The 520,000-nt window shown below is 42.2% G+C and overlaps 11 protein-coding genes and 3 long non-coding RNA genes across 27 annotated transcripts in view; 8 read left to right on the plus strand and 6 right to left on the minus strand.

Annotated features, from left to right (window-relative positions):
• srpk2 (SRSF protein kinase 2) overlaps positions 1-35,199 on the plus strand; it is a gene marked incomplete at its 5' end in the record, with an annotated part of 59,663 nt that extends 24,464 nt beyond the window's left edge. For 3 of the 8 annotated variants that reach the window (XM_084018249.1, XM_084018248.1, XM_084018252.1), the window contains 14 exons: positions 16,566-16,717; positions 18,585-18,693; positions 19,499-19,586; positions 20,072-20,159; positions 20,379-20,485; positions 21,783-21,948; positions 23,835-23,875; positions 24,778-25,099; positions 25,784-26,716; positions 27,911-28,011; positions 28,283-28,390; positions 28,502-28,571; positions 30,608-30,700; positions 32,951-35,199. In XM_084018249.1, coding sequence (XP_083874375.1) covers positions 16,566-16,717; positions 18,585-18,693; positions 19,499-19,586; positions 20,072-20,159; positions 20,379-20,485; positions 21,783-21,948; positions 23,835-23,875; positions 24,778-25,099; positions 25,784-26,716; positions 27,911-28,011; positions 28,283-28,390; positions 28,502-28,571; positions 30,608-30,700; positions 32,951-33,135 — 2,563 coding nt within the window. In that variant the 3' untranslated portion in view covers positions 33,136-35,199. Of the gene's footprint in view, positions 1-16,565; positions 16,718-18,584; positions 18,694-19,498; positions 19,587-20,071; positions 20,160-20,378; positions 20,486-21,782; positions 21,949-23,834; positions 23,876-24,777; positions 25,100-25,783; positions 26,717-27,910; positions 28,012-28,282; positions 28,391-28,501; positions 28,572-30,199; positions 30,293-30,607; positions 30,701-32,950 lie in introns of all 8 variants that reach the window. The other 5 variants (XM_084018254.1, XM_084018255.1, XM_084018251.1 and 2 more) reach the window with 3 other exon arrangements.
• adck2 (aarF domain containing kinase 2) lies at positions 34,143-40,034 on the minus strand. Its single transcript, XM_084018261.1, has 8 exons — positions 38,788-40,034; positions 38,489-38,635; positions 38,216-38,344; positions 37,986-38,081; positions 37,563-37,841; positions 37,199-37,327; positions 36,646-36,699; positions 34,143-36,120 (listed from the first exon to the last, which is right to left on the minus strand). Exons 1-8 carry the CDS (start codon positions 39,658-39,660, stop codon positions 35,980-35,982), a joined length of 1,848 nt encoding a protein of 615 aa, XP_083874387.1. The 5' UTR covers positions 39,661-40,034; the 3' UTR covers positions 34,143-35,979.
• A 2,736-nt stretch (positions 40,035-42,770) lies between these two features.
• LOC311019064 (DENN domain-containing protein 2A) lies at positions 42,771-74,272 on the plus strand. The gene is made up of 20 exons (XM_084018247.1): positions 42,771-43,133; positions 57,653-57,739; positions 61,305-62,333; positions 63,833-63,960; positions 65,366-65,478; positions 65,572-65,769; positions 66,026-66,119; positions 66,697-66,747; positions 66,934-67,121; positions 67,568-67,677; positions 68,357-68,426; positions 68,749-68,826; positions 69,556-69,696; positions 69,839-69,987; positions 71,084-71,261; positions 71,356-71,397; positions 71,537-71,642; positions 72,521-72,808; positions 73,052-73,138; positions 73,348-74,272. The coding sequence occupies exons 2-20, from the start codon at positions 57,654-57,656 to the stop codon at positions 73,377-73,379; spliced, it is 3,168 nt and encodes a 1,055-aa protein (XP_083874373.1). The 5' UTR covers positions 42,771-43,133; position 57,653; the 3' UTR covers positions 73,380-74,272.
• A 10,010-nt stretch (positions 74,273-84,282) lies between these two features.
• Positions 84,283-110,481, plus strand: tead4 (TEA domain transcription factor 4). Of its 3 annotated transcripts, none has more exons than XM_084018264.1 (11): positions 84,283-84,502; positions 95,604-95,668; positions 97,196-97,267; positions 98,576-98,710; positions 99,600-99,643; positions 99,929-99,990; positions 100,189-100,319; positions 101,089-101,262; positions 105,705-105,845; positions 106,869-107,021; positions 109,541-110,481. In XM_084018264.1, the coding sequence occupies exons 1-11, from the start codon at positions 84,496-84,498 to the stop codon at positions 109,652-109,654; spliced, it is 1,098 nt and encodes a 365-aa protein (XP_083874390.1). In that variant the 5' UTR covers positions 84,283-84,495; the 3' UTR covers positions 109,655-110,481. The 3 variants fall into 3 exon arrangements, with proteins under 3 accessions (XP_083874390.1, XP_083874391.1, XP_083874392.1); XM_084018265.1 differs by having other exon boundaries at positions 97,196-97,258; XM_084018266.1 differs by having other exon boundaries at positions 84,369-84,497.
• A 1,801-nt stretch (positions 110,482-112,282) lies between these two features.
• Positions 112,283-114,322, plus strand: mansc4 (MANSC domain containing 4). Its single transcript, XM_084017347.1, has 3 exons — positions 112,283-112,618; positions 112,716-112,850; positions 113,230-114,322. Exons 1-3 carry the CDS (start codon positions 112,399-112,401, stop codon positions 114,072-114,074), a joined length of 1,200 nt encoding a protein of 399 aa, XP_083873473.1. The 5' UTR covers positions 112,283-112,398; the 3' UTR covers positions 114,075-114,322.
• A 1,132-nt stretch (positions 114,323-115,454) lies between these two features.
• mrps35 (mitochondrial ribosomal protein S35) lies at positions 115,455-123,189 on the minus strand. The gene is made up of 8 exons (XM_084018037.1): positions 123,049-123,189; positions 122,194-122,243; positions 121,824-121,991; positions 121,085-121,145; positions 120,812-120,951; positions 119,162-119,271; positions 118,990-119,059; positions 115,455-116,007 (listed from the first exon to the last, which is right to left on the minus strand). The coding sequence occupies exons 1-8, from the start codon at positions 123,179-123,181 to the stop codon at positions 115,738-115,740; spliced, it is 1,002 nt and encodes a 333-aa protein (XP_083874163.1). The 5' UTR covers positions 123,182-123,189; the 3' UTR covers positions 115,455-115,737.
• A 1,263-nt stretch (positions 123,190-124,452) lies between these two features.
• On the plus strand, positions 124,453-277,959 carry kcnq1.2 (potassium voltage-gated channel, KQT-like subfamily, member 1.2). Of its 2 annotated transcripts, XM_084018257.1 has the most exons (20): positions 124,453-124,634; positions 126,414-127,076; positions 138,340-138,430; positions 143,669-143,795; positions 143,985-144,063; positions 144,159-144,255; positions 145,401-145,541; positions 147,750-147,860; positions 147,947-148,042; positions 148,902-149,039; positions 150,705-150,870; positions 154,086-154,112; positions 154,435-154,455; positions 155,504-155,557; positions 155,933-156,044; positions 221,205-221,280; positions 222,356-222,450; positions 224,300-224,340; positions 225,752-225,813; positions 275,434-277,959. In XM_084018257.1, exons 2-20 carry the CDS (start codon positions 126,577-126,579, stop codon positions 275,578-275,580), a joined length of 2,181 nt encoding a protein of 726 aa, XP_083874383.1. In that variant the 5' UTR covers positions 124,453-124,634; positions 126,414-126,576; the 3' UTR covers positions 275,581-277,959. The 2 variants fall into 2 exon arrangements, with proteins under 2 accessions (XP_083874383.1, XP_083874384.1); XM_084018258.1 differs by lacking the exon at positions 154,435-154,455.
• Positions 277,960-288,232: 10,273 nt separating this feature from the next.
• On the plus strand, positions 288,233-291,651 carry LOC311018136. The gene is made up of 2 exons (XR_014597687.1): positions 288,233-288,279; positions 290,078-291,651. It is a non-coding gene; the product is annotated as an uncharacterized lncRNA (long non-coding RNA).
• cdkn1bb (cyclin dependent kinase inhibitor 1Bb) lies at positions 291,426-294,168 on the minus strand. The gene is made up of 3 exons (XM_084016949.1): positions 293,325-294,168; positions 292,946-293,070; positions 291,426-291,677 (listed from the first exon to the last, which is right to left on the minus strand). The coding sequence occupies exons 1-2, from the start codon at positions 293,758-293,760 to the stop codon at positions 292,955-292,957; spliced, it is 552 nt and encodes a 183-aa protein (XP_083873075.1). The 5' UTR covers positions 293,761-294,168; the 3' UTR covers positions 291,426-291,677; positions 292,946-292,954.
• Positions 294,169-295,513: 1,345 nt separating this feature from the next.
• On the minus strand, positions 295,514-300,738 carry yars2 (tyrosyl-tRNA synthetase 2, mitochondrial). The gene is made up of 5 exons (XM_084017626.1): positions 299,930-300,738; positions 299,277-299,444; positions 299,030-299,185; positions 298,612-298,782; positions 295,514-295,875 (listed from the first exon to the last, which is right to left on the minus strand). Exons 1-5 carry the CDS (start codon positions 300,715-300,717, stop codon positions 295,716-295,718), a joined length of 1,443 nt encoding a protein of 480 aa, XP_083873752.1. The 5' UTR covers positions 300,718-300,738; the 3' UTR covers positions 295,514-295,715.
• A 590-nt stretch (positions 300,739-301,328) lies between these two features.
• On the minus strand, positions 301,329-331,324 carry pparab (peroxisome proliferator-activated receptor alpha b). 2 transcript variants are annotated; one of them, XM_084018013.1, is made up of 7 exons: positions 331,183-331,324; positions 318,318-318,566; positions 316,075-316,238; positions 312,622-312,760; positions 308,942-309,141; positions 305,203-305,656; positions 301,329-305,038 (listed from the first exon to the last, which is right to left on the minus strand). In XM_084018013.1, exons 2-7 carry the CDS (start codon positions 318,523-318,525, stop codon positions 304,794-304,796), a joined length of 1,410 nt encoding a protein of 469 aa, XP_083874139.1. In that variant the 5' UTR covers positions 318,526-318,566; positions 331,183-331,324; the 3' UTR covers positions 301,329-304,793. The 2 variants fall into 2 exon arrangements, with proteins under 2 accessions (XP_083874139.1, XP_083874138.1); XM_084018012.1 differs by lacking the exon at positions 331,183-331,324 and adding an exon at positions 322,265-322,350.
• A 6,779-nt stretch (positions 331,325-338,103) lies between these two features.
• Positions 338,104-376,560, minus strand: LOC311017933. The gene is made up of 5 exons (XR_014597662.1): positions 375,908-376,560; positions 353,310-353,386; positions 346,058-346,144; positions 339,978-340,055; positions 338,104-339,481 (listed from the first exon to the last, which is right to left on the minus strand). It is a non-coding gene; the product is annotated as an uncharacterized lncRNA (long non-coding RNA).
• Positions 356,118-361,098, plus strand: LOC311017934. Its single transcript, XR_014597663.1, has 2 exons — positions 356,118-356,455; positions 360,729-361,098. It is a non-coding gene; the product is annotated as an uncharacterized lncRNA (long non-coding RNA).
• Positions 376,561-406,160: 29,600 nt separating the features above from the next.
• Positions 406,161-438,355, plus strand: wnt7bb (wingless-type MMTV integration site family, member 7Bb). Of its 3 annotated transcripts, XR_014597726.1 has the most exons (5): positions 408,702-409,225; positions 413,523-413,749; positions 432,098-432,369; positions 436,690-438,134; positions 438,175-438,355. XR_014597726.1 is itself a non-coding variant. In XM_084017465.1 (4 exons), exons 1-4 carry the CDS (start codon positions 406,764-406,766, stop codon positions 437,167-437,169), a joined length of 1,050 nt encoding a protein of 349 aa, XP_083873591.1. In that variant the 5' UTR covers positions 406,161-406,763; the 3' UTR covers positions 437,170-438,355. The 3 variants fall into 3 exon arrangements, 2 of the variants coding, with proteins under 2 accessions (XP_083873591.1, XP_083873590.1); XM_084017465.1 differs by lacking the exon at positions 408,702-409,225 and adding an exon at positions 406,161-406,834 and having other exon boundaries at positions 436,690-438,355; XM_084017464.1 differs by having other exon boundaries at positions 436,690-438,355.
• The last annotated feature ends 81,645 nt before the right edge of the window (positions 438,356-520,000 follow it).

Below are 520,000 nucleotides of genomic sequence, written 5' to 3' on the forward strand. Positions count from 1 at the left end.
GCCCATGCATCAGTATAATATTAACCATATTAGCTTTGTATATTTGCATGCTAGCATTTGCTAAAATACAGTGGCTGGCGGGAATATAATTAGTTTTGCAGGTATTTGCTAACACACCAAGTGAAGGAAGCATCACCAGCGCAACACTTTTTGCATCTGAAGAGCCCTTGTAGTTTGATATGATCATATTGGACTGTTTACCTTGGATACACGCACACACGCTATTACGACACTGAGAGTCGAGAGCACAAACCTGTTCACTTTGTTTATATTGACCTGTCATAGCACACTTTCCCATTGTCAACACTGTACTGCATACCGCTCTGAAAATATCCTGTTGGTTTTGGCAAAGACTTGAAGCAAATTACCACTAAAATCATGTTACTTTGCATTAAAAGTAGGAATTTTGCCATTGGAACAGCAATAATGCGTATTCTTTTAATGGGTTTGGTTTTCTACTGCTTTACACTTTTGTATGTTTGTGTCCAAGTGCTCCCAGTCCCCTGTCGACTCGGTATGTTTACATATACAGCATTCCAGCCTTTCCTGGTCCGCTGTGGTCGGATCTTTTCCGCTGTTCACTATCTCGTTCTCCTTCTGTCTTTATTCTCTCTTTTTATCAAGCAATTTTGTTTGAACTTCCATATCCCTGTTGTCTGGTGTAGCGTCCATTTACAGGAAGGTTTTTAGTTTCTCTGTTGGAACCATGTTCTCATGCAGCACTTATTACCTGTGGTAGTGATAGTTATACTTTGCATTTGTGTAACATTGAAGCTAACAAAATTAGATTTTAATCAAGTATACATTTCTAATAGTGGTGGGAATCGTCAGTCACCTCACGATTCAATTAGTCAGCGATTGTCGATGCATCACGAAGGGTGAAACAAAACCCTTTTATTTCTAAAATTCTGTAACAAGAAAATCACACAATGAACTGCTCCTTTAGAAGCGGCGTCATCGGTTACCAACGTCAAATCTTTAGTTGTGATTTAGTTCATGGTTCTTGTATGGAGAACACGCGACTGTAGCTCCTAGTCGTCACTAATATAATGAGCGGTCACAGTTATGTAGGAGTCTGTTGGAACGTCGGGGGCCACGTATTGCAGGTTATTGCCACTCGACTCACATTTCTCAGTGATTCAATTACGTTAGCTCTGTTATCACTGTAAAGCGTTGGCACGACCGCGTCTGGGAAAAACGTCCCGGGAAGAGGAACTCATTGGTTTTAATAAGCAATTCCAAGCTAATAATAGACTGTATTCCCGTTATGCAACAAGCGCTTGTTGAAGGAACAACTTAAGTAAAAACATTCTCCTTTAGTTGGTTGTGATGCCTTTAGCTGCAGTGTGGATAGTTAGCAAGCAACCAGGGCCTTTCTCTCTTTATTTTACAGCTATCTGCCATCAGCGTGTTAGTCTTTCTGGAGTCGACTCTACTGCTACGACACTGTAAGTCAAACTCAGCAGAAACAGGCAAATGGAGGAAGAATGAGAGAAGGGAGAGAGAGAGAGAAAGAGGGAGGATTAAAAAAAACAATTTTGGTGGAGATGAGCAGAGGAACGTGTTACAAGGGGGTAGCTCTAGGAGAGAGATGAACCCAAAAAGAGATGATAAAGCCAGAGGAAGAATACTGGAGAAAGGAAGACTAAGATAGAGCCATAGAGAGCAGGGAACAGGAAAGGACAGAAGAAACCTCAGGAGAGAGCTGATGGAGACGGCCGGGGAGCCTCGGATAGACAAAGACAAAAAGGAGGGGAGGGAAAGTGAGAGAAGATGGAGGGAGAAGATAGATGGCTCTCTGCAGACTTGCGCAGTGTGTTGGGTAATGCTAGGTCACCGGCGGACTAATCTCTTCTGATGCTGCAGCCTTGAAGCAGTGGAATGATAATGGACTATTTGTGTGTAGGGGGGAGACACGTGTTTGTTTGTGTGGCTTTGCATATGGATGTGTGTACAAAGATAACACGTTTGCTTTTGAAGTTACCACTTTTTGTCAACTTTGGTCTCCTGTTACAGTCGCACACAAACACACAAAGGCATACATGCACATACTTGCACCCATAACTTCTTATCAACGCCTTCTTGCCCCGTAGGATTGAGTCACTCGTCTGCTGCATAACTGGCAACAACATTGGTCTGTTGTGTCTGAGAACACTGTGCAACTGTTGTCTCCTTCTGTGGTCATACGTGTTGTTGTTTTGTTTTTTTTGACCCACATCGGGCCTGTGTGGGTGGGGTTTCTAGAGCTATGGGCCCTTGGAACACTTCTAGATTGTCAACGTGCCAAATCTGCACACTCGGCTCACACCCGAGCCTCTCGTCCAATAACGCCACGGCAGAGTGCATCTTCCTGTTGACGCTGGCACACACTACTGGGCGATCCGGAAGAGTCTAATTAGGATGTATAGGATATTAAAATAAATATGAATCAATCAAATCAATATGAAACAATTTAACAAACTGTTTGTCTGTGTGTCTACAACAGAAAATACAATACTCAAACTGAAGAGACAATTTTTTAATTATTTGATTTGGCAGTGTTGCTTATCAATCAATTTTTGTCTTTTGACTGGCTAATTAAAATGTGAATATTTTGGTTTTCACAGTTATATATCAGATCAGTTTGCAGTGTAAATTGACCCTGCTTTCAACTTTATGTCATAAATATCCCTATAGAATATTATTGAAATATTATACAGGTCATACAAAAATAAACTACGTGAACCTGTGCTCTAATTTGTTTCTAATATTTGTTTGTACTTGCTGATAGCATTTCCTAACTACACGTCATTTTTCATGGCCTGTTTAATACAATAACACATATCCTGCTGCCTTTGTGAAATATATTCGGCATAATGGATAAGGAATTTCATATATGAATTTGTTATTTTAATGCACACAGGATTGGAATTAAATCAATTAAGCCACTTAATAGAATAAGATACTAATAGCCTTCTGCCACCAAAATTTGCATTTATATGCAGTTTTTCTTTTATCATGGGAAATGCACTAATAGACTCCTTTTCTCTTTTTTCTTTCTTCTGGCATGTCATTTTCAATGTCACAAAGTTGCCAGAATTCTGGGTTGCTGTTATGGTTACAACTACAACAATACTGTACTACATTTACATTTAGGTCATTTAGCAGACGCTTTACTACTACAACAATCAGCCATCGCCTAGAAACTGGAAGCCCCTATCTCTACTCTGTCCTAACAGCAACACGAAAGCCTTGACTCCAGACACACTGGTATGCTAATGAGCTGAAATTAAAATAATTGTCTAATTTCTTTTTGGGAACAGCATCTTGGCGCTTAATTGACATTGGATGTCTTTTCAGAGTGCTCAGAGTGTATTTTAGGCAACACTGTTGTATAAACGGTCTCGCCGATGGACGGGTGCTAATTTACTGTGGGTGTTGCATTTCAGATCTGTATGTGAGATATCGGGCGTGCGTCTGGTTGTGTATACAATAGATACATCTGCGCCTATATGTTACAGTCTGTGTGCGTATCAGTGCCTGTATCCTTACACACTTACACGGGCTTCGAGAAGGAGTCTTTTCAGGTGGGTGTTACAGTCCCATGTGACTTCTGCTGGAATTCAAATCTGAGTTCATCTTGTCCCTCCACTGTCGTGATTCTACAGAAGAGAGCGGGAGCTACTGTACAGTGTCCTCTGTTGGTCCGTCCTGACCCTCTTTTCTACCTCATGGAGTTAAGCTCGTGTCTGACCACTAAGAAGAAATGGGGTCTGGCTTTGTGCGCGCTCCGCCTACGCCACAGGGCCCTCCGAAACAGGTAGAAGGGGAAAAATAACGAAGAACGAGGGAAATAAAGTGTCAAATGGATGTTGGATTGACTAAAAGGCAAGGTTAAAGGGTGTGACTGAAAAGCTAAGTTTAAGACTACGGTGTGTGTTTTGTCTTAGTATTTGATTTGACAAGGCACCTCTTCCTTGCTTGTCTGCAGGTCTATGTAGAGGAGTAAAAAATGAGAAGAGAAGGTGGAAAAGGGGGACTGGATTGATGGGACTAATAGGCTTAATAATAATTAGATTTTTTCTGCAACCACTGGTGTTATTTTGTTTTAGCTGAACCATTTTCTACCAAAATACTTTTTTTTCCATGCCTGCAGACGCTACGCATTGTAGTGTTTTAGACAAATCTATTTTGATACTTGATTACTTGTTTCAGGGATATCTTGATCTTGATGTGTTTATAACTGGAAGACAAAGACAAAAGTTAGTATGCTGTCTAAGTGTATATTGAGGGTGGATTGCTGAGTTTTTTTCCCTAATGAGATAAACATTACTTGAAAAAAAGGAGTGAAAACCTGTTCAAACATTTTAATGTTAATCAAGCTTTTCATATTTTGCTATTTGGGTTTGCTGTTGACATTCCTTCCTTACTTTTGGGTAGACTATACTCATTAGAGCATCACACTTTAAATTCAGTCAGATCCTGCAAACAGCAAACAGGCTTGGATATGTCACACAGGATCACCTCTGACCTGAAACACATCAAAACAGCAATTTAAAATCAACAACCATGATTTATGTCCTTCTATATGTTTTTTGCAGGGAATAAGTAAACATTAGAGAAAACTAATATAGTTGATACCTCTTTTCAATTTGCTATTTTGTGGAAATTAAATTTGGACAACATGTACGTGTTTTCAAACACGTAGACGGAAAAACATCCATTCACATTAACATGCTGTCCATTTTCACTCTTCCTTTGATTGTCAGGTCTGTATTACACATTATTGCACAGTTATATAATGTGTATACAGTACATATAGATATCATTAATGGTGAGACCCTCTTTGATTGACATTGATTAATAGAAGTGATTTAGAGCCTGCTTCAGAAAACTAATAACGTTATGTTACTTTTCAGGAGGATTATTTTTCTCTAGCTCATGATGGGTCCTTTGCTATCAATGAAGCCTCTTGGGAGCAGCGGTGCTAATAATTAACAGTGCATGCTCAACTAGCAAGTGCATGATCAACAAAGAGAGTTGACTGTGGATTTGGGCAGATTAAAATGTATTTTCAGAAAGAAAGTACATTCCTGTAATGAAATGAGCACCTCAAGGTATTTCCACTGTTTAATTAATGCAGGCCATTCGTGGAACGCAATCAATTTAAACTTGAGTAATTTCTTAATACATAATCCGTGTTGTTTTTAGCCACAGTCCAAGTAAGGCATTCATACATAAGCCTGATTTTCATATAAAGATATAAATTGATGACTTTAGCTACCTCATTGTAAATCTGCAGTAAAAAGTACGCTCTATCACATGCTCAGTAGATGGTATTAGTCTAGGGGTGTGAATCTTTGGCTTCACTTCGATTCGATTAACGATACAGTAGTTGGTGATTCGATTGAAGGACGATTTTTTTTTTGGAACAATTCGATTCGATTCAGTAACTTGTAACCAAAATTCTATATCCATGAAATAAACATGAAATAATGCGAGAGAGACTATCTGTATTCTTCTGAAAGGTGAAAAATAACATATTTATTTTATAAAAAAGTAAACCTGCATAATATTTTATGCTGAATACAAAAATGTAATTAAAATATCGATTATTTTTTACATTTTCAGTAGACTACATGCTGGCAGGGGAGAGTGTCTTAAATGTATTAAAACATTAATCACAAGTAAGAATCACGATTAGTCCGATTAAATGCATTTATATCGATTATTGGTGAAGCCAAAACGATTCATTCTATTTATTTATTTTAGCAGATTGATTTAGTAGAATCGATTCATCGATTAATCGAATTAATCGTTACACCTCTATATTAGTCCATTATTGTTTTTTAAATTTCACATTGGTTTTAAGAAAAACAGGCCAGCGGAGTCTAATAGACCTTTTTGATCTTTTGTGTAGTTATATAACACACATAAACGATAGCGTTACTCCATTTGAGTGGCCCAGTAAGCCGTACCAGTACACCTTTATACATGTTATTAAGCATGTGCTTTCCTGCAAGGACTTTAACATGTCTGTCAGCTTTCCCTCATATTTTCCCTCTGATTCGTTTCATTTCTTTGGAAATTAATCTGTTTTGAACTTCTAAAATAGAATCTAACAGCCGTTTCCAAAGGGGAACTGTGGCACTGCGAGGTTACTGGGTTTTTTCATGGAGTCTTGTGGCTTTGCTGAGAGCATAGATACCATCTTGAGTTCCCCTGTATAGCTGTCTCACGGCAGAGTAAAATGAAAATATTCGAAATATAGCAAATTAACTGATATTTCATTTCTTTGGTGAGCCTTTCTTTTTTAGTGGCTGAAATACTTTTTGTGGCTGCACCAATCCACAGCACTGCATTGCTTTGCTTCTGTGTGGTAACTCCTGTCTTCTTCTCCACACTGTGGGCATGCCGAATGTCATTTAGTGTAGCTAATACACTGTCTATGGATAAGTTAGATAAGATAATCCCTTATTATTCTCACAGTGGGGAAAGTACCTCATACAACCTCACTGGAAACATCTGTGCTATCCCTTTAATGTCACTGGTTCTTGGAGCCAGCCTTGCAAGCGTGCATGTTTGCTGATTTTGTTTTAGCATTTTACATACATGCACATTGCTTCTTGTGATGCTTTCGAGTGTGGGCGGCATTGACCCCCATGATACCAGGCTTTGTGGCCGGCTGACGTCATTGGAAATTGCATAAATACAGAATGCAGTGAATGGTAGCACTATTTGAAAGGAGTACAGAGGCTGAAATGCACGACACAATGAAAGAAAGAGCAGATACCATCAGCTCAGTGTGTACAAAAATGTTGTTCGATTTTTCTATAGTGAGCAGAAGTTACCGTGAGCCCCAAGCTAATGGCTTTTTCATACAACAGACACACGTGACACACACAACAACACATGAATAAGATTTCCTTCCATGTTTGTTTTTGTGCATGTGGGCATGTAGATGTTGGTCTTTGTGTTTAGCAGATAAAAATGTGCTTGTCCCAATTGGTCTACAGTCATGTCACTTGACTTCCACTGCCTCAAGCCGTGTGTGTGTGTGTGTGTGTGTGTTAGTGTGTGTGTTAGTGTGTGTTAGTGTGTGTGTGTGTGTGTGTGTGTGTGTGTGTGTGTGTGTGTGTGTGTGTGTGTGTGTGAGTGTGAGTGTGAGTGTGTGTGTGTGTGTGTGTGTGTGTGTGTGTGTATGTGCGGGTGATATTTGTGTACACGTGTGTACATATGCCACCCCACCAGCCTCGAGCAGTGCCCCTGTTTTCAAATGCAAATTTTTAAAAGTCAACTGGTTTTATCGCAAGGGTTTTCCATACATTTAAATATGTTTGCGTTCGTGCCCCTGTGTATACGTGTACGCCATGCATTATATATCTACTGTAGAGTTCAATCAATGCAGCGTAGCGTGCAGTCTTGTATCCATCGGCTGCCTGTGGGGAAACTTCAACAACGGTAGATTCAGCCTCTATAGATTGGTATGAACCCTGCGGCTCAAAGCAGGGTATTTATGTATTCTATCTATGTATTAATTAACACTGGCACCCCAGTATAATTGTTGTCACTAAATTATGGCTTACATTAAAAGATGTTGCCATTTTACTGATGCTTTGATCCAGGGTGGCATACAGTACAGTGTGTGAGGGGGGAGTATAGGTCATTGTGTTGTGAACATCTCTGCAGGATGCATGGCTATTGATGAAACATATTTATTGTTGTGTATGTTGTACTTTTGTCTAGCTAGTTGGAGTGCTTTGGTTATGAAGCTACTTTATTGAGCTCTGTGAAGGAAATGCAGTTGTTAGAGCAGCTTTGGGAACAAGAGATAGATGCTTACAGGCAATCCAAAACATGAAGACTTACTAGAAAATAGACGTTAAAAGAAAACTGAAATAAATAAAGTTTTGTGCAATCTTCTAAATTGCTGTATAATGAATACGGAAGCTGTGTTATGAGCTTATCTAAGCAGAATACTTTCTCCAATGACTATTCATTTGTGCTCTGAGGTATCAGTGAAATTTCACCATATCTACTGCCTTCTCCTTGAAGGAATCACGTAGTCAAATAATCATTAAAAAAATCAAGCTGCTAGAGTTGTAAGTTAATCTTATTACACTGTCTGGTGTATTTTTCGATAAGACCTCTGTACCCCTTAGCATTATTCTGATAGATGCATCTGGTGATCCAGGAGTCGTCAGACACTCGGAGGTGCACAACACATTCCAAACATGCAGTGTGCACAACATTCCAGTCCATCATTACTGCTCATTTTGTGGTGTACCTGAAAGATTCACGCCAAGCCTGATGGGCTGGATGGTTTTGGAAGCACTGGAGAAGTCAAAGGGTCAAAGAGTCTCTAGGTGACGGTGACACAGAGGTTACGTACCAGAGGCCTTGTGATTTACAGAGTCAGTCTCTTCCTGCTCTGTGGGACAGTAAATACTGGTCTTTCATCTGGTACCTTCCGTCTTGGAAATCAGGCTCACACAGGAGTACACAGCCTGGATCCAGACTATAGAGCATGTTCCCGTGTGGCTATTGGAGGGAACCAAAAAACATTTGAAAAATTCACAATATTAACAGAAATAATGTTGATAACCCAAACTCATCAGAAGAAAGGACATTCACAACTTATCAGTGGAACACAAATCAATGTCAGGTGGCAAGTTTAAATGAAATATCATTAAATATGATGGAAAGGTTGTGATTTGCATCAAGTTTTTATGGTGCTAAATTCCAAATCCTATTGCCTCCACACAGCTTTCAAGTTAGCTAACGGTGCTAAGGGTGCTTACAGTACATCCAAAGGCAATATTGCTGACCGAGCTGACAGTGTTTACCTGAGGGACACTTTCAGCCGGGACAGTGTTATCAGCTGTAATCGCTGTATGAATGCATTGTGGAGCAGCGGCCATGAGCTACCCAGTGGGGCGTGCTCACATGCACGAAAAGGCATGCATGGCTGGAAATGCCTCTCTTACTGCATAATTAAACAATGTGAATATTCTAAATATAGCCTATATTTACCTTTTTTTAGGTGAACCTTTCTTTTAGGTGGCTGAAATGTTTTGCTGCTGTCCCCATCCACACCTTCCACAAGCTAGTCCCAGGGCTTCCGCCATGCACATTTAGCAGAGAATTCACAATTGTATCAGTCGTTTGGTGCCAGATTTTGACAAGGAAGTAGATTGTGTTAAAAAAAAAAGTAAATATCTCTGGTTCTGCAGCAATGATTCATATTTATTTTAAACTGCCCATTGTGAGTCCACAAATACAACACTAAATCAGTGGAAAACTGTTGCCTGGGCCCATTTTGCCTTGTTAAGTCACCATGTTAGCTGAGGAGAGTCCCTCTGATGTTGAAAGATTATGGCAACAGCCTTTTTTCACATTCACAGTGCATATTGTATGGAAATCTAAGGTATTGAATTGATGGCCGGTGGTATGAAACAGGATCCTGCTGAGCCATAATCTGCAGCCAGAGGTTATACGGGGGCAGTGCAGTCAGTGACGCCAGGCTGCCTCCTGAAAATAGAGGTGAGATCTCAGTTCTCCACGCAGACACATACTCAAGGAGAGGAGAGAATGAGTCAGCTGTCCGACTGGGCCAAGATGGAGAGACGGAGAGATTGACGATGAATCAATCAGAGGCAGAGACTTGTGGAATGGTTAGGCAGAGTCGAAGGACACCTGCGGTGTGAAACCCACGCCTTAACATTGAGAGTGGAGGATGATGCTCTTGTTGCTAAGGAATACCTGTTACCTTGGTGATAACGAGTCATGTTTAAGGATGAGTCATCAAGTTTGAACTTGAGAGCGGTCAGCTGTTCCTCTACGGCTTCTCAGCGGTCCGAGATGCGTTAGCAACACTCTGCGGTTTTCTTTGTCATTAACAGCAAGACACATCACTTGTGTCAGGTCTCAGAGGGCTTTTGGATTCAATTATATGAGTATATAGAAAACTGCAATGAACATTTTGGAAGAGGAATGATTGAGGATGATGAATAATTAAATTTCAAAGAAGCTTTAAAAAAAAAAGACAATGTGTTCAAATGGCAGTTTAGTCTGTCCATAAAAAAATGCTTTTAGGAATATCGATTTTGGCCTGGGGATTGCAAGAACAACACTGACGCAATTTCTCATAGTATCTCATTATCACTCAATTCCTTTTCAAGAAAATAAGAGTTTTCGTTTCCTTTTTTTTCCATGCTTGGTAGATGTGTGTCATTAAATGGGGCAGAGACAGTGAGACCCAGATTCCTCACAAGCGAACAGGAAAAGAAATTAGCCATTGTGGAATTCTTTTAACTGGTTCAATTACTGATTTGTTGTAGATGGAGAAGTCGTCACTCGAGCAGCAAAAACAAACCAAAACACAACAATAAGACTGTGTGTATGGAATACTCAAAGAAATGTGATGTTGACGGGAATTCACAAACTTCCTCTGACAATAGCAGAGACTGTTTATGTTCCGTATTTAACATCATAATAATTTTGAAATAAGCATGTCCCCTGTCCAACAACATATGGTGTGGTCTCTGTCTGCAGATCCACTGACCTCAACCTTGTTAATGCATTTAAAGACCCAGTTTCAAAGTGATGGGATTCAACTCGAGAATGAACTATTTATATAGTTGTTCAAACTAATACAAGACATCAGTGAGCCACATGATTGCTGCATTTTGGGTCCACATTCACCATCATGCTGCTGTAAATACTCAATAAAGAACATGGCTAACGATATTTACTCCAGATTGCGTTAATAACATTAATAATAAAAACTACAGGGCACAGCTGTTTTAGCAAATTATTTATCCTTTAAAAATACAATTATACAGTATATTTATGGTCTTTTAAAGTTATTTGTGTTTTTCTTTTAATGAAAATAGGCTTGTGGAGAGATCAATGCAGGGAAGTCAGGAATTGGAATTGGGAGATGCAAACATTGTTGTTTTTTGTGTTTTTTTTGGCATTTGTGAACATAAACAAAAAAAATCACCAACATTAATCTTTAAACGTGAAAATTCAGTCACACTTTGGCTATGTATGTCGGCTACACATTGAGGGATGGTTATAGCCCGATCAATACTGTATTTGTTACCGATATCAGTTGTGATAGTTCTTTTAAAATAATTTTAGATTTATCCAAAGTGGTAGAGTGTAAAAATCTATTTGCCAGTTCTCTCTAATAGACAAACGTGGTAACACAGTGTCTAAATTACAGACATACACTGATACGATAAATCAATCAATAAGATAATATTGGCTGATATACATTATATCAGTCTTGCTCTATAGTGATGATGCTGTCCATCAACCAGAACTATCCTCTATACTTTTCTCCAACTGAAACTTAAATGTGTTGACTGTGGACACCAAGCAGTATTTATATAAAAAAATGAATGCTTGTTTTGAGAGTAAATCTAGAAGTTGTTTTCCCTCAACACTGTTGATATTTTCAGTTCTGTCCTGTCAGCAAAGACTCGATTACACCGTGTGGGTATGAGGAGGAATGTAATGGTAGGAAAAATTGCTTTGCTATTAGTGAGGAATCCAGTCTTCAGTGGCGTCTCAATTCCCATCACTTCCCTTTTGTCAAACAAAATCATTTTACATCTCTTTTTTTTTCAACTTTCTCCACATCCCTCACCACATCGTAGCATTTTCTCTACATTCATGATGATCAGCAACAAGACAAACCTTTCAAATTGTGTGTAATCACTTCTTCAGTCATTCTTTTTATATGATCATTTGAAGATAAAGCACGGATCTGGAAAAACGTGCCAGGCAGTTTGAAAATGTAACACTGGGGCTACAGATGCCATATCAGGGCGTGAGAAAGGAAAGGCTGATATGGAAACACACACTGTGTGTTTGTGTTTTCCGATCAGTCCACACACATGACTTCAGGTGTAAGAAGCAGCTTGGGCATGTCCACACACATAACCAGAGGTTGAAGGGCAGAAGGCACATTCTGCAGTCATTTACCTTTACAGTTTGTAGGCCGACTCCTGTCTCAACCTGTGCTCCACAGACATGTACTGGAACAGCGCTAACAAAATAGTGTTGCACCAATGTAGATGGTGCATGACATTTTTTTTAAATGTTCATCAAAATATGCATTTAATCTCCTACTTGAACGTGTATTACTGCAGGAATGGACAATGTTTTCATAAACTCAGCAACACACACACACACAATCTTTGACTGTACACACAGGACATTCCTCATGGCCCATATTTGCTTCTCCCACACCACCCCGAGGCAAGGTGATCACACATGTGCAAAAACACACTTGTCAGCTTGTATCACTACAGTTATGCCATGCTGGTTATCAGCACAGCTATTCCATTATACCCACCTTAAATTAGCGCTGAGCTCGTTTTGTCCTTTTAAAGGCTGAACAGGTGTAATTTTTGCTGGAGTTGGGTTAGTGTTGTTGCCGTAGGGTTGTGGCTCAGACATGCAAAGACTTTGCCTATTGATGAATAGCTTGTGACAAGCTGTAACACTGGTATTGGTTTCACCTTGTTCGTCTGTGAGTCATCATGGTGAAATGTGAGCTACCAGAGAGGTGGTTTTGACTACGTTGCCAAGTGTGTCTGTGGACAGATTAGCGGTGTAACCGTGTCAAGGTGCAGTCATGACACTTTACAGGTGTGTAGCTGAGATCAAAATTAAACCCCAGGTCAAAGATTGGGGTGGTCCATGCAAGGGTGGCTGAATTGGGACAGGGGCCATTTGCCAGCCCACTTTAGGCCCTTGGTCTGATTTGGTGTTGGGTCTATAGTATCTATTGATTTAGATCTTAGACTTAACTTTAACTAATTCAAAATGGTTTAAAAATCATTTTTAAGTGACAGAAATGATGAGGGTTAAACATGCGGTAGCTGCTGTGCATAGGCGAGGTAGAAGTACACCCTTTGGTTGAGGAGCAAATGGAGGCTGTTCGGTGTAAGTGAGTGCCAGCAAGCGGGGGAAATTGATTAGTGCACCTTTAACTCGAGGAGGAGGAATGGTCACCATGAAATCCTGCACACTGTTGAACCTCAGCGGCACATTTTAGCATCGCTATTTGAAAATACTGACCGTGGGAGTTTTGTTTAGTAAGTGGTACTGATTTTGAACTGAAAGAGGCTGGAAATAATTTGTTTTTGCAGAGGATCTTAAGCCAGCACACAGTGTTACAGATGCAATTGTGAAGCATTCTTTACAATTCTGGTCTAGCAGGATGTCTGCAGACAAACAAACAAAAGCAGAAACCCCCCCACCAGATCAACACATTACAAATGCAAACAACAACAAAAACTAGTTGAACAAATGCTGCGCCGCATGCTTGAAGGTAATGACATTAGTTCACGATTGTGTTTTGTTGTTCAAAGATGAGTTAGATATGCTTGTGTTTTCCACTTCCTCAGCACTTTTGCTTTGTCAGTGTAATTTAAGGTGGAATGATAAAGGCCTACAGTGTGTTTCGGTGTGACCGGTACACCCACATTCGTGGCAAATCCTAATTTGTTTTGAATATTTTCCACCCTGATTGTGTCCATGCTGGTATTTAATGTCTCTCTCTCTCCTCGCTGTCTGCTGCCTCGGTTTCTCGCTGCTTGTGTCTCTGTTTTGTTCTGACTGGTCTCTCTGCTTGTCAGCCTACACAACTCTTTCTCTCTTTCCGCCTCTCTATTTTTCTCTGCTTGTGTTTGTCTGCCTCTCTCTCTCTCTCTCTCTCTCTCTCTCTCTCTCTCTCTCTCTCTCTCTCTCTCTCTCCCTCTCTCTCTCTCTCTCTCTCTCTCTCTCTCTCTCTCTCTCTCTCTCTCTCTCTCTGTATGTGTTTGTCTCTTTCTTTCGTCTGTCTAAATTCTGCAGGCATATTTTTCTGTCTATACCTCTATCTGCATCTGCATGTCTGTCTCCTGGGCTGTTGGTTTTGTCTGATTGCATTTCTCTTTATATCTGACCTCCTATTTCGTTCTCTTCCTTTTTTTTCTGCCCACCTCTTCCTCTCGTCCTTTCTCGTTTCTCATAATCTCTATCTCTTTCTTTTCGTTTTGTCTCTTCACCCACTTGATTCCTCTTTATTCTGTCGCCTTCTTTCCTCTGCCTGTGTGTCAGGCTGTGGCATCTTTGCTATCTTAATGGTTTTGCTGTTTGGCTCTGCTCCAGAAACGTATGGGGGGTTAAGTGCTTGTACAGCCAATGGCAAGAAAAGCGCTGATCTTATAGACGTGATGAATGACACCCTACGTGACTGCTTTGGTAAAGAAGCAGCATCCTACTGCAAGGACACAGCTTCCAGCTGTGTGTGTGTGTGTGTGTTTGTCTCAGTTGTACAACAGCAATGCAATCTCAATTCCAAGTTAGGTATCTGCTGCCCTTTGCTGCTGCATTGGAAGAAGGACCACTGCTGGTGTGTGCGTGTGTGTGTTTGTGTGTGTTTGTGTGTGTGTGTATGTGTGTGTGTGTGTGTGTCCTGGCCTTGCCACCATGTTAACGCTTTGTGTTGTCTCCCCCCCTTCTCGTTCTCCAGTTGCCATGGTAATTCACCAAGAGGCTCCATCATGTGTCTGAGCCTGTGACCACAATTTTTATAACTGCTCACAAACGCTGACTTTGTGTGTTTATGTGGGTTTTTTCCGTCTTAATTTAGCATCGGATCATGTTGTCTGTACCCTGAGGTGACGCTGAATTGGGAGTGTTTGTTGTTTAATTCAAGTCACATCACATCACATCACTGAATCAATTGAATCCTAAGGAAATGTTAGATTCCTTGAAAATGTCAGCCCCTTTTTAAAGTACAGATTATGTGAGGGCTACACTTAATACCAAACGTTGTTTACAGACGTTCGTATGTTATAGGACTGTGACAGGAGAACTCATCTAACAGAAACACAATTAAATTAAGGTAAATAATACAACAAGGTCAATCAAAGTAAGAGAAATGTGGACAGTTTAGTGTCCAGCAAGAACCCACAAGAACATTTCTGCAGATTGCATATGTCGAGGATAAGGTCAACCAAAGGGTGTTATTTCCTGTTTATTTACTTAAAGAAGTTCTTCAGTAAAGGCTGTAAGAAGTGAAGTTAGACAGCAGTATGCAAGACAAAATATACCAAAGAACAGAGGAAAGTCTGTAAAGAACATATGTAACTATTAATCAATTCATTTCTGACCCCTCAGATTGAGTTTGCGACCCCTTAGGCCCTAAGGCTTAGGGTGTGCTGACCTTCAAGTTGGGTACTGCTGCTCTAAATGATGGATGAAGACAAATTAGACAAAATATGACATGCATGCTTTATGGTAGGAATATCATGGCATTATTAGCGTAACAAATCTGGAAAGCATCATAGTTTGCTGCCCTGACACTAGCGGCACAGTGGCACATTTGGTGGGACCAGCCTAGAACAGAAACGGTTACAAGCACGTTCCCAAAGCCTCCACAAATAGCCACATGTGCCATGGCAGCATCCTAAAGCAAAAACACTGAAGCCCCTGCCTGATCAATCATTGTAAGTTGCCCTGGATAAACGCCCAGAAATGATCCAGGCCTGGAGTTTTCTCTCTCATGGGCTCAGTTCCATTTTAAACAACAGAAGTGGAACAAGGCTGTTAACACAGGACTGACCATGGAGGTGAACCCTGTCTGATCAAGTCTCATCCAACTAGTTATTATTAATTCAGTGTCATTAAACATGTCATACATTTTAACCTGCCACACGATGATTTCGGAAGGCCTCTATTTTTCTGGTGATTGATGCTGGATGTGTTGGGTGGGTGGTGATCGGTTAACTGACTGTCTGTGACCGACAGACAATAACAGCTACTCAGCCAACTGCAGTTATGTTTGGGGTTGTGCGATGATTTAATATTATCGTTTATGATCACTCTATTCAAACCCATCATATATCTCATTTAGATTTCTTGTTTTATAATCCTCACATCTAATGAAAATAAGTTGAATCTTCCTGAAAGCTGTATTATACATTCGACATGGAGATGACCTCTATTTTGCTCGATTGTCAATCTTAGTTGACTTTTACAAACATTTTAGGGAATTCAGGAATAACATCCATTGTGTTTCGGTTTGACTCCATAGGAGTGGCTGTAGAAGTCACAAGTTCCTTCAGCACTGTAGTTTTTTTTCTCTCTTGTTGTGATGTCGTCTGTTTTCTTGGACTTTCTGTTGATTAAATATGCATATCTGTCATTGCCATCTCCATTCTTTATTTTGTTCAGCAACACTGACTATTGATGGTCGTGCCAACTTCTATTTATTCCAAACACAGACATATAAAACGTCACTTCCTGAGCGTTTTTGTCTCTGTGTGAATGACCCGTCTGACATGTTCAGAGCGGCAAACGTAGAAGCTTTCATGTAGTACCGGATGAATCATGTTGAATGATAATAGCAACAAGTTATTTTATAGATATTAGTCATCTGCATTTAAAGTTCAGTCCCTAGTTTCATTCTCTGTGAGTCACAGCTGAAAATAATACAAAATAAAAGTTCAGTCTTGGAGGTGGGTTTCCTTTAAAAGGGGTTGATAGGTTACCTAACTGTCATCCCACCATTGTGTTTCCAGGCCTGAGACCCAGCAGAAAGCCCCGGTGAGTGCCCCCCCTCCCCCACCGCCCCCTCCGCCTCCCCCTGAGCCGGCAGGGCCCCCGGAGCCGGAGGAGGAGATCCTGGGCTCTGACGATGAGGAGCAGGAGGACCCCACGGATTACTGCAAAGGTCAGAGCGACACAAAAAAAGACCGACTGACGCACATCGTCATCTGTCCCAGCCCATTACTTCCACTCTGCATCTGTCGTACAGACCTCAACAATGTCTCACACTGTCTCCCCTCTCTGCATGCCTCTGTGATTCTTTTCCTCATTTCTCCCTTCGGCCCGTTTGCAGCAGCGTAGCGGTCGGTGTGAAACGCTCGGTAGTTGTGACACCAGCGTTTCAAGGTTGTTTGGTTGTTGCCAGAGAGGAGCGGCGGCCTATTTTCCTGCTGTGGCTCAGGATGCCAAAGGCTGTCCGCTAAGAGGATCGTTTTCATCTCACAGCTCTGTTTCCTAACGCTACACCCATTCTGTAAACACAGAATATTACACTTAATTTATCATTTGATATACCATGGAAAAAGTAGTGTTAGAAATTGTATTTTGCTTTCATTCTATATATACCATGATGTCTTTTAATCATATGCTGTCATACATTGTGACGTTTTGGAGGAACACTTTGATTTCTATAAGGTTTTTTTTTTTTTTTTTGGAGAAAGCACAGACAAATCTCACTTCAGTAAGATAGACAAAAAAAATAAAAAATACAACATCTACGTCATTTATTTTGGCTTCTTTTCACTAGTTCTCTATTTAAAACAAGCAACTCTCTTGAGTCACAAAGCCTTGTGTGTGTTCGCTCTTATATAATTTATTTGTGAACATTTTAAGAAACCCTATAATGCAGAGATCTTCAACAGGGGGTCCATGACCTCTAGGGGGTCCTCAAGGTTACTGCAGGGGGGGTTTAATTCCAAAAATGTAAAAATGTCCAAAAATACACATGAATACAACCTATATTAAGCACATAAGACTCTTCCTATTTATTTAATGTTATGTTGTGAAATCGTGATGTAGAAATGCCAATATCGAATTAAATTATGTTCTGTAAATATATGTATCTTCAACAATTATTATTATCAAATTGTATACAATGCAATATTATTATGCATTGTATATATACATCATTACAAAGTACTTTTATACATGACACTTACACATTATTAGTGGACCGCATCACAATTTTATACGAACACTTTTATACCCTTCACCGTGTCATTATAAGCCATGGGGTCTTTGACCTGAAAAACCTTGAAGACCTCTGCTATAATGCATGTTGTATCCATCTGAGGAGAAATGCTTATTATTATTTCGTTATAGCGTTCTGTGTACATATTTTGGCCTGCTAACCCTTCTCGTGTGTCTGTGTGATTCGACAATTACACAATTCACCAAGTTTGTGTTCAATAAAATACACCTACAACAATGTAACCCTGGCCAGCTAGACTCCTCTCTCTGCCAGCTGCTCGGGTCATTGCAGCAACAACAAAGCCTCATTGAGGTAAACATATTCAGCTCTAGGTTGAAGCAATGCAAACAAATACTGAATATCTTTTTGATTTACCTCTAAATAAGCACACCCCAAAGAAAAGTGGTGATTGTTTTTATATTCCTTTGATTTACTTCATGATCCGGGTCTCTTTTGAAAGGGTAACTTTTTCAGTGATGTTGAACCACATTTACTGATGCACAATCTTACATCTAATTTTTTATTTGTTCAATTTTAATTTGAGTTGAAAAGGATGCCTGCTAGATTAAGAAACGTTACACTGTAGGGCCTACAGCTTAACAATATACTATAATCTTAAAGCTGCCTGTAAAAATGTTGGTGCTGTACTGTCCTCCTGCGTCTTGTTTTTTTAAGCAATCGACAACACTTCTCTCCCATATATGTTCTCTCAGTTTGACCTCCTTCCCTCACTTCTTACTCACTGATGGGTTTCAAGTCATCGCCTGGTAACCCTCATCCTCTTTCTCATTATCACTACCAGGAGGGTACCATCCGGTGAAGATCGGGGATTTGTTCAACGGGAGGTACCATGTGATCAGGAAGCTGGGGTGGGGCCACTTCTCCACCGTATGGCTATGCTGGGACATACAGTGAGTCACACACACACACACACACACACACACATCATGACCCAGAAAAAGCCCTTAACACACCCCGTCACACACATGCACATGAAGTCTCTTCTTGCAGTCCTTCACTTCACCTTGCTCTCACACACACACACACACACACACACCACACATACACCTGTTGACTTGAGCTGGCACGTTACCACGACAACAGTTGCAACCAACACCACCCTGCGCTGGCAGAAAAAGCCGTCCATTTGCGCTATCATGTTGTTTCTCTGTTCACGTGGCAACCAGGGTGGCTGGATGACAGTGTCATCAACCCAGTGTCACCTTTCTCTGGCTCTCTCTCACACACACACACACACACACACACAGACACACACACACACACATACTCATTTACACATGTCATTGGTGTTAATTACGCTAATGGTGGTCATAAACCAGTGAGTTGGGTTACGTTACAGTCAGACACAACCTGTGACAAAGGTCATATTCAGTTTGTCAATAATAAGACGTGTGTTGTGTTCTCCTACATCCTAACATGTTGAATTTACAACTTTACTATTTTGGCTCAGCCTCGCCCCTATCATAGCTTTGTTGTCGGCCAGCTGTGACTGTACGCTACCTGCTCAGTACCAACGGCAGGCACACATAGAGATGCTGGAGCATTTAGCAGCTACCAAAGTGTTCCAAAATGACATTTACTACACAAATGTGCAGTGAAGGTATGGTGGGGATATCGATAACGACACGTTAGTGAGCATTACTGTCTTTAACGACCCATTAGTATGAAACTGCATTTATCTGTTTGTCGTTGCAGAGTGAAGAACTTTGTGGCGATGAAGGTGGTGAAGAGCGCCCAGCATTACACAGAGACGGCCCTGGACGAGATCAAACTGCTGCGCTGTGTGAGAATCTGATTAGTTTAGCATTTCAGTGTTTAGGAATCTTATTCTTCTCATCTCTTTTATCTTTTTTATTTTATGTTCCATTATTTTTTTTATCCTCCTCATATTGCTCCTCTCCTTCCCTCCTTCCTACCTTCCTCTTCACACCTTGCCTCTCCCCCACTCTGCTTCTCTGTTAACAAGGAACACTAAAGACACACTGGTCATTTATCTTGCATGGTGGGTGCAGGGGACAGTCATCATAGAATCAATTTTTCAGCATCTTTATCTCCCACATCCACCTCCCTTGTGATCTTCCTTCCTCTCTTTCCCTCCACTTTTCACATTCTCTATCTGTCGTCCCATTCCTTCTTTCTTGTTCTTTTCCGTTTTCCTGTCCTTTCCCCTTCAACGTTCTTTATTATTATCCGGTCTTTATCCTACTTCACCTTCTGTTCCCTCTTCCTGTCATGTTTGCTTCATCATGTTGTCCTCTTGGGCTCCAGGTGAGAGAGAGCGACCCCGGTGACCCCAACAAGGACATGGTGGTTCAGCTGATAGATGACTTCAAGATCTCCGGTGTCAACGGCATACGTATCCATGAGGTGTGTGTGTGTGTGTGTGTGTGTGTGTGTGTGTGTGTGTGTGTGTGTGTGTGTGTGTGTGTGTGTGTGTGTGTGTGTGTGTGTGTGTGTGTGTGTGTGTGTGTGTGTGTGTGTGTGTGTGTGTGTGTGTGTGTGTGTGTGTGTGTGTGTGTGTGTGTGTGAGAGAGACAGATATATGGTCTTGTTAGTCCTTGACTCTTCATCCCAGATGTGTGTATGGTGTTTGAAGTGCTCGGTCACCACCTGCTGAAATGGATTATAAAATCCAACTACCAGGGTCTGCCGCTGCCATGTGTCAAGAGCATTATCAAGCAGGTAAGGACACACAGACACACACACACAAACCAAATCTATTTATACACAATGTATCTTGCATTTATGATAAATAATGAATAAGACCACTGAAATTAACATTACGCTGACAGATGTAGTGTAAAAGTAGTCATCCTAAAATTTTGGATGAAATCTTTATGTCAAAATCCCACAACGACTGGCTCTGACTCTCCATCCACACACACCTCCGTAGAGAAGTAGCAGCCATTGCTCCACAAAACGCCATCATTAAAAATGTCTTTCTCATTGACATTCTGCTCACATATTCCCTGGGTTCTACCCCACATCTACTTATAAATGAAACTATAAGCGCTGACTTCATTGGCCTCTGTGTTTACTTCCGTACAACAGCATGGTGTCATGTCTTGGTTATTGTTTTGTTGTACTGTGGCTTCGCACTGGAATCTGATATTGGCCACATTTAAAAAATAATGTTAAAAGCCCCAAAAATTGGAGCAATACATCTGAATTTAGCGCTAAGGCTTGCAGTGTAAACGCATCCTTTGTCTTTAGACAAAATCAGTGATTCATATCATGATGATGACAAATGTGCAGTAGTGATGCACAAAAGACAATAAAAGCAAGTGTAAGAATATACACTTCAGATCTAACAATTGTAGGTAAGCTTTTCAACTGTGTCATGTCAAATAATTCAACACCTATATGCATTTCTTTCCAACATAAAGTTCATTAATCTAATATTTAAAGATTTAAGGTTTTTAGAAAGAAATGAAAAAAGTTGGATGAAGTATAATATAGCAAGAAGCAGACTGAGACGGCAACATTCACACCCAATACTTAGGCCTATTATTAAAACAGTGCATGCCATTGTGCACTTCACACTTCAGTACCACTGCAATCCTAATACACAGCGCTTTCAGGCAGTTCCCCCTCAGCCACCTGATGAACATGTGAAGTTGTTGAGCCCAGCCGCTGCCAACCTCATCGAAAAAAAGCCAAGCTGAAGATGAGTGGATAATATGAGACTGTTCCCCCACTTCAATGTCAAAGCCTCTGGACAGAAACAAATGCAAGAAAGAGTGAAATAAAAACATCAACAGCCTCTCCTCTCTGCCCTCAGAGAATGACAAGCATGAGAAGAGGGGCTAATTTGGCTCGGGGTAAAAGAGAAGGACTCAAAGGGCGAGAGATTGAGACGGAGAGTTGAACATTTAGAGAGGCTCAGTCTGCATTTTTAGAGTGTATGAGTGACTAAACAAGAAGCGTGAACACATTTTTCAGTACTAAAAATGTTTTTTTTATCTGAATGTGTTTGTAGGTTCTGCAGGGTCTGGACTACCTCCACACTAAATGTAAAATCATCCACACGGACATCAAGCCCGAGAACATCCTGATGTGTGTAGATGACGCCTTTGTTCGGCGTATGGCCATGGAGGCGACCGAATGGCAGAAAGCCGGAGCCCCCCCGCCGTCTGGATCCGCAGGTAGACGCACAAACACTCCCTACATGTTTATCTTAGAGGAAATAATGGAACACTTTGGGAAGTTTGCTTTGTTGCTGAGAGTTAGATGAGAAGAGGCTGGACAGGCTATCTGCTTCCCTTGTCTGCAGTCTTTATGCTCAAATAAGTGCTGCTTGCTGCAGCTTCATGTGTAGCATACAGAGACGTGAGCGAGGTCCACCTTCTCAGTAAGGAAGCTAATAAAGATATTTCCCAGAATATCATACTATTTCTTAATATTGCAATGCATATATATAGTTTTGCTACCAATTTAGGATTTATTTTACTTTGTGAATTTAAATGAATGTCAGTAAAGCTCCACAGAAACCCAGCATGCAGTGAAGGTGCAGGATTAGTTTTATTCATGCAAGATGTGGAGCTTTTTCATAAAAAATGTATTTTAGATAAACAGTAAAACATGCTCTGCATTAATGTGCAGAAATCTGTAGGCAACGGGACCAAATGTTGGTATTGGAAGTGTTCTGGTCCGTAGTACTGTTGACCAATCACTTTCAAGCAGTCTTTGACTGAATGCAGGTAAACAGGCAAAAGACATTACCTGATCTTGGAATCCACCGTCTATCATGTCATGATGGCGTTGCTTTTTATTGGTTTAAAATGTAAAATTAAACTGGCTACTTGTAAAACATTCCAGTCGTACATGCCGCCGGAACTCCAACTCCAGTCCTGTATCTCAAGTTGTAAAATATTATCAGGAAAACCAATCTTGACCCAAGTTATGTAAAATGGAAAACTTACATTGTACATGTAATAGGTTCATAGCTCATATTCAACATTAGAAATGGGTATTCATAGTAAATGCAAATAAATCATGAAATAACCTCCCTTCTTTACTATTGAAGCACAAGCCTTTTGTGCCTTCCCAGTTTCTTGCTTTTTCATCTCACTCCACCAAGTTCTTCCACTGAGGACAAAATCAAATTCTTAAAACAGTCTCGGCAAACATGAACAAGAACCCTGTCCTCCCGCTGAACCCCCACACGAGCTGTCAATTGCTTGCATCAGCGGATGGAGTCTCTTTGAGCCTTCGGGTAACCAATTATACTGCTTACATTTCTACACCGTTAAAATGAGGCACATAACCATCAACTGTCAACAGAGGGGCCCGGTGGTGTTGCTGGCGATTGAAGACTCATTAACATAAGTGCAGATGTGTTTTAGAGTGAAATGGTTTCATTTCGGCTCGTTTCAGACATTTGTGATGCATTTCAGAAAAGTCGAAGGTACATAGGGAAGAAATGGCGACATAGTTTGTATTATAAAAGAAGAAGAGTATTTTAGGTGTTTGATATTGTATTGTACTTGCCGAGCTGCTAAGCTGAAAACCATCAGTACATGACATTTAAATGAATCAGTCAATCCTAAAATGAATGTTTTGGGCACTACTTTGTCAGTTGTGAATGACAAATTGATGGTATTCAATTTGCAAATATGTTTGGACTAAAGCCTACAAATATTTTATATATATGTTAAGTCTCTATTGTAACCCACTGGGGGTTTAATTTCCACATTTTGATTGGTGTCCGATGCTTAAGGAAAGAGAATACTGTACCATGTTGGAGCTACACTCTCAAACATGAGGAGAATAGGCCGTTAATATTATGGATTTGGGACAAGCGAATAAGTCTGTGGGTGTATGAACAATCTTGTGTCTTCATTTGTTTGCAATCCTCTCACTTCAGCAGGTTGTGTATGAATCAGGTCTCTAATGGGAACATTTACAAAACCTAACGATCTGTCCAGACGAGTGGAATATTGAATGCGGCGTGAACTCGGTTGTGTGACGTATTGATGTTGGTGAAACTCTGAAGCATCTGATTGTTGTTGTTTTCCTTTATGTCTGTCAGTTAGCACAGCCCCCCAGCTCAAACCGGTGAGTACAACAGATGTGAGTATGAAACGAGAGGAATGCACACACACACAAACATAAACCCACACACAAAGTCTAATAAGGGAGAGCATTTTGCATTTTTGGTGTGATTTCCATGACAGCTAGAGGCACAGGGAGAGTACTGGGGAGTGCAGCACAACGTGCGAAGGCAATCCTCAAAATATCTTATTAGGAGGTTCAATGAAATAAATGAGGTGATAACAATTTCCAGACTTTTTAAAGAAAAGGACTAGATCCAGTAAATTGTGAAATGTCCTTGTTTTTTTAATGTCACATACTGTTGCTATCCTGTAAAACCAATGTAACTCCAAAACGTCATGCATGCAAAAACTAAGAAAACAAACGTTTGCTGCTATGTGACAATGCAGTTTTAATATAATCCAATAAGCAACAATAAAAGTGAGAAAAAGACATTCTTAGTTATTATTTATTAAGAGTTAATCGCTCCAAACCTCACAATTCTCAACAGAATTTAATTCAAATGATACTAAAACGTGTTATAAGTTTGGTAGAAAATATATTGTGATCTTGTACAGCAGATCCCTGTCACTCAGAGTAAGAAGCTGATTGATTTGCAGGCCCTCTGATACATTCAGTCCCATAGGTGCTCAAATGGATTACGGTCAGGAGAACGGGAGGGCATGTTAATGGCAGAAGTTCAACCTGTAAATGAATAATATTTAAAATTAATATTTTGAGGTATATTGTTATTATATACTTTATTCAAAATGTACTAAATGTACTGTAATTTATAATTAATATACAGCAGAAGTGTTAGTGGACATTACTTACAAATCATAAACCACAATTCAAATAAATATCAAGTCTTTTTATTCCTTGGATATGTTGTATTCATTGACGTTTTGCCCGCCATCCCCCTCTCCTGTTTCCTCACCCAGGTGGGGAAGATCTCCAAGAACAAGAAGAAGAAGCTGAAGAAGAAACAGAAGCGGCAGGCAGAGCTGCTGGAGAGGCGGATGCTGGAGATCGAAGCCCTGGAGAGAGAGGCCGAGAAGAACGAGGAGAAGGCTAAAGACGGGGAAGAGAAAGGCGATCGTGAACACAACCCGTCTTCACCCGCGCAGTCGCCCGCGCCACATTTGGGCCCCAGCATGGCTCTGGGAGAGAGCGACGAGGACGACGATGACGAGGAGGATGGGGAAGATGAAGAAGAAGAGGCAGGAGAGAGGGAAAGGCCCATCCGGTTGACTAATCACACATGTGAGTCATGTCAAGTTTTCCCCAGATTGAGTGCTTCGGTTCTGACAAGGGATAGACCGACGTATCACTTTATTCAAATCTGATATCAGGAATAAATGCTATCGGCACTTATAAATGCAGGATGATGCTTTTGATTTGATAACTGATGAATACACATTTTAGGGCAGACCTGGTGGTCCTGCAGTGTAAACAAACACATGTTAACCTTTACTGTTTATCACCAAAAACTCATTGAGTGGATCCTTAGGCTTTAAAAAAAAATCATTTTTTGTCATAGTGAGCACCATATTTGGGTTAGGTGCCTCGGTTTACTGTATTCAGGTTGTAAACCACAAGAGAGGAGATCTGCAGCATGTGTGACTATGTGCATGCAGGCCTGTGCAGTCTGTCTGTGAATGAATAAAATGGAGTGGCTCCAACCGTTCGGCCCACGCTAGTCCCGCTGTATATGGGAGGCTCGACTGATTCACACACAAAAAAACACACAACCTGTCTTTCTCCGTCTCCCTCCCCCACCTTCTGTCTATTCACCTTCTGTTTCTTTCATTCTCCTTTCCTCTCGTTTGCCTCCTTCCCTCCAATCTCTTTTCATGCTTTTTTACTCACTGCCTACGCCGTCTTTGATTGTGTTCATATCTCCTTCCAACCTACTTAACTGTGTTGATGCCGCTTTCTCCGCGTTAGGTGCGGCCACTCCCCAGGAGCAGAGCGAGGCACCCCGCGTCACCGATGATGACCCAGATGCGGAGGCGGAAGAGGAAGAGGTGCCCACGCCTAACACCGAAAAAGAAGCCTTCGTTCCCGTCATCACAGTTGACAGTAATGCAGATCCAACACAAGCAGACACAGAGGATGAGGAGGTGGAAGAGGAGGAAGACGAGGAGGAAGACGAGGAGGAGGAGGATGAGGAGAAGGAGGAGGAGGAATTAAAAGGGGCAGAGGATGGGAATGAGGAAGAGGCAGGGGAGAAAGTAGAGGAGGAGGAAGAAGAAGAGGAGGAGGAGGAGAAGGAGGAGGAGAAAGACACTGAAAGAGAGGAGAATAAGGCAGAGGAGCCAAAGAGTGAGAGCAAAACAGAGGTGGAGGCAGAGGAAGAGGAGTCAAAGGAGCAGGAGGGGGAGGATGATGATGAGGAGGAGGAGGATGAAGATGACGACGACGACGACGAAACGACCACAGAGCTCCTCCCGGAAACCACCTCCCCCATCAAGCCCCACAACAACAAAAGCAATTCGGCCAAAACCAACGGCCATGTTTTGTTGGGATCTGAGGGACTGAAACCGAAGCCTGGCAATCCTCTGTCTCCCTCGCCCACCCCCGAGACTCTCCTCTGCCCCCTGGTGGAGTCCGAGCTCAGCTACACAGACAGGGACAACTCTCTCAGCTCCGGTTATGAGATGTATAACGGCGACCTGGGCGAGCAGGGACTGACGAACGGCGGCAGTGAGCGCCATGGGCCCATCATGCCTCTCTTCCCCGACTTGCCCCTGGATCCTCTGCCGGGAAACCCCATTTCTGTTGGAACAGCAGACATTGGAGCAGGCCCATCACCCAACAGCCCAGCCGCCGACCGCAGTCGCACTGTGTCGTCCTCGAGTACGGGAGACACGCCCAAAGGTGAGACGTGGTTACACTATAGCCAATGATTTACGCATACAAGATTATTATTTCCACATATAATTACTGATTTACCAACTCAAGAAATTCATAACAGAGCCTAATAATAATAATACAAGTTGAATGTTCCCTGATTGACGTCCATTTATTGAACATTTGATGAATGGATGGAATGTTTAGTCTGTATGTTAAAGCTTCAGGATTCATAAATGGGGTATTTACTGACATATTTTATATCATAGAACGTAACACTGAAATATCTTGAGCGTATGTTAACCACAGAACTCTAACCACTGCCTTCGACACACTGGACGTGCAAAAATTCTCACTCATGTATCTAATCTGAGAGCAGAGAGAGAGTAAGAATGTAAAAAGATACCTTTTTATCTTGCTGTATTTCCTCAAGTGCAATACCATATTTTACAGCAACACTTTCAGCACTCGCTCACATTGTAAAAATCGAAGGGATAGGAATCCCGCTGTTTGAGAAATAAGCTTGTGTTTGAGTGGTGCCTCTCAGTTATCTGCAGATGGTGGATTCTTATCTGGAATGACACGTACATGCATGCATGTTTAAACTTCCATGAAACTGCTGCCACATACTATTACTTCACAGAAGGCTTACAGGCAGCAACACAGGTGTGAGTGAGTTAATCGGCTTTCTTTCATATTGTATCAACACCTGATTTAATGCTGCCTGATTAAGCTTTAGTATCCATCGAAAATGAAACTTTAATTATTTGATTGAAAAGAAAGAAAGCGAAATGATAATTCATTTTCAATCTTCGGTGAATTAACAGCAGAAATTGTTGAACCATCTCAGTGATTTGATTTTCTTATTATATTTTACTGTCCATGTCCTTATCTTCTCTGGGTCTTATTAATGACTCACCACCACCAGGACACACTCAACCACCTACAGCCTTCATTTTATTACTCTAGCTTTCTCCCTCTGAGGTCACTCCTAGGATCACATCTCCAGTACTTAATGAAAAAAAATGATCAGAAAGTGCAAACCGCAAAACTAGTGAAACAAATGTCTAAATAGGTCATCATATTGTGGGATTGGATCCCTTGTTGAAAAAGCTGAGGGGTCACTAGTCTATAATGAAATGTCTATTAGTACATCACAGTGTGTAAACCCTTCTTATCTCTCCTTACTCTATGTGTTAACCCTGATCTTTCCCCTCCCAGTTAGGGCCAGAGCTGCAGATCTCCTGATCAACCCACTAGACCCGCGCAACTCTGAGACTATTCGAGTAAAGATTGCTGATCTTGGAAATGCCTGCTGGGTGGTAAGACACAGTTTTTGGGATGACATTACATTACCTGACACATCTTCTTTTTTTTAATACACCGCTCAAAAAAACAAGGGAATCAACACAGTATAACACCAAGTCTGGTGATCTCAATCAATATCAATCTGTCCATTTAGGAAACACAAATATCATGTTGTTATTTTGTTCCCAACAAATGATATAACCAACATCCGTATCTATTTTCAACTTGACCAATTTGTTCTTCCAGATCTGGTGATTAAATCGTCCCCTTATTTTTCTGATACAGCACAAGCACTTTACAGAGGACATCCAGACGAGACAGTACCGTTCCATTGAAGTCCTGATAGGAGCTGGTTACAGCACCCCTGCAGACATCTGGAGCACTGCCTGCATGGTGAGCACACACATACACATGTGCAGTACATCACATCATATATACTTCCTTTTAAATTATACACATGTTTAGTATAGACTTGAGTGCAGTACTGTGTTTGGTCTCTTGTAGGCTTTCGAGCTGGCTACTGGAGATTATTTGTTTGAGCCCCATTCTGGGGAGGACTACTCCCGTGATGAGGGTGAGTATTTAAGACTCCGTGACTACTTCTCATTTTAAATACTAAATACTACAGTAAAGTGTGTTTTTTGAACTGTTCCAATTACAAATTGTAATCAATTTAATGCATTTTCATGAAAGATTGTGTCAGTGCGCTATTTAACCTCAGTTTGCTTTAAAGATGTTCTCCATTGTTCAGATGCATGGCTGCTAACTGTGCTCTAACATGCAGTGATGCAGTTACAGCACACAACGTTCTCTTCACTTTTAGTTTGGGTTGTATCGGTATCACGGTATATCACACTATTCACAGTGATGGTTATCATACTACATCTGCTTATCTATAGTATTCAGAGAACGGACACAAGTATGTGTGAGTTAAAGGTACAGACAGGAGCAGACTGGACTTTATTTTTCATTTATTAGTACATTTAAAATGCAAGTAGTGCTGCTAACTCTCATTCCTTTAATATATAAATAATAATAATAATAATGCAAATTTGATACCGTGAAACCCTGATATTACCACCCTACATTTAGTAATTACATTGAAACACACTTAACACAAATTCAGTGTTTGATTTTGTTTTGTTTGTTGCTGTGTAAGCATGTCATCTTTATACAGGGACTATTGTTTCTAACTATGCATCTGGACAATGGACACAATCTGTGATAGATCAATACCAGTTACTCCAGTACATTGATTTTTAAAAAAGTCCCTTTCCCCAAATCCCACTATCCACTGTCAGCTGTAAATCCTGTCCTTTTATTCTGCTGCTATGCCTCCACTCATCTTCACCCCACTGTGCCTCAACCTGCATTGTACAGATGTTACTCTAGACGAACGGAGAGCTCACAACTCCTGTCGTTGTGCTCAATTTCTGGAGCATAACAGATCAGTTTCCAAAAAAAGTGTAAAATAGTGACAGTTAGTAACCGAAGCATGAGCAACATTTGCCAGTTACTGTTTCCTGTGAGTATATCTACATGTATATCCTAGTTGGATGGTACTCTATCAAGCAATACAGACCTATATTTGCACCCTCATCCTCACCTCTATCTCTTCATCACCCATGTGATCTTTGATCTAACCAGCTCACTGTTATTTCTCTCATTGCATGTGACACACAGTTAACTTCATTTTATACAGGCAACAAGCCAGTGTCATTTTTATCATGATGTCCTGATTTACACCTTTTGATCTCCCGTCTTTGAGGCCATATTGAAAATTCAGCTTGTGGTCCCCAGTTCATTCAGTTCATGTCACTTTTATTCCAAGGCTGATGGTTTCATTTCATCACCTCTGCTGTGGAGGCACAGCTCACTAACACAGGTTTTCTCCTTTACTGTCTGTGACTGTCTCTTCTTTCCTTCCTTTCCCTCCTCCTTTTTATTCCTCCCCGACCCCTCTGTGACCTTTCCTTCCTGTCACTACCTGTCCCTGTTTTTATTTTCCTGCCCACAATCCACCCTCTTTACAATGCCCTTACATTTTACGTTTATCTCTCCTTTCGTTTTCATTTACATTTCCCCTTGCTTGTATTTTTTCTTTTTCTTTTTTATCTCCTTGTTTTCTTTGGCAATCTTCTTTCATTTTCCTTCCCTCCCTCCCTCCCTCCCTCCCTCCCTCCCTCCCTCTCTCCTCCATAGACCACATAGCCCACATCATAGAGCTGCTGGGCTGTATTCCAAGGCACTTTGCGCTCTCTGGAAAATATTCCCGGGAGTTCTTCAACCGAAGAGGTAGCGCTGGCCAGAGAGCTGATGGGACTGAGACACACGTGTCACATGTTTAAAATGGACAGACGTGGACACCAGCAGACAGTCTGCATATAAACGTGACGTTTATGTTGATTGTGGTAATAATTGGATGTATTAATTGAGGAAAAAAAGAAGAACAATCTTCTAAAATCGTTGTTAAAGTAGCTGTGTGTCCATGCAGTACCCAAAGGCAGCAGCGTGTGTCAGTCCCATACAGCCAGTCGTGTTGATGTGTGTGTGCATGCTGTAATGCTGAACCGTGCCTGTTCCCTCTGTGATGTATGTGGTGGTGGGCAGACCACATCGCTCTGATCATGGAGCTCCTTGGGAAGGTCCCACGCAAAGTGTTCGCTGCCGGGAAGTACAGCCGAGAGTTTTTCTCCAAGAAAGGTAAACAACACCATGGTTAGTGGTGGGTGCGGTGTAGGGTCGGCCTGTTGTAGTAGAGGAGGAGGATGGAGGATCAACTCCTTCATGTAGTAAAGTCTGTAGTGCTGCCACAGTGTTCTCAATAAGGTCAGATAGTATCAGGTAAGTTGTTAATCACAACTAAAAAAATGCATGATAATTGTAGGACTGGGCAATAATTAATTATTATACACTGCTCTAAAAAATGAAGGGAACACTAAATCATCACAGTATTGTTATAAATCTGATATCAATCCATCCATTTAGGAAGCACAAGTGATTGTGAATCAGTTTCCCCTGCTTTGGTGAAAGTGACAACCGGTGCAATGGAGAGGCAAAAACAAGACAAGGGAATGGTTTTGCAAGTTGTGACATAATAGAATCAGTGTTAGAAAAATAAAATAAAATAATACAAATAAAATTAAATATTCTTAATGCTGATTTCAACTTTGTCACCCTTCCCTATTCAATTTACATTTAATATTACTGTGTTGTTTTAATCATCTGATGCAGCAAAAAAGTTCTAATTCATTTGCTTCAATCATAAGTTATTATTTTATAAATAAGCAGAACATATATTATTTTAATATAGACTCCAAACCAGCATAGTCAGGTGTTTGCCTCCTTTTCAGCAGCACTTTTGTGCAAATAGCCAATTTAACCTAGAAAGCAATGAATCACTGCACACTGTATATCAAAGTCAGGATCAATATTGTTTGGTGAGAAAATGCCTCCATAATTTAAAGAAGGAACTAGTTCAGTAATATTACAACAGCAGTATACATAAACCGCAACATTAAAGTCATACTGACAGAACAGCGGGGGTTTACTGCATCCGAGGTCTTATACACCTGTCTGATTCTGCTCATCTTTGAGCCTGGTAAGTGTATGGATCTGTGTCTGGTACAGCTGATAACCCCGTGCACTCTCTCATTTATTCTCTTTTTTTCTTCCTCTCGATCTCCTTTCCCCTTTTTGCTCATATATTCTTCATAATGTGCCATGAGACCTGAATATTCTGCCTTTGATGTTGTCTCTATCTGAGGTCTGAGCCTGCACTCCATGTCTCAGTGTTCTCCCTTTTATCCCACGGTGCTCTGTTGATCTGGTCTGCCTTTCTCGCTCCGTCTCTCTGGGCTTCTCCTGTCTGCCGCGCTGCCTTCGGCCGTGCATTGCGGCTTTGTTACCTTGTTCCTTCATGCACACTGATCTGTGTTGAACGTGGGGGGAAGGAGATACATTGATTGGAGACAAAACAATTTACACATGCATACTTTTATAAGGAAACAGATCTAAAGATTAGAAACATATGGTAAACTGACTAGCTCCGTCTACATTCATGCATAATATCAAACACTGTTTTAACACTTTGCTTTGGTTAATACAATAATAGGGGAAATCCTGCAGCTTGTGTTCTCCAATCAGTCTACAGGAAGGAGAGGTTACCACGGCAGCCTTGCTTTGAATTGGACCTTCGCTCTTGAGCGCCGCTATCATTAATCATCCTCTCATACTGTTTTTTCCTTCTCCGTCAGTCTTGTGCTCCCGGCCAATAATTTTCCTCCTCTCTGTGTTAATAAACGCCTTCCCCTCCTCGTCTGTTTCCATTACATGGCCACTTCTCCGTCTCCGTCTACCTCTTCCCCTCTGTTCTTGTGGTTTGATGCCAAGAACTCTATGGGTTTTCACTCCATCATTACAGTGCCTCACTGAGTGCCACGGGTTCAGAGAGGCTGAATAATCAGTGAGAGCTGCTGTAGTGTTTGGCCGGAGCCTGCAGAATCACGGCCTGCTCTTGGCATCAGTTTAAAGAGTCGGTTCACCTAAATAATGAAAAACAATCTTTAAATGTGCTTTTCTGTGCTGTGAGCAGCGTAGATGTATTGTGTTCAACTCTTGTGCACTGGGGTGGAGGCAGAAATCTCATGGATTGATACCTTAAGTGAAAAGTAAAACTCAGCTTCACGAGGCTGGTGTTATTGTGTATTTTTACTTATTTCAACAAATCTCACGAAAAACAAAAAACAATGCATTAGTCTGTCACACAATATTTCCTTCTCTTTCTGAGGCATTCATTGTTGTTTTTTATTAAAAACAAATAAAAGAATGAATATCACCAGTTATTGTGGGTTTTTTCTAATATGGGTGAACCAACTCTCTAGACTTCACCTCTCTTTTTTCCCCCCACATCCTCCAGTTATCATTGACTCTGTTGCCTACCGCCCCCTACAGGTGAGCTGCGGCACATCACCAAGCTGAAGCCGTGGTCCCTGTTTGACGTGCTGGTGGAGAAGTACGGCTGGGCGCACGAAGACGCCGGCCACTTCACCCACTTCCTCCTGCCCATGCTCGAGATGGTGCCCGAGAAGAGGGCCTCAGCCGGCGAATGCCTCAACCACCCCTGGCTCAACTCATAGCCACGATCTCTGATCAGACACCCTCCTCCTGTTGTTGCCCCAACAGTTATCCCAAACATCACCCCCTGGTGGCAGGCAGCCTGTGGAAGAACAGAATGGAGAGAAGCTGGAGACTTATTCGTTCCTGTCCTGTCCCACACATCCATTACAGGATTATCCGAGTAGGCTGACTTCCCACACGAGCCCCTCGTCATTTCCCATAAGGAATGTAAAGACATGGAGATAACACAACATAGTAGCTGTGTCTTCCAAAACGTCTCCCAAAAAGATCATTCGAAGAAGGATGCTGCTCACGTAAAAGGGAGAAGAAGTGAGACTCTGTCTGAGAGAGATGTGCTTTCCTCTGCTCTTCTGCTGTCAAGATGTCAGCCAGTCCCTTCCATTTAATCTCCCCCCCAAATTCTCAGTTTGCATCCGGCCATGGATCACTGAGAGAAAAGTCCAGTTCCATCTGCCATGACCTTTACATAGCCAGGGCCTCAAAGACAGACACGCTTGTGTGTTTTTGAGAGAGATGATGCGACTGTGCTCAAGATCTGCCTACGTAGACAATTCTCCTCTCTCTCTGGTCCAGTTCCCCCTCCCTTCCCCCTTCACCCTTTTATGGAAGAAAGCACCCACGGCAGACTACTATTTTACACCCTGATTTCTTTCACAAATCCAATCCCAAGATGCCCCTCTCCCCTTCCCTGGGCCACCTCAGAGAACTGGAGGGCAGCCAGTCCTCCTGGGGGCACACTGACAGTTACCACTCTGACAAAGACTGGCAGAAAAGGTGCGGGATGAGCAAAAAAAATTAAAATACAATCATTTCGAGATGGAGGAGGACTGCTCGGTCTTCTGAGACTATTTTTAAAATGCATGGAGAGACTGATGGATCAGCATGAACAGATATGACAAAAGGACGATGGTTGCGTTATTTTATGTGCATTTCGCTGGTTTCTTTCCTGTTTCATCACCTCTCTTGGACATTCTGTTAGAAAGAATTATGTTAGGATATTTTGTTCCCCCGATCTGATTAAGGTAACTGTTACAACCCCTTCTCCAGCTTTTGACATTCCCAAATCGTGGTCCTCTGCCGTCATTGCTGACTTTTATTCCCAAGAACAATTCTGTTGAGTCCTGTTGTGGCACGTTTACCTGACCTGATTACTATTCCCTCTATTTTTTTTTTACCTTTTGATCCCTGAGCTACCCCAGAAAGGGGATGGTCACATAGAGGTTGCACTTGTCTTTGTAGATGTCCTTCAGGGATTTGAAACCTTTGTACATACAACTGAGATCTTGCAACGCAGATAAGCGACCGTGGACAAAGTTTCAACATACAAGCATCATTCCAAAAAACAGAAGCTGTTATTGGCATATCTTGACTTCCTCCAATACAGGGGGATGTTCGGACTGAACTGTGCCATCTGCTGGCTGAATGAGAGCACTGCATTGCTACACACTGCTGCTGCTCTCAGGGCCAACGCTCCAAGACGTTCCACTATATCTCTCCACTTAATCACTGTTTCTCTGTCACACACACACACAGACACACACACACACACACAGACAGACAAACCCGCATCATCACAATTAGTCCAGTTGCCTATTTTTCGCAATAAATGAAAAAAGATGACTATAAGTAAATGGTGAGATATTTTTAAAAAACTATTTAATTCATTAAAAAAAAAGAGAAAAAAAAAATAAAACAACTTTTCTCTGGTTGTTGTGACCGTGACAGAATCTCGTCTTATACTGAGGTGATTGTGTTTGTCTTTTAGAGATGTTTATTTCTTTTGTCATTCTTATTCTTATTATTGAAAGATTTTTTTTACACAGTTGTCACCTCTCCCCTCCCTCCTTACTTGAACAGTGCTGCTCTGTCCGGGCTCTTGATGGTGATACAAAAAAAAATCAACAGTTTTGCAATAAAGGGTATATGAAAAGTGTTTTTGCACCAAAACCTCCTGATCTCAATCTTTCAGCCATGCTGACTGTTCTTCCTGATGACATTGACAGAATCGCGTCTCTTGTCTGTGTTTTTCATTGACAGATTTAATAAAATTGTAAATTAATGGATCCTGTAGTGAAATTTCTGATTTGGAGATGTATCCGTCAACTTCAATAAATAAGGTGAGGACACTTAAAACAGCTCACTAGAGGCATAAAAAGAGGCAAGTGGCTCAAACAATCACTGCGTTTTTATTCATATGCAAAAATAATACAAGTCTTCCCACTATTTCAATGGAAAGTTAAAAGACATGGGTCAGTCGTCACTACAATAAGCCAAAGGCTGCACGTCAGTTACAATACATTGTGATTCACACTAAAGCAAAAATGGCCCATCAGAAAATATGATCTAAGAGCCGATAAAAGATGAGGCGATAAAAGACATCCTGAGATCAATTAGTCATTAAAAAAAAAAAAAAAATGCTTTGGAGTATCAACTAGGGATTTCCCCAGTATTTTAATTTATATCTTAAATCACTACAAATGCTCTCTGATGCCATCTGTGTGTCTGCTAATGTGTCTGAGTCCATTAGGGCTCAATAAACACATGCCTCATGCGCACATACCCTCATTAGATTCAGTTAGGTGTCTTTTTTTTATGTTTAAAAAAATAGATCTAAAACGTAATGAGGTATTTTGGACACTGCTAAAATGTGGTGATGAGACATGTGATCCACGGAATCTTGTAAGCTTGAAGACATCCTATCATAGCATTAGGAGGATACAGTATACACATGTACATTATCTAGCGATGTACTATGGTATACAGAGCTTAGTACCTGTGTGTATTTTCTGAGGTGTGTGGTTCACTGTGATTGAGCTCTGTCTGTGTGTTTATGTATGTGTGTGTCAGAGCCGTGAAGCATAGTTCTTTAGCAACAGAGGTTTGACCAAATCCAGGAGGTCCAAGTTCGGATCGAGTGACCTGCCGAGACCCTCGAGCACCATGACAGCAAACACAATGGAGGCAAAGTTACTCTCCAGTTTCACCTGGAGAAAAATCGACATCAAGGAAATCTAGGTCAGCAATAGATTTATCATATGATGATTGTTTCGGAGGCCTTCGTGATCTTTTAATAAGCCTTTATCCTTTTTCAAGACTTCAAAAAGGTTAAATTATACAGTACATGTATTACACACCACAACAGATAAAAGACCATCAAGTATAGCATTTTGAATACTTCCATAAATTCCCAGGGTCACATTTTCTTGTGGTCCACCTTAAAGCCCTCCCGTTTCTGATGCTAATGCATTAACCTGCTGCCGACACAAAGCATCAGCCTTGCAAGCTCGACCTCAGTAACAACAACATGGAGAGCAACTGGTTTAATATTAGATCTCTTCAAATATACTGCAAGTAAAACTGCTGAAAAGAAACATACAAAACCTTATGGAGGACCAAGGCAATAGCAACCACTCAGAGCCATTATCTGTTGTAATGTCACCTAAAGAGTCATTTTCTCAACCTGATCAATTGTGTTCAACATAATGAAAGCAAACCTCCTGATATTTTACCTTGTGTTTGATGAGTAGACCAAAGACTCTGGAGAGCAATTCACCCACTTGGAACTATAAGTGCGACAAAAACATGTCAATAGTACCAAGTGTCTTTTTTTCTGCTAGGGTCACTGACCACCATGACCAACACAGACCTATAAACTATATACAAGGTAGTTCACCAGAACGTTTTCTGATAAAAACAGATGCAAAGCAGTAATAACAGCGAGGAGAATAAGTCTTACACTGAGACAAATGTGGTTAATTTGCAACCAAGTTTTTTCTACACGGGGAGAGTGAGATCTGGACAGCAGGCAAAAATAATAAAGAAAAAAAGCATGCAATAGAAGTCAGAAGCAGAAGAAACCAGGATACCATGCCATTGTGCATTATTGAAATGGCAATCACAAAAAAAAATAAAAAATGGCAAAAATCCGAAAATCCTTTTTGAGTGTTGTAAATGAATATACTAACATAATAACCATGGCAGTCATTGTTTCCCATCAACATGCGACCCTGCATCAGAAACCCAATTTAGACACAATGTGAGAGCACAAATGGAGGATAGTACCTTTCCCAGAGAGAGGGTGTTGCTGAGGGCTTGGTCCACCAGCTGGGCAATCTCCTTCTTAAACTGTGGGACGTCACGGCATTCATTGTCCCGAGAATGATTCAGGAGCAACTCTGCCACTCGCTCGCCCTGAAAAAAGGAAACCAAAAGATCCTGGAGGTTTTCTTCCACTTACAGATTACATTCCTTTCTTTTTTTGCTACTTTTTTCTATCCAAGAAGCATTTTTGCATCAGTTAAAGGCTGATTGGATTTGCTGTGGATTTATTATATTTTCTTATATCCACACATATTTATCCCCTAGAAAAAAGTTTTCATTATATTCAAGAAAGCAAATCAGGCAACACTCAATCACGATCACTTACCTGATGCAGCACCACAGCTGTGAAGACGGCCTTGAGGTTAGCAAGATCGTTGTTGCTGAGCTGGGCTACGATGCCGGCGTCCAACAGCACCAGCTGGAGAGGACACGGGTCTGGCCTGATGCTGACCACCACAGTGTCCCACAGGTCAGTGAGGGTGGTCTTACCGTGGGCCTCCCCCGATATACCAGCACCGTCAGTGGAACCAGGATCAGGCCCCCAACGTTGGACCAGAATGTTGCCAGGATGGAGATCCCCATGGACAAAGTTGTCCACAAAAACCTGGAATACAGACATATAGATGGAGACACACAGTCAAACAGATACATTTAATCTGACATATGAACCGAATTACGTTCACACATGCTAGGGCAATGCTAACAAACAATCAGATGCAACGGATATCCAGCAGGTGACGTTTCTCACCATCTTCAGCATGGCCTCCATTCCAATCCTGGCTATTCTCTGCTTTACCTCCTGAGGAATCTCGGAGCTCAGGTAGTTGGATACTGGCTCACTCTCCTGAACAAATAGGTTGCACACAATGCATTTGGTATTCTCATGTTTGTGAATTGCTTGTACATTCAGAGTTCAGTCGTTCACTGAATCATTCAATCAGTGTTTTCCATAGATTTAAAATTCGGTTCTTTACTCACTTCAAAAGTTTCCACTAAAATGGTCCTGGTGACAAATGGTCGTAATATAGTTGGAAACTTGACATGATCCACGTGGCGGAAATTATCCTGGAAACGCTCAATGTTTCTGGCTTCAAAACGTAGATCAATCTGAAACAGAAGATCGGACGGATCACTGGAATGGTAAGACTTCAGACTTCAATCAGATGTTATTGATTTTCATGCTTGTATGCATATTTTTAACACAACAGACTCACGACATAAATAAATGTGGCTATCTGTGAGTGTTCCGACCTGTTTGGTCATTAGCTTCTCAAACTCCTCTACGATCTCACACAGACTGAGCCACTTAAGTCCAGGCAAGCACTGCAGGAGCCAACTGCCCGCTTTCATCAGCATTAGGTCAATTTCCACCTGCCTCCTGATGCCTGGATGGACCACCTATAAGACATCAGAAATAATGTGTAAACATCTGTTGACAGGCTTACAAAAGGCACGCCCACAGTGGCATACAGTTCACGAAGGCATGATTCAGTGCATCAACCAAGCTGCAACATGATCTAGTGAGGCTATCTTGTGATTGTGTCGCTCACCTTGATAGCCACAGGTATCAGATGCTCCTTTGCTGCACTGCACTGGCCCTCTGAGTGACTTCTCTGCTCAAAGCCCTCCTCCTCCTCCTCCTTACTACCGTTCCAGCGCCGCCACAGGGACCTGACCACTCCTCCCAGACCAGGGATCTCCCATGCCTCTAGCAAGTCTTCTTTCTCCATCTCCTCCACCAGCGACTGGAAGGCCGGGTCCTCCACCTGGTCAGCCTTCGCCCAGCCTCTGTACACCTGTGCTACACATCCCGAACCCACCGGCTCTTTGCTGTCAAAAATTAAAACCCTCCTCCAGCCATCGCCAAAAGCCCTCCGGAGACACTGCTTGGTGTGGGCCCAGGAGTGCGGGCGCACCCTCACATGAAGCCTGGAGAAGAGCTCACAGAACTCCTGAGAGAAGATGTCCCGCCTGGTGCTGGCCCACTGGCCCAGCTTGATGAACGTGGGACCAGATGTTTCAGTCAACCACAGCAGAGCATTCAGCCAGCAAGACGCACAGCGCGTAGACACCAGAGCCAAGGGGGCGAGGAGGAGGAGGGGGCCAAATTTGAGGAGCAGCACCAATGCACGTAGGCTGAGGCGAAGGAAAAACACAACTTTGTGCACTTGGACTTTGGCGAGAGACTTTTTGTCAACGGTTTGACGTAGAAGAGTTGCTTCCTGGCATTTGGCTGCACAGGACGATGCATTGACTGCACCCCAACATAGCAATGTGACCTTGGGTATCTGGGTTAAAATCTTCCCTCTCTTAAAAAAACATGCCCTGGAGCTCGGGATGAGTCTGGTTCTCGTAAAGGAGCCTGCTTTCTGGAAATTGTACCTCAGGTTGAGGACTACTCTTGCTCCAAAGGTGGCCATCATGTCAAATGGCTGGTAGTTTAGTCCCGGACTGTGTCCACATGTGGCTGTCTCGCATTACGAAGCACCTTTTTGTCAAATCATTAGTAAAGCATGTCTACCAATTTGGGATAGTCTGTTATCTTGCATGTCAACACCAGAGTTTATGGCTGCATTCCCTCTAAAAGATAGCGGCGACCTGGACTAATGCTACATTAAAATATCTACACCAATATTTACCTATTTGACAACAACTTCATTACTTGCTATATTTCCTGTGAAGGGGAGGAAACGTCGAGAAGTGAGACAGGTCATGGTTCAGCTGGCGTTCCTGTAGAAGCCCAAAATATCGACCCTCTACATCGAAAACATCCATGAAGACATGACAGCCGCTTTACTTCCGGGTATGACGTAATGCTTACGATGTCACGTGGCCTTGTCTTAAAGACACACGATCACCAGAAATCAAACTTCTACGGCTGGTTATTAATCAACACAACATGGGGTTAATTTGTGTCACGTTTGCGTGTTTTAGGTAATACATGTACGTTTTTTCAGAATTGTTTCAGCGTCGCTGTGTGTTTCTTTAAGTTAACTGAATGAAGAGATCAACTCACCAAACTCTGGATTTACAGTATGTTAAATGCCTAACTACTGCTGAAACTAACTAGCATTTAATGGTATTCCTTTTACCTCGAATAAGTGTAAGGACCTCAATTGTCCTACAGATGGAGACATATTACATGTAATTCTCAGTGCCTGTCCTATTTGTCTCTTTTCTCCGACTTCCAGAAGGAAGCGAGGGAATTACGGGAGGAAATAGGGATGCAGAGGAGAAGGAGGTGAGAAGCTTTCTAAAGGTATAAACAAGTGTGTATTGATGCTTTGTAAAAGAGAACTGAATTGGATCCTGTTAGATTTTTTGGGAAATTCGATGAGAAATTACAGAAGGCAACAACTCTAGTTAATGGAGCTGCAACCAATTGTTGCATAATTGATAATTTTCTTTATTAATTGGTGAGCAAATTGGAAAAATATTAATGCTGGATGCGGATCAGTTGTTGATGGGAACGTCATTGTTACAGTATGTTATAGCCTATGGGCATTGATGGTAGTGGCATTTAAACATACTTCCTGATAGCATATGCTGTCTTTTCCTCAGCAAAAATGACTTAAGAGCTGCTTTATTATATTCTGCACTATTGATATGGCTGGCAAAATTTCTTTCTGGGTCACAAAAGACAGGAGGAGGCTGGGTTTGATTTCATTGTTATTTCCTCTGCTTAAACCAAAGGTCTCACAATGAACCTACTTTGCACGACCAAGGACTGAGAACTTGTCCCAGCGATGTTCCCAGTCACGGTGTGAGTCCCCTGGACAGTGGGCCCCGTACACTCCCCGGATCCCATCTGTAGGCCTGATAGAGGACTCAGCAACACAATAAGGTGGGATAAACACCAAACAGATGTTACCAGCCCCCACCAACCACCCCGTTTCCCCCCACAGCTATTGACGGACAAGCCAGGCTTTTTTAGATCTCTCTTGCATTTCAAAGGCGAGGTCAGGGGTTTGGGCGCAGAGGTCAGCAGGACAGTTTCTCTGCAGAGGCGGTGCTGTCGGATACTTTATGAAGGCTGCTCAGTGAAATGACTGTAGGAATGCAGCTGAGGCCTCTATAAATGCATTTGTGAGATCCTGTATCATACATCTGAAGAGTCAAATTATAATTACAAGGCACCCATGATACCCAATCTTGTGTGCTTTTACATTTTTCATGCATGTGTCTTTTGTTTGTGTGTGCACTGTATATTTTAGTGGTGGAAAATATACTACCATAACACAAGAACAGTACATTATAGTATTTCCATTCGCTGCTACTCCACTTCAGTCCAGAGAGATTTATTTGACAGCTACAGTCACTAGTTACTTCTGTTGTTTCAGATTTGACATGCAAAACATTGTTATTGATTAAACTACTAAATGGTGTAGTTAGAACAGCAAACGTACTGCAACATTTAAATGCAATCACAAAATACAAAGACAAATGGAAAATAATTGCACATAAGAAACTGGAACTAGGGTATTTTTGCTTGAAAAGTGTCTTTAAAGGTTAAACAACTGTTAAAACAGTGCTGATTAATTTGTCTGTTGATCGACCTCTTGATTAATGGACTAGTGGGATAGTCTAATCTCTAATCTTCATGTAATATATCTTTGCTTCAACTTCACTAGAGAGACTGTATCACACTGTTGCATTAAGTGCAATATTACAATCTAAAATGTCACTTTTAATGGATGCAATCTTGTGGGAATGGGAAGTTAAGTGTTTGGGCATCATTAAATACGTCCAAGATTTAAATAGAGATTGCAGGCTTTGAAAACTGTCCGTAAAACATACATTTATAATAATGGACATGCCAAAGAAGGACTGTGGGGTTGAACAGGTTAATTATTAATCACACAGTCATCAGTATGCATGTCCAGCCTTGTTTCCTGCTCTCTCACTCACTTTTTCTCCACAGGAGCATTGAGTTACGCTGCAGCCCTGGGCCTGATGGTGAGCTGGACTCCCTAGTTTGTATTCTCTCACTGAGCAGAGGTCAGCGGTAATCAACCCAAACACTGTCAAACCACTCTCTGTCTGAGAACACTCAGTCTCACAACACACCACTTATGCTTCTACACAACTTGAAGGCCAGTTGTTGTTGTTGTTGTTTTTGCTGCTGCTTACTGGCACATGTGAACTAATAAACAAATTCTAGCAGAGATAAAATAGATGAACACGTTGTCCCCTCACTGAGAGAGGAAAATGGTCCCTCGGGCTTGCTTAATTGGTTCCCGGAGGAGGCTGTTATTTATGTATTCAGTTGTGTTCAGCTTTGCCCCTTCCTGCTCCATTCCTCCTTTTTTTTTTTTTTTTTTTTTTAGCAGGACACTCGGTTTCCCCGGCAACCAGGGCTCCAATCGGCCGGCCAGCTGCAGATTAGTTCAGCGGTGGGGGGTTTAGGTGGGTGGGAGGGGATGTGGAGGGGTGTGATGATGGAAAATGGAGAGGGAGGAGAAATAGAGAAGGAGGGAGGAAGGGAGAAAGGGAGGGGGTTGGGAAAAGTTTGAGAGGGGAAGAGAGAAAGAGAAGGAGCCAGAGTCATTGAGAGATAGGAGTCCGAATGAGTGAATGTGTGTTTGAGAGCTTAGAAAGGGCTGTAAACAGGGAGGAGGGATTTCTCTTACTTTGAAGGTTTTTCAAACTTGTGGTGTGCTTGGATCTGCACTCTGTGTCTTTCTCTGTGTGGGAGGTACAGGCAGGGGCCATGCAAAGTGAGACAAGTTGGTGGTAGGGGTGTACAAACCGTGGAAGAGAGAGGAAGAGGGGAATCGGCAAAATACTTGGAAGGAAAGGAGCCATGCAAGTGGATGCTGTCTTCTGTGGAGTCAGGTTACACAAAATGAGAAACTACTCCAAGAGCACTTCACCAGGGCTCACCCAGCTCAGAAAGGTAATGTAAAGAGTGTCTGTCTGTGTGTGACAATATGTGTGTTTGCATTTCTTTCTACATAGCATATTGAACACAAAGTGACTTTCTTTCTTTGACTTAGCCTTCTCACATATTCTCTGCAGTCCAGCTTTGCTTGCGTGTGACCTTGAATGTGTCAGCATGCTTGTGTGTGTGTCCATGTACAGAATGTACGCCTATGCTTGTTTAAATCAGTATGAATGGTAAATGTTAGGATGTGGTTTTGTCTGTTTATTTGAGCCGTATTTCATTCTGGGCTGCTTTGGCTCCAGTTAAAGTATGCTTGAGTGTTACTCAAGTAGTCATTTTCAAACTGTCTGCAAGTCCATTGCTGTTGCCCACAAGAGAGTCGTCTATGGCTCGCTGAAGTATCTGAGCACACGTGAGGGGACACACACACACACACACACACACACACACACACACACACGCACACAGTCCTTGGCTGTCAGCTGCCCTCGTCTGTTATTAAATGAAAACGGTAAAGATGGTTCGGTGAACATTTGGAACCAACACATTCCAAAACCGGCTTGTCGAGGGGGAGAGAGAGCAAAGAGGAGAGGATAAGTTAGATGAGCATTCTTCACAGTGAACAAAGGCACCTCCTCATGCAGAGTCCCAGTGCATGATTGTTGTGTGTGAGGCCGGCCGGTGTGGGGACCTCCAAGGGGAGGACAGAGGAGTTCTATAAAGTCAGCTGTTAGGGATAACAAGTTATTCAGGCATGTTTGAAACCGTGCGGTCGGGTTTGGACCTGTGGTCATTCTCTCAACTCCAGTTGTTGAACGGATAAATAGGATGCCAGTGAAAATGAGGAATACATAGTTTAATAAAAGCCAAAATTAATCTAAGTCATGAAACAGTGTTTTAATTTATGGCCAGTTATTGATAATTTAACATTTCCTCATTTTACCACCTTCTGCATTGTGGCCTCGAAAATACTTTGATGTGCAGGAAGTGATGCATTTGGAATTCCATCCATCCATCCATTTTCTACCGCTTTATCCTGTATTCAGGGTCACGGGGGGGCTGGAGCCGATCCCAGCTGTCATTGGGCGAAGGCAGGGTACACCCTGGACAGGTCGCCAGTCTATCCTAGGGCCAACATGTAGAGACAGACAACCATTCACACTCACATTCACACCTACGGGCAATTTAGAGTCACCAATTAACCTATCCCCATCCTGCATGTCTTTGGACTGTGGGAGGAAGCCGGAGAACCTGGAGAGAACCCACGCTTACACGGGGAGAACATGCAAACTCCACACAGAAGGAACCCGGGCCGACCCGGGGATCGAACCCGGGACCCTCTTGCTGTGAGGCGAGAGTGCTACCCACTACACCACCGTGCAGCCCCGCATTTGGAATTTCCATATTTTTAATTGAATTTTTCGCAATATATAAACAGGATTGCCAACTGGCAGGAGCAGCGAGACTGCCACAGTGGTGGGACCACAGAAACCTGCAAAAAGGTGCATTTCTGTTTAAATGCACTTTGTAAGACGTTGATATGTTCCAGGAGAAACAAAAGGCTAATGATTCATATCCCTTGCTGACAAAAGACACTGTCTGTCTGTACTGTGCAACAAAAAACAAACATGATTTTGTTGATATTTCGCAGCAGAATGCACCCTGAAGGCCTACTGAACATCTTGAATGCATTTCCTAACTCATAAAACATTTGCAGTGTCTGCAAGATCAACTTCTTCACTAACTTAGTGTATTGTTACCTTATTATCTCCAAATGACAATATGTGCAATTGCAGGAAACAGGGATGATGTTGACAGCACTTTTTCAGACACGGCTGGTTTTTGATGTAAACAGCAGTTTAATTTACCAACACATTGGGCATGTTACATGCCTGACTAGCAACTAATGGCTGCCCTCTGCATCCAGAAGAAACGCGTATAAAATCAGGCCTTTGCTTGTGGCATGCATACACCGTATTTTCTGTCTGCACGTACTAGTAGAAATCGTGATACAAACAATATAGGTACATTTCCATCAAAATACTGCTCTACAGTGCCATTAGTGGTGAAAAACTCCACAGGGCATCTTTAAGTTTGACACAGATCTGTGTATCTGCATTGTGACCAAATCGCTTCATGAAGATAACGGACGCTCTGTTGCATGTCATACCACAATGCATTAGGAATGTCTGCTGTGTCCTATAAGCAATGACCCATAAGAGATGGTTATCAGCCAGCCAGCATAATCCATCTCAGCAGCTTCTTCTTCTTTAGTTCCGGCTGCTGGGCAATCATTAAACCCAAGAACAAGCTCCATGGGATGTGCAACACTGGAACATTTGATTTAATATGCTTGATTGTAATAGCAGCTGAAGGGCTCTTTAATTAGATACAACTTTCTGCCCCGCCTCTTAAATCCAATGCTGTCTTCATATTGACATACATACATGAACAGCGCTTCTGCAGTTCAATAGGAGTTTCATGAACCACAAATCAACATTCCTCTGCTCTCCTGTTTCTGTCTGTGCTGGCGGTGTATTTACTTAACTGGGTAAAGTTGAGGGTTTATTGAATTGAGACTGGCTGACTCTCCGGCACTGTGAGGAGAAGGTTTATAGAGTTGGAGATAAAGACAGAGGGACTGTCTGTCTGCTAGTCAGCAAGGTAATAAGTGGGCTGCTATCTTGTAAAGGGGGCTCTGGTGTGTGTGTGTGTGTGTGTGTGTGTGTGTGTGTGTGTGTGTGTGTGTGTGTGTGTGTGTGTGTGTGTGTGTGTGTGTGTGTGTGTGTGTGTGTACCAGTGTTACACACAGTGGTCTGTCAGATTGGGTCAGTTGTTTACATTCCGAGTCAGGGTGGCTAACTGTCTGCATGACTGCTGTGCAGGACAATGTGCACTGTGGTGGAAAGAGTTTATCTTTTGACCTTGTAATTATCACAGTTTTCCTCCTTGAGTAATTAATTTGACTGTCATACACGCACTAATTAACTCTCAGGGCATTTTCTCTCATTGTCTCTTTCTCTTCCATCTTTCGCACACAAATACTGACACACTCGAATACATCTTTATAGTCTCTGACTCATTATTCCTAGCATAAACACACCATGACATATAACATATAACATCATACATGCAACACATGAGGTCTTAAATGTACTAAGGAGAGGTTAACAGGATTTTTTTTTAGCAGTAGGCCTATGCATGTTTGTAAGAAAAAAAAAGACGTCCTGAAAACTCAAACATCAGATGTTTAGCACCATGACTGAGTATGTCATCACACAAGGGAATCAGCTTGTTATTTCTATCTTGGAAGCTGGGATCTGATCTTGATGATTGGTATGGGTCATTAGAGTGCGAATTCATCCAGGCAAATAACGTTGCCACTATGGCCTCAATTTACAAGTGGGTTAACTGTTTGATGCCTGCTTTACATGCACACATGATTTTAAAAATCTCAGGAGGGGCAATTTTTCTGATAATGATGAACTTTTTAATTTAGGTGCACGCAAACATTTTCACTGCACCTGCAATAATACACATATTATACCTTTTCTTTACAGGTCCCATATACACTGGAATAATAAACAGGAATAAAGTTTTTTTTAAATAAATGTTTTTTCTTCATTTAAATCTCAACACAAATAATAAATCATGTGGACATACACAGGCGTCTACATACATATTCATGTGAAAATGTGATAACCTTGGCAAACTTTCACGGTTTATCCTCATTTTATTACATTTTCCTCCCGGGTCGCTCGTGCATTTGTGTCTTGCCAGTGAAATCTGTCTTCTCTATTCTTTTCTGCTCAGAAAAGTGACAGCAGGCCTTTAGGAGGTTACAGCCTGTATACCCCTCCTCTTCCAGGAACTGGCTTTTGACAGGCACTCTGCGGGACAGCCCAAAACCTAAAGATCCCACCGGGCCAATCTCCTGCCGTCCCCGAGCTGCCGTTGTCACCACAGTGACGCGCCCAGAAAGAATGTGTCCTGTGGTGATGGTGAAAGGATTCCTCTTGTTTCAAAGATACAGAGGGGGACGTATTGTCTTTGATGTTGGTAGATGGCCATGGGTTTAGTCGTGATCAAAAACACCCCCTCCTCACACTCACTCACTCACTCACTCACTCACTCACTCACTCACACACACATACACAGATGCATGGACAATGCATCTGTGTGGTAGACAACCGTAACTCTGTCAAACCAACACATATATGCATGCACGGATAATGCATACCATCACACTGGATGCTGGGGGAATTTTCCAGTTGGCAGGTGGCCATGGTTTTTTCATTAGATGCACCTTCATCCCTGACACACACACACACACATACACACTGATGTGCACACTCTTACGCTCGCAGCTGACGCTTGCAAGCGGTTGCTCTGTCTGCAAGTTGTCTTGAGTTGTATTAAAAAGAAATCAGACCATGACTTGAGAGAAAATGGTTATGGAAGTCTAATTGTGACATTTAACAGGACACATCAGTCAAAGACAGAGGCAGCTGCAGTTTGACGGCAGGGTGTCATCATCTCAGCAAACCGATACTGATGAACACCGTCCAAAAGCCTAGTGTTTTAAGCTTGGTTTGGCTTCGCAGCTCGAACCCATGGCAGCGTGTGGTGGTGGTTTAAACCCCAACACACACGCGCACACACACACACACGCACACACACACACACACACACACACACACACACACACACACACACACACACACACACACATACAAACACGTGCCCAGAAAAACATACTTCAACATTCACTGACATAGTGTACTTGTACGTGAACATGCGTTTACCATTTGTTTGACATCACTAGTTTGGAAAAATAACGTGTGTGTTGGGACGGCTGCCGTCTGGAAAGGAAGGGCATCCATCTGGGTTCAAAGTGTAGCTCTAATGTGGCTGTACAGCTTGTTGATTTAGGCTCCGGTTGCCTAGTTATAATGAGCATTCCGAGCAAAATGGGGAAAAAGGTTACCGCATGCTTTATTAGTTTGGTGATGTGCAATGTGTGTGCAATATTAGATATGGAAAAACTGTAATGTAACTGCAATTACCTTCAAATCATCAGGCTACTGCTCTTCTATTCTTCTCTACTCTTTTTATTCCTCTTGCAGCCGTGACTGAGAATGAGAAGAATCTTGTTTACCTGTCAATTTAGGGATCCGCTCTATAATGAGAATAAAAACAATGTCTGGGGGTGCATCCAAGTGTAACAACTTAATGAGTAGCCACTCCAGACACACTGCAGACACAGAAAAGCTTTGATATCATACCCAATCATATCTAAACACTGTCTTGTCAAGCATTAGAGCTGGGAAAGTAGTAGTTTCTGTCTCTAGTGTAATGACGGTTACAATAATCTTATCCTTTCTTATTGTCAGTCTATGTCACTCCTTTTTGTAGTTCTGTATAGACGTCTAGTTCAGATGGGGATAGGCTCAGTTGCATTACAAAACTATCAATTTAAGCACAAATATTTTTTTCTCTCCTCCCAGCATGTTGTTGCTCTGATTCAGTTTGCTGTTCTAAAATTCAAACTGCAATGCATTGACGTTGAGTACAATTTGTCCTGAGGAGATTCCGATGGAAACGCACACCTTTAGATCAGTTTAGTTTGGCCTGCATCGGCGGCGTTAAACACCCCTCTCCATTTCACTCATTTTTTTTTTGTCCACTGGCGGTCTTGGCTCTGGCTCACAGTTGTTGGTCACGGGGTGTGTGGAGGTCAATAATGCCGGCTCCGACTCTGACTCTGGAGTTTACACTCCGGAAGAGCACTTTCCCAAGCTCTCGCCTTGCCTGGCTCCCACTGGGGATCGGCCAATTATAATTGTAAAAATCTGTTTCTGTGCAGGCATGCAGAGGAGCAGGGATGGGACGGGGGAGCTCTGGTGGGAATTCTCAAGCGGAACCCTTAAAAATGTGAAGGGGGTGAAAAACAGGAAGGAGAATGAGAGGAGAGGATTTTGGTTTTGGAGCTCAGCTCAGAGACTGTGGCTTGGAGGAGAAATTTGATCTTGGGCCCAGAGAATAATGTTAGCGTGCTGAAGAAGCCAGGTTATTGTTGAAACATTGTGTAGGTCCACTCCTGCACGTTTACTGTGGCTGAGCCTGTTTTCCAAAGGAACGGTTTTACCATTAGGGGCAAGAATCCCACATTGTGTGTCAGCACAATGTTATATCAGATGCAGTAAATACCACTCAGCTGGGAGTCTTTTTTCCCTTTGAATGATGGCGTATTCAATGACACTTCCTTGCGTGTAAAGTCCAGGCCCCTTGGGAGTTGTTAACAGCAGAGACAGGTATTGTCTGAGGTGTAGGACATGCCGTGTCTGTCTCTGTGTTTAAGGGCACGGTGAAACACAATACACTTTGGTTGCAGATGATAAAAGCCGTGTGTGCGTCTGTCACCTGGCATATTACCTGTGGCTGCTTATGAATGACCTCATCCACTGAACTTCATCCCTGCCTGCCAAACAGCGAGGCTCGTTGCCAGGAAGTGCTCCACGGCTTCTTTTGTTTGGCGAGCGTTCTTGTCAATGGCCTTACATCCACTGTCAGTGATGATTTATGCTGGCTGCAACCACAGTGCTCCAACCACAGGTGCATCTACACCAAGGTTGTGTTTCCTACTGCCAGATGAGCCTGATGGTGTGTGCACTAATTTGCTTTTGGAAAGAAGGGAGCTGAATACAGAAAAAAAATAAAGGGATAGCAGACTTTTCAGTTTGAGAATAGCTTTATTGCCCAACACAAAAAGATGTCTAACCTCGCTCTGTGAGGCTGTGCTCAAGGTAAATGCTAAGGTCAGCAAGCTAACATGCTCACAGTGGCATGCTAATTAGCACAACAACAATTAGCAGAATGCCTGTACCTAATCTGGCAACACATCCAATAGTTGAATGTTATTACAGGAATACAGGATATACAGGAAACGTCAAGGATCACCAAAGTCATTAATATACACCATTGGAAATAGAAATATATGTACTATATATGGTATTGAATAAGTGACAAGTTTGACCAAACACATCCTGAGGCCTTGAGCTTCTGCCAACATCCAAAGAGTCTGTGACGCTGTCGTAGTGTATCAGCTTGGCATGTACCAAATATCTGGATTTGACAGAGGCAGTGCTGGATGGGGCTGTGTAGGTCAAAAATGAGCGGCGTTTAAAAGCAGGCCCCGGGACTTTTTGGCATGGGTACTGGTCTGTGGAGCCAGCGGGGTAATGGGGAGCAGACTAGGGATGAGTCAGGAGCACTGCTGATGGGAGCTTTCTGTCTGTGGGGAGGAGGGCTGACATGTCTGTGGGAGGGAGTCGAAGGACAGATGCTCCGACGTAACACGACACCCGCTCCCAGATGGGGAGATAGAGAGATGTGTTTGCTCTGCCTCCAAGGCAGATTCATCCTCCTCCACTTCTTTTTCTCTTCTTGTTGTGATGATCTTGTGTTTTTCTTCGGTAGAGAGGCTTCCCTTCTCTCCATTCAGCGAGTTAAGGCCTCTTTGAATGTGTCGGCAATAGGCAAAAGCCATTGCTGAGTTGGAAGAATTCATTTATAACCCAATTTCCACCCGGTCAGATCAGGTTTAAAAAATCCCCTGTGCTTAAAAGTGTCCACAAATATTTTTAATTATCCATTTCATTTTCACCTTTTAACAGCGTGAAAGGCTACAAACTTTTCAAATAGGGCTTATCACTTTGAAGACTTTAGTGCATCGTTAGCCTGCAAGCCGCATCATTTGCAGTCAGTGGAATGTGGAAGGAAAGCCACAAACTCCAAGTGGGAAAGGGAGACCTTCCCCATGAAAAGCCTGTGGTTAAACTGTGAGGGGACGATCATTTGTAAACTCTGACAGGTGGAGCGAGTGAGAAGGACTTTTAGGATGATTTTGCTGAGTTTGTCTGGAGCTTTCCTTCCGTTTGCTGCCATTTTGACCTTGTGGTAGTCAGAGCTGTCCCATTTATCAACAATGAACTAAAGTTGTTACAGTACAGGATGAGTTCTTAAGCGAAAAAACCTGTTTCTGTTTCCATGCAAAAGCTTGACGACTTCATTTTAGAAGACACGGGAGGCCAGTCACATTCCCACTTCCTGTAAATCACATTACACTTCCTGTGAGGTTGTGTACACAAACATAAACAAGAAAATAACTGTTCATTGTATGCATATGCATCTTAAATGGTATGGCATTCTGTCCTTTGGTTGTGTATGTGCACCATAATTACATCCATCGTGGCTTCCTCTGTGGCCCCAATTATAATTAAGGTTTGTTTATGCATTTTCTGAGGTAATATTTTGGCCCATTCTTCAAGCTCCCAGTGGGATAAACTGTAGACACCCAGGCCGTCAGATTCTCAGTCATAACCACAATAACAAGAAATGCTGTATGTGCGGTGTAAGCAATACAACAATGGATGCTGTTGTGTTATATTTAGAGGAGATTGATAAGGAAAAATACATGCAGGGAGAAATTAATTGTTTGTGGTATCCCCCATCAGTTCCTGTCTGGTTCTGTGGCTAACCAAGTTTCAATGCTGTCTAACGTCCATCCTCTCCGAACAATGGAGGGAGCAGGGGGAGAAGTGGAGGGGCAAGAGGACACAGCACAGCAGGGCAGAAGGGCTATAGGACACTGGGCAGCTGATAGGCATCTTTACCACTGCACATCATACAGCAAAGATCGGTCTGTGGTTAGATAAAGAATGGAAAGATAAGGATGCAAAAGTAATGTGTGTGAGGGATACAAATGTGAAGATAAGAGAGAGGTAAACATGGCATGTAGGAAAGCAAATGATAAATTCATTGAATGTGCAGCTTCCAGGCTTATGACACACTTTCTGATTTTCAGTTGAATGCATGGGCAGATACATACGCAGATACAGGCATACATAGTCGTATAGTTGGCCTCTTTGGCTCTTGTCCAAGGCCTTGCTATGAAATCAGCTTGGGAAAGCAGCAGGGGCCCTGAACAAGAGACAGAAACAGAGAGGGAAGAAGAGAGAGGGAGTCTGCAAAGCCCAGATAAAATTCCATTGTTTATTTGCCTCTCTCCTTCCCTTCTCCTCTCCATACATCCCTTCCGTTACCATCAACCCTTCCTTTTCTACTTCTCCAGAAATCGGGCAAACCCTGTCAAAACCCTACCAGGTCAAGGCAGCATGTCAGTCACTGTGAAATCCCCACATCGCTCAAAACAAACACTTCATGTCAGATCTGGCAAGCGGGCAGTACTCAAAACAATCTGGCTGTGCATGAATAATCTATGCTCCACATCTGCAAAAAGGCAAGATATGGTACGTTATAGTATGAAAGATAGCGAGAGGCTATAAGGCTATAAATACCAGCCCCTCTCTATCCTTCCCTCCTATCCTTCACTCCCACCTCCATCATACCTTTGTCCCCACAACTCCAAGACTGAGTGGGAATGAAAGGGAGAAATAAAAAGAGTGAAGGACCGGGAGGAAAAAGGCAGCCAAGTTCTCTGTTCCAGAAAGAGCAGGCTAAATGTGCAGTGGTGCGTTAAATTGATTGCAGGCCAGGCTTTGGCACATGCTATAGTGAGCCACATCTTGTGAGGGATAGGGTCCTCAACTCAGCGTGGGCGCAGAAAGAAAAAGAATATGAATACTTTTTTTTCTCTTTGCAGTATATTATTCCCATGTTGAGCTATAATGTTGACTATTTGTCCCAGTTTGACATAAAACCTCACTCATAAGAAGGGAAGTGGTTCAGGGGCTGCCTCTTTTTGCTCGTTTTCTGTATTTTATGTGACTCCATGTCCTGATAAGTGTGAAATGCAGCATATGCTCTGAGCGACTTTTCCCTTTTTAGGTATTTTCGAAATGACAGAGAGAAAAGGAGAGCAGTTTGGGGAAGAACAAGCAAGGGATGGTGATGTCATGGTGTTAGCAGAGGGATGGAGGGACATAGGAATAGAGGGGAGGATGAAATCTTTATGAGAAGCAGCTGTTGGGGAGAGGCAGGCAGACAGGCCTCAGAGCACTATAGCAGCAGCCAGCCAAAGGCTCGCTGACAACAACTCAGAGGCAAATCTATAGCTAGGAAACACTGACAGCACCTCTCGTATACAGAGTGACAAAGTTCAACTCCAACAGCAACACTCTGTCAGATTCACACCAAGAGTTAACACTTAAAGACTGTGTGCGCACAAAGAGCTCAACAACAAAGATGCAAGGCTAAAAAGGATGACTCACAAAATCTATTATCTATGCTTGCATTCCACTTTAAAGAGTATGATTTTATAGTTTATCACTGACAACAGGATTCTCACATCGCCACACAAGACTAACTCATAACTGACACAGCTTGAGGAACTCTTCATGGAAAATGTGTGTGTGTGTGTGTGTGTGTGTGTGTGTGTGTGTGTGTGTGTGTGTGTGTGTGTGTGTGTGTGTGTGTGTGTGTGTGTGTGTGTGCGTGTGTGTGTGTGTGTCATCACATTGCCATAATATGAGTCCAGGCTGATTTTAGTCCCTCTCTGAGTCTAACATTGTGTGAGTTCATTATAACAGAAAAAAAACAGTCATCAATGAAATGCCTGCATGTGTGTGCCGGTGAGTAATCTGCAATCTGGCTAACATACTGTACAGAAGTATGTCTTTGTGAGTCAGTGGTTCATTTACATCTCTATGATCAGACCCAATAGTATTTAGTTTACGCAGGGTGCCAGATGTGTGGAGTTAGGAGTCAATGAAGTGGCCTGTTCTGTAGAGACCTGGCGTTTGAGCTCTGTGAGCCAAATGGGTGAAGAGTATAGGGGCCCTAGATATGCATATCTGACACTAATCATAACCATCCCGACCCAAATGGCTCTGTAGAATGAAAGAGTCAGACTGATTGTCAGTCAACTGATCCGTTCGTCAATCTGTCCTTCCCTTTGTCCTAACGTGTTGTTTTCTGATTCCTCATCTTTTGCCGTGAGCGGCTCAAAATATCCAACACTTCCTCATTGAATTGATGAATGCATAATTATAATACCAGCAGTACAAATTCCCCTTTTTATGCTGAACATTAGTATATCAGCACTCTTACCATTTGGCTCAAAGAGCAGCTGTGCCTCAGTACTGGTAAATCTGACGAAGCAGCTGTGCCAGACGTTGCCTGTATGCTTCATCTGAAGGGTTTGTCAGATGGTGGAACAGTCACCACATACAGCTGCTGGCCAGATGTGTGAAGGTGAGAATCTTGTTCTGTCACTTCTGATGGGTACAAACTGGAAATGTGCACATATTTGAACTCCATTGCTACCCTCAGACAAACTTAGTTTGCTGCACTTATGTTAAAAATACCATAGTTTGTTAGTACTATAATGCATAACCCCCCTTGATTCCTTCTTTCCACTTCATGAATACTTTTTAAATAGGTGGTGCTAGTCGATAATTGAAATCCTACTCATTACAGCGTGGCAACACCATGATTCAACCGTGGAGCCCAAACAAACAACAACATCTCTTTCTCTGGTATTCGTCAGTGTATGTTTGTAATAATCTGTCCATGGCTAGATAACCAGTGTCCATCCGCTGATAAAAAAAAAAAAATCTCCCGCGGGGTTTGTTATGCAACTGATGCTTGGCTCTGATGGCCTGCGTCTGACCCTAACTGCTGCTATCTCTATCTAAAGGCTTCAAGGTGTTTAAGATTGTGTGATGTACACTGAGCACCAATCCTTTTTCATCCGATGCCAGGGCCGGGTCTGTTATGGAATATACCAGTGTAATGATTTTTATCGGAAAGGTCATTAGGAAACTAAGATAAAACCGAAACGTCAACAGGAGATTCTGGGTGTAGAGAGAGTAGGACTGAAGGACTCAGAACGAAAAGTAGTTTGTCTCTTTAAATGATCAAACATAATATTGTGTGTTATTTCCATTCTAACATGCACTCGACTGGTCACACCTCACAGGGCTATGGCTGAAGGGGGCAGTTTCCCGTGACGTTTTTTATTGGCCTCAGCAGATGGCTTCCCTCAGTCTCTGCATTGTTATGGTGGCCATTTTGCTATGAGGGTCAGGGTTAACAATAGTTGCCAATAGTTGTAGGAGACAAAAGCCTTTGCTGCTCCTGAAAAAGAGTTTCCTCAGTAACCGAACGCTGTAGAACGAGCAATGCTGTCAAATGTACTGCTTTTCCGAGACACCAAGACACTACCTGCTTGTCAGGTTGAGCCCAGTAGGTCAGAATTGTGTAAAATACCAAATTACCTTTTTAGGCACTAGATTGTCCGCTGAACAGCACTTTCTGTTTTGGCCTTGGGGCTCCAAACACTGAAGTGGGGCAGCCTAAAAGCCTACACTGTTTTCACAGTGCAACAGTATCCTTGTATTATTCTTTGCAATATCCACTTTCCTCTTTAGTTTTGACAACCCCTGTCTTCCCAGCCCCCCTCACCCATCGTTCCTCTCCCCCTGTGATATCCAACACCTTCCCCAACCTAGAGAAAAATTAAACTGTAAAATTAGGAGGCTCTATACATTCTTCACAGTCCCCCCCCTCCTTTCCATGCAGGATTTCTGTTCTTCATTTCTGTGTTGGATATTAGTAAGGAGAAAAGAATCAGGAGGGGGAGGAAGGGGGAAAAATTGGTTGATGTTTCCCTTCAAACATGTGACCTCTGCTCGGCTCGCAGCTGAAAATAATTTGGGTCTTCAGGCCGGTGGATGGCTGATGTAAACTCTCCTCCTCCTTCCTTTGAGGGGCTAGGCCTTGGGCTGATGGAGGAGCTAAAGGCCAAGCGACAGAGAGGTGTTTGTTGAGCTGTAAGCACAACTAGAAACTTAAGAAAAAAATTGACACGTCATATTTTTAGTCCACTTCTTGTCAGATGAGACCGCAACTTTTCCGCAGAGTCCATTTCTCCATTCATTCTGGAAGAGAAAAGAGGAAAAGCCCAGAATGATTCCAAAACACTCGACCCAGAGGGCCAATTATGTTGTTAACTCGGGGGAAGAGTTCAGCTATTTGGCTGGACTCGTTTTTACGTAATCTACCGAAATTGTGGCTTTTTTGACTGCCAGTTGGGACAAGAATTTGACGAATTCAGCTGAATTTGGGTCACATTCCTACATAGTCGGGGGGCAATGGAGAGAAGTGTCAGGGTTAGCTAATGCAGGTTGGTCCAGGCAGTGCTCTGGGAATGTTTTAACGGCCTACGGATACCCTAAAGTATCCCAGAACATCTGGTTGAAGTAACACATGCGCACACATTCATAATTTGGTGTGGTGTGTGAACTGTTTGGCAGGATGTGTAGATCTGCGTAGGTGTGTTTTTAATTGCGGTTTTGTGTGTTGGTCTGGAGCCGGGTGGCAAACATGTATTAGTGTCTCTGTGAATTTACTTAAGAACAAATGTCAACAGGAGTTAGCCGTGACCTTTGCCCTTTTCTCATGTTAACCACATCTGTGCCAGACAGAGGTTAGGCCCTTCTGCTCCATGCCAACCCTCCACCAACCTTTTTATAGGCCAAGTCATGAGCGCTGTGCACCAGCGTTTCTAATTTGATGTTACATACGAATGGTCTTACTATGGCTCCAAGTGGATCTGGTTTCATTAAACTCTGACAAATGGACCAAGTAAAAATCTCTCCCCCTCACAGTCTCCTTGGCACTACTTGTCCGTAATAAAGAACAGAGGGAAATGTGTAGTACTGGGAGACACACAGCACATTCAGAAAGTTATTTTCTGGAATGAAAGGAGAGGAGTTGAAGTGCAAAAACAATATATGTGTGCAGTACTTTTCTTACTTCTTAATACTTCTGAAATCTGCTCTGGAAAAAGACGCGACACTGAGTGATCACCTTAAAAAGTTGAACTGAGTGCCCTTCTCTGGCTTCCAGCTGTCAATGTTTTGAGCTTAATTACGTTACAATGTGGAGCTTTTGGTAAGTTTTCCATAATCACACATAGGTGCTGTCCAGACCCTATGTCTAGTTATTGTTAAAGTTTTGCTTTCAACTGTATACTAATCAAGTGGTGTTTGGGAGTTTTGGAGGGATGGCTATAGCATGCGAGCTGTGAGGTCTGCTTCTCTGCGGCTTGGTTCACAAAATGAGTTTTGTTAGCCACAGAAATGAGAGCTTTGAGCTATTTGGTCTTTACATTCACACACTAGAGTTAGATGTTTATTTCCCTTAAGGAGGTCCTGGGGACGCAGCTCTTCCTCTCAAGTCTCATTTTTTAATCTGTGTGTCCGCCTATTTTTATGTACCATCTCCATATATCTGGCGTCCTGTCCAGGGTGTACCCTGCCTTCGCCCAATGACAGCTGGGATTGGCTCCAGCCCCCCCCCCCCCCCGTGACCCTAAATACAGGATAAGCGGTAGAAAATGGATGGATGGATGGATCTCCATATATTTAGTTAAAAAAAAAACCCACAAACGTTTCTGAATTTTCTGCTTTTGCATTCACATGTTTCAACAAACTCTCACACAATGCACTCATCCCATTATTCAAATACATTATGCTAACTGACAGTGTTTCTCTTTATGTGTGCAGGATGCCAGCTGCTAGCACCATGACTGGTGGGAGGGCCCTGCTGCTCTGTACAAACACTGACAACTGTATCTACCAATCAGTCAACGGGTAGGTACCTCAAAAGCCAATCAAATGTTGTATCTACTGATTCTGATGATAACATAACTGTAAAGCAAATACGCTGGTCATTTATTTGCTTAAAGTGATGGTTCGGAGTGAAATGCACCCTAGGTAATTTCCACCATGACATCCAGCCAAATACCCCCTCGGAAGCATTTTTAGCGATGGTCAGCATTGGTCAAGATAGCCGCTATCAGCCGAATTGCTTAGTACTAGCGCTATAGTACATAGAGTATATCTCGTAAATTACCCCACTAATAATGCATGGAATGTTACCAAACATCTGCAGTAGTACACATAGGGTCTGTACTCACAAAACGAGGCATTTGAAAGTTTGTAAGTACACCAGGAGTTTATTTAAAAGAACACTTGCCTGATAGCTTCTATCCTCGGCTGCTATGCTACCGCAGCGTAGACGCCACTTCCGTGTTTACCCAGCCGATGCCGTGACGCAAGTTTCATGCGGGAGTATGAAAAAGTTTCGCTGAGTTTTTATAAATGCTTGTATTATCAGGTCAACACATTTTTATAAATGCTTGTATTATTAGGTCAACAAGTGTTGACAAGTGTTGACCTGATAATACAAGCATTTATAAACATTTAGCGAAACTTTTTCATACTCTCGCGTGAAACTCGCGTCACAGCATCGGCTGGGTAAACACGGAAGTAGCGTCTACGCTGCGGTAGCGTTAGTTAGCGTTAGTAGCCGAGGATAGAAGCTATCAGGCAAGTGTTCTTTTAAATAAACTCCTGGTGTACTTACAAACTTTCAAATGCCTTGTTTTGTGAGAACAGACCCTATGTGTACTACTGCAGATGTTTGGTAACATTCCATGCATTATTAGTGGGGTAATTTATGAGATAAACCCTCTGTACCATAGCGCTAGTACTAAGCCATTTGGCTGATAGCGGCTATCTTGACCAATGTTGACCATCCCTAGATGTTTCCGAGGGGGTATTTGGCTGGATGTCATGGTGGAAATTATCTAGGGTGAATTTCACTCCGAACCATCACTTTAAGTCTCCTTGAGCAAGGCTCTCATAACCCTTCATTCTGTAGGTATTCATTTTTATAAATACTAAATGCTTGACTCGCTATCGAATTTGCATTTGCAAATTAAAAATGGAAATTATGGTCCAATTTTTCTTTTGTTTGACCGTACTAGAGACCGAAAGTCAATATATATAATCCTCTGCTGCTTTAATACCTCTTGTGAACCCCCCAACAATGTGAAGTCATAGCACAACCTTATTTGGAAGGTTAATCATTTGTAAGTTGGGGGGAAAATAAACACTGAAACTAGTAGATCATCTGACTGCTGCAGGATATGAAAAAAAAGCTGTGAGCCTGTACAGTATTTCACTTGGGCCTGAACATTACAACCATCACTTCCCATAACCATCATATAGATCTGTACTGCTCTTAAGCAAACAGGAGACACCCCTTTCCATTAGGGTCAGCAATACAACAATAGCAGGGCAGGAGAGCAGGGCCGAGTTGGCCATCTGGCACCTAGATACTGTTGCTGCCCCCCTGCTGCCGCTGTCTGATGCCTCCATGACCATTCGCTATAGTCCCTTCTGTCTTCCTTGCAATATTCATTAGTGCTATTTAGGTTATAATGAAGGGATTTGGTGTGTGCCAATAACAGGGATTGTCTAGCAGAAGGTTTAAATGTTGTTTTTAAGGTCTGCCATGTTCCTGTAGCTACCATTGCTCAAAGGATCTGTACATTTCGCTTGGAGAATTATCAATGTTAATAAGCAAGAATATAATTAAAAGAAGTTAGTTTTGCCTCTCTTTTATTTTGTCTAGCCCATTCCCTTTCTCTTATCCGCTGATCTGGTGTTATCTCAGCTGGTTAGGGGTGCTTTTGTGCCCTTGTATCCCCTTCCCTCCGTCCGCCCCCACTGACCCTCATCTCCATGCTCCACCTATCCTTGGCTGCGAGTGTTGGACAAGCTTTGCTACCCATCTCTCTTTCTCTCTAAATCACAAACACAATCATAATATTTTAGAGATGCGGTAAATGCACTTAATTTGCTTCTCCATCTGCTCCAGCTTTTTGTTTTTAATTAATTCACTCGACCCTCCTGATTACTCCTCTCCTTTCCTTGGCTCTTCTATTTGACCTAGTTTTCCATTCTGTTGCTTCATGCTTAATAAAAACTGCTGTTTCAACCGAGGGACAAGAAAGGAGAAAGAGAGGGGGGGACAAACCCATAAAACCCAGAGCGGTTTAAAAGCGAATGAATTGGCTTCTTCAATGGTCATAGTTACAAGATCAAGTTTTTTTTCTTCTTTTCTTTAAGGGTCTCTCAGGAAACTTGAATAAGTAATTCCCACTGAGATTTCCTCTGGATTGCATGACTGTTGGTTTTCACATCCAGTAAAGTCATCAGAAGTCACCCATCAAGGCCACGTTTCCTCTGTTTGTTGGAAATTCAGTCATTTGATGAATAGTCTTTGGGCCAAAACAAAGATTTGAGGGTTGGGAGTAGAAAAGAAAAGATGCACGTATGCACTTCAGCCTCTCCCCTCTTCTGTGTATACTTTCATCTCCACTCCAGAAATAGCTGGTGTGTGTGTGTGTGTGTGTGTGTGTGTGTAGCTTGTAAACTTTGACCCTGAAAGCCAGAGTTCAAACAGGCGTGACCCAGTAATCTTTCAGGAGTGACTCAGAGGTGAAACAGGGGCTCCAAACAGACGTCTGAGCTCTTTTAACAAGAATTCTTGTTTACCTCATAAAACAAAGATCTATTTGGATGTAATTTTAACTGCTCATGTTGCATGGCCAACTTTAAGAGCTATGGGAAGCATGATTCTTAGTTATGTACACCGAAGGCAGTAAGTGACATTGCTATGAAAATAATTGCACTATAAATTGTTACAGTTGACAACAGTGCAATGTACTTTCTGCCTCTATTTATCTGGTTTGAATTAAGTACAGATCATTTAACAAGAGAAGACTCTTCGCCCGTTTTGCTAGATTTGTTCCCCCTGTGATTGACGGCCTGTTAATCTTTAAATAAGACTCAGCCCCTAATTGCAAAATGCAAAAAAAACTCCAGAAAGCACCAATATCTTATTTTAAGATTATGAAATCATATATTTTCTTAACAATTGTTAATAATAGCAAGCAACATTCACATTAGATTATTAAATTAGCTGGATTTGTAATGTACGACAATTTATTTTTCAGCTGGATTTTCAGAATCAGGATAAAGGTTGAAGGGGAATCAAAAGACAACTAATCCTCTTTCGAGCAAGTTTGAATTGAGTTGAATTTATTACATCAATTATTTTTTTCATAGGATAACGTCAGAATCTTCAAGGGGAGAGGGAGGGGGGGCTTCTCATTGGCTGGGTTTTTATTTATTACTTGCATTTTTTGTTACAGGCTCACTCTCACTGTATGACAGCATTGTATGTGCAATTTGTTAAGTTTAATTCTAATATACGACACTTGCAATTTGTTTGCAAACCCTTTTAAGGGTTAAGCAAGAATGTCAAGTGAGTGCGTTGATTTCTCTATGTGTGCTCTGTTTCTAGGCTCCAGTGCTGTGGCTTGCAGATCCAGGCGGCTCCTTCATCTGTGGTGCCCCAGCGCCAAGAGGTGTGCGGGTCACCAGGGGACAGAGACAGGAGGGACACCACTGTGTCCGCAAAGCGTCCCCTCTCCCCCCTACTCAGCCTGAGTGACAGCCCAGGTCCTCCTGACGCCATGCTGGCTCACAGGAGAGCTACCACCACGGCCGATCCACGGACCCCCAACATGGAGAACGGGCTGTGTGGCAAGCTGAACGACAAGAGCCCGGTCAAGACTGCCAGCATCCGTGATAAGATCTCACAATGGGAGGGCAAAAAGGAGCCTGCCCCACCAGCGTCTACAGGGACATGTCCACTGAGCACGACACAGAAGGAAGTTGAGACGGTGAGGAAAAAGGAATCTAAAGCTTCAGAGGTCCAAAGGACAGATAGCAAGCGGTTTGTCAGCTGGGACAGACAGGACTCAGGGAAGGAGAATGTTGGAAAGCTGGGGGATTCAAGGCCTAAGTCACCAGAGGGCCTAACAAACAAAGACAAAGAGTTGATCCTTGAGAGGGGATTTCGGGCTTCCAAGCCAACAGAACAGCTCCAAGACAAGAAAAGTGTTTTAACTCATGTTAAGAAACTGGAGAAGGCAACAAAGGATGTTCCTGACAGACCTTCACTGGCATTTCCAGGGAATTACTTCTGCCCTCCATCAAAGGAGGAGCTGGAGGAAACAGAAAAGAGAGGCAACGAGCCCATTTTTGGGACTTTTGACGTTGTTCGACCTGGTGGGTTGCGGAGGAGGAGGGATTCAGAGAATGTGTACAGTGAGCCAGGTGCTCCATCTATAAACCCTCTACCTAAACCTCAGAGAACCTTCCAGCATCACACACCGCCCACTACCCCAGCTTCAGGGCCTGGCTCAGGAAAGGGAAGGAGGAACTTGCCCCCTTTGCCCTCCATTCCTCCTCCACCTTTGCCCACATGCCCACCACCTGGAGTGTGTAGGAGACCCTGGGCTGACAAACCCCGGGACAGTAGTAACAGGTAAGATAATAAGTAATTAGACACATATGGGCAGCCATTAATAGTTTTTGCATTACAGAAACCCATCCTAGACCTTCATCTCAAAGCAAAATTCTCCGAAATATATTGTTCAAAGTCTGTGTATCCGTTGACCCTCCCCCTACCATCAGCAACCAAACACTGAGGTGAACAACATCTCCCACCATCTGCTGTAAATCAAAACCACCGGGTGACATCATCCTGTTTCTAAATATCCCAACGAATGAGCTCACTGGTTGGAGCTGAGGAATGTACACATCAACTCCACTCATTCCTCTTTCCAAAAATCTACTGGAAGAGGAGAACAACATGCAGAGTGGTGTGAGTCATGTCCAAGAGGCCCTTTGCTCTTTTTTTTTTAGAGAATTTAGGCCATGACCTTAAAAAGGATTGTGCAAGGACTGTTCAACACAAAGGAGTTGTTGCATTTGTAAATGTAAAGATGTGTGTACTTGTAAAGTGTAAAATGTGGTCCAGAATCTGAATCACTTATGTTGCCAAGAGTTATTATGTTGGTTCTTCTAAGTAGTATTCACATTCAGATACAGTCAAACAAACAAACAGAGCTCTACCACAAATGTGAACTGTGTGATTATTGGAGTACAGCTATTGTTCACTTTCTCAGCGGTCTGAATTCTTGTTTGGAGCTTGCCTTGGATCCGTTACATTCCATACCATATGTGGAGGCCTCACTCTGCTCAATCTGCTGTGTCAAGCCCTTTGTTTGGTCAGGCTGTCTTCCTTTTAGTGTCCTTTGCGGTGTACATTTTTGTGTGTGTGAACAAATGCACTGAGTTGGCGGTTTATTAGATACACTTAGCTTTACCTAATGCTATGCAACAACTCTGCAATTAATTGCATTTGTTATTATAAAGCTTAAGTTCAGAAAGGTATTTGTTTAAATCCATAACTCATTTACTTTGCTTCACATTACTTTATATATCAGGGACTATGCAAACAAAGTTGACATCATTATGACACACAAATGGTTAGTTTTCACATGCAAGTCCCACAAAATGATAATTTAAAAACCAACTGATGAAATAAGACAAGCATTACAAATCATACAACAACATTTTTCACTATAATTGAATCTAATAGAGCAGCACTGAATATGATACGCTTTAGACAGTTAGGACTCATTCTAGGGCTGTAGCATTGTATTGCAATGGATGTAGCAAGCTGTACCCAATAAAGAGACATCTTAGTTTAATTGTACATGCAGTATGTGCATGCATGTGGGAAGACAACCACTGATCCCCGTGCATTTCATTCTGCTGGGCTTAAATCTCTGGCGGTGATGAAACACAGATGTTCGTCAGTTCAGCGATTCAGTTGTGGCAACTAGCAAATTGGTAACATCAGTTTTTCCTGCTTGGCATAGCAAACATTCTTAAAAGCATCAACAGGAACACTCAAAACTCCTTCCTTCTATTTGGTGTGCATTTTTTCCTAAAGCTCTGTATTGCTCTGTCCACCAGGAAGTCCTATGAATTTGAGGATCTGCTCCAGTCGTCTACAGAAAGCTGCAGGGTGGACTGGTACGCTCAGTCCAGACTGGGCCTAACACGCACTTTATCAGAAGAGAATGTCTACGAGGACATAATAGGTAAACGATACATATCACACTTTTTCCCCCCCAAAAAATGGCTTCATCTGTTGAAAATCAATGGTTTCAATGTGTTATGTTATCGTCAAAACCTAAAAAGAACATTATTAAATTCTGTACTGAAGGTAGGCTGTCCTATTGTCTATACCCTTCATACACAGCATTACCCTTAGAGATCAGTAGCAGAGGTGATGAGGAGGCCAACCTCCTTTACTCTGCTCCGGTTTTAATTTAGAGCCACGCTGCTTGGCTTTTATTAAAAATCATAGCTACCACTTTGAACTACCTTCCTACCTTATTGTGTGCAGGGTTATGCCAACCCCACCTAGAGCCCCTTTAATTTCATAACATACAATAGTGCCGTTGTGTGAGGTCGTGCTGTAGCCGAGGCCGGCTGCTGTGATTGTCAGTGCAATGTGAGTGGCTGAGAGCCAGGGCACATTACTGGCAGTCTCTTCAGTGGGTCTTTGGTTTTCATCCCAGAGACGGGTGTATAATGAGTGCTGCTCTCTTGCAACAGGCAAATTAAGTTTAATTATATTTGAGTGACGCCGCAGCTTATTTTTGGATTCTTTTATAGTTTCATCCACTCATACAATAGTATTGTTCTTTAAAACACTCAGACACTGTTGCTTAAACACTTCAGTGTCCCACGGGTGAAGTGAATGACTGTCTACTTCAAAAAGCAGCTCGGGGAGGCAGAGATATAGAGTGATGAACAGTTATGTTGCAATCATAGTCTTGTCATCGGCCGCCACACAAACCAGGTTCTCTTCAGCGCACTTTAAACACCGGATCCACATGCCTGTAGTGTATTTAAACTGAGGGGAAAGCAACCGTCACCACTTCACGTATTCTGACGCACGCCTCGACGGCTGATGCAAACTCACGTGTGCACAGCTGACAGCACACACAGACGCACCGAGGGGGATTTGTGCCCCGTGCTCGTCATCCAGCAATGTGAAGAACTGTTCACTGATCCCTTGTTTTCCTCCGAGGTAGATGGAGCGGGGAACTGAAAGTCTCCTACAGGTCACATCTGGTGGATGGATTGATAGTGCAGAGGAGTGATACAGAGAGATACAAAGAAAGAAAAGAGAGGCACGGGTTTTGGAAAAATGAAACTTTCTCACTCCTTATCTTCAGGGGAGGACTGGTGGCTAGACGTGCATTTAGCTGTGCGAGCATCTTCACATCGTCACAGTGAAATATGAGCCGGGTGAGCACACTGCTGCCTCTGGTTGCTCTCTGCACATCTGGAGTAGGAATCGTCTGGCAAAACAAACTGATTTGAAAAAAAACCCACTTTATCTGCTCTTGGGAACGCTTGTGTGAAGCTGTTGTGTAATCAATGTGACGCTGATTTCTTAGTTTTGAAAAATAAATCTACTGTTTTGTTCTGAAGATCCTCCATCCAAGGAGAACCCCTATGAGGATATAGAGCTGGAGAGAAGTTTTTTGGGAAGCAAATGTGTTTCACCGTCGTCCTCGTCTCCTCTCAGTGACATGCCAACTAAGGTATCTGATCACCAATACATCATTATAAAAACCAAAGTAGACGTAATGGAAGCAGTTATATACTTAAGTGACCTTCTTATCTGACCTCCCCAGCTCTCCGCCAAGCCTGGCTTCTTCAGACAAAACTCAGAACGCCGAAGCTTCAAACTCTTGGAGCTACGCAAGACCGGCAGGGACACTGGCATCTCCTCCCCCTCCCGTATCAGCCCCCCCTCCACACCCAGCAGCCCCGACGACACCCCTTGCCTCTCTGGGGACCCGTACAATCGCAGACGGAGGAAAATCCCCAAGGTATGGGAGAGACCTCTCATAGAGCTCATGCTGCTGTCTGTGATATGGTCCAGTGTACTTCTGAGGGAAGGGTCGGAGCTGGTCCACTCATGCTGCCGTCTGGGGATGAGTAAGGCAGGGAAAATGTACTTGAAGTGTGCCCAGAGGACGGCCTCCCAGAAGGTGGAATGAAATGATCTTGTGAGGAGCCTGGCAGATTTTGATTATTAGTTTAAAGTGTTAGAGATGGACATTTCTTTCCCTTTACCACCTGCAGATGGTGCTGAAAATCAATGGCATCTTCGAGGCGCGAAGAGGGAAGAAGCGAATGAAGAGGGTGTCTCAGTCTACAGAGTCCAGCTCAGGGAGAGGTGAGGCAACTCTGAATTTCATAAACCTCGCTCTATGCACTTTCTTAAATCATTTCCAGCTCTGCCATGCCTCAATCAAGGAGGTTGTGTTTTTGTTTGTGTGTGTTTTTTTTCTGTCTTTAAGTTAACAGGATGTCTCACATTAACAGATTTCTATAAAGTTTAGTGGAAAGTGGCTGTGGGCCACGGAACAAGTCATTTCTCTCTCGTGAAAAACAGATGCAGGTGTAGTGCTTGGTTTGTTTCCAGGAATTCATAAAAAGGCTACTGCTATTGCTACTGCTCTTGTTCGGATAAAAAACAATCCGATTAATTAATCCTATGATGATCTGGCACTATTTTGACCAGAACGTCTTTAAAGGTCTATCTTCATAAAAGGAACAATCACATGCACATTCGGTGGGCAGTTGAGACTATGTTTCCCTATGTGTTTCAGTGGACTGGGTGGTTGTGTGATAGTGGCAGGAATGAAAGCAATGAGAGCAAATTCCATGTGCTTTGAGTTTCCTGTGATTGTTATTTGCATTCTGCTCACACTCGGTTTGTTCTTTTCCCCTCTTTCTTCTCTTTGATTTAGTGACAGACGAGAACAGTGAGTCGGAAAGTGACACCGAGGAGAAACTAAAAGGTGAGAACAGGAAAATAATATTTAAACACACACACACACACACACACACACACACACACACACACACACACACACACACACACACACACACATCATCGGTCAACACAAATGGAACTACAGATTGCCTACAATGTATGTGTGCATACATGACACTATTTACATGCGGTGTGTTTCTCCGTGCCTCAGCTCACAGCCAGCGGCTGGTGTCGGTCCAGTCCATGCTGAGGCAGACGGGGCGGTACCGGACCTTGGAGAGGGATCTGATGGAGTTGCAGGAGAGGAAACTCTTTGAGTATTTCATAGTTGTTGCGCTCCACAAGACCAAGGCTGGAGTCCCATACCTGCCAGAAGTCACCCAGCAGTTCCCTCTCAAGGTAAACAGGGATACAAATGTTACAGAAGCACTTTATTCCAAAGTGAGACACTGGAAATGTGATTTCAAAGGAGAAAACACTGATGAAAAGGATTATAAATATTATTATCTAAATAAATTACATTACAACATTACCTGTATGAACTTTTCTGGGAAGAACAAAGGGGATTTTGCACTTATGGGAACAGCAACAGGTTTTATGCAATTCAAAAATGAATAATACTGCTTTATTACTGACTACTATTATTAACCTACCTTTGGCTGTAGCCATTACTTACTAAAGTTATGCCGCTACAGTTTTACGATTGTGAACATTGAGCATTACACACAAATCTAAAATTCAGTTTTCTTCTGTTTCTTCAGTTCCATATGGTCTATCTAATTTGTGAAGCATGTTGGTCTGACTCTTAAATGGCATCATTAAATATATTCCTGTTTTTCATCCAGCTTGAGAGGAGCTTTAAGTTCATGCGGGAGGCTGAGGACCAGCTGAAGGTCATCCCCCAGTTCTGTTTTCCTGACGCCAAAGACTGGGCGCCTGTCGACAACTTCCCCAGGTCAGTCCGAGTTCGAGTTACCGCAGCACACAGCAAGAAAACAGGGACGGAGGAATTTCCCGGCAGAGTGTTAGCAGCTCAGGTGCTTTCCTTGCTAATAACCACTTGTTAGAGCCCAAAATAGAAATCCTGGCTCACAAAGATGACTGGTCTTTCTCTAACGATAAATCACTGTTCGAGACAGAAAATTACAGAGAGGAGGTGGCTGAATCATCAGCTTACACCTGTTTTTTTATTACATAATAACTATTTGATGTTTCAAATTGGCTGTATTAGCCAGTTCCTCCGAGCTTAGCTTTCCAACGCCTGCTTTGTTGTGAGGAGTGATGATGTGCATGCTGACAATGATGGCTAATGATTTACCTGGAGGCGAATGTCCGATGGGTGGGGAGAGGGGGGGGCACCGAACACACACCTGCATTGAATTGCTGACACTCTTGCCTGTCAAGGAGGCCGTCACCAGTCAATGAGTACCTGTCAGGTAGAGCTTAGGAGGATGTGTGTGGTTATTTGCACACTAAGCCTGTCCTGAAGGTCTTCCCTCCCAAGTACAAAGTCATACTTTGGTTTGCCAAAAAAAAAAAAAGACCAGTCCAGAGTTTTCTGTTTCCACATTTCAGCTTGAAGTATTTTTCCAGCATCTGTGACTTTATTTTTCTCTCTCTGTTTTTATCCCCAGTGAGACGTTCTCGTTTGTCCTGACTGGTGAGGATGGAAGCAGGCGGTTTGGCTACTGTCGGCGATTACTGGTATGCTCTTAAATAGCAGATAGACACCCGTTTCTTCTAATTTGATTTTACTATACAAGCAAATTATGAAATTACTACTATAATTTGAATTCTCTTCAATGTAAAATAGCTCATCCAATTTTTCTCTGCTTGTCATTGTTGTTATTATCATGTAAAATATGTTTGACATTTTTCATGAATTTGGTTGATGAAATGATTCAGTTGCAGACAAAGTAAGGCTTTGCTTAGCTCCAGTGGTCTAATCCTGCTGTTGGACTCGGGTGAGGAGTCTTGTGACACTGCTGTGTTTTGAAGCCGTCTTTTTCTCGCTGCATGTTCACAGCCCAGTGGTAAAGGCCGAAGGCTCCCTGAGGTCTACTGCATCGTCAGCCGCCTGGGCTGCTTCGACCTCTTCTCCAAGGTAGGTACAGTGAACTGAGCATGAACACAAAGTCACCGGGTTCGCATAGAATGGCAGTACCACCCTCGGCGCCCACAGAGCACCACCCCCCCTCTGAGCACTCTACTTTCCCACAGAGCCCTCATAGTGCTGGATCCGGTCCACACACACATATGAAGTGCAGCTGATGTGTTTACTGCAGAGGAAAGGTTCCCTGTATTGGGCCTTAGATTTATATGCATGTGGGAATGTGTACGTAAATCTGTGCAGTGTCCATGTGCCATTGACAGAATGGGGTCTGTAAGGATACAGACATGTACAAAAAAGGGTAACTCCTGTGTATCTGCTGTTATAGGAGATGGCTTGATAGCTGCCTCTGCATTGGAAGAACTCAGTGTCGATGATGTTCTGAATATGTTTCATCTGTATCAGATTAGCTGCAGAAAAGTTTAATGCTATACAGATGTGTAGAGTATGTAGAGGGGCTCGCATGTTGGATTCAGTCTGTTTGCCATTAAAAACATGACAATGTTTGACTATATCCACGACGTCATGGCAAGAATGAATACCTTTGTGCTGAATAGCGAGCGTTGTTGACAAAATATAAGTCTCTCAGTTCCATTTATGTCCTTTTAACTGGCAGTTTACATAAATATTAGACTAGAGGATAGAAATATACATGATGCGTATAGAAGTATTTGTGGTGTCCCAGTTTTGAAATGACAGAACCTCCTTCTCTGTGTTTTGCAGATCCTGGATGAGGTGGAAAAGAGGAGGGCTATCTCCCCTGCTCTGGTGCAGCCTTTTATGAGAGGTATAATGGAAGCTCCTTTCCCCGCCCCAGGAAGGACCATCACTGTCAAAAACTTCCTCCCTGGCTCTGGGACAGAGGTGAGACCATGTAAACCAGGAGCTTTTCACAGCACTCATGAAGGCTGAACCTATGTGCTTTTAAAGATTGTAGAAATAATCACATTAGTGTCTTTATGTGCATGTCTCTCTCTCTCTCTCTCTCTCTCTCTCCGTCCTACAGGTGATAGAGCTGTGTCGGCCATCAGATTCTCGTCTGGAACATGTGGACTTTGAATGTCTCTTTTCCTCCTTGAGTCTACGTCTCCTTCTCCGAGTGTTTGCCTCTCTACTCCTGGAGCGCAGGGTCATCTTCACCGCCGACAAACTCAGGTTGGTCCGGCACCATGTTGTTACAGAACCATGTCCACATGTCCAAGCCCTGCGTCCGTCATCGGGGCATTTGAATTAATCCGTTTAATTATTGTAGAAAGAGTCTTGATGCTGAAAATAAAAAGAGTCATGAGTTTGAAGGATGTGAGGGTGAAGATGTCACACAGTCTAAGGAAAAGACGATCCCGACTGAGTGTGAGAGGAAGGAATGCTGTTGTGTTATACAATCGCCAGGGGAATAATCACTTCTCCTATGGAAAACTGTCCAGATGACATCATCACACACACACAGTCCACTTTGAAGCTTTAACTGCTGTGGTACACCTGATTCAACATGTGTGCTGCGCCAAAACAGCCATTGCGTCCTGATTTTGTTCAGATTTAGGTTTAAAATGTTCGTGCACCTCTCCTTGTTGCCCATGTGCTGTTGTTCGAAAGGCAAATATCAGAAGCATCTCTCACCAGCGCTCATAAGCAGATCACGAGTCGTTGCACATTCTCCACTGTGGAAACTTGGCCTCGTAAATCAATTTTTAATGAATAAACTGTGAGCAGATGCACACCCGGGAAAGCTTAAGTTAACAGCATGGAGTGAGTGTGTTTGCTGCTGCTGCTCTATGTTTTTCATGAATTTGAGTGTTACATCATTCTCCCCTAAGAGGTGATTTTTTAACGTTCCTCTCAGGGTAACAACAGCTTTGTTGGAGCAACAGGAACGGACTTTTAACATGATCTTCCAAATTTAGGAATGTGTGGCAGGAGAGGGTTGTGTTCTTGAGGAGTTGGTTAGCGCCCTCTTGTGGTAGAGACTTGTCTTGTCTTTTAGATCGACATGGGAACAGGGATATGTTTTGCTTATATATCTATATATATCTATATATATATATATATAGATATATATATACATTTAACACTAAATTAAAGTCAACTAAATTGACTTTAATCCAATAATCATATCCATTATTACAGTATCTGATTAAGGTGGATATTCCGTGTAAAGTGTAAGATGCAGTTGTTTATCTGTTGTCTTTGAAAAAAACGAGTTGTCATTGTTTTATGAGCGCTGACATTTTCCTTTCTCTCTCTCTCTCCGCAGCACATTGTCTCAGTGTTGTCATGCAGTAGTGGCTCTACTCTACCCCTTCACCTGGCAGCACACGTACATCCCCGTGCTCCCGCCCTCCATGCTGGATATTGTCTGCACCCCTACCCCCTTCATAGTCGGCCTCCTCTCCAGCTCTCTGCCTCGACTCAAAGAGCTGCCCATAGAGGAGGTGTGATGAGTTATTTTTATTTGTGATGTGCCCTTTCCTCTGCTGAACAATAGCTTCAGGAAATGACATCACTCTCCTTCTGCTCTTCCCTCAGGTCCTGGTGGTCGACCTCGGCAACAGCCGCTTCCTGCGACAGGTAGAAACCATAAAAGCATAAAAGAAACACTGAAAATTGCCACATGAAGTCCTTTTGCACATGTATTGACATATGTGACTACAATATGTGAATTCACTACATGTTTACTGTATTTACAGCTGTGTCTTTCCCCCCACAGCTGGATGATGAAGACTCCATTCTTCCCCACAAGCTGCAGGCGGCTCTTGAGCATGTGCTGGACAAGAGGAGGGAGCTGGCCTGTGACAAAGGAGATCTGCCCAATGGTGACTCAACATATGTGTTACAGTATTTTCTGTTAAGACATACTACAGTTCTTTTCAAGAAGTCCTTTTTCCTAACATTTTCAGATCCTTTCACTGACCTACTATTGGATCAGTTGTCATTGAATCTTAAAAACTACCTTTTTTTCAACAGCTTTGCTGGCCAACAGCTTGTTTCGTCTGTCTGAAAGACCTTCAAGATGTGGAATTAATATTCTAGGCTGTATTGCCAAGCATAATTTTAGATGTTTATATAATTTCAACTCATCCCTGAGCAGATCCCTATTCTCAGCCAATTTCAGTAGAAAAACATTTAAAACATTTGAGACATCTATGACTTATCATATCGCAACTTGATCATAGTTTTAAAGCATTCTTGAAAAGTCAGGGTTTTTCCAGCCAAATTATTCTAGGACTATGTACAGGGTAGCTATGTAGCAGCGTTTTCACTCACAAGAGTCCTTAATTATGATGCTCTCCTCTGTAGTCAGAATAATAGAGGAGATGAAAATCATAATAGAAGTTAACTTTTGTGAATAGTTGTATGTGATCAATTTGAAGAACACATAAATATATTATAGTGACCTTCACACGACAAGAAACATTTTCTGACATATACAGGACAACAACCGTTGTGACCCTTGAGTTATGACTGACCTGAACATTAATGTGACACTTTCAAAGCCATATCCAACAGATGAGGCCAGTAATGCAAAACAATGTCATTGGATTATTTTGGCTTAAGAGCATGTCTTTTAGTCTGAACAAGAAGTTAATCAGATACTCGATGTATACGTGACGTTTTTATAGCAGTAAATAGGGTGTAATTTAATCTTCCCATTTTCTCTTTCATTTCTTTTCTCTCCTGTTCCTCCGCCCAGACTCCAGCTCCCTCAGTACGGTGGTGTCGGAGGCCTTCGTGCGTTTCTTCGTGGAGATGGTGGGTCACTACTCCCTCTTCATGTGCGGAGCGGAGCGAGAGGATGAGTCCGTCTCCTCCCCCACCTTGCCCGGCCCCTCGGCTCCCCCATCCTCGTCCTTTCAACGCGAACCCTTTCGCAAAGCGGTCACCTCCAAGAGCTTGAAGAGGTTCCTGGAGGTTTTCATGGAGACCCAGATGTTCACCTGCTTCATCCATGAGAGGGAGCTGCGCAGACAGGGCCTCAGAGGTACTGAGGTTTAATTGCCTGCAGTTCAGCTTATAACACTTGTTATAAATGAAGGATAAAGGTTATATATATATATAAATTGTATGTATTGTGTCTGTTTTGTGTCAGCATTGTGAAAATATGATTTTTTTAAATCTATATATTTGTTACAATGATTTTAATCCAGTGGTTGTAAGTTGTATCTTTTGAAATATTTGACATATAATATTTGCTTTGTTTTATTTTTATTTTTTTTAATTCCAGGTTTATTTGAGGTGAGAGCACAAGAGTATCTGGACTCGCTGCCAGGAAGTGAGCAACGAGGAGTCAACAAGTTCCTCAAGGGTCTAGGTGAGATTTTAAGTTAGAGACGCTCAGGTCAGAGATTTTAGCTTTTTTTTTTAGCAATTTGTTATTCAGGTAGATTTAGTGGAAAAGTCTCTGATCTTTGAGGAAGCATTCAAACAGATGATGCAGGTCAGCTGGCAGGAATGTAACTGCTTTTCTTCATTGTGTACGTTTCGTTTTTAATTTGATTCTCATCTGTTGCTTTCCTTTAGGAAACAAGATGAAGTTCCTTTCCAAAAAATGATGACTGGAGTGAGGATGTCATGTGTGAAAGTAAAAGCATGAAGAGGTGTGCTGTAAAAAAAGAAAGGAAGAAGAGGACACGCTCCCTGGACATGGAGAACGTAGAGATGGAGATGTGTTTTAGGTCAGGAAAAAGGAAGACCCCTTGAAGTGATCTGGACATGAGGGGATCTGGGGAAAGTTCCAGTTTCATTTACCAGTCATTCCATTGGTGTTGTGAGGGGTTCACTCAGATGGACAGTCACCCCTCCAACACAAAAAAGCAAGGTAGACTTTTGCTTTGCAGATTGCAGTCAATCCCTGCAGTGTATTAATATGTAGCACAGCACAGTGTAAATGTTTTTAGGAACAGTGTTCTCCGTTTTTCGTTCATTGGCCTCACCTACAAACCTGTAAGGATGAGCGTCACTAACGTCCAATACCTTCCTATACATTCCAAGTATTTCCTATTGGAGCTTTTATAAATGCAATAGTACAACTTCTTCTTCGACAGGAGGCTTTTAAGTTAATTTATATTCTCTAGAAAAGATTAATCTTGTTTTTTGAAAAAAACATCCTCCAAATGAGCGCAAAGAAATCTCCTGTAGTTTTTTATAGGCTTTATTTAACAGTCGAGTCCAGACTGTTTGTAGACCACTCTGGGTTGCTGGGTAAACGTACCACTGTTTCAAGGAAATGAATTAGCACCAAAAGGAAGAAAAATATAAAAATGAGAAGGAAATCAATGTGAATACATCTCTGACTTTGAGTATACGGTTTGGATTGACTCGATGTTGAAGGAAGGTGTGTGTCTTAGGCCAATCAGTATCGATGTGTTTCTCAAAAGCTAACTAGGTTTGCCTTAAACCACACTGAGAATGCATTGGAAACATTTTAAATAAAGTGATTTTTGAATTAAAATAGAATTGTGTAAATTCCTATTTTTTATTTTATTTTATGTGTTCCTTGAGCAAGAAGTTTGTCCATCTTCAGGGGGCGCTAACCCCATATCCTATGCCTACTTTTAGGGAAGCAAATTAAATCAATATTTAAACATAACATGTTTGCTTCAGCACTCCCGCCTAATATGACATGCCTCAATCATCATTGGTGACTCGCTGTCATACTGGAAAAGAAAGGAGTCATCGTTAGTGTTACTACACACTTGTGCTTTCCCTACTATGACAAGAAAAGGTTATAAGTTATTATTTTTAGAGGACAGCTAATGAGTTATATTGACATCACCTGTGTGTAATAATAACGTTGTGTTAATTGATTGCAGTAGAAATACACCTGCATCTGCAACACCCCGTTTTTGTGGCTCAAGATGCCACAAATCTGGCAAGTGCTATGTCATACTCAACATGTCCACTGGAGGGCTCTGTTACCCAGCTCATGTGATCATGTGTTGCCTCAGCAGAGTCCAAAGTTCACAATCACATCTCAAGACAATTTGGACTCCAGGCCCTTCATGACTTGCACAACATGCCCAAAGTCCAACTATATTATTGCCTTTGTCTGTTTAACAGAGAATTTAAGCAAAAAAAAAAGACAAACAAACAATTAACTTCATGACAAGAGGCAACAGGGATGCATTTCAGTTATTCCATCATATTTAATATAATGTCATATAGGGAATAATTAAATTAATATTGGGACTTGAACCCAGAAAGAAAAACAATATATGGAGAAACTGTAACAAAACACCAAAAGTGGGGGGAAATGAACAGATTATTAATAAGACAACAACAACACCAAGTCCAACATTGCTTTTTAATGAACAAAAAGTAGACCCTATCTACATCTTGTACATTTTAGTACCTAATTTAGTTCTCATCTGGGCCAAAGTTGTTCATTTCAAACCTACACAAAGTTTAATAAACTTTATTCTCACTATAAGAAGAAAAAAAAAGACATTCTGGATTTTAATCAGAATGCAGTATAACATATTTGCCATATACAGAGTCTGTTGTGTGCATTAGTCATTATAAAGAATGTGAGTGGTTTCTTATAATGATGTTGTCATGTATTTGCCGTATTGCTCCCCCACTTTTTACACTATTTCTTAGTCCTGCTATTTCCACTCCCCCTTGTCACCACCCTTTCCTTTGCTTTCCTTTCCTTTCTGGAGTCCTCCCCCTCCTCCTCCCCCTCTCCACCCCTTAGTCATTACGTGTTGACCGGTCAGACCTGCCTCCCTCACCTCCCCTCCCCTCACCTCCCCTCCTTCTCTCCCTTGGTCCTTTTCTCTGGCTTTTTCCAGGCTTCATGTCATACCACGGCTAATTCCTGAAATTCCTGCCCTCCTGTCGCTTCAAACAAAACTGCTCCAGGAAGGAGACGAGGCAGCAGAAAACAAAAAAAACTAAATAAAAGAAGAAAAAAAATCCCTGACAGAGTTACTCTTAATTCAAATCATCTCGATTTATAAATATTGCTCTACCTGCCCTGCCTGCCAGACTCCCACCAGGTAAGTTCCTACAAGTGTTTTTGTTATTTTAATATTACAAGTGTTGAGATTTAAACTGTTTCTCGTGTCGGAGTGTAAACTTTCAGTTCGTTTGAATATTGTGGATGTGGAGTCAGGATTTCGCACCGCTTTCCGTCTGTCACTCACTGTCGGAGATAGCATTCCTCAAATATCTCACATTTCCTCGCTCAAATTCCTGCATTTTTGTTGTCGTAATTCCAGCGGTGCAGCGTGTGCGTGTGATTTGACTTCCTGTTCTTGCAGCCGGAACTTTTTCTTGTTTTTTTTGAAGGGATAACGTCATAGCCGTGCAGTCGAACATTAGCGTCCACCGGGTAAAGTTTTACACCGGCGGACGGAGATCATTCAAACTGCGTAATGATTTCATTTATTCATTCAGAGATGTCAACACACGTGAATAGTTATTGTTGCCTTTATTTCTCAGGCTTGATATAAAACAGCCGCGTTTAATGTCTCATATCATCAGCGTATATTCGGATCCTTAAAAGTAAACTTAATAACCTATCCGAACTACAATGTAAAAATACTCTGTTACAAAGTAATGCTGTGCTTTCAAACGGGCGTGATGGAAGTATTCCGATCCTTTAGCTACTTTAGTAAATATAGCTGTAACGCAATATAAATACTAATCCATTACAAGTAAAAGCCTGGTATCTAAAGTGAAATAGTATCAGCAAAATTGACTTAAAACTATGAAAGTACTCACTTAGCATCCAAGCAGTATTTTGATAGTGGAGCTGGACAAGGTGGTGCTGATTCTGGCTGTTTTTATATACATCTTAGTTAAAGTAACTAATTTACTGTGAGATAAAGTGCAGTAAAAAATGTATACTTCACACTTTATTATTGTCGGCTATAATAAAGTATATGAGGGTAAATTAATCAGCTGATAGAGGAAGCAAGAAATGAAAATACTCAAGTAGAGTTCAAGAGTGAATTGTACTTACAGTACTGAAGTAAAAGTTAAATACATATATAATCATCAGCTAAATTAAGCATCAAATGTAAATCAATAAACATGTAGTGGAGTGTCAGTATCAGTAGTACAGCAGCAAAAAAGATGGAAATACTGTACTTCACCCAAGAAGTATAGTACTTATTACGTATTAAGTACATTTACTATACTTCAGTAAATGTACTTAATACTTTCAACCACTGCGTTATTATAAGTGATTTACAATAATTGTGTATTTTATTTTGTGGGTGTGGAGTTGTTAAATGTTGTTCTTGGTGACACTTGAATGCAACTTGAAGTGTTAGTACGTGTCTTAGTATGTTGTTTCAGCCATATTTTGTAAGGATTGCTTTCAATGAGCAACATTTCAGAAGCTTTCATAACCTCCAGTGATGTCGTTGACCTGATAATCCTGTTTTGTGAAACACCACAGAAACAGCTCAGATAGAATAGACAAACACAAAGTAACTTAGATTATTTTCATTATTAAAGTGTTAATTGCTCTGTTAATTATAGTTAAATAGAATTGTTGTTGAAAAAAGTTTAAAAAGACAGATCACAGCTTCCGAAAGCCAAAGTAACATATTCAAATAGCATTTATCTGCATTGTACAGTCCAAAATCCAAATATATGTTCAATGTACTATCATAGACAACAAAGAAAATCTGCAAATATTCACATTTACAAAGCTATAACTAATCATTTTTTATTATTAATTTGCTTGAAAGGATCTATGAGATAAATCGATGATCAGAATTGTACAATTTCTCTTTTTTTTGACAAAAATGTCATCTTTTAAATTTTACTATTTTTAAATGATAGTTTTAGATCTTGTGCCGGATTCAACATGATACACAACTCTTTCATATTTTTCTAAAAAAAAGAAAATATATAAAAAAATTCCATCTTGCTTATTGTGTAAATACTTTGTGTGACTGTGACAGAGTTCCCATTGTACTCCTGCACTGAAAAGGCAGCGTGTTGTTGAATGTTTACGGTCTGGGTTGGAGATGAGTAACACTGGGCTTGTGGTGTCCCAGAGCGGCAACAGGTGGATTGAAGCATAGTGACAGCGTGATGAGGGGTCGGGGATAATAAACACACCTGTCAAAGCCTCCTCTGAAGTGTCTGACAGCCAGAGGAGTTTGGGTTTTTTCCAGGCCTTGGCCCTTTTTGTTTTCAAGGTTCACTGTTGTCTCAGACGGATGAGTTATATATGAAATGATTTATATATCTTTGAACTCTAGGGTTATACTGTTTGCACTGCGGTAGCATTTGAGTGTGGGTGGATGCTACTAGGCCTAGAGGTGGATGTGTAAGTTTGTGTGGGTGATGAGTGGAATAAGTAAGAGGGAGGTAAAAAAAGTATCAAACGGTGTGTGTGAGCAACCTTGTTTGTGTGTGGAGTTGCCCTGAGACAGGTCCTCTCCACAGCGGAGGAGTTATTTTATCTGCCGTGCTAATCCCACATAGCGATCATTCCTCCTCCGCTCGCACGAGAGAAACGAATAATGCCTCAGATATGAGCCTTGTAGAACAAAGACTTTCTGCACAAACCCCTCCCCTCCTTTTCGAGCAACACTGCTCTGCACCCACAGCTCTGTTCAGTGTGTTTGTGACTGTGTTGTCCATTGATTCCAGACTGTCTGATGGATCTACGTTGGATTATCAAGGGCCGATGTGATAGACCCTCTGTCCGCTTTGGCTCCAACTCTTTTTGTTGATGACGTCTAGGACAGGGGGGTCAAGACTCGCCTGGTCCATTAGATAAGGAGTTGGAGCTGCGGGATTAGGGGAAATATACAAATTGTAGCTCGTGTGTTTTATAGATCAGAGGCCTTCAATGTTTTTCAGGCCAAGGACCCCTTAGCTTATAGTGACACGCTGGAGGGACCCCCTATTACATATCATATAAAATTGTGTTGCCGATGCTGTATTTTTGCTCCCCATCTCTCTATTTAAACATGCCATAAGTGATCGATCTATCTATCTATCTATCTATCTATCTATCTATCTATCTATCTATCTATCTATCTATCTATCTATCTATCTATCTATCTATCTATCTATCAACTATGAGGTAATAATACGTTGAATTTCTAGCACCTATTATTAATACAAAGAGCAGGTATGACGTGACATTATTGATTTAAAGTTGTTTCTCGACACCTGGTGAATGTGAATGAGAGAAATATTCACTCTGCTTTTTGCTCTGATTCGGTCGCCGCCAACTAGGTCAACAACTAATGACTATCGTCCTGATTGGTGATTGATTGATTTATTGATTGATGGATTGATAAGGCAGTTGCAGTCTCAATGAAGTGATAGTTAAGTCTATTAAATCTCAGAGATTAGTGAAATGATTCATACGACTTTCTCAGAGTCCAAGGGTCACGTCTTCTTGTTTTATCTCACCAACAGTCTAATGTCTAAATGTTTCATTCTAGAATAATATGAATCATGGAAAAGAAGGGACAGGCTGAAAATAGACTTTGTGCTTGAAAATTGCCAAATGATTAATTTACGGTTAATATATTTGCTGATTATTTTTCTGACAGTCGACTCATCATCGGTTAGCTAGCCGCTAGCCGGTTAGCTAGCCGTTAGCTAGCCTGCTGTGGCCAACCAAGCAGTGGAAATGAGTTATAGATGAAAAATAAGAATTAAAAAAAAAAGTAATTGATCATTTTACAATTTCATTTGAAAAAGGCAACAGTGACTATTTATCTTACATCTACTCAATTGTGAGGATTTGCTGTTTTTTCATATGTGATCATAAATTGAATGTCCGAAGGTTTTGGACTGTTGGTTGGAAACAGCAAATTAATGTTATATTATTAGTTTTAACATTCAATCATGAAATTGATTGTGTATCAAATAATTGGCAGATGAGATAGCCTAAGTCTGGCCGTAGTGCTGTGTGTGTTTTTTTCGTATCAGTGTGTGTGCCTGTTTGTTTGAAGGAGGTGTTTGCTGTTACATCTACACTGTTGAGTACACACACATTCATATAAATATGTGTGTGTAGTGCGCTGGGCTTGGAGACTCCCACTGGTGCAGCCCAGTGGGACTCGGTGCCAGAGAACATGTGCTCTCAGCAAAAACTCGACAAAACAAACCCGTTTGTCTCCGCCAGCTCTCACTGCGACTTTCCATCGCATAGCCTGATCCTCAGACTGAGTTTCCTGCTTTTACATTCCCGGCCTGATTAGTGGAGATTGTGAGAAGTTGAGTACATAGACACGCGCCCACACACACATGCGCACACACACACACACACACACACACACACACACACACACACACACACACACACACACACACACACACACACACACACACACACACATGCTGAAATACACACACAAATGCACGCTCTATGCAGTGCATGAGTGGGAGCAGGTTAATGTAGTTTTCTGTAGTTTTTGAGCCCTCCAGACAAATGCAACCCTTAAAAAGTAATTCAGGTTTTGTTCACCCATCAATATTTTTTATATTTGTTTTAAATATTGACTTGACAAACTGGCCTTTGCATGTCTTCATATCGATTGCAACTCTATTGTGCTTTGAGCTATATGCTGCTAATATTCTCCTTGTAACAGTGCTAACAAGCAACAGCTATAATCCACCATGGTAGTTTAGCGTGTTAGCATGCTTACATTTGCTAATCAGCACTTTTGGTCAAACTACAGCTGAGGCCGATGGGTGTGTTATTAGTTTGGCAGGTATTTGGTCAAAACCCAAAGAAGAGTGACATTTTGAGGGGGACATGGAGGTGTAAACCGGAATTCATGGAAATCCTTCCAATAGTTGTTGTCATTTCACTCAAAAACTCAAGCGACAACCTGCCCGTGGCACTGAAAGTAAAGTCAGAGGGTCAACAAATTCAGCAGGACTCTGGGGACCCTGAATGGGGACCATGAATGTTTGTCAAAAAGTTTGATAGACGTTGTTGAAATACTTTAGTCTGCACACAAATGGTGGACCAAATGCCTGGCCGACATTGCCATCCATAACCATGCTAAAAATACCGAAACGTATAAAATGTACTCGGTGCCCTCGTGTCGCCTAGCTACCCTCCCACCTCGCTGGCACTGGTCCAGGACAAAGGTGAACAGGGCCTCAGCTACCTGCTGCTTCATGTGGCGTTGGCCTCTGTTATGTGTGTCCGTGTGTGTGTTCAAGCCACTGTTTTATTGTTTGTCAGCAACCATGTGTGCATGTGTGATGTCTTTCAGCATTACATATGAACCTGCTTGCAAGGTTTCCATTCATGCATTTAAGCATCTGTGACTCAGGATATTGTGATGTATATGTGTTGGCCCCTCATTGTTAACATTTTTCCCCATAATTTGATGCCATAAGTGTGTTTGTCTCAGTTGGTCAGTGTGCAGTTGTGTTCAAAGTGGGGAGCAATTGAGGGGTTACGTGGCCCCCTGCCTGACCACAGCACCAGCTGGGGGATTATCCCGTTGAGCGGATCCAGGGAAGAGGGGCCTCGCTGGGGCTGGATGAGGGGAGTCAGAGGGGGGGGCGATGGTGGAGTAGGTGGAGGGGGGTTGCTTAAAGGCATGGCTTAGGCTAATTAACCTCCTGGAAACATCGACGGAGACACCGAGCGGCACACTAATGGTTTATGGCCTCCACAAATCTGTGACCTACCGTGGGCCTCAGCTGGAGTTGCAGTTAGTTTAAAAACTGTTACAAAAACTACGGAAATGTCAAATTTGAGTCATGGTTTATTTTCAAATGTTGCGTTGTGATTTTTAATGCAGGCACTGGCTGGTCTGCTCGTGATCAAGATTAGATTAGAGCTTATTGTATTGTGCAACAAAAAGATTAACTAATTTGAGTTTTTATGTGCGTGAAATTCAGAAAATGTGTATTTAGATTAGTTTAGCTGTGCTTCCATTAGAGCTAAGAATGTTGGCATTGAAGCTGAGGAGCTCTAATTGCAGTGGCTTGTCTGCTATTTTAAGCTTTATTGGGGTAAAATACACAACCGCAAATTATCACCTTGGGGAAACTCTTTCGATTTTGTTTGCTTTTATGTTCTCAGGGTTTGTGTTGCTTCTTAATGGCAGTAGCTGAGTTTGCAACCAAACTCTTAAATATATACAGTAACAGAGCAGTTAATTTAAGGGCTTTTCGTGTCAGATAAAGTCTCTCTCTTGGTGCAGACGTTTTGCTGTGCTGAATTTATGTTTTTTTTATATACTTAAGCTGTAAAAGCAATCAGTAACTATGACCTCCACAGCCTCACAAGAGAAGACTTGTTAACTAGTTGATTATGAACAATGTCACACTCACTTCAGCGTGGTGTCTGCCTGTCACTTCAGATTTTCTGAGTTCAAAGCTGAGACTTATTTTTATACCGTGCACCGGTTAATGGAGAATATTAAAACTAAAGGTTATTTTCATTGTTTATGAATCTGTTATTTTCCCCATTAATTATTTACTGATAAAGTCTATAAAATGATCGAGAACACTGAAAAATATCCATCACAAATGTCAAAGGTGAAGTTTTCAAATGGACTCGTAGATTGCTATCCACGAACACTGTTAGATGTGAATCTGAATTCCTCATGTCTGCATGAACATGAATTTGCATTACTAGTAATGACACTGAGTTATGGCTTGTGACAAACAAAATTTGTGTGTGTGTGTGTGTGTGTAATAGAGAGAAAGAGATGGGAAGCATGGCTGACTGGCCGGACGCTTTGCAGGAAGCGTTGTGGAACATCAGGGGGCTCAGAGGAAGAGCGGGGGGGGGGGGGGGGGGGGGGGTGCTGGGGGGGCTGGAGAGCCTTAGTCACTCTGTACACCACACTGACTTGCTCACCAGATCACTATGACCTTCTCCACCCCGAGCCTCGCAATTACAGACCATTGTGCTGCCTCCACACGTAACACGCATACTCATGTTTGGGATTATAACTGACATAATAGTCGTTGCTTTTCTTTTTTGTTGCCCTAAATGGACATGGAGGTCTCTTAGTTTCACAGCGGCAGGAAAATGACACACACACAAAGCTCTGTTTGTATTGACTCATGAGCGAGAGGAAGACGTGGAGCCGACAAACTCGTCTCATACTCTCCACCCAAAAGTAAAAGCACTGCGTGCACATCCTAAAGAAATGGTGTGGAGAGAAAACAGGATATGAAGGCTGTCACCCGCCGCTGCATTTTCTTTCTGTCAGAAAGAGTCAGTGGAATGTCTAGTTAATCCTTTTAATTAGTCAGCTGGTTATTGTTACACTCCCGCACCCCAAACAATGTGCAAACGTATTGATTAGAATCTCAGCTGAGGACCTCTAAGTTTAATAATGCAGTCGACTGTGGTCCTGATGAAGAACGGGCATCCTAAAAAGCCTCCTGGCCTTAATATCCTGGTATGATCCTCCGTGACAGTGTGTCTGAGGACGGTGATCCCAATTTAATGTGTCTCCTCATTTGTTGACTTTACCCCCCCCCCCCTCCTCCTCCTCCTCCACCACCTCCTCCTCCTCCTGTAGCTGTCTCAACACTAGCTGCCACTTTATTTGTTTTCACTAACCTAATTCATAATCGGAGGGGCTTTTTCCAAATCAGTATTAGCAGCTGTGGGGCTGATGCGATCATGTAGTGCTTCCCATGACTGCCTTAATGTAGCAGCTAGGTGGTCACCTGCTCTCAGTGACAATTCTAAAATACGTTTAGGATGGAAACGTTGTATTTCGGTGGCTTTCATGATTCATTTAATGTGAAGGATTACATGGTGTCCCCCTTAAGCCTGTCCAACACCACTGATGAAACTGAAGTATAGTGCAGCGTCTGAATGCCGGTGTAAAGCTATTTTCTGCATTCCTGGGTAGTTGACATTTTGTGAGCGAATCACAAGGTTCTTTTTGTATCTTCAGCAGGTCACAAATTCATGAATTGACTATCAAGTAAAACACATTCATGAGTTCTGTCTTTTTTCTTTTTTTTTCTCTGTGGTGTACATTATTGTTGAATGAATTTCTTTGGGTTTTGGACTGTTGGTTGCAGAAAACATGCAATTTGAAGTCATCTTCTTGCGTTTTAGGAAGTATCCTGATATGTATGTAGCTTAAACAAGTCATTGTTGATCAGAAATATGAAGAAATGAATGCAAATAAGTGTTAGTTGCGCCTTTTTATGAATTACTTTTGAATGCATATCTCTTTTTCCTCATCCCATTTAGTGAAAGTGCTGATACCTAATATATATAAAAATATATGTATCCTGTGAAATCCTTGCCAAACATTCCTTGGATGAATCTGGATCTGAGAAACTTCCTCTTTGTACAGCACCATGTCAATGCCATCTTTTTCTTGCTTTCCCAGGATCGCCCTGCCGCATCCAGACCATCATAATCATCACATCTGTGGATTTCATACAAGCAGACCCACTTCCTGCAATCTCTCCATTTCTCCCATCATCTCCCCCAATCTAGACCCTCCAACCCCTGCTCTGTGGTCCCCTTCCCGTCGTCCCACCACGTCTGCGGAGTGGGTGTCGGCTCCCTCCCCCAGGGGTGGGAGTGAGGAGCTGGGGGACACACTCGACAAACCCCTGGAGAATGATGCGGAGGGCGTGTGGAGCCCGGACATCGAGCAGAGCTTTCAGGAGGCCCTGTCCATCTACCCGCCCTGTGGCCGCAGGAAGATCATCCTCTCTGATGAGGGCAAGATGTACGGTACGCTCACTATACTTCTCCTCATCCTATCATGTTTCTTCTTGTGTGGGATTATAAACATCATACCTGATGATCAGCTCAGGTGGATGAAGTCAGGAAGTCCTACTATCACTCCGTTTACCACACTATTTCAATTTTAGACACAGTATACCTCAAAATATTATGCTGTGGTCGAGAAAAATGTGATGCAGCATAGAAAATATCCATCCATCTTTTTTCATCTCCTATCAGAAGCCATGATATTTAGCTGAGAATGAAAACATAATACTAAAAAAAGTCTACACCTTAAAAAAAAGCAATGTTGCATTTCTCTTCCACCCATTTAGATCCATAATAATGACCAAACAATGTAAAGCAAATCATTAAAGTACGACTGTCAACTCCGTCAACATAGAGTGAATTATTTGGGCCCAGGCCTTTGTCCCATTGTATCTCTGGCAGTGATAGTGAGAATACTTTACAGTATTCCTGTTACCAAAACTATCTCCAAATCTCTCACCGCAAACATGTTCATTCTACCTACCCAGTTGTGATTAAATGACTTGGATGGCAGCTTTGTGTCATTGCCTCAAGTAATCTATTAGATATCCACAGTCCATGCTATTTAACCACAGATAATTGATCCATTGTTGGTGCCCTACCTTCTTATTTTTGCCTTCCATTTAATTCTAAAATAATGATTTTGTGGTTTCCAGCTACACCAACTTTACTGCAGGTCTTTCCTTATTCAATCTTCGGGTAATGTCGTTGCCAAACAGGTGTCAAGAAGGTGAGGTGACATACGACTGAAAGATGTCTGCTAACAGATGGCTTTTCCATCGCGTGTCCTCCTGCCTGTCTGTTTGATAGTGGATCTGCTCGGTGGAAAACGGGCGGATGGTGGTCGTGGTGCTGTCAGACAGCCTCTGTCATCGCCTTGTTTTGTCACTGTGCCAGACAGCTCCTTTAACTGTTGGGTTTGCCTAGCCTAGCTTAGCCACCTATTGAGGTCATGGCCATCCTCTGATCAACACTTAAACCTTTATAAAGCCTGTAATAATAGTTGGAGCGGGGGCAGGGGAGAGCGGGCAGGTGGCTCATTCTGTGGCACGGGGATGGGGGAGCTGCATGGGCGAAGGTGGTGATGGTGGGTTTTTTGGCAAGGCAGGCACCGAGGTGCCCCCTTCCTCCCTGTGGGGGTCAGGGGCAGGTGATGCGTGCCAGGGAGCGCGTCGGCCCGTCAGGAATGGCATGTGCACTCGGGAGCCTGGGGGTTCAAGGCAGCTCGGCTGAAACCCTAAACCAGAATAGACGTTTACCCTTTGAGCGCCTGGAGGGGAGGAGGACCAATGGACAAATAAACACCAAGGTGGGCAGTGGTGTCTTGCTAGGCACCGGGGCCCTGCAGAACTCTCACACCTGTCCCCACCATGTGTATAATAGGTGTGTGTGTGTGTGTGTGTGTGCGTGTGTGTGTGTGTGTGTTTTACAGTGAGTGACTTTATATCTCTGTTTCAGATTTCCTGTCTCTCTTGTCTTTAATAAACAAATACTGTCAGTTGGTCCGCCTGCCTTTTTCAGTTCACCTCCAGCTGCTCTCTGAGTTCAACCTGACAGCTTCGCGGCAAATCCAGATTTATGCCTCGCAAAATGAGGCAAGAGTGAGCCTGTGCGTGGCCGACTGTGCCACCATTGGCCCTAAGCAGCTCTTCCTTTACAGCCCCTGCAGCTCCCCTGTCCTCCCCTCTATCACCATCCCTGGTGTTGCAAGTGGCCCAACAACTCAAGTCATTCAAGCAACCACAATCAATGTAAAGCCACTTTGAAGGTCTTTAAGTGTCGTTAATGTTGTTAACGTGCTGATGTGTGGACTTCAATCAGGCAGCTAAGTCAAATATCAGCTGAGAATATCTTTAAAGGCATACATGAAGCGATGACTTGATGGTTTGAAATATGTTATTTAGTCTTCTTGCATGGGCTAAATGTGGATACATAGACAAAACATTTAACTTCCAGCAAAAACACTATCTCTTAGCCAAGAGGCACATACTCTAAATTTCAGATTGAATTCCCCTCGGAGGAATGAATGCCATTCTCTGAGAAACAATATGATATTGAGTCCATGAGCAGCCAAACAGAGGCAATGTGTGCTTCTATCCCCTGTAAATTCCTAAATTGAATGGAATGTTTTTTAGCCCATATTCCTGGTACATTCATCACATTTCTTTCCCATAATGCTGTGCATAGCGCTGGCCCTGGCGCCCATTACTCAACAGACCTATTAGCTCGCTTATTAGGGACGGTGTCACGGACATTGTGGCGGTTATGTGCTCCGGCGGTGATTCGACATGCATCTGTTAAGGAAAACATTTCCTGCCTTGTGTGACGCTCAGCGAGAGACGTGCCCTGTGGTCTGACCGAAGGCCTCATGCTGCAATAATGGAAAAACAGGCCCAAACTCGTATCTCCGTGGAAACCAATGTGCTGACAGCTCAGAAGAATGTGGCACTGGAGTTATGACTGTCCCCTCTTTATTGCCATATAATCAATTGATATGCTTTTATAATTGTTTTATTTTATGACGTCTTTGGACTTCATTTTTATCTGCCAGCATTAAATTTAATATCACATGTTTTTTTGCAGCTGTTTGTTTTCATCACACTTGATTTTCTAATATCTGTGACAGCGGCACTTTTCTCATGTGTTGATGAGTCAAACACAAACAAAATAACTCAAACAAACATGTGTTTGTGTTTAGTTGGTGGATAATACTGTTTACCTCAGTAGTGGCGTATTCTTCTGTCAGTGTAGAACAAAGAATGCCCACACGATGAATCATGTTCCCACTAAGCTCCGGTTGTGCAGCATGTCAACCTTCTGTCGTTTTTTTCTTTGTCAGGCGATGCAAATATGTTTTCGCCCCGAGTCATTCTCATACTCATTAAGAGTGTGATGTAAAGGTCAGTGGAAAGCAGCAGCCATTCCTCACCCGGGTACAAACTTTGTCAGTAAAGTGAGAGATTCACCAGTGACCTTGACCTGTTGACCTTTGAAAAAGCCTGCGGGGGCGTGTGTTTTCAAATGGCGTTCCTTTGTAACGACGTCTGCTTGAAGAAGTAAACTTCTGCATTATGTTTTGCTGATGGAGGGCAATATGGATCAACATGATGGGGACAGAACACGGGTATAATGTCCAGTTTTTGACAGCTGTCCCTGCTGGTAATCAACACCTCTGGACATGTTTTGTCAGCGTCACAACCGTGCAAGATGCAGATGTGTATTTGAGATCAAAATTAAGGCACTTGAAGATAGGTGTGGTCCACAAGGACACTTTCAATGATCCCATTGCAAGATGGTCTGTAGTCGAAACCATGTTTCTTGTTATTCACTGCTCCATCAAATGGAAATATTGATCGATGTCTTGTGCATTATTTCATACACCTGTATATATTTTCTTTTATTAGCATGGCCGACAAGTGGCTTGTGTTACACTAGAAGGAGGACACACAGGCCTCGCAAGAGGATGAACCTGTGCCCCCTTAACTTAAAGCCCTGACGCTGACTTCCAGGCTCTCGTGGGATTTGATGCTCTCTGGAGGGTCTTCGAGGAAACCCCCTGCTGAGGATGGGCTCCTGGAATCTCCTTTCCCTCCATATCAGTCACCCTTTTTCTGTCTGCTCTTGTCCTCTCTGCATCTGGCAGTGTAACCAATAGGACATGGTGAGCAGCGATAGCCATGTAACAGAGCTGTCACTGTCACTTTATCCAGACCTCTCGGATCAGCAAGGTGAAAGGCAGAGGGGTCCAAACGGGTGGGACATCTGTTGATCCGTCTATGTGATTAAAATACGCCGAGCCGCGCGCAAAGTAACTCTGCATAAATCTCTGTAATTGCGAAGACACTTGTGGCATGTTGTGTTAATATAACATGACATCTGTTAAATTTACTCCTCTGCTGGAAATACTATACTTTGTCAGAAATCAATAGCAAACTTCAGATTTGGCTCGGAGAGCAACTGGTTACTATGCTGATGAGTGCTGGACTCTTGATTATCTCTCACAGGTGTCGCGTATGCTCACAAAAACCACAACTTCCTCTCATACTCAGAAGACAGCTCACAGACATCATGAGGGGAAGTAACAGTTCAATTATACGGATCCTCCGTTGGCTCCTAACTACTTTAAAAGTTCTTACTTATAGTGAGGATTCTGCTTTAGTTGTGTTTTAACAGAAGTGACAGATTTGTGGAGGAATTTATGTGAAAGAACAGCCTGATATATACAGTAAATTTATATATATATTTATTATTGTATTGCTTCATTGATTCACTATATACTGTATGTTGAATTGTATTGCATATTTGGGTGTTCACCAGACCTTCTGTGCCCTGACTGAAAGACTCAAGGTTATGTTCATTTAAATGATTCAGTTAATTTCATTGGAAGCTTTATTTGTTTTACCTGTTTAGTTACTTCCAAATTAGATACTTATTTCCTGGAAACTGATAACAAATCATTAGGAAATAACTAACTTATGTTCTCTCCTCGTGATGAGGCAAAGCATTTCCCTCAGTTATTATATTCACGCAGTTCTCATGCTTATAATATATTGAGAGAAGGGGATGAATGTCTGTATCGATTGTGGGGAATTAACAACAATTATATTTATCATTCAGTACATCAAAACTGAGATGAGATGCCATTTATTAATTTTTATCAAGTATTGACTCTCTTAAAGCTGGACCACCACTGTTGCACCACTGGCGCTATACTCGTTGCCCACTCGTTGCTGGCATCGAGGGCTTGATAGAAGTCTTTTCAGAACTCAACAGGCTGAATCCAGGCTCTATCGGAGGGGAAATGACACCCAGCCAAGACATTCCTGCAGCCTAAATGTGACCTTTGTTTTCCAGAGTCGGGCATATGCGCTGAGGGAAACGTATGGCTGGCAGATGTGTCTTCAGAGTGGATGGCATTTTGTATACAGTTACATGTACATATGCACACACTATCAAATTCAAATAATAGTTCTAACCTAAAACGCGGTCAGAGGCTCAACCGATATATGTACTTTGTAACTAAAATAGAGCCTCACACATACAAGCAACAGTGTTATTCTACAGAGAGATGGTGTCATTCAAGGTGTTTATTGATTTTGACATTGATAATTTAGTCTTAGAACTTTATTTAAGGGCACATTTTTGAATTGTGTGGTAATGAGCTGACCCTGCCATGTGGGTGTTGTTGTACACATACAAACAGGATATGGGGTGATGTCGGTACAGCAGATGCAGGACCCGGTGCCGACCAGTCAGTATAGAAGTATGTCAAGAATGTACCGGGTTGAGATGGAGACACTAAGAGAGAGATAGAGATCAGTCCAGTGATGACCACAGCCCCACTGGGGAAGGACAGATTTATGACCGGCCAGGCCCGGAGGTTGACATTGGAAGGAATACTATAGATCACCTTCTCCAACCCCGTCTACCTCGCTCTGACCTCAACATACAGGCCTGAGGAGGAGAGCCAGAAGGAAAACTGGTGAAACAGTGTTTGTAAGGGCTTTCATCAGGTTATTCACAGCTCCAGGAATCAAAATGTTTATTTTGTATACCATTAACATGTTCAGTTCAGTTCTAATGTTTAGTTGTGAACTCACCTCCCAACAGGAAATGTTATAAATCGATCAACTGATATGGTTACCCTAAATGTCCTTCTCTGCTTTGTTGTGCAGAGACAATTATTTTTAGAAGTTTGTATTTATTACTGCACGTTGTGTAGTGGTTATCACTGTCGCCTCACATTAAGGGGGTCCCAGATTCCTTCTGTCAGTCTGCGTGTTCTCTGTTAGCCTGGGTAGATACTCCGGCTTCCTCCCACGTTTCAAAGACATGCAGGTTAGGTTCATTGATTACTTTTTTTAGATTTGCATTGAAAAAATTATGGTAGCTTGGCAATTTAAAATGGTGGGTTTGTGGAGGATGTCCCATGTTGCCCTGGTGACCAATGCTCCCATTTTCTAGTATCTGTTCAGTTCGACCGAGGAGGTACCAGGTACTATCCACAACTTTTTGCTTGTGGAAATCCAAAACAGAACGGGGAGGGTGCTGTGCAGTGAAATGTATATATAATACATCAATAGTTCCAACATCTACATCTCAGCAGTATCCCCTGAACTCAGACTTTGCTCTTGCCGCTGCTGTGGTCGGACACTTTTCATGCCCTTAAGAAATGTTTCCAGAATCAGATTCCCCCCCAGACAAGTGCGTAGCTGCAGCCAGTGTAATAAACAACATCAAACTGTGGATCTGTGGGTGATGGTATAATGTTCCTACTGACTTTCCTTCAGCCTTGGCTGGCACAAGTTCCCCATCTGTGCGACTCCCATTGGATATCATGATCTCATCGCTGTGTGACTGAGTCCCCTCTCTGATCTCATGGATGTGTTGGGAGGTATTTTTGATGGGGCCCTTCCCCAAGCACTCAGGAGTGGCAGGGCATCTGATACCAGAACATGAAGCGAAGGCTCTTCGACAGCCCATTAATGACGCTGTTGTTTACATGCTTGCAATACATCCCCGGCTAATTTTGAATGGGGCTGCCGTCGTATTGATGAAGCGGTTTAAATCGCTTTAAATAGTTTTCTTGTTCATATAGTTTCTTATTTCTCCTGTCAGACACGCGTGAGCATTTTCACATAAGAACTTTCTAACTCTCTTTCAGCGTCTTTCCTGGTTGTATCTGACAAATGTCGCCCGTTTTCGGGTCGATCAATTCAACATAAGAGTTCCAAAAGTGTCTGGCTGCCAATGTGAAAAGATGGTCTAGTTTTTTGAATTCATGAAAAGTTTTTATTCATCTGTGGAGACATGTTCACGCATCTGTGTCTGCTATTTTGAAAATCCCTATTGGCTTGGATACACAGTGTACATCTTACTGTACAGTGAAGGTTTCCAGAAGATAAATTGCTGGGAACTGGAAGAAATTGCCACCGTAACGCGAGGGAACTCGATAGAGGCAAGTTAATGTTCATTTTAGGTCAAGTGCTGTGAGGACTTTGACAAAGCTCTATGTTCGTCTTTTCAAGAGTTTGATTGCAAGAAAACGTGGAACACTTTCTTAATCCCTGGGGAATTAAAGAAATATGCATTTAGGGGCTCAAACAATCGGCTGCCGAGTGCACCCTGCGATAAACACTAAACGGTTGAGGAGTTACAGCCCTGAAAGGAAAATAAGATTGAGACGGAATGAATGCCGCGAATCAGGCTGAAATGTGTGTGTGTGTGAGTGTGTGTATTGTGTGCGGCTGTGTGTATAAACTGGAGTAGACGGCATTTGAGAGAGTGGTTTAGTCCACAAAGCCTCACACAAAGGCACTCCCGCAGCTGTGTGTGTGTGTGTGTGTGTGTGTGTGTGTGTGTGTGTGTGTGTGTGAGAAACTTTTACAAGGACTCAGATAGACCACGTTTCCCTCTTTTGCTCTCCAAATGCACTGGTTAATTCATAGATAATATTAGTCTGTTGTATGCATGTTTATTAATGATGTGCTGGTGAAGGAACTTGGCTAATGATAACATGTTTTTTTTTTTTTTACAAATCAAATGTTTAATCAGAGTTTCAATTAAATTTAATTCAACGTGGATAATCCACTCAGTATCAATATTGCTTTTTAGTCCTATATTAAAAAACAAAGAATAACAGTGTTATAGCAGGCTGCTCTTGCAGCATATTTGGGCCCACCTTACAGGAGCCTCTTGCTACTAATCTTATGGGGCCATTAGGTGCTGGGGTAGAAGCTCACTTATACAGTTTTATCACATATAGAGGGGAAATGTGGCTTTACGTTATTTACAATTAACTTTCATGTTCTCATTCCTATCATAGCAACATTTACTAAAAAGTGTGATAGGGCAAGAAACACATGCAGTCAGATTTTTTCCAAACTAATTTTGAAGAGAAATAATGGGGACACTGAAAAATGTCGATGTAGTGAAATCCATTGCCATTTACAAGCATCATTTTTGTCTAAACTTCAAGAGTTACCCTTTAAATTATGATGATTTAATAATAGAAAATCCTCCCTCAAAAATCCAACTTGGAGTATAAACTAAATATAAATGCAAAACTAACATGAGTACATTTTCTTAAGATTAGAAAGTCATTCAGAAATCATTGCGATAAGCCTCAATGCTAACTTGCGTACATTTTATCGAGGAAATCCTTCTGTAGTTTTCTCTAAAGCCTTCAAAAGATAGACCCAACCGTTTATGGAGGCAGACTTCTGGCTGATAGAATCCCCCCTGCTGGGTAAACCAACTGGCAACTTAAGTTGTCTCCGTAATGACTTAGCAACAAAACTCAAATGCTTTCAAAAAGCATTACGAGGAAATTCATGTCCGAGCAAAGTGCAGTCCACGTGACTGTTTTGCATTCCGCGAAAAAATTTGATCACTTTTATTGGCTGACGAAATATCTGATAGGGGGGTTCAGCCAAGTCTCAGGTTACCTTTTTTTTACCATTTGGGATCTTTGGATTGGCTGGTTTATGAAGTGATGTGAGGTCTGACCCGAGCGTCACTATGTAAGGGAAAATCTGACGAGTTTGTACCAGGTTGTGTGGCGTGACTGATCTGTGTGTTAATTCACATGGGGATGTGGTGCCAAGGGAAAAATGACCGTGTTTAAGAGGTGGTGCGAGTGTGTGTGTGTGTGTGTGTGTGTGATCAGTCTGTAACTGATCTTGTATGCCTGTGGACTTTTATTAGTACCTGTTTGCAAAGGAGCTATTCTACTTGTTTTCATTTATAATTTTTAGACTGTTTTTTTTTTTTTTTTTTTTTTTGATGATGATGATGATGATGATGATCAGTTGATTATGAAACAATGAAAATCAGCAAATGCTCTTGATACCAGGAAACATTTAGTGTTTTTGCTTGGTTAAAGGTGTAGTGTGTATGATTTGGCATCATCTAGCTGTGAGGTTGCAAATAGCAACCAAATAAAACTTCTTCTGTGTGCCAAGAGTGTAGGAGAACTACAGTAGCCATCATGAAAATGCCACTGCCCCTATAAAGAGCCAGTGTTTGGTTTGTCCATTCTGGGCTACAGTTCAGAAGATCTGTTCTTTATGTGGATGTTAACGGCTTATTATAAGGGAAAGAAAACATAACACTTCTTATTTTCAGTATACACTCGATAAAACATCAAGTAAATCTTAAGGTATTACTGGAAGTGATTTAGTTATCCGTCAAGTAACTAATCAATGCATTCACTAACTGTTCCAGCTCTATATCTGCAAAAGTGTGTGTGTTCCTTGTATGAGACTTGTCTATACAGTCCATCTGAGTTTGCATGGACATGTATGGCAGTAGTACAGAGCCAACCCCCAAGACATATTGCTTCTTGTCAAAACTACATTCACAACAACAACAGAATATTACAACATCCTAGTCATTACACTCCCAAATACGTATGTTTATAGACACATGTCTATCTACTAGATATGTTTTTGACAATTTTAGCCCTTAAACTAGAGGTTTTAGGTTTCCGAATAGAGGGTGAAAGAAGCCACATGACCGTTGCCCTCCACCGTAACCGGACACTTTGGATGAGGTTTAGGGGGTTGGAACAAGCCCAAGATTTACAGCAGGCGTAAAGGCATATTCCATAAACATTGACACACACCAGCTGCCTGGCCGCCTCACCAGTCTGGGCCCCCTTTGGTCACTGGCCTGTACCGTGTCTGTCCTGAGTCCGGTCTGAGGATCGCATGGCTGCCGCCTCCACCTGCTCTGCCAATGTGACCTGTCTGTCAGCAGTGGCAGCGCACAGACATACACTCACTGTAGAGGTACGAGCTCAGCGTACACTCTGAGGGGTCAGACTCAAGCTGATGCAAGCCCTTGCACAGACAGATGTATATACTTGAGGATATACTTACAGTTTTCAGCGTTGACACACTTGACAGCTCTTGACTCTTGCTTAAGGCACGTGTGTTTGCATGACATCTGTACGTGCATGCATCCAGACTCTTCCAAATATGTGCACACGCAGACATGAATGCAAACGTGTTTAAGCAGTTCATTTAACTAATGATGCAGTGACTTCGATGACTGCAGCAAGTATTTGTAACATTTTGTGTACAGAAGTATACAGCGGGTATACAGTTCCTCATTCCACCATCAGGCATGCAGGACAGGCCCACTGATGATGAGTTGTTAGTTGGCTTCGGTAAACATTTGAATCTCTCTACACCTAGAACATACCTCTCTTTAGCCCCACCATTTCAGTTCACATATAACAGACCAGACCCTAAGATGACAATCTAAAATATATACAATACTGCATATACAATGTCAAAATCAGGTTACCAGTAAAGTAGATACAAGCAAACCATACACTAAATGTTTGTAACAACTAGAAGTAAATAATGAGTTATATAGATATAATGGTAATATTGAATAAGTAAAGTCACTCAGTCACAAGAGGAGGCTAATTTGCCAATTAGCAGGTATACAAATGCGTTACATAAGATAATGATGACAAATACTTTATCTGCTCCAAATTTAAAACTGACGACCAAACTGGCTTTCCCCTATTAATTATTACTTCTTAACACTTATTTGATATAGCTTTAAAATAAGACGTGGAGGCCATAGTATTGGATGTTGTCATTTTTTTCTCTTTAACCTTTTAACACTTGACACCTTACTATGTGTAAGACAAATGTAATGCAAAATGATACACCGTGCAAGACATGAACAGCAGTCTCCTGGGTGAAAGTCCCGGTTTGACCAAACCGCCCCTGCTACCTGCCTTACATTTACTTTCTCACAATATTTGCTCTGAGTATCTAATCATGGCATGGATGGGTTTACATTCGGGTTAGTTGAAAGCCCAGTGCGTCTCATGCAGATGTGATAATGTGACCAACAAGCGCCGGTATTTGACCAATTGGTAGTTGGGGTTGTTTATTCACTGTAGGAATTCAAAATGTTATCATTTGCTGATGCCTGCCAATTCACATAGCAATGTGTGAATAAGGGGAGTAGTGGCACCTTTTTTTCCACTTCAAGCACTAATGATACTAATTCTGAAATGATCTTTTCTGGTCCCTTACAGGACGAAATGAGTTGATTGCACGGTACATCAAACTTCGCACGGGGAAGACGCGGACCAGGAAGCAGGTAAGTTATCACATGTCATTTGATGCAGCACCTATTTTTGAACCCATCCAGAAAAAGGACTCTGCTGCGTGATGAGTGATGCCCCGACACCCTAGGAACCCCCCTGACTTCCCGCTCCCTCCTACTTGGGGGGCTAGACATGATGATTGATTTAGGACCAGGGCCCAATGCACAGATGCTATAAGATTATATGTCGGTGTTGGTTCTTCAACACCTCATGGAGCTGGTGCTTGTTAGAAGGGGAAAGACGCTGGGGAATATGCTGATCTGGATGGGAGACCGAGGTGGGACGGGCGAGGGATTTGGAACTTTATCCTCACTACAGTATCTGATATGGAGGGACCGACCGTATGGGCAGTGATGGATGTGGCGAGAAAGGGTCTCTAAGTCACCTGGCATACTCGGTGTGAGATTGAAAAGAGATGAATACAGATTAGATAAAGAAGGGGGACAGTGATGGATCAGAGATGGATGGTGGGGACAGGTTGGAGGAATAGAGGGACATCTGCTGGTCCACTGCAGTGTGGCAGTACAACTTCTTTGGGCAGAGACGGACAATATTACCAATAAAGATTTAGGCTTATGAAGCAACATGTATTTAATGTATGTATCTGTATGTGTAAAGCCTATTTCATCCAGTTTGTAATAGGAATTGTGAAATGGCAGCAATAGTCTTTTATGTCTCATAGCAGTGTATTAATGGTGTGGCTCATTGCCTAAAGGAGCTTCTGTAACAAGTTTAACTCTATAGAAAGTCATCTGATGAAGATATCCTGACTGAATTTCTCGCAAATTTAAGTTTTGCATTTTTATTTAGACCAAATCGTTAATAGTCCAATGAATAAAGAGTGCCAGTACTACCTGATATTTTTTGATGCAAAAATGTTTTAATAACAAAACAAAGGTAGCTCAGTAACCCATAGTGTCTCTGTCTGTGGTGAGCCACGATGGACCAAATCAACTAAGCTAATATCGTTAACAATAAGGACACACACACACAACACTCGCCTCGCTCCCTCCGAGCCAACACACACACACACACACTGACACACTTTTGTGTGTCACTGTACACTTTTTCACCTTAAGCACAGCAAGTCTATCACAATTCAGTAGCAACGAGATAACGAAAAATAGTTTAGCTCACCTTAAATCATGAACCACAAGTAATGATTGCTTCCTCTTTGACATATTTCCGCGACTTGATACGTTCTGAGCCTGTATTTTTTACCCAGCCTGAAACTGCACAGTGAATTACATTTTGCAGGAAACGTATTTTGTTGTGGATTACGTTTACTCTTGACATATCACCAATTGGTTTTAAGCGTGCTTTTCAGGTTGTATGGGCTAACATTTGGAACATCGTCAGATAAACATAATTCATCTGCATGTTTTCAGACTGTGGAAGGAAACACAACCATTGGGAGGAAATCCATGTAGACACAGTGTTGGCCACTAAGCTACCAATTTCATCTGGAAGCATATCACACGAATGCAATGCCCGACTCAGCTGTGTTGTCTGTCCTTCAGGTATCGAGTCACATCCAGGTTCTTGCCCGGCGGAAGGCCAGGGAGATCCAGGTGAAGCTGAAGGTACGCTACGTGAGTCAACCACTTTTTGCTCCTTTATATTCACTACATGTTTTGGAAGATTTAACAAGTGCTCCTCCATTTTTCCAGATTGAATCAAATCTATAATATTGCAGTCTCCATGTGTCTGAACTGCACAGATTTGCCTGTGCTCACTGCCAGAGGAGGAACAGGTTGTAGCTGAGTTAAGGGTGTGAGGGTGAGAGGGTGAAACAGTATTACCCTATATTATTCCCTCTAATAATGAAGTTTAATTTTTTTTTTGGTAAAGGTATGGCCCTTGCGCTGCCATGTGTTCACATCCCATTAACACAAAGGTCCAAACAATTGGCTCTGTTAATTGCAACCTCAAACTGATGCTAGTTTTAAATGGGGTGACACATTTCGATGAAATGTGAACATATTTCAGGAGGCTTGGGGGCTTAGTGTGCATGATTGTGAACAAGATGTACCAAACTCAATTGTCAACAAATGAATCCCTGCATTATTCTTTCAATTACATTTAATAAGCACCTCAATAAAAGTTTTTCCTGTGTGATACGCTGAGAGCTCAAACATCCCTGTCCCCCCAGTACTTTCTCAGTTTACATTACTCACCCACGTACAGCCGCATACTCGCAGTAGGCAACAGGACCCTCACCTTGGACGGCGGCCATTAGGGTTCAGCTGGCAGGGCCCGGCACCGGTCACAGGGTTGGCCTCTGTGACAGGTCTTTTTAAAAACGTCTTTGGTGTAACTGAGCTCCTGACCACATGTACCCCCCATATTTCAGCTATGCCCTTGTGTTTGCCAGTTCTGGGAAGAAGAATGCACCGTGTGGCCTTGCCCATTAGGGCTGGGCGGCAAGTGCTTGTAGTCCTCTGTGGATTGGAAACTGCTGAAGGAGTGAGTTAAAAAAACAAGAGGTGTATCACTTTACAGAATTGCACTGGAAAGACAATGTTGTAGCTATCTCACTATTTTAAACTCACTGGCATTAAGCAGTTTTGATGCAGGTATTAGCAACATATCAGCTCCTTGCCTGCCTTGTCTTCCAGCCTGACTTCCAACAGAAGCTGGTTGTCATCACTGGCTTGTCCCTGCCAAAGCAATAAACTTAACTCTTGACCCAAAGGCCCTTGACTGTAATATCACCTTCTCTCCAGTTCTCTGCCTGGCAGGGATTGACCGATGATGCAAGCTGGCCTCAGCGCTTCAGTTCCCTTTTTAGGGCCCTACTTGTGTTACTGGTGAAGTGGGCTGCCGATTTAACTGGAGTCTGAGTGGTCTCCCTTTGCGTAACTGTCTGTCTGTTTGTCCCGCTCTGTCCTTCTCCACAGGACCAAGTTGCCAAAGACAAGGCCTTGCAGAGTATGGCCACTATGTCCTCAGCCCAGATCATCTCACCTACGGCTTTCCAGAACAAGATGACTCTCCAAGGCCTGTCTAGGCCCGCTTATCCCACTGCTGGTGGGGTGAGTCCCTGACCAGTGTCACTAGTGTCACCTATACCCTCTTATTCATATTACCTGGCTAACAGTTGAGCAGTTTCCATGTCTGTTGAAAAAATACCTTTGACTTTATCTAAAAGTTTGTAGTTGGTGGTTTGCTAATAGTGGCCAATAAGCAGTACTTTTCATCACCCATTAAACTGATATGTCTAATGTTTCCCTGGATGATGGTTAGTTTTACCTTGAGACATTATTGAGATATGAAGTTATGAAGCCACAGAGTCAAAGTCAAGTGTCTAACCTTGAAACAGATAATTTAATCTTTTTGATATGACGCATTTAAAGATGCTACATTTGATATTCAGAGCATTAATATAGCAGCAAACAACTATTTACTGTGTAAACATATAGTGGAGTAATGTCAACCCGAGAAAGAAGTCGCACTCCCTCTGTGTGTGTTGTAATCCAATATTTTTTAATGATTTGTTGATATAGCCAGGCCGACCACACATGCTTTAAGTGCATGTCCGTGCATGTGAGCGTGCCACACTGGCTAGCTCATGGCCGGCGTTCTGCACTGCGCTCATGAGGTGGTTAAATCTCATAACACTGTCCTGCATAGCGCACAACCCTCAGTTCCCCCATAGGTCAACACTGTTAGCTTTTTCAGCATTTTTGCTATTGTTTGCACTGTTAGCACCGTTAGCTGCGAGTCGCCGCCTCAGCCTTGACATTTTAAGAGCCATTGAGAGGCAATAAAGCACCTTTTTTCAACCAAACACCTCTCAACTCCATGCTTCTATTTTTAAAAGCAATCACAACATGAACAGAACATAATTCAAATGTGAGAGTTATTGTCAAGGTGGAACTGTATAATATTTTATATTAATATGTCTCTTTTTTTTCATCCCAGTTCTGGCACGGTGCACTTCCGGGACAACCAGGAGGCCATGAAGAGTGAGTGTCCATTCCTTTCTACTCTGTAGTGCTACAGTATCCATCAGTGATTTCTCATGTGATCAGCTTAATAACCATCATATAAATTTCAGTCAGGGACTGAGCAAATTAAAACATATCAGTACAATTATAAAGGAAACTCTTCAGCTGTCTGACATTCAGCATACCACTCTGCCCCCTGTGTCTTAAGAGGTCACGCGGTCCAATTAGTATATGAGATGGGGTCATGAGGGCGAGACGGTGCATAACATGCCTCTCCCTCTCTTGTCTGTCTCGTCTCTCCAGCATTAAGCCCTTCTCCCAGCAGAGTTACGCCATGCAAGCGTCCGGTCCGACCCCTATAACAGGTGGGTGCTCTTTCTCCACGGCGCTGTGTTGACGGAGGGCTGTCATGCCGGCAAAGTGATGAAACAACGCGGCTCGTGGTGAAGAGCTTGCACAAAGCCCAGAGAAATAACTGCAATATCGCAACATTTTCTTTTTGAGGTTTTACATTGTCACACTCACGCCACACATTTACGCAGTCATTGCCCTCTTGTCCGCAGGTTATGAGAGCACGGCGGGGCTAGCAGTGTCCCCCGGTGCCCCCCCTTGGCAGGGTCGATGCATTGCCAGCTCCAAGCTGCGAATGCTGGAGTTTTCGGCCTTCCTGGAGCAACCTCAGGACCCAGAGAATGTGAGTATACAAGACAGGAGAAAACTTAGATTTTTAATCTCCACACAAAAGTTTTATTTATCTATTTATTTTCTATTACAACAGTTGTTGCCCACGAGGAAGTCTTATTGAGAGGTGCAATGGATCAAAAGTTCACAGTGATTTTGTTTCCATTTTCTTTGATAAAATTGGCTCAAAACTGCAAAAATTATATCATATACATTACTTTATAATCTGTTTCAGATTAACACATGGTGTTTGGAACCCAAAGCAAAGATGGACGCATTTTTTTTGTCAGGAAAAATACTCTGGAACGTACTTTTTGCACAGAGCTGGAATAAAACAGATTAAGGACAAAGTATTTAGAGTGAACAGTGATTCAGATTTTTAAAATTTAAAGATTCAAAACTGTACTGACTCATAGAAAACAATCAACTAGTAAAATAATGGCCATTAATACCAGAAATTGAGATTTAATACTTAAACATGTTGGTGTGTAGGGGGATGACAGCAACCCTCAAAAAACACAGGATAATCTGTATTAACTCACAAATAAAATACGCTCCTGCACGTCATGTGATCATGAAGTGTGAGTGGGAAGAAAAGGGTGGGACCGCGGAGACAGGTGATGGGTTATTAAAATAAATATGATTCAATGGAACAGCAGGCCCACAGTGACAGATGTCCTGGAGTGTCTAACAATGCACTTGGCATTAACGGCAGTTTACTAAACTGGACACTTGTAATTTCTGGCTCTGTTCATCTCCTGTTATGCACTTTGTCTCTCCAGTTCAACAAGCACCTGTTTGTGCACATCGGCCAGTCCAACCCGAGCTACAGCGACGCCTATCTGGAGTCTGTGGATGTCAGACAGATCTACGACAAGTTCCCTGAGAAGAAAGGAGGCCTGAAGGAGCTGTTTGACAAAGGGCCGCACAACGCTTTCTTCCTCGTAAAGTTCTGGGTAAACCATTTTTGCACGTTAAAAAAAAAAAATTTTTAGAAATCCAGATCAGATCTGTCGAACCCCATTCTGTTCGCTCCCTTTTACTTCCATCTAGTTCCTCTGTTGATTTTTGTTTTTCCATAAATTACAGAGGATAAATGGCCAATTTCACACATTTTAATTTATGTAAAGCTCAGTCTCTGTGTTTAGTATGTTTCATACATTATCAGCGAATGTAACCCTCCCCAAGTCATGAAGGTGAAGTGAGAGTACAGGGAATACGCATGTTAATGTTTTGTAGCACCTGTTGGCTGTTAATGGCCCAGCGGTGTTAACTGTTGAGATAGTTTAAGCATTGGAGTTAAAGGAACTTAAGTGTGATTTAAAGCCAGAATGAATGGAAAGTCATTGCTCCCATGACCCGATGGGTGGTTTATATGCCAGCAAAGAAGGCATTGCTGCTCAGCACGCATCCGGCGTGGGTGTATTTGTATATGGCTGTGATGTGTGTGTGTGTGTGTGTGTGTGTGTGTGTGTGATTGTGTGTGACAGCAGCCTTGGGGAGAGTGGCAGGCGTGATCTTTCACCAGAGGAAATGTGAGACCATGCACCTGTCTCAATGCTATTAGACCCCACCCCCCCCCCACCCCGCTTATATATATTTATAGATAAGCCCCCCCAAAACGCAGACGCACACACAGACGAGATGCAGGCTAAGGAATGGAGACAGATGAAGGAGAATGTGTGATATTTTTTTAAGTGGACATATAACTGACAACCTGAAAATGGGCATTAAAAAAGAGATTTGAGTGAGAGACAGACGGACAACAGGGGCGTATGAGGCTATAACTGGACTACCCGGCCTTACCTCAGGACAAGACCTTTCGTACTTGTGTCACGCAAAACACGTACACACTGGCTGTCACTGTGTTGTGTCAGAAGTGACAAAGTAGGGTGGAGCTTATAACTGAGCACGGGATGAGACACTAGGTGATCAAAACAGTTACAATTAACTTGCATGAACTGAAAACGCACTGTGAAGGGGTTAACGTTGTAAGACGGTAATACAGACGCAGGTAGAAACCTTTCAATCACAAGGTAGCCGCGCCCTAAATCATACTCTGCCTTTCTCTTCTATTTTACTCTAAATGGGACCATAATTTACTAACAGAACATCGTGCTGTATTGAAGAAGACTTGAACCTAGCGATTGAGATCATGATTTACAATGTTTACTGAGGTAAAAAAATCAAGTGAGAACTAGGGTCATTTTCTTGTAGACTTCTATACAACCGTACTTCTTTTTGCAGCCAGAGGTGTTTTTCCCTGCTGGCTATTAGAAAGAATGCAAGTTAAAGGCACTTACGCTTTGGCAAACAGGATCTCACTCATACTAAATTCATCACAAAGGAATTGAATGAATGACTAGAGCACTGCTGCACAAATCTCCTCCTTCCACTCAACAAGCTGCCTCCGGAGTGCACAAAAAGGGTCAATGTACAATCTCTTGGGCCATCTACTATGGGGAACTGCCAGTACACCCATGGGGGGCGTCCATTTTTCTAGAGTTTAGACTGCGTCAATCTCAACCTTGCACAGCCTAAATAATCCTGTTTTTGAATTATAAAGGACATGCATGGTCTGACTGTGCATTGAGAGGTTGCCCTAGGTTATGCATCATACCAATCATGCTCTGCTACTATAACTTCCCTCTGTAATACTGAGGGACTGGCAGGGCTGGTTCCAGCCCAAGGGACGAGCTGTAGGCTCCAGAGAATACCACAGTGAACAATGTCTTTCCTGCTCTGGTGTTCGGTGATCAGATCAACTTGCACCTGCCACAGCAGAGTCCAAAGCCTCTGCTTTTCCCATAGGGGATTACCTTTAGACTTAAAGTCAGCCACAGTGTTTCGCAGGTCTGAAATATATGGCACTCTGAAGAGAAGATATGTGAATCATTGTGGGTCTCTGCAACCTTCAGACGTGGTATGGATCCTTTAAGTAATGTGGTTCTGTGCAAGTCTGGTGATGGTGATGGTGGAATGTAAAACCATCATCTACAACACTACTGTGAAATATTGTTAGACATAATTGTCATCATCCTCTGATCGTTTTCAAATATGTGTTGCAGAGACGCCGCTGGTGACTAGCAAAGCCGATATATATTAGCTTATATAGCTTTAACGGCTGTGGGGTTTGGAGTGCCAAAGACTGTGAATGTCAAGTTCAAAGGGCTGCCTTGCAATCTCATGTCACCAGATGGCTTTGTATGTATGGCATTACACTTCTCACATGTGCGACTGCCGCATTATTTATTGTAGAGAGATAAAAGACATGGGTGAGTGACACCATTTTGGAAGTGGACTTTTCCAGTCCTTGGAAAGAGCAGCTGGTCAAGCCATGGCATTTGATTCAGGGGTGAGAGGAACGAGGGCATGATTAGCCTCACCATATATCAAGAGAAAGGGAGCAAGTAACAGCAACATATAGGGTATGGAAGGTAGGTCTTTCATCAATGAAATACTACAGCCTGGTTGAGTCAACAGTTGTGACATATGTAGCGCCTCGCTAGGAGGACAACAAGCTCATAACACCGTCCCCTCTCAGGCTGTTCCTCTTATCATATCCCTCCAATTTTCAAGGCATCCACGACAAAACACAGAAATGCTACAAAACAACTAAGCATTTCAATGGCCATACTAAAAAAATAACCCACCAAAGCTGCTCTTGGCGATGGAAATAAACAAAATGAAATCCTCACATCTGGAAAAAACGCTAACTTTATTTAAGCCATTGAAAAAGGTGAAAAGAGCCTATTTAATGTAGCCGCAGTGGGACGGCCACGTGGTAGGTCATGACTACGGGGGGGTGCTGAGGCGCAGGTTGGCATGGTGACGGTGACAGGCGGCTGGCCCACCTCCAAAGCTATGGCATTCTAGATTGAATTTCCAGCAAACCCCCCTGTCGGCTGCTGGCTGCCCTGCCTCGCTCCCCGCCTTCCTCCTCACCCTCTCTGCGCCCGTGGCCCTGTCCTAACGGATTGTCTCGCGCCTTTGAAGTGCCGAGGGAATCCGATTTGAGCTGGCTCTGCTAAATTGTTACACAGCCAGCCTGCCCACTGTGATCTAATCAGCCAATTGCATGCTGCTGATTGTAATTGGATGAATTCCCTCGCAGGCTGTTAGGGAAGCAGGGAATGGTGGTTTGGGGAGGGTCACTAGGCCCCAGGGATGAAGACAAATAGAGGAATTACATGAGCAAGGGATGAAGATGAACGGTGTGATGAAGACATGAGAGGAGGCTAAGCGGTGTCTCAATGGCCCATTAGGAGACAAGAGCCCAACAGGGGAAAAGGTAAAACAGCCCAGCTGTCTGACAGACGAAACGACACCTCAGTCTGATCCAAAATCAGATTATACCGACTCCATTCAAACTTGAACTGGGGAGGGGGGTCGGGTGAATCTGCATCCACATGAGGATGTAGAAACGTGACTCTGTGCTGCCTTTAAATTGAACTTGCGAGGTCATATTTTTGACAAAGGAGGTTGAGTACACAAATGTGTGGCATTCTATTAGTTTCAGTTGTTGCTAGGCAACTGGCAACAAAATAGATGTTGCCTTGGTGCCTTGTTGCAAAAATGATGAAGGCTTTTCTTTACTGGATTTGAATTTCAGGAATCAAACTCAGCATACAACTGTAAAAAGTAATTTTGGGAGGTACCGTTTCGTGAGCTACCATAAACACGTTATCACGAATCCAACTGCTTTTCTTGGCAAGACCCGCCCTGTGTAAAATTCATAGCCCATAGTATCCAGGGCTATCCTGCCACTACTTGAGGTTAATGCCTAACCGTAATCACCTCATAGGAAATGATGATTGGATTTTGATATACATTTTTTTGGCATATATTGTTACACACTGACTGGGGATGTGATCTAAAAGGTTGAAAAATATATTTTTCACTTCATCTAGATAAAAAAAAAAACTCCTTCTGTATAATGGTCTTACAACACAGACACACAAAGGGATGCACAGCATCTTGTGAATCTTGAGGCTGGATTTGACGGGACTATATGGGTCAAGAAGAATCTGGCAAGTGGATGCCTCTTGGCTTTGCAGATAATTATTCTCAAGCTTTGTTGAGCTGTAACACTCTTGGTGACGTGTCTTTGTCAGACTGACACACATGACACATTCAGATCCATGTCTGCGAACAGAAGGTACAACCTGATATTTTGTTATAGATTATGTATCTGCTGCTGTATATCCTTGAGCTTTTAGATACTTAGTGTGGAGCAGGTCAGTGTGAAGTGTGGCGCACACGTCTCCAGTTGAAGAAGGGCAGCAAATCCTCACACGTGCTCACAGACGTGGTGTATGCGCTGCAACCACGCTTCTTTTTGGGTCGAATTGACAGCTGTGTGTTTGATCCTGACATGTTATCTGTTTCTCCCCTCAAGGCGGACCTGAGTATAAACCTGCAGGATGACAGCAGCTTCTTCTATGGTGTCTCCAGTCAGTATGAGAGCTCTGAGAACATGATTATCACCTCATCCACCAAAGTCTGCTCCTTTGGCAAGCAAGTGGTGGAGAAAGTGGAGGTAAGACAGGGATACTGGGAGTTTTTAAGAATATTAACTTAAACTGTATGCCGGTATGTCAGACTCTTATCCTGCATTTCTTATGAAACATTACTAATTTAACACAAACGCTTCGTAGCTCTCCAATCATTTCTCATTATTTGTGATAGTAGAAAGAAAAGATAATTAAAAAAAAAAAAGCAATCCTGCTTTTGTTTGCAGCCAAATGGCAGCAGCTTTTAAGAATGAAGCAGGAACTCTATTTCAAGTCAGTAACAGAGAGTTATACAAGAATAATTATAATTTTCATTTTAATTGTGCCTAATGATGTAAATAGCATTCATGTCAGTTCCAGGTTGCTTTTTCTTTCTTTGAAACACATTTAGTGTAAAATCCATTGTTTTCAGTTCCTACAATTATCATCAGTAATCTACATGCTACATGTGGCTACAGTTCAAAGGGTTTGCATCACTTATTGCTCAATAGCTGCATGATAGTTCAACATTAGGTCATGACCGTGTAAAAGAAAAAAGAAAAAACAGCATTATTAGGAGTGAATGAGTTCTACTGGTGGCGATGGATTCCAGTTACCACTGATCTGTGGTCAGGGAAACTGACATGATTAACAAATCTCCCCAGCATGACTAACTGTTATGTTTCCCGATACGATAGTGGCCCTGCCCCCACCTGCTGCTGATGGATTGTACAATATAAACACATACACACACATCCCTAGGTAGAGCCATCTGCCTCAGTAGACCACATGATGATATTTAATGGCTTCATCATTTGATTACTGTTGTCACGAGAAATATGTTTATTGTCATATCTGGCATGCCATATGCTGCATTAGGTATATTATATTACAGTTTATCACTTAGATGTTCACATCCAATTTATCCAATTGAGTTTCAGAGGGATATGTATCCCTATTGTTTTACAATAGATTTCACATTTTATCCTATAATGTGTTTTAAATTCTCTTTGCACATGGTATATGTCCTCATATATTGGACTGCATGCTTTTGTGTTTGTTTTTCCTAGACGGAGTATGCTCGTTTTGAGAATGGACGCTACGTGTTTCGTATCCACCGGTCCCCTTTATGTGAATATATGATCAACTTTATCCACAAGCTTAAACATCTGCCAGAGAAGTACATGATGAACAGCGTGCTGGAGAACTTCACTATCCTACAGGTACTCATAGCAGGGATATACTGTGGCCTACATGTGTGTATTGAGGCTGGGGATTACCCTTCTCACATTCAGGTATTTGTGTAAATATTAAAAGAATTGTATGATGGTTTGGTTTGGAAAATATGTTTATTTTCTTTCCACTCAAAGTTAGATCTTGTACCTATAAGCTAAATATGAAGTGACAGCCAGCTGCTGTTTGAAAAACAAACAAAACAGATACCCTTGCCCTGTGTGAAATTTAAAAAAAATCTGGCACCTCTGAAGCTCAATAGTTTGTTTAATCCATACAATAACCAAAATATGAAAAAGCAAGACTATTTTTGAGTTGTGTTGGATGTAATAGACTCCTGAAACCCAGATTTGAGTTAGGATTTTGCACTTTTGCAGTCGGTTCCCTCCTCAAAGTCGATGGGTTTCTCGAATTTATTTTTGGTTTGATGCCTGAAATAAGGTCTGTGGTTAACACAAGCTAAAGAGATTTTAAAATTTAGTTCTACGATGGATAATAAGTGATACTTAAACTAAATCATCATCATAGTCCACCTTTATAGCCTCGTTGTATACCTGCACACATGCATGCATCTGGCGTGGCTGCAAGCTTAGTCGTAGGGGTAACCATCTTGGATTAATGGGTGAGCACTCCCAAATCAGAATAACAGCAAGTTTTCTGGTTCTTCCCATCCTGCCAACACATTTTTTTTTGATCTTCTGAGGAAAACTCTCGCCTGTCTATCCATTTCAGTCTTTACTCTAAGCTGAGCTAACTGTTACTGGTGGTATCTTCATGTTTAGTGTGGCATCTATCTTCTCGTCTAACTCTTGGTAAGAAAGCAAGTAAACATATTTTCCACAATGTCAAACTATTGCTTTAATGACCTTTTAGAAATCTCCATGTGATACCAGTATAATAAAACCTATGTTAACATGTTGTCAAACGCGCTGTCAGCTGACTCTATTAGCTCTGTTGCCACAGCCTTGCCATGGCAATCTGCTTGTGTTGTTGATGTAAAGAGGCAGAAACAGCTGACTTAAAATATATCTGGACATGAGTCACTGTCTGCAACACATTCGTGCACATAAACGCTCTCATTGTTCTTCATTATTCATGTAGAGCCATGTATACCGTTCTGAGGCATGAGAGCACACAGGGGCATTCAATATGTGTACTTTCTTTATGCTTTATGCAGGCATCCCACTGTGGTAAAGGAAGGGTATATCTAAATGCGTGATATTTGGTGCTGTGATATTTCTAATGGGGTAACCTTGACAGACCAATCACAGCTGGTAGCAGTTTTTCAATGCCCATGAACAGCATGTTTAATGGTTTCTTGCCAAGTTGAACATGTTGAACAGTTGTCCATTCTACTGTAAGTTGGACTTTACTGAATGAGCCGATGTGCTCCTTAGAGAGTCGACACAGAGAGGGAAGTGAATGGACTGTGAGTGTATCACCATGGTAACAAAGTGGTCCTCAAAAACCAGGGTTCAAAGACATCGGTGTCCCTTCCATTGGCAGCTGCATTCCTACTGGCTGAGGGACAATGACCATATTGAGCCCACACTGACGACTTCATGGCAGCATGTCATTAGGTTTCTCAATGGGCTGATTTAGCTCATATTAACCATGAACAGCTCCTCGACAAATGTGCACACACGTAGGCGCGGACATGCATATACATAAAGACAACAGATGGGTGCACTCACAGATTCTACTTTGCAAGGCTGTGCACAATAGATCGATATGCCTGACGTAAGTGCCGCGTTCAATGCAACACATAATAACTTGATGGAGCGGTGGGCTTGTTTTGTGCTTTTTGCGTTGCCTCACTTCTCCCTGCTCTATTTGCAGATACAAATTACTCTTGCGTATTAAATGACAACACATTGTGACCAGAGATCCTTTATAATGTATTATTGATTTTTTGATGGCAGTCCGTTTTATCATGTAGTGTTTTAGTAGAATGCACATTTCTATCTACTATCAGTGTTACTTAATTGTTAATGGTAATTCTGTCATCATTAAATCTTGAAGTAGTCATACACACATACGTATGTGGTGAATGAGTATGATCATACAATTACTGTTCAAGAGGACAAACTATCTAAAATATGATGTACCATGCCGTATAAGGTACTTAAATATAAAGAGCTCCTGTGAAAGAAGGTGCTAGAATTTGGCTTATATTTACTACCAGATATTGATATTGATATTGTCTTACCCACTGCCTTTGTGACGGTCAATTCTTGACAAAAACTACAGAAAAACACAGTGGGTAAACCAAGTGGTCACTTAATTGATTTAATTTTGTTTTATTTTGTTCATTCATTTGATTGTTTAGGTTATTTGTTTTTTATACTGTTTGCATATCCAAACCTATTTTTAATTTTAAGAATGAATGGATATTTTTCTGTATGATTGTTTATATATTTTCAAAGCATTAAACCAGAAGAAGGTGTGCTGGGTTTTTATCCCCCACAGTTTGACTGAGCAGGACCGTTTATGTCTTCTCTGTCCACAGGTGGTGACTAACAGAGACACACTGGAAACCCTCCTCTGCATAGCCTACGTCTTCGAGGTGTCCACCAGTGAGCATGGCGCCCAGCATCATATTTACAGGCTAGTCAAAGACTGACACAGTCTCACAGTTGGAACTGACCTGCTCTAGACCCATCGTAGCGCCTCAGTGAGCAACAACATCACACACTGGACTACTTCCTCCGTAAGCTTGAAGCTGAAACATCCAACTCGGTCAGAAGCCCTGAGAAACACTGGCTCTGTCAGCATGCCCAGGAACACTATTACTGCTGAGGAAGAGGTGGATTTGGGATTGTGGAAACGGAAACAGGCTTTGTATGAAAAGTGGCAAGAAAACAAAAAGAAGAGGACCATGATGGTCTCGATACCAAAGGAGCCAAACCGAGCCAACAAGACTTGCATGAGAAAGTTGTCATTGGTGGTGTTTTTTCATCTCATTTTACTAGTGCTTGTTTTGATTTAGATTCTTTTACACACATGCATGTGCAGGGGATGTTTGCTACAGAGGAGTTTGGCTGCCTCAGGGTGCCACCTAGTGACTGAAATATAAATTACAATGGGGGAGAATAAATTTAGAATGAATATCCCTTCTTTGCACATCCATAAGATATCATTGTTTTCGGTGCCAATCGTTTGTGTTATTTGAGTAATTATGTACAGTGCCACATCCATCTCCTCTAAACAGTTATGAAGATAAGAGGCTAAAATTATTTGAAAGAGCTATTGCATTCACTTTGTTTGATGTTTAATGTTTCTTGTATTGTCTTACTGTTTTTGATTGAAAAGGATCTGACTACAACAAAAGGCACATAATAACACTGCTAACTTGAACCAGATTTAGATCTGTAAGCATATTACAGAGGTTGACTGTAACTGTAACTTGCCCTGAAGTGTCGGATGAAAATACAAGTGTTTCTTACATAACTCCTCTGATGCCGAGTTTTTTGTTTTTGCATTTTGTTCAATTGACTGCATTGTGGTGCTTCTTCTAAGAAGGGATTTTTTTCAGTATGTTGTGCTTCAGAGATGACAAAAGTAAACATATTGAAAGATTTCAAAACATGTTAACTATTATATCTGCTTGATTTTTGAGTGTGCTGTTGATGGGCACTGCTGTCCCACAATGCAATGCAAAAAGGTAATGCAGGAGCTGCGTGCAGCTGCAAAATGTTAGTACTAATTGCAGATGGTGGCGCTACAGCATGACAAAAAGGTAAGTCGCTGTAACTTACAAAAAGGTTTAGTATTCATTCTTCTGTTTATTTTTGATAAATTGTTAGACTATGCAATGCAAAGTATTTTTTTAAATGTCCATTGCAAGTTTCCAGAGGTGACATCTTTCAGTTGCTTGTTTTGTTTGTCTGAATTTAATCATTTTACTGTGATAACAAATATGTTTTATGAGGTTAGAGTAAGAACATGTTTAATTGTTTTAGTCGTATATCAAGCAAACAAGTCAATTCATACTTTTACCAAAATCGTTGATTCAAATTTAGTCCGTCCACTCGTCAATTAATCAACTATAAGCATTTCAGCTTTAATGTCTTTTTCAAAACATTTTGCTTTCTTTGTGAAATGTAATTGGCAGTGTTGTTCCAAAGTCACTGTTAGATTTACACATTTCTTTTTTCAATGTAGGGATAAAAGTATATCGACTTAGAAATATTAGAATAATAAGTAGTGCTTAATAAGTGCTTCTTGTGAACCATTGGCATGTAATATAGAAAACGGATGCAGTTATTGTTTAACGGAAGTCACCACTGCCATCTGGTGGTGTTCAGGCATCATTATTCCTTTCCTGACATAATATTGTAAACATTATTTGGTAATAAAATGAGAGAAAATCCATTTTGAAGATAATATATGATATGGATTATTTTTGCTATTTGAATGCAATGGAGTCCTCTCGATTTGAATAGCAGTATAAAGCTTTTTGTATGTGGAAACATTTCTACAGAATAGTTTGAATGTATTCAATTGTGGCCTATCACCTGCACTCCGTAAGCTCCGCAAAACGTTCAACTCCCAAACAGGTGTAAACTCCAAACATGGCATTGTGATGGAGAGCTCACAAAAGGTGAGAGAAACGGGTGTAGCACATCCAAATTGTTCAAATTATGGCAATCCACTCTCGGATATCTGGCCTTGTTCAAAACACAGAAGGAAACACAAGAGGATGCTGGAATGTTCAGCTTACTTCAAACTAGAGCAATTATTACTTCCCTGCATTGTGGTGATGCATTCAAATCCCATCAGGAGGGAATATCCAAAGGATTGAGTAACAGAAGGTCACAAGGTCAAGTCTGGCAATATACTGGCCTCATTTAAAAATGTCTCTTTATGCACCAAATGCTCCCATCACATGAGTGGGGCGGGCAACTACTGGATGCTTCGAAAATGTTGCTTCACAAACACTAAGATTTTTTTTTTCTACCTCTGAGACAGCAATGACAAAGAATGAACCCTTAAAAATGAACATTTCCATGAGGATCTTCCTCACAGTTTGATATTATCAACATTACAAATGTTATACTTGCAGTGGAAATAATTGATATTTGGTTAAATTACAGCCTAGTGTACACACATTAATTCCCATGCTATTCCTGCCTTTGTATGAATAATGTATGATGATAGCCGCGGTGGTTGAGCCTGGACACCTGAGGCTGGGCCGGGTCTCCTCCTCCTCCAGGTGCGTGGCTGTGACACACCTGGAGAGGGACTGGCACCGGTAAAAACCAGACCGCCCGTCATGCGCGTCCACTCCAAGCGATCAGCTCCGCAGACACGTCGACGCTTCGCCCGGATTGTCCTTTAACATGGTCATGATTTCTATCACGCGCAATGGATGTCACATGGGCTTTGCTGACGCTCTTGAGTCTGGTGTGCCACGCCGGGTCCAGGTGCTCCCCGACCTCCTACTATAAGAACTGCTGGATCCGACGCTTCCCGGGGATTTTCATCGACGTCGAGGAGTCTCAGCGGAGAGGAGCGCAGCTCCTGAAGCATTACCAGGAGGAGACGGCGCTCAAATGCAGCCGCGCCTGTTGCCTCACGAGGAACTGTGAGTAATGCTAAAAAAAACACACAAAAAACCGCACTTATAACCATCAAGTCTTTGAGTTTTTGTTCACCTGTTTTTCCCTTCTTCCCTCGTACAGTTTCCTGTAATCTGGCCATATTTCACTATGACGCATCTCAAGGCAACGTGAACTGCTTCCACTTCCACTGTCCGACACTGGAGAGCTGTATTCTCAGCCACAGGGTCAACGTTGTTCTGTACAATATCACCAAAGGTAAATAAAGGGAAGGTGAACATTATAATACACCTATGAATTATAGGAAGTAAGTATGCAGTATAGGCTACATTCACTGGGGAACTACTTTCTGTGTTTTGCTGGAGTATTCCCATTTTCTGCCACTTTCTCCTTCCAACTGCATTTCACATTACAGGTGACTTTTTAGATGTACATTTTAAATACAAAGCGGGTGATTATATTTTAAAACTGAATTACTGTAATTGCCACAAAAGCAGATATCACTATAACAACAATATAATGCAACTTGAATGCAAAAGCATAATAATAATCCAGAAATGTATAATAGTAAATCTCACTGATTATTCATGGTTTTAACCACAAGTAAGAAGTAAAAAAAAGCCTCTTTGTTTCCTAGGAGTGGATCCTGACCTGTTGGTGTTTGGTAAATATTTCACCTCCAATGTCCGCGTCTTACCCCACCACTACAGTCGAGGCAACGCCTCCGAGCCCCTGCCCTCGGACAAACGCCAGTTCATTCATCCCCCTCCGCCTGCTGCGCTGCCTTTGACCTCAGCACCCACAGTTAAACCCCCCACCACAGCAAGCAGGGTGCTGTCTCCCACCACTACCGTAACCACTGTGCAGCAAAGCACCAGTCGGCATTCAACTGTTCCCACAGCTACAGCTCCCCTATCGTCCACCTCGGAGATCCTACTCGCTGCTGGGGACCATGCACAATCAACACCCCCGACCACCTCCACCATTTCACTTCCACCCAGCTTTACTACACCTCCTTCATCCAGCACAGCAACCACCCCAACTCCTTACAATCCCAAAACCACACCTGCCTCTTCACCAACAGCACAGCCTTCCTCTTCCACCACCCGTCACCACACCACCACCATCTCTCAGCCGGCCACCAGCCCTGCGACCTCCACAGCCCTTATGAGCAGTGTAGAGAGCAGTGACTCCATGGGCAGCTTGGGGAGGAACCACACTGCCGGCAGTGGGGAAGGCCAGGGTGTCAGCGGAGAGGACACTGTCGGGGGTTTGGGACCTGGGTGGCATGTGGCTGCTCACACCTTGCTGGTTGCAGTGGCCATCTGTATTACAGTGCTGCTGAGCTGCTGTTGCTCCATTCTGCTGGTTGTGAGCTGGAGGGGTCAGAGGAAGAGGATGGGACGCTACCGAACATCGTGGAAAGGGAAACGAGGCTCCATGCGTCTGATAAAGTATATGCTGGTCAGAGAAAACTCCTGAAACGTCGGGCCAAGTGAAAAAGGATGGGATTGATTTTCCTCCATTGTGTAAAGGAATGTTTTTAGGGTGAAGAGACATTTCTTCGATAAGAGAATAGAATTTCTTCTGTTATTTAATAACATGGACATTGTTTTATTCTAAGCAGATAGGGATGGAAATGTAGTTACTCTTAACTGATGCTTTGAGGTTATAGTTCAGACTGTATTTAAGGCAAGACACGGGCAAAAACATATTTTATATTCATACACTAACACATTTTTTTTAAATTTTGCTATTGCTATTTTGCATTTCTTTTTCAGACTAAAAGAGAGCAGGAAACTGAATGGAATTTTACATTTTTAGAGGTTGGATTTTTTCCCCTCAGACTTAAGTACAAAATTCTCAGTTTAATTCCTATCAATATTCTGAAGAGGGACTTGTCTGTATCATTTATGGCCTGATTTATAGAACATTTTATTTCTAAAAGCATGGCAACATTTTTTATTCTTTATGGTTGTTGACAGTATTTTGTTATATGAAGTAATACAAAGGTATAGAAAATGTATTCTCTGAAAACCTTTGACTCTATGAATTTGAACTTGGCTTCACCCACTGTTCAGATTTCTGTCCTGGAAGTGAGTACAAACATTTAACATTAACATAACATTTCAGAAAACTTACAATAAATTGTCTTAATGTAACTAAACTGGACGCTTCATGGGCATATGTATTAGTAAATGTGTACCCTACTCACCTGTAGTATCCCCACTGAACAGGCAGAGGTATTCTGTGTCCTAAACTAGATTACCAAATACGTTGCCAGGATTTTGGTTTCACTTGTGATGCAATGACTTTATTCTGAACTCAGTCAATGCATTTGACCGCTGCAAATTGCCTTAAGAAAGACGATATGATGTCCATTTGGCTGACCTCCACTTTGATGTACTTCAATGCGTTTAAACAGATGTTGATTCCGAACCTCAAGGACTTTGGCCAGTTGTCTACAGTGGTCTTAAGTGGTACTTAATGGGGGCTTACTGTAAGGTAGGAAAATACTGCTACAATCCAGTGCTTGTTCTGATGTGCGATGATGGACTATGTTTTGCTTTGTGGCCTTCAGTGTTTAACCCTTCTTCAGCAGCACGTCTCTTCAGTGCATTGGGTTTCTCCTGACCTGATGGTGCACGGACCACAGACCAAAATTCCTTCGGAAGGGTGAGGTACTTTTTCAACAACCTGCTGCAGTGAAAGCATCCTTTCACTGCCACTCCTCCACCTGACAGTGATGGGAGAGGGATGAGAGCTGAAGTTGGGCTAGGAACTGACTCAATGGGGCTTTCATTACTTCCCCTGTCACGCACAAGAACTTTCCGCGATTTTCCAACTTCAAAGACGGCACACTTAACGGCATACATGAGGCTTTTATTTTTGTATTAAAGACGTTGTCGTAAACCTGATATGACGTTAAATTTCTTCTGGAAAATAAATACATTAGTTGAGACCCTTGAGGATGTAATACCCTCATGCATACTGGAACAGACATTATCTACAGCAGTCTTGTGTTTGTGTTACTGGTGCTTAGGTAGAGACCGAAATGATACACAAGGACACAAGTAATGTTTTTGTGGATCCTGCTAGACTTGATCACCAACTTCATGTAAATGCATTTGTGCATGAATGGGTATTACAGGTTGAGTACTTTCTTGACGGCCTCTTTGTACTGCAGCATGGTGCTCTCGCTCTCTCCTTCATTCTTCAACCTTGTGACGGAGCACTTGTACTCCTGCACCTCTCCTCTTCCCAGCAGCTGCTCTCGCACTTCCTCGCCTTCTCCTTCCCCGGCTCCTTTCATGCGTACCAGCGTATCCAAGATGTTCCTTTGGGATGGGCTGTCCTCCCAGCTGTACTCCTCCATGTCTGCCGCGGTCTTCTCAGCCTCCCAGGCTTCTGTTTTCTGAAGAATGAAGGAAACAAACGGAACACATTTGTTACCTTTGAACACAGGCTGGTTGCCGATTAGATTTTGAACCGTATATACGTGTGTAATTGTGGAAGATTTTCTTTGTGTGGCTCAGTCTCAGTTTTGAACATACTATGGCACCAAATGTAAAATATGGAGGACATTGATCGCTCCTTTGATGCTACTCTCACAGAGATAGGATTTCTCTATATGTAGTGCTCCCTCCGCTGCTCGTCTTGCTGTCATCACATCGCCTCAAGAACAATACGTCCCTTTATGCAGCAGCAGCTTAAAGCAGGGCAGGTACAGAGCCTCAGCGCCGCTGCTCTCCAGGTGTTTGAGATTAATGACCATCATTACCTGCTATACATATCTGATCTGCATAACATCCCATCTGGAACACGTCCAGATGTAGTGAGATAGGAGCAATAACTACTTGGGAATAGATGAGTAGTAAAGGCCTTCTACACGCAACATTGGTTTTAGATTATAAGAAAAGATAATCCTCATACATTGAAGCTATAACATATATTTGAACCAAAACGGCTGCTGTACTAACTGTTTAAGTTGTGCTGTACTGGTAATGATCCAGCCTGCTTCCTAATGCTGTTGTGGGTTTAATAGAGTATGCAAAATTAAACACTGCAAAGTATTGACAACAGTGACACCGTGTCTGTCCTTGCATCCAGAACTGAGCATTTGCAAGGAGACAAATAGCCCGTTTCCCCAACTGAGTTCATGGTGTACCTGCCAAACATTTATATTTTCGGTTTAGACGGGTGTGTTGGGCATGAAGGCACACACGCTGATGGAGTGCCTTTTAGTGGTAAACTTTCCCTCCATGTTGGAAGCAGCTCTGAGCAGTCAGCCCCAGCGCTGGCCTGGATTAGCACAAACTGGAATTAGCAGGGAAGGTCAGTCTCCCTGAGTGGAGAGATAAAAATCACCTCAATGGCTGCTAACAATTGGCCTCTTTGTGGGCTAGCATTACAACCTGAACGCTGCACCACTCTCACAGCTTCCACAAGCTTGCTGGACAAGCACTGTGCCTTCCATTGTGTGTCCAAAAGGGCAGCGGACAGTGTTTTGCTCCCTAGCTTGGACACCTTTCCCTAATTATTATTTTTTAATGCGACTAAACCATGACGGGAAAAGCTGCTAAAGGCAAAGGTTGCACAATAAGAGGGGGTCATTTTCTTTTTTACGTTGCTGGCTGCAACAGCTGTGAATGACCTGGTGAGACTTCTCTGATCCGGCATGGCTGGCTTAATGTGAATTAAGAGTATCAGGATCAACACCTGATAGGGGAGTCTTGTCCCCCCCCCCCCTCCCAATCTGCGGAGAAATGACAACTAGACAATGCTGCTGTTTACCACCCTGCTGCCCATTCAATCCTGACCTCCCTAATGGACTCAGTCCCTCAGATCGCAGAGCAAGATCAGCAAGACTTCCTCTGGTAAAGCTACTGTACCATGTCACTAACCACATGTAAAGGTCACCAAAGATACACATGAAGAAATACAAATCTTTAAGAGTATTGTTATCTATTATATTTTTTGCAATTCATTTTCTTGTAGAATATTTTATTCCTCAAATATATCGTAAATACAATTTTTTCCAGGTATTCTTAGGAATCTTGATGTGCACAATTGTGCCAGTTTGGTTTATTTCATAGACTGTACATGTTTAGTCTTAACCCAACCAACGGTAGCTTTATGCAGAGTATCGCTCTGATACCAGTATGATGAAGACAAAAATACGTTAACAGCAGTATACTGCTAAAATATCTGTACGTTGTATGATTGCGACTAGGGCTGTTCGATTAATCGATTTTAAATCGTAATCGCGATTATGTATTTAGAACGATGTTAAAACGTGAAACTCGTAAAATCGATTTTTCACACACCTCTACCTCCTTCATGGGTTACATTATTATTTAGCATGCAAAGACCCAGTTTAGTTTAATTAGAAAATGTCTTGTTTTATTTAATTGGAAATATAACTTACTGTATGTTTGCAAGTGCTGATTTGCTGATTTTTTTTTTAACTTTATTTATTTTACAAAAAGAGTTTTGCACTTTATTCATTCATTTTTTGTTTAATAAGAGCAAATTGCATTTAAAGCCCAATGGGGGAAATGTTCAATAAAAAAGCAGCATATTTGAAATAATTTCTTTGCCTTTTGTCATTTCACAAAATAATCGTAATCGAAAATCGGATTTTGAGAGAACAAAATCGAGATTTTATTTTTAGGCAAAATCGAACAGCCCTAATTGCGACAGACAATAAATGCTGTAGAACCTCCTTTTACTTTAAACACTGAACACAAATATAAAAGCATTTGTTTTTGCTCCAATTTTTCACAAGCTGATTACAACGATCTCAGACTTTTTCTTCATACATAAAAGACCAATTTCTGTCATTTTGTTTACAAATTTGTTTAATTTTAGTTACGCAGGTCATCAGTACAAGTAATGGGAAGCAGACTTTAAATGGATGGGTACTTTTTGAAAGAAAATATAAGGCCAGTAGACAAAAAGTTACAGGAGACCTGAGATAAGAGTGGACAGAGAAAGGCCACAGGTGCCTGAGCTAAGCCCAATGATTTGTTAGAGTAAGGAACTGGCTGACGATTAATGTTTGAATGGCATGGCTGAAATGGACTGAAAGTCAGACTAAACTGGCAATACTGTAATATTCCATGAATCACTATGATGGTGGCTTTTGGGTTGAGGCAATATTTTTTTCCTGTCCAGTCTGAGACATATATATATATATATATATATATATATATATATATATATATATATATATATATATATATATATATATATATATATATATATGTCTATATATATATATATATATATATATATGTCTATATATATATATCACCTTCAGTCAAGACATATATATCACCTTCAGTCAAGACAGAAAACGGTTCACAGGATACAGTAGAGAATATTTCCAACTCACCCAAGACTCGTGGTAAAGGACAGTCAGCAGGTACATGGCATAGTCATAATTCTGCTGTCTCAACGGGCAGCTGGCGGGTGGAAGAAAAGACAAAAATGAAGAGATTCAGGGCATTTGTCTCACTTCCTCACTTTTATTATTTGGCAAGTTGAAGAAAGGAAGGAGTGTTTACCTGTCAGTTGTGATGGTGAGGATATCGGTCTCTCTGCAGTATCTGTTCCCAACAAGTTTGACCATTTTCTTGTATGCATGGTCATCAAGATTCAGACTGGACAGCTTGACCTGCGATGGCAATGCCACGATTAAATTACCACAAGAGACATACTTTTTTCCACATGAAGCTTTGCGCTGTAAAGAGAAGTATAGGCGAGAAAATTATAGCAGATGGGATCTCATTATGTATTTCCTGCCTGAATCCTTCTCCCTTTAGAAAAAATAATCCCATAAACAAACTAAGAACAATGTTTTTTTTTTTAACCTATTCAGAGCTTTGACTGTATTGATTAAAATACTATGCTTTGTATAGATAAAATCACAGCATTCATGCTGGCACTCACAATAACCTCTAAGCCCCTAAACACAATGGATAGATGGAAGACAACAGATTATGCTTGATTACATTGTTTTTCATGGCTTTGATTTATAGGATTTGTACAATGCAACTTAAATGCATTTATGTACAGGTACTACAAGGTACGTGTGAACATTATATATTTTATATTATATATTTTTAAATTAGTTGACTGTGTAACCACATGTCTGGTCTGGATCAAACCCTGCCATGGATTATGTTTCCTCACTACTTTCTCCATGTCTAAATGTACAAAGTAACTAAAGGCAACCCTACTACGCACATCCGTCATTCGGAAAGAATGAATTCATTTTCAGTAAACTGAAACTGTGTGAGATCTGCCCTCTAATCTATTTGATGCATAATCCACCTGGATTAATGTCTGAATAATTCCCACCATGCTGATATAATCTAAGGCAAAGTGTCACAGAAGCAGATGGCTGGTGATTATGGTCAAAATGACACATTTTCACCTGGGGAAATTATTTTTCAGATTTGTGAAAAGTAGTTCAAACGTCTGCGTGTTGTAAAGACGGATTTCATTTTCTATGATTTTAGAGTGAATAAGCCTGTTGATTAAATGCTGTAAGCGTGTAGCCTCATCAAAGAAACAGTATTATTGTTCACATGTATAAACAATACCAGTTTTTTGCTATGATCCATGTGGAAAATATCTCAATACCGTAATGATATACCGTTATAACTGACCAATTTTATATTATATTTGATAACTTTTAGTAAGTAAATCTTGTAAATATTTTTTTTCCCGTGTTGACATGTATGATTCTGGTCTGTGGGGAGGATTGCACATGGCTGGATTAGTGGTAAAGAGAGATTAAGAGGAATATCAAAATGTCCCAACAACTGTGTCAATATTGAGATGTTTTATTCCTTTTTTTCCCCTGTGAAAGTCAGAAGTTGTGCAACAAATACGCATATTTCTAAAGAATTTAAACTAATAGGAGAATGACGTCAGAGCTTCAGCACATGTGTCACTGTGAAATAATTCTACGGGCTGTGATCTCTCTGTCGACGTGAACTTCTTAGACTTTGAGGTCACTAGACAGTGAACGTCTCTCTAGACAAGTCACAGGAAGATGTTGGCAGCTGGAGATTATGCATCCCTGTATATATCTAATCTCATCTCCACACTTTCTATACATCAATGAAACCCAGCTGACACAGAGGTCATCAGGTAAAAATGGTTCAAACCTTTTTATAGAAACTGTTAAGAATAGCAGGGAAACTCACTTTGAGATGTACAACACGAGCTGAAGGGTTTCTGACGGACGGGCCGGCCGACACGTAGTCTGTGCTTTCCACTTTGATGGGGAAGTGCTCGTCACATTCGGCATCCTTGTCCAAGGCAGAGGGCCACTCGGTACAGAACGCTGAAACAGACATTTTTACACACTCTAAATAAGCATATCTATCTCTGTCTATATATATATTTATTAAGTAAATATTATTTTGCTGGTAAACACACAACAAAATAAAAAAAGGCTTTTAAACAATATATATTACGTTTCAGAGCGTCGCAATGTTTCTTGATGGCCGCCGGTGTCAAATGCAGAAAATTTGGTATCTGAAAGAGATTATGTGAATGTTTAAATGCACAACTGTTGTAACAAATACATAAACATGTCCTGTGTTAATATCTACATCTCAGAAAGTGTCAGAACATGACTGTCTACAAACATCTGCAAAAATGATTTCATATTATTTTATGATTTAACAATACATTTGTTGGGGGCATACTAATTATTTAATACATACAATTATATACTGCATTCTATTTTGACATTAAACTACTTTTCCCAAAATCCACATTCTTGGCTTGTTTGGACAAAAGCACAGCATCTATGTGTTAAAAAGTAAATCAATATCGTTAGGCTACACAGCAAAGTCCCAGCTGTTTTAAAGTGAAAGTAATGAATCTGCAAGTGGCTGGAGTCCAGATAGAGCAGCTGGTGTCTGGACACAGCAGCTCAGTAATCCGGGCCGAGAGACAGAGTCATGAGGCAGAGCAAAGAGTGCTCCATCAGTAATGCAAGAGCATCGGCTGGCACCAAGTAACCCAACAGTGAGTACTAGGAGGTAAACGCTGAAATATACAGATATGAAACACGTGGATACAGACCACGGTTGGCTGTATGTATTTTTGAACCACTATATTCTGTGCCCAACTCCTAAAATTGCAAATACCATTTGTGTTTTAAAAAATGCATGCTGTGGTGGTTCCATGTAAGTAAAGTGGTCTGACCTTGATCAGCTCCAAGTTGCCCTTCTTCTCTGGAGGAACGCCTCCCTTCACGGGGTAGCCCATCCTCACAGGCAGGGGGATGGAGCTTGGTCTGAAGGTGGTTGCTGCTGGGTAAACGGCAGTCCAGTCCTGATCCACAGGCATCTTTTCTGTCCTGGGCTCCCCAGCCTGACACACAACACAGACGACAAGGGAAGCAGTTTTATTAGGAAAATCCAAGACTGTTTGTTGCAGATGTCATAATGATTAAGTAAAATCACATGTGCGAGTCTATCAAAAAATATTTGCCATTTAACATCTTTACTCATTTGAAATATGTGCATCAATTTATATTCAACCTTCAAAAAAGACATAAAAGCTGCACACTTACAGTTCTCCTGGGTTTTCTTAAGAATCCTCTACCGCCTCTCTCAGGAAAGCCTAAAATGCATAATGTTTCAAGTTCAGCAAAATACACACAGCATTTCATTTCATCCTGATAACACAAGACACCATTACGCAAATCCCATTTCTCAAGTGCAATATTTCTATTTATCACATTTAATTTATAATCATTACTTGTATTATATATAATTTATAATCATTACTTGTATTTTCAACAATACATATACATCATGTATGTACGGTGTCACCATAAACATACCTGTTTTATGTATGCTTTATGCTGAACTGTATATAGTAAATATGAGCCAAAAAGTAGTTGACTTGTCGATAGATTTGTCAATATAGAAAGAATAATAGCTAACTGTTTATTTAAGACACATTTAACACACTAAGCATTTAGTAGTTTCATTGTTTAAACCAGAATAATAATCAGCAGATGAACTGTTAATTGCAGCCCTATAGGAACTAATAGTATTCCAGTCCTGTATGCCTTCTCTGCACTACTGCATCTGTCATTGCAGTTATTTTGCTTCCCAAGTCTGATTCTACTGTGGTAGATTATGATGGGAGTAGAGAAAATGTCATTCAGGTCGTGACATAATGAATCAATAAGATCGACACGGGAGCTCCTACTATAGTCCCTGATACGCCTCAAACCTCAGTTAGGATGATTTCGGTAAACTGCTTCTCATCCGTCAGGTTTAGAAACTCTGGCTGCTAAAGTACATCACCGTCGGGAGGCACCTTCACCTGGCCTGCTTGGTAACTGCATTCAAGAAGTTAGCTTAGCGGTGCAGCACGAACGAGTATGACATATTCCTGCAGCCACGGAGAAACTCACCTTTTTTTTCAGCAGAAGAATTTAAAGACAAATCCGTCGCGTATGTGACTCTGCTCACTAATCTCTGAAGTCCAAGACCAGAAACATTTATTCGACCTAGGGACAGAAGTGCCTTGCTTGTGTGTGAAGCCATGTTTTCTGACTGACTACGGACTCCAGTGAAGGACAAAACATTATAAATTGAGAAATGGTTATCTTGGTGTGTTTAGTGCCTCCTACAGGTGAAAACAGGTATGGCCGCACAGCTCGTGGTGTATGAATGGACTTCATCCGGGCTGTATTACTGAAAATATGTTCTAAAAATATTTTGTTTTAAATTAATAGAACCAGTCTTTCTCCATTCATTTTTGCACGAAGTGCATAATCTCGAAAGACACGACCATGCACACGTGACCAGCGTCTGTCACTCCGCCAGCTGCTGCTTTTTGAACATGGGGTGCGTTCAAATGCTCCCGTACAATCTTAAATCCTAAAAGTGGCATGCTATGCTCGATAAATACACGTGAGGTTTAACGAAACACATCCTAGATTTCAGTTAAACCAATTGATACATTTGAGGAAACAGCAGGGTATTGGACAACGTGTGTAAATAATGTCAAATATGCCTGGAATTAACTGGACCTAGCATAAAAAGAGAAGAGCCTGCAAGTGGGGTAGTGCATTTGCAAAGAGGTGTATTTATTCATTCATTTATTTGTGTACTTTTATGGTTGGCCACCCTTTACAAAACTAACGAGTTTCAGGTGGAAGTATAACTACTTGCAACACTTGGTGTTGTTTATCCTCTGAAGCTTGACTTTTTTTCTATTCTAGTAGAAAACGATGTGTATATTTAATGGTGTTCATGCTGTTACATGAGGCAACACAGGTATGTACTAAGTTTAATCTAAATTTAGTTTTGGGCTGTTGGATGGAGACCACAAGCAGCTTGAAGGCATCATTTAGTCCCTGGGGACTCGCTATGGGCATGTTTTCTCTATTTCATCATATTTTATAGACTTAATAATAATTTGCTTAAATGTGAAAATATGCAGTTGGAATTCTTATGCTTGTCAGTTGCAGCCCTACTAATACAACATCTCTATAAGGATCCATACATTAGCAGATATGGCAAAGCTTTCGCAAATCCCATAATTGTAATTTATTCTATAAATTTAATTTTCTCTGTAAAACATTTTCACCTCTTCACGCATGTTGGATTAATTTTGCATGTTGGCTATTTGGTAGTAATAGAAGTTTAATAAGGTATCAGTTCTTTTCGCTTAAATTGTGATTCCAAAATCCCCTTAACCCCTGAACGCAGCATTTGTCCAGGCACAGGCTGCGATGCACTTCAAAGGGACAAGTCCTGAGTGGTGCCGCAGCCGATGGCTGACTTGTGCTTTCACTGTCTTCTCGATGTTCCGGGTTGATTCTTTTTGCGCTGGAAGTCAAGTTCGAACTTATTTAATTTAGTTAGCTTACGACTGTGTTTCAGTTTGATTAAAAAAGAAAAAAAAATCAGCCGAAGTTGTGAACCGGAGATAATTCCACGTTATTTACCATCGATTTAAACTTCAGGTTCAGGTGTGTTTCCGGAGTCAAAGGTAAGATTTGACACGATAGTTTGACGTCGTTTTGGTTGTCTGTCCTCATTATTGAACGACACAGCTACGAGTATGTAGCATGAACTGCTGCAATTAAACAGACACAATGTAGCTCTTAATTTGACTGCTTTCAGGAGCTTAGTTAAGCTAAATATTCTTCATTAATTTGAACCCGTTTAATTTGTGTTGGATGTCCCATGACACAAAAGGAAGTCACACAATAGTCTCCTAGACTGTAACTGTAGAGTCCCACAGCAGCTTATGCATGTCTGACGGTTCATTGTGTGTCTCTTGACCGTGCAGTTTTAAAGTCAGAAACTTTATCTACTGCGAGACAGCAGCAGATGTGGCTCCTGTCAGCACTCCATCCACACTTGAGGACAGATATATAGACTGGTGTGGCTGCCTCCAATTAGTCTCCCTCCCTTGTCCCATGATACTTTATTTTTCCAATCCTTTTAGGCAACATCCAGCCATCTACCACAATAGCAGATTGGTTTCATTCCAGAGAATCTACTGAACCACCTTCTCACCTTTTCATGCATTGTACATACATCAGCAAGGAGAATAGATATAGAATTTGCTTAGATGGAAAGTGTTTTTGTGAAGTTGACACACCGTCCAGACTTAGTTACAGGTTAATTTGCAGACACAAGAAATTGATATTGCACAACACGGCTCCACTTGCACAATGCCTCTCTGCATCTCCTTCATACCTTGTGTAGTTGTTGGTGTGAATTTAATCAGCAAACTCAATTATGGCTAAAAAAAAATAACTTGCATTATTAGTTTATGTCATGACACCTATGTTCAAAGGCAAGTAGCCTAGTGGAGGTTTTGTCATCATGTACATGCAGTGTTTTTGTGACTGTCCACTTCGGTTGGCGGGCATTCATAAATAACTTGCTTGAAAATCTGCTGAACAGTCATCCCCAGGGCTGTCCCCAACTTAAATCAGCCTAATTTTCTTCTGCTTGCACGGCAACAACAGCGAGTTGTGTGGTACTGTTGAATTTTGTCTGGATTATTATTTTTTTAACGTTGGCAGAGTGCTTGTTGTGCATTTGTTTTACCTTCCCAGATGGGAAACAACACAGGTCTTGACACCCATCAGGGACAACGCAGCTTGTTTCACAGTAGTAAATCCTCAGAGAGAGGAAATGGACTTTGCATGCTGACCTGTCGCTGCCACATTAACTTTGGTTCTGGGGATATTGCGTGCCTGGTACTACTTATTTTCCCAGGTCATATACGTCACAGTGTAATAGCATACCTATATGATGACTTGCAAAATGTTGAAAATAGAAATGTTGCTATGATTTCTTACTCACAGATGGCGACCCCCTGTTACATGGGACCGTTACACAATGAAAAGCTCTAATCGGCATCAGTGCACTATAAGCACAACAGGTTGACTCTGATCCATGTATGGCAACAGTTCAGAAGGAGCATGCTTAGGGGAACCGCTTTTAGTATTAGTCAGATAGTATAATCAGATTCTAATCTGATGATATTGTGTAAGTAATGCTATATGTTACAGTAGCAGAGGTTTAAATAGTATATATTCATTCATCTTTTTGAACATTCAGAGTCATGTGCTGTTAAAATAATACATATTGCTGTTCTTCCTGTTAAAATAGAAATAGTGGTTGAGCAAACATATTGTTAGGCAAATTAGAGTGTATTTTTCATGATCAATTAACAGGATCCTTGCTATAGAGGGCGAGGCTTACTTCAGTCATTCTATCTCCATGACTCATGTCACCTCTTCCCCTGCAGGTATGGACACACGCACAGTGCAGCAGAGAGAACTCTCGTCTGCAGCAGGTAGCTAGCCATTCCCACCTCGGTGTCGTATCCTGCTGAACCCAGCCCTTCAATTTGAAACTTGGGATCCTCGAGGACTTTGAAGTCCTCCTTGCCCCTACATCTGACCTGGACCATGGGGGAAAGACGTGCGCACTCCTTTCACACGACTTGCCACGTGCAACGTGACTTTGGCAGCAGGATGGGGAGCTCCTTCATCAGTTGCAGACCCAATGGATATGCCAGCACCAACCTCAGCCTCAGCCTGGACCCGGAGATGGATGCTGACCCCGCAGCCTCCACCGGCACTACAACTACTAGTTCCACCCTGCATGCTCCTGCACCTGACAGAAGCTGCTACTCTCCTGTTTCACTGGAACTGGACCCCACAGGGGTAAATAATGGATCAGGCATTCCCCGCTGTCCGTCAGCAGACTCGAAGCTCCTAGCCCTGCAGACCATGCACCACCAGCCCTCTATCACCTCTGGTCCGCCACCTCTCCCTCCTTCGAGCTGGATGCGTCATCATCATAAGGAGTTCCAGAGCCCTTACATCAAGACTAGCATGCAGGGGGATGTTTACAACTTCCTAGAGAGACCTGCTGGACTGAAATGCTTTCTCTACCACTTCCTCGTGTGAGTACCTGTCTGATTCTATGGACACTGATTTCAGCAAGTCGGTTTGACAGCAGTGCTGAATGAGTAGACATAGTTACAGATAACCATAGAGGTTGACAAGCATGTGTTAAGCTCAAAAGGGTGATTTATAGTAACTAAACATTATTATCACAGAAAACTCCCTGCACACAGTGTAAAATTCAATCTTTTTTTAGGACTGAAATCCTAACCTTTTTTAAAACTCAATAAACCTAACAACAATAAAGCTTTATTACTCAACATGCAACATCTATAATTGATGAACGCTGTTTAGTAAACTGTCTAGTTGAGACAGTCGACGTCACTTCATTAGCTCCAGCCCCTCTCTCGTTAATTACATCGAGTGCTGCTCCTTCCAGTATTAGGTTCTGTTTACCAGTAACAAAAGGTTGCGGTTGTTTTAAGATAGCCCAACAGAAACAGGTCAGTGTGATCTGGTCAACTGGTCAAGCACTGCTGAGCTTCTCTTTTGCGCTTCCTTACAGTCAAAAACCTCATGCATAAATTGTGAAACTTCCTTCTTGGTGCTGCTAACCTGATCTGCCAGCAGAGCACACTGACATGCAGTTAAAACACTGCTTAGATCAATCATTTTATTAACTGCCGTGTAGGAGCGCTCTCCTCTCCTCTGTAGAAGGTTTGGAATGTGATGAAGTTGGGTTGTTTTAGCATGGTGTCATGACAGGGAAAGACCATGATGCAGAATTTGGATTGTGGAACATGTTTTAATGTCATACAAACAACATTTTGATTGAACTGCATCACTGGTAGAAACCATCTAATTTTGACCCTATATTGAATTTTACCCCGTTCAAATATCCAGGAAAACACATTGAATATGTTTAAATAGATTAAATAAGTAGGTGGTATAATATATAAAACACATAGTGAAACGTAATATATAAAAATTGTATTCTACCTACGTAAGCAATATCTAAGTAATATATTGAAAAGCAAAAGTAAATATTTAAAAATCTATCCTTCAGTATATCTTTCATTCCAATATGTTAAGCAGATTATCATTCATATTATAAAAATAATCAAGACGTGAGCGTTTGCAAAGAATAATATGATGGTAAGATACATTATAGTTAATGGGAGGAAAACAATTCTCAGTGGGGCGATAAGTGCACTGTAGCAGTTAGCCTACCTTTGAGCAAAAATGAAAAATAAAACTCTGTTTTGGCCAAGAATACCCTGATGACATGTGACGAAAGGATCTTCTGTGATCTCTGAAGTATCCCTCAATTTAGTCCCCAACGTCATAGTAAGCCCTGAGCTCAAGGATTTACACCAGATTAGATGAAAATATGAATGATAATAGAAGTTGAATCGAAAGGCATCTGTTGAACTCTTTTACATTCAGCTGAATCGTACATTCATTCAGTCACACAAATCAGAAACAATAAATAAATTATTTTTCAGAAATGGTGGGATTCTTTCGGACCATTTGTAGGTAATGACACTATGGATGTTAAATTTTGTGTTTAAGACATCATTTTGGTCAACTACAGCCATAGCAGACTGTAGTCTTCTATTTCATTGTCTTCATGTGTATGAGCACAGTTTAATCATATTCATACAGCATCCTGATCTGTGTGTTACCAACTTACTTAAAAACAGTGTTAGGAGGATTAGTTGTTGCTGCTATAGTAACACATGCATGTGTGTCCTGAAGCTCAAAGAACTCCAATGCATTTGGTGAAATTACTTTCATTAAGGTCAAACTGTAACAGGAAGTAAAATACTTACAAACTCATCATTTAAACATATTCTAACCCTAATGTGTAGTTGTCTACGCCTACCACGTTTATCTCTGTCTGTGTGAAATTGTGCTTGAAGAGAATAAGAAGTTAGTCTGTCTCATTAAGACATTACCTTTGTCAGTCAAAGATGAGTGGAAACACTGCAGAGATTCTCCATTGTCCTGTATGTATATGTGTTTTTGTACCCTGCACTGCTGATGGTCCGTTCCAGCAGTAATTGGGGGTCTAATGTTCTCCCCTCACAGAGCAGAGAGAACCTGAGCCTCTGCTTCATTTAATATTAAACCCTTCTGACTGATCCCCGCTGACACTCCTTTAAGTAACTCTTACTTTGTCGATGGCTATCGCTGGGGTGGCCATCTATTCTCCTTGCCTCTTAGCCCTAATAGGTCTCCTCTACATCACGATGACACACACAGACAGGTGCCCTCGCTCCAACACTGCCTTTATCATGTATCTTGTATATCTGAAAATGCTCAGCGACACTCCATTTGGCTGTTTCAGAACGTATGTTCAATCAACAGGTAGCATAATGGTACACACAGACCTGTGGAGACATTTGATACAAAATAATGCTTGCACAATATGTGTGTAGGATTTGTTTCCATTGATGTACATTCATCCTTTAAGTAGGCTTTTTCTGGAAATGCTGATGGATTCGATCAATTTTGTCTAATACTCATTTGAACAACTCATTTGAAATGGAAACGGATGAAATTCTGATCGTGTGGATTAATTTTAACTTTGGCACTGTGCTACATTTTTTTGTCATTATTATTTAATGAAGAATGAATAGCATAAAACTAATTAAAATATACATTATTTAATGGAACTTAAGTAGTTACAGGTATAGACTTTATTTGGGGGTCGGCAGGGAGCATTCTCTCGATGTCAGAAAAAAAAAAAAAGTATTACTAGTGCTGTCAAAATTAATGTGTTAATTTTGAAATATTTAACGCTTTAATTTTGTTTAACAAAATTAATGCAGCTGTGTTTTGTTTACTTCCCATGGCGGCTGACGTATGACGTATTTAACTGAGTTTAACTGAAAGATTGATCATTCTAAATTCACAGCAGAATATTTCCTTGTTCTTTTTTCCATATTTGCATTTTCTATTGTGGACCTTTTTGAAATTCAACTGTCACTGTAACCTAAGCCTGGGTTTTGTTATTATTTCTGTTAGTGCAAATATAAGAAATATGCCTTTTTCAATTTTGATGGCCTTAATGGTTTCTTTGGAAATCTGTAGTTCACATGAGAGAATCTGTGCTTAAAGTTAAAAATGCTGCTATTTAACAATAGTATTTGAATTTAAATACTTCCTTTGTGTTGATTCTACATAAATTCCATCATTTTACATTTAAATATCCATTATATCCATCAGCACTAATTATTACACATACACATTTTAGTGTGTGTGTGTGTGTGTGTGTGTGTGTGTGTGTGTGTGTGTGTGTGTGTGTGTGTGTGTGTGTGTGTGTGTGTGTGTGTGTGTGTGTGTGTGTGTGTGTGTGTGTGTGTGTGTGTGTGTGTGTGTGTGTGTGTGTCTAACCAGCAGAAACATACAAGCACATGCCACAGTAATGGTGACAGAGCTAGTCAGAGAGGGTAGAAATCCCTTGGACTCGGGACAGGATATGATAAGAGTGCCCAGAAAGAGTCTTATACAATGGCATGCAGACTCACCAGCACACAGACCACCTGGGGAAATGATCCCGTTCACATTTGGACCACTCAGTCTGAGTCTTTTACATAACCAAAGGGAATAAACATGTACGTCCTCATGACTTCCCACTCAGACTGCAAGCAGATTACAACCATACAGTACATATTGGTGTCTTACAGCATGTTACAATGCAGAAGTAAACGTGTAAATCCATTTGAGACCAAAACAAGTAAAACACTAGGAGAAGGAAAGATCAACTCACTGACCATTTAAAAAGAATGCTTAATTAATTTCAGTAGTTGTAATCATAATGTCATTAACTCGTCAAGGTCATTTCTACTTAAACATCATTATACCACGACCATTTTGCAGTGGAAGAAGAATTGCACCTGCTTATCCTCGTGAAAATGCAGCTGGCCAGATGTTGTCGGATATTTGGTTCTGTTGTGTGTTTTTATGTCTGGACAGATTATTGAAATGGCTATGAATCCCCTCCATCTATGTGCAAAGGGCAGAAAGGTAACCTCTTGTTGCATATCTGCTTACAAGAGATTACTGACTGAATGAGGTTAACTGTATGGGTCACATCCATTTCTAAGTAGCAAGTTATATACATTGGGAAATATTCTGTAATGCTATTTTCTTTGTCATTTGTGAACTTAAACCTAATGGTGATACTTGGTGATGCCTTTCAAAAGCTAGCTAGCAACTGAAAAGGATACCAGTGACATTTTATTTTGTACTTTTTAATAGTTGTGTAAACCAATATAGTTCTTACCTTCTGCTGTACTTGAACAGGTAAGCAGCCCATTAGGGGGATGGCTGCTGCTAAATAAAAACATATTATTGATTTCTATTGATGCTGAGCAGAGCCGTAGCATTTAAAAGTATAATTTTATATTAGAAGATAAACGACAGGAATAATAGGCTCTAGATTTTGAATTCTTGAATTCTAAAACAAGTTATTTTTGCTCATTCCACAATAAAGGTGTTCGTGTTCAGCTTCAAAGTTGCTCAAACCTGAACATACTCATCAGTTCCCTCCCCAACAGTTAAGATATACATGAAGCTCAAAACTATAATGATGGTGAAATTGTATTTTCTCTAAAATAGAGTATATCATTTAATTCAACCCTCATATCACTATTTAACTCTCTCTATTTATTTTCTTAAACGCTTCCAATGGTGTCTAACTGTATAACTGAATTGAACTGAGAAGCTGTAGGTGTTTTGGCTGGCTTTGCATATTGCTGATGCTGTATCTGACAAGCAGTTGGTGAAGCGACTGGTTATGAATGACACTCCCCCCCCCACACACAAGTATTTGGTGGACAAGATGGGGCTAAGCTAGGATGGAATATCCATGTTTGTGGCTGGTGGCTGATGTGGTGTAATCCATCCTAAGCTCCTCCGTGGTTGGGATGGGGAGAGGGTCAGTAAAGAGGGTTGTGGAGGGCTGCTCTGTCTCTGACCATGCTTGCTAGCAGTCATGGCCAGGGTAATTTGTATGCTCTTGGCTTCAAGTTTGGTCTTGTTTAAGGTATTTTTCTTTACATGGCATGTCCAAGAACGATTCTCAGAATACAGATGTGTTTAGCACCAAAATAAATATGGTAGTATTTGAAGTAGTATAAAAAATGTTTTTTATATACTATGACTTGGTACGTAGATCAGTGCTGATCAGAGGTTGGGCTACGTTATAGAAGCATTATTGCAGCAGCATAGGCCCATCAGACCACACTGTATTGAAAAATAACATTTTACAATGTAAATGTTTTGTAATTTAGTAGAACTATTGTAGACTGTTGTAATATTAATATTAACATTATTATGTCATGGTTAAAATGACAAGGTTTTGATTTTTTTTATATCACTGTATTTTACACAGTGAATACAGAAAACCCTGGGATGAGTCGGCTTTCCATTTGAAGGCTGTGGCTGAGAAGAAAGTGAGTAAGGTTTGTAAAAGTAGGTAGATGTAGAAGCTTAAAGGTGGAGTTTCTAAGGACATAAGATGTTGTTGAGTGAAAACCAATGTTAGACTGTGAAAATAAGCTTTGCTAGCTAAATGTAATCTTGTATGTCCTGAACATGAAATGGTGTAACCTTGGTATTGAGATTTGAAGTTGAAGTGAAGTTCTCTGTGTGTGATCCAAGCTTCTCCTTCCTTTGTTGATATAGCTGTGTGCTTTTAGTGTACGGTATGTTCATGCTTGTTAGCGTGCAACACCGGTTAGCTCACGGCTGCCAGTCTTCACTGCGTTCATAGAGCGGTTACAGCCGAAAATGCCATTCTGATTTATGGCCTCGCGAAGCAACCACCCTCTGTTTCCCCCTTAGTAGAGCCCGACTGATAAAGGATTTTGAAGGCCGATACTGATATAAATGTTTGTTGATTTAAAAATCCATTCATCCATCCATCCATTGTCTACCGCTTATCCTGTATTCAGGGTCACGGGGGGGCTGGAGCCGATCCCAGCTGTCATTGGGCGAAGGCAGGGTACACCCTGGACAGGTCGCCAGTCTTGATTTAAAAATCCGATATTCCGATATATTGGCCGATATTTCTTTTTTTTTACTCCAGAAATGCATAACAAAACATTAACAGATTTCATTAGTTATTTGTAGTTATTTGTGAGTCTTCACAAAAATAATTTGATAATGCAGTTTAAAAATAAACTTGTTTATTTTATTGTCACAACGGAACAGATTAACATCAAAATATATTAAAGTTCTGATGAATAAAATGTATAAAAATACAAACTTAAGATCCATCCATCCATCCATCCATTGTCTACCGCTTATCCTGTATTCAGGGTCGCGGGGGGGCTGGAGCTGATTCCAGCTGTCATTGGGCGAAGGCAGGGTACACCCTGGACAGGACGCCAGTCCATCACAGGGCCGACATGTAGAGACAGACAACCATTCACGCTCACATTCACACCTACGGGCAATTTAGAGTCACCAATTAACCTAACAAACTTAAGATATAAAACTTAAAGTCCTTTGAACAAAAACACAATAACAACAACAAACAAACACAAAGTTACCAGTATTAAAAGACTTGGTAAGCTTCATAAATATAACTTTGAACAAGACTGACAAATTCACACAGATTCTGTTAAGTTCTAAAAGGGTGTTTCGTCTGTTTTTATTTTATTTTTAAAATATTCATTTATCGGCCATAATAAATGCCGATACCGATAGTTTGGAAAATGCCTAATATCGGCCAATAATATCGGCCCGCCGATATATCGGTCGGGCTCTACCCCTTAGGTAACACTATTCATTTTGCTTTAATGCACAGGGTTATAATGTTGAGAGCAGTTGAGAGGTGATAGAAATGCTCCCAATTTCTTATTTAGCACCTTTAAAGTAGTGATGTAGAGATATGACACTACTTACTGGAGTCACTACATCCTACAAAGATTTTGAGACCAGCGGTTTATGATTTGTAACAGAGACAAACTGCGATGGCTGGAGCTCTAGTACAAATGAGAAAAGGGGTTTAATAGATTTATGATGGCAGAACCTGATATCCACTGCTCATCCAACCTTTGGCACATAGCACCGTCTGTATTGATAACTAGTTAAACACAACCAGCCAATGCTGGCCCAAAAGCTGTGAAAGTATATAATTAGCATGGTAGTGCTTCCGTTGTTGGTTTATGGTGTGTGTTTGCATACTTTGTATGTCAATGGAAATGATTGCACACCTTTGAGATCACATTGTCCCTGCTGTTTGTATTTAGTTGATGTTCCCTAAGCTTTTTTTGCCTTCGTTTCCCAGCTGATTGGGTAGAGGGTTTGGTGTGGCTCTATGCTGTGCTTATTTTCATGAAGCTAGACTGATCTGCAGTCAATAATACTCGCTAAAGCCCCAGCTGTTTTGTTTTAATCAGATCCCAGGGGTTTTGGCCAGTCTAAATAAGGTTGGCTAATAGTTGTCAGTGACCCAGTCCTCTGCACAGTAAACACCACATCACAGAGTTGACACAGAAAGCTTTAGGATCTGACATTAGGAAACTGCTCTAGATGGTTTGTAAACAGCCGGACTAAATGCACAGCCTCAACACATTGCAGTCATGGGGTTTGGGTGTGTTTTGATTGTGTTGTTTTGTTTAATCTGGGGAACTTGTTTTTGGTCAAGAGATTAGTAAATGGTTAGTAAATGTGAAGCCACTGCAACTTTAGTTATGCTAATAAACCTGATAGTCATGTCCAATCAATGATCAATACAGCCTATAATCTAATCAAGCACAGCTATCCTCATGGTCTTACACAATCGAGCTCAATCAATTTGAGCTAGAGTTCTGTCTTTCATGGAGAGAGTAATACAAATGTAGGTCTTTTTTCAGCCAACAGCAACATTGAACAACAGAGGTGTGATAAACGGGAGAAATGTGGTTTTTTTGTAACTCCAAGAAGCTCAAGAGTTATGAGATCCCTCTGCTGCTACAGTATGTGGAGTCTCACGGATATTGCATATTACTGTTGTCATTTCAAAACGGGACAAATGGCATAGATCCATGTGCTGAAAGAAAACACAGATTACATGACCTTGCCAATGGCCAACATGACTATGACATCATGTTTATGCTTATCCTAATAACATGATGTCATAGGAACTGGGTTTTGAAAAGGCTTTACCTGCCCTCGTCTTCACCTGCCCTCTGGCTGATAATACCACTGTTTGGCAAAGGCGTATACCAGAAATTGTTATTCCCATCAGCCAGTACATCAGATCAGTTTGTGTACATTAGGCAATATTATTATAGCAAAATGCATCTAACAGTAGCAAAGTGTTTTGGCTTATGTGTGGTCTACACACATGATATCTGCTAAGAGTATTTCCGCACAGTATTAATGGCTCCTCTGGCCAACTGCATTCAACAATATTCAACATAAGTGATACATTGAAAGATTTACTAGTCAATACAAATGGTTTGAGTTTAATGGGGGAAAAAAAAAGCAGAAACTACAGTAAGCAGAGGTAAATAAATATTTGCGATGTAAACTATTTCAAGGAAGTTTCAACAAATAAGGAGGAGGGCAGAAATTGCTGCAGAGTGATAAATACCACAAACTGACAAATAGAGCCAGTGCCAGTTACAATTGAACGTTTCTTATGGAATAGTTTAGACATAGGGTGACATGAAAATTCCATGTCACGAATTATCCTGCCCAAAATAATTGCGATTCGCAATATTTTACCAATCATCAACAAAATATGCTTAAACATCACTTTACTTGACATCGAAAGAAACAAAAATGTAATTTTTAATTTTTTTTCTTCACATATAGGACACACATCTTTCATTGGCAAACATCCTTTTCAGTGAAAAATCTTAAATAAGGTCATCATAAATCATTAGGTTATACTGCATAAATAAAGGAGAAACAGATAGTGACAATGTTTTTTCCTACAATGTCATTCCTATATTTTTCTATTTCTCACTTCTCATGATTAACAATCTGGCTTCAGTTCACCAACTCACCGTCAGCGTCACCCGTTTCCCCAGTCTCCATAATGTGTGCATGCATGGGTCAGAGTTTCCATGCAGGTGTGCTCATTCTCCCGTCAAGTTTGTTTTTAAAGATAGCGTTTGCGTGGGAAGTGGTGTACGCCTCTTCCAGGGCCCATTTTGTGCATATATGGTTATAAATGGTCCTTCAAGTTTCAGCAGCGATACCAGTGATCTTCTTTAATGTCGGCAAATTCCAATTCAATGCTATCCTTTATTTCTTCAAATCTAATCTTTATATTGAGAGATACGACTGCTATAATACAACTGGCTTGTTCCTGATTTCAAATGTATGCCCTACAGAGGGATGGGTTGGCTCTTCATCTAGTTCTGAGCTGTCATGCACTCCTCAAATCTTTCAGTCCCATATCTGGAGGACACACACGTGTTGAGCCAAATCTCACTGGTGCCTCTCTAGCATCCCAAGATGTGACTGGTTGATTTCATTGTTCAAAGACACCTCATCTTCACCTCAGTCAAAATGGGATGCACATGACACTGTACTACTCAGAACTGTGTGTGTGTGTGTGTGTGTGTGTGTGTGTGTGTGTGTGTGTGTGTGTGTGTGTGTGTGTGTGTGTGTGTGTGTGTGTGTGTGTGTGTGTGTGTGTGTGTGTGTGTGTGTGTGTGTGTGTGTGTGTGTGTGTGTGTGTGTGTGTGTGTGTGTGTGTGTGTGTGTGTGTGTGTGTGTGTGTGTGTGTGTGTGTGCAGTAATCCTCACTGCCCCATCTGGCTTATGTGTCATAGGCTGTGTGTAAGGGGACTCCTCCTTTAGGTCTTGTTTTTTCATTCTGCCACCTGAGAGACCAGAAATGAGTATGAACTTTTAAGTAAAGCCATCTACCTCTTTCTTCAAACAAACCGGGTCATATGGATGCCCAATGTACAGATATGGCTAACATGGATGACTTATAACTGTCTCTTTTGGACATACTTCATTTAAAAAAATCATTACTGGATGGCAGCCCTGTTGAATGCAACACTTGCTTTCTTCTGTTTGGGACTATATATGTTCCTGCATTATTTTTGCATGGTACATGAATAATGTTAAACAGACACTTACATAACCCTTCCAGCATATGGCATATAATCCAGCTTGTATTACAGAGCATCATAATGCATCCACTGCTGTGTGTTTTTAAAGTGAGCTTGGTCATGATGTCGATGATGGTGCATGCAAACACCACATACTGTAATATGTCATGTAAAAGCACTTAAAAGATGTGTTCAAAGGATTATTAACGAGATGGAGAAAATGCACACAACGGACTCGGCTGTTAATCCTGTAGTATTCGGAGAGACCAAGCAAAGCCCCTCACCAGCCTCTTCAACATTTTTAAAATGAATAAATAAACAGTGCAGGGGTTTAAGAAGAAATTACTATTTTTGCATGTTTGCATGTCTCATTAAAAGACTAAACTCATTTAAAAGTTTTTAAAGTATCTTGAATTAACTGAACGGACTATGAAAGTATTTGTATTCAGAAATGAATGCTATGGAATCCAATGATTAAATTACATGCAATAAATGAATCATTCAGAGGCACTGCAAATACAATTAATTAATTTACATATACATAACAATCAAATAATCCCAGATATTCTCACGCTCACAAAAGGCTATCTAATTATGGCGTTTTTAGGACCCTTTATGGTTAGGATCTTTACAGTGTAGTTTTTAAAAAGCTTTTCACTTTTCCGCTTTCTCTCTGCTATATTTATATTTTTCCCATAGAGCTGAAAAACATAGTTGATTCATTGATTTGTTGATTGGTAGATCATTAATCTTTGTCTGTTTTAGTTATCAATTAAAGTGACTTTCTCTGTTTTTGGCTTCTCCATTATCCGAATTTTCCCCTTTTTCTTTTTTCTTACATTTTATAAACGAAAAGATCTATCAATTAATTGAGAAATAATCAACAGATGCATTAATAATAAAAATTAACGCCGTTGCTCCCCTTCCCTCCTCTCTCACTTGAACCCTTCTATTCCCTAATTCCTCCTCTACCTGCATTTAGGTGTGGTAGTGCATGTTCAACTCACAAGGTTATATTGGAGACATAGAGCTAGACAGCGACAGATGGACAGTCTCTTTTAAATGATTAGCTAATGCTCGGTGGAGTTGATTATGCCTCCGAGCATGGTAATCAAAGGTAATTAGATAAATACTTGAGTGGTGGTCAAATTCTTCAAGGACAATTATATTTACCAATAAGGTTTTCTCCTTTTTTGTTTTTGTTTCATTACTAGAACATTAAGTGATATGTGGTTTTCTCTCCTTACAGCTTCATCATGGTCCTGGTGTGTCTAATTTTCAGCGTCCTTTCCACAATAGAGCAATATGCAGAGTTTGCCACTGGAACCCTCTTTTGGATGGTAAGAGCTCTTGTTATGCTGTTTTACCAAATATACATCTTGTGGATTTTCTTTTACAACTCCACAAAAAGGCTAAATCCAGAAGCGTCATCATAATTCACTCAACATGGATTGTACATTTCAGGTTGCATCAGTTATTTGGGCCTGCTCTTATGAGCCATAATCCTACTGATATAATGGTAACAGATTTATCAGTTAATGTCTTAAAGGTCCCGCACTCAGGTTTACTGAGGTCCAACTAAAATAATAGGAGGGTCAGAGATGTCAATCGAATACAGTGTATACACACTTTTTACTGTAATGAATTTAAATTGTATATTATTTGACATATATATATGTTGCTGTATGCTTGCCAAAGGACTGCAGATGGAAAATTAACTAATTTCTCTTGTATAAATCCAAATAATCAGTGATTGGAGCATATGTGTAGGGACTTGTCTTGACCGCCACAAAACAATGAATTGATCAGCCAGTTATAGTTGAAATTGTAAATTGTTCCACGGTGTGACTGTAACTAACCAACTAGTGTTGGAAAGTTATTAAATAAAGTATTAATATTGCAAGACAAACCACTAACAGAAAAGAGGAACAGTAAATACAGGCCAGTTAAACGTGCATAAAGATTCCATCATACATTTTAGAGGAAACAAAAAAAATGACACTAAGGCTTATGCTAATACTATAACATTACTGCCACCAAAGCTATTACTATTATTAAATCTTCAAATTATTCAATTGAATTATTATGAATCATGCAACTAATCATTGCAGCCACAATGGCTTACTGTATCGATATATAGATATATTATATCTGTTGATGAAGGGGTTATCACTGCTATCTTGAGAATGGATTTAGTGATGCTTCCTTGGCATTAAGTCCTCAGTTTTCTTGTGTAACAAGGCATGTTTTTTTCTCATTAATGGAATTAATCTGGATTTTTTCTTCAGTGAGACTGAATGAAAGAGTGACAGATGGCTAGTCCTAAATTATTATAGGTTTATTGCAGTACCCTCCTGTATCCACATGATGGAGACCAAGATCTTGGCTGGGAGGGATTCTACCCGCCATCTTACACCTCAGTCTAAAGATATTACAAAGCTCAAAAAGAATAATCCCTTTCAGCTATTGCAAATACCGTCACACAACACCTGCCAGCTTGCATTGCATTCATTTAAAGCCCTTTACAGTAAGTAATGTGTGCATGTTATACAACATTAGCATGGTTAGGAGCATTAGGATGGTTAGGAGCCACTGTTTTTAACCATTGTAGTTATGCAGAATCATTTGTCTCCACACATTGTATTTGCTACTTGCAGGTATTTACTTTTTTCTGGCTTATTAAGTTTTTATGGCTGCTAAGTGATGCAATAAATCCAGCGCTTACAACAGGTAGAAAAAATGATTGCTGCTGTTTGGAACTCTACAAAGACCTTGTGTCTCTGTCTCTTGCCAGCACACTGGGAATATAAATACACATGTAGCTACTGCCTACTCACGCACAGTTTATACAAAGGCCACACACACACACACACACACACACACACACACACACACACACACACACACACACACACACACACACACACACACACACACACACACACACACACACCACCTCCTGAGTCCGGGGGCAAACAGAGGACAGAGTGGACACTGTGTTCTGTAAACTTTTGGCCAGTGCCCTTTTGAAAATCTACTATCATGGTTATTCATTTATTTTTACCCAAAAAGAGCCAAATACTTTCTATCATTACCTCTAACTGTCTTTCTCCATCTCTCTCCTCCCTCCACCCACCTTCCACCTTTTTTTTCTGTTCTTTTATCGAAGAGACCGGCAGTCATCAGGCCCATAAATATGTGGAGAGAAATGAAGCATTTCTGCATTTCTTTTCTCTTGAATTTTCAAACCCTGTTTATTTGTACACCTGGCTGCGTGTTTGGGTGTATGCATGAGTATTTGTAAGGCATCGTTTTGGTTCGGTATCAATTGTGAGATAAGATAATACTTTATCTTGTGTGTGTGTGTGTGTGTGTGTGTGTGTGTTTAAGGGGGGTGGAGCCCTATTAATGGTGTCATGGTGGCATATAGTGGTGGTAGTAGCTATACTTAGAAAGTTCAGGGTTAGCTGACATCTGTGAATCACAGGCTGCTTGTTTTGGATGGCAGAGGGGACATTAGTCCTTGAGGATATTTGGCCTTCAGGGCAGCTGCCAAGCTGGCTCGGCTGGGCAGGAGGCACGGTAGCATTCATACAGTACAAACAAGCATGTGACATGGATCTCCTAGTTTTCCTCTCCTCTGCCCAGGCCTTCTTCATTTATTCTTTATTTAAAATGTTTAATACATTTTAGACATGTTTTCTTGTGCCCTCGCTGTGTGTTAAGGTGCACAGCTACGCAGCAAACTACACTAATAATTTCTTTTGCTTTAAGGTCGAGTAATAGTGATTACCCAGGGATGTTGTAAGGAGATGCATAATAACGCGTGGAGCTAACATTAGCAACACTGGCACGTCTGTGCTACTCAAGGTTTACATGTACACATGCTGCTTTTCCTTTTTTAATGATTGTAACACTGAATAATGACCTACCTGTCTTGACAGGAATAGTGTCGGTCCTTAATTTAATTGTCTTTTGTCTCTATTGCCTGTGGTGGTTCACTTTTACACCATGATCTGTAGGCTTTAGCTTCTCTCTTACCCTTTTAACCTGTTTTTGCATCCAAATCAGTTTGTAATCCTGAATATTTCCTTCAAACGTGTATTATAGACACTACTGTCTGCTTCTCTCTAAAACCACTTTTAATTAAAAAAAAAATAGACAGTGTAGGTTCCATGGTAGCTCTGACAGCTAGATAGTAGCAGTGAGCGACGAAGATAAACGAAGGGTTAATTAATTGACTAAACATGCATAGTCAATAAATGTTGGTGCACGTGATTCTCTGTTGTGCCCCATTGGCTAGCTAATGGTTGCCGCTCTTCACTAGGACAGTTGATTCTGTTAACACTGCTGCGACCGACGACATTGTTGCGGAAGCATGGCGCCCATCCTCTAGTTGCCCCTATGTTCCCCTATTGCACTCTTCTTGCTGTTAGCAGTAGCACCCTAGCTGCTAGCTGCCATGTTGAGAGTGTGAAGGCAGTCCCTCTGCTCTAAATAAAAAAAATTGAGAACCTTTAATTCTGATTATTAGATAAAATATCTTATCTCTGAGAAAGCATGTGCAAATGAAATGGGATCATCTGGAATCCAATATTGACAACCAACCACAAGTTGCAAAAGCTTTCTAAAGGTGAATCTTAATGTAGTTAAGTGAGTTTGTGTTTACATTTGTGCATACATGCACCTCCCTTATAGTGGGGGACAGATGAAAATGTGATTAGATTGCTTCATTTGATACCGTAATTCCAAAGCAGCTCTTTATCCTCGTCCGGCTTGATGAGATTATTGCTGTGAACAGGCGTTTTTTTCTTCTCTTTTTTCCCCCAGTAAACACGTAGATGCCATTTTCTGATAGACATACAAAAACTCCCCAACATCTGGGTGACCCATTTTATGGAATTATTATGACTAATCTCTTCACATTCCCCAAAATCATGTGGTCGTTTGACTTTCAAATGTTACCCATATGTCACAATTATTAAACGTGATGAATGGGGATTGTGTAATTTTGTGCTGGCGTTGGTACACTGTTTTTGTTTGACTGTCAGTAGGAGGCAAATTTTCTGAGTAGTGATTTATTTAAATTTGTTCAGAATTACGTTAACCCCCAATTATAAGGTCACATCAGTAGTTAAGTATATAGGATGTAACTATCAAAGGTTCCCACCTTGTTTGTGAGGCATTGGTTAAACTTTTTGTGGTCCAGAACAACGTTACATTATAGACACAGCAACAGGCACTCGAAACACCGCCTGGTTCTCTCCTGCACAAACAATAAGGCTATGGCTGAGTGGTCAAGTTCAACTGGAATGGATGTTATAGTTATCTTGGTTCCAGACCTCTGAATTCCTGGCAACATCTCCGATTTGCTCAGCGATGCAAATCTAAATGAATAAAGTGAAACCAAATGGTAATTCAGTCTGATTATCGGGCTATGTTATAGAGATTTACTGAACCATTTCTGCCTGTGTCTGTCTTCAGTTCTGCCTCTTTATCTTTCTCTCTCTTTGTCTTTAACTCAGTGACAGTAAATGTAGCAATACATGGGCATGAATTCAGGTTATAGGAAATCCAGGCCAGACGACTGAAGCGCAAAGCTGTAAACATGGTTAATTGATGAAAATAGGCAAACATGTGGCAAAGCAGCAAGAGCAATCTGTCCATCTCTCTGACCTATCGCCACGATAACCCTGATGGAGGCCCTTTTCTCTTTGTGCTGACACTTTTGCCAGCCAAAACAGTGCCTGCTCTGATTGACAGGTCATTGTTTAGGGGCTCTGTATTGCTGTGTTATTGCAGCAGGGCTCATGGTATTAAGTTTCATACAAGGGGCGGTCGGGGGGCAGCCAGTTCAAGCAATCAGAGGGATGACCACCCACATGGCCTTAGCTTTTAACAGACAGTACGGTGGCTAAATATTATGCATACACGGTGGCCAGGAAAACGATCTTCATCAGACAGGCTTAATAAAGTCACAGAGGCTCACAGGTATGCACAGAATATAAAAAAACAAATGCACAGTGGCACAAAGTGGCACACAATTCAAAAACATCAAACACAACTAAAATGTAGGTGTGTGTAATTACTCGTAATAACTCATATTTTTTCACATAGTTAACTATCTTATTCTGCAGTGCTGCAGATAGCTTTGCTAAATGATTTATTTGATTGTTTAGCCTTTCTATCTGTTAGGCAGCAGAGTGATAGCATTTCATCCTGCGGCTTCAATCACTTAGCCATTGACCTGGTCTCAATATGAGCTGTCATCAGTCATGTTATCAACCTCCATTTTTCCTCCTGGGTGGCCGGGTGGTCTTGGTACTACTAGACCACCTCAGTGTCTCTGTCTCACACACCTTTCATTACCCGTTCATATCATATTGTAAATCTTCATGATTGGCTTGAGTAATGCTTCTGGATTAGTCTTAATGCAGGACACATTGTTATCAACGCTCTTAGAAATGAGACCTTATCTACTTCCACATCCACTCATCCTGTATGTGCTTCACGATTATTGTGGCTGTACCAGTGGATTAATGTAACCCTTGCTCTTGTGTTTGCATTGTACTCCACAGGAGATTGTGCTGGTGCTGTTCTTTGGCACAGAGTATGTGGTCCGGCTGTGGTCGGCAGGCTGTCGCAGCAAATATGCAGGCATCAAAGGACGCCTCCTCTTTATCAGGAAGCCCATATCAATCATAGGTGCACCTGGCATTTTCCTTTGCTCCCATTTAATACAATGGATGTCATGTATTGTTCTTGTGTAGATCAACAACTTGCCTTGTATGGCTTTACTTTAGTACACTGTGTCCTTGAAACTGAAATGATTAAAGCCCTGATTTGATGCTCTTTCTTGTTTTTTTTTGCTGTCCGTCTATATCTCGCCCCCAGATTTGATAGTGGTCATTGCCTCAATCATTGTGCTTGGTGTAGGGTCCAATGGCCAAGTGTTTGCCACGTCTGCCATCAGGTAGAGCAACTGATTTGTTTTGCATTTAATTATTTACTCATACATGTGCCTGAAAGAGGGATCAGAAGATAATGAGGTGTTGTTGTGTATTGTAGGGGCATCCGTTTCCTCCAAATCCTGCGCATGCTACATGTGGATCGCCAGGGAGGAACGTGGAGGCTCCTGGGATCTGTAGTCTTTATTCATCGACAGGTAAGCTGGTAGTATTTAGGTTAATGCAAAAACTATTTGCTTGTTTCTAGCATTGTGTCTGCTGACTCTTCCTTCTTGGTCCTGCTGTAATTTACTGCTTATTACAGCAAATCCAATGTGCTCTGTCGGAAATGCATGCACATGTGTGCAGAAATGAGCCAGAGCGGACCTTGCAGACCTGGGAAGAGAAAATGTCTCTTTATTTTCTCCTTTTAGGCCTACTGGTCCACTTGTTATAGTATTTTATTAGGCTGATACATAATGAAATCACAGGATGCAATGTCCATTCCTCTTAATCTCTGAAGTAAACTGTGTTCTTTAGTTGTGGTCGAGGCTGACGTGTCTGTGTCATGCATAAGAAGAACAGGACTGATCAATGAAGATTGCATGCATAGGTCAAGAAGACCACTTTATCAAATGATGTGCTCTGTTTAGTGCATTTATATTGCCTTTATCAGTGTCAATAACTTGGTAGAAAGGAATAGTAATAATAGTAATAGTATAAGAAATGTCATACAATCTTGCCAAACACAAAAATTAAACTCACCGAGCTGTTAGAATGCACACGTAACAGCGGAAGCGAGCCAACACAGCCACTTCCTTGATCGCTGGTCAAGTATAGCCCTAACTGAGCATACTGCCACTTTCTACCTAACCTGACTGATTGAGGTTTAGGGTGGATAGGAAGTGCATTGTCAGTGTTCTGTTAAATGCCACAAGCATGACTGATTGCAGATAATTTGGTAGTAGTTGGCTATAATAATCACCACAGGCCGTTAGCTGACCTAGCAGACACAGAACTGGTCTCATCTGTGCACTGTATGATGCAAACACTGTTATTCCTTAAGCAAGGCCTGAGCAGCTACAAGCTCCCTTCTCCATATGTGAACACGGGTAGGACCCAAACAGCACAATCATTCAGAGATAATTCGACCTGACATCTCTTACTATATACAGAAGGAGAAAGGTCGGCATCAATCAGCAGCAGCTTACAGCGCTTCAGTCACAGGTAGTTTGAAACATACATGTTGTTTGGAGAAGCGCTGATGTGCCCTGTCACTAACCTGGCTTTCTTAACATGTACACATTCCTTCACACAACATTTTCATAGTTTTGCTTTCGGCCAATTTAATGTGTTTTTTCAGGAGCTGATCACCACCCTGTACATCGGCTTCCTGGGCCTGATCTTTTCCTCCTACTTTGTCTACTTGGCGGAGAAGGATGCTGTGGATGAAGAGGGCAAGACGGGCTTCTCCAGCTATGCCGATGCCCTGTGGTGGGGCGTGGTAAGGCAGCTTAGCTAGATAATAGAAATTCTATTTTTTAGAAGAGCCAAAGTCCTTCACTGATCTTTTTGTACTCTTGGCATATTTGTACAAGTATGTTTGCTGAATAGTTTTTTTTTTCTTTTTTTGCAATGCATGTATTACTTGGATACTTGAATGCTACTTGAATTTTCCAACATCGCTTACATACTTGAACGACCACATCATAGGTACATGAAAAAAAACTGTAACAAAACATCTTCACAAAGGACTCTCAAATGGATTTTCAAATGGGAAAATGATTGCGATGGCAGGCCACCCTGGTTAGACCAATTGTTAATCTCCTTGTGTTGTTATTTTCCCCATTGGCTCTTGGTGTAGCATGCACGCATTGCTGCGACACTCAACACAAGCGCAGGTGTGTTGATGTTTTTCATACATAGAGCTGGTTTTGCTTATTTCCCTCTTTAGAGTGGCTCGGGTTTCCAGAGTAGTTAATTAAACATTTGAATTGAAAGCGAGGAGTAATGAGAAACCTATGGCAGCCTTGTGCAGGGGATCAGTGTGCCACAAAGAGACGGTAATAAACCATTCACCTCTGGGCTCTTTGGCTCAAAGAACTTTTAGAGCACCAATATAAAGTGTCAGTTCCCTTAATTAAAACTTTAATTGGGGGATTACTACCTTTTATGTAACGAGGGTTAGAGGGGTCACAGTGCTCTCCACTGCTCTATGGAAAGTTGAATAAAGCTGTTATTTGTGTTGCTCTGTTCACAATGTCGAGAAAAGAATCACAGTAGGGGATTTGCATTTTTTTTTGTTTTTCCGGGACTGTAAACTTGAGAGTCATGATATGCCATCACAATAGGTTCCGTCAGGTTTTGTGAGTGTTTGTGTGTGTGCGTGCGCGCTTATTGAAATGAGATTGCGCTGATTAGAGAAAGCTAAGCTCCCCCAGCGTGTATTCCTTCTCTTGGCATGATTTCCACTTTCGGATGTGCAGGTGCAGGGCACAGCTGGAGGACAAGCCAATGCCATGATTCATATCCCCTTCTCTCTCCCTCCCTTACCTTCCCCGCCTCTCTTCTTGGTTTGCCAATTGCTGCCGGTTAGATAATGGCTGTTTGATTTTAACAACCTTGCTAACTTCAACCAAGACGCACTGTGAAAGGGAAAATGAGGAAAATTACAGCTGGTGTTTTGTAGTTGTGGTCCTTATTCTGTATTGGGATTGATCACACATGCAGTACACATGCTTGCAGATCAACATTCATATAAACATGCATACACACATGCACACACATACACAAACACAGACTAGGTCTGTGACCTTTGTGTAGACTTGGAGTAGAGTTTTGAATAATTCTGAATAAGAGGGGTGTTTTGAGTAGACTATTCCACTCTGATGGTCAGGAGACATTGTTTAGTCATCGGATTTGTGGATGAGGGATTAAATCCCCCACCACTCTACCCGCCCCCAGCATACACCCATCCACCCTTCCCGCCCTTGCTCCTTATTTTTTACTCACAAAGCCCTTTTAAGTATCTCACCTTACATCAGCCGCTTTGTGTTAGCGCACAACGGTGGCTCACGTGGCGATACTCTATAGACGCCCATGGCAGGCCAAGTGTGTTTTGAATGTGTCAGAATTGGCTCTGCTTTCAAACTGGGTGTTCATGCAAATGCAAGAAGTATTTGTCCCCCCCCCCTTACCCCGACAAATTCCTCCACTCACACTGAGGATTAGTGGTTGGGATTCTTATTCCCTTTGAGGAGCAAGAGCCTCAAATGTCCATCGCTGACAGTTGTGGAGCAAGGCCAGATTGGCTGATGAACTTTGTCTTTATTGTCTAACTCCAGTTATGGACTGCTCTGGTGATGCTTTGGAAGCTCTGCATTGACTGAGGTTTTTTTCATTTTGTCAGCAGTTACAAATGAGAGGAAATTTAGATTTCTTTCTGAATGCAACTGTAAGGTTGAACATGTAAGGAGAAATCATTTAAAATATTACAACAGTGAGATTCATCTGGGGTTCAGGAAAGGGATAAAAGAGTCATAAAGATCAGACATCCTACAGTTTCCTGCCTCAACCTGCAATGTTGTAGCTGAGATCACATGAAGTGTGAAGAGTGATGAGCGTTGCAGGATTTTTCTTTCTGTCACACTACAATCTGCTGATGATCATCTTAATAAATGTCAGAGGAACTTCATCCACTCTCTGTCTTTAGGTAACTGTCACCACAATTGGCTACGGAGACAAAATCCCTCAAACGTGGATAGGTAAGGCCATTGCCTCCTGCTTCAGCGTCTTCGCCATCTCCTTCTTCGCTCTGCCTGCTGTAAGTGTCATTCACGAAATACTTATTTTAGATTTATTAAACATACATTTTTTAGTCACCACCTTACCCTAAATTGTTCTAATCAGGGTATCCTGGGCTCAGGTTTTGCCCTGAAAGTTCAGCAGAAGCAGAGACAGAAGCACTTCAACAGACAGATCCCTGCTGCAGCCTGCCTCATCCAGGTACTTTTATCTCAGCTTTACAGTATGAAGTGTAATAATCCACAAGCTATGCATTCAAAACCATGTCAGCCAGTCAAACAATGATTTAACAGTGGACACATGACCCTTATAAAGCAGCTTTTTTATTGGAACCATGGACATGGCTACAAAATCTTCTGAATTTAACCTGATCCTTATTTTTCTGAAATGTGCAAACGTGCACTTTTCCAGATCTTGCCAGTAAAGACAACATTGGAAACTGAAAAGAGGAAGAAAGTAGCAGTATTTGTTGTCTGTAAATTCCTACTCAGCCATGTAAAAGGTGAACTGTATCCCACTTGCCAAGAGTGAAATGGCAGACGAACAAGCTTGTGCCAAAAGCTAACCATTACAAGGATTACAATTATACGGAACACACTGAGACACAATCCCAGACCATTTAGACAGCTAAATGTCTGCAGGACAATGAAGAAATACAGAAATCCTCTACATGAGCTTTTGAAAAATGTTGTTTGATAATAACATGAATGGAATAGACCTGCCTGTAGAAAGCATTGATGATTATTATCAATCAATGAAACTTAACTTGTACTACGCCTTGCACTACTAGTGCAATTTCAAGCGATTGACATGTGACAAGTTCATAATTAGAAAGTAAATATGAAGTTAGTTCTGTCCTGTTTTACAGGACAATACAGGAATTTGGATGAATCTTAAGTAAAACGTCAATATTTGTTCAAGCAATTCATCCATCAATAAATGTGTTGCTTATGTTGTTGCCTCACTGGTTTAGTCCTATGGTTTGTTCTAAATGTTACCTGGGGAAGAAATACAATGCATTGACTAACACTAATGGTATGCTTTGACCTGTCCTTCTCAGACACTTTGGAGGTGCTATGCAGCAGAGAAACCATACGGCTGTGCTGCTACATGGAAAATGTATGTTCTCACTCCAGAAGCTGCCACCACAGTGGAGCCTGACAACTTCAGCCCTCATGTCAGAAAACTGAACATATCGGTACTTATCTCAGTTCAACTTAAATTCAGATCAAAGTGCTATTGTACGGCTCAATTTTTGTGCCGTTGCCAGTAGCGATTAATCTACGTTTTTTTCAACAGTTCAGATCAAGCCTTCCTTTTGGAACTACACAGTATCCTTAAATATAAAGTACGTCTTTGATGCTGTGGGGTTAAAGCGCCAAACTTGTGACATCCTGGCTTTGAATTCAGCCAAGGGCATTTTTTGTCTTCCCCTGTGTCTCTTTACTTTGATCCATTCAATAAATATGACACGCCACCCCCACAAAACATCTAATATCATTCACCAAAATAAAATTTGGATTGTAGATGTGCTTTTTCTCACAAATATTTTTCAGTAAACATTTGAAATGGTCCTTTGAACCTGAGGTGTGGAACATAAAGAAGTCAGAGAAAATCTGTCAGATTGACACTGTGGGGTAGATTTGCATACGTCTGTCCCACACCCTTTTGTCTCCTTGTGCAGCTCAGCTCACCTTCCACAACAATATTAGCTATGTTGCGCCTTGGCCATACAGCATGAAAGGGCAAGTTAAGTTCCCACAAACATAGATACGCGCGGAAGGACACACAACTCACACAAATACACGTACATGTAGGAGACCCCCCCTCCCCCCACGGCCTGACTCCACCAGGATGACTCGAGGCCTTTGTCTCTGTCGGACAAAGACTCAGTCAGTTGAGATGATGTCACCGCCGCCTTTCTCATGGGAGTAAACCTTTGTCTAGTAGAACAACAACAAAAAAATCTTTGTGTAGCATTGAACCCACATGTATTGGAGAATGAAGGCTGCTTCCGCTCCTTTCTGCTTCACCATGTGACTTTCTCCTCTGACTTTCCTCTGTCTCCCCCTTCTCTGTCTTTCAAGACTCCTCTCCTGTTTCTTCTCTGTTAAACATACTTGATCTCGGGCCTTCCCTTTTCTACCCTGTCTCATTTTCCTACTGCCCCTTCCATTTCATCTATTTTTTCTCACTCTGGATCACAATGTTTTTTTTCTCTCTCCTCTTTATATTTAACTCCATCAGTTTCTTTGTCTTTGTCTTAAACTCAGTGTCTGTCACAGTTTCTTCATGCCCTTCCATCTTTCTCTCTCTTTTCTCTTTCAGTCACCCACAACCACCTCCCTCTCTCAGTCTTTCTGCTAATGAGTCATTCAAACCTCCGGTATTTGGATTGAACTGCTGGCCACTTGTCAATGCCAAAGTCTGATCCACTGAGTCCAAATAATTGAGTTTCCATGAAGGCCATGTCCATGACGTTGGTGTGGGTCAGTGGGTCTAAAGATTGGACTAGAGGCCCTATTTAGATCCTGTGAAACTAGCACATCACATAGCTATGACCTCAAAGAAACTCAAGGGATTAAACATGTATGTATGCATTGCTAGTGAACAGTAGGTGGATCGGCTCAGTAAGTACTTTGCCACCGCCAACAACATAGCTTAAAACCTTTTCGGAGGAAAAGCGTGAAGGAAAAGCTCCCCTGTTGACCATGACATCATCTCATATCAGGACAATTTGTCACACTTTGTTCTATTTAATTCATTTCGTTGTCGTATGTTAGGAACAATTAGAAAGCTTTAAAGACTATTTATTGTGAATACAGTTTGTGCTCATAAGAGCCATTTCTCCTCTGTCTGTCAGAAAAGGGGGACTAAGAGGAGGTTGAAGCCCAGGGGTAATGGCTCTATGGTCCTGACCTCGGACAGAGCTGTGTCGATCCCCCAGATCACCTACGATCACATTGATGACTCTGAGGAGAAGAAAGACGTCTCATATTTCCTAGAAGAGCCAGGAGGGACTGTTGAAGGTAATGCACAGTATCCATCCTGATATCAGAGTTATTGGGTATTTTCAGTCTGAGGTCCATTTACTCTACTGGATGTTTTTTTATTATTATTTTAAGAAAATTGGCTTACCTTTATGTGTGAATGGCCTTTCTGACTTCCAAACAAGTCAACTTGCTAGATTACACATGAAATAACTGCAGTACTATTACTGCTTGATTAAATCGACTTCATATTGGATCTCTTCATAGCAGTATCTTTTTTTCAAAACTCGACACTCCATAGTGTCATGATCTATCTATCTATTTGAAGGTGTTTTACAATTGCATTGAATATGGCTGTGAAGCTATCTTTGCCATTTTAATACAGTTAAAGGCCAGCTGGCAGCAAAGCCTGTGTCATGTGGACATTTGATGAAGTGCATTACTGCAGCAATGCCATCAACTTTTCTTGCTGTTCCCCCTTAATACAGTTTTGTCTGATTAAATGATGTCATACTGCCTTAAATGCATTGGTAATCATTTTAAATGATATTGCTAAAAGTTGCATTCAGGGCATTTAAATGGCCCACTCCATGATAGATTACATTTTGTATGGCGGCTGCTTTAGAAATATTTGCTGTCAGTTTGTACTTTTGTGTTATCAAGTATCTCTTTTACTATTTGGAATGTCTGTAGATACACTTAAATATGATCATTCTAATAATTATGTTTACACATTTAAGGAAGCAGTTTTACTTACAGTTTTACACAGAAATGAAAGAAATGAAAACAGCAACATTTCACTGTCACAAAGGTGTTCAATCTGTACTGTTTGGTGTTCAAGGCCTTTGCTGCTGCATGGGGAGAGATCATGCTAGATCATTATTACAGTCATCTCATTAGTTCATGCTTTGTGGAGCTATATATATTTACGATACGTGTGAGCAAATTTTAGCTGACGGTAGTGATTAATTAATACTGTTTAGGCCAAACTCTGAGGCATGTTTTATACCGGTGTAAATACAAACCAAACACTTAGTACAGCCTCACAGTGCTTTTGACTCTTAGTCATATGTGACATATCATTATCATGTTGTCATTGTTGGTCTTAAATTACGAAGTGATTACAATATACAAAACCTCTTTGAACACTTTTCTTTAGAGCTATCTTTTGCAAACGATTGTAGTTTGGTTTTCCCACTTCATACACACAGTGGAGACATTTAAACATTAATGGAAGCGTTGTTATGGGCTGGTTTCTCCTTTTCACACAGTAAACATAGGCCCTATCCTGATCCCCTTAGACCCAAGATGGCTGCCAGGTGTCTTCAGTAGGCCAGATGGAAGCCATTACAGTCTCAGTGGTGATGAGGGGTCATGGTTACAATCTCTTCACTGCTTCACTTGTCTCCTTTGCTGGACACAGACACAGACACTGACACTGGCTTATGTGAAAAAAGAAAACCTTTAATATGCCGGCTTGTCAAGGTTCATGTTCTTAAAGATGACCAATTTTCATGCCAAAGTCAAGTTGTGCCTTCTTTTTTTCCAACAGACTGAAAAAATGGCGGTGTTGATTTATATCGTTCACTATCCAGATACTCGTGGCCCTTAATTGTTGCCAGCACTCGTACATAACAATAGAAACTGTAGAAATTCTGTCCATTCACACAGTATGTGATCAATGGCTGTTCGGTGAAGGGGGCGGCGGTTTAACTCCTTAAAAGCCACCCCCTCCATATGAATTGACCGCAACTCCAGGTTAATAAATGCACTTTATGAGTTTTTCCTGTCAAAGCGTGCCATCATAAAAGGAACTGGCGTGACATAAAGTCGACATAAAGGCAGACCATCACTAGAAGAGCAACCACTTATGAGGGGAAATGTTGTTTAGTTTCCTGCTTAATTGGGTGGATCGTAGATAACGAAGGAAAACATGTCTTAACTTTATGTGGAAAAAGCAATCAAAGCACGTACTATCCAGTATTTGTTCTATTAACCAGCAGCAGAACCAGCTGCCAACATCCAAATATGTTCTAAATAGACAATATGTCTTTGCTTATATATCAATAAACACACATGCTGAGACTATAGAGTGGAAAAAGGAATTGGCCAAGCGGAGGACGACATAAAACCATGTAAAGAAACCTGCATCCTGCAACCTGCTGTCACTAATGATGATGTGTGGTGTTGAAACAGCATGGGACTGTATGATCTCACGTTCAGATCCAGCCATAAAACCGGCATCTGCAATGTCAACTGTCCAAACCAGAGCTCCTGGTTTTTTGGAGTCAGTGTACTGTAAGTGTAACATGCAGATTTCTTTAGTGGATGTATGTATATGTATATTTATATATAGTAATTCCATACAAAATACATACATACATTATTGATGATGACAATTTCATCTGTGCGTCACACTTTTCTCATCCTGCCTTGTATGTCTTTTACTGCTGGTTATAGTGTTATCGCTTCCTCTTTAAGGTTGCAAAATAGAAATGTGCAGTCAGTCGAGTGCAGACCTCCGCCAGGTGTGTCTGTAACTACCACTGCTGCAATGTTTGATTGAATAAATGCAAACCACAATTTCCTCCGCTGGGACTTTGAGTGTATCAGACGTGTTTCAGTAACAGTTGTACGCAGCTGTCTGCACCGGCTCCATGCTGCTAAACTGCAGTTCACTGTATAACGCTTCACATTGACTGTTAAACGCTTCGCCTGAACAGAAAATCTCAGTCCTGCCTGTGTGTTCAGTTCTATTATCTGTTAGCTCCGTCAGCCAAACAGACTTGAGGATTCTCACCAGCTGCTAACGGCTAACTAGCTCTCCTCCTACCAGAGTAAAAAGACATGTGCTGGTGTGGTAGTCAGTTCAGTTTGTCTTTTGCTCAGTGATAGTTTAGTGAAGATACATTTAATTGTCTTACTGAGAGAACCTCAGCTACAGCTAAACAATTAGAAGAAACTCATTATCCCACTTTTTAAAGCTGGATGGGAGCTGCAGATTCAGGTGATAATTCTCTGTTAATCATCATAAGCAACCCATAACATATAACAATACATTGTTATAATATATTGATAAATATATAAATGCATTCAAGGAAAATGCAGGCTGTTTCTGGGCCAGAATTGAACATAAGATAAGAAGATGAATCATATTCAAAAAGGAGGACATTATTGGACAAGAGGATGCTGTTGTGTTGCAAAGCAGGAATGTTGCACAATCATATTAATGTAATTTTCATCTTTCTTCACAGGAATCAACAGAACATTCAGACAAACAGGTGGGTTCTTTTAACTAAAGAATAGCAGAGACTCTTTTTAATACCGTTATTCTTTGTCCAACTGCAAGCACAAAGGCCGAGTATACAGTGCATATGTTATCACCAGTAGCCCCTTTCACTGGTTAAGTACTTCATTTTTCACTCCTATTAAAAAGTCCTCTGTGTTAATCATTAGCTAACCTGCCTTTTTAATGTGGCCCAGACAGTATTTTAATTAGACTCGCTGGCTGGCTCGGCCTTTGTCCCCAACCGGACCAAACCAGAGCCAAGCAGAGAGACTCAGACATTGGTCCTGGGCTGACCTGGCCTGTTTTCTTTACAGGGTGTCCTGCCAACATCATGGGTGAGGAACGGGGCTGGCCTGGCTAGGAATGGACAGGGGCCTCGGGGACCGTGGGGACCTAGACTAGGACACTAAAGAGGGGGAGGGAGGGGTGTGGAGTTGATAAGCGGCCATTGTGGAGCTCCAGTGGTCAGAAATAAACTGGTCATTGTTTGATTTAGTCAGTGTCCGGCTTATCGCTCCACTTATCTGTCTGGCCCCCCCACCTCCCTGTCTGTGAGAATCTCTCAATGGAGCACTCTCTCTCTCTCTCTCTCTCTCTCTCTCTGTCTCTCTCTCTCTCTCTCTCTCTGTCTCTCTCTCTCTCTCTCTCTCTCTCTCTCTCTCTCTCTCTCTCTCTCTCTCTCTCCCTCTCTCCCTCCCTCTCCCTCCTGTCCTTGGCTCATACTCCACACATTTGCACTGATGGGCCAGATAAAACTGCATATTGTTAATAAACCCTTATCCTGTTTGTGTAGCCGATAAGCCAGTTCACGTCTCCTTCGGTGAGCTGAATTTGAGGCTAAAGGTGGCTCTTGTTAGCTATGGTTACCCCCCCCCCCCCCCCCCCCCCACTCTCGCTCAATCGCTCTCTCTGCATCCGGATTGGACAATGTTAAACAAACTTGATGATGGAATTCAAGAGAAGCCAAATGGCTTTAACTTGAATTGGACTGGTCATTCATACAGCTTTGCCTCTCCATTCTTTTTCACAATGGAGGCCTGGTGGTTTGTTGGAGAGACTTGTCAAACTCGGACGCTGACAGTCTGACCTTGCTACAAATGTTGTTCTTTGCTGTTGTTTTTAGCCATGCCAGCAGCCAGAGAGCTGCACTGTTGAACTAGAGCACTGCAATTTCAGTTTCCTCATAAAAGCTGTTTTGAAAATATGGAACTCACATATAAGATAATTTCACCCTAGAATGACTGAGTTTCTTCTTGTTTATAGAGGTTTTGTATCGTTTGAATTTAGCACTTCTGTCCACCAAACTTTTTAACGATAAAGTAACCTATATAAAGTATGTTTTTCTTCTTCTTTCCCTTCTTCTCTGTTGTAATATGGCATCAGGCCCTCCTCATCATTCTTGGTCATCTTTCACTCTGAGCTGCCCTAGCTCTCCAGGTATCCTTCTTTGTTTCTTCTTTCTGCTTTTATGGTTCTAATGTTCACAATTACACATACCTGCACTGCTCTGCTTCTTTTGCCTTGGATGATAACTTTGTCATTTATTTATATATTTGTTTTATCAATTAAATTATGAAATTCATTCCTCTGACTACAAAAAAAGCTATGTGCATTAATATTTACTTTAACTCTTTTGTTTATGCATGTGGTGGCTTTAGAGTACGGCTACAATAAAAGTTTATTTCCCCAATTCAAATGAGTTAATTAAAAAAAAACCTTCAGTATAAATTAAGCAGATTTAAACTTGCCTACAGTTTTCCCGCCCAATTCGAGAGTCCTGGAATTAATATCTCTTATCTCTGTCCTTTGCAGTGAGGAGGAATCACGATCACAGCACCTCCATCGACATCTCCCGTGCCAACAGCTTAACAGATGACCTGGTCTACATGACTGAGGACATTCCCCTGCCGGTGGTGAAAGCTCAGTAAGTCCCAGGACATTTCCCCTCTGCTCTCCTCTGCAGCCCCCATCTCCACTCCATCACCCTGCACTGACCTCCATTCTTTGATACATATAATACTGATTTCCCTACTTGTCGAGGGCCTAAAGGCTTATTGTCTGACCAGAGAGCCCCTCTTGCTGCTCTCTAAAAGAAGTTGCTTTGTCGAACTCTCGAGAGAGTTAAAGAGACTCTCAAGGGCCAAGGCCGTATCAGGTACAGCGAGTTATAAAGGGGATTATCAACAAGTGAAAGCTACCGCTAGCTTAGCCAAACCACCCTATCAATAAACACACATAAGATGACAATTTGACCCATAGAAAATTAACCAACAATAACCATCAACAGCCATCACCCTAAGGACCTTAGCAAAGCGTTGTCACACGTTGGGATGTATTAATTAGAAAGAGAAAAGCGGCATTCGTGGGAAGTAAGATAGCATAAGTGCCGGTCGTTAGCATCGTAATAAACTTGACACTTTAAAACTAGCAAATTTGCGATTTTTTTCTCAGAATATTGCCCACCTCTCTCGGCTCCGTTTTTTTTTATTTTTTTTATGAGTGGCCCTAATACGGTGTCATATTTTTGTCACCTGAACACAGACATGTCAAATAAATTGTCCTTGTGTCCTCTAGTTTCAATTTAGCCTTTATGAAAAGAGTATTGATTCACTTTTAAAATGATTTGTCTATCAGCTTCAGCTTAATCAAAGACATTCACTGATGAAACACAATAGAAAATAACATAACTTAATCACATAGCAGACATATTCCAGATGGTGGATATATCTTTGTGTGTTTTTTTTTTAATGCTTAAAGATTATTTACACTTTTGATAGTTAGTTTAAATCCCAGGGGACCTACAGTCTGTCAGTTAATGTTAGCGTTAGCAGAAAGTTCTCTTCCAGCCAGCGCAAATGCTGGGGGTCACAGCGGTCTGATGCTGGGTCGAACAGCTCAACAGAAAATGTGCTGATCGAGCAGGGACTCTGGGCAGTCCACCAAGATGGTAATGCTGAAAATTCCTAATTCAAGGCTTCCAAACCGTAGTTCATAAACCAAACAAGTAGGATTGTTTCCTATTGGTGCGATCAAACCATTTCCAATAACTCCAGTTCTAAAGTCCAAAATAATTAATTAAAATGATCCAAAATCCCTATTTTTACAAAAAAAAAAGACATATTTTGATTGACACCCAGCTACAGAAGCACTGCGGCAGCTGTATCATTCCAGATGAAGAATCAACTCCTCTGATTGTTTTGGCTCGCCCACACGGTCAGAGGATCAGCCAAAATTTAAGTCCAAAAACCTAAATTAAACAATTTGGTTCTGAATCAAAACGATGCACAATTCAACAAGGTGAACAGCGAGGAGAAATTTAATCTGACCAAAGCTTCCACATTATTGCTTTTTCAGCTGTTCACTTCTATTTGTATAATATCCAAAACAGCCCAAACTTCAGAGAGAAGAGCTCTATTCACGTAGAACAGCCTAACATACAGCTTTGATTTGCATTTATGTTTATTAAAGTGAAATCAAATATGATGAAACAAATACACTTTGTCACTCTCAGTGTAAGAATGAAAGCTCTTTCCTATCTTTAACTAAAAAATGACAGTGAGTCGAATAAAATAACCAGCGATTCGCCACAAGGAGGCAAACATTTTCAACTTCCCACAAAATGGATCATCTTGCTGCAGATCTTAACAGAGCATCACTGCCAGATGCTTTTATGATGTTAATCACTGTTTTCCTATCATATGTAAAACAGAGCTGTGACCTTGACATAAAGGATAGTCTGATGAGTTCATTCTGCATGAAGATAGAGGGATATAGAATCTAAGGATGGAGCTGGGAGTTGAGCGTTCTCATTAGTTTTGATGGGATGATTTCCTAATTCAGACATGAGAGGAGCTAATTCACAACAAAAAGTCAAGGACAACATTCAAAGTAATAACACAGAGTATTAGATTAAGTTTGATTAATAATTGGATCCCTGTGGGGGAAGTGGGTTTCTGCAGCAGTAAATTTAGATACATCAATGAATAAGATGGATATAAGAGCAAAGCAATAAAGGTTATGGTGTGTATTCAACCCCCAGGTGTCAAGAATTTTCAAGAAAAATTAGGGATACTTTTATTTCAGCATGTTTTCATTAGGGGTGCACCGAGTTATCGCTTGAACATATTGGAATTTATTCACCTTGTTGACTACCATCTGGGGCTGCACGGTGGTGTAGTGGGTAGCACTGTCGCCTCACAGCTGGAGGGTCCCGGGTTCGATTCCCGGTTCGGGTTCCTTCTGTGTTGATGTTCCCTCCGTGTAAGTGTGGGTTCTCTCCGGATGTTCTGGCAATTTATGCATAACCCCCCCCCAGCAATATAATTTATTTTGAAATGACCCTGCATTCAACATGGCAGACTAATATGACCCCCCCCCCCCCCTCATAAATATGAAACAAAATGTAATTCTGATGTAAATACATTTTTCTTTGCTTCCTTTGTTAACGTGCCGTCACAGAGCAAGTTAATGACTACTACAAAAACTATTTGGTTCCCATTATTTCTTAACTAACTCCTACTTTTTCCACCAGTATAAACAGACCAGCACTCATTAGACTTTCACAAGTCTACACTATCAACAGTTACTACTAGAGTTCACATCGTTATCTGTGCAAAGTGGAAAGACTTTGCACAAATAACATGTCAACACTTTTTTTTTGGTTTAATCCCAGTAGTGGGAGGCTGCTGGACTGCCTTTCCCACTGGGACTAAGTACTTTCGTGGCATTGCATACAGATTTGATGTTTACATACTGAGCAGTCAGGTTATACCACACCCAATAGGACTAAATGCAGAAGATTTCAGGATTCTATAGATTATGGGGGAAACGTGTGAATACTCCTCATATAAATGTAGTTGATGTGTACGTGTTTGTTCCATTTCATTAATAATGGATATGGGGATTCCATAATGCCTCAAGCAACCGCACTGAAGGTTTTGAGATGCAGTTTGAGTGTTGTGAAGTGACATACTGACATTATATCATACAGTATTTCATTCATCTCAAGAGAGATTAACTACTACTTGTTTTTCCCCATGATGTGGTGCATGTGTTGTTTTGGTTAGAAACGGTAATTTACTGTACGTCATTTTTGGCGGTTCCATTTTCTAACCAATCTAACCGACCGTTTATGAGACACTTTGCATTGAGCTTGGCTGAATTAGATTTGATGTAATAGCTACACAATGTGGACCTTTCTAGTGTACTGCACAGACAGCAGCTGATGTCTTAAATGTAAAATTGTATGTGTGAACCATTTATTTAAGTTTTTTGTTACTTATTCGTAGTAGGTGAGTGTGTATGTCAATGGATGTTGTTTCTACAGTATTCTCCCTCTGTTGGCCAAATCCCCTTCGCCTCCATCTCTGGCCTTTGCGGCCTATTCAGTCTACATCATCCTCTCTGTGCTCTCTTGAAAACAAAAGCTCAGTTCACCTTTTGTTCAGAGGGACACGGACTCATTAACATATTTCCAATTTCTAGTTTTAGTTCAAAATATCTAAAGGGTGATAAAATGCCCGCTACCCACAGAGGATCAGGTTAATGTAAAATCATTAATAAAAACAAACTTTTATAGTGAAAAGGGAGTTATGAGCAGCAGAACACTTCTCTCTCTCTCACAGCCTGCCCGTTGGTGGCACTGGTCCAGGACTCTGTCTCCACACAGCACATGAATTCCACATGGCACTCTACTGGCTCTCAGTCCAGTGCAATTCTCCTTCCCTCTTTCCCCCCCTTTCCTCCACCTCTCCATCCTCCCATCCACCCTGATCTTATCTCAAAGAGAGACCATGAAAAATGGCATCCTTGACATACCATAGAGACCATGACTCTCCACTACCCAAATTCTTATTAATCATTTAGAATTTGATATGAGCACCACTCCTGGAAAATGTGACTGCAGCTTCCCATATTTTATTTCTGTCTTTTTTCTTTTGGAAATGGAACGTTTTTTTTTTTTCTTTTTATAAAGAGAGTTCATGCTTGACACTTCCTACTATAGCCGAAAAATTGTCCTCACACGTAGTGACTATGTATTGGTATCTAAGAAGTATTCAGGATCCTTTAATTGAGTAAAAGTTACAACAGCAAAATGTGGAAATATTCCACTACAATTAACAGCCCTGCATTTGAACCTAATTTAAAGGAATACTTAAGATCAATAATTACCTCTGAGATGTAGTGGAATAGATGTATCAAACTGCACAAGTACCTCAAATGTGTACTTCTGTAAAGTACTTGAGTTAATATACAGATACATTCCATCACAGGAAGCTATATCATTGTCACTATCATACATCATGAAATGATTCACAGTGTAAAGAAAGAATTGTAGAAATAGACTTCACGCTAAAGTCATGAAATTCTTTCCATTCATATTGTCAGACATTTGTGAGTGAACCCAGATGGTTTGAGAAACTGTTGCACAACTGCAAGGTGATACATTTCATCTCAACACCACGCTCCGAAATGTCAAAGTGACACTGAAACCCAAAGTTCTCTGAAAGTGATACCTCAGGTGTGTCACAGCCTCTGTTGTCCTAAAAAGATGACCCCAGTCTTATACCCTTTTTCTGCGAGGGTTGCGTGATATGGAGAAAATCAAGCATTGTGACCAAATCCCTTTATTGGTGTTTTAGGTTGGTTGCTAAAACATATTACACAATGAGATGAATATTTTTGATAAGTAATCACCAGTCATGTGGATATTATGTCCCAGTGGGTAAAGGTCAAACAAAAGAACAGCGAGAACTGTCTAGTACGTTCAGAAAATGACCCCACGTTACTGTAACGCATACTTTAATTCCAGGAAAATACAACACTCATGCCCTGTTATACCTTACGATCTCCAATATCTAAGACAATATCAGCCTGATATATCGATATACAATTTATATATCTGGAGCAGATGTAGGAATTATGAATAAAACATGTCATCCTTTATAAATCACCTTTTTGTGTGTGTGTGTCCATTTGCGCGTGGGACTTCTGGGTATTGATGCCTGAATATGTGAAATTGAGTTGCCCAGCTGCAGACAGCGTCTCTCTCAGCTATAACAGCCCAGCCCACATCTGGGCCATGCTGGGCACATTTCCAGAAGTGGTTTGTTTTGCCATTGGTGTCACGCCACCAAGGACAGCCCTGCCATTTGGCATCCTTATCTGGATCTCTGCAGACAGCTACCAGATCCACCCATACTGCCTGAGGTGATTTGAACGCACACGCTGGATCAGTTTTCTCTTGTTTTATGTCCAGGATTTGGATTTGCTCCACGCCTACCGGCCTTAAATGTAAATTTGACATGAGCTGGCACTTTTACTCAATGTAAAGGAAACTGTGTGTGTGTGTGTGTGTGTGTGTGTGTGTGTGTGTGTGTGTGTGTGTGTGTGTGTGTGTGTGTGTGTGTGTGTGTGTGTGTGTGTGTGTGTGTGTGTGTGTGTGTGTGTGTGTGTGTTCACGTGTGAGAGGCCTTAGTACAGCTGGCTGTGACGTCTCAGGGCTTCTGAAGAGGAAGTGTTGCAGGGCAGCGTCCGCACGCAATCGTGTCTTTAGAACACAAAACATACACGCACCTACATCAACACACAAGTGTGTTTTTTCCTTCTGAGATGATAAATCTTTGTTCTTGCCTCGTTTGTTTGTTTAAAACCAGCCTACAGTGATTTGTTGGATTTTATGAAATATCTCAAATAGGAAAAAACCAACAACAACAAAAACCCAAACAAAAAACATACAGTTGTTCCACAACCATCTACATCCTGTTTCCCTTTTTACTGTAAACACTTCCATCACCATTTGCTTACTTGGCCTGTGTATATGATGCTCAATTGTGTTAAGATTAGTTTGGAGATGGGTGTACACAGTCGTACATTTTGCGGATGTAAGTTCTGACATTTACTGGTTCATGTAGAATGAACTCCTAGCAAACCCCAGCAGGCTGCTGATCCTATCCACCCCAAAGCAGATTGACATTTACCCTCTTGGAACAATATGACTAAATGTTTCCAAATGCAATTATTAGGCCCCAAACGGAGAAAGGCCTTGCTTAGCTGATTGCAGTGATTATGACTCTCTCTCTTTCTTCACCCCCTCCGTTCTCTGTAACATTGCATCATCTCTCTGCCTCTCCGTTTAACCAAAATATACCAAAAATAACTTTCCTGGTTAGTTTCTCTGTCGAGCAGTAACGCCTGTCATCTTCTGACCTGAGGCAGTTGGTCCTTCCTCCCTGCTGGGTGTGTCCAGGATCTCTGCCTTCCTCCTCCTCCTCCTCCTCCTCCTCCTCCTCCTCCTCCTCCTCCTTCTCGTGTCCTGTCAGACCTGTGTAAAAGCCTGCATGGGCCACCTGCAGGCAGCTCTAATTAGTTCCCCTCTTACAAGCTAGCCAGAGATAAACAATGAAAACCTACTGCAGCGCCACAGGAGGGATTGCAGGCAGAGACACATGCATCAAGGCCTGTCCTCTTCAAGTAGGGGCCTCTCTCTGCTGAGCAACTGGCGTCTTTTGTGCAGGGCTCTGAACAAATTGACTTTTTGTCTGTGTGGCCTCTGTATGCCCGTCTTGTACACTGTACTCTGGTATTGATGGCATGGAGGGCTGTTTCAAACATGTGGTGTTTAGTCAAGAGGAAAAATCTAAAATGCATTCATGGTTTCTGTCACAGGAGTCTTTTTAAACCCTGAATATTGTCACTTTGACAAATGTTTGTGATATAAGTCCCCCCCCCCCACCAGCATGCCTGCCTTCTCCACAACGTGTGCTCCAAAACATGTGCTGACCACAAAGTTATTTTATGAGGCTTTATGCAAGATTCCACAGTGAATCTAATAGGAAAATATCCAGTAAATCCTCTTACTATTTTTGGCTTTACTGCCAAGTATTAGAATGACAAACTAGACTAGGCAAGGGCCCCGCTTAGGGCACATGCACAAGGCACAAATACACACACATATGCACACGGACAAAACAGATGGGGTAAGATCCGTGGCCTCCTGCCCTGCAGCATGAAAAGCTGCCCAGGCGCCGCTGCTTTATGAAAAGATAGAGAAAGAAGCAAAGAAAGAAAAGGACAAATTATGCCCTAGTTTCTTGACTTTCTGCCAATTTCTAGCGCATTAAAAGACAGAAAATAGTCTTGGTGCAGTAAAACAGCCACAGACCCATTCATATTCTCTGGACAACAGAGCTGTGCATGGAGGGATTGGACAGGGCACACTGGGCTTTTTATGTGGCAACTGACCTCCACTCTACCTTTACTAACTTGGATGCATTACAATTGTTTAATTCCTCTCACTTTTTCAAAATACTAATAAATACTAATACGTAAAGACTGAAATTTGTCTTACAGGCAATATGTTGGGGTTTTAATGCTGCTCCGTGTACAAACCTCTGTGTCTGCAGATGCATGGGAACACAGTTATGCAAGTAGTTGGAACATTTATATCTGGGTCTATGGTGCATGTTTCAGGTATTCATGGATATTTTGGATAGATGGAAGGATTGTGACACTCGGATGAATCATCCCCTGAATCATGACTAAAACCTGCAATATCCAAACTGGCTACTCATCTGCCCACCAACACTCCAATTCTTACATTCTGAAAAGGCCCTTTGGTACAACTCCTGTTGTTTTTAAATGTGTTTGCTATTCAAATAAAGTGGATGTATGTATTACAAAGTCATATTTACCACTTCATTGACTGAACTTAAACCTGGCAATGGCTTACGGTTTCAGTTGATTGCAGCACTTGGCCGGCAAGAACTGAGTTTATGGGATCGGTTGATATTATTCGATCTGAGTCACCGCAGCACTCGGTCCGCCGGTCGGCAAAGGATTACTGAGCAGTCGCAGCTGTTCATTCATCTGGAATCAAGGATTACCTGAGGTCAAAGTCACTGTGACCTCACGTCTGTCCTATGGACATTGGTCCCATTGGACAGACATGGATGTAAACTTCAACATGAGGTGTACAACCAAGAGGCGGTCAATGACTGTTGAATGCTTTGACTTGCAATGCATTTTAGCCACAAATACAATCATACTTAGAAGCTAAAGCAGTGACCAGCAATGCAGCCAGAGACTACTTCCTTTTTCAGTTTTAGGGAGGCCTCGGTGTCTGGTGTTGCCATGCAGATAAGGTGTACCGTGCACTTTTATCCATTTCTGCACCCCTCAAATTGTAACATCTTCGTAACATCTACATATTTCTTGAAATCTTGCTGATGTAAGTCATTCAGAACTAGAGTGTCAGGAAGAATGAAATTGGGCTCTCTCTGCTCAGTGTGCATAGTGATGAATAGTACAGAATGATGAGGACGATGTATACTGGGGTGGCACGCCTTACATCATTTCAGGTAACAAATCGCTTTTCTGATATGATTTACTTGCACAGACTGCAATAAAAGTCAGGTTTTTAATATTTATATGTTTAGATATGTATGTGGGGGCTGCACGGTGGTTTAGTGGGTAGCACTGTCGCCTCACAGCGAGAGGGGGTTTGATTCCCAGGTCGGGTTCCAGTTCCTTCTGTGTGGAGTTTGCATGTTCTCTCCGTGTAAGCGTGGGTTCTCTCCGGGTTCTCCGGCTTCCTTCCACAGTCCAAAGACATGCAGGATGGGGATAGGTTCATTGATGACTCTAAATAGGTGTGAATGTGAGTGTGAATGGTTGTCTGTCTCTACATGTCGGCCCTGTGATAGACTGGCGACCTGTCCAGGGTGAACCCTGCCTTCGCCCAATGACAGCTGGGATCGGCTCCAGCCCCCCCGTGACCCTGAATACAGGATAAGAGGTAGACAATGGATGGGTGGATATATATGTGATGTTGCAGTTGAAAAAAATAACAGTACATTTGAATATTACTTGGGAAACATTGGATCAGAGCCACATGGAATCACTCACGATATACAGAGAAAGATGATGCTGTGGGTTAAAAAGTTATTTACTCTTTCACAGCAAGAGGCCATCGGTGCTTCTGGAGCAGATGCTCCTCCTGCGGCCAAAAAGAAAATTGGCAAGCCACCTTTTATGATATATACATGACACCCAGGGCAATAAAACGCATTTTCGTGAAGTACTTAATTAAAGAGTGTGTTTATTTGGGCTTGACACCGGCCGTCCTGCATTAATGAAGGTCTCATGCTGCTGTTATAAGGGATGAGATTGTTTACTCCCCCTCGGTGCTGTTGATGGTTCTGAGAAGGTTTTATGGCGAGGGACCATCATTGACTCAGAGCATGGCCTGCTTTATGGCCTCTCACCACAGGTTGGAAAAACCCATAGACTCAGCAAGAAAGTACTGCATAAATAAAGCAGTTCAGACCAAATAGAAAAGATACTTCCACCGACATGATCTCCAACTGCTGCATCCACATTATTGACTGGTCTGTGTGCAGTGGTTGGAAATGAAATGAGCACTATTTGGCTCTATTAGCTCCACTTAAATCAGCCTAGATTGCACACAGTGGTAGATAGAAGTGAGCTTGTCACGGCACGCTGGTTTGGTAAGTATCCTGGTGTGGTGCGGAGGATCAGGCATCAGTCCAAAATCAGCATGAGTAACTACGCATGACTCAGGTCAGACTGAGTAGTGTTCACAGCTGCAGCAAGGTATAAGATAGGGAGACAAGATTTGGGTTCATAACCCATAGCTTATTATTTATTTATTTCTGTTTTTGATACTGTAGACGGATGTGTTGTTTTTCCGTTTCATCCATCCATCGTTTTTTTCTCTGAAGTTCAAACAAGCCTGAGGGGATGTCTGGCAATTTAGCTGTTCATGCTGATTTTACTGTAGCCAGTTGCTCTGTTTAATAATCATATCATAAACTGACAGCTGAAGCTCATATTGGCACTAGCAGTGAGGAGCATTCCTGTTAATATGCTCAAACCTCATGATGTTTAGTGGCCATAACGCTGGCTGAAAGACCAATAAAAAAAATAAAGATTTTTGCCTGGAGCAGAAACGTACTGTATGTTTTTGCATCTGGAGGATCTATGCTTTGCATCAAGGTTACATTCAAAATCTACTGGACGTACCCTAGATTTCCCTGCCCTGCATTGCTTTTGTCTTTGGCATCGGTGTCTCTTCACCGCCACAAATGTAAAAAAAAAAAAAAAAAAAAAGAAGGAAAGGAAAATAGGGAAAAATAGACTCAGGAAATTGCTGTTTTCCTAATATGACTCACTAAGCAACTCTGCAATATCGTGTTTGTGTTTGTTTTGATTAAACCTGAGTGCTGTTACCAATTACACACTCACAGGAGAGTGATTAGTGTTTTGTTTGTTGCCTTTTTAATAATTGAATCATTCCATACAGTTTCTATTTAATAATGTTTGTCCTAATGGATCGCAGCATTATAATATTGAGGTTAAACATACAAATGACACTAATAAACCAACATAAGTATGCAAAATTAAATGATTAGGACCCCGTTAATGGAAGTCAAACTATAGTAGCTTGAGGGTATTCCTTTCCACACAAACACGGCCATAAACAAACTGATGATGAACTCCAGATGATGTGGATATGTATTTCCTCTTCATTAATTATTGAAGAGGAAGCTAGCAAACCTTTTTTTTCATTTCTGGCATAGAGACCCATTCAAAATTAATCTTATTCATGGTAGTCATTATTTATAAGCGAGTCTTTCACTTTAGCTAAAATGGTTTCATATTTGAAAACAAATATGGGGAAAACAGCACGCATCATTAAAAACATGTCACAACAGAACATAAAGTAAAAACTTGAATTCATAAATGCAGTTTTTTATGAAAAAAGGCTCATTATGACAAATAACATCAAACAAATAGTCAATCAGATCTGTTAAGTAGTAGCAGCAGCATTAGTAGTACTAGTAGTAGTAGTAGTAGTAGTAGTAGTAGTAGTAGTGGAAATGTGGATTGTGTTAAAAATCAGTTTCACACACTGTAGGTGTAACTTATATATTTACTTTTATTTCAGTTCACAATTTGGCATATTGTAACATGTACGTCCAGATGTCACTCATTTTTTTCAATATAACACACATAGCATATTGTAGCCTTTGCATATTTACTTACACACACACACACACACACACACACACACACACAAACATACACACACACACTCCTGCCTATCTAGATGGCGTGTGTTTTCATTCCTAGGTTTAAAGCATCAACCACAATTAAATACTGTGTATTTAGATTGCCCAACAGACTTCACAGTAGTCCACGCCGTAATCCTGGCAACTTGTACTCTGACTGTAGAGAAATCAAAGTGAGGCCCAACCCATTCCTTACTTGGAAGATTCCGAGACCTCGTATAGATGCTTCCCTGTCTCTTAGAGGTGTGTCTCCCTCCTTGCTCCAATATTAGAGGCACCTGTATAAATACACTCTGTTGTCTTTTGTGTGTGCGTTTCTCTCCGCGTTCTCCTCCTCCTTCTCCTGTGCCGGGCTCGGTTTCTTCTTCACTCCCGTTAATGAAAACAGTAATCTGCGGCACCACCTGAGTGCCCTGTTTGTACAGCCAATCCTCCACAACTCTTGGTCGCCTTTTTTTTTTTCTCTCCTTCTTCCCCTGAGCACTCTCCGCTCTCGTGCTCTCAGGTTTACAAATAGGCCAGACGTACCATTTGATGTGGGCCGAGGGGGGGGTTTATTCAGGTGTGGCGACCAGTGCTGCCGCCACCCAGCCTCTTGATGTTGCATCCATCTGCAGCCAGGTGCCAGAGCTTCGTCAGAGAGCCTAGTGTTCCGGCCCTGGAGATGAATAGGGGGCCTGTTGATGGAGCTCGTCTGTGGGGCCCTGTGGTTTCTCCCCTCTTACACGCAGAAGCAGGGGATCCACTACTGGCCAGGGCGTTTACCTGCTGGAGTTAGCTCAAGGGGAGCTTCAACGTTTGGGCCCATGCTATGCCCACAGGGAAACTTATATGGTGCATACGTTTGTGTGTGTGTCCATGTGTTTGAAGTGTGTCCTCCCCACCTGTGTGAATGAACACCACTCTGTGTGTTTGAGCTAAGGCTGGGCAACAGGTCAACAAAGGTTGAATTGGCTAAAAGGGCTGCCTGACATCGTCTCAAGGATCACATTATGAGGTGGGAGGGTTCAGATGTATTTTCTTTGGAGGTGTGATTGTTCTAAAATATCCGTTCCCTTCATTTTAGATAGAGGGAGGTGGGATATTTATATAACATTGACAGAAAGGTATTTTGCTCGGCTAAAATTGCATTGAAATATGCATTTAACACCCAATTCCGGAGGCGAAATGGAAACTACTCTCTGCGAATATGTGAATAACTTCACAGCAGGATTATATTAGGCGTGCTATAGAGGAATTTCAACCCTTTGTATATACTTTATACAGCTTCAGGGTGGAAAGATTAAAAAAATATTGAATTCAGTTCAAAAAAGGCCTTAAGGTATTGGAAGTTACACCTTTTTTGTGTATTTTCAGTCTCTGACATCAGACCTGTTGACAACACTGTTGCTTAGCCACAGAAATAAGTGTTGATTTTAGCAAAAAAACTAAAGTTATTTTTCAAATGCATAATCCATCAGTCAATCATCCGCAGCAGATTTTCCAGGTCATGTTAACTGAAAAACTGTATAACTAGGAACTTGTTCCAATTCATAGTTTGGAAGTACTGCAAAAAAATGATAGAATTCTCAATAAATTAAGTGTTCTAATAAAAAGTTAAATGTGAAAATTATATTAAATTGCATTGTATGTGATATTAAAAAAGTTCTTAAATTGAATTTGCTGAACACTGCTGAAACCTTGATACATAAATGACATGAATAAACCAAACACTTCAAAGCTATCTGACCATGATATATGCAAAAACATACTTTTCTGGGAAGTGGCTCGTTTCAGTAGCTTGAACTTCCTGCTAGTACCCGGTAGCAGAGTTTATTTGAAGAGAGGATTTCTCTGAAATGATTTCAATTGCGGTCTCTTCCTCCGAACTTGGTGTGTGACATCAGGGAGCGAGAGTCTTTCTTCCAAGTGCTGCCTCTATCACACAACCATCACCAGGCTTTGCACCAGTTTTATAGACGGCACCCCTCACAGCCACACATTTGCAGCTGCACCACAGATACTTTGCCGTGCTCTTTGCTTCTTAGAGAAACTAGAGAAACGTAACCACAGTGTTGCTGTGGCTGGATTTCTCATAGATGTGGCGTTGGAAGTTTGTCTTATGTGTGACATCTGGCCAGTATGAGGAAGAAAAAAAAGATAAGCGACATAGAGAGAAATACTCTTCTTGTTGCTCTATATTAAATATCCACCGTAGTTGGAGATAAAGAAGCAGGTTATCAATCAAGACCTTAAATGCCTCTGGAGCCAGATGTTTTAAAACAGTGGATAAAAAAAAAAGCTTTAAATCATAGAATGGGAACAGGTAAGCTTTGGTCATACATATGTCTGTCCCCTGGTGTATTTCTTCCACTGCTGTTAATAGCAGCCATATATAGAGCCCAGTTCATAATGAAAGACCCCCCAGGGGCCATGGCCGGGACTAGTAACCCTCTAAATAAGTCCTTCTAGTGCTGAAAGGCCGGTCTCTTTATACTGCAAGTGTATATGTGCTGTAAAGTCCTTTCTAGCCTACTACTGTAATTTTATGGCCTTGATTTATCCGTTTCTTTCAAAGCTTGTCCGAGAAATTTGGAGGGAAGTCGGAGAGGGTGTCTGTGGATCAAAGGCCCTTTAAGTTTGAGTCTATGAAATGTACTAACAATAGCAATAAGTAATGCATAATATTATATTGAATACACTGGTTATTATTAACAATTTAAGGTCAGGTGTTAGGGTAATGAGTCATCAGTCATACAGTCATTCAGATAAAATCAGAATGACTGTGAAATGCAGCTTTTCCTAATGCAGACGGGTAGAACCCCATACCAAATAAACAAAAAAAAAAATTAAAATATAACCATATAAAATCATTATCCTTCAGATAATGCACCCAAAATAGAAACATTATGAGAAAAGTATTAACGATAGTGGCTGCAGTGCAAATAAATGAATGCCTTTAAAAGTCTTTGAATTCGAGGACAACATTTAATTGGGTGTGTGTGATCTCATCAGAGATATTTAATAATAATAATAAAATATGGTATACACCATAAGCTGGAGTTTGTCAGAGCAGGGCAGGGTGGTACTTCTACAGTTAATGTTACTGAGTCGGATGATGGAACAAACATCTAAATGCCTGATATACACTCAGCAGATTATAAGAGAGAATATGATTGCTTTAAATCATCGGTAGACAAGATTTTACAAATGCTACAATATTGCATGGAAGTAGGCTACTAATACAACCCAAAATATATAATTTTTTTCAGATTTTATTTGTTTTTTTGTTTGTATTTAGGGTAATAGTGTGTCCTAGATTTTGGTCAAACTGTACAGCTAAATTATAAATTAGTATTATAGTATTTTATACATATTTATATATATATTAATTAGTCCAATTAAAACTAAGAAACTAAGCCTAAGAAAATGGAAAATTTGTAACAGACTTACAAAAGATACAAAAAACAAAGCCTGCAGGTGTAGCTTTAACTGAGTGTAAAATGCACCTCTGGTCACTTATAAATCCTACAAGACACAATCTGGCCTCTTTGATGGGTTAGTCCTAGAACAGTTTTTTAAAAGATATGGTTTTGATAAACTATCATGAATGTGGGATACATAATTTAACTGTGAAAATAAAGTAAATATTAAATTATTTTTTAATTTAATTAAATTTTAATACTGCAGTGGTGATCAACAGTATTTCAACAAGAGGTTTACTCATAAAAGGTGCACAATACGAGGTTGGGAGCAATTTGATTGCCTCTCAGCGGCTCTGACTAAGTTCACAAAGCAGGGAGAAGCTTGGATAACAACACATAGATGGAGAGCAACTTCATTCTCTGCTCATGTAGACATTAATCTCCACTATATCTGTACGTAGCATTGTTGTTTGCTGCTTTATTAATGCCGTGAATGCCATACACACTATTGCTCCTTTAAGAAACACTCTAAAGCACACAAAGTGTGTTTGTGAATTCCTTATGAAATACAACTAAATACACTAACATGATCATATAAGCTTTAATATTGTCATATGCAGATGTTTTTTCATGCTGTTTTTGTGAAAAAAGAGGTTACGTTGGACTGAAATTCTGAAATAACAGCAGTGTAAAAAAAAAAGAGAGAAAAAAAGCCAAACGTCAGCAGTACTGCAGTGTGTGGAGGAGGGGAGCTGAGGAAATAAATCCCCCTTTCTGACCAGCAGGCTGTGCTGTAGCAACACCACTCCTCCACTCCCTTCATTTCTCCTCAGTGACAGGCAGGCTACGATCACTGACCTTGATTTTCTTTTTCTCTTTTGGATTTTTTTTTTTCAGTGTAGTTTTAATAATTCTGCCTCTGCTGGATTTCCACAGAGAGTAAGAAGGAAATGGTAAGTGTAGGGTTGAGCACAAGTGGAAATGTCCTTGTCGGGGTGTTTTCATGACTTTGGTGTCTGCAGTCGGGTGTGCCCATTACCAAGACCATCAACACCACCACCACCATCACCGCCGTTACCCCGGTCAACATCCTCTGCCTGCAATTCATTATTACGTTTTTGTGCCACTTTTCCATTCTGGAGCAAGAAATAAAAGAGAATCATTGGCAAAGCCACACTTTCCCTCATCTAATAAAGACGTTTGTTTTTTTTGTGGTCAAACAGTGTGTTTTTTTGTGCCATGCGTCTTGCTTTGGTCGAGCTGTGAACAATAGCTGCGGTGTGCCAGCTACAAAACAGTCGATATGGTTCGAGATAAAAGTTATGAGCAGGCGCTTTTTCTTTGAATATGCAGCTATCTTGGTTGGAGCAAAGGACTGATCAAACGCTACGAGTGTGATGTGAGTGTGTGTGTGTGTGTGTGTGTCTGTGTGTGCGCGTGTGCATTTGTGCACTGTAATATGTGTTTCTCCGAATTTGTCACTCTTGTATTAACAAAATTTTTCCTGACTGTAGATCAAGTCACCCGCTCTCTCTTTTTCTCTGTCTCTTTTTCTTCCTTCTGTCTGTCTCTTTCACGTTTGCCCGGGTCTCAGTACACGTCCGAGAAGTTGTCAGTTTCAGGAAATGCATTGCGCTCTGTCTGGAAGCGAGCTGGGCCAACGTCTCTCTCTCTCTCCCTCTCTCTCCCTCTCTCTTTTAAAAAAAAATATTTATCAGCTACTTACGGGAAGCAGAGCTCCTCAGTACACACTGGACTGTTCACTCAGCCCCCGTCTCTCTTGCTGTGATTGTATAAAGAATAACACATACTGGCTGGATGAATAGATAAGTATTGAAATGAATAGATAGATAGCTGGGTGGATGGATGCACTACTGTGATTTCTTGTTCTATTATTATCTCAGTGTGTGTGTGTGTGTGTCTGTGTGCATGAATCTAAGCCCAAACACACACACACACAGCGTCACAGGCTCAAACCAAGCACTTTACTCCCCTCTCCTTCCCAAATACTTTTACACTCTGTTTGACTTGTGATTGCTAGAGGGGCCTTATTGTTACTGTGGAGCGATGTCAGCCCGTTGTCTGGCCCACCACCCACACCCAACCCGTTCACACTCTTTAGACCCCCAATTACGGTATCACATTAATAGCCTATAGAACCAGCCTGACATGGTCTGCAGCGCAGCTTTGCAGAGGTGTGTGCAGTGAAAGCAACAAAAACAAAGCCGTATGTTTTTGACCGGAGGCTCGAGTGTGATGTATGAGCAGGGTAAGTGTGTGTGTGTGAGTGAGAGAGCGAGTGTGACTGTGCATGTGTGTGTAGGAGTGGGGAGAGCAGCTTGAGTCCAAACAGGATATTGTAGTACACGGGAGCACAAATTCTTCCTGCGGCAGTTTGGCTCTCTGGGTTCAGGACAGACTCGACTACAAGAAGGCAACACCCCCTACGTTGTCTCTCTCTCTCTCTCTCTCTCACACTCACACACACACACACACACACACATGCACACAGAATCTCCTCGCCTGCTATCAGATAACTGACTGAATAGCCGGCCTCCCTTTCTACGGGGGAAACAATATTATTGGACTCAGTGACAGTTTCCTGAGAAGAGAGCAAGGTCCATAGAAACAGAATACAAACAATCAGTCAGTAGCCTTCCAGTGTTAATTGTTAGGCAACGACAGGGAAATAATGTGTATATGTAATGTGTGAAATAATAATAATTTACACTAAAGACATAATCAATCTCAACCTCCACATTTTAAACTACTTGAATATTTTGACAAATGCAATTACACATTTTAGACGTCCTTTCTTCCCTCTAACATGTGACCTGCTTATTCTTAGCCTCGATGTGCACTGCAGTAAATAACAAGTTGGCCTTGGACTTTCCCTTTGAGACGTTTTGCTCCGTGCAAATCCCACCACGGGATGCAATCTGATCATTCCTTCATTCCAAAGAATATCTGTGTCAGATATGTTTTTAAAAAATCACACTTCAGCTGGAGAAATATTATTTAAAGTCTGGATTCAGAGCAATTTACTAGAATAACCTCAAACAGTCAGCCCTTAGTAGTGTTTGATGCAACCGACTCTGTGTTTCCACATATATTCTAATTGAGTAATGCGTTAGACATCCCCAGACTCTCTCCTTAAGATAGTTTGTCATTTGTGCACAAACTCTAGATTAGAGTGGAGCGGGGAGGCCAAGGAAAATCCACCCAGGGGGAGGGTGGAACGGATTCGCCCCGTGTTTGAGGCTTGGAGAGGAAAGACGAGGGCAAGAGGATCGCAGTGTGTGTTGGTGTTCATCTCACAGGGTTGTCAGGAGCATTAAAACAAGCTGTTTGTCAAGTGCCAAAGCCGGCAGCACCCGTCTCCTTGCTCCAATCTGGGTGCTTTATCCAGAACACTGCTGAGGCAGACTGACTACGTGTGTGTAACTGCATGGATTTTTGTGTGTCCTCGTCTAGAGAAATCCAAAGACGGACAGAAATGTAGTTAGATACATAGAATGGAACATTTCTCAACAAAATATTATAAACAAAATAAAAAAACCTTGAATATAAACCTTGAAACAAATTGGGAAAAACATTCCCTCAGCTATTAGTTTTGCGTGAAGACCAACACTTCCCGTTTTCCTCCATTCCCCTGTGTTTTCCTGTTAAAAATGTTGTTTGGACGAGAAAGCAGACATTGTTAGTTTTCTACATTTTTATTAGTAAATATGACTGAGTTTCCATATTTTTTTAGCCATTAGCTGTGAAATCCAAATCAAGTCCTCATTTGTTACTTAACACAACATATTTTGTACTGAAACAAAAGAGCCATAATGTCGTTATTACATTTTTGTTTTCGACTAAAGTGTTTATGAAACGATCCGTAACGATCATCAATTTTCCATGAAATCTGGAAAGAGTTTTAATATAGTTTTGTCTGAAAAAAAAACCCTGTAGCCAGCCTAATAATGCATGTCCACTATGGTTTGAATTTATTCAGTGCATGATGTAAATTGAAACAGATTTTTTACATCTTTATAGTCCTGTAAAGTTATTTATTCAAATAATCAGAAAAGTACATTTTGTGTGTAAAGCTTTTTCTGTTCTTTTTAATTGTCAACTGTCTGTTTTTTGTTCAAAGTAGAAAGGAATTTAAAAACATCTTGGTTATACTCTATATGCATAAAACAGCAAGGCGTCACTGTTAACCCACTTAAAACAACCCATGACCTTTTTTTTCTCCTTTTAATCTTGGGTCATTCCTCATGTGGGCTTACTTAATTGCCAAGGTTATGACTGATGAAAGATGAACCCATCCCACTGCCTTTGCTGGGAGTAGATTCATACTAACCCCCAAGCAGGGAAAAGCAATAGGAAGCCAAAGCAATAAAAGGCTTTGACATTGATGGGCCTGTTTCCCAAACACTTAGGACCTTAAGTCGTCTCTTCTCAAGTCTGGCTGGAGGGGCCGGGGCTCCACTCCTTATTGCTGTGTCTGACCAGCGTCGCCATGCTCCAGAGAAGGTCGACGCTGGGCTTGGCCCCTTAGTTCCTGTTTGTCTGTATGTCTGTCTCTACCACTGAACATGCTGCGGGACACGGCGCGGTGGTGGGGTAAGTGGGTGACAAATTTTTGTGTGTGTCGAAGGCCTTCAGCAAACAGCCCTCACAGTGTGAAAGCAAATACAGTGATCTGTTCTCTTATGCAAAAGAAAATAGAAAAAAAAAATAAGTTTCACAGTCTGCTGATTAGAAACAAGTGCAAAAAGGCAACAAGGAGAAGACTAGCGGCAATAACGTGTAACGTGTTAAAACACTGTTTTATTTTCAATTCCCAGTAAATTTGTCAGAGAGTCAAAACTACAAAGTAAAAGCGAAAATAATGTTTTTCTTCCTTGGAATTTTGTGGCATGTGGTGAACCTCTCAAAGTTATGGGCACCAACGCAAAAACCTGGAGGGGGTATCCATTCAGAAAGGAGCAGAAGAAAAATGACTTGGCTTCATTTTCATGTTATTTTGAGAGGATTAAAAGCCAACGCAACCTCCTTTTTTTCAGGTTGCTGTTGAACAACTTCTTAACCCCCTCCGTCCTCCATTTGGCTTCGCTGACTGGATTAGGTTCATGCACAAGGCCCCTACTCATGCCAATGGATTGCTTATGACAGGCCCTTATGCAGACACCTTGACTGCCATGAGCAATTACTTTAAATACACAGGAGAGGGCCAGAGCCGGGCTGACCTGTGGGAGGGTGAGAGCTAGAGAGGGGGGGAGAGACCGAGGGAGAGAGGCACTTATGCCTCATTTCCACTGCATGCTTCGTCTTGACACGACTCCACTCGTTTTCGGTACCAGATCCTTTTCTTCGTTAAGTTTTCCCCCTCAGTGTAAGCGGAATGCTCCGCTGAACGCCATAGCGGCACCTTCGATGCGACACTCGCCGAATCCTTTCATCAGCAACCTGACGACTGCATTTCCTCAATTGTGCGTAGTGTGTGACGTAGTTTTGCAAGCTGCCAGTTCTAAAAATCTGGGTTGAGTAAATAAAAATAAAAAATTGCAGCTGCTATTGATGTCAGCTTGGTTAAAAGTGGTCGGTTCGTGCAGGACGTTTCATGCAAGTGATGATTCTCTCCGACCAATCGGCAGTCTGTAAATGTTTTTTTCTACCTTCTGGTATTGGCTCAGCATGCTTGTGTACTACTAAAAAGGCACCAGGTACTATCCAAGGCTTTTGCTAATAGAACCTCCCCCCCAAAAAAGGATTGAGTTGATTTGAAGAGATACCATGCAGTTGAATTATTATTATTTTTATTACATTTTTCATGAGTTCTTTGTCATTTTAACTCTTGAAGCATGTATCCATGAAATCTCTAGCTTTCATTTGTAATCGGATAGCATTCACATCACATTCATGCAACTTAACCCGTCTCCTCCCCGTAGTTCTTACAACCTGTTGTGCTCGCGTTACTTAAATCCATCCATGTCTTCGTTCTTTGCTACAGTTCAGATAGACTTACCTGTCTGTGTGCCTGACAGTGTCAGAACTGACAGCAGTCCTGATCCCTCCCAGTCTTCCCGAGCCCGGTCTCTCCGTCGATCAGGTTTCATACAGCTCTGGTCTGGCTCTGTTACACTACAGGCCTTGTCCCTGCCGCTGTGTTTTTGCTGGCTCTGCTCTGTTTCACCTAAAATTAGGGAGGGGTCCTCAGACACTGACTGGGCACAATGAGTGCAAAGAGTTCATCGGGTTGTTGATGTCGATGTATAGTTTTGCAATATATATGAAAGAGAAGGACTCGTCCCTTTTATGAGGCTGTGAAAGGTAGCGGTGCTTTTGGTGCGTTTTGATACCACGTCACTGTTCGACCCGGATGTGGTTGTAAGGTTTAGGAAAACAATATAAATCATTCATTTTAATCTTATTTTGAAGTTTATGTTTTCTCCAGAAGTGTAGTTGTGGGGGGGACATGTTGACCAGGCTATTGCTGTTTCTTACTGTCATAATTTGAGACATCATCCTATCTGTAAAATAACATTGTACTAAATGTATTGTTGAGATTGCTAGATACATGGTGACATTGCTAAAAAAAAGTAAGAAAGAAGGGAAGGCAGGACAACAAACGAAGAGAAAACGAAGGCCCAAAATATCCATCTCAGTTCACAGACTAATTTACGGGTTAAGCATTGACATACCGTACTGATTTGTTCTATTTCAGTTTTTACCTTCAAATAAAGTGTCTAAACGGCTTGCTTGTTTACAACTTGTCTGACTGCTCATTTCCTGCTTCCAGACTTTGTTGTAGTGATGCAGCTGTCATGGCCAAAACAACGCAAATAAAAACGGTCATAAAAAAATGTGTCGTTTCTATTGAATTTCCTCTTTAACTTGGTTGAGGGTAGTTTTTTCTGTGTGTGTGACTGGGGGGGGGGGTGCTATATTGAGGGAGCAGACTACTGTTGATGACGAGTTAGATCTGAGAGAGAATGAAGAAGTGGTGAAGGCCAGAGTTTGTGTGAGGTGAACCCAAGCTTTTGCACATGCTTTACTTCTTTCTAAGTAAACGTTTTTCTGTTGAACTCCCTCTCTGCAACGTCTCTTCTCTACACACACACACACGTACACATGCACACACGTACACATGCACACACACACACACACACACGGTGTGATGAGGAGAAGTGTGTGGAGCTGAGCTGTTCCACATGTGTAGGGTGCGTCAGATGAAATTAGGCCTCGTCGACAAAAGGCCCTTTTACACACAGGTGGATGATGGGGGAGTTGAGACTGCAGTCAGCCAGTCAGTCCAAAAGCCCAGACCAGCCGGTCGGTCAGCAACACCAGCCAGTCAGTAAGTGAATCAGTCAACCTGCCACTCAGACAGCGACTTCAGCTGCACCATGTGTGATGTTTGTACTGACTTGACAGCTTTTCTTTGCACTTAAACGGTCGTTCCAAAAGAATGCAAAGAAACGTCTGTGGATGTCTGGATTTTCTCAGAAATGTCTCACCACTATCATCATCATCATCATCCTCACCGTTTTGGGACATTGTGGACCCTTCATGCTAACATACTTCTGTGAAACTCTGTGGATTACACTTTTTGAAAAGGAACATCGCCAAGCTTGGCCATCAAATCACAATATACAACCAAAATCACAACAGCATATCAAGAGACTGTATTTGTGAAAAGGAAAAGGCCATTTCCAAATGTTTGGGACTGTGTTCACCAAGTGCATTACATTCTCTATGAGTTGTCACTTTTCATATGTGCGCATAAATCCTCAAATGGCACACACACACCGTACAGGCAGACACACACCCAGCAACCCCCTGGGTGCCGGGGTAACCATAATGCAGCTGCGGCAGTGCAGGCTGAGTTATTACGTTTAATCCGTCTAATTGTTGAGTTTCATAGAATGGGACCCAGTCTGCCTTGGAACTAATTCTGTCTGGGCATTCTATTTAATTCGCCACACTGGGCCCTAAGCTCTTCTAAAGGCAAGCTGCCCCCTCCGCTCCCTCCACCCCACCCTTTAAGAATATAAACCCCTTATCTTCTCCCTTCCCTCCCTCTCTTGCATGGCAGAACACTGGGTGACTTGTGCTGGAGAGTGATTTCTCAACAGTCCATAAAACATTCTTCTGACATTTTGGACATCCACTCTAATGAGGCAGGATAATGGGAGCAGAGCTATCATGAGCAGCAAAAAGGCTCAGCGGCAGCCTTGCCAGCAGACACTTTTAAACAACAACAATATGCGAGTTGCACGAAGACGCCGGGCAGGGCATGAAATGAATGGAAATTGAGATGCACGTCTTGGATGGCTAAAGAGAAGCGTATTGACAGCATCACGTGTGCAGCCTAAACTTGCAAAAACGCCCGTGTTATGACACAAAGGGCTCCCGAAAAATTAATCTAGCCTGAAAACCGACCGCGGATGTAGCCTGTGTGCGTGGACGTGTGTGCGCTCCAGCTGGCGTTTTATTGTTGCCACTGTATCGAAGTAAAACAATGAACACAGCATAGCTTAGATGACGAGGTCTCACCGAAAAAACAATTCGCCTTTAACTGGTCAGATTGGTGGGGGGTTGATTGGTTGGATGGTTGGTTGCGTGGCTGAACGGCGATAATCCGCACTTGCAAATCCCATGCGTTTAGTCAAATTATTCCAGGCCTTAAGGCTCCCATTGTGGCCGCTGGCTGGTGCGCTGCTGTCTGAGCCCCCCACAGGGACAACAATGCCACCATTCAAGGCCCTCGCTGCTACCGACGGGCAATTTCAGGTGTGAATTGGCTGTGTAGCCAGTGGCTTATATTAAATGACCTGAGACGTGACCTCGAAGGGTAGGAGAGGATAGAGAGGGAGGGGAGAGGAGAGAAGCAACAAAGTAAGCATTTGGAAGAGAAAGAGATTATGAGAAAGAGGGGGCAGTACTAGAGTGCTCATCTTCTTGCTCTGATCGTCTTATAAACTGGCCAGAGCGGCATTATTTTGGAACAGAGATGAGGAATGAGAGCGAGAGGTAGAATATGTGAAAGGTAAAGAATGATCCCTTCGTCCTAACATCCTCTCTTTTTTTTTTCTCTCTCTCAAAAACTCCCTCCTTCCCCCAATAATGTGCTTTTAATCATATCTCCTTGGCTGACTTGCTTGCGTGGGTGAGCGCTGCGTCCAGGCCCTTTGATGGGAATCTGCGATGCGCCCAAAAGTCTTTTGAAGTGGCCGGCTGGGGAGCTACAGGGGGGCTAGCTATGGGGCCGGGAGCTTTGATGTGCCAGGGTCTGGAGAGGCCGGCTGCACGCTGCCCTGCACCGATCTGTCAGTAGCACAGCTGCATTACTCGCTGGGGAGCCCCTGCCTCCAACCCCGACTGACTGTTTGGCTGGCTGACTGACCGACTTACTCACCCAGTTGACTGTATACACAATGTAACTGCAGAAAAAAGTGCAAGCACTTAGGCAAGGGGCTAACCTTCGAAGAAGTTCTTGCAGAAGGTGAATTGTTGTTTCTGATGATGCTGTGGGTCATCTTCATGCACACAGTATAACTGCACTGTATACGCATTTATAATATGTTGTTTTGAGTGAATATATCCCCAGAGTTCATATGAATCCATGTCCTGCTGCAGAGCGTAATTTTATTTTTTCTTCTCCTGCTATTTCCTTTATTTCCTGTCGAGCAGCTCGCAGAGAAAAAATACGTAGTGGACGGCTGTTTTCTGCTCAAAGTCTATGTAAATGTGCCATTGGGAATTTTTCAGTTTGACTCCTGCCAAATGGAATCTGTTTTCTCTGCAGCTGCACGAAACCATTAAAAAGAGACCATGTGTTCTAACCTGTTAGGTTTCAGTCGAGCTCAACCTTGGCTCAACTCTCCACCTGGAGAGGAGAGCAGTTTCCAAGGCCGAAGCTGTTGACACTTAGCTCACCGCTCGGCTTTTCTCTCTTTTAGAACGAGGATGCATTGATTGCCTGACTGAAACGGCATTATTTAACACCACAGATATTTCTTTAATATGCATTACTGTCCAACGTTTCATTTATTCGATTCATTCTATTTATTTTAATGGTCCATATTATTGCCTATAATAAAGAGTGTTACATTATGATGAATGGTGCAAAGGGTACTGCACTATAATGACAATCAGTTACACCTGAAACTAAATAATTGTTGACTCTAATAGGTCCGTTATATATTAGTTGACTTTGGATACTAAATTTTCCTAGTATAATTGTGTTCGAGCAGCGCTGTTCAAAATGGTTGGTTTAGTGCACAGAATAGCCTTCACTTCATGCAGTAACAAGGAATAGTTAGGGGAATTCAAAATTTCTCCCAGTTTGAGGAAGTGTGGAGGCGGGCGTGGTGCAGCATCTGGCTGCAGGAGAGGGAGAGAGAGAGAGGTGTGTGGAGGTGGCTCATCAATCAGATGATCTGGATGATTTACAAGCCATGACTTGAAGTGAACTTGGACCAAAGTTGTTTCCCAAGCAACAGAGTGGCAATCTAAAAGTCTATTGGGCAAGAAGAAATGAATAAGAAGTGTGGTCGGTATTTTATCATATATTCACATTTTCACAACTGGGAGTTTTCCAGCATAACAACACATTAATGTGTTCTGTTACTGTTAGCCACTGTACATTTACGTTGGATTACTGCCTTCTGTAACATCAGGTTTTCTCAGCCAGCCTAGAATTCACACTTGCAGACATTCGGCCATAAACCAGCTTGTGAGTTAGCTACATTTTGTCAAAAAAAAAGAAAGAAATGATTTAGCAGCTCCTGTGATAATAATGATATATGAGTAGAAGGGTAGATAAATGATGAGGGACTAATATGAGTAGTATCCCATTTATTTCTGAAGAATGAGCTTGACTGTAATGAGAAATGACAATGGTGAATGGCTCTCCAGTGGCAGTTTGTTTGTTGACATTGCCTCTGGATCCTCCCCTCCTCTGGAGGAAGGATCATCCTCAGTTAACCTCAGCTTTAGTGAACCTCGGTTAGATTTATGACTTTGCTCCTTTCACCTGTGGAAGTACTCCTCTTCAACATGACATCAGACAAACACTAAGAAGGCATGACAGGTATAATTCTAGCTCCAATCTGTCAGTGTGTGGGATTAAATGGAAAAACGATTACAGATTGTGTTTAACATTTAAAAATGCTCAGCCTGGCTTTATTTTTATCTCACTGCAATCCGTTCGGTGTGTCATTTTATACATCAAATTAATCAAATACATTATCAAAGGTCAAATCAAAACTTTAAAATTAGACATTTGTGTTTATAATGGTCAAACCACCAATGGGTCAGTAGTAGTAGGAGAATTCTGAAATGCAGCAACATCCATAAACTGCATTATGACACCATCGCTATTCTGTGTTTATATGCAAATATGTCCGGAGGATGTGACCAGGGATTTGGATCCTCATTAATTATATTATCTCTCTGGTGGCGTTTAATTATTGTTCGTTTAAGTCAGTTTTTTTGTAGCTCACAATATCCGTTAAAATAAATTATTGACTTAGTGACAGATGGGTTTACAAATGTAAATGTAACTTCTGTTAAAACCAACTCAAGTAGAAGTAAACTTTGAAAAACACTCAAAAAGTACACAAAAAAGCAACTCAAATACAGTAATGTCAGTACTTGTATTACTTTCACCTCTGCTCACCTCTCACCTCTTTATTCAGTCTAAAGGCTGAATTTGCAATATAAACGCAGCTCTTCCCAATTATTGGTGTAGGTTCAATTCTTTTAGTGCTTTGCTCATCAGATGCCCTCAGCATGACCTGTTGATGCAAACCCGTTATCTTCAACACAACTGTGCCTAGTTAAGTGAAGGTTGTATTTTAGGCACATTATAGTCGAGGAGACAACACGGCCTGACTGCTGGTTTGACCACTCACCCCGATCTGACTTGCACATGTGGTCAGTCACCATGGCAACAAACTGAAAAGACTGCTTCCTGAGACTTTGTTGTGCTTGGGGTTTGGCAGGGAATTGTAACCTAGATATTATTTTTAGTCCGTCAGCGAAAGGCCCAGTGTGTGCTGATTTAGGATGAAAGCAGAACACACAACCCCTTTCTGGTACACAAATTCACAGACCTACGGAACATGCACAACAATTAGCCGACATTTTCAACTTTGCAATGGACTACCGCAAATTCATGATGTCAACTGACATCTTGCAACTCTGAAGGCGGACACATCTGTCAGCCAATCTCAGGTCATTGTAATCATCATCAGCAGTGTCAGTATGTGAAAAAGCTCTCTATTTCTCTGTTCGTCAGCTGTGATGTCCCACACCCATCTGTGGCCTTTTATTGCTTTTCTCGCTCTCTTTCTTCCCCCCTCTCCCTGTGGCAGGCAGTAATAAAGGTCTGACAGGCAGAGCGTGAAGGTCATGGTTATTAGATGGTAAAGGCGAGAGCCACAGCTGGGCTGGGCAGGCCTCCTCTCTGGCAAAAGTGATGAGTTGTGTGCGTTGAGATGGGGGGTGGGCTTTTATTTGACACGTTTTTTTTTTCTTAGGGCCACCTGGTTTGGTGAAGGAAAACAGCCCCCGGGGACTTTTGATAAAGTGTGAGGTGTGAGTGAGAAGAAGGGGTGGTGATTATGAGCAGGCCAACAAGTTGAAATACTGTCCAAGTGGTGTGTGTGTGTGTGTGTGTGTGTGTGTGTGTGTGTGTGTGTGTGTGTGTGCGTGTGCGTGTGCGTGTGCGTGTGTGTGTGTGTGTGTGTGTGTGTGTTCACACCTGCTGCTTCTTTAGCTCAGTTTGAGCTTCTGTGGCCAAGGTAGCTAGCGCTAAGCTGTGACACATACATGCTCCAATCCCTTTTTGATGAGACCATAGCTTTGTTCAACTCTGAGTGACTTGGATAACTAAAGTCAAGCCCAAGCTTCTTCTAAGTTTTACCAAGGTTTGGGAAGTTCAGTTGAAATCAACATTTTCCAAAAGTGGAAAAATTGTATATTCACATACCTTTATATATATATAAAAAACTATTGAAATCAATTTTCTCTGACAACACAGCGATTTAATATGTTTGTTTAAATAAAACAATTGATGTAATGCATGAGACCAGCTCATGAATAATGTTTTGTCCCCCAAGCAACATTGGCACTGTTTAGAGAAACTATAAAGTGGCAGATCCTGCATGCAACTACACATTTTTTATTTATGCTAACTAGAATAATGCATATCATTGATTTAGCTAATCATAGGATTCTAATAAGTCAAAGTGGACATTAGATAAAATATCTACTCCTCACATTTGGGGTTTGTGCCTTATAGCAACACCTGAATTAGACCTTTGCCATATTTGCTCAGTAGAATTTCGTCTCCTGTGGGCACAACTACAGATGATATTAGTTACAATTTGAGGCCCTCTCTGTGATAACTCCGAGGAAGCAACGTCTGCAGATTCATCATTTTCTAGAAAAACGGAGGTCTGTGCAAGCTAGTGCTGTCCTCACCCAAAGACATTCTTAGTTGACTGACACTCATATGATTTTGTTTAAGAATCAATTAGTTTATTTAATTGAAAGATCTGCAAAATTGAGTTTTGTTCACATAGAATCGCAGAAAATAATTATTATCACTTTTAACCATTGGCCATTTTGAGCTTGAGCAATAGAACAAGGAATATAAAACCACTGTCATATTGACATTGAATACCTCTGTTTTCAGGTTTTTGGAAAATACTTTCTGATTTATCACATACCAAAACAATGGCTATAACTTGATACCCATATAAGTGGTCTTCACTTGGGAGCAAAAGGCACAGGGAATGAAACCTGAAATGTATAACTAGGGATGATTCATCTTATGTCCTCTTTTTATCCAAAAATATTGACTTTGGGTGACATCCAACTTTTCTCACAGTCACTGCCAAAATCTGACTCCTCCAGAACCTCAAGTATTCTCAAGTGGGCTTTGAGCTGTTTTGGAAAAACAGTGTACAGAGAGAGAGCAAAGCGGAGTAGCTCCACATTGTAATGATGCATTCAGAAGAGACTGGCTCTGCCTGCCTTTCTCTACCGTGTACACAAATCCATCATCTCCCAAAGCGTTCTAGGATGAACTCCTCTACAACCTCATTTGCATTGATATGAAATTTGGACAAAAATCCAATAAAGGGGGGACACCCCTGGGTGATTGCAGGGTCACTAGCTAACCATAAAGGAGAATCCCTACAAGCCGCCGCTGCCACTGCCAAAAAAAAGAAGCACCGTGTCGGACGAAAACTAGGGCTCATTGTGTCTGCTATCTGTCGCTGCACAATGAGCCGTCTCTTTCTTTGGGACGGGTGTCAGGAGTTCAGCCTTTATCGCCACGACCTGTGTTTGACCTCACAGGAGGGTGAAGATGCAGCTGAAGAGGCCTCGTCGAAGCTGTGGAGACAGAAACACACACCCCGGGGTGCTTCTATACGGCTCATCACTCAGAGGCTGACACATACAGCACACATGGACCCTAATGCACGGAAGAAATATCTAAAACGTGTCAGCCCACCCTCCTCTGCTGATGGCTTATGATGGGCAGATTGAGTTTAAGTAAACACCAACGGCCACATAGTGATGTGCAGCGTTCTGGGCCCCCTGGCAACGTTTATTGTTTTGTGACGAGAGAAGAGGTGAGGGAGAGGATCATGAATTTAGGAATGACAGGGTTTCCACCATATTATGTAGCTGGAGAGCAAGCTGGGCTGGATGTTACTGACATCTGCAGACCTGCACCACTATACATCAGGAGATCATTTCATTCTTTTACACATGAAAAAGCCTTGGTCTCATTTGACTTACTTGACTTATACATATAATGCTTATACGCTCCTGGAGTACTCATACCGCAATGAAATAAAGCAATTCAATTTCTCAAATGATTAATGTAAACTATCTAAAAACAAGAACTTAAAGGTTGAGTGTGGTGATGGTATTCAGAAACATGTTTTGTTATATTACTTGAAATCCTTGTAACGTACCAATAGCAACGAATAAATGAAATGCTCTAACATAAAACATGTAAACAAATGTAATCTGTGGCCGTAACAGGACTGTAAAAACCCTGTCCAATCAAAAAAGTCGGGCAGGAGAAAGTAATCGGACGGCCTGCCTGTCAGTCAATGCTAACTTCCTGATTCTGCACACTCGGTTTTGGTTTGGCGGATGAGTTCAAAGTCAAGGGTTTTGCAAATGACCTACTCTGCCTTTAAATTGGCAAAATTTGGATTTTGAAGCTCAACTAAGCAAAACATTTTATATTAACAAAACTCTCCAGTGTATCTTCTTTTAGTGATTTGTTTTGGTTTTCTGACGTGCATACTCTGCTCTCATCAACGTGTTTTAATGCATCAGGTGACAGGACTCCAAATAAATGTTGCCTTGTGTCTGTTGGGTGTATACATTTAGTGAAGGTTTAGAGGCTGATTGTTGTTTGTAATTGCTTCATTAGCCAGATCTGTTTCCTGTCTATCTGATTCTGCAGTTGAAGCTGTGTGTTTTACTTTATGTGTTTCAAGTATTTGCGTGTATGCCATTTGAAACACTGCTGTCTTGATTAGAGCTCCATTGGAAAAGACATTTGGTAATCTCAATGACTTACCTGGTTAAATTCAGGATTTAAAAAAAAAGTATTTGCCGTAACTAGTAACTACTTTATATCTAATGAAGAAATATGCTAGTGTGTAATTTCTCACCTAGTAGCGTACGTACATACAGCAACGACATCTTCACCAGCACAGTCATTATAATCCACATCATGTTCCTCATATTAGCTGTCATCGGTTGGATAACTATTATTTTTGTCAGTGGGACAACCCAGATCTCAACCTAACCCCAACATTTTAAAGTGTTTTTCTTCCATATAGGCAAGAACCACGCCTAGCACACACACACACACACACACACACACACGCAGGGATACACTCCTGTTTGATTTCCACTGGTTTTGGAACAGATTAAAAGTCAGTGCTCGGGTCTCGGGTCAGCACCACCACTCATACTGTGCAAACATTCCACATCCGTCTGAGGGCAGGGCAGACCTGCCGTCAGTCAGAGAGGGTGGAAAACATTTAATGTCACATCATTTGGGTGCCCAGCAGGAGCTTATGTCAGCTTCACCCTCACACATACAAATGTAGGTTCCTTTGGATTTTAATAATAATGAAAAGCTAATGTTTTTTGAACATTAAAGTATGTAACGTTCTTGTAGAAACCCAAAATATGAGTAGGAACCTAAAAATGAGCATGATACGCCCCTGGTGGTGTGGCCAGTGGTTGTGTTCTCATCACTTTTAAACTAATTAGCCTTCATTTGTGATCAGGTAGATTTGTGATTAGTCTACTTGTGATTCTATTGGATCTATTGGCAGAGGTGAACCAGTGAGAGATGAAGCGTAGTCAACAGGTGGCTCTTTGCAGCTGTTTTAGTTTTCATCGGTCTGCCAGTGTATCTGTGTTTAATTTGGATTTGTACTTTCTGGCTTTATTTCGCTATCTTGTTATGCGTCTTCCCCCCCTTTTCACCTCTCCACCTCATATGTGAAAGAGACAGCTGTGTGTTGGATGTGGTTGTGTGCGGGTTTCTGTTTGTGTGTGCACGTCTCACTGTTCGGTCTTGGGTAAGCATGTGTTCAGCTGTGGATATAGGCAGGTTACAGCACCTTTGCAGACGTTTCATACACAGGAAGTGGATAGCTGTGGTGGGGGTAAGTACCAGCATCAAAAACAATTTTCCACATGAAACAACCTTTGTTCTGCCAGTTGTACCAATTTATCTGTCATCATTTTTCAAATTTAAAGGATCTGCTTTACATTTCTATACAAACAAGCATAAAAATGTACAGTATATCAACATTCTGCATAGGTCTTTGAACCCCAGATTCAGTGTGCTAGCAATAAGACGCTACAGAGGTCTGCAGGTGTTCAAGGATGCTTCCTTGGTAGGTCAAGTCCTTCCATGTTGAGTCATATAGAGTCGAGGCAACATATTGAAACATTTAGTACGTTGTAATTTCTAGTAGGAATATTGATTTTGCATTCCTCAATACAATATAATCAGATTCAAAACATACATACACAAGAAAATCAACAGTTTATGATTGTTAAAATGTATAAACTTGACAGAAACAAAACTCATCAAAACCCTCTGGTTAGCTCTTTCCTCTGTGCCAATAATCACCAGCTCTGGTTTGTTCCAAATCAACCCTTAATGCACCATGTGAGATGTGAAAAGAAAAACAGCTGTTATGATGCCAGACTCCGATAAAAAACAAAGCTATTTTACGTCACTGATTGTAAAACACACTTCATTCAATCTCAAGCTCACAGGGAGCACGCTGATTCATGTAAACCTCACAGTAAATAAAAACATGACTTTATGCATGGCTGTCAAAAAACACAAGGCCCTCTCTGTCTGGTTTTCATTTTCATGAGTTTTTAAAGATTTGTATTTCTCAGTTGTATGCCCTGCCATGCACTGTAAGTGTGGCTTGACATGTCTTGTCTTGACAATAACATTGTCTTCATTGCATTCTCTGTTGACACAATAGCCATGCACCCCTCCATCACACTCCAGCTCTTGTCTCTTAGTGTAAAGTCGGGAGAGGAAAACCAACACACAGTCCTAACTCTGCCAATCTACTCCCCTCCGCTCGTTTCGGCGTCGCTAGGCAGCCCTCTTTTTTTTTTCCGGGCACCCTCTTTCTCTTCCTCCTTTGGTGCATCTGAAAAGGGTCAATGCCTCTGCATGATGGAACCACAGGGCTAAAAGTCTCTGGGCCAGACACTGGAGGAGTCCACTACTAATTGCTCTCAGCGAATCCCCAACTATTGTCCTCCACTGGGTTTCAATTTGAATTTGAATGGAGGTAGCTAGCTGGTGCTGAGAGTGTAAGGTACACAAATGACTGTCACTGGGAATGGATAGCAGTGCTACAGGGATTGTGAACTTGTCCCCTAAATAAGCACTGTTGGCTTTTTGGCTCTGCATAAGTTACGGTGTGTTTACACTAGCATAAGCGCCATATTAATGTACGCTTGGCTGAAGTAGTATTGGGATTGAATGGGAGATGTTTTGGGGTGGACATTTTGTGGAGAGGATTTCTTTTTGGCTTTGATGGAGAGGTGCTCGGTTGTGCCTTGCCCTTTTGCAGAGTCACCTTACATCATCGGACGCAGACATACAAAATAATTAGTAGGCCAAAGCTCTTCCACTTGATATTCTTACTTTTTTATTCTGCAAGCTATTTGCCTTTCTCTTCATCTGTGACTGCGAGGCCACTGTGAGACAAGTTCAAGTTGCCCCTCGAGTGCAAAAGCTAAGTCAATACATCCAAAAGAAAGATGGAAAGACAGTGAGACAGACTGTCCAGGTCTGCCCTGAAGGACAGACAGACAGACAGCTGAACAAATTGCCAGACCTCCCCCTCCCCGCAGTTCACTTGTTCCTTCTCTATAGAGGCGAGGGTCCTGGTCCGTGTCCCCCTCTTCTCCTGCCCCACTAGTGGTTAATTGAGCCCCTGCCAGGCCTCGCCCCTTTATTGCCTCCATTTGTCAAAGCTTACAGGCCTGAATGGTGCCAGAGGCCTTATACAAATGAAGAGCCTCCTCGCCTCTCCATCTCTCTCCATCTCTTTCCATCCCTTTAACGCTCTCTCCATCTCCGAGAGCAAACAGGTCTGACCCAGGGCAGTTCAGGGCAAACAGTGGCTCAACAAAGCCAGCGGCTCAGTCGGTGGGTGTGGGCAGGTGGCTGATGTTCCACCCTACACCTCCGAGGTCAGTGCCGCTCAATCTCACTACAGCGGATGCAATGAGCTTACCTCGTGGCACCCACTTCCTGTGCTCCTTCCTGTTTTTTTTTTTGCGGAGTAGTCCAGACTTTGTAGACCTCAACAGGTGTACAGTGGGAGGTATTGTATGACGCCAGCGTCTGTCCAGTGTGAGGCTGTCATCAGCACATGTGCTACTGCCATCCTGCGGTCCGCATACTGCAGATAAAAGCAGCCATTCAGCCAAAAGACCATTCACTAGTCATCTTTGTTTGCTTAGGCCAGAGACAGACCTGTAACATACAGAGAAAGAGGAGGGGCAGGAGCTCTTCCAGGCAGAACAAAATACAAGGAAGAATGGCAGAATGAAGGAAACAGAAAGAAAGAGAGCCGGTGCGGTGCCATATGGAATCGAGGAGCACAGGAGAGTGTTTGTCTGTGGTACGTGTGTCGGCTGCCACACGTAGCATATCAGATTAACGCAAAATTAGAATTAGAATTGAAGTCGGCCCCGACTTTCATAAAGCCATGCTGTGGCTAGCTGCTTTGTGGATTTTCTCCTTTTCCTAAACACAATTGCTATCTAAAGGGCCACTTTAGGGATTTTTGACCTGGATCCTACTGTTCTTGTGTCAGGAAGATGCGTGAAATTCAGTACAATACAGTCTACATGTAGGTTCAGTCAAAACAATGAATACCTCCGTATAAAAGAAAAACAGTGATATAAGTGTTATTCATCTATCAATGCATCTTCATTTAGCGTTAGTGTTGTCTCAAAAAGATATAGTTTGAGTGGATGGATCATTTTAAACACATACTTTGTTTAGCGAGGCAGCGGTTTATGGCTGCAAGCTAACATGGCTCATTGTTTGCAGGAGGTATGATACAGACTCCTTTGCCGGGAACCATCAGGTACAGGTTTGGCCACAGGGGAACTGGGACTGAGTCACCGTGGTGCAGCGCCACTGGGACTGGAGTTTTATTCCGTTGCCCTCATCAGTGCAGAGGGAGTGCCATTATTTATGATAATAAGGGATTCTAAACTTTTACAGCTGTAATGATAATTAGTGCTTTGTTGGTCATTGAATGCTCTCTGTTTTAATCTAGTTTTATATTGATAGAAGTAGATTTTTGCACATTTGCAGGCAGCGCAAATACTTTCTCCTGAACACGCATTTAAACGCACTCAAATATTATTGATGGTTGTCACTCTTCTTTCTCTCTCTGGCAAAAGTACATTGCCCTCCACAACTTGGCATTTAATGGTGGCATAGGTGCAGTTAATACTGGAAACTCAGTAGTACTTGACGGAAACTGGTTTTCTTTGCTGATATTTGTTATATTTAAAATATGCATGCTGTACGTACAGTTAATGTACCAGATTGATTTATTTAGTGCTCAATGGCAACCAAAACCAATGTTCTTCTAGCGAATTTGTCTCAGCAGAGAGGAATTCAATGGAATTGATGAAGTATTGTACCAGCACTTGCCGGGACAATGGTGTTAAAAAAGGGGAAAAAAAACAGCTTTTAACCAAGAGTCATCTGGCTTTCAGTTTACCACAGATGTAAGTTCATCCTCTCATGCATCATCTATTGATGTTTGTTTTCCGAGATGGCCTGTGACTTTGCATCACACCCGCCTGTCTTTTCTGTGTGTGACCCACACCCTTCTCTTTGAAAGTTCAAGTTCATCACCGGGTTCCTGCAAAAAGTTCATGTTCAAGAGCACAAAGCATCGTGAAGTTCCCGCGGTCATAAAACGGTTAGAGCATTTGGGTGTGTTGCAAAAAAAGTATTAAAAAAAAGGATTATATATATATATATATATATATATATATATATATATATATATATAATTAAGAAGTTTACTTTAAAATGTTCATAAATTAGATGTGTAAGTGAATATGGAGACATTTAAAAGTATTCATACAAAATTAAAAACAAAAAGTTTTGGTTGGGCCACATTGTTTCTTTAAGCACTTTAAGTTTCTTGAAGTTGTGAAGTCAAACCCGCAAACACAATATATCTATATCTGGATGTATTGTATATTGTTTGTGCAAGTATGTTTGATGTATGGGCACACATGTGTTGTCGTATGTATTTGCATTCAAGTGTGTTTGTGCTCCACCCGCCGGGGTGCCATGCCCCGGCGCAGAGGTCTTTGTTGTGAGCATGGAGCTGTGAGTCAGGCCTGTGGGAACAAGCCCAGCTTCTCTCCTCTCTCTCTCCCACGCTTTCACACTCGTCCCATCCTGTGTACCTCTACTTCACCCCTGGTGATGGGGAGGTGGTGTGTAGTGAACACCGCCATGGAAAAACTCACACACACATGTGTAAGGGTCATCAGACCCTGAGAAACAGAATGTGCATGCGATTGTATGTGCGTATATATGTGTTTGCATGTGTGTGCATCTGTGTGTGACATTTTTTTTCCTATTGACTCATGGTCTTATTCTGGCTGCTGTTGTCTTTTAACGACCCAGCCTAACATGAAGTAGACTGACGCATTAACAGATTCCATATAGATAGAATTGAATCGGGGCGGAATGGAAAAAGCCACAAACAAAAAAAAGGAGTTACCCTCATTCTCACCATCTCTTATTACTATATCGTAGATGAACGTCTTTTGTGTATTTGTCAATGATCAGAAATTCCCAATGCAATGCTGACGACCACAAAGAGGAACGCATGGTCTAAATATCAATTGAGCATTACCCTGTACATACTGAGATGGTCTTGCCTTATCTATAGCATCAAACTCAAGCGATCCGTTGATCAAATGGTCTGGAAGTCTGAGGGCTTTAACTACTGTAGTACCCTGGCTCCCATGAAGTCTTGCCAGTGTCGTATTTTTCTCCCAGTCTCAATCTGGCACTACCCAGTGATCCTCATCCAGTGGGTGCCATCTGGCTGCCTGTGCCCCAATCAAAGAACTCATTCGGGGGGTTAACTTAGCAGCAGCAGAGGGACGGGGGAGGGTGTGAGGGGCAGAACCAGGCTGCCAGACCAGACCCAGGCCAGGGGGCTTTGAAGCCCCTCACCCTAGCCCACAGACAGGGGGTCTGGACCAATCGGCCAGAGAGAGAGAGTGAGAGAAGGGCCTTTATCAGCAAGCCTGAGTACAATTGTGGTGTGCAGTGTGGGAGTTGGGGGAGTTAACTGTTTGTATAGATGAATGGATGAATAGGAGAGGAGGGCTGAAACACTAGCATCTCCCCCTCCTCACTTACCCCCCACCCCCCCCAATGCTGGATCTCTGTATGTTTTAGGTTGGCCATCTCGGGGCCCCAGGGCCCCTCTCCATGGACAGACCGACAGATACCATCAATTACCAAAGGCCAGCCCCTGGCCACCATATGGCCGGTGGCTGTATAGGAAAGGAGGCTGCTCACTGCAGTGCATATGCTGCAAGCCAACCAGCAGAGATGTTTTTGTGTCTGCGTTCGTGTGTGTGTGTTATGTACTATGCTGGCATAGGTTTGGCTTGTGTTACAGAGTGGCCTACGTGTCAAGGGGTCAGGATTGCATTACAGGATTGAGTTATACCTGTGTGTGTGTGTGTTTGTGTGTGTGTGTGTGTGGTGGGGGGGCTGTTGTATGTCTCTTTGTGTGAGGACACATAGATTTGAACATTTTGGTCCATCCGTACTGTTTCGTTGGGCTTAGGATAGAACGTACTGAAATCCACAGTTCTTTATACATCTGAAAGTTGTAAAGACTCAGTTCAAGGCTCACCATTGTGTACCATGAGTAGGTCTATCATGCTTGGTTTGAGCACACAGAAGGCCACACTTGAAGTTGACGAATGTAGAAAAACATGCATGTGATGTCTGTTAAAGCTTCGACACGGGCTGCATGTCACAATTGTACAGCACATGTGTTGTTTTTGTGAGCCAATCGCCAACGAGGAGCAGCGTGGCCTCAAACCGTGATGTTTCAACTTTTCAGAGGCACGCGCGATAGCTTGTCCTTCGCAATTACATAATTGGTGCAATTGCTCGGTTTGCAGGTGCACACATGCCATGGGCCCCCCCCCCCCCCCCAAAAAAAAACGTGATTAAGGTCTTTTTTTTTTACAAAGATTTGGCTGATGAATCATCATGTTAACTTTGAATGAACTTAAGAATGCATTTTTGCACAGAACTGCGATTGTGCCAGACCAGTAACACTTTCAATGTACTTAAGCGGACGTGACTGTCCTTTAAGATGGTTATGATGAGGGCTTAATGAATGCATGTCAATGTGATAACAGAAGTCCAAGTGTGTGTTTGTGTTAGCGCAACTGTGATTCATGTTTCAGCTGCCAAAGCCATTATCTTCACCTGACAGCAAATCAATACACATGATTGGACACCTGTGAGCCAGACCCTTGAGAATAGGGCTTGCTTTTGCTATATAAAAGTACAAACAGTAAAGAAGTCAAGCTGTCGTTCCGCTCTGCACCTAAGCTTCTTGAAAAGGACAAATCTTCCCAAATGCTTTGTAATTGAATTAGATGTGTCTGTTTGGAATCAGACTGCAAGTGGAAAAGAAATCCTACTCTTGTTGGTCTGCCTCCACTCACTACATGGCCATTAACAAAAAACACATTGCCTTATGGGTGAGAGAGGGAAAGAGGGGTGAGAGAGAGAGAGAGAGAGAGAGAGAGAGAGAGAGAGAGAGAGAGAGAGAGAGAGAGAGAGAGAGAGAGAGAGAGAGAGATGTTTCTGTTTGATATATAATGTGAGAAAGAGCCAACAGCAAAACAAGGAAACATCTGGGTGATTAATCTTTTGGAAGGGAGGAAAACAGTGAGGCAAATAGTACCAGCCAGATTAGGCACACACTCAGGAACACACACTTACACACACGCATGCACCCGCGCACACACACACACACACACACTCAAATGTGCACACAGACATTCACACACAAACAGCTGGTAGCCAGAGACAGTGATCCATGCGAGGCACGATCCTCATTAATATTATATCAAAGCTCCTTTGATTAAGGCTCTAGCTGCATTAGTTAGATGGAAAAAAAATTAAAGGAACCTTAAATATAACCAGTTTGTACTCAAGTTTATATAAAAATATATATTTGGTTTTAGTCTTTCATATTCAAGAAGTGTTGTTTTTCATTTTTTAAACCTCTACCCAAGCAGCTTTTACGAGGAACACATGTTCTTCTTATTCATTCAGAAACACACATTCACACTTAAGAAGCTGCCCAGTACAACCACAGCAGTTCGCCTTCTTGCTCTACTCCAGAGCAGCTATGGCAGAGCACCTTGACTTTAGGAGGGAAAGTGTTACTCATTCACTTTCCCCCACCCAAATTATGCTTTTCCTGGGATTTTAAAAACACACGACACACCTACTTATCATTGGCCAGCCTCTGTAACATCTAGATTACTTGTTGTGTTACTCACGCAGCACACAAGGTCAGAATAGCCTTTTGGTCAGATGGCGTGATTCTACAAAATCATGCTTTTGCCAATATGTGATGAGTATTTGTGTTTATTATCCCTGCCTGGAGAATTATGTGATTACTTGTGTGTATGTGTGTGTGTGTGTGTGTGTGTGCTCCTCTCTGTCTTTCCATTGCTAATTGCACATTCTGCTGTAGCAAACTGCATAATAATAATAACAAATTGACTGCCTGCTGAATCAGTACTCTTAACCGGCCCCCTGGCCAGTAGGGTCACTAGAAGTAACGCAGCTGAGTGTATCCCCAACTGCTACTCTGCAGCCAGAGACAACAAAGTGCTCAAAAAACTCTGTATTTCAATGGAAAAAAAACGTTTGCTCACTTTTATTGTTTGGACGGTTTATGGTTGGCTAACGGCTTACGGGACTACACATCGCTGCTGCTCTGCAGCCAGATACTCAGTTATTAAGTGCCTTTTTATTGGGAATCGACCTCACTTTTACATGAGCCTAAATGAATGCATCAATTCCCGGTTCCACCCGTGAGTCGGAGCTGAGATGCATGCCTGCACAGAGCTGCTGCAGACACCTGCATAGATTAAAATGAGAGCGTACCTGTTGTGTAAGAAGTGGAAAACTCATCTGATACACTTGCGGTCTAGAATATGGATTGTGATCATTCAGTCACACAGCAGTGGTCGTTGCAGCCACACCTGGTGGAGATCTGCACTTTACAGAGTGCACCTTGCTCGTTATTTATTCATTTTCTTACACTCCATGCTTCAGGTATTTTTAGTGCACATGAGCTTAGCTTGCATCATTTCACTCCAGAGCACTAAAATTATATTTTTTTTTACTCCAAATGTGAATCTAGAACGCATTCCATTTGTTCAGCATATGTTTAAATTAATGAGACCTCGTACTAAAATGTTATTGCATTTCTTTACTGCATTGGTGCACTTTATTGCAACACATAAGCAGCTGCAGTTGTGCTCACTCTCATTCCCCCTGGCTATGAATCCTCGAGGCAGGACAGGGCACCGCTGTTTACTTTAGCTGAAGCTGACTTACGGTAACAGGCTGCAGCATAACAACCCAAGTGGGGATGAGTTGAAACTAGCACATTTTTGCTCCCTCATAAACTGATGAGATGGACAGACAGACGAGGAACATCTGTTAAGCAGAGCATACATGCACGCTCAAGCACAAACTCACACACACACTCATACACCCACCAAGGCCCCAACAAGGGGTCTGATCCTGTTGTAGTCACTGCAGGTGTCCTGTAATAGGCACACACACTGACACCATATGATCAGACCACACACACACACACACACACACACACACACACACACACACACACACACACACACACACACACAGTATACACCACTGATGTTAAAGCTCACAAAGCACATCGCCCATGTCATGCACAGTTGGTGCTGTATACTGTGACAGTCCAACAGTTTGACATATACATCACTGCCATTGCATTGCCTTTATATCAGCAGCAGCTTTGAAAAATAACAAGGGGCTGTTCAATGTCAATGCACTAATTGTGTCAGTTATATTTGCATACATTTGTGTAGCTTTTAAACGGTAACAACAATAAAACAATATGTTGCAAATCTCATTCAACAAATCCCCCTGTGCTAAGCCCCGCCCCCCTCCGCTACTCCCTCAAGCTGTCAGAGCTACCTTGGAGCCCACGCTAACTGCACTCCTGCATCAATATTATCACATTCTTGGGAAAAACAAAAAGGCTATTTAAGAGAAAAGAGAGAAGCTGAAGGATCACAGCGTTAAAGTGAACCATCACATCACCTGGTGACACAATGAAATAAAGGAACAAAACTGTTCCTGGAGAGCCGGGTCTTCACTGTACTATCATGTATATACACATAATAAATACATAATGTGTATAAATGTAGTATCTCTTCTGCAGCTAGCAAAGAAGTGTTAATGCTCGTTAATTCTGTGGTAACGTACTCTGCTAATGTTAGCGCCACAGGATTTGTTTGAGAAATGCACATTTCCTTCCAACCTCTCCGGGTAATGAGTATCACTTTTACACTGCCCGAGGGAACAACGCTTAACCATGACTTGCTGGAATTCCACAAATCCACTCTGAAAATGTGAAATGATTGCATGACTGTATGGGCCATAGTTGGTTAGTGTTAAGAGGCTGGTGGGGCTGGATGATGCTAAGCTATGATTGGCTAGTGTGCATTTTTAAGGGCAGGACAATTGTCATTCGGTTCTATTCTAACGCAGACTATGTTTAATTGTATTCCTCACCTGCTAGTCCACAGCAATAAGAAATACTCTTGTCAGCCTGTCTTTATTGGGCAGGTGTGGAGATCAGCTAAGATACACACATGCACACAGTCAAATATCAGGCTTTTGTGAGGGCCCCGGGGCCACTGCCAGGGCTTGTGTGTTATCTTTCAGTGTTGCAGGTTCCTGGTTGCTTGAAGTTAACGCCAGCTAGCTCAATGATTAAAACACACCAAGATGCTAATGGTTGAAGCAATTCCAAACTATGACTCTTATTAGACTACAGTCCTCACTGGCCATTTTACATATTACATATATTTACATATTACACCACACACCAGGTTTGTGAGTTGCATTCCTACCCAGGCAACCCGTTTTCAAACATACATTTTTTCTGACAATGTTTAACCGCATGGATTAAACTGTGCTCAACTGTTTTCTGAGTGTTATTATTTAGTCTAAACGTCCGGTTCATATAATCTTACATAAGTAGGTTTTGTGTTAGAATCAATGCATTTTGTGACACTTTACAAATGTATCTCTTTTATATGAAATTCCTTAGTTTTAGTCAATAACACATGTATGATTGCCATATCTGCGTTGCTCTCAGAGCCGGGCCACAGCGTTGCATGTTTTTATCAAAGAGAGAAACGGATTTAAATCTTCTGGTGATGGTTGACAGTAAGATCAGTTTTCTTTCATAACACACACACACACTCATTCAACACTGTGTTAGTGGTGGCGGATGGCCAGCGTGAAGTCCCGGCTGCGGTCCCATTGTGCTGGGGTTTTCCACTCAGACACACTGGCATTGGAGGGCCCCGTCAGCCTCATGTGAACCCTCCTCCAAGACCAGAATGCACACACACACACAGACATGCGTTGATGCACAAAAACACATGCACACATACACTACACAATGTACTGGAGAGGTTTACACAAAGTATAATTAGAAAAAGCACCTAACAAAACATGCACAGAGGCAGGAAGTGCAGCCAGTGGCTCTTGGCTGCCAGTTCAAAGCTCTCCTGTTCGTCATGAGACCAGATCCTTTATGAATATCCTTTCTCCAATTCAGTGGATTACGAGTGACGGACAGGCTGTAAGGGGCATCTGTAGTCCAGTGTGTGTGTGTGTGTGTGTGTGTGTGTGTGTGCAAAGATAATCCAGGATGTGCCTTTTCCCCAAGGAGAAGTTACCTAAGTGAAATGAGTAATATAATAGTTTTCTCAGGTCTTGCATCTAATTAAAGAAAAAATAATCATAATATTATATTTTAATTGCTTGATTTTCTTGCTGTGCTCTTTGCCTTGATATTAAGTTGGTAATACACTGACGTTAAGGCTTATTTTAGTCACAATTTGGTAGTGATGGCTGATTGTGGATTATCTGCAGTTTTCAAAGTCAGTGTCGGTTATTTTACAGTGTAAAAGAATTCAGGATTTAATTGTCATTCTGTGTTAAATCCTTTTGATTTGCTAGTGGAGTCAGCACAAATTAGAATACGAGCCTGCCTTGTTATTAACATCAGTCTTTATTATTATGTCCACATCTGTTACTGACCATCAAGAGCTTCAATGTCACTTGACCTCAGCTGCAGCATCATTTTGTGCCTTCATCAACTTTATTATTTTCATACTCATCATGATCATGATTATCATAGTCGGTAGCATCCACGCTGTCAATACTGCCACCAGTGTTTCCAATGTTATTGCAGACAATCCCTAACCAGTTCCAACCAGAGCTGATAGCTGCTTCAGTTAGTAGCTACAATAACTCTCCCACAGCCAGTGAGGTGGAGGCGCTGGATGTGGACCCGAATCCCCACTTCCCCTCCTCTGTCCCATACGGCTTGCTGTCCCATTCCTGTTGGAGGAAGAGAAAGGAATCCATCCGGTCACACGCTGTACAAAACCATGCAGTTAAGTCAAGGGGATGGTTGCTTGCTGCGACCATCCCAGATTGTTATCATTGGATAATCCCTTCGGCGGATGACACACCGGCCCTGTTATTGTGTGACACTGCAGACGATCTTTCTGCAGTGTCGCTGAACGTAACCTGTTAGTTAGAGCGCACTCGACATCAGGAGCTGATATAAATGGAAACAATGTCACCTTGTACTCTTGATTGATGTATTTCACTGAATGATTGTTCTTGTGAGATCAGTGACAATGGCAGTGCAGGGAATTTAAATCAACCTTTATTTAATTGCAATCAAAGGTCTATGTTTTATAAATTAGGGTCATGGACAATTACAGGCCAGTATCACAGGAACAGATGATCTGAAGGGGGCATGACTTTCAGAAATAAAAGCAGGAACTAATCTGTCAAGTGACGGATCGAAAAGTCTGGGAAAGTCGGCATTACAGGCTGGTTGAGATGAAAACATGTAAGTTAGACTTCCATTGTGTGCCTGAAAAGGCTTCATATACTGTTGTCCTTGAAACCTCACTCTTCTTGTCTATCTTATACTATAATCTTTATGACTCTATTGTGTTACAGCAGTGACTGCTGTGCACAAAATATATTACAAAAATACATGTGTAATATAACTTCCATTTTTAAACACGGGTTTATTTATATTATACATATTTTTGGCATGATGGCATGTGTGCAATTGAGTGTGAATGCATGTAGGATATCAACAAAGAAAAAGACACGAGGTGTTGCTGTTGTGTTGGAATTAAGACGTGAAAAATAGTCTCAGCAGGAGACGTGACGTTGAGAGAGGTTAGTGCACCGTGGGCCCCATAGCAACAGACGGAGAGAGAAGGATCCATATCATTGTCCATATCAACTGAGGCTCCCCTGGGTTTGTTGCTTTAAACAAATCCCTGCTCTTCCTATCTCGGTCACAACACTCCCACTGCGGCAGAGCTGTGTGTGTGTGTGTGTGTGTGTGTGTGTAAAATTAATTTCCAGCGACAGAGAACGACAAAGTGTGAGAGATCCGAATATGACTGGGAGTCTGTGTTTGTTTTAGAGCAGTTCATAGTTCAGTCGGGTGACGCCTTGTGTTTGTTTTGATCCCAACTATACTGATGTAAAATCTTCCTTAATTATTTAATCTCATGTTTTTCATGACCCTTTCAATGTTTGTCATCTCACTGTCGAGCGTTTCTCAAGCATACATCTCTGTAAATGCTCATGTTCTATAAGAGTGCCTCTAAATCTACTAACCAAGGGGTGCTTAAAATGTCTTGGCTAATTAGCATCAAACTAAACTAGCATGAACGCTTCAGTTCCAATGCAAATTCCCTTTCCTGGGTCTTGCCCTGGGAGATTGTACTACGTGGCCCGAGTGAAAAGAACCCAAGTGGAGCCACATATGTCTTGCATTTGGACATTAAAGCCGACTATTATGAGATTAAATCAGGGACTTGTGATATTCGGTTCAGATCTCAGCTCCCACCAGCCTCAGTCACGCAGAGGGAACTTTCAAACTGATATTATGTTCAGTTTCTGCCAAAGCTTCACAAACAACCGCAATGAAAAGGAAGTGAATAAAGGTGTTTCGTCTTGTATTGTAGTTCAGATAGATGTGGGCAATGGGGAGGATTCAGTTGATGCAGTAAAAACTTTTTGAACTGCATGCTAAAAGGGCCATAGGCCTGAACATAGAGCTTCCCCACTACCTGCACTCATATAGCACACACTCACACAGAGAAGTATGAACATGCAGGTATTCTTCTTTCAGCACTACCTCAGCACTTTTTTCTTTCCCTCTCATGGGATTGTTGCAGTTGACAGTGCAGCAAGGACTTGACTGGCAAATTAAACAGTGTAATTTTTATTTAAAGCAGAAATGTTCTGTCATGTGTGATGAATTATCATAAAAAGAGGCCCCGAGCGGCGTGGTGATATTGGATATTAACGTTGTTCTTTGCACCCACTCCCTTCACTGATGAGCCTGGGGCCTGTAAAAAAGCCTTTTTTTATTATGTGGTGAATACTGTTACATGCAAAATAAAAATCACAGAGATGGGACAGAAACCTGCAACATGTTAGCGGACTGAAGAGAGAGGGAATAAATCTGAATGAGCAAGTGTGCTTATGTATTATTAGTGTGTGTGTGTGTGTGTGTGTGTCTCATGTGTTATCCATGCATACATCTCAAGTTGCCTTCCTTCCTGTACCGAACCTCCTGTTGCCTTTTTTCATTTTGTGTGCGTGTGTGTGTGTGTGTGTGTGTGTGTGTGTGTGTGTGGGTGTGTGTATGTGTGTGTGTGTATGTGTGTGTGTGTGTGTGTGTGTGTGTGTGTGTGCATGTTTGACAGTGGGAGCTCCTCTGTCCTGTCTTGTGGGCCTGTTAGGTGATGAATGACCTTCAGACCCACTAGTGACAACTCGGCTCCTAATGACCAACTGGCTGACTGACTGGTCTTAATGGAGGACCTGCAGAGCTCCGGGAAGGCACGGCACACACACTAGTATGGTGCACATTACACATACTGAAAGGGTGGGAATATATTTTTCTTTTCTCTCCCTGGTGAAAGAAACACATGACAGAAGTTGTTCCTACAGTATTTATCACTGACGGGGTATGATTGTATCAAATTACTTAGGCCAAAACCCTGATGGTTGGGATTTTCCTTTCCAGCTTCTGAGTCCTATTAGGCCCTTCCAAAGACTTTAAAGCGGGAGTCTGGGCTGGAAGATGGATAGAGGAAGAAGGAAAAGTAGAGGCAGAAAGGAAGAGAGAGGAAAAGAGAGAAAGGAATAAACTGAGAGCAGGAGAAACATTCCCGTCGCTGCCTTCAGTCAGCCAACTGGGCTTGGTCCAGTTGCTAGGGGTTCTGGAAAAAGGAGCCATCATCTGCAAACCATCATTCAGTGTCCACACTTGGACCTGCTTTCAGCACCTGTCACCCGTCCCGTCAGTGTGACAAACTCAAATAAACATCCAAAATGAATCGGACCATTTCCACCGAACCCAACAACTATCTTCCTGTTGCTTTCCCTGTAAACTTCTTAAAAAGAACCAAAAAAAAGAGAAAAGGATCGCCAACAGAGCAGCTGAGGGATTTATTTGACCCTTTTCAACTTTCTTTTCCTTCCATTCCTTCATTTGTGTCTAATTGTTACAAGGCACATATGTGTTCATACGCAAAGCTGTCAAAAGTTTGGGTGCGGTTTACAAGCCATTTAGTCACGGTGCAGTGAGGGAGGGCAGCGCGGTTGGTCCTTTCATTGCTGGGTTTCTCCCAAGGTCTTATTACACTGCGATGCTTCTTATCAGCCTACTATTTCTATTGATTGACAAACAGCTGTCTTTGGTTGCTACATGATTTACTTAGGATTAATGGAGCTAGTCTACTGCCAGTCCTGCCAAATTTACACAAGTGGGCTGCTTTAATAAGAAAAGGATGAGGCCAACATGTTGCAGGGTGTGAATGTGAGCTCAGCAGTGATATTCAACACACGGTTGGAAGTATCTGGTGTAGTAGGCGAGCATGTCATAATGAAACTTCCCCACCAAACTGATATTCAAAAGTCACAGTGATGAAGTGCAGGATTTCATCATGATGCTCAACTATATTCAGTTGTGTTACTTTTGGAACAAGTGTGTAATGATTTTTTGTTTATAATATTGAATCTCATTAATAAGTTTCCTTGTAACAAAAAGCTACCGGGCTCTGGGGACGGCAGTGACGGTTGCGATGTGGTTGCGTCGCTCCACCACTTTGGTTCTGACTAAATTATCTGGTTTGCGGTGACATTTGGTGCAGGTTTGCTTTTAAAAAGGCAAATTAATTTGGATGCAACCCGTCAATGCATCAACCCTCCCAGTGATGTCCATTTATCAGCAGTCAGAGTAGGTGTCTTATCCTTCAGTAGTCTTTTCATGTGTGGTGGCATACAACTGCACGACAGTATGTCTTCATCAAATTTTGAATTTGAACAGCTCATTACAGTTTTTTTTTCTTCACTTTTGAATAAAAAGTGAAGAGGGATGGTGGCCTTCCCAATTTTTTATTCCACAATGAAAATCCCCAAAACTACAGTCCAGAATAAAGAAAACTCTGAGGTCAAGATCACTGCTGGCAAGAGGAGCAGGGAGGCTGTCCAGCACTGCTGTGTGTTGACCAAATTCAGTCTACACATATAATTTCTAAGCCGATTTGTTGTTTTTAGTCATTGAAAACCAAAACAGAGTTGCTTTTCTCTGGCGTGTAGTCTATTATAGTCTGATGCACGCCTCTAGCTGATCATCTTCTTTATCGCCCCATAAGGATTGCCTTTTTGTTCTAATGCAGAATTGCATTTTCACTTTTACATTATTTCTTTTTTTTTAAGATTTTTTATAGGAGAAAAAAACACTTAAATATGTTGTCAAAATGTGTGTGTGTCGTCTTTGTGCCGTATTCTATTGTGACATGTTTCCATGGAATTACTACGTTGCAGGTGTGTTTATGGTTCAGCAGGTGCTGCTGGCTGACATGCTGTGCAGCGAAGGAGGGAGGGTGTCATGGCTAATATACGAGGGAAAGAACCTCTCACACATGGCACATGGTATTGTAGGCCTCTGGAAAATCCATTTAAACACTCCCACAGCCCGACACACGCTCACAGCGAGCACTAAGACATGCACAGGAGTCACAGAAGTACAACGCACACATGTGGATATGAGGAGGTTTTTTCTTTTCACGTGCACACGAGACTACACCTCAAATACCGTCTTATTAAGTACCTGAAAAAGGACAAACTTTTCTTGAATAAATACGAGGTGCTGAGGATAATTCAAAGTATTCTACTTAAGGAAGGAGGAAAAATATCTTTGCGTTTTGTCCAAGTGTGCATGAAAATCATAAAAAGCCTAAACCATCTGTTTGAATATGAGTCTTCTGTCTCTACAGTATACCATTTCAAATTGCATTTTTAATTAATTTAATCATAATAAAAGTTGTAAGCTAACCACAAACGTATACATTTATACAAGTGAACCTTGTAAAGCATGTTTTGAAAATTGTTATAAAAATGAGTTTTTTTATTATTATAATTGCGTTACTGTGTTTGTGTTGGTGAAGTAATATCCATCTGTCGTTGCATCAGGCACAGGATGCAGAGCTCTTTCTGACATTTTCTCTTTATTTTTCCTCTCTTTCACTCGGCGCCAAGGTCACTACATTTAGAGTTTTCTGTCCTCTCTGTAGGGGGCACTCTCCCTCTTCTTCCCTCCCTCTCTTTCTCTATCTCGTTTGTCAATCCATAACTAACTCCTTGCTGTCTTTATTATTTATTTTTTTCATTTATCTCACTCTTATTTTCTACATATCTCTCCATGTACTCAAGTTTTCTGTTCCCTTTTTTGTTGTTGTTTAGTTTCTCTCCGTCATTCACTTAACACAGTTCACCACTGGTCACTGTACACAGTATCACTATGTGCACTGTGTAAACAGGGGAGGTGTTTGTGTCTGCGTGGCCGGAGGCCTCTCTTTCCCGCTGACTTCAGCTCGGTTGCAGCTAGACAGCGGGATGTATGAGCATGTCTCAGTGACACAGGGGTCATGGGGGTTGCCTGCAAATGCTAACAGTGAACTTACGCAAGATTCCCCCTTCCCATTCACCGACACAAACACACTCTCTCTTCCCTCTCCGTTGTTGTTGACTCTCAGCTGTTGTGTCTCCTCCTCAAATAAATCCCCTTCTCGTTATCACAGAGCAACAAATATTTACGTCCGCCCCGAAAACTCAGAGAAACATTCTCATGGCCTCTCTGATTGGTTGTGTCATCCACTGTCTTGCTGTGCGAGCGCCATTTCAGTCGTGAATCTTTGTCCAGTAACAACCAATAAGACCTGCTTTACTCCCCTTTGTGCCCATGACGCTTCTGGATAATTACTATATTTACGTCCTGGTGGATGGAGCCAGGCTGGCGATCACCTGGGTAGCTACACAGGTATTCCTGTCGCACTGTGTAATTTTCATTTTATACCGGGGGCAAGCTAAATATTTGCATTCCACCACAGGATGGAGCCTCCCCCACATGGCGCGAACTCTCCCACCACGTAAAACCTCCAGTGGCTCTTCACCCGGGCCTCGGAGAAATCTTGAGGTGTTTGTGGCCTCCGATCTGCCATTATGGCGATATCATGGTGAGAGGAAACAAAACGGCCAGGCGGTGTATCTGTGTGTGCGTGTGTTCCCATCGTGTGACAGGTATAGTGGACAACTGCTCACAGAAGACGGGAATAGAGTCACTTCCTCCTCCGACTTTGATGTCGAGACTCATTTCCTGTCGTCACAGTACTAGAAAGACCAGGGAGGGGAAAAACATGTTCTTTTGTACTGCCTTTGTTTTGGCTACAGGCCTTTCATATTACATGCAGAATGATGATTGCGCCAATTGGGATTGTGTGAGCTTCAAACTCAAAGTCAAGTTGGAGGGACTTCCACATTTCACTAATGTTTTTTCCGACGTTCATTTTATGGATGACTACTGTGACATGGGAAACTATTGCTTCAGACCAAATGAGCGCTCATTCCCCTCGATCTCTTTTTATTATCACTTGTTAGACACGCGGCTCTGGAGGACTCATGGAACACCAACTTCTATATTTATAACAAATAATTGAGGCAGATAACTATGTTTCTAGAGAGAAAATAATCTGTTAACAATAGGAAGTAATCCGCTGGTTGCCTTATTTATTTATTTTCAGAAGCAATTATGGTCTGTTAATTAAGCCCATAAAACTCAGGCAGGAGTTGTGCTCCAGGCGTAGCCATGGCACTCCACCTGGCACGTTTCTTGGAAATGAAATGGTGAAGTATAATCATTCATTGGAAATGGAAAAGGCAAGTCAGTAGGGAAGACCTGGTCTTAATTTGTGAGGGAAATACATCTCCGTTGTGCTTCGACATAAATGAAGGCTGCTTTCGGTAACATCATTCATGCAGCAGATTATTCTGAATTGAAATGTGAAATGAAAACATCAAGGCCTATAGGGTTTATTTGGTTTCCTGAGAGCCTTCATCAAGAAAACCGTTCCAGATTTGATAGGTGACACCAACTTGCTCATAGAGAGAAAAAAAAAACATTTAAATAAGGTTTTGTGGCTTTTCGAGTGCAACGAGTTTTGCTTTTGCGTCTCCACAACACTTCGCAGTCATGTGTGATTATTGTTTGAGGGAGCTTGATCTCCAGTGGACCATGTGACAGATGTAAATGCCTGTCTCTGATGGCGGACTCTTCGCTAATGAACTGTCAGTGCTGCGGTTGTAACAGCCCTCAGCAAAACACGACCAGAGGAGCTACAGAGCTGCTGTACCACTCTGAAATGTCAGTGTGTGTGTGTGTGTGTGTGTGTGTGTGTGTGTGTGTGTGCGCTTGTCGCGCATCCGTGTGTCAGTGTGTTGCTGAGTATCACCAAATATACAATATGTCTACACTGATTGGGGTTTTTTTCTGGTGTATTGCTAACATGTGTGCATGCAACTCAGCCTCATTTGTTAAAGAAGTTATGTGTGTGTGTGTGTGTGTGTGTGTGTGTGTGTGTGTGTGTGTGTGTGTGTGTGTGTGTGTGTGTGTGTGTCTGTGTGGTTGTCTAGGGATCAGCACACCTGTAGGTGGGTGTTCATTACAGCAGGCCTGAGTGATGGCTTGGCCTATGGGAGGCCCTTGTTCATTGTCATCTCCCTTCACTTAATTAGCCCTCACTCACAGGTCAGGGGAGAATACTGAAGGCCCCCTTGTGTGTTTGCGTGCACACACACATGTGTATGTTTAGGATTGAGCTTTGTACTTGATATGGTGCCAGGGGATACACAATTGCACACACAAACACACACACACACACACACGCTCAGGCATACGCTGTATCTACACCTCTTAACCTTATCGGCAAACCACCTGTGCATAATTTGAAGACAGATTAGAATGGCACAGGCTGGCCCTTGTTCCGTTGATACGTTGAAATTACACCTCAGTAGTGCTTCAGAAACAGCAGCAGGGACCAAATGGCTTTCTGTTTCCATCTCTATCAGGGACTTTCACTGCAGGAGATTAGAAGTTGACCCATTACTGCAAATGCAGAACGCATACCTCATTGTTGGGAAATAACACTGACCTCTGCAGCAAAAAAAAAAAATTAAAAAAAAAATGCAAAGGCTGTACGTGAAGGGAAGAGTATTTCTCATGACTTTTACAACTTTTACAATTGTATGTTTAGGTTGTGTAGTGTGCATGTATAGTAAGATAAAGTTTCACATCCAGGTGTAATTGATCCTCATGCAGACTTAAACAAAAAAAGTTTTGGTTGCACATTTCTTGTAGTGTAGATGCCTGAGCAGGCCGCTCTCTGTGGCGTGTGTGCTCGAGGTAAGCTGCTTATTAAATGACATCGCTATACCCCACACTTGGCCTCCAGCGAGGACAAAATAAGAAAAGCGTGAATCTGAAATAGGAGAAGTTGGGCAGGGAAGAGGGAAGAGAAGGTGATGTTTATATTTTTAGAAGGAAATTAGAATAAAAAACTAAGTGAGTGTGCGAAACAGTGTGGTTGAGTGTGTGTACTATGTACTTTCAGTGTGTGTGTGTGTGTGTGTGTGTGTGTGTGAGTGATTGTGCCTTTGAGTAGGTGACTCAAAGAGAAACATAATCACGTCACCATCAAGTCAAACACAAATATGAATACCTTCCCAGAAATGACTTGGAAATATCACAGAAATTCAGAAATTACTGCATTGTGATTGTAACCGTATTTTGACTTGCTACAATTGATAATCAATTCAAACCATATGGAACCATATGCATTCTGCAAAAAAATAATAATGCCTCTGAATATATCTTCACAGCAATATCTTAAGAGGATACAGTTGGTTTCATAGTTTGTGTGTTTTACTCCAAACGTTCTTCCTCAAGTTTTGGATGAGTAAATAGACTTTTATCATCCATACTTCCTTTGTACCATCAGCAGCAGCAGCAGAAAAGCAGACGTTTCAGGGGGAGTAGTGGGTACTCCCTGCTAATAACATTTCATTTAGTGGAGTCAGTAGTATTTCTGCTCTTTGCTCCCTAACTTACACTCATCCACTCCCTCCACATGTGTTCTGGCATCGCTCCGGGGCCTGGGGGTGGTAGAAGCTGGGGAGGAAGAAGAAGAAGAGGAGGAGGAGGAGAGGTGGGTGTGTGGGGCGGGCGGACTCCTTTAGCTCCTCTTCCCTTCCCTCTTTTCGGACCTGTCAGGCAAGCGGCCAGGGAGTAATGTGGAAATGTGGCTGGCTGGCGTCGACTTGATTAAGTCTGCGCACGTGTCTCTGCAGAGAGGAGACCCCGGGCTTAATCACCTCTAGTCCTGACAATCTCCTCCTCCTCCTTCTCCTCTGCTGTCTCTCTCTCCCTCTCTCCTTTTCTCTACATTCACTTTTTCTTTCTTTCTTCTTTCTCTCTGTCCTCTTCCTCCTCCTCCGCTGCCTCTCCTTCTCACTCCTCCCACTCTGAGGCTAAAGGCAGAATGTTTTTCTCTCCCTGCCTATTTTTTTTTTTTTTTTTGCTGATTTTCGTTTTTCAGTGCCCCCCCCCCCCCCCCTCCTTGCTCCCTGTGTGTAGCTGACTTTTCTTTTGTTTGTGAAGCCCTTCTTTCACTTTTTTTTATCTTGCACTCTTTCTCCCACTGCCCTTTCTCTCGCTCTTTCCCTTTTCTTCCACCATTCCCCCCTCCCCACCCCTTTCTCTCTCTGTTGTTTCTATGTGCATGCATTCAAGGCCGTCTTTTTGTGAGCATGTGTATCCTTATCTGTGAGAGGAGCGTTGAATACACATATGAGCCTTTGTGTGTGTGTGTGTGTGTGTGGTTGTGTTTCCCATAGTGCAGCAGTGTGCACCATGCAGGGGTGGACATGAACCTCTCTGGCTAGCTCTGGGCCAGCTCACCTCCTGCAGAGGATTTCATACATGAAATGTGCTCCCTCCTGGACTGGCTGCATGCCAGCTATAGAACATACAACGCTCTGCTTTTAGATCCTACATACCCGGTCACATGCTGGGCAATCTACTGAGCTTTTGTATTTCCATATGAACATGATTATACTGTTGTTCAGTGTGGTGGAGTCATATCACAACAGGCTTAGTGTGAGGCAAGTTCTAGTTTATGATTAACGTGACTTTCTATCTTTAAGTGGAGCTGAAACAGCATTTCAAGAGTAGCTCACAACCTTCAAAGGCCGAGGTTTCAGATTGATTAATATACTGATGTCAGGATAGAATTTGTTGGGACTAGCTGATGCTAGCATTCACCATGTTTTGTTTACCAGGAAGAAGAAGATATTGGATTTTGAGTTAAAAATACAGCAAAATGAATTCCTGGATAATTTAACAAGTTATGTTTGGTTTGTCATTCATGAATATTTCCACATTTAGAAATCTGAATTTTCTGTCACTTAAGGGACGTGTGCATTCAGTGGTCTATTTTGTTTTATATATATGAAAAATTGAATCTCCCATTCTTATTGAATAATATAGTTTAAACTCCTATGACTGAAAACATCAGCCTGCCATGATGGTGCAGAATTTTAAGCTCAGTCATCAGATTTTATTTTTTCATTTTTACACAAAATGCTTCTTTCTACTGAGTGTTCTATCAAACGTACTACTGTGTGTCATCTTGATGATTCAACCCGGTGGTTTTCATGGCCATCCAGGTCCTTCAGCTGCCATTCACCTAAAGACTTGTTTTATTTCAGAACCCTGGCTACCTTACATAAACTGTATAACCGTAGGCGCTTACTGCACTACAGTAATGACAAAGGCTGCATGCGTCTTTGTAATTATTCCAATTTTCTCGACAATCTTGAACTTTGAAGTGGCGATCCAGCGTATCATTCTGTCAGCAAATGAAAAGCTCCAAATGATTCAGTTTCTAAAGTTATTCTTATCAGCAGTATATTTATTTTGCCTGTATGCGTTTGGAAATATGGAGGTCAGTGGCAAGCTGTGAGTGACAGTTTGTTTTTGGGAGTGGGGGGGGGGGGGGGGACACGAGGCGGGCCTAAGCCGAGATGGCACAGCGCAGCGGGCTTTCCAAAAGCAACATGCCCAGTCATCATTTTACTCACACGCTCAAACATAGACAAGGCTCTGTGCATTTTGCCAAGAGGGCCTTTGCCATGCTTATACACACACACTTCAGTGCTGGCACACACACACACACATGCAAACACCTATATTCACATCCAGAAATATCACAGCAGGCACACACACAGATCCTGATGCCCACACCTTTAGCACTGCTGCCTACCACTGCAGTGACTCAGCAGGCGACTCAGCAGCAGATGCAAAGGCCTTCGCTCCATCCATCACATAACTGTCGTTATCCCATTGCGCTAAATGATTCTATTAGTGCGTCACGCTGGCCCCTCAAAGCTTTCACTGTTCCCACCTCCACAATGCGGATCCAGCAATCCAAACCATGCGTTGATAATTTGTTCTGAAAAATTGGCTGGGGACAAGCATCCAATTATGGCTTTGCACCCCGTTCCCAGCGCCTGGTTTTAGATATCCCCTCTCATAACTCAGCTCTTTGAAATCAAGATAATTCCTCCACTTCTTTATCTTAATTCCCCATTTACTTATTGTGTTTTCCTTCCCTAGTGGTTTTTCCTGTCTGATGTAAACATTGTTGCCACGGTTGCTCAGTGTCGTATCACGTCGTCGTTCGGTGAGGCGTGAGAGGACAGATAACAACTGATCAGAAGTTAGTTTACTGTCATGACAAATCTATGCCTCTGATTCAGACATTTAATGCACTGGGCACTGAGCCAGCATGTCTGTTTATCCTGTCTGTCAGTGCAGTGTAGTGTTATGAGTCATTCTTCATCATATTCCACTTGCACACTGTGTCGGGTTATTTGGTCAGTGTTGTTATATTACAACAAATTGTGCATGCCCTTCCATGATTCCCCATATTTGTCCGTCGATGTTGGTGTGATAACATTTGGTATGAAGCTAAGAGTCCATGAACTATCCCAGAGTTTATAGGATTTCTTTAAATCTGAAGGATTGTTTGACGTGTAATATAACTTTACAGGTTATTATTATATTCCAATACAACATACATATTCTTCAGTGTTTTGTTTGGATCTCAGTTTAATTTTATTGTCTGGCCTTGAACATTTAGTTCACCGTTCTCTGTTTCGAAGGTTGGCAAGCGCTCCTGTTTTCAACTTTGTCCCAAATGTTCTTGCTATTGTTGGTTCGCCCACTCAAATTAGATTTCATGTCTTTTGGAGCGCAATTTCGAGATCAGCCGATCTGCTCGCTGTTGGAAATATAAGACAAATATCACCCTAAAGAGATTAAAATATCCAAACATGTTCATGCGATGTCAAAAGTGGTGTTGTTGAAAAATATAGTGCTATGTTTATAGCTCCATGCCGAGAGTGGTGATACAGCCCATTACCCATTTGCGTCACATTCACCTAACACTGAATAAATGAAACATATTGACTCAAAGTGCTGAAAGGACATGGCAGGTAACTACAAGATCACATTTTAAACATCAATACTGCCCCAGGGCCTCGGCAGTATTCAAATGTTGTTGAAACAGCTGTCCAATAGGATTTAAATAACACTCAAAACAGCGCTGATGCAAAAAAGAAGAAAAAAAAGACGTGTTGAACCAAAAGGGTGTAATTTTTAGAGGAGCGATACAGGCCCATAATTCACTCTGACACACTCCCCTCTCACATCTCATCTCACCAGAGAACATTAGGAGGGTCAAATTGACCAATCATAGACCCTGCTGCACCCCCGGAGCCCCCTGATCATATTTCACCCCCTCCTGGGCCTGTGAACTCTCAGTGTACAGTCATCTGATCCCACTATAGCAGCAAGCAAGAAGCAGTCCCTGACCTGGGCTGCTTTCACACTCGGAGAGGTGGGATCATAGCCTGTAGTCAGGCTTTCACATGTAACAGTGTTCCCCATTTTGTTCACTTGTTCCCTATGAGCGTAAACAAGAACTGATACAGACTGTAATTTGTTCCAGTAATACAATACCGACCTCTGCTCACCATATCCCGCCAAATTTGAAATTGACCCTTGACTGTTTGACAGGATTATGTTAAGGTAACTGTTCAGAGAAAAAAAAATACAAACCTAGCCACTATAACAGCAAATCATAAATGTATATGCTCAACAAGCCCATAAATTAAAGATTACAACATGACCTTTGCTTTCAACAGGAAGAAATCTCACAGATAATGAAGCTATGAAAAGGTATGGGTTATAAGAAGAAAAGCTGCTCAGGCATCCTGAACGGAGAATGAAGTCACTGTCCCTCTGTGTGTGTTGTAATCCAAGCTTCTCTGTGCTTTGTTTACGTAGCCCGGCCGGCCGCACGTCTCTCTGTTGTGTCTCACTGGCTAGCTCACGGCTTAGAGTTATGATCCCATTCAGTCTTTCTGCCTGCCTGTCTGTCTGCTTGCATGCTTGGACTGCTGGTTTATTTACTGTCCAGGCGGAGACAGACCTGGAGACAGAGGCAGTGCACTAATTGTATGGTTGACCAGGAACGGAAGCAATTAAAGCAAGTCTGCAAAGACCCTCTCGGCCTCATCTGCCGCCATAAATCCCTCTCCACTACACACTTACTGACTCTACCACCACTCCCTACACTACTTCATCGCTCTGTCCGTCCCTCTCATTCTCTCCTGCACTCTGATACAAGAGATGGTATGGAAATAAATGAGCGAATGTATGTACTGGTATTTGTTTGTCTGCTTTTATTAGCTTATCTTTTATTACAATGCAAATACATGAAAACCAAAGCACTCTCAAGCAGGGATAAACACAGACTGATGGGACTGTTGATTAGCCAAGCTGTTCCCACTAATTTCCTTTCCACGTTTTGAAAGAAGCTTGCGGCGTTGTGTTTGGCCAGACCTATCAGCCAAATCCCCCATCTAAAATCCTTTCCGCTCCTGTCCTGACAAAGGGACTCAAAACAGTGGTGATCCCACAGTGATATAGTTCTGGTTTTGTGCGAGCCTGGTGTGTGTTTAGTCGAGGAGACTCGTGGCCTCGACCAGGCTTGGAGCGGTGGCCCCCTAAGCTTCAAGATTGCAATGAAGAGGTTCTATAAGTGCTCCCTGTCAGCATTGGGACTCTCTCTCTAGGTCTCTTGAGAAAAAGCATTGAGTTTACAGTAATTGAAAGCACATATTTGTCTCCTTCCCCATCTTTCTTCTCTCTTTCTTTCATACACAAACAGATACACCGTAATCACCATTGGCCATTAGTGAGGCCAAGCAGGCCTCCCATAGCTGAAAGCAGGAACAAAAAGGCTGACCACCGTAGAAAGGCCTAATTAAACAGCAGTCTTTAATGTCAGTCAGCCCCCCACTGCAGCCCCAACCACACATGAATGAAAGAATAATGCTCTTTTGAAAAGGAGCACAGTTTTATAATCTAAACCCATTGGCTTATGAAAGGGAAGCCCCTTAGCTAAGAGGGCCCACAGGTCACCCTCCATCTCTTCCTTTCTCTCCCTTTCTTCTTCCTCGCTCGCTCTCCTCTTCTTCTCCTCTGTCCTCCCGCTGGGTCCATAGCCAGGGTTAAGCCAGGCTGAACGTAGGCAGGTCTGTGACCGCCACCTCCAGCAGGCCCTTGCTCCCCACGAGGTTGTGGTGGTGCTAATTGTCCTTGGACATGCACACAAAAACACACATGGACGGCCATGTGTGTTGGCATGAGCAACCACTGGTCTCATGTGATTCGATGAGATCAGAGTGACCCCCACCCCCAGACCTCACGCCTCACCTTACCACTACCAACCTCCAAAGACCCGCCCCACCAGGGTGAGGGGGGACCCCCTGACTGGCAGCAGTAAATAGATTATTTCTCTAACATGCCTAATCCCGCTAAACAGCAACAAATCCTATTAAGCCATGAATTATAAATCCTCCCTCACCACCTCGCCCTTCGTCCCCCCACTGGAGAAACCCAATCACCTTCCTGTCTTCATAACATCCACGCGCATACCCTCGCACATACAAACACCCCAGACCTCAAGAATGTTGGTCTAAACAGGGAGGAATTGTAAGTGTTGGATGTCCATACACTGGTATGTGTCTATATATGTGCCCGCTCGCTTCCATTTATACTAGATGCTGGTGCATGGATTTGTCTGTGTGGTCTCTTGCAAGGCTTACTACACACCGCTTGTGAGTCAGCCAAGCTTTTATACAGATTTACAAACACTACAATACTCTGATACACACCTGCATTGAAAAGGCTTGTAAAAGTAAAACTGAGAGGCAAGTGCTGCTCCCAATAGCACTGTTCTGTCATGCATACAAAAAACATTCTAAAAGGTGAGCAGTAGCTGGGATATGTTAAGTTTCCAGGAGAGTTGACGTGTCCCATCTAGTTGATGCACATCAACCAGTGATGATATGTGTTAAATATGTCGGTGTGCAGGCTTAGAGGGAAAATGACGGATGCAGATGTTTCGATGCCCCTTAAAACAGACTAAGGGTATATAGCTCTGTGAGGCTGTGATGCTCATTTTTAAGTAAACTGAACTGTTAGAGATTAAGTTTAGGGAAAATGTAAAATGTAATGTGACGAAAGCTGTTAAGATATTTCACTATGGACAAACAAGCAGATGACTGACCATCAAATAATACAGCATTGCTAAACGTACACCTGAATAGACACAAAAACCTCCTTAAAAACAGATTTATGGGGAGAAAAGAAAATTCAGACCCTGATGTACCCATTAACATGGGACTGAATTACTGACACACCTTGGGCTAACATTTAGACTAAACGAAGCTATGGCACCAAAGAGGGGGTCATTAACCCCAAATCTATCCAACTCTCTCATTTGGGTTACTTTGAAGAAAAGTAACAACCATATCCTCCTCTTAAGGCTACACCTTAGGCCTGGGACAGTAACCCTCAGATCCTGAATTAGTGGTCACATCTGTAAGGTAGCCATTGTCAATCTTTTTTTGACTTCCAGTTTGTTGACAGCAGAAACTGCAGGACCGGATCAAAGGATCAAGAGGATCGACTGTACAGTAAAAAAAAATGTGAAGTGTATTCCAACATACAGAATACCAGTATGTACATTTTATGTAAGAACCCATGGAAACTTTATCCTTAAAATGCCTACAATTAGGCTCTTTTCCCTGTATTTTACAGATTAAGATCTTAGTTCCTTGTGGTCTTCACACTCTATAAAAAGCTCCTTTTCAGTTCACTCATCTCTCTAACTGGAAACCTCCGTGTCCAAATCGTTCGTTAATTTGGCATTTAGTGTTGTGTCAAGAAGAGTTCACCAGTCATTAGTCTACTTGTTAGAAGTTTGCCTCTCTCCAATCTTCTCTCCGTGGTGGGAAAGAGCTGTGTCTGTCTCTGTTCTCAAATAATGACAGGTTGTGAGACTTGGCGTCATTAACACTAAACATGGGTGGAACTTTTTTCTAAGGTCACCAGGGTGTTTTTTTTTTCTTTCGTTGGTGAGATTCTTTCACAGGCTTAGAGTCCTTCATTCCCATGCACGTTTAGAGGTATTTGGTGACAGTATGTGTGTGAGAGATGAGACTTTAGTGTCTGATGATGGGAATCCAAAGTACATAACACCACAAAATTCCTTTCAACATTGTTTGTTAAAGTCAAGAACAAAGATTGTGGGCTACACTGTGTTGATGAGAATGTATTACAGAGATTGAAGCTCTGTATCTGTGTGCATTTATGTCATACATTCCTGCATGTATATACACAAACATGGACTTCTTTCACTATACAGTAGTTTCTCAGTGTGTTTGTGGTGGCAATGCAGGAGTGTAGGGTGATAGCCAATCTACTCGCCTCCTCTCTCTTTCCCCTTTTACATTACCTTTTCGTCCCGAAATTATCATTCCTTTTTTGGTTCCGCAATGCCAGGATGCTCGTATAAAAGGTGACACCAAAATAAATGGTGCAACTGCAGCATATTCAGGGGTATTCTTCCTGCGATTATGGCGTGATCTCTTTGTAAAAAGGCCTTCTGTCTCTGTGAGGCCACACACATCAAACGTGGCTTGCTCTCTCTGTTCTCTTTTTGTCATCAGCTCTTAATGGGCACTGGGCTTTGATGTGGCTTGGTTGCTACTATTGTCTCCAGCATGTCTTGATCAGTGTCCATTGATCTGGAGGGGGCGGTGGGAAAACAACTGGAGCAGACACTGGGAGGAGGGAAACGATTGTGTAACAAGCAATATTTAAGTAGCTGTGTGTGTCAAAGAGAAAGTCAGAGAAAACGCACCTTAAGGGCACTCACACTAGGCAACCTGTACCATGCCCAAGAGCGCTTGAGCCCCAAAGTCAGGTTTGTTAGACTACTGTAAGTGCTCCGTACTGTGATCAAGTCTGGTACAATTCCTTGGCCCTAGCACGGTTGGATGAGGTGTGCTTCGGCACGGTTTAGTTCATGCACGAGCACAAGCACTGGTAAGCAACGCGCACATGACATGTATCGATAGGCCGTTCCTCTCATTATCGCTCAGTGCTCCACTCAGATTGTGTCCAGATTGTGTGTGACTGTCCAAAATCCGCTCCGCTAGCGCTGCTACTAGCTCGGCCACTGGCCTCCGCTCAGCTCTGCTCACATGCTGTGATGCACAGGTCGAGTATTTACTCTAAATTTGTGCAGACCCAACTTGTCAGTAAAGTTGCAGTCATGTTCTCTGTGTTGTTCTCTATTATGACGACGAGGTGCCTCTTCTGGGAAACTACGTAAAGCCATGCATGTGTCGTATTATGATGTGATGTCGTATGTTAGGAGTTACAACTTTGCTTTCAAATAAGTCTCAGTCAGATAATTATCTTATTCTCATAAATATGTTAAAAAAGAACAAATATATTGTGAGTTTGCACACTTTTGATGTGGACTCACCTTTTAGCAAACCTTTACAAAAACAAGCTGTAAATCACAGAATTTTCTCAAGTAATAACCCTCTTCTGATTTAGTTGGCTAAGTGCGGAGGTGGCCTGAGAAACACGTCTTCGTGCAAACAACTCTGAGAAGCGGTTTAATTCCCACGAGACAAACCCTTTTTGGGGAAAATCCACATGGGAGTATGTGTTGCGTTGGAACTGCTCTGAGCCCATTCATTTAAAACCCTCATTGAATGGAGACACTTGGCTGTTATGATATAGTGTCTCACTTCTAATTCTTGCCATGCCACCCTCTGGCATGCCATCACTTTTAGATCAAACATTCCTGAAAGAATGTAGTCATCTTATCCTTCCAAGATATGATAAAGGGATGTCTGTTTTTGAGGAGAACAGAGGAGCACATCTCTTTGATGGACCAAAGCACCAGTCATAAAGCTTATCTCACCCACACATACACACACACACACACACACACACACACACACACACACACACACACACACACATAGAGATCAGTGGCTTGCTGGGCTCTGACCATAGCACATTGATGTCTAAGGCTTCTCGCTACTGACTCCAAGGTTATTGTAGCGCACCATGGAAGCACAGGATATTTGACGGTCCCCTGCCAAATAAAGAGGCGATGGGGGTTGGGGGTTGGGGGTTGAGGGAGAGTTGCCATTGACAACTCCGAAATCTCCAAAGTGACCAACTGAAAATAAAAAAAAAGAGAAAACTTATTAAGAGAGAAGTGTCCAGGGGAGGCCGTGGGGCTAAATGTCACAGCTTTTCAAAAAGAGCACAAGACCGATTCATGAGTACAGCCGCCACAGCTTGTACATGACTTCTACAGTTGACCTAATGAAGAATACCCAGTCTGTTGAGAAGAGCCCAGCAGAGAATGAATCATAGAGCACAGGACAATGGAAAATGTGTAAAGCTGTCGTGGGTGAGATCTGAGCGTTGCTGACTCAAGAGGAATCCCCAGGATAAACCATGTGTCAAAGCTTCTCCACAGATGAACAATAAACACGAAGAAGAGAAAACGAGAGAGGGAGAGTCAGAAGAGAAAGAGGCCGAGTCGGCAAGTGTTTGAAGGCGGCATCAGCGGAGAGATGTAGGAATTGCATTCCTTTGGGTTCTGTGTGCCAAATGTTTAATGGAGTGGATGGGGGGTTGGACTTTGACAAAAAAAAAACCTCTGTGTTATTCTTTTATCACACTTACCCAATGTACATATGTGTGCATTTGTGTCAAACGCCGGAAACAGGAGGAGGGCAAGGAGGGAGCGGGGTACAGTTGTACAACGATCAAAACCGCACATGTTTTTTGTTTCCTACATGTGTTTTCTTTCCCAATTATGCTGGAACCTCCGAGTCACACCAAAAAGAAGAGAGAGAAAAAACACACACATCCTTATCCTGATGGCGAGCGAGGGGGGGTGGAGGTTAAGACTTTTTTTTCCAAAATAGGGCCTCATACGCTTTATGTTTGGCATTGTTTGTGTGCATTTCCTCCTATAGCTTGGGCAGGCCTCGGAGGGCAGGAAAAAAGACAGCAGCCCGACAGCCTTTGATGTCCATGTTTTATGGTCCCATGTAAACGCATTGTCTGTTAAGTCCTTTTGTTATCCCTCTGCCTAATTAAGACCTCAGAGGGACTTGTTGACTCCACAAAGACCCTTGTTTGGGGAGGGGGGAGCATGGTGTGTATATGTGTGTTTTTGTGTGTCAAGGGTGTGTGTGTGTGTGCGTGTGTGTGTGGGTGTGTCTCCTTTGATTGGGATGTAGTTTGAGAGAAATGCTCATTACCCCCTACATACAAAGGCATCGACTTTGACGCAAGAATGGAGCCATTCATTTTCTGTTTGAGTGGAGAAGAACTTATCTGTAGCAGCAGTTACGCTCAGAGTAACGGCAAAGAGCACTAAACACCAACACACACACACACACATATTCTATGCATTCTGAAACCACATTCATGCATGTCGTTGTATAAAGTACAAATGTTCCAGGCAAGTGCATAGATAAAGTGGCAATGTGATATATTCTTTTCCATGCCCTTTTCATTCCTGCCATCTTCTCCTCCGGCTCTCTCCAGCAAGAATCCGGTGACGTCAGTTCGCCGTTAATCCTCCCCTCTCAGCAGATACGCTGCTCCTCCACACACTGTCCCGTGGCTTACCAGCTTAACTTTGATGTCTCTGATACCAACAGATGGCTTAAAGGTCACCTGTCTCCGAGACATGCTCTACATGAAATAGAAGACAGGTCGTGAAACGGCCAAAAAACAAATGGGAGCAGTCCTATTCTCCAAGGAAACAGGAGCTGTTTTAAGTATTTTTTATTCTTTTATAAAAAATCTAAATACTCTAAAGTGACACTTAAAACTGAATGATTTGTGTTTTGTCTCACTTTGTGTAAAGCTTTGTATTGATGGATTGGTGAACACTGATATATTGGACCACAACCCATCCTCGCACTTTAATTCATACGCCTTTGACCTTCTGACTCCCGGAAATGTCTTTACTGAAATCTCAACCACACACTTGGAAATGTGTCTTTCTAGCCACATGGGTTTGTGCTTCAGAGCAATCTGGCATGTGGAGATTCAAAATTATTTAATTAAAAACTGAAATCAGCATTCATAATTTAAAATAAAATTTTTAATCTTTATTAAAAGCTAATGCGAACAGTGTCAGTCTCAAGAGAAATGACGGGGTAAACAATGTTTTTAAGCTCATTGGAGAACAAGTGGGGTGATTTCACCCATAATGGTATAATTATATATAGGTGTAAAACAAATGCTTTCTAGTATTTATTGAACCTGTTTCTGGCTCTGTAAAGCTTGTAGAAGTCCTGCTGTTTCCACCTGGGCAACAATACTACTACACTAAATGTCTTTTCTTGGAGGAGAAGAGTTATTTCTAACATAAAACTTGAGATGCGCTTACTGCTTGGTTCAGTGCTCAACACAGCGAAACGTCGCCATGGTGCGGGGCGAGCCATTTGGAATAATTGGGTTCAGAGTGCAGTTATGCCGCTGTTGTGTCTGAAAGAGTCTTCAGTGAGTCAGACGGAGAGAAATGGAGAGCGCTGAGAGAATGAAAGCAGTGCCAAAAAAAATCAATGAATGAATAAAAGCCAACGAATATTAGTTCATATCAGAGGGCCGAACATTTCTGTATTCTTTCCTGAGAATTAAACATTAAAATGTATAGTATTTATTGTCAAACATGCTGTTGATTTGTACTAGACCTTACCCTCTTGAAAATCCTCCCTTCTTTTGAAGTCTCAAATTTGGCAAGTATGTTTAACGGTGCTCAATATGGATTCATGGCTCTCAACATGGTGACGGCTGAGCCTGTGGCCACCAGCTAACAGTGCTGACAGTGCAAACAGTGGCATCAGGGCTGAAGGAGTTAAATGTATTTACGTAGGGGGAAGAGATATAAAACAACGGTATGCACTTCTCAAAATCACATGATTCTGGTAATCATCACCGTATTTGTGTGATTTGACTCGATCAGACCACTGAAATCCATTCACTCAACACATCTGGTTCTGTGTTTTCTCCTAATCTATATTCACTCAGACACATCGTCCAAACATGCTCCTGTCACACATCCATGAACATTTTTTCGGGCGGTTTCTGACAAAAACATCACATGAGCACCAGTGCACAGCACACGGAGAGCCTCCTTAGAAAAACAAGCACCGGTGCATGTCACTATGGTATGCTAGCATGAGTGTGTGTGTGTTGTTTGCATCCAGTGGTTTCTGTTTCGGTGTTTCACTCCATACCAGTGGGTTTTCTTTTGCGTCGACACAGATGTGCTGTTTGTTTTGGGACTGCTCTTAATGCAAACTGCGTCTGGTTTCCTTCTGTTTCACTTTGCACCATGTTGCCCAATCATACTTGTGACTGATAAGGCGAGCCCCGATCGTGAGTTAATCTATGTTGACACATACAGTACGAGGTTAAATCTGTATTTTTGTGAACGTGAATGCATCCTGTCTGCGTCATGTTTTGTTGTTGCATGGTACACACGTTGTTCATAATTATTGAATGCAGCAAGAGTCAAATAGACCTGGCCTCCAGCCTTTCTGGTGCTTTTTTGTTTCTTTTTCCACTCAGTCCAAAACAAACCACTTTTACAACAAAGAATCGTATGTAGACGTAGGCTAACCATCAGTTGTTTTCTTTGCAACTAAATCAGTCTCCCTTTTTGTTACAGGCTGTCCCATGCCCAGAGATCAGCTGTAAAAGTCCTCCGCAGAATGCAGTACTTTGTGGCCAGGAAGAAATTTCAGGTAAGTGAAAGAATATCCAGGGGAGAGAAATTCTACAGAGTTATGGAGAGCAAAGGTGGTGTGTGTGTGTGTGTGTGTGTGTGTGGGGGGGGGGGGGGGTTAGGTACAGAGATAAAGAGAGAGACAGATTGAGAGTGAAAGAGGGAGTGAGAGAAGTGTGCGTGCGTAGTGTTTTTGTGGTTATACAGGATGATCAGGGGGAGCCCCAAGGGCATATATCAGCTGCAGCGCTGCTGTGCATGTGTACGTGTGTGTGTGTGTATGTGTGTGTGTGTGTGTGTGTGTGTGTGCGTGTGTGTGTGGAAATGCCTGAAACTTGCACCTGCATGTCTTCTTTGTGCTCACTTCAGTTCAGGCATAGTATCAAGGGAAGTCTACTAACCTGTCTCTAGGGCTACAGTAGGAATTCACTTACTGTACTGCACTCATAAAAACACACTTGAAGGAATACACACACACACACACACACACACGAAGCAGTGCATGGCCTCGGGCAGCACTAAAAGCGGCGGAATTGTGTGCAGTCAATCATGTCAGTGTAAAAAAAAAAGAACCTAATCATGTTTGAGATACTTTGGCCGTCATTTTCATGCTACATGTTATTGTCAAATGGTTCCTATATTCTTACTGTTTCCAAGTGTTCTATATGTTTTCAATTATGGCCTAAGTGATATCAGCTGTAGAGGCTATACTCTGTGTATACCAAGGATACCCTAAAGAGTTCACTGGGTTCTTTCTGATGCTGCTTGTATCCACGTCACACATAACAAAGCTGTGAAAGAGCTTTAACACGATTGCTTTCTACATGACCATGCACTTGTCAGAGCGTGCACACACACACACACACACACACACACGCACGCACGCACAGAGTGAGTTAACAATGAACTCTTTGCACCCAGGGGGGTTGGGGATGTTTTCAGGGGCCAACAATTGTGACTATGGTTGACAATGGCTTTTGTGTCCCCCTGTGTGTGTGTGTGTGTGTGTGTGTGTGTGTGTGTGTGTGTGTGTGTGTGTGTGTGTGTGTGTGTGTGTGTGTGTGTGTGTGTGTGTGTGTGTGTGTGATCCACAGCAAGCACGGAAGCCCTATGATGTACGAGACGTGATCGAGCAGTATTCCCAGGGTCACCTCAACATGATGGTCCGCATCAAGGAACTGCAGAGAAGGTGGTGTCTCTGACCTTGTTTCATGCTCTTTCTTCCCCACTCTCTTTCCTTAACTGTGTGTGAGTTGATTAAACTTTGTCTACATTTTCGTCACCCTTGTGTTGGTTGCCTATGGTGACCAACAAAACAGAGCAAGCAAGACAGCCCAAAACATTTTCATTCGTAGAAACTCCAGAAACACGGCAATACAAATACACCTACGAACATTTTAAAGAAATATAATAACGGAAATATGCTGGAAAGGGGAAAAAAAAAGGTGCTGCAGAAAGCCGGAACAAATATATTAACAGTGAAGACGTTGCAGAAATTATGCTTAATAAAAAACATGTTTTGCCACCCTTTTTTTCCACTTTTCTCCCCACTTCAAAAACCAACATACATCATTTTTGTATTTGCAGCGTGTTAAGGCTGGTAATGTATTAGTTTTGGCTTTCTGCAGCACCTTTGTTTCATTTGCAGCACATTTCTGTCTTTTATCTTTTGGATTTTCGTGGGTGTATTTGAATTGGCATCATTCTCTGAAGCTGCAGCACGTTTGTCTCAATGTGCATGATGTGGACATGTAGCAAGTTAGCCCTTGTTGGTCACCAAAGATCACCACATCATAGTCACAAGAAGACGGAAGGAGTCAGAATACCGATTGTCTCAATTTAAAATAGCATAGATTCCATTTAATTTTCAGTCACTTGTTGTTTTATACCATATTTCCCATTGCCCAGAATGGCACCCATTAGCAGGGAAGTGCCACATTGCACCATGGCCGTTTTTATTTGTGCTGCCCTTAACTAAGCTGCACTCACACCGTGGTAAGCTGAACTGGACCATGACGACAACACGAAGAGATGAAACATATCTCTATTCAGCTTTGAGTAATTGCTCTGTAGTTTGCTTTGCTATGCTTTAATAAAGTCCAGTTCTCACTAAAGTAAAACCTCTTGGCCTTTTTTCCTGCACATTTTCTCTGCTTTTTTCCATGACACGCTCCCATGAAGGAGGTCTCTTATGTAATCATTTGGGTCAAACTTATGTAAATACGTCACCGGGACTTCGTAACACCTTTTGCAATAATTCAGATGAATTATGTTAATGCACTGTGAAACCAGAAGGGCATCATAATTTGCCAGTAAATTAAGTAAAAAAAACATTATTTCATTGCTTATTACAATTATAACTAAGCTTCAATTCAAAGATTCATAAAGGCAAAATAATTCATTATAAGAATTGTAGTAAATTTGACAATGTCTCTCATAAACATAAGCTGTTGATTTATTATTTATCTTAATTTTTGCAAACCTATCAAAGACACTTAACATTGAACAGAAAATCCAAAGAAAAAAAATGAGCAGCAGTTCTTCAAAAACACCACAATAATGCAATGACCACTTAGCATGGAATGGGTCACGGACATAAATGAAGGTAGTTAAAGACATGTGATTACTGTGATAAAAATCCACCCCTGATTTGACACGATGAAAAGAAGACAAGGCTTTGCCGTGCGCATTGAACTGCTCCAGCAAATCTGTAGATGACTAACAGTCCACATGTGCAAATGAAAACTCTTGCATGTCTGATCGTTTATTTTGAAAGCGAGACAGCGCAATAAGAACGTTCATTTATTCATCCCTTTAAAACTTGCATGTGGGTTTATTTTCCCGAAAGCAGTAATTACAGAGATGCCGTTCAAGATGACGCAATTTGTTTAATTTTATTGGCTCTAAATTGGCATATATTATTTTACTGTTTTGTTCATGAGCTGTGTATAAAGTACTGTTTACTCAACTGAATCTCCTCTGTTTCTGGCCGGAGTTTTTACCTTTCTCAGTTTAATCACTTCTGTCTTTTCCCCCAGACTCGACGGCACACTTGGGAAGCCAGGAATGTTCCTCCCAGGTATACACACTGACAACACAACGGTCTACAGCTGATAGACAGCCGTCACTCCTCACCCCGCCTCTGTGTTGATGCCTCACACATACACAAGCCGTGCCTGACTCATTATGAGAGAAGGAGAGGCTCCCGATGTGTGTGTGTGTGTGAGTGTGTGTGTGTGTGTATATATCTCTGTTTCGGTGTGGGTATGTTTCCATTTGTGTTTTCATATTTGTGATTATGTGAATTTGTGCACCCTATTTGTTTCAAGGTGCATGTGGGCTCATTTGTTTGCACGTCCATGTGGGTGTAGACGTAAGGATGTACTTCAGAGCATGTACATTGGTTTTGATATTATACAGCATATGAATTTATATTCAATTATAGAATAGAATTACTTTATTAATCCCAGACTGGGAAATTATTTGTATACTGCAGTGGGTCGGCAAACAACACTCTGTACAACTATAATATATATATATATATATATATATATATATATATATATATATATATATATATATATATATATATATATATATATAAAAACAGTGTACATATTATATATAAATATCCGTAAATAAGGAATGTATCATTTAGTTTATTATTTTTACTATTATTATTATTATTATTATTATTATTATTATTATTATTATTATTGTATTTGTGTTAGTGACATGGTGAAGAATAAAATAAACAATTATTTACAGGATCATAACTTTAATAATGAATTTAATAATTTATTTAGTTTAGGTAATAATAATAATACATTTTATTGTTTTATTTTATTTACACCTAAACACCCAACTGGCTGACCCTGGTCACTAACATAGTAAACCAGTAGGCCAGCTGGACAAGTGACTGGGTTAAGGGAGCCTGTACTCTGCAAGGCTATGGCAAACACATCTCTTACACACAAACAGCTTTACTCACACATTGTTTCGAACAAATCTGTGAAATCACCATTGCAGAAGATAAATGGTGAGAAAATACCGTGTTGCTAATGCAGATCCAGGCATAAAGTGCACGCTTAACCCGCCTAAACTCAGCTTACTCAACATTCCCTCTGAAGAATGGAGTAAACGTGTGTTTTAGGGCTACATAACTCTTTCGGACATGCGTTTGCCAGTTACGTTACAGTCGGGGGCCGTAAACTCCCGCCCGTATCCACTAAAGTGGCAGAAAATGAGTGAATGAATGGTTTCACTAAGAATCATGAGCCTTCAGGGCTCTTACTGTAAATGACAATCTTATGTTTGTAATGTGTGCGTGAGCATGCAGTAATTGATTTGAGTGTAACCAAATTTCTGCGTTTTGTTTTTTCGTGCATGCTGCGTACATTTATGCCATCGAGGCAAATGTATTTATATTAGAACCGTTTGTTTGTTCCGGTGTATAAATATGATTGATTTTCCATTTTTTCTTTTGCCAGGAAAGGGAGAAGATAAAGAATACCCAACTATTGGAGCCCGACTGATCAGGCTGGAAGATAAGGTAGGCACACTCCTGCTGCTCGGTGTGGGCAGGTTTGTTTTGTCTCTCAGTAAGAGAGATAGAAGCACTAAGATTACTTCACTTAGATTACCTGGGTGTGCGTTCAAAAGCAGCAGTGTGGGTGCGTGCCTGCGTAACAGTGTGTGTGAATCTCAGATGAATGCTTGTTGGTGAGATCTTCTGATGTGAACATGTTTTGACTGAGCTCGGTCAGTTTGCGCCATTCTCAAACATACACCTGCATTCTGTGCACTACAACTTCTCAGCATCTATTCAATGCTGCATTTATGCTGCACTTACATGTATGGTCCTTCTGGGCTTGTTTTTGTTTTGGGTTGTTTTCCTTGACTCCTATTGTGAGTCAGTTTGAGGATTTTCCATGCTTCTCCCCTGGAATGCGGGTGGTGACAGTTCTTGGATGTTTATGTTTCCATTAGCGAATATTAGACTAATGGAAGCATAAAGAGAAACATCTTTGCAGTGAGGCCTGACCAATGTGCAGCAGCTGTGTTGTGAAGGCCATGGGTGTAACCGGGTGTGCCCTCTCTCACGGAGGAACAGGAACAACGTGATGCCATCACCATGCTGCCCTGATGCCAGTGTTATGCCGAGATAGACATTTCCCCTCTTGAAACCTGTCGTACCAGTTGGGATGGTGTCTGAATGTGGCTGCCTTCCTGTATATCTGTCTTTCCATGTGCATTTCATAGGATATATGAAATGTGTTTGTTGGATTTAGTGCGTGGCTACAGCTGTTGTTTGTGTTGCATCACTAGAACGTGAAATTATGTTAGTGGATTTGAAAAGCTTAGGAAATGTGTTTTTTTTCTCACGTCACTGGTGTTTAAAATCAAATGCAAATCTTTGTAATCAACTTGCTCTCACATCTTACAGTAAATAAAACACTTCCAATAAAATAGAGCAATGCGTTCTGCTGCTCCGAATTTCCCCTACTTCGCTGTAACATGCCATCCCATCTTTCATCCTCATGTTTGCGTGCCTTTGCTGTTCTCATACCCTCTGGTACGAAGAGAGGAGTAATGATCGTGAACCAATGTGCCCTCCGAGCCTGAAGACCTCCCTCGGTGATTGAGTTACAGCCCATTTGCCCTGGGCCGCATGTTGTGATCGCAATCTGATCGTAAACATAAACCTGCGTTCAGAAGCGACTCCCCTACCAGTAACTCTCTCTCTCTCTCTCTCTCTCTCTCTCTGTTTCTCTTTCAGTCTCTTTCCCTCTCTCACTTCTTCGTTCTCCCCATCCTGCCGTGACACAAAGGCAAAATACAATTTAGAGGTGGATGACTGAGAAACAAATAAGTGGCTTTCCCTCCTAAAAAAAAAAAAAGCGGAATCAATCACCTTTCCAATAATCAGAACTGCATTAGCATGCGTCGCTGCAACAAGCTTCCTCTCAAAGTGAAACAGAAGTGTAGCAACGCTCAGAGCCACCGATCCTTCACAATGACCGTTTTTTCTCTTTGCCTCAGCCATTCTTCTCTCTCATTTCTGGTCGTGTGAATTCCTTGTTTTGATTGTTCAGATGGACCAGCACACCTGTTAAATGGGAAGGGGGGGGGGCTCCTTTTTCCCTCAGGCAGCAGGTGGATGAACCCGCCGACCTCTGTTACTCGGTGCATTCCCCGGTCCTCCTCCAGACACGCCTGTACCATTAAGCCCCAGTCGCACAGATATTATTGTCCAATGTAGATGAATCAAATATGTCGGCTTTATGTTTCTGGAATGCAGGGATTTTAAATGTGGTCCTGAATTAAATGACCTTGGTTGTAATTGAATACGGCACCTCCTTTGCGCTCCTGGCCCGTTTTCTCATCAACCTTTAACTTGTTAGAAGCCAGAATGTATCGTGTAGAACGTATTCACTCTTGAAACAACCTTTCAACATGAGAGTTGTGTTTCAGCAGCAACATAATGTCCTATCATACAGCACGCTCCAGCTAAATGAGAGTTATGTATTATGAGATCAAATACACCATGAGTCACGTTTTTTTGTTTTTTTGTGTGAGTTTAAATGGTTAGCGTGCCCTTGAGTTCAGCTGCATGTTGTTTGGAACCGAATCTCCAGCACCAACACCTTTGTTTGTCTCGCATCACCGCACGCGTTTCATAACGTTCTTTAAGGTTGCGTCACCTCTTGGCTGTTGCTCATTCTAGTAAACCTAATCACACACAAAGCAAAGCCCTGGTGTCACAGTTGACTCGCCTTGTGTATAGGATCTTTCCCAGGAATTATTCATCAACTCTGTGCACTGATGTTTGTGTGCTTCCATGCCTTTCTCAATACGCAGTCTTGGTCGGCCTCCAGCTTACGTTTTTTTTTCTTCTTTTTGACAAATTCCCACATTCTACTCCCCTTTCCCCTGTAAAACACCAGCCATCGGCCGCTCTGACTGCGCTTTATGCTGCAGCTGAGTAAGTAACATCCAATCATTTTCTTGTCCGGCTATTGTGAGCACATCACTTGTAGATTAATTTATCTTCAGTGGGCTGAAGGGGGCTCGGGCATTGTGTGTCCTGTACAGGGTCGGACAGTGATTTATCACACGGAGACAAAGACCATATAGGCCTGCGCACACATACACTGACACACACACGAGCACAGAGTCGATTAATCACCAATGTGTCTCACCCCACACACTCAAGTTTGAATTCTCCAGGAGCGACTTGGAAACGAAGATTGATGACATTCTGTGACAGTGTGTTATCTTTCTGTCAGACACACTCGATGAAAAATACCCAAACGACAAGCTCAAACAGTGGACAGTGTCCCTGGGCTTCAGCGTGGCCTTTCGGAGTCGAGCTCACTACGTGCTTTAGGATGAAGCTTGAGTGAAGCCCACTGTTTGTGGTAAATCTCTCCCAGTTTTATAGGAATGGGTGTTTTTTTTTCTCGTAGCAATAGACCGAAAGGGCAGGGAAATTGCAACAATATGCGTTCACCCAGCCTGTAAATGTCTCTCTGAAAAACAAAGCTTTTTTAGTCGGATCCTATTTTGTTTCACAGATTTAACAATATCGTGAAGTGAACTGAAATTAGTGCGTAGAGCTGAAGGCTGAAGCCTTTAATTATGTAGGATTTTATTTTTGTTCAAGGTTGAATATCTTTCACAAGGTCGAAAACAAATAGTCCACATCAAATAAATGAATGTTTTAATACATGTGTAATTTGCTGGCATTTATTCATCTTTGAAATACTAAAAAAAACTGTTTTTAAAAAACAAGATTAAAACTCAAGACTCATTCATTTATTTGATCAGTTATCTATTACAATTTTAAAAACACCAGAATTTGATTGAACTTTAACTTCAAATTAAAGGGTGCTTTCTAATTCACGTCATTAAATTACATTTTAGTTGAATGTGTCTAAATTATTATGATTGCTGGGAAAAAAAGCACAAAGGAAAATAAAAGCTCATCGTTCAGCAGCAATTTAGCCCGTCATAATTTAGTCATCAACGTGGTATTCAGTTGTATTTGGAAGCCGCATTGGTCTTTGGCGGGTGTAAAACCGTCAGCAGTGACTAGTGAGCCTCTAAAACGCCCTCCAGACCTGCACAGACTTGTCTCTGCTCAACACATAATTATTTGTGTCGCTCTAAGTACACTACATGGACCATTCATCACACTAAATCTGTGGTTAACTTCACTATATTAGGGCAAATATACCGTGCCATGTATGTCACACTTATATCATGTGCATTAGCACCAGGCGTACGCAGAAGAATGCATGCCCTGACCGTAATAGCATCTCAATTAGGTAAGTATGCTGTAAATTACAGCAAGGCCAAATACTGGAAATACTTGAGGGCCAGGACAGAGTGTTGTGTTTGTTAGGAGTCCATCTGTAAGGCATTTAGGGCCCCTCGTCTTTAAAAGCCAGGCTTTGAGGGGGGCAGAAGTGTGTGTGTGTGTGTGTGTGTGTGTGTGTGTGTGTGTGTGTGTGTTTAGACTGGTCGGATCCAGACCCAGTGGAGGGCTTTAGAGAGCTGGTAAACACGCACACTCTCATATATACATATTTATACATTAGACCATATACAAAAATACATGTTGATACCCACACACATGCATGCACGCACAGTGTGGTCCACCCAGCAGTGTCTGTTGCTGGGAGGTTCTGGGACGGCTGGAGTGGAGACCATGAGGAGCAGCGTGTCACGCCTTTAATCTATTAATGACATCAATACATCTATTATATTCATTGATTTTTATTTTTCTTCCCCCTTCGGATATTGGCACCCTGAACAAGTTACATCCCACATCAATGGGAACTATGACTGCAATCCCTTTTTAGTGCCTGGGGTTTTCACTGTGTGTTGTGACGTTAAAATCGAAATCGTAAATTTTACGATCACAACAGAATGAATTCACAGGAATCAAAGACTCAAGGATTCTTAACCGAGAAACCAAGTAATACCGTAATAAGCTGAACAGCATGTTAAAGACCACATACGGAGATGTAAAGGTTTTTAAAGAGATGTTTGACATTCTTAGGACTTGAAAGATGCTTCAGAGTTCAACGAGGCTTCCACTGTTCTTATGTCATGCTCAGTTGGATTTAAGGGAGGAGGGTTGTTGTTTTTTTTTCAAACCTATTTAAGTTCACTGGAAAGTATTCAAAGTCCACATTATAGACATCCTCAATCCTTTATATGCACACCTCAGTGTTTGTAAAACGACTTACTTACTTTGTTCTCTTATGCAGCTAAAATATACAACAGATTAAAGATGGAAAAAAACAACATTAGGATGTTTATTCACTCACTTTTGTTATGGAGAAGTCTTTGTGTGTAAGTATTTACTTGTTTGTGTAGTGCAGTAAATTGCAACTGAACTAATGCCCTCTTTGTATTTTAGAGTAATAAAAACAGTGTATTTGGCATTAAAATATAATCAAAATTTGAATATAAATTCATTATAAACTTGATAAATTAAAATGATGAAAAGCAGCTCAAGGAGAGTGGTTCCTCCTCCTCCTTCCATTCTTCTTGGTCAACATGTCGCTCTATTCATCCCTCCACGTTTCTGTATATCCCTCTGTAATTAGCGTGATGGTCACAGTGACCCACTGTCTCTCCTTCCCCATTCTGTTCCAGAGGGTGAGAAAGAGTCTGCCGCCATCGCACCTCTGCTTGTCCATCACTCGCTGTCTTTCTAGTTCCCAGTTTTTCGCTCTATCTTTTTTCCCCTTTGCTCTTATTCCCAGCACCTCTCTGCCCCGAGAGCACCCTGTCTGTTGTTGAGCTGTGTTTTGATGTATGTGTGTATTTGGCCGCAGCGTGCTCAGCGGGGAGCCGGACTGACCGGGTCGGTCTAAACAAAGAGAGGAAACTTGGCAAAGGAAGCGCACACACACACACACACACACACACACACACACACACACACACACACACACACACACACACACACACAAATACAGAAAAACACAGCTTCACTGCAGCGAACAGACCCTTACTGCCCCGCGCTGCAGACAAGCACAGAGAGAATCTCCCTGCATGTCTGAACTTGGCCTGCGATAGCTACGGCACACAGCGACCTAGTTCCCCCTGTTTTTCTTTCCTGATTACATCTAGTTCTCTGAATCCACTCCTGCACAGGCCTCTTTGCACCGCCACTGAGTGTGAATGGATAAAAGATGTAGATCTGTGCAAATAGGTTTGCGTTCTCAGTGGGAAGAAAAAATACTCCTGCTTAAAGGGAAATTTCCTTTTATACTGTCCCATTGCCATGTAGAGGTCAGAGGTCATTCTCCTCTATGGAGCAACACCCCCTGGAGCTGCCGGGCTTTCGGTATTAATACAAGGACACAATGCATCGGTGCTGTATCAAAATGCAGCCTCATTAAGTTCACTGACCTTAATACAGGAACAACGTCATGATTCTACTGTTTACCTTACAAGGCCAAGGAGAGAATAGCACCATGTAGATTCCCACAGCTGTAAAATGCTTTCTTGTAGGATTATTGTCTAATTAACCACCAAAAATCCAATATTGTATTCCATTTTCTTCATGGTACCTGTTACAACACATCCACATCAATGTATTTAGGTTATATACTGTGTGTTTTGTTTGTTAACACACTATGATTTTCCTATTTTTGGCCTTACTCCTGATCCAGCAGCCTTCCCGTCGACTTGCTCCGCCGCGCTGCGCTGCTCTTTCTCACGTCGACACCTCCCACCGTTGATGTGGTATCTTTATAGCGTTGTGAACTCGATAGCATGCAACGAGTGGTTCACTGCTGCGAGTAAGATAGCGCACCAGGAGCACTGTGCTGTTTGTAGTGAGGTCCAGCAGTAAATCATGTTTCGGCGGTGCGCTGGGGATGCAGCCCCTGGCAGCTCCCAGACGGCCTTTGGCTCTGGCTCCCTTCTCTTAGCGCCACTCTCTAATTTCAGAGCCGGGACCCTGCCTACTACTGTGTCTTTACCGCATTCCCACAAACCAGAGACGGACAGTCTGCCTGCATGTCTGGCTGCTTGCTCTCCATCTTGCAGCCTCTCTCGCTTTCTATCTCTCTCTTGCCTTTGTGTCTTTCTCTATCACTCTTTCACTCTCACTCCCTGTTTTTTTTTTGTTTTTGCCTGCTGAGCTTGCCCCTTCTTCTTTCCTGTGTCTGGTTCTGTGCCTTCAGGATTATAGGTCTGCAATCTCACTCACAGCATCTAAATCATGTTGTACACTGCCACTGTCTCTCGTCAGCTCTCCCCCCTCTCTGCATCTTGGTAGCACCGACTGTGGGTTTACTCGCTATAAATACCCATCGCACATTTCCATTTTATTTGCCCAAGTTTTGCAGGGCCCTTGGATATATTTTCTGCACATATATTTTATTATGTTGGCCAAATGCCCTTACTGCACTGGGGTCGGACCTGACCACTAATATACTCCGGCATGGCCTAGTTCATTATCAGCAGGGAGGTGTGAGGTTATTTAGGAAGGTTATGGAGAGGTCAGTGTACAGTTCATGAAACAGGGGTCTGTGTTTTATTGGGAAATGTAGTCTTACTAATACACAGTGCTAAGTAGCCCTGGTGCCACCCCGTTTTTTGAGTGCTATTAAATCAGTCCTGCATGGAACAGTAAACCAGCTGTGAATAATGCCAAGCTGTGTAAATTACTCTAGAGACCGTGAGTGTAAATGTCACCGCTATAAAGTCAAGCTGGTACCTGGGGAACATAATGGGGGATATGTATAATACCGTATGTTTGCCCATAGGCTACGTGTGTTATTTTGCAGATGTGTATCTCTGCTTTTCAACCAACATGCACTTACAAAACTCCACAAATAGGTAATATCTGTAATCTGTAGTAAATGAAAGATTAATTTAGTTTATCATCAACAATTTATTCCAGTGAAGCCTATATTTGGCTATTTTCCCATCATGCAAACGGCTGACTCTGGAACAGGGGTGGGTACTGAAGACTTATACTTATACTATGCTGTCAACGCAGTACTTGTTGCCTCATTTTCTGATTTAATTTTCCCTGATTGAAATCAGAACTGCTCAGTTTAGATATCATTTGATTCAGATAAAGGTCTTGTTTGACTGCTTGTGTCAAGGCACATTAGACACTGATGCACTGAGAGATTTGGTGTTTTGGGGGATAAAAGAAAAACATGGTTATGTTCTTAGTTCTTAGAGTAAGAAATGGAAAAGCATAATTGGCCTTATAAGGCGTGTTTACCATCTTACTTGACCGTGTTAGCATGCTAACATCTGCGATTAGCACAAAACACATTACCGTTCAAGGCTGATAGGAATGTCATTACTGTTGCAGGCATTTATTAGTTTTAGACTAATTCAAATTTGGACCAGATGATGGAGCTAGATGAAAAGTTTGGGGGTCACCAAAGTCATTAGAGTTCTGTCGGGACCATATTTCATGGATGATGCATCCAGTAGTTGTAAGGGGATCACTAGAGTCAACATGCTCAGGACGTTTCAGTTATGTATTTAATGTGAATACATTCAATAGTCGCTCAGATATTTCACTCCAGGTCAAAATTGCGTCACCAACCATCACGGACCGACCTCGCCATGTCTTCATACAGTAGCAGATTCAAAATAGAGTAAGGTCCATTTTTATTATTGCAGCAGGGTGTCGTGCCATAGCAGGCTAGCACCTTAGTTCATGGAATGATTTTAACTAACTGTTACTAATGCTGGTGTGTTTATGACTGTTTAAAGATTTGACTGGGCCACTTGTGGTTCAGACATTGGCCCTATGGTACTCTGTGCCCAGACACGTCCCTCAGGCAACGGTGGGGTTTGCTCGCCCACAGTAAATCACCATATGTGTGTGTTCATGTGCACACCTATGTGTTTGCCCGACTCGCTCCAGCCGCTCTATGCCCAGTCCCCTGTCGGCTCCCATTTGCTTTAATGGCGTCAGGTTTTTGCGGAACACTTAACAAGCGTGTCTGTATTCCATAGTGGGTCATGGTTTCTTTTTTTAGTAAATGACTAATGATTTTATGGGAGTATAATGGTGGGTGTTTTTCTATACCTCTGGGCCCCGTGTGTCCCTGGAGAAGAATTAAAGTGACACACCTTTCAATTGTGTGCTTTAAGTTTGTAGTCCACACAGGATACGGGCCTCGCCTAGTCTCATACGGTACAATGGATCAAATCGGGGATGTTGGTATTTGAGGTTGAATCAGTGAATGGAAACCTGAATGGGAACTGCATATTTACAACACTCTGAATGGTGGCCATCCAATCGGGTCCCCCACCCTGTGTCTGTTATTCGGCTATCGTCTAACAGAACGGCCACAGGCGGTGCAGCTTATCCTGTCCCAGTTGTTGTAGATAGAGTTGAACGATTACATCATAACTCGCATACCTGCCAAGTCTCACTCTTTACCTGAAACTCAAGTTTATTCGTTTTTGCTGGCATCTTACGGTCATAAAAATGAAAATCTTGTATAGTTACACTATAAAAAAATGCATGTATTACATTATTAAACATGTATTATAATCCCAGCTAAATGACAAAAATGATGCACTGATGCAATGCACAGAGCTGTTCCAGAGGCTCAGCTGCTCTGTAAGTGGAGGCAGTGACCTCACTGCAAAATAAGACAAGAAGCTCTAGTAAATGAGGAGTCATTTCCATTTCCAGGAGTGTTATTGCTGGCCTTGGCCGGCTCCAAGTGAGGCAGATAAGCCCCTTTGTTGTGACACAGTAGATTCTCCGTGTATGACACTCGAGCGAGGGCCATCTTTCCAGGAATCTTTCAACATAGGTCAAACTGAAACGAAAGCGACAACATTCACAGTTAAAACCATAAATAATGATGATAGTGACTGTTTTTGAAAGAGACAGTGGGAAAGGCACAAGAGAAGGGTTATGCAAGCATTGCTTAATAAAATCAGAATTATCATGTGGGAACAAACAATATGAAACCTATACCTCCCATTCCCAATTCTGCTTTTCTTTTATGTGGACATGACATTTCAACCACAGTCGCTCCGTACAGCTGAGAGAAGATGCAGGCTGTGGGTTTGTCTTCGAGGGTGCAGTTCAACACACAAGTTGTCATGTCATCCTTTGCCCATGTCAAAATAAGCAAGAGACGGACAACAAAACAGAAGCGGAGACAGACGCAGAGATAGAGACAGACAAGCAGATAGAGACAGACATTAGTCTAGAGGTCTCCGTATTACGTCTCCTCCGTGACATACTGCTGAGGAAGAGGGAGGCCAGGAGTGTCTGAGCTGAAGTCGGCCTGATAAGTGGGGCAGATAAAGGGTTGCAGTGAACCTCAGACGGAGACAAGAATGAAGCTGAAGGACAAGCTTACTGGGATGTGTCTCTTTCTACACACAAGGAGGAGTTTTTCGAAAAGACCGGAGAAGACTGGACCAAAGTCAGAGTGATAAGGAATAGATAAGACGTCTGGTCTTAAATTCTCACAGATGCTGGGGAGAAGGAGTGTAATCAAGTAGTTGTGTTAATAAGTAGTCAGAATAGGAGTTGCTCTTAGAGTTGGACGCCAAAACAACTTATGTTTTACACTTATCTGACATATTCTACATTATTCAAAACACAAGTTCCATTAGCCAAGTCAATTAACTGCTTGCTGTAAAAATCTGCAGGCAAAGTCAGTGCAGACCTGCACACTTGTGAAGCTCAGCATGCTCGCACACAGACAAAAACACACATAGACACATCAAGTGCGCCCAGTGGCAGCTTGTCGTGAGAAGTGAACATCGAAAGGTCAGCGTCGGCCAAGAGGGTCATTCCCACCAGTCCACCACTGGCCAAACAGCCTGTGTCTCTGGGGTCAAAGGACATCTCAGCAGGCCTGGTAATTAGGGCACAATGGAGCCCATTCTGCAACTGTGTGTCTTGTCCTGTCATTTGCTCTCTGCTGACAGGAGGTGGTGCGCGGAGAGAGAGAGTGGCGAAGAGGGAAGCGACAAGAGTTTCCTCTGTAGGACAGGGGGGGCGAGACGGAGCTTGAGAGGGGAGAGATTGTGTGTGTGTGTGTGTGTTTGCATGCATCTGAGTGTCCGTGGAGTGTGCAAATGTTTGTCCACTATTGAATTGTACAGGAAGGCGAGTGAGGAGTGTGTTTGTGCATGCGGTGTGTATTGGGAGCTCCCTGCACAGCTCACTCAGCACCTTGACATTGGCACTGGGCCTCTGTGGAGATCTACTGGCTCAGTCGGATCACTCCCCTCCTCTTTCCTCTGACCGTTCTCCCCCCTCCAGTCCCACTCTAACTCCCACCACTTCGGGCCCTTCCAGCTTCCCTCATCCAGGGGAGAGGAGCTTAAATCACTCCCTTCTTTCTGTCTCTCCAAGGTTTTCCTCCCCCCCTACACACACTCACCCGTCCCTCCCTCTCTGATAGCATTGAGGAGGGGGATGGGCTGTGAATGTTGACTTGGACTACTGTGGGAATGCAGGTGCTGTGTGTGTGTGTGTGTGTGTGTGTGTGTGTGTGTGTGTGTGTGTGTGTGTGTGTGTGTGTGTGGGGCGTGCGTGCGTGCGTGGGTAGCCCCTCCCTGGGCTCGCCGGGCAGCTCAGTGTCTGTCGTCTGCCACACCAGCCGTTTGGACTGTGCTGTCATGGGTATGACAGCATGCTATGGCAGATGGTTGCCAACATATCAAAACAATCTCTTCTTAGCAATCACGCAACTACGGTTTTAGTCGGTGGTGATTAGGTTTGAATGTTTGCATTTAATTAGGTGCACGGGATTATTTTAATTATTGATTCAGCTGCTGATTATTTGTTTGTTGTTTAGCATTTATATATATATATATATATATATATATATATATATATATATATATTGACATTCAACTTGAATTCAAAATAAAAAGACACAAGTTTGTAAACATGAAGAGACATAGTTAATGTACTGTAACCTGATGTACTGTTCCTTTAAATCAGTGTATTTGCCAGTGAAGGCATTTGACAATGACAACCTTGACAGTCAAATAGTCTTATCTCCCCAGCTGAACAATGACAGATGGAATATGTTGCAAGTCGCAAGCTGTCATGTCAAAATACCTTCTCCTTCCACGTTCTCCCTCCAACTGTAAACAGAATCCACAGCAGGCATGCTCACACCACCAGCTTTCCACAGCTTTCTCAAGACCAACCCACCCACCATTTTAAGTTTCTCTTCCTTTGTTTCGTATCCTCTCTTTTTTTTTCTTTTGCTCTCTTTTTTCTTTTCCATTCTTTCTTTTGTTTTGTTTTGTATTTCTTTTTCTCCTACCCCTTCCCGCTCCCTCTCTTCTCTTGGCCGTTGAGGTTAACCACCACTTGTGTTACACTGCATTACAACTCATCAACAATATGCCGGGCAGAAAGAAAAACAACCCACACTTGTTGTCCTCTCTCTCTCTCTCTCTCTCTCTCTCTCTCTCTCTCTCTCTCTCTCTCTCTCTCTCTCTCTCTCTCTCTCTCTCTCTCTCTCACCCTCTTTTTTTTCACTCCCTTTAGCTAAATCACAAAACAAGCAGGCCAAAAAACAGTGAATTGCCTGGAAACCCAATATGGACTCCACCCTGGAGATTACACGGTCAAGTCAGCCAGCCTGCACTAGAATAACAGCCTGGCCTGCTCCCACTGTCCCATGCCCGATGTGTGTGTGTGTGTGTGTGTGTGTGTGTGTGTGTGTGTGTGTGTGTGTGTGTGTGTGTGTACAGGCATCTCAGAGTCTCCTCTCTGCGACCGTCTCAACAATTTGTGTGTGCATGCATTCTGTACGTTTTAGCATACCTTTTCTACATACGCTCAATCACTTTCTGTCCAGTTGAGTAGCTTTGTGGATCGGTGTGTGCATTCTTGTGAGTTTCTTTGTTTGGGCCTGAGTTTACCTCAGAGTTTCAGAGATGAGCCATACCACCACATTGAACAGCAACGTGTTGTAGCACCGCTCTATAGATAGAAGTGAATTCTCTGACATTTAAATCCCATTTCACACCTGCTAACAACAATTATGTCGCTCAGCAGATGCAGCTATGTATTTCTTTGTTTTCTTTTTACACAGTATTGCTGTACTATTATGACGATGCCTAGGTTATTGACAGGGACCTACATTATAATACTACTTCAAAAGAACAGCATGCATGCAGAACTCCTGCAAGGTGATTTCTGTCAACAGCTTAGGATCACCCACAGTGTGTTTCCCACAGGATTCTGTGAGACTGTTGACGGTGGATGTCACACACTGCTGTTCCCCCGGAAGAAAATGCTGCACATTTCAAGGTGGAATGCATCAACCTGGTGCACACTGAAAGCAAAATTAAAGCTAGATCTAAGAAGAACGTTGTGGTATTGTAAACAATTTAATCATAAACACTGGTTGTATAGATATGAATACTAATGCAATAAAGAGAGGAATAACAAGATAAACATTTTTTTTAATTTACCATTTTATCAAAAGTTAAAAAATGACATATATATATATACAAACTTATGAACTTATTTCCAAATCACCTCATCAATTGAAACTCTATTAGTGTATAAATGTTTTCAGTGCTGTAGAATGTGAGCAGACTTGGTTCCAGATCAAAAGGGGAGTATATGCATTTACCTTGTTTCTTTGATGTGTAACCGAGGGGTTAAAAGCAGGTATGTCAGGAAAATATGTAACCTTGACATTTAAGATCACAGATTAGTGCCAGTAAGTGGTTTGGGTAATGGGTTGAAATCTAAAGCTGAATACTGAAATCTACTCATAACCAATAGGAATAATAATCAGACACAGATTTTCTGTTACAAGGTCACCCCTTCTGTAAGAAAGTAACTCCTGATATTGTTTGTGCTTTGTAGTCAAGGAACTTTTATTTATGTAATTTGAGACTTAGTTATAGATCTTAAAGAAGGTAATAGATTTTGCAATTATTTGCTGAAAGTCCATGAGGTGCTATTCATGTTAGAAATCAACATGACAATTAAGCCTAAACCTCATAAAAAATGAAATACATATATCATCAACTGTGTAAGCATTACTTTGCACTTACACCCATCCATTAATTAGGATTATGAATCATATTAATACTAATCTGCCAATGGTGGTTGACATCACTTTCTCCTGTATCAAACCTGAACTTAAGACGTATTGACGATATATGACAATCAATAAATTGTATAGGCATCCAGCACGTTTGGTTAAAATAAAGGGTGAAAGGCTATTTTGATTTGTCTTTCTGAGATTGTGCTGCCCATAGTTTGGAAAGCTGGATCCAATCTGAGGCCAGTCAGGCTGTGGTGCTGGAGGCTTATCTAATGCTAGGTCTGTAGGTTTGCAACGCCTGACTCTGGCCTACAACTGGGGCAGAGTGGCTGATTGTTTCCAGCCATGATAGAGGTAATGAGGGGGTGGTGGTCATCATGATAAACACTTAAACATAGACACAGACACGCACACACAGACTGACCTATAAGTGAATATTCATACATGCACGTGTGTGTATGCGTGTGTGTGTGTGTGCCCTCAGCCACAGCACATTCGCTGTCTCCGCAGACCACAGGGTCACTCTGCTATAGTCGTTCATTAGTGGTCACCTCTGCTGGAGGACACACACACACACACACACACACACACACACACACACACATACACATACACAAGCACTCACCACTGGCTTTGCACGTGGAGATTTACTGCACACACCTTAACGTAAATCCACTCATCCAGTTCACAGCATTGTGTTTGATGCACGCCATGTTAGGAGCCTTAAAGTGAAACCACATGCCGCTCAGTTTGAGCAGATCTGCTAAATCTCTGTCGAAAGGTCGCTGAGTCATCCCTGCGTTGGGCGTGCAATCACGCATGTGCGGCCGGTTTATCACAAGATGCAGTGTGACGGCCCTCGAGGAAACAGCTGACAAACGCGAACGTCCACTCTCTCACACTAATACACGCGTTCTCATGGGCACACATGACATAACAATAGTCTGGAAACAGAAGCATTTGGGGAAGTTCACCTCTTTACTCGAGATGAGCACATGGATATGCATCACTCTTATCGTAAACTAAGGACTTTCATAAGACGAAATGACTAATTCTAAAGAAATTGCAAGGAGCATTTTACATGAAGTCGTGAAGATTAGGGAAGTAAGTTGACTCATCTGTCATTTCTTAATAAAACATTTGAAAAAGAACTCTTAAGTTACGATTTTAAAATAAAACTTTTTTATAAAGTTCCTTTCAGGCTGCAGTCTTCATTGTTAAGTGCTTAATTACAGACCTTAAGCTATCAGCAAAGCTTTATCACACTTTGTGACACTTTAAAGCACTGCCATGAAATTGAGGGTGAATGGTGTGGTAACGTAGGATTGCATTTTCCCACGCTTCGTATGTTTTAAGGCTTTCCCATAGTTCAGCCCTTTTCCCAGCCAAATGTCCCGAATCCAGTGTGGCAGGAAAAGCTTGCTCTTCAGGTCTGCATACTCACTGAGGGCCTTGACACACCAAAGGGACAGTTGGCTGTCCAATCGGTGTGCAGCGTTTTGGTCTATGAAACTCATGGATCTGCTCAAACTTGACTTCCTGACATATTTTGTTGTCTCATCCGTGTCTGAAGAGAGACATCCGCGTAGATGTAGCCCATTTTATAAATGCAGGGCTGTCCTTGGTCTGAATGCCTACAAGAGGTGATAGGGAGAAGGCGTGACATGCATTAAAAGTCCCAAGCTGTAATCCATATTTGCATTTTTCAAGTCTTGGAGCACTGAGTCACCAAAGCACCTCAAGCGATTACACCCCCACTTAGTTTGTTGTCTTCCTGTTTTTCTTTTTGTCTTCCCCAACTAAAGGCCGGGCTGACATTGCCAGCACAAAGCAACGTGACCAGTATTTTCCTCTTACTCATCATAGAATGTATGCTCATGTTGGTGGTCAGCTGTCTCCCGGCTCTTCTCATCACAGTGTGTTCAAGTGCAGTGGCTTTGCGTAGGATGTGCATCAACACAAAGTGTTTGATCATCCGACTTTTGTTGGCGCTAGTACTTTGAGGTCGGCTTGGAGCGTCAGTGCCATCAAAAGAGAAGGCGTGGACACAACTAACAAAGCAGGTTATCCAGTCCCCAACGCATTAGTCAAGCAGGTTACACATTAAACGGCCACGCGAACGAAATAGCCCGCGACACCAGCTCCTGCTCCTCTGCTGTTGTGAGCAACATTTATTGTAGCATAATAACACTTCAGTTTGGTACGGCAGCAGGCGAAAGTTTAAAATATCATCCAGTTTTAGTGCTCCAGGTAACATATTAAACAGCACAGGGCAATAAAACGGCTCAACAGAGCAGCACGTTCTAAAGTAATTAATGAATCAGTGAAAACAGGAAGTCATGTATTTGAGTACAACAAAGAATTTTAGAAAAAATGGATACTAAAGAAAAGGACAGATCATATATGACACTTTACAGCAGAAATCGACTTCTTTATCTTATCTATTGTCTATGGTTATTTGGCTTTCAGGCTGGATGAGTGACAGAGTAGGGCTCTTATTGTGTTTTAACAATTGTTATTCATTGACTGGTGCTTGGCGTTTCTCAGTCCATAGCAGTGTTGTGTGGGCTAATTATTTAAAACACACTACTCAAAACCAACAGATATGAAACCTTGCCTGGTTTCGTGGATGGGGAATAATTGAGGACTAGTTCAAGGCATAATTGGAAGTATGAAAGAAGGGAACATGGAGATCCTGGTGAAGACACAAGCACTACTAAGGTTACCAGATCAAATTTACTACCTAAAAACATTTGGGAGAAAAAACAAACAGGTTATAATAAAAGGTATAATTAATTACTTTGGTCCTTGCGAAACACAATGCATGCTTGTTTCTTTCTATTACCATTATACTATTATTAGGAATTGGCTCATTGTTTCAATTGGTAACCAGTGACCACCTAGCCAATAGGTGGCGCCAATTCTCCAGTCGGAAAACCATTATGCCATAGCAGCAAAAGAGTACGCATAAGATCTAATTAAAAGAGAACCTCTGACTATTTTTTGTCTCGGCAGCGGAGTAGAAGCTTCAGTTAATGTTGAAGACATGCTACATGTACGTTTTTAGCCCTCACCATAGTTCTTCGCCACTGTTGTAAGACCCACACGCTGTCCTTCATCAGCTAATGTTTTCATTATTCTATGAATATTTATAATCCTACTCATATTATCTGCGATAATGACTTATAACTGATCTTGCTCACTTCTGAATCCCAACGTCATCGCATATTTTCTGAATTTGTTTCTATTGCACTTTGTCACATTTTGCTTTTATTCATACTCAACTTTCTCCCCTCAGCCAAGCATCAAATATTTTTTTCTAAAAATGTCTTTGTTTCTTTGTTTCCACCAATTGAAAATGTGCATAATAGATGAATGATGGAAGTGCACATCGTGTGATCAGAGACTCGGTCACATAATAATAAAATAATATCTAACTCAATTTTCATTTGAATTAGCCCTGTTTTCCCTAATTTGGAGTATCGGAGGCAGGTAGTCAGTAAACTGACAAGCCTTTGTCTTTGAGCCCCAAAAACCAAAAGACTTGATTTGATTTGACTAACCTTAACCTTCCCAGCCATCAGCCCGGGATGGAAAGCTCATCTGGGCCTTGTAGGAATGGCTGAAATTGCCAGTCCCACTGTGGTTGTGAGGAGAGTCTGGGGCACCGGGATATACCGGATAGGATGCTTTTCTGATATGTAAGCCTTACATAGCACCAGGGTGTGGTTTATAAGTACATGACTGTGGCTGCTGCTCAACGTCTGGAGTCTATATGGGTAAATCATTGGCACATTCTCTGTCTCATTTCTTTGGCGATGTAACCTCTTTGGTATTAGGGTGGGTTGGCTGGTTTATGAAGGAGGGAGGAAGATGAAGATGACATTAGCATCCATGTGCATCAGTGACGAATGTCCCGCAGGTTATAAAATATTTCCTACTCCTTACATCTGAGACTTCCTTTCTTTTTTTAGCAGTCACACCTGTTAAACAGCAACCTTTCATATACATTTCAGCCATGCCTATTTGCATGATCTATGTTTGCTCATGTTCAATAGTGCCAGTCCATATTTGCATGTGTTTCTAGATCTACACTTCATATTTGTTTGCATATCAACGTGTAGATACTTTGCATTTCAATAGATAGCCTGTCTGCTAAATGTTCCCAGAAAGCACTACGCAGCACTAGCTGAGGAGGGCCTGCCCTGTGTATGAATAGCCCGTAATTGCAGCTTGATGGAAAACACTAATGCTGCTCGTAAAAAAATGGGACACTTAAGACTGGTACTCTTTCCACCACACAAAGCCAAGAAACCTCACCATGCAGCGCACTGTTCAAGTCATCAGGCTTCTGACCAAAAAAACCAACAAACAAACAAATCAATCCAAACTACTGCTTGTTTTTGTTGTTTCTCAACTATACTCCTCTTTATTCAAATAGATTAAAAAAAAAACACCACAACAGGAAGAATTACGCATAAATCTCTTTGACATTATTAATAGATTTACATCAGAATAATAGTATTTACTCATACAAATATACATTTGGCTGTAAATCATCAAGGCTTCCGAGAGAGAGAGAGAGAGAGAGAGCCTGAGCCTCTGGGTATTTTGTCCGACTCATGTAAAGCAATCAACTGAGCGTGCTGCAATCAGAGCAGATAAGGTCATGCTGCAGACTCTGCAAGCCATTAACCATTTGATGGCCAATAAATCATGAATCTGTGTACAGGAGTTGTTCTGGCACGCTGGTCCCCGTTTTGAGAAATATCCAATGTCACTGCTGAATTGAATTAAGTCATGAGGTAACGACAGACCCGAAACAGCTTCGGGCCCCAATTTTCAGTGAAATTTCACCATCCTTGTTTGTTGAACAGTAAACATAAGCAATGTCAGTCAACCTGGTGAAGTTTGCAGGGAGACGTCTGGATGAATCACATCAAACTAAATAGACCAGGACATGGAAAATATGGCTTGTTCCTGTATTTAAAGTGTTTTTTTTATGTGGTAGTGATTTTTGGGCTGCAGTAAATGTGTGCGTGTGTGTGTGTGTGTGTGTGTGTGTGTGTGTGTGTGTGTGTGTGTGTGTGTGTGTGTGTGTGTGTGTGTGGTGAGCAATTGTGTGTGCATGCCTGCTTCAGCACAGGTAGTTCCATTGTGTTATTTGGTCATTGCAGACCAGTATGTGTGTTTCTATTTCCCAGTCGTTCCCACTGATTTGTGAAGTGTACTTTCCCTGACTCACAGTTCCCATGGCCTTCATTCTGCTGACTCGTCTTCCCGCCACTTTTGCTCCCCTTCTTCCTTTCACCAGTCATGTCCTCCCCCCAGGCTTTGTTTCAAATGATGGCAGCATTATTTTTACCCTCTTACACTAATTATCCTCTACAATGATGGTAATGAGTGTGCGTCACTTCAGGCGAAGCTTTGCAGTTTTCCCACTCTCTCTGGTGTTGTTGTTTTGTTTTTTTTTCTTACTGTGGTTTGTCCTCGAACCAATTTGTGGGTGCAAAAAACAAAGAGGCGTTTGTTAGGAGCTCACAATCAATAGATTATAACTCTGTTGACTGATTGAGAAAGAAAGAGGAAGAGGGAGAGTGAGATATAACAAGAGAGCGAGAGGGAAGTCACATTTTTTGTCTGTGTGGTTTGTCATCTCGTATATCTGTGCATGAATGCGTACAGTATGTAGGCCTGTCTGGCTTCATGAAAGGGACCTTCTAATTAATTACACTACTTTTTAATCAAACCCAATGTTAGTGTTCAGTCAAGTTTGGATGTACTGTTCTGTACTCTACTTAAACAAATGGGTTGTTACGATATTTCTTGTCAAAAATCTATAATAAATTGTGTGTATTTATATACAAAAGTATTGAATCACAACATTAAGTGCTACAACTAACAATATCAGCCATATTGATTAATGTGGCGATGATTTTCTAATTTCATCATGTTGTCATTTCAAAAATGTTATGTCAAAATATCTATTAAATATATGTTGAATATTTCATTGCTTACTTATATATGTATTAATTTGATTGCTTACGTTTTAATGTAGTTTAGATATTTTCCATTTGGTATTCATAATATTTAATCATAAATGTTCTAATTTACTAAATCAATTATTGTCCCCTTTGTTGATAGAATTATGACCCATTTCTCAAATAGTAATATTTGAGAAATTGGCCAGAAGTACTTGCCACTCATGTTTAATCCTGATTGATTCAAAAGAGTTGCAGTTTCAGTTTCTCTTAGTAGTTAATTAACTAATACTTTAGTACGTTTTTCCGGACTATATAAAGACATACCATGTTAAATGCGTGTGCATTCCTATATGTAGCGTTTTTGTCCTGCTAGGCAAAATGAGCCCATAGAAATGTTAAGGCTGGGTGGTCAGTCAGCTGGTTAGTCACTCACCCATTCAACACTTTGTCCAGAGCAAGATGCCATTTCATTTAGTATGTACCGTATATCCATATAGTCTCCCAGAGGTCCAAATGTAGACTAGAAAATCAACTCATGTTGAATTCCCTTTCTTTGGTGTATCATTGTACTTGATTTCTCAACCAACGAGACAGTCGCTCAAGCTATTGCTCACCTGGGAAAACTTTTCTAATACATTTTACAAGAGTGGGTCTGGATATTTTCCTGCCACATCCATTATGACAGCTACAAGACCACAGAACAATAACCCGAGAAAAGAAGAAAACCAAGAGATGTATCCATCAGGGGATAACAAAAAGAAAGGCCTGCTCCTGTGGGGGAGTGACACTGGAGAATACCGTGGTGGTGTAAACTGTGTCCACCTGCGTTGACATATGGCCAACTGCTGCTGGTGGGTGTTTATACTACAGATAAAAAGGCACCTGGCTTGAGGCACATCATATGGTGCCAGTGCATTTTTTGTAACGTCATTATGAATAATGTAATAGACAGATTGCCATGAAATTTGCCAAGCTGTACAGGCAAGTTTGGAGATCAACTTTGGAGGTTTTAGCCAGAATGTCGGCATTTTTTGCAAATTTTTTGTTTGATCCGTGAGATTTACCTCTTTTTAAACAAATCCATCCTTGCAGTCACAACCGTATTGTTGGTCCTATCCAATCACACGATACAGTTTTGAAATGGTGTAAACCAACTGTGGACTTTCCTGCCCTGACTTCCATTGTCACTGTCCTGAGGTAGCCGGCCAGCACCGTTTCTTCATTCCTATCCCCTGCAGTCCTGCAGCACAACACAGCCCCGTATCGCATTCCCGCTGTCCATCACTGGCACAAGGCCCCCGCTTAGCAGCAGAGAAAGTCCTCGGGGTCAGCTCATAATGGACCTAAATGCAGCTCATTATCCTGATAAGGCAGGGGCGGTGGCCGGGCAATGGCCGCCTGACTGGCTGGATGACAGCCACACAGCTTTGACAGGTAGACAGAGCTAGACACAGCCACGGCGGCTATCTGATGGACCCAGCTGACAGATCCAGTTGCACCGGCCTGCTGCTCTGAGCAATGGAAAGCGGTGGAAACTAGATGCTGCCGAGCCACACAATGATATCTCCAGTTCTGGCCCTGGTGTGATGGAGTGTTGTGAATGTGACTCCCTCTGAATGCGTGCACTGCAAAACATATCTAGTTTAATAAGTCAATTTACTGTACATGCTGCCGTTGAGTTATAGATGTCCAGTATATAGATTCAGTGGGTGTTTCTGTTGGTTATTTGTTGGGTTTTTGTTATCATATCACAAAGATAAAGGACAGATAGTTTTTGCTTATTTTGTTTCAGTGTGTGATGAGAATATATGAAGGTTATTGTCTTTTTATGAGAGCGTGAGTACACTTTATGATGTCTCCCCTTCATTTTATTCCCTTTATCCTCAGCCATAAGGAAAAGGCGGGTCTTACACTCTTCTTTGAGCTGTACCTAGCCTTATTGATACATATCCATATAACATACATATTCACATTAATGTTCAATCTTTTCATTGCTGCTACCAACTTGAGAAGAACATTGCTAACTTGCCATGGAGAAGGGAGTGGGTGGTAACAGGTCAAACATTTCTTTAGGCAGGTGTAATTCACCTGATGATGTGGAGTGATTTCCTGAAGTGTTGCATGATGGTCCCAGTTAATCTGCATCTATGGAGCAACGGTTTATCTCATCTCTGTGGCTTTTTCCATCAGTTTGAAAATGTAATGAATGTTCATCAGAATTAATTCTTCGTTACGGACCTATTTGCCATATGTACGGGTGATTTTCTCACTGACTGTGGTGCAGTCACCTTTGGAGGAAGGCCACATTGCACCGTCGCTATCAGCCCTTGCCATCAGGCAGGAGGAGGCGCACAGGGGGGAACTGTCAACAGCCCCGGGCCCCCGGGCATCTACAGTAAGTAGCCACAGATTCTCTTACAGCCAGATGTCAAGCCATAACAGCAGCGCACACTCTCGCTCAGCGATCAACTTCTCCGCGCGTCTCTCACCCAGAACAGTATCCTCTCTCTCCTCTGCCCTTAGGTGTGTAAGTGTGGGTGTGTGTGTGTGTGTGTTCCTCCGGTTTCTCTTTGTGTACATTGCCTGTGTGCGTCTCCGTGGTAGTTTATGTGAGGATGTGTGTGTGTGTCTGGCGGTGATGATATGCCCGGTGGAGGCATGTTGGGCAGATGCCGACTTTCCGTCAGTGGGCGTTTGGCAGCCGTGGCGGAGGGGGATACTGAGGGCATGGGGTGTCATTCGATGTGCAAACCCGACTCCTCTCGCTTGCCTTTGGCAGGCGCTGTTCTCGCATAGGGTGACGAGGTAAGAGATAGCTGCAACTGGTGCGCTTTGGGCGCTGTCCACACAAAAACACACTCTTCTGTCCAGACATTAACAGCATATGCGAGCGTCAAGAGAGAAAAAAAACGTGCACAAGCTAAACGCGCCAATAGAAAATGATTGTACACACACACACACACACACTGACAGCCGCTCATGTTACATGGTTTTGTACTTTATACAGTATACATTGTACCAAGCTTTCAAAAGGGGAGGCGTTCTGAGGGCAAGGAGGTATGTGACTTGATAAAATTGTGGTTGCTGAATGGGTATCATGCTGCTCAGCATATTCGACCATAATCGCTCAGAGCCATCATTTTGACAAAGCATTCCTTGTGAAGTTAGTAATTTGCCATCTCCAGCGTAAGTCCATATTATCCAGGTGCGTATACAGTAGGCTACCTGCATACCTTTTCCCCCCCTCAACAGGCTTACAGTGTGCCTTAACAGATTAAGTAATGGCTTTACTTCTTAGATGGTGATCTGGCAGCCTTTTTCATTGCCCGCCGCAGACTCGCGGCCCTCCACACCTTCATAAGATGTCAAATTCTTAATCACAGCTTTCTCTCAGACGTACAATTACGGCTGCCTCCCTTTGGTCTTGTTGCACCCGCCGACAAAGGCACGGAATCTCACATAAAGTCTCATCTGTTATTTGAACTTGAATGCAAGCCAAGCCCCCAGCGATATTTACCATGTCTGCAGTTTTCGGTTGGCATTGTTTGAATGAAGTAGCTGGGAGGACAGATGCGGGAGGTGACATAGTGCTCTGATGTGACAATGGTGACCTACACTCTCTATTTCTCACACATATGTACACACACACACACACACAGCACCCGCTTCTGCTTCTCACACCCGTCTGAAATAGCTCCTTGTTCACCTCTGATGAGGGAGGTGGGGGAGGAAGAGAAAAAATGTCAAAAAGAGACAGAAATGCGAGAAAGGGTGAGAGTTGACCTTTGGGCCCTGCTGAAGCAAGCTCTGTAAGTGAGGGGGCGGGTGGCTGAACTAAGTGGCTGATTCATTTCCCCCGAAACTCCCTTCCCCCAAGCCCGTGCACACACACACACACACACTCACACACACACACACACACCCTTTCGCCAGTGGATGGTCCAGTGATCCAGGTGCTGGCCTCTGTAGAGATGGCAACATGGCCTCTGTTGACCCCAAGGGAGCCCAGCTGGGGTGGAAGGTCACGGCAGAATCCTCCCACTGTCTGTCCGTGTGTGTTTTGGGCTGTGAAGACCACAGGCGGAGCCTCAGGAAATATGGCTGCCCCTGGGCCCCGCCTGACCTCTTGTCATTTTTTCATCTTTTGACAACAGAGAAGACCGGGAGAAAAGAAGAAAGTTCAGTTGAGTTCAGAAGTTTAGGTGTAAATGTGCCTGTAGGACTGGAAGATACCAGAAGCTAAAGAGCTAACATGGAGTTGTTTCAGCAGATCAAGGGGTTATATGAATTCTTAGAGTGTTGTGAAAATAGTTTGAACATAAATACATTTGTGGTTTTGAATGTACCCATTTGACATTTGAATTTATTCCCACCCTTATCTCTCGATACACTTTGTTTTATCAACCCTGTGTTTGTCCAAGACAAGGCCTCCAACATTCAACATCACACATATGAACTTGGCACACAAATGAACTTTTTCCTCGTTCTCCTCCCCCACCTGTCCTTCCCTTTTCCCCTTCCTCCCTCCTCCCTCCCTCTGCCCCTCCCCCTCCCTCTCCATCCCTGCCTCATTGGTGTTTCCTTTCAGCTTGATGCTAAGTCAAGCAGCTGTCTTGTTTTGAGTTACGGTGAGTGACGCTCAGGTAACAAAAGCTTGACGCTGCCCAGTCAGCACTCTCCGCTCTATCAGCAGTGTCCTCAGGCAGATGCTAGCTGAGGCTGAGATCGCAACGCGATGCCCGGGACAGACAGCACCGGGGCCTTTATAAATTAGAAATGATCACTTTGTGAATAAGATAATGGCCATAAATTAGAAATGCTGCTGGGTAAAGAAAAAAACTAGTATCCAAAGATGAAGTTTTACATCAGCTTTTCCAGAACCAGGTTATTTCTCCTCATAAACATACTGAAATGCATCATGCTGATTATAACAAGGATATCTTGGCAACCTTTTAAAGAAGTGGTCATTTCAATGAAGTGCTCAGAGTCCCAGAATTCTTTGTCACCACTTGGGAGCGATTTATGGACAGAGTTATGGATCAAAGTTTCCAATGTTCTCATATTTTCAACTGAATTCATTGAGAGTTGACAACATAAACTGAAGAGCAAAGGAAACGTTTGAGTCTAAATGATAAGTTGAAGATGTAACCCGTTTGTAAAGGGCTCTATGTTGGATTTCCTTTAGAGAGACTTCAATAATGAAAAGGAAATGTGCAGAAGACTCATGACACTGTTATGTGTTTTATAAATATCATTATCTAAGAGGGGGTCTTGGGGCGCCAAATTAACGAGCACCATGGGAAACGAAGTGAATTCCCCATCTCTTAAACGTAATGGGCCTGCTGAGTGAAGAGCGGCTGTATAGACGTGGCATAGTGTCGTGAAAGTTTGCACAGACATGATAGAGATGGTTTTGCAAGCAGGAAACGGACGACGGCAAACACAGAGCATCTACAGACTGAATAATTACAGACCGAACAGACACAAAGATGGCAAAAGACACGTGTGCAGTCACACACACACACACACACACACACACACACACACACACACACACACAGAGAGACACATGTTGTGCAGTCAGGACAGCGGGAGGGGTTTAAGGATGAAAAGAGACAGACTTTACACACTCAAGCTCAACCCCCTCCACTTTGTGGCGGTGCGAAACAGAGACCCGAAAGATACTCCTCACAAAGATGCTGAGTGGCAGGAAGAAAGGGAGAAAAGAGGCTCAAAGAGAAAGACGGAGCGGCACCTAGTAAAGGAAGAGACAGCGTGTCTTTACTACTTCCTGCTGCCTGGCAGCTGAAGCTGAGAGGAAGATCCTCGTCTCCTTTTGCCTCCTTTTAATTATGGCCAATTACAAGGCTGGCACGCCAGGACTTATTACACGGCAACCAAAGAGCCCCCCTCGAGTATGTTGGTGGGACCGAGGCGCATATTATGGTGGTTTAGTTCAGCAAAATTTCCAAGGCCCGGGCTCCGAGGGGCCTTTTCAGTTCTCTTTTTGTGGTTTTAATGAGAACTGAAAGCATGAAAATGCAGCGGTAGAAATAGGCCCCCCACTATAAATGAGCAGCACTCTTTCGTAGTTCACCAGAGGCCAACTTTGGAGGTAGCAGGGGGGACAATGCTCCTACACATGTCACTCCTCAAGCTATGTTATGGTAGCTGGTAATGTCTTTATCATAATTGTGCATGATGGTGGGGTAAGGGGGCAATGGGACAAGAGAGTTGAAACGGCCGTCCTCGAGATGTTGCATAATGGGAAGAGAATGAGCTGAATCAGGTCTCTGTTTTATCCCCATAAGTCCTGATATTATGTTGGAGACGGAGAATGGTTTGTGTGTCTGTTTTTCTCCATGTATTATGCCAGCAGTAGATGTAGAGATTTAAAAATAATTATGTTCTATATGTCGTGCGTATGACACTTTGCAGGACATGAATTGATCGATGATAATCATAGGAACCCAAGATGCCATACGATAACCACTCTCTGTTCATTAGGTCTGCTGTTTGTATACATACGTATACATTTGTTTGACATTTGATTAATCAAAGTTACTGTCTTACCTTCTGTGATCGACTTAAACAGAAGACATGAGAGTGATGCGTCTTCTATCTTCCCAAAGTACTAGTGGATGTTCATTGACAATAAGTTTATTGGAAATGGAAAATACAGTTTATACTGATGAATTGATGATCAGTCCTGATATCCCAGCTCACAACATTCCTATTGGTAAGCTAACAATAATACATGCGGTGCAAAGCATCTTCAATCATTCGGCCATCTTGTCATAGAGGAACATGGGAAAAGCAAACGTTGTGGTGTAGAAACTAAAGAGTTTCATGCTCTTCTTTAGAACCATACAAGTCTATTTCTTGGCACGCATACCGCGGTCCGTCCCTCCTCTGGTTGGCCGGTGTTAATAGGGCTGATTAAGGCCTCTCTTGGCTCTTTTGTGGCTTTGAGTGTTCGGACACCTCCTTGGCATGAGGTGTGAGGGCACGGCTGCTAGGGAGCGCCAACTTTGTGTGTCGGTGACACGGATTCCACAGAAGAGAGCTTGTCATGTGCCAGAGTGTGACAATACAGCCTGATGTCAGGTGGGTGGCCACTCCATTAGGCCGCGTCATTCCCTCCGCTGTGTGACTACGTAGCACCTGATGACGTGGTGACTTCACATCGTCCACAAACACCGACCTAACCCGCAGAGTAGAGTTTTCCCTTCTTGTCATGTCTTTAATGTCACACACCTGAGGATGTATCATCGATGCTCCAATTACTCTGAAAATGCAGGGTTGAAATTTACAAGTCCCCATAAAATAATACAATTACTAGAATATGATGTATTAGCAATAAAGTTCCACTAAATTAGATCAAGAAGGGTGAAATGAAAACAGAAACTGTGGGTTTGCCCACAGTGGGCCTGATCATAAATTTCCACAACATGTTCCCTTCTCTCTTCCCTTCCTCCCTTCCCTCCTGGCTGGTCGTAGCGTTGGCTTTTAGTGGTGCAGGGAGGTGTCTGTGGCTCAGCATGCTAAGACAAAGTACCCTCTGATATTAAATCACCTCATCTCCAGCTCCCTGGGCCAGTTTTTGGGGGAGGAGGGGTTCCCAGACTTTGGAGGGCATTCCGGGCCTCTGATTTATATCCCAGCGCATGCATAAAACAGATGAATGTCTCACAATAAGAGGAACATTGTTAAATCTCCGGCGAAGGAGGAGAGAGGAAGGGGAGAGTTCGAGAGCTGGAAATAAAACAGGTTAAGGAGACCTGTGAAGATACCCACTGGAGTGGCGCCAGAGCTGTTATACTTTTAGTGGGCTTTAGCTTATTTATGTGATAATAAGCAGGATTTGAACTGCGTTTGAACCACGGAGATGACAAAGACGACGTGAATCAAACCCCCCAAATCACAACCTGCTCACAAAGCACATATTCTTCTTTTTTTTATTAAAATATTTTGTTGTCCCTGTTGTGACCTTGGATGTTTCTTGTGTAAGAGCTTTCTTTGACAAACAAGTGTGGAAACCACTCTGACAGGAAACTCACACCAAACATTAACGGGCAGCTGACGTCAGTTACCCATTACACTACCATTCTGTCACCGAACGTCTGTCACCGCTGCTTGTTCTCTCTTTGCTCACCGTCACATCCACTTGAATTCGACATTTCAATTTGTGCTTTTTTCTTCCAAAGTTCTGTCATTTTTTTCTGCTTTCCCTCTTCCACCTATTTGCCTTTCTCGCTCCCTCCTTCCCCGTTGCCCCCTCTCTATCACGTAAACACACACGCATTCCCCAGACTGAGCTCATCTAATCGACATCTTATCAGCCATCTTGTGAGCGTGCCATTGTTATGACTAGAGTTGTTTCTATTCCAAGACTGAAACCGAAATAGCACATTCCCGTGTAGCCTCTCCACGTACTTGTCATCGTCTTCTTCTCAGCTCATCCCTGAGCTCGTCCCTCCCCTCGGTGATTTGTAACAAATTCTTCTGTGGAAAAACAAGATGAGATTCTGTTTCGCCTGAGAAACAATGCATTTCTCAGACACTCGGATCACATTTGTGTGGGATCTGTGATTGTTCAGCTTACTAGAAATACAGATGTTTTGGAATTTTCAAGTGAGTCGTGTGCATCTGGCTGGATGAAATTGAGCCATCTGATAACTTCAGTTATTCAGTTCATTAAAACAAGAAAAGAAGGAAACACAAGATGGCTTGTGCTATAAAAAGACAAGACATTTGCAAATTATTTTAACTGTATGGGCGAACCTATTGTATATTTATAATTCTAAATAAAATTATGATTATTTCAGAGTACATCTATCTATCTATAGATTCTACTCTCAAATTCATTTTTTCTGCATTTGAAGCTTTTTCTTTTTTTCACCAGGCAAGAGAAGCACTTAAAGGATGCCTCAATTTAATTGTTAACATTACTGCTCAGTAGTTACAGTATCCATGTCATTATTACACAACATTTTCATTAGATCTATACCTAATTAACTGTCCAACATCAGCTCCACTTTTCAAACCCACCTAAAACACGTGGCCTCTTACACACTCACTCACTCACACTGATGCTCCCAGCTACTAGTGCGAGGGAAAAACAATGAGCCGGAGGTCCGACCGTGTTCCCCCTCTCCACCCGTTGGAGGGGGCCTTTGATGGGGCCGGGAGAAGCCAGTGAGCGCGTAGCCTGGAGAGGTGGGGGGTGGGGGGTGCTCAGGGGCCAGCAAGCAGCCTTTGCTCGCCTAAACCCCCGTAACTCCATCTTGGGTCATGAGCTAGGGGAGAGGCAGGCACGTGCCACAGGAGCACCGGAGCCCCCCTCGGCCCCGCTGTTGCTTTTGGACGATGTGGCGCTGCTAGCCGGTTATTGAGCTGGACTCGGTGTCGAGTTCTTCACGGGGCCTCCGAGATGAGATGATGAGATTTTGTACAGGTGCCGGTGCCTGAGTGAACGTGCGCACACGCACACACACACGCATACATGGTCCTCGGGAAGATTTGCACAGCTGTGTGAAGGAGACCGCTCCCTTGCCAAACGTAGCAGCGGCCCTCTGTGAAGTGCACTCCAACACACACAGATGAAGAGCGGCCCCTCCTCATGCACCGATGCACACACCGCTCACCAGGCAGCGGCGGAAAAATAAAGTTCAAGGGCCTGGCTCACACTTCTATTACATTAATTACTTTTATGTGTTTGTTCAACTCACACTAAAAAGGAGTCTCCTGATACATCTTCTTCTTGTTAGTTTTGCTTCTCTTTCATGGTTTTGGATGACATTTGGGTACTTCTGTGTTGTTATATGGTGTTCAAAAAAAAAAGTGGGCGTTCTGTCTCCAGTACATACGAGGTGTGCATGACTGCAACGAGGCATCGATCCTGTTGGGATTGAGGTCGCGTTAGACTATCCATTGTGCAGAGAGGTAATCAGCTCGCGACAAATGAAGTAAGTGGAAATTTCCTGCCTGTTTCTTTTGAGCGGATCTCTGGGAAATGATTCGTCATCGAGAGCTGCAGCTGCACGCCTCGCTGCCACTCAGCGGGCAGAGCGGCAGCGCTGGAACATCTGTCTCTCTGTTTCTGTCTGCTTCTCTCACTTTCACGCTCCCGGCCCTCTCTCTCCTCTCTGATTCTTCATGTGTTTCCTCTGATGTGTCTCTCTATCTCGCCTCACTATCTCCACACTGGTTCTCTACCCCTCTCAGATTCCTGCATTGTGTTTCAGTTCAGTGACATTATTGAAATGGCAGAAACCGTGTTACCAAAGATGTTTTTTTTTCCAGTTATTGTCGATGATGCCTCATACCTCAAAGTGTTTACTGTGGGCTCACAAAACACAACCATTGAGTACACAATGCAACCACACAAAACAACCAATAAATAAGTGCATTGCAATAGGTTTTATGTATATTCATATTTGACACATGCTCTTCTTATTATATATTATGGTGGAGGATATTACAATCTTCCACCAAAAAAATCAAATATTAATGGAAAACATTAGCAGCCTTTCTGTCTTCACCCTTCACACACAAGCAACCTCTCATCCGCCAAAATGAAAAGACCAAAACCACAACACACATATCATGCCGCCCTCGAAACACAGACACACACACTCTGTCTTTGCGTTTTTTTTGCCATTCACCACTCGGCACGTCCCCTCCCCTCCCCTCCCTCGTGTCGGCCCACTCCAGATGTGCGAGGACAGAGGAAGCCCAGTCATATTCAGTCAGTCAGTCACTTTCTCCTCGGGGTGAGAGTGAAACACCACCTGTGTCTCTGTCATACGTTTAAATAGCCAGAGCCGTATCCCTCTACCTCACCACCGGCCAGCCAGGAAGCCTCGCTGATGGCTTCCCAAGCTGGGTGGACAGCGAGGAGGGGGTTTTGTTTACCGTTGAGTTTCTACATTTTTATAGTTATGTTTTTAAATTCACAGATAGTGTTTGTGATGCTTTCTACATCTTATTTCTTGAATAAGACAAGATAATGAATGAAAACAAACCTGATAAATTGGGCTGAAAATGTTGTGTAATTGGAAAAGACTAAACTTCACTTTAAATCTGCAATTTAAATCAGCTTGAACTTGAGTCATAATGAACAATATTTCCTAACACCTAAGGTAAATACCTCTGTGAACATCGGAATAGGTCGTTTGCCATGGATCGAGGTGCAAATTGTAAACTTCTGATAAAATAAGTGTGTTTGTTATGTAACTCTGGTGATGTGATACAATTTAATTATGCTACATATGTTAACTTATGTCCGCAAGTTAAAACAATTCAGTGTTGACTTTTGGTTTCACGCGGAGGACACAGAGGCCTCCTGGGTGAATGTTGTCGGTTTGACTCCACCATCCACCCCGCTCTCCTCCCTACGCGGACGTCACCTGGGTTCCTCCTTTGCTCCCGTCATAATTACTATGGCCACTAGAAGTCACTGCCTTGCTATAAATATATAAATATAAATAAATATGGACAAATAAAATATATAAATATGGCCCGTAATAAGCTGTTTAATAAGCTCTGAGCTAAGAAGTTTTTCCGTTTGTAATGAAGAGTCAGAAAGTGAAGGAAATGAATGCTTTAATGAAAGACAATTGGTATTAAACAATAAAAATCAGGGAGAGCCTTTTGAGTAAAGAGAAAAATGAGCTCACCTACACGCAAAGAGGTGTGAAGAAAGTTGAGGGGGAAAACAACACACTCCTGCTGCCGTCTCTCTGAGTATCCCTCTCTCCATCTATGTTCAGCCCTCCAGGCCCCAGCAGAGCGGTGACCCAACACCCTGCTTTATAGCCCAGAGGGACCAGGCCTGAATCTCATATTGCGCCTCTCAACACACACATGAAATCAGCACATCCCTCAGCCTGGTGAAAACAGTCCATATTCCCTCACCTTTACGACCAATGGTGACTTCATATGAAGAATATTTGAGTAAGTCAGACATGACAAAGAGCGTTGATGTAAATGAGCTGCCCAGTCTGATGTTCATTCACTTACACCACTGAACAACTCAACAAGCTGTACGTCATTTTGCTGATTCAGTCATAAAGGTTTCTGTGTAATGGGAAATCTATTTTGGTTGCAAAAAAGGTGAAAGGGTTACGGAGAAGGGTCTTCCTCTTTAAACACTTAATATAACAACAACAGAGAGTGATAGTTGCCATTACCCCCACGCTTTGGATGAGTGACATACCTTCAGTAATGACCCATAGTTGCTCATCACAGGTTTCTGTTGCTTTCTCCAATTTGAGTATTGCACCCAAACGATGTTGGAGGGGATGGTGGATACAGCGACCATGAATATGATCAACTCACCACAACACGTTAAGCATTCCATCAACTATCATGCCATCACGGCGCTCCGCTAACGGCTGAGCTAACTCACTAACTCCACAACAAATCCCAGAGTTTGCCGCCACAAAGCCCAGGTCAAGAGGCCAGTGAGACAAACAAACCTTTGTCCGTCTTTCTGTTTGGACAAGGATTTGTTCCGGAAAAAGCCTTCACTCTGCCTTCCTTCCTGAGGTGTTTATTTGCACTTGGGCTCCCACCAGCACCTCAGCTGTTTACAGTGTTTGTTTGAATCGTTTCTATTTTATTTAAAGGGGGAAAAAATGTTTGGGACAATACTGGTTTGTTTCTTGACCTATAAATATTTCTAGACGGGCAGCCGGATAGACATCCTTCCTATCATTGGAGGTCAACCAATTAGCTGAAGGAAGCCATTGGTCGAGTGGGTGTTTTTATTTGCATCATAGCCATGTTTCTTTTGCTAATAGCTGTGGTTTCATGCCTGACCTCACTGGGCAGAAGAAGTGTAAAAATATTATTGCCACTTGTACATTCCATGAAATAGAGTAGTCTACACATTCATTCTTCGTCTGTGCTTAGGACTGTTATTTCTTAGGTTTTAAATATATCTGCCACTAACAACTGTTTTCTTGATTATCAATTCATAATTTTCCGATTAGTAGACATTGTATCTATAAAATGTGAAAAAGGTTTAAAAAATATCCAATTTCTCAATGACCAAGCTGACACCCTTATAGCATACCATATCCTTCAATGCATTATTTGCATGCAGTAGTTGGATGAGACCTGGATAAGAGCTGGTGTAATTCATGAAAATGAAAATGCAAATGAACAAGAGATGGTAGTGTTAAATGGAGCGACTAATCTCTGAGTCAGCTATGTCTGTCCTCTCTCCTTTGTTCTCAAGTTCCTGTTTGAAACCACCCCATTTATCCTTTAATCAAAGAGCATTAGGGATGTCAATTTTAAGGAAATGAAGACATTACATAATTATAGGTTTCAGTGTTGACAGACCATTGGTTTTCTTTCAGAATGTAAATGCAGATTGTGGTATGATTTAGTTCATTGTCAGTGTTTTCCATTCTGATTCATGCTTCCTTCAGGTGTTTTTCACAGAGATCCCACCATAATCACAGAAAGAAGAACCCTAAATATGCCGCAATTGCACCATTTACACTGAATTTTGGTTTGCGGCATGACGCCGCAACGGTGTCTCCTTTTCCACAAGCATCCCGACATTACGGAACCAGAGAGGACGTGACATGTAACACAACGGTGTTGGCGGTAGTGTGAAGTATTAAATAAGTGTCAGAAACACTATTACCCCTCGCATACCAAACCAACAATGGCAGGTGAAGTTGAGTTTCTTTTACTAGTGCTGCACATTTACACGACGCCTCAAGCACTAGTGAAGTAACTGTGCATCATATGTATGTATTATATGCATATATCACATGTTGATGCATATAATGGCAGCCTCGTGCAAACTACTGGCTTTCCATCTTCAGATCAGTCTCTGAGCTTTTTCAAGCCGCCGGTGGAGGGTCATGCACACAACACATCTACAAAACGTCACCTTCTGTTCCGGCTTCCCAGCTCTTCCCATTCAAACTGAGGTCGTCTCACCTCATTTCGCCTCTGTTACCACTCTGACATCCCGTTCTTTCTCTGTACCTTTTACACTTTTACACAACAGTGTTGCGGAAAAAAGGAATGATATTTCCACAATGAAAAGGCAGCGAACAAAAGGTTGCTATTGACTCAAATAGTGATTGTTAGGGGTTGGCTACAGAGAGGTTGATCAGGATCAGAGCTCAGAACCTCTGGCCTTGTTCAGAACCAGCAAAGCATACAGCTCTCTGTTTTCACAATACACCCTCGACGCCATTAGTGCTGTGTCATCAGACAAGGCCTTGTATGTTTGTGTGACAGTATGTGCGTCTGTCAGGAGTTTCAGCAATCCGGAACCTCCATACACGCACCTACATGAAGTCACCCACATACATGTGTCGAGGGGGGTGACTCTCATCTCCTGACTCGGGGTATTTTGAGGAAGTAGGGGCCAGTTGACCCCTGCTTACTCATGCCAGGCAGTGACAAAACGTTACTGGCCTACAATAACAGCCAATTATGTTTGAAGTATGTACAAATCTAAAACTTGCTTCAAAGTTGATCCCAAAGCATTTTAGTTTCTTAACTTTCAATCAATCAATCTGAATTTAATGGCAATTTAAAGGCCAGTACTTCCCACTGCTCCTATTTCCAGTTCAAAGCTGTCAACTGGCAAATCACTTGGATTTTTCTCTCGTGAAGCAGAACCGGAAAATAATCATATTTACCAGTAAAGCTGCTACATTCTGCTAGTGTTACAGCTTGGTGCACCCAACAAGAAATGGACATTTGCAGCACCTTTCATATTTCCATCAGTTTTACATATCGTGGGCAAGAATGATAAAAGTGAAGAAAGGAAGTGTAAAGCTGCAGGCGACGTGCTCACCTCATTCAGGAATATCCAGTATACCTCTAACATGTGATACAAGTAAACCAGGCCTTTGTGCCGCGCTGTTGAATGGAAAAACACAATGTCGCTGTGTTTGCGCATCACAAAGTCAGATAGTTCTTGCTTGTGGCGTGGCACACCGTGGGTGTCCCAACCCTATGGAAAAAGGCTGTTATTACCTGTTGCCAGAGATTTTCCGTATTGTATATATACTGTAGCCACTGACGTTTGAAGTTGTTTCCTCTAGTGTGGTTTCGGGAGGTGCGAGTCTTTCATTTTGTCCTGTGCCTTTCAGTTTCACCTTGACCAAATGTGACTCTTAAAAAAAAAAGGAATTTGGCTTACATATGCAAGAGCTGCGCGGATTCAATACCAGCATGCTGAGGTGGGTCTGATCTAGCAGAGATCACAGTGGAATACATTGGCCCCGCGCTGCTGGCTTTGTCTGAGTCATGTTGCCTGGGGTGGCATGATAATGTGACCTCAAGTGGCGTGATGTGACACGGAGCTATTCCCTCTATTATAAACCACAATCTGTGAAGAGGAGTGGCAGCCAGCCACCATTGCCCAACTTGGGTGGCTTCCCCTCCCTTCTCATGTGCTCACCCGGGAGAAAATTGCACAACGTCAACTTAGTCTTCTTTTTTTCCACTTAAAGTGATGAACACTCAGCCATAGATGTGGAAGTTTAATTTTCCTCTTACTCTTTTTTTTTTTTTCTTCTCGCATTTACCCACAAACCCTTTTTTTTTACTATTTACTGAACCCAAAATAGACTCAGTTGGGGGCAAAGAGGTATAACACACACACACACACACACACACACACACACTGTATATTTCCAGCATATCCTGTAGTAGCCGTGGCAGCAGCGGAGCATGCCTCTATGTCTTTCACTCTCGCTGGCAGACAGTGGGCACAGTGTGCCACAGTGGTGTGGTCGTTAAAAATAGAAAGATTTTGCTACCTGCAGACATTTCCTACACAGGGGCCACATATCCTCCCTTCTTCCAGATCAACAGTCATCTAAAAGAGGACCGTGATCCGTCTTGACTGTTTCCTTTGAGGGGGGAGGACAGTGACGGAGGAGATCGTGCGAGATGCACAACAGAGAGCAAGAGAGGAGGGCAGGGGGTTGTGTTTGATGAAAGCCTGCCTCTCTGTTTACTACAAGCTAAAAATACCACTCATCCTGGTTTGCAGCAGGCATGAGGAGGGGTGGTGGGGGGGGGCTGGGCTGTGTACATATGTGCGTCTGTCGCCCCAAACCCAACAGCTGGAGGCTAGAAGGCTGAAGGAGGGTTCCACATCACTGCGGGGGAAACAACAGGTGGACGAGGAGGCGTGTGGTTCAGTGTTTGTACTGTGCATATGTCTGAGTGTGTGTGCGCTGGCTTAAGGGTGTGTGTGTGTCGGGCTTGTGGTCGAGCATGTGCAGAAAACTGTGCATACATGTACACAAACTTTACACACCCTTGTAAAAAAAAAGAAGAAAAAAAACGGTGCCGCACAGAGCCTGTGTCTCTGGCTAAACCAGGCCTGAATTGTCTTATTCATGCTGTCCGTTCTATTTAAATCCCAACTGAGGCGATGCTATGAATCAAAATTAATGACTGTGTTGTTGATGCTGATGTTAAAGCTCTGGTATGAGCACTGTATTGGCCATTCACAGCAGCGGCTCACTCACTAGGCCTCTATTTTGTGTGTGTGTGTGTGTGTGTGTGTGTGTGTGTGTGTGTAGGGGGCGAGCATGTGTGTCTTTCCCCACTACTCCCTTTTACCCTGATGACAAGAGGCAATTGGCCTTCTCATATGACAGTGACTAGGTACTGTGAGGGCAATTGTACCGAGGCAGCTGTGCATCCCTCTCTCTCTCTCTCTCTCTCTCTCTCTCTCTCTCTCTCTCTCTCTCTCTCTCTCTCTCTCTCTCTCTTTCTCTCTATCTCTCGCTCTCTCTCCCTCCCCCTCCATATAGCTAAAATGAAGTAGTTACTGATTCTGTGATTAAATACCTTCCTGTTTGTGCGGGGACAATCAGATAAAAAGTTACCACGTACGGAATGCGAGGGCTAAAAACAAGGTAAAGTGGGCGGCCGAAACACGTCTCTCGGTCATTATTGGCATACCTGAGGTTCTGAAAACACACGGGATGGCTTCACCGAAGCAGGACATTTCTTGTGGACGGCAACAAATGAGCAGCAGTGAATGAGTCACCACATCAACCACACTTTCTTGTATTTTCCATGGTATGTTATGGTTGACAAGTTAATTCCCCATTCACCATTTTGATCCCACTTAAAGGATCCCTGTGGATTTCTTTTTTTTAAAACCTCTGGTAGGTGCTATGGAGCTGTTTTTCTATTGGCTAAGAAGGTCAGCCAATGGGTTGCTGCAATGTGCTAGCAAGTAAAACTGCATTCAAGACATTTGTCATTTCGTGTGTGTTTGTCATGCCCCAAGGATACTTGAAATGTGTTTTAGCTGTACCTCTGATGTCCTTTGTGGATGAATATCCATTATTTTTAATTATTTTTAACTATCATCTTCAGACTTTGTCTCCATCCAGTCAAAAACAGGAAGACACTTTTCATGCTGTGGACTTGTGAAAATGTAAAGGAATTTGAAGGAAGTTGAGTTGATGTTCACCATCATCATAAACCAATTATAAATACAGTAGCAGGTATGTAGTGAGGATCTTAGACAGGCTGCAGTGACTGGCCAAATACGTGGAATAGTTTCATCTGGCCTTATCAGTTTAATGTCTTGTTTTGTCTGCTGAGGCCTGGCAGGCCCAGTGTTGGTCTACAGGAAAGAATGTTGGGTCATCAAGCAGAGTGGATGGAGTTCTGATGATATTTGGCTCTGGAATAACACCAGACATCCCTGACGTCCACTGTAAACGGGAAACAATCGGCCCAGCTCTCATTCCAGCTGCATTCGGTAATGCCACAAGGAAGCTGTTTCATTCACATATTCTAACATTCTGCTCTTTATAATCCGTCATAAAATGAGCCCATTCCTGAGAGCTCCCTAGACCCGGTGACCTCTCGGCAGTTTCCCCCCCCGAACACTGTCCAATGGCATGTCTCTAAGCAGTGTCACCGGCCAACCAGACGTCTCCGGTCTGCGTCATCGTCCTCCTCGGCTTCCCACCGACATTTGCAGACGGCATCAAAACGTCACTCCTCAAAAAGCCAAACAAACGTCTAAACCGAGTGAGGCTCCCAGCCGACACTTCTCATGTCCACATCTTTGATGATGGAAAACAGCACCATAACAAAAACAAGAGGCCGAGTGGGACGGTGGGGGGGTTGGTATGCTATATTTGGAAACAGACGAGTGGGCGACAAGATGTCTCTTCTCGCTCCGTCTCTTTCTGCTTCACGATGCCGTTTCCTCCTCGCCGCCAGTCTGTGTGTCAGGCCAGCTGTGGTCACGTAGTATAATAAGCTCTCTATCTGAAATAATGGCTTTAATGGCGGTTTAAAGGGGAACAGGGGGTTGGTTGGGGTCAGGCTGACTCCTGCGCCCAAGGATCAGCTGGCACGGCGTCGGGGCCGTGGCACCAGGCACAGGGCCACTGTCTGGGCAGGGCAGACAGCTGGTGGGGGGAGGGGCATGGAGGATACTCTCTCTGTCTGGGATACACACACACACACACACACACACATCATCTTTCATTCCCTCCACTGTACCCAGACAACTCTTGTTTACATCGCGTGTGTTGCATCGTGTCTCCCTCACGTCCAAGGAGCCGTGTGGTTTACAGTTTGGATCATTTTTGGGAAAATGAAATGCGTAATACCTACGTGGATGATTGCTGTAGAAACTATGCACACTGCATGTCTTGTCTGTTAATGCTGCTTGTAAACACGGAGCTCAAACATGCCATCATTATCAACACTTTTAGATATTAAACAGTCTTTTACTTTTTTTGCTTCCAAAGGTTTCCATGACCTGGATAACTGAAAATCGTTCCTCTCTTTGTAAAATTATTGATTGCAATGAAACCAAAGTAACTAATGAATAATAAATGTCGTTGAGTAGTGAAGTGTGAGGATTTGATGCTTTCTTCTTTTGTATATAATTCAAAATTAAAAGTCTTTATAACAATATAAAGGCCTCAGTTTAAGTCCACAGAGCCTGTGATAGCTGCATTCCACTACTGGGTAAAAAAAAAACTCAGATTAATATATAATGAAAATGATTATTGGCCGCTGTGCTACTATCTTTATATATACCATACGTAAGTGTTTTAGTTCCTCAAAAAACAGCACCATCTGTGTTGTTGAGGCCAAGTATGTTCCGTGCATAAGCCCTGATGCCATTAGTATCCATTTCAAGAGTCGCCCTAAACCTAGACCAAAGTGCTGGCACGCCTCTTGTCATTTATAATATCAGGCTGACTGGCCTATTGATGATGAGAACAAAGCCACAGTGTGGCCGACCTACAGCAGTGGCCGTAGTAACATGGCACCTCCCCGGTGACTGACGATGCCACGCTGGCTGCCACCGCAGCCTGGCACAGGGGGGAGGCGGGGGAGGCGGGGGAGTGCGTGCATGTGTGTGTGTTTGAGGGTTTGGGGGGCATTTGGTGGTTGTGGCAGCTGGCAGTGAGAAAACCAGGGATGGGGGGGGGCTCCTTATTTTATAAAGACTCCCCTGTGTGAACCCCATGTGAGGCCACACCCTGCAAACTAAATAACGCTTGCCGACGTGCGCGCACACACACACATGCGCACGCTGTAGTGTGGACTGACAAATTACCTGTAGAGACACAAACCCTGCTCTGGCTCTTCCTGTGTCCCTGCCTTCTCATAATTGTGGAGGTGCAGTTTAGTATTTGTGTGTTTTTCTGTTCAGTGAACGAGCAATTCAAAGGCAGAACATGTTTGTCCCGTTGAGTCATCGCTGCCTCGCCGATGCACCAGTGATGTCACGTCGCTGTCCTGTTTGTCAGCTCGGAGGAGACGGGGAAATGCAACCAAACTGTCCTGATCGAGTCATGTGACATCTATTCATCTTCCCACATTAGAGCCCACGCTGAAGAAATGTTTGTGTTTGGCTTCTTTGGATTTGGCCTTAAATAAAACTAGACATGTGAATACAAGCACACATTTTTTTGTTTGGATGTGCGCAGATGTCGCCATTTGGTTTCTGTATTCATGTGTGTGTGTGTTCTGAAACGTGACAACAATTCTCAAGTGGCAAACGGATTTATTTGTGTTGATAACAGTTCATGTTCTATTTTTTGGGAACATAAATTGGAGACTGTGACCGACGCAGTGTTCTGTCCTCATGAGGGCCACCACACTGGGGACACGTTAGGAGCAGATCACGTCCAGCTGTCTCTGAGGACCAGCAGGCAACTGCTTATTCCCTCCACCCTCCACCCTCTTCTCTCACCCCTCACCCCGTCTCCCCCCCTCTCTCTCATCATCCCCCAGCATGTTTACTTGACTTATGCAGGGACAAACACATTTTGAGTTTTGGTCACAGGACCTGAAAAACTGTGTGACAGCTTCCTGGAAAAAGGTCAAACTTTGACCCCACTCTGGCCTTTTCTTAATGGTGAAACTTAACATTTAGCTAATTCTGATGGAGGATTGAATTTACACTATCATACATCAAAGTAAAAATATTGATGTTTATCTATGAGATGCTTCTTTTCTATACAGTCTATAGGAAAACATTATTTCTGTTCCATTCTATATAAATGCTCATGTATGATATTCATGTAACATATTTTCATAATTTCGTATCAACCAATTTATTCTTATGGTACTTACAAATATATATATATTCCTTTTCTTGGTAGAGCCGAACCTAAAAGCGTTCCCTCACCACAGCCGTGTTCCTCTGAGCTGACGGCAGCTTCGTCTTGAGGCAGTCTCTCTATTGGCTTGTTTATGCTGCACATTTATTTTGTTTGCGGTCACATTTCCCCGAGCCTCACATCTAATGCTCCTCCGACGCGACATCAAAGCCTCTCCCGCTCTCAACAGTCTCTCTGGCTGCTTCGATTTACGCCTCTTTTGTATTTTCTTTACCTTCTTACAACATGAAAGACCATCGGTGTTTTCCCCCCAAAAAAGCGTATGTACGTGCACGGCCACATGGGGGATGCAGCCTTTCTCTCCCTAACAGTTATGTCCAAACATGAATGATCAGTAAAAAACCCCGCCGTGTTTGAGAGAGAAGAAGTGTGCTCTGAACAACGGAGAGATAAAAAAAAAAAAAACGTGGAGGAGAAGGGGAGGAGTGGACGCGCGGGGATTGTACGTCCTTGTGAAAGTAGCCCTCAGAAACAAAAGCAGCTTTGAGTGCGCGCCCACTCAGAAGAGAGATTAGCTGGTACACACCCCCCTTCAACACACCGCCGCCGCCCCTGCAGAAAAGAGCTTTGGCTGCAGTTTAGCGGCACGCGGCGCAGCGCTTGATACTTATCATGTGCGTCAGGTGCTCTCGCTCGGTTTCCTGTTCTTTAAAACATAACCACCATTTCCCTCTTTGGCTCCCTCCTCCTCCTCCTCCGCTCAGAACCAATCCCTCCACACCGTGATTCAGCCTTACTCCTCAGCTCTACTTATTGTCTTTCCATCTCTCCCCCTCTCCGTCCATCTCTTTCTCCTGCTTTTACAAATACAAAGAACATATTGTGTGTGCCAGCGTTAAAGTGAATCCATTCTCCTTGGCAGCGGCCCGGCCGGTGGTGAATCCGAGCCGGGGCTCGCTGCGTTTTCCAGCTGGCAGCGCGGCCGCTGGTGGAGCGGGTCGGCTGCTCGTCGGCTTGGTGAATTTGAGTCCAGTTGACACGTTGCTTTAGGATTCATTCACGCACTCCAGCCATCCTCGCTCTCCCCCTTTTACTCGTTCTCACTTCCAACTTGCGAGGAATGACCCCGACTCACCTCATACGAGAGTACACAGGCCGGTTTACAGCTTAAGTGTTACGGCACCGAAGGAACCCTGAAACGCACTCGTGAAGGGATAAATTCCAGGATATTAATAAATGATCTGGGGAAGTTTTACAAATGGGTTACACAAACATATCAGACTGACATTTTCACACATTCATTGTATTAGCCGGTGGTTTCCAGCTTCTCTTACGGAAACCAGACTGTTGAGCCCTTTAGAACCGGAGAGGAAGAACAGTTTCAGGTCGTGGTGGTGCTCGGGGTTTAGCTGTCTTGGAAAAAGTCGGGGGAATTTTACAGCAGGAAGCCTGAATTTTCAAACACCACAAGGATACAGTCGCAAGCAAAATGGAATATACAACCTCGCGACTAATAATTTCCTTCAATAAGCCCCAAAAAGTCTCACTTAAATCACACACATAACCCAAAACACATTATCCACAGTCTTTCATGAGCACACAGTGACACAAACGCATGAATAATGAGACGCTATCACGTTTCGTAATCATGGTTCAGGCCCAGGAACTGAGCAGCCCCCCTCCAAGAGCCCATAGGATGACTCAGCACACTCACATGCAGCACAAACAAACTTCATTGATAATGAAGGCCACCAGAGTCTTTTGAAGTTTGTCTGACGGTCTTCCTCTCCTCCATCTTTTCTTTCATCCTTTGGCCTCTCTTAATAAATCTCATCATTAAACGATCATACATCCCTTCCTCTTCGGTTCGTGTTTGTCTTGACAGTTGCATATATGTGTGTGTTCTGTTTTTGTTCTGTGTTTATGATTTTACAAGGTTTTTTTGAACATATTGGCAGCTTTTTCTGTTTTTAAGGCTTTAATGAGAGGGCCAGAAAGTGTAGCCATTCTAAATCTGGCAAATCCAGTTAATCTTAAAAGAGCTTCATTTGCAAATATACACTGTACTGCTGTCAAGTAGCTAAGTGGTACTAACATGACTCACCGACGAGACTTTTAAAAGCATAAACAAGTTCCATTGAGTGATGCACCTGCAAATCCTTTGCCTTCAATTTATTTTAAAATTGGTAACAATTTAAGGGAAATTAAATGCCGTTTCCAGAACAGCTGCCATGTTTTCCCAATGTGAAAGTCAGAAGCAAAGACGAGTGCAGTATTTATCCAATTAGCTGTGGGAATACTTCTGTGTTCATGTGTCAGTGAAGGAGAGGCAGTCTACCTAAAATGGAGCCCACCCAAAACAAATTCCTGTCCAGCTGACTTTAAAACCCAAAAGCAATTTTGCCGAATGCCGCAAACTTCCCATAGAGTCCAGTGAAGGTGGTGTGTGTGTGTGTGTGTGTGTGTGTGTGTGTGTGTGTGTGTGTGTGTGTGTGTGTGTGTGTGTGTGTGTGTGTGTGTGTGTGTGTACTGGTCTGAAAATAAAACTAGGTGCAGCTGTGTGGAATGTATGTTGTTTTGATGACACCCTTGACGTACAGCTTGTTGCCTGCTATCAATGCAGTTTTTTTCATGTTTAGTGTGTGTGTGTGTGTGTGTGTGTGTGTGTGTGTGTGTGTGTGTGTGTGTGTGATAACCCCTCTCCCGGAGACAAAAGCCACCAGTGTCCCTTTTTTCCTGCTTTCAAATTTATTTTCCTTTTGCTTTTTAATTTTCCTTTACTCTCGCTTACTGACCTCCCCCTTCCTCTCCCTTCCTCCCCCTCCCTCTGCCTTCCTCCCCTCCCTCCCCTCATCCCCATTCTCCATTCATGCAGGCCTGTCACAGCGATGATAATGATGACCTCCGTGTAATACTAGCTTGTTATTGGCCCACCGGCGAGGCCAGTGTGTACACCCTCTGTTGCTTTCGCTGCATTGATCATTGTGTTTGGAGCAAAACGGATCGCGCGCGCGTGTGTGTGTATGTGTGTGTATGTGTGTGTGTGTGTGAGTGTGTATGAGTGTGTGTGAGTGTGTATGAGTGCGAGTGTTGGTGAAATACAAAGAGCAGGCAGCCCGTCTGGGTGAGCTGCACAGGAGATCTATGGAGAAATTCACCTGAAGTGACCCCATGCTGTTCCTGTTGGTATTATACTGTTACAGGAAAAGGGGTGGGGCATAACTGGAAACGACCACTCTCTCTTTGTTTTACTGGAATATTATGAACTTATTTGGGAGAAATATTTAAAACGTAATGCCGTATTTAGATTTTTTATTTAACTGACTATGTTCTGCCTGCCGTTGCCGGTTGATGTAACACGACAGTCACTTCGACCTATAGGCTGTTTGAGACAGCAGCTGACAAACAGAAATAAGAGTGTCATGTCCTCACAGTTGTGTGTCAGGGCAAGACAAGGCCAACACAAGTAAGTGTGGCTTACATTACAAAGCATGTATGAATATACGGCACACATTTTACGACATAATGACAACATGAATAGTTTCAAGTACCAAATTCTTGATCTCACAACTGTGCACATCCAACATCTCAGTTTAAAGGTCCCATATTATGAAAAACCGATTTTCTCTGGTCTCTACACCTACAAACTGTTCCTCCCTGCCAACTCCCAGAATGAGGAAAACAAGCGACTCCTGCATGGTCTCTGCAGCCCACCCACTGGTACAACGGCACTCCTACAGGCTGTTCAGACTCAGCTCCTGTTGTTACGTAACGAAGGGAGTCATTTGCATAAGCCGAACTACTCTGCGCGATGATAGGAGATATCCGAGGCGAAGTTCGGTGTGTCCTGTGGTGAGATAGCAGCGAGATAGCGGTGTTTCACACAGCTAGACATGCAGATTGCTCTGTTGTTGGTTGTACAAATCAACATAAGTGCTTTTATTCGGTCCCAGTTACAGAAGAACAGAAGAGACCATGGTTGCATTTCATTTTTAATAACAATGTGCCGCCTACGGTTCGTGTTAGCTTGTATGCGTGTGCTAACCACTTCACATCGGACTGCTTCAGTAACGAGGGTCAGTACAAAGCTGGCTTTGCCTCGACACTGACCCTCGTAAAAGGATCTGTCCCAACCATACGGGACCAGCAACTTCACCTGAGACACATAGGCGAGCCATAGCGATACATCCACGTAAACATTGGCGCATGCTGCCGCTAGCGTAAGCAACATCCTCTCCGTCGCTCTCCAAGTAGGCGTTGACAGACAGAGCTCATAAGCATTTAAAGGTGCAGGCACAGAAAGCCTGTTCTCAGGAGAGCTCATTTGAGCAACTTTTAGACAGCTGAAATTCAGCACCACGGATGGGTTTGGGGCAATGCATATCAAAAACAGTGTTGTTGGACCTCTGACAGCTGTGTGGAATTGAGGGAAAACAGTATAATAGGGTACCTTTAAATGGAATGCCATCACTTATTAAGTATTAATAGATTTTTTCGGTCACTTGGACAAACTTTAAACACAACATTCACACACACACGCATCTTGGCCCAGTCCCAGTCTGGTGATGGTGCAGGTGATGAAAGGGGTTAATAAAAGTGTGATATCTGCTCGCAAAAGAAAGGAAAATGTATACATCTGACATCTGACACAATACAATATTCCTCTATTTTGCTTTGTGAAAATTATTTTTGAAAAAATGAAATTGACTTTAATATACAACATAATATGAAAGTGAAGGACACTTTATATTTCCTGGTTGTACTCTGATAGCATTTAAAGCCTTGCTTTGTCATCTCAAAGTCCCCCAGTGGGATATCAAAGAATTCCTTTCCCGTTGGAATGGACAGAATATGAGTCATGCTAATGCCATGTAAGTAGACACAGCCATAACAAAGAAAGAATGACACTGTAAAACTGCCTGGTGTTACACAGGTCGGAGCAGCGGCCCTTTGAGGTCACAGTGGTGGGAAAACACGTAACACGTTGACCTCGGCGTGCGTTTGTCTTATCTCTCTTTCTGTCCCAGATCTGTCTCCATTGTCTCTTGCAATTTAGAGCATTTCAATGACAGGAATCTTGTTTGGTTTTTTTTTTTAATAGTGGGGCCTGGTCGTACACAGATGCCAAGACATTCCTGGAGCTGGTAGTCTTTCCTTTTGGCAGCCCCGCACCTCCATCTCCTCTACTCTACTCTCCTTTCCTCTGGTTTCACTCCTCTTCCCTCCTCTTCGTCCTCCTCAAGGTGACTGTCAAGCAGAGCGAGATCGCGACGTAGTCGCTGTGTTTTTGTTTGTGCATCGACTGTTCCAAGGAAAGCCGTCCGCGGGCAGTACTTCACTATTCATTTCATGCGCCGACCTTGTTTCCCCTTCTGAATAAGCCACGCTCCTTCACAACCCCTATTTAGCATTCATGACATGTCAGGAATCTCGACTCCTCCGTCTACCTCATCCAGTATCTCACATCTCACTCGCACGTCACCATACCACGTCCATTCGTCGGCAATCATGTAGTACGGCAGTGTCACGGCAGTGATGTTGCTCAGATCAAGAGAATGCAGCGATAGCAGCTCCAAGCTTTCATCCAGCCTTTATGACTCTCCAACAGATGGCACTGTGAATCGCCCTATCGGCACAGGCCGGCTCGGGTAAACTGTGTGGTAATTAATGACATTCATAGAAAAGAAGATGACGGTTACATTATTGAGCTCTGTAGCTCTGAATTTCCTCTTAAACTTCTGCCTTAGTCTTACCTTACACAACGTTACACAGCTATTATATACGTGTGTATAAACTGTATATATGACATGCTTTATGTTCTATACATGAAGTGAAACATCAAAAACCCAAGTCACTATACACTATATTCCAGTTCTCTTGTGCTTTTTAAACATTTCTCAAACCTACGTGTGCATCTTCAGTGGAATACATTTCCAAACATTTTGTAGTGAGTCTCCAGTCAGGTTTAGGAAGCGAACCCATGTCAAATCTGGACGTGTGACACAACTTATGTGTGACGTGCGCTGCAGCGTTAGTGTCCGTCAAAATGTGTCCTGCAGGCATCATAAAGTGGTTCTTATCTGTCTTATCTCATCTTATCTTACCACAAATCTGGTTTGAGTCCATTTAACTAATGTGACCAATTTTGGTCTAATCTATTTCTGAGCACCAGAAAAAGATGACCACACCAGCTGTTACCGTGATACATTTAGTGTACTTTGCAAGACAAACTGACTATTTGGCTAATGGCTGTTCTCACACTCTTTTTCTCACTTTTTTAGTTTGCCTCTGTTACACTCTCCCCTGCAGCCCCCTGGCTGCATTTTAATCCCCTGAGGAGGTGGTCCCTCAATTTGGTCCTTGGTTATTTGTTATTTGTTACATGACTATCACAAACAAGTCAGTGTACACACTGTGTGCATGTTTGTTTGTCTACTTGTGTTTGTTGCAGTTTAGCAGTTAAACAGGTGGAGGGCAGGAAGGGTGGAAATACTGTTCAAACACCAAATATACTGTGGATAAAGTGCTTGTTCAAGCTGCATGGTCATTTCAATTTGTATTCAATGTCCCTTTTTGTTCTCACAGACCATCTCACCCATTTCATATTTTCATACTTTTTGATATCATTAATATCAGCCTCCCAAAATGTGTGTATTTCCCCCGTCTCTCTATTATAAATGTAATATCTTTACGTTCTGAGGGGCATTTTTCACTCCGGACCACTTTTAAACATAAATTGATTCATGTAAAAACCTTCTAGATACATCACAAATAAAGAAAATCATCAGTTGCAGCATTATGTAATGTATTTTAAAGTTTTTGAGGACACGTCCAAGAAAGACTTTTCTATCTTTAAATGGTTGTATGCCTGTTTATTAACATACAGTATCTGTGTGCTGTAATACATCTTTTGTATTCAGTTTGTGATTTCAGGTTTCAGGGGGAAATATACCAGTACAATATACCTACCTGGACTAGGGTTAGTTCTCATTGGATCTAGTTAGTTCATGAAAAAAAGGGGATCTCACATGAACAGATGTTCTTAATTTAAAATACCGTGTGCATTTCCAATTAACAAAAGTTAAAAAAAAAACATAACTCAGATAAAGCAGCTATACTTGAAAGCCACTTGCTGTCCGGTGCTCGTGACTGTGTCAGCCCTGCCTGTGACTGTCACATGTGTTGTCTGTGGTCGGAGGGAGGGTCGGGGACAGCTGGAGCATCACCTGTCGCTGAATCACATGCGTTTATACGACACAGCAGTGGTGACACCCAACTCCAGCATTTCCTACGCAGCCGGAACAAGTTAGCGAAGCACCCGTCCTTATACGATGCTCCTTCAGCAAATACCAATTAAGATAATCGTATGTAAACTGCAACGAATCCACACGAGGCAACCATATTGATTTTAATACAAAATAACAGCTTTTGTCAGCTGTAATGACTAATTACCATTTTATATGCCATTTCAGCATATAGAGGTGATATTATATAATGTAGCAAAAAGAAAGAGTCTCACAGATTATGACAAGCACAGTGAGAAAGTGTGTTAGACTGTCATCCATACTGACTGTAGGACTCATAAAGTGATATTTGCATAACAGACAGCACAACCTGCAGCCTTAACAAATAATCAAATCTATATTCCACTAAGTGAACATGTTGTTTTCCTCTCTTACTTCCCCCTCTAACACCTGCCTTTGCTGCCCTTATTTATTATCACACCACCTCTTTCACCTCCACCCAAGAAACACATCCACCGCAGCCGCCGACGCATCCATACTCATGCATTTGCACAATCACTCCCTCCCTCCCACATCCATCCGCACACAGAACACATGCACAATCAGTGGCGATAAATAAGCGCTGTGTGTTTGCAACACGCCCGTCTAATAATGTTTTTCCTGTCTCTCATTTGGGTCCCCTGGGCCGCTCCTTTCAGAAAGCACAGCAGGAGGAATTCCTGATCCATTTTAAGCTCCAACGAGAATGCTGATAAGTCTGTAGATTACTGCCCAACATGTTTATGATAGCCTATTATTCTCTAAGCTTTATCCGGGCCCAGCGCGTGCTTCGTCTACTTAGCGCAACTATTTAGGTCATGGTACAATCTCAGAGGAAAGCGCTGTGGATGGTGAAATATCAGGGAAGCTCAGCAATGGTGTCAAAATGAAGCAATTCCTGCTCTATCACACTGTAGCAGAGTTTGATGAAAGTAGTCTTTCAGTGTATCAGTGTTATTTATTACTGTAGTTGCACAGCGCTCTACAAAACTATACAAATATTTCAGTATTGAGATCTAGAAACTCGACTCGACTAAAAACTTTTCATTTTTTCTCACACATTTTGACATCGTTTATTATTCTTTTCTCTGACACATTGTGATATTTCAGATGCATGCTTGCTATTACATGTACAGCCCTGCCATAAAAGTGTCCAGCAGGCCATCAGGAACACACACTAAAAGATGGGGCCCCACCCTTAAGCCGATGAAAATGCCATAGATGATAGCTATCTGGCTGTGCCCTTCCAGAAATACAGCAGACCGGTCCGAGTTGTTCGCTATCAGCGGTCTGGTAGAGACAGGAGTCTGAATCTGTCTGTTCTGCCCGGTGCGTGAGAAGTTATGGCTCTTTGATGTGCTCTGCTGTTCGGGCTTTGATTTAATCATCGCCATCTTTATCATTTTCCATGGTTTCTTGAAGCCATTGGAGCCATCAGGGGCCATTGATTTGTGCGTGAGCGTGCTGAGTAAGTACTTAAGGAGGAAAACATAAATAAATCCCAGCCAAGTCTGTAAAGACATAGATAATCTCTTTGAAGTAACAAAAGTGTGTGTGTGTGTGTGCGTGTGTGTGTGTGTGTGTGTGTGTGTGTGTGTGTGTGTGTGTGTGTGTGTGTGTGTGTGTGTGTGTGCGTGTGTGTTTGTGTGTGTGTGTGTGTGTGTGTGTGTGTCTGTCTGTCTGTATTTGAACGTCACCAGACAGTCTGCTGTCTGATCAGGTGGGGACATTCATGCATATTACACCATTGTTAGGCTGACTGCACTCTGCCAGAGATGTCTCTGTTGGGTGACACACCTGTATTTACAGTTAGGAAAGCATGTAAACAACAGCAGCCGAGTGTGTGTGTGTGTGTGTGTGTGTGTGTGTGTGTGTGTGTGTGTGTGTGTGTGTGTGTGTGTGTGTGTGTGTGTGTGTGTGTGTGTGAGAGAGAGAGAGTGTCTGTCTGCCCATTCCAGGATCATTTGGCCCGACAGCTTTTGTAATGAGTGGCTTTAGCAGGTAGACGGCGACTGGCAGACTACCGTGTCATTAAGCCTTGCACTGCTCTGTCATTGGGATTGCACCTGCGGTACATTAAAGAGGCGGATGGATGTGAAACAAAGGCACAAACGTGCTTTGTTTGTTTCATAACGCAGGTCTATACTGTACTTATGTTCAGAGTGTTTATCCCGGAGGCGTTCAGCTGACTTAACCTGTTTGTCTCTTGTCATCGTGTTGAAATCCAGGTCCATCAGATGGATCACAAAATGGACTCAGTGCTGCGCGTCCTGTTGGAGCAGTTTCCCCCCAAGCCAGAGTTGACGTCCAAGCCCTCCATACGGAGGGTGACCATCCAGAAACGCATGGGTGCCAGCATCGACGATGACCTCTGATGTCGCCGCTCCACTGGAATGGTGTCATCATCATCATCATCATCATCAACAAAGAAGAATTAAAGGACCAGGAGTTCACAAAAACAGCCGAGCCCTCAACATGGTGGGCCAGCCTGCAAATAATACAGAGACTCAGTCTTTCCAAAATCCCCCCCCCACCTCTCTTCCATTTTGCAATCCCAAAATGTTCTCATCGACTTTTGACCACTGAGAAGAGAACTTTTAATTGTCCACTTAACGCCGCATTGCTCTGGGACATGAGGACAAGAGCACCACTGAGGGTGAAGAAAGAAGGCTAACTGACCTCTTCCTTCTGAAGATTGTTGGCCCTGTTTGGCTCTTTTTCTTTTCTTTCAAGCAGCGACACACGACATGAGTTTATATCCTTACATTAGCCTCATAATCACACTGCTGAGATAATGTTCATTGATGTGCTGCCTGGTCACTGAGCTGCATTCCTCTAACTCCAAATATTATTCCAAAGCTAACTAACCCAGTAATGAAGTCATAATGCAACCAAAGCACTCAAGTTCCACTAAGACACGGAGAAAAATCTGAGTCCAGCCGTGGCATTCCTCAAATCCTTCTGATTATCTTGGCACCATCGGCACCAAGTACACAACAGGGTTATTTCCACAGCCACAGATCCACCTAGACTAACTGTGCTTAGGCTGCCATGGGTGTTTGTTAGCAGTGATCGAATAACACAAGGTGGGAGGGCAGGGTATCTGTTGACTTTGCTCTGCGTTGGGGACTGGAGAAGAAAAAAAAAATGGTGAGTAGCTAACAAGGTGCTGATTTTCAGCTAGACTGAAGCTCATGCAAATAGACAAACGTGATAGTGACAAGGTTGCGTTACAGGAATACAGTACAAAGTCAAGGCATGGTCTCCCACTAAGTTTTTTCACTGTGAGATTTCATGCGTATATCGATCAAACCCTTTCAGCAGCACCACTACTCACTCCTACTCACTAAATATCCTCTTACTCTCTTCAGGGGGCTCACAAAGCTGTGTGCAATGTGAAATAGATTTGCCCCCATTAAAGCTCTGATTATTTATTTTTGTCTCCGCAGAGCTAATTAAGGGCAGAATTCCTGGTAAGGGGAGATCGCTCACTGCGGGCGTCTAATGAAAAGAAACGCTTGTAAAATGTGCAGGATTTTAACAGTAAGCTTTGAGGAGCAGGCGCGCTAATTCTGTGTGAAAGCTTTGGAAATAGCAGCGTACCACCGAGAGCACATGTTTGAAAATAAAGAAAGACAATGCTCTCATTTTGTTCCCATACTCGTAGTATTTATCTGACAGGACGCCGAGGCATGTAGGAAGTAGAAAATAGAAAATAACTCAACTATGTAGCTACTGTATGAGAGGCCTCCCGTAATTATAGCATGCACATTCCCAAAGAGACAGACACACACACACAAAAGAGGGGTGAACAAGGGAATGGGAAGGAGGAGAGGCCTTCTCCCTGCACCAGTGTATATTTTCATATTTTTGCAGTGGTTAAAATAGATATTATTTATCTTACATTAAATAAAGTGGTTGTATTTTAAAGGCACTCTAATTTCTTTGTGGCAGACCTTGATAAATATCTGCCGATCTATTCTCCTGTACAGTTTTATAAGAGATATAAATAAGAACATTGCCTTATTGTGCTGTATTTATTACATTGTGGAAAGATCAACCATGTCTGTTTGCTGGAGCGATGCGAAAGGACGAGAGTATAAAGCTCCTGTTGTACAGATAAATGGAAATGATTGCAAATGATAAACGCTCACACCCCTCTGCACTGTAGCCCTGCTGTAAATAATAAAACTCCATTTCATTATGCTCTGGCCTGCTCTCTTGGCTTAGGAGGAATTTGATTACCAGCATATATTTCATAATTTGCTTTCGTTGGACGGTGGAACCTGTCATATAGATTTTCAGGGGGCTGCCTGTTTGAAGCGCGAGCCGAGCTGAGTCAAGGTAAGCCACGACTTTCCATCCAACTAAAATCGACTCCTCATTTCACTAAATTCCTTTCACACTGCAATCGCCACAAGGGGGGGAAGAGAAAGTAAAATTAACACGTTCACTGCACTTACTTTGAACCTCAGTATTCCATAACCCATTGAACGAGGCACGCAGAGGGAAAAAGAGAATACTGCTGCTCATATTACCACTCAATTATATATTTGCCTTCAAAGGCCAAAAAACACTGGGGATGTCCCAAGATCAGCACGGTCCAGCACCGAGAGAGACAGAGGCGGGGGGGGGGGTTGTCTCCGGGGAGGAGTGGACAGGCTGGAGAGTAAGAGAGAAGGAGGAGAGGCAGGAGGAGGACAGCGGGAGCATAAGTGAGCTTGGGGAGGAGAGCAAAGAGCAGAGCAAAGCCATTTTCAATTAGCCAGAGAGACCACATGGGCCGGAGGGCCGCAGTGCACTGCTGCCTTTTGTCCTCTGGTTTCTATCACGGCTAGGGGATTTTGGCAGGGAGAGCGAGGGGTGGAGGGGGGGAGAGAAAGAGAGACCCCATGGCTACCTCCATCTGTAGAGGCCACTCTCTGTCACCCTGTGCTCCCCTTTCATCTCAAGACTAGACAGAGAGAAGAGAGAGACTCCCACTTCAAAAGGCAGTTTGATCTCGGTAGAACACAGGATCACAACCTAAAAGAGGATCTGAGGAGGCAGTTAAAAGGAGAATATAAGGGACACACTGTCACAGATGCCGGACAGCGAAATCTGGCAATCCCAGCGACTGTACAGAGGAGGAACTCCTGCTAAGTCACGAAACGCCGGCGTCTCTGAGCTCCGTCCATCGTCCGTGTCATCTTTGATCCGGAGCCCCGCTCAGAATAGAACAGGACTTCATTATGCGGCTGGAAATAGTCTAGTAGAGCATTAAGATCCCAGATCTAACAAAACAGACTCATGGTACTTTTACATCTTGCACATACAGTTATGAAAATTATAACATTAACTTTTAGTATTGGTTGTTTTCAATAACATTTGGCAGAATAAAGGCAACGTGCATTTCTATAGAATGCTGTTTTGTCCCAGTTTGGTTCACCAAACCCTCAGTCTCTTCCGTGTCTTTACCAGTTACTTGTGTGGTGAATTCAATACCTTATGTGACTTTTTGGGGGTTTTTTGCCCGCAGGCTCTATAATTTAATGTTACTCATCATTGGTTTGGTTTATTGTTGTTTTGTAAAGCAAAGTAAAGACCTGCATCCTGACTAAGGGGACATTTTAAAGTAGAAATAGCAGCCCTTTCACATTACAGACAGTCGTTTATTTAAAGTAAATTTAAAAAATCCACAGAAAAATGATCATCTGCGGTCTCACTTTGTGGAGCTTTTCAGAGTATTCTGTTTTGGGTTTACAGCCCTCAACTTCACTGTTTGGACTTACTCTCACTGCTCTCATCAGTATTGTCTTCAGATGCAGTGGCTGTTTTCAGTAAAAAAAAACAACACTGTACACTAACTGACCAACACAAACAAACTTAACGACTCGCTGGTGAACATAATGGAGCAACTGGTAGCTGAAGAGCCAGATTTTTTTCCTTCAGGATTGGTGGAGACCAAACCAAAGCAACGAGTAGAGTGAATATTGCACTTGATACATCAAATCTCCAAATGAATGCTAATGTGTGTCTGTTCGATGTGTTGTTAAGCTAATGTCTGCCATCAAGTTTATAAGGTCGTAATGTCAGTGCTGGGATAACAGCTTGTTGCACTAACCTAAAAGTCCAAATAAGTCAATGATTGCAGTTTTAAAGCCACTAAGTGATATTTCTATTGTTGATGACATCATCCTTTAAATTGATGGAGTAATATCTGTGTTTGAAGAGATATGATTTCTACTGCTTTTGCACATTTTCAGTTGGCCGATACATGTGAGAGCTTTTACGTTTCGCTAGAGTGGAACACTTGCTGTCTTGATAAAGGCAAAGGAGAGTTTTTGAAAATCAATTAAAAAGTTGTTACTTAAAATTCAATCAATTAAATGTAGGCTACTGTAGCCTACATTTAATTGACTTGTAAAAAGTTTGGACTGCAGTATAATGGTAAATGTTAAAATGTCAAAAATAGTGGACGACCCATGGGAGGTGGTGAAATTAGTATTTTTGTGGGGAAGATGAATGGTAAGATGTATGGCTAAACAGAAGTTTCATTTTTCCACCTTTGATGAAGAGCAGAACCACTTACCTAAAGTCTGTCTCACCCAGAGAGTCCCAAACAGAATACTGTTTTTGTCAGATGGTCTGAAGAGGATACAGAGCAAAAACGTAATGAAGATTAGACTATATGTCTCGTAGATTCTTTTCTTTAAATATTATGATTTATTTTTGTTAAAAAATAAAATAAAAAAAAAGTATAGTAAGCCACAAAAGTCAAATGTAGTATATAAAAAAGGGATAGCATGGCATACACACGGCAATAATAGTATAGCATGGTATAAAACTGTCATAAACGTAAAAAATGTCTTAGTAAAGTATGGCTTAAAAAAAGTCAGTATAATGTGCCATAACAGATCCCATTAAAAAAATCATAGTATGTCATACATACACTGATGGTATTGTGCCATAAAACAGGTCTTAGTATATGGTAAAACATTGAGAGTTATAGTATATCACATAAAAAGTCAGAGGCCACACAAATATCATCATCAGTAATAAGCCATTAAATAAAGTCATAGTATAGCATGTCAGAAAAAGGCATGAACATCATAGTAAGGTATGTTATCAAAAGTCATAGTGTTGTATGTAATAAAAACTCATAGATGCCACATGTGCTGGCCAGATCAGGAATTATGGGACTGGACACAGAGCACAATTATTGTGTGGGTGTTTTGTTCCCCAACTGCATATATGAAGCACATTTATTCTGTAATGTAATTCCCAGTACTTTTCTGTCTTTAGTATCAACTTCCAGCTTCGGACTGTGCAATAGAATATGAATGGACAGTGCTGTATCCGGTACCAATGGCTCTTTCAGGTCATTCAGCCTAATGAACTGCAGATTATCAATATCTCCTGACAATGAGGCAACTAACTACACAACAGTAGTGGTTTTACTGAATAAAAAACATGAAACATATAAATACATCTGTTAAGCCATATAACTCAAGTCAATTCAACTTACTTTAAAGTAAAGCGCATTAGTCTTCTTCAAACACAGAGTACATTCATGAACAAAATGTACAAACACTTTTACATGAACCAACAATACATTTCTCAGAATAATGTTAAGAAACACACACATGGACCTCAACAGGATTATATCCCCTTTGGGATTATCAAAACCATACATTTACACAGTTTATTGAAATAATCAAGATAAACCACTGTGAAAGGATTCCGACCATTAATGTGTACTGTATCACCACTCACTCCGACCCGCTTGTTCAGTCAGATATCACAAAAAAATAAAATAAGAATCAGAGAAAACGATGCGTAAAAAGTCATAGTATAGTAGCATGGATATGTCATAAAAGGCATAGTATTGTATACCATCAAAAAGTCATAGTATATCATGTCATACAAAATTCATATTATAGTATATAAATAAAATTTAAAAAATGTATAGTATAAAAATGCATAGTATGTCCTGAAAAAGTCATAGTCTCCGCTGGGTTTGGCCCACTGAGGCAGAATGTTAGGCATAGTGGACAGCTGCACCACGGAGCTACTGTAAGACAGAAAGGGGGGCTGTTATTTCAAAACAACACAACACACAAGCTTTGGATGTCCGTCCGGTGATATCTTTTTTGAATTGTAAACGTTTTTTGATTGAGAAACGGGAAATAGAAACAGAACATGGACAAAAGGTCTAAGGATGACTAGAATAGAAGTATAACACGTAACTTTTTTTGTGTGTGCCATAAAAAAAGTCATAGTATATTTTGTTGTTAAAAAGGACATATTTTTACAAAATGGGGGCAATGCAGAAAACTCTTGGGAACTGCTGAATTATTATTAATATTAATTGATTGGTTAATAGGTACATTCAAAGAGGTTACTTCCCTAAACAGAAGACACATGGAAGAATCAACCATGACTACATGCGTGTGTTGACTCAGCATGAAAAACATAAAATACAATAAAATAAATATATTTAGAAGATGATCAACAGGAGAAATAATATTTTAAGGCAATACAGATCTTCTGAGAGTTGTACTGCACTATTTTTCATTATAGATTTATATTTTGAATCGTCAGTGCCACCTGATTTCTGTTTTCCACCATAAATGAGTAGAAAAAAATGTATCAAATAATATGAGGATCCCCAGACCTGCTGCCTAATGTGTCACCCCAATGATGAAATAAAATCAACACCCTTTTACTCAAGCAAGACACAAAAACTAAGACTAAATCATAACCATTTAGATTGTAGCCTTCCTGAAATGAACCAGAAATGCCATATGTGTCTTTCTTTAATAGTGGACATGTAGCATGTTTAAAGTTCAAGCCATGAAAAGAAGTAATATCAGAGGAGCTGTGTTGAGTCTGTAGATGAACAAAGCCATGTGTGGCATGGGTGTTGGTAGGCAGGAGATCCACGAAACCAATCATTCTTGTTGCCCCCCACAAAAAAAGTAATATGTTAAAAGAAACTGCCAAACAGGCTCAGCTGGGAGGCCGTGGCTGGTGAGCGGGTGGTAGCTGTCAGGCTGTGAGGCCGTGCCTGCCCACCGTGGGGGTGCTTGGAGGCCACCTGTCTAGAGAGGCCCAGGCATAGAGGCCCAGCAGTGCTATATGAAAGCAGATATGGGTCAACAGGTGTGTGTGTGTGTGTGTGTGTGTGTGTGTGTGTGTGTGTGTGTGTGTGTGTGTGTGTGTATGTGTGTGTATGTGTACAGCATCAACCAAGATTGTCACAAACAATGTCAGCAGCAGCTGATGCCAGCCACTCTGTCAGGAGGTGTCCCTAAATAGTTGAGGCCGGCAGTTGTCTGGAGGACAGTTGGTGCAGCTCCTCGTCCTCCCCCACACCTCTTGACCATAGAATTTGTAACATTCCCATTTTTGGTGTCCAAGCATAAATTAGACTCTTCCAGTTTATTCAGATTTGATGGCTCAAAACCATCATGAAACACCTGTGATCCTACTAGTCTCAAGTCGTTATGTGCTACCAAAAAAAAAAAAAAAAAAGCCAGCTCTAGAACTGAAGGAGAGTTGCTTGGCAGAGTAACATTCAGTTTGTGTTATAGAATTATTGTTGGCTTATGATCAAATCATTTACATCCTTCATGATAAGGATGTGAAGGCTGTTTGGTATGAAAGACAGGTCTACCAAGGTCGACAACAAGAGACGTGAGCCGGAGCTTTTCATGTTGCGCCTAACAGTACCTCTTCCATGTCAAAATGTATGTTAAGCCCTCTCATTACTTAAGCATCGACGTGGTTTCCATGGCTGTGGGAAATACAGCAGCGGTTAACTTCCTCATCTTTAAAGGAACTACAGTAGTTGAGGATTTATTTTAAGGGCCACTCACCCCCCATGCAGACTTTCCCAACAGCGACAGATACAGTACGCCCTTTGACCCCTTCTTTGTTTTGTCGGAGCGGGGCGACATCACCCCATGGGATAACAAATCATCCAGAGGCCAGGAGGTTAGAGTGACCCCTCGTGACCTTTGGCCTGAGAAGGTTACCCTCGGACATATGGCCGTGGCTCGCGATGCTCCATCGCTGCCCGTGACCAGAGGAAAGCTCAGCATCCAAGAGCACAAACCGGCACTGATCACATCCAAAGATCCATCTGAGCTGCTCAGTTTCACATCCCGGTTCCAACCGATCATGGAATGCCAGGGCTGGCTGGGGGATTGTACAAGGTGCAGTGCAGTGAGCAGTCAAAAGCTGGAGGCTTCCTATATAGGTCATATTATTGGGGACTTTTCCCCCCAGACAGGGAGAGAATTCCTTGCTAGGAATTGGAAGGACTTCAGTGGTGCGCTGGGGTTTGGCCCGCCGAGGCAGAATGTTAGGCATGGTGGACAGCTGCACCACGGAGCTACTGTAAGACAGAAAGGGGGGGCTGTTATTTCAAAACAACACAACACACAAGCTTTGGAAGTCAGTCCCATGATATGTTTAGAATTGTAAAAGTATTTTTATTTTGAAAAAGGAAGTGAAAACAGAACATAGGAAAAAGGCCTAAGGATTACTAGAAAAGAAGTTCTGTCCAAACTGGTTTCACTATTACACTCGACTTAATACACATCACACAAATTCTCAGAAGTGAATAAAGAATTAGGTTTCAGTGGGTATTATAGTTATTTAAAGTCTTTTTTTTAATTACTCATATACACAGCAGCACAGCAAGGCAACTTAAAATCCACAAAAGAGCAACAGCGTAATATGCAGGGAGTCAAAATTGAAAACTAAGTGACAAATTGAATAGTGGGAAGCCAATGGACCAAATCCACTGCTGTCCAAAAGCAGAGGTAGGTTTTTTTTTTTTTTTTTATGGTGAAGAGTCTGCTTTTCTCATCAAGCCCTGTGTTGGAGAACATGTTCACTCATTCTTATGGCAGGAATCTTTTCAACACCAGAACTGAAGATCCTGCAGCGCAGAGGCCCCATGAGCCTCCTGATGAGGGCAGCAGAAGCAGGACAGAAAAAAACCCTCCAAACGACACGTTAGAGAGAAGTCAGGGTATACTCATATGAAACGTTGACGCCTTTATTGCTCATGAAGAGTGGAAAGTTGATGCATTTCTGGTAGCGATCCAAAAAACAGCTGAAGACAATTTTCCATTCTGTGTCATTTGAAGCCACAGTGTTCTCCTTGTCATTGGCTTCGACATTAGGGCAGGCCGGCTCCGTGGATGGGATGTAATTTGATGTGTACTGTGGTCAGTGTTGTAAGATGTATTTTGACTGACTGGAATCATTACCACATACACTTCTGCAGATGTTACAAAGAGTTGCATCATATGGAAATATTTAGCTTCACGTGAAATTCTCATCACATCCGAACACACCCATGCTGTCATCATCATCTGTGTGAAAAAGCTCCTCTGCCATTTCACACACAGTTACTGAACATTGTTTATACGGTTATACCACGCAATTAATGGAGTTAGAAATGACTGAAGAGAGAACAACATTTGGTCACACGTTTAAGTGTTGAAATGATTGTGTGGGGATATGCATATAAGTCTACAGAGGACTGAAACACAACATTTCAACACACTGCTATGAACTGCTATGTAACACCACAGTTATACACACACACACACACACACACACACACACACACACACACACACACACACATATACACACACACACAATTGTATGAGCCCAGCCCAATTTATTTTAAAGCTGAAATGATTGGTCAATTAATTAATAAAATTAACTGATAATATATATATATATATATATATATATATATATATATATTATAATATTTTAATAATTTTAATCATTTATTGTGCAAATAATTTCAGACTGTTACAACCTTCTGACTTCCTGCTTATATTGCACACTGACTACTTTTGAGTTTGGTCTGAAAAAACAAACAAATTTAGGAAATTTTGGGCGATGAACTCGAAATATTTTTGGACAATTTTCAGATATTCTATAAAGTAAACACAAGAAAAAAATTATATTAATCTTAATTCAGAATGAAAAATAATGGTTATTTGCAGTTACATTTATTATTCTAATCTTTTATTTAAACGAGTTGTCTCATTGAGATCAAAATCCATTTGTGTAAGAGAATATAATCATTCACAGAATTAACATTAACAAACAAAATAGCCTATAATAATAATATACAACAAATAAAACATACAAATAATAACAACAAAATTACAATTTACATTTTACACATTACAAACATTACAAAAAAAAAAGTAATAGCAGTGCTTGGGTGTGATATTCTAAAAACTTTAAATGAGAGATTTCCTCTGCAATCATTTTATGATTTGTTCCATTTGTGGGGAAAAAAGTAGTCCTACAACAAAAAGGAATATAATTTTAAACCAGTTTGTCCACGTTTAAGAGATGGGTAGAAGTTCAACATCCTGCGGCCCGTTACAATGACTGTATTTATATGTGAGCCGAGAGCAGAAACTATTGCAGTAGTCATTTATGGATAAATAATCTCCAGTGTGACTCCATTCTGTTGGCTAAGGATGTTGATTTTGTATGCATTAATGACATTTAGTGAAGGAGGATATCAGACAGTCCTCGCCAGTCTTTAGTCTATCTTCCCCGCACAGATGTTCCAGCTGGAAGCTCTGCCTTTACTTCTCGGTCGAATGCATCCAAACACATCCTGGAGCATTCCTGCGGGATCACTGGGCCAGCCAGGTACCGTCCGCTGCTCGGGAGCGATAACGAGGAGAAGAGACTGCGAGTGCTCGCGTCCACGTCTCGCGCTGCGTGCTCGAGCTGATTTGCCTCGATAAAAAAAAGAAAAGATAAAGGCTCTTTGATAGGCTGCAGGTGCGCTGCTCTAATGAGCATCACCGCCCCCTCGACTTCCCTGCGAAAACGCAGGCGCACATCTGCACATCTGTCATTCGATGCCCCCCCCCTCCCACCCGCCTGTCACTCAGCCCCCAGCTCTCTCTCTCTCTCGCGCGCGCGCGCTCCGCACATCACACACTGCAGCATTTTGAGAGAAACCGAAGCGACGTCAGAGACCCGCTATTCAATGAAATAGCTCCGCTGTATTGAAACAGCTTCTCCCAATCCATTTGAGCTGTCCAAAAAAACATCCAAACCCCACCCACTTGGGGTATTCCGGGCAGGCTAAACAAACACTCGGAGAAACTGGGAAACAAAAAAATACAGTAATTGAGATGCAATTTGGCCTGCTCACTGACTGTTAGAGGCACATTAGAGAAAGAAGGAAACAGAGAGAGAGACAGAGAGAGAGAGAGAGAGAGAGAGAGAGAGAGAGAGAGAGAGAGAGAGAGAGAGAGAGAGCGAGAGAGAGAGAGAGAGAGAGAGAGAGAGAGAGAGTGTTTGTTTGTGGGCACTTGCTTTCCCCTCATTCAGAACCTGAGGTGCCAAGGGAATGACTCGATGACGTCAGGTTGTGGCTTGGGCAGGAAGCACGGGGAGGAACTTGTGACTTTATATTAAGTGCCGGGGCGGTTAACAGGAAAAGATAACCTGTTTCTGTTGATATAGCAAGGAAGTGTGAATTCTTGGCACATGCGAGATGTCGCAGAGAGGAACAGGCCGACGATGCTAGCTCCTGCGTCTCTGATTGACCGGCTCCCTGGAATTTCCTCAAGTTTACTGTGGTTTTGTTCGGGTGGCTGTGATGGAGTGTTAAAGGAATGCTATCAGGGACATCGCTGCTCTAACAGAGAAAGGTGTTTCTGAGCATAGAGGTGTTGTTGCATCACAGTGGCCATAGTGGTATCCGTTCTCTTGAATGACTAACCTTGTTATCTGTGGTCGTGTTTGTGATGCTTACGGGTTTAGTTGAAGCAGAGACTACAACAAGTAGTAGGACTCAGTGCTGATGAGCCTCCTGGAGAGAAATAATATGGAATGATGGTCTGTCAATGGGTCATATAGCTTTGCATGTCACATGTAAAGATATGGAAAACAAACCTTTACATTTCTATAATGCAGCAAATGTTCTAACATTTAGGGACTGTGTCAAAGTCGCACTGCTTTTCAGAAAGAAAAAAAAAACATTTAATGAGACATTTGTCAGACAAACCATATTCTGCAGTCCCTGTGTGTCTCACTGTTACACCAGTGTGGTTTGATTTCTACCACATGAAGAAATGAGAAAATACCCATGTTGCACTTGAGTAATACCAGTCTGTTGTCACCACCTATTGCTGCATGTGCTCACTGTATTAAAAATAATGCACACACACACACACACACACACACACACACACACACACACACACACACACACACACACACGACCTTAAAGTATTTTTAATTGTGAAAACCCCAATAATTATTATACTTACATGCAAACGTACTACATTTAATTTAAAATGTGCATTGAGTGCTTCTTATTCAGATAGTTAACACTGCTATATTGGCCGAAACACACATTTCCTCCTCTTCTGCTTGCATGCAATCAATCTCTCAACTAAACAGACACCTAGTCAGCCATTCAGCCAGTTAGTCAGCCAGTGAGCCACCGAGTCAAGCAGTCAGTCAGAAACCCAGACATCCAGTCAGTCAGTCTTCTGTTTGGGCAGGGTGGAGGCTCCTAGACGGGCTCTTTGTCTGGGCAGAGAAGCCCCAGACACAACAGTGGCCGGCCCGGGCCCCTCACAATGGCCTTCCACACAAAAGCCCACACACTGGGACAATGGGCCGGGCTCAGAGTGGGGGTGGACGGCTGAGCTGAGGTTACCCACCTGCACACTTCAGGACCAGATATACCAAAAAATAATTCAAGTTGCACTATTTTACCGACGATCGTATTCTGAGCTCAAAGTTACTGAATGTGACTGGCTGCAACAAGTGGTCTGCTTTCCACACTCCTTTTCATTGAATGACCAAAACATCAGCCTGCTCAAAACGCCGGTGGATTCGGGAGTGTCAATGCACCAGGATGCCACCATGCACGCACAGAATCACACTCACACAGCTGCAGCTCACGATCTGCACTTAAAACAAGTCAGATAGATTTCATTTTCTTTCTTAACATATTACCACATTACAAAATGCACATCAAAAACATTTTATCAGGCTCAGTTTGCAATCTTGTTGATAATAAAAAAAAAACGATGTAAAATTTGCATTTACAAAGTAAAATAACTATAATAAAGAAAAAAAACCTCATAAAATTTTTTAATAAATTAATGTTCATAAATACATTTGTATAATTGCTCAGTGTTTTTAGAACATGTAGATATATTGCAAAGATTTACACAAACACACATGGTGACTGCATTTCTGAGACAAGCTCTCTCCCCCTCTCCATCCAGGTGTACACTGGTCTCTTTGAATATAAATCAACACTTTAGGCAAATTAAGGGACACTTTTAGATGCTCACATTTGCATCTTCAGCAGGCTAACAACATTCGTGAAACCTATCTGGGTTATCACAAAAAAATGTGAAGTCATTCACAGTCATTATGTCAACGGAACAGAAGCCCACGGCTCAAAGCTTTAGCCTTTGTCTGCTCACAAATGTAATTTCTGTTAAAGTGGAATCGTTATAAGCAATTCCTTTTTAACAGATTGCGTCCCCCCCCCCCCCCCCCCCCTACACACACACACACACATGCAGAGCCCACTCATTCAGCTTTAAACAGATGCTGCAGGTGTCTTCCTGTGGTGGTGCATGAGGAGGACGCAGAGAGATGCTGTGCAGTGAAAGCATCAAGTTGGGTTTTACAGCAGAACATGCAAAACCGAGACAACGTGTAATAAAATAACTCAGGTCAAAGAGAGTCTATCCACAGATCAGGGCTCTGCTGTTTGCATACGTCACTCACACTGACAACACATGGGTATTCACAATAAAATTAAAACAATATTACAAGTTCCATGAGAATAAACTAAGTGAGTAGGTTGAATTTATTTATATTAATACACATTTTTTTTCAGTTTGATAATATCTATAGCAGGATCCCATCACTAAATATTAGAAACAAAATAAGAAATTTAAGATGTTTTTATGTGCATGTTTTTTCATCATGACTTCCTAATTTTAGATTTAAGATGTAAAATATAAATATATATAAATACACTTCCCATGTTCACCACTAAGGAAAGCACAATTTCCAAAAAATGTTCCTCAATAATTAATAATTTAAAATAATGTGAAAAATCATATTAGTGTTGAAAACCATTTTCAGATAAAAATATATCCCTCACACTTATAAAGCAAAAACAGTCTTCTCTCCCTCACACACACACACACACACACACACACACACACACACACACACACACACACACACACACACACACACACAGAAATGCAGATGCTGAACACTAAATAGTAAAAAGTAATTCAAACTCTTTTACTTTACAGTTGATGATCGTATTCTGAGCTAAAAGCACTTACATTTTTTTTTATCCACAAAAGCGATTCCCATGATAAGTTACTGAATATTACTGGCTGCAACAAGTGGTCTGCTTTCCACACTCCTTATCATTGGATGACAACAGTGTCAATCATCAGCCGGCTAAAAACGCTGTGGATTCATATCGGGAGTGTCACTACATTGAACCAGGATGTCACCATGCATGCACAGTATCACACTCACAGCTGCAGGAAACACTCCGCACCAACTGTGTTTATTTTGACTTTCTTTTTTAATTTAATTATGCAATATTTTTATTGCAATTATTTCCCCAGAATTAGCTTGGCAAAAATGTAACAGATAAAACCAAACAATATATTCTGGTGAATTTTCACCAAGTGTAAAAAGCAACCACAAGTCAGATGAGATTTAATTTTCTTTTTTAATTGATTGCAACACATTTTATAACCACACATTACAAAATGCACATCAAAATTATCAGGCTCAGTTTGCAACCTTATTGATAAGAGAAAAAAAAAAAAAAAAACTACCAAAAATATGCTTTTACAAAATAAGACAATTATAATAAAGTAAATGCCACTTTGGATAACCGTAATCAAAAACCCATTTTTTATTCTACATAAAAAAAGCTTGACATAAATAAGTTAGTATAATTTCTCAGTGTTTTTACAAAATTATGTACAGACGTACATTGCAAAGATTTACACAAATACACAGGCATGGTGACTGCATTTCTGAGACAAGCTGTTCTCTCTCTCGCTCTCTCCCCCCCCCCCCTCTCCATCCAGGTGTACACTGGTCTCTTTGAATATAACCCACACTTTAGGCAAATAAAGGGACGCTTTTAGATGCTCACATTTGCATCTTCAGCAGGCTAACAACATTGGTGAAACACAAACATAAAATGGAAATTTAAGTCTAGGTTATCACAAAAAAATGTGAAGTCAATTAAGGAGCACAGGCGGTGCTGGCAACTGAAGCAACCATGTATTTGGTATTGTAGGAAACTCAACCCCTTTTCAGAAAAACCTCTCTTTAGAGCGTTACGGCTGATGAAACAAAAAGGAATATAGTCACGGAGAGAATGACTTTACAACCTGTGCAGTTTGTATGGTCTTTGTCCTTCAATATCTGAGTACCTCCACAACTCCAAATCAAACACACCACTACAATGTGGCTGAGGTGTGCTGGAGAACTTGAGAGAGAAAAAAAAAACAACAAAAAAAAACAAAGATCATATTCCAGGATTCAACTGATGCTAAAAGCACCTATCACAAAATAAATATTGGGTGACATAAAGGAAGCCCTAACAGAAATATTATTTTTTTTTTTGATTTCCTGGGGAAATTGATCTTATAGGAGAACCTGCACTTGGCGACACTGAAGTGACCAGAAAAAAACACACAAAAACCAAAGAACAATAGATGAGCTACATTTGTACCGTTCTTCACTGCTGAGTTAGGAAGATGACGGAGTGAAGATACACTGTTGAGAAACTGTAAGAAGCCATGATTTTGCTTTTGTTTTAGCATTTAGGGACCGTGTCAAAGTCGCACTGCTTTTCAGGAAATAATAATAATAAAAAAAAAAACAGAACAGCATTTTGGAAACATGTATCAAACTATACTGCAATTCTTCAAGTCAAATCAAAATTCACACCTTTTTACATAAAGGATTTGTGTTCAAATCATAATATTTTCTTATGTGCTACATATGGAGAGAAATATAATATAATATGAATATTTATTTACACGCACACACACACACACACACACGGTCACACACACGGGCACACACACACACGGGCACACACACACACACACACGGACACACACACACACACACGGACACACACACACACAGGTAGTAAAAAAAAAAAAGGAGCAAAAAAGGAAATCAAACCTAATTGCACACTGCTACATTGACTGCTTTGAGAGGCAGTAACTTTTTAATTGAGTGCCACAACTTTAGTGTTTCTATTCAGTGCTTCAACAGCGTCCTCCCCCGTCTTCAGGAGAGCTGATATGTTTCTGGTGCTGTGTAGTTCCTCTTCTAAAAATCGGCCAACACTGTGGTTTCCCCGAGAAAAAAGGGGAAATCTTCGGCTCTGTGGGAAAAATGAGATGAAAAGGCAAAAAAAACAAAATAAGAGGCTGCATGTTTGAGACCAACTTATGACAGAGAGCTTTCATGCATCACTCGCAGAAAAACGTTAAATGAGTGATCAACAAGACAGTACCCACAACAGTGTGAGAAACATAAATGCACTGCAATTTCCACAGTTATTGAACTGATGCACGAATGATTTACTCGCTCATTGACATGACATTCTGGAAAATATTAAACGTGTAAAAAATAACAGGTGTGATTATAGGTCAGCACTTGAGTGTTTGAGAGGTGGCTATCATAAGGCAACGACTAATACGCATGTAAATAAAAAATATTTTTCTTGAAACTAAAACTCCTGTTTCTTCATTAGAAACACTATGTTTTGTATTATATTTCACTGTAGTAAAAAAATAAAAACAAACACCCCCAAAAATAATTCAGAGGTTTCCACAAATAAAAAAGAGATACAAAAAAATATATTGAATAAAAAACGTGTAGGTTTCTTTTTTAATACATTTCCTTTACTGAAGCAATGACAGTTCACGTCCTGCCTGCCAGACAATTCGGATTTCACGCCTATTCTCCCTCCGCCGTGGCCAACAAGCGCACTTGATTTCAGAGCTGCACATCAGCAGACACAGATGTGTGTCACGCGCACACACAGCGCGAGCGAGCGAGAGGGAGAGAGCGAGAGCGAGAGACCAGCCCCTTCCCGTCCCTAGTCTGCTCCGCGCGGAGGGCAGTGGCTGCTGACGTGTTACTACTACGCTGTTGTTCAGCACACTTGTTGTTTACAGTTTCGTCGGAAACGCAGGCTCGCCGTGGCAGCCAGCGGTTGTTGTAAAAAAAAATGCGCAGACACGTTTTTCTTTTTCTGTCTTCCTGGTTTTACTCACAGTCATTACACAGTGAATGAAAACACGTTCGAGTGCAAAATAAAAGTACAACTAAAAAAAAGGTTTGGCGAACCAGCTGTACTCACACGACCTCCATTACTATACTATATTCAATGAATGGGGCAGCCTGACAAGACAGTCGGCGCTATGGGTATTATTTTAATCTGAACAGTAAACGGGGTTGCGTTAAGGACACCACGTGATAGTATAGAACTAATATAATTAAGAGTTTGAATTGCGTTTTGTTGAAGATTCATCTGTCCGAGGCGAACGACAGAGAAGGGGACGCTGTCTTCTCTAAGAAACCAACTGTAGTTACACCATGCAGAAAACACAATACATTAAATACATAAATAAAACAGTTGCTTACCGTTTGACCTCACGTTTGCCTCTTGGGGCTGGTCTTTCTAGGTGTGTGTTCTGTAGAGTGGCTCAGGCTTGGACAAGTAACCTCGTCTGAGCTGCTGTGCGACCTCTTATTTTGGCCCGAAGGGTCTGCAAAAGCAAAGCGAACAGTACGTTAATAAATATAATTCGGGGGGGAAAAAAGATACAAAATTATATCAAATGTAACCGTCGTGGTGCTTCCGAGTCGACCCTTTAAAATGCGAAATGTTCATGCCCCGATGACTTCCACCGCCTGATACTGCAACTGTGATGCGAAATGTTGCAATGAGCGCCGGCCGGGATGCAGCGATACAGCCGGTGGACATTAGGTGGTAATTTTGTTGCAAAAGCTGGAAACTCACCGTGACGCGCAGGTCTTTTCCTCAGCCCGGTGCACTGCTCCGTGCATTCCATCTGTCCGTCAGACCTGTCGCTGTCTTCGCTCGGAGCCACCATAACGCAATTATGATTCCCATTTAGATCCACGTTGTTGTTCCCAGCCGAGCAGACGCCCTTCTCCCTCCGCGGCTGCTTGTTGTAGAAATGCGGGACGTCTCTGCAATCCACTAATTCCCACTCGAGTCTGCTGTTGGCCAGCGGCGTGTGACTGGCGAAGTCGAAGCCCCACTTGGCGGAGGCAGCCTCTTCCATCTCCCGTAAATGTCCCTTTAAATCCCTCTTTAACTCTTCGTGATCCACCGAGCCGAAGAGGCTTCTGCACGCCGACGGTTTCGGGTGATCCGACACCCGGGTCCGCTCCAAAGTCGGGCTCCCGTTTGATAGTCGAACATCTGACATTTTCTCGCCCAAAGAAAGACAAAATTTTGCACGGAGCCGGGAGCGTCCAGTTTTCACGAGAAAAAACAAACAACCCACACTGCTCTAAAAACAACGGGTATCCTCGTCGCTGAGCAAGATCCAAAACAAGCGTAAAACGACTTATGCCATGCATACAGCGGGCTGGAAACGGTAACGGCCGCGGTGCTTTTGAAGCCGAAGGTAGTCTCCGCGGTTCATCAAAACAATGCGCTCGGGAACCGAAGCCGCTCTGTCAAAATCGTCCCGTAGTGATAGGAACTGCGGACGAACCTTCTCAGTACCCAATATGGCGATTGAGAAATGTACTTGGGATTGAGAGTGGAGCTTGGCTAGCGGGAGGGGGAGGAAATGATTGACACACAGAGCTATTTAAATGCAAAGGAAGCCGCTTATTGGTCAAGGTGCTTACGCCCGCCCACTTTTCTTAAGGGGGACCGACCAGTTGCAGCAGATTTACATCCAGCACGTCTGCATGTCACACCAAACCAAGGGTTTTCTTCACACTATAACATAAAATAAAAGTTCCAGTGGTGTTGTGTTATTCTCAATTCAACATCACGTTGATTATTGTTTGACAGTCTTTTTAAAAATAAACATGGTGCATTTTAGTTTTGTCCAAGGAGAAATGTTCTCATTAATTCACTTATTTTAAAATGTCAGTTGTCAAATTAATAACACACAGTAGTATGGTTAACATTTGAATATTCATTGGTAATGCGATTTAAAAAAATGCATCCTCATAGGAAAAACTAGGCTAAGCTTTAGGGTAGAGTTTCAGACATTTCAAGTCTCTGTTAAAATGTGACCTGACCACTTTCAAAAATATACTTTTAAACCTGAACCAGTGGAGGCAGTTTACAGTCATAATGTGTTTTCATGGAATTGCTAAACATTCCACCTTAACAGAAATTACATTTTTGAAAAGCCATAGGATACAGCTTCAAGGTGTGGGCCCTCTGTTGACATAGGTAATGTCAAAACTATCCAACAATGGCCAAAAGAAAAAGAAAACTGCAAACTGGGTAAATGTGTGTCCTTATGACATGGCATTTCCACCAATTCTCTAGAGCTGAGAGGTGTAAGTCAAGGTCAGCACACACTAAACCCTGTCCTCATCTCAACTTGCCCCTGGAAAAAAGAGAACAACAAATTAAAGGACTAGAGAGACAGGCTCATCTCTACAATACATTTTTGGAACATTTCCAAAAGAAAAAAACAAAACAAAGATTGATACGCAAAGGCCCTGCATGCTGAAAGTTATTATTGTTATTAACACCACAGTGAAAACCTTGTACTGTCGGGGAAATCTAATGCCAATCTCGAAAAAAAATCTACAACGGGAAATACTGCATTTTTGGAATCCAAAAATAAACTACAAAGAAGATATGTGTATTTTGAAATGCATCCAAAACCTCGTTCCCTTCTTTCTCCACAGTTTACACCTCTACCCACTAAGACAGAAAACCAGCCACAGTAAGACAGATCAAATTGAAAAAAAAAAACAAAAAAAAACAAACAAACATGATTTGCATGAAAAAGAACTACAACTTGCTTGTGCGAAATGACAATTTAATTTTAGTGTGAGTCATTATTTACTTATGGGGTCACAGCAGGGTATGTGCTGTGCGGCTGTGGGTGCCTGCAGCATTACCTTTATGATTTGGACAATGCTGCCACCTAGTGTTCACTTTCAAAGATATCTTTAGCAGTATAAAGTCAGAAGGCAACAATCTGTATGTCAAAACAACTTTTAATACCAAAGCTTTAGATAAACGTCACATCTGTACACATATACATTTATATGACAACCACAGGCAGTCATTAAGGGTTCGAGCCACCTCAAAAACAAAGTATGTTCCCTCCACGTACTGGTCGCCTACCTTCCCAGTATGTCCAGCACAGCTCAAACCGGTCCCTTGCGAGAGCAGACATCCTTAGAGACTGAGCCACTTGATGATGTAGAAGTTCTTCTTGCCCACTCTGAGCAAGGTAAGTCCATTCGATAGTATGTGGACTTTGGGGATCAGTACCTGCTCTGGATTGTCTGTCCGCCTGTGGTTGATCCACACGGCTCCCTCTGAAACCATTTGATACCTGCACACAAACATTTTAATGGTCAGTTAGTACAGGGGTTCCTCTTAATAGTCGTTGTCTTGCATCGCCCGAAAACATCATGAACGTGCATCTTTACACCCTTTGTCTTCTAAACGATACATTTATATTAAAATATGGATGTAAATGATGAAAATTCCATCCAGCATCACTGATCTGGCAGATTATGTCGGGTTTGCACTAGAGACAGGGTAGCTGCACATCATCCATTTAAAAATGTCATTCTTTGGCAGGCTTCTCAGTAGTTTTTTCAGACCATACTTTGTGACTCTGGATGCAGAGGATGCTGTGACAAACTAGGCTGCCTTTGCACCTGCACATGGCTTATGATTGCCGTCTCCCCATATTGCAGATGTGGAACGATTTGAAACAAATTTTCCAGCCACCCTTCTTTTCCATTTGGAATTCTTAGCCAACCAGCCTTCATATTTGGGATTGGCAAACCAGCTCCCTTGAATACTTGCTTTTACCCATTGTGGTCATTCAGCCCACTTTGATTTATGCGATAGGTGTGGTTTAATAGTTCCTTATGAATTTGGCTCAACACAATTCCATGGCTGGAAAAAAATATGGAAGCGCTGGATGATGACGAGGAGCTCTTCTGTCAAGAATTAATAACGTTATAGTTATTGTTATAACAGGATGTGGGGTTATGAGGTACTACTCCAGAAATCCCATCTCTCGGCTCTGATGTCCAATCAAATATCTGCTTGGTGTGGAGTCACATTTTGGCTCGGTGCGCTTTTGCACCTCCCTGCAAGCTCTCTGAAAGCTCCCCAACCATCTCTATAGCTCTGCAGAAGCTCTGTGCAAGCTTTTCTGCAGAAGTGTCAATTAGGCAATAGGCTACTTCTTTGCACTTCTTTTAACAACATCAAACTCAGTGTGGCTCATGCGCTCTCACACTCTGGGTGCCTGCTTCAAACCCCATGAAAAACACTCTGCTTCAATAATTGTATATTTACTATTTTCATTTATAATTAGAATAATTTATTTAAAAAAAACAAAAAACAGAATATGGTCAATAGTCTTGTGACACAAATATTGTTCTATACTCCCTTCCTTTTTCCACACTTATTCAGACCTGGAAATGACCAAAATCAAATTCCATACTTTTCGACATAGTAGAACAATCCAGCAATGCAAGTGCAATATCTCGACTATCTTACACAGTTCACACCATACAACGTGATTAGTATGGCATAAAAAATCATTAAGTCATAGTATGTCGTAAAAAAGTCTAAACAAGTCATAGTATTATGTCATAAAAATGTAATTAAAGGGTCATATTAATGTATGTAGTTAAAAAGTCACAGTAAAGTATGTCAACAAAATGTCAAAGTTGTGATACTATAGTACATCATACAAATGTCATAGAAAAATTAATCAAAAAAGTCATAGCGTAGTATGTGATAAGTCACAAGAAGTCAGAGTCTCATATCAATTAAAATCTAATATAAATTATGTAATAAAAAAAGGCACAGTATCAAAAGTAGCCAATCAGGCTTCATGTTTGGGATTGTCAAACATCAGGTTCTTAGGGTGGAGCTGTTTTGTAGGTGTGACATACAGGCGTAGAGGCAGCTGTGTGTAGTGTAGTGTAGTAGAGTGTGCAATCAGTCGTACGCCATGCTTCTTCCCTCAAGTTCAACTCCAACAAATAAAGACATTTCTAGTCGACTAACGCCAATACAATTTTGAGTAATCAGTTAGCCGATTGAATTGAGGGGTCTGTAAAAGTGAGTTTCTCTACCGACAATCGTGTAAATGCACCACTTTAAATCTTGTGTTTACCAGATATGTAAACATAAGTTTCTAGGAAATAAGTCATTCAGCATGAAAAAAAAACTAATGACTAATCAACTAAAGAGATCTCAGTCGACTAAGACGAAGATGACTGATTAAACGAGTCGACTCAGCCCCCCCGGTCCTACTTTCAACAACATCAAGCTCAATCTGGCTCCCTGCTTCAAAGATCATGACAACACGCTTGTATGATCAATTGAGAATTAGAAATAAAAATCATGTAGAATTTCTGAATTTCATATTCTAGAAAACAGGAGAGGGCTAATAATCTGTAAACACAAATCTTTTCCATACTCTTCTTTTTTTTCATAATTTATCCAGAATTAAACTCCATACTTTGTCATACTGAGTAGAAAGCTTGTAGACAATAAATGGCTTAAATAATTAATTAATCCTGCAGTGCAACAGCCCATGTATTGCACATTCAGCAATATGCAAAGATCATCTAGTGACTCTTAATGGAAACATATTAATGAATCATAAGTTCATTATAAGTATAGACAGAAAAATTAATCGGTAATAATTTTGGTGCTTCGATCGATAATATATAGTTTGGACTGTTGGTCGGACACATTTTTGATAACGTCATTGTTGGCTCTTGGAGACAATTTTTTCAATGATTTCCGGACATTTTAATACACAATGAGAATGATCAACCATTGCAGCTCCACATGAATAGGAGTAGTCTGTTCACCCTGATTACAGAGTGAAACCACTCAGGGGCACAAACCAGAATTCAAAATGCTTTTGGTTGAATTCAGCAAATACAGCACAGCGTTTCATTCACAGCCGCAGTAACAACAAAATGAAAAGTGACCTCATTTAAACTGAAGATTATAATATATCTGCTTCCTCAACAGCAGAATCTTACTGCCAATCATTTGAACTTGTGATTTAACCGGGAGCACCTACCCTCTGGGTCCCTGTGGGATGGCGTCGACTCTTCGGCAGGCATCGATCAAAGTGGTCCCGGGCTCCAACAGCAGCTCGTGGAAGGGAGCCTCCCTGAAGAGCTCCTGAAGCTCCTCGTCGCTCATTTCCTCCAAAGCCTGCACGCTGCTGTGGTACAGCGCGTTGGTACATCTGCAGCAATAAAAGATAATATGGCTTTCCTTGTCTGGATAGGTGGGTTTTCCCCTCTGCATAGAGGTCAGAGGTCACGGGCAGCTACACAACAATGACCCTAATGGAGTCATTAATTCTCCAACTGAATTCATTCCTGCTGCCTTTAACCCACGTTTTTAAAAAGCATGTAGAAAACTGTCATTATATCCAATATTAAAAGCATTTAATACCACATACAGTGCAAAAACAAGCGGCATGTTCTGACCTCTTTGCACTCTCCAGGCCCTCCTTTCCATGCACCAGCTTCGTCACCTCCGCCGCCAGTCGTTTGTGTGCGAGGCGTTTACCGGGATCCTCTCTCTGCTGCTCCATCAGCCTCTCCACCTCCGCCAGAGGCAGGAAGGTGAACAGCTTCAGGTACCTGCCACGAGACCACAAAATATAAAGGGATTCTAACCTCAACCAGCCAGATGAGATGACAGGTCAAAACCTCAGGCCTCATCTTCACCTACCCTTCCACACTGGCGTCGGGCTGCCTGAGGAAGAATTGGTAGAGTTCAAAGGGAGACGTCTTGTCTCTGTTGAGCCACACTGCGTTGCCTGCCGTCTTCCCCAGCTTGTCCCCGGCAGAACTGGTCACCAGCGGGATGGTCAGGCCGTACACCTCCTCGCCGCTGACTCTGCAGAGCAATCACCATTTTATGAACGTGTCTGGTGTAGCTTTTCCAAAAGGTGGTGTATTGCTGGTAACTGTCTCATTTTTAACTCGGCATTCAGTGGAATCAATGTTGGATGTACAGTTATCTTTTTTTTTTTTTTACAAAATGTTTGATTTTGTAATCTTGTCACTTCACTTTAGGTTCAGGTGGTAGAAATCATAAGCTATTTGCTGATTAACAGAAGATCACCTCCAGTCTGATGTCTACACTGAGCTCCACGGTGTGAGTCAGAGCAGGTGTCCACTCTGCAGTTAGGCAGGTGTCCACAAATATTAAACTGTTTAAGAGAGAAGAAGAACTGCTTGGTATGCCTTTAGTCAAATTTGTGTCTATACAATTAAATATATATTAAATTAACAGAATGTTAACAATACTTTCCTACCATGACCAGAGATACTTGACCTTGTATTTAATTGTATATATGTATAAATAGGATGGACATTTACTTGTGAATGTATTCATGGCCAGACATCAAGTTGCCCAGCTGGTCGGTGCCTCCCAGCTGAATCTTGCAGCCGTACACTTGGTTCAGGTGGTGGAAGTCAAACGCTTGGAACACCTGGTAGGTGAACTCTGTCAGGCTCATACCGTCTGCGCTCTTCAGCCTCGACTGCACGCTGCTGCGGCTGAGCATGGTGCCCATCCGGAAGTGCCTCCCGGCCTCCGACAGGAACCCCACGACGCCCCAGTTCTTGTACCAGCTCAGGTTGTTCAGCACGGTGACGGCGCCCAGTCTCCTGGAGGCGTCGTGGAAGTGCAGCTCGTGGTTGGCGAATATCCTTTGCAGACTCTCCCGGATGCTGCGCGTGTTCGACTCCGCGGCGTCCGCAGACATCCGTTCCCTCTCGCTCGTTTTCCCGCTCGGGTCTCCGATCTGCGCCGTGGCGCCTCCGAGCACGGCGAGGACGTTGTGGCCGGCGCCGCGGAAGTGCAGCAGGCCGATGACAGCGAGCAGGTTGCCCACATGGAGGCTGTCGGCCGTGGGGTCAAAGCCGCAGTAGACGGTCTGAGCGCAGGACTGGAGCAGCCGGGGGAGCCGGTCCTGCGCCGCGTCTTCTGGGAAAGAATCCTTCACAATGCCGCGTTTATTCAGAGCGAACAGCAGTCCGTTGTGTGCCGGTGGGGAACAGTGCAGTCTGGACCCGACCGCGAGGCAAAGACGCGGCCGTCGAGGCAGAACACAGGATGCGTGCCGCGATATAGAAGAGCAGGTCTTCGCCATGGACGCGGCCATGTTGGACGAAATGCGTCAAGAAGGCGGAGGAGGAGCAGCGGAGAATCACCGAGTTTGTTAGGAGTATAGCGCCTTCAGTGCTCGGGTTCCGAAGCACTGGAAACGGAGAGAAGCGGGGTCAACGCGGTGGTGTCATTTAGCCACTGGCTATTATTATGTACGGTAAACAAATAATTTTAAAGTAATGTTTATAGGAATTAGCCCCATATAGGTAGTTTCAACTAGTCTGTATGCCTTTGGCTCTTTTTAAAGCACAGAAGTACCAGGCTCTTTTAGTTATTGTATTAAAGGTGTAGTGCCTATTTAATAGTATTTCCCCAGACTATACAGGCATTGAACTTTGAGCATGTTGCAGCATGCTGTAGTGTTACCTTTGCACACACGCACATTTATTTTCATGGTTCATTTCTACTCTCCATGGACGTTGAAGTCAAACGCAGTATGAGCACACTGTAGTTGACTCGGTTGTAGAAAAGCAGTAGCCTACACTGTAGTTTGCCTGTAGACCAATAGAGGGCGAACTTGCATCAGGTCCAGCTGACCGGCCCAGTGTTCCAGCCTGAAGATGACCGTGGATTTAAATATGCATTTTCCACCTGGTTTAGTTGTTAAGAGGTAAAGAGGGTGAGGTAGTTATATCAAAGTGCAAAAATGTGCTGGATTTAAAAATGATTTTTATTTTGAAATCCATTCAATGTCAACTCGTTCCATTGTTTAAATGACTAGATATACATTCATCAAACATTTACAGCATTGTTGCCAAGCCACAGTACACATTAACAACACATCCAAAGACAGCCTCTGATGTCTCTTCACATGACACTATAGCCAAAAAAAAAAAAACCCTCCTATGACTGCTTCCCCCCTGGTAACATTGTTCTGTCAGTTTTGTAAAACAAAATATAAATGTCATATCAATATTCCCGTAATCAATATTATTGTTGGGGGTTGTGTGCTGTAAGGCAGAGCACTATAAACTCCTTCCAGAGAGAAAAAAGAGAGACAGGCAAGGAAGAATAGTATCTTTCTATGTCCTGAGCTAGTTCAACAAAGGAAGACTAGGTTTCCCTGATACAAGTTAAAAAAGTCCCTTGTCAATTCAACACAAAACAGACTTTCCTAAGGGTAAACAGACACCACACATTTACACGACTTCTCCTCAGGGCTCTAGTGTTTCAACCATTTTGTGTTTGGTTTTTAAAAATCTGTCCTTTTTTTTGTTTTTCGTAAAATGAATCTTCAATAGCACTTCTGAGCCTCCGTCTTTCCATACAAACAGTAGGATAGTTTCCTAAATCTGCCGTAACACAATTTCCTGTCTGCGTGGCCCTGTTGTGTCTTAAACAAGTCTAAAAAGTCTGTGTGCACAAGTCAAGTATTTTTGTTTTTCGGAATCTCTAGTGTTTTATGGCATGGGCACACGCTAAGGCACAGGTCGTTTGTGGTTACTCCCGAAGCGTGCCTGGGAACTACAAGTCCCAGGAATCTTGCAAAGGGAAAAAAACCAAGCTGCGTTGTATGCATTGTGCATGTGGGACTGACACTCTGAGAAGATCGAGTAAAGTAAGCGGAGGCAGCTTGTAGGTCAGTAATCTACTCTTGGCATAAGAAGTGTTTGGTGAGTTAGTACAATATAGCAGCATGTGATGAGAGGAAAGTCTGACGAAAAGCGTGACAAAAAAGAAAACGGGATTATAAAACGGTACATACTGCATTTTCATTACTGCATCTTCTTTCCTATACTAGCATGTGATGTCATGCAAATTATGTATACAATTTCTCCATTTAGTCAACAGAGACTTGATGTGTAGTAAAAATGAAAATACATGTCGGTTTGTTCAACAACAGGAGGCAACTATGGATGATTTCTGATGATAGTGATGAAATTCTGAGCATAAATTACCCATTTGTTTTCAATATATGCAACCTGAGAACAGAGTATAAAAAGAGGAGACATATATTGTGTGATCAGTGCTGGGCTGTAGCTTGATTTTTTTTTTTTTTTTAAATGATAAAGGTCATAGAGGTCAAGTTTAAATCAACTGCTCAAAGTTGTGAGCCCCCCACAGCCCACGTATGCTTTCAATTTAAATCATAAGAGCTTAATTTAAGAAATAAATGTAAAAAGTGTTGAAATTAACTGAATGCACTCCATCTAAAAAATAGCAATTAACAAAAGGAATGTCCCCAATGGGATTCATATCTACGGGTATTCTTATTACCAGTTGCCCTGTTACCCTTAAGTCTATTTACACTGCACTCTTCAATCGTACCATTTCAAATACACAATTATTTGATTTAGTCATACATATATACTTTAGTATAAAAATATGATCCAATTCAATTAAAACACAAGTGTGTGGCATTTAAGCAAAAAGAACATACAGTACATAACTACATTTAGTGTAAAATCTCAAACACTATTTACCAAACGCAGGAATACGAAAGGCGGCGATCATTAGTACCTTGTATACCTCACGAGTTAAACGTTGGGGCAAGCAGTCAATGTGATCCTTTCAGCTATGTACAGTACACACTGTTTATACACTGTGATGCAATCATTAAACACAAGGTCCACTACTTGTGACTGCGTTTCAATGAATTTGTGATGATTTTAGGAGATTTTGGTTTGATAAGGAAATAGTGGGAAATGCATTTGGTCTTCATCCATCACTTTTCTCATTATATATACTGTATATATTAATAAAATCTCATCTTTACTGCATGCTTGCGTTTGCCCTGGTCTTTTGATTTTTGGGCAATCTTTAATCTCTAACCGTCAAAGTATCGGTAAAATCTATGAGACCATCACTTTATGACTTTCTTCTATGTAAAAGTACAACGCTTTTCATTTGCCATCATATAAAATGGAAACATAAGACCCCTGAATCTTAATCCGCTACATGTGTCATGAGGACCAAACAGAGCCTGTAAAATACGATGGAAGGCAGGCAGACTGACACTCGAAGGAGTAGAGACACAGCTACTAACTGAAGGAAACAAACTAATGAGATGTATGGAGGAAATTAAGAAACAGATGAATTCATTTCTGGCAAATCCCCTTTAAGTCTGCCTGTATTAAGGTTGCAATGAGGTTCAACGCGGTGTTAGATCTTAAAAACACGGGACACTAAACCGGATGGAGTGCCAAATGTTTGTGCATGTGTTTCGTGAAAAAGGCATTTATCAGAGGTCCAGTATAAAATAGTGTCATATTCATGTATTACAGGCGTGTTGGGGCTTCGGACGTGCATTGAGACGCATGTACACAGTGGATCTGTGCCTGTGATCATTTCAGTCTTGAAAAACAACATTTCTTCTGATGTCGTGTAAAAAAATACTATTGCCTGCGCAGTTTGTATACAACTAGAGTAGTAAGTGATGATAATCCATACGGACTCTTGATTGATCTTGTTGGGTAGAGAAAAGAATATGAAAGAAATGTATCATTTCCAGTATCATTACAAACACAGTATGGCTTAGAAGACTCCCAGTACAAATACATGATTACGTCCTGGAGCACCACCGTTGCATGCTGGGGAAGCTGGTGCACCGTTGTTGTTGACAGCCAGAAGCTGCCATGCTTGGAAACTGAATGATCAAAGTCTTTATGTTGCTGCCCACTGAAGTCATTTGGGTGTTGTTAGCAGTCAAGGTATATGGCTCTTTGCTCTTTGACATCAGTATAAACATTGACTTTCAAGCATACTGCTGGAGTGGTGACGATCAAGTTCACTTTCTTTCCTCATTTTAGGGCTTGTTGAGTGTCGGGGTAGAGATAACCATGGAGATCACCTAAGATAGCATTTAGTGTTTGTACCCTAGCGTTGGGTCGGATTGCATACACTGGGATCTAGACAGGGGCTCAATCAGCTCTTCATCATGTCTTTGCATACATGACTTTTTTTTTGCCAATAAAGGTTCATGCAATGGAGAGCACTGCATCAAACCAAGAACCAGGGGGTGGGGGGGTTAAGTGGTTCAACCTAGTTTATGGCGGACGTCTTCTTCTGTCCCTGTAAAAAAAAAGGAGATGACTTCCTGAGGGGCCTCTCCTGGTCATTCCTCCGGGCCCCTCAGTACATGTCTCTGTAGATCTCCTGCAGGAGTGGATGCAGCGCCGTGTCCTCAGTCTTTTTGATCTCCTGCACCAGCTGTGCGTGCTCAGTGACGAGCTGCCGGAGGTCAGCTAGTTTCTGCAGCAGCTTGGGGAAGAGGAACGCGTTGTCGGGGTGATTGGCCAGCAGATGGAGCTGCAGCACCTGCACAATGTTCTCCTGCATGCGCTCGATGCGCGCCACATTCACCAGGCCCGGGCGGTCTGCTCACAGAGGAAGCAGAAACAAACTGGAGTTAGACGCCATTTGTGTAATATGGAAGCATCTGCTTTGAGATTAAAAGTCGCCAAAAGGAGAAGGAACATAGAATATCAAATGCAGCAAATCAATAATTTCATTATGAACATTGGTTTTCCTGCATCCTCACCTCCACAGCAGATGATAGCGGCCACAAACAGAGCCAGGTCACTGTCATCCAGCTCCATCGCGTTGAACTTCATTGCGAACTGGAACTTCGGCTCCATCATGTCGCTGAAGGGCCGCCGCAGGCTCTTGAGGAATTCCCGGGTAATGAAGCCCGAACCGTACGCTACAAGAAGCCCGTCCTTGTTCATACTGGAGGCGAGCATGGCAAAGAGGGCCTCGTACACGCCATATTTCAAAAGCGTCACCTGGTCGTTGAGGTCCAGGCTCGAGAATCCGGGGACGGACTTCGCAAACTCGGTGAGCTCGGTGACGGTTTCCACCGACGTGCACTGGCAGCAGTGGAAAATCCGAACTTCCGCCTCCCTGTCCTTCAGCGTTCCCGCTGAGCCCACCATCTTCGCCACCAGCGTCTGCTCTGCCAGCTGGAGGGTGTCCATGTCGTGGATGACGAAAGGCTGTGGACAGTGGAGAGAAAAAAGACAAACTATAACGTGACACACGTGTGAGGTATGGCTAAAATGGGTTTCCAGATTTGGGGTAAGTTACATAAATAAACCAGACCTGGCTACATGAATAACTGTACTGATGGTTCACTGAAAGGAGAGTCTTAGCTCAGAGCCGTTATTACCATTTGAATATTTCTACAATGACAGGATTACTCTCCTTGACCGGACAGCTATTGCATTATGGGTCATTTAGCACTCAAAAGGGGTTTGAGATGCAAATAATGTCTCTAGAAATATAAGAACAGAGTCAGTGTTGAGACATCATGAGCCAAGGAAGTTAAGGTCAAAGACTGCTGATGTGTATTCGATTGTTCCTTCGATTTTCTTTGTATTCTTTCTGGACTGGCAGTTTGGAGTTTAGTGAACTCATTAACTTATTAGATACGTATTTTTTACATTTTAATGTAATCAAATATTATTAATCCCATATTGGTTTTGTGGTTAGCATAGTTTTTTTCCCACCACATCTGCTGTCCCTATTATTATCAAATATATTTGCCTCACTTTTGGAGTGCCTCAGTACCAATCTAGTCACTTATATTCCATCATTTCATCAAGTCTCCACTAAATACCTTGGTTTCTTCCAAGAAGACAGCCTGTCTTTTAAACATCAAGATGAGTGATGAAGATGAAGATGAGTTTTTTGAAATTGAAGCAAACTCTTCTGTCAGCAATTGATGATGGTGATATTCTACATGCATGCGACTTCATCTTCTGTTCCCTTAGCTTCATCATGTGGTAATACTGCCGTTTGTATGAGAGAGTTGGTTTTTCCTCGTATAGAAGAGAACACATTTTTCTACATATGGCCATATTGCATGAATTATCTCCTTGTCCATATTTTCTACTCATGGCAAAAATTATCAGCAGCTGCAACTCAAATTAGGTACGCTATTCTTAGAACCTGCACTGTTTTTGGACCTTCGTCTTGGTGTGAGCCACAGAGACATTTTATAAGCAATATTTTAAAAACAGGACTGAGGGGAATTTGAACACTGAATGTACTCGTCTTGACACAGAATGACAATTCTTTGATGCAATCTGTTGATTTGTTTGGTCTCTATTGATGTGAAATTGTTTATGCTATTTTTAACTTGTTGCTGATTCGTTAAGTCTTTGTTTTTGTGGGAACCTTTTACGCTGCCATCTTGGCCAGGACCCCCCTTGTAAATGAGATTTCAGAATCTAAATGGGATTATCCGGGCTAAAAAAAGAAACAATAAAGCTAAGCAGTGTCAGAGCAAAGATGGCTCACCAGGGCAAACTCGAAATGTAAAAAAAACCTCACAGTTGACAAATGATCCCTCATAAAGATGCCTACACAGGTATGTAAACTCATTGATGCCAGCATGAGCTTACATACGAGTTGACCGAGTGTTTTTCAGCTGTGTCACGGTTCCCAAAGTTACACCGTCGGATGAAGAGCACCTGCTGCACCACATCAGAGCTCCGACTCAGGAGTGTTGTGCCAAATGTGGGCTTGAGACAGTATGAGGGACACATGGTACTTCCACCTATGCACAACTCTTGATCACCAGCTAACTTATAACAATGATATAACAATCACATTGTCCTTCTGTCAGCATCTTCTTGTTCATGTCTATTTTAATAATTTCAACAAAAGAAAGTCTAGTAATATTGCACCCCTGGCTTAATTTAATTAATTAATGTATTTTTTTTTTTTACCTATAAGGGTAAAGCTGCTTGTTTTTGTTTTTTTAGGACATCCCATCAAGACTGTATGCAGTGAGATGAGACGGATGAGTCACACCTGGTGGGACATTTCCGACAACAATCCATATACGGTCATGATGGAGGATCCAGTTCTTGAAACAAGATTAGTGACTTACCGTCAAATATAACAATTGAGTTGAATATTTTCCAGCTGTCAGCTGTCTTCTTGCAACAGTATTCTATCGTATTTATCGTATTTGACTTAAAGGTTGAGCAGGTGATTCTATTCAGAAACACTTTCTGTTACATTACTTGAAATCCTTGCAACATAGATAGCAATGATGAATGAAATGCTCTGACATAAAAAAAATAATGAAAAATGTCACCAGTGGCTGTGGCAGGACTGTAAAAACCCCGTCCAATCAATCAAGTCGGGCCGGAGAATATAATTGGACGGCCTGCCTGTCTGTCAATGCTAACTTCCTGATTGTGTGCCCTCTGCCAATCACTTGTTGGGCCGTTCTGGGGGCTTTGAACACAGAGGTCTGAACGAAGGGGGCGGGACTTTTTCGGTTCAGCGTTGCGTTCAAAGTCAAAGTGTCTGTGGTTTTTCTAAATTACCTATTCTGCCTATTAAATAAGTCTAAGGTCCCGTCCATACGGAAACGTTTTTTGTTTAAGAGTATTGTGTGATGCAACACCATTAGCAAGCTGTTCACACAGACACTCTCAGGATCACATTAATGCCAAATGTCAGAATTTGCACACAGAGCTGTGGCAAATGGTACAATACGACTTTCATGGGAAGCTCCACTTTGTATAAAAGCTGCTGTGACGGAATAAATGAACATTCAACTCGGGTTGGATCAAACAATATGCGCATTTCCAACTGACTGCTCTCCAATGGCTGCAAACCCCAGACTACCCCTGACTCTAAATGGACACTTATCCTAGAAGCTTTGATCTCCAGAAGCAGTGTATGTGGGTGGGGGGGTGGGGGGGGGGGGGGGGGGGACGACTTGCACTTGGACTGACCTGACCCCTTGAACCTATTTCACACCTCCATCTATGGAATTCCCTGGACTCCCACTCACCGGCACCCTTCTTTCTGATGAAAAGAAATCAAACGAAATGGGGCTGCGAGGGGGGATGTGTTTGGTGACATTGGGTGAAGGGGGGGGGGGTTATGAAAAGAGTGCAGGCGTGGAGGGAAAAGCGGCGGTGGAGAAGTGATAGCCTCATACACTGGCTCTTTATCCAGATACAGATGTTTCCTTGTCCAGCTCGTGTGTTGGCCTGCACTACTGATTAAGCAAGTTATTTCTGTCATCGGCTGACTGCACATAATCCCTGAGGTGCAGGCTGCCAGGTCGTATTGAGACATCAGTCTGACAGAATTAGATTGAAATCACTCCAATGGGGAAGAAATAAATTAAAAGTTGCAAGACAGCATTGGCCTTGACCTGTGAGGAAATCCTGGCAACGAGAAGAGCCACGAAACACGCAATCCACACACACAGCACCTTTCACTCACCAACCCACTACTCTTAATCAACGTACAGGGGTGCTGGTCTTGCCGGTGAGAACGGTTCGAGCCTTGGCCTTGTTCATGTTGAAGTTCTTGAGGTAGGCCTCATAAATTTGCCGGGCCAGCGTCTTCTGGTCGGCTACCTGGGGGTCTTCCACCTCCCTGTCCCCCGTTACCATCTCCGCCTTCAGCTTTAGCTTCTCTGACTGGGGCATCCGACCAAAACGGATGGCTGTAAGCAAAGTAGACAGAAAGTCAGGCTAAGATTACAGAATTTGTGCCAATGTAAATCTTTCAAGTCACACATTAAAGTTACAGTGTAATACATATTGCAGAACATGCAATAAATGCAATGGAAGTATTATATTAAATATTATTATTATATGTGGCCCATTCAATAAAACACAGAGAAAAGGAGAGGACACAGAGTTCTTTATAGCAAACCCAGTTTCGGAAAAATATAAAATAGCTTGAGCTCCACAAAACCACAATAATCAATTATTCAAGATGCTGACATCTCAAAATCTATACTCGTGAAATGAATTCAAAGTCAACACATCAGCAGATATGAAAAAACATTTAATGTATCCAGAAAATATTGAATCCATCCAAACAAAGCTTGTGGCACGGTAGCAATAAAATGTTAAAAAAATAGCACCACTGGAAATGTAGACAGCTGCACTATTTCACATCTTACTGTGCTCACTGTTTTCCTGACATTTGGTGCCAAAGGCTTATTTCACTATGGATCTGAACACAATACCCACAGTATAATATGTCACAATCGGTAAAAGTCTAACTGGCTTTACTCCTGAACACTGGACCACACACACCCAAGATAAAGACATGTCCCAAACTCGATCAAAGACTTGATGTCCACCAGTGATGCTTCTTGAATCTGGCATTTCTTAATGTATATATAATATCAATTAATTACCGCTAAACCAAAGTGCAGGCCTTCATTTCAAAGTCCATAAGTTCAATTCTTCTTTTAAAGATTATGCTTTTATTCTGTCTTTAAAAAGACTTGAGCAGCAACTTGATCTGCAAACACACACACATCCACACACAAACACACAAACAATTCTAATGAAAAGACTCTGCCAAAGTCCAAAAGGTCAGAAAAACACAGAGAAGTTTGCCATATTTCAAAAACAAAAACATCACCTGACTACTTCAGTTTCCCAGATGCATGCATCCAAAATTAGTACCAAGTCATCTGTGGAATAAAAACAACACTTGGGGTGGGGTGGCCTAAAGGGGAGCCATGACCGGGTGAAAGTCTGTGGTTGCTTATTTTACCGTCAGCACTGCTCTAACACAACGCAAGTTCCTTCTGCTGCAAAAAAAATAGTGGACCCATCAAAGTTCTATACTTCAAAGCCCCAAAGACTCTTTGAATAAGAATGAAAACAGAATCAATGTCTATTCAATTATTCTAGTCTCTTCAAGGACTTTCCTTTAGAAGCCTAATAGCAGCAGTAAAATTCTGAAGGAACACAGAAGGTTACCACATATTAGAAGGTTGTTTCTCTACGAGAGGATGCCGACATCTCTCAGACGGCTTGATCCCATTTGACTAATGTGATTAGAAGTGAACTGCTTTTAACCCCTCCTCGCCAATTTGAAGTTGATGCGCGAGCGTGCACACACACGCAAAAAACACACACCGCTCTCTGAGATATCCAGCTGCACCTCTCGAGTGAATTTACAAGACAATGAAAGCATAAAAGTAGATCTGATTTCCCTGATTCCCAACGAGCTGAGGCCAGCGGACCAGGAGGGAGGAGGGATGAGATACTGATCTAGCAGACAATATGAGGGCCCATTAGATTACTGCTCACAAAGTGGACGGATCATCTAAAGCCGATAAAGCTCTGCAGCAGGCGCTTGGGCGGGAGCCAAGTCTAATTAAGATGAGAAGAAGTGAGTGATGTTAAGCTGAGCATAAGTCCATTTCCTAAGATCCAGTGTGAAGGGATGAGGCTGTGATTCGAGTGGGAAGGGGGCTAAAAAGGTGGGAGGTGGACAGTCTGTCATTCCATTATATCATCCGTTTGAACGGCCCGTTAGTGGAAGAAGCTTCCAGTCCTTAAACACCTTCTTCACCACTGTGAGACGGGTTATCACTGTTATTTGCTCACAATCCCCAGAGATGGAGATGTTATTAAGTTGCTGGAGTTGTTAAGAAACATTTAATCACACATAAGTTGTGTTATCAATCAACCCGGGTCTCCAGGGGTGTAAAAGAGGCAATGGAATTGCAGTGTGGCATCCTGTTGATACACTGTATATTAACTAAAATTGAATATGAACACTGTGTTTTACTTATATATATACTTTAATTATTTTTATGGGCAAATTTCATAAATACCAAAGAAAACGTTACAAATTGTCCCTGTTCTGAATGTGTCTGAACGTCTTCTGATCCATTTCAATAAAAGAAATAATCAGAACTGCTGAACCATTTTAGTAAGGATCATCCAGTATCTCCATATGGAACTGTGAAATCAATTTTCAATTGTTGATACAAACGGAGGGACAAAGCTCCAAAATTAGCAGTGCTGTCGTCTCTTAGATCAGGTTGCACTAGTCTCAAATCTCTTTCCTCTCCTTCTACGGTTACATTTAAGGTCATGAAACGTAATACCCTGATAGACTTATACTATAAGAGGAAGTAGAGCTGACATAAAATACAACAACGTTAACGTATCATCATGAACATCTGGGCTATGAAATAAGGAAGCCACTTAAGTCGATAACCTGATGGGGTAAAATAAAGGCCTCGGGAACCACTTGTTCACTGCCACCCGTGTGGAATATCAGCAAAGTGTGCACAAGCCATAAGTAAACCCATCGATTGCATTGACCTTTTTGATCCTTCTACTAAAAATAGCCCGACAGATCATTTGAGACACCTGCACACCCACACGGGCACACAAGTCATCTCCAAAATCGGTTTCAGAGCTCGTTTCGACCTTGAACAAGGGTCAGCGTGCGGTGTTGTATGTTGACACAAAGTAAACAACATTCACCAGAATGGCAAACTTTGACCTCAATCTTCCCATATTCCAAACAAAGACAAGCAGCACTCGGGTCAACTTCTGATGGGAGGCTTTGAAGACAAGAGATCATTCTGTGTGACAGTCAAAACTCAAACGCATTAATAATCGCAAAATATTTGGATTTTTTTTCAAAAAGAGGGAACTTTTTGTCTTACTACTGATTATTAAAATAAACTATTGTTGCAATATTATGGGAATACAATGTTTTGTCAAAATAAACAAAAATACCTAAATATTACAAAATTAAAATTGTTTGTTTTAATCGTCTCTCAAAATGATGACGTTTTCTTAATATTACAAATCTATGCTTGAAAATATTATTGCTATGAAACACAATGCAGGCCACAAAATGTATAAAAATGCAACGTGTTGCAGGTTTAAGTTATTGGATGACATCACAATATTCACAGGTGATTCATTAGCATTAAATCAACCCTTAGAATGTGCTTTCTTGATTTTTCAGGTCTGTGCAGCAAAGCCAACAGTGAATGTGCTATTAGGGGTTTCTGTGACTCTCTTAACCAAAATAGGGCTCAGTGGGTTCAACACTCACAATACGACTCCAGCACTGCAGAGGCTGCAGTGTGCACAGACAGCAATGAGTTCGTCGTAACCGACCTGGGGCCGACCTGCCCTGCAGCACTCACCGTTGTGGGACATGCCCACTGACAGGCACTTCTGGAAGCGGCAGTATTGGCACTTGTTGCGGTTCTTTTTTTGGATCTTGCAGCGACGCTGACACTTGTCATACTCCAGCTTCAGACGGATAGTCCGCCGAAAGAAACCCTGAGGGGAGAGTGGAAAAACACTGTTGAATCGTGAATACTGCTCACGCGAAGCAAACATTTAATTACAGTTGCATACTATTTTCACACGTACGATTGAGACGTGAACACCACAGAACAGATGAGTCATAAAACAAGTGAAAGAAAACAAATAAAACCTGAAATGTAACAGAAACAAGAAAAATGACCTTAATTAACTCTGCTGTCACCCCAGTTTCCCCCTGGGGATCAATAAAGGCTCATGTTCATGTATCGTGTCTGTTATGAAACCGGTTTCAGGATCCAGAACGATTTGTGTTGTTTATTCCCAGATGATTGGTGGATGACAATATCAGACACATAGTTACAACATCAGCTTCTCCTTGCTTACACAACCTTGACAAACTTTTGGCAAGGAACAGATGGACAAAGTGGCACGTCTGTTGGGTGGAGGATGGGAGACGGCCTGGGGAGTTGCTTCATAACAGATTTTGCCATACTTAATAGCAGAAATTGGCATTTTATTCCAGACTGTCACCGCGTGTGCCAAAACCCAGACACACTCAGGGAGTATGAAAGACATTGTCATAAAATAGAACATGTGACACAGACATAAGAACACGTTATGCAACTCCGGCTGCCTCTCACCCACGATCCTCATCAGATACATTCTACATATACACTCATAAAACGGGGGTGACATGAAGCTCAGGCCAAACGGGCTTCATGCCCGACGCGGCTCGTGTCCACTGTCGTAAAGGATCAGTGTATTGACAACAAAGAGGTCAGCCGCATCCTATTACTGTGATCAAATAACAGGGAGGACATGATGCACATAAGAGAGTATAATAATCTCTCTCATGTATGTGTGTGTGAAGTATTTTCTGCAAGATCGGAAAAATTCTGGTCATTTTATGGGTGAGGTCACACTTTCAAATAAGGCTTGGAATGTCATGGCAGTCCTGATGAAGCTGTTTTTTATAAATGTTTATGATATAATAAGTTAACCAATGATGTTTGTTTATCCCTTACATTAATGTGGATTGCTGCTTGTTTAGTCATAAATATTTGAATGTTGTACAGATATAACCTTGTTTTCAGAGTTCTTTAAAGGATCAGTTTGTGCCTATAATGTATTCATTTCTCCTTTACTGTCCATCATTCACACTCACTCTGCAAGTGGTAAATACAGGTGGTCACATGGTCATGTGATATTTCGACTTCACGAGTCGCAGACAACCACCCCGAAAGGTCAAGTCAAGTCAAGTCAAGTCATGTTTATTGATATAGCCCATTTCATACACATAACGGTAGCCCAATGTGCTTCACATAATCATAAAAATCACATATAAAATGTCATAAGAGGTCAAATCGATTAAAATAGTTAAAATCATTTTAATAAAAATGAAAGTATGGGAATTCACAGGGAACATAGTACACAGAAATAACAAAAGCAAAAATAAATTATTACAAAACAAATGAATAAAAACAAAACACAGCAAAAAAAACATGAAAGCTTAGACAACGGGTGCAAGAGTGGGGTACATTACAAATATTTACAGGCGGCAGACTACGGCTGGAGAGGACACGGAAAACGTTTGCTTTGTGGCGTTGCAGTGGCCCCACATGTTAAAAAGCATACCATTCAACGGAACTGGAATTTCGACTAGGCGACCGACATTGCATTTCCCCTCTCTCTCTCTCTCTCTCTCTCTCTCTCTCTCTCTCTCTCTCCTCATTCCCCGTCACCGCTCTAACCTCTCTGTCAACCTTGGAATAGTGGCTTAAAATGAAAGAAAATCAATGCTGGAGTGGCTCACGGTGACCCATTATGACAGACTTAATAGAAAAAATGCTGACCTCAGCTAATTTAGCTAATGCTGAAAAAAGGGGCTTCACCGTGACTTCGAGGGTCACTTCTGATAGATGCATTTCTAATGACCCCCTCCTAACGTTAAACAAACGCTTCTTGACTTTGGTGATAACCTGTTGTTTTACAGCAGTATGACTTCAACCTGCAAAGGTCATATTGCTTTGGCTCCTGCCCTGTGGACCCGGCAGGGCCTTTTGTCCAGCGACACACAATCACATGACGTAATCATTCAGCCACTGCACAGACTCACACTACAGTGAGTTCCTGCTCCGATGTGAATGTTTAGCATGCTAACGTGATGACGTTTTTGAATATATGCATCACTGCCTGACATTCACACACCCACTGCCATCTTGATCGTTAAATTTAGCTGCACACCCCAGCCCACAGCTACTTTCCCTACTTTCCCTGCACCGACGTAAATTCGAAAACACATGCACACACAAGTGAGCCTATCTTTGTCCCCACGGTGCCTCTTAAAACACAGCCTTGAGTTGCTCTTCAACATAACTTGGTAAACAATTAACTGAAAGATTATTGAGCAACCAGTAATAAAAGGCTGAGCCTTCTAGTTTGGATACTTTGAGAAGTTATTATTAATCTCTGGATTTCTGGCTCGGCATGCCCTACTTTTTCTCTTAAAATTGCTTAATGTGTAGTTAGGGGGCACTTTGTGATGATTGACTTGTCTATGCTAGAATGTGGGTGACTTTGGGGAGGAAGAGAATGGATACTGACAGACATATTGGCAGAGGGAGAGAACGCAGCAGGAAGTAGAACACAGTATGGCAAGAAGACGCAGAGAGACCAGCGTTGTGACATGAGATTTAATCCTCACAATAATGTCCATAAACAAGACCTGCTCAGTCACTACGCTGGTCTAGTCTTCACCAACGCCGAATGTGAAATAGAAAGAACCACTGTGTTTTTCATTACTGGTGGGACAATATATGGAAATATCAATATATCGTGATACTCCCTGCTGCGATACGTTATCGATGCACTGGTGCCAAATATCAATATCATAAAATGTAAAAAAAAAAAATCAAGGTTTTTTTTTGGGGGGGGGGGGGGGGGGGGGGGGGGGGGGTTATTAAAATACGCAGGCACTATTCCACGCATTAAGCCTGTTACCACTTTGCCTCACCAGTCACTACTTCATGACTCCTCAATATACTAAGATAAGACTGCATTGTTTTACCAATTCTGTGAACCTGACACCACAATGCAGTCAATAAACACAGTATATGATTAATTCCTGCTTTTGCCTTTTCACTCATATTTTTTCTCCTTCAGATACACAGATATCGTGATGCATATCGTAGATGATTGCATGCAATATATAGTGTATCGCAGTATCGTGATATCACCATTATCGTGGGCATAATATTGTGCTATTATTGTATCGTGAGTTACTCTGTGATTCCCACCCCTATTATTCATGTGTCTAATCTTCATCTCACCTTGCAGCCCTCGCAGGCGTGGACCCCGTAGTGGTAGCCCGAAGCGCGGTCAGCACAAACTCGACACTCCAGATTGAGTGATGACGAGGCAGATAAGAAGTCCTCCTGGCCCGCCGCCACCCCGTAAACGACCGACGACGGGCTGGATGCTGGCGTCAGGGCATCTACAAAACACAAGCACATGGGTGGTCAGACGTATCATCACACGATCACCAAATAAACACAACTGTACTGCACCAATAAGAGACTTAGTCTGCTGATATCCCACAATCCCAAATACACCATCTCACTGCCACAAATACTCATGAGAGCACCAACGCTGAAGGCAAGCTTTTGCAATTTCTGTGATGAAATCCACAAACAAATCCACATGTGCTTAGCTGTGCACAAGGCAGATCTTAATGGAGGAGAGAAAAAAGCACTAGTTTGTTTTAGAGGAAAGGCTCATTCCTGTTTCTCACGTCTACGATATCGCCACGGGCAACTGCACAATCAGTCATGAGACAATGGCTCTTATTGGCCGACACACACAGTGTGAGTGGGCGTGCACACAGACTTCAGCGCGGCCGCATGTATCATCTCCGCTGTTGTTGTCGACCTACGATCAGTCTCATGATCACTTCGAGAATGTATGCACGCTAATGTAAGAACGTTTGAATCATGTATGGAAATTGCACTCAAAATCCTGATAACATCAACATTTTTAAATGTAATTATGAATGTTTAGTAAGGATTTTGCAGTTTCTTTATGAATACATGCCTGAAAACCTCTCCCATCACACCATTCCAATATTTGAATTTGGGGAACTGCATTCAACCATTTTTGTAGTTTTTCAAAATCGGATAAGCATGCCCACTTCACACACTGAAAAAATGGGCCTCTACCTCTGTCTTAAAGGGGCCATATCATGCAAAATCAACTTTTTCATTTCTAAATTGGGTCCCTGGGGTGTCAATAGGCCGCCACAGAATCAGAACTTTTGGTCACAGGGTGAAACTGAGGGGTAAAAATGAATGTTCTGATTATTTGTCCAGATGAGTAATTTAAAGACCAGGTTTGGAGACATCAATAACAGATATCAACTTGTTGAAAAGGGAGCATTATATGGCCCCTTTAAAGGATGCATCTCTACTGTCTCACCCCCTCTGGCAAAGAACTAAAAGTACAGCTGGAGTATGTTCCATCACAGCAACTATTTATTCAGAGATATTAGCATGCGGCCTGCAGGCTTGCCACCAGCGTAACTGTGTTGGAGTAGTTTTACTGATCCTTCTCACATGTCATCAACAGTTTTCCGTTTCCACCACGTGAAGCCGTCGCGACTGGTAGAACTTGCGTGGTACACAAATAGCAAAGACGAAAGGGGTCTAAAACAATGGCACTAAGTCAAGCCACATGAGGTGGTTGAGAGATGCCAGAACGGGGGTAAGCGACATTTGGCTGCGGACCTGGAGCCGTTTTCCTGCCTGGTGTACATGTTTCAACTGGACGAGAGAAGCATGCCAGTGTTTTCTTCTGCCTCTCACCGTAACAGCAGCACACCAAAACCACCCATAAATACTAAACACCCTCTCACTGACTTTTCCATGACATCATCAAATGTTTCCCCAATGCATTCTCCCCACACTTCCCTCTCCCTTTCCCCCCCTTTACTTCCTTCTCCCTCACACACACACCCTCTCCTCCATTCTTCCATTAAATGTTTATCTTTCTGGACTATTCAATGGCTTCTTCGCTTGTTACATAATTTGGTAGGAGCATACATTTTCCAGACAGGGGGGAAAACAGCAGCAACATAGATGTTTCCTGAGAGGTGGTGCATGATGGCTGAGGAATGTGTGAATTCCTCATTGGATATGGGGCGAGGAAGAAGGGCTTGTGGTAGAAAGAGGGGTAAAAGAAGGGAGTATAGAGAATAAAAGGGGGGAGAGAGGTGCAGAAATAGGGCAATTAAATGATCAGGAAATCAGAGGCAGGAGTTTGTTCATTTTGAACATTCAGATGAAGCAAATGAGCGAGTAGTAAGAGGATATATTGAGGGTCACATGCTCTGGCAACAACAACAATGGCAAGGAGAGCACACAGATCTGCTGAAAATGGTCATTTTTGATATATATTTATGAATAGTGATTAATCATGATTAATCCACAGCTACCTTGCGATTAATCTGATTAAAATGTTTAATCGATTGACAGCCCTCATCTGAATAGATAATTTGAATTCAATTATAATAGGACTTCACCTAGAACAGTGGAACCTTCTGAGCCATTGCTGGAGGACTGGTATTCGCGGACATCAAAGGAGCTGAGGGCATCGTTGTCGATGGACTGGGAGATGTCCTGGAGCTCCTCCATGCCACCCATGAAGTCGTCATTGGCACACAGGGGGCTGCCCAGCACCGAGTCCTCCAGGGGAGAAGGGGGATGGTAGTGGCTCTCCATGTCGACCATCGCGGTGGAGGAGTGGACTGGTGGCACTCTCACTCATCAGACTATAGACAGAGGATGGGGGGGGGGGGGGGGTATGGAAACACAGACAGGCGGACAAAGGACAAGATAATTCATTATGTCTGAATTTCAAAAGGCTCAGCTTGCTAACAATGACAATACTAACATGCCGCTGTTTAGCAGGTGTAATGTTTACCATGTTCACCATCATAGTTTAGCATGTTAGAATGTGGATATTTGGTAATTAGTGATAAATACATAGACATGGGACAATATGTGACATTTCATACAACGATCATTCTGGCCAAAATAATTGCTATTCACGATAATATCCAGATAATCATCAAAATGTGCTTAGAAACCCTTTAAATGGCACTTTAACATACTGGAATCTCTCTACACTTAAGAAGCAAATACACACAGTAAGTGAAGATCCTTTCTTAGTGAAAAACAATAAAATAATCTTAAATAAGACAACCATGTCATCATAAGGTCTACCTGTATAAATAAAGCAAACATAAATAAAAAAAAAAACCGTATTGTGTATTTCTTAAATCAGGCTCTATTGTTGTTTTTAGAAGAAAATTGGATGATTCAAACTTTGCCCTAATGATCATGCATATCATACAAGTCAGGGAATCACCAAAGTGTTTATCATTCATCTGGATCATTACATCTACATCATTGTATCACTATAGATTTGAGGGATCTACTCAGGAACCATACATGATACATCAAGTGGGATCACCAAAGTCCACAGGATCCATTCTCTGGGCCAAATAAATGTCCATTACAATCATAAACGTCTAAATCTGAAAATATCATGATCACCACAGAACCATTTTGCAGTTTTTTCAGATTTTTTTCATGATTCAACACAACATAAATACATCCAGGCCTAACAAGTAGTGCAGATGCAGAGTGCGGCCATCCACACTTACAGGTGCTGCATCTTGCTATAGTGGGTCAGCAGGCAGCGAGGGAACGGAGGATGCGGGGTATCTCATGACATAACACAGGCCCCTTCACTCCAGAGCGATTCACTCTAAATACAGTAACCTTATCCATGTAAACCTCATAGTGCTGCAGAAAGAGAAAGACAGAGGACAGAGAGTGAAGCACGGGGAGATGTGTGATGATGAATGTAGGTCACTAGGTTGGCATAGGCTGTGCTGTGATAGGCTAGATCTGGGCAGACTGGCTTGTACGGTATGGGCGAGATTTTGCTGAATTGCACGGTGGTAAGTGGGAGGAGCTTTGCTGGCTAAGCTTAAGACCAGCAGAGGGAATGCACCTTACATCACACATTAGAACTTCATAGATCCGCATGTAAACTGGGTCAATCTTCAGTAAGCCTTTTCCATCAGGCCAGACTAAGAACATCAAAACGGGTGGGGAGGCGGTTGTCGGCTATACGGTCACAAAACAACAGCTGCTGGTTGTCCTCAGCCAGTCCGCACCTTTACACATGACTGCCTTTTGTTTAACCTTAACTTATCCCTGAACTGTGTAATGCACGATAGGCTATACGAAGGTTTTTGCCCTCAGTGCCCCCCTATGAGTCTATGTAAAAGATCTAACAACAGACATGAATGGTATTCCATTGACGTAACGCAGTAGGCAAATCAAAGTTAACGTGATTCTATACATCATGTGGTTGTTACCGGTGCAATATCCAGCATTCACAGCATTAATGTTGCAGCAAACAACTATTTGCAATGTAAAATAGAGAAAAGTCTACCAGAGGAGAGAATGACGTCGCTCTGTGTGTGCCGTGAGCTTCTCCTTGCTTTGTTGAGATAGCCGTTTGCTTTTAGTGCATGTTCGTGCATGCACTAAAACGCTCACCCTCCGGTTCCCCCTCAGATAGCCATCATTTGCACCATTAGTGCCGTTAGCACCGTTAGCTGCGAGCCGCCGGTTTAGCAGTCACAATTAAGAGGCAATCAAACTTCTCCCAACCGCGTATGAAGCACTTAATAATATCAATAATAAAAGTTAACTGAAATATAACTGATATATAATATAACTAAAAATGTTTAATAACAACATCAACAACAAGTCCCAGCCAAAACCCAATCATCTGGTATACTATGGAGGGATATGGATGGGCCAAAAGCCATCCTTTAGAACACACTGTCTAATACGACTCTGGATCTGTTGTTTACCATTTACATGGCATACAACATCCTTAAGGTTGAGGGCCAGAGCCAGTGTCAGCACTTTTTTACTGAAGTAGTCAATGTTTTCATATTCAATTCAAAACAATGCAATAAACAAAATTGTAAACAACAAGCAACGTAACTGAATTTAACAGAAAAGACCCCAAAGATTCCCTCTTGAGAGAAGAGTAAAGAAGCCTGGTGTTTGAGTGGGCGACTTTACTGAGCTATACTCACTCATCAGTACACTTGGCACTGTGAATGCAGGCAGTGTTCGCTCATTCAGCCTCTTGCTCCAGACCCGAGGTCTTCCTTTAGAGGACATCCTGTTTCATACTCTCACTTCTCTCAGCACTGTCTCATTAGAATACCGTTTCAAGGGGGTACATTTTTAAGAAGAAGAAATTTGGATTAACAGACTATCAACTCTTTTCTGCGTCAACACCTACCCACTGCATGCATGACTTTCTATTTAAATAACATAGATGACACAAGGTCCTTTCTGAACACATGACCCCCTACCAGCAGCTACGAAATAGACCAAACTAACCTCATGTTGCCACCAACATACAACATGACAGTGTAGAGTAAACACACAGAGCCGCTTAGCAGATCTAAGCCTTGTGGATTGAGACAGAGGAAGAGAGAGAGAGAGACAGAGACGCGGGGAGGTGGAGGTGAATGTCAGTTAAGTGGCATTACAGGGTTTTTATCAGCGACGTGTGAGACAGAATGAGCGAGTGAGGGAGACAGAGAAAACAGTGGAAACTACGGTAACAGCGAGCCTTTGTCTTTTAGTTCAAGACCTCTCTTGTGCTCAGTCAACCAAGCCTGCTGAGGGCACCGCGTACACCGAGGGAAAGATGAGCAAGGTCATCATGTGTTTGTGTGGGTTAGGGTTAGAGTAGGGTTGGAGGGCCAAAAGGGGAGGTGGTGGGGGAGGTTGCACTGACAAAAGACTACAAACCAAGAGCCACGAGGTCACCATGACGATGCCATGGCAATGCAGGCCCGCAGACCGCGCTTTGAAACCAGCGGCGGAGTATGGACAGCTACAACCAACAGCTACAACCAACTACCACTGGAATTCAGTCTCTCGTCATCAAACTCATTATATCCCAGTACAGGCTTAAGTATTAGCAAATCTGTACCAGTGATCACAGATGTGGAGGGGCATACATCCATACTGATGGATTTCTGCACAGTTGCCGAGCATGTTGTCCCCAGCCCCCCATGTTAACGCTCATCCATCACAGAGAAGACCCACATTAGACAGACAGGCCATGGAGCTGCTTGTAAGCTCCGGCTGAGACGGATAAACAAGCTCTGAATGAGACCTAGGCATGTTCTGCTCTCCCAACTGGAGAGGACATAGAACAGCATGAAGTTAGCCAGTGTGGTTCTCTGAGATTTTCGAGAAAACGATCTATCCATCCCCTGAACTGTTGAGCTGACAATCTTAGCGCTGATATCCATCCTTTGAGGACTAGTGTGCTTCACGTTATCTGATCCCGCGGCATCTCTACATTCAAACACTGCCGATAACTTAAAGCTATAATTACACATCCTGCATTACCAACTATTGTCTCTGGGGTATCCAATGAAGCTCTATGCTTTCCGAACCCATCAACGGCAAGGACAACAGGCAGCGAAGAGTGTGATGACAAGAAACACAGATAAAGTTGGCAGCAGACCAACACATGAGAGGTGTGTACGGGCTTGTCTCGCCAAAGTATGGAGAAAAAAAAACACTGTCCTCCTTTCAGTTCAGGAGAACATACTGTGAAAGGAGAGAGATAAACGGCTCACATGCTATGTGTGTGTGTGTGTGTGTGTGTGTGAGCAGACCTCATGTTAATGTTTAATCCACCCACCCTGTGGCCTGAGTGCTAACAGGCCTGTCAGAAGAAGGGCCCCAGGGGACATAACGGTGGTCTTAGAGCAGGAATATGGGCTGATGGGCCGATCCGCCGGCTCCGCCTGTCCATTTGCTTGAAGAGTTCTCTCCGTGAACCGTGTCTGGACTGTGCCCGCAGTGTAAACACTCAACTGAACCCTTATCACTCAGGGCTGATACCTTGGTCGGCGCCCTCTTATCGTTATGGAGATTGACCAAAGTACAAGGGAAGTGATTGACATTGGATTTTAGCTGTAGTCTGCGACAGATGAGCCGTATAATGGCTAACAGTTCAGTGGTTATGTTATCAACTCACTTAGCTCGTCATTTCAGGGTCAATGACAGCACATGGCACATTCTGCCTGCCATTTTTAGACTTGAAAAGGTCCAAGCTGTTGTGTTTACAAAGTTATTCCATAATGTCAATCATGAGTACTTTACACGTGCACGCTATAAAAAGGTTTTATATTTTTGGATGCACTGTATTAATCTCACATTTTCCAGACTTCAATAGTTTCCCACTCATTTTTGTACATAATTAAAAACTATTAGGAAGCTTGCTGGAGTTGTTCCATCCATCATTATAAACATTCAACCTGCATTAGGCTTTGACATTAGTATGTAATTGTTATGGGTTAATGCAGTTTCAGTTTAAGTGCAGATTCATTTAAAACGTATGCATGCATATATTAGCTAATTTTGACAAAAACTTGATGTGAAGGATTACACAAATCAAGCCAGTTTCAAGGGTTTGCTAAGAGGTCCCACATCATGAAAATGGCAGCTTGGAACAGGATGCTGTTGTTTTACTCAACATGTCATATTTCTTCTAACTACTTGAGTTATTTATTCCACTCATAGGGGATACTTGCATGTTTTTCAACAAATTCATTTTTAACTGGAGAGAACTTGAGATTTTTATGAATGTTACTCAAGATGAGTGCTTTCTTTGGCATTTTAAATTCCCTGCCGCTGCATCAAGTTGAGAAATAAAACAGCAGGTTGCATAAGCCCCAGTAGACTGACCTCTGCATTGACAGTGTATCCATTGTGAAAAGTAATATTTAAATATGTGCACACGCACACAGGACGGAGCCAATCAAATCTGACCATAAAACACAGCGGAAGGTGCAAAGTGACAGTGTATTGTGGAAAGTGTGTGTGTGTGTGTGTGTGTGTGTGTGTGTGTGTGGACTCACAACAGGCAAATGAAAATGTATGGTGACCACTTTGTGTAGCGAGTCATTAAACGTGGTTGTCAGTTTGGGAGAACATAGAATACGTCAAATATCTGAAATCAGTCAAATGGCCTGTTGTTGGGACCTTTAATAAAGATAGCCATTTCGTGATAACTTGCGTTTAATCTTTCATCTATATTTTGTGGCACGTTTTCTTTGAGCACGTTTTATTTCTAAATACTTGCATTTCTGTACTTCCACAGCATGTTTAATTTGACCAGCTGCCATTCTCTCCAAATGTTTTGTTTCTCACAAGGCTGCGCACATTGTGCTGTCGTACTCTGATCGGAAGATCGGCGGTTCGAATCCGGGCTCCTCTTGGTATATGAATGAGTTAGATAATATAACATCCTGATGTGATACATTAAATATATATATATATATATATACCTGTGTTTTCTAATTTTGATTGAGTCTGATGTGTCAGCAACAGTGAGCTCATGTGGAGGAACAACACAGCTGCTGTGTAACCTTGGCCTGCACTATAGCTCCAGCTTAACTAACTTCCCCAGTGTGTTAGATGTATTTACAGCTGGACAAATGGCAGACTCGACCCTCACTGTTCGCAGCTGCTAAAAGTCGCCCATTGCTAAAAAACACTGTCCTTAAGCAACACCTCCATTGGTTGCCAAACGCTGGCTCCTGGCTGTCACTTTTGTGCTCATTTCCAAATCAGTCACAAGGATCATGCAGGCCACCATTACAAAGTCCCCTGCAGTACATCCAAATTGCACATTTCAGCGGGTGACAGATGTAGAGCTGGGGTGACCGCAAGCAGCACTTACATATATTTTAATGGGCCAACAACTACATGAAGTACCTTTAAAGTGTCTGTATTGTCTGTACGAGTATCCCTTTTTTTTACGATCTATGCCCTCTTTGCTCTGGGTGTATTGTGCAGAATTGTACAATATTGTGGAACAGAGGTGTAACGTTCAGTGAGACTAAATGCTCCAAAATGGCACTGCACAACAGTCCAATAATAATGTGTAGTGCAGCTTATAGTGCCATGTAGCTATAAAAGTACTTTGTAATGGATATATGTACATTATGTCATCATATATGTACATATTTTAATTCTATATTGGCATTTCTAAATCCCAATTTCACAACATAACATTAAATAAATAGGAAGATTTTTATTTGCTTATTATAGTTTGTATTCTTGTTAATGTGTATTTTTGGACATACCGGTATTTCAATTTTTAGAAGAAATATAGCTTGGGATCAAATAATTTCAGGGACCCCCTGCAGAAACTCTGCAGACCCCCTAGGAGTCACGGACCCCCTGTTGAAGATCTGGGTTTAGAATATAAGAAGACTGCAATGTTTAGCATTTTCCATTGATGCAATGCATCTGATGTGTCTCCATAACTTATATGCAAGCGCTTGCAATCAGAGTGGAGGAAATTCCAGTGCTCGGACGTTTCTTGGCTTGAATACAAGTGGGCTCCACACACCATCAGTGCAGTCGTATTTAGGGAGGTACACGTTCCCCGCCAGGAATAAAAAGAAATGTTTCACGTGATCGGCACAATCGACACATATCCCGGCTTACCAACGAGAAGGGAATGTTCAAGTGACTGCACTGTTCTACCAGTTGCTATGTCCACGGAGGCTCTGCCAAGATTAAACCCCCGACCCGACGCGACCCCCACACACGCACGTGCACACACACACGCACACACACACACGCACACACACACGGTCACACAGGGTCACCAGGACTGCCAACAAAGCTCTGTAAACTTCCACTGACCACCTTGAGCGCATGTGCTGCCAAGAAATGTAAAACATGTTAAATGCTGGGAGTTGATCGAAGAGGAGTGTGCACAGTATTTCAGGGGGCTCTTTTAATGCTTAGCTAGGTGTAGCTAGGGTTTGAAATGATCAAGTCAATCACAAAACCTTTGCTGGCTCCAGCTTATACTGTACAATTAACATGTTTGGATTGTGGACAAAACAAGAATTTGACATCTGGCAAGTTCTGATGGGCATTTTTCTCTATTTTCTGAAATAAAAACAACTTAACATAACAACCTACAGATTCATTCACAAGGAAAATATCAATATATATTCTCTCCTAATAAAGCTGCAGAAAGGGCAGTCAGCTTTCTTCAAACCTTCATCTTTGCCAAAAACAATTGTGCCTGAGGCGTCTTCAAGATCCCCCCAACAAAAGAAAAACAAATGTGTTCAGAGAGTTACTGCATTACTGGAAAACAATATAATGTTTTGTGCCAGAGTGCAGAAATCACCAAATTTGAGATGAGAACAATATGACGCTGGAAGCATTTATCTCTGCTCAGACAGCTGTGTGTATCTTATTACATTTTCCAGCGTGACACTGGAGTCCTGAGTTCCCCCTTTCTGGCTGCCAAGACAGCATACGTGTTTGTGGGGAGGCACGCGGCACACAGGCCTGGTGACGGAGCAAAAACTAGTTTGCTACCGTATCACAGAATATAACAAAACACACACACACACATGGTTATGTTGCTTGACCTATCATGTCACGGTCCATTTCCATGCTACTGTTAACGACCTGTGTTACCCCAAAACCGACACCAGATCAGACGAATAGACAAGGATTAAGGTGTTTCTGTCTTAAAGAGAGTTTCCTTGGTAATAGAATCAGAGTGGGAGAGTAGATAAGGGCAGGTCTTCGATGAGGCTCTCTAGTCGGTCTTAGACAAACAGGAAGAGATGTGACACAGGATTTGAGAAGGTTAAGGTTGAGGGGGGGGGGGGGTGAGAAAGACATTTTTTCAAGAGACCTGTTAAATCCTCCTGTCCATTCGTCTGGTGGTTCAACATACAGCTTACATACAGAAACCCTCGCCAGTCAATCTCCCGTCCAGAGCTGCTTATTGTAAGTCTGGCTGGAAGGCATCAATCCTATTCCACCCAGAGGGACTTTACCTAAATGAAGGCTCAAAGGGGAATAGATCTGGCTCAGATGAAGGACAAACCTGGGTGATAGAGGACACAAGATGCAACCCCCCCCACCAAAAACAAAACAGACCATCTGACTGATGACAAACAGCCAGAAAGACCATGGACTGAATATTAAAGTAAAAAAAAATGCATTCTTCTGACAAAGAGGGTGGAATCGGATCCGGGGAAGTCTTGTATAAACCAACACATCCATGAGTTCTTTAACTTGTCAAACACCAAAACACAAGTCAGCTGGGGGATTTTACAATGGTAGAACGTCATCACAGCAGCAATCGTTTTATCCTCCAATGACTCTCAAGCAAAACGGTAGAATTACATTGTTGCCGATACAAAAAGCATCTGCAAATGTGTTTGCATGGGTTTAATTGTTATTGACAGTTGGATACAGTGGGACGTGACCTAAGTTTAGCAATGTTTAACTCTATTGCAGGGAGCCATCCCCTGTTGTGTGTGAATGCCGGTCTGAATGCAGCCGTGCAACCTCAAACAAAAGGCCTGTCGGATACTCAGGAGTGTCTGAAACACCTCGTTCCACACCTTGTGCCTGACTGAGGGGAGACCGCCTGAGACGGTACCCTGCTATTCACATTGAGTATTTATTGCCTCACTTTGGTGTATGTTAGCAAGTTTTTCAGTTAACTTTCGAGCCAAACGGGACAACCATTCACACATTTGAGTTTTAAATGTACCTGGAAGACACTCGCTAAAACCTGACGATTTATTTCTTCAGGGTTCTGACGGATGAGAAATACCAGAAGAGCCCTTGAATCCTAAGAGCAGATAACAAGCAGTGGTGCCATTGATCCTTCCCAGCGAGTGTCTACAAGAGGTGGAAGAGGCTTCTGGAATTACATTTGTCTAAAAATATTTTCAATGTATACATAACATATGCTGTCAGTATCTAAGACCATGGCTCGTCTTACACTTGCACTCATAAGTATGCCCAATGCTAACATGTTGCCACCGTTCATTGGGCTGCTAAACATATTTAGAATACATCTCTTAGGGACAAAGAGACAAAACTCTTCAAGACTGTGTTGAGAGGGGAACCGGATAGTCCTGTTTGAGGAGGAGAGAAGAGAAAACTCTGCATTTCACTCTGCTGTTGTTCAAACTCTCTCACTCCAGGCTGTGAATGCCACCGGGCAGAAGGTGATTACGGGTCTCAGGTTCTCAAAGACAAAACTGACAGGGGTGCAGGGGCACGGTTGACAGAAAACTATGGCTAAAACAAAACCAACAACTGCGGGGAAAGTTCCCTAAAAGCAGAAACACAAACACTTGTTTGAGCACAGTTCAGAGAGGTCGGTTCTTGAGACATGCACGCATTGTGCATGAGAGATAAGGGTATCTTAAATGCATTGTGTCTGTCTGATTACAATAGTGAAGTTTGAAGATTAATTACAAGCACTGAAAGACTCACCACACCTTTAGAAAAAAATAGGGGGGGCCCACATGCACCCTTGCAAGTGCAATAAAAGTTAAAGTAGGTGAGATCCACATCCTCCTATTCCACACAGTGTGGAATTAATAAAGCATGGATGGAACTCATCATCAAGGTTTGTAAAACCACAGCAAAGTTTTCACTGATATCTCATTGTCCTGATGCAGAAACCCCACCCATCTGAAATTCAATATTATCACTATGTTATCACTATCTGATCACGGTTTGGCATTCGGATTTCAATATTAACGCTTGGAATATTTTTAGCCTATGAAGTGATTTATGCCTCACAGGCCTTTACACTGGGAGCGTGATGAATAAACTACATGGAAATAGAAATACTCGCTTGTAAATATTTTGCATCAAAACTATTCAAACGGTTGCAACACTTCCATAAAAGTTTTGAATAGATTACCACAGACGGCCCAGCAGCATCTGGAAGTCTATTTAAGGTAAATTGTGGTATAGAGTGAATTTGAGTTCCCTCTGGTAAACAGTTACACAGTGTATATTTCTAGGACTTTTACTTTGATGGGTAATAATGGAAGGTGTGGATCCGGTATATTCTGTCTTTGTTAAGGTTGAAAGGAGTAGCCTAATAATGTTTGGTTTGAATTACAGAGCTTTGTTGTAGTAGCCTCTGTATTGTTGTACACTATAGTGTACATTTGAATATGCCCATTTCACATGACATTGGCTGATGTCTTTATTTGCAGTGCAAATGGGGTGTTTCTTTTTTTAACTGTTGTTGGACTTTACACACTGGTCCTCTGGTGAGTTCCTCTGCCTGAGCAAATCTATTCAAACTGTTCAAACTGTCACAAACTCACATTGCTGCCAGTATGAATATTTCTGATGGAATACATTCACAGGCAAGTATTATGCATTTCCGTGTTGTTTATTGCTGACGTCTAAAGGCATTTAGGGGAAAAACACTTCAACTTCCTTGACCGGGTCAACATAAATGAAAAACACCATCACGTTGGGGCAGCGTCGAACATGACGTGATGATCAATGGATTTGTGACCAAACTCACCGGAATGATAAGGTGGTTCTGAGTGAAGACCTTTGATCCCAAGGTAAATGCCACGTCATTGTTGCGACTGGCTGTAAGCATAGCAAAACAGAGGGGGACTCGTGTAAAAGCATCCGTCTTCAGATCACCTCCAAAGTCTCACTTTTAGGAGACACGTCAGCAAAGAGCTCGACCTCCAGAAGAACAACAAAAGAAGAGATGTCTCTCCTGTACATATAAGATGAGCACACCTTCAGGGGTCAAGATTGACTTTGCTTCCGTACCTTTGCAAAACCAAATGTAAGAAATAAATATGTAGATGAATTGTCATTATTAAAATATAATAAAAATGAACAGGAATTCAAGTAACCTTTTGAAATGCAAGAAATTGGTCAGAATTTAAACAGAACTCAAAACATTCCAGAATATAATGTATATAGTTTACACATAGAATTGAACTGAATAGATCTGCCCCATTGTCTGGTACCCAATGCAGCTATTTGAATCAGCACCAATATCAATCAATATTGATATTGGTGCTACCATCAACCACAACATGAGTGGTCACTGTGGCATCCAGTCAGTCCTATTCCCTTTTTACAATCAAGGCAACAAAAGAAAACATTACTTCAGGCAAAGTGAGAAGATTTATGTTGCCCTTTTTTAGGCATTTTAACCTAAAACAAATACGCAAGGGATGGTTAAAAGAGTAAACAACAACTGAAATCACACATAGGACCTTTCTACGTGCGGAAAGGAAGGCTACACTGCTTATGGGAATAGAACAGGTACAGCAGGATTTGCTGTTTGCTATATGTTGCGCTCCAGAAGCTCATAGAGTATTCACACTTTCACGGAAAACAAAGTCATGTAAAAACGAGGATGTGTGGAACTCTGAACTCCAATGGGCAAAAATCACACACGTGAACTGGAGTCTTGAGAGGCATTCATTAATGAATAACTGTGTGAAGGAGTTCTTGTGACACTTCTGCAAGCTATGAATGATCCCACACAAGGAGAGAAGTAAGCCTAGTCGCTGAGGCGGAGAGCGTTTTTATCCTTCACGGCACCTGCAGCTATACTTCCTCCATTTCAAAGTTTACAGTTAAGTGTTGTTGCTGCAAACGTGCTGATAATTGGCCTTAAGCTATCATAAAAAAAAAAAAATCATAAATCAATGTTACCAGGAAATACTTCATGCCTGTCCTGAAAGTTTGGTTCAAGTCCAACTGGAGATCTCTGTTGCATGACATTTCTTGTCTGCCTCCCCTCATGTCTTGTTAACCATAAGACAAACTATAAACAGAGACCTGAATTAAAACATTGCAACAATCCCAAATTAAATTCTGTTATATGAATCACATTTACACACTGTGGAAGCAACATCTACACTGGAGAAGTCAAATGCAAGGTCTTGTGCAGGTGCTTCACTGCGTCTCCAGTCCTTCAGATCTGAAACAGCATGTGCATCAACACTTGTCAGTGTCACCGGTGGATCGACCAGAGGCCTCCCAGGACGAGCAACAAGCAGACCCGCAGCTTCTTCTTCATACCCGCTATCAGAGGAGCAGGGCGTGCCAGCGAGCCAATAAAAAGCCTTTGTGTTGAGTGCATGGTTACTGATGAATAGAGATGTTGCCTATTGATGAGCGAGCGCCACTCGAGCTGCGCAGGCGTGCGAACCAAAATCAGATTAGCCTGTCTCCATACAATAACAATGGTGCCCATAATCCCGGAAGAATGCATTAATGTGCTCCAGTATCGCGTAAACAATCGCGTGCAGGTGTCGCCCTGCGAACCGTAAATATTGTAAGACTGCTCAGCTGTTTCTAGGCTACAAACGTCCCCGCGCGATGTGCAACATTCCCTTACATATGGTTGCTGCTCCAAGAGGGTGCATTTCTTGGTTAAACAAAAAAAATAAAAGACCAAATGAAGACATCTACCTTACAAGGGACAGCCATGTCCGAAGCCGCCATGTCCTGGGAAACCCCGGGTTGAGAAGCGCTCGGGATGAGATCGAGAAACGGAGCGCGGAGGGGGAAAACGTAGTCCCCGACCCCGACTAACGTCCTTGTTTGTTTCCTCGCAGCGCCACCGCTGTCAAAAATCCCCCCACCGTGTCCATACAAAGCAGAGCCATGTATTCACACCCGCAGGAAATGACATCATGAGTGACAGCTGGAGGGGAGAAGGCGCACACCCCCCTGACACACCTATAGTTTCAGCGAATAGAGAGCGCGCAACCGTTTCCTTTGAGACGGACGCCCCCTAACCATGGTGACAGCAAGGAGGAGAAGAGAATCAGCTCTTCTCTGAACGCGCTCTGCACACTTTGCTGCAGGAAACGCTGAAACCAAAATACAGATGCACTCAATGCAAAAGTAGAGGGCCAGGGTGTAGGGCTGATAATGTGTTGCAGTGTGATAATCAGATACGATGACGCTGAACTGAATGAATGCAGGCTGGAGACATTTGCATACCCGTGACAGTGTCCCCGCATGACCCCCCAGTCCCCACCAAGTGTTTCCCTCTCTCTTCCTCTCAGTTCAGTTAGTCTAATGCATTTCTTTCACGGGACCAAAGCGTGAACATAAAAACAATATTGTGAATCTTGGAGGGTTGCATGAAAGTTTCACACAATTTCATATATACTGTAAATAACAGACAGCAAATCAGCAAATCAGCAAATTGCAACGACCAAAGAATTGTCATTCAGTGTCGAGACAAGGAATAGTGCTCAAACTATTTAAAGTCTTATATGCTTATAAAATAATATAGTTTAAAATGTCTCAAAACAAAGCCAAAAGAAATACTGCACAAAACTCGGGGTTAGAGAAAAAAGAAGAAAAAAACAGTAAATAAAAACGTAGAAAGACGTAAGTTAAAAGTTCCACATTGATATATGTATTTCTTTATGGCAATTAGTGTAAAGGAGTTTGACTACATGAACATGTTTATTTACTTAAGTAAAAGTAACCCAGCACTCTATAAAAATACTCCATTGCAAGGAAAACTCCTACATTCAGAATTTTACTTAAGCAAAAGTAGTTACGCACATTTCACACTATTATCAGCCAAATGTACATAGTTTATCAAAAGTAAAAGAACTACAGAACATACTGCCAATACTGCATCACTATATCCCATTCTAGTAGATGTGACTGGAAATGTGGGGAGAATTCCTATTCTTTTTTGAGTTCTGCATATTATGTCTGGAAACTGCCCTCTGTCTCATCATCCTGCTGATGAACAACCATCAACAATGTTTTTATTAAATATCCCCTCCATACATGTTTTAAGACATAAAAATGCTGATTTGACAGTTCTTTATTTCAAAACAATTCAGTACATTTACTGCTTTGCTCTGATTGAGAAAGACAGTATGGAAACATGGCTGGACACAAGATGTCTCCGACTTCACTGGTAAGTCAGCCATCTGTGAACATCGTCACACTTCTGTCAATTGCATTTGAATCTTGGCCTGAGATTGGCTTCCAAGCTGTGCACATGTATCAACCCGTACAATGAAGCACAACCATCAAAATGAAGTTACAAGGGGGAAAAAAACTACAGCACTGAAGGAGTTTTAGTTGACCACACGATTCTCTCCCATCTGAGCAGAATGGCGTCTTGGAGTTTCCAGATGCCTTGGCAGCACGTTGGAGTTTATGGGACGTTGACCAGTGCATGTTCCAGCTAATTGCACACCAGAAAACCTATATGAACTTTTTCAGGAGATTCACGTGGCAGCTGGAGAAATCATCGTGTTCCGCACTGACAGCAGGCCAACTTGTGAGGGTTTGCAGTCAAACTGTTGCAATAAACTGCCCATTAATGACGGAGCTCTGTTTTCTCCACTCGTGCCAGATGCTGAGTGTGCGACCCCGTTTCGCAGATTGCATCTCTCCGCTCTCTTGTTTCCTCATCCAGCTCCCCGTCCCAGCTCCCTATCACATTCTGTCCACGTCTCTGGCAAAAGCCATGTGGGCGTCGCTGTACAGCTTGGCACGAGGCCTGGAAGCAGAGACTGGCTGTTCTGTAAGAGTCCTGGGATCACAGTGGACCCCCACACGACCTCCAGGCACGCTCAGTACTCGCATGCCCAGTGGTGGAAGAATGATTCAGATCGTTTTTATTAAGTAGGAGATGAAATACCACTATATTAAAACAAATAGTAATGGGAAATGTATCTGATGTCTCATCATGTCAGTGGCACTTTAATGTTGCAGTTGTTTGAGGGAAAGCGGATTTGAACATGATACTGGATTTATAACAAGGTAACTCTAATATCTTAAACAAGTAGTCATTAACCTTCCAAAAAATGAAGTGTGTAAAAAGTTCCTTCTGAAGTGTTGAGCAGCAAAAACTACCAAAATCCACAAGTGAGATGCATGAACACAGCTGTACGGCACAGAGAGAATCAGAAATGTCTATCCAATGTGCTTTCTGGATTCTGGAGGATCCAACTGGAAAATCAAGACCATTTCAGCCAGCATCCCTGCTGAAGTACCTTGATGGAAGGTGCAGATGTGTCTGTAGTTAGAGGTGACATAGAGGTACCAGCTTGTATTACTGGAGGTCACTGTCCACTAACTCAGACCTTCTCCCTCCTCACACAGCAATGACATGCATCACCACAATTGTCTGATGTTGTCCCTTAATGTATTGTGTAGACAGTAACATACCGTAGCAAAAACAAAATTCCACCAGGCCGGGTCATGTGGCTCGGAAACAATCTATTCAACAAACACCAGTTCTGATATATCTAAGATAATCTACGGTCTGCAGTTTAATTTGTAACAATTTCTTAATGTGACAACAACATGAAGAAACGTTAGACTTCAGATCATTTTTATGAACAAAAGCTACCACACCACGAGTAAAATGCCCCGTGTGAGTATTATATGTTAAGTTATCGGTACATTTATGTGTTAGTAGCATTTCAACGTAGTTCAAGACAGTAATGATTAACTACTTTATGTACTGATGAAAGTTCATTCTTGACCTTGGACATAGTCATTGGACTAAACAATCTCAAGTAACATACTAGCTCTCTCTGGTGCTTTCAGCCATAACCCAGGATTTTCATCAGCAGATGGAGTTTGCTCAGTTGTCATGGCGATGGATTACGATGACACAGGCTGATTTCAACCATATACTTAGGATTTTCTGAGTTGGGATAGAAGTGTTAAATTTAATATACAGTTGGGTGATCAAATCTACAACAATGGCATTTTTTTATAGGCTAGATGTTTTTGAATCTAAAATTTTTATCTGCTGAGTAGCTGGTAGCGTGTAATCGCCAAATAAACATAGTGGAGTAGAAGTAATTGGGGAGGTCATTAAAATACAGTAAAAGTATAGCAGTAAAAGAATGGGTACCACTTAACTGCGGAATAAACGCATTTATATTCAACCACTGCAGTGGAGTTGTAACTGCTACAAGAGCATCAGGGAGAAACACAGTCCAGCTCGGCATTCTATATCAAATCAGTCGATGCAAATCAAAATGAGGGGAATCGCAAACACACCAACACACAGATGTGGACTGCAGTGCACTGGGTTCCTCTACAGCCGTTGGTGATTTCTTATGCCTTCGTGTGAGGAGGACATGGAGAAACATCAGACTCATAAGGCTGGTTGCAACACGACTCAAGAGAGCAGGCAGAAACAGTAATAGCCTGCATGGTCAAGACATTCTGTCTGGACTACAGCTGCTTTCCCAATTAATGGGGGACTCAGAAAGCTTTCCACATCTACATCATTTAATGACAACTGCATTTGCTTGCAACATGTCTGTCCTTCAACTGAACCTGGATGTAATAAAACGGACTATGAAGAAGCAAAAACGTGTGAAAATGATTTATGGTGATCCGTAGAATTACGGTTTAGTGGAAGACTTACTGCCCACTGTCAAGCTTAATAAGATGGATTTGCCTGTTTTTTAAATCGTTGCTTGAAATGGAAACATACCGTAGAAATATGCATTTTTCGTTGTAACGAAATGAAAAAGACTGCAAATATGCTTATGCCTTTGTTTATAATACTTCTCTGTTATCCAGTGGTAATGCTTGAATGCACTTTAATAGTGTATGACATTCATTCCTACTTTAATGTTTTATAAATTGCACTTTTACTGTTTTTATTACTTTTTTCTGTCATTGCTGTAAGCGTTTCTCTGCCTTGTCTACAATTTATCCAACGTGTGAGCCACATGATTGTATTTTCAACAGAAGTAAAACTTTGTTTTTCAGTCATAGAGTTGTTGCTTTACATGAAATAAGTTTTTTGGGGGGAATTTGGAACATCATGTACTTTTTTGGGGTTACTATGATGACCCACTGAGGTACAGTAAGTGGGTCAATGTTGCAACCAGAGCTCTGCTGCCACCTGCTGCTAAGACACTGCAGATGTCACTTCACTTACACAGTCTTGATCAAGTTTTTAGGCACACCACGACTTTGGAGTTTCATAAAAAAAAAAAAAAACAACCTAGTGGCAGTGTAAATTAACAATTTCATTAAATCCTGACAAAAAAGACATTTGATCTTTTCATTAATCTTGCCTTTTTCAGGCAAGCCTAACCTATTTTCTAAATCAAAAATGTACCCGTGCACGTGCCTTCATAAAACCCTCTAGCCGTAGACACTTGTTTCTTTCAATGGGGATGAAAGTATAAACCTCTAGAAGAGCAGTTAAGTTGGAATCCCACCTCCAGGATGAAGGATTGCAATGATTAGACAAGTGATCAATTTGTTAATGATGGAACAATAAGCAGCAACTATGATTATAATGTATTGTTAATGTCATTTTTTTTAACCAGAAATGCCAAAAATCCAGGTTGTCACATTTTTTGGGGGGGTCTTTAATTAGAAAATATCTTTGGATTTTGGACTGTTCATTTCATGTAAGGTAATTGCGAAGAGCATTTTTTCGCGAACAAACGACTAATCTAAAAAAAAACTTTAAAAAACCCATCAACAATTAAAATTGTCATTGGTTGCAGCTTAAGGAGTGGGCAGGAAATGTGGAGAAAAGAACGACAATTTTAGTTAAATGTGGTGAAAAGTAAAAATATATATCAAGAATGTTGAATGAGCCTCCACCAGGTGGCGCCTTTGCCATATCTGTTAATGAGTGAGGCCTGGTAACTCCTGTTACTGGAGGTGCATTGGTGATTAACTCTATTATCACAGTTCACTATGTGCAGAACATCAAAATATGAGTATGTACAAAAATATTGCAACAGAGACGCTTCCATCTTCCATCTCCTTGCCCTACATTTTAGACTGAATAATACATTTTTATAATCACTGTGGCACAGATTAATGTGGCTGACTCCATTTAGATGCATGCTTAGCTTTTCTCCCTTTCAGCAAATGCACTCTGCTCGGTGGTTTATTTGAGGGTCCTGCCCACACAGAGCCTTCAATCCTATCCACTTACATTCGATCAATAACACTATTCCATTTATACAGCCATGACATCATACGGAGGCTTAGAAAAGCAGCGCTGCCAGTGTTATTCTTGTCAAATTCCTGGCAACTTTGGATGAAACAACAGTATATTATTGAATTCTGACATGTTTCAGAGAAGAGTCTCAAAAGCTTTTCATTAGTTCATGTTCTCATGGGAAAAGAATATCCCAGGGCGGACGTTAAAGCATTTTGCAATGTTTTTTCAGCAAAGTGGGAGGAGATGAAGGGGAGCACATGGCCTTTAGAGATGCAACCCCAGAGACAGGATGCAAACAGAGCCATCGTCTCATCGGGCTTAGCATTCAGCTTACTTTGCTCTTTCACCCGGGCCAAGGCTCAAATCGATTCAATATGGTGGCTGGTGGGGGGACAGCCACGCAGCCGGCGCAGCTCACATAGAACTACATCCTACACTGGTCTAGATACACAGGATACAGTACGGTGGTAATTTCCCACGCTGCAATGTTACCTACTTCAGTGATACACTGTCACATAATCCTCCTCGCTGCCCTGGATACATCTAGTGAATGTGTAATTAGCTCAGCATGTTACATATGACTGAAGTGTGTACAGGGGGAGTTATGTGTCTGTGCATGTCTATTTATAGGGAAATGCATAATAAGGAGGTAGTTACCACACAAAGTTGATCACTGGTTATGCGACTGTAAAATAAAGACACAGGGGTGAGCGAGGGGTTTCACTGTGAATGACGACTCCTAGAGTCTGACCTTGATATGATATGAGATCCAGGTCTGCAGTCTCAGACAGCGAGGCATGTCAGATGCCCAAATTGGCATGATACCGGCTGACACTCACCCCGTCATCCATCTGTGTGTGTGTGTGTTTATTTATGTGTGCTCTTGGCCGGGGGAGGTACTGCAACCATCATCTGTTGCCATATGAATCATGCTGTAGTGCAGGAGGTGAGACTGTGCCATGGCTCTTCTTTCCATCTGCTTTGCTCTCGTCTGCTGGCTGATCCCGGGAAACAATGAAGGTAGTCAAGTCAGGTTTCAGAGATATTTCCAAATATTTCTCAACCGTTCGGGCAGAGGATGATAAAAATGTTGGGCTACGTCCAACGTTCCGATTAGCATTAACTAATGATTTACTCGATTTTGGTAGTTGATGACTGGTCGGCTGATGTTTGGTTCTGGCTTTCATCAGACGGGAGCATGCGATACTTCAACATCTGCATGTCAACTTCATCACAGGGACGGCGTTGCCACGGAAACCGTTTTGCACCAATGCATTCGTTCAAGCTGCAAACTGCCTCAAAAGCTTGAAACATTTAAATGGACACTTGGATGTCAAATTACAGAAAATAAAATAAAAGCCAAAGACAAAGCTGATTGATTGATTGATTCTTTATTAAAGTCTGAAACAGAATAAACAAATCAAAGACAAAATCCCATAGTGAACAACCCTTACCTGCTGGTCCAGGTAAGAATGCTGTGAACAAGACGCCCCCGTTGTCTGTACGGTGAAGTATTGCTGCCCTTCAGGGAAGGCAGTAGGTTGTATAGTTATCTCCTGATTGGGCAAAATCACTACCCTGAAACCACACAACCTACTACCTCACCCTGTCCGAACATCACAAAGGTCGTACAGGTTGGCGAGCGTTGGTGTAGCTTGTACTGGAGAGCATCACGGTGGAGTGACAGACAAACCCTGTACATTTTCTTACAGTACAAAGAATCCTCATAGATTTTCACATTTTTTAAAACTGACACATCATATCTCAAGTGACTTACAATGACAGACCATGGCCGTGTAGAGTTTTCATTTCTAAATGACTTACATTACTTACAATGAGAACTTAAAGGTTGAGTAGGTCATTCTATTCAGAAACCCTTTCTGTTATATTACTTTAATCCTCGGGACACACCGATTGCAATGAAAAAATGATATGCTTTGACATTCAAATTAAGGTGACCTGCCTGTCTGTCAATGCTACGTCCTGATTGCCGCACTCTGCCGATCTCGAGCACTCGTTGGGGCGTTCTGAGGGAGCGGCTTTGAAAAGGGGTGTGAACGAAGGGGGCGGGACTTCTTCGGTTATTCTAAATAACCTACTCTACCTTTAACAGTGTGAATATAACCAGAGAGCTTTGACAAAAACCCTAAAATCTTGTGATTGTAAAGGAGAATAAAAAAAAGATGAAGGAAAGACGATGACAGCAGGTTTGACAACCAGCAAAACATAACAGATATAACGCCTCGCATAACAAATAAATAAAATGTTTTCATTTTATTGAGCTTAAATTCTTTGCAACATTGAAAAGTCACAGGAAAACAACGTAAAGCAACTTGAATCCTAAATGACCTACCACTATCAAATGCTATACATGCGATATGTTCTAAGCAGCGGGTAAACATGCACATTCCAGTCTTGATCCAGGTCCAAAGGCTCATACAATGGCATCTGATGACATCACAGCCACTTCAGGAAAGACAGTAAGTTGTATAGTTATCTGACAGGAAGGGTGTGACCCTAAAACTATACAACCTACTACCTCACCCCAAAGGACAGTCTTATAAAACAAAGTCATTGCAGGTCCCCCGCTCATGCAGCTAATCCGCTTTAACACACCTTGATGAAAGCAAAACAGCGGTTATGAGTCAGTGAAACACAAACACACATGCCACTCTCCCGTGGGACGCCTCACCGGTGTGACCGCGTGAGAACACAATGTGACGACCGGGTCACTCGGTTCATTCCTGCAGCCCGAGGGTAATTCAAATGATCCCACAACATTTATGCCTGAAACAAATTGTACGGCAGAGATATTTAAATATTCAAATGTCATCAGGAAATGACTTAAAGGTTCCTGTGACATCTAAAACAAGGATTTTACAGATAAAACATGTTTTTTTTGTGAAATACTTGAAGAGTGTACTCAAACCTCTAAAAATGGATTAAAATTAAACACAATTTGAATGAAAAAAAATCCCTCTTTGGTTCAACTGTCGAAATTAATACAAAATATAACAGTAAAAAAAAAGAACCACTGTTCTGAAGCATTACGGCACACACAATTGTAATAAAGAAGAAAAACAGTTTTATTTGCATAACAATCTGCAGAGATTATTCCGTGGCGTTATTCTTTTGTTCTCAGTGCAGTGTTTGTGCTTGGCAGAGGAGCGTGTAAACGGGAGTGACCACTATGGACAGTCGGTGAGCTCAAGTACAGCTCATATCTTTGCCCACATGTGTGGAGCAGAGGGCCGCAGCTGCTGCCGCTGTTAATGTTTCTCACCTGCTCTGTAACACGCAGCTCCCTCCATCACAGCTCCAGCAGTATGTCAGGTAGCCTCCGTCTGGAAGTCTGTTCCTCCTGCAACAAAGGAAATGGAGAAACGCCTCAACACAATGACTTTGAGATTTGCATTTTGTGAGGTCAATCGCAAACACCCAAGTGGCTCTTTTTTTTAAATCAAGTGAAAACATTTTTAGGGTTTTGCTTGCAATTTCTTTACAATATGCTTGTATTAAACTCATCTTTCATGTGAGAAAAGCGACACCACACCTGAAAAGAAAGTCACATCAGAGTAATCCTTGTCAGCGCGTACCTCTACGGTCACGTTGTTCTGTCTGTGAACGCCCGAACGTACAGCGCAGCGGAATACAGCCCGGTATGTCTTGAGTTGAGGGGCCCCATTGTGTCTGCTCGGTGGTGAGTCTGAGGCTCTTTGCATTATTCAACACTGCCGTACTTACAGCATCGCGCTGGATGAGTGGATTCTAAGTATGCGCAAGCGCACACCGTTACAGTGTGAACAAATAAGACGCGGGGAGAACGCGTTGCAGGCGGGAGAAAAGATACAGTACGGCGACCTATAGTCGCACACACACACACACTCACACACTGTGAGTGGATTATCTTTGCAGAACACTTACACTTCAAGTCACGTTGCACATTACAGAACTTTTCCTCAACATATCCACTTAGCGATGTGTAGGTTTTACTCTCGACACACACTAAATACACACAGAAAACTGTCTGGACCTCCTTTCCTACCACGTTCTATTCTCATTGTGCAACCCTGCAAAACGCTCAGCGGTGTGGGGTCCGCACTTCATAAGGTAAGGTCAAGGCACGCCGTCCTCTCAGTCTGCTGACTGGACATATTTCAAGCTAATATAGTAGATGGCTCTGGGACCCTGACCAACGGAGTGCATGTGCAGGAAAGCTATTGCTTTCAAGTGAAGCCAGTTGCTATCATCCAGTGACAGGGAGATATTCACACTCGCGCCCGCACACATGCACTGCAGAGGAGCGATATGCAAGTACACGTATGCACACACACACACACACACACACACACACACACACATACCCTTGTTTAGGGCTCTTTACACAGTTAGGCAACACACTTTCGAAGTGCCCTCCCTTATGGCGAGCTTGTCCTCCAGCAAAGTCAGCCGTCTCAAAAGTGTGCAAACTCAGCAAGCGCTCCTTCACGTGGAAGCGTCTGTAACCGAGACGCCGCCCCGGGCCTTGTGCCTTCCATGAGCTGTTTCGAAGGGCCAGGGTGCAAAGTCCTCTTTTCAACACCTCATCGCTTCATAATGTCACTCAAACACATGCCAGCGCTGTGGGACATGTGAACGCATGAATACACACAAACGCACACTGTTTTGAATAAACACGCGTTCACACACACACAAACATGGAAACGTAGCCTTTAGACTTTGAGGGGAAAAAGGCAAAACCTGATATTCATTTACCTCATCGCATGTTCACAGCGTTCGCAGCGAAAGGCACACACACACTGCTTAAAAAGCCACTTTAATTCAATCACACGTCAGTCTAAGTGCTACAGTGCTCATCGATCGATACTGACGCCGGGTTTCACTGCAGCGATAGAACGATGGAGTGCCGTAACCTTGTAAACTGATCTTTGGGGTCCTGGTGGTTTGTGGTCAGACGGTGCGGCGAGTAATTAGGAAAACGAAGCTGGACGTTCACACAATGTGAATCCCCAAGCTTCGTTGTTTTCTGCCAATTTCCATGCATCCAGCACGCCATGGTTAATATTTCATTTAAGTATGTGGCTCTACTATTCCAGATTCTCTAAGGTTGTGGGGTTTTTATGCATTCAACATTCTTCATTGAATCTTTATTTTATCACGATAGAATGGAATATCTCTTCAGTCAGGGAGTGTTGGCCAGAATGGCACCACAGAGTTTACATTTCACAAATAATGTCATCATCCACTGACCTTCTAGGCAAGTGCAGAACCCATAAATAGGACTTCGTATCAAACCCCAACACCTTTTAGGTAGACAGAAATATGACTGTTGCATTACAGAGAGTATTACAGAGAGGCAGCATCAAAATGCCTTTTAAGGTTCCTCATCTTGTTCACTTATTTGATCATGAAAAAATATGTACTGACTTATATTATGTCAAATTGAGATCATTTCGTTTGGGGTATAGTTTAATATTGGCACCAATATTGAAATCATTGCAATTATATCCAAGTTTAGACAGCGTGCTTACTGTAGCTCACTCTTCTTCTTTATTTAAGAACTTAGGTCGGTGAGTTTGGGGACGTGACACTCAGAGTACTCGGATTTACCCTTGTCGTCAGCCTAGCCTTTGGAAATGCCATTTGGCACCACAAGATTATTTGAGCGCTTATGGTTGAGTGAGAAGTATGCACGGTGTATGTGCTCATTAGTCCTCGTGTTTATACACGTGTGGCTTCCCTTCTATCGGGGAAGTGGTCAGGAATAATCAGACGCTTGTGTGCATGCATCGTCTTGTTTACATCTACGTATATGTGTGTGCGCCCTGGTACAAGTGAAGTGATGTCTGGGCGCAGACAGGAGGAATCCAGATAGACATGATGGAGCATTGCTCCCCCCCCCGACCAACCACCACAGGCCCCCTCTGGGTAGCACAGCAGGCATGACCCATCTATTTATACCAGGGCCAGTTGGGAGGCAGCGGGAGGAGGGGGAGGACAGGAGCAGGGGAAGAGGAGAGGTTGCATGGGCAGGTCCTGTTACACATGCCAGGGGGGATGGCTGGGGCAAGCCACGGGGGGATTCTGCTCAAAGTCAGACAGGCTGACCTCCCCGTCACCTCTGCATGAGGCCGATATCGAGCTTGCGAACCTTATGCGAGTGTGTGTGCGGAGAGTGAAAGAAGAGCGAGTTTATGGGTGTGTGTGTGGAACTACAGGTATGCATTAGTGCATGCATATGTGGTGTTTGTGTCTGCGGATCAACATATATACACGTGTGATGGAGCGTGTACTCACGCCTACGTGCATAATATGTGTGTCTGCCTGTCAGGCCGTGAGACGAACTGGCCCCAGTGACTTACCCCCCCCCGCCCCCTTCTCCAGCCCTCCTTCCCCCAGCCATAAACATGCCAGGCGAAGAGGGCTGGATTAGGCAGAGTTAGCTGATCCCAGTGCAGCCCCCGGCCCCATCTTTAGAGGTAAAAAACGGCCCCAATCATTGTAATGACAGGGCACGCAGCAGGGTTCGTCCAGACCACTCGGTTCAACCTTGCCAGCTGCTTCTCATCTCTCATACACAGTATACAGTCACATGTACTGTAGAGAAACACACACACACACACAGAGCTTGTACTAATAGGAAAACATCAAATATCGTCTGCCCATGTAAAGACTCAGGCTCCGTCTCCGTGGCTCCATGCTAATGGAAGCCGGTGAAACGTGCGTTGCCATGTGGCTGCTGGTGACCTGCAGGGCCCCGGTCTATTAGGAGAAGTCTTTGGTCCTGACACGTCTGCATGCCCGGCTCTGCTCTGGCCTGCCTGCAGGGCCCCTTTCAGCTTGGGCAGTGCCCCATCGAGCTGCATCTGTCGCCAGCTATATTTAGAGGGTGGGACAAATACCTTTCTCCCTGGATATGAACTTCAGCTGACGGACAGAGGGCCAGAGTGGGCAGACAGCGGATCTGTACAGTTTGTAACCTTGAAGAACTCGTTACCCCCGGGCTACAGCTGGCAGCAGTCAGACTCACGACAGTGGTTAGCAGTTACAGCTAAGAGCTAAGGCTGTAAATACAGCACAGTTAACCACAGTTAGCATTGAAAAGCTTGATTTGGCAGCATTTATTGCCGCCAGATCCTATAGTTCCAGGACTGCTGCCAACATGAAGGAGAATATATTGCGAATGCACTCTGATAAAGAGATTTAATACTTCTGTGGGTTTGAATCCCCTTCAAATAGTCCTACATTTCTGCCTATAAGCATTTGGTGTGTGTGTGTGTGTGTGTGTGTGTGTGTGTGTGTGTGTGTGTGTGTGTGTGGCAGTGCCAGCGAGGCAGCCAGTGTGTGATATGTGACCATGTTGCACGGCCATCTGCTCTATATAACCATAAACAAACGCAGACAGGCTAGCTTCGCAGTATCATTTCCAAGAGGTGTAGGCCGGGTAAATGTATTCATGCTTTTGTCTCTGGGTAGAGGCTGTAGAGAAATGCCCTAGAAACAGACCACGGTTATGCAATAGCGCTCATAATTAATTCCACAAACACAATATGGAGGCCACTCTGTCCCATATGCAAACACATGGCCGGATTAAGGACCCGGAAGCCAATGGGGTCAGAGTGCATTCTGGACTGTATGGACAGCCATTGACTGTATGTCCGTCTCAATGAGAGCTTGTCCCTGACGGGCTGAAATAGGCCAGGTCTTACTGCTGGAGGGTCTCTGCTATAATCCAAATCAGTTACATGCCAACACAGACAGATACAGGACATACGGCATCCAGCAGCCACTATATACACTTGTGTGCTGCATTTATAATATACAAAGATCTTCGACATCTCTAAAGGAGAACAACAAATGTTCGAAGAGGTTGGCACACTGGTCACCTTAGCTGTTAAGTTACAAAAAAAATCACACCCAAATCCTGTATGTGTCCCTAGTTAGGATGCTTCCATTACCAAAAAACGAAAAAAAAAAAAAAAAAAAAAACATTTAGACGTGATTCCATAAAGCATGAATGCGGTGTGGGAGTGGAATAACTGCGCAACAGATGAATATTGAGGTTGTTAAAATGAAATCTGCAGTAAATTATTACATTTTTATGGAGGTCAAATAATAACAAAAACCACTGCTGAAACGTCGGCCGTCTTTCCACTAATCTTCCCGCCGCCACTCAACAAGAGTGTAAGCTAAAACGCTGGATGGATTGATGTGACTTCGTCAGGTGAGTTGTGCATGAGAGCAGCGGCGGACACCAAACAAAACTCAATATCGTGTCTGTGGTCTTGGGGCCAGATGAGAGGCGGATTTTTAATAACATCTGCACATGCAATCAAACGCCTGGCACGTACAGGATTCCAGAGCCGCCGGCGGCGAGCTACCGAGGTTGCAGGGTGGGGTGCAGGGTTGCTAAGTGAGATACAGACACAGTCGGGGGTTGAGGCGAACAGTGCGCTGTGGTTAGGGTGGAAACAGGTACACAAGCAGAGGGGAAAGCTTTACCGTGGACTCCGGCTCTATGAGCAGGCAGGTTGTGTTACTATGGGGGGGGCCGGGCTGCTGTGGACTCAGGGGTTGGAGTGGACTGATGGAGGGTGGAAGGGGGTAATGCAGCTGTGCGCCCTGCCAGTGGAAAAGAACCGTTTATGGCGCCCACCCGAGGTCAGCTCTTTGAGAAAAAAAGCCGGGAAAGAGTCTGTTTGTTTGTATGCAGTCAGTCGGCAACAGCTAAAAAAAAAAACCTCTCTCTCTGTCAGAAAAAGACATATTGAATCTTCTATTGTCGGATAACCAACTCCTGCCACTCCTCTCTGTTTATTTTAATTTGCTCCTCAACCCAGAATCCGGTTGCACCCGCTATTTCTCTTCCGCTTTCCTCTCCTCCTGCTACCTGACTACTTTGGCAGCGGCACACAAAATGGCGGCGCGTATGATGAGAGCTGGGAGGCAGAGAGTGGAAGCCATTTTCTAACCGATCCAGGCCCCAGCTAACAGCAAGAGTCGAGACTTCCTATGGCTCGCGGACAATTAAGGTTACACCCCGAGTGTTTACTGTGCATGTGCAAGAAAGATTGGTTCTGCTATTGTTTTTTTGTACTGCACTAACAGGCCATTGGGAGCATTTAAAAAGGGGATATGCAGCTATTACCATTGAATCTAATGCAGGCTCGTGTTATAAAAAAAAAGGGGGGGAAAGCGATGTAGACAGAGCCGCTCATGCCACAAATATAACAAAAGAAACTTATGCAGCGTCTCATCACGGCCTCTATCTCATTAAATGAAATGCAAGAACAGTGCCGGCCCATTACAATACATCATTAAAAAAAGGGGCATATTCAATTTACAATAGATTATGGTACTTACCATGATCGCCAGTCTGTCTGTCCGGGATTTCATTTGTCGGGCCAAATTGTTTGTGCCTGTGGCTGAAGTCGAAGCCTGTCTCACTGCCTACAAAGAGGGAGAGAGAGGGAGGGAGGGAGAGACAGATAGATGAGGGACAGTTTGTGGTGATAGGAAGGGAGAGGAAGAGGAAACAATGGAGAGAAGCAGAAAGGGAGAGTGATCAGTTGGAGAGGCAGCAGCAGCAGCAGAGGGCTCCTCTCTGTAGCCTGTTTACTAATAAGCTCGCCCCACGGTCTTGCCTGGCCAAGGAAACTCATTAGTGGAACATGTAACACGCCGCACCCTCTCTGCCGGCCTGAACGCCGGCCAACTCTCGCTGCCGCATGCTCACCCAACACCAACACACAAGCTCCGCCGTGGCCTCGGCCTTGCCCAGTAGCACCCACTCGCTGCATACGTGCACAAACTTTGGCACGCGGTCTCCCTGAAAGCCTACGGTCTCAATGTGCGTGGGCGAAGTGGCGGCGCATACTCGTGTACTTGTGAGCATAACAAGTGATTTTTTTCTTTCTGCACACGCGGTGCAGTATGTTCCCGTTCACACACGCGAGGCTGCGCGGCGTTAATGTACGCGCCGGCTCTCGATACGCGCCGCCGCGTTATCCCGCGCCTACGGTTTGCCAGGGCCATCGGGCGGAGGTGAAACGGGACAAAAGGGAAAATGGAGGCATTTAGTCATCATTAGTCAAAGTCTCAGATTGCGGAAAAATAAAGAGGGCGATAGAGCTAAAGAGACGGGAGGCTTGTCCTCTAGCAGACCAAGGAGGACACCGCCAATTACAGGGCCTCCACTCAGTGTGGCGGCGGCTGCTGAAGGGTGATAATTCTGTACAAGGACTCTAATTGCAGCGCGGGACGCGGCCTTGCCGGGGAAGGGTCCTTTATACATTGTTTCGAATGTTTCGTAATTACAGCGTAGTGCCTTGGACCACCGCCAGCATATGTTTATGGGCTCGTGAGTAACCCAACTCAGCCGAGCTCATGGAGGGAGATTCATGCCCGAGCCGTGCACTCGCTGCACTCTGTGTGTGCTGTTTGTGTGTGTATGCATGGCGATGACTCATGGAGCATGGGCGGGTGTGAGCAGGGACAGTATATCAGTATGGATGGCTCCAACAAAATGTTGTGTTACAGTGTGAAACTGATCTCTATGACAAAATGTTTTCTTGTGATACTTAAAGCTCACATTTTGAAGTCTTCCTTTAAATAAGGAGACTTGTGCCGTCTTTTGTTTTCTAACTCTGGAAGATTTTTGGTCACCACCGTCACATAGCAGTGTAAACAAGGAAACCTGAACATATAAACATTACCGGAGTGCTGAATTACATCGTACACATCAGTACGAGGCTCACAGAAACGAAGGTCAACTCATTACACAACAATATAGGTAATTACATAGTATTTTCCAAATTATTTTTCAATCCGCTGCATTTCTTTCTATCACTATATGCAACGGGCATAATTCATATAAGAAAGTGATAAAGTGGAGGTGAAGGGAGGGAAGGGAATTTACAGTATTTTGATAGTCTGCGAGTTGCAGGCAAGGCCTTTCAACACTTCCAACTCTACCTCCAAGTGGAACGGCTTTGCTGAATCTGCAGTTTTTTCTCTGACTAAATTGCCTTGGCGACAGCAGAGGCCAAAAATTGGGAGAAATATATGAGCGTTGGAAAAAGAAATGTTGAGTGGGCGCAGCTCAGCGTTATCTGGAATATCGCTTTGCCTGGCAGGTACATAAAACAAAGTATCACAATGAGCGCAGAGAGACGCTCACACGTGATGCTGTGGACCTAAAACACGTAGTGTATACAATGAGTGTCAGGGGCAGCAAAGACATTGGGTTTTATTTGAACGTTTTTAAATATTAATCAGGGGGGGATTAACTGCTCTGCCTGTCAAATCGCTGAAAAATAGCCTTGAATGAAGTACGCTTAGCAATCAACAGCAGGAATCTGGCACGTAAGAAAATTATTCTTTGATAAATAAACAGGAAAAAAAAAAACACCTTGACCTCAGCCAATGGGCCAGGATGTAAAGGTGAAAGTTGCACAGGTCTCATTGCAGAACGTCTGGAGGGAAAGAGGGGGAGTTACAGGGGAGGAAAATCTACATCATCTGTCACCCCCCCCCCCCCCCCCCCCCCTCCAAAAAAGAAAAAACCTCTCCACCAGTCCAATATGTCATTATGACTGTGCTCACCATCTCTGTAGAGTCGCTGTGGTTTTGTGGATAAATTACATGTGACACTCCCAGCTGACATCCTGATTAACACAGGGAGAATAAAATGGCCCCCAATCCTCGGTAGTCAGCGGGGTAATGGACTAATGGCTTCCATGTATGGCGAGAGGAGCGAGGAAAAGCAGGTTTGGAGACGGTGTGTGTGTATGTGCAGAGAGTGTGTATGTGCAGAGTGTGTGTATGTGCAGAGTGTGTGTATGTGCAGAGAGTGTGACGTGCGCGAGTGCATCAGCATACTTGTCTGTAATTACGTTGTTTATTGAGCCTTGAACTTTGGGCTTTTGTGCAATCATTTTTGCACACACACACACAACACCAACCCCAAAAATGCCTGTGTGTGTGTGTGTGTGTGTGTGTGTTCGTGTGTGTGTGTGTGTGTGTGTGTGTGTGTGTGTGTCGGGGTATTTGTCCAGCCTCTCTCCTCTCTTTTCAGGTCTGGCCTACTTTTCTACTGTACTGCTCATTCTGTATGAGTGTGTCACAGCCTGTAGTGGCCACTGTAGATCCACTCATTTGCTCTCCCACATTCACACTTTAGGAGGGCAACAGAGCACCCGGCCAGCTCCAAAACCACAGAGACCCGATCTCCGACTACACTGCCGTTCACCTGGAGGAGATTTCAGCAGCTTTTTTCCCCACTGATGGACAACTGCTAAATGAAAGCTTGTAGCAGATGTTACTATGATTGGCAGAACCACTGTAACATTTAAGCAATTGTCTTTTCTTTTTTTTTTGTAGGATGGACCGTGACCTTCTGTAGTGCTCGGCTACCAGAGTGGGAAATTTAAATCCAGCTCCGTTCCCACAAGCAGTGACCTGCTTGTACTAACCCTGCAGCATGGCGTTAGCTACTTTGCACCACTGCACCAGTAAGAATACTGGACCTAAAGCTAAGGTGGAACTGCAAAGTCGTCATATTGATACCCTTATATAGACATATTTTCAACAGGCATAATATGTCAGATTTTATTTTCCACATTCTTCGTATTATGAATAAGTAAATACAGTCGATATGTATTTACTTCAACTGGGAAAATAAAATATCAAATGTACATATACAAATCTACTATCATATAGTGAACAATTAATACATTGTATCATTTTTGAATAAATATATAGAAAATAAAATGACTTGAATTGGTGAAGACCTTGAAATCCTCTTACAGAGCTCCAAACATCTATTTAGAGTCCAGGCAGCCCAGGCAGTACAGTATGTCAATCAACATCCCTAACCCTGACATCTCCTCCAGGGAGCTCACACATACAATAGGACCTCCATTATGCTGGGTTCCTCAGGTTTTATTGTACTAAAAAACAGCATACCAAAACCGTTTTAGCAGGAGAAGTAAAAGGGGCTTCATTATTATGGGAGAAAAAATACATTTACTGTGAGTGCTCACACTCACTTGGCCCCAATTCACCACTCCAATCTGGGTTTCATATTAGCCAGGAGGAAATTGGATGGAATTCACAACATCACAGCAAGCTCATAAATGAAACAAAATCACATAATCTTAAATACCAATTTATCCACTTAACAAATGAAGCAGTGTATTGGTGGCTTATTGCTGTGTTGTACGGGTGAGTGACTCATTTTCACTGTGTGTTGCACTCGTAACAACACACTGAGCACTGGCACATGATCTAAACCGCACAGTCGACACTTCAAAAGAATTTAGCAGAAATACTGGAGTCATACAGGAGCATTAACATGACCATCACATTCTCCAACAGGAAAAATCTTATTCAAAAAGTTTTCTAAGGAGCAAAAACATCGGTCATTTCTGTTTAGATTACACAACTACATCATAATATAACACCACTGAATTGTATTGTTCTCATCTGTTCATTCCATGCGTTAATGTTGTCAGAAATAAAATTTTTAATGTCATATGTTCTTAATGTGGCAATGCCTCGGGCTGGCAGTTTTGTGACTGTTTTTTTTTTAATCTACATCGATAGACACACACACACACACACACACACACACACACACACACACACACTTATAAAATTATTGAAAATAACAAATAATGCATTGTTTTGGAGAAATTATGATCATATCAAATTAAAAAACTCAACGGATGCCTTGACATACTTTTTTTTTACTCTAGTGTAAGGGCTTAACTAGTGACAGGAAGTGTAAGGGAAAAACTAAATTTAATTTAATTAAATTTAAATAAATCAATAAATCAAAAAAGTGATGCTCTTCAGAAGTCACAACAATTCTGAGACACTTGATACATTTGTGGTTTTGAGACAAAAATAGCAATATTGCAATAATCGCAATTGCAATTTTATTAAAAAAAAACCTAAAAATACAAAAGCGATTTACAATAAGTAGCAAGAAAATGAGTACACCCCCCCCACACACACACACACCCTGAGCAAAATCTGCTGATGCTGTGTATTCGTGAACCATTAATAATTTTTTTTATTGTAAAAGGAATGCTGTAAAAGCAGTAATTATATCATATAATAAATAAATATTTTGTTTTATGCTCTCTGGTATATTTTCTTCTATATAGACATATGCTTATTTAAATAATGTATTTTTCTCTGCAAGTATTCCCTCTTCTGAACTTGATGACAAAACTTTTTAAATGTGTATAGAGTTTATTCTTAAAATAGGGGCGGTGGGGGTGGGGGGTGGGGTACGCCATTTTGGAACATTTTATCTTTTTCTCTGGAAATATGACAAAATATTTTAATGTGAAACTGAAATATGTCTAAATCAAAAGCAAATTTAACAAAACACATTAAAGATAAACCATGAATTAAAAATTAAGTTATTTTTTTAAAGGCTTGAATTACGTATTAAGTATTATTTATTACACTTCTACATAATGTATCATTCATTTCCAGAGGGCTCGTTTTTAGCATTTTTCGGTTCATACCTATAAGCATTAAAAAGATATGAGGTGCGGAATTTCTCGCATATTTTCAAAAAACATACAATACTAAGCAGTAACTATTATTTTTCATGAGGCAAATATTGAATACAATTTATTTTTTAAAGAAAATCCAGGATTTCAGTCATTTCAGTTCAAGGCCACGGTCAAGTTCAAGTTTGCGAACCTCTCGTTTTAGCAATGGCCTGCAGTTTCCCTCAGCTCTGCTTCTGCAGTATATCTGTGAAACATTGTTACTTGTATTGATACTGGTATAAAAAAAAAACTCTAAAAAATAAAGAGTTTGAAAATATTTGAAATGTCAGCTGAAAAAAATCTACCAAAAATGGCACATTTGACTGTTGTACAGATTTAACAGAATTAACAAGTTGAACTAATAATATCACACCAAAAGGGCAAAAATCTGACGACATACACATAAGTTCACTATTTTTAGAAAGTATTTATATCTGACCATCGGCACAAAGAAACATTCTTAAATCATGCGTGCCAATGTCGGTGTGATTGTGTTCTTGTATTTGCATTCGTGTGTGTCCCATTATTGGCTTTGCTGCATTTGATGTGTTGCTGCAGTCAAGCTGAGTTTGCGCAGAATGCCTCGTTGTGGTCGGTACCAGGCTGTTGGATTGGCCAGGTATACTTTTAAAGAAAGCGAAAATAGTACAAACCCTCACCACCCTGCCATCTGCCTCCCAACATGCAACCTTCTCCTGGACTCCTGCCATCCATTGCCAAAAAGGCCTTAGGGGTGGAGTAGTGCGATCCTCTCCCAGCCAAAACCATGTGTCCAGTGCTAGTTAAGCAGAGCTTATAGCCATATGAATGAACATAATCACCAATGTATGGGAGAGCTGAATTTATATCAAACTTAATAAGCAGATGGACATCTGAGCATATATACATTACAAAACCACAGCAAAGAAAAATCAAGACTTCCATAAATGAACTGCTAATATGTCAGGTCAAAAGAAATATATCCAAAAACAGTGATTACTATAATTCTGGCTCCCTTTACAGGTAATACCACAAATTAAATGTTATAAATAGGCCGAGGATTGTAAATTGCCATTTAAATGTCTCATTGACTAATGAATTTTCCATTCATTTGATGAAGTTAACTACTAAGTATCTGAAAGAAGCCAAAGGAGCCAAGGTCGATTAACAATTTGTCCAAAGTAACTTCATCAAAGTCAAGTTCATAATTTCATAATCACTTTGTGGAATTGTTTTATGACTGCATATACAAGTTTATTGCTCATTCAGGTCTGTCCTTTCTTCAAGTGAAAACAGGGGAATGTTTTCCTATGAACCAACAGAATTAAAAAGAGATTTTTGAGAGGAATCTGTGTGTTCACTTGCCTTAAAATGTTGCTGTGCAAAGCACAAATCCTGTGTTCGAAAAATAAAGCATACCCACGAACGAAATAATGAAACTATGCGGTTAACATTAAAATTCGGCGTATACAGGCAAGTACCCAGCAAATGGAAAAGGGAGGAATTATTTCCCATTTATTCTTACTTCTCAGACAAAATCCAAGCTTGGCAAATACTACCCGCAAAACTTCAAATTCCAAAATATGCAAAGTATCCTCATTGAAATTTAGCAGAGTCAAGTATTTGAGAGCATTATATCGATCAAAATGATCAGTACACCATGTACTTCTCTTCAAACACTACATACTAAGCCCGGACCACATCACTCATAGGAAATACCTCCAACACCGTGGCCTTCCGCTCATCCACTGATTATGATGTAGGACTAACCTGCAGCAATCAAAGTGCTATTAATTACTTTTTTTTTTCTTTTTTTTTTGCATTACTAAATTACGACTATGTTTTGTGGAGGGCTGGGACAACTTATAGGAAATCATTCTCAAAGTTATAGGAATGTGTGCACATGTAGGGTTTTACATTCATAAACATGCGCACTCAATAAAAAGAAACTTTGTCTACAAATGTTTATTTGTACAGAGTGCCTGCTTTTTGAAAGCCTAAGACGAGTCAACACATGGACGAACTTCCATCGGAACCGCGCTATCATTAAAACAGATATTACTCACCGGTTTGCAAAGCAGAGATGGTAAACGTCCGGTCGGGACGCGAGATTCCGCAGCTTTTCCCGCTTTGATCCACATCTCTGTCAAGAAGAGGAGAAAAGCCATAAGTTCCGTGGTTCTTGCTAGACCCAGTGATTTCCCTTAAGGCTGCCCCCCCCCCCCCTCCTTCGCAGTCGTGCCTCAGCACCAGCTCCAGCCGGAGCCCCAGCCTCAAAACTCCGCTCCAGCCTCACTCCCCCTCTCCCATCCGCAGACTGAGCCCCGAGCTGCACGGCTCGCCTGCCACTGGCTGGGTGCAGGCCTGGCGAGGCCTAAAACAATAGGAGGCCATGAGGCTGTCTGCAAGGCTCAGCTAAGTCTGCCTGCTGGTTAACAAGCCTTTGAATGAGGAATGTTAGCAAACAGACAAACAGCATGTCTCATGCATGCAAATACCACAACCCGTCCAGTCACAGCCTTGGCTGGACACATGAATAATTCAGCAGTCTATATGCTGCTCTCCCACGTTACTCCCTCCCTCTCCCCGAATGAAATGCCTTCACTAAGTGTGGCAAAGTATTCAAACCTCTGCTTCGCCAGCAGCCCTGGTCGCAGAAAAAAAACAATCAGTTTTAAGACTTCACACAAAACATGCAATAATAGCGCAAAGTGACACGTCCAACATTTCCCTGCAACAATTTCAAATTTTGCAATTACTACATTTTCTTTTCCTCTTATTGCCTTTTAATGTCTTTTGTTTGCAGTTGGCACCTGTCCCAGAAAGTGCTCCGGCTCAGCACACCACTCATTCTCCCGTTAGGAGAGCGAGTCAGTGTGAAAGAGAGAGAACAAGGGGGAGCGAGAGACGGACAGAAAAACGGAGAGGACACGGGAAGGAAACAGAAGGAGACAACAGAGCAAAGACGAAGGAGGCACATCGAGCCAGTCGCCGAAGAAGAGACACGTCTTTGAAACGCAGACGTGCACCACGCTCAGACGCTGGTCACATTCTCTGCTTGTCATCCGCAGTGGTCAACCCTGACCACGAGCCCACCGCAAACAGGTCACCCCGTCAGAAATGGCGCCCCGACACTCCAGGTAGAACGAGGCCCATCGCGTGGCGAGAACACCCACCTTGGTGAATTTCCAATCCGAAAAGAGAGAAACTAAATAAATCATGCTAGAAACCCATCAGCAGAGGTGGAAAAAATAGGAAGATGTGGTGCATTTTTAGAGAACGAAACACAAACGAACAGAAGGAACAGCGCCCCAAATCCAAAGTGATGCAAAAATCAATGCGCCAAAAGTGATAAAAGGCCCCTAAAAAGCAACTTGTTGCCAGGTTTTTGCAGAGCTGCTGTGCAGCTAGTTGGAGGCAGAGGGTTAAAATCCAGCTAGTAGTGAGTGAAAAAAAGAGAGCTCCGTCTATGGAAGGGCGGGCTGTGGGGAGGCCCTGACTGTAGAAATAGCAGCAGACTTTTTTTTCCTCTTTTTTTTTCTCTCCTCCCCTCGCAGAGCTTAAGTCTCCCCCTCGCGTGTGGCTGGAACCGAAAGAGGGGAGCAAGCGAAACAGAGAGAGAAAAAGAAGAGAGAGAGGGAGGGAGAGAGAGAGAGAGAGAGAGAGAGAGAGAGAGAGAGAGAGAGAGAGAGAGAGAGAGAGAGGAGGAGACAGCGAGCGCACAGTGAAGGGGAGAAAATGCTCCGCTGATGATGAAATAGGAGGTGCGGCGGAGCGCGCGAACCAGTCACTTTTTCATCACATGTCCAACACGGCAAGGAACTGTATTTGCACCGGAGACGGGGGGAGAGAGGGGGGGTGGGTGGGTGGGTGGGTTCGAGGTAGTGAGCATAAGATGGGTGGGAGACAGAGACACAGAAGGAAAGAGAGCGAGGGGAAGAGTGGGAGGGTGGAAAGCGCTGAATGTGGGAGGGGTGGAGGAGGAAGAATGACACAGAAATCCACTCCTCCAGCAGTGCGCAGTCGCAGTCGGCGCCATACTGGGATACACTATACAGTACCTCATATCAACTGGTGAAAAGAAAAAGCAAAGAAAAAGAGAATACACAGGCATTCAAAGGGGACTTCCCCCGCTGAAGGATCCTTGAAATATGCTTTTGAGAGCCGGGTTAAATTATTAACCTTATCTCTTACTGTAGTGGGGCTCTCGTCTTGGGAGCTCTCTCTCTCGTAGTGCATTAACTCTTTAGCATGCCACAATGACTAGCGTGAATGCACAGAATAGACCAGATGCACAGACACACACACTCGCACACACACACATACAGGGAAGATAAGCTTCCACAGTGTTTATTTCAGTAACATGTGGCAAAGAACGCGGGGCTAGGACCCTCCGCCTTGCCCCGGCTCTGTCACAAAGCGAGGTTGAACGCTGCAGCTGAACCCTCGCAGCTATTTTGGCACAAAGTCAAAAGGCTGATAAGCATTTTTGGGTGAGACTTTGCTGCTTTTTCCTCGAGGAAAAACAGCTGCCACTCGCCCGGTAAAAATGCATTCAACAGTTCAGAGAATATTTCGAGAAATCCCCCCCCCCCCCCTCAGACATGAGGATTCGTCTTGTTTCAAACAGAGGAGGGGTAAAACAGAAAACAATTTGTCCTAACCGAACCCATGCACTGATCTACATGAAGAGTCAGCACGTCAGAGAGTTACCCACAGGGAGAGACCTAGACAGCATGGCCGCTTCCACCATCTTAGATTGTATTGATTATTCCTTGCTGTAACGTCCGTCTCTCTCTCTCACACACACACACACACACACACACGCTCTTTCTCTCCCCTTCTGTCCCTCCCTCCCTCCCTCTTTTCTGTCTCTGTTCTGCCACCTTCCCTACGATCAGCATTTGGCTTTTTCCATTTGTGGCAGATTACTGTAACGCTATTGTACAACAACTTCCTGCCTCTTTTGGCTCCGGTTCTGAAAACTGCAAAAGCAGAGCTCGTGGCTCCAACTTTTCTTTTCTTTTTTTTTTCCCTCCCCTCGGCCTTGAACTACAGGAGCTCTATAAGGGAAGAAAAGAAGGAAGGAGATATGTAATGTGTGTCTGTTACTGAGGAACTATTTTGTTTGAATTTCTGCTTTATAATCTGCCTGAGATTTAAAGAGGGGACTACATGCCTAGCAGAGACAATGAGAGAGGAAAAAAAAAAGGTGGGGGTTAAACTTTTCTTACTTTTTTTAACTCTGTGAAAACTTTCTGTTGGTTTTGGGGGCTTAAGTTCACACAGATTTGGTCTAACATGGCTGCTACAGCTTTCAGTCTGCAGAGTTTGTGAGGGGGCTGCTTTCATAGCACGGCCACCACCCCGCTCCTCGCCGGCTCTCTTCCTCACAACAGCAGCACAGAAACTGGATTCCCCACAAAAAAACTATTCTCCCCTCTCCGCACTTCTTCTCTGCTCCACGGATCTCAATAAAAACACAGGTGGCTAAACACAGACGGCGTGCCGACAGGAAAAAGGCTCGCATTATTGACACTAACTCGGTGCAGGAAAGGCTGGACCCTCACTTGATTTATTCGCCGTTCCCTCTCCCCTAAATGAGATACGCGCTTCGGTTCAGGCATCCACATTGGCATGAGCTATACAATCCTATTAGAAGGGGCTGCAGCTGTACGTCACATCTCGCCATGCATTCTAACCAATTGAGAAAAGCCATGACTTCTTTATGGCTTGGATGTATGAAGATGTAATGCGTATATGCGCAGAGTCTGTATTTGGGGAATAATGTGCAGCATAAAACAGAATGTGTTAGAGGTAGAAGTGTTAAACGTGGCTGCTTAAGAGAGGCACACTTTGTGCATTTGTCTCGAGTGTGCGATAAACTGCACTTTGCATGGCATGAAGTTCATTTGAGGATACAGTTTTGGTTTTGGGTCACCTGCCAGCTCTCACCACAGTGCTCCTCCACGTTGCTCCTCTGTTGCCTTTTGAAATTATTGATCGTCTTTCCAGTAATAATTTACAATATTTTAGCAACTTAGATGCTTTGTAGACACGTTTCCAATTAAATGCATTATTAAAAGACGCAAACCTTTACGCTTTTACTACTAGTAAAAACAAATGTTCAGATTAAATGATCAAATGAATTATTTTTAGAATCTTAACAATGAGACATTTAGAACTTCTCTTTCATTTACATGTTAGTTTGTTAGGAGAGAAAAAGCAACAGCTTTTCATCTGCGGTACATGACTGCAACATCTGTGTGATACATCGGTAGATCAGCAAAATTGATAATCCAATGTGAAACAAAATGGCAGATGGCGCCATGTTACGTACTCTGCCCCGAAATAATTTGGATAGTTTTCAGAAACAACAACAAAAAATCCTTGCACATATATATATATGTGTGTGTGTGTGTGTGTGTGTGTGTGTGTGTGTGTAAGAAGCATCAGAAGACTATTCAAATGTGTTCTATTAAATTTTCAATGTTTTGTATCTCATAAAAAGATCTGAAAAAAACATTCACAATATTAACACAGTGGAATAAAACATTTTAAAAAATGGTTCAAGGACAAAAAATTAAAAAGCAATATAAATGTTGCGCATGTATGCTTCTGTGAAAATAAAAATGACATTTAATATCACAAAATGAGCATGTGGGTGTTAGGACCTTGAATGTACCTTCAGTCTCTGCTTAAGCTCTCAGCCTTAAACAGTACAGTAGAGTGTGTTGGTCTGCTGCCGTCAGGAAAACACACTAAACACGCACACAAGCGTCACTCACGGGAAAACACTCTCCAACAGAGAGTTCAGATGAGGGCGCAGGACAAGGTCACGTCATTAAGACAATGTGTTTCTATAGCTTTCCTTCTACGGCCGCTGGGAGCAGTGGGAGAGCTGGAGGAACATGAAATCGCAGTGGGCAGGCCATCTAAGACAAACAATATTTGCACTTAGTCATTTGCAAACATCAAGGCGGAATTATGAGGGCAGGAGGGTGAGAGAGGAGTGATTCTCTGCTTGGTCAGCAACCGCTACTACATCCACGTACGAGACGTGATATGTGGCACATGAAAAGACATATGTATTCTAATGGACTCATTCAAGGGGATAAAAAGTGAACCACAAAAGTCTCCCTAGTAACCCTAACCCTACATTACTAGGGAAGACTTAATACTCTCCAGGAGCAGGAGCAGAGTCTATGAGGTGGTCTTGCTTAAGCCGCGCACGTGTCTAAACAACTTCTCTATTACACCCGAGACCTTTGAGGGCACTCTCTGTCGAGCGGGGAACAAAGGCCATGACCCCGGGGTCAAAAGCGTTACACGGGAGGCCAAGCGGGCCCATTGAATGCAGCACTGCTGTTTGCTTTAAGAAGGTAAAGATTACTAACACATTAACTAATGCCGATTAGGGGGTTATCCCTCATGGGACCGAGGTCCCAGGGCAGCACATCACGTCTTATTAACACAACCCGAACTTTGACCCCGCTAGTCACCTCAGGCGGCGGACTGTGACCACCACTTTCTGCTGCCTGCACACACACACACACACACACACACACACACACACACACACACACACACACACACACACACACACACACACACACACACACATGAAACGAAGAGTATCGCAGCAAGGTGCAGCACAGCTTGAAAAAATAAATGTCTGGACAAGTATGAATAAATGATACAATATTATCACTGCGCAGCCCTCCTTTTCGTGAGACGTCTGACTTGCATTAGTAGCATCTGTGTATCTGAAACCAATCGGAATAATCGTTCCAATAAGTAGGAATTCCTAATTAATCCTAATCGGATACATTTCTTTTTTTAAAAGCCTGAATTTGAAGCACGTGCTCTGCTGTAATGAAAGAAAATGCGAGCATGCGCGATCGAGTTCCCGATCACAAAATGGAGGACACGACACATGCGCACTATTGATCTTCGAGATCGTATGATGAAAAGCGAGAAAAGGGACGATTTCTTCACAAACCCACTCTGCCGTGTTATTCAGACATTATTTTTACATCAGCAGGGAGGTGGGAGGGAGTAAAACGGGTGCTGAGCTTATTTAACCCTGCCTGTCTAGGAAGAGCAAGCCTAATACTATCTAATGAGACAAAATTAAATCTCACCATCTCCGAAAATTACTACTCGTGATCATATTGTTTTGCGATTGTCTCTCCTAATATAGATTCGTATTGGAATATTAGTTAAATGGAATCAGAACAATATCAGAAGTGAGGGATTTCCTGGAGGTCAAGCCCATGTGTGTGCAGGGAATGTAAAACAATATTTTTAAAATACACAATATAATATTTTGAAAACAAAACATCCACGTATTACATGTTTTTATTATTTAATTCGTCTGATGAATATATAAACTAATTTTGAATTTGCTATTGGGGTTAAAAAGCCGATGAAGACAACAGACTGCTGTCTGTTAGATTTCGCTGTGAGTGGTGCCATTAGAAAATAACCGCATTAGATTCAATGCTAAATGATTTAATTTATTATATTTAATTTATTCGAAGTACATAATGAGGAAAGAAATGTGAGTTTATTTAATATGCGAAAAATTGATTTATTTATTTTTTATTTTTAGATTTATTGTAAGGGGGAATTATTCTATAAAAATATATACAAAAAAAGTATACTGATGTTGTTTTGGCAAATATTCAATAATGTACGACGTGTGGGTTTAATGTACATAACCCTCTTATTTCTTACCATCTTCTTGAATTGAATTTCTGCAACAACTAAAAAGTGATTAACTGGAGCACATGTAGAACATATGATCTCCCCAAATAACTGGTTCGAATAAAACACTATTTTTCTGTTCCCTGGGCAGATACACTTTGGAAATGTATAAGAATTCTGGGAATTTGAGCTTCACAAAAGGGTGTTTGTATTGACTTTCTAAAACTTGCTGTTATAACAATACTAGGAAAACAGATTTGTATACTGTGGGAAATAACGTTTGCATCTGTAAGTTAACCATTAGCATTTTTATTTGGATACAAATTAATTGTTTGTTATAATTTCTAATAGTTTGTTGTATGACACTAATAACCAAAGGCAACCACCCAAAATAAATACATTTGATGATTTTATGGCACATTTTAAAACTTGGCATATTAAAAAATAACACATGCTTGTTTGTACATGTATGAATTTGTTGCAACTCTGCCTGAAATATGTTACAATGTACCCTGCTGTATTCTTCTAATCTTAAAGCGCAAAGCCGAGCATCGATTAAAATGTTTTTATTTGCATCAGTTAGCTTTTAATCTGCTGCTTTCTTTCGGTAATAAATCAAACCCATAAAATCAGAAGAAACATGATACGAGCCGCCATTTACATATTTTTTAAAGACATTTTGTAAAGCAACTATTTGTCGGAAGGTCATGTCCACTGCAGCATCGTAACAAGTAACAGAATAAGCAGACGTTAACTCACCTTGCTGTTTCTCACAGGAAAGAAGAAGAGGAGGACGAGACACACAGAGAGAAAAAGAGCAGAGGAGAGTTTCTCCTGGGAAGAAGCTGGAAATTATGGACCTATTCGATATCAGACCTCAGAGTGGATAACCTATCCAAAGAGGGACGCGCCCTAACTGTAACTAACAACTACTTCTGGCAGCCCTTCAACAGTCAAGCGTATTGTCCTGGATCAGGGCAGCTTTTCCATGGCAGCATCGAACTAGGGCAGTCAGAAAATCCACATCAAACTACAGTATCATTACCGTTATTAAAAGGTTGATAATGATGCATTAAACGTAGATGAATGTGCTTTTAATGAGATATTAAGCTGTAAACTACCTTCATAAAGATTGTGCTCATCAAACTGTGTTGCAGTGATGCAGACTATTATTTACGACAGTGCAGATCTGTTTTATTATTATTACACATGCTATTATTATGTAGGCCTGTTAGATCAAAGTTTACACTTGTTACAATTTTACAAAACCAGACCCCTGATACAACATGGTGGACTGATCTTACTGTCGAAGTCTGAAGATCAACATTTTGAAACTTTATGATATAACAAAAGTAAGCACATAAGTGTTTCACATTAACACGTGTGATGAGATTAATTATCATAAAGAATCATTTGATATTCAAATATACTTTTTCTTCCCACAAGTTCCTTCATACTAATCCAACTTATTTAAGCAGTTACTATAGTAATTCAAATTGATAAATATATTTAGAAATTTTAATACCCATGTTATAAAAGTCATCGTGACAAGCTAATGCATAATGTCAGCAGCATAAATAAAAGGGTATTAAGTGATGCGCTGTAAAAGCACTGATCTAAGGCACTACATTAGGTGGGAATACATTTTCAGAAGTCAATGACGCACATTATTAAAAAAAAAAAAAAAATCTCCTTTACTGTCCACTTGTCTAGCCTGTGCCGGGCTTCTAGTAGTTTCACTTTTCACCCCGGGGCAGCTAACAGCTCACTTTAAACAGCCCTGGCCATTTTGTGTTAGCCTCAACACCAAGCCAGCAGTGCACAGGCCTGGCATTTAGGGGCCACGTCACAACACGGTGTCTGCGCTGCAGGGCTGCAAGGACTCCAAGAGCCAAGGTATACGCTCTCAGCCGTTCCCTGCCTCAACAAACACAGTCCACGCACGTTTTGTTATCTGCCACGCTCTCTAGCATCCTCGCTCCACCGAGAACAGCAAAAACATGCACCTAATATTCTTTATCCAATTTATAAACGTGCCCTCCTCCAGGTGCCTTCTTCAGCACAGAGGCACAGAGCCTTCAGCCCCCCCACCCCAATCCCTCCACAGCACTTTCTGCCTTCTGAGTGCCACAGCAACGTTAGCTCGGTCACCAAATAGATGGGCTCCGATTCAATTCTGCCATTTCACGAGCTTCTAAGTTGCTGCACAGAAAGAGAGAAAAAAAATCTGTGGTGTCCTTTAAAGGACACATAGCACTGAAATGGATAAGGGCAATTCCACTCAGGCTGACAGAAATGAAACGTGGATAAATGTTATTGGGTAAATGATCTTCATAGGACGGCATCGTAAACAGAGGTTTATTGCTCTGCAAATGTTTTAATTCCATTATGTTATTTCTTAGGGAAGCAAATGACATAGCACCCAATATATTTTAAATATGCAGCAACAGTGTGTAAAAATCTGCAAATCTGTAAATATTCTCCTTGATACAGTACGTATGTTGTTACCTGCTTTTTGAGATGTCTATAAGTGGACAAATGATTTTGTATAGATGCAACGTGGCACTGAGGAGCTGGGTTCTCTGAGGACATTTACGTTCTACAAACACTTTATTTCTGTTTACAACTGGTTGGTCTTTGTGCTTCATACTGATGTTCTCTGTTGTTTTCTCCCACAGGTATACTAGATAATGGTGGTCTACTGGATACAGAAACTGAATATGCAGTTTAATGAATCTAAATATTTAAAGTTGTCTCTTTTCTTTCTTATGTAAATGTAAATTATGATTTTGCCTGTAAATGTTTTAGGTTATCTGTTTTTCAGTCATTTGAGTAATAATACAAATAATACATATTTATTATTATTACTATTAATAATAATATTTTCATTGTCATTTTTATTCTTATTATTGTCATTGTTACTATAATACAATTTTATTATTATTATCATCATCACGTGTTATTATTATCATTTCCTCCTGATTATGGCTACAGACACATAAAAGAAGGCTCAGGGAAAACATTGATTGGTGCTTAATTGTTAATTTATTTCTTCTTCAGTGTCCCTGCGTGTAAATCATGTGCACTCCTTATGCTGAGCTGTCCTGACTACATAACGTGTAATAACTCCCTGCTCATCATCGTCGTCAACAAGGTAAAGGTGTGGACTGCAATATGAAAGCCGCTGACCTCTCACACCAGCTTAGAGAGGGAGCGGGTCACGCAGAGGACATGGCAGTGGAGGGAGAAGTCAATCTTATCCTTCCGTTCCGCCACAGGCCTGTGTGCAGCGACAGCAAGATGAGCTACAGGGCTTTCCAAAATCCACACTCGTTTGGCAGGGAGCAAGGCATCAGGGCCGTGTGTATTTCAAAGGAAACGCTGAGGAAAGCGTTTTTTTGTGGCAGCAACACCATGCACTTGACAATGTGTATTAGCCTGCCTCTGTCTTTGCTCCGTCCCCACCCTTGCTCAATATCTCTCAACACCAATATCTGTCATCTTTAATATAGAATCGAACTCAGGCCAATCCGTCTCACAATAGTGGAGAATTCAACCTCATCTCATCTAAATGCGGTCGGCACGCACACGTACGGTGTATTTCTTTGTCGTTATCTCGATACAACGCCTCCAGCTAGCAGTGTGGTGGCCGAGAGGTTAAAAGGTAGGAGGAACCGTAGTGAGTGCGAAGCATCAGCTGGGGGGGGGGGGATAATCTGGCACAGAACCAAGCACTAATGCCCCTTAAATGTCAGAGACGGCAGCAGAAAGGAAGGGAGACAGCAAAAACGAGAGCACATTCATATTTCAGTATGGCAGATGCTATAATGTGTTGGTGCCTCACACTGAGTGCACACAAGGACACCAGGAGAGAGAAAAAGAGGCCGCGGACATGAAAACGGCGAAATGAAAAGGGGGGTGGACTTTGCAGCAGTGATGGAAGCAGCCCCACCTGATGGTTGTCTCTACTCAACAAAGTTGAGAATGGATCTCTCTCTCTCTCTCTCTCTCTCTCTCTCTCTTTCTCTCCAGACGAAAAACTGGCGGGGTGGGGGTCGGGGGTTGAGTCTGGTGTTGGGGGTGGGGTTGGATTGCTGGAGAGATCTTTTTTTTTTTTCAGCGGGGTGAAAGGCGGACGGTCATGTGTGCAGAGCTCATGACAAAAGGCCCTTTTATGTGCAGCGTATGCAGATAGAGGAGGCTCCTTTGTGCACAGATGGAGATCCCATGCCTGGGTCTGCCTGCGGCGGAGAGGGAAGGGAGGGAGGAAAGGAGAGGAGAGAAGAGTGTTGGTGAAGGGAAGGGAGGGGAGGGAAGGGGGTGTCTCTGGCACTGAGTGCCATCACTGTGTCTCGTGGGGGGAGGGGGCACGGAAAAGGAGAAACCAAGCCATCCTGGTCCTGCCAGTTTCATAGAGTAGGGAGGGGCCACGAGGCTGGATATCAAAACTGGTAACCCCATAGTGGGATCGCCATAGACTGTCTAACAAGTGGACCTGGGCCAATTATTATTTGCAAATAATCAGTAGAATCCAAATAATGGTTTGCCATTTATAGTGCCAGAGACTTTATACAATCAACTTATCCAATACTAAACTAAGGATTATTGGGTTAGAGAAGCTTAACCTACTTTGTAATGCCAACTATCGTTCTTAACAGGTTAAACACCCAAACAAACAGACAGGATCACTGTGCTTTTGAGCTAAAAAGGTAGTGCAGGTACTGAAAACATGACAAACAACACCAAGTTCATGCTTGAAATAGATTCACTCAAAGATAGCTCTGCCAGGGGTCTGTTATTATCTTGAAGATGTTGCTTTGACCCTCATACAGTTTCTCGTACGCCTGTAATCTACCGATCTCAGGAGAAGTCTGTCGGCTAAATGTTGAAAGTGTCTCTTTTTAATCCGGATGCCATCCACTCCCCCGAGAGACGAGGTGACTCCCACTGACATCCCGTCTGCTGAGAAGGCATCACATCCTTTAAGCGGCCTCCTCCCACGGACCGGGACGTCTTAACACCGCAGCCAGACAAATTCCTATCCTGCCAGAGCACCAAGTCATATGGCCCTTTTCACCAGTGGACAGATGGACAACACCCCCCCACACTGACAATCACGTTAACCCCAACACATAAAGCTGAAGCTGCTGATACACTTGCACTGAGCTGAGAGTTGTTAATATTCAACTGTAGGCTATTTGCTCAGAGAGATCCCCCTCCATTAATATTGTTTTGTTGCCTTCAAAATGAAACTCATAAGTATGTGGTTTTTGACATCTGTAGTCAAGTACAAGGTGGTCAAGGTTAAACCCATGAGATCACCACTGATGGACAACTGAAATCAAACATAACCTTGTTTTGTGTTTTCCCATGACAGATCAAGGAACAAAGGGCTGCACGGTGGTGTAGTAGGTGGCACGGTTTGTTTAAACAAAGAATGCCAGGTGTAAAGTTGAGGCCCCGAGTGTGTCATGAATCTTGAATTCGGATCTATCAGTCCACAACCGCGGGCCTGTTTTGACCGTGCTGATGTTAATTAGCTACCAACACTCGTTAGCCCTCTGGCTAAGTGTGTGTATTCCCTCTAACGTCTAAATAACTATTAAATATTCGAAGTTGTTGCCAATGTTGCCAATGGTATGTTGACCATGCCTGTGACTACAAAGTAAAACCTTTTTGATTGTCTTGCCTGACATTAACATTTAATCATATGAATGTAAAAAGGCTGCAAGTACTTTATACCAAAGAAAGATTAATGCTTAGTCATCCCAACTGTCAGAATCAAACGAATGCCGCTTTTCCTCTCCTAATAAAGCACAGGCTAACTGTATGCTAACATTACCTGCCCATTGTGACATGACGGAGCCAAAGATTTTAAGCAGCAGTGAATAATGGACTAAGTTTCAACAGGTGGTCGGAGAGCTTCCTAAAGAGATGTTCAACTTGCGTTATATTATTATAAAAGCAATATTTTGCTAACTCATTAGCAACAATATGTTAGCCATGACAACATAGGCTATAAAGTAAAATGCTTCCAGGTTTTTTTCGCCCCCCCTGGTGCACAAAAGCCTTAAAAGCCTTTAAACACATTAAACTCCCAGTGGTATCTAACCATAGTTGCATTTGTCTGCAGGTGTGGACGATTATAAATTCCAATAATATCTCTAGTCTATATATATATTGTGTATTGTATTGTTTGCTTATGTCTCTTGAATTAACCATATTGTCAAGTTTAACTCTAACTAAACAACCTAAGACTGGACGAGGTTGTGTCATGAACATCTCTACTATGCTGACACACACACACACACACACACACACACACACACACACACACACACACACACACACACACACACACACACACACACACACACACACACACACACACACACACACACACACACACACACACACACACACACACACACACACACACAAGCAAAACTGGTTGCAAACCCAACAAGGTAGGCTCAGGCTAATTAAAGTGATTAGGTGTTTTTGTCCAAGTGCTGCCTTGATTTGCCGGCTCTGGCCGAACCTGTGCCCGACCCGCCTGCAGTCTGCCTGCCAGGAGGCCAGGAATGAAAGTCTGGCACTATCACCTCTCTCCTCTATCGGATCCCTCGTTGCTACCCTAGATGCCAGCAAAGGTATTTCTGCCCCCTAATCAACAGACAAGGAGTGGAATAAATATGAAGGCATGCTCGTCTGTGACAGAAAGGGCAGCAGGGCTTTAATTCACAATACTATAAAAGGTATTAGGACTGCTTTTCTAATATAAAATTGCTCACTTCTGAGCCAGTGAATGCTATAAAATCTTTTATCAAATATCTTCTCCATTTTTTCATCTCATCTCAAGCAGATGGATCGTGCTAATACTGCATATTGTACATCCGTAAAACGGTGACACTCCCGGGAAATGTGGACAAAAGTAAAACGACTGGGTCAAACAAAGATGCGGGGATGATGAAGACGAAAACTCTCTTTGGCATGTTCGATATCCGCTTGTCTCAATTGACCTGTAAAATCTTCGAGACTGGAACAAATGCAAATAGCGCTGACTTGCCCGCACCGAGAAATCCTCCAGGCTTTTCAAACGAGCTCACTCTCAAAATGGTGGGGTGCAGAGAGCACGGTGAATATACGGTCCGGGCTCTGAATGGCACAATGTGTGAGAGCCAAACAGGGAACTGTGAAGTGAAGGCTCAGGACCCTCCAGGCAGCCTGCCCCTGTTGAGCTGAGCCCCGGCTGCTTCCACAGCACATGCTGACCACCACCTGCACAGTCCTCTCATGTCTGACTAACACTGCACTACAGGTTTGGGCTCAAAACTAAAATTCTAAATGGAAATCTAAATAATACATTACAATTTCAATGTAAAAAACTGATGTGGACATAATTTGTGTATATGTAAATGTAAACCCCTACAACCCAATGTAATCTGTATGAAGAACAGTTTATCTTTCAACTGTATAGCTAAACTACAAAAGATGTATTACCATCTCCTTGCAATTCTGACAGTAAAAGAGGTAAATTGATTCCTGAAATAGTGAATGGCAAAACATTGCCCTTGAGAAAGCCATTGGGGCCTGCTTTCTGCTGATTTATATCTAGATATATGCAACTAAGTGAAGAAAATAAGAAATTATAATGCTAGAAAGTGTCTTTTGTTTTTAACATAAAATTCAATAAACATGGATTTAAAAAAGGCCACTTACAACAACTTGGTATGAGTCTTTTAAGAGAATAACACAATATATTTTAATCACATTTAATCAAACATAACATTTAAAAAAAATCTTAATCTGGCCATAACTTAATCATACTTTCACTTGCTTACAGCCTCAGCATGCCCGTGACTGAGGAATGTTTTGGTAATATCTCTTTAAGAGAAGGCTGAGCCTACAGCTGTGAGAGCTCTCTGCTTTGTTGCTCCTCTTATTTCTACTTTCAAACTTCATTTTCAGCCCTAGCAAAGATTTTCAGAGCCGCTCGCTGGAAGTTGGCAGGCGATTTCACCAGCAGCCAAACTTCCCAGCATGCCTTGTGACGGGGCTGGCTTTGTTCACAAAGTTAACTGTGAAGTTGCTCTGCTCGACACAAGATACCGTACCGAGCCTGCTTCACTCTTCACCATGCATCACTACATGAGAAACCTAATATACTATCAGAAGAGTGAAGTGTTCACATTTACAGCTAATTTACTCTTTCATTAAACACATATTTGACAACTTTTGATGCATTTAATTTGAAAGCTAAACTCCAACTTGTGTTATAACTGACATAAAGTTTGTACATCAAATGCCTTCCTTCATCATCATCGTCTTCAATCACATTGCCCTCAGTCCAATTTCTGCAACAGTTGCATCATAAAGCTACCGACCTATTTTCTATGATGCACAGCTAAACTGCATCTAATGATAACACCATGGAAACCGTTCCGGCTCTTTGCTCTGAAGTGGATAATACATCTCTACTGGATGACATGCAAGGGACAGTAAGGCTGCCTGCAGCATCTGGTGGACACCTGTGAGACTGCAAGTCACTGGAGGGAGTAAGAAAGGCCTTTGTGATTCTGCAAAATCACCAAAAAAATCTGGGCCAGAGAATACTGACCCTGAGTGCTCCGGCCAGTTCCACGGCCTTCAGCACAGCTGCCATGTAGGGTATTTAATCTGCAAAAATCAAAGGCAAAACAATAAACAAAGAAGAGTCAGCACCGGGCAATAAAAATATCCACACAAATCTGGTGAGCCAGACCCGAACAGGTTGTTGTGGGCAGGAAATGAAGCTCTGCCAACATTTTCACTTGTTTCCAAGGTCCCAGCCACAGCAAGAACAAGCCAAGGCACCTGGTTTTTTAAATGTTTTACAAGCAGTTATGCTGCAATCTACAAGATTGTGGTTTAAAGTATAAAGTTAGAGAGAATCATTCATGGATCTGTAGTTGAACAGAAGGAACAGTGTCCGTAAACACATGGCAAAAGTGTAAAATGATGTCTGGGGACGAAGCTCGCAGAGACAAAGAAAATGGTTCAACATGTGTTTTAGCTCAAGCACTTCGGACCTGTCCAGTGTGCACCGTTAGCCCTTCCATTTATGAGAGCTAATCACTACAAGTGAACCGGATCACAAAGGGATAGTCACTGACACCAGAGCAATTACGTTGTGCAGGTCTAATCCCTTACACAGCACTTAGGACAGTTTTAAAGGCCACCGGGGCACACTGCAGAGCTCTCTTAACTGTTAGGGTGCAGTTTGGTCCATTTTACAGCCATTGGGGCACATGCCTAATTGTTAAGACCAGGGAAAGTAATCCCTGGAGTCAGTCCACTAAACCTGCTCTGTCCCTGTAACCATGGCAGCAGACAGGTAGTGTCTGGGTCACAGGGCAAACATGGCCAGACTTCAGCACTGGTCCGGCGGTTAATAACAAAAACTAGCCTGATGCGAGCACACTGGGCCAACGCACGTGTGTCAATGCACATGCATGCACATAAACACACACACACACACACACACACACACACACACACACACACACACACACACACACACACACACACACACACACACACACACACAGTTTCAGGTGAAAGTTGACCTGAGAACTGATACAACCAGGGTTTCAGTTAATCAACAGTGGGACTGGATATTCAAGATGGCTAAAGCACCGTCATTATGTACTAACACAGAGTCACGTGACCGGTGAAAACAGTAATATGTCACTAAAGCAATTCATTTTCCTCTCAGAAAACATTATTAATGCATATATTTACACGCCACAAGAGGGGTTGATGCATGGAACGTATGTAGGGAGAAAACTTATAGGGGCCGCAGTGAATTTCCATTCACAGGATGGTCTTTGCCAGCAGACAAGCCTGCCTGTGTCTGAACATTTTCTTTTTGAAATATGGTAAAATGTGTCCTCCACAAAGTCGAAACATTTCAGTGAACACTGCAATCCTAGGCCCCGACACACCTGAAATCACCTAATAAGTAATGATGCCCTACAACGATCGTCCAGTTGGATTATTCCGCTTCGCAACGATGGCCTAGACTATCGTGCCCTTTTGAAAGAAAACACATGATCTCCCCTGGCCTTTTCTCCATTTACCAGCTCTCCCTCTCTCTTTTCAGTTGCTACGAGACACTCCAGCTGAAGCCAAGGCTTCCACAATTCATTACTGGAGGAACAAAAGCCAAAGTGCTGGACAAAGCAGGGCAGACCAACTCAAACCAGCTCCCACTTAACACACACATCACACCTCGGAGCACTCTGCTGACATACAAATGGCCAATTCAAGACCTCTTTTTTATTTTTATTTTCTGAAATGCCAGAGGGGTAGATGTAGAAAACGCCCGAGATGGACATTACGAAGTCAACAGGTTGAAGATTTGCCACATTTAGAGATGAGCTGAGGTCTCCTATATTCTCAGCAAGACACGGTTCTTATCAGCATCGAAAATGTTTTGAAAGAATTTCAGGCAATAATTAAGTAAGTATTTCCACACGTTAGCAAAAAGTAGCATGTCTTTCATGGTGGAACATGCAGCTTTTCCGGGTTGTTTTGTTTTTTTTGGGCCAAAGACTCAATAGGCTACATTGCACCATCAGTGCAACATCACCTGTCTCTGGCTTTCCACAAGCTCTGCCTCGCCAAATCATGAAACATCGCTTTTCCTCTCCAACCAATCAGATCACAATCTGCGGCTGTTCTCATGCAAAGAAAGAGAGGGGAAGGCCAATGAGAAATGGCCCTCCTCCTTCCCCTCGTTCTACACACACACACACACACACACACACACACACACACACACACACACACACACAGATACACACGACAATCACCGTCTGAGAAATGCCAATGGACGGGCAATCAGTCATTGTAATTAGGCTGGCTGCCATTACCGAACCTTCATAATTCAGGCTGGAGCTGGAGGACATAGGTAGCGAGAGCCCAGCCCACAGTCCACTCCTGGCTCACCCAAATTCCCTCTCCCCTCTCTGTGATGGTGTGTGTGTGTGTGTGTGTGTGTGTTTGGTTGGGGGGGGGCAGAAGAATTATAAGGGGGGCCGGTGGACTGCAAAATTAAAAACTCCCCTCCCCATCTCCCTCCCTTCCTCCTTGTCTACATCCCCAAAACCGCTCCCACTCACACTTTTTTTTCACTGCACTGCAGTTTTGTTCTCCACACTGCATGACCGCAAGAGCAGATACCTTGTGCTGAGATTATGCCTTTTAAAAACACGACGAAGGGGTCTCAATCTAAACATATGACACCACCTTAACATTTAAAAGGTTAACATTAAAGAAGTGGGCTAATGTCATTCGCCCTGTCCAAGCCTGCCTCGGGGTATTGTCCACACCACTGCTAGGTGCAGGGAACGCTGGATTTACAGCACAGACACGGCTCACTCTTTTCTCATTGGAATTCACGGCTAAACAGGAAGCTACGGCAGTATTCTGCAGAGATTTATTTTATTTGCTTAAAGGCCACGGTTGACTCAGAAACTGGCTTTGCCTGTTGTATAGGACCTGAAGTTTTCTTGGCAGTGAAATGAAGAACTGCAAGTTCAGCCAAAATAGACAATAAAGCAGAATGGAGAAACATGCCAAATTGCTGGGGCAATTCAGTCCAGAGGCTCATTTTTCCAAAATGATTCACACTGGAAAGAAAAGCATTTCCCTGTCCTTAGATGAACTTAGTGTGCTCTCTGTCGGCTTTTACAAGGAAGCGATGGGGGAGGGAGGGAAAAGGCGTGCGCACACTCAATCACACGCGCACACGTACACATGACCACACCGCCATCGCTGCAGATTCTTTGCTCACTTTGGAATTAGGTCATGCCAATAAAGGCGGCAAAACTAAGACACACATATAAACATGCACTACTTTTAAAAGACTTCTTCAAAGTCACAGGGGGGGAAAAACACATATAGGGAGTGAAACCCAAACAAGAAGAGCCGATCTGGGTGAGTGCCATTTTTGCATGTACTGTACTCTTTGCTGTACACCGACAGCTTGTACCAGAACTCGGGGACGAACTGTGTTTCCTAGCGTTCGCTCGGTTTCCAGTGCTGCAGCAGCACGGTTGAGGAATGAGGGAGGACTAAAAGGCAAGTTCTGCATCAGTCAGCAGTGTCCCGAGGCTTCGTTTATTGGCTTGTCTGGCCCAGCTGCCTGACAGCGTTCACCTGTTCCTCCTTCCCGCTGCAGGACGACAGTCAACGGTCTGTTGCAAAAACAGCGAGTCCAGTGAGCTCAAACGTATTCATTACTTTTACCCCCTCCCCCAGACTGCCTGCGAAAAACAGCTGTTCTCAATGAATACACAGAAATGAACACATACAGCTGTAGCCTCATCTCAATAAATATCACAAAATAATAAAAATCCCTTTTATTATCGAAATATACAACACGGCTTAAACAAACGCAGCTCACTTCTGTGCGTCGGCATATCGTGATATCTAAAGCTCGCGACGGAGGAGCGCGGCCCGCTCAAAGATACCCACTCATTAAAGTCTCGCAATTAGATCTCACACTGAGCAAACATTACGCATTAGGTTACAGAGAAAAGATAAAAGCTTTCCGTGCGGTTTTGCCGGGAGCTTTTATGCACTCATAACTACGCCGCCACTAATGGCGGTAAATATTTGTGCAGCTGCTTCGCGGCGCATCACTGGCATGTGACAGATATAATATTAGATCAAAAGAACGACCGGCGAAACAGGAGGAGGAGGGGACCAAAACCATGCATTTACCGCAATGTACTGCGCAGAAGTTATCCTGTTGTCTGTTATTTTGCTGTCAGACTAAATCGTTATGTTTTCGCCAGTGTTGAGACCTTGCTTACTCGACAGATTATGCCAAAAAAAAAAAACTTTAATAGCAGCTGTAATATAATAAATGATTTACGCCAATGTCCATCCTCCACACAGCCATTAACTGATGAGCTCTACAAGCAATATAAAAGTGAACGGCGGCGGAGATATGCAAACACACACACACACACACACACACACACACACACACACACACACACACACACACACACACACACACACACACACACACACACACACACACACACACAGGACACATCTGGACAGATCAGGATGTGTTTGGAGGAAGCAGGCAGCGTTTTAATATTTAACCTCTAATACTGTCACAAAACCTCATGTAGATCTGGACAGAATCACACAAGGATTTAATTACTAATTTTGATCATTTGAAAAGCGAGCATGGTGGTGACTGCCCACATTGTTTGGTGTAAGGCACTTTTTAAGAGGGTTTCCTAAATGTTTGTCCCGTACATTGCTACTCTGCAACTGCAAATAAAGTAAAAGCAGTGTTTAGTAGTGACAAGTAAGATTAAAGCTAATCTGCAGAGCAGCTGACCTTTGACCAGTGTGGAGGTCAAAGAAAATGTCGTTATGAGGAACCACAAGAGCTCCAGTGTTAACATCATCCGTTCTAGTGTGCAGTTTTATGCAGAGCGGGGTTTCAGAGTTTGGTGCCCAGTTTTGGTGAGAATAAAAGGACAAAAGAATCCCCAAATTATCCTCAACTGACTTCAAAATGTCCGATTTAAAAGTTGTCACGATGAAATGAGACATTTCCAGTCTCGCTGTAAAAGCCATGCAGCCGTCAGCGACAGGTCATTGCAGTAGATTCATTTCAGTGCTGGTTTTTTTCCCCTCATACAGCCTACAGCCACAGAAACAACAACAATGACATCTGATGTACAACTCAAGCTGCAGAGAAGTTGCAATTTTATTTTTATAACTCCACAATTCATGCGTGAGTTGTTTTGTTTTTTTTTACTCATGACTCCTTGTAAATAAACTGTACATCACGTTTTATTGTACCAACTGATCCGCACTCAATATTGCGTCTTGTGGTACTAAAGTGTTTTCAGAACACCCATTAAAGTAACTTTAATGTGTACTGTGCGCTATATTTTGACAATTATTACTTCCATGTTTGATGTTTTCAATAATATCTTATTGGGTGCTCTTCCTTTATAGGATGATCAGACCCAGTAGTGTCATTTAAATTCAGTAAATTATATTTCTGTGAAGTCTGTGGACCAGATCTCTCTGGCTCACTATATGCCGCATGAACATTCTTCAAATTTGCAGTGAAATAATGAACTGATCATTTTCTGTTTCCTTGACACTGCAGCATCCCTCGTCACAGTATTTTACAGTATGTATACAATGTGCTGCATGGATTTCATCCCAGTGTTAATGTTTGCACTAACCGGCTGCATAAATTAAACCAAACATTAACACTGTTCAGTGTGACATTTAAATCAAAGCTTTATGCTGTTTTCCATTCCCATGACAGTGAACCTGAAACACTTACCAACAAGAGGCAGTGTGTACAAATACAGGAAATAAACAGCGCAAAATCATTTCAAATACTAGTTTAAAAATGATAAAATAATAGTTGTTATTATTAGAGAAACATTAGACTCTTGTCAGTGCTACACAGAGGGCTTTTATTGGAAAGTAACATTGACGGTAAACAACCACGAAGTCAGGGTCAATGCTCTAGGACACAAGCCCCCACTTTATATTCTAGGAATATTTAATGCTTCCACAGAAAGCTCCTATTGTGTACAAACATTTGCATTAAGAGAAAGAGGGAAAACATTGCAACCATGCTCGTATCTACCACTGAGGACACTGAGGTCATGTCCTCTGTTTGTTTTTCTGCAGGTTTCGTTCATTAAGAATAACGCTGATGAGAATCAGATCACTGCATTAATACTCTTTTCTAGGTGGATTTTAGACATGTGGTGAAACATTCACACACACCCCTGGGTTTCTCACAGAACTCCTATACCCCCAAAATAAACTAGTTATCTGATGCTATGTGACTTTCTGCCTGGTGTGGTATCTTTTCACGTGGAGAAAGATGAGTGACAGGTTGAAACAAACAAAATCAATGTTTCTAAAGGTAACAGGAAAAAGAGAAGGTGAGGAGCCTAAGAAAAGGAGCAGGATGGAGATTCTACACTGAAAATGTTACAATTGCTTACATTTTGATGAATGTGCCTCCACAGCAGGACGTGGAACTTGTCATAATGTTGTCGATAACAAAACCCACCCATTTGAGAGAAGATACGATTGGTCAATTTTACTGTTATTTGAAATGAGTCTCTCATTGAATAACTATTGCAACGTTATACAGTTTACATCCCCAATGATATACTTCCCTGCAGCAACACGATCTTTCTATCTTGCTAGTCATCCTCTTAAATCCTTTCTCTCTCCCCCTCTGTCTGACACACACACACACACACACACACACACACACACACACACACACACAAACAGTGCATAGGTAACACATTTTGTTACACTACATCTATTGTTGGAGATAGGCTACTGTATTTCACAATCTGTTAATTCGTAGATGTGGCTTGCACGCTGTAGTTTAAAAGTCTTGAGAATTATTTCATTAGATTAATACTTCGATGCTACCACTTCAAAAATCTGGAAAGGATTACAATAACCTTCTCCATCATGGAGCTATAAAATACTGCATCAATTTGAACAGATGACCACATTTTAAAAAATTCACCTGTTTTGAACTTGCAACAATACAGTGTTATTGCAGTCCTCGACTAGTGCAATAAAACAGGAGCAACATCCAATCCAGACCTCAGAAATATTATATTAAGGTTATTTTTTTTCAACCACCTTTTCAGCAGTAGCAACTCTGTTGCTGATCATGTGCTGATGCACATTAAATCAGTCAGATGAGTTTGTTTGCTTGTCCTCGTTCATCTAAAACAGCAAGAAATCATTCGACTTCTTCTTTCTTTATTTGGGGGGGTGACATTATTGACCTCGGTGTTTTAAAAATCCTGGCTAAGGCCGTGGCCACAACGCCTCAAACAGATGTTGGAATAAAAACGGGTTACATGGGACTCACCATAATAACGCGCCATGTGCTCGTCGCTTGTCAGCCGCAGGTTCGTCCTCCTCGCGCGTCGTCCTCCTCGCGCAACAGGCGCGAGCGGAGACCGAGGGAAAAGCCGCACATGAAGTCGTCCTCTCCGGCTGCTGCGTGTTCTCTTCTTTGGCGCTTCGCTGTCGGGAAGCGGGCACTTTAAGGAGCGTGCGTGTCACCGCCGCCGCCGCTAATGCAAACAGCCTGGAAAAGTGATCCTCGGCCGAGTTGTAATCTACGAGGTGGCCTGACCGACTGTCGTGAGGACGGGATTAAAGCTCTCCGTCCGTTTCATCCACTGCACGCGCTGTCCCCAATCTCTCCACACGGCCCCACGGCGAGTGTGACTCACTCTACTGCGCGTTCAGGCTGGACTGCGACTTCTTATTGTCTCAGCCATCAGGCTAACGTTGGTGGGAGACAACATATTGTTTCGTTTCGTCTTTGCTAATTGTTGCTGGGTCGTGGAGAACAATGACCGGGGGAGTTTGAGGTTTACATTGTGGAGATCTTGATGCACACACTGTGCGTGTAATACGATTTGGCCCACAGGACGAATGAAAGTTAATATTTGATCCTGAGACTGATCAATAACACACATCTGCTGTTGAGGAGAAGTTAGGAACCGGCTGACCTACAGGGCGTCTTATGGGAGTTTTGTAGAATGTTGTGAGATGGACATCAAGTTAATTTGATTCTTCATTTAGGGTTTGCAGAATGCATACTAAATCAGCACGACCCACTCAAAATGATCTGTTTTGGTAAATGTTGGATGGCTTGAGCTGATATAAATACTTATGGTACACCAGTCCCTGCATTAGATGAATTTAAAAGTCACACAGTTGTTAAATAAAAAGCACATCAAGGCTTAATGTTGTCAAAACAGACCCAAACAGCATTGCCCCTGCCCTGCCCTGAATATAAAATGTTGCTTTATTCAATAAAAGGTCTGGACAAATATAATAATAATGATCATGAACACCAACGTTATGCTTTCAATCATTTCACTTTCTAATTCCTAATGTATTTCACTAGATGGACTATTTAGAAGCTATGTCCAAATTGAGAAATGCCAGAAGAAATTGTTGGTGAGCAGACTCCCAGGCGTTTCTTAAATTATTTTTAGAATAAAAATTCACATTCCAAGCAAGCACTTAAGCCGTGAGGTCGATCACTCTCCTTCTGACAGACTCGGGCCTTTGGGGTGTTTTAATGGTGACTCGAGCTATATCACTCAGAATAACTCTCACTGTATCTTGAGTTGCACCTGTTGCACGAATCACACTTGACAGACAGTAAACACGGACCTCGCTGACTTTTCATCCTGAGCAACACAAACAACTTTTACCCAGCAACACGTTTTGCTCCAAAGCCGCTTAGGCCGCTTGATAGCATCTATTAATACGAACACCGCGTCTCGCATTAAGGTGACTCATGTTTCGGCGAAGACCCACTGAAATTTATGATCATTTTGATCCTGGTGGAACCGCGGTGGCCTATGGCAACACAACCCTGTTGACCCCAATACTGCATAGAGACAAGGGTAATGAGATTAGCCCTCTGTGAGTGTGACTGTCGTTTGTGACGTGTCCTCTCCAGATTGTGCGTGCACAGCTTTCAGGCTCTGCAGTTCAAGTGACAAAATCACCGCAGTTAGAGGGGGGAGGATTACTGGGCGGGGTGATCGGGTTCACAGAGCGGCGAGCTCAGGACAAGAGTAAGGCACCACGAGGTTGTGCCAAGGGAAATTACATAGAATATGAAGGACCGTTTCCACAAAGAACTTCCTGCCTCTTTATGATATGTCTACACATTTAAAAAAAAAGTGTTTTAACTGGCCATTTAACCATGGCATTGTTTTGACATTTGCCTAATCTATTTCTTCTTCTGTAAGGATTTCCTGCATGTCCTGGAATAGCAGATAAAGGATAGAAGCTGTGTTGCTCTCAGTGAAGGTCGTGAATATGCTATAAATTTAGCCAGCAAGCCAACACTTACTCGAAATACATAATGCATTGCTTCTCATCATCAGGCTGGTTAAGAAAGAAGCTTTTATTCTTCAATACAGCAAAAACTACAAAGAATTCACAGATGTGTGTTTTTAATTTGAAATTCCTGACAAAGCTGTTTTAAACATAACGTATTTTAGGGAGTTTAAAGATAAGATGAACCTCTATTGATCCGTCGAAATCATCAAGTATTGATCTCTGAACTGGTCAGGGATTGCTACTTATATGGATCGGCTCCATGTGGAAAGTCTGTGGAAGCAGCCCAAGGTTTGGCCCTCAACGGCCGCCCGGTCTGGGTCGCTCCAGACACAGACACAGGGACAAAGACACAACTATGATTCTGCTTGTCAAATCGAATCACTTCTGTCGACTTGATGTTAAACTGTTGAGGGACTTCTGCTCAGCCTCACTGGGTCAGAGCCGTTGCACTAGTTTTGTATCACCAGTGGGCACGACTGTCAGGCCTTTCATACTGCATCATAAGAGGCATTTCCTGAGGGGGTAAGGAGAAAAGGGGCCACAGATTATGACTCCACTTCTCTAAGTGTTTTACGCATTTCAATTCTTTTGAAACTGGTCGGGCAAGTTTTGACACAGTTTTTCTCCAGTTGCCAAGTCTTTGTATAATAATTGTGCGCGCAATATCATGCAACAAATTAACACTGACTGAATATTACTCCCAGGATGGCTGCTCTTGCTCACCAGCAGCACACCAGTTAAAAAGCTAAATTCTGATTTTGGATTCAAAGTCACTCCAGCGTTTGTGCAACGGCCCCTGAATGCACAAACCCACGGCCCCGTTTCTATACCTCGCTCCACACAATGAATCTCTTATGCTGCTTGATCAAGAGTCCAGACACAACATGCTTGCAAATGCAAAACCCACTTGATATTTAGATTGAGGATTACGACTTACTTGTCTCATTGCTTCTCCTAGACCTCAATGGATTTCGCCATCATTATTAAGCATGTGAATTCCAGCTTCAGGGTGAAGCGATGAGGTCGTCTGTGGCTGTTGCTGAGATGTTTTGCTTGAATGCTCCTTGACCTCAGACTGTCTGGAGACTCTTTACACACTGAGCCTGCTTATTTGTAAACAGAATGCTTTGCTAAAGTTCTCCACGCTCACTCTGGAGCCTCTGAATAAGGCCACTTTGAACAAAGAGACCATTCTCACTGGTGTTTGGACCCCGTTTATGCATTCTATACTTTAGTAGTGGCCTCCATTTGCTTTGGATTGAGAAAATGGGACTATTTTTTTTTGCATAAAGCATGCATTAATAAGCAAATTGAGCAGAGCGTTGTGAGTGAATGACTTGAAGGTAATGCTTGATGTCAGCAGTCTTTCATAGGGCCCGGACCACCAAGCTCACTGACAATACATCCCCTTAAATACTGCATGAAATCAAACAAGATTGTAAACCAAAACTGGCACCGGACCTCAAACTCTTGGCTGCTGATAACTTTCTCACATTCTCCCTTGTGCCAGTCTGTTAACTTTCAGGGCTACCTCCTTGGGGAAACATGTTCATTAGATTCCCAGCAGGAGTCCCTACATGGGCTTCACCCTGTCATTGACAGATGCATGAATGACTCAATATGCGTCTGGATTTGTAACCTGTGAGGGTTTAAGAAAAGAGACCCTGGAGACAATGGCAACTGAGGCAAAGCTGCAGAGCCTTCACTCCAAACAAAATCTCATTGTTCAGGTTTTTCCACAGCTAGGGGGTTCGGCATACTCTCGCCCGACCCCCACCCCTGTAACACTCCCTAAACCTCAGTCCACTGTCCCACCACCGTCTCTGTATTCCACCAGCTCTCAGTGCTGTTAGTGGGGCCAGTAATTAAACAGGGCTGCCTCTCAGTTTCTGCAGCTCCATGGGGGGAGACCCTCCATGAAATGCACTCCTCATTCTGAGTCCAGACGGCAGCTGATGAGGGATTATCTGCTGGCAGAGGCACGGCATACTCCCCACCATAGTCTTCAATTAGTTCACTTCACGGTGATGAGTTGGGTGGACCTACCACTATACCTTTCCCACGGCTTCTTCATAAACACCACACCAATATATTGAAATATGTATCACTTAAATTATATCCTACAAAGGTTGTGAGATTGGTCAAAATTAGCTTGAAAACACCATCATTTTATTTTAGCACAAGTAATACGACCTACAGTTACAACTTGTAGGTTTAAAGTACATTTAATAACAACATGGTATATGTTATAAAATATCGTAAGAAACAAAACAACCGATTGTATTCTATTTTGCATCCAATATTGAAAGCACACAAGAAAAGTTTGATCTAGTCCTCTGCTGTTGGTCAATCATTCTGATGTCTGAAGCACAAGTTTACTGCATCATCTTTTTATTTACTCACGAGGTTGGCCAGGGTGAAGTTCATTGTCTTATGCTGCTGTTTATCAGAAGCAAAATAAGAAGGTATAAGACCAACTCTGTTACATCAGCCAACATAGGGCTGCTTGTGGTGATGGTTAGGGTGGAAAGAGTGTTTGGCAGTTGCCTTTGACAGAGAGAGAAAAAACCCCACAATGAAACCAGATAACGAACCCTAACTAGATATATCCAATCAAGAAAAATAAATGAAAAAAATACTGCATGGAAAAGACATCACTGGCCTACCAATCACAGCTAATATGGCTCAAGTTACTTTGCAGCAGCTACCTTAGACTCTCTGAGGTGAAGCCTTATAACAGGCATGCTTTACACTCATCGGCACTCTGTTCCTGTAAATCCTGCTTCATTTACAGTTTGGACAACTGAGAATTCAGAAGGTGTATCTCAAATTACAAAAAAAAGGAAAAACCCATAAATTACTTTGACTGAAAGCTCAGGTTTAAGTTTTAAAAAACCTGTTCAGCTACGATACTCACCCACACACATAAAGTGCAGCACCATTAGCTGTTTGAATACTTCATAAAAAAATATTTTAAGATCCTAGAACTATCACATCTAATGCATGCATATCAAACTAATTTGTGGCAAATTAGGAATTACATTATAATTAAATTGGAGATGCAAATATGAAATTACAGTTCTGTTTTTCAGTAATATCCACTCGTACAGGCTTATATTTGTTAATGTCTTAATACTGCAAGTATTCTGCAATACCCAGAACTCCAAAAAAACATTTCCAGTTAAATAATTTATCTTTCAGCAGGCGTCTCAAGTTCTGGGGGCATGCATGTTAAAGTGAAACTGGGTTTGTATTAAATGAGCAGTGGTGTTTGGAGAGGAACACAATATTTTGTTGAACCAGTTCTCACTGCTTTAGTTGCTTGAGATTGTGTTGGAAAGTATTGGCTCTTTTACTTAATGACACTCATAGGCTGTTAAACTGTGAGGAAATATAGGGCCTTTCGGTACATAAAAATCACATGGTGGGAATCAATAACTCTGTCTTGCGAAGGTTATCTGATCCGCTCAACAAACAGCCAAGTGTCAGCCAGAAAGGTTGGACAAGGAGGTTGTGAAATGAACACCTCAGCCACGTCTCCCTCTCCTGATGACTGCTCTCTGAGTACTTGCAAAACAAAACAAAAGCAAAACTCATATGGAATTTAGTTTTTGTAATATTTCGACACAATAGCTTTAATAGCTCCTCCATGCTGCAGTGTGCTTGTCAACATTTCTGGAGTGAATCTATGACTGGAAGACATTAATTGAGCTCTTCGTAAAATCTCATAGATATATTATCTGACTGTAATATGTAATATGTTTATTTGAATTACTCTGTAGCTTTGCTAACAATACAACTGCAAACCACCGCATACACCCATCAGACTTCAGGCTGCATAATTATATTTACAGTCCGTTGAACCAAAAGTTCTCAACATTGAGTCGTCAGAACATGACTTTATTGGTTAGGGTCTGATATTAGGCCTGTCTCAGCCCATTATGTCAGAAGTAAAGTCGGACAATTGGTGGAATCCGGCCTTCAAAATTAACAGCCAAAGTTGTCAAAATCAAAGTCACTATTAATTTGCAACAGACAGCCGGAAGGAGTCCCTGGACATTAATCTGCAGACCAAACAAGTGTGGTTAAGGACATCTTCCAATGATGAAAGTATGCATTAGTATCCTAATGTGAACTTATTTAACCCTCATGTAACAAAACCAATTTTCTAACATCTGTTGCCCTTGGGTCAATTTGACCCCAGCAATTTATACTTCAGAAAATCACTATAATCAAATACGTCATCTTTCTTTGTTGACAACGAATAATCCATTAAATGAAACCTCTTGGTCCGTTTATACCCACTCTGTGATCATTTCAGTGTGTATTGCTTATGGGAATTGACTCAGTCTCCTGAGGCAAATCATCTCAAATATATTTATTAGAAATCATGTGCCATGTTTCCACCAAATTCAATTTCTTTTCTTGACCCCAATTTTCACAGGCAAAGATTTCAAGTGCAGGGTCAAATGTTGCCATGCAAACTAATTTATCTTTATAAGCTCCACTGCAAACCATTCAACTGGTGATTTAGTCTAAATAGCATAGCAGGTCACGTTACTCTATTATAGGATGTGTGAGAGCCGCAGCAACAACCGTAGGGTGAGTCACATTCATGTGGAGAAGGGTCATCTCAGGTGAAGTGATCACGTGGGCTCCCCTGGCACTCCGCGTCTGGCACTACATCCTATTATTGTTGAGAAAAGCTGGCCCATATGCTGTGTTTTACAAGACAGTCAGCCTCACACTGACACAATGCCAGAAAATGCTGTTACGCAAACAAGGTATGGGACGCCCTTCAATTTACCTGTGACCTGCTGTTTGAGGACAAATCGGAAAGGATGATCGCACATGCCGTGTGTTTTGTTTGTTTTTCCTCGGAGCGCAGTGATAGGCTTAGATAGGCAGGCAGACATGCCTTAACAAGATGTGGGCCAGGCCTTGATAACATACTCGGATGAGCTGTCTATCTTCGGTCATGGGACTCCATGAACTTGCTCACCCCAGCCAGTGCAAATGAAAAACATTCGGCTGCAGATTCAAATATCAAAGCGTGGCAGGGATCTTGTTTTGGTACAGTATTCGTACAAACATTTGTGTTTTGCATTCACCATTGCATTCATTATGTGCATATATTTCCCAGTGTGGTGTGTTTGCATGTGTCAGTGCACAAGTGATCTTTGCATGTGGCATCTAATGTTTCCCTCATGTGACCTGGCCCTGTCGTTTGTCTGGGCATTACCACATCTGATCCCTGTCAGTGCTCTTGGAACTTCTCCATTTGAGAGTTTTATCCCTCCAGCTGACCCAGAGGATCTTTGCCATTCCAGATTGTCTGTTGGGGTCCACGCAGTCCTGCGGCGGTTCTCTTACTCAACTTGGCATGTGTTATTCATCACATGTTGTCATGAGCTGTCAAAAGGCTGCCATGACAAATGCTTCTTTACTGTTCATGAAATGATCATGTTTGGCCTCTCACTTCAAACCTCTATTATCACGCACAGATGACTGTTTTGCGTTTTGTGGGCACGCTGTGCCATAATTCATGGAGGAGGACGACGTTTCATTTGCAAAGTCAAGGAAATACACCATTCCTCACTATATGCCAGTGTTGTGGGAAAAAAAGCTGAGAAAACAACAGGAAAGCCATTAGTATAATTAATGGTCACACTTGTGGATTTATCACAGCCCATGCTCTTTTCCCTTACAGTAGGTGACCTCAACGAACTTACAACATGGAGCAATCAACGCTGGTCACTGCACAATACAATTACTGTATATCTCTTACACTCCCTCACTGCTCCCAGAGATGACAAACATGCATTGTCCTTGTCCAGGGCCAGAACAAGCACTTCCTTTGTGGCGGAACACTCAAGGGTCAGGGAAGGTCAAGGATCTTTAAGAACTGGAGGACTGTAAAAATGTGCATACTGTAAAGCGTGGAAAGGAAAATAGGACTCATTCATAAGAAGGGTATTTATAGAAGCATTTCCAGGGCATTTTACTGTAAACCCATTACCACCAGTGAAAATTAAGCCTCCCACTCCCACCTCTATTTAATATTTGTATCTAAAATGCTCACGATCGTTCAGACGAAGCCTTCTCTCTGTCACAGAGCTGTGCTGAAGATATTTTGGCTGCTGCATGGAAACAGCTTTGTCCCTCTCTTCGTCACTCCTTCCCTCCCTTCACCCCTCGTTCTCGTCACAGGCTGAATCAGCACACTGGGCCAACCGATGTCGCTTTGCAGTGGCAGCACCAAAAATTGTCTTTGGTGAGGCAGCATGCATCACAGATAGAGAACTTTCTCCCCAATGACAGAGTGAGAATGGGGCGGGTAGGCGGGAAATGAATTTGAAACAGCCGAGATGGCACCACTCGAAAAAAAAAAGAAAAAATAGTTTTGCACAACTGAGATTTAAGGGGAAACAGGCATACTAAATCAAAAAGCGCTCATGGAGCTTCTCTGTAATGTTTTGGTTCTTGTTCTCATTTTTACATATAAAAGACATCTGTATTCACTTTTGCTATGTAAAGACCACAGAGTATTTTGTCATGATGAGATTCATGGCCAACGAATAAATTCTAATCCTGAGTGATAAGTAAACATGAAGCAAAGGAAGGAGATCAGTGTAAATTGGCACACACGTGAATATTACTCACTAAACTTCTATCTGACCCGTATGATTAAAGGGGAGGTTGAGCAGCGGAGTTTACACATGCAGAGTCGTGCAGTTTATGGCTCTGGGGTCTGCTCTGTTAAAATGCAAGAGCTGGTCTGGACGCAGCAAAGATTGATTGTATACGGGTAGGGAATCTGGTGCACACTCAGGCAGTAATTTACTGGGTCACTGGATCTTGATTTCTATCTTTCTCAAAATCTTTGAAGCATGTGGGGAAAAGATAATCTCATTAACAGCAGTATTTTTTCTGGTAGTTTGCATTAAGATGCCTGCCGACACATGCAGAAACACCAGATGGAGAAATCTTCATTTAAATATATAACACGAGAACAGGAAGTCAACTCCAGTGAAAGAAAATATCTCCTAAATTTCTACCATTCTACTTCAACTTGGGTCATATCTTTGGAGATTTTGCCATAATTTTGAGTTTTTTATATTTAAACCAAAACAGAGAAAGACAAATCCACTCACTCATGAAGCATATAGTACTTTAAACAATGTATAAAAGCATGACGTGTAAAAGTATAATTGTAGTCGACACACAGAACCCTTGCTTTGATTTTAGAGGCCTTTAGTTGTTGAATCGTAGGCATTATTCAATCAACATTAAATTGGTAAACAACCTTTTTTCAAAGATCTAGAGAAATACAAGTGGTCAGATGAGAGTTTCAAACTGGCCATCAGTATAATTATTTATTTCAAATTGTTTTTCATTGAGTTTTCAAAAAACTGTAGTGAGAAAAAAACAAGACAAAACAAAACAGTTTAAACTGACAGAGAGCTATTAGACACAATTGCATGGATACCATACATGGATCCCATCTCCAGTGTGCGTCGTTTATAATATACATACATACGTACTACATAGACAGTTTTTCTTTTGCTTCAATTTGTTACATTTTCAATAGTCAACCCATGTAGCCTACAGATACATGCCAAAAAAAAAAGAAAAAAGAAAATCGCCATCAGTATAATTAAAACTGAAATTAAGCAAGCTGAAATGTAATAATTCCGCATTCCATGAAAACTGCACAACAATGGTCCGAAATTGAGATACTTTTCCTTTCGTTACCAATATGTTTCATCACTGGTTGACAAAGAAAAACAAATGTAGACAAACATTAACCCTTGCTCTGTGAGTGTTTCTGTGATTCTGTTGAAGTGTGTGATGATGTAGTTTGTGTGATGATCTTGGCTTGTGTACATCAGCCTTCTTCACTTGTTAAAGTGGACGGTTTAAACTACAGGCAAATTTGATGTATTTCCTGTTTGTCAGATGACAAGATAGCTTGCTTGCACCCTCACTCCCTTCGCTTCATTACCCGCCAAGGCTACTTCGCCAGAAGGAAAATAAGCAGCTGCTGATGCTGTAGCACTTCAAATTCAGACCCCAGACCACCCCAATATCCCACTGGATCAAAAGCAGACTTTTAGCAGTCTTCAATTTAGCGAAGGAATGACGTGCCCTACTCTGCCTCTGATTGGTGTACCCTGATATTTTTACCCTAACCAAGGGTTCGCCATGGCAGAATTCACAATTTAGCTGAGGTGGAGGTAGCTAGAAAGCTAGCTAGCAAATACTTGTGCTTTGGTCTAAATCTGAGAGACAGCCAGTCACTTGAACACAACAGATGGAATTACAAAGAGCTATGCAATAAATATGACATGAAACAAAGCCCCCTGAAATGAATAAATATATCCTTTAGACACCATAACCAAATGTTTTTATTTATTGATCTATATTCCAAATGTATATATTTGTATTTAAATGTACTAATATTCATTTTGTCCTTTATCTACTTAAGGATTTATTTTTAACCATATTAATTAATTAATTATAGGCTTCTGTTACAAGGTACTTGATCAGATCCCTTTGTTTTTAGTTAAATACTTGCTACAGACATGCTGCAACAACAAATTAATACTTAAAATATAAACAATTTAAATGAAACACTTTCCAAACAAAAATGCGCTCAAAAATCTAAGGTTTAATGTGGTTAAAGCAAGAAATTCAGTAAATAAGTCTGCAATGATCTATGAATGAATGTTGGAAATTCTTACAGTAGCCTACTGTATGCTGTCCACTGCTGCTGCTTTATGCTGTATAAAACAGCATCTTCAGTTCACAAACTCCCTGTAGGCAACACAACTGATATGTTCATAAATCTGGAGCCTCTGAAGTGCAGCTGTTCACTTTATTTATATCTCAATAAAACAACACCAGGGTGTGACAGTATAACCATGCAGACATCAAATGACATCAAAACACAGACTGGTTGGTTATTAACTCGTTATTGGGCTTTTTTTTAAAGGATACTTCTGGTTACCTCTTGCTTGCTAAACAATGACCTAACATGATTGAACAACTGACATGATGGACTGAATAATAATGAGTTATAATGAGTGTAATAATAGTGTAACCGGATGATATATGGCATCTATTCATTTCAGTTCTTTGGTGTCTTCGTTAGTCTGTTTTGCGACAGGTATGGCGATCGCCGCAGGTGTGACACGCCCCTTTCCGGCACCTGTAGTGCCGCCGCGGTCTTGGCCGCTAATGCGGGGTGGTTTATATACCCCCCAGTTATTTAGTCTCTCTCTCTCTTCTGCCGAAGCGGGTGCTGCGTGTTGGCAGCTCCGCTGAGCCATCGTATCCCGGCGTCTGTGCGGTGTTCCGCAGGTATGTAGCGCAGTCTCATGATGTGACGAGGTAATAAGATGCTGCGCTGACGGTCCTTTGTTGTAGGTTGGCGCGGTGGGCCGGGATGGTGTGGGTGTGTGTGTCCCCCTGTCCGGTTAGCTGCCGCTGCTGCCGCCGTAGCTGCTAACAGCTATAAGCGCTGATGCGTGCTCGACGCAGGTAACCCGTGCTATGAGCTAAGTGCTATTTTTGTCTGCTAGTGTGTTTAGGTGTTGTCACTAACGATTGCTTTTGTTTTTGAAGCTTGTCTGGCATTGGGCTGCTTTGTGCCCTGCCTTGCCTCCAAACTCTTGCCTCTAATGCCTAGCCTCTCTTTTTACTAGCCTTGCTCTGTGTATTTAGCCTTTTTTATTAGCCGTGCTTTGTTTAATTAGCGTTGCTCTGTTTAGTCGTAACTAGTCGCGTAACTTGCGTAAGTATAACCAGTCGCGTTGCTCTGCGTACTTGGCTGTGACCAGTCGCGCTGCTCTTGTCGCATAGACGCTATTTGAAGCTACTGGAGTTCAATCTTGTTCGTTCAGATCTGACTGTGAGTTGTCAGTGGGAGGTAAAGGGAAAGTATTGCAGCAGTGACCTCTGCTGGAGCTAGCTGTTTATCGGCCCCCTTCCTCTTAGCTGGAACGCTACGGATGGGTGTAAGTGGAACCCCATATTTTGTCTGACATTAAAGAAAAGAACTATATAAATGTTTTAGAGATAACTTAATAAAAATTGTTTATTGCGAGAAATAAAGATTGTTAACTTATACATCATACGTGCCTGTATTCATTTGTGTGCGGACCTGTGTATGGGATGTTTTCGGGAAACCCTCTCTGAGATATTAAAGTTAAAGGAGTATACTCTTTAGGTGAAAGTCCGAAGGTGGCGTTGTCGGTGTTATATAGATTCTCTAGATCTGCTGCTCAGTTAGACAGGGCCAAGTGCACGCCGCGGCGGCGACGGGCCACATTCTTGGCTCGGCAGGATCACGGCCACAATAGTATAATGAGTGTGAGTGCACCCTGAGAGGTTCCATAAGAGTGTACCTGCTGGGGATGAGTCCCAGACAGCCTTGGCCCAATTCATCTCCTGATCACAAGTAATTCAAATCTGCCATTTTTGATGAAAATGACATATGACTGTGAAATATTTTGGCAAGAATGTAGATTTATGTCAGTGTAAATGTAAACTTTTTGTTAATAGTGTAACTGTCAAGTCAAGGTGTGTTTAGTTTAAAAAGCGTGTTCTTTTAGACTGATGAGGAATTACTCCAGATCTTTTGAACACTAGTTGCTCTTATATTGACAATGGATAAGTACGACTTTATTATTACAAAACTTAATAAAAGGACAAACTATAGGAACTTTTGTAACACATCTCTACACCGGGTCTACTGGTCTCAAGGAGTTCGTCACAAATATGCATTTATTCAAATATGCATTAAATCAATGAGTACTGACAGTGGCATAAGGTAGTTATGATGAGCCCCAGTGCAAGCAACTCAACTCGGTCTCACCAAATGACATAACAACTTGTAAGTCATTTAGTGTGCAATTCTAACGCCATTCCTGGTTTTTGCATGTCATTTTACACCACATTTGACCCTGCTGACCAACTGCAGTGTAAACATATACACAAGTAATATGCTATTGAGGATGCAATGAAGCGTAAAGATGGGAAAGACTACTTATGGCAGGTAGGTAGTACACCAAACTCTACATACCAGAGCCACTGGAGACGGCCAAAAAAAGACTCACAGCTCTGGCTACTCGCCTGAAGAGGGACACTAGAGACATAGAAGCGAGGAGAATAAAGAGGATGTTTTCCACAGAACCATCCAAAGTGTACTCCCAGTGGCAGAGTAATAGCATGAGAATGGACCCACCCAGAGCTGAGGCTGAATAATACTGGAGAAACATATGCGAGAAGGATGTAACACATAGCACCAGTGCTCCGTGGCTAATGGATCTGAGAGCAGACCACTGCAACCTCCCAGAACAAGACCCAGTAACCATCATGATGGCAGACATAAAAAAAAGAGTGTCATGTATGAAGAGTTGGACATCCCAAGGGCTTGATATGAATCACATCTACTGGCTAAATAAACTAACTGCCAGACATGAAGGCCGGCAGCACAAATGAACCAGCTACTGATGGATGGTACCCACCCAGAGTAGTTAACCCAATATTGGACAGTCCTGATAAGAAAGGACCCCCAGAAGGGAGCAGTTCTTTCCAACTACCTGCCAATGACCTGTCTCTGCACAACATGGAAGCTTCTGTCAGGCATCATTGCGTCTAAGATGAGTAGGCACTTGAATCAATAGATGAGCAGGGCATGGAAAGGAGTTGGTAGTAACACCAGAGGAGCCAAACACCAGTTTCTGGTTGATAGTATTGACAGCAGTCACTCGAGCCTGTAAGACCAGACACACCTGTGCTCGGCCTGGATTGATTACAAGAAAGCCCAAGGAGTTGCTTGGTATATGCTACTGTTCTTCATAGACTTGAACCCCCTCAGATCACCACTAAGAGTGGCTCAGATACCGGTTCCAAAGTTGAGTAACCATCAGCCTCAGCATCAAGCTGTATGCCAGGAATGCGTGTGACATCAACTCACTGATCCACATCACCAGGATCTACAGCAACAACATCGGAATATCATTTGGGTGAGCCAAGTGTGAAGGGATGGTATCCAAGAGAGGCATGATGATCACAACTGAAGGGATTGAATTACCAGAAGGAAACATACCAGATGTACCTTGGACCTTGGAGTCCCGCAAGCAAATGGAAACCATGAAGATTATTATTATTAAGAGGCTGCAAAGAAATACGCCACACCAAAATACCTACATAGAGTAAGATAAGTCCTGAAAATTCAGCTAAACGGTAAGAACAAGAACAACAACAAGATCTGAACCCTCAATACGCATGCACTGCCAGTCATCAGATACCCCACTGGTATCACAACATGGCCAAAGGAAGAGATAAAAGCAATTGATATAAAGACAAAATAGCTCCTCACCATGCATGGAGGGTTTCAACCCAAGTAAGATCCTGTGGGACTTCCAGATTCAGACTGATAAACTGGTGATGGCTAACCAACTGGACAATGGTGTGGTGGACAAATAACAGAAGACAGCAGTAGTGATAGATGTTACCATCCCAAGTGACAGCAACGTCAGGAAGAAGGAACATGAGAAACTTGAAAATGTCAAGGGCTGTAAGATGAGCGAAAAAAAGACATGGAGAGTAAAGGCATCACTGGCACTGCTGGTAATTTGAACACTCTGGGCTGTAACTCCCAAACTGGAACAGTGGCTCCAGCAGACCCAAGGAACATCTCAGATCTTTGTCCAGAAAAGCGCAGTCCTAGCAACAGCTACAATTTTGTGCAGAATCCGCAGGCTCCCAGGGCTCTGGTAGAAGACCCAAGCTGAAAGGAGGAAACATAAGACCGCTCATAGGACGAATGGGGAATTTATTCGATGCAGTATAGCAAGCCACATCATGCCTGAGGCACAAAGACATTGAGGGACATGTCCAGTAGCAGGGTCATCGGGACGTTCGGGACATTTCCCGAATGTGGGCCGAACTGGCTGGCGGTCATATTTTAATTTCAGATGTCCGTTACAATCATGGACATATTAAAACAGGTGACGGTACGGCCCTCAGCTGCAACACTGGCCTGGCTTTCAAATCCGCAGACAGCCTTAAACGGAGCTCTGGCCCGGCAGTCAGACTGGGCCAGTTTAATACTGTCAATTTACAATATTGCCCTCTACAATATCCGCAGGATTCGGACCTTCCTCACAAAGGATGCAACGCAGCTCTTGGTCCAAGCACTGGTCATCTCCCGCCTTGACTACTGCAACTCTCTCCTGGCCGGACTCCCGGCCTATGCGATTAAACCATTGCAGCGTATCCAGAACGCTGCAGCACGCCTTATCTTCAATCTACCCAAATTCTCCCACGTGACCCCCCTCCTCCGTGACCTCCACTGGCTCCCTGTTGCAGCACGCATCCAATTCAAGACGATGACACTGGCCTTCAGGGCCATCAATGGAACGGCACCTGCCTACCTTCAAACACTGGTCAAACCTCATGCCCCGAAGCGAGCACTTCGCTCCTCTACTTCAGCTGGCCGGCTGGTACCACCTTCGCTGAAATCAAACAAATGTCGCTCAGCAAAGTCCAGACTCTTCTCTGTTCTGGCGCCTCAGTGGTGGAACGAACTCCCGACCAATGTCAGGACAGCAGAGTCATTTGCCATCTTCCGAAAAAGGCTCAAGACTCACCTGTTCAGACTTCACCTCGACTCTACATAGCATGACCCACTAACACCCTCCCTCGACACCCCCCCCCCCCCCCCCCCCCCCCGCAAAAAAAAAAAAAAAAACCTTACCTATAGCACTCAGATCGTAGCACTGTTGCTCTTGAAGTACTACTTTACTCAGATGAGGACCTAACACTTGTTCTATTTTTAGCTCTTACTGCATCGGCAATGATACGTCGTGGTTTCTTTGTTTCCTTCTTTTGACAAATGTACTTATTGTAAGTCGCTTTGGACAAAAGCGTCTGCTAAATGACCTAAATGTAAATGTAAATGTAAATTTAGAGGAGGGATGTGAATGAGGGATGATATACTGTGTTTTTCGAATCATCTGATTTATACAAAGATCGAGTTTTGGTTCTCACTTCACTTCACACAAATTCAAAATAAGTTTGTTACTGCTGATCCAATCTACAAACAACTTCAACTCCTGATCTAGATTGCATTCAAATAATTCATCATTGCTTCTGATAAATATATTGTGGAGTCATCAGCATACACTGAGATCATCATGTTTCTCAAGGCAACTTCCTCGAGGCACTCCATTTTTCACATGTTTAACATTTACACATGATGACATTATTATTATTATTATTTACATTATTTGCTATGTCCAGAACTTGGACTGTATATTTAGGCCCCCTCAGTACTGACTCGCTAAAAACATGATAGCACTCGGCCTCAGGTAGTCACGTATAAGGTGATGTCGGTGAGCTACTTCTGACAGACACACTCATGGGAGCAGTGCAGCACACTAGAACATCGGCCTGGAATATATTTTACAGACTGAATTAAACAAAGTGACACTGTTGAAACTTAGCGTAAGCCACGTACCTCGATAAGGGAAAGCAGGAATATCAGGCAGCAGAAGCAGCAGCAGCAGCAACAGAAGAGAAAGAGACCTACAGGTATTTATTTCAAGGGGACTGAAAACGTATATCATCATTTAACAGAAGTGGGCATGAGAGGTCGACTTAACATGCCAGTTACAAAAATGATAAGTAATATTCATAAACAATGGGGAATGGAGATCTGAAAGGGTCTATAATGAACTAAATCAGGCTGAAGGTCTACTGAATATAATGGTAATTGATGAATGACAGAAAATGAGAAGAGGAAGAATAAATGAATGTGACAGAAACTCATTGTTAAACTCATAAAATACTGATACCGATTTTAAAGTGCATCACACTGTACATCACCATTTGGGCATATCAGATAACTCAAACAGAAAATATAATGCAAAGATAACACAAACTGCAAACTTGCAAACAGACATGTACATGTGGATTATGGTCAGAAGTCAAAATGAAATAGGTATACTGCTATATAAAATGTTGCATTTGACACTGCAAAGAAAAAAAAACAACTCAATTGTCTTGCTGGCATCATGCATGTTTTACACAAATGCCTTTTCATGTACTGACATGTCAGATTTTACTTATGTTAGCAGATGGGTGTGAAATCATACACATGGAAAACCCCCGGAAAAAGTATTTGCTGTGTATGGCCTCGGCGCCTCGCTACCTAGTTCTCTGACACGCTTGTGAACCTGCATAACATGAGCTGCAGAGTGCAAAATCGTGGTACCATCAGTCATTCCCCGGCTTCCGTTGATCCTATAGTACTCTTCTTATGGTAAGGATGGCTTCTGAGCCAGGCAAACGGCAATGCTGTGGTTTTGTTCATTACTTTTACCACTGATATGATTAGTAATATAACCAACAGTACTGCTTTTCCTGCTCCTGCTTTCACTACTTTCTAATTTTACTGTGCTGACATCAGCTATTATTTCACATCGGCACATTACAGCTATTAACCTCTCATACTGCTGCTGTTTGACAATCAATTTCATGGTAATGTTTACTGTAGTGTTGCTTGTGGTCATCTGAACCCTTCCATACTGGTCACATTAGCTAAATACATCATCAACCTCATATAGTATAGATACAACAATGGCCATTGTTACAACTATGCCATACGACTACTTTGAATATAGGCTTAAATATTTAGTGTGACACATGTCTTTCAAGTACAGATACCACCGCTACTACAGCTGAAAGTTAAAGCTTTTACTCCTGAAACTGATGTTATGTGTCTGGACAATTGTCACTTCAACCAATCAACAGGTTGGCTAACAATTTGTTAGCCAACCTGTCGATTTCATCATATAGATCACCATCTTGTGACCTCTCACATTGTAGACCTCTCACAAGACTGAACCCACTATCATACTATGTTAACCATCACACTTTCTCCAACCCTCATACCCTCATCACAGCTAGTGACAACAAAACTGTGTGCATCGCCGGCCAGCCAATGCTCTGTGGCTATAGGGGAAAAATCATAGAATGGATGTCAATTGGGAAAACAGATTGCCCACTTTTATTGTTTTGAATGGTGCATTTGGCTAACAGCTATCAGCTAACGGAACTACATAGCTGACTGCATTGTTGCCGCTCAGCCAGAGACAGTTATTCTGTGCCTTTACATTTGGCAACAACCTCACGTTTACATGCATATTGATGGATAAATAGACTCGAAATCTAAATAAAAACTTAGAGTTGTGGTTACGACCATGAGAAGGAGACATGCGAGTGAAAGACAAGCCTGATACACGTGTGGTCTGGACGGGTGGTTAGGCAGTTGTGGGTTGTGTTAATTCAATCACACAATGCAGCAGTGGCGGTTGAAGACAAACCTGGCGGAGATCTACAGTCTTCTGAGAGTACCTTTCTAGTTGACGATAAAGATGTTTAATTTCATATAGAATCACCAGACTTAGCGGTGGCCAAAAAAATCTGACCACAGTAAGAATACAGTCTTTGTCTCTAATGGTTGAGGTGCTGTTATGCAAAGACCTAACAGCTAATGTTCCTCAGGAGGAGTGTGATGAACAACAGACTGTGTTTGTACAGGGGAGGTGCCTAAACTAATTCAGGGTGCTGATAACAACTATGGCGCTCTGTAAGGTTGAAAAAGTTTCCTCTACACAATCATGGACGTGACTGACGTTTCCTCACGAGGGAATAATCAGATCGCTCAGTGCATTTGTGATCATTATTCAGTGTGTAAGTAGCGCACACCACTTTATATTCCACATTTTTAACGTCAAACCACGTGTTATGGCAGGTGACAGTTTTTGTCGATTCATTCCGGTCGAGGTTGGCCCAAGATTATACATTGAAACATAATATTTACATATGTTTAATGTTCGAGTGAGTCATATAACATGTTAAAACAGAACCCGGCACTATAATGCAATTGGACTCAGAGCAGTGGGCACAATGTCTATCTTTGATCAAGCTCTTTTTTGAATCTTAATAGGGGTCCTGTTACTGTACAGCGATACGCCTGGTGGGACTGGGAGCGCGGGGCGTCCGAGCCAGACACTGTTTCAATCACACGGCAAGGCTGGAATTGGAGGAGATGTGTTCCTCTGAATCTAAAAAGTGGTGTGCAATCAAGTCAAGAGCTCCCCCTTACACACACACACACACGCACACACACACACACACACACACACACATATTCCAGTTGGCAATCCAATCCAGCGTAGTGTTGTTGGCTGTAGTCAGGAAGTGCTAATGAAGTTATTAATGATATTCATGTGTGCAGTGGCGTGCAAGCAGGGACTGGGCCTCCATTGGCCAGCTGGTAGATCTGTCTCAACTTTAGTTGATGGTGATTAATAAAGTGGGGAAGGAAAGAAAGGCTTTCACCCTGAGCTTTGTTAAAAGTTAAATATGCAGCAGAGAAATTCTGCAGACAAGCACATGATGCAGGCAAAGAGTGACATCAAATGGTCCCTTCGGCATTAAGGGAAATGGTGCATATGTGTAAGAGATTAAGGGTAAATCTCCTGACACATTTTGATTGCACTAGATGGTTGTTTGGACAGCAGCGAGTGAAAGGAATGAACCATGTGGAATTTTGAACAAAAACTAAATGCAGACACACATTCTAATGCAAGGTGACTAACAGATACACAAATATAATGTATCACCACTTTTCACCTGATCACACACTGGTCTTGTCCACAGTGTTATAATTTTCCATTATCACAGCGATAATTATGACCCGTGAGTTGCTCCCGCAAAGATGGCAGCAATTAAGATGGCGGATGGACTGGGGGGGGACAGTGAGACCTGTCTCCATGCAGGCCGGTCCACTGGTTCCACTACTAGGGGTTGTTGAAAGAAAGGACCTCCTTCCCTGCTGCCTCAAAACTTGTCCAATATCTCCCTCTGCTGGGTGTCCACATTGCTCAGGATTGAGGCGCAGCTCAGTTTAGTCAGATTTTTAAAACTTTTGTATACAGTACATAGTATAGGTGTAAATCCACGATCAGCCCCTTATTCTAGCATGCTTTTTCACTTCTAGTCTTTTCCTGGTCTTGTCTGTTTTAATGCCTGTGTCTTATAATAAGTTGTAATGATTTAAAGGCTGTTAAAAATCAATAAAAATGTGAGTAAACGTCCAACTTTGTACCTCCTGCTCCCGTGTCCTGTTTTTTTTTAGTCAGCTGAGCGAGACAGCAACTAGACTGACTCAAATTGGCAAAAGCTCACTGTGTACCATTTTGTGTTGCATACTATGTCTCCATCTACTGGGAAGACTCAGCTGTCACGTTGTTTTCCAAGTTTACACCAGTGTCTTTCAGTGGCAGCTGACGATGTTCACAAAGGCATCGGAAATGTGAATATTTTACAATAACACGACACCAGAAAAGGTGAATTTGGCTCAGTTTAGTTTTTTGCTGATAGCATTGGCAATATTTAGAAATATTGCTCTTGGCTGTTTATTTCATGTCAGAACAGAAAAGTGATTTGTTCATAACTTTAACATGGAAGTAAAGTCATGTACAGATCATATTGCAAAGACCCCTTTTTCGAACCGAATATTTCAGACATATCACATGTAGATCATAATGTGCTGAGCTGATTCTTTGACATATTGCTCTAATTTATTATACCACACACAGATGGGCAGTGATTCCCAAACACATCATCATTCGGATGGATTCCTGATGACAGCGGTCAAGTCTGAATTTCATATCGGGGTGCCAGGATCCAACCACCCATTAACCACCAATATATCCCTCAATATATTTAATCGCTTGGTTATGAATGATTTATCTGTCCGACAGCATGCGGCGCCAGCTCTGTGCACGTTTGGGAGCCATTATTTTCTTCAAGCTAAACGAAGATAAAGGCAGGACAAATTTATTGCCCTTGTGCGCCATTGGTCGAAAGAGAGGGTTTGCATTGTCCACATTTGCTATCTGCCACTTTCTGTAAGCGTTCTCTGTGTCTGCGTCCCTGCCAGCAAGTCTTTGCTACAAATTCCACTAGATTCCAGTAAGTCGTGTCAGACAGCTTTCCTGGGCTTAACGGGAAATCTGTCTTTGGGGTGCAAGATTATAACCTCTGCAAACCGCTGGTCAATGGAAAAGTCCTAATCCACTCAGAGCCAACCACTCCTGGGTGTAATATTGGCTCCAGGAGATATGGAGGTGGCCGATTTGACCAAAAACAAATAAATTCTGTGAAGAATAAAATAAATACTCGGAAGAACGACGTGTGCGGAACGGAAGAACATTTTCAGTCTCTGTTTTCTTACAGTCACATTTGGTTATGTTTCGACTGAATTCGACTTGAGCGCTAGAAAATGCTGCTCGGAAGATGTGGGCCCGCTTTGTCCCCTCGGATTAACCTAAAACTCAGACTCCTAGATGCTGAAGCATTAACATGTGTCCATGAACTAATTACAAATTACAGTGTGATCTGGGAATTCTTTCGAGCCATGCTAACATCTTCCACATAAATGCCTTTTACATTACGCTGCCATTCCACACTTATGCCTGTCATCAGAAGCTGATAATGACTTTTACTCTTGCATTTGGCCTAATTGTTATACGGCTGTCCAAACAAAGGAGACGCTATTTTAATTCTCTGAGGGAGTACATGTTGTAAAAAAAAAAAAAGTGTTGCACGCACCGCAGCAAAATAAAACCAAATGGGAAGCCTTTCATGTCTCTGCAGCTCCGGTTTACAACCGGGGTTTACGCTATGACTGAAAATATCATTGTCATGCTGGTGGCGGCTGAGGTAATGGCTCCGGCCTCAGTGTGGAGGATGGCTCCCCTTCTGTGTCAGCCAGCCGTTGTTGTCATCTTCAACCAAAACCCCCGACACCAGACAGAAGGAGGAACTGAGGACAATGTGAAGAAGACAGGGAAAGAAGAAGAAGGCGAGGAAGAAAGGAGGATGCCCTTGACCTCTGCTGTCAACCGATCCATAATGCTTTCTGTTTGCAGTCCCATTTGGAGTTGAGCCTGCCAGCAGGGATCTCTGGGTTTGGCAACGCATTCTGTGACTCTTCTGTCTCCATGGAAATGTCTTCTTCCTCTACGCGCCGAGGGGAAGCTTGAGGGCAGACGCTCGGATCAACAGACAGACAAACCGCAGGCAGCCCAGCGCTTTGGAGTTGAAATAGCAGTCACTTCTAACAGGAAGTCGTTGCTCACTAGGATGCTTCACTGCTCAGACACAACAAAGTGGGCTTTTACAGACCCAAACACACAGGAAGAAAAAGTGTGGGGTTAACCGGAGGCCAGGAGGAGAGTTGAAATCCAGTGTGTGTTGACGGTACATGCAAATTGTGTGGGATGGATGTCCTCGAAGAAGCTTGGAAAGAGAAGAAGTTGAAATAAACAAATGGCAAAGTGACAAATGGCCTCATAAGGATTTAATTTCTATTCTGGAAAAAAAGAGGTTCATGCAAGTCTCCGAACCCTTTGGTTGCCCTTTTCAATCCATGTATTGTATGTAAAGTGATAGCCTGAGAGGTGTCAGTGCCATTACGTCAATGTCACCAGGACGACGTCTCTGACTGGGACTCTCTTGACCCAGGACAACTGTCTCTCTAGCATGTCCCCCCTTCTGGCTGCCTCCTTATCCACTGGAAGGCCTCTACGCACTTCAAGAACCTCCCTGACCCAATTTAGTTGTCAGATTACTGTTGCGGAGTCAAACAGGCAAACAAGCAGTATGTGTGGCTGTGTAACAGATCCATCCCAACATTCCTTTGTGTATGTGAGGCCCCTGCAAGGTTCAGTGTGTAGCTGACACAACAAAGGGAACCTGTGTTTGTCAAGCAGTCTGAAGCCAGGCCCAGCCCGAGGCTGCCAGAGGAGCCTGGGACATGCTAAACCCACCTGAGTCTAGATGTCCACCTCATGGACACGACGCAGACGTACATACAGATAATGAACTCAGAATGCACTTCATTGTCCGGGAGTGATTACTGTCATTCAATTCCACTCAAATTTGGATCTTGTGACACATTTTTAGTTATCTCTTCTTCATCTCTGTGTTGTTACCTTGTCGCTGCAAGGATATTCAGGTGGGATAAATAAATGCATGTGCTTAGTTATTTTCAAATGAAGAAAATAAATATGGTAAAAACAAAACTACATTTAGCATGCTTAAATATGAGGAATTATGTCTCATATAGCTAATGTAACTTAGAGGCTTTAATATGTATGTGCCCAGTTGAGACCTGGTATACCACTTAATGCTGAAACTGTCTAGAAGCAGAAGAGCTGACTTGTCCAACGTGTCATCGTATAGGATATGAGCTCCTTTTTGTTTTCTATTGATCTTTTAACTTGGGGACCCTGCCTTTTTTGGTTTGGAGATACAATTAAAGAAGACGCCTGAGATGGCAACATTGAAGTTAATCAACAATTCATAATGAGATGATGGGAAAATAACCTTTATAATGATTCAAAATATTTGGCTTGTATCAAAAGTGTTTTTTTTATATATATATATTTATATATAAATAATTTAGTAATTGTTTAGAAAGTTTATATTTTATTTTCAAAGTATAGTTTGATCAAAAGAAAAATCTTACCTGAGGTCCACTTAATGTTGTCCACATGATTTCAGGGGTTGATCCCACTCACGTATCACTTGTTAACATGAGACCAAAGTTTTATAATTTTGTTCCTTGGTGATGACAAGAAATTCCATCTGGCGAAGTGATGAAATTAAAAGCTATAATAAAGCTATAAAGCTAGTATTCAATATTTCTTATGAAATCTGTTCTTTTTGTAGTGTTATCTGACACTGCTTTATTACTGAAATGAAATGTCATGATTCTTGTTGTTCTTCAGTTGGATTGTGTAATTTGTAAAAGTTACAACAAAATAATACTAGAGACCACACCAGCCACATTGCCAAATCAAGCCAAAGTCAGGGGCCAAAGTAGTCAAAAACCTCTGTGGTAGTTCCCACCACAGTAGGTGTCTCCAGGACCACATTCTGCCATGATGACACACACACACACACACACACACAGACTCACAAGGTGAAAACCATATCAGCTACACACCGCCATAAAAATGTACAAGATATGTCATGTGCTTGCTGGGAGAAATGTAACCATTGCATAAAACTAAATCTTGGCATCCGTCTCGATACGATTTGAAGGATGATTGGTCGAGCTAATTGCGCCCTTATATCAACAGCTATTCTAGCTTGAATATCATTTCACATCAGCCATCCTGAAAAAAGGCAGCACTGTAAGGAAACATTTTTGTGCCATTTCTTTACACCGCAGTCTATCAGGCCGGTATTATTAGGCCTCAATATCCCGCTGCCAAGCCAACACTGAGCAGGAGTGAGCGCCACAGATGGCCTTTACATATTACATACCCAGTGTTTGATGTCAGGATGGTATATGAAAGGACACACTAACAGTGCCAAAACAGGAAAACCGCATTCTTATATCCAAACATATCAGGCCATTGGTACAGAAACCTCAATCTGCCGAAGGCAATGCTGAAGATAAACAGCATGGATGGATTGAGGGGAATGGCATATGCAGCGATGCAGTGGATCGAGAATACACTTTTTGGAAAAAAACGGTTTCAACGTTTAGCTGATGCACTCATCCGGAGTGATTTATGTTGGGTCCATCAGCGGATGAAAAAATGCCATTCTGAGAACATTTAAAATCAAGCATGGTAGTTCCTTCTCTTCTTGAATCTGACGACTTCAGAAAAGTTATTCCAATATATGATGTGATAAAAGATATTGCTCTTTTGTTCATCTTGTAAAGATTGGAGTTCATTGTCCATCCACGTGTTTGATTAACTTCTCCACAACTGAGCAGAGAGTGAAAGCGGGGGCAAAAATCTTCCACTGGCTTTGTGAACGTGGTGTACCGGTCTCTCTCTGACGGCAGGTTTGCCTTTGTGACCGCCATTGTTAAAGAAATGAAATAGTGCACGACTAATATCTCTGTGACCCTGACTGGAATGCCAAAACATTATCAACTGCTGGAGGAGAAAAACACGGGGCCAAATGTATCAGGTGCATTTCTCAGATTCTAGTTGATTTCTCAATGGACTTGGCCCCTGTTTTCTGAGTGTGACCTGAGGCCGAGCCCTCCCCGGGTTGTGTGCGTCTCCACAAAAGCAGCCTCAGAGTGTGCATGAATGGCAAAGGGGACGGAAACGAACGCTGTTTGAGCTAGGTGCAGTGCAAACACAGACAGTGCATGGGTCATTGTGTGAGACGGAGAGGAGAACGAAGGACCCGCTCGCACTGCAAACACTCCCAGCTGTTCAGAGCGAGGTGTGTGTGTGTCTGTGCGCGCACGCGTATGTGTGTGTGCGTGCGCGTTTCCATGCACTTGTGCCCGTCCATAGCTGCGGTCAGATACAAATACGGAACCACGCCTTATGTCAATGCGCTCTGTTTAACTTTCACAGGTATGTAAACTCCAACGCCAAAGCATGCATTTGATGTGTCCGCAAAGTTTACCCAAAAGGGGAGGAAAGTTAATACCTAATTCAGTTTTGCAACGTTATCTCATCCATATTCCTGCCCATTGAGGCAAAACATGCTCAGAACATTCACTAATGGCTCTCAACCGATGAGACCAATATGCGCTGGAATCAATGATGCAAGATGGTTATTTAAAGAAACATATAGGCTATGTTGGAGTGCTAAGAGTCCTCTCAATGTCATAAAGTGAACCTCAAACTCACTGTTTTATGTCATTTATGCTTTATTAATGCCTTTTTTCATCGTCAAGCTGCCATATTGAAAACAAAACAGCAATTATCCAGTTGAATTGTTGCTTCTGGAAATAGGAAACATGTCATGATATCAATATTTCAGATGAAAATCCCATCCCAAGTGCCAAATTGACGAGGACTGTCTGTTCTCAGACCTTTACTCATATCCGCGGGCTTATTACAGGCCAACAGAGAGTATTGCTTGTATTCGCTCCACTGCACACAGCGTCTGGGGCCTGTGCTATAGACAACGCAAGCCATATGTCTGTCAGATTTTATTGTGAATGTAAATGCCTGGGTTCCATTCTCTGACCAAGGAGAGTGAATGTGGTCTGTGTAGCTTTTCTTGTAACATCACTCTTGTTTTGTTGTTGTTTTTCTGTTTTTTAGTGATGAAAGCCATTGTTTCTGCATTTAGTGATCCCATTCCCCTGATTTGCTCCTCTTCTTTCAGTCAAACTGGGCCTGTACCCATAGGAATTTAAAAAACAGCAGTAGCATAGCCTAGATGCACACCACCATCTACTGCATGTGCCTGAAACAAAACCCAAATGCCTCTTTGTGGACATCATATTCTCATTCCAACTGAGAATGGTCTGAAAATGGTGGCACAATGGCCTCCGATCCATTTGATTTCAATGCAAGCACCTTCTTTGAGCACCTGCTGTATATATTACAGCGCGTATTAACTATAAGTTATCTTGCGGCCTCCAAAGTCTCAGTCTGGATTTAGGTACAGCCACTGATGGTATTGTGATCTTCTGGAAATACTATAACTTCAGTTCAATCTCCCACACAGTCTCACTATTTGCATGCTCACTCACTATTCTGGTTTTTCAGCATATTGTTTCTGACATTTGGGAAGGAAAAGCTAAAAAGATGAATGTAAACATTCATCAATGGATTACACATAATTGATGAGTTGGCATGAATTGGAGTGTACCTACATATATTTTTCCTATCGTAATTTATTGCACTCTAGGCTTATTAGTAAATATTAGAGTTCAAGCAGAAGAGATATCGGGAAAACAACCCATCAATTATGTTGTCTTGTGTGGCAAATATTGCTGATGGTGGTACTGGGGTCTAGCATAATTTATTCCTGCTGAACTATCACATTCAGTAATTATTAAATGTATGTTATATTACTTTTTCTGTGAAACATACATACCCAACTACAGTCACATGCTCACTAGCCAGGTCTAGACACATGGCACAGTAGCAACAAATCCCAATCTCAGTCATTCTTAGGCCTCTCCAACTTGAAACTGGACTCTTTTCTTTCCTCTAAGCCATTTCATTCATTTTACTGAGTGTGCTCTTGAATAGAGGCTACAGCCTTGGCTTGGAGTCCCAGACTGTCAGATTTGGGTAAATTGATCCTGCCTCTCTGTTCTGTCTTGAAGCCCTGGCCTGATCAGGAAAACACCCATGACAGTTTGGCTAGCAGCCTTGCTAAGAAGTGAGCCCTATTTAAAATAGCAAAATTGGAAATTAGTGTTTGAAGGTTTTAACATGAGGAAAAACACTGCTCTCCCTTTGAGTTTCAGTTCAAGCGTCATATACGCTCCCCAAGTGGTATCGGACACTTGCGAGGCCAACCCTCAGAAAACCTGCTTTTCATTGGGAGGGCATGACGCAGCATTTCAGCCTGGGCTAATCAGCCAGTAAGAAGCAGGCTGGGATATACGGACCCAGCCTGGCAGATCTGCTTGCATGTGTGTCGGTGCGCACATACGTGTGCACAAAAACGAGCCACCTAGGACCTGATATATCAGCGAGCATGGTGTGGAATTAATCAGACCACACCCTGCTTCCCTATCCACCGCTGTGAAGGAACAGCAGAGAGGAAAAAGGTGAAATCCGTCGGTCAGGACTTGAGGATTGGTAGAGCTGGACCTCTGGACCTCTGTTCTATGTACGAGGAGGCATCTGACACCCGGGTCTAAAAGCGTACTTTCTCTCAGCATGTTGTGAATCATCTTCCTCTGGGGCTGCTCCCTTTGTCTTGTTCCCCAACGGAATCCGAGCTCAGTTAATTGACGGAAGTGTTAAGATCAGGAAGAATAGAGAGTTGGAGGGAGATGGCCGATGGAGATGGAGAGGGGGACTTTGCGAGTGCATAATAGCCGTTTTCCCCCCTCTTGCCTGGGGCCCAGTGTAGATGTGGTGGACCCAGCCCCAGACGCCACTCCATGGTTTGGCACGCTCTGCATTTCAGGCCTCTCACTGTTTCCAGCTGAACCAGCTCCCATGCAAACACATGGGCAACCGGTGGGTTTTCTTATTTAGTTGCCGGTCAAGAGTACTTAATATTATTCAAAAAGACAGTGCGACATATCATCTTGTGCTTGCCAAAATATGATCCCTTTCTCCCAGCCCCCCCTTTCTTCCCGACATTTTCCCCTCCACAGTTTGCATGCAGATGAAAAGGAACAGATACACAATGGTGCAATCTTGAAAAAGTTTGGCTGACAGTTCTTAAAGTAATGGAGCAGACCGAGAAGAGGGTAAGTATGGAGCGAGGGGGACGGCGACCGCCTTTCAGGGGGACTGCAAGAGGAAGTATTTCAAATACAATGGCCTGTAATGCAGCATGGAGCACAGGCAGTGATGTGGCGTATGACTTACTCAGATTGATATGTCCTCGCTGACCCAAATGCTCTCATCCCTGCCTCAGCTTTTTGAAGTTAAATAAACAGTGTGTCACAAGATCTTCCACATACCACCCAAGTGCTACAGTGTGTGTGAGAGTCTCCCTGTGTGTCCGCGGAGCTCGTGTCTACGGTTTGATTTGTGCGTCTGTATGCACACTTAGCGTATGTGTGGACGCGGAGAGAGACAGATCATGTGTGTTAGCGTGCACAGGAATGTGTGCGCCCGCCAACGAGTGGATGCGTGTGACATGGCTGTAATGACAATGGCGGGTGACAAATAACGCTGACGCACACTGTCCCCGTTCTTGATCCTGCTTTAATAAAAAAGTGTTGGCTCTTTGAACATTTTAATTAAACCAAACAGGACCATCCCCACCCAGGCCTCGACGATGAGCTATGTAGCTACATTTGAAGACAAACAAGACCATCTGTTACGGGGTAGACATCAAATACACGTCTTTTTTATGTCACCCTGGGCCCGCGTGTTGACTTTCATTATTTCTAAAATCCATCTGGAATTTTGATGGGCATGTTTTGAAGGAAAAGGCCTCTAAACCACAATGCAGGGATGTCTTGAAACAAAGATCTCTGTGGTTTTGTCTGTTTCTCGTGGTCAACAACAGCCCGGCAGTCTCTTTGCTCAGATAGCTCATGTCTGTAATTTTAGTTTATGCCATCATTATTACAACACGTTAGCTGTGTTTTCATGTAGTTTCTTGGAAATATACAGCATTGATGGTTTATGGGATCTTTTTAGAAAACTGAACTAAGGCTATAAAATTTATAAAGAATAGAATGAGGTTCCTTAAATATGTATATATAAATATCCAGAAGAGTGTTCTTAGAAAAATGACATTTTCTTTTTGTAGTTGTGTCGATTAAAACAAAAAGATGAAGCGAAAATCTAAGAGTGGCCTGGTCAAAATAACATCACTTTAATTATATTCTATATCTTCATATATTAGATTTCATCCTCTCTAACTATAAATGTACTAGAATTTTGATTGAAAAAAAATGCGATAAATGAATGGTATTTAGTTCAAGTGAACTTTGTGTAAAAGTCCCACAATACCACTTAAATTGGATGATTTTAATAAGTGTCAGGATGAAAAGGAAAATCCCCTAATTCCTAATTTTACTAGTTCTGAAGCTCCCTATGAATCTAATTTCACCGTAACACACGCATACATTAATGCATCGTTATCTTCATTCAGATTAAGTGTTTTGGAGGGCGCCCACTGTATTTCTCTCTTGATTGTGAAAGGACTCTCCCACTGCAGGGGTTTGCACTGTTTAACCAGATCACTTCAGCAGTGTCTTGTTGCCACCAGGGGGAGTCTTCTTAGTAGAAGAATAGCTCTCAGAGGAATTGACTCTGTATTCTAAACATCTGCACAAAATCCCCATCGTCCTGAATCAAACCCAAGTGTTGGGCATATTGATGTTTTTCTTTATGTTGTTTTGTTCACGCTGGTATTCAAAGTGACTGACAGAACCTCACTGCCACATATTTATCATGACGCCAGTACATTATTGGTATTAATCATTATTAGTCATGCAATTGTCTTTTTTCCCCCCACTGTAATGCATGCAGCTGGAAAGCCATCCCTCCGCCTGTTTGACTTTATGGGTCTTACTGTTGTGGTGCAGCCCATCCGGGGACCCGCACTGATGGGGCAATGCCCAATGCTGCAAGCGACAAGCACCAGCCTAGCCCGGGCCACAGGCCTATAAAAGGCCATTTCACTCCGCTCCTTTTAGTTTTCTGTACAACAACTACACGTGTTGAGCTCTCGCCTGCAAGCCCGTCCCATTCCCTGCCTATCCATGCTGAAGGGAGGAGGAGGAGGAGGAGGAGGAGGCGTGTAGCCCTTTTGTTACCTGTATTACCTGGCTGTTGCAAGTTAGTAACGTGGACTGCGTCTAAGATGTCTCCAGAGAATAGAAGCAGCGAGCGACGCGCAGAAGCTTCGAACGAAACAGAATCCACAGGGTTGGCAGGGCGCAACTAGTTTTTTTTATTTTTTATCCCCCGCTCCCCCCGCCCTCCTACCTGCACGGCTCAGCAAATGGAAATAGTTAATTAGGCTCTGCCGTGAAAGTAAGGACGAATAGGAGGCACTTCCTCCGAGAACTCATTCACCTCTCGAGTCCGACCCTCTCCCTCTCTCTTTCTCTCTCTCGAGTTTCATTTTGGAGTTCAGGTCGCCACCAGCATCTCACCTGTCCCGCCGGACCATGGATTTCACACGGTCGAAGATTCCCAAGGCGCTTCAGCTCCACGTCGCGGGAAACCGGCGCTATACGTGCATTTGGAAGGGTTAGGGAAGCCGCCAATGTGAAAACGGAGAGCGTGACCACTTTATGTTCCAGTGCATGGCCTCCGGGGAAAGTGGCAACGATCATGCACAAACCCCTCCGAAAGCGGAGTCTCTACGTGTTTCTGTGTTTTGGCATCATCTACCTCAGACTCGGGTGAGTTTACCTGTGATTACACGTGTTTTCTTCCTGTGCGCTTAAACCTGCTTCTCAAATGCATCGCGACACCGTCGGCTGCCCTCTGACCTCACACTGTGGCATGATGTGAAAAAAAAATCCGTTTTCAGCAGGTGTATTAAAAAAACAGTGATATCTTAACAGCGTGCAGACGAGGAGGAATGCGTCATGCGTAAAAGTGCCAGATCACGCCAACGGACGATACGATTTACACGCGTTCGTCGTGAGAGATGTGTTTAGTTCACCTCATGAGACTCCTGCTCTGTTGTCGCACAAGATCATTTTTTTTTTGGCCGCTGTCATTGCTCCAGATCCAGCTCACCCCGCATACCTTCATTAATAGCGGCAGACTGAGTTGTATTTCCACATTCCATTGGCCAGACGGGAGTTTTTACCTGTTTTGCAATACCTCACCTAGATGCGTAAATACAGAAGGAGTCCTATCCTTTCCTGCTGTGCTCTGCTGCGCCTACCGCAGAGCCTCTCAAGCATGATCACACTGTATTAGGAATCCCAGGGAGACATCGCATTAGAATCAAGACGATTCTAATGCATTTCTCTTACAAAATGCTGAATAGTGAGATAAAAACGCTTCTTATTTTGATGCTGAGCTCCCTGAAACGTATAATTAAACAGTCTGTATTCAACTTTGAATGTGTTTCGAGGCCTAAAGTTACACGGCAACAATGCATAGATGATGGGGCGGAGGGAAAACCCACCAAAGCTACATAATGTTATTTTTTCATTTTCTTCTACACTTTATGGGACACTATTGCTTTATTGTTTAACTGTGCATATACAACCAATTGCATATACATATACATTATAAAATGAAATAAACGTTCACATATGATAGAGTCCATAACTTTAAGAAACTTTACAGATTTAATTTGGAGATACCTGCAGCCACAGCAAGAAAAGAGAAAAAAAAAGTGTCAGCCCTCCCGGTGAGAAGCTCATGTGGAGTGAGGCGTGAAATGACCACGGATGCTCATATCACATGACAGTAGCTCCGACATGGGGAGGGTGGTCCATCCCCGTGTTTAGCTCATTCCTTCCATCCTTTACTCCGCATGGCTAAATCTTTCATGGTACCCTCTTCATTTACGATGACTGGAGCCTGCAGGTGTTGAGTGAGAGACGTGATGCTCAGGCGATAAAAGCCCTCCACTCAACTGATCACCCCAGGTATTTTATTTTTCTCCTCTCAGGCAACCGGCGTGCTTTTTTTTCCACACACATCCACCTTCAGCATTCCTGCAGTTGTAGGAGATTTTTATTCAATATTACAGCATGGGCCATAACATTTATATTTTAATATTATAGGGTGACGGCCATCAAATACGATCAGACAGGCAGACAGAACAGACGTATTATAGACGCCTATAGGGATATTACAGTGCTACCACAGGAAATAATAAGGTCCCTGAAATTCAGATCTGACCACCGCAAATATGCTTTATTTTATGTTTCTAAGGAAATGTTATAGGAAAAGTTGTTACAAGACGACATAACACTGTATTGGTCCCAAAAATGTTATAACAACGTTATAGGAATATCTAACATATGGCCATGTCTTTTCAGCAGGATAATAACGCACTATGCTCACTCTCACATAGACACACAAACAAACATATCATGAGAATCATATCTCTCCTATTATAAGGAGTGTATTGAGTCAACGTGACACCAACCTGTTGATTCAAGTGTGCTGATTTTTTTTTTTTTTTTTTTTTTTTGCACATGGAGCTGCGATGATGGTGTGAGGCGTTTGTTTATTTTTGGCTGGACGGTGAGGAGGGGTGGCGGTTGTGGCGGTGAAGGGGGGGGGGGGGGGGCTGATGAATGAAACCTCCTGCACGTCCAACGGGGATCGGATCAGTGTTACCCTTTTGTCCCGCTGTGGCAAAGTGGGCGGATAGCAGTGTCTCTCCCTGCCCAATGGCAGGCACGACTCTCATGAGAGTGGAGAGAGGCACTTTTCTGCCATGCAAAATCCCTAAAACCATCATCATTCCGGCTCGGCAACCCACAGTACTGTGTAACAGCCTCCGCCGCTGAGAGATGACAGAGCCAATCTCAGCGCACACACGGCCCTGGGAGCTTGGAGCTGCGTAGAGACACCGCACCAAAGACAAGGAGACGCACGGCACCACTTTTTTTTTTTTTTTTTTTTTTTTTGGGTTTTGTGCGAAAAAGGACTTAAACCGGGAATTAAGGGAGTTTTTTTTCATCCTGTCCGCGTCTTCTCACCCAGTCCGAACGTGGCCATTTGCTCAATGTCATCATGATCATCTTCTCGTCGCGCAGTGTACTGCTGTCAGTCTATTACCCACAGATCTTCCTCATCCTGACGAGTGGCAGCTACCTGTAAGTTTGAGCCAATTAACTGGGGTCCTTAATTAACTTGTGAGAGTGCGCGCGCTCATCCTCAGCAACACAAAGACGCACGGGTTTTGGTTTTGCTCCCATGCAGGCTTCCTACCGGACAACGGGGCTATAATTCCCTTTATTTGGGATCATTAAACGCATCTTAGATGGAAACCTTTAATTCTCCGCTTGCTCGCAACTGAGATTCATTTTTAAATTGTGTATATTGTGTCATCGGACCGTTACGGCGTGACTTAAGCAGTGAATGCGATTTAATTCTTGGATATATTTTTCACACACACTCCTAATGTAATGCGAGCGTTAACAGAGGATCCTCATCAGTGGAAAACATCGCCGGGGCAAATGTTCCACGTGGGAATAAACTAATTAGGTGAAAACCTGAACGCGCTAATGTGCGTCTACAGGCGGATGAGCGTGTCTCGTGAGTGAGCAGCGGTGGTCTGTATCTCGCTGTCGTCCTATAAATATTTTACAAGATCAGAACACATTTGAGTCGCTACTTGGGTTCGGTTTGGCCACGGAGTGGCAGATATGTTCAAGACAATCGGATGCTGACATTCTGTCTCTTTTCCCCGCGAGTTGAACACGATAGGGGCACTTTTTACGCACGACGCGAGCACCGTTAACCTGCGAGAGCGCGTGAAAGATGATACGTGTGCATGACCTCATCTCGTGTTAATTCTCGGTATTTTTGACGTTATTGCGTGAAGCCGCATACTTAGAATATCTGCCTGCAGCGTGCACGCGACTGACACTACAATGCGCTGAATTCAAGGAAAATGACTCTCGCAGGAGAACACTGGCTTCCTGAAAGCGTCCAAAAATAATGACTCACCCATGCTCCGTCGCTCCTTTCCTCTGCTGCCCGGAGACCCCAAACCTGACGCTAGAATAGATGTGGTTTGGGGCTTTCTGTTAAGAATGGGATAGCTTAGTATAGAACTACATACCATTGTTTGCTTGGATTATTTAAGTATGTTTTCTGTTCAGCTAACCACAGAATATACGTTTGCAGGAGTAACATTTCTATTTCTATGGATTCAAAATAATGCTCCTCAAAGATAGTGGCTCATGTTTTGGCTGCACAATTTGTGGAGCTGTGGGTGACAAATGAGCCATCAGCAAAAGGATCTCATCATGTAACTATAGCATTTGGGCTATTGCACATCTGACACTCCAATATTGAGGACTTTCACACTGACTGTTCCAATGGCAATAATGGTATCATTTCTCATTCTGTTGTGTTAATATCACACTGGCCTAAGCAGGCATAGTTAAACAGATCCAAATTTGTAATGAATTAAACACCTTGAGTGCACCGATCGTCTTATCTGTAAATGAGCCACAAAAGAGGAAAATCCCATTCAGCACTAACATAATAAAGAAGAGCATCTATTCACTTGAGTTAGTTAAGTTGTGTGATTTTGTGAGAGTGCATTCCTCAGCAGAGGATGCATGCCCGGGAGCTTAATAGTGTGTCAGTTAGGTTCAAAGTGTTCCATGTGATGGAGTAGGTGGCTGTGAGCTCGCTGTATGCCATGACGTAGACTACAGTTTCTCTTAAGGCCAAACTACCATGTGATGGGATTTGTAAGCCCCCTCACCACTCACACTGGGACCGCTTTGGTACTTTTCCCTTCAATCAGGTTTTTCCAAAAGAAATGAATTTATTGTCAGGTCAAACTGGCAGAGGCATCGGTTTCTCCGATGTTTCATGTTGAACGTTTAGTGTGATGTGTTTTCCTGTTCGTTAATGTCACACATCCTGCGATTAACATAACAGAGAGTAGCTCATATTTGATTAAAAAAATCTTTAGGGGTTGAATCTCTTGTCAAACCATCCAATTGTGAATGAGCATAATATTGTCTCTAAATTTCAGAGGTTTTCTTAAAATTTTGGATAGGCAATTTACAGTATCTGTGCAAGGCTTGCCACCTGTTGTTCAGGAATTCAGAAAAAGAAACCACTTCATCTCTTTATCAGAGCATGTTTTGCATCAGTCTATACATTGGATCATCACTGTATGAATGAAATCATACTTTGGAGTTGCTGTTGTTGCCTTATCTGATGTTAGATCTGTGACCGTGGGTGAGCCGTCCCCAAGCCGCTGGCGTACACACAGTATACACTGAGCAAACAGAATCGCGTTTGTGCACTTTGATGATTTCAGGGATTTAAAAGCTTAGCTCTGGAATTCTCTGTTTGGTGTTGTCTGATGGGTCGGGCTGCCCGTGGTAGACTGTGATTCTGCGAATAAGCAGGTGAATGACGTGAGAAAAAAAGCCAAGAGGTGAAGTCGTTAGGAGCTCCGTCTGCCAGACTGGAAACTCTCAGCGTGCCGTTGTGTTTGCTGTTAAAGTGGTGCACTGAAACATCAGGGATGTAAGAGATCCAAATGTATTTTACGGCCTTTGGATTTACATAAACAAACCGGTTCCATTCACCCGTAACATTCATTATGCAAGACGGCAGATTTCTCCACTTGCACATCGCTGGTCTTAATGGGCCTGAGCTTTTTGATTTGCACAGACTACGTGTCACCGTTGCCATGAACAACCACGTATACAGCCGAGGGTCACGGAGGGTCAGAGGGGTTCAAGCCTGTTTAACAGCAGAGGGAGCGAAAGCAGCAAACAGACCCGAGGGTTTACTGCGGACACTGAATGCACCTGATGGATTTCTGGTTTTCTTTCTTTGTCATTTTAGATTTTCATTTTATATTTGGGAAGTGACAGCCTTCGTTTGAGAGTGTAGCGATGCTCACATTCTGTAGAGAAAATGAGTAATGCTGTTTGTCCAATTAATATGTTGCTTGTGGTTCTCTCTCTCTCTCTCTTTTTGTTTTTTTTTTAGGAATACATAGCTTAGTATGTTTACTGTAACTGAAGAAAGGTTTTGCGGTGACTTTTAGAGCAGAGCACAATTTATACGCTGTCGTGCGTTCCCCTGACTGCACCGAGAGGACCAAGAGAATGTCCTCCGTCTGGTATTACTCGTCTGGTGGATGTTAGCATTTACTTTTACATATACGTGTTTCGAAAATTGAGATTGATCTTTTAACTGTCTTTGTGGAGCAACTCAAGCAACCAGAGGGAAAAGTGGGGCGATTTGCAATCAACGATCGTATCTTTGTTCTTAGTCAGAGGGTCTCCGACCAAGATCACTGCGAGCAAATCCACAGAAGCCATTGTGTCTGTTCTCAGTGACTCTCAACCCCGTTCTCCCTCGTTCACTTCCCTCGCCGTCGCCGCTTTCCACTGACACACAACTCGCCTGCGTTCGTTTGCCCCGTCTTGTGGTGAAGCCTTCAGAGGTCGACGTCATACTTCAAAGCTGCCGTTTGCCTCCGTGCTCGTTTATGGCTGCCCGTCCCCTGACATGTTTGAAAAGTATGTATCTACATGGTTTCGGGGGCTGTAAACAGAGTTGTGCAGATAGTCAGAGCTTTGTTTGGTTGTAATCTGTTTTGGTTTCCTCAGCGGTTTGCAAAGCCATCTTTAACACATGTCTTGGTATTCTCAAAGCGGGGGATGAGATATGACGACGTCTCCCCGAGGAGAACTGAGGAGGATGCAAGTCATTTGCTGCACAGCACATCAATACCCTGCAAACTGAGGCGAAGAGTGTTGAAAACCTCATATTTTTTCCATGCAAAACAGAATTTATCAGCATCACTTTATCCCCCGAATAACACGTCATCGCGCAAATCATAAAAAACAATATTTTGTGTGACATTTGGTGAAAAGTGGAACCCAGAATCTACATCGCAAGACACGGGGCAAGTGTATATACCGTATTTTTTTGTAAGAATCAAGTCTGGCAACTCTTCATGCCACTTTGTTACCTAACAATTAACACAAAAACCCAAAGTCATTACTCAAAGACCCACCATCCAAACCAATGTGGAATGGCGTTGTTAGTAGTCAAATAGGCAATGTGCTGTTCTCTCTCTGGACTGTTTAAGGTTCAGTTTCCCTGTATGTTTTTTATGTTTTATGTTGGATTACATGTTTAGGTTCATGATTGACCTCTAATCCACTAAATAACCATACTTTCATGTAGAACAGCTTTCACTTCAGTACAAAACGTGCATCAATCACTGGGTGAATTGAATCCTGTTCTGGACTGTCTCACATGAATTAGTCAGTCTGACCATCCTCTGGAAGTTCTAACTCAGTGTGTGTTTTGTCTGTGTGTCCAATCGTGTGTGTGTGTGTGTGTGTGTGTGTGTGTGTGTGTGTGTGCGCGTGTGGTGTATTTCTCTTACTTTGGCAGGGCCCTGTCCTCGGTGGTGGCTCTGGGTGCCAACATCATCTGCAACAAGATTCCCGGGCTGGCACCTCGCCAGCGGGCCATCTGCCAAAGCCGCCCGGACGCCATCATTGTTGTGGGCGAAGGCGCCCAGATGGGCATCAATGAGTGCCAGTACCAGTTCCGATACGGACGCTGGAACTGTTCGGCGCTGGGAGAAAGGACAGTCTTCGGTCAGGAGCTGCGAGTAGGTCAGTCTGGGTTCTATCACAAATGGGAAAGGTTTGTGTGTGTGTCTTCCTGTATGGCCGTCCTCGTGATAACCTTTACGAGCTGTAGCTCTTGGAGCGAGGGCCGTGATCTCTGCCAGTAATCACCTATTTCATTAGAAGTTAGTTAGAACCAGGTTTGCATTTAAGATTGTGTACATTCTAAAGTTATTTTTGAGTTATTTCTTTGATATAGAGTTGACTTCTTCACAGCTGAGTTCACCTGTTAGTTTCTGTCAGTTAATAAGGCTGTTTATTTTATTGTATCTTATTTGGGAATATTGCTCAAAATAAACTGAAATAGTTAATATCTTAAAATCAGATGCCACAGAATAGGTATCAATTATATATATATATAATATATATATATATATATATATATATATATATATATATATATATATATATATATATATATATATATATATACTGCTTCAAGGACATACTGGAACAAACTGACACCAGCATATATACATTTTATGAAACAGTGTCGTATGAAATGGAATGTGTGTAGCTTGGGAGTATATTATCAGTGATATTCACAGGTGTGCACACAGTGGATCATTACATAAATACACTGAACACTGAAAACACTTGACAAACACGGACTACAACTCGGATGTTGCGCAGAAGACATTTCATAGCTGCGTGTCATCACGGACCGTCATTTTTGTAATGATAATCAAGCCGATAATGATAACACAAGTGACTTTCCTCTTGAAGAGGGAGCACAAGTTACATAATGCACGTTCCAAGTGATCCTATTGTCTCAGTTGTGAGAAACAGACAAAAGGAGTATCGAAAAACGTGGTACCAGCCCCCCGACCCTCTCGGCCACATGAAATATGGCTCTTCACAAGCCAAACCCGAGCTGCACACATCACACAGTCGAAACTCAAAGCAGCTACACACAGTCTCTTTGACTCACTATTGTATAACCATGCGCATTGGCATCGCTCAAGAGGACTTCATATATTCCAGCCCATCTTAGTTATTCCTCTTTTCAATTGACAATGTTGTATTTCTCCAGCGCGCTCTGGTTTCTGTTGATGTAGGTTCTGCAACGAGACTGTTGGTTCACGGCATGCCGACCGTCGCTGGCCATGCCAAAGTTATGGAAAAGCTACCGAAAAGGCACTGGAGGCCTAATGGGGAAAACGTATGGTTGAAAAATGATATCGCAAATAAGGAGACAACTAATGGTGTTATTGCAGAGGGCGCTTGTCAAGCCGAAATAGATGGATACATCTGGTGTTAATTAGGCTAAATTGGTTGTGTCCATGCCTGGCTGTGCACATACATGCAGGGGGAAAAAAAGACCTTAAGCAGACAAACATTTACATTTACGATGCTTTTGTTTGAGAGACTTGGCTCTCCGCAAACCTCTTTTGCATCGCTTTTGTTTTACAGGGACTTTTATATATTTCCTTTCATTTAGAAGATGCTTTGTTGCCATTACGTTGCGGTTGGGCTGTGCATTTAATCCAGTGGTTCTGTTAACAATCACTCCTCTTAAGGAGTAGCTGAATTAGCTCCAGCTCCGTCTCCAAAAAGCATTTCTTTCCTTTTGTTGTGAATGTGGCGCTTTCTTTGTGTAATGGAGCTCAATTTTGTTTTCCTCAACACTCAACATCCTCTTTCTTGCTCCTTTTGGCCCGTTCTTTTATGCCCTTTTGAAGGGCGTAGAGATTTAGGAATTATATTAGCCACTGGCTCATCAGAAGCATCTGTGTGTCTCATGCACGTTTCATGCATTATACTGCTTAGCTAAAGTACTTTGTAGGATAACAATCTACACAATTTTAATTCATATAGTTCTTGTTCTCTGGATTGTCAGCACTAATATTTGTGTATTTTCAGGCCATTCATCCTAAGGGGGCTTTTCCCTTTTCGTCATGTGAATTTCATGGCCGCCTTGTTTGGTTTCCAGAGTGGATCTGGTGTTCTGGTCAGTGATGACTACTGGGCCTGTCATGATTGTCCAATAATGATGGGACTTCTTGGCCTTCTCAATAAATTATTCCAAGGTTGACGTCTTCTTTTAGACCAAATGTTGCACTTGATTTCGCTCAGTTCAGTTCCCATGACAGATTTACAAAGGCATTATTGGTTCGGGTTTTTGTTTAGTAAAGAAAATAAGTGGACAAAATAAACGTGTCTGCTTTCCCCCCTTATTTATATTCTACAATAACATGCAGCAACTAGAAAGTGAACCTGTACAGATTGCTACAATTATTTTATGATTATTTGATAAATCGACACAACATCAAGGGAGAACATGATGACATCTGTGTGTCATTGGCACTCCGTGATCTCACTCAGAACTGTAGCTCTGAGCTTGATAGTTTGTAAAAACTGTCACAGGGATGCCACACTGGGGTTGTCCTTCTCCTTCGAGTGAATAGAATAATTCCTCTACTCCACAGGGGCAAAAGGGTGAAAATGTCGCATCATTTGTGCCTCTTGACAGTGTTGGCATATTACGGGGAACGCCCGGCTGTACTGAGGCGCACACAGCAGCTCTTTGTCTGTCCGGTCAGTAAACTCGTCTAAACAGAAGCTTGTGAACTGGCTTTGTGATCGGGATGTGGGTTCATGGCTTTCTAAGGTAACACTGAAGACCTCCAAAGTACTAACACACACACATGCACACAAAAAAAATCCTATTGTTTTTTAAATGTGTTTTTGATAAAACTCAGTTCAGAGGAGAAGAACAATATCACTCACTAGCTGGAACGTTAGCTGCACCGAAAATAATGTTGTTGGGCATTGCGTCATTCTGGAGACATGGAATATAATAAATCTCTTCTCAGCTTATTTTCAGTCCACACAGGTATGTTCATGTTACCTGAGGAGTGAGTAATGAGACGTGTTGTTTCATATTGCACAGATAAAACAGTTGAAATAGATTGAGTGATACACTTGAGGACATGGCAGCCTATTTGGAGGGATACCAGAGCTCTTGATCACTGATGATTTATGTTGTAGCCTTCAGTACTATTGTATTATAAAAATTAATAATTATGAAAATATATTGATTTTGGGAGCACATTACGGATAGTATGCGAACAAATCATTAAAGTGTAATCATTGTCACAATCTTTTTTCCATTTTATTGGAAGAGGAACATAGCACTTGAAATGCTCAGCACGTCATGAAAAACCCACTTCTTCAGTGTTTGTGCACATCCATGTGGGTATCGGGAGTGCCTAGAACTAACTTTGCAAAGGTGTGCCACATTTTTCCCACAAGCCAATTAGAGCAGACAGCCGCTAAAACACAGCGTTCCAGACAGTCAGAATGTCTTTAAGTGTTTTTTGAAAACTAAAGCATGTCAACATGTTCTAGTAGAAACTAGGGCTGTTCGATTAATCGATTTTAAATCGTAATCGCGATTATGTATTTAGAACGATGTTAAAACGTGAAACTCGTAAAATCGATTTTTCACACACCTCTACCTCCTTCATGGGTTACATTATTATTTAGCATGCAAAGACCCAGTTTAGTTTAATTAGAAAATATCTTGTTTTATTTAATTGGAAATATAACTTACTGTATGTTTGCAAGTGCTGATTTGCTTTTATATTTTTTCAAACTTTATTTATTTTACAAAAAGAGTTTTGCACTTTATTCATTCATTTTTTGTTTAATAAGAGCAAATTGCATTTAAAGCCCAATGGGGGAAATGTTCAATAAAAAAGCAGCATATTTGAAATAATTTCTTTGCCTTTTGTCATTTCACAAAATAATCGTAATCGTAATCGAAAATCGGATTTTGAGAGAACAAAATCGAGATTTTATTTTTAGGCAAAATCGAACAGCCCTAGTAGAAACCCAGAGATATGAGACATATGTTGCACTATTAAAAGCAGCCTTGTGTAAGCTGTGCCCCCCCATCACCGCATTGCTCACCAGGGATGATAAGTGACGTGTGGCGGCTATTCCATTTTACTTTCTACAATGTCTATACTCTATCGGGACAGATTTTAACAGCAAAAAGCGTTGTCTCGTTATCTAGAGCGTGGAAGTGTCCACTTACCCATGGTTGTTTTTGTGTTAGTCAAATCACTACACCCAAAGCAGGGATGTAGCGATTGCGTTTTGCTTCCTGGACCATGAATCCTGTGTGAAATAGAACAATGATGTGAATGTTAGCTCTCGTGACCCTACTTCAGATGTATCATCCTGCAGAAAGATACAGAGTTTTTATGCCGACTTCCGTAAATGGTGGCAGTATTAGCCTTAGTTCCACTCATTCACAGTTTTGATGTTTGACGATTAGCTTGGGGATACATCATTGTCAGAGTTTAACTCTGTGGCCGCCCTCCCTATACTTTAACTGAGTGGTAATACAGGCGTGTGGTTGGCTATTGCATCTCAAGGCAGTAGGACGAAGCTCTCCACTGCTGTGGGGGGGGGGGGGGGGGGGGGGGCTGCTGGTTGGGATCTGACAGTGCTCGTTCAGTTTAGCAGTGTCCCACTAGGTCATCGTGGGAGACCACAGAAGCCACAGCTACTGCAGAACTCCACTGCCAAAAGTGGGCGATTAAGCGTTTTCTCTCAACACCTTATTGTCAAACTGCCATCGGGCTCGCACACGACATTCCCAGTTTTGATGCTTTCCAGTGTTTGTTGCTCACGGGTGAAAACGCGACACTGTTTTCGGACCCTGTCTGCGTGTGTTGTAGCATGGCATATGAAATCATGGAATACACCCCTTCGGGCAGAATGTTCCAATCCTTTCTACGAATCTGCAAATTCCCACATCATCATAATCAAGTGCAGGGGAAAAGCTATTCCCGTTCTGCTCCCATTTAAGTTTTTCATTCAAATCCCCCAAATTATGAACACTAAACCTTTCCCCCCGCTCTGTGATCCAGTCTTAGTTTTGGACTGGAGGGAGGAGATGTCGGCATTTTTTCAAGAACTAAAGATCAGCCGACCACAACTCTAATGCATTCTCTCTGTGCTGCTTGCTCTTGGAGGCAAGTCTTTCTGTTCTGGAGCTTCTCCATGGTATTACATTCGCTTTCCAAGACAGCGCACATTAATAGTTGGGTTATTGGGCATTACGGAGCCCGAGATATCTTCATTCAGCAGAGGTGATTCAGTTTCAAAGACTGGTCATTCAATATGTATTTCACTTTTCTACTGCAAATAGAAACTGTGTATTCAGCTCAGTAGATGGCTCCTGCTGGCACCTTCCCCGATGCCTGACACACTGCTGAACACAAGACTTGAGGGTAGATGGACTGATGGAAAAATTAAAGCATCCCCATTCTTGTTGCAGCTCTAGCCCTCACCAGTTCTCTCTGTTTTGAAAAGCGCGTTTGCTCCCTTATTATGCTCCAACTGACAAATTGGAGAACAACACCATAAACTTGCAGTGAGATTTGAAACTGGCAATTTAAGTGCGTCTCTGTTTCCTCTGCAAAAGCAGATTTAGCAGTCCGCTCCATGTGCCCTGCAATGGTGTTGGCACGAGCTGGTGCTTTCAGTCTGTAAAAAATGTGGAATGAATTATCCTGTGCTAACAGAAATGGGTGTTATTGAGTGGCTTGTTGCAGTCTATTAAGAAGTAATAATGAAATTAGAGACAAATCCATCAGCGAGTCGGGAGGAAAGAAGGGGCTTCCAGGATAAGAATGGCAAACGTGGTCAATCCTCCAGTCATAATCCTTGGCCGGGTTTCTGGATGAATCATTCTATTTTAAATATTTCTGTCAAGACTGATCCCGGGGGCTGTGATTTGTTGATGCCGGTTTATTATGCGTATTTAAGTGCGCTCACCCACGCGTGAAGTGCATCGAAAGCCCCATGTGGTTCCTGTTACACATCTCACATAATCATTTGAGGTGTCTCAGCCAATGATCTTTGCCCCATACCTCAACTTTTACACACAAGCAGCATTACCATGCTTTATTTTCCTGTTTTCAGTTGCAATTCCACTATTACTGTATATTTGTATTTTTTTCCTTAATGTCGTGTTTTGACCTGAAAGAAAAAAAAGCATCTACCATTCCTTCGGTGAACCACCTGTAATAGAGATGCCCTTCACTTAAAATACCTGCTTATAAACACCTTATAGCTCCATTCAAATTGTGATGCACTTGATGTCGGCGATTAGGCCTTGAAAATGGACACCTTTCAACAGCTACACTCAGCATCAAAGGCCAACACTGGCCCCCTTGTCATAAAATGGCCCACTCTGGTTACTCTCTGTTTGACTTTCCAGCCAGTTTGTCAGCGTCCTGATTCATGCGTTTCATCTGAAAGAGGTTTGTTGTTGTCCTGGTGGTGAAATAGTACAAAAAAAGTTCAATCATTCTGCCTCTGGCCCATTGCACAAGAATAGATGCAGCACTTGAGCAGGTGAGGCTTTTTGTGCTGCAAAGGGGAAACTGCAGTGTTGTTGTTGGGTTTTTTTGGGGATAGAATGTATCTTTAGAACACTAGATTCAATCAATGTTAACAAAAAGGCTTTTCAGAAAAGATGCAAGGAAAAATCTATTTTGCTCTGTGACCTACATCATACCTCTTTCATTTTTGTATTCTCTCTCTCTCTCTCTCTCTCTCTCTCTCTCTCTCTCTCTCTTTCTCTCTCTCTCTCTTTCTCTCTTTTACCTCTCTTTGAGTTGTTGCCCCAAGCTGTCCGTACTGAATCTCCCAGGATGAGAACAGAGAAACTGGATAAGACATGTCTATCTGAGTAGTTACCTAAACAAATACAAGCATGATTGATATGAGGATGCCTAGGCTGAAGGCAGGAGAATAGAGGGTGTGTTCATGACTGTCATCCTCCTCCTTTATCGTATCAGCTCCCAGCCTCTCTCTCCTTCCCTCCACCCTTGTTCACCCCTTGGAAGTGTGATGAAGGCAGTGGCCGATCCACCTGCCAGGAGTGCAGGGCTGCAGGGGCCAAACCAGCGTCTAGACAGATAAAGGATGTTTGAGTCAGCAGGTTCATTGGAAACCACTTGCGTGGGAAGACTCCTGGACGGGCATGTACTTGATCAGGGGGTGGAGATGCAGGACTCCTACAAGCAGAGGTCCCCTCTCAGGGGAGGGGAAAGGTCACAGACAGACACAACTCAGGCTTGAGGTTGGTTTTTCTATCCCCAGTTTAAACAGAGGAGAAGGATAAGTGCAAAGAGGATGTGGTCGATAGACGTTTTAGGGTTTTGGTTTAGTGTTTTACATTCCATACCCTTTTTTTAAAAAGAGCTGAATTTGTCGAAGACCGAAGGATTTGGGGTATTTTTATGTTTGGATGCAGTCAGTCAGAGACAATAGATGCACTGGACTGTATGTTTTAAGCTATTCTGAACAACAGCAACAAATCTGCGCATAGTGTATTTATCACCAAGCATTCTTAGAACAAATATGATCGGTGATCTTTGGCTCATCATGGTGTCAATCAACAGTCCGCTTACTGGAAACTTTGGCATTTTAGACCTTTTGTCTAATATTAATTAAATGGAAGACAATGGCCTCACAGCAGTGTCCATTGGTTAAAAATAGTCACAACAATTTGATACAGTTAGCTGGAACATCACATTTTATTTTTGTAAATGGCTTAAAATAGCCATTTGTTTGCTTTCCCCCCTACATGGGCAGGATTTCTCCCCTCATACGCTACAAGTTCCTGGTTTGAGGACAACAAAATACTTGCAGATTATAAATGCATTGGCGCAGCTCCTTCCCCTTCTCGGAATCAGTTGATGGTCATTTGTGGTGAAATCATATCCCCGCAGAAATGCTAGTACAACATCACAGTCCAACCTAAGGCTAATAATGAACGGACGAGGAAATCTATTCCAATGACCATGTGGTTCCATTCGTGCTTTGTCTCCTCATTCTGACAAAGTAAATGGGAAATCTGGTTGAAATATTAAGTTCAACCAGCTGAACCTTTTTCAAAAGACCCCCCTTTTAAATCATGTGATGTCGCTTTAAGAAAATGTATCAACTTGTCAACCGGATCTTATAGAATTTAAAGGAGAATATATATATATAAAGAAAGAGAGAGGGGGAGGCTTCACAGTTAAATTCTTCCTTGAAAAAAGGACGAGGTTACCCTGTTTGACATATGAGCTTTGTGAGTTGGCTATGAGTGTAATACCCAGGACTAAGTAATAAAGACAGTCTAAAACTCATTCTTCAAAACTGGGGTTTTTTCAAGAGCACACAATTGGGTACTTTGACACTGGTGAACTCTCCTAAAGTACTATCAATCATCTCACTGCCGCCAAGGTTTTTCCCTCTGTGGGATTAGTTTCGTGTTGGTCGTACACCCTTCAGGCACATTGTGGCTATCGACCCAGATATGCAAACTTTTACCTACTTCCGTTATCCTGTATAGATGCAAAAAAGTAATTATCATTATATGGAAACTGCTAACGTAATAAATAAAAAGAAATCGTAGTGCTGAGCTACCAGTAAAACTGCAGATTCACTCCCAGGCAGCCAAGTGCTTGATGCTATGCGGATAACAGTGTGGAAATGATGCGTGCATTGTATTATGGTCGAACGGTGGTTGATAAAAGGCCTATTTTTCAGCCCGTCATCATGTGGGTAGATGTAATCCTCTCTGCCCTCCTCTGTGTGAGTCCAGAGAAAACAGAGCAGTCGTATTATGCGTGTGTGAGTGTGTGTGTGTGTGTGTCCCGATGTGTAGGATGTTTCCCCTAACTTTTATCAGATAGGGGATTTTGATGTGTTGCTGTTCTGCAGTGTGTGGGCTTGGCTTGGTAAAGGTCATCACTTACTCGTTTTCTCCCAATGTTTCGCCTCACATCCCCTGCCCACAACATGTGTCTATATGTAGGGTGGGGCCTCTCGTCCTACGCGGCCAAACAGCGCTATCATCGACAGGCCCCTTGTTCATTCATCAGCTCTGTGTCTGTCTCAGACTGTTTGGGTGTGTCAGGAGCTGGGGTCCCTCTCCTTTCCCTCGACCCTCCCTCGTCCGTCTGCTGACGTGGTCCGGGGTCGTTCTGGGCCCTGGCCCTCGGGCCCCTGTGTGTGTATGTGTGTGCCGTTCGCCCCTCCCTTCCCCGCGTCGTTGTGTTATCGGTGGGATCTGCGTCTGTCTATGTCTGCCGGTGCCACTAGACGCAGGAGGAAACAGGATGCGAGAGGATCAACTGTAATCTCACAGTGCGCTTTGTTCCACACAATCCCAGGCCGATCACTGTATTCTCTACACACAGGGCCGCCACTGGACATTTACATGTGCCAACAATCACACCGCTACTGGCCCACTTAGGTGAGAGCTCAGGGAGAGCGAGAGTTAGTGGGTTTGAGGCAGAGAGACACTGGTGGGAGGGGGAGGATGTTAAGAGACCTGGAGCTTTATTTGGGGGTTTGATGGCTATCAACAAATATGGAAATGTTAGGTCTGGTTTCTTTTGTAAAGAAAAAGGAAACATGTCATCAGTGGCATATTTGACTGGCTGATTATAGTGATGATGATAATGGTATCCTCAATGATACGATGTGGGGTTGATATTTATCTCAGTAAATATGTTTCCATTGAAGATGAAACAAAGTCAAATGGGATCGAAAATTGAGGAAAATCCTCAACAATGTCCTAAAATGAACTTGATGATTACCGTGTGCGGCACACGAAGGCCTACATTTCCAGATCTGAGCAGGTGAGGTCCTGATTCGGTCTCATTATTAGGATGAAAGGGTAGGAAGAAGGATTTGTGCCTGTTTTAGCAAGTCGCGGTATTCATTCAAAAAGCTTTATCTCCACCTCAGGGAGATCAGGGAAGAAAAAGGATGCTTTTGAGATGTTTTCTGCCAGTCCAATTTTCTATGCCTGGGAGGCAGCTTACTTAAATTCTCAGCATTTAATACCGGCAACGTTAAATACCCTCATAATTGTTTTAGCTTTACAACTCAAAGCCCTTCTTATTATATGAATCAAACTCAGGACCCTACAGTAAGCGGCTGTGCCAAAGTGTGTCACTTCCCCAGCTCTATGATGTGAGTACACTGAGAATGTGGAGCCTAGTTCTGGTAAAACAATATTATTTTATTGTACAGGAACACGGCTGTGCTAATTCCTCAAGCTGCAAACCTCACGGACCACAACTTTGTCTATAATTTGCTGGGAGCATATGTTCATAGCAACGGTACATAAAGCGGAACGGAAAACAGTAGTAGAGAGCGTATTAGTCAGTTCAGTGATTGGTATACAAAGCGAGGGGTTTTCCTCCAACTTTCTTCCCCTTCCATGGGGCCCAGGAAACACAGATTCAGCACTGGCAAAGCATTGGTTAGAGCTTGTTTTTAACGTTTTGGGTGTCATGGCTAATTATATGTGTACAGTGTAGAAAAATAATAGAGTGCATAATAGAGTGTGCATGAACTTGTGCATACAATTAGTGCTTAAAAATGCATAAAAAGCTACATTTTTGTAGCTTTTTATCACTTTTTTGGTGAAATTTGTGGCGTTATGTAAATATAATAGATAGATAATAATTAATGAATCTTGATGTTTGAAGTTTTGTTTGCTTTCTCCTTTCTTAAATTAAAAATGAAGAAAATCGAGTAGTCTAGATATTAGGGGTTCACACTTTATTTGGAGACTGGGAGTGCAGCGAGGCAGAGAGAGCCGGGGTAATAAGTAAAAAAACATTGAACAGGATTTAGTTTAAATTCAATTAATCTACAAAAGGTTCCAGTCATTGAAGCAAAGTGGTGGTGAGTTTTGGGATTTTTCAACTGCCTTTTCCTGTAAAAGAAAAAAAAAAGTGATAATATACTATAATATAATACACTGTCAGTCAACATCGCCACACGTGTAAGGAGCCCTGGCCACCAGCAGGTGACACTTTCCCCTTTGTTCACTGTGGTGCCATTTGTCTGTGACAGGATGTCCTTGTGCTTAATGGATATGAAGTTCTAAAACTCCAGTGTATCATTGTGTTGTTAAGATGTAATTTCTTATGCAATACAGTTCTCCCCTGTCCGCGGGGTGTGAGTGCATGTCCGGGATGAGGGGGGCTTTAAAAAGCTTTCCCCTTCACTGCTCCACCAACAGGCTTGGCTTGTGTGGAGAGGCCATTCAACTGCACTGCTGGGCTCTGCCGGTCGGTGTGTGTTGTGTGTGTGTGAGTGTGTGTGTGTGTGTGTTTTCCTGTTCCTTGACAAGATCCCCGCCATTATTCCAGCCTAAACTCCTTCTTTCCAGCCCTTTTCATCTGCTGGGTTCCCTCCTCTTACTGTAGCTAATATATCTGATCCTCATCATCTTTGCAGTCATACAATTGTAGCCCGTCTGTGCGGCTGTGCTTTGCTTCAGCTCAAACAGGCCACAGATCTTACACCTTTGTCCAACCTGAATAGTTCAATCACGTTTTGCATCAGACACAAACAAGGAATTTGAATCTGGCACTGCCAGAAACTAAGCATTGCCAGAAACTAAGCATTAACATACAGCTAACAGGAAAAAAAACGATAAACAAGCATAACATATACTCTTTACAGGTGAGTATAGTCATCATAGTAATGTAATGTTATGTAATGTAATGTAATGCTGTTTGTTTCCCATTCATTTTCTAGAAAACAGATCACTTCAGTTTAGATTTCAACCCTTCATCCTATGACAGCATAGACATGTTGCATGGTGCTCCCATGCAACAGGACAACAGATTATAACACATGAAATTAGGACTCAAAATGTCAGCCGCTATTAGTCTATGCTCATCACATTATTAGTATAATCAACTGTAAAATAAGAATACAAGTATATCAGTATGCGTTTCCTTAACTCTCACATTGACATCGTATTCCACTGCGCTACAATAGCACAACAGAAGTCCTGAAATTGAGTTCCGGCTTTTGGTTTTGGTGTGCCACCCCAAGATTTTCACTTGGCCCATCTGGCCAGTTCTATAAAAGATTTCTGGGGGCACTCTGATAGGCACACAACAACATTGGCCTTGGGTTGTTTTTTTTGGGCAGAAGAGTGGCCTCTACAGCCCTGTGTCCAAGTCCCCTTGGTATATCTCTTTCCTCTCTTGTCAGCAATACAACCTAACCATGGCGCTGTAAGAAAGCGAGGCCTGTTGAGGTCAGTGGCAGTGTTACTACACCAGCTAGCCTATACTACACCGGCAGCACTGTGTGTATAGTCTTGTTGGTTGTAAATCTTCTGTGCTGTGTCATGTGAAATTTGTCTAGCGGTGTGCCTGCCTCCGGCTCTAAACACAGATCGCCGTTTTAGCGGCGAGCCACTACATCCAGATTTCTTTTTGTGTCCCATTTTTTCGGCAGATGGTCAAAAGACACGGCGGGCACTGCAAGCAGGGGCCCGCGTCCAAAGTGGTGTGGTGAGTTAATGTGAAGGCCGAGGCGCACTGAGTCAGTACCCTTCACTATGTCTCTGGTTTTAGCCCCGGCCCTGATCCTTTCAGCTTATTTATGTGCGTGTACCTGTCCTAAGTGAAGGGAGGCTCATCTTCTTCCTCCCTACTTTCTTGGATAGCGTAGCAGACACTTGCCACTAAACTCCATTAGACATCTGGTTTAATATTCCCCCATTCTTCTCTCCTGGATGTTTCCAAGTTCATTGAGGTTTTTCTGGTCACTCCAATTTTCCACTGGCAGCTAGCGAGGCTATCCCAGGGTGGTTCCTCCTGGAGGGCTGTCAGGACTCTGGGGCCAGCCTCTGTAGGGCTTTCAGCTGCTGTTATGGGTGCTTTTTCTCCTCCGCATTTCATCAACCACATGGCTGTTCAGCAAAGCGGGGCCTTTCCTGAGGGCACAGGACACACATCCAGCACAAGACAACACGGCATTGTTGTTGAAATATGGCGTTTCCTGGTTGTGGTTTCTATTCTAATATTTGTTTTGTTCGGTGTACTTAGAACCTTTGGGTCTTTGTTTTCTATCAAGGGGCACCAAAATGTATTCTCTATTCACGGTGCATTTTACTTAAATTCTAAACTGAAAATGTGTTTGACAAGCATAACTTAATTTATACAGCGTGAATAACTTTGATTGTCATTTTTTTATGCTTTGGATTTAAAAAATCGTCACACATAATATGATTTAATAGGCAAGAGGGAGATTGAAGGCTCCATACACATGGGTATTTATACCCAGCCTACAACATATTTTAAAAATCTGATTTCCCATGTCTTCTTTAGTTCATTGCACAAAGAAAAAAAAGAGGGTCTTGATCGCCACAGTTCCATGGCTTGTGTAATTGGCTTTCATTATGGCTGGGCAGAGCCTTGGCAGTGCCAGACCCACCAGGGGGTGACAACCAGTACAAGCCCCATCATCATCATTTTCCCCATGAGCAGCACAACTCAATGGGCCCAGAAATGGGCATGCGTCTATGGCTCAGGGAACCACCCTTTCTCTGGAAACTGCCTTTATCCTGTTTTAAACATTACAGTGACGCTCTGTTTGTGCGTCCATGTGCAAATGTGTTTTTAACAGTGTACGTGTGTGAGGGTGGAGGGCAGCGTGAGTCTGTTGTGTATTTTTATTATGTGACCGGTCACTGAGTATTCGCGTGCATATGCATGTGTGTCGATGCACATACATTATGGTTGCACGCCTCTATCCGTGCATGTGTTTGAGGTGGGGGCAGCAGAATGTTACCACAAGCTGGTGGGGCACAGCTCTGCTGCTAACCAAAGGAGCAAGTGGTTGTGAGTCAGTCCCCACCGGGCAAACCTCTGGCCGTGGTATTAGCTCTGCAGCGCCGGTGCCAAGATAGGAAATTAACAGTGGCTTTTGGGTGAAAACGTCTGTGAGAGTTCAGAAAATGCCCCTGAGACTAGAATAAAGAGGTGCAAAAAATCCCTCTGTAGAAAGAAAGAGGAAATGAAATGAAAAACAGCTGCAAATGACTGCATATAAGCACTTAATTTAGAAGTATCCAATGCACAAAAAAGCTCCATAAAATTAGGCAATAGGCAAATATAAATCCCAACAGATAAGTAGATTTTAGTATTCGGCTTTTTGCACAGCATTCATGCCAAGGCTCGACTCCGGCTAACACAGGCAGCCATGCACACACTGCACTGTCTGGGCCCATTAAATTAGGTAAAATAAGCAATGATTTTACGTGTAGTAACTTTTTAAATTGTTAAAAGTTTATTTGGTCAGGCAAAATTACACAGACCATACTTAGGCATTTTTGTGTTTTATTTCCTTATAATTTCCACTTTATTGTCGTACTTCGCTGCTGTGGATGTAAACATTGGCTCCATTTGCTAATTTTAGGATGTTATTTCTGTTTTTTGTGGACATGTCTGTGGGTCTGTCGGCAGTATCTGAGAGTTTATTTCTTCATTTCTTTGGTGTTTAACCTGATTCCTTGTTGCAGCTCCATTTTGCACTCGTACATTTGTTTCAACACATACTGTAGATCTGTCACATTTGACGTGTTTTAGCATGCAGGCAAATAGTCCAACGGAGTGCACTGCGATAAAACTGGTTCATATTCTCCAATAAATCATCATAATTCATCAAGAATGATTGCAGTTCTTCTTACTACATTTACCACATCTCACTAAATAAGTCAGTCTCTGAGGAATATATTGACCACAGTAGGTTTGATATATCCTTCGCACCGCAGAAGATTTGGGTGTGCAGAGCAAAGTGACATCAAGTCACAATGTCCAGATCGCTGAAGTGTCTGTTTCAGATCTGTACAGCATAATACAGTGAAGTGTGCTGGCAAACTGATCTGACAAGCTTCTTGGCTGTTTCTCTGAAAGCCATTGAGGAAATGATAAATCATGAAGGAGCTTTCTGACTGTCTGAAGTGCAGAAAAAAATGCATTTTACCTAGAGAGATTCAAGTAATTGCAACTGAGTACATTACACAACATACATCAAAAGACTTATAAAACATTCCTCTCTGCTCTGCGGTTAGCCTTGTTTCTGCTTCTCAGCCGCTTCTAGATTACTGCCAGTTGAAGGGAGACCGAGGTTGTAATAGCCCACAGTCTGTTTTAGACCAGGAGAGGCCTTTAAAGACAGCCCTCTGTGGCCATTAGGAGAGTAGTAAAGGACTCTGAGATTTTTAGAAAGAAAAAGGAATAGTATGGTATCTTTATTGTCATTGTCCTTTTGGCTAAATGTGTACCGCAGTCATTGCTTTTCATCTTAAATCCATTGTTGAACTGTTATTTGATAAGGTGACAATGTGTTTAACAACAAACCAGTGATGTCTTCAAACCAAATTTGAAGACATCTGGTTTTTCTGAATGCCATTTCCACTGTTTCTGACATTTAATAAACTCAGCGATAAATCAGTTAAATGAAAAACAGATCTAAATAAACAGGTTTCAGCGCATATTTGTTTGCAAAAAACGTAATCATTGAACTCATCTTTAATACTATCTCTGTCAGGAGGATCATGTGATCAGTCACAACTATGCTCATGTGTGTGAATCTGTGAGTGAGTGTGCATCCCTATGTCTGTCCATGGCTAATTTAGCATTCTGCTGCATCAAAAAGCGTAATATTTTTTGGAGGCCAATTATGGCTGCATGCTCAAGGACCTCCTAATGTTTGCCGTGACTCACACTTGTTACTGCCTGTTTTGAAGTGCCCTTGACTGCCTGCTGACTCCTCATTTCCTACTTTGAACCGGGCTGGCCGGCAGGGACCGCTCATGTTGCTGTGTCAGTGTTTCCCCTACCATTGTACAGGCCTGGCGGGGTCGCCAGGCCAAGGAGACCTGCCGCCAGGCCAAAAAAAAAAAAATCAATACGCCAAAAATAAGCTACCTATCAATCAATTCATAAATCAATAATCATTTACATTAGGAGCGCCTCCGCGCAGCACAGTAGACTTGCTCCGCAAGACGCGCGGCCGCAACAATCCTCGCCGCGCGCTCCCTCTACGTTCTTCTTCGTGAACTTTACGCGCTTGATGTTGTTCTGATGCCTCGTTAAACCACCACAATGTCGCTTTCTACTTTGAAAACACGGAAAGTTGACACTGTATTTTGACAAGCTGTTGCACTCTTTAGACTCGTGGTGTGAGCGGAACCGGACCGGTGCATTTATAAGAAAAATGCCGCTGTGTGTCTCTGTCCAAAATCCGCTTTCCTCGCGCTGCCTGCTCGCACAGATCCGCTCGTGCGCACATTCGCTGATGCAGGTCGAGTGTTGTCAAGAAATATATGCAGAGACGGCGCTCCTTAAAAACAACATCAAGCCATGCGTGTGTAGTATTAGGACGTGATGACGTATGTACAACCTTTAGGGCTGGAGCAGTGTGAATGTAAAGCCGCGGGGGACCCCCCGGGGGCAATCGTGCCGAGGCACGCTACTGATCGCGCCCTTAGGCAGCCTATGTTAATAAAATAAGGATTGTTTTTTGATAAGCTGTGGAACTCTGAGTTAACCTATTTCTACCTGAATTTCTATGAACTATTGGGCTGTTGAGTAAACCTATAACTTACATTTTACTTGATAAAATAAGACAATATATGCACTCATATGTCGTTGTAGTGTTTTACAGTATCTGTAGCTATTAATGTGATGCTCCTCATTTTCCAGCCATATTTTTCCGGCCCCTAATTTTGGATCATTTCCATCAACCGGCACCTTAATAAGTCACTCTCCCCTTGAATCCTTGAAAACCTTGAATACACTCTGGTTGAACAAAAATGTTGAATGCAAATATAATAATTGCAGAATTGCAGACTGCTTGCTGTGCCACCTGACTTAATCCAACTGCACCAATACACCATCCCACGCGTCTCGTCTGTATAGGGTTTTTTCGGTGGGGGGATAACAGTTTGCACACTTTGATTGTTTTGGCCTGTTAGTTTGGCTAACGGCTAATGGATGTACCTACTGAGTACAACACCGAAATCCAGCTGCTGCTACGAAGGCAGACAGCTTGGTGAGTTCAATTTAATTTTGGCACTATTATATGCCGTTCTCCTACGAGTTTCAGCCGATTGCCTTCATTCACCACCACTTGTTTTTGAGTTTGAATGAAGTGTGTTTTATGACACCTCACAGCCCATTAGTGTCTAGAATGGGGGTTGGCTAATTGTGCACTGGATGCATTCAATCACACAATACAGCAATAGTATATATTAGTAATAGCAGAAGCCATCTTATTTTTGCTTGATGACATTGCACTGTGCATTGTGCATTTATCCAGTGGCATAAGACCAGGAAGTCAAATCATTTTCCTATCTCATAATCCTACAACTTGTTCAACATCCCATGATGGACTGAAAGCACAGCAATGACATAAATCTGTTTATAAGATGTTCACACAGCAGTACTAAATATTAAACACAGAGCTCAGGTACTAACTATTTAGCTGTGCATCTTATCTTGTGCAGTCTTAGTGCCATCAGGCTCTTGTTCCCACGATTGTCTCCCCCCTTTGTCAGTGAGCAGTGTAAGGCAGCCAGACCTGCAGACCCCAGCTTTTTGCAGTGTGGGCAGCAGTACAAGGTGCTCCTGTAGAGGAATTCAGCACTTTGGACAGCACCTAGACCAGCTCTCCCCACACTGGAATTCCGACACTGTACTCTCCCAGACTGGGCCCAAGGACTTTGCGGTCAGAAATGTGACCACATTTCTACCAAGGTGCAAGAGGAAAGCTGTTCAGGGGAGGGAAGGGAAAATTGGTAGCTTATCAAGATTGCAATTGAGTGGACTTGGAATTTCTGTGTTTTTTATTAAGGTCAAAATCTATGCTGCAACTCATAACGTGAGTGGAGTGTTGAAAGTTTGCTGTCCTGAATGTGAACATGGTCAGCGTTAGCATAAGCACTTGCATTTTAAATTTGTATTGTTATGTATATGTGTCATAGCACTGTTGTTCTTAAGGTATGTTTGCTGAACAGCTACTACTTTACTCAGACGAGGACCTAACACTTGTTTCTATTTTTTAGCTCTTACTTTATCGGCAATGATATGTTCTTTCTTTCTTTTGACAAATGTACTTATTGTAAGTCGCTTTGGACAAAAGTGTCTGCTAAATGCCCTAAATGTAAATGTAAAGCATGCTAACATTCTCACTACAATAACTTTGGAAGGTGTGGGAAGAGGTTTGAGGTGAAAAAGTTGGGTTCACACAGCAAAGGGAGGATGAGTAGCTTAGTAGCTGACACATGTTTACATAGGTCTATGCTCCAACTCATGATGTGACTGAAGTTCCCTGTGCTGTGAACATGAGCAGAATTAGCATGGTTAGCATTAGCTTGAGCACTTACAAGGTACAACAGCTTTGTTGTGTGAGTTATCAAAACTAATGCAGAAATCGCTAATATCTCACCCTAGTATTTTTCAAAAGAAAGACCTCTTTTCCCTCTTTCAGGCAGTCGGGAAGCAGCTTTCACCTATGCCATCACAGCAGCGGGGGTGGCCCACGCCATCACGGCGGCGTGCAGCCAGGGCAACCTGAGCCAGTGTGGCTGCGACCGGGAGAAGCAGGGTTATTACAATCAGGAGGAAGGCTGGAAGTGGGGAGGCTGCTCGGCTGACATCAAGTACGGAATCGAGTTCTCGCGACGCTTCGTGGATGCCCGGGAGATTAAAAAGACGCCACGACGCCTGATGAATTTGCATAACAATGAGGCAGGGAGAAAGGTACAGAGGTTTTTCATGATCTCAGATGCTTGTTTGCATGTTTTCCCAGAAGTGATCCAGAAACAGCAAAAGCATTTTGAAGTCTTTTTGCCAATCATTGTACCTTTTAATGAAAAATGACTGATTTAATGGAACATAACGGCTTGTTTGTAGTTGTACCCACCAAGTTAACTGATGAAACAAATTGATAACAAAGTCACTGGGGCAAGAAACGCATGAAAGCCAAAACGACTAAACATCCATCCAGTTTATAGCCTGATTTTCCTGGTTGATTTTAATGCATCATACTTGCCAAAGATTTTTTTGTAAAATTAAGGATATTTTTACCAAGATTTTGTCTTAAACCCCAGATCTAGTGGTTTACATAATCCACCTTCACTCTTTTAAGTTTGTTTACTGCTCATGTTTCTTGTCACTTCTGTATTGTATCAATGTTGCTGTTCTCCCAGATCCCAGCAATTTCATTGGTGGGTACAATTAAGGTGCGATTTGTAAGAAAATTACAGAGGGACGTGTTTTAAAATGTTTTATTCATATGAATACCAAATTTCACAACTTGAACTTTGTCACTGCATTTGCAGGAATACCATTTTAATACAGTTTTTCTCTGTCTACTCATCAAGTAGACTCACACAATACGTTTAACTTTCCTCATGCGGACACATATGGGCTGCGATCATGCACAATGAAACCAAACATTCAATAATTAAATCCCCCTTCCAATACCACGGATAGTGCCACTCGATGAGGCATGCTAAAACGCTTATTCAGGAATTTCAATATTCAATAGAAAATAATCTCAAAATGAAATAGCACAACATGCTGTCAACATGAAAATCAATTCAGGCAATGAAAATAATTCAGCAGGGGAAGGGATATGTAGGCCAGAAAGGGGGAAATTGCACTGTGGGTGCGATGTTGTCGTGACCAACAGAAATTGTGGAAATCAGACCCCAAGTTGTAATTAAGTGGAAATATCCTTTAAATAAAGGATAAGAAATAATCTCCCTTTAAACGAAATGGGGTATGACCCAGTAGACAAAATGTGTGTGTTAACGTGTTCCTTTGCAGACGAGCAAACAGTCCCGGATAGAGAGCAAAAAGTCACACAATCATGTGACAAACGACTGCCATTGACCAAGTTGCTGATTGATTGATCACCCAGTTAGCCTTTCAGCATCTTGTTCTGCTTCAGCCAATTATTGACATATCGTTCCATTCTAAGAGGGCGTCTTTTATGTCTGAGAGTGTGTTGGCCAACTTCACCGTGGACATGTTTGTTTGCTATTAGTCATCCCAGAACAGCCATGCAGAGAAGGAACAGAGCGAGAGAAATAGTGTGAGAGGTAAATAAAAGAAAAGAGATGATGCTATGTTGACAAATGGATCTAATTAATAACTCTGGCTTTATTGTGTCCACTGGGACATTGGGGCCTGGTTGCCAGATGGAGGACGGCCATCCTTTCTTTCCAACTCCTTTCATGATATTATGAAGTGTAAAGTCAGGAACAGGATATTATTGCAGTTCTCTGCACAATACCAAAACATGTCACTGCCATTTGACTGCGTCTATTCAGGGTGTGAAACTAGGCCGACAATGGCCGCGTTAACACAGCAGACTGATAGGGTCTGTGCTCCATGCCAGTGGGCCGACATGTTGGGCTGCCAGGGTTGGATTTGGCACCGTGGCTGCTCTCACTCTGGGGTTCGGAAACTCAGATTCTAGCAGGATGTGCAAAAGTCAGATTTCCTTTTCCCTGAGACAGTAAGAAGCTGGAATCTCTCTTAGACTGGAACAGGTTATTAAGGATGCAGAGGTCTGAGCCTCTGAAACTGTAGTCTCACTCTCACAACTTTAGTCCGTGAATGTGACTCATCCATTCTTAGCTAGCTCGCCAGTATTGCTTGCTGTTAACGAAACTGCTACATTGCACAAGGTTTTGTTTTTCTGGAGTTCTTGGCAGTTACCAAACAACTTCTGGTGGCTGTCGACCGGATTTCAGACCGTTATTTGCATGAAGCCCAGGGAAACCTGGACAAATTGCCATCAGATTCAACCAACAGAGACATATGTAGCTTAGTGTAAAGAGTGCATTCATTTGCATCTGGATACGAGACACTTGAATTACCTTGGTTGGTTATTTAAACAGAAAACACTATTTTGTAGTGATCATTCCCTTGCTATGTGGGCTTTTCTTTATTGTGAAGAATACTGTACATGTAATGCATCAATCTGCTTTGTTTCATCTGTTCACTGCAAGCAGATTATGTGTAATGGATCAATCGTGTTTGTTTTCTCTGTGCACTGCAAGTTAGGCCCACTCATTCTTGTATCATGTGCCAACACATGCCATACATTATGTAAAAGAGGAATCTAAACACCAATATGCTGAAGACAAATGAGCTGATAAAAATGATTCTAATTCTGATGAAGGCGGGAGAGGTGGGAGTCCCAATGGGAGCCAGCTGACATCGTGTTTTCTAATCTCTGATAAGAAGCATCATTGAATCAGAAATCTAGAATCACAATACTATGACTATGTGTTGGACAAGTGATCTTTAGATGGGAATCTGGTCATATTGGACTAATTAGTTTGGAGGCTTTGATGGACACAGTTTAAGTAAATGTTTCCATGCATCTGTCAGGCTCCTTCTGCCAGGCATTCCTTGTGGTTTTGTGCTATACATTTTTGGAAATCCTCATTCTGAATCAACATGCGAGGCAAGATTGACAGCTGACCCCGGCTTTTATGAAGTCGGCTGGGCTCATATTTTTTCAATCAAATGTCCTCAAATCTGGGAAACTGGGACCACATGAGCCCATGGACGAGACAGACATTGAGAGATATTGAACAACGCTTGTGCAGCCTACATTTTGTAAGTGTCTGATAGAAATGATGACTTGTGCATCTGGTGAGGCGAGGTGCCAGGAAAAAAGCTGCACTGGAAAAATGCCCTGCCAGCCGAAACTTACAACAAAGACACACGCTTCGTTCAAGCAAGTCGGGGGTTCCTAATTTGGTTAACGGAGTCATGTCAGGACTATTACAGACGTGTTAATATGACCCATTCAAACTCCAATCCCCTCTTTCCTGTGTTCCTCTGCTTTTAGAATTTGTTCGGTAGAAAACGAAGAGGGTACGGTTTTTATTTTGAAGTTTCTTGGCCCCACCGGATTGACACTTAAATACTGACGACAGCGCGCAATATTTCCCATATGCCCCGGGATTAGGCCTCAAGGAGAAGACATTCTGCCCTGTGTGCCATATGTTGGACATAACCTCAAAGAGAAATTAAGTCCAAGTCTGAGTAAGGGAACAACCTAAAAAAAAGAATTTGACATTATTGCATTTAAAATGACTCTTTGACTAAAAGCATCTGAATCTATAACTGTGATCCACTTTCATGCATGTGGCAACATTTTGCTTTCTTCTATTCATCACATTATTTAAGCAGTCAAATAAACCTCAAGTCTCTTATCCAGCTGTAAACAATTAATTGAGTTTGTCTTTGTTTTGTGCTGCATGTGCAACACAATTCATGACACAATCATCTGTATTCAAATAATCCAAGATGATTGATAGTTGTATTATAGCCGCTTGTGTTTTTCTCTGTCTTTGATGTGGTTTAGGGAAGGTAGACAAAATTACAGGATGGAATATTACCAGTAAACGCAATGTTCCCTCCCTCGGGGCATGCAACCACATGACTTAAAATTTGGATATGCTTGGATTTGTCTACTTCACAGAGAACTGTCACTCTGCAATCAAGCCAGGTTGGCAATTTGATTGAAGTACCTGTGGCATAAACGGCCTGAACCAGTTTAAGCTACCAGTACAATCACCACTTCCTAGTAGCATGGGTGCAGATAAGAAACGCTGAAAGGCCAGCACAGTTTTTACACAAAAAATAAAAAAAAATAAAAAAGAAGAACAGAAAGCCAGTAGGCCTATTTAGACAACCTCCAGGTAAAACGTTACTAATAAAAAGGCACAACATCTAAAGATAGTTGCAGATTGTAACCGAAAGTTCTTACACCAAAATAGAGTGATGTTAACATGTATTTCATCTTGGAATATCTGTTTTCTCTATACAAAACTAAATTAGCCAATGTATGTAATGCAATACCAATGTATTGGGATGTGTCAAAATCTGGACAAATAAAACCAAAAAAATCATGCAGATACCACTGGCAGTTATTGAGAGGAAGATATTTTCTTCATAATTTAGGTCAACCCCAATCATTCTCTGCCCTTTGATGTTTGAATTATAATTTCCTTGTTTTTGCTGCAGTTTTATTTTCAAATGTTTCTTCTCCAGGTACTAGAAGAAAGGATGAAGCTAGAGTGCAAGTGCCACGGCGTCTCAGGCTCCTGCACCACCAAGACCTGTTGGACGACGCTTCCTAAGTTCCGAGAGATTGGCTACCTACTCAAGGACAAGTACAATGAAGCCGTGCATGTGGAGGTAGTCCGGGCTAGCCGACTGCGCCAGCCCACCCACCTCAAGGTGAAGCAGACTCAGGGCTACCGCAAGCCCATGGAGACGGACCTCGTCTACATCGAGAGGTCACCCAACTACTGCGAGGAGGACACCGCCACGGGGAGCGTGGGCACCCAGGGACGCCTGTGCAACCGCACCTCGCCACATACAGACGGCTGCGACCTTATGTGCTGTGGGCGGGGCTACAATACACACCAGTACACCAAAGTGTGGCAGTGCAATTGCAAGTTCCAATGGTGCTGCTTCGTCAAGTGTAACACATGCAGTGAGAGGACGGAGGTGTTTACCTGCAAATAAGGACGCAAGGAACTAGGAAGTGAGGCGCCAAGGACTATTTGAATGAGGAAGACTCGAGCGAGCAAGATTAAAGTGTGACGTGGACCAGTGAGAGATTCTGAAATAAAGGAATGGGATTTTACGCTATCAGCTCTTCATGGCATCGTTTTGCACAGCAGAAATCTATCTAATTTTTTTTTTCCAGAAAGTAAATGCTAAATATCAGTAGGTAATACCCCAGAAACTTTACTGTCACATAGAGATTGTGCTCACGTACTGATGTATTCACAGTGATGTTGGGACTACAGGTAATGAATGAGGCACTCGTTGGGAACTGTGCTTTGCACTCTGGGATTTGTAATTGTTAAAATTCACAAGAGACTCATGCATGGAGAGGAAACCTGGGAGTTGATCAAAATGACAGCAGCCGATGAGGGGCGATTGGGAGAGATATGTCAAGTCCTTGATTGAAAATGTTTTTTGTCGTATTTTCACTAGAGGGGAGCAAAAAGTGAATCTTGACATGAATCAACCCCCCTAAATTGGCTGGGGCTTATGTTGGAAGTTTGTAGAAATGAAGAACATTTGTATAGTGCGTTGGGGTGCGCCAAAATCTGAGTGGAGAACTCTGTTAAACCCTCTGCTGCCAACTGGAATATGGTGGAGTATGTTAGTTTTCCAGTCACACTGGAACTGTCTGTTCTGAACACTGAAAATAAATTGTTTATTTATGTTATAGTATCTTAAAACGAAGCACTAACGGGTAGAGATGTCTTTTTTTGTACTAAGTGTAAAGGAAAATACTTTTTAGAAACTCTGACTGAAAATGTGTGTCTATTGGGAAAATCAGCCCAAACCCTAAAACAAAACAAAAAAAAACAAAAAAAAAGTTTCATTGGTACTGGTGTGTTGACACGTAACACAATTACAGTGTGTTTAACATTCAAAAAAACCTTGATTCTATTTTACTGTAGAATAGTTTGTTTGTACCCCCCATCCCCATCCAAACCCCACCCCCACCGCAAGCAGTAACATCTATTTGGATGCTTTTGCAATTTCAATTAATAGACAGTAGCAAGAAAACTCATTTAACTGCAGAGATCCTTCCTGGAAGCTGATATGTTGCTGGATGTGTTGTTGCGTGCTGCACTGATATTTTCTAATCAGATACAACTCATGAGAACTAAATAAACTCCCATTTGACTCAGTTTGGCAGTTCATTGCTAAAATATCGGTTGAAGTTGAACCTGCAGTCTGCCTTGAATTTAAAGAGAGATTCTGATTCGTATCTTTAAAAATATCTGTAAAACTGACCAGTAAATACCCATAGAATACACAATGGTGATTATTATTATTATTATTATGCAAGGCAAGTGTTTGAAGTTCAAGTATGCATTTTTTTCACTTAGCACAAGGCGAACTTTGGTCTAATGATTTACACTCACTTGTTCTCATTAAAGCTAATGTTGTTCTGTTGTGCTGTTAAAGGATAATTCCACTTTATTACCACTGGAATGTTAATTTAGAAGGTTTGGGCAGAATGTCCATCAGTTATAATAACACCATATCCATCAAAGTCATTGCTGACATCTGTTGGACTGACCGAAATATCGAAACCACTTTGCATATTAAATCAATAGCACCCAAAATGTAGAATTATAATGAGTGCACAACTACAGCAAAAAAAGTTGAACCAGTCTGTCAATTGTTTTAAATTGGTTTTCTCTTCCAAATAACTTTCGCCAACCTCCTGCTTAGCGAAACCTCAAAATTCCGCTATCATTGCTGTTATTTGGTAAGTACAATGCTGTCATAATTGATGGGAATGAAGCTAAAAATGAGTTAAGTGCTGTAACTCTTTTTTGATGAGCAACAGTACGTCTGTGCAACGTCTCCGCTGGTTGCCAGTGATGACAAGACTGCAGAAAATCAGAGCGACTCAACGTTGTTCTCCAAGAAATTGTAACAGCATATAACTCCCTGTAAAACCATCACTTATTATTAATTTGAATTTTGGAGCGAGTCGAGCTAAGCTATAAGCTAAATCCCTCCTGGCTCCTGCAAACTTGACAGACAGACAGGCTGTATCCATCGTCTCCTCTAGCTGTCAGCAAGAAAGTGAATGAGTTTCAGAAAAATAGCAAATCATTCCTTTAATTCATGCGGCATGAAAGAGGCTAACACTTGGGTTTTTGTGGCACTTTATGTTATAACCACGTATTGTTTTGCTAATATTGTTGCAGTCTATTCAGCTTTAATCTATAGGACCATATTTTCCAAATTACAGACTAAACAGGCCAGTTCATCTTTTGCTTTACATGTAAAATCTATAGGTTTAGAATGTATTATAACTTTTGCACATTACTAATAACCACACATTTTTAGAAATTTGGAGACAGATGTAGCCTAGTCTTGCACTTTGCATGATTAGCGTTTTGTATGTGCATCAGTTTTAACTTATTTTATTTCAGTAGATGGGCGACTCAGATGGATCAAACTGTTGTCATGTAAATAGATGTTTCATTCATTTTCATTTGACATATTTATTCTTATAATTATTATAATTGTTAAACATATCTGGCATATAACCTCATTCAGACATTTATATTTTCTTATAACATATGGACTGAAATTATAACTACAAATGGAGGCATTTTAAATAATCATGTTTCCTTAGGCAAGGATGCAAATACAATACCACATCCAAAAAGCCAACGTATCTTTAATTTATTTATGAGTTGTATTATGAGATGCATGAAAGTTTATCCTTGAACCCTGAGGAAGGAATCTACATTCATCATTTTATTGTTCTTCACATGTTGGTACAAGAATGTTCCCACTAGATGTTCAGTTGCCCATCTCGACTGTTCAACAAATATCCAAAGCCATTATTTTTCTATAATTCTCTCCCTATGAAAACACACACACACACACACACACACACACACACACACACACACACACACACACACACACACACACACACACACACACATTTAATCTGGTCATTGTGTTTCCAAGTTTGAAGCCAAACTTTATGCAGAAGTCTGTTATTGAAACATTCCAACCACGCTTAACGTAGTAACTGGCAAATGCATTAGAAGAGTATAAATCATTAAAAATCAAAAATAAATAAATCAAACAGTGTACTGATTTGCTGACGTTACTTTGTACACAGCGCATTCTCATAATATACTGTGGTCTTCTGTCTTGATTGGGGCACGCACGGAACAGAAGTCAATCATTTTTCCCAACGTGGAAAGGAAGGTCTCGTCCATGGCCTGTCAAGCAGAATATGTGATCAGAAACACATAAAGGGAAGGGGAAAAAACAAGACGGACTATGTAAAACTGTTATGTTTGACTCAAAATGAAAAGAAACACTGCGCCCGAACAAAGTATATCCACAGTAACCTTGCAAAACGTGATTATTCATCAAGTTGGAATTGTTTTCTGTTTAAGGATGAAAAGCAGCTTCCTTCAGGGTAATTGGGGCTGTCTGACCTGGGTGGTCACACACATCCGTGACACTCGCAGTAACTCTTTAACATTTTTATTTTCTGTTGTGGTTGGAACAGCAGATGATATAAGCAGTGTATCCTCAAAGTGTGATGCAGTTTGATTCATTCTTCTTCTTTATAAACTGAATGAGGATTTAGGGTGCTGGATGACAAGGGTAACTGGCTGGAGCCTTGAGCCTCTCCTCCTCCTCCTCCTCCTCCTCCTTCTCCTCCTCATGATTTCTGTGTTGGCAGAGCCGCTCGGAGTCACTAAATGGGAAGAGGACCATCATGCAAATGGCCTGATGTGAATAGGAAGTGGCTCAGTGTGCCTCTTGTTTTTAGACACACAAACAAGAGCGTAGTTCTTTTGTGGGGGTGTTTTTTAGATGGATGGGATGGCTTGATGAAACAAGGAGGTGCATGTGTAGCCGGAAACTGCAAGTGAAAAGAGTGGTTATTTAGGAGAGGAGCTAATTGAGAGTGGTTTGGAGAAAAGAGTGGGTGCACTATATAAGTAGGAGCAGCTGTCGAACCAAGTGAGGGACGATATGCACGGTAAAATATATGGTCAAACTGTTTTTCAGCTAAAGGAATAATTTCATGAGAGTTAATTCATCATGTTCACTCTTTCTAACCTTCAAAGTCATGCGCTGTTTTTTTCTTTATTTTTTTTTTCAGGCAGTGAGGGATCATTTACATCATTCATAAATTACCATTTTGGACATGACCGCTGTCAGTGGTTCCATCCAGCTCTTTCTATGAAGTGGCTCTGTGAAAGAGAGCCATGCTATTTCATTCATCTGCTGGACGCTCCCACTCGTCCTCCTGTATGTGAAAAGCATTGTAGGCAGGCAGCAGAGCAGAAGTAAGACGTGTTTTGTTAGTTGTCTGAAGCCCTGGGGACCGGAACCTCGTAAGCTCCCCCATACTATGCCCGTGGATTGAGAAAAAATAAATCCATTTGTTTCTGACAAACATTTTGCCATTAAAAATATGAGATAGAAAAACAGTGTCTGCCGTGTGTGCCTTCTTCTAAAGCAGCTATTGTTTGCTTGTCAGGATCATTAGTTCACTGGGATATATTCTGCAAGCTAATGATTCTGGTCTAATTCCCACTGGGAGAGACGCACCCGCTTTTTCCAAATCAGGGCCCAGTCCGGAGGAAAGACAGACGTGAAGTTAACGTGACCACTGACATCGCCGGAAGGGATGTCTTAAGTCTGCCAAGGCCATGCATTTACTCTATGCAAATCAATGGCAGAATCCTGCTATTCAGAGATCACTGGGAAGACATATCAGGGTAGTCAGGGTAGATTCATTTGACTCCAAAGAGAGTCTGAAAGAGTTCGTTTTCATTAACACTGAATAAAGAGAAGAGGAAAGACAGAATACTGAATTACACTAAAATGATTTGAGCCAATAAAGTAGCCCAGCCCAGGTTGATTCTCCGGAGTGATTACCTCATTTGGCTGACAAAACCTTTTACTATCTACTGTGAAGAGAAGGTATTACGGTTGTCTAGGTAATGAATGAATCGTAGCCAAAGGCATTTAAAACAGCTTTTGGTTGAGATTGTTTATTTTTCAAAGCAACATTGCTTTATGTATTCTCATCGTTTCTCATTTTCTTCCCTATTTTGTGCAGTGACAAAAGCCCTCCCAAATCCCTTTGAATTAGCTCCAACATTCTGCCTCCTCTTGTAATTTGTTACTTTGGCAAAGTGAGATGTTGACTTCAAAAGCTTGGCCTCTCAGAGATAGACGCGTCTGCAAGAGAAGGTGGCATGAAAAATAAATTGCCCAAATGAAGGGATTAAATAAAAAAAATCGAGGGAGTCAGATGTCTTCTGAGCTGATGCTTGAGATTAGCCAGATACCAAGTGAGAAGAAAAGGATTGCTGTCTTCCAGACACCGCACTTCAATTACAGACTTCTCCTCCGTTGAGGAAAGGGATGTTTAACAGTCCCATGGATGATGGATTATTCTGGGGCAATCCTTTAAATCTGTTTGTTATTGCAGGATGTGAAGGCTTTGGTTAAGGTGATACAACATGGAAAAACATGGAAGTACTACTGTGCTGAATCATTTTGCAGCCCCTCCTGGACAGAAATGCAATCAGTCTTCGCAGCATGATAATGCTTATTTAAAATGTTGAACTTCTCAACAAAGCAGAAGAGCACACAATACAGTTTAATGCTACCCACAAAACAGCCTGCAGCAATTAAGAACATATAGTCTCTTTTTTTTTTCCTTTCTTTTTTTTGCATGTGATCACTTGGTGTTTTTCTGTGTTCCTTTAACTTTGTTTTGACTGCTTGTCTTAGCGAAAGACCATCATTTGGAGGTTTCTCATCATCTGTTTGATATTAGTGGTGAGGAACACATGGCCATTCAAAGGCAGAGCCCTGTGTGACATCATAAACCACAAGGCAAAGTGGGGATCGTCAAGACCCCAGACTGAGGACTCTGAACGCTACCTGACTGCCTCCATCCATCTGCAACTGTATTGTCCAAATAATGTCCCAGTGTGTGTCTCTGTTTCTGATTCGTGCCTGTTTTTTCACCCTTTTCTTGCAGAACTGTGTGTTGTATCTCACATGTCATATCAAAATAGATGATAAACTGAACTGAAATCAACTGTCAAAACTTAAAAGCGAAGCGTGTGCATGGCGATTAAATGAAAAGAAAAAAAGAAGCAAGATGCGACAGTGTTTTAATTGAAGAGTTTGGATGTGAATCGCCGAACAACTGTAAAGACAAAAGCCAAGTCCTACACATGACTCAGACTGAACAGGTTCAGAAATGTCAGATTCACAGAATAAAGTCAGCATTATGACTATATATATATATATATATATATAGGCAGACAAGTCATTAGCCAGGGGAGTAATGACGCCCAATTTGGCGTGCACACCTGTTTATGTTGGACTGGAGCAGTAAGCGGTGCTTGTAAAATATGAGCGAGGTTAATACTTATGTGGTGACGCCCTCAGCTACAGTAAGGACAGCATCAGCAGTCTGAGACGATGGGATGGGTCTAACCCCAGGCACTGCTGTATTTGTGTCTACGTTCCAGTGTGCGCTTCTCCTGTAGATTGTAGACAAAGCGCATTAAGCATTTTTCTGTCTGCTCGCCTCACCTCGTGTTTCCGTCTGCATGCCACTTTTATATGTACGGGTGTGTGCGCGGGCGTGTGTGCGTATCCGCCTGCCCGCGTGTGAGACAGACACATCCCTATGGGAAGTGGGTTTCTACGTGGAGACATTTGGTGGAGGGAGTTCGAGGACAGCCCACACGCGCTTTTGTGCTGCTCAGTGTCCAGTGGTTGGCGAGGCCACGGCTTCTCCTTGAGGTTATTTTTCTCTTCACATTTTGTTTTCATGAAGTGATGTTCGGGGCTCTAAAAGCAGACTCCACCTAGGGAAAAACTACAAGACCCTTAAAGGTCCTTTTCTTAGCACTTCACCCCTCAACCCATGTGAGTTGAGGCAGAAGACAAATGTTCTGGAAGAAGCAAATTACAGTTTTCCGTGTCCTTGGAAATGCATTTCCCATGGCCTGTTGTTTTCAACATATACTGAGGTATTATTTCCAAGAAGACAGAGTGAATTATTACAGCTAATTGCAATTCCTTTTTCTCAACCATGAGTCAAAGTGAATTTGGCATTTCGTTTTAATGCTGAAAATAACAAACGATACTTACTAAAATTCCAAATAATTTACTCAGTTCAAACCATACTGAAAAATCTCATAAAGGCCACAAGTGCAGTACTTTGAATGATCCGTCCTGACAAAACAACATCAATGTGCAACACAGCTGAGCCCACAGAACTTGACACTCCACAGATGTTATTTGGGGGGGGGGGGGGGGGGGGGGGGGGGGGATTGGCATTGGTAATGTTTTTGGTTAACTTGCACAACATGCAGCTCTTGTCAACAAGTTCCAAAAATCTGCCTTCAAGTAAAACGCTCACCTCAAGAAACTTCCCTTCATCTCCAAAATCCCAGAGTGGCAGAGTTATAGTTTGTTTGCTACTGTAATTCAACATGTTGAAGCACCAGCAACAAGGCGTTTGCTCTGCTAAAAAGAAGGACTAGAGAATAATCCAGGAATAGCCAATTTAGTGAGATTCAGTGCCAGTGTATCATCCTTCCCTGTCTAGCCTGTGGAAAGAGCAGTGGTGGAGGTGAAGAGGTTCCATGATGTGGGTCACATACATGGAAAGTTCTGCTGAAGCCTTCGCTTTTCCATGGGGATGGAAGGTCACCGGAACAACACACAAACAGCTCCAACTCAACATGTGCTGCAAGAAAACACTGAAGCTGTTGTTCAAACAAATTATCTTAATACTTCCAATGACTTTTTTAAGCTGTGTCAAACCCAACGAGAACTCCAGACCGTAAGCATTTGTGGCAGGTAATGATGAGCAGCATAGTGACAAAGTTTGCTTAACACAAGTGAACTTGTCCATCTCCTGCTCAGAGAGTTGACGGCTAACTCAGTCTGTCAGCAGAGCGCACCGCATGGAAAGCAACATCAGAGAAACTTGTTGCCCAGCGCTTGTATATTTCTGTCTCCATCTGTGTCACCGGCTGGAAGTGGGCTAGTGTACATGCCTTTGAATATGTAGGGCATTGGACACCAGCTCCATGTGGTTTGGGAGAAGTTAAAGGCTGGTTGGGGCTTTAATCCGCCAAACCCTCCTCCCAGTTTTTCCCTCTTTTTCTTGTCTCTGTGGGTCCCTTTCCCCCCACCAGCTCCCCATCTACCACACAGGCCCGTCAGCACCCCAACTCCAAAAGATCCCCCGCCCCCTCCTCTGCCTCCACACCAACTGGGCCTTGCCGCAGTCCTGACGTCCTAATGGCTGATGGATGCACCGAGGTCACACTGATGATCTAGAGAAGTCCTTTGGTCCGTCATTGAGCCTTTGATCAACATACTTAACCCTTTCCTCCTAAGAACCCCCCTCTGTGGATGAGAATGTGGGGAGATTGAGTTACACAGTGCTGGGGAGTGGGTAGGCTGACATCCCTTTGGTAACACATGTCTTTGTTTAAGGCAAAGCTCTGGCACTGATGGTCTTCTTCCAAGCCCCTCTCCTTCTCTTAATACCCCACCAGAGTAACCGGGGAGAAGACCTAGTGAAAACCTGCAACTTTCTCTCCTGTCTAGTTGTTCTGTCAACCATACCGTTACACTGATGAGAAGAAACAGTTAGATAGTTTGGGAAATACAATTCTTTTGCTTGTGTTGTGAGATGAAGAGATCAATTGTGATATCATGTCTGTCAAATATGCAGTTACAGCCAGGAGCCAGTTAGCTTAGCATAACGACTGGAAACAGCTGGTCTCGTCTGTCTGAAGGTAAAACAAAATCCACCTAATATCATGAGTCCACTAGTTAATAGTATGCATACTCCACTTCCCGGAATGTCAAACTATTACAATACATGTTGTATAATGACCATCAATCTGCAAAATGGCTTACACAATGCATTTATTACATCATTTGAATTCCGTTTTAACGTTTGCTTTACAATTAAATTAAAAACAAAACAAAACAACTTTAAAGCTGTTAGGGTCCCAATAATGCTTGAGTAATTTGATGTATTGGAAAATACATTTGAATTCTGTTCCTTTTCGGTTTCAGTCAGCAGCATGAGATAATTTTATCTGCAGGTGTCATCTTGTTGAACAGGAACACAATTGTTTTTAAGTGCCGAAAGCTGTGTGCTCCCACAAAGCAATTTAATGAAATATTGCTTCCCAGAAAAGAGGCACATGTTTTACTGAAAGTGAATTATTTACAGTTCATTCATCTGAATATTTTTCAGCCATTTAATGAGCAAAGCTGTTTTTCTTAACCAATTAACTCCTATGAGTGCATGGGAGGTTATAATTTGACTGTGAAGTGCCATATGTGTTGTAAATCTCATAAGAGCATAACAGAGCGAAATGGTTCTTTATGTGGTGTTAATCAGGTCTTTCACTTTGAATTCTGTAAACACAACAAATCAAAATGATGCTCTTGCATTAGCAAAATCTTGTTTTATGATTTGAAAGATTGGTAAAAAAAATCCCTTACTTTGAACTTGCTCAGTGATGATTTTCATTAGCCATTTGCAAAAGATGAAACCAAATGTGGTTTGAAAGAGAAGTTGCTCCGTGTATTCATTTTAGGATCACCTTACCAGTATTCGGATATGTTCTATCAATTAGCGGGCTTGGGCAGAAAGCAGAGGAAAAATTAATGTGTTTCTAATTCTGAGTATCATGGTTTCTGCACATGGACCTGTATATCATCTTTCCAAAGAAAACTTCTACCCTTACATTTCTCTGTTTTATTGAGCTGAATTGCAATAAAATCGAATCCACAAATACATAAACGCATTAGACCTCATTGGGAAGCGCTATAATGTCTGTCCTGGAGCAGCAGTAAAATCCATTTTTAACTGCTAGTTTTCTGGCCTGAGACCTGCAGTTACACCTCTCATCACTTGGACCATTTAAGAAGACTGCCTGCTCCACTCGGAGTCAAAGTGATAGGGCACTCCTGTCCCGTCATGTCCCGACTGTCTGCTTGACTTTCCGTGGACGTTTCCCATGTGTGAAGGTTGGTGAGGCAACAACAGCTGTCAGACGGTGGTTGTTGGCAGGGCGTGGTGCCTGACCAGTGGGTCTGACCAGACACTTGTGCTCCTACACTGAGCCACGGGAAGAAAGTTGACCCCAAAGCTACTACTGGTTGACGCACTGTGGTCGTCGGGGTCCATGACACCATGGAGGAAACTCAATAGTGTGGATGGCCTGGACTTCCTGGGTGTGCTTTTTGTTGTATCAGGATCAGAACAGAACATGTCCGGGCTTCTTTTACATGTGTATTCATCTTTCTTTGATTGAGCTTATATAAGTTGGCGAAGTAACTTCACAGCTAAACAAACTGTGATTTGTGACCCACAGTAATCCTGTTCTTGGGTCGTATCCCTTCTTTTCTCTTTCCTAAAATATGTTACTTGAAGTTCCCCTCAGAGAGATCTTCAGATCTGGCTGAAGAATAAATAGCAGCTTGAAAAAGCTTGAGTTGGTTTGAGTGATGACTGTCACTATGGCAACCACCTTATGTTTTCAATTTGAAGCTGACATCTCAATAGGTCCTGTTGTGTCCTGATATGTGGGGATAGTAAATGTTATAAAAGTACGAGGTGAGTTATTAGGAAGTCTGCTAATTACAGGGGTGGGATGACGTATAAATCGTACAGATTAGAGGCTGGATATATAAGCAAAACAATCTGCAAGCTCAACACTTGGTACTTTAGAGGCCCTGTGATGGCAGCGCTGGATAGCCGCAATATAAAGACATGCCATGGAAGATTCAATTCTCAAAGTCAGGCTGAGTCTGCATGAAACTGAAGCTGATGAATGTAGATTCATAAAAAGGTAGAGGGTGGTCGTGTGCAGTGAAACATCCAGCGCAGGTCATTCCATGTTTTCCATGCAATATTGAAGTATTGCCATATGTATACTGAATGTGTGTGACCACAAACCCAAGATTTAGCATTTTAATTGAAGGTGCTGATATAATGGCAAATGAACTCAAGCTTCCTGTACTAGCCAATGTAATATGTGGCTCACTAAGCCACATAAATCACTGCGCTACCTTGACTTTAACGATACTTCAATTCATAACAACTTATTATTCAATCTTGTTTTCATAGTTTTGGCCATCATTTCTGTTAGTTATTGTAGTGCCCATTGCACAATGCTACAAGTTCCTAGGCCAATTAGTGCACAGTGTTTCAGTTGTAAAGAAAGATTGAAGGCACGGGAGGCAGGGAAAACGATAGCATCAAGGCAGGTGATTCTCATCCAATGTTCCCAGATCCTTTTCCAACTTGATGTTCCAATACGCTATAACCTATTCTCATAACATGATATCTCACAGCAAAAACACATTGCAATCCAAACTTATGCAGACTTCTCAGCATCTTCTTAACACCAGGTTGTTCAAACCTTTTTATCACCTGTCGTAAATATTAACTGTCTGCATTCCAGCACTTTCTCACAGAATAATGGTAAAATGTTGGTAATAATCCTCCATTGCACAGAAAACCTAAGAATGCACTGACCTGATATCAATATCAGCATGATACCAAATTTATTAAGCGGATCAATTTTTTTGGCCATGCTGTTGATTTGTAACATAATAAAATAATTGTTTCCCCTATTAGTCAAATTAATTCAGTCATGACAGGCCACCATCTTTTTAGTGACATGGCGACATCTGACCTCATGTTTAATAAAAAACAATCCCAAAGAGTTCCAAGATGTGATATGTACTTATTTTACATTTCTAAGAGAGCACTGGTATTAGATCACTATTTTCATTCCCTGAGTTACAATCTGTATGGATAGAGAAAAAGTTCAACCAGTGCATCTCTAAGAACAACAAGCAAGTAGGTCAGATATCAGTCAATTCAAACAGTTAACATACTACAATTTCCCATTTGCCTTTCTCTTATTTTTCACATATTTTGGCTAACCTGGGGATTTGTTTAATAAGCAACACATTCTCAATCTTAATGTTGAGCTTCAAACTATGGCGCTCTAGGTTTCCCTCTAGCGTCAATTTTGGACTTGTCAGAGATGGCATGTCATGGTGTGTTACACTCATAGCAAACTTCCTAAAGAAAAAAAAAAAAAAAATGTATGTTAAAATACAACGGCGTATTAGTGCCACTGTAGGAAAAAGCTGAGAGAGGAGGGCAATATTCCGTGAAAAAAGTGTTTATAAATGTATTTTATAAAATGGCAAATTTGTGAATATATGAAGTGGCAAATTTGCGAATATATGAAGTGGCAAATTTGGGAATATATGAAGTGGCAAATTTACGAATATATGAAGTGGCAAATTTGCGACTTTATTAAGATGTTTATGCTGGCTGACTTCCAATGAATGTACGCAATTTTTCCAATGAATACATCATGTGTGACAGTGCCTCGTTTAGGTCGTTAGGGTGATGGCTGTTGATGGTTATTGTTGGTTTAATTTATATGGGCCAAATTGTCATCTTATGGGTGTTCGGGCGGTTGATTGGGCGGTTGAGCTAAGATGCTAGCGGTAGCTGTCACTTGTTGTCATAGCAACAGCAAACATCCGGTGTTAGCGGAATCAAGCACTTTCATGGGAAGTGAGCTAGCATAAATACCGGTTGTTAACATCTTAATAAACTCTCAAATTTCAGACTTTATAAACTTGCAAATTTTGGACTTCATAAACTCACAAATTTCACACTTTATAAACTTGCAAATTTCACACTTTATAAACTCAGAATATTGCCCCCCTCTCTCGGCTCCGTTTTTTTTCTTTTTCTAAAGTGGCCCTAATACGGCATTGTATTTAATAACTATGTTTGTTATATAACTGTTATAGATTAAGTACTTAAGTTACAAAACAAAACTACCGTAAAATATGTCAACATTGACTTCTATCTCAAACACAACAGCGGTCTCCTATGTGAAAGTCCTGTTTATTTGACCCATTTAACCTCTTACTCGCCAAGTGAACTTAGTGGGGTTAGTTGAAAGCCAGGGGTGTCCCATACATGCTAAAACATGCTAAAGGTAAATCAGTGTGCCTGTAACTAAGCCGCGAGTTGGGAGTAAGGTTGGTATTATTGTTTAATCGGCTAGTGATTTTTGGCCCTGTGGGCATGTTTTTAGTGATTTGCAAATAAAGGATCAAACATAATATGATTTATTGTTACATTTCTATGATGACATGAATGGAAAAAAATGAACACAGAATACGTGATTTACAGAACAGATACATATTATACATATTATGTTGCAAGAGCAGAAACATAATTTAATTTGAGTTGGACTAAGTTAGTACAATGCTTTTACTACCAATAGGAATCATGGGCTTAACCATGAAAATAAAACCCACATGGTGATGAACAGCTACTATTACACTTTGTGCATGTGTATTTGCATTTATGTTTTCCTTTCCAAATAAAAAAGTGATGTGTTGTATGGAAAGCTTTGCAAATCTGACGCTTGAAATAGATCACAACAGAGGTGAAAGAAAGCGAAAAAGGTACACAAACACAAACAAAGATGCCTACTGGGTGAGAGCAGTTGAGCCTGGATGATGAGAATGGGTCAGGAGGGAGGCTGATGGCACAATGGGCCATGAGAGGCTCCTTTCTCCCTTGTGGCAGGCCCTTTCACAGGTTCCTCCTCCCCAGCACTGAAAAGGACCCCATATGCATCCCCACTAGCCTATCAGTCCACTTTCCTTTCCCATGATTCCCCAACAGCTGTTTCTGGGTGGCGTTGTCTCATTATTTGTACTCATTAACGGCCCCTGTCTGGAAAGAGTTCCGTTTTGTTAGGGTTATTGTGGTAGTTCGCTCACATTTGGTTTCAAATCTGTTGGTGGTAAGTTATTTGATGGTTTGGCTGTTGACAAGTGCTGGTCAAACTAATTTGGGTGCTCACAGTAAAAAAATAAAATAAAAAAAAACATAAGCCTCCAATATGAGTGAACACTTGAGCACATTTTTCAGAAGTGACGTCTTTTTTTCAGCACTGCTGTTTCGACATTGCAAGAATGGTTTCCTTTAACCATAATATAATGTTGCTGGCACAAAATGTTTGAGAGAGATATTTCCTAATTATGACTGGGAACATAATCTGTGATCAGATATCAAATGAAACCAACAGGGCATGTTTTCGTGTGGAGAGCGAAACGCCGCTCTGCAATTTTGAAGAAGCAATGAGATGTCTCAGACACTCACTGACAGTCGCTCTGACTCGAAAAGACAAGGCATCATCCACCACAGTAGCGCTGACATTTTCTGGGTTTTGGATAAACAGGTGCACTACCGCGGCCCTCATGGAAAGAGTCTTATGTCTAGAATCAACCCCCTATCATTCCCAATCCACATAAACACCTTGTGGATTGCACAAGAGGACATCTCATGAAAAAAAGTGATATGGCATACTGTTATGGTCCTGTGCCAGAAGAGCTATATGGGAGTCACATGTGGTCAAAGTGGTGAAGGGAGGCCTCACATCATTGGCAACCACGTGTGGTATACTTCACCAGATGCTGCTCCCACTTTCATTTGTTCAAGACAATTGCTGTTTTAAGGAGATACCTGCTTACGTTCTAATCAGACTGCAATATAATATCAGCAGACATTTTAAATCAGGGTTTATTTTTTCATCCATTCAATGGATTTATTTTCATTTACAATATCAAAAGACACAACAATCATTTATTGGACTAAAAACGTATCCAATTTGCTGTGCAATTTAAATTTGCTTGTGGCCCGTGAAATTCTTTGAGAAGTCAATATAATTAGTTGCTGCATAAACACGTGGAATTTGTTCCAAGGATTTTAGTTCAAAGCCGTAGAGCAGTTTTTCCAAACACATTTGTCATACTTTCATTGCTTTGTTGTTGACTTTGTTTCAAGCTGTGTTTTGTGAATAAGGGTTCTGCTATGGCCTCCAGTGTGATCAGTAATCTTAATATTTTGTGACTTACAAGTGTTTTTCATCACAGCGGGAAATGGGCTGTAACATCATAGAGGAAAAAGCTTGGAAGTTGTGTATTCAGCCATATTTTGGTAAAATTATGAGTGTTTTGAGCATGCTGAGCTTACAGATGGAGAACGGAGGATTGGATAATGTTGCAGGACTGATTTGAGAAGTTTGCATGGACATTTTTTCCACAGTGAAAAGTGGTCGGTATTGAAATCCATTCTAGCTGACGTGAACTCAAATTGGCCGCAGGCTGGAAATGAGCTAAAGGACCAATCATGTGTTAACCATTGATTTCTGAATAAGATTCATGTACAATGCAATGTCCAATTCAATGGACCAGTATCAATTCTCATAAACACAGTTTCAGAGTCTTGTATTGCTCAGTTACATGAATCCAGTCACACGTCTCCCACTCAGTTTTTTGCGCCTAAATAATTCTTACATTTTTGTTCCCCCGAGTCCAGTCGCGTGCGTGACAAATGTCTTAATGTCTGTTTCCGTCTCATCGCTTCTCAGTAAATTTCATCTCTGTTGTGATGGAGTGTTCCAGATTAATCATAGGTGTTTTAATCATTTCTCAGTCTTCTTTCCAATAGGCTACTGTGTCTGGGGAGATGAGTCAGTCGGCTGTTTGGACATGTCTTGTATTTTGTCGAAATTCTTACTTGTTGATCCAGATCATAGGTTAATTCCCTGCCAGATATATTTCTCCTTTTGGATTTTTTATTCACGATGTTCATCACTTTCTGGTTATTTTTAATTGAAGGGTTAGGCCACCTTGTACCCAGCCGTGAGTCGTTAATTATTGGTATCCTGCTACAATCTAAATGATGATTTCAACACAATATAGAGATGTTATACTTCTTATAAATAAAGACCTGGTAAAAGTAGACATACTGAACTGAGATATTGGATGCTGTTGGAAAATAACAAAAATAGGATTGGTGGATTCCAAGTTATAGTTTACACATAGTATGTCCAACAAAAAGTAATTTGTGTTACAACAGACTTATAATTAATTATAGAGTTGTTTCTGCAGTAACAAACAAATCAGCTCAGGCATCACACCAGTACCAAACGGATCATTGCCATGGTGACATCTCATTCATTCAAGTGGTAGTTGACAACTCAAAAAAATACCTCCCAAGCGTCCTTTCCATCATAGTGAGGAAGGTCATGGCTAATGGTGGATCAGGGCCATAGGATTTCCCTGTCTGTCTATGTAAGTGGCCATGCCAGTCATGAGGCTTGGGTCACAACAGCCATTCTAATCAGCGGTCACCATGGTCCAGTTGTTAATGATTGAGTTTGTTCCTTGTGCTGACACTAAGTGGCGAGTAAGGTCAAACGGCCATTTAAAGGAATTCCATCTTGGACATTCCAATGCTGCTGTTCCCTCAGGTTCACATCACAGAGGGTGCAAGGGAAAAAAGGTCGAACAATGTGATCTGGAATCTGGGAGGGAGTTCACCACCGCTTGTTCACAGCTCCTGAGATATGAGTTAAACATGCGGAATGTTAATCTGTCAATGTGTGGTCATGGTGCGTTTTTGTAAGCGGTGGTGATTTGAATCACGAGGCCCTGCGGTTGTGCCCAGACCCTCTCTGCCTATCAGGCGCGATTAGAGGTAACCAGTTCTGACACTCTGATGGCCATGAGAGACATCCCTTGCCCGCCAACAAAGCCACATGTCACACACGGCCATCTTGTTTTCTCCCAGCAGGTCTTTGGAATGTAGTTCATCCCCTCAGCCTCCTCAAAAAGGCCATTCTACAAATTCAGGGTTGGCGGCTATTGAATCCGAACTGTTCAAGGGGATGCAAAATAGCTCTCAGCATGTGAAACTATGTAGAACGAATGCATTTTAGCACCCTTTATCTGCCCCTCAATAGACTGTCTTCATTGACACAGGCATTCTGAAGCCTGTCTTAGTAAACTTGTCTCCAAAATTAAAGGGTGAAACAGCCGGGAAGATATATGTGATCATCAACTCAAGTTCTAGCAATGCTAACGATAGTGCTGTACTGGGAAAATAACCCCCCGGATTTTAAAGTTTAGAACGATGTTCTAAATTGTTTGCAGGGAGTGCATCTGAGACCCCAAACCCTGAGTGCACCAGTCATAACCTTCTTTGGTTTCTCGTTTGAAGGAAGTGAAAAATGCATTTTTTTTAATCTCAGTATGCAGGGATAGATCCATGCCATGTTGGAAAAACATTTGCACCACAGTTCTGGTTTGTGGCTGGCTATTGTACAGGGAGTGGTATTTCACTTATGAAGTGATTCCGTTACAGCTGTCCCCTCAACCATCCCCCCTCTGCACGCACTCACTTACTCCCATTCAACCACACACACACACACACACACACACACACACACACACACACACACACACACACACACACACACACACACACACACACACACAGGCAGAACCATTTAAACACAGTTCTCCATAAACACGTACAAATCAGTTCCAACGGGTGCTCCAGCAAAACTCAGACATGGACCCAGACCCACAGCACTCAAAAACAGGTTATTTTAGAAATGACATGATATGCCAAGTTGCACATCTGCAGTGAGATCCTGCCAAGCTGCCATGTGAAATACGATCTAACCCTGGTCTGCTTGATTCCAATGAATGACATCCTTACGCCCCTATCTGTTGAATAATACATTTCCCTTAAGTCCTGATATAGGGGGCTCTCTGGCTGGTTCAGGGGAAACAAATGTTGAAAGGATTATTTTATTTACTTTCTTTGGCGAGGCTCTGAAATGGTATGGGAGGTAGTTGTGGCTTTTGTGGTCACGTGTTTATTGTTTATGCTTTGTATTTATCCCTAATTAATGATGCGCTGATGAGTGCTGTCACAGACACCAGCGAACAACGGTTGGGTCTCACGCAATGTGCGGATGATTTCCTCCTCACATTCAAGGCCTCGGAGAGGAGCAAAGCGCTTTCTCCAGCTTGTCTCTTTGAGCCGGAGCAGGAAGACAGATGCTCTAGAAAAATACATACCAAACCAAAGACTGTCAATCTGTGTTCCCCCTACTCCTCAAGTGCACGTCTTTTTTGGAAGCCCTCTTTTTGTTTTCAGCATGCACTTTGGAGCAAAAGGAAGTTCAAAGATGTGTTTTTCCGCATCACAATAGTTACACACGTTTTCTCCAGATGAAGACTTGTGATCCAGATGCAAATCAGTCACAGGGTCACTGCAAGGTCTCTCTGACCCTCCCTCCATGTTGCTACTCCATCCAACTAATCTCTGTCACAGGATTATTGTTTTCAAATGATCTGCCCACTGACAAATGATGTGTGACCAATTTTATGATAATGCAACTCCTCTTCCCTGAGAAATGAAATCTTGAAATCGTGATTTCATACAGTTGGATGTTGATTGAACATGCTGTGTAAAAATCAAAGTGACTGACACTGAGATTGATGTTTTATTTAACTTTATACATTGATGCGTGCATTTGATAAAAGGTATCCCTCATTTATAATAGCCTACATTGTGGTGCAATATATCATGAAATGTTCTAAACTCAAGATTCACTTAAAAGCTTTCTAAGCCATATCTCAATGCCTTCGCAGTGAATGGAACAGGCTCTGGTTCAATTTACAATATTTTACCACATACATACATACAAACACAATTCTAAAGTTTACTGTTTAATGTTTACTTATCCATCAGAAACTGAGCAGAGTCCAATATTCACCTACCTTATACAGCACTGTTTTGATCATCACCAACTCCTGAGGTTACAACCTTGATTTAAGTTGTTTGAATGTTGACATGTTTGACATGTTTTCCCATATACATTTGCATAATCATAACTGGCCAATCAATCAATCAATCAAATTGTATTTGTATAGCACTTTACAATAGCCAGACGGTACCCAAAGTGCTTTACATCAAAGCAATAAAATAATACATTAAAACAATACATAAAAACACAAGAAAGTGCCACAGTGCTACAAGAAAACACAAGAAAAGTGCTACTAGTGCTGCAGGGTGTTTGAGGCCCTCTAAAGTGCATAAAGTAAAAACAGGCAAAATAATATGCCTAAGAGCAGGACTACCCTAGTCACAGTTAAATGCCAATCTAAAAAAGTCAATCAGAACGTGCCTACCTGAATACACAGGAATCCCACGGTATATATGGCAACACACAACAATGCTTGACATGCTACACTGTCTTAAGCGAGCAGCGCAGGAGCTGCAAAGCCCTCTTGCTTGAGGGCTCCACCTGTACTGAACTTCAACTGGAGCCTCAGGTGCAACACAACCAAAGTCCTGTGTCGTTCCAGTAAGCACAGACCCTGAAAAGGACCCTAACATGTCCAAAGTATAGACCCATATAAACAGACAATGTGTTGATCACACATAGCAAAGTGGAAGGCCTGCCTATAGGCTTGGGAGATGTGCTGAACACAGCAGTTAGTTCACATACTCTCTCAGCTGAGGTCAGTGCAAGCAGTAAAGCTGTCTTAATTAACAGCGCCTTCAGAGAGGAGCATTCCGGAGGCTCAAAGGGTCTCTTCACCAAGGCATTAAGAACCAATGGTAGTTTCCACTGCAGGGAAGAGACACACATCACTGGGCCTTGCTTCCTAACCCCTGAAAGAGCCATTTCATGAGAGGGTGGCCAAAGACTTGTCTGTTTCCAAAACCTTCGTGGAAAGAAGAAATGGCTGCTACACACTTTAACAATGGCATGACACAGCCTTCTGTCCACCAAACATTGTAAAAAGGAGAGAATCAAGTCAATTACACAGGGATGTAGCCTCCTTTTTCTGTCAAATTTGCCCGCTCAGGGCGGGCAGCACACCCATTGCCCCTGACTCCTGAGACGGAGCCCCCCAGAACTGGGGGATGGTCTAGGGTTGAGCTGCAATCATCTCAGTCACTTCTGCATACCATGGAGCTGAGTAGCAACCTGGAGAAACCAGAATGACTGACAACTGTTCAGCGCTCACCCTCTATAGCAGTCCACCTCTAGGTATGGATTGTCCTGCTGTGCCAGACAGAACCATAGCAGGCAGTGGGTGTTGCTTCACTTGGCGAACAGATCCATTTCCACTTTTCCAAACCGGGTACAAATGAGATTCACCTCCTTGGGGTGAATGCTACACCTATCTGTTAGGGGTCTGCAAACATGCGGTCGTCACCCCTGTTCTCCTGTTACTGCAATGTGCACAGACAACAGGTCAACAAGTCCCACAACTGCAGGTCCTTGTGGATCCAACTCCACACCCTCCATCCCCATCGGGGATCGGAAGTGCTAGGGGACAAAAACACTGCTTGTAGCTCAAGGAGGTTGATGTGTGGAAGCATCTGGAAACACTGTGGCTGTGTCCGAAATCATTCTCTACTCCCTACTCCCTATATAGGGTAGTTCTATGGAGGGCACTATATAGTGGACTCAAAGGCCAAATGAAAAAACACTTTCGGACACTACTCGGGGGATTTCTTTCGGCGCCATTGATGACGTTGTCCTGACGCATAATTAATACGTGTCAGATTCCGCCAACGGCTCTTAAGTCTCACGCAGAGAAATTACCTGGATAATTAATTTTTAATACATATTCGTTGCGAAAATGTACAAAACCAAAAGAACGAGTCCTCCAGCAGGAGGGGGATTCCGTGGCCGTCTCATTTCTTGAGAAAAAAATAATTTTCAATAATGAGACGATCACTACATCGTCCTCACTGCTATTTTTATTTTCAACGATCCCGATCGGGTCCAGGTGGACTTCAGGACCAGGTTGCAGCACTACCGGCACCCCACATCTCCGCGATCCACCAGACCTGAACAGGCTGCAGTCCGTCCCCGATCCCAAACTCCTCGGCCACTGCAGCTTATCGCCGGCCGGCCGGCCGCCACGGCCACCGCCGCCTGTCGCCGGCCACTGCAGCTTATCGCCGGCCGCCACGGCCACCGCCAACTGTCGCCGCCAACTGTCGCCGCCAACCGCCGCCTATCACCGGCCGCCGCGGCCACCACCGCCGCCGGCCATCGCCAACTGTCGCCGGCCCCTGCCGCCTGTCGCCGTGCACCGCTCGCCCAAAGTCTCATATAAATAATTAATATATATCGTGTTTTTTTTTAAGTAAATAAAGGAAAACATCACACTTTGGCCGTTTGTGTCGTCTTGTTCTGCTCTGCAATACATATATTAAATATTAACATTTATTATTGTACGATTATTCATATTTCCTCCGCTTTTTCCTGCTCTCTCTCCTCTCATCCCTTCGCGATTTGTCTTTCAGCGCAATGCATGATGGTAAAATTTGCTCGGCTAGTGACCATGGCTGTACACTACTTTTCACGATGCATTGTGGGAAACTTTGAGTGCACTATATAGGGAATAGTAATGCTCACTACACATTCGGACACCCCTACAAAATGGCGAACTCCCTATATAGAGCACTATATAGGGAGTAGGGAGTGATTTCGGACACAGCCTGTGACATAAGACATCACTCCTTTGTTCTGGAGAGCCTCAGTAGTGTAGGTCTTTCTCGACGAAAGGGTAATCAGCTGTTGATGAGGTTCTTGAGGCGGCAACTTCATCCTTGCAGATAGGCAGTTGATGGGAAAATTGCCATTTGCTGAAGACAAAAGGATGTGGAGCAGCGATGCGTGATCCGGTTCATACATATTCAGGTAGGTATGCCGTAACTGGCCGGCTACGCTTATGTACATTTTGAACGCATGCTCCTCAGTGAAGTCTGACAGTGGATCTTAGCAACAGACTAAAACAGACTCACTCTTTGCACAACAATAAAAGGTTTATTGGTATAAGGAACAATATGTTGCACATCAGACTATTTTTAGTCCTATTAATGTACATTTGATTCCTAGTCTCTTTCCTCTTAGCTGTTATATAGTTTACAATAAAGACATTAAAGACCCATGTGGCTTGCTAACTCAAGCATGAGGGACTGTTTTCTGGAGATGTTGACTCACCCTAAATATACTCTTCTCTATTTTGATTGAAGCGATTAACACGTCACGGCTGCTCTACTCTATAGAGGAAAACATGGCTACGCTTCATTTTTGCCTAGGGTCAGGATCTCCCAGAGGGAGAGAGCTAACGGCTTTCTCAACCCTCCGTATCAGCAGGGCCATACCAATGCATATAATCTGTAAAGCGCAGCTGGCTTTTACTATATACTACTGTTTTACCACTGAGGCCTGACAGTGCCAAGGCCTGTGGTGGCTTGGGTGGTGCAGGCCTCAGAAGTTTGTTTTTGTCTCGAAGGCTCCAAAATCATATCTCACCACCTGAGTGCCCCAGTGTGCAGTTGGAGAGTGGATGAAAGGTGGAGGTTCATTTCACTTTGGATCACATACATGTTTCAAGTTGCATGTACTGTGTCACAGGAATATATGATTTGACCAAAATCTCAAAATCAACTCTGATATAATTAAGTCTAATGTAATATGATCTAATGCACATTTATAGTTTACGGTCAAAACCAACACCAGGCTATCATATACCTCAAACAGATTTTTAGAAAAACAAGACAACAGGCAGATATATATATTAAAGCCACACCATTCATCAAATCATATGAGAGAACACACACAAAGTAAAAACATCATTCAAATGCAGTTAGGACTAAAAAAAAAAGCACAATATCCAGATGCAGCAATATAATCTGTCATCCATTTCTAATCCATTGAGACATCTGAGCACCTTACACTGAATATTTGTGGATTCAGCTCAATTGATGTCTACTTTAAGGTGGGATTATACCTTTTCTGGGCCATGTTGACAGAGTGATCTTTAATTGACAGAGCCTGGAAACCAATCAGGTCTGAGAACAAGCCAGGGCAAATTGGGAATTGTAGACCAGGTGTGAATCTAATATGAAAAAACAAACAAGCAGTAGTTCAAAGTGTTGCTAAGCTTCAAAGGCTATTTGGTAATATAAAAATGACTTTCTTCCTTCTGCAAAAAAAGCCTGTTCATCTACATGTTTATGCATCATGCTTTCTTTAAGAAAGTATCATAATCATATCCAGTAAAGGCATATATAGTGGCAGGATGTTGACAAGACAATAAACCAGTTTTTATTTGCACGAGGAGGAAAGTGCATCTTTCATCACTTCTTCCACAGAGCCCAAGGCTGCTTCCTTCTCCATGGTGCGGCCAGCATACATCCAGCCACACAGGAAGCATCTTCCACTGCTCCCCTTCTCCCTCCTCGCCTCCTCCGTTCTCTCTTGGTCTCCTCCTCACTCGCCCATGGTGGAAACTATTAACAGGGCAGGGTTCCATGGAGCAGTGTGGCTAGGTTATCGTTCACACAGCTTTCCCACTCTGTTTCCTTCTGTCTGTCTGTCTCTCTCTCTCTCTTTCTCTCTCTCTCTCGCTCAGTACAGCAATCATCAACACAGCCCAATATAGCGGGGGAGACTTGCTGCCCTCTGTTTTTAAACCTCCATAGCCACAGGGTAACGATTTTTCCTGATACGTGTGTGGTAAAAATGCGTAAGACTTGACCTTTTTTCATAGGCCTCGGTGTGTCACAGGCAGGGGTGACATGGGAAGGAAAATGTGATGGCCGGCCGACTGCAAAACGGTTTTGTGAAGTGTCAACAGGAGAGTAACGTAAAGATGTGAATAGGCAGCTCAGAGTTTAAAGGGATCATTCAACCTTTTAGGAAACATGCTTGTTTCTTTTTTGAGCGTGAGTAGAGATTAATATTAACAAGGTAACCATCTGTTTTTATGTGTATTTGGAATGTCTGCATAAATTGACAGGAAAATGGGCATGTTATGGCCAATTTGGTTTTATAATTCATATCATGTTGCTCCTGACTTCATATGCCTCAACTCAGGTTGTTTGGGAATTAAGACAACCCTAAACATTAACAATAAGGTGTCAGAGTCTTACAAGGGCTGAAGCTCCATCTTATCTCTCACCAAAGCTACAGATAAATACATGGATCAGTATTTCCTAAAATGTTGCAATGGATTCAATGTGTGCTTTATGTATGCAAATCCACACGTACTTGTGCATGAGGCTGCATTCATTTACTTCCATCCCTCCCATACAAGTTCAGTCCCACTGATTGTAATGTACCTGCTAACATACTGTGTATGTACTGTAGCGCAGTCAGTCCTGTCACTTCTAATCTCTCAGCCAGTCTCATCATCATCCTCCTTTCCTCCTCCTCCTCTCCCTCCCAGACTGCTGAAAAGCTGTCATTGATGAGAACACTGTGAAGGGGTGAGAGGTGCTTGGGCCCCATGGGCTCGTGTAGCAGCTCCACTGAAAGACTCCCATTTAAACACACACACCTGTTAACAAACAGCAACAATGGGCTGCATGGCTGCCAGCTCAGTGAATTCCATACCCTGACCCCACTCCCACCCTTCGGCCCCCTGGCGGATATTAAAGAGACTCTATTTACCCATACTGGCACACAGCTCACAGGCCCCACAGAGGCTGGCCTGCACAGGGTGTCCTCAATCAACCACTGAGAACCAAGCGGATGGATGGCAAGGAATGCTGAGGTAAAATGGAGTGCTGGATGGATGTTTTGCTTTAGATATGTCAGAAAAGTGTGAAGGGAAATCAAATGTTAATAAATAAATGACAAGAAATCTTGTTCTGGTACATGAAATTAATTTCATGTTACGTTTACTGCTCTGTTGTGGATGGTGTCTAAACGGTGTCATATCTCTGTTGAATATGCTGACGTGTTAAATGTGCCGTAGGCAGTGTATTATTGGTATCATTGGGAAAAAAATTTCTTCATAACCTTTCAGCAAATTGTAGGTCTAATTCAAGTGGACCGAAAGAACAGTGGACTCTTGTATCTCATCTTGGCTCTGTTTTCAGGCTATAGAAAATCTAGTCCATGACCAGAGACTTTGGTCAATCACCGGCCATTTCAATTAACTTGAATTACAATATGCTGAAAGGTTATTGTGGATTTTTTGCCCAATAATGCCAAACATAAAATGCCTCCTCCGGCTGTAAGTGTACTTTGGATTCAAAATAAGTGTCAGAAACAAACCACATGCATAGTGTCTGCCAAGACCCACTAATAAGGAGCTAACAAATGAGACTGTTTTGCAAGTAGTGTGAAAGGTGAAAGCTAGGCAAAACACACAAGACAACCTGGCAGAGGGAGACTAATCTGGCATGATTATATATACTTACAAATTATTCAAACTTTATGATCCTGTATGTATAACATAATATAGTTTATATTTGCCTTCTAAAGCAATGCATATTCCCAGAATGACATCCTTCCAAAATGCAAATGACCATGATAAAATGGTGTTTGTGTATGTGTGTATGCGTGCATGTTTGTGTGTGTGTGTGTGTGTGTGTGTGTGTGTGTGTGTGTGTGTGTGTGCGTGCATGTTTGTGTGTGTGTGTGTGTGTGTGTGTGCGTGTGTGTGTGTGCATGTCCAACTAGCCTACTCTCCACTCCTATGTCTCCAACCCTGCCCCCAAAGAGTTCAGGAGACCTATCTTTGCAAAATTTGATATCTGTGTTTTTAGCAATTCATTTGCTGCCATGGCCTTGGTGGCCTTGGTGCTAGCAGACTGATTATCTGAATCAGGAATAGACCCTACCAGCACACAATCTCCAGAGCAGGCAGTATCATTTCCTTTGCATCATGGTCTGTCATGGAAAAGAACCTGTGGCAGTGAGTGTTTTCCTCGAAGGCAAAGATGCCCACATCTTCCAGGCTGAAGCGATCCCATATTTAAGCCACCACAAAACAACCTGCAACCTCCATTTTCTCACAAGAGGACCCCCTAGTGAGAAGATCCACCCCCTGTTTCATGCAGCCTGCAACATAGGTGGCTTTGAGAGAGATGAAATGAACACTGCCCCACATCAACAGAGAGCAAAATAGCTCCGGGAGGGGACACAAACAGGTCCCTCCCTGCTTGTTTATGTATGCAAACACTGTCATGTGTGTTGACCTTATTAAAACATACTGACTTGTCAGAAATGGACAAAAATGTGTCAGGGATAAAAAAAAAAAGAAGAAGCCACGACTAGCTCTAGGTGGTTGATGTGCAGTTTGCCCTGTGCCAAAATCTGGGGACATCGGCAGGTTGTTCATTACAGTTGTCGGCTCCAGGGAGAGGAACAATCATACAAACCACAAATTTGCTTAGCCGTGAGGTTACAGCCACAGGAAGGATGTATTGCTCTGGCACACAGACGCAGGAGCAGCGGCACCCTGGCCCAACAACATAGCCTCCTGCTCATCCTCCGACAAGCCATGCAAATTCAAACCGATGTCCAGCACGTCATTGTCATCTTGGCACACCATGCGGCTTCATCCAGGAGCGATGTTGGATTCAGACAAAGCTGGTCCTTTGGAGAGGAGAGGATCATGCTGTACAGCAGTCTTTCCCAGCAGTCTTCCATGAACGTGACCCGCCTCTCAGGGGTTGATCGCTGGAGCTGGTGACAAAACACAAAGGACTCGGGCTCCTTCAACACTCTCCTTACGTGGACGATCCCCCGACTAACGTCTTATTCATGTAAAGAGAAGCCACACCGCTGAGGACATAAGACTTCTTCTTCACTTGCTTATGCATGGTGCTCATCTCGAGACACAGGGTGTAGGACAACTGATTTAAAATCGGTGCTCCATAGGATATATCAGAGGCTAACATAAAACAAGTACAGTTAAACCAAATTTGTGAACGTGCCAAAGAGCTAACTGGTACCAGCCAAGTAACCCAACTCAGCAGTGTTCTTCATAAGAAGAAGAGTGAAAGAACTGGGATGACTTACACACATCACCACAGGTCTTCTGCATTAAAAGGCATGAATAGAGGTGTCTTTAGGTAGGTCATGTGTTTGTGATATCCCATCCTATATGTGTGTGTGAAATAACTGATCAATTATTGGCCCTTTACATTCACCTCGGGACCAACTGTGGGGTCTTGACCCCCAGATTAGGAACCACTGGTTTATAATGGTATAATAACCGTTTTGTCACATTTTACGGGGATATAAATCAGATTAAAGCTTGATAATTGACTTGAACGATTAACTGATTATATGCAGAAATGTGCCAACTATTCCACAATAGTGATCATGAAATCAGTTGATCCCGTTCATAAAAACTCAACTGACCTTTCTAATAAGTCTTTTAATATGTTTTGAGGATAAATAAATATGTCACTATTGAGACACAAAGTGTTTTCAGTGTGAAGATGCTTAGACTTAAAGCCAGCAGAGACCTGCCACCACTGATGGCCACCATTCTTCAGATGGGGCCACTCTCCAGTTCGGCTGTGACCACTCCTTTTGTGTTCGCTGAGGGGGGCCAGCCATTCAACCCAATGGGACGGATAATAGCCTTGCTGGCCTGCTCCCCCTCCACTCCCCACCGCTGCTCCATCCTCCCATAAAATTCCCCACTTTAATTGCGTTCCCTGGAAGCCACGAGGAGAAGAGGAGGAGGAACTTGGAGGGAGGAGGGAAAAGAAAGAACTCTATAGTGGGGAACCTGCATTCATCCCTGGCCTATGCATTGCAAACAACAAACTGCGATCCACAGTCTAGGAAGAAAGAGCCACTACGGTCAAAAGCAGTGGAGGACTGGCCCACCAGTCTCCAATTGAGCGGGCCCTGGCTTCTTTAATAACTGATCAAGTTCACAATTAAACCCTGCTCGCTGGTAATACAAGTCTCCTTAGAGGCTCAATTGCCATTGGAGGGAGACAGGGCCACTGTTGTGTCCCGGGGATTAAAACAGGCAGGGGAAATCAAAAGCCATTTTACAATACAGTAATCAGCATGTTTTCCCTCTGAAAGGCCCTCTGCTCCCCCATTTAGAAAACACAGAGCATTACCTCCTTTCTGCCATCTACAAAACCCATTCAGCCACCCGCTTTATTACATGGACTAATCCCATGTGTTGTTGGGAGCCCTAGGGCTCTGTGAAGCAGGGGGGCGGAAGTGAAGAAGTGTCCACTCCAGGCAGGTTGGTGAGGGCAGGGAAACCCATGACCTGGCCAACAACACATTTCCCCCACCTTTCCCCCTTTTACCCAACCTGCAGTTTACCTCCTGGGCGCAGATGGACCTCAGCATGGAAAGTTGTAGACTTTCTTAAATGGATGGGAGAAGTAAAACATTTTACTAAAGATAGATTGAGACAAGGTTGGTGATTTCTCAAAAATGAAGAATATAGAAAATCAGGATCCAGAGTGGAGGTCACAGTAACATTTATTCCATGTTCCAAATTGTGACTAAAATAGACTGAAATATAGATTTGTAAAGCATATACTCAAAAATCAGCAAGACAAACAGCAACATAAACAATACCTATGACCAAATTATTTTTAGTACATTTTGACAGCAACAAAGTGAACCGAAATATATTTTTATAAATTAAATTATCACATTTTCCACAATTAGAAATCAGCATACTGCCAAGCTGCCATAGACTTTGGATTTGTTGAACAAGTATGTTAGTAAGTTATTACAGATATTGAAGAAATTGATTTGCTATTGATAATGACCACAATATTAGATACTCAGAGGTGTAATTCCAGTTTTGTCTATTGAAACTGAAATGTAACGTCTGCTTCTGAAGAAGGAGTAAGGGCAGCAGCTGCAGTGGGGGAGCTGCCCACGAATGTTGCACACCTTACATGGTGAATTAAGGATTTATTTCTATCAGACCAGAGTTGCTGATTGTTGAAACAGTGGAAAGACTTACCAAGAGGTGTTTTTTGTGTTCTACAATGAGTTAACAAGGCAATTAAGCCTGTCTTAGTTTGTTTTTTTACAGTTTAGGTTTAAGAATATTTCCTTTTTGACATAATATATATATTTTTTCTTATTCATCAGATGTAGCAAAATGACCAATTGCATGCAATGCATCCTGCTACAGGTACAGCAGGGGAGATGAGCTTTCTCAGTCAAGATAGCATGCACTGAGGATTTTAATGTGTTTTATGTTATGTGCAATTGCATATGGCTGATAATTATTATTATGTATTACCAGTAGCCTAACTGTTTTAATGCTCTAAAAGCAGATGTAGCCAAACTGTGTCATTAGCTACATTTATTGTGCCTGATGATTCACGGTATTGCAATACAGTGGTTAAAATTGACAACTTGAAGAGTGTGTTGTTGGCTTTGTCATAAACACAATGACTGAATAATGAAATGCAACCAGAGCTCAACCCAACACTCAACACCAACAACACTAAATCTAAATGAAATAAGTAAAATAGAAGCAGAATTCACACTAGCTGTGTTTCCATTCATATTTTTTCATGTACATTTTGAAGTTTTGCATTAGAAACGCTATGGAAAAATTCTATAAAACATCCTCAATTGTGCCACAAAAGTTTTCAAATGTTTTAGCCTTTGTCAAAAACAAGTTGCTCAATTGGATATGGAAATGCCTTTGGCAAATACATTCGAACATAGCAAATATTTAATATGTTTAAAATGTCTCTGCTGTTGACATCTCTCTGGATATTCCCATAACCTTGCAAATGCTTGTCTTCATCTCCAGACAGCATGCAACTGCACCAATAGTGCATGACAGAACAATTCAAACCTGCCCAATTGAAACAAATTCCTGAAGACCTGTATTCATTTTTTTCCTCGTAGATGGCCAAGACCACTTGTGATGAAAAATCACCCAATTCAGTGTAGTTCAATGTATTTTTTTGTGACATTTCAAAAGTTTACTTCAAATTAGCTCAACAATTAAATGGAAACATGGCTACTGTGGCAAAAGAAGTTGCAAGTCGGGGCAATCAAGAAATGGGTGTCAAAATTAACACTACAACTGAATGACGCATTCTGATACTTATTCAAGTTAAATGTATTTTAGACAGGGTAATTGATATGGTGTAATATGAAATTCATTATCTGGCATTGCATGATGTGAGAACAAAGACTCAACATCAAAAAGTAATTTCTATGGTGAAAATGTTGTCTGAAGTAGAAACTCTGAAACAAGAAACATCTGGAGGAGAAGGGAAGTAGAGAGATGTGTTGCTGCAGTGAAACAATAATGCTTTTTTTTCCTTCTTACTAATGCTATCAAAGGATCTATTATACGGCCTGTTTTCCATCATGTCTGGGTGTAATGTATTGTGAAAGGCAAGATCCATGTATTACAATGAGGAGAGGAAGTATTCGATGTCGTTCTCCTTCAGCTTCCCGATCAAAACCACATACATCTGATTCAGTTTATCCTGCGTCATCCACAGCCATTCACTTCATTGATCTCCACAAAAAAAAAAAAAAAAAAAAAAAAAAACCTGCTGCATGTCAAGGACTTCACGTTCTTGACTGCAATGCAAATCGAGACACACAAGCATTGATTGTTAGAGATGGGGTGTTTGCAAGTGCACACCAAGGATGGAACAATCCTTGCAAATCCAAGCAAGCTCAACATCTGTCAGCTAATACACTGCTGTTTTTCACTAATGTAATGTTACAGCACTGAACTTTTGTTAGCATGATGGTCCTTAACGTATTAATACACATCTGCAAAGTATGGACAGCTTCCATGTACAGTATGAGTGTAGAGCAAGGGATATTAAATGATTTTAAGATGAATTCAATATGACTAAACTTAATCAAAATACATGTGCAATAGTAATACAGTATTATTTTCACCTTCATGTTTAATAATGGGGAAAGTTGTTCATTAGTTGCAGGTCTGTGACTGGATCATCAAATAACAACACTTGCTCAGTGGCCCTAAAGTTCAAACTATAATCCTCTAGGTACCCCTTTAGTGTAAATTTAGGACATGACAGAGATGGCGTGTTAGTGATTGCATGTTATATGCAGTGTTGTGCAACTTCAAAATAAAAGAACGGAAAACGGAAAATGACTCGTATCCCGTTATTCGTTTAAAAAACGGACAACGAGAAACGGAAAACGACTCGTTAACTGATATTAGATATTGTGTTCATGAATGGGATTCGGGGATGAAATAACAGGGCCATTTTTCATTCCAGATTTGCCGTCCGTCTTTTTTAATGACCTTGAAGGCGCTGTATGCTGCGAAATTACCTGAAATTTCGGGTTTAAAATGCATTGTAACGCGCGTTACTGAGAATTGTACCGAGTAAAATATTACCAGTTTTTTTTTTGTAATGCCTTACATTACCGCGTTACAGCAAAACGTAATGCTTACAGTAATGCATTACTTTTGTAACGCGTTACTCCCAACACTGGTTATATGTCTTTTCAAAATAACGTTCCATGTTCACAGGAAGCACAGTTTCAGTTTGTTACATGAATACAATCTCCTTCCGAGGTTTACTTAGTTTTTATGTTTACTTTTTCGAACACAACTAGATTAGGTTTAGGAAAAGATTATTGTCTCATGGACAATAACATAATTGCCCTTATGTTCCATGTTCTACTTCGTCAGTTGCTTTAATAATGATGCGGTGGGTTAACATTGGAGTGAGTGGTAAGTCTGGTGCATCTCATACAGATGCCAAACAGTGTGTTTCATTTGCAAATAAACTTTGCTACTACTTGCCATAACTATTGTTACATAATATTACAATATTACATTTCACGAGCTTTTCTCACATAGTGCATCAAGGTCTAATCTTTTGCAATTCCTTCTTGTCTGTTTAAGCCCTGACCAAGGAGACAGTTACATAGACTAATGCTTTACGCACCAATCTGCACCATTGGAGGCCATTATCAGTGTGTTGAAAAATCCCATTAAAAGCATAGCGATGACTTCAGTCTCACCCACCCACATCTCTGTATGTTATCTTCTACATCTTAAACATAATTTGCAGCAAAGAGAATGTAACATGGTCAAGTACAAATCCATCAGACGCGTGGGCAGAATGGACTAAGACAAACTTTGATCAATTTGAAGAGGCTCCCCTACATTCCTGACCACCCCCCACCCCTCCACTGCTTTCTGTCCAAGCCTGTTGCAAGAACCTTAGTCATCGCCCTTGTGTTAAAATCCAAAATGAAAATTTTCAAGGAATAAAATGGAGGTTCTATTAGGTTATGGGGAAGATGACATAAGATAGGTCTGTGTGTCCAGGCCTGTTCTGCATTGGCACACTGTGTATCATGGCAGATCGTTACTTTACAGACATCGCATGTCTCTCTTTTCTCTATGTTGGGTTGTGTCTTTCATAAGGAAGGTAGTGCTACATTTTTTGGGGGTGGGGGTTTAATAGCATGCTGTCCAAAAGAGAGAAAGGGGGATGGAGAGAGATGTGAGAATGGTAGGGATGGAGGGAATAAGGAGGAGGAGAAGAGAACGATCTCCAGTGAGTTTGGCAGCTTTCCACAGAAACCATTAAAAATGATGTGCATGGTCATGTTTGTGTATGTGTGTGATGTGAGTTTGTAGGTGTGTGTGTGCTCTGCTCGTGTCTCTCCCAGGTAACCACTCAGTCTGCCTGGCTGGAGGTACAATGCACTAGAAAGTAGTAGCTTCCTCCCTTGGGGCCAGTTTGCTCAGTACTGTATACCTAAAGACGTCAGCAATGACATCCGTATTGGCTTTTAACGGTGACACAACAGACCTGTCCAGCATAGATATTTCTTTAGTGTTTTATGTAACAGCCTTAACAAGAAAGTTGATGAAATCCTAAGATGATGAGAAATCATATGTATAGAAGAGGCCAACAACACATTCTTTGCCATTTCTGTAAAACTAATTACGCTTTATGTCAGGTGAGAAGAGTGATGGAATATATCTGTAGCTGCATTAAATTTCCATTAAATTTAGCTGTTTGACTGCTATTTGGCTTTTGTCCCAGAACTGTATGTCCATGCAATATGTACCCCCCCCCCATGCCAGAAATGCAGACTCTGACAAGACCTGCACCAACAAGCTATACACCACCTACAAGCCTCACCGTAATTGAATACGGCAGGTAAATCAGTGGACAAGTGGATCTTGAAGTATATCTACAATAGCGAGAGGGATTCCCCCTTATACTCCTTGCTTCAGTCAATTTAATTCCCGCCAGAGTCGACCTTTCCCAAATCTTAACGGAAGTGGAGAGTATGACCAACAGTCATAATGGACAAACACATACGAATGTGATTCATGGTGATAAATACTGGAATTTCCCTCTAAGAAAATAGATCCATGAGAAACTCTTTTTTGGGGGGGGGGGGTTGTATTTCTCAGCCTTGAAACTTACGAACATACTCATTTAATTATAAATGAGTTTAAGTAGCTTGTTGTGTGTTGCTTGTTCAAGTGTCGACATGTCGTGAATGCTGATACCACCCTCAGCCAAAGCCCCAGTTAGACGAAGAACTCTGTGATTAATATTCTTCACTTGTTCACTTGTTAGCATGCATCGTCTGGTCCTTACTCACTCTCATATAAATACACACACTCATGCCCAGGCCCACACAAACTATACTCCCACTCTGCTGCGCGGCCTCAAGTGCTGAAGAGAGATTAGATGCTGGGAGAGGCAATGCTCCCCATTACTCTCTTGTTCAGTTGCCCAAAGGTGAAATGAAAAATAGCCCTGTGGTCCTAATCCTGAAGACACTCAACACACTCATATTGTCCTCCCAGGGTGCACTTCTTTTGGCTTTCAGCGCTGCCATGGCGACTGGCGGCTATAAAACCATTAGTGGATTTGTTGTGAAAGCAGCATGGATGCACGCATCAAAAATACAGAGCGCACAATTTATAACCACAACTAGACAAATGTGTGGTCCCCTCTTGAACCCTCCTTATGTTTTACCCTGATTGCAATGATTACTCTTCTTTTAACATGTGGTATCAAGATGAAAACATATGAGTTTAGTGCAAGAAAAACAGTGCGAGGTGAAGTGAAAATCCCCTCGATATAGGATCCCAATGATGAGTGGTGCTAGAAACCAGGCTCTTTGCCAAGAAACTATTACTAATCCCTCAGGGCTGTTAGTGTGTGATTGTGTGTGTGTGTGTGTGTGTGTGTGTGTGTGTGTGTGTGTGTGTGTGTGTGTGCACGTGTTATATGAGTATCACCCAGCATGCATGTGACTATGTCAATGCGTGTGTTCCCCCAGTGACCACCCTCACATCTAAAAGAGTCACAACATCTAGTTAAACATTACAAGAGTGCTGAAGGAGCTTCAAACACCTGGCAGGAGTGGAGCAAAATACGTATGTGTTCTTAAGCATGGACAATGCATCCGTGTGTGTGTGTGTGTGTGTGTGTAACTAAGTTGGAAACCATCCTGATTTAAAGCAACAATCAAAAGAAAATATATCCAAATAAAAGCCAATTTAAAGCATGAGTAAAAGCTCATTTAAAGCATGAGTAACCAATCAAAATTGTTTTTAATATTGTTCATGTGTTCCTTTACAACCGCTGGCACATTTATAAAAAACACAAAATGTGCCGTGACAGCTAATGTGCGAATAAATACATATATTTCCATTTCCTTTCCCTCCCAGCTCCGGTGACAGCCATAAAATGTGTTTTTGAAAATATGATTGTGTTTACCAATTAAATGCTGGCTGCAGGTCCATGAACTCTGTCCTGCGACTCAGCAAACCCAAATAAAAACAGCCTAACTCCACGCTGCCAAATGCACAAGGCCACGACAAACCTTTCCCATGCATGTCTGCATGACAGCCTCCAATATCCTCACAAAAACCACAGGAAGATGAATGAACACCCACCAGAGTGCACACACACACACACACACACACATACGTACGCACAGAGGAAAAGGGAGTGCCAACATCAAGTCGGTGGGTAAAGGCAAGTTCAAAGGTCAACGCCGGACTGGCTTGTGGTTCATTTGGGCACTAATTCACAACATATTTAGTTGTAACAGTTGAAAGGCTTCACTATTCTCTTAATAAGCGCACAAGTTAAGTTCTAGTTTTTAACTAAATACAGATTGAACATGAGGATCCTCTGTCCCTGATTAGCTAACCATGTTTTCATCATATTCCAGAATAATTAAGAGCAGGTGGTTAGGTTGTCGTTTGTCTTTTTATTTCCTGAAATGTAACTTTGCCATAGTTTTTTTTGTTTTCCTGAAATAAATCTGCCCTCTCAGAGAACTAAATATTGTTATACGTGCCAAGAGCAAAGCATTTGCTTATTTGTTATATGTACACAAAGAGTGCATGTTGAGCTCATAGGCTTGACCGCAGGCATGACAAAGACATGAATTCACCCGACATCATAAAATGCGCCTCACAAGAAGCCAGGGCAAAAGCAAACGCAAATAAAATGCATGCAAGTCCCCCCCACTCCCCGTGTTTGGAGGGAGCACAACCCAATGCTCTGTAAATGAACCCACCATGAGAACATCTTCATGAGAGTCTGCCAATCGAAACATAAAAGAGCGAAATTACAAGGAGACCTCTCGCATCTGTCTGGCCATGCTCAAACTCAATGGTCAACACATTTAGCTCAGAACGAGCTAGGCTGAAATACTCTCCGGCCATCAGTTCACTTTGCAAGTCTCCTAATTGATCACCATAGATTCATGGAGCCAATTTCACAGACACACACACACACACACACACACACACACACACACTCAGCCACCTCCAAACCTACAGCATATCTCATTAACCATGCCACTAAGTGTACACTTAACTGTCCAAAACCTTTTAGTTCTGCCTATTTGTCAGAGTCTCTTCATGTTCCAGTCACAGCGCTGAGTTACTAATTAAAGCAGAGACACAGGTCAGACTGTGTGGTCTGACGCTATGAAGTGAAGTCTTTGAAAGATTTGAATAAAAGATATTAAGTGTTTGTTTTGTTTTTTGATGCAATGGAAGTTATCACTATATTGATATGTATGATTCCACAAAGGAGCACAGTGAACTGAGCTTCTTCACATCTCAATATCAGTAGAACCAATGAGCATATGGTATAGTATGACAGTACTGAGAAATGTCTTATTACCCTGATAGTACACAAATAATCTCTTTTTCTTTCTTTTCATAACATACCACACAAATCTTTCATTAAACACCATGACATATAATACAGTCACAATGGGGTTAATGTTAAGAAACTCATAAAGGTTTGATATATCACTTACAATTTGGAGCTAGTTGAAAATTGGATTGCCAAAACATTCATTATGAAGCAACAGGTTGGGAAATATGTCAAAATATCACAAGGAAACAAAAAGCAGTGTATGTGGCAAAGAGTTATTTCAAAGCAGAAAATAATTAAAAAAATAAAATAAAAAACTGCTTAATTTGGGCAAAATATCTCAGATTCTCAGATTTTGTGTCTATGAAACAAACTTACAATAGGGGAACACCATATGAGAACCAAATCTTTATAACCATGTGGCTACATGTGCACAGGTGGACAGACACACACACACACACACACACACATGCACACGTAGCATCTGAGTGTGTAAGAAGAGTGTGTTTGTCCTTGTGACTGACACTCAGTGGAAGTGATGAGAGAGAAATATGGCGCGACTGCAGGTGTGCCTCCTTCTCATCCAGTGAGAGTGGATGCGCCTGACTGCCATCCATTCCAACAACACTCCTGCCTCGGACACACTCTGGAGCTCTCATCAGTCATTCCCACAGTCTGTTGATGGATCTATATTGTTACAATATAGCTTCCTCTTATTGCTTACAGTGCGAGTGAGTGAGCAAGTGCTGTATGTTGGAGGAATTGTACTCTGTCAGTGAATGTACCGCTTTACTAAAATTAATGTTTTAGTTTGTAGTTTATTTTATGATGAAAAGGCATCTGCAAGAACCGGTAGCTCCTTCCTGTCAACCTGTTCTTGCCTTGAAGAACGCCCATGACTTGCATATTAAAAGGATTTTTGCACAAATTTTTTTTTTTGCATCTATTTTGTCTTATGGTGAAAAATACAGTGGAATTAACATTTCTGTGGCATATTATGACATAAGCAGGTGTATTGTATTTTGTTGCATGTAAAAATGTACTGGTAAACTATATTAGACCATTGGACAATGACAATGATCTTGATTCACACTTTCATTTTACCAAACGTTCCATTCAAAGTGAATGCAGGCTCATTACAGTGGGATTCTAATCCTTTTCCAGTGGTAACGGGTGGTCTACTATTTGCATAAGCCAACTGGCCTCAGAGGGAATTACAAACTGGAGCCGGCAGCCCTTTATTGCCGGATACATGTCAATACCTCCATTTTGTCAGCTTAGCTTCAGACATGCGGACCATTTAAGTGGAAGAGTGAGCCAGTATTAAGGAAGGATTATAGAATCTCAGAGGTTAAACATTGCCTGACCCGGTTCTTATTATCGCCGGGAGGTGCACCGATGGGATGGGCTTTTTTTCATGGTGAACAGTGTTAATTCCAAAGATCTTTACAAATAAATGTTGAAGAAATGCCTAAGTTAATCACATTGTATTGATTAAACTTGTTGATTATACAGTGTTGGCTCACCCAAAGGCCTACAATTATATCAGGGAAACAAACAATTCAACAATAGGTTAAAACACTTAATTAAATGTATATGAGAATAGCACTGTTGGTGCATGAAAATGATAAGAAATCAATCCCTGCATCTCGAGCAAGATTAGAAAATGACCTCACAGTTCTCTGCTCTAAAGCCAGTTAATTCCCCTTCACATCTCAATAACAACTGCACTTTATCTCACCCTTAATTCCACCTTTTCTCATAAACCACACACTCCCTTCATCCGTCTCTGTGTCAATCAGTCACTCACGCAGTCCGACAGGGAGGCAGGCCTGTGCTCTGTCTCCCAGCATGCACGGAGCCAAGGACTGGGCCAAGCAGGGGTGAGTCATGCTGCAGGAGCATGCTACTGGATGTAAAACAGAACAGTTGTTTCCTGCTGAGTCAAACCCACAGCTCTCATTAAGTCATTATGCGGTAATTAGCCTGCGTGTTAGCGGATAGGTAGCGTAGCAAGAGAGCAGTAGTAGTCGTCTACTGCAGGAGATGTAAACTTGGGTCACTCAACAATAGTCCATTGGCTTGCGATGTTATTTGATCAGGTTACTGATCCAATTTGCACCGACTTTGACATGCTGCCCTCACACTGGCTACACTGCTTGTGTTTTTTTTTTTTTCAGACTCGCAGGTTAGGTTACAGTTTTTGCAGGTCATTTTGTGCTTGCATTATTGTTTGGCTCTTAGTCCAGACCAGGTTTTGGCAGAGCATCCTGTCCACTCCGACGCCACTGTGCGTGTCCGTATCCTGGCAACAGACAAGCCCATATATCAGCACCGAGGGGAGGGAAACACAGGACAGGCTAAAGACAGACAGAGAAGGTCTTTTGAAAGTACGAGCGTTCCTCAAACAAAACACGCCCCTCACTTCTCTTGTATTCCTGCTGTCCTCTCCATTCCATCATGGGCAAACTCTGTGGTGCTCCGTTTCCACGCACAGCCATAACTAATCCAACAGGGGCCATGAAGTAGATGACATAAACACCGTGAATAATTAGGAGTAAAAGTACTATCAGGAAAAGCTAACCACTTAGTTAGCAGCAGATGTCACAAAGTGTTTTAGAAGAAAAGCAAACAACCAACAGACATAAAATTCAGACAGACCATATAAAGGCAAAAAAGTTATCAGGACAGGCTAAACCATTGGGTCTTGAGTTACTTTTTAAAGGTGTCCAGAGTGTCTACAGATCAGATACCTAGTTCTGGTTCTCCTGTACCACCATTCCCTCCATCAGGCCTACCTCCACTGACATATAATGTTGATTATATATAGTCACTGTGATACGACATACTCTATGGGCAAAGCATGCTAGAGACAGCATGACAGACACCAGCCGATAGTTCTAGTTTAGCCCTAAGCCATGAGCTTGAAACCGGATAAAACAATTACATTGTGTGGCTCTTCTAGACTTTTAAATATTATTGGACCCAATTGATCAAATTCTGATCATGAAATGAATCATTTTGTGACGGTTGTGTTGCGCAGAACAATGTAGGCTATCCACTGTTGGATAGCCACAACATTAGCCATAGAGGAGACTATGGTGGAGCCTATTACCTAAGCCCAAGTGGAACATGGATGCTCATGTGCACCCAGAGTAACAGGCATGCAGAGAGCTTGATTTTTTGACAGTCGATGTTGTGGCCTACAGGGATTTGTCTCAGTATTTTAAATAGCCAGTAAAGCACTGTTGGGAAGCAAACTGTAGGTTGTTGTGCATCAAATGCTATGTGCTCTAGTTTCTGTGCAGGGTAGGGGTAGTCTAGATAACAGCCTGTGAAGGCTCGGGATCAACACCCGTAGGAAGGAAGTCAAACTTTACTCCTCCCCTTCCACTTTCTGTGTCTCTGTTCTCAAACTCCCGTCGAATCAACAGCAGCAACCTCAGAGCTAGCAACTTATACTTATGCCCGATGTTGATCTGTTTTCTGACACGGCCGTCATCAGAGTTGTTTTGCTACATCGTGCACCAGTGACATTGACTTGACCGACGTACCGATCGGTTCCACTTCACACAAGCTATTGATATTGGTTTAGTAATGATAGTAATGGTGTTTTTAATTAGTCTAGTGAAATCCTCCAGGGCTAAAGTATAGACAGGCTTCACCGAGACTAGGGTAGGGGTTATGCTAAGGATGGCTCCAGTGCATTATCGCGCTAAGAATTCAGGCCTGCCCAAAAACATATAGTTCACATGCTTTTGTCAATTATTTTCTAATTTCAAACTTTACTTTATTAATACATTAACGACAAGCATTAATGAAAAATGTCCTTTTAAACTTTTTGTGAATTTATTTATGCGTTGGGAAAATTCCAAAAATCGATTGCTTCATATTTTTATATAAAAATCCTATATTTTTTGTATTCCTGTAAAATAAAATTTGACCTATGCTTACATCAGCTAGTACCAACCAATTTTAACTAACAATATCATGACATCCACCCATCAATCAATCTGCAACTAAGACATTACACAGAGCTAGAGAAGGCCTAATCTTTTCAACAAGAAAGTGAAATTGCTCCCAATGTTGTGTCCCAGCTGCCTATACTGTTTCACTCGGAAATACATTATGGTACGGAACCAAGATACTCTTGAAATTATGTCGCAACCTGACTTTCTATTAAAACTAGAGTAGGGCATTCATTTTAAAAGCATTTGTAGTTTTTGTTAAAAACCTGACAGTTAATAAATCTTGCCGGTTTCTCCAAAGTTGCCTTCCCCAGCTTTAAGTACGTGTGCAGCATCTTCTTACATTATAGGAAGAGGTGCTGAGGTTGCAACTCAAGATTAGACAGGTGTCAGACCCAAAAAGTATATCCATTTATCTTCTCCCTGTAATTTTACCATTGTTTTCACCTAATGACCATACCCTCTGCCTGGGAAATTCCTAATTGGACCAGCAGATGCATATACTCTAACACTCAGCCTCCATTTGTGGTTAATAAGGCTGGCATGCATCAAAGTCCTGGCTGGGACAAGATGTTCTGAGCTGCCATGAACTGTCATGAGCGTCTCTGAGGTGTTATGATGTGGTATCATGATGAGCCATGACCTCAGGGGTCATTTGTCACCAACGTTAATGTGATAGCTCAGAGTGAGTGTTGATGGTAAAGGGCTTCAGGGCCTGGAACTGAACCAGCAATGGGCCAGCCAAGGATGCAGCTGCACGCAGCACATGAAGAGCTGATGGCAGGTAGAGCAGGTGCTCTCCTCCGACCGAAGGCTTTTATCAAGCCTCAATGACACAAAGATTATGATTGGCTGCTAAACAGAACTATAATACTCATTAATAATTTCAGAGAAACGTTAATCCTGATGTGGAAACGGGTGCCAAGGGGAAAGGCGACGAAAGCAAGACACAAAGAAAGAGCCAAGAAAAACTGATGATTAATTGAACGTGTGCCAGTGATCTTATGAGATCAAAGGTGAGACTTTTGAAAAGGGTTTTATTGTCCTCCGGGTAATTATGAACTTAATTTTATTTTGTATACGTTATTATTAGTCTGTGTAGTTAAAAAGTCTACGTCGCATTACCCTTCTTTTAGATGATAGGTGATGACAGGTGATGTTCAGAGTGTCATTTCTCAAAGGATAACCAGAAAACAATAAAAGGTATTTAAAAAGGCTCAAAATTAATTTGATTATACTTTATCAGAACATAATTTTGTTTTGCACATTATAATTAGGAATAGCTTTCTTTTTTTATATATCACATTTCAAATCTAAACTATTTCCATCTTAAAGGTGAAGTGTGAATCATAATACGTATGAGACTCACCACTAACCTTTATGGAAGAGAACAGAAATATGTGCAACAATGCCTCCCCGGCCTCCACACAATCACAGTAATACTCACACACATCACAGACCAACCACAGATTATAGGCCACTTTTTCAGTAATTACTACTGGCCGGCCTAAGGCATAATCTTGCAATTTCCTCTATGACGCGCAAAGCCTGCAACCCCATATAGGCACCCAAGTCCACAGGGATTCCCACATACTTTTTCAACTGGGAACATAAACTTGTGATTCTTCAGATAAGAGATTAACCATGACCTTAAGTGTGAGTGTGTTTTCAGAAACATTGTTTATGTTGTTCCATTTCCTCATGGTCATGACTACGGTGCATTCGCATTCCTCCTCAGCAGATGTCAGACATACACCTTGCTGCATCACGTGCTGGCTGAACCACATGACCTCACGGTGAGAGATGTACCTCCCACCAGGACTCTTTATCTCTCACACAAACGTGTAGAAGCTTACATGCTCGCTTACTTCATTTCCATTCAATAGATTGATCGATGTGTAATTTACAGTGTTGCAGAGGCAGACTTTTTTGCCCGGGCCACACTGTCAGCACACGCAGCACATGTGTGTCGCAGAACCTCTTGTTTTTTATTTTGGCTCAAGAGCAGCACGACTCAAGAGCAGCACGACCCAGCCGACATCGCTCTGCGTGTCGGCTGGGTCTCGAGTCGAGAGCTCACCTTGTTTTCCCACGTGCCATGCATGGTTCACAGCAAAAAGTGAAAGTTAATGCAGCACTTCCTGTTTCTGTTGAAACTGCATTTGTACTTAAATGACATGAAGCATTCGGGTCATTATGAAAGGCAAACGTATAAAAGAAGGGCTGGCAGCAGCAGCAGCAGCAACGCTGTCTGTGTGGAGAGACGCAGCATTTCAGTGAGACAGCCGTCATCCACTGCTCAGGCAGACAATGTGGCCCAGGTGTTTGTCCCGTCTATGGTCAAGCGCTGGATTCTCTAAGATACCCCTGATGACATCAACAGACTGCATTTCAACCCAGAGCTATTGTACTGGAGACTATTTTCACAGGCTGAGTACACCTCTCAATGTAAAATCTGTGGAGTGCCAATTTAACTAAAGAGCTATGCCTGTTTCAAGTAATTAGGGGGATGTTAAACGGCACATAGCTTTAGTTTAAAGAGCAAAAACTACCCCTTCCCCCTATGCACCCAGACATACTCATTTTACTGCAATGATTTGTCACATCAAAGGGAATCCATTAACATTAAGTATACTTTACTGTATGAGTTTTACTCCTGCTGGGTGGTAGGGCAAGGCCCAGCATCCTCATGCAATGCCAACTGTATGCTGGTGGCTAACATTTCAGTCATGGTGTCCCCTTTTCCCTTCACAGGTCCATAAGGGCCGCCTTTTGACCTGACATTTGGCAACCATTCCAGAGGCCAATAACTAGCTGTGAGAATGATAATTGCAAATGCATTCGTTGGGAAGGCTGTCATCTCCACCAATTGTGTTTCCAGCACAGAGCCAGTGGTGCAGGGTGGAAAGCCTCGTCAGTCAAATGCTATCGATAACAGGGGTATGCAGCAAAAGTGCCCTCTTGGATGCCCTATAGCAGATAAAACACGATGAAGAATCCCGTGGGGTGTGCTTCCAGAGAAGAAAACACAACCAAGTACCCTTTTGGAAGTCATTCCAGTGGAGAAAGCATGATGAATTACTGTTTGTGTGATTCTCTAGGGGAGAAAACATGCTGAAGTGCCTTCTTAGATGCCCTCCCAGTGGAGAAAACCTGATGAAGTACCTTCTAGTGTGCCATTCCAGTGGAGAAAATGAGATGCAGTGCCATATAGGCTGCCCTACATGCAGGAAAACTTTCTGTGTGCTGGTGCCCCACCACCGGCTGGTGCCCGTTTTTATTTTTTTCCGCCCCTGCTCCTTAGACAGCCTGACTCCGCCACTGGCTGTAATGAAATGAGGCGAAGGAAGTGGAGATCAGACACGAACAGAAATAATGGTGGTTATATGTGGAAGGTCAGACATTCTCCCTTGGTAGTGCAGGATGCTGTTCCTCCTGCAAACCACCACCGTGTTCCTGACATCCTGCAGACACATCTTCCTCTGCTTACAGCCCTGGAATGAAGACATAGCGGAGTATGTTCTCCTCAATCCTTATCAACACAGAGGTCTTTATTGAGGCCTTAAGAGAGGTTGAGGTGCTAACCTAACCTAAGAAACAGTGTGCTGGCTATTTAAAAATAGCACATTCAACAGGTCATGCACTTGCCTGCTTAATGATTTACTTCTTTTAACAGTACAATACCAAATAGGCCATGATATGTGGTTCTACTTTATGGACTCTGAAAGGAATGCGAACCAGTTGTATTAAATGAGTTTTAATAGAGGAATTCTGTTTTAAAGATGTGTTTGGCTTTTTTATAGGGTGTTTCATAAAACTTGAGACAGAGAAGAGTACAAGCTTAATTGATGAATTAATCAGCACGGACCGAACTTCAAACACTTTATTACCAAGCACACATATAACCCTTTATTGCATGTTCTTTGTTGTATGGGGGACTTTCAATATTGTGGCATAAATAGTCATAACACTGTCATGCCACTGCCTATTTTTCCCCTAACAAGATCTGCAAAAGTGAAATTTGAAACGGAGCATCTATAACTATTATCCTGTCTCTGTCATCTATGGAATTGTCCCAGAAGAGGATTTTAAAGTCAGTAATAAAGTAAGGATGGAAAGTCTGTTGCCAGCACATGAGAGCTAGACCCGACACTGACACCTAGTGTTAGAGCATGCAACTAAGGGATCACCTCACGGGCTGCTCACATCAGGTTTATTCACGGTGCATGACGGCAACACAAGACAGTACCTGCCATTGTTACTTCGTAACACAAGAAGATTCATGTAAGTATGAAAAAACTCTTGTGTCTCCCACGCTGAATTGTCAAAACAAACAGCAGAAAGGCTTGAACCAAAATATGAATTAGGGAAGAGGTGAGTGTTGCTGATACAATTGAAGGTGACAATGTTTCCAAAACGCCACAAAGACAAATACACATGCCATCATATGGTTAAACACACACACACACACACACACACACACACACACACACACACACACACACACACACACACACACACACACACACACATACACACGTACAGTGAGCCTCTTAAAGCCATAGAGCAGAGAGTGATAATTATGCGTGAAAATTCCAGGACCCCTCTCGACAGCCCTGCTGGTTGGTGTTGAGAGCTGAGTCCTACTGGCTCTGCTGGTAATGTTAATCCACATAAAGCCAGCTGTCACTGCTTCAAACCCCCCTATCATACACTTTCACAGCAGGGTTGGCATAATCCTGTATACAGAAATGTGAAGAATAATGTGTGCATTTGGGTTGGTGTGTGTGCTCGAGCTGAAAAAATGCAGTACACGCTGAGTAGATATATGGAAACAGACTGGTGAGGAAGCACACAGGCATGAGTCATGTTGGTGCAAGTTTTCAGTGTTGACTTTTGTTTATTTACACATGTTTAAAGTAAAGAAATTAGGAAAATGATAATGGAATGGAATGTGCTGGAAGAGGAAAAGACACCAAAAGAACCTATTCATTATCTTTTCCAATAAGTCAGTTAAACTCAGGGTCCTCCTTACTCATTTTTTTTTGGAATTGCACAGAAAATAACAACATGTTAGATACTTAAGGGAGGAAAAACGATTGTGCTGGTGAGATATTTTCAAATCAAGAGGGCTTAAATGTACACCTAACCTAAATGAAAAATCTATAATACATCAAATGCAAAGGAAAAATAATGCATTATGCCTACATACAGAATAAAATAAAAAAAAATAGAACCAATAATAATAGGTGCCAACAATTAAATAAAGATACACAAGATGTATACATATTCCCACCAGTAATACAATGATACTGCATAGTACATTTACGTTCCAAGTGTGATTTATTTTTTGTGGATTATGATTGCTTTTGACGTCTCACAATTGATTTTCAAATGAGTGCACAAAGGTAGGATGAGACTGCCGTTTGTGTCCCATGAGACCCAAATACTGTTGTTGGTTAAAGTAGTAGTTTTGTTGTCTAAACTTAAGCAAGTAGTTTGGCTGCCTTCACCAAACCAAGTACTTTTATTGCAGTTTGATTTTATTTCAATTTCAGAGTCATTTTAAGCCAAACCATGATGTTTTTTTTACTAAACCTTACCGGGCTTAAAGTAGTAGTTTTATTGCCTAAACCTAATGAAGTACTTTTGTAGCATTTTTGTTTTGCTTCAATATATGTCAACGACATGTTCCATGTTTTAAACTGTTTAAAACTGGGACCGTGATCTGGGAGAAAATTAATTTCCCCTTGAACGTAACTGAGAGTGCAGTAAGTTGCATAGAAATGTGATTTAGTAGGAGACAGTGTTTTTCCTCACGGCATTCACAAGTGGATAGAGATGGCTCAGAACTCACTTTCCTACTGATGAATATGTGATATGGCTGAAAGCTCAAAAAAAAAAAAAAAAGAAAACAAACAAGGATTAAATTGGGATCGTTGTCAAATCGTTGTGTCAACTTCCATTCTTCATGTTCACAATATTATTATAACTTATTAGTTGTGACATTGAGTAAACACAATTATAGACAAAGTTAACAGTATTTGTGTTTTGTTGGAAAGAGATTTTTGTAAGTCAGGACCCCTATCTCTGGTGGTAAGATGTGTGAGAAGATAAAAACCACTTGACACTAATAAAGTGGTGTCCATGAAAGGATATGAAGATAGCACAATGCATTTTGAGAAAATCCTGTTAAATGTGCTTATCCACTTGAAAGGCACATCACTCTATTTAATTGTTGCTGTCTGTTTTTTCCCCTGAGTCGTCGTCTTTGGACAGGATATGTTTACTACTCACAGGGAGATTATAAAATGTCTTTTGTTATAGAACAGCCCGGTCTCAGAGAAGGTCGTGAAGTAGTTATGAAATGCAAATTATTGGTTTTGTGTACAGGGATACGAATTACACGTCCATCCATTTCATGTCCCTCAGCAAAAAGCAATGCCAATGGAAAGTGAATTGGGATATTTCTTTATGGTCCGCACACAAATGCAACATATCCAAGTTGTCATGACACAGCCAGAGCTAGTGGTGTACTATTAAATATTAAGAAAGCCTACTTTAGGCGGGCAGGTGGGGAGATGGACGGGCTTTTAAAGAATTGTCTGTCTTAAACACAACTCCGCCCGCACCGGTTCATCTTCCCCAGAATGAGGGAATAAATGACTTCCATAAAATGCTTCTTTATAAAAGAAAAATAGATATTTATATAACTGTACACCTAATCTATACAGCATAAAGACAGTCAACTTTCAACCACGAAACTGATGTTCGACACTGCGTGTCCCGACATATAGTTGTTGTCACGACTGAACAGGTAAAAGGGGTTGGACCCAAAAGCAGACAGGAGACAAAAGGTAATGGCAAAAAAATATATTAAACAAACAAAGTGACAACTTAGGCCACAAGGGCAAAAAACGGCATTGAAAAAGAAACACTTACAACACCAACAAAAACCACAAAGGGACACGGGAGGCTGGACGCAGGAAGACAGGGACCAACATATACAATACAATGACCAGACAGCGAGACAGGGGCAACACACAGCCTATATACACAGGGAGGCAGGGAGCTGGTAGGGTAATCAACACGAGAGGGTGGGGGAGTCAAGACAGCAGAAACAACAAGGACCAGGAATTGCAAGACAGGAAACGACACAGGGGACAAAATTACAAAATAAAACAGGAAATTAACCCAAGAAAACACAGTTCATGACAGTTGTGAAGTATCGTGTATGCGACAGCTTTCCTAAATCTGACTACGAAACATTTTTTGTGTGTAAACATAGAAGTGTTGCACGTTTGGGTCGACCATCCACACGGATCTGGAGTTTTTGGTGCCTGCAAACACTTTTTTTTAAACCAGGTCCCAGGGTGAAAAAGAAATAAACGCTGCCCATCCATTTCATGTTCGTGTAGACGGAAAATACGCATACGATGATGTCATCGCCCCGCCCCTCGACCCTCTATCCAACAACGGCCTACATGCTTGTGATCGTGCTGCAGCAGATATTCTGCTCCTCTGTACGACAGCTACATTAAAACTAGCAAATTGGTATCAAATTACCTCTGCGTCCCAAGCTAGAAGCAGGTTCTCGGAGCACTTGTCGTTAATGTCCGGCTGCTTCCAGTCTATGTAAGTGGCCCGGGTGGAGCTAGCTGGTAATATCTAGTTGAAGATTAGATTTCACATCAATAACAAGCACACTCTCTTGGGACAATGAACACATGTTCCCTTGGTTGCATCCCATTGGCCAAAAGTTCTCTGGCTAGCTGATTGGACTTTCTTACCAGGAAGCAGTGAGATAAACAAACTTGTATGAGATACGCTCAATGTTGGTTTACAATTCGCCATTGGATATAGAGAAGAAGATACTAGCCAGAGAACAACTTGAACATGAGAACGAGGTACTGGGAGAAGTTGAAATTCATTCATTTATAGTGCAACTGTTGAGCCGTACCAGTAGGCCTACAAGGTTGCAATTCACACAGGTCCGAGACGTAACTTTCAGCCGTTGACCTTCTTTATACTTTGGTCCCGCCCTCTGAGCTGTCAATCACAACGGAGCCAAGACAGTCATTGGGCTGAATGTTATTTTGCCTGGAAAAATAGTTTCTTACAAGAACTGAATTTCAAACTCAAATTTGAGGTTGGAGGTTTTTAACGACGAGGTGAGTTTTAACTAACCTTGAGAAACATGTCCAAGTACATTCTGTAACTTTTATTGAATATGGACAAAACAAACAAAAGAAATAAACATGGTTTATGTAAGCTAGGTGGCTGATGTTTTTTTTATTGCCTGAATCAAAGCAATTGTTTCATAATGTTCACCACACTGCATTGTCTATTTGTCCAAGCTTGATACAAGGCTAATATGAAACGTATTTATGAAACAAATGTTGACATGCAACATGTCCCATGGTTTGTAGAAACGAACAATGCCAGCAGTTTTTTCTGGTGACTGGGTTGGGTAAAACTGTTGCATTAGTACGAAAGCTCTGCAAGGAACAAATATAAGTGGCAGGAGTTTGATGCCGTTTCATGCTTTTTTAAAGTTTTCAAATGTTTGCCCATGGTGCAATGACAAATTTGGTGTATATCAAGACACATTTTCTCTGTTTGCCCACCGTGAGTTATATCTACCAGATAGCCTTATCTGTTGTTTATATTTTGCAATCATGTTAACACGTCTATGAAACGTATCAGTCTAACTGATCACATTGTGTCTCTTCAAATAAGGGACCAAGTTCCCCTCTCACGCTTGACCATACTACAGGTTAGGCAGTTTAACCCTTGTGAAAAATGAAAATGGATGAGTTACACTACATAACCGGTGGTAAGCAGGCAATGAAAATCCGTCCATGCATTCATTTCTATCAATATACACCCACAATAATGAGGTGCGATAAAATGACCAAGCTGACCTCTTTCCTTCAATGATCATCCCATGAAGTCCTCCATGAGGTCAGCGCGACCACCACGACCACAGAAAGAGCTTTTCCTTCCTTCATTTTCTCCCATGGGAATTACAGCAGCATGTTTCCCTTCCTGCTGAATGTTTATTCTGGTAGGCATGGTGGTGGGGTGATATCTGAGGTGCAATGAGCCGAGACTGCCGTCTACACATTCCTCTCTGTACCTGACTGGTGAATGTTAAGCATGTAGGTCATTTAAGTGCTTCTGAACCACACCTTGGGTCTGCTGTGCATCTCACTTAGCTGTTTCCTCAATACATGGAACAAGACAGTGCGTGACAAACATCAGGCTGAATTCCCATCTGCATCTTAAAGCAGGGTGTCTGGGATGCTGAAAAGAAGAACGCAATTTATTGAACACAGCTCATGTCTGGCTGGGCAGATGGCAATCACATAATGCCACTATTTTAGCATCAGAGTGGCAAGCAGGCATCAGCTGGTTCAGTCTGGGAGGTGACTAAGAAGTGCGGAGAAGACGGATTAGAGAGCTCTGTGGCGACTGGCTGGGTCTAACCTGGCCTGTACCAAGCTGTCAGCAAATAGACAGATGACAAACACAGCAAAGTGAAGGATAGGACGGTGGTGGTGGTAGTGGTGGTGGTGTGGGGAGTGGGCTCTGATTCCTGTTACATCATCTGTGTCTGACAGACAGCGCGGCAGACTTATCTGTCTGTGGTCTTGGGTGACATTTGTCTGGACTAGCAGTGAGTCACACTTTCTGTTTACCTCAACATGAACCCATCCCTGAAGCTCCTCATCCGCCGTCCGACGGCCTCCATTCACCAGCTGCATGAGGGCCGGTAGCAGGGTGGCTTCCACCCATGGGTTTGCATGCGATGCCAGGAATGTGCTGTGCCCACACCTTGCTTAACCATGACACCTTTCCTGTGGTGCTGGGGCTGGTTCCGTTCAAAAAAGCTCTCAACCAGGAGAGTAAATATAGCCCTTCTACTGTAGCCGCTCTTCCTCTGGAGCAGACTTGGGTCAAACAATGTTGAAAATATTGTTCTGCTGTTTGTTTTTGCCTGCTGAGGTGCCAGATTTGTAGGACAATAAGTGAACCCAAGGCTGTTTAGACAAGCACAGGAAAGTGCTTGGAAGAAAGTTTATTACACTTTTCAATGACAACTTAACAGGTCGGATTTGACCTGATGTGGCAAACCCCAGCCACCTGGTTCTCTGACTGTTCAAATAAACACAAGTCTAATATCAGGTCTGCACTAGGAGATTTACACAAAGTGTTCTCATGTTGGCACTGAGAGTGGTAATGGAAGAGGGACGCTGCCGCACATACACTCTTTTATTATTAGTGCATAATGTTAGTGACTTATCCTCTAAGATGGCTTGTCCTCACCAGAAACCACATGCTAATAACTACACACTTGTGACAGATGTTTCTGCAAGACTGCAGAAATTACAACATCTGTTGCATACATAAGGTCTAGCTACATATTCGTTGTACATAATAATAATAACAATAAAGTTATTGATAGAGCAAAAAGTAGAATTTAAATAATGAATTAAAAATCTAATTCTGTATCCGTACAACATAATTGAGGCCTTTGAGCATGAAAAATGGCAGTACTCAGGCCACAAACACCTCTGTCCATTGCATCACCAGCACATTACCAGCCTCCCCTCCTCCCTCGCGTAGTCTACAGTGGCTGCTTGGCAGCGGCTCATGTGACCCCCCATGAGCAAGTTCAACATTAACCAATGGTGACAACATCCTCAACTGGTCAGGAAGCCCCATCAGTGGGACACAAACTCAGATTAGTTGCTCATCCCCGGTGAAAAGAGCCCCTGGCACTGTGCCCCAGCTTCCAAATCTAAACCAGCAGTGCTCTTGTGAGAATGACTCGACTTGGATCCCTACCCCACCCTGCCAAGCAACTGCCTCACCCACGCAGATAAAATATCTAAATCATAAAAATGACAAAACCAACATAAAAACATGATGGAGAACAGTAATGAATATGACCTATCATAGCTGGTGTTTCTTCTTTTTTCCAAGAATGCCTATCTAAAGCTCTGTCTGTCTGTCTGTCTCTCTCTCTCTCAGTCTGGAGAGGAGGAGCAGCCTCCTCATCTCCGTTTCCAAGTATAAACTGGGGAAACCACAAAGCACCTAATGAGACAATGATAGAGCCAATCAAGAAAGCCAGGCTTTGCATTTATTATAAGAAGCCCAACAAATGCCCTGGACTCATGCCGTGGGGATGAGGCCACACTTCCAGTAGAGCAAGACTAATCATGAATGCAAATAAGCACAATGAAAGCAACAAGAGCGAGAGAGGTGCTGCGACGTCCTTTGGTAGACTTCTGGGAAACAGCACTTGGCACATCTCAGGGGTTCTACTTATCACTCAAAGGGAGACAGAAACACACTAGCTGCTGAGACAATGATGTATTCCCCCCAAGTATACGGAGAAGGAGCGGCTTAATGAAACCAAGGGAACAAGAGATTAGCAGATAAAGTTTGCAAAAAAAAGAGGCAGCATAATCATCTCTGCTAATTTGTTCGCTGCGATTCGGGGCAACTAGATACACTCATTAGCGACAGGAATAACCGAGCGTGCTGTAAAGTTGTATACATCACAAGGAGGGATGTCACTGATCTTCGATGAAATGTTTTGGAGAGATGAGCAGGCTGCGAGGAAGAAATCTTTATGCGCTATGTGACAGCTTTATTGGGATTGATCATGTTTGAGTTGTGTGGTGAAACCTCCAGAGGGGTATCACTAACTCGCGTCTGGCAGTGCAACTGATATTGCTTCATCTCATGCAAAGCTCTGAGCTCCGAGCCTGGCATTCCTCATTATTACTGGAGATTGTTGTATATGCAATCATATGCAATAAGATATAATGATAATAAAAGCTCGCAAATTGCACACGTCTCCCACAGACACAACAAACACCATATAGACACAATGAGTAGACACAATACATAGCTCCCACACACTGACTGAATTTATATCCATAAACACAATAATCCTCTGTGTGAAGTATAGTATGTTATTATGCTTGATTGTGTGATTTAGAAATGTGTTTATGTTCGATGAGACCAGATACAGGTTTAAGTGGCTGTTTAAGGGGGCTGTACTGTCCGTAGCTGGATCTGTAAATCAATAGTTGAAGATTTAGACAAGTCCACTATGGCTCCTGGCACCGTGCTGAACCATTCAGAGTGGAGGATGCGGAACAGTGTGCCAGTTCACACTGAAACATAAGCAAATACTCAATGAATGAGTCAGCTTCCAGGAAAAGCCGGAGCCCAGTGGAGATAGCTGCTAATCTGAGCATGAAGCAGAAACCCAAACAGAGGGCGACCGCAGGGCAGACCACCCGAGCACGACGGCCAAATGCATCAGACACCTTTGGACGATACCAAACCGCAGGACGCGCAAAATGCCTGGGAGCGATGGCGAAAAAACGGAGCGGCTGTAACCCACTGTTGAAATAACTGACCACACGGAGAACGACAGTGAAGAACAACCGTCCCACGAGGACTTGGAGGAGCAAGGAACTCGTCTATGCATTTACACTTACACCAGCCAACAGTACATGTACAAAGGATTCACAGACTACCACTGCTGAGCAATTTACAACTGGTTAACATTCAGATCGTTTTTCAGTATGAAAAGAATTTTCAGTGGTATTAAAATAGTCAAGGCGAATTCACGGAAAAACAGACGTTATTAAGGGTTTTTTGAGACTGGGCTTACAGGAAGTAAACCACATCGTATTGTGCAAGAATCTGTGGTACTCCAGTTCATCATCAACATTTTGTCACTGGCTGAAGCATGTGCTGTGGGGGTTAGTTGTTGAAGGCAAATCTAAGCTCCTTAAAATATCACTGAAAATGTGTAGTCCACTGCCTCAGGAGCCTTTGGATTGCCACCATGTCGGCCACGGAAAAACTATCATCAAGAACCACAGCTGTGCTGTGCGACTTCCCTCTCATCGTTATGGGCCTGTCACCTTGTGCCAATCAGCACTTCTTCTTTTCTGTGTCTGTAATCTTGGAGACGTGCATCGCACAAAAGAACAATATTAGAAACAACCTTGACGATCTTATCTTCCACCAACATTTTTCCAAAACCAGGACCACCTCATGCACATGGGGAAAACTCTAGGTGAAAACAATTGTCGACCCGCTATTTGCAATGTACCATACCAGCAACACACAATATAATACACCAATATTCTGTACACATAAGGCAAATAGCAGTATGCGGGCATTTCGTTGATCCGTCTACAAATATGTCTGTACTCTGCATAATAACTTCAATCCAAATTACAGGAATAGTGCATACTGAATACTCTAATTCGGACAATTATCAAAATATTCAGCTCATCAATGAAATAATACCCATTAAACTCTGCAAATCTCTCATTTACATCATTTTCTCGTGTCTTAAACACACACACACACACACACACACACACACACACACACACACACACACACACACACATGAAATGTGTGCATGCAAGTGTAATCAGCAACTTAAACTAAAACTAGAGAGCACGGTGCCAGGAGCCAAGCTTACCTTTTCACATCTGACAACTACTTCCTCTTCTCTTTTGGTACAATGGCGGGAATGTTAGCTGTGCTAGCGGCACTAGCACTGTCTTGGTTTGGGGTAGCCACTAATGACAAATCTCTCTGTTTATGGACTACGTGCTCCAACAATAGCCTCGTCTTTTTCAATTCAGATAACTCAGATAATTTGATAAAAATTATAATAATCATTTAGTCGTTAAGACATTTGTAGAAGTTTCTGATTATAATATTGCATTTTTTGTTCTTTTTTTTTATTTCTTAAGACAATCAGACTTGGGTCAGTAGGCCAGGCTACCATTGGATGGTGAGAGCAGGGGGTGTAGTACGATTGACACATTCCTCAGTAATTCATTGTGCTTACGAAACGTGCAAGACCGCAGTTACTGCTATTGGTTACTCGGCGATTTTGCTCATGAATAGTTGGCCCACATCTTGCCGTCCTTGGCAAAGGGCCGTTAGAGGCAATTACCTAGCTCGCCTTTATTATAGACGCGCTGGCACTGTCCACTCCTAGACAAAACCTTCTGGCCTACCACTACATCACTTTTCTTTCTTTGTTGGCGAATCACTACAGATCTTCTATGCAAATTTTCCTTCATTTGCATGAAAATCTTTTTTCTGTCAAATCCTGCCCACCTGCTATCCCACACAGAGAAGGGACTTGTGTCTGATAAAACAATTAGCTGTGGTGAACTTCTCACTGCTCCGCACTTCTGTGTCCGTTACTACTTTCCTACTATCTCAACAAACACTACAAACGTGATTGATTCAAATGTCCAATGCAACTTCTCTAAGACTGCCACTTAAAGGTTTATGTAAAGAAATTATGTTTACTATTCATCGTTGCTGAAGTTGCAGAGATTTCACAAAAGGGAACGTATTTAAATCATGAAAATATCATATCAAACTGTGCACAATGAAAAACCGTCATCCTCTCTTAATAAAATAGATAAAACATCATGAAAATACTACAGCACAGAAGAGCTGACTTGACTTTATACAGTACATTTTTATGTTTGAAGAAAATATATGCTAAACAAGCAAGGGATTTGTTTTTGCAGGTCTCAAGGTGGCCTGTGCAAAGCATACAATTAACTTTTATGTGTCTACATTGTGGCGCAATGAACAATTTATGTAAAATGAAAATATGCATCCCAGAGGAAATTTGCTTGCCTCGTTACAGGAAATGCAGACAAATTACAAGGCATCTGGTACATTTAATCAAAACAGTGTTATATTTCATTTGAAACTGACACTTTGCACTGCCCTAAAGTGACATTTATTACTATTTTGTGATGTTGCATACAAAAGTACATTCCAAACAATTGGTTTTAACTGGCAAAAATACTCTTCTTTGGAAACCAAAATGATAAGTCACTCAATGAACGACTCCTTCAGCAAAATCGGACAATGTCTGGATAGTCTTTTCACAGAGAAATGGATAGAGAGAAGGCCAAAAAGTCATCTCACACTACTGTAATTCATATTGACAGGAAAACAATAACAGTGTGGTTGCTTCACAAACAACTGGAAAACACGAATGTGGGCTTTCCCCATATTTTTGTTTTTCGGAAAAGCCTGTTTGTCCTCAATATGTCACATTCTTCACCATCAGTGGCACAACACACCACATGGCCTCGACCTAATGTTGTGGGTTTCCGCATAGGAGTAGCCAAGCGTATTTCACAAACACACATTTCACACATAACATGTGTTGCCCTGATAAGTTTCTGAGAGCAATGCAATGTTAGTGGAATGTTAACACAGTAAGCAGTATCTATTGAGCTTTAGGATCAATTCCTAAAAGATGATGCTTTGAAGCAAACTCACACGCTCACACAGAAATCTATCCAAAGATACTACTGCCCACCCATAAGGAAGTAAGCACCACATAAGAAAATAATATGGTAAACAGGAAACATGGGCGTAAGAATGCCAAATGCGTTCTGCAGTTTCAGCTCCAGTCTGTCCTCAGCACAGCAGCATCTATTTCTGGGAAAGATTGAGAAAACAGCCACCAGGCTATCACTGCTGAGTGAGAAAATCTCCTGCTCCTTTTCTGGAGTGAAATCATACTGTATCATATAGTCAAATAAATGACAAGTCAAATCAATGAGAGTATATATGTAAATGTGATGTTTAAAACCATAAAGGGGGCCAGTTTTCCACTTTATTGTGTGCAGCTGTCTGGTTGAGTCACTGGCACTGTAAATTGGTGAGTGGGCAACGTTTTCAGCAGACCTGGCGCTCCGCCAGCTTTTGGTTCCTGTCATTATCTGTGCTTTGTGTCTCAGAGATGGCCACATGCACATAATGAATAGGCAACTCTTTTCCATTAAAATAATACCCTCATCAAGTGGGCTCCTGTCAGCAAAGTTGCATCTGGGCCCGACCAAGCTCCGGGCTTCAAGACAGCTTACGGAGCGAGGGCCAAAGTCTGAAATTTTAATTGTCTCACAGGAATCAACTGTCGCAAGACAGCTTTCCATGAAAGATGATAAGCAGATAGCAAGATGGGATTTAGGAAACGTTGCCATAAAATTAATCTTGGACAAATCACGGCTTTGGTTTGTTTTGTCTTGGTGAGATGGACTACAAAGGGTGGACTACACAGAGAAGTGGACTTGAAAGAAGAGGTTAGATGGAGAATGAGGAGGGGGAAGGCAGCTACTTGTGAAGTTTGCCAAAGGAAAGATGCATCCCTTTGAGTCTCAGGGAGATTAGACATTTCTTCAAGTGACAAAACACCTAATTAACCTCGGCCTGACCCTGTGGGATTGACCTTTGACTTGTCACCCCTATACCACTGCACCTTACTCCTGTTGGGAGTCGTCAGAATGAGCCTTTTATTAAAACTAACGGTCGCGCCAACATGCCACAAGAGAGAGAGAATGTGAGGATTGTCTGGATGCATGTGGGACAGAAGATGGAGGGATTGAATTAAGGGGGGATGCGACGGAGAGAAGAGTTTAATTAGAGACACAGCACCACTGGTAATCCACTCTCACCCTATTCACAAAAAGAACAAGGGTGGGAGGGATGGGCAGGGAAAGAGGAGAAGTTTTAAACAGGAGGTCAGAGAAACTTTGGCTTAGAACATGGGCCTTTATCAAATCCACTGGCAAATCCGCAGATTAGTCCATTCCATTGTTTTCAGGAAGTCCACTCCCGCCGACCCCGAATGCAGGAGGCGGATTTAGGAACTTTGCAAGAGCTCCAAGCCACTGAGCTGGATGGCAGAGATGTGTGTGCTTGTGTGTGTGTGTTCATTTGTGTATTCACGTGTAACTATGTGTGCAAGTGTGCGTACACATGAGCCTGTGTCTGTGTCAGTGTGTGTGGGGTGGGGGAGATGACACGGTGAGGAAGGGGTTGTCAGGAAGGCTTGGGCTCAAACACAAAGCTCTGACCAAAAAATTCCATTGATCGCTCATGACTTTCTGGCCACCAAAAGTTATGCAGACGGATGGCGGGCCGGTTTCCCACTGTGACCTCTCCATAGATAATATGTACTTTGGAAACTGTCATCCCTTATGGTTTCATTAAACCTTTTTTGATATTTACATGGCCTGCCGGGCTGTTCTCTATACGGGGTCAAATTGGTCAAAATGTGAAATTCTCTCCCTTGAATAAACACAATGCTTTCTTCCCTGCAGAGTCACTTTACCACAACCAAAGTCACTGGTGTTTAATATAGAGAAATGGTCAAAACACTTGTGGACAGCAACAGAAGTTAACAGAGGACTATGAATCATCACTGCATTTTGACAAAAGCCTATTCTTTTCCCCCTCCGCTCCTACCTGTTTCTTGTCACAATGTTTCTCCTGCACTATGCTTCCTGTGCTATTCAGCCCGGGGAAATGGGGCATTGGAGTGATGACAAGGAGAGAGAATCACTTGCAAGCACTGAATCTGTCTTAGCACAGCCGTGCGCCTATTTAAAGCAGGTCTCTTTCAACTCTGAAACCAGGATGGAGGAGAGAAAACACATTAGTAAAATAGGTAGAACGCTGAGACACAAAAGGCAAATGATTTATTATAGCTTTCAGCAGAAATACCTGTAGAGGAGTACAGGCCCTCAGGTGCTTTTCTGGCAGAGTGTAGAGGAGGATAAGAGAGTCAGTGCTGAGAGATGCACTGGAATGAGGAGCCAGGGAGTCTTTGGCAGCAGGTAGAGAAGAAGATGTTGGTACCTCTCCTTGCAGGTGGGGATTTCAGGAAGAGCTGAGGGAAAGCTGCTGCAGCCACTGAAGGATAGCTTGAAAGCATTTTTGCCAAAGGGATCTCAGTTGTTATTTTCTTTAAAAATCACATATTTGGGGCAGTCGGTGGCGCAGTGGTTAGGGCAGCTGCCCCATGTACAGAGGCTTAACGTCCTCGATAAGGTGGTCCCAGGTTCGACACCCGCCTGGGATGTATTTCCAGCATGTCATCTCCCTCTCTCTCCCTGTTTCCACACTGTCTGAAAAAGGAATTAAAAGGCTTGAACGGCGCTCTAGCCAAAAAAAAAAATCGTAAAAAAAAAAAAAATATTACATATTCATGACCAGCAGGCCAGAGGTTTCTGCCCGTGTTTACCTCCACCGATTTCATATCTTGAAAAACAAACCTTGGTACCTGTAGTGAAGTGCATAATTCAGCTTAGGGTGATTTTTTTTTTTTAAAACGTATTGTACTCACAACTGCTATAATACGAAAATTGTAATTAAGCGTTTACGATAATTTACAAAATGTTGAGTAGTTACCAAGATGTTATTAAAGAAGAAATCAAGAGCTAACTAACACCGAATTAACCACAAGACAAAGATACGTGAGGCCTTACCACATTCTTCAGTTTAATCAAGATAATGCTATTGGTTCATAAATTGCTAATTATTTATCATACTTTCTTATTTTACACATTTTAGTAACTATTTTTGACTACTATACTGTATGTGCTCATTAAGATGTGGCCTCTTACTGAATTGTTAAGAACATTACAGAAATGTGCATTGAGTAGATTGAGCTCAGTTTTGAGTTTAGCAATGGCCATTGGCTCTGTGTTGAACATTTTGAGTAACCTCTATTCAGTTGTTATAAATACAGTCGGTCACAACAAGGAGAAAGTAAAGAATAACATTGTGACTGATGGAACCACAGCAGAATGTCAATTATGGGTATTTTCAACTCATTTGCCAGGATACAATATTGGCAATGGACATCTCTGCAAACCGCGGATACAATGAATCTCGACATTTCTGTTTCAACCAAAAATATGTTATATATCAACTTTTCTAGATTTCTATTTGGTGAAAATCCTCATTAGTGCCGCTTGTGGCACTTTTACTGTTTCAAATTCTCATTCTCATTTAAGTTTAGATTTAGGCAACAACAACAGTTACTTGATTAGGTTTGAAAAAAATGACAATGCAGTTTTATTTTATGGTAACTTAATATTTAGGATATCAGGGCTGGTGATTTAACTAGTCATACCAAATAATGTGAATATTAAATATAAATATGTCATTAATTATCTGGAGGTTTATTTACCCTGTTGGTTAGAATAAGCTGTTCTCTACAGTAGTTGACAATATATGGGTTTAGGAAGTAATGATGCCTTACTACAATAATTCACTTAGAAAGTGCAATCTGTTCTCATATCAGGATTTAACATTCATGTTTTAAATTTCTGCTTCACATGGGCCTTTCTTTTGTGGTCTCTTTTTATAAGATCATTTTATACAGCAGTCCAACCAGCCACCACTCTTATTGGACGTATGAACCAGTGGTACTGGCTTAACAGCACACATTCCTTATAATGTGACAGTGCCAAGCCTGTTGAGCTGCTTGAAACTGTAAAATAACTGTGGAAACAAACTTGTGTTGATCAACAACTATTAAGTCATTATAGAGTTAGAAACAAACATTTCAACATACTTTGTTACATTCCAAATCGGGTTTTACAGCCCCTAACAGTGATGCGTGGGCTGATCTGAAATAAGCGGTCACCCGCAGTTACGAGTCCTACAAAAAATACTTTTAATGATATTCGGGTCATTTACAGGCGGGTCAGTTAAATTAAAATGTGAGCATATCAGTCAAATATTACGCAAAGATAAATATTTAAGTAATAATTATTTTTTAAAAGATCACTGGTTGAATGACTCTAATCGCAAGAGGATGTGTGCTCACCACAGTTACCTGCATGAGTGGAGAATGGACATGGTCGCTGTGGGAAAGCTGACAAAAGCTACAAGTTAAGAGTTATATTTCACATGGCCCACATATTTGCATGCTGCTCTGTGAGCAGGTCTGGGGAACTGAATAAACTGCATGTAGCGCCACCTTTGCTGTTCTGGGCAAATAATAGGGGTGGTTAACCTGAATTCTTTGAATAAAGTGTTATTTCTAACATGTGTATATGTTTACTTTGTCTTTCACTGCATGCAATAATAACGGAGTAATACTGTTATGACTCAAGGACAATTACTCTCCTACACTGTGATATGCTTTAAACTTAAATTACTGTAAATCAGTCACACAATGTATGCCTAGTGAATAAAGGTTACCTTTTTACCTGTTGACTATAGCCTTAAATTCTAATAAACCATGGCAATGCAATTATTCTTTTAAATGTTTACTTTATACATCTGTACAAAGAATGTGGGTTAAACAAAAATAGTATTCAGTTCATACTTCTCACATTGACCATTAGACCAAATAGTCACAGTTCAATTGAAACAGTATTTAAAAACCTTTGTAGCTAAATACTATAGCCGGCAAATGTTACTAAATAATACCTTTGGTACCCAATGAGTTACGAGTGCAATGGTGCAGGCCTGATTCGAAGTTTGGGATCGTAGAAGCCACAAACACAAAGTCTACTCCACGCCAATGCGCAGAGGACAAAAGAAAAATACTTGCAAGCAACAATGGCCGCCGCCGTTGCCGCGAGCGTGCCGAGTTGATGGAAAGGAGAGACGTCTTCTTAGTAGTTCACCGAGATGTCAGGCAAAGTAATCCACTGTCCGTTGGATTCCTCTGTCCCTTGGTCTTCGTGTGTTTTGCTGGGCAGTCCAAACGATGCGTGTCGAAGGTGTCCAAGCAGGATACCGTTAGCAAAGTCCGAGACTAATAAGCTAGCTCTAGCCGAGTTAGCTTGCTGGTGCGATTCCAGGTTTCAGTCTGAGTTCTCAAATTAACGTGACATAACACAACTACACTACTTTGCAATGCTTCTGTAAGAGTCACTAGTCGTTCTTCTAACAAACACTAACAACAGTAATGCTTCACTGAATGTTTTACCCTTGTAAAATATAGCTGTGTCATGGAGCTCAGCTCAACATGTTTACTCCTTTCGTTGCAACTCCAGTCTCTCCAGTGTAACGTATATGCTACGTTTTCTAAACTTCCTTCTTACACATGACCTTACAATCACTTCTCATTGGCTTAAGCAATAAACAAAATGCAATCTTTACCTTTGAATTTCTTTTCATACAGTACTCAACATTCTTAATACATTCCCAGCCTCATGAACTTATTCATAAAGAAAACAAAGTACATGTTACATCATGTAAATACCTCAATACATGAACTTAACCCATGAAACTCTTCTTTTTACCAAATATGCAAAATCAAATAAATGCATAGTTTTTAACCATTTAAATCCTATTTATTACATTAATGAACTTATAATATTAAAACTATTTATTCATTCCTATTTATTACTCGATGAACTTGTAATATTAGGTTTTATTTCCATAGAGCTACATGCATAATATTACACTAGATTATTTGTTTTGAATCAACATGCATCAGGGTTTTACGGCATCTACACGGCCTACACCAAGCAGTGATGCCATGAAGACAGCCTAATATTTTTGAAGCTGGCCAAAATCTAGAGTTAACATTTTAAATCATGTTGTACAGTGTACCCTTTAAACACCCTTTTACATTTACATTTAGTGCATTTAGCAGATGCTTTTGTCCAAAGCGACTTACAATAAGTACATTTGTCAAAAGAAAGAAACCACAACATATAACCGATAAAGTAAGAGCGAAAATAGAAACAAGTGTAAGGTCCTCGTCTGGGTAAAGTAGTAGCTGTTCAGCAAGTATACCTTAAGAACAACAGTGCTATGATCAAAGTGCTGTAGGTTAGAACATAGAAGTGCTTTTTTGGGGGGGGGGGGGGGGGGGGGTTGTTAGTGGGTCATGCTATGCAGAGTCGAGGTGAAGTCTGAACAGGTGAGTCTTTAGCCTTTTTCGGAAGACGGCAAATGACTCTGCTGTCCTGACTTTGGTCGGGAGTTCGTTCCAGCACTGAGGCACCAGAACAGAGAAGAGTCGGGACTTTGCTGAGTGACATTTGTTTGATTTCAGCGATGGTGGTACCAGCCGGCCAGCTGAAGTAGAGGAGCAAAATGCTTGCGTCGGGGCATGTGGTTTGACCAGTGTTTGAAGGTAGATGGGTGCCGTTCCATTGATGGCCTTGAAGGCCAGTGCCATCGTCTTGAATTGGATGCGGGCTCAGAATCAGTGATGCAGGCTCAGAATCAGTGATGCCAAGTTCAGCCAGGGTGGCGAGAAGGATTTGGTGGTTGATTGTGTCAAAATGCTGTCACAATGCATGTGTTGTTTGTCTCTGACTGTATTCCCTGCATGGCGATATGATATTTTAGGAAGCGGTTCCTAACCTGGATGTCTTCCACCTTTCTGAAGAGGGACTTCCAGGTCAGTTGCATGGGACACAGATTGCGGTGCACATTAAGCCCGGTTACCGTCAGGTGGGCGATTGTTAGTTCTCACTGTTGTTCTCTCTAGTATGACACGGAGCCTTAGCTGTGTGGTTGAGGGTTGGGGCACGGTTGACTTCCATCTCAGCTTTGGTATGCTTTAAGCAGCGTTGATTCGAGCTCCGTCGTGAGGGAGCTGTATTGGTTTCAGGTAGGCTATGTTGCATGGCTGACTTCTCCTTCTGCTCCAGCTAACAAGCAGTGTCTTGGCACTCTAACAAAAAACTGAACCGCCAGTCGTTGAGTATGTATCAGAAGAAAATATCAGCATTTTTAGATACAGCTGCAAATAATAATTTTAATTGTACTATATTCCAGGGGCAGACTGGCCATGTGGCATACCGGGGGCCGATGTGCTTTTTGGGCTGACCACCGACACTCTTTTTTTTGTCCAGCCCATGAACCGGCCCATAAAAGTTTTAGGCCTAGATCGATGCCCCATTGTTTTTTCAATTGACACTGGGCTGGCCCAAAATACTTTAGTCAAAAACGATCACCTTTTTTTTCAAGACATGCCTTTTATTATTATTATTGAGAGAGTGAGTCTGTGTGTGTTGGTGGCGGGGGGGTTGTCATCTACTGTCAGAGTGACCAAGTTTGTAAGTGCCCGCCTAGCCCAAAGATAAGTCTTCATAGTGTATACAGATAATGCTAATAGGTGGTGGAGCCCTGCCACTTTCCCCTGCCGTAGTGCACTTGGTATGTTCTCTCAGATTGTCGTGTTCACATGTGGTGTGTAACTTCTGGACCCTCTACTTTATTTTAGCCTCCCCCAGCCCTAATTCTGCCGACTCCTGTTTGCTCTGATAAGCCACTAGGCTCATAAGGCATGGTGAGCTGCGACAGGTCACTCTAATTGTATGTTGTTAAATGATTGGATTGCATCCATTGTTTGTGCATGTTGTTTTATCTTTGTCCATCTGGGTTGCAGCATGTTTGCTAATTTGTATGTAATTTATTGAGGGTAATTATTTTTGGTAATAACGCCTCTGGTTTGCTCCATGACCAAGAACCTGTGTTGCCTCGTTTGCCCTTTGTGCTATTAACCTTCTAACTCGTTATTGGTTAAATACTTTGTGAAAATATAACTATATATATGTCACACCGCGGTGAGGGCTGTCCTGTCTTGGGGTTTTTTGTCTTGTGAATTTTCATGTTTTATTTTGAAGAATAACTCCCCTCTCGTTTCAGGTCACTTGCTCCTCCTCGTGTGTCTCCGGTCTGACGTCATCCCTAATCCCTGATTGTTCTCACCTGTGCTCCCCTCCCCGATGTGTTTATAGTCTGTGTCTTCCCTTGTCTCGTTGCCAGAGTATTTTGTTTTTGTGTCGAACCTCCAGCCCTTACCACAGCCTTGTCCCGGAAACCCTATTTGCCACGTGAGAAATTCTGTTCCTTTGTTCCTCTGCAGAAGAGTGATTTTTGGTTTTGTAAAATCTTTTTGGTCAGTGTTTAGTTTTGAGCGTTAGTTAATTTCCAGAGTCCTGTTTATTTTCCTCCTTGTGGAGCGCCCTTGGTTTGTACCTTTTTGTAGTGCAGTTTAGTGCAAGTTTAGTTCAGACCCTTTTTCCCTGATCCTCCTTCCTGTTTGTTTTATTTTGTCCCATAGATCTAGGTTCCTCCTTATGAGCGAGTTTGTTTTATTTTGTCCCATAGATCTAGGTTTGTCTAGTGAATAGTCAATTTATAGCCTTGCCCTTCTTTCCTCCTAGCGAGCGATTTTTGTTGTAATTTTTCATAGAGTTTAGTTTGGTTAAAGATAGTGTAGATTAGAGGTTTTTCCTCCTTCGGGAGTGATTTTTGGTTTTCATTGTGTTGTTGCTTTCACATAGCCCTTGTCCCTCGGACGACAGTCTTTATAGCCTGTTTTGTTTCACTCCTTCTACGGAGCCACAAAAGTTCAGAATAAAGTCTGTCAAACCTGCACTGTAAACCCCAACAGTAGGGAGACGGGGGATGATAGTAACACCTTTTGTTTGAGCAAGTGTAACTCAGTGGTTGTTGGTGCTAGAGATCTCAAATGTTGACATGTGGTACCCATATTGGTCTGCTGTGAATGACATACACTTGGACTTCTACTACACCATCACAGATTATGTAAATTAATGTCAAACACAAAGAGGTATGTTGTTACAACCTACCCCAATACCGGGGTGAATTGTAACACTACTTGAGGATGGATGTAACAATTAAATTATTATACTTAAAAAAAGATCTACACTTAAAATGTATGCAAGAACTTTAATGAATAATAAAGAAGGAACCATAAACTTGGCAGAATACAAAAATAATGATAAAAAAGAAATAAAAAGTACAAGTTAAATACAATTAAAATAAATACAATACAATAAATACATATATATATATATATATAACATAAAATAAATAAAATGAAAAGAATAATAAAGTATAAACTGGTGTCTGTTGTTTTGTAGCCTGAAACACGTTAATGTGAAAAAGTATTTGAACACTTGAATTTCTGTGGAACAAACCACTTTTGAACAGAGTGGTGCAAAGCTGCACTAAATACTTAGTAACTAAAAGGCGTTTGAATAGTTGAACTGCCTATTTTGAACAGTGGGTTTTGAAGGTGCAGAAGATAGCAAACTGCCTAAGGCACATATGTTTAATTAGATAGGCAGTTGTGGCAAATGTAGTTGTCCTTGCCTGGGGTGCAGGCTTCATGGGCCCAAAATCTACAATGCTGACATCTGATCCACACTTCCCTTGGCCGTAAGTTATCAAAGTGCTCCAAGCACACAATGCAGACATTTTCATTGTCTGAGGAGTTGGCATCTTCAGTGTCATCAGGCTTGGGCCTTTTCTTTGCCGCTTTCTTCTTGCTTGTCACAAAATGTCAACATATGGGGAAGGTTGTAACACTTTTTAAGAATGGTTACAACCATCCCCATGCCAGGCAGCCATTAAAAAGCTAACCATTTTTAGCATTTAGCTTCAAAGCTAGCACTAATGCAACACATCAAATAAAACTAGAGAAACTACTACTTGAGCTTATGTAAGTGAAACAACTGTATCAACAACACAATGGACACTATGCAAAAAATAGTTGTGATGGACATTTTTACTTTCTTACCTGAAAAATTGTTTTTTTACTCCAGAACAGACAGTTTTCAACTCAGAGACATGAGGCTTCACCAGTGAGGTCAATTTGTCAGTGGGCATGGACTGTATTGATGACATCACCACAGCTCGTTTCTGATTGGTCAAACTGAGTGTTACAACTATCCCTTTGTTTCAACCATCCCCAGTCTCCCTACTACTAACTTATAAGGACTGAGGGCACAATAATTAAAATCTGTTTAATAGTTGAAAGAACTTATAACTAATCAGTGATGTGAACGATTAATCTAGTTTTAATTTTCTGTGGCACAGCACTTATGAGGAAAGTATTCCCCATCAATGATCGCTTTTGAGTAAACGCTACGTACACGGACGTCATGATGTCACGATGTTGTGAATCTGCTGCCCTGACCGACGGAAATGTTTTTGTCCAAGATGGCTGCCGTGTCTCATCTTCGTTCATGGATTAACTTGTAAGTAAACCAAACAAACTTGTCAAAACTGCTTTGCTTGTTATAACGTTGCATGGGTATCACAAATAATAAAGTGTTTGATCGTTAGACTGCGCTGTTTTTACATTTAGGGTACCGAGCAATGGCTGCGGTGATTCGCGCTCATTTTTGAATTGCGGCGCCTGCGCCGTTAATGATGACTATGTTAGCTAGTTACTCTTTTCAGTTAGCAGCCATAGCGTTTCTTTGTGTGGCGCTGATATTTATGTGAAGTGCCCTTATCTGGTAAATATTTGTCTTCTTCTTACATGTACCCGAATGAACTAACGTAGGCTAGTAGTTATCTTAAGACGAACGAACGTTAAGTTGCAGCTAGTTTTAGCCATTAGCCGACTCAGTAACTTTTATGCACTTCAGTGCTAGTTACGTCCGTAGTAATGCATGGACATGAAGTTGGTTAGCTTATGCAATCTGCAAGCTTACATTGAACCTCCATTTTTTCTTTCCTCATAGGCTGAAGTGGATGCAGAGAAGCGAGCATGCACACAAATCAAGGTAACTGAGATTTAGCTTGTGCTGCTCACCCTCCATAAATGGGCTAACATTTTATTATTATTTGTAATCTGCTCTTACGGAGTTTAGCGGATCACGGCAGAGTGTAACACGTTCTCCTTGACAGCTCCGCACCACAGCTCCGCACCACAGCTCTTACGGAGTTTAGCGGATCACGGATTCACATCTCTACTGGCAGCCAGCCTCCTCCCGGCCCAGGCCCCACCGGCAGCCAGCCTCCACCTGGCCCAGGCTCTACCGGCAGCCAGACACCACCAGGCCCCACCGGCAGCCAGCCACCACCCGGCCCTGGCTCTACCTGGCCCAGGCTCTACCGGAAACAACCCCCTTCGGCTACGTCGGTCCCTAGCTAACACAACATTCAAAACACCCCATGGCTACACAGTCGCCACCCAGTGACAACCCGCTCTACAAAGCTGACAAAAAGATCGCTCACCTGGTTGAGGAAAACTTCCGGCTCTCCGCACAGCTCAAATCCAACGAATCCATGCTGTCACAATTCATGGACCTGGCACACGAGCAGGTGCGGCGGATCTCCTCGCTTTCCGTAGCTCTCCAGGACACAGCTCCGTGGGACCCCTCCACCTGCCCGGGGCCGTCCTTCTGCTCAACGCCCAACCATCGCCAGCCATGGACCGAGGTAGTGGTCAAAGGACGAAAGACGACACCACCGGGGAACATCTCTGTTGTCACACTCCTCAACCGCTATAAGCCCCTGTCTGAGATCGCTGATGTCGGGGGTGTTGTTCGGACCACGAGCCCACCGCCTCCATGCCCGGATACCCTGAAGGCTGGATCCGCGCTGGGTCCCCCTCCGACGGTGGTTGGCAACATCTCCGGAGCTCCTCGCACCAATGACTCGGGGCCGAGGAAGTCCACTTCAAGTTCGGCTGCACGTCGGGCCCTACTGAAGGAGGCAGTGCGGAGGCGGTCGGGGAGCCATCATCGCCACCCGGGCCGGGCGGACGGCTCTTTTCCTGGAGCTACACCTGCGGCCTCCCCCGGAGTGAATCGTTGTTCCGGGCGGGCTGAGCCCCCTCCCCCCGGCGTGGACGCTGGCGCGGGGTCTCAGTCGCGCCGCTCTCCCGTTCAACGCCGCCCCGAGCTCCCTCACCGTAGCCCCGCAAACACACTGGCATCACCCCCGAAGCCCCTGTTCCCACCAACCACGGCTATAGTAGGTGACTCCATTATAAGAAATGTCCGTTTTTTCAACGCCTCCACCTACTGCTTCCCTGGAGCCACTGTCGCAAAAATCATAGATAAACTGCCCGGTTTACTACAATCTTTCCCAGACTCCATCAAGCGCATCATATTGCATATTGGCACAAACGATGTGGTCCAGGGTCAGTCAGAGCTGCTGAAGGTTGACTTTCAAAACCTTTTCACCACCCTGAAGGACTGCGGGAAGTCAATCTTCATTAGCGGCCCACTTCCCACGCTTGGCCTCGGCGATCTTCGCTACAGTAGACTCCTCTCCCTCCACTTTTGGCTCCGGTCTGCTTGCAGCACTCTTGGCTTTAACTTTATAGACAATTTTAACCTTTTTTGGAATCGCCCCCGTTTTTATCGGCATGACGGTCTTCACCCGGGTAAACTTGGTAACCGCATGCTTACTGCAAACACCCAGCACACCGTACACGTCCTGGCCCACACGTGTTGACTATTTACGTGCCACACCCCCTCGGCAGTGTTTCCCTCTCCCTCTTCCTCTATGGCATCCTCTGAGACTCCTGTGAGCACTGCCTCCCGCAACCACTCCCCCTACAGGCTCCTGCCGCCACTACTCATCTCCTCCACAGACAGCACAGCCCCTGCTGCCGCCGTATCTGCTATTCCCCATGCTCCTAACAACTTCAGGGAAAGTTTTTCTGTAGTTTTTCCTACAGCCTCACATGTTGTTAACATCAACATGAACGGATTTAGTTCTCAACCTATCTTTCCACCTGTCATTCCTGTCCTCATCTCTACAAGGCCTGCTACCATCAAAAATGCTGCCTCCGGTGCTAGACCCTCACTAGTGAAACGGAAGAGGCACAGGGGACCTGCCCCCCGTTACCTGCGCTCCCTGTCACAGGTCTTGGTAGCTGACAGCAGTGTCCCCTCCCTGCCCCTCAAGATAGCCCTGCTGAACGCTCGTTCAATTAACAATAAAGCATTTATCTTAAATTACTTATTTACCTCTAAAGGCCTGGATCTCCTCCTTTTGACAGAGACTTGGCAAAAAGGTGATGATTATGTCTCCCTAAACGAACTCTGCCCCCCTGATTGCTCTTTTATCTGTGCACCCCGGGCCACAGGCAGGGGTGGGGGCCTTGCAATTGTGCATAAAGACTGCCTTATAATTCGCAGAGTAAGCCTCAGCTCTCTTGCCTCTTTTGAAGTATTGCTGTGTAAAGTTGGTCGCTTGAACCCTTTTCATTGTGCCTTAGTCTATCGCTCTCCAGGAGTAAATAGTGTTTTTCTGTCTGAATTTAGTGATTTTTTTGCGTCTATTATTCACCATGAGAAGATCCTCTTAGCCGGGGATTTTAATATCCATGTAAATGACAGCAGTAATTGCCTTGCCTCCAACTTTCTAAATGTTACCGAAGCTTTTAACCTGATCCAACACATTTCTGGTCCAACCCATGCAAAGGGAAACACGTTAGATCTGGTTTTCACTCTGGCTTTAAACGTCGAGTCTGTCTCCGCTGAACAACCCTTTGTAACTGATCACTCGTGTGTCTTATTCAATCTTTCCTTTGAGGCTGACCTTGCTCCAGTGCAGCAGATAAAAACCTCACGAATTTTAAATAGTCTCTCAGCTGAAAATTTTACAGCTGCTTTTAACAGCAACGTAGCCTCTCTGCAATCCCTGCAATCCCCCCACAAAAGTATTGACTGCATGGTCCATGCTTTCAATTCACACTGCTCTGCTATTCTGGATGATATTGCCCCCCTTACAACCCGTAACCTTTCATCTGTAAAACCCATCCCCTGGCTAACGGATGAGATACGCTGCCTCAGACGCAAATGCCGCCAATCTGAGCGACGGTGGAAGTCCACTAACCTTCAGGTGCACCGTTTGTTTCTACAGGAGCTATTGAGGGAACTCAACAACAGTGTAAAGAAGGCAAGGGCCGCCTACTTTGCAACCCTAGTCAAAACTAGCAGGCGAAACCCAAGGGTCCTTTTCCAAACCATAAACACAATCGTCAGCCCCCCTCTCCCTGTAGTCCCAATTGCATCCAACCAGGACTGCAATGATTTCCTCTCATTTTTTGTCAATAAAGTCTCTGATGTGAGGGCCAGTATCACCCCCTCTACAGTCCCCCGCCTCACTTGCCCTGCTAGGCAGGTTCCTCTCAACAACTTTGCATATATTACCCTGCAAAACCTCATCAAGTTAGTCGGCTCAATCCCCACCTCCCTGCTGAAGGAAGTTATTGGTTCTGTTGGCCCCAGCCTGGTCTCTATCATCAACACCTCACTGCAATCAGGTTGTGTTCCCTCCTCCTTCAAACAAGCCGTCATCAACCCACTTCTCAAAAAACCCAATCTAGACCCATCACTGCCTAAAAACTATAGGCCCATTTCCAAATTGACATTCATCTCCAAAATTCTTGAAAAAGTTGTTACCAACCAACTATCCTCCTTCCTGGTCAATCATGACATCCTAGATAAATTTCAATACGGTTTCCGTCAGAAACACTCCACTGAGACAGCCCTCCTCAGAGTCTCTAACGACATCATGATGGCATCTGATGCTGGGGAATGCTCCATTCTGGTACTGCTGGATCTGAGCTCAGCTTTTGACACTGTGGACCACCATATCATGCTAGACAGGCTTAAAGACTGGGTAGGTGTCTCTGGGAACGCCCTGAAATGGTTTACCTCATACCTATCTGAGAGAAGCTTTCCTGTGGCTGCCGGCCCTCACACATCTGTGCCCGCAGCCTTACATTGCGGCTTGCCCCAAGGCTCAGTGTTGGCTCCAATCCTTTGGGCTCTCTACCTGCTCCCCTTAGGCCCCCTAATCAATAGCTTCAAATGCATTTCCTACCATTGCTATGCGGATGATATCCAGCTATATCTATCTTTTAAACCAGATAACTTAGAAAAAATAAATGTTCTCCTCGAATGCATAGCCACCATTAAGAACTGGATGGCAGGCAACTCCCTCCAGCTAAACCCAGAAAAAACTGAGGTTCTCATTGTTGCTGCTGATCCCATCGTAGCCAAGGTGACTGCCCACATGGGGGCCTTAACCTGTAACATCCGCTCCAGCCTGAGAAACCTCAGCGTTTTATTTGATCAAAACATGCTCCTAGATAAACACATCAAAACCCTATCCCGCACCTGCTTCTTCCATCTCAGAAATATTGCTAAACTCAGAACCATGGTATCCCACTCAGAACTCGAACTGGCCGTCCACGCTTTCATCTCATCCAGACTTGATTACTGTAACTCACTGTTTACCTGCCTCAATAAATCATCTGGACCGTCTACAACTAATACAAAACGCTGCCGCTAGGCTGCTAACTCGCTCACAGAAGTCCTGTCATATCACTCCTATCCTCCGCGCCCTACATTGGCTCCCCATAGCTTTCAGATTCCAATTTAAAATTCTGGTAACCACCTTCAATGCCCTGCATGGGTCTGCCCCGGCCTACATCTCCGACCTCCTCCAGCCCTACTCCACTAGCCGGTCCCTAAGGTCCTCCGACCAGGGGCTCCTTGCTCTTCCCCGAACCAACCTCAAAACTAAAGGGGACCGAGCCTTTCGTTTGGTGGCCCCCAGACTCTGGAACGCCCTTCCCGCAGACTTGAGAGCCTCTGCGTCGTCTGAAGCTTTCAGGGCGCAGTTAAAAACCTACCTGTTTCGACAGGCCTTTGAACTGCAGGGCAGTTAATTACTGTCGTTGTTTTATTCTTGGCTGCTCTTCATCTTTGTATATACTGTTGTCTTATTATGTTTTGTGAAAGCACTTTGCTGTGTGGTTTTATCATGTTTTGTGAAGCACTTTGTGACTCTGTGCTGTGAAAAGTGCTATATAAATAAAGAATTATTATTATTATTAATAATCAAGTCTGTCTGTGTGTGTGCATTTGAAGATCTATGTCATTGACTGTATATGACCTACTTATATCATCTGAGAACAACTTTATTGGTAAGTTATATTAACACTTGAGATTCTGGGTTAATGAATTGTAAAGCTGTTGTTGAGTAGCCTACATAATTTAACTGGTTTCTTACTGCTTATTGTATCTGTTTCCACAGGATCAAGTTGAGAATATTGACCAGCACTGACCTTTTTCTTTGGTAAGCCAAATGATTTAAACTCACTTGTAGGAGAATTAATTTAGTTTGAAAGTAAGCACTTCAAATGATGGAGTGGAAGTGCAAGTTGGGTGCTGTGTCCTCAGACACCCAGACACAGTTATTTAAGCACTACATAGCCATTATTCAAGAGTTAGTCCTTTGCCATGTCTCTACACCTCCTGCATTTGTACATTTCTGTAATTAATGCACTGAAAATTCATTTATCGCGGTTTCACAAAGACACGTGTAGAGCTGGTGCAAGTGAAGGAGCACAAGCAGGACACAGTTTTTACATGTCCCTTGTGTGACTTCAGACCACCCTTCTCAGAGGCAACACTGTCACACTGATGACTTTTGCCCTGCATCGCCAAGAGATCGTTCAGGGGGATCAAATGGTGAAGGAGTTCCTACAGAAATGGCCGGCTCTTCGGATGGAATTGCAGGTAAAACAGGCTCCAAGGCAGCAAGTGGTCAGAGAGAGAGAAAATGTGAATGAGGAGCCAGCTAAATAACCTGGGCCTAGGCTGCCCAGGTGAATCTCGTCAGATCAGCAGCTCCACCCATCTACCTGAAATGAGCCTGCAAGAAAAACAAACAAAGGGACGACCAGGAGAGAGCGGGGTTGTCACGCTTATCCACCAAGTGGTCATTCGTTCATGGTTGCCTTTTTAAAAAGTTAACAACTGTAAATCGGAAGTGTGAGATATGCCCTTTACAATAATGTATTTATTTATTTTTTATTTTATTTTATGAAAGAGCTCTTGGTCCTTTGTTGTAAGACTTATGCACAAAGGCCAGTGGTATTATTTATTTCAGTTTTATTTATGTTTAAAATTGCTTTGCAGTTTGAGCTGTAAGATCCTTTTAATTTGTGTACAAAGTCTCACCATTTAAATCCATCGCTCTTGCCAAATTTTAGCGTTGACAACAGGATCCAATGATTCATTTTTCCTGTGTGTGGCTAATTTAGTTTTATTCGCAAATTGCATACTTCGGTGCCTGTGTATTTTTGTATGGGTTTAGCAGGAGAAACTAAGCAGCAGTCTCTGTTCTGTGACATGCTGGCTCAACACAAGAAACATGAAATGGGGAGAGCACGTTCAAACAATAATAATTAATTTATTATATAATAAAGAAGGATTTAACAAGGACTAAGTAAATTAAAGATAAAGAAGTGTAGTCTAAGTCAGTAGAGTGTAGTTAACCAAAAAGTGTCATGCAAAGTCAGTAGGGGTTCAAACAAAAGACAACAAAATGCTGGGAGGAGGGAGCAGCCCGAATGTCTGCGCGCAGATATTTTTATCCTGCTGTTCATCAGGCTGTCAATCAGGCTCACCTGATGCCAATCACCTGCTCACAAACAGAGAGGGAAAGAGCACTGGCCACAGCAAGCATGGGCAGAGTTACAGAAAAGACCAGGGTTGTCACAGTTCCAGGAACCCCAGAACTTCCCTCTAAGGTAGAATCTATTTTGTGTAGTTCCAGGATGGAGGATGATTTACAGCAGCTCAGAAACCAAGTGTTGCAGCTTAGGGCAGACAATAAGCGTCTACATTAGGAACTGGCCACTGCTCAAGTGGGCTCTACCACTGCTGCACCTGCTTCTATTTGAGTTAGTCAAATTTCAGCAGCAGATGCCAGCGCTGTGGTTACCAAATGACTGGTTGTCATACCCCAAGACAGAACGCGTCCTTTGTTTAATAGGGAAAATGGGCAAAGGTGTAGCTGAGTGGACCGAGGAGTTACAGGTAAGTATGCAGGCCAGCCATCTGCTGCTGATCAGCCTTTTTTCATCTTTGACCATTTGGAGGGAGAGGGAAAGGAGGAGATTAGGTATCGCTCAAGTGCAGAACATGGGAGAGTCAAGGTCCTAGACATTCTGAAAGAGCTATGTGGTCTCTCACAGTCATATGTATGAAGGGGCGACATTGCACAAATTGTCCTTGGCCTTAATGGCCCTTATGGAACAGGTCAGGCAATGTGCTCCAGATGGAGGGTCTGAGAGTTCATACTGGCACAGGTTCAAGGTACACCATTTGTGCGTGTACTTGGTGGCATAATGACAACAGCTTCCTATGCCTCCCCAATCATCTTGGCTAAAAAGAAGGATGATGTGCATGTGCGTTGTCTACCCTCTGCCAAATAGCAATACAAGGAATGATGCTTTCCCCCTGTCTTGCATTGAGGAGGGCCTAGATATTCTGTCTGTGGCATGCTGGTTCTCTATGTTAGAACTGGCCAGTGGGTACAATCAGATGCTGTTCTGGTTGTAACATTGCAGAGGCACCTTCCAGCGTTTAATACAGAGGATGTTTGCGGACCAGCCGGGCAAGTCTATGCTCCCTTACCTGGACAACATCATTGTGTCCTCTTCCTCAGTCCCCCAACACCTGCAGCACCTGGAAGTGGTCCTTAGTCGGCTTCAACAGGGAAGGGCTGAAAGTTAACTTAGGGAAGTGTGCCTTCTTCCAACAAAAGGTTGGTTACTCAAGTTATGTTATGTCAATACAGGGAGTTTCCACCAACCCTGCAAAAAAGGCTGTAGCTAAGTGGCAGCGCCCCTATCATGTGTCGGAGTTGCGGTCCTTCTTGGGAATTGCCAGTTAGCACAGGCGGTGTGTGGAAGAGTTTGCTGAATTGTCCAGCCCTTTGCACCTACTTGTGGCTGAACTTGTTGGCACCAAATCGAAGTGACAGTCAGGTCAGATGAATATCTGTTGGGGCAATAATGCTAAGACCAATGGGCTGCCATCTTGCCGCGTTCGACGAGCTCAAGTATACTGTAGCTCTGGTCGCAGTAATAAGAACGCAGATGCGATGTGGCAACAGTAACTGTCAGGCCACAGTTTGTTTTGGATTCATTAGTGTAGCGTGCAATCCCTGTCTGGCATACCACCAAGATAATTACTGAAGATGTAAAGGTCCTAGAAAATTATCTCTCATAATGGGAACCCTGCCTGTGGCACAGCTTCTACGATTTGCTGTTGTTTACTGTCATAAGTCATCCATTATGTTTTTACTGCTTTAACTGGCTTAAAAATATATTTAAAAAAAATGTAATGTTGAACCAATTATTTTTTTCTGTTAGTCTGGGTGATAGAACACTTTAAAGAATGATTCAAGTGTAACTTCTCCTGACCTAACAGGTTCAACAAGGAGACTTGGAAGCATGTCACTCAGTTGGTCTATACACGCCCTCACAATCTTGAACAGAGGTCTAATCAAGCAGATTAACTGAAAACATATATGGGTGTTCAGAGCCTTACACATTAATAAATATGTTTATGTATTTGTATGATTAATTAATAATAAGTCAATATTTTTTACAATTATTGTGTCATGAATAAAGCCCAGTGAAACTGGTAAACAAAAGCCTCAAACACATTGTGTTCAATGTGACTATCAGGCTAGCCTTCACAAAGCTGGAAGGCTACAGCAACCTTTGTATTACAGTTAAACCTAGCTAAACAGAGTTGCCCGCAATCCAAAGTATTGGTCAGTTCAACTAAACAAACCTGGGTTTTTGTTTGGGTTTTACCATAGTGTCACAGATTCCAAGTAACTCATTTGTGATGTCTGCAGTTGTCTGTGTATTTTCTCAATGTAAATCCTAGACAGGGAAACTGAACACTACTGTAATGAAAACAAACATGACTTTAATTGCTCACAATTTGCTGTCCTCTAGTGTAGTAAATAAGCCTACGGATTTCCCTTCTATTGTGTAATGCCTTTGCTCATTCATAGGATCCCACACATCCATTTTCAGTATTGGATTTCACACACATGCAGTGTCAAGTCCTTCTTTAGTTCTAAAAATGTCATTGGCAGCTTGAAGGAAAAGCAAATATTGAACTTCAACTTAAAAATAATTTTCCACCTCAGTCAAAGGACCACACACACACACACACACACACACACACACACACACACACACACACACACACTCACACTCACACAAACACATATGCATGCGTGCATACATGTTGAGTGCAAGACTCTCTTCTCTCTCTCTCACTCCCTCTCACTCACACACACTCATGCACACACACACACACACACACACACACACACACACACACACACACACACACACACACACACATATACCTTCATACACATACGCACACAGTTCTACTTTCTTTCAAAGCCACATCCTGAATCTGCTTCCTCAGGGGAGAAGATTTACACTGTGGTTGTCTTTCAGGTACACCATAAGAGTTCTGTATCAAAGCCTCTTCACTTAAAAAAACCTGGATTTCTCACTTTCTCAAACAAAATGGATCGAGTTGAAAGAAAGGAAAGATGGAAGATACAAATGTACAAATATAATCAGTATCTTCACATACATTTAGAATTTGCATCTACATTGCAGTGACATGTTCCTTTCAGAAACAAACAAAAAGTAATAAAACTATATGGGAAAAGGAAAATCAAAGCAACAAAAACAACTCACATCAGCAGGTTAGTCCATATACAGATCTTACATAATGTGTATTCTTTTTCTGGGCTGCCCTGGGGCCTTAGATTGAGGTAAAGAGGTTCAGCCAAGGCTAGGGTCCTAGAGGAGGCAGTGGAAGGGTCTAATCCAAGCTCCGGACTTTATTCAGGTTAACTTCACGCTGTTGGCCTCTATCATTGTGGCTTGAGTTAGCTAAGTATGATGAAGGGAAAATGATGGTCCATAGCCTTGATTGGTACCAATGTTCAATGCATTTCTGGCAATGTTTTTACAGGCAGTATCTAATCCCTATCAACCTCCTGCAACACTGAAGCTGATTGAGGCTGAATTATTTTGAACTTGATGTTTGCAAGAATCTGGACTGTAACTTTATTGCATCCAGAATACACTAGAGGAGGTGGATGTCTTCAGTGGAAACACATTGTAAACTACAAGTAAAAGCATTGAACTGTCACTAAATTTCCCCAAACAAGCGGTTATTTCCAAGATGGCAGCAACTCAGTTTTTTCCAGTGTCTTTGTTCAGTGTTTTTAAATCAGTACTCCTATCATTTTGAAAACATGCTATATTGACATAGGAAATTAGCAGATGGACATTATAAAATTATAGCTAGGATATTGGCTGTCTGAAACATACCTCAGGCTAATGTTGCATCATGACACTTTAATCGTGGGGAATATAATGCTTGACCCACTGGCGTTGTTCTGGGGAACAAGTGGAGTGGAGCCTATTCGGGGCATGTTACTAACACAGAATGATTGCAAACATCACATGGCTGAGTATATCTACTCCAGTCATATTCACAAGGTCGATGTTGTGTCATGAAAATTGTGGGATGTCTTGGTTAGAGGGCATAAAGGACAGGAAGAGACAAGTTTCAGCTGGGAAAAATGGAAAGAAAAACTCTCATGGACTGAGGGAATTTGAGGTTAACAGCAGATGGGTTGATAATACTTTCAATCTGAAAATGACCAATTTAACTGGGGGACCGTATCTTAGAATTATTCGTAAAAATGTTATCTTTTGAAAAGAACACTGACCTGTTCAACAAGTTTGTACGGGGGTCAAAAGAACATTTAACTTCAATATCAATCAATGATTAATAATACCACAATCAATGTTATGCCACTATGACTACACTAATATCACACAGGCACTGTTCATCACAGTTGGCTCCCCCTCTCACCTTTACAATCACCTCATCAGCCCAACTCATTCCACCTGCTCTCTCAGCTGGAGTTCATCAATCAACCCTGCATATAAGATGCCCTCACTGTTTGCCAGATTGGCATTTCATCCATGCCAGACTTTCCAGCAATTACCATCTGATTGATCTACGGGTTCCGAGTTACAAAGACTGTGTGGTACAAACATCAAGATCGCTACCGTATTTATGCCGAGGCAAAGTTATTTTCAGTGTTTACAGAGCAGCTACTGTTAGGGATGGGCAGAACGAGGCTTTGTGAAACAGCGAAGCGTTCGAAGCAATTGCGCCGGAATTGTGTCGAGGTTTCGAAACAATCCGAAACCTGGTTCTCCATGGTGACATCTAGTGGCCAGTTTTGCTAACATGACAATTTGACTGTGAAACTTAACTGGTTCAGACAGAGAATATAAATAGCTGTCAGGTAGTCAGCCCAACCGCGAAAAGTAACGTGGCCTAATGGTGAACAATCGCGTCGTACACCCGAAAGTCCGGTGTTCAATTCCCAAGAAGTGCCACCAACAGTGTTTTTAAATAGAATTTTTTTAAATCGAAATTTGCCAGATGTTTTGTTATTTCAAGTTCATAGTAGCCTACATGATTCTGTTTTAAAATGTAGGCTGATGGCCCAGGCTTTTTCTTGAGAACATGTTGTAGGGAAAGGATAAACGAATTGGGAAAGTTAGGCTATGCTAATCAGGTTAAACATGGACAAATAAAAACACATTTTTTGTATGTCAAGATCAATTTTTATTTAAGAATAATAGTTGTTCTGCAGTCTTGGCATTTAGTCGGTTTCTGGTTCTGGAAAATCGCTCTACTAACTCTCAATATCTCTCAAAATCGCTCTCCTCACAAAAACCCACAAAGATGAGATGTGTTTGAGTGGCTTTTGAGCATTCTGGGGCTTTGTGTTTTAGATTAACCAGCTGTTTAATTAGGCAATTGCCTCGCAGGGCAAGCGCCACCTGTGGAAAACAGATTGAAACCTGAATGAAACACTACGAAGCCTGTGGTCACGTGACAAGGGCGTTTTGAACCACATTTCGAAACACTGTCCGAAACACTTGCTTTCCGGAAGCTCGACACTGTTTCGAAACATCAGCTTCGAGCGTCACATCCCTAGCTACTGTGTTAGCATCGCCTAGCTCTGATTGATCAGACCGTCATTGCCAAAACAAACATTTTAAAAGTGCTTTGGGTATCGTCTTGTGGACAGACCTATATGGCAAGTGAGTTTTTTTCTTGCAAATTTAGGACTTAAATCTCATGAGGTTTTTTTTTCTGTGAATATTGCCCCCTACGTGACTCCTTAAACACTGTAACTGCAACTGTTGGTCATGAGGAAAAAGTATGTATGTCAGTCCTCGAACCTGCACTGTTTTGAAAGTAGTTTTAAAGCTTTTCACACCCTCATGTAGGTGTGCAGGATTACAGACTTTTTTAACACTGATCGTTCTTGTCCTCGTACTGAACGACACTGCTAATTCATTGGTTGAAGTAATTTGCTGGCTGTTTTAATTGTGTTTGTCTCGTGTATGTATGTTTTTATATATATATATTATATACTTTTTCTTGCTTTGTTTATAAATCATAGTGTTTTTATGTGTGAGACATATATGCTGCCGTCTTGGCCATGACTCCCTTGGAAATGCATTTTAAATCTCAAGGGACTATCCTGGATAAACAATGGTTGAATAAATTCGATTTTAAAAATGTCTATAAACTGATTGACTAGCCACATTGTTGCAATGCAGACTATAGAAAAATAATTGGACATGGTTCTATTTTGCAATCAGTAACAGAACTCAAAGTGGCTCGGCTTCTCAAGGCATAGCAAAGGAGAATAGATGACTGTTCATGCTTTGACCTACGATTTGTGGTACTGTCTGCGTGTAAGTCGAGCTTAGGGCTACACCAAACAGCCAAGCTTCAAGTTTTGAAAATGTTTAGCTCGACAGCAGCTTATGTGTGACATTTACCATTTTTTGTTTTATGTAAGATGCATAATGGTCTTTAAAAGGATCTGAACCTGGCCTGTCTCTATAACATTCTTGGTGTCACAAATGTTACATTACATTGTAAAGATAAATCATTGGAGAATGCTTGAGGGGGAAAAAATAATACTGGATTCGGGGGGTAGCTATTTGAACGCTGCACTGTGCATATTTGCAATTCCAAACTTGTCATTATATTCAATTCATGCTGACACTGATACAGTTTCACTAATCATTCTATGACGACCTATGCAGATGATAGGCTGGCAATAACCACCACCCACCTATTACAAGGGCCACCAATCTACTATAAATGATGCTTTAGCTTCCTGCGGCCAGCATAGTGTCAGCTAACACATCATCAGCATTCCTGAAGTCATGCCCAGTGCAAAGGTCTATTTACTCTGCCATAATAACACAATTGTTCAAATGGGCTGTTCGAAATATGAAATGAAATGGGAGAAGAAAGGAATCCAGGCAGATATGCTTGGTTTCATAGAGGAAGGAATTGCTTGTCTCGCCTTGTTTACCGTACTCGGGCAAAATAAATCATAATACTGACAAATGCACATTTCTTTCCAAACTACGAGCATATAATGTCTTTGTGTGGTTTCTTGTCACAGTGAATTCTGTCATATGCAATTATGTACAGCAAACCTTCTTCTTAAAAATAAACAATACACAACAGAAGTAGCAATACAGTCGGGGTTAAATTGCCCTCTGGACTGCATTTAATGTTAACTTTGCGATGCAGTGAGTGTGTGTACAGTTTGTATAATATGTCTGAGATTTTGCAATTTCATTGACCTTGCCTATAACACATGGCCTGACCAACCAGATACAGGACATAACATGTCTGTGTCCAACAAGTCCATGACCATGACCTCCATGAAGATTGCATAGTAAGAGTATAAAAGTGTAAGATCATAGAAATTAGATTACAAAACTCCCCACGGCCGTATCTTGCAGGTCTGTCATGCACTCTTCCTTGTAGTTTCTTTAATACAGGTCTTAATAAAACATGACAAGATTAGACTCGCCAGTGGTCTCAAAGCATAAACATTTACTATGAAAGCAGTAGACACTAAGGCTTCCAGATGTCATCTTTCTACAAAGCAGGTTTCCAAGGAACTTGATCCAACAGCACAAGGCTGGACAAGGCAGAGAAGAAAAAAAGTGATTTAGTCCATGGCATTTCTGTCAAGCATGAGATAAAATCAGTACATTGTCTGATGGAAAGGTATGCAAGGCTTTTCTTGGAACAGAATAATAGATAGCCCAGCAAAACTGTTGCTAAAATAATAATAATACAAAGAAAAAAACATGTCACTCAAGAACAAAAATAGCAAGATTGTTTGTTAAAAATCATAACAGGTATTTGTAACCAGTTTTATTTATTTTTTACATTTTTAGCTTGGTTGTCTCTGTTTTAGCAAGACCATAGTAGCAAGCCACATCAAAACTATACATCCACCGCATTTGGAATGTTTTTTTCAGTACGGTTTGTGCTGTTTCATTAAAGATACATTAAACACACACGCTAATTAACCGATGTTAGATGTTACCATTTTATAAGATAGGCTACTTTGCAAGTTCACATCAATGTTTACTCTTGTTTTGCTTCCTTTTATATCACTTATTTCTTTCTTTCTTGTTTCTTGCCGGGAATGAGGGGTTGAGATTAATATTATTGGCAAAAAAAATGTATACTCAAATACAAATTGATAGTAAAAATGTATCTCTCTGCAACACATTACATTGATGTCTTTGACATAACGTAAAACCTCTCCACATTCTGCGACAATGTTACTTCAGCTGATAATGCCATCCTAACCAACAACATCGTCACAGAAGCGTAGCAAGCCGGTAAACATCGTAAGCTCCGTGAGCATGTTTGCCATAGTTTGCACTGTTACCTACGAGACGCTCAGGCATCACCATGTTCAGGGCTCTTGAAATGCTCCTCTTGTATTATGCATATGTGAGAACCTGCTTCATCACTAGCCGGTGATGGCATCATAACAATGCTTCTGCTATGCCATGTGGTATACTGTGGGACGTTCAGAACTAGCAGTGGTTTATATTTATGTTCCATGTATTTTCTTGCAATATTCTATTGTATTATCCTGAAAATGCTTGTCTAAATGTCACTACTAATGTAAATCCTGCCTGTCATTACTCAACATCACCCTATGAGGTTGAATGATTATGTATAGTTTTACAATAGGTAATGCTAAGCCAAGCCATGTTATTGTCCATCTGTAGTCATTGCGTCGGCTTCCCATGAAACAAGGCTCCAGAGGCCAAATGTTGCTGGATTTGTGGCCAGGGCCACACTACAGTTTGGCCATCACATGTGTCATAGATCTGTCTGGTCCCCCGATGGTGGAACAGTGCGTCCAGAGCTGCACTGAAAGGGAAAGCTTCCTGAGGTCAGGGGAGTATAATGCACTAGCTGGCTCTGAAATAAAACTGGTTTGTTTTTCCTAAGAGGTTGAGGTTTTTTGGGTTTCAGTCCATCACCCCCACACCAAACCACCTCCACTCCTCTCCATGTGTTACAATGGAAGCCTTATGGTGTGTGCATTCTGACCTTTTTGATTTTAACACAAGGTGGTGATTGGCAGAAAACTTGTTTCATCATGACTGCAGCTCTGGTTTGGCCCACCTAAATGTCAGCTGTGTATAAATCCTGTTATTTGGACTGTTTACATAGTGCCATTGTTGGAAAGGCTTTTGACATCGAGCATTTTGCACAGAATAAACAATTGTACATTACAATGTTAAAAATATAATTTGCAAAGACAGACAATTTATGAATGGCCACTGCAAAAGTTTATTTCCATGTTCATGGGGGGTAATGTTTTATTTCACAAAAAGGGTTAATTTAAATTCAAACACAAAAAGGATCTCTCAAAATCCACTGAGACAAAATGAGACAGAAAAGTAATTTCAGTCTTTGTATACAGTAGCCTATGGTCAAAAAAAGAGAAAATTGAGTCATCACATTTTATAAGGTCATCCATGAGAAGAAGTTTGTTTTATTTTTCTAAGCTATATTAAAGTGAGGGGCTGGCAAAGAAAGAAGCTATGGGGAAGGAGTTCTCAGTTGCTCTCAATTCACAATGCACTGTGTCAACCTGGAGATAGCACACATCCAAAAATTGTTAAAGCTCACTGGGTGTAATGGTCAGTAATGGCCAGTGGTTTGGCGAGACCTCCTCCTCGTTAAACAGCTCTTCCTGTCCACACACATACTGTATAATAAAGACTTCCTCAACAGATTGGAAACCACTCCGCTCTCACCAGCACTGTTGAGTTCCTCTTTCTCTTTCTACCCTTCTCTCGTTCTCACTTTCTTTCGTTCTTTCCCATTCTCTTTCTCTATCTCGCTCCTTCTTTCTAGCTGACCTTCCAAGGCTGGCCTGGATCTTTATGTCAGGCTTTGAGGCTACATCTGAAACAAAAGCAAAATTATGGGTCTGGTTTGGCTTGGGGAGAGTGCAGTGACCCCGGCATGTGGTTTTCTTAGGCCAAACCAGA

The sequence above is a fragment of the Eutrigla gurnardus genome (assembly GCF_963514095.1).
Source record: "Eutrigla gurnardus genome assembly, chromosome: 9".
Classification (NCBI taxonomy): Eukaryota; Metazoa; Chordata; class Actinopteri; order Perciformes; family Triglidae; genus Eutrigla; species Eutrigla gurnardus.

Excerpts from the sequence above, each read along its gene's own strand:
- kcnq1.2 (XM_084018257.1), top strand. The coding sequence starts at position 126,577 with ATGGGGGAAAGACGTGCGCACTCCTTTCACACGACTTGCCACGTGCAA. Across the intron at positions 149,040-150,704 it reads TCAGAAAACTGAACATATCG|AAAAGGGGGACTAAGAGGAG; the intron begins GTACTTATCTCA and ends TCTGTCTGTCAG. Across the intron at positions 225,814-275,433 it reads TGATCAGGCTGGAAGATAAG|GTCCATCAGATGGATCACAA; the intron begins GTAGGCACACTC and ends GTTGAAATCCAG.
- wnt7bb (XM_084017464.1), top strand. The coding sequence starts at position 409,143 with ATGATCATCTTCTCGTCGCGCAGTGTACTGCTGTCAGTCTATTACCCA. Across the intron at positions 409,226-413,522 it reads CTGACGAGTGGCAGCTACCT|GGCCCTGTCCTCGGTGGTGG; the intron begins GTAAGTTTGAGC and ends TTACTTTGGCAG. Across the intron at positions 413,750-432,097 it reads CGGTCAGGAGCTGCGAGTAG|GCAGTCGGGAAGCAGCTTTC; the intron begins GTCAGTCTGGGT and ends TCCCTCTTTCAG.
- pparab (XM_084018013.1), bottom strand. The coding sequence starts at position 318,525 with ATGGTCGACATGGAGAGCCACTACCATCCCCCTTCTCCCCTGGAGGAC. Across the intron at positions 316,239-318,317 it reads AGAAGGTTCCACTGTTCTAG|ATGCCCTGACGCCAGCATCC; the intron begins GTGAAGTCCTAT and ends TGTGTTTTGTAG. Across the intron at positions 305,657-308,941 it reads CCGGCAAGACCAGCACCCCT|CCTTTCGTCATCCACGACAT; the intron begins GTACGTTGATTA and ends CACTGTCCACAG.
- adck2 (XM_084018261.1), bottom strand. The coding sequence starts at position 39,660 with ATGATGGCCACCTTTGGAGCAAGAGTAGTCCTCAACCTGAGGTACAAT. Across the intron at positions 38,345-38,488 it reads AGAAGCTAATGACCAAACAG|ATTGATCTACGTTTTGAAGC; the intron begins GTCGGAACACTC and ends CTTCTGTTTCAG. Across the intron at positions 37,842-37,985 it reads TGGAGGCCATGCTGAAGATG|GTTTTTGTGGACAACTTTGT; the intron begins GTGAGAAACGTC and ends TCTGTATTCCAG.
- mrps35 (XM_084018037.1), bottom strand. The coding sequence starts at position 123,181 with ATGGCTTCACACACAAGCAAGGCACTTCTGTCCCTAGGTCGAATAAAT. Across the intron at positions 121,992-122,193 it reads TAAGAAAACCCAGGAGAACT|GCTGGGGAGCCCAGGACAGA; the intron begins GTAAGTGTGCAG and ends GTTGTGTGTCAG. Across the intron at positions 120,952-121,084 it reads ACATTGCGACGCTCTGAAAC|CGTTCTGTACCGAGTGGCCC; the intron begins GTAATATATATT and ends TGTCTGTTTCAG.
- yars2 (XM_084017626.1), bottom strand. The coding sequence starts at position 300,717 with ATGGCCGCGTCCATGGCGAAGACCTGCTCTTCTATATCGCGGCACGCA. Across the intron at positions 299,445-299,929 it reads GGCCATGAATACATTCACAA|AGTCAGCGGCGAGGAGGTGT; the intron begins GTAAATGTCCAT and ends ATTGCTCTGCAG. Across the intron at positions 295,876-298,611 it reads ATCCCACAGGGACCCAGAGG|GTATCAAATGGTTTCAGAGG; the intron begins GTAGGTGCTCCC and ends GTTTGTGTGCAG.
- LOC311019064 (XM_084018247.1), top strand. The coding sequence starts at position 57,654 with ATGCCAGCTGCTAGCACCATGACTGGTGGGAGGGCCCTGCTGCTCTGT. Across the intron at positions 69,697-69,838 it reads TCCCTGGCTCTGGGACAGAG|GTGATAGAGCTGTGTCGGCC; the intron begins GTGAGACCATGT and ends TCCGTCCTACAG. Across the intron at positions 71,643-72,520 it reads CAAAGGAGATCTGCCCAATG|ACTCCAGCTCCCTCAGTACG; the intron begins GTGACTCAACAT and ends TCCTCCGCCCAG.
- mansc4 (XM_084017347.1), top strand. The coding sequence starts at position 112,399 with ATGGATGTCACATGGGCTTTGCTGACGCTCTTGAGTCTGGTGTGCCAC. Across the intron at positions 112,619-112,715 it reads CTGTTGCCTCACGAGGAACT|TTTCCTGTAATCTGGCCATA; the intron begins GTGAGTAATGCT and ends TCCCTCGTACAG. Across the intron at positions 112,851-113,229 it reads TCTGTACAATATCACCAAAG|GAGTGGATCCTGACCTGTTG; the intron begins GTAAATAAAGGG and ends TTTGTTTCCTAG.
- tead4 (XM_084018264.1), top strand. Across the intron at positions 98,711-99,599 it reads CTTATCCCACTGCTGGTGGG|TTCTGGCACGGTGCACTTCC; the intron begins GTGAGTCCCTGA and ends TTTTCATCCCAG. Across the intron at positions 99,644-99,928 it reads CAACCAGGAGGCCATGAAGA|CATTAAGCCCTTCTCCCAGC; the intron begins GTGAGTGTCCAT and ends TCGTCTCTCCAG.
- cdkn1bb (XM_084016949.1), bottom strand. The coding sequence starts at position 293,760 with ATGTCAGATGTTCGACTATCAAACGGGAGCCCGACTTTGGAGCGGACC. Across the intron at positions 293,071-293,324 it reads GAAAAGACCTGCGCGTCACG|ACCCTTCGGGCCAAAATAAG; the intron begins GTGAGTTTCCAG and ends TTGCTTTTGCAG.